This window comes from Rhipicephalus sanguineus, chromosome 1 (genome assembly GCF_013339695.2).
Source record: "Rhipicephalus sanguineus isolate Rsan-2018 chromosome 1, BIME_Rsan_1.4, whole genome shotgun sequence".
Lineage (NCBI taxonomy): Eukaryota > Metazoa > Arthropoda > Arachnida > Ixodida > Ixodidae > Rhipicephalus > Rhipicephalus sanguineus.
In genome coordinates, this window is record NC_051176.1 from 320,042,002 (window position 1) to 320,618,717 (window position 576,716).

At 47.5% G+C, this 576,716-nt stretch overlaps 3 protein-coding genes, 3 long non-coding RNA genes and 1 other non-coding gene across 10 annotated transcripts in view; 3 read left to right on the plus strand and 4 right to left on the minus strand.

Annotated features, from left to right (window-relative positions):
• Window positions 1–90,848: 90,848 nt before the first annotated feature.
• On the minus strand, window positions 90,849–105,463 carry LOC119383733 (uncharacterized). Its single transcript, XM_037652025.1, has 2 exons — window positions 100,673–105,463; window positions 90,849–91,025 (listed from the first exon to the last, which is right to left on the minus strand). Exons 1-2 carry the CDS (start codon window positions 105,461–105,463, stop codon window positions 90,849–90,851), a joined length of 4,968 nt encoding a protein of 1,655 aa, XP_037507953.1.
• Window positions 105,464–123,655: 18,192 nt separating this feature from the next.
• LOC119388633 (uncharacterized) lies at window positions 123,656–125,255 on the plus strand. The gene is made up of 3 exons (XR_005182772.2): window positions 123,656–124,256; window positions 124,341–124,462; window positions 125,207–125,255. It is a non-coding gene; the product is annotated as an uncharacterized LOC119388633 (long non-coding RNA).
• Window positions 125,256–146,074: 20,819 nt separating this feature from the next.
• Window positions 146,075–466,236, plus strand: LOC119379486 (nucleolysin TIAR). Of its 4 annotated transcripts, XM_037648786.2 has the most exons (13): window positions 146,075–146,163; window positions 146,240–146,271; window positions 146,393–146,489; window positions 185,628–185,723; window positions 284,060–284,117; window positions 311,979–312,066; window positions 330,134–330,209; window positions 341,817–341,925; window positions 342,694–342,801; window positions 342,857–342,941; window positions 378,662–378,845; window positions 423,888–424,024; window positions 466,045–466,236. In XM_037648786.2, the coding sequence occupies exons 1-13, from the start codon at window positions 146,152–146,154 to the stop codon at window positions 466,181–466,183; spliced, it is 1,221 nt and encodes a 406-aa protein (XP_037504714.1). In that variant the 5' UTR covers window positions 146,075–146,151; the 3' UTR covers window positions 466,184–466,236. The 4 variants fall into 4 exon arrangements, with proteins under 4 accessions (XP_037504714.1, XP_037504713.1, XP_037504715.1 ...); XM_037648785.2 differs by lacking the exon at window positions 146,075–146,163 and having other exon boundaries at window positions 146,207–146,271; XM_037648787.2 differs by lacking the exon at window positions 146,075–146,163 and having other exon boundaries at window positions 146,207–146,271; window positions 378,662–378,788.
• Window positions 300,066–300,138, minus strand: Trnas-cga (transfer RNA serine (anticodon CGA)). Its single transcript has one exon. It is a non-coding gene; the product is annotated as a tRNA-Ser (tRNA).
• Window positions 375,378–377,849, plus strand: LOC119379487 (uncharacterized). The gene has a single exon (XM_037648789.2). It carries the CDS (start codon window positions 376,514–376,516, stop codon window positions 377,747–377,749), a length of 1,236 nt encoding a protein of 411 aa, XP_037504717.1. The 5' UTR covers window positions 375,378–376,513; the 3' UTR covers window positions 377,750–377,849.
• A 38,787-nt stretch (window positions 466,237–505,023) lies between the features above and the next one.
• Window positions 505,024–505,540, minus strand: LOC119388644 (uncharacterized). The gene is made up of 3 exons (XR_005182773.2): window positions 505,431–505,540; window positions 505,237–505,359; window positions 505,024–505,146 (listed from the first exon to the last, which is right to left on the minus strand). It is a non-coding gene; the product is annotated as an uncharacterized LOC119388644 (long non-coding RNA).
• Window positions 505,541–541,788: 36,248 nt separating this feature from the next.
• The window catches only part of LOC125756937 (uncharacterized), a 51,253-nt gene continuing 16,325 nt past the window's right edge, over window positions 541,789–576,716 (minus strand). Inside the window, exon 3 of the long non-coding RNA XR_007414894.1 lies at window positions 541,789–541,985. This is a non-coding gene — a long non-coding RNA (uncharacterized LOC125756937). The remainder of the gene's footprint in view (window positions 541,986–576,716) is intronic.

Sequence of the window (576,716 nt, forward strand, 5' to 3'; positions counted from 1 at the left end):
AGTCCATTACGTTTCCAGTTTCATCTTTTGGCTAACTATAGCTACTTTAGTCCAATTCAATTGCAATATGCCGCTTACTGTAATGTACATGGGCCACAGTGAAGCGCTCAGTCGCGGCCGAGTCAAAGCTTATGACAGACGTTTCAACTTTCCTTACCCAGCTTTCACTCGACATTCCTTCAAAAGCTAAAGAATAATTTTTTATTTGTTACTTTATCAGACTTATGTGCTAATGTCACCAAAACATAACTACTTGGAATTATTCTACTTTTTAATACACGCGTACAAGACGTGAACTCATTTAAATGATTGCTATGGTGTATGCAGATAAATGAACAGACATGTGCAACGTGTATAATTCTGAGCATTATGTGACAATCTTTATTTGAAAGCAGCGCTTGTGCAATAGCAAACACACAAATGAATTATCACAATAACATTATTACAAGGTTACAACAGTACTGCAATATTATAACAGTACTAGAGAAGTATATCATACAGAAAGCAGAACAAAAGACTGTGGACTAGAAAACACAGACATTTGCAGGTCTGGAGCTGAATGAAGTAACAAACAAATGATACACCTATGCACTTTCACGTCATTTTAGTGATTGCTTAGCGTAATGTCATCAGATCAATAAAAATGTGGGCAACATGCATGTAATTCTGAGCATAAAATGACCGTTTTTTTTTAAACAGCACTTGCGAAACAAAAATCAAAATGAATTGTCACCATTAAAGAGCTAGAAAGTAAATGTCACCAAAAAAGTATATCATACAGCAAGCAAAAAAGAAACTTTTGAACACAAGAAACAGAAACATCTACAGCTTTGAAGCTAAATGAAGCGATAAACAAAATCACACACACCTACGCACCTTCAAGTGCTGCAGCATCTTCCGCCGCTCTTCTTTGGCCTTGTTAATTCCCTTAACAAAGAAGTGCAAGCGCGTAACAAGATAAAACTTGACTACGTTTGCCTTCACTTCTGCCTCATGCAGAATACAGCCAAGGCTCTTGTCTTCAGCCCTAATCAGGGCAAGCACATCTAAAATGCTCTCAGTGTGAAGCTTGTTTAAACTGAAGCAGTTAGTGAATGCACTTTCCAGGTATGCTAAAAAATCAAAAAGCTGTTCTGATGGGTATAGCAAGCCACCCTTGTCACAAAAGTTAGTGAACTCAGCACACTCAAGAGTTTTGCCCTCAGCTGAAGGGACAAGAAGAAGGGAACAACAAGTGCTACAGCCAGACTTTCTGACGCATTTTCTGGCCACATACCCTGCCATGTAATACACTAAGCGGGCGTCGCTGGATTTTTTTACAAGGCTCAGATGCTCTGCGGGAAGGCACTGTTGCGCAGCACTCTCAACACTAGCAAGATTCCCTTCGGAAATGTGTTCATCTATTGCTTCAAGCATACTTGTTGCCTGAGCAGTGCGCAAGTCTGTTGTGTCAAGAAGTGATGTCAGTACCACTGGCTCAACGCTTGTACCATGTACTGGCTTAGCCAAGCTATAGAAGCTCAAGCAGTTCACAGTAATTAGGAACTGTTCAGGGGTCGGGTGATCATTGCACCCTGATGACTGACGTACCACACCGAACAAGTTCTCAATAGGGTCTTGGCTGAGCCTCGAAGTCATTAGGTATTGGTAGCCAAGGTCATTGGTTACATAATTTAGCAAAGAAAGCACGCTGGAAATCGTAACCCTCAGGCCTGTTGTTGGCTTGCTCAAGAATCCATTGCCTTTGTTGGTGTGCTGCTCCCACTTGGAGATGTAGTCAAGGAAACAGGAAAGCACAGCAGCACCATCCGAGTCGGGCCAAAGGGCTTCAGACTTGAAACGAGAAGTCATGGCTTTAATGAGGCGATTCATCATCCTGCAAATGTAAGGAATTGCTATTAAAATGGATGAAAATGACGCATACAGTCACACTGGGGCTATAGAAAGGCGCACATTCAGAATGCTTAGGTATACCTAAAAAATGACTCCGTTGCATCAATAGCGCCCTTTCCATAACTTGCTTCAAGTTGGCTTTTGTAATGCTGCAGGCCACGTAGAACCGAGTCCCCGAAAAGTTGAAAAGCGAGTGAAACTCGCATTTTCTCAAAACCGTTAGGATTGAGGTGACTGGTCGTCAACTTCGGCATTGCCTTCAGAGTGACGTTCTCTTTGTCAAGGTTGAATGCTTCGCGGACGAAGTACATGGACACCTGCAACATTAAAAAAAGTCAAAATAAGTTGCTTGACAAAGTGTTACGCCACGACACATAAGCACAGTATGAAAAAGATTGTACCCGGCCACTTGGTGTGTCAAAGCCGCCTTTCAGGAGGCAATTGCGGAGGCACTTGATTAGGTGAGGGAAGTCTGAGAGAAAATGGAGACTCCTCTTTTTATCGACGGGGTGCTTCACCTTGCAGACAGTTCTGCTTGCAGTTCCCTGAATACCCATCAGTGTCCACATTCTCCTATTCCACGACGCCCCATCACAAGTGATGAAGTCCACGAACAGTCCTGCCTGTTCTGCCAAGATTGTGGCTTCAACCAATATTTTGCAGAGCAGTTCACCTTTTACATTTGCATGCGAAGCAAACACTGCTAAAATTTGAGAGCATTTTCCAGCAAATGGTACGAACATAACTACCATTCCATGGTCACACGGAAGGTGTGCATCTTCGGGCTGTGTAAATGGACCAATGTCCACAAAACCTTGCAGACGCCCACATTTTTGAACGGAGAGATGTTCTGACAGCTTTAGCTCATCAATTAGAATGCCACCATGACGGCTGAACTCGTCCATTGTGCTTGTTTTCAGCTTCAATGTTTCTAGGACTTTCTTGTTGAAGCCAAACCCACACCTATATGAGGCAGTGTATTTTCGGAGTGTGGTGTCACCTGGGAGGACAAGGATGTTGTGCATTCGGATGTGTCTGTAAAGCTTCGGACTTTTCATTCTCATCATGATGCATTCGAGCATCCATTCATTTGTAAAATGCATCCCGTTGGTGCTCGTTCTTCTCGATGCAGTAAAACAGTGTCGTACACTCTCTTGTTGCTTTAGTGGCAACTTGGAAATTTTCGCTTTCAGTGCCTCCTTTTCCATAGCAGCATTCTGGACTCTCATGTTTTCAATTTGCGCTTTTAGGCTCACCACCTTTCTAGAGAGGCGCCGGTGTTTTTGTAGAGTCGACCTTAACTTCTGGGTAGCTGTCCTGATTTTCTTGCGACGATGGCACTTTAGCCAGGAGATTCTTGTCAGGAGAGCTTTTCGGAGGTAGCGGCAGGACAGGCAAGGCATACCTGAAAGAGTATGACATTGTAGTGTGTGTTAGTAGTTATATTGTGGCAAGCAAATGATCACTAAAATGTACTAGAACAGTGTCCCTGTGAGGGAAAGACATTGCAACAGCTCAAGCATAAATACCTTTGCCTCTTTAATGATGGGCAAAGTTGACAACTGTCATATTTTTATGAGCCCCCTATACACTAACAGACACCAACGATGCATATTTCCATGCAATTAGTACTTCAGCTGCGTTTTCAAGCTTACCTTCTGTTGTTGTTGTGGCCACGCATTTTTTGTTGTAGATGGTTCCCTCCTTGACGTCTGTCTTATTCAGAAGCGATTTTGTCATATCGTCTGTGAAAATTGCGGACGCGGACATGGCACCAGGACACGTAATTAAACATTCGGCACGAAGTAGAGCCTCTTCAGCTTGCTTTATCGTCGTCACAGCTCCCTCAGACACCAGTTTCCCCTTGAGAAAGATCTGGAAGGGGACTTCCTGTGTTGTGCCGAGCTTAAAAAGGACCGCTCTGTCCGAATGCACTGTCCCTGTATGTGTTTCAAGGTTTGTCAGAGCATACACAATACCTTCGAAGTTTTGAAAACGATGCACAGACCAACAGGTTGACGGAGCTTTTAGCTGTCCTAAATTCTCAGCGTCAATCCTTGGCGAGCTGCAGTCGTCGTCATCGTTGTCTTGTAACACTGTTGTTCCGCACGGGCTGGCATCTCTCTTTTTCTTCCGCCTTTCACTTTGCAACTGTGCAGACGCTTCGCGTTTGCGAGGTGCGCGTTCGGCCGGCACTTTCTTGGTCAAGTACTTTGGCGCATTTGGCAGTATTGTTGGCACTGCATCACACGTGAGCGCCGGCACTCCACGTGGTATTCGGACTTCTTCCCCGTTCACAACATGGATGTAGTCACGCAGAATGTATCGGTCTTCGAAATGCAGCTCACAAACGGCACATTGGTCGTCCAATGGCTTGTCGCTGCGATGCAAGTTCTTCTCCCACAGCTTCCGGCGGTCTTCGTCTTTTGGGACGCTGAACAAGGACACTTTCCGCGTCACTTTAACGCCCGAATAACCGGTGCGACAGCCTGGAGCATAGCAGTGCCGATGACGGTTCTTCGGCATACTGCCAGCGGCACGACGAACACAAAAAACAATGAGCAGCGAAGCTTCTTGCTCAGCTACTACCACAGCTACCTTGCATCTGAGCGCGCGCGACTCGGCGCTTCCCAAGCCACCTCGACCGCAGCGCCCTCGCGTCAAGTGTCCGTGTGGAGAGAGTCGTTTGAAAGCATGGGCGCCGGCAGGGGACCGCGGCACTCAACCTTTCTAGTACACTCTAGCCTGACGTCAAGCTAGTGTCGATGTCAGTAGGTGCGCCATGGAAAAATTCACTTTAATATCAAAATAAAATATCAGCATTTGCTGAGCTTCACACTTGCTCAGAGCCGTCTGTGCATACAGGATATATGTATGGCAGACTAAACTCGCCTTCGAAAAAAGGTGTCAGTACCCCTTTAAAAAAGAACATTGTTAGTGTATGATGGAGGCTAGTAGGGATTTTATGTTGCGAATAGAATATTTGTCCAGGTTATTTCAAGGCTGAGCGTACTTTATGTCTCTTAATATTATAGAAATCATGCTATGGCTTTTAGTGATTCCAAATTACCACGAGCTAGATTTATTCCTGATGGGTGTAGGGATTGAAATTTGTGTATCAAATAGTATCATATACGATTCCATGTATTTCCTCTCCCGTGGTGACCGTAAATTTGTAGAATGTAAAGTTTGGCTTGATCGAAATTGTGGTCTTGTTGGTTGAAGTGGCTATCCCACCTCATTCTCATTTTATGTTTTGTAGAACCCATCTAGATGAAAAAAGAATGTTTCTCGGCAGGAGAGCGTACATTATCGAGTATTTAAAGGAAAAGAAAGGTGCTCCGTGACGGACACAATTCGTGTTCACTATAATATCAAGGATTTAAGAAAAAGTAATGAGAATACCATCGGCATCGTAACAGGAAATGTTCATCACGCTTAAGCGAGTTTCGATTCCATAGCGAGTAAGGCATTGAATGTACATGAAAACGCATGTTATTGCTATAAAATGAGTTTTGTGACGTACAATTTGAAAAAGTTGCACATTCGAGGCAAAACCAATATATACTTGTTGCGCAACTTTGTCGTCGCTCCATTAGTGCCAATAAACCAATCTATGTGACACCGACAATTTAATGTTATTGAAGCACTTGATATTCTAATCTCTAATTGCATTAGAAGCTTCCCAGTAACCAAATATAATTTGCGTGTGTGCAGGTGTGAACCTTTCTGAACCGGATAATGATGTTATAAACGGTAAACAACACTGCGAACTCCTGTTCTGGACATACATGTATGTAGCACTGCGTACACAGCTGGATTAGCTGCTATACGTAATACTTTTTGATGTCACAAACACAGTGCACCGACGTCTGTGGCTAAGTCACGCGCCGCATTATCATTGTACACCGTCCCGTTTTAGACTTCCCCCGATAATAAGAACAATAGCTTGTTTCGAAGATTCCGAACTATCTCCTTGCTCTATTGCAGTAATCAGAGGGGGCAGGAAAAGAAGAGGGGTCAAACCGACGACCCGTGAAAGCATCTTCTCTTTCGTCCAAAACTGCTTCACTGGAAGTGAACACGGGGTCACAGAACTTGCGGTTTTCGCTCTTTCTGTTTAGGAGTAGATGACTGAATACAACACATTAAATGAAGGAAATTCGACCTGAAACCACCTCTTGAACTGAAATGTTAACGTTAACAATGCCACCTGAACGTGTACGTTGGATTCTCGGTGACAATGACCGTGAAGCAGTTACGGGGGGGGGGTCATGTCGGCCTCAGGGGGGGTTACAACCCCCAACCCCCCCCCCCCGTCGGTGCGTCACTGGTTGATATAAGCCTTAGACGCACCAAAAGGGTTTCATTGTACTCGCGTGAACTAAAGTGTGGCTGGGTCATGGCGCATGTGTTTCTTTCTGCTTGGGCACGGTTCATTAACACAGCCGCGACTTCGACTATGCTTTTCCAAATTATATGCGGCTGCGATGATACACCTGACAAAAGTGTATCGTGCAGGGCTGTTCTGGCTGCGGTGCGCTTCACGGTATGTCCATGTCTGTCAGAATTCACAGAATAACAACACTCGGGAAACTTGCCGAGTCTGTTTACGGGCTGTACGCATTTCGCGGTCTCGACTTGAGCGTAAGGAGGGAGCCGCGGACCGCGGTTGACAGACCTGACAGGTACGTAGCCGCCTAGTACACAGCATGTATAGTTGGAGCATTATCGCAAGCGTGTCACGCATGAAAGTGTCGCCGAGATCGCCCTTGCATTAGGTAACAAATTAAAACGTACACGTGTGACCTAGACTGTCGCAACGGCGATGATATTTCGCAAATGAGTCACATTCCCGCCGTCAAGAGACCTCATGTGTTGATGAGGTTCTCAGAGCTGCAGCAGCACGTCAACACGATGTTCATATCAGAGTCCCTCTTAAAGCCACTGCAACTTCCTATGTTGTGGCCACCGCTTGTAAACATGCGAGAGACGCCCCGACGCACGGTGCTCGGAGGCAGCTTTTGCAGCTGCTGCGCCAGTTGTCACGTGGTCATAAAGGGCGGTAGCGCGCTTCAAGCTGGGCCTCAAGCTTTGCTATAGGCGCTGCGCAACGGAGATAAGGGTAGCGGTGGCGTTGTGGGGTGCTCACATGTGCCATCGAAGAGGACGGACGTGTTTTTCGTGGGCTCCGGAATGACAACGTCAGATAAGTTTCTTTTTTTTTTGCATGATTCGAGCTTGTTTTTTTAGTTATATGAGTACATAAGCTACTAGATTGAAGCTTATTAGGGCTTACAACTTTGTACTGTTTCCTGTGTGACAGTCGCCTGGGTTTTTTTTATTATTTGTTTGTTAGGCCACCATGTGGCTGAAAGGTACACATGTGCTTTGAAGTGTAGCATACTTGCGGAGTTTTGTGATACCATTTGGCTTTTAATGTATCTAATCCGCCGTGTGAACGATCTAGCCATGGTCAAAAAGACCATAAAGTGTTCAGGGTGCGGAATGGGATGGAAAATAGAGGTTTGTGCGGATGAGAAGACAGAGGGAGCTGACGCTAAGTGTAAGGAATGCGAGTTAGAGGCGAAAATGGAAATAATGAAGCCTGCCCAGAATGAGCTCATGGTAAGAATCGCCGAGCTGGAGAACGCGTTGGCGACAGAGCGGGAAAAAAACGATGGCTATGGGGGAAAGGCTTAAGTCAGCCGAGGAGGGGTTAGCAAATGTAGTCATGGTGAACAAGGAAGCAAGCGACAGCGGGAACAGCGGGGCATCGACCCCCACAGTGGTAGACGCGAAGGGGGAAACAGGTTTGGAAAAGACAGGTGCAAGGGTCAGAGGACCCAGCTTCCGCAAAGTATTTTTGGGAAGGGGACAAAACAGCAGCAGTGGCACGCGCTAGTAACCGAGGCAGTGGCCAGATGCGGGACAGTCCAGCAGAAAAGTCGGAGCACGTGATAATCGCCGGGGACTCGAATTTAGTTAGATGCGCAGAAGCAGCAGGCGACAAACGAGTTTTAATAGGGAAGTTCCCGGGACATAGGCTGGGATCAGTGATGAGACAAGCTAGCGCAAAACTCGCAACTAAGGCTAATGGACGTAACCTCGTGATAATCGCGGGAGGTCTAAACGACGTTTTGAATGAAGAATCAGCTGAACTAGCGACCACATTGGCGAAAGGCGTCGATGACATGCGCGCCATTTCCCCTCAGGTGCAGATAGTGGTATGCACAATACTGGAGGTACCGGTGCATGACGGCAACCTGCAAAGAGCGGTTGTCGACGCAAACAAAGAGATATGGCAGATGAGTCGATAGAAATGCATCGAGGTAGTGGAAAAAAACAGAGAGGTGCACAGGTGGGGTGGTTTTCGAAGAGACGGAATACATTTCGATAGGAGGCTTGGTCATGAGGTGGGTTGGCGACTTGCAGGACGCGCAGTAGCTTTTTTGGGGGGCACGCGGGCCCTTCGGTGCCCAGAGTAGCTTGTAATGAGGAAGACAACCAGGGGGACTCTTTGACAGGCAGTATAGCGAAAAACCAGAGAAAAGGTAAAAGAAGAGAGAAGGCGCGTGTTGCAATTAGTTACATTAACATGCAGGGTGGCAGAAAAAAGGCAAAATAGTTAGAGATTGAGGGACAGTTAAACAGGGAACAGATAGGTGTTTATGCGGTTACAGAAACACACCTTAGAGACTTGGAAGAGCCACCACATATTGACAATTACATTTGGGAAGGATGTAACAGGATCACATCAGAAAGGAGAGGTGGGGGTGTTGGAATGCTAATTCATAGCAGAACAAAATGGGATAGAGTAAAAGAAACGTGTTCAGAGCACATTTGGGTTTCGGGCACAGTAGGTGGAAAGAAAACGTGGCTAGGTGTAGCTTACTTGTGGACGGGGAATAACTGCAGAGAAAAGAATCTGGAGATAGTGAAATGCATAAGCAGCGATATTAAAGAATTTGGTCATGATGCCGAAATAATCCTTCTAGAGGACATGAACTCTCACCTTCATGACCTTGACGGACATTGAGACACCAATGGCAAGTTATTGCTAGATCTCTGCGAGCAACATAGTCTTGAGATAGTTAATATGGGGCCTAAGTGTGAGGGGAAGATCACGTGGGAAGTCGGAAACAGGCAATCGAGCATTGATTATTGTCTCATGACAGAAGGAATATATGACAAACTTAGAGAGATGAGAAGACGAGGAAGGCATTAACAGCTTGGGTAGTGATCATGAACGCATAATATTACAAATGGAATATAAAACTGAAAATAAGAACATAGGATCAAAGTTTGGCAGCTTGTATCTAAATGACAAACAAATAACAAATATAGCCGCAAGAGTCGAGGAAAAAGTAGACCAACTACCAGGCAAAGACTGGAAGTATAGTGAGCTGCTACATGTAATCAGGAAAGAAATGGAAAAAGAGAAAAAAACTATTTGTTGAAAAGGGAAGAGAAAGCCAAAAAATTGGTGGAACAAAGAAATCCGGGAGGCGATCGAGAAGCGACGTGAGGCATCACAAGAGCACAGACAGGCAAAATAGGAGAAGCGGCCACAGGACGAAGTCAACAAAATATGGGAAATATATTTAGAGCAAAAATCCATTGTGCAGAAATTAGTCGAGGCAAAAATTAAAGGTGAAAGTGAACGCTGGATGACACATTCGCGAAAAGAAGAAGGCCGCGCCTAGGATATTTTGGAGCCACCTAAAAGCGCTGGGTAGGAAGTCTGTCACAATGCAACGTTTGGTAGATGAAGGAGGAAATCAATTGGAAGGGTATGAAGCGCTAGGTTACATCCGAAAGATCACAGCCGATTCGTTTAAAAAGGTCACCCAGGGGATTCCCCCTGTGAGTAAAAGTACGCAAAGGAGTGCAAGCGACGAAGATGTAGTACTAGAGAATTTCAATTCGAAGAAGGCCGAAGGAAAAATTCCTAAGCGCACTACTCCGGGCTTAGATGGGGTTCCCATCAGCCTCATTAATGAACTCGGACATAACACTAAAGAAGCACTGCTGAAAGCCGTAGAAAAGTGCTTGCAGGAGACGGAAATTCCAGACAGTTGGCGAAAAAGTAGAATGAACTTAATCCATAAAGGCAGGGGAGAAAAGGGTAACATTCGCTCGTATAGACCGCTAACCATTACATCGGTGCTATACACGCGACGCAGGCAGTAAAATTAAAAATAGAAGCGTGGGTAGAATAAAATGATATTTTGGGAGAACTTCAGCATGGATTTCGAACCGACAGGCGGTTAGACGATAATCTGTTTGTTCTGGGTCTTACCCAGTGTATAGAAATATCGAAAATAGAAAACAGGCCCTTATACGTAGCTTATCTAGATATCACCGGGGCGTATGACAACGTTAATCAGGAAATTTTGTGGGATATATTGAAAGAAGTGGGCATAGGGGACGACTGTATACAGCTTTTGAGGGAAATATACCGAGAAAATACAGCTTGTATAGAATGGGAAGGAATAAGTAGCAAGGACAGCGTTGAAATTAGCAAGGGGCTGAGACAGGGATGTCTTTGTCCCCGCTGTTATTCATGCTGTACATGATGAGGATGGAAAAAGCGCTAGAAGGTAGCAACATTGAATTTAATTTGTCACACAAACAGGTCGGCACGATGGTTGAGCAGAAGCTTCCATGTCTATTTTATGCTGATGATATTGTCTTATTGATGCTGATTTTGCTGATTTTATTGATGCTGATATTTATGCTGATGATATAGGCCGGGCACGTAGCACGTCGGCAGGATAACCGGTGGTCATTAAGGGTAACTGACTGGATTCCAAGAGATGGCAAACGCGTGAGGGGGAGACAGAAAATTAGGTGGGTAGATGAGATTAAGAAGTTTGTACGTATAATGTGGCAGCAGAAAGCACAGGAGCGGGTTGATTGGCGAAACATGGGAGAGGCCTTTGCCCTGCAGTGGGCGTAGACAGGCTGATGATGATTGTCTTATTTGCGGACAGTCAAGATGATATACAGCGACTGGCAGATATATGCGGAAGGGAATGTGAGGCTCTAGGACTAGGATTTAGTGCAACAAAATGTGGATTGATGGTATTCAATGATCACGAAGACCGTGCGGTCATAATACAGGGCCAAAAAATACCAAGGGTAAGCGAGTACAAGTACCGCGGAGTATGGGTAAATGAGGGGGATAGATATATGGAGGTACAAGAGAAAGCATCGGTACCAAAGGGAAAGAGGAATGCTGCAATTATGAAGCACAGAGCTTTATGGGGATACAATAGGTACGAGGTGCTTCGAGGGCTGTGGAAGGGTGTGATGGTCCCGGGGCTTATATTTGGGAACTCAGTAGTGTGCATGAAGTCAGAGGTACAATCAGGAATGGATGTAAATCAAAGGACGGTGGGCCGCCTCGCGTTGGGCGCTCACGGGAAGACGACAAATGAGGCTATAAAGGGTGATATGGGATGGACAGGCTTTGAAGTGAGGGAAGCTCAGAGCAAAATGAGATTCGAAGAGAGGCTGAGGAAAATGAAGAAGAGTAGATGGGCAGAGAAGGTTTTCAGGTATTTGTATAGAAAAAGCGTCGACACGCAGTGGAGAAAAAGAACTAGGAGGCTCACCAGTAAATATACGGCTAGCAGTGCGGGCGATATGGCAACAAGGAGCATTAAGCGGAAGGTCAGAGAGGCGGAGAGGACTTGTTAGATGCCAGCGATGGAAAAGAAGCCGGCTCTGAGTAACTACCGAAAGGGAAAAAACGAAATAAGGAGGGAAAGGTTTTATGATAATTCAAGGGGAAGCGCTCTACTGTTTGAAGCAAGGTCGGGCTGCCTTACGGCGCGTGACTTTTTGCGCGTGACTCAACGCGTGACTTTTTGACACGGCGTCGCGCCCTCTCCCTATGGAGAAAGAGGGCGCGCAGCTTCGCCTAGCCGCGCGCCCTCTCCTTCCATAGGGAAAGTGCGCGACGCCGCGTCAAAAAGTCACGCGTTGACGCGCTGCAACGCGTACGTGTGTTCGGGCCTTTAGAACGCGTAGTTATAAAGCGAGATTCAGTAACGAAGAAGAACAATGTACATGCTGCGGGGGAACTAAGGAAACGATGGAACATGTACTGATTGAATGTGGCGATATTTACCCAGGTATACGGGCACGAGTCTACGTGAAGCCTTGGGTTTTAGGGACAACAATGGAAAGCTGAACACGTCCGCGATAAAAATAAGTAAGAGACGGTTGGAGTATTGGTGGCAGTAGAGATAAAGTAGAAAAATAAATAATGGGGAAAATAATGTCATTCCGCCTTAAGAGGCAGAGGGATGGACCGTGAATTTATATTTTTTGGTATAATAACATAGATTTAATCAATGTAGATAAGGTATTAGGCCAACATGAAACAAGGAAGTTTTTTTTTTCTTCGAGCCTGGTGGCAGACATGTCACCGCCCCGTTATAAAGGGGACGCTCATAGCATCCATCCATCGTGGGCCGGCTGGGCGGAGCCTACGCGCCGTGACGTCGCTACAAGGGCCCTACATATATCGACGGCGCCTACCGCTGTTTACAAACATGGAGTAGGTGTATACATACCCACCCATAGTATCGTCAGCCGCCGTTTCGTGCTGGTGGGGGGGGGGGGGGCTATTCCTGGTCTGCATAAATAAGCATTGGACATTCGCAGAATACGCGCGAATTTATGGGGGGTTTGTCAACCGATTTTTCTCGACCCAATTTTTTACGGCGCAACGGAAAGCTCTCCCTCGGTAGTGGTTAAACCTGCAGCCGTTGATTCCAAAAGCGTGTGGATATTTTGTAAGCAGAATTTTTAATTCTGAGAAGCCACTAAAACAGTTGGAGTTTCACCTCCAGCGACGCTGCGAAGCGATAGCGGTGCCGATAGCCCTCCCCGCAAACTGTTCATTACGCTCAAGGTTCTGCTTTCACAGGAGTGAGTGAAACTGATATTTTCAACCGTTTTTGAACATAAAAAGTGGCAAGTTTTCCGAGCGCTCGTCGTCACGTGAGGGCCGCCTCGCGAGAGAGGCGCTCGTGGCGGCCTCCGCGATTAGCCTCGGCAACGCAGCCGGAGCGACTCGCAGAGGCCACGAGGCGTTCTTCGTGCTTCTCCAACTCGTCAGCAGGTGTCGCTAGGCCCTCAGCTAACATAAAGCCCCTTGATCTAGGAAAGTAACGACACTCTCCTCCGCGCGCGCGCTTCCTCCTCGATTCTCCTCGCCCGCCGCCGGCGCGCTCTGCGCACGGCACCATTTTTCGCCGGCGCTCCCGCGGGCGCGCCGTAGAAATCAATGGAGGCGCGTGATGTCGGGCCGCATTCGCGCACCGGTGCTGTAGAAAACTTTGAAGAATGGTGATAACATGATCGAGAACACTGAAATGAACGTTTATTAAAATATTAGTGTCTTTCGAAAGCCGTGTAAATGGGGCATGCAAATTTTAAAGGAGCTTTATGCAGCGTTCCATGATGCCGACGTTTTTTCTGCCACATGATAACATGCTTTACATTTACATCTGATATAGTTTAGCTTGCGTCATGCCCGCCTGTGTCTGGATTTTTTGTCTCTTTCCTGTGCGCGCATGTGCAACTCAGGTACTTACAGCGTCGCATCTTGAAATGACTTCGTGGATAATACCTTGTCCATCCATGTGTTATGCGACGTGAAAGTAGACTTGCGCGGTGGTCTCCAAACTGAACAAGACGCTTTCGCAGTGTCAGTACGATCAAGCGGCGCCAGCAGCAACTCATCTACCGCAATAACAGAAGCGCCGGAGAAAGATTTTTCAGAATAGTATTTTGGCGTTCGTGTCAAAGAAACTAGCACTCGGTTTACCGTTGAGAGGAGACATTCCGTACGAATGTCAAAACACATCGATGCGATGACTTTGGCTCGTGTTACATGAACATAAAGAAACTCTCCAAAAAAACGCAGAAGGGTGATTTTAAAGCATTTGCTATCAGAGCGAGAATTCTCGGCCACTGCCTCGAAGCCGATAACGACAGCAAACGAGCGCAATCAGTAGAACACCCCCTGCACGTCGTCTCCGCGAGAAAACCAAATTATAATCGTCTCCCAGTTATGCGTGCGTGGAATAGAAATTCAAAAGCAAACTGACGAACTGAAAAGAAAAAGTGTTGTTAGCTGGCTGGCGCTGCTCATCTACAACACCGTGGGACTGCATTCTATCATTTCAATCTTTCACTCATTCTTTCATTCATTTCATTCTTTCAGGGCCTTCATTCGTTGCATTTTGGTGGCCGAAGCGCATATCAAAGTAAGCTGGAAGAATAACGCCTTTACAAGCCGCTGTTACAATTTTCAGTAAAACAGACAACTTATCCTGCAAGAATGTTACAGCGCGGAAAAAGAAACGAACGGGCGAGTAGAGGCCACACGGATAAGCGCTGAATTGTACCTGAGGTTTATTTGGGAAAGCACGCATATTAGTAGAGTCACAATTGTAAATCTGAGCAAGGAAAATAAGAAAGCACAAACAAGACACGAAAAGAAAAACTGATTACTAAAGCGAGTCGTCATGCAGACGACAACGCCGTAAGCAATAGCAGTGTCACAGGGGCCCTTTTGATCGCGATCAGGGCCGTTCCAGATCAGGTGTTGCTACGCTGTCACTTATAATTGCGATCCGGCCCGATCGGGATCAAGATCATTGCGATCTGTTTATCGATATCTGGCTCCCTGATTGCGATTTGACTGACGTTTGCGCCAAACTCGATCCCGATTTGTTTGGACCGAATAGCAGCGATGATTGTTGATCGCGATAAAGAAATCCGATCCGGACTGATTCTGATCGCGATCAAAACTACCCGTGTGACACCGGTATAAGAGATAATCTAGTTTTTCTTTAGTGAACGGAAGAAATGTTAATGCAGGCGTGACCAAGACGAACCATTTCGGTCGCGGCCTGCTAGATAACGGCTTACTTTCGCTATCAGAATGTTATGTTTTTTTCTGTGTTGTGCTTGTGTGTTTCTTCTGTTCTTGCGACTGATCGCATTTGTGTCACGATTTTTATGTGTGAATTCTCCCCCCCCCCCCCCAAAAAAAAACCCCTAATTTGGGAACCAGCGCCAGTAAGTGTCATCTCTATTCGTCCATTCGTTGGTTTTTTACACCAAACATTCACAATAAACGGAATCTAACAATCACGACAAGCGTGATCGAGAAGCTGTATCATCGCACGTAATTGTTCGCAGCGGAAAGCAGATCCTATAGTTGTGCACTTTAGACTGAATAACAGTTGCCGACGTGCGAGGTGATGGACTCAGCTGAATATTCAGCATATTGAGGACAACCCCATTTTTAAGCAACGTGCCAATAGCCTAGGAAAAAAAGACGTTGATGAGCAGGCCGGAACGATATTTACAATGTAGCATTCGGCGATGCTTTGATACGAGCAATAGGACAGGCGCCCTACCTCTCAAAGAACGCTGTTCTTTGTCGGAACGAAGTTTCTTTGGCCGATGTTTTGCAGCCACTGCTTCTTGCGCAAGCAATCACGCTGACCATGGGGAATCGTAAAATGTGGATAACCGTTTGCACTCTCGTTGTTGCAGTTATAGGCGCAACAGCGCGGCAAAGCGCCCACGCAAAGCACAGAAAACAAAGCGCGTGCGACGTTCGCCACGCGGAGCCCCGGCGTAAAATGGCGTGAGCGAAAAAGAAAAATATTAGCAAAACGCAAGATCCACGCGTCTCCAAGGGCAACGGCGAAGGAGACCAATCGTCAGCGCGGAAAAGCGGCGGAGAACGGGAGGACGCGAAAGGGGCGAGGAGGAAGAGAGGAGGACGCGCGCGCGGCGGCGGGTACAATGAATGGCGGTACTTTCCCAAGATCAAGGGGCTTTAAGCTAACAACGTTCATGCTGCCGCTCATGAGCATCGGGTCATACGTCAAGCGAAGGTGGCGCCCCTGTTCTGCTCAGCGCAAACGAAGGCATATCTGCACGTTTTAAGTTAGAAAAGATTATAATAAAAAAGTTACTACGTTTGAACGCTAATATAGAGACAACCAACAGCGTACACCAGTAAAAGGTCACGGGATCGCCATCATGTGCATCTTCGCTTTTCTGCCTCGTGAAGCGCCAAAAGTAATTTTCAGGGAAAAAATAAAAATATAGATCCTCGTTTAACTAGATAAGCAGTGTTCATTTGACACAATACAATAGACAATCTTTCCATTAGGAGGGTTTGTGTTCTGATCAGCTCCCTTTAAACAGAGAGAGCTGTTCGCCAAAACCCACATAATACTCAACGTTGCTTTAATTAGCGAGTTCCAGTTATCAGCTGGCACTCCTGTCGTATGGGTCACAGGTGTTTTGATAACCCGTAACACCCTTAGCTCCGAAAGGGTGTTTATGGTAAAATATTACCCCTTTCGCAAACAAAAAGGCTATTTTCGGAAGCAAAACAACCTTACACCGCGATTTTTGCAAATTCTGGTTAGGCAAAAGGGTGTTTTGGTTGCTTGAAATCGCTTTAAGGCTGCGAAGGGGTTTGCAGTTGTACAAGCCTCCTGGTGAGCTTGGATGACTTGGGAACGGCACTTGCTACCAATCGCGGACCAGGATGAATTTTTCTTCTTCGAAGATTGCTTACTGCAAAATCTGTATGCGTTACCTATCTAGTTTTGTGGTACAAACACAGTAAACCTTTTCACACCCTTAAGGGTGTTAAAAGGGTGTTTTTTGAAATTTACACCCTTCGATACAGTCTCTAAGCACCCACATTGCCGAAATACACCCTCTTTGTAGGGTGTAGGGCTGAACTTCCTGTCATAAGGGTTTGAAATCAAGAAAGGGTGTCCGACACATTGATGCATAAAGTTTCACGACACACTTTCTTACGCGTGTGCATAGGAAAATGTATCTGTGTATTGCATTTTTTATGTACAAGCATTATAGTAATCAGCGGCCTCACTGTGGTTGGTTAAACAAGGTGGGACACAACAATAATTGTTTGAGGTACTGTTAGCCAGCTCATATAAACATTACGGAAATTAACTCTTCAACAAAGGAATTATTACCACACATCCCAACAAGAGAAACCTGCAGAAAAATCATTACTGGTTCCCGATATGCCATAAGATGGCTGCAGAAATTTCTTCACGTTAATTAATTCTGAAGAAGCATTTGGAAATGGAAAATTTTGTTGATCATGATGACGTCACCATACGGCGTCATCACGTGATCATGATTTTTTTGCATCACTCATGTTGACGCCACAGACGCGGGACGCCGGCGGTTAAGTTTCGTGTATGATGAGGTATCTAAGGCTTTCGCCTTAACGGCACGACCAGTGGTGTAGCCAGGGGGTGCCACACCGGGCCCGTGCACCCCCCCCCCCCCACCTTTTTTTTGCCGTGACATACGGAGCACAAAATGATACTCGAACACACCCGCCTACCTGGTCCCCATTTGAGATCAATGAGATGCCCCCCTCCCCCTAAAAAAACTTCTGCCTACGCCCCTGGGCACGAGACCCCCTCTGCCTAAGGTCCCGGTATTTTTTAAAGGTAGCGACAACTACACGCGCGCCCTCTCGAGGGGTCCAAGGAGCAGCGATAACAGACGACGTGCCGCTCGCTCCCGTGCATATTGCAAGCGCCTGAAACAGGACTCGCCGGCAGTGGCGTACCAACTCGTTCGCGAGTGGGGGGGCTGGCATCGCTCACTCTGTCCGCCGTACACACACACACAAACATTATATATATATATATATATATATATATATATATATATATATATATATATATATATATATATATATTGTAATGACGAAGAACGACAACGGGGTTCTGGCGCGAGAGCAGGATGCGCGAGGAAGAGAAGAACGAGGTTCGGAATAGAACAGCCGGCCTAGTGAACAGGCGTTGTCTCTGTTTCTCTCGTTACAATGGCGCAGTCTGCGAACTATGAACCGTAAGTGCGTCCTCGTGGCTCATCGGCGCTGCGGACCTTCGCTCGAAGGAGCGATTATGCAGCCCGTCTCGCTACTACTGCCGGAAGCACATGTGCCACCATTCAAGGACGGCGTCCAGGCCTCCTCGGTGGCTCAAGGGCAGGCTTACCCCGGCGCCGCCAACATACTATACGGCCTACCGTTGCCCAGGAATGCTGTGTCCTACTCCTCGGACGTCACCACTGGCTCCACTCGCGGATCAATCGAGACCGCCGCCGAGCTTTCCGCCACCATCGCGCGACTCCGAGTCACGGTGAACGCCTTGGCAGCGTCGATCTCCGTGCTGTGTCTTACCGCCTTGCCAGCACTGCACTCGCTCATTGCCGCGTTGGCCGCCGCCGCCTCGCAAGACCATGAAGAGAACTCACCCGAGAGCCGCAGAGAGCTGCGGTATGCCCTCACGCAGCTCTCTTACCAACTGGCCTGCTTAGCGTCGGCTCACTCTGGATTTTCGCCTGGCATGTTACCATCGCCGGCTGCCTGCGAAATACCGGAGTTCCGCGGCTTTCAGGACCACGTCGGAAATTGGGTGGCGACCGTCAACGCTGTGGGAGCACGCGAGGCCTGGACAGACCTGCAGAAATGGTGGGTGGCCATCGACCACCTTCGCGATGCCGCCAAGGCATGGCATGCCTACGAAGGCGTCCGGCAAGGATCTTGGCCGGAGTGGTCAGCCAAGCTGATGAGTCTTTTTCGCCCGCTGTCTCATGCCTCCGACCACCTAGCTTAAGATCCACTGTCAACCCCGGATGGGAGCTGTCAGACCCACAGCCTAGACAGGGCAACTCAAGCCTTTACCACCCTGCCCTCCCTCAATGACCGAGATCCTGAAGGGCATCATGCCGACGGTGCAGGTGCGCCCTGCACCGACGTGCTCACTCTCAGGTACCGAGTTCCTGAAGAGAACTGCCGCGATGGCACAGCTGTGTCCGGCACCTCATTCACAGCAAGCTTTGCGGAACGCACCGCCACAGACACTGACGCAATCCGCAAGGCGGGCATCGCAGTCCAGACCTCAGTCCCCGCGTCTGGACACACCTCACGACATACCTTGCTCCCGACCAAGACCACCTGCGGGCCACCGAAGCCGATGACGGGGGCCCCAAGCTCATCATCACTTGGAAACGTGGAGACTCCGGCTCCTCTAATGCCTGACACGCGTGCAGTCCAGAAGCCGAACGAGCCCATGACAGCAGATGGTCACCATGCGCCGAATGGGAACCGGGGAGACCCCCCGGAGGCCGGGAGGACCATGGAGGCCGGGGAGACCAACACGGCTGCAGACATTGAAGACATGCCTCTGCTATCTAAGTGTTACACTCCCGCGACGCCAGCGCAAGACGTTTCCTTGCACACACATCTGTCACCTCTGTGCGACGCTAAAGTTATGGACACTGATGACTCGGCAGCGCTGAACCTTCTCCCAAGGTCGAGCAACAAGGGTCATCCACTAGCGTCATTTCCTGCCGCTGAGCCTGTTAAGTCTACGCGTGACCAAGGCCTTCAACGACCACCCCGACACAGCCAATGTCGCCCTCCGGAATGCTCGGCAGCTCAGCAGGACAAGTCACGGCGTATACAATGCCGACCACCGCGACACAGTCAATGCCGCCCGCCTGAACTACGTTTGGCACCTCATCAAACCAAGTCACTGCGTGGCCGAGATCGGCCACCTCGATGCAGCCAGTGCCGCCCACCAGAGACACTGTCGCTCGCAGTCGTGGCCGAGTGTAATGACGAAGAACGACAACGGGGCTCTGGCGCGAGAGCAGGATGCGCGAGGAAGAGAACGAGGTTCGGAATAGAACAGCCGGCCTAGTGAACAGGCGTTGTCTCTGTTTCTCTCGTTACAATATATATATATATATATATATATATATATATATATATATATATATATATATACAGGGTGTTTCAAGAAATGTGTCCAACCTTCTCAAAAATCAGGAAAATGCGATATTTGATTGCTGCCTTAAGAATTGGTTTTTCTGTAGTGGCACGGATTTTAAGATGGCTAAAGAAATTATTTGGAACTGTAATTAAAAATGTTAAATTAATTAACTTTTTAATTAGTGGAGTTACGTGGTTGTGTCAAATGGCAGAATTGAAGTTCTTCATGCCAGAAACTCAACCCAACTTTGAGATTTCGGAAAAGTGGCGTCTAGTAATAATTACAAAGTAATGAAATTCAACCAAATTCAATGACGAAACCTAAACAGAAACATGGAATAACGCACCTGCCATGTTCTTTTGAGACGTCCAAAATGAGTGAATGACTTTTTCTGTAGAGCTAGGCATCTTAAGATGGTTAGAGACGTCACTTGAGACAGTAATTAAGAAAGTGAAATTAATTAACTTTTTTAATTAGTGGAGTTAGGGGACTGTGTCAAATTGGGGAATTGAAGTTCTTCCTGCCAGAAACCCATCCCAACATCGAGATTTCTAAAAAGCGGCCTCTAGTAATAATTACGAAGTAATGAATTTCAACCGAATTCCATGGCTTTCGCTGTCGAAAGCCGTTGCATTTCACTGAATTTCATTGCGCCACAACAATTACTAGAGGACGCTTTTTCGAAATCTCAAAGCTCGGATGGGTTGCTCGCATGAAGAACTTCAATTCTCCCATTTGACACAATCACGTAACTCCCTTAATTAAAAAGTTATTTAATGTAACTTGTTTAATTACTGTCCTATATGATTTTTTAGCTACATTAAGATTCCTGCCGCTACAGAAAAAGCGATTCTGAAAGCCGCGAGCAAATATCGCATTTTCCAGATTTTTTAGAAGGTTGGACACATTTCTGGAAACACCCTGTATATATATATATATATATATATATATATATATATATATATATATATATATATATATATATATATGAATAAAAAGAAGACACACGTCGAAAAAAATTACAGCATATCCACGGGTGAATGATGAAGAGCTTGGGCGCAGCTCCTGAAGCAATCATGGTCTCGGGATTCGCTTCTCGTTGAGCCCGTTTCGCAGCGGCGTCCTTGGCGCGCACCGTCACGGGATCCGCCTGGCTGCCGCCAAGCGAGCGCCCGCCGTTCGCATCGTCCATGCTCCGCCAACGATCCGACACGTACGGCGACGATCCAGGAGTAGCCACCATACTAGGAGAATGAGAGAAGCGCTCGCTCCCCGCGCAGCCCGCGCAGCAGCCAATCGGAGAGCAGCGGCACTTCCAGCGCCATCTAGTGTCGATTCACACAAGCGCCATATTGCACACAATTCTATTGGACCAACGCCATCTAGGAAATGAGACGAGAAATGGTGATGAGGACACAGAGTGTGTACAGCGTCATCTAGAATATCGTCCCTGAACTGCAGTTTGTATGTACTTCTATGACACAGCGCCATCTATTGCATCACACGGGAGATCCGTTTACGCCGGACAACGGAGACGTGACAAGGTTAGACAAAGAGGAGCTACGCCCCTAAAACAAAATGGCTTCGTTACGATTCGGCCGTGGGACCGGCCTTCGTCAGAATCATGAAAGTCCAGTTCCAATCATGAAATAGAAATATCACCCTAATGTATAACGTATATATATATATGTATATATATGTGTGTGTGTGTGATTTGAGGCGATTTTTATATTCATAGAGCTGATCAGATGACTTGCTTTTCCAAACTCTGTTTTGAATCAAGGAAGAATCTGCACCAACAGGTTGTTCAGGCTGGGCCGCGCCACAACACAGCAGTGTTTAATAACATTTTGGAAATATTACCGTGAAGTTTAAAAAGTACACCCAAATTTTGAACATTGAACATTCTTTATTTGCAGGAAAACAATACAAAATTTCCCTGCGGGAGGCAAAGACTAAAGGTTAAATAGCCTGACGAGGTCTTGACCTCCTGATACAGTCTGCGTCAGTGCCACATCATACACATTTACACAACAGTAACATACACATATACAAATAAGTGACATATTATACACATATTACACACATTTCAGTAGTATGAGATATTACTTGGTTTTACATGCTATCATATTCATATTTTTTTTAATACATATACATTCAGAACGTGCTTACTCCTGTACACATACACAAAAATGTTTTACAAAAAACTGGCTTCTTTCTATATAATATACATTCGGAATAAAATTTTCATAAAGAGAAAGCAATATTGGAATCAAACGATTCTGTTTGGGTATCATTGTTCACAGCAAAGAAAAAAAAGGAATCGACTAAGTATACAAGTATTCCTAAATGTAAATGCCTATGGATCTACTATGACGTTAGTCGAAAGAAGAAATGCTTTATGATGACATTTAAATTTTTTTAAGTTTTCAGTGTAAAGTCTATATTCGATTCGTGAAGGTTTAGCAATTGTATAATGTTATAATCGATAGCCTGCTTGCCATAGTTCGTGCGTGTTTTCTTGGTTATGCGGGTAGAATTTCTGAAGCCGTATTTTGTTGATACAATGCGTGGGAAGGAATACTGTAGTTTATGCTTATGAATGTGTTGCATCAGGTTAAGATTATACACTTTCCTAACAGATAGAATTTCATGTTTAAGAAAAAGCGGCTGAGTGTCTAGGTCCTTGGGATGACCTTTATATTTTTTTAATATACGGAGCATGCGCTTTTGCAAGATTAATATTCTGTCGTAATTGGCCTTAGTTGTTGTTCCCCATACAAGCATTCCGTATAGAAGTTTGGAGTAAAACATGCTATAATAGAATGATTTAGATAACCATGAACGGAGGAGGAAAGCGATCTTACTCAAGCACTATACAGAACGAGCTAGATCTGCCAAGAGACTATTGACGTGCGGTGTCCATGATAAGTGCTCGTGAAACCAGACTCCCATCTGATCATCCTAGCATTCCACCAGCAAACTTCCCAGTCTTAGTTTGGCGTTGTAGATAAGATGAGTATGAAGAACCTGCTATTACTCTAGTACCTTAAATTCTCACTTAATAACGCGACAGCGTTAAAGAGCTCGTTTCGCGGAAATTCCGGTGTCGGTGACGGCCACGTTGGTTGTGAGCGAAAAATCATCTTGTCCGTGACCGAAAAATTGAGAAAGACGCAAATAAAATAAACATCTTTGGGTCCACGTGAGAATCGAACACACGCCGTCTGTGTGGCAAGCAGGTGTTCTACCGCAGAGCCACGTTTCTTCTTGAAACTGCTTCGCAAAAAAAACGCTATATGGATGTTACGCACTGGAAGATTTTTCTGACGTAGAATCGCTCTAGTAGGCGTCAAAACATGTTAATCGCGCAACGAGTGGGTGTTTTAAAGGCCCACCCATCACAAAGCGCTCAGACATTTGTAATAATCATAATCAACAGCAAAAACATCAACAAAGTGAACAGCTGCGCAAGTTCGCGTGTTGGTTTACGGATGCGTAGTGGGCCCTTCACTGATTAGCAAAATGAATAATTATGGCGTAGTGGGCACTTCAACAACTGTACTTGCAGTAGGCAATATAGGATACTTCGAAACGGCCAATGTTACGCGCACACTCGTTCGTTTCCTCACAGCTTGGTTGAGGCGTACACCAAGAGCCGAAGCCAGGCTACCAATTGAGAAAGCGATGCGCACGAGGCCCGATTACGCTATCTCGTTCTACTCTTGAAGGCGAAGCTCAAGCGCCCTGCAGCAGGGGCGTAGCCAAGGGGAAGGGGGGGTTCAGCCCCCCCCCCCCCCCGAAATTTTTCAATTTTGCTTGCGTATATAGGCACGCAGACATACAAACGCACGCACGAACATACATAAGGTATGGTTGAACCCCCCCCCCCCCTAAAAAAAAAAAAAAAATTTCTGGCTTCGCCCCTGCCCTGCAGGTAGCTCAAGCGTCCTGGAAATTTTTAAACACAACATGTGGCTGACAAAGCAAGGTACTTCGCAGAGTCTTCAGGATAAGGCGAGTGCCAATTTCTTTACTGTTAAAGCCCTCTAATATAAAGTCTTTCTTCAGAAGAAGACTATGTTCATTCGATTAATACTTAAGCAAACCACATTGAGCTGGTTGTGTATAGTTCTCAGACTATAAATGACTACGAATTTATATACTAGGTGTCGTTCCTTGCCCTCCTACTTTTCCCAGTTTGAGGGGAGGGGGGGGGACGGAAAAGCGGTGAAGTGGTCCTTTACTCCTCCCCTCCGGTTCTTCCAAGTAAATAGCCTACGTTAACTGTGTAAGCTCAAATTTTCTAGTTAAAAAATGTGGGCGATTATAACGTTAAACTACCGCGCACTGTTTCCTTCCTTATAGGTCGTTCTGTTAATGATTGGTCGAAATTTTCTGGGTCATGCTCACAACGCCCGCTCGTAAAACGACGCAACAAATGACGCGTAAGTGATCCACCGCGTAATTACGACGTACGCATGACTGCGTAAAAAATAATAATAATGAACTATTTTCAATAGGGTGCGGTTCTTCGCTATTCGTCAAAAATTTTCATTCTGCCATAAAATCGCCTCCAATTGTTACACGACGTCACAAGTCTGCGAAAACTCGCGGCGTTAAAATGAAGTCTGCACAATAAGCAGCATATTACCTTGCTGAACAATTACTCTTTTTTTTTTAATAGCCAGATAGTATCTCTCTCTAAACGTAATTTAAGAAGGCTGCCCGCCAATCACATTGGCAGCGGCTGCTTATACCAGCGGGCGAGATGGATTCATATGTGTTAGATAGACAGTTTGAGTTGTAGTATAACGATGCTGAGCTGTTCTTGCGCGTCTACAGCTCTCTGTGAATTCATCGTTGCTGACAAAGAGGTAGAGAGAGAAATAAACATTAGGAACAGACACAATCCTTTGCAGGTAGGCAGCCTTTTTGTCCAGAAAACTGTGGACGCTGATCATCTCCCTGGCGAGGTAGATCAAGTAACGGGGCAAACTAGAAAGCTGGGCTTCTCAATTTACTCGAGTCCACTGCCTTCTTACAAGCCGCTACGACCGCTGCAGGCTACCATATGATAAGCCAAGTGAAGCAGGCTAATCGGAGAATAAAGTGGGAATCTATTTTATCTGTCCTGGCTAGGCACTACTAAAATAATGGACACTTCTGCACGCTCAGCTCACAGCAGCTTGAATATGGAGCAGTGGCGATCCTATTCGTTTTCAAAGAATTGAATTTTCTGAAAAACGAGAGCGTTTGATCGGGCTATAAAACGTTTACTGGTTCCCGCCCATATTTGCGACGCAGATTACTTAAATTTCAGGCCAGGCAGGACAAAATAAAATCATGACAGATTGCTGTAATGTTATAGAGCTCCTGCTGTGCGATAGCCTCCTCTGCAATGCTCGAGCGCAAGACGCACAAGCGTGGAATATGCAGCCCGCAACGCAGGTAGCCTACAGTACGTCGTCGTGACACACGGAGGACAGTCGTCAAAGCAAAATCAAATAACAAATAACAAATAACAAATTTTATTACAAAATTACGTTATTGCTGCGTTCAAGTAAAACTTTGCCTAACTCGTTAGTTTCCCAGTCTGCAGCCGACAATAACCACTGTCGAAAGTGGGAGGGGGGGGCTCCGCCCCCCCAACATTTCTCAGTGGGGGGTCTAGCGCCCCCCTTGCCCCCCCGGCAGATACGCCTATGGGACTCGGTGCTCGCTTGACCATTAAATCATTAACATCTGTGGTCTGAAATGCTCATCAGTTATCGAACTACAGGGACGAGCACGGAGCGCGTTGAACGTTGAAATAACACGCGTGCGTTTCCGAAGCAGGTTCCGAGCAGTTTCCCCACAGCAGCTGTCATGCAGGGCATTTATTTTTTCGTTCTTTGCATATTTTGACATCCAGCGTAAGTTGAAGTGCGGGTGGTATTTGGGTCGGCTAAAAGTGCTTGTCTTCCAGTTCGAATAAGGTAGGCCAGAAGTGAGCGTATACTGCCACTTTCGGATACTTCATCGGGCACCTAGCGCTCTTGTTGTGCGCAGCGCAAAATACGCGCTATTATAGGTTTCACTGTGTTTGTCAGCATACGGAAGTCTTCCCACGGTTACGCGGTATTTTTAGCTAAGCTTATTTTGTTTATAAAGTAGGTACTCTAATATAATAATAATAATAATATCTGGGGTTTAACGTCCCAAAACCACCATATGATTATGAGAGACGCCGTAGTGGAGGGCTCCGGAAATTTCGACCACCTGGGGTTCTTTAACGTGCACCTAAATCTAAGTACACGGGCCTCAAACATTTTCGCCTCCATCGAAAATGCAGCCGCCGCGGCCGGGATTCGATCCCGCAACCTTCGGGTCAGCCGTCGAGCGCCATAACCACTAGACCACCGTGGCGGGGCGAAATAGGTACTCTAATAGGTTTACTTAGGAGAAGTAAAAATATTCCACACATGCAGTGCAACTGCATGTGTGGAATATCAGCAACTTGAGTACCTTTCAAGATCTGGGAAATACAGCATGCCCACTAGTGTCTCGCCCATTTTAATGTTTATCTTGTGACGTGGTTTATTCACGTACAAACGTGAAGTAACGACGAGGAACGTCGAGGGTCCAAAATCCAAGCAAGTGCAAGCTCGGGTCGCGTGGCTACCACTAACGCTGTGGCTTGCTTTCTTGGCTGCTTCGTCGTCGTCTGTATTGTTCACTACATTTGCCCCCGGTGAATAGCGTAGCCATCCTAGCGACCTAAGGTGTTGTCAGTATGGCGGGATTATAATAGGGCTTGAGGCGACTCACGTGGACGATTTCCCTACCACGACGACCTAAGTCTTGGGACGGTGTCAAAGGCTCAACCTCATAATTGACTGGGGACGTACGAGTGACAATGCGGTAGGGCACGTGATATCGGGCCAGTAATTTCGACGAAAGGCCAGGAGTGTTCGGTGGGATACAAAGCCAAACCAGGGCACCTGTCGTGAAAGGAGGAAGAGGTCGGTCTTCTGACGGCCTTGGTCCTCGGTTGTCAGCGAACGGGCCAATCGTCGGCAATCTTCGGCGTACCGGGCAACATCAGAAATTGCAGTGTACTCAGATGAGTCAGGCGTGTAGGGAAGCATAGTGTCAAGCGTGCATGATGGATCGCGTCCGTACAAGAGAAAGAAAGGCGAAAAACCTGTGGTCGCATGCGTAGCGGTGTTGTACGCGTACGTGACAAACGGAAGGATGGTGTCCCAATTGGTCTGGTCTGAAGCGGTGTACATTGTCAGCATATCGCCGAGAGTGCGATTAAATCGTTCAGTGAAGCCATTCGTTTGCGGGTGATATGCTTTCGTCATGCGATGAACGATGTTGCACTGAGCGAGCAATGCTTGAATAGCGTCAGACAGAAAATTCGGCAGATCCTAAGTACCGTGGGAATTGATGTTATGCGAAGCATGTGCGGGACGGTGACTGTGGCGCATTTTTTTACATTGAGCGAAACGTTACGGAATAACGCCAGAGAAATGGGGAAACTGTATACGCACACTCATATGTTGAAGAGTCGCATATGTATTATGTAACCAGTTGCGTACAGTTGCGTAACGATGCCCGGTTTTCCGTATACGACGTGGTCTACGTTGCAGATCACGTGAACGAGTGCATGGTAGTTGAGCGTCTTCCAGGGGTCTTCTGTTTTCAGATTCCTAAGTATCCTTGCTTCCGCTGCGGTGGAGAAGTGGTTACGGTGCTCGGCTGCTGACCCGATGGTCGTGGGTTCGATCCCCGCCGGGCCGGTCGCATTTCGATGGAGGAAAAATACTAGATGCCCATGTACTGTGCGATCTCGGTGCAAGTTATAGAATACCAGATGGTCAAAGTTTCCGGTAATCATATCGTGGTTTTAGGACAGAAAACCCCAACAAGTATTATTACTATAATTTTCGTTGCGTGTCAATGTGTGTGTTCGCGGTTAGTGTATTGGTTGAGACTTCGTATCACCTGTCGCACATACCCGAATAACATGAACTCTGGTGTGCGGGTATGTGCCACACGTGACTGAGAGAAAGGGTTGCATGACGTACGCGACAGGTGCTTGCGTTATTCATGTCATGACCAGTGAATCGTGTTCAGTCAATCGTGCACCTCTGCTGTGCCAATTTTGGATTAATATAAGTTATGGAGACGACCAGGAGAGTGCCCAGACGTAGGCGGCTAGATAGATAGATAGATAGATAGATAGATAGATAGATAGATAGATAGATAGATAGATAGATAGATAGATAGATAGATAGATAGATAGATAGATAGATAGATAGATAGATAGATAGATAGATAGATAGAAACGCCCAAAGTGCCTGAGGTTCGCTTAGAAATGCTTCGCATTTAAAAACACGCCCTCTGTCGCTCGAAAGTTCACGGGGAGCGCCATGGCGAAGGACTAAGTTGCGTAAGATGAAAAACGCAACTTCTCTTGCGGTTGCTGTGGGTAGGGCTGCAGTTTCCGCGTAACGTGTGAGGTGGTCTACGCCGACAATTATCCACCTATTTCCAGAAGAAGTCGAGGGAAGCGGTCCGTATAAGTCGATACCGACGCGATCAAATGGACGCGCCGGACAAGGCAGAGGCTGAAGTGTACCGGCTGGGCGTTCAGGTGGAGCTTTACGGCGCTGACAAGCAGTACAAGCACGTGCGTACTTGCACACAAATGTATACATGCCCCGCCAGTAGTATCGCTGACGCAGGCGGTTGTAGGTCTTGAGAGCGCCGGCGTGAGCACTTTGCGGGTCGTTGTGGAAAGCAGTACAGATTTCCGTGCGCATGTGGCGTGGTATCACTAGCAGCCACCTCCGACCGCCAGACGCGTAATTCCGCCGATAGAGGAGGTCGTCTCGAATAGTGAAATGCGTGGCTTGACGACGGATAGTTCTTGAGGCGGGATGTGCTAATGGGTCAGTCAGAAAGTCGAGGAGATGGGAAATCCACGCATCCTTGCGTTGCTCCAACGGCATGTCTGCGAGGTCAATTGGCGTCAAGACAGCTGAGAAAGCTGACGACGAAGCTGTGTCAGCCGGTAGCGGCGAGCGGGATAGGGCATTAGCGTCCGAGTGTTTGCGGCCGGATCGGTACACAACACGAATGTCGTATTCCTGTAGGCGAAGCGCCCAACGACCGAGGCGTCCCGACGGATCCTTCAGCGATGACAGCCAACATAGGGCATGGTGGTCCGTCACTACTTCGAAAGGGCGGCCATAAAGGTACGGGTGTAACTTGGCCAAAGCCCAGATAATGACGAGGCACTCTTTCTCTGTGACGGAATAATTACACTCGGCTTTCTTGACGGTTCGACTCGCGTAAGCAACGACGTATCCTTCATATCCTTGTTGTCGTTGAGCCAGTAATGCACCAAGACCAACCCCGCTGGCGTCGGTATGGATCTCCGTAGGCGCATTAGGGTGAAAGTGACGAAGTATCGGAGGCGACGTTAATAAGCGCCATAGCGTCATAAAAGACTCGTCACACTCCTGTGACCAAGCAGACAGGCCGTTGGAGGCTGTCAGTAGATTGGTAAGAGGCGCGATGATAGAAGCGAAGTCGCGCACAAACTACAAAAATACGAGCACAGCCCAATAAAACTTCGAAGCGTCTTCATAGAGTTGGGCTTCGGATATTCGGCCACGGCGCGGAGTTTCGCGGGGTCCGGAAGAACGCCTTCCTTGCAGACGACGGGGCCTAGTATTGTGAGCTGGCGCGCCGCAAAATGGCACTTCTTGATGTTAAGTTGAAGGCCAGCAGAGATGAGACACGTGAGAATTGCACGAAGGCGAGTAAGGTGAGTCGGGAAATCGCGAGAAAAAACGACGATGTCGTCAAGGTAGCAGAGGCAGGTATTCCATTTGTAGCCGCGAAGAATGTTGTCCATCATTCGTTCGAAGGTAGCTGGGGCGTTGCAGAGTCCGAACGGCATGACGTTAAACTCATACAGCCAGTCAGGGGTGACGAATGCAGTCTTCGATCGGTCAGGGTCGGCCATTAGAACTTGCCAATAACCCGAGCGTAAATCCAACGACGAGAAATATTCTGCTCCTTGCAAGCAATCGAGAACATTGTCGATGCGTGGCAACAGGTATACATCCTTCCGAATTATTTTATTGAGGCGGCGGTAGTCGACACAGAATCTGATTGAGCCATCCTTTTTGCGCACAAGCACAACAGGGGACGACCAGGGGCTCTGGGATGGCTGGATGACACCGCGCTTGAGCATATCGTCGACTTGATAATACGCCGCTCTTCCGCTGAAACTCGATATGATCGTTGGCGTAAGGGAACATTACCTCCGGTGTCAATGTGGCGCGTGATGCTCGTTGTACGCCCCAAAGATGGTTGAGCGCAATCAAAGGAAGAGCGCAACTCTCGAAGGAGGGCTAAGAGTTCGCGTCGATGTGTCGGCGATAGATCAGCGGCAACGGAAGGGTGGAAAATGACTGGAGCGGAAGAAGTGGCAACAGGTAGTGTCGTGGCATTCAGCTGGAGGTCGGGTTGGTTTGCAGCAAACTCCAGAGAGCGCAGTAGGTCAACGTCTTGTATGTTGCCCAAACATTCCCCGCGAAGTAATGTAACTGAGGATGTCAATGAGTTCGCAACCAGCATGATTGTAGCACCCGATTCAACGGCGAGTACGGCAAACGGTAGTCGCAAGCCGCGGCGGCGGAGAAATACCTCGGAAGGGACGAACAGAACAGTTCCGTCTGGAGCGGCTTTACAGGTCAGGGCTGCCAGGGTGGACGTTTTCGGGGCTATATCTGTGTCCGCAGCAACGACAAGCTTGTAAGCGTCGAGAAGGGGATCCACCGAAAGAGCAGTTTGCAGCGGCGTAAGAGCGATTTCTGCACGGGAGCAGTCTATGAGGGCACGATGACGCGAAAGGAAGTCCCAGCCGAGAATAACGTCGTGGGAGCATGACGCTAGCACGAAAAACTCGATGACGTACAGTTCGCCTTGGATAATGACGCGCGCGGTGCCACAGCAGAAGGTGCTATGTACTGTGAGCTGGCCGTGCGAAGCATTAGTCCCGAGAGCGACGTTGTCACCTTATTTAACTTGCGGCATAGGTTTTCCAGATTACGGAAACGGCGGCCCCTGTGTCAATAAGCGCTTGTGCGGCGGTCCCTTCAACATTGACGTCGATAACGTTTTGCGGCGAAAAAGATGGAGGCGTTGGGCAGTTCGGCTCGCATGCAGCTCTTGCCTCCGGAACTGCAGCGATCAGTTTCCCTCTTCCGTAGTAGGGCGGCGGCGCATTGGTGACAGGGAGGGTCGTCGAGGGGATAGTGATCGGTGGTTGGCGTAGGGTCGTTGATCGTCAAGGGTGTACCTTGGTGGCGTCCTTGACGACGACGCAACAGGCCTGCCCACGGCGTGAAATGGAGGACATTGGCGACAGTAGCGGGCGGCGTGTCCAACGATACCACAGGCGAAGCAGATGGGCATATTGTCCGTCGTTCTCCACGCGTCTGAGCGGCAGTAAAATGGAGTCGAAGGTCTCGCGAAGGTATGCGACGCGGCGTTCACGGTCGTCGGCCAGGGATGGGGTGGCATGACAGGTCGAGAATATGGCATAGGCTGCTGCGGGCGAGCAGCGACGGCGGCGTAGGTAAGCGGTGCAGTGACGGGTGCTTGTTGGAGAATCGGTGGGAGGGCCTCAGGAACTTCGGTTCGAATGGCGTGTTGTAGGTCCAGAGCCAAAGCCTGCGCAGGCTCGTGCGTGAGCGGCAGTAATGATAGCTGGCGCGCTACCTCCTCGCGGATGAAGTCCTTGATCGTGGACAGAAGCGGCTGCTGATCGGCAGGATGGGCAGCTAGCTGCAAGCTTGAGAGCGTGTCGGGCGTCGTGAGGGCTTGACGGGCGATCGCGCGCTGCCTACGCAACTCGTCGAAGCTCTGACAGAGTGAGACGAGTGCCGCGATCGTGGCGGGATTTCTCGCGAGCAGCACCTGAAAAGCGCCGTCTTCGATGCCCTTCAAGATGTGCCTGATTTTGTCCTCCTCGGTCATGGCGGAGTTCACGCGGTTACACAGATTCAGGACATCCTCGATGTAGCCCGTGTAGTTCTCGCCCGGTTGCTGCGCACGTTGACGCAAGCGCTGCTCGGCGTGAAGCTTGTGAACCGTAGGCCGCCCAAACACGTCTGTAACAGCAGTATTGAAAGCTGTCCAAGTTGGAATTTCAACCTGGTTGTGACACCACAGCTGCGCGATGTCCGCGAGATAAAACATGACGTAGCCAAGCTTCGTTTGGTCGTCCCATTTGTTACTGGCACCGACTCTTTCGTAGCTCAACAACCAATCTTCCACGTCCGATTCACCTGAGCCGGAGAAGATGGGTGGATCTCGCTGGGGATACACGGCGCCGCAGGTGACGTGGACGGCCGAAGGTCCAGCCTGAGGAGGGGTCTCGTTGGCCATGTTGGCGTCACGGACAGGGGAGACCTTGCGGGAGCGAAGTTCCAGGTTCGTATGGAGAATGCACGTACCTCCACCAAATGTCACGTGGTTTATTCACGTACAAACGTGAAGGAACGACGAGGAACGTCGAGGGTCCAAAATCCAAGCAAGCGCAAGCTCGGGTCGCGTGGCTACCACTAACGCTGGTTGGTTGATTGGTTGGACCTTGGCAACCTGGCGCAACCCACTGCGGGGGATCGGCCATGAAACGGGCGGCACCTTATTTTTGAGATAAAATTGATTTACATTTCAAATTGTTTATAAAAAGATATGTGAGGAAAAACTCACACTAACATTCAAGGCTAGAAAAAAAAAAGTATATATATATATATATATTTTTTTTTGAAGCCAGTATAAATGAAAAATAAAATGAAATTAAATAACCTAATAAGCAATTCGCTTTGTCTCCCGAAGAGAATCGCATACGGCTTCGAAGACGTTCCTGTGGCTGTGGCCCAATTCAACTGCACCAAAGGAAAGAACCATCGGAAGGGATAAATTTAATCCCATCCTTCGGAGGGGTTCCTCTAGCAGTCTTTTTCTTTGATTTTTGTACAATCTGCATGTTATAAAGAAGTGGTGCAGAGATTCACTCTCGTTGCAGTGGTGGCATAAATGTGACTGAGACAGACCAGACCTGTGCAGGTAAAAGTTCAGTGGGGGAACTCGGCATCGTAGTCTGGTGATAGATATTTCTGCCCTTCTGCTGGAGCACCATCGATTTTTCCACGAAAAGTCAACGTGAAGGAATTCGGATGTTGACAAAGGAGATTTACCAAGGTCAACCGACGTGTCAAGCTTTTCAAATCGCGCCGAAGAGACAAAGGTCAACGTCGGTAAAATAGAAATTATGGGACCATCGCGTGATGCAACTGCAAGCGCGTCCGCACATTCATTGAGGGTTAAACCTTTGTGACCTGGTACCCACACCAAGCGAATAAAACATAAATGTCTTGGGACAAGAGAATAAAATACTTCTAAGGTACATTACATGTTAGGTGCCGTCAATGAAGAGCAAACAGACAGACAGTCTGTTAAAATGACTACTTCTGTTATAGATAAGGGTAATTTATGTAAAGCTAGGATGATTGCAAGTAATTCCGCTTGATAAATAGGTGTAAAATCAGGCAAACGAATTGAGAAAGACCAATCCAAAGATAATGATGTAATTCCCACTCCTGCCTTTTCTTCACAAACTGAAGCATCCGTAGCTATTACGATGTTTGTATCTAAGTTTGACAAATGGTCTTCCAAAATGGCCTGTATGTATCTATTAGGTAAGTCTTTGCATTTCTTAGGAAATATGTCGTCGAATTGTATTCTAATTGGGTGCACAAATCTGTTCAACACAAGTACTTCACGAAGGTTTACTTGTAATGTTGCCAAGAGTTTCTGTGCGAAAATGACTTTTGGACACCGTAATCTAGACCACTGATGGCTAAAAAATGACATCGGCTGATTAATAAAAACATACTGCGACCTCCTCAGGGGTGATGCATATATCTTTAGGAAGGTACGTACTGTCAGGATGTGAAAGCGTGTAAGAAGAGAAGGCAGGCGCGCTTCTTTGTATGAAACGCCGTCGCTGCTCGCCCGCCGTCGCTGCGGGCGAGCAGCGACGGCGGCGTAGGTAAGCGGTGCAGTGACGGGTGCTTGTTGGAGAATCGGTGGGAGGGCCTCAGGAACTTCGGTTCGAATGGCGTGTTGTAGGTCCAGAGCCAAAGCCTGCGCAGGCTCGTGCGTGAGCGGCAGTAATGATAGCTGGCGCGCTACCTCCTCGCGGATGAAGTCCTTGATCGTGGACAGAAGCGGCTGCTGATCGGCAGGATGGGCAGCTAGCTGCAAGCTTGAGAGCGTGTCGGGCGTCGTGAGGGCTTGACGGGCGATCGCGCGCTGCCTACGCAACTCGTCGAAGCTCTGACAGAGTGAGACGAGTGCCGCGATCGTGGCGGGATTTCTCGCGAGCAGCACCTGAAAAGCGCCGTCTTCGATGCCCTTCAAGATGTGCCTGATTTTGTCCTCCTCGGTCATGGCGGAGTTCACGCGGTTACACAGATTCAGGACATCCTCGATGTAGCCCGTGTAGTTCTCGCCCGGTTGCTGCGCACGTTGACGCAAGCGCTGCTCGGCGTGAAGCTTGTGAACCGTAGGCCGCCCAAACACGTCTGTAACAGCAGTATTGAAAGCTGTCCAAGTTGGGATTTCAGCCTGGTTGTGACACCACAGCTGCGCGATGTCCGCGAGATAAAACATGACGTAGCCAAGCTTCGTTTGGTCGTCCCATTTGTTACTGGCACCGACTCTTTCGTAGCTCAACAACCAATCTTCCACGTCCGATTCACCTGAGCCGGAGAAGATGGGTGGATCTCGCTGGGGATACACGGCGCCGCAGGTGACGTGGACGGCCGAAGGTCCAGCCTGAGGAGGGGTCTCGTTGGCCATGTTGGCGTCACGGACAGGGGAGACCTTGCGGGAGCGAAGTTCCAGGTTCGTATGGAGAATGCACGTACCTCCACCAAATGTCACGTGGTTTATTCACGTACAAACGTGAAGGAACGACGAGGAACGTCGAGGGTCCAAAATCCAAGCAAGCGCAAGCTCGGGTCGCGTGGCTACCACTAACGCTGGTTGGTTGATTGGTTGGACCTTGGCAACCTGGCGCAACCCACTGCGGGGGATCGGCCATGAAACGGGCGGCACCTTATTTTTGAGATAAAATTGATTTACATTTCAAATTGTTTATAAAAAGATATGTGAGGAAAAACTCACACTAACATTCAAGGCTAGAAAAAAAAAGTATATATATATATATATATATATTTTTTTTTGAAGCCAGTATAAATGAAAAATAAAATGAAATTAAATAACCTAATAAGCAATTCGCTTTGTCTCCCGAAGAGAATCGCATACGGCTTCGAAGACGTTCCTGTGGCTGTGGCCCAATTCAACTGCACCAAAGGAAAGAACCATCGGAAGGGATAAATTTAATCCCATCCTTCGGAGGGGTTCCTCTAGCAGTCTTTTTCTTTGATTTTTGTACAATCTGCATGTTATAAAGAAGTGGTGCAGAGATTCACTCTCGTTGCAGTGGTGGCATAAATGTGACTGAGACAGACCAGACCTGTGCAGGTAAAAGTTCAGTGGGGGAACTCGGCATCGTAGTCTGGTGATAGATATTTCTGCCCTTCTGCTGGAGCACCATCGATTTTTCCACGAAAAGTCAACGTGAAGGAATTCGGATGTTGACAAAGGAGATTTACCAAGGTCAACCGACGTGTCAAGCTTTTCAAATCGCGCCGAAGAGACAAAGGTCAACGTCGGTAAAATAGAAATTATGGGACCATCGCGTGATGCAACTGCAAGCGCGTCCGCACATTCATTGAGGGTTAAACCTTTGTGACCTGGTACCCACACCAAGCGAATAAAACGTAAATGTCTTGGGACAAGAGAATAAATACTTCTAAGGTACATTACATGTTAGGTGCCGTCAATGAAGAGCAAACAGACAGACAGTCTGTTAAAATGACTACTTCTGTTATAGATAAGGGTAATTTATGTAAAGCTAGGATGATTGCAAGTAATTCCGCTTGATAAATAGGTGTAAAATCAGGCAAACGAATTGAGAAAGACCAATCCAAAGATAATGATGTAATTCCCACTCCTGCCTTTTCTTCACAAACTGAAGCATCCGTAGCTATTACGATGTTTGTATCTAAGTTTGACAAATGGTCTTCCAAATGGCCTGTATGTATCTATTAGGTAAGTCTTTGCATTTCTTAGGAAATATGTCGTCGAATTGTATTCTAATTGGGTGCACAAATCTGTTCAACACAAGTACTTCACGAAGGTTTACTTGTAATGTTGCCAAGAGTTTCTGTGCGAAAATGACTTTTGGACACCGTAATCTAGACCACTGATGGCTAAAAAATGACATCGGCTGATTAATAAAAACATACTGCGACCTCCTCAGGGGTGATGCATATATCTTTAGGAAGGTACGTACTGTCAGGATGTGAAAGCGTGTAAGAAGAGAAGGCAGGCGCGCTTCTTTGTATGAAATATTATTCGCAACATATTTAGGAAGCCCAAGACATAAACGCAGTGATTCGCGTTCTAGAAGAACTAATGGCCGAAGTTTGTAGGAAGGTGCCCCAGAAAACAAGACGCAGCCGAACTCCAATATCGGGCGAATATACATGCAATAAATCATAAGAAGCACATCACGTCGTAATCCTGTTCGCTTATTGCTGAGCCTACGAAGCATCCCTACCGCACGTGCTCCTTTAGCTGCCATATTTTCGATATGCGGACCCCAATTAAGTTTTTCAGTATAAATAACCCCTAAATACTTAATAGATTCCACCTGCGGGATAACGTCTTGGCGATAAAGCAACGAAATTTGAACGGGAACGCTGAGCGGGAAAATTACAATTGCGCTTTTTCTAATGCTCAAGAGTGTTCATATACATCTGTAAGTTTTGATACAATGTATGTATATCTGCAGCTGTAGCAAAAAATGCAATATCGTCGGCGTATACATATACCTGTACGCCCTGTTGAATAGGAATGGTACTTAATAAAATATTAAATAGTAATGGAGACAATACCGATCCTTGGGGAAGACGATATACCAGATTGGGAGCAATAAAACTTTCTGTCTTTCAAAAAGGAGTGTACCCATGCAACGAAGTAATGGGGCAGACCTACGTATGTAAGCGAATTTATTAGTTTAACATGTTCTACACTGTCATACGCTTTTGCAATATCCAGAGTAACTAAAGCGGCAAAGTATTTCTGATCACGGGCTAGTTGTATCCTGCTTTCTAAATCAACATGGGCACACCAAATGGAACAACCCCGCCTGAATCCAATTTGGCATGGGCTCAAGATCATGTGTTCATTCAACCAATTATCTATCCGAATGTGCAATATTCGTCCGGTTAATTTTACCAGATTAGAAGTGAGCGAAATAGGCCTGATGTTATCTAAAGTATATCCAGAGCCTTGCTTTTTTAATAAAGGAGTTATTTTCGCAATTTTCCAAGCAGGTGGGATCCAAGCATTTCTAACAGAGTGGCTGCTTCGTCGTCGTCTGTTCACTACGATCTGTTTTAAACAACGTGCATTTATCCAAAGCCCTTTTACTAACCCCGCCGCATCCGTGTCCCGCAGATATAAAGGTATGTCGCAGTGTTACCCAATGCAATTTCAAATAAATTTGAGGTATGTATACACCTACAGGCCCTAAAACCAGACCAGAAAAGCCAGAAAAGCGAGGAGGCGCTGCGGTCGCCGATGAAAGCGGACGCACCTCACCTCGTCTCCGCTGTTTTCGAATGAATCCGCAGGATTTTCACTGCCTTCATCGAAAGTTTGATTACCATCGACTCCCGAACGATCGCGCGGACCCGGAGACACCAAGTTTCACGGTGAGCGTGCATTTTTTGGACTTGTACGACCACATTTACTTCGGCAACACGTGTGGAGAGTTCTAGGCCTGCTGGCATTCCGGCCGAGCTAGGCCGCGCTCCGCGCCTAGTCCTCACGGACACCACACGGCGGGCCCCACAGAGAGTCCCCAATCATGGAGGTGGACGAAACAGCGTCCAACGACACCCCGGACGAAGATGGAGATAATGTCACACCTGAGGCCGAGACGGATGCCGACGGCTGGATTGAAGTTACGCGACGGAAGAAAAAACGCGAAGCTCGCCGCGATGACGAACCGTCCCCGCAGCGCGAGACCCAGATGCGCGGCCGAAAAGGAGGCATTGTGAAGAAAATCCTGCGTACGAGTAAAATGCCGAGGCTGCCGAAAGGAAACATCAAGGTGATCATGAGGCCGCGGAATCGCCTGAACCTCCGCACGGCGGGCGGGGTGGCATTGGACGAAACGATCAGGAGAACGGCCGACATAAATGCGGACGAAACAATCACGATTTGCCCCAACTACACTCAAAATATCCTGGTTGCCAGCACGCCCGACCAGGAGACGGCAGGCAAGTTAGCGAAGATCCGCTCAGAGTGGGGGACAAGGAACACGAGGTCAGTGCGTATGTCTCTGCGCCGGAAGAAATGGTCAAGGGAATCATAAGGGACGTCCCGCTCAGTTATACGCAAGATCAGCTCTCTCGGGCACTGATCACTACGAGGAACCCCAATCTCGCCTACGCGAAGAGACTCGGAAACACCACTACAGCAATCCTCCTCTACGAAGGAAAGAGAGTCTCGACGTGGGTGTACTTTAACAGCATGATAAGAGTCGCACTCTACCGGAAGCGACTCGACTTCTGCCGGGAGTGCGGAAGACTCAGTCACACAGCCGACGTGTGCCCGCGACCGGAAGTCAAACTTTGTCTGATTTGTGGCACGAAAAACCCGAATACAGCGCACCAGTGCTCGCCCAGATGCAACATCTGCGGGGAAGCCCATCCTACAGCCGATCGCGCATGTAAAGCAAGATACAAGGTTCCGTACGTGGTCAAGACGAGGAGCTGGCTCGCGAAAAGCAGGTACGGTCGGGAGTATGGTGAAAAAGGCGCGCTCACTCCCGAAGATGGTGTGGGGAACCAGTACCCGGCCCACTCGCAGCATGTTCCACCGGAACGTCGCCCAAGGAGAGGCCGTTCGAGATCGAGGTCCGGCTCCCGACAACGCGACAAAGCCTCTGCCCCCAACTCGACGGGCAAAGGGACGACTCGGATAGACGGGCAAAGGGACGACTCGCAGTAGCAGCAAAAGTAGAAGTCGCAGCCGAAGCCGGAGCCGTACTGGACGAAACTCGAGTGGCGAGCCTAGTTTCCCGTCGGGCAGCCTCCACCTGGTGGAAAGGACCGTACAAGGTGACCTGATCGGGCATGGCAGCTGGAGAAAGCGGGAGCTCGGGAGGGACGAAGACCTAGGAGAGACCTTGAACTCGCCAATCGGGGTGAGAGTAGGAAGGTTAGGCGGAGAGAACAGGGAGCTAAGGGACGAACTGAGCAGGGCGCGAGGACTACAAAACGAGTAATCGGCCAAGAAGATTGACGAGCTGCAGCAAACGCTCAACGAAATCCTCAAGCGCATGGAGGGGCATACCGGAGGAGCCCCCACCCAGCGCGGGTTCGCAGAGCACACCAGTGCGGCGGCGGAAGAGGAGGTTGCCATGCTCGACGTGGACGGACCAACAGTTGGGTCCAAACGCAAAAATCCGAGTCGCACGCCAGCGGATGACACCGGAAACATCACGCAGGAATCGAAGAGACCTAGGTCAAATGACAAGAAAGTAGACGCGTGCTCGAGCAAATGATCGAAAAGCTGGCGGAGAAGACGGGACGCATGTTTGAAATGCTCCTTACGACACTGAACGAGTCCGACGCCGAACGGAATGCGCAACACGCGACCGTTAACATTCAACTTTTGGCCGTTAACCAGCGTATAGAAGACCTAGAACGAAGGAAGCCGCAGCTGCAGCAGCCGGGGAGGGTCAGTGCCCCGCATCGTCAACAGAAGTAACAACACCAATGCCACCCACCCTGGAGCGGAAGGGACGCACGGTCAGTCGTGCCCCTCCAACACCCCCGCATGGCCATGGCTACGCCTCGCGTGCACAACGACAGACTCATCGTCTGGCAGTGGAACTGCAGAGGCTTTAAAAACAAAAAAGCTACGTTGATGCAGTGCATGAAAACATGCCCCAAGGCTCCGTGCTCTCCCCAATGCTGTTCAACCTCGTCATGGTTGGCCTACCGGAGGCTCGACGCGATCGAGGCCATCAACCATACAATCTACGCGGACGACATTACGATATGGATCACAAAGAGCATGAGTTCTGGGGGCATGCAAGACAGGCTGCAGCGAGCGGCCAGAGAAGTCGAGAAGCACCTCGAAGGCACGGGGCTCGTCTGCGCTCCGAACAAGTCGGAGATCCTGCTCCACAGACCTCGAAAACCGGGACGCCCCTCGAGGGACGTGGCCGACGCTCGTCAGACGGGCGTGCGCATCAAGACAAAAGAAGGTAGCCGCATACCCACGGTGTCCAAGATACGAGTCCTCGGCCTCTGGCTGGAAAAAAACGGTGCCGATTCCGAGCTGGTCATCCGACTGCAGAAGAAAGTGGCAGCCGCCACGAACCTGATATGGATAGTCACGAACAGGAGGAAGGGAATGAGAGAGCACAACGCAGTGAGACTAATACAGGCGTACGCTCTAAGCTACGTCACGTACGTTGCTGCTTACGTCAATTGGAGTAACAGCGAAATCAACAAGCTGGACACGATCATCCGTAGGGCTTACAAAACTGCACTAGGCGTACCCCACTATACGGGCAACTGCAGGCTCTTCGGGCTGGGCGTCCACAACACGCTCACCGAAATCATCAGAGGATCGCCCAGCTCGAGAGGCTGTCGGGCACCAAGACCGGAAGAACCATCCTCGACTCCCTCGGGATTCGTTACCACGTGATGCGGGGACTGAAGGGCGCGCTATTTCCAGCGGTCAAGAACGCTATACTCACAGAGAATATATCCAGAAACATGCACCCAGTGTACGATGCTGAATGGCGCAGGTGCAGAGCGGAGGCGATCCTCAAAGATCACGGCAGCCCAGAGGGTGTCCTTTTTGTCGACACTGCTAGATACCCCTGGCCCGACCGACCACAACAGCAGAACGAGCGAGAGCAACAACGGCGCCAATAGACACCTGCTTTCTCCATGGCGGTGGTCGACACGAGCGAACGGACCGTGGTCACGGGATCGGCGAGGCTGCCATCGTCCGAGGCGGCAGAAGAGATGGCCATAGCCTTAGCAATACTCCATAGTGGCAACGAGGACACACTCGTCGTGAGTGACGCCAAGACGGCGGTCCGAAACTTTGCCAAGGGATGGGTCTCCGTCGAGACGGCGCACATGCTGAACAACAGAGTCGCGGACTTCCGGCGCGATCACCACTAAATCTCTCAAGTGGTTCCCTGCGCATGTGGGAGAGCTTGGCAACGAACAAAGACCCGACCTCCCGTCGAACCACAACGAGCGCGCCCACCTCGTCGCGAGACTGCTAACCCGCCGCGACGCGGACGAAAGGGCCACCGCTGTGCGAGCAACGTCGATGGCGAGGCACCCAAGGTTGGAGGACATTCTCCTGCGACGATGATAACAGACCCCGAAGCCTTACAGGACTGCAAGGATATCATGGTCACGTATCACCAGATCCTCAGCCACTACAGGAAAACGCGACAACTATATCCACCACCCCGCAAGCAGCTAGAGAGGTCTCAGGGGTCTGACCGGAGACGTCTGCAGACTGACACATTCGAAAATTCCCGACACCTGAACAGGCTGTGTCCGTCGCTCCACCCGTCACCCGGCTGTCCGTGGTGCGGGCACGAGAGAGCCGACATGGCACACATACTTTGGAAGTGCGAGTGCGGTATTTGCCGCCACTACCCGGACGAGAGAGTGTGTACCCGAGGACGACTGGCTGAGCGGTGGCGAGCCGCCCTTCTCAGCCCACATCTAGTGGACCAAATCTGGGCTGTCCAGCGAGCCAAGGCTATCGCCGAGGACATCGCACGATGTTCCTTGGACGACGGCTCCTGGAGGCCTAGCCCGGGCCAGTGATTCCTCGTTGGACTCTAAATAAAGTTTATTACCTACCTACCTACCAGAAAAGCTGAGTTAGGGGGCTTTTTGTATAGAAGCAAGAGAATAAAAAAGCACTTATTGAAAAATTGGGTTTTGTTGCATGAATTCATAACAAACTTTTCTTTTGAAGGTTTGCTGTGAGCACATATCCCCCCTCATTCGCTTGCAGGGTGGCTTCCGTTCCTTCTGCCTTGGCAAAAAGAAAAAAAAAGAGATGCTCGGCGCGGCATATATGGTTTGAGTTTTTTTCCTTCCAGATGTCGTGCAGTATTATTTTCTCGAACTCGTCAAAAGCATTGTGGTCCTCTAGGCAAAACATCACGCGGAATGTTTCAACGAAGAAGCCTTATCGACCTTGCGCACAGCAGTGCGGCAAAACACGGCGAGGTATGGCAGAAAACTAACCCCAAATGTTCATTTCCCTGAGAGCTTCTAGTGTTGAAGCCACCCCGGTGCATTGGGTTCCGATCAGTGTTGCGGAATGGGCGCCTCCATTCCATTCCAATTCCATTCCTTTCAATTCTCCGGAATGAAAAAAACTTAGCCCATTCCCACTCCGAGAAGGGCCGGGCATTGCAATTCCATTCCTGTAATTCCTCAACGTAGGAAACGCATCTTGATAGTTTTATCGAGTTAAGAATGAACGCCCCATAAAGCTGACATAAGCACATGCATTAAGAACTGCAAAAGTACGCAAAACACGTTACCAAAGCCAAGGGATAGTAGCTGGTGACATATCTCGTGCAGTACAACCACCCTACTAATTCCCATAGGGGCAGTTCTCCCGCATGGTCAGCATGTTTGAACGAATGGTGATGTTTTAATATTGTTTAAGCTTAAATGTGTTAATGCTAAAATGACGACATAGCGTATTTTTATGCTCACAACAGTAGTTTTCAGGAACACTAAGAACAGAGACAAACTTCGGAGTAACACAGTCTATGCATGTTGCTGGGCGAGTCGGTCGTACATCATGAAACAAGGTGCTGCGCAAAGGAAACACGGACAAGAAAGTGAGCGCCCGTCCTCGTTCACTTCCTTCTCCGTGTTTCCTTTGCGCAGCACCTTGTTTTATAACACAGTCTATATAAGGACGGAATTGTAGTAGGCGCGTTAGTAGCCAAGCCATTTTAAAAATACTGCTTTATTGTTAAATTCGATGCTCAGGCTTACTAATGTTTGAAGTTTAAAAAACAGCGCGTAGGCGAAAACGTGCTCTATTTTCGGAAAAAGGCGTAATTCCATTCCCATTCAACTCCGTGCAAAAGGCACTTCCATTTTTCGAAGCGTTGTGCCCATTCCATTCCATTGCGGGTTCGCGAAAATGTGGAGTGATTCCGGAGCCATTCCAATTCCAGAGTGGCAACTCAGCCGCACTGGTTCCAATCGAGCTATGCGGGGTGTGACTCAGCATTGATTACTAGGCACAAATCTACGGCATAAAGAATGCCGAAGCAATACTAGCGTTGCTGAGCTAATGCTCATGCATATGCCCGAACGAAAGCACGCCGGCCAGGCGAAAGGCTGCTTGAATTTATAAACACTACAAAATCACTTACTTCACATAGCCGCGTGTTTTCTGTGGGCACAAATTTCTTGAGACTGATCTTGTGGGGCCATACAGTTTCCTTCAGCATATACTTTTGTCACCACGAGGAACGAAATAAAAAACTACAAAAAATTGGCCGCGTATCTGCGTGCTTCGCTGCAAATGTCGTCGAAAGACGATAGTCTCCTGCCGGCCGTACTACATGAGTCCTCCTCCTCTATGTTGAATCGCCGCATGTGGCTCATATCGTTGCATTTTCAGCGCAGCCTAAGAAGCACTAGGGTCTTTAGAATTACGTATATATGCATTTTCTAGTAAAGGAACACACCACCTAATTCTTGCGCATTGATGCTGCGCCTCAGATATGCGTAATATTTGCTTTTTGATCGACAATGTTCACAAGTATGAACGTCGCTACCAGTTCCAGCGGGCTGGGCGTTCAGCAAGTGCTTAAAAACTTTGGCCGGGTGGCTGAATTTGAATCGTGTGACAGGCAGACAGAAAGATAGACAGAAAGACCAAAATTTCTCCGTTTAAGTTCCCCAAGAAAGACTACCGTCTTTAAAGAACTTGTTTCCGTTCTCCGCGCGGCAAGGCAACCGAAGGCATAGAGACGTCACGCTCCAAACATTCAATTCAAACGCAGAATTTCTGCGTCCACTCAACTTCAAGTACATAGACGATTCTAGTTTGCAACAACAGTGCGACATAGGCGCGTGAAGTACTCTCTACTTGCCAAAATCGTCCAACTCCACGCTTGAAAACACAGTGATCCGTACCTGTCGCCGGCACAGCGCTGCCGCCGCTGGACCCTTTGGGCGGGGCGCGAAGGCGAAAAGGTCCCGTGTCGCCAACCGGCCTATCGCAGGGCGCGGCGGCTGGATCAAGACGCATTTTCCAGGTCGCTAAGATTTTGGAGCGACATAGTTTTGCTAACTACACTTCGTCTCAGAAATGACGCGCGCTGCTACTCGGCGCGGCCCCACATATGCGTAGTGACGTTTTCGATGACTTGGCTTGGCTCGTGCATCGAAAGAGTAACGACGCCGGGACAAGCCACCTTTGACACAGGCGCAGTCGCACACAAAGCTGTACAAATACCGGGAAGGTGTATAAAGCCACATCATCTCATTGTAACAGATTATTTTCAAAAATAGTTTAAAAGCTCTAAATAAAGGTGGTTAAGCATAGTTACAGGAACTCCTGCGAAAGCAGAACAATAGTTTTCACAAATCGCGAGAAGGGCTGGTGGCATCGCTATCAATTCTCAGCGTTGCTGGAGGAAAGCTCCGTCCGTATTTAGACCCTTTCAGATCGAAAAATAATGCTTGTAAAATACCTACATGCTTTTGGGATTAACTGCTGCAACTACAAACACTGCGAAGGGTGGGCTTTCTCTCGCGCAGTAAAAAAATGGGTCGAGAAAAATCAGTTGTCGGTCCCTTTAAAAAGTCACAGTTTCGCCGCAACGGCGAAGCAATGAATGCGATAGCAACAAATTGGAATCTAAGGTGAAGAACGGAAAGCAGCTCGGAATTGCCAGAGCGTCGCTCGAGCCCAAAGGACGCACGAAAAGAACGCACAGAGGACGAGCGCGAACTATCATGCGTCACAGCTCGATACTTGAAGCGCACTGCTAAAACATAAAGCAGGACGCACGAAACGAACGAACAGGTACACACAGGACGAGCGCGAACTACATGTCGCAGTTGTTACTTATTTCTGTTTGAACAGCGCGCTCCTTTCGCAAACGCCGCCGCTGCAGCGAGCGAAAGACTTTCGTTTCTTTCGTTGCGCTCCTCGCGCCATCTCGCTGGCAATGAAGAAACGCTTATAAGCGCCTGCCGTCTCTGAGTCCGGCCAGCGATAAAGGGTGTGTTTATAACGCTCGCCGTTAGCTCCCTAGAGGATCGGCGTTTCGTGGCGTAGTGGCTAGCGTCACGGGCAGCGGAGCGAGAGGTCCCTGGTTCGATTCCGCGCTTCGGAAGCATTTTTGTAAATTATTTTAGGGGCGTAGCTCCTCTAGTCTAACCTTGTCCCATGTCAGGCGTAACCGGCAGTATCTCCCGAACAGTATAATAGATGGCGCTGTCTCATAGAAGTACATACAAACTGCAGTTGACTGATGATATTCTAGATGGCGCTGTACACAATCTGTGTTGCATAGTTAATATACTGACTCTAGAGGAAAAGCTCCCCATAGGGCCCATGCATTGAAACCTATAACCGCTGGGTTCCGCCATGATGGAACAAAACGAACGTTGACCCTGAGACGCTCGCTATATTTGACGGTAGTAATCAGTTTTAATTTACCAACCTAAGCCAGCTACGCGCTGTTCAGTGAACATCAGCTGTATTTTGATGCGTGAAGCCGTGTGTTAGTGTAGCGTTGTCTGCGCAGCTGACGCGATTGATAACAGTCCACATTTCCACTTGTTTGTGCATTGTTTTTACTAGGCACGCCTTACCAATAATGCATAACAAATAAAGTTTCTCCGTTCGTTGGCACAAGGGTCACTCGAGATTCGCAGCTCGAAGCAAAGTGCGTAGGCCGTGGCCACGCGGTGCTTCGACTTGACGAGATACCTTTATCCATAGGCGTGCGCAGGGTTCTCCATCAGGGTTCTCCCCTTGTAAGTCAATGGACGAGACAGATTTTGCGCCCCCTCCCCCTCTTAGGTGACTGCGGGGGTCAATGTATGGGGAAGATCTTGCGCCCCCCCCCCCTTTTAGGTTATTAGGGGGGCGGCCGCCCCCCCTGCCCCCCCCCCCGCCCTGTGCGCTCGCTTATGCCTGTATCCACGTTCTTTTTTAGCTCATTGCTGCCGTACTTCAGCGCAGAGAGCCATAAAGCAGAAAAATATCGATTGCAGCATGCAGCGGCGAATGTGAATCAGACGTCACCCGAAAGCTTCAATCGTAACTAAAGATACAAGGCACACGAAATTTTATCGCCCTTAAAAAGACTAAAAAAAATGCCCCCACCTCCCCGAAGGGAATCGTGAGGAAATGCGAATGCATTTCTTGCGCCGAGAGTACACGGCGTAGTAATTTTAATGGCGTAAATTAATGACGAGACGAGGATTTGTACCGTAACCATTTATTTGCACATTCATCAGCACCTGTTTGTGTTGTCATTGTACGTGACGGCCATAATCTCAGCCTTGTGGTCGCCGTTGGCGTTTCACAGCGGCGTCTCGAGCACACATTTCCGGGTGTTCTTGAGAGGCGCCCAGCAAGCGAACGGTCGAGAGTGAGGCGCGAGCGGACGGGAGAGTGGAGCGCAGGGAGGAGAGAGAGCGAACGGCGAGAGAAGGAGCGGCGAAGCACTGCACCTACCCTCTCCTACACTCTCTCGCACCACATGGCCCGGTTGCTAGGGGCGAGGATAAGCGCGCGCGCCCGCAGCTGTTGCTATGGGAGAGGGAGTGAGAGCGGAGAGATAACACCTGCCGGCGCGCGGACAACGCCGGACGCCTGACATAGCCTCACTAAGAAATGCATTCGCATTTAGAACTTCGGTTACGCCTAGTTGGTACCTAACTTTCAGTGCTAGTCTCATCTCTTTGCCGTCCATACTGGTTTGCACTGAAGTTTTCAGCTTGAAAGAAAAAAGGGCTGTCACATGAAGTCGAGTGGCACGTGGCAACAGAAAACGCACACAACGGGACACTATGACAACTACGAGATACACGACGTAAGCGAAGTTTCAGGGGCTTTAACACGACGCACAAACCGGCACAATCGGCCGCGAGCGCACTCTCGAGTGTTGGCGTTGATATGATGGCACCATCTAGTAAACCAACCTGCAAACGCTCCTTTCCGCGCACAGTAAATTGCATAAATAGCCGTCGTATTCTTTCGCAAAAGTATTCAAAATAAACAAAAAACAATATCCGCGCGTTTTTAATTGTACAAATGCTTCTTTAGGATTGAAATGTGATGGCAAGAATGACAACGTTCCAAGATGTCAGCGTTCTTGTGGTTAGCGGTCTCGCGGCCCAGCTTTTCCTCTAGAGTCAGTATATTAACTCTATGCTGTGTTGGTCCAATAGAAGTGTGTGCAATAGTGCGCTTGTGTGAATCGCCACTAAATGGCGGTAGAAGTGCCGCTACAGAAAGATAGAAAGGCAGCTGCAAAGTTTTGGAACCATCTCAATTCTCTGAGTAATAAGACAAGCATAGAACAGAGGTTTATAACTACAGTTCAAGGGGTTAGGCTAGAAGGGGATGAGGCAATGGAATTTATAAGAACAATGATGACAGAAAAATTTAAACAACAAGGAAGCGATGCATGCGCCCTAACGGATGAGGATAGACCAATTAGCGCAGTGGCTCAACTGGGACAACGAGAGTGGGAAAGGGCAGAGAAGAGGGTTCCTAATAGCACATCAACAGGCCCTGACGGCATCCCAATTATGCTAATAAAGAAATTAGGTCCAAACTCTAAGCAAACATTAAGAGAAGCAGCGAGCAAAGCAATAATGGATGGTGAAGCAATAATGGGTGGAAACTAAGCCGGATGAGCATGATCTATAAAGGAAAGGGGGACAAAGCTGATATAAACAACTACCGCCCTATAACAGTGACATCAGTAGTTTACAGGCTGGTGATGCAGATCGTAAAGGAAAGACTGCAGACATGGGTGGAAAATGAGGGGGTGCTGGGGGAGCTACAAAATGGGTTCCGTAAACGAAGGAGGTTGGAGGATAATCTGTTCTCGTTGATGCAGTGTATTGAAATAGCGGAAAAAGAACACAGGCCCCTGTGGCTAGCATTTCTAGGTATCAAGGGAGCTTACGATAGTGTGATTCAAGAAGACTTGTGGGGAATACTGGACACACTAGGTGTGGAAGATGGAATAACTAATCTTTTAAAGGACATCTATAAAAGTAACAGGGTAGCTATAAAATGGGAAAAACAGGTATCCGAACCTATAGAGATACAACGCGGGCTTCGACAGGGGTGTCCCTTGTCGCCTCTGTTATTTATGCTGTATCTACAAGGATTAGAAGCTAAATTAGAGGGGAGTAGACTCGGCTTCAGCCTCTCTTTTGCCAAGCAAGAAAAACACGTTGAACAGTCATTACCGGCATTGATGTATGCAGATGATATAGTATTAATGGCCGACAACAAGGAAGATCTGCAGGGATTGATAGACATCTGCGATAATGAAGGAGATAGGTTAAATTTGAAGTTCAGTAGGGAAAAATCGGCAATCATGATTCTTAATGATAATGAAGGTAGTGAGCATAAGATACAGGAAGTCACGCTGGAGATAGTGGATAAATACAAATATCTGGGCGTATGGATAAACAACGGGGCTGAGTACCTAAGGGAGCACAAAAGATACGTAATGACTAAGGGCAACAGGAATGCAGCTGTAATGAAAAATAGGGCACTGTGGAACTACAATAGATGTTGAAAATGGAAGACAATGACGGTCACGCTCTGCGTGGCTACAATCATCATTAGGATTAGTGGGGGATTAAAGGGGAAGAAGAAGGCAGCCATGCCGTCGGTCTCTGTTCTTTACATTTGGTGCCGAAACCCGGGACTACGACTCCGGCTTGAACTGAGACCAAGACGGCGACTCATGGATTGATGAGGCAGCGTCCGTCGCCTGGAGGCTCGCGAGGCGGGAGCCCCTTACGATGACATCGGCTCTGGTCTGCCCTTGCCCTTCAGGACGACGCCGCTCGAGGTTCGCAAGGCTAGGATGACCACAAAGAAAGGAGAATCACATCCTGTCAGCCCAGCCACGGCCGCTCGATCTCCCCCCTTTGGTGCGGCCTGCCGATTCGTTTCCCGAACAAAAGAGCGCGCGTGAAAGGAGAAGTTGACTGACTGGCCACGACGGGAGGTGAGGGCGCTGCATATCGGCGAGGCAATCGTCCTTGCATCTGCTTGCACTGCGTCGAGCGAAGGTGTAATCCCACTAATCCCTATTTTGTGACAATCGTATCCTGCCGTCGCGCGGTCAGCATGCGATGCAGTTTTGTTCTTCTGGACTGTTATGTTTAAAGCCGAGCTCTCTATCAAAAAGCTACTGAGTCCATTCTTGGCCAACTCGGCTGGTGGAGATCTTAGCAGCTCGCTGGAAAACATACTCGGGCGTTCTCGGACACAACTTTCCCGCAAAGGCCTCCGCTTGTGAAACCTTGCAACATCTGTGTAATAAGTCCTGCGTATCTGAGGCTATTTACGAAGAATCCTTACCGATAATTGCCCGATTCATAGTATACCGAAATGCGTGTCGCGGAAATAAGTACGTCACGACGCGTAAATAAATCCGCGTGCATGTTTACGGAAACTAAGAAAAACGCAGTTTTTCGCATGACAACATCGTCGGCCCTGCTCCAACAATTTTTTTGCCAGTGTGCCCATGCCACCAAAATACCTCAAATCTATACTGCGGCTAAAATCCCTATCATCGGCATTCAGGAGTAAATTTGGATTTAGCTCGTATAGATTGGAACATTTCATTTGGGCTTGAATTAGCTCATAAAAAAGTCTAAATCGCTGCGAATGAATGATATAGCAATATTTTGCAACAAAATTAACACAATCCTCGTGCTTCCGTCGGCGCCGTTCTTTGTTGCATGGGCGTAATGGTGATGACTATAGACTTGTAGAGCGAGTGGTCCTTCCAGGCAAAAGGCGCACCATTCTGGACTGTCGGCAGCGTTTTCTTCTTCTTGGCATCTATTGAAGGCGTTTGAAAAATGCTTCAGCTCTCCTTCTTAGCTCGTTTTATGCCCCGGCCGCCATTTCGGATCACTTCTTCTCAAGGAATAGATCGGTTCTCAATATACTTTTGCATTGCTCGTCATTTGTCACGTGTTGTTGTTATTTGTGGTTTTTGTAGCATATATTTTCTTATTCTGCACAATAAACTCCATTGGAAGTTAGCGCTCGTGTGTCTTCTTGTCCCCTAGTATAGCAATCATCATCAGTGGGCCAGGCAGCGGCACTCCGGGCGAAATGCTCACCAAACCATTCGTCTTTGTGGTGCAGGTTGTGGCTGCCGTTTTCGGAACGCAAGCTTCTGAATATGCCTCCGTTTTGACAGACCCGTCACATGACTGGAAGGATCATCACGGCATCGAGATTCGACTGCGTGGTCACCGTTGTCCTATCGAAGAAGCCATCCTTCCCTTTGTCCCGACTCCGACGCATGGGCCAACATCGGTGACGTCAGCGGCCTCGGACCTTCCAAAGGCTATAAGAAGCTGCGTACCTCCGTCGAACTTCAGTGGGCCAGGCAGCGGCACTCCGGGCGAAATCCTCACCAAACCTTTCGTCTTTGTGGTGCAGGTTAGTTCCTACTTGCCTGCGCCATGTTACCGCAGTGATAACCGCTTTTTAGTGTTGCTGCCACGCCCACTTGGTAGCTTTTTCTCATGTATTTGTATTTTTGGTGTGGATTTGTTAGTTTGCGGGGATATTGAGGCAAACCCTGGCCCTTCGGATAAAGAAATACTGCAGCAGCTTCTTTCAGGACAAAAAAACATGACTGATATGATGAACAGTGTCTTATCAAAACAAGAAAAAATCGAAAAAGAAGTTGCTAGCTTGACTGAAAGGATGAGTTCTGTCGAAATGCAGACAAAGCCTTTGATTGAACTGAAAACAGATGTAAACGATTTAAAGCAAAGAGCAACACAACTTGAGAAAGATTTGGAATTTGCGGTCAAGAAAATTGACGAGTTAGAGAACAGAAGTCGACGAAATAACTTGATTGTTTTTGGCCTGAGGGAAGAAGCTAATGAAACGACTGCTGACCTTACTGAAATAATAAAAACGGACTTATTTGAAGGAAAGCTGGGAGTGAATGTCAGTGGCATAGAAAGATGACACAGATTGGGAAAAAAGAATGGCAAAGAACGCCCAGTAATTATAAAAATACTCGATTACCGGGACAAGGTAGCTATTCTACAGAGGTGTTCCAAGCTGAAGGGCACCGAGCTGTCGATAAGTGAAGACTTTTCCGCTCGTGTTCGTGATATCCGAAAAAAATTGTGGCAAAGTTCGTCGCGTGAGCGCACTAATGGATCTAAAGTGAAGTTAGTTTATGACAAAATAAGCATTGATGGAAAGATTTTTTGTTGGGATGATGATAAGAATAAGAGATATAGGTTATCTAACCAAATTAAGGCTCGGGGAAACTAGATGAACGATGTTTAGTGATGCTAAATGTGAATTGCCGCAGTATTGTTAATAAGGCTGAGAAATTGGAAGGCATGCTTTTAGCGCATGACCCAGATATTGTGTTACTAACTGAGACATGGCTACGAGATGATGTTTTTGATAGTGAGTTTGTACCGAAAAATTACAGAGTGTACCGTAAGGATCGAGATGGGAGGGCAGGGGGCGTTGCTGTTCTTTTTAGGAATACAACACGTGTTGTAAAAATGCCAGACGTTCAAGACATAGAAAGCATCTTCTGTAAAGTGTACACTGGCAATATTAGATATCTTCTTGGTGTCGTTTACAGGCCACCCAATGCTTCCCTCGATGTTATCGCAAAGCTTAAGGATTACCTTCATTGTCACGTAAAAACCGAAGATAAATTAATCATAGCGGGAGATTTTAATATGCCAAACATGAATTGGGAAACATTTTCATCAGACCCATTTCAAGCTGCGGATACTGAAATATCCGATATCATGTTTCAATATGACTTGACGCAAATAGTTACCGACCCTACTAGAATAGATCAGGGGACGAAATCTATCCTAGATATATATCTTGTGAGTGGCAATATAAAAGAAAGCATGTCGTGCAGCGTCATAAACGGCATATCGGATCACAAGGCTGTGGTGCTGGCACTAAAGGGAGTTGCACTTAATCAGCAGACGACGGTGAAAAGGTTTCCCAATTTTTCAAAAGCAGATGATGAATCTATAATTGATGTACTGGCCCTTGAATATGATCATTTCAATGCAGGCAATCGTAGCGTTGAAGAACTGTGGCTTTGTTTTAAGAGAATAATTGAAGATTGTGTGCAGCGTTTCATTCCTTTAATTACAAAGAAAGCCGAAAATCACAATCCCTGGATAACAAGAGAGACGCTACAACTGAAGCGAAAGTTGAAACGGTTAAAAAAAAGGTCGAACAAGGCTAAAAGTCCTGATTTAAAAGCAATTATTTGCAATATACGTGAAGAAATTAAAGAAAAGCCTTTTCGTGACAAAGAAAAGTATTTTAACGAAAAATTACCGTCATTTATTAAGACGTGTCCAAGAAAATTTTGGAAAGAGGTCACTCCAGGCACGTGTTCTACCGATGTATTTCTTTTAGATGGAAAACTTGAGAGTGACGAAAAAGCTGCCTGTACGGCCTTTAATAACTATTTCAACAGTGTCTATACAAAAGATAATAATCATCTCCCACCCTTCGATGCAAACCTACCACCAATATCAGATGTCACCATTTCCGAAGAGGGTATCTTTAATTTATTGTTAAATCTGGATGTTAAAAAATCTGTTGGACCAGATGAGATACCGAATGCCTTCTTAAAACGGTACGCAGAGTGGTGTGCAAAATATTTGTGTGTGTTGTATACTAGGTCTCTGAACGAAGGTGTGCTCCCTGAGGACTGGAAGGTTGCCCGAATTAAGCCCCTACACAAAGCAGGTGACAAAACTCAAATAAAAAATTATCGACCAGTTTCGTTAACCTCAACAGCTTGTAAAATTCTAGAGCACATAATTCACAAACACATTGTTACATTTCTTGAGGAACACAAAGTAATAACAAGAGCACAGCATGGGTTTCGACGTGGATATTCAACCACTACACAGCTGGTTGAAACCATCCACGATTTTTCTGCCGCACTAAATGAAGGTGAACAGCTAGATGCCATTTTTATGGACTTTCAAAAGGCTTTTGATAAAGTTTCGCATACAAAATTACTTCATAAATTGCAATATATCTTGAAAAATTCGAAACTGATAGCATGGATACGAGCGTACCTTCAAAACAGACAACAATTTGTTTCACTTAATGACAGCTGCTCTAGCAAACTTCCTGTAGATTCCGGCGTACCTCAGGGCTCGGTCCTCGGACCTCTTTTATTTCTTTTATATATAAATGATATAACGAATGGTCTTTCTGTTAATGTAAAGCTTTATGCTGATGATTGTGTGTTATACACGAAAGTATCATCTGCTGGGGATCAGATAAGGCTCAATAATCAATTTAACAAGGTCGTTTCTTGGTGCCAGGAATGGCAAATGGCAATTAATTACAACAAAACAGTTTATATGAAAATCACACTAAAGAAAATCCTTTATGTTATCAGTGCGGCACAAATAGCGCCAAGCTAACAGAAGTTGCAGAATACAAATACCTTGGATTATGGATAACTAATGATCTCAACTGGAACAAACACGTTGGCATAACTACAGGTAACTGTCTACGTAAACTCTTTTTTCTAAAACGATCCTTAAAGTATTCTACCCCGTCAGTACGCATGCTAGCATACAAAACACTCATTTGTCCAATGTTGGAATATGCTGTGATAATATGGGATCCATTCACTAAACGGAATGTTAATCAACTAGAAAAAGTGCAAAAGAAAGGCTTACGTTTTATTTATAACTCCTACGGTAGAACATCGGTATCCGAGCTATTGATAAAAAGTGGCCTCCAATCCGTTGTGGACAGAAACCGCATTTGCCGACTTAAGTTTTTCTTTCAAATAATAAATGGCCATTTAAATGTTGACACTACAGGCATCCTTCAGTACTCTTCCGGTTACGCCACTCGCAAGCGACACAGTAAAATGATAACCCCTTTAACTTCACGGATTAACTGCTACAAGTATTCATTCTTCCCTAGAACTATTAATGACTGGAATAGCCTTGCAAATGATGTCGTTTTACATAACACACTGTCATTGTTTCAAAACAGCCTCACCTAAACCATCACTAGTTATTGTATTGTATTATTTGCTTTATTGTAATTATTGTTAGTCTGTAACATGTATTGTGCGTATTACGTTACTATGTATTATGTTACTCTGTATTGTGTTACTCCACGAATTTACTGAAATAAGCGTTTTTGAACCTTGGCCCTGTATATTCACATCGTACTCAGTTATTGCACGTTGATTGTTCCTTTGAGTGTATGTACATATTTTCGAACATTTTCCCACCCTGCCACGATCTTTCAAATGAAAGATCGCAGTATTTATAAATAAATAAATAAATAAATAAATAAATAAATAAATAAATAAATAAATCATGACATACCAATGAACTAGGCCAAGAAGCCACCCTGCTAAACCAGTATCTTCATATCAGCTGTCTTATATTTCAAGTGTACCATCTTGAAGAGAAGGAATGAAAGAAGGACATGATACTGTCGAGCAAAACTCGAAAAGAAACGCCAAGAGGCAAAAAGAAGTAGGAAAGTCGGCCTCTTACTCTTTATATTCGAATTTTGCCCAACAATATCGTTCTTGAGTCAGTACAAACTCGCCCAAGAAAAACTAATTGTGGAACGAACGCACGATAGCAAACTAGAACACAAATGAAACAGGTTGGATGCTGCCATGTTGATTGTTTTGGTCACGATTGTTTAGGCAGCGCTGGTGGATCAGGCCCAGTTTTATTCAAACAGGTGTAGCATTTGGCTCATTTTTTTCTTCCAAACTGCCCTTTTTGAGTTAACGTTACGATCAGGAATTGCCCCATTTTGATTACAATTGCTTTAAAATTGAAAGACACTTAGACTTGCTTAACGCTCCCGTGAAATTTAGCCCAGTTTTGGTTTCTGGAGTTGGCTCTTTTAGAAAAAGAAATACAAAAAACGCCATACATATACACACAAAATATTATGCCTGAAAAGTCGATGTCGCAATAAAAAAAAAGAAGACGAAAACAAGCTTTACACACAACAGTTTATTAGCAGGAAAGGGTTCCTCATATACATATCCTTTCATCACGCATGCGCATACAGGAATAAAGCAACACGTGTACATTATAGGCAGTTGCGCATTAATTCAAATTAGGAGTCCAGTAAATCGAGCCGAATTATAAGTAAGCCGTCTATCGCTTTGCTGGACCCCTAGTTTGAATGTATGCGCCAAAGCCTGTGATTTATACGGGTTATTTTATTCCTGTATGCGCATGCGTGGCGAAAGAATATATATGAGGAACACTTCCCTGCTAATAAACAGTTGCGAGTAACGCGTGTCTTCGTCTTCTTTCCTGTGTTCGCCGTTTTATTCCTTGCGATAATATGTCTCAGCCAGTCATCTGCCTCTATTCCAGCTAAAGTGAGCGCTGCCTGTTCATGAGAACGTCTCTAGTGAAGCATGACAAAATGCTGAGCAGAACATGAAACTGCCCGTGCAGAGAGGTCACAGTCTGGCTGAAGGGAGCTTCGGGAGAAATCCCCGCTTCGCTAGGGTGCCTTGATGCCCGCGCGCTCCGCTGAGGGTGAGGACAGGCGCGTCGTCTGCTACGACGGCCGCCATTGCGAATCCCGCCGCAGCTCGGCAGCATGCGAAACGCACTACACAAAGCGCTTGCGGTGCGCGGATACGTCCGGAAATAAGTGCACGCTAGTGAGCTTTCTCTTTTTCTTTTCTTTTTGAAGCTTGAGCAGCTTTTATTGCTGTTGTTGCCTAAATGTTTATTAAGGAAGCATGTAATTCATGTAAGCTGACGGCCTGTGCATGTGTTATGCGCTAGACGTAGACGTGGACTCTGTTATGTTGAAAACGAATCCGCTTCCTTAATTACGCCGGAAACGACAAAGTCTAAAGCCTTACTTAATTTTCTCGTAAGTTCTGCATTCCATATACACAAATAATCGTTTAAAGTATTTGTATACATGTCAGCAGCAGCAGTATATGTATCTGAACACACAAAATGTAGTGTTGCGAAGCTACCTAAGCGCGATTAAGGTGGCTCATTTTGCTAAGTTTGCAAACAATTTACTCGTTTATTATAAATGGCATCATACATATTGTACACAGAATAAAGGGCCGAGGGGCAGTACGGTGCGAATATCCTGCTAAAATGAAATGAAAGCTTCCTTATCATTATTATTGCTGACATTTCTTGCCCACAATCTGTAGCCACTACTGTATCGGCACTCGAGTTGCACCTTGAGTCCTTATCAAAACGATGAATACGTGGTTGAGTAGTATGCCGTAAAACAATGCATGCGCGCGGTATCAGTGCGTTTTTCCTTCTTTTTGTATCTGCAGTTTCTTTTTCTGTATCTGCAGGTTTTCTCGCATGCCCAATTGCATGCACATGTTATTGAGTGTTTCCAATACTGTCTTGCATTCTGCGCGGCAGGTCCACTGCGTCCTTTGTTTTTCTCTTTTATTATTAATAATATCTGGGGTTTTACTTGCCAGAACCATGATATGATTATGAGGCACGCCGTAGTGGAGGGCTCCATGAATTTTGACCATCTGGTGTTCTTTAATTTACCTGCACTGACATCGCACAGTACACGGGCCTCTAGCATTTTGCCTCCACCTAAATGCGACCGCCGCGGCTGGAATCGAACCCGTGACTTTCGGGTCAGCAGCCGAGCTCCGTCACCACTATACCACCGTGGCGGACGTATTTTTTAAGGCGAAAGCCTTAAATGCCTCATCAAACGCGAAATTTGACCGTCGGCGTCCCGCGTCTACGGCGTCAGCGTACCACGACGTCGGGGACGAGGGATGCAAAAAGTCGTCGTCACGTGATGACGTCACCATATGACGTCATCACAGCTTCAGAAATTTCGGCGTGACGTCATATGATGCCGTTATCACATGACATCGTAGCTTGGTCAAAAGTTGGCAGATCACGGAGGCAGTGCAAAACCAGGTGAGGTGCCTCCGATCTTGAAGGCAATGCGAAACCGCGCTTTGTGCGCAAAAAACTGAGAAGATGGCTTTCGCTTTCGAGCCGTCTAAAGCGAACGCATAAGGGACCCTGTGAGTTTTTATTTCATTAACTGGTTTTTCATGACGTACTCATTGTACAACTTGACTTTGTTTCTTGTATTTTTTTACTGACATAGCGTGTCGCGCAATGCTTCCCCGTCTTGTTGTTTTCATGCGTCTTCTTTGTATAGACGCTTCGCGAGAACTGTTTGTATGCGCATTCCTGTATGAGCCTTCAGGGCTTATATTATTAATAAATAAATAAATTATGCTTGCTCAAAGAAATAAAATACTGAATGTGTGTGTGTGTGCATTAATATCCAGTGTACAGGCCATTTATCTGTGCGCATTAATGCTGCGCTGACAGAAGCAATCACACAAATAAAACGCAAATTATACAATCAAACACAACTGCTACTAGTCGATGCACAGTGATCGTAAATGATTAAAAACAGGAACTGCGTAATTATTTAACAGAGAACGAAAATGTAACCTTGAAACAGAGAAACAGGGAAGGATAAAAACATTTAACTGCACACATACATATATGGGCATCAGACCAGCACGGAAGGCGTACTTGAAGCACGGAAAGGAATATAAAAAACAAGAACCCGCCGTGGATTTAGTTATCGTGCTTGACTGGTGACCTGAAGGTTGCGGGATCGAATCCCGGCTGCAGCGGCCCCATTTCGATGGAGGTGAAATGAAAGAGGCCCGCGTACTTAGATTTAGGTGTACGTTAAATCACAACAGATTGTCAAAATTTCGGGAGCCTTCCACTATATACGGCGCCTCTCATAATCACATCGGATTCTTGGGACGTAAATTCTCACAAATAATTATTATTAGGAAAAAAGAAGGATTTGATCTGCAGACAAACACGCATAATATATTCCATGATACATTTCAAATCACAAAAATAGCGGAAGCAAGAATCAAAGGCACATACAGGACCAACCAAGTATTTGCGAAGAAAAATGCAGGATTCATGCACACGTGAACCAAAGCATTTTAAGCATGCAGCTGATATCAGTGTGTCCATTTATTACGCAAGGTTAACACCGGCAGAAGTTATCCTTGCATGTGCATCGAAATACCGGCCGGAAACTTACGCTGCAAGTGCATAATGTGTTCTTCGGATGCCGCTTGTCACGTTTGATTTTTACTGTCCAAAGAAACCTCGTATCTTCTAAAACGATACAGCTCCCGGCGTTTCTGGAATGATTGGTGCACTGCGGCACGCAACACCCGGCCATGGTGACGGTAGCGAGCGCATAAAACTGGAGGGAAACGAGCGCCGACCTAAAAACAGCACGCGCGCCACGCACAAGAAACCGGGCGAAGGATTCAAAATGGCGGCCACGCTGCCGCCAAGGCCGAGGAGGCGGCACCTGCCCTTTCAAAAGCTGACACCACTCCAAGCGGGGGCGCGCGCATCGAGGCACTAGAATGAACTTAATCTATAAAGGCAGGAGAGAAAAGGATAACATTCGCTCGTATAGACCGCTAACCATTACATCGGTGCTGTACAGGTTGGCGATGCAGGCAGTAAAATTAAAAATAGAAGCGTGGGTAGAACAAAATGATATTTTGGGAGAACTTCAGAATGGATTTCGAATCGACAGGCGGTTAGACGATAATCTGCTTGTTCTTACCCAGTGTATAGAAATATCGAAAATAGAAAACAGGCCCTTATACGTAGCTTATCTAGATATCACCGGGGCGTATGACAACGTTAATCAGGAAATTTTGTGGGATATATTGAAAGAAGTGGGCATAGGGGACGACTGTATACAGCTTTTGAGGGAAATATACCGAGAAAATACAGTTTGTATAGAATGGGAAGGAATAAGTAGCAAGGACAGCGTTGAAATTAGCAAGGGGCTGAGACAGGGATGTCCTTTGTCCCCGCTATTATTCATGCTGTACATGGTGAGGATGGAAAAAGCGCTAGAAGGTAGCAAAATTGGATTTAATTTGTCGCACAAACAGGTCGGCACGATGGTTGAGCAGAAGCTTCCAGGTCTATTTTATGCTGATGATATTGTCTTATTTGCGGACAGTCAAGATGACATACAGCGACTGGCAGACATATGCGGAAGGGAATGTGAGGCTCTAGGACTAGGATTTAGTGCAGCAAAATGTGGATTGATGGTATTCAATGATCACGAAGACCATGCGGTCTTCATACAGGGCCAAAAAATATCGAGGGTAAGCGAGTACAAGTACCTCGGAGTATGGGTAAATGAGGGGGATAGATATATGGAGGTACAAGAGAAAGCATTGGTAGCAAAGGGAAAGAGGAATGCTGCAATTATGAAGCACAGAGCTTTATGGGGATACAATAGGTACGAGGTGCTTCGAGGGCTGTGGAAGGGTGTGATGGTCCCGGGGCTTACATTTGTGAACTCAGTAGTGTGCATGAAGTCAGAGGTACAATCAGGAATGGATGTAAATCAAAGGACGGTGGGCCGCCTCGCGTTGGGCGCTCACGGGAAGACGACAAATGAGGCTGTAAAGGGAGATATGGGATGGACAGGCTTTGAAGTGAGGGAAGCTCAGGGCAAAATGAGATTCGAAGAGAGGCTGAGGAAAATGAAGAAGAGTAGATGGGCAGAGAAGGTTTTCAGGTATTTGCATAGAAAAAGCGTTGACACGCAGTGGAGAAAAAGAACTAGGAGGCTCACCAGTAAATATACGGCTAGCAGTGCGGGCGATATGGCAACAAGGAGCATTAAGCGGAAGGTCAGAGAGGCGGAGAGGACTTATTGGATGACAGCGATGGAAAAGAAGCCGGCTCTGAGTAACTACCGAAAGGGAAAAAAACGAAATAAGGAGGGAAAGGTTTTATGATAATTCAAGGGAAAGCGCTTTACTGTTTGAAGCAAGGTCGGGCTGCCTTAGAACGCGTAGTTATAAAGCGAGATTCAGTAACGAAGAAGAACAATGTACATGCTGCGGGGGAACTAAGGAAACGATGGAACATGTACTGATTGAATGTGGCGATATTCACCCAGGTATACGTGTGGGCACGAGTCTACAGGAAGCCTTGGGTTTTAGGGACAACAATGGAAAGCTGAACACGTCCGCGATAGAAATAAGTAAGAGACGGTTAGAGTATTGGTGGTAGAAAGGTAGAGATAAAGTACAAAAATAAATAATGGGGAAAAATAAGGTCATTCTGCCTTAAGAGGCAGAGAGATGGACCGTGAATTTATATTTTTTTGTATAATAACAAAGATTTAATCAATGTGGATAAGGTATTAGGCCAACATAAAACAAGGAAGGTTTTTTTTTTTTCGAGCCTGGTGGCAGACATGTCACCGCCCCGTTACAAAGGGGACGCTCATAGCATCCATCCATCCATCTACGCTTCGCTAGAGTCACTGTATATGCTACCTTTAGGTAGCAGAGTAGCGCATAGGTCCGGCTAGCAACCACCGCTATGCGGTGAAGTCGCACTTCGTTTTTGCAGGCGACATGCCTACCGTGTCGCCGATTAACCTGTCTGGCGTGTCGAAGACCGGCGATAAACCACGACCTCCTCTATAAACTTACGACCTGCTCATGCCGCCGCTCCCCGTGTCGCCAGATTTGCTTTTGCTTGTTTGCTTTTTTTTAGTTCTCCAAAGTGCCGCAGCACGCCTTGGCGCCACAACTTACCCCCATCGCTGCAGCCGCCAAGCCGCTGTTCTGCCTGGTGAGCGCGTGCGTTCGCTTGACGTTGTGGCACTCAAAGGCTATCGCTTGTCACATCCATCTTTAATCGAAAAAAAGTAGAGCTGGGCAAGCAACGTAGTGCACAGGACCTATAACCAACGTGTAGCGAGAGCGACGGAGTGGATATCGAGGGATGGCTAGCGCAGCCGAGGTAAACAGCCGAGTTAGGTGGCTTGATGAAGTTCAAAAATTGATAATTGAGGAATAAAACGGAATTGGCGTGTGAAAGATGGGGCAAGAGATCATTGCTAGAGGTCTTTCCCTGCAGTGGACACAGAATAGTCGGGTCATGGTAATGACATCGGATATTTCACCCCTGCATTGAGATATTGGAAAGTTGTTGGATATCTGGGAGTTTTGTCTAGTCCCAAAAGCAGTGTTTACTGGATCCTCGGGCAGTATTTTGCTTTGAGCAGGGCTGAATTTTAGTTCTGCCAGTAGTTATTGCAGATGGAATGCTGATGGACTGTAGGAAAAGCGTGGGGTGCTAGGTAGAATGTGCATATATATATATATTCCTTTATGTCCTTGGTTGTACTGCTCACTTTTTTTACTACAGGTATTGTTGATTGTACTGTTAATGTTCTTGTGCACTAATAAATTGCATTTTGCAGGTATCAACGTTTTCGTTGCAGATTAGATTTTCCTGTATTGGTATCTAATGCTTCAAAAGCAATGTTTAGACTAGATTATTATTTACTACTGGTGCTGCAGTGTACCATTGATTCTGGGAATAAGACATTCGTTTGAACCATAAGCTTACTTATCTGTTTCTTGCCATTGTAAAGTGTGAATACAGATACTTACAAATGTTTTTGAGCGTTAAACTTGTAGCAAAATTCCAATTTTTAGCACTGAGCAAGCAATTTATGCACATTTATAGCCATGGGCTTCGGGGGGGGGGGGGGTGCAAAAGGGGCACTTGCCTCCCTCAAGCCACGTCAGCACTGTCTCCCACCCAAGCCCGCTCCCGCCCCCCTCCCCCAGCCGCTATGCAACACGGTTTTGCACCCCCCAAGACAAAATCCTGCTGTCGCCCATGTTTACAGCGGTCATAAGGGACTTATTTGTCTGCTAAGCATTTTATTGTAAGGGTGAAGGCATCAGGTGAAATAAAATTTCGTTCTTCAATCTCATGCCACAGAGGCTTTTGATGTGTGTCGGTACATCATGCATCACACGCATGATGTGATGCGTACGTGTGATGGGGGGCGCCTCCCTGCCCTCCCTCTGCGCACGCCTATGATGATGTGAAGGAAACAATTGGCAGCTGAAGCCTCAGGCAGCATCAGGAATAGTACATTACTGGTGGGAAATACCATGTGGGTTAATGCTAAAAGTTCGTGGAATATATAACTAGGGAGAGTGCAAAGTGATTTAGCCAGTTAAAAAGCATGCTTTAGATTATAAAAGAAACTCACGTTTCTATACATCGTTATTCCTATGATGGAAATAGACCAAGCAAGAGCTGTTGTCTCGTAACGCTTTGTATGTGAATGCTCCAGCAGTAAAAGCGTGGTCGCATCGCCGGTGTGAGACGCGCAATGCCAGCTGCGCTCGAACAGAGGCCATAACTGCAATAAACTCTGTTTGATAATATTTGTATGTGCGAGAAATTGCTGTAACAACGTTATGATAATCCGCCGGTTTTGTCGCACGCTTCCATCGTTAGACGTTCGCTAGACCCAAAGCACCCAGACGATAGCACGTCTGCGCCCTTCTGTTGTCATCCGTGCACAGTATGACAACGATATACTTGAAGGGCGACGGGCAGGTCATGAAAACATACACGGGTCATCGCATGCGTCGTTCGTACCGTATGTCGTCTTCATTTGCGACGCAGAAACTTCGGTTTGAACTTGTTACAAGAGCGCACCGTCTCGCCCACGAACGAATTATTTTTGCGGCTGCTAGACAGCGGTTAGGTAAGGCGCCGCTGCACAAAATAAAGTGAGGAAATAAGGCTTACGTTCTCTGGGTTATGTGTCGCATATTGCTTTCGTTTGCCTGCACTTAGATCGGGACGCAAAAGCGCTCGCGCAGAGATTGAGATCCGGTAACGAACTTCCCGGAGCCATCCACCACGGTGCGTCTCACAGCCAGAATGTTGCTTCGAGACGTTAAATCAGTGGATTGATCGATCCACGCGTTAGAGACTAGAAAAACAATGAGAGGAACGCGCACACACGAGTGCACCACAACGGTCGTGCGTCGTCTGCTCTGGGGGAAAGTTGTGGCGGCACCTGGCGGTACCTCCGGTCCCTACACGCCAATTTTTAGCTCCACACGCCTCCATAGGGATGGCGCCAGTGAGCAGGTCGTAAGTTTATAGAGGAGGTCGTGCGATAAACATTGGCTGTCGATGGCTAGTGTTAATTCAGTTCGCTGCAGCGGCGGCGTCGAGAAATAAAAAAAATTGGCCCAAGCGGCAGCTTCTCCACAATGCATGGTTGCTAGCGGCGTTGGAAGACAGATGCGCCACTCTGCTACCTAAAGGTAACATATGCAGTAACTCTACGCTTCGCCGATAGCGAGCGCCATAGCTGACGCAGCGGGTTGAAAGGGAACTACCGCTTTCACAGGCGGAGAAGAGCATTCGGCGGGCCGCAACAATGGGGGAGATCGAGCGGCCGTGGCCCAGCCCTCGGAGCTGCCTACGGTATGTCTGCTCATCTACTAGATATTCCCTTCGGTGACAACTTCGAGGTTAGCGAGGTCAGGACGATGAACTTTTGCTACGATGACGCCCGCCCTGCAGGCCTAGCCTTCGAAGCTAGCGACTATTCACTACTCGACCTGCGGTGCTTGCGTGGCGATACCTAATTCAAGGGTCCCGAAGTCGGAATGCCGAAGCCTTTGCACGAGAGCAGCTATGAAGGCCCTAACCCTGGATCAGATAGCGCCACGCCAACATCGTTGATCTTAACGCGTAGCGACTGTGAAAACACGAGAGCGAACGAGACAGACACGATTGACAAGAAGATGAAGCGACTGCAAGATATTCGGAAATCATCGCGAACAGCCATTGAAGAAGTAATGAAAAAGAGTGACGTGGTACAAGCGCATCCACAGAGGAAGGGAAACTACGTAGAGAGTGGTCATGCCATAAGAGCTCGAAATAAATGAGCGGGGCGAAACCTTTTTCCATCATGCCGAAGCGAGAGTTTTCGAGGCACGCGGTACTTCGCGTTTCTGCAAGTTATCTTGCACCAGGCCTTTTAAAAACGTGAGCGACGCGCGTTATCGCTTGATTGCTTCAAACGCTCCTTGCGTTTTCAACACGCTAGTCCATTAGTTTACACCGAACCATCGTCATCTGATAACGCGAGTGCCAAAAGAAATGCGCACCTGGGGATATAAAAATCGTCACGAACCTTTCATAAGTTTACGTCGAAGCGCCCGATTTCTAGCTATGGCGCAGTTACAACATCCAACGTACCCTAAGCCTAACTGCGCACTAGCGCGGGCAATAACCTTACTATACGCAGTACATCGAGGGACACAAAAGTGAGGGTTCTCACCTTGCTGTCGACATCTGCAGCAGTCCACACCGTAGTGCCGTGCTGAAAAGCGCCGCTGTCACACAAACTATCGCTCAATACCACGACTTTGCGGAGTGACTAAGCAAAAACAGATGCCACCGAAACACGCATGAGAGCGGCTATAGTGCCTAGAATATACTTACTAGTGTGCCGACCGCGGGCGTCGCGGTGGCACGGAGAATGATGCCTTCCACCGGCGGCCACCAGACGGCGATAGCCTAGGGACCATGCATAGAGTTAATATACTGACTCTAGAGGAAAAGCTGGGCCGCGAGACCTATAAACACAAGAACGCCGACATCTTGGAACGTTGTCATTCTTGCCATCACATATCAATCCTAAAGAAGCATCTGCACAATTAAAAACTTGCGGATATTGTTTTGTGTTTATTTTGAATACTTCTACGAAAGAATACGACGGCTATTTATGCAATTTACTGCGCGCGGAAAGGAGCGTTTGCATGCTGGTTAACTAGATGGCACCACCATATCAACACTCGCGAGTACGCGAGTGTGTGCTTGCGGCCGATTGCGCCGGTTTGCGCGTCGTGTTAAAGCCCCTGAAATTTCGTTCGCGTCGTGTATCTCGTAGTTGTGTCCCGTTGTGTGCGTTTTCTGTCGCCGCATACCACTCGACTTCATGTGACAGCCCTTTTTTTCTTTAGAGCTGGAAACTTCAGTGCATCAGTGCAAACCAGGACGGACGGCAAAGAAGAGATGAGACAAGCCCTGGAAGTTATGTACGAACTAGTCGCAACCGATTTCTTTTTTATGTGTTTAAGGGCGATAAAGCTTCGTGGGCCGTGTAACTTTAGTTTCGATTGAAGCTTTCGGGAGATGTCTCACTCACATTCGCCGCTGCACGATGCAATCGACATTTTTCTGCTTTACAGCTCTCTGCGCTGAAGTACGGCAGCAATGAGCTGAAAAAGAACGTGGTTACAGGTGTCTCGCCATTGTAAGTCGAATCAGCGCGCGACCACGGCCTACGGCCTACGGCCTACGGACTTTGCTTCGAGCTGCGAATCTATCGAGTGACCTTTGTGCCAGCGAACGGAGAAACTTTGGTAGGGAGTGCCTCGTAAAAACCATGCACAAACAGGTGGAAATTTTAACTGTTATCAACCGGACCAGCTGCACAGACAATCGTACACTAACACACGGCTTCGCGCATCAAAACACAGCTGATGTTCTCTGAACAGCGCGTAGCTGGCTTAGGTTGGTAGATTAAAACTGATTACTACCGTCAAATATAGCGAGCGTCTCAGGGTCTGGCAACGTTCGTTTTGTTCCATCATGGCGGAACCCATGCGGTTATAGGTTTCAATGCATGGGCCCTATGGGGAGCTTTTCCTCTACAGTCAGTATATTAACTCTATGGGACCATGTAGAGTCACTAGAAAAACTTCAGAGTATCGCATGTGTTTTCCGCGCGCCGCCGCCGACGCGATTGGCTTACTCGCATCACGTGACCTCTCGCCGCCATATCCCTTCCAAGCGCCTTGGGTGCAGGGACGTTGAATGCAGAGCGCGGCCGGACATTTAGCAGTACCACGGTCCCTAGAAGTACTTCGTCGCTTTTTTAAACGCGTCATGCAGATGCCAGTGAGTAGCTCACCAGTAACCAAACGTTGCTGGTGAGCTACTCTGGGAATTTCGTATATTTTTGCATTCCGTGTGGGAAACATTAACGTCAAAGAGCGTCGTTTACGTGGCTGCATAGTTGGCCGCGCAATGAATTCGCCCCCCTCGAAGAACACTCCTTTCTGTAGTGAACTACACAATCTTTGCTGGAAAAGCTCTCATGCAACAGGATACTTCACCTTTTCTGTTCGCTATACATACTAAAACTACATACTACATACCTTTCTATTTGCTCGGCTGTTTATATCTCGATCTGTTGAACGGATTGTGCATGCATTTCTAGTTATAAGCGTGTCGCGCACGAGAGCGAAATCGAAAACTTATCAAAATAATACCTGTTTACTGTATACCTTGTAGGCAATTGTCGCATCATCATTTGCCACTGCGCAAAACTGAAGCGTGGAACTCTGTTGATAAACTTGGTACAAGGCAATGTTATTAAACGTATTTTTAAAAAATGTTGCTAATGCTGCATTGCGCCAAGCGTACCCTTACAATACTGTTTAGTAGGTGAGAAATGGTCACAGCAAAAAAAAAAGACGGCTTATGCTCCCACGCATTGAGGGAATCGATTTCATGCGAGCCCCAGATCAATATACATACTGTGTTGCAGTAGCATGCGCGTTAAAAAGTTTCGGGATGTGCTATTTCTGATCAAAATAACATAAAGCACTGCGCCGAGGAAGTTTTAACAAGAGTGCATTACGAAAAAAAAAAGTTGAAATTAAAAGCAGTGCAGAAACCGAACCCCAGCTGTTGACGCGCTGGCAACGCCAAAAAAAAAAAAAAACTTTGTCGGAACACAGCAAAAATATTTGCAAATGCACTGCGACGTTGGGGATATTAACGAGACCAAAAATAGGAAATGAAACAACTGAGTAGTGACGTCAATCATTTTCGAAGGCCTATTTTCTACCTATTGTTAGGAAATGACAGCGTATTCGCAAAATAAGATGCACCTCACCTACCGCAAGCCGATTCGCCTGTGCGTTCGGCTGCTGGCGTTCCGAACCGAGACAAATACTTCACGTACAACTTCCACTTACCGTACACACACCACTTCTATTACAGATAACACCCAGCTGAACAGCAAGCATGGTGCGCAAGTAAGGTATGCGTCAGCGATCAGTCGAATGACGCAATACTGAATGTTCGCGATGTTTGATAATGTTCTCGAATGCGCTATGAAGTGAACCTGAACACAGACTGCAAAGCTAGCGCAAACAGTCAACATTCACCAAGTGTCGAAGCAAATGGCATCTCTCACGGTCATTACGCTAATGCAACTATACAGCTCCGGACCTTGTGAACACCCCCGGCCGTGAAACGAAAAGAGACCGATGAAGCCACGAAGAGAGTTCTTGAGCACATGGCAACATTCGCCGCACGTTTCATTAGCTACACCGCTTACCGCGCAGTCGATTCATGACTGTCGATGACTCGAAATCACTTCTGATATCCTTTTGAAGAAACACACACACACACATATTGAAGTTACGCCGAGCGTAACACGGCATCGAGGCGAAAAGATCGGTTGATCACTTCTCAACACACGCTACCAACGCGCCGGACGGTCCGGAAGAGAAATGGCCGCCGCCGCCCAATGTTGCCCGCGTGCAGCCTACCTTTGCGGTACTCTGAAATTTTCCAGTGATTCTAGAGTTGCGCATCTCTTTTCCAAACGCCGCTAGCAACCACGCATTGCGGAGAAGCTGACGCTCGGGCCAATTTTTGTATTTCTCGACGCCACCGCTGCAGCTCACTCAATTAACACTAGTCATCGACAGCCAATGTTTATCGCCGGCCTTCGACACGTCAGACAAGTTTATCGGCGACGCGGTGGCCATGTCGCCTGCAAAAATGGAGTGCGACTTCACCGCATAGCTGTGGTTGCTAGCCGGACCTATGCGATACTCTGCTACCTAAAGGTAGCATATACAGTAGGACCATGCTATGCCGAGCGGAGTCTCTACCCGACGCGCGCTCCTGTGAGAGACGCCGACGGGCTGTCCCAGCCAGTTTTGCGCTGCGGAACGTTGGTTGGGGTGCAAAGCGTAATCGAAGGAATGTGATTTCGTAGCACTAACAAGCGATCGTACGCACAGTTATCATTAATACGCTGCGCGATACCGGCTGTTTCTTCGAAAAATACTATTATATGTGACACATGACCACAAATGCTAAATTCACGGCAATTTGTAGCTAATTACCATACATTTACTAATGATCTGTTTATATACCTAAGGACGCATATTTTACTTATTATCTATTTAATCAGCTAATGACACATATTTTACTAATTATTTATTTAAGCACCTAACGACACATATTTGACTAATTATCTGTGTAATCACCTAACGACGCTCAGTGTAGCAATTATTGAAGTGTTTCTCACAAACGACAGCCGCAGGAGTTCAGTCTTCGATTTGTGCTCTTTATATTATTCTCCCACTCGGCTAAACTTAATTAAATTTCTGTGTCCACAGGAGCGCTAAATAATGAGACCCGCTCATTGTTTGAGTGGTAGCCACTCGTACAATATGGGACAAAACAGGTGCTGTCTTTACGCCTCGTTTTCTGCGACCACATCGCGGTTCTGTGAACAAAAAAAAGTGCGAAGCACGCGCACAGAAAAGAAACCTAGCAATGACAAGCTACTGGCTCGAAAGCGACAACGCCCCACAAGTTTACCGCAAAGGAATATTTCTTAACTCCGTGATCACAACCGACTGCGCTTACGAACGGGCATCCGAAGCGCAACTGAGCGAAGCGCGCGCTTCGCTTCATGCGCCGCTCGGTTAGCATGGTCCTAGAGTTACTGTACATGCTACCTTTAGGTAGCAGAGTTGCGCATAGGTCTGGCTAACAACCACAGCTATGCGGCGAAGACGCGCTCCGTTTTTGCAGGCGACATGCCTACCGGGTCACCGATCGGCAAGTTTGGCGTGTCGAAGACCGATGATTAACATTACTGTGAATGACTAGCGCCAATCCAGTTCGCTGCAGCGGCGCGATCGAGAAATAAAAATTGGCCCGAGCGTTAGCTTCTCCGCAACGCATGGTTGCTAGCGGCGTTTGGAAGACGGATGCGCAACTCTGCTACCTAAAGGTAGCATATGCAGTAACTCTACATGGTCCCTAAGAGTATCGCCGTCTGGTGGCGTCCGGCGAAAGGCATCACCGTCGGTGCCAGCGTCAAACGCTCGGCGGTCGGCACACTAGTAAGTATATTCCGCAGCTGGTTTGTTCAATGAAAACTAGATGACGCCACCGCATCGTGGCCATCTCCTTACCGTGGCCGTTTCCATGGCCATCCCCCTGCCGTGGCCTTTGGGCAGCGCTCCTCAATATGTCTCCATCCGCGTCGCGTCGTCTGCTCGGCGTTCCCATAGCGTCTGCGTGCACGCGAGTAAAAGCGAGCAGACGGCAGCGCCGGAAAAGTAAACATGGCGGCACCTGTAGATGCAGTTTCCTTCCGCCTCGAATTTATCACGTCGTCGTCCTGCGCTCTGTGGCCCGTAAGTTCAAAACCTACGCATTTATTTGCTTTATATTAGCGTCCTGAATCTTCGAGAGCAATGTAGTCGTCGGTATTTTGCAGTGTTTCCAAGATTCATTCTCATATTGCCGGAGACAAGGCTTAGCAGGCATGGCTAAATAAACACAGCTGATCGCAATAATAAAAACAAAGCATACCTGACGCTTTTTCTCCAGCGTGAGCCGACACAAAGCGATAGCCGATTTTGCCATTTATTTTTTGCTGTGAGGACAGTGGGCCAGTAGCAAACGCGAGTTCGGATCGAAGCGCGCTGTCACGTCTGCATGGGTGCTGCCATGTTGGCTTGTAACCCCAGCTACTGGCGGTTGCTAATACAACAATTAAAGGCATACGCCATAAATACGAAGTAGATTAAACATATCGCTTATCGTTGTGGCGTGGTACGTATCAAACTAACGCAAATGTCTCAACGTTTTCAACTGTGAGGCGATTACATGTAGAACTATGTTTTGCTGCGCAAGCATGTGGCTTGCTTATACCCTGCTGCAACCAGGTATAGTGCCTAGAATATACTTACTAGTGTGCCGACCGCAGGCGTCGCGGTGGCACGGAGAATGATGCCTTCCACCGGCGGCCACCAAACGGCGATAGCCGTAGCGACCATGCTATGCCGAGCGGCGTCTCTAGCCGACGCGCGCGCCTGTGAGAGACGCCGACGGGCTGTCCCAGCCAGTTTTTGCGCTGCGGAACGTTGGTTGGAGTGCAAAACTTAATCGAAGGAATGTGATTTCGTAGCACTAAGAAGCGATCATACGCACAGTTATCATTAATGCGCTGCGCGATACCGGCGTTTCCTCGAAAAATACTATACTGCGAAAAATACTGCGACACATGACCACAAATGCTAAATTTACGGCAATTTGTAGCTAATTACCATACATTTACCAGTGATCTACTTATTTACCTAAGGACACATATTTTACTAAGTATCTATTTAATAAGCTAACGACACATATTTTACTAATTATGTATTTAATCACCTAACGACACATATTTTACTAATTATCTATGTAATCACCTAACGACGCTCAGTGTAGCAATTATTGAAGTGTTTCTCACAAACGACAGCCACCGGAGTTAGTCTTCGATTTGTGCTCTTTATATTATTCTCCCACTCGGCTAAACTTAATTAAATTTCTGTCTTCACAGGAGCCCTGAATAATGAGACCCGCTCATTGTTTGAGCGGTAGCCACTCGTACAATATGGGACAAAACAGGTGCTGTCTTTACGCCTCGTTTTCTGCGATCACATCGCGGTTCTGTGAACAGAAACGAGTGTGAAGCCCGCGCACAGGAAAGAAACCTAGCAATGACAGGCTACTGGCTCGAAAGCGACAACGCCCCACAAGTTTACTGCAACGGAATATTTCTTAACTCCGTGATCAGAACCGACTGCGCTTACGAACGGGCATCCGAAGCGCAATTGAGCGACGCGCGTGCAACGCGCGCGCTTGGCGTGATGCGCCGCTCGGTTAGCATGGTCCCTAAGAGTGTCGCCGTTTGGTGGCGTCCGGCGGAAGGCATCACCGTCGGTGCCAGCTTCTCCCATTGGAAACGCTCGGCGGTCGGCACACTAGTATATTCTAGGCATATCAGATTGTGTGGTACGGCCACGGCCGCTTCGCTGGCCCAATGCTTTGGCTGGGGCAAATGGCTGGGGGAAGGCCAGTTACGATCACGTGATCAAACATGGCAGCGCCCGTGCGCCGCTGCGGAAAAGCGGCCCTTCTTCGATAAGCGCTATGGCTAGAGTACACTGTACTATGGCTGATCTGGCGATGACGTCATATCGCCAGTGTCGCTCAGTTGTGTCGCTTGGTAGCGGGACGTTCTTTCACGAATTTTAAACTGATCGTGTAAGAAAATGTCTTTACACGAAGAGGAAACAAATAAATAAAAGCGAAAAAGCTATACATTTATGTTGCACAACTTTTTTTTTCCTTGCGCTACTTGCGCAAAATACGCGTCATATCAAGGTTCCTGTGATATGACGCGAAGATCTCGAAGGGCGAGAAGGTGGAGGCGTACGCTCGATCCGCTTATCGCTACACGCTTAAGCGCGAATTGCAAATACGTATTGCGGAAATAGATTATCGTTCCGCTGCTCAGAAAAGGCGCTGTTGCCCCCGCGTGCAGCTCGCGATAGTAGGCGCGCTAATGCACCTTATGTAGGCGCGTTACAATATCCTTGTAACTGTGGCGTCTGCGTGTGTAACATTTATATGCTATGGGAGCGGCAGCAGCGAGCCCGCCTACGGTAGAAGAGAACGATGGACACGCTCGCGTCTCGCGCTCAGTGGCCGTTGACAGTGAGTCGCGGATGAGTCTTGGAATGTGAAAGCCGTGCTGCTCAGTGTCTCGTCCTCGTCTCTGAGGGGTTCCGCGCGGCGGCTGGTCAAGACCCCTACAACGCAAACACAGGCGGTCCTAGAACAGCTCATAACACGCTGCTGCCACTGGACGCGTGCAGCATGCGCCAGAAATGACTAAAATTGCCCCACAGCATACGTCCATGAAATGCACATATGTTCGGCCAACTGAAGATACCTTTGTCACGCTGGTATCCACGAATTTTGGGCGAGCGAAGCATTGTCGATATATGGAGAAGCACTCAAGAGGGCACACGTTCATCATTTTTATAACGGCACGACACGACGAACCGAAGAATTCGGAGCCGAAGGTGTTCACTTCAGCCTGCATGACGCCCCACAAATTATGTAGTGGCCTTACGTAAGCTTAAACACAGGCCGATGGTTGTTCTTTGAAGACGACTGGAAGCAAAAGTACTCTCAATTAGTTGACAGTGGAATTAAGGTTGTATTATTTCGACCTTACCGCTGAATCCATCTTCGGAATATCTTTGACATGAAGTGTATAAAAAGAGTAATAGTGTTAAAACCTTCAGCAATCCAACCCTCATGGTTCACGAGGGGCCGCTCTCCGGCCTGTTAATTAAAACCTTGCTTGCAACTCGATCTGTGCACGCACTGATCAAGTCAGCACGAGATCTGTGGCATTAGAACTCAACGCCACACACAAGTTTTGTAAGGTTTGAGGCCAGTTATGGTATTCAAAACTAATCGAAACAAGCGAGCCACAAGAGGCTGCGATACCGAAAAGGCAGTGTGGCCAAATTTAGGTTACGCTCAAAGGTGCGCGGGCGCGCTGAGTTCAGCAGACGACAGTTGGCCTCTACCGGAAGTGAGTCATCTCTTTGAAAACTCGCAACAAAGTTTTTCCATACTTCAGTCTGTTTATTTAACTACAACAACTATTGTACACAGCGTCAACGGGAACAAGCGCATCTGATCCAAACACCGCTCTTGATTATGTCGGGTATTCGCCAATAAGGATGCTATGTTTCTTGTGACGCGGTGAAGCAGATCTGTGACGTCAGCCGGCAGACGCCCCACCCGCCGACGAGAGTGAGAACCGGCTTCTGTTTGAAAAGAGGGCGCCTGATAAAACAGCAACTTGGCGCTCCGCTTGTAGCCTTTACGCGGTGCGCACGACTGCATTATTTGGCTGAGCAGTTCATAGCCGTGTCAGCTTTCCGCTGGGTGTGTTTTTTCAACAAGCCCAAGGGCCGTGCTTCATGACCCCATTAAGTTAGCACGCCCCATTTACACCGCTTTCGGAAGGAACAATATTTTAATAAACGTGCATTTCAGTGTTCTCCATCTTGTTATCACCATTTTTCAAAGTTCTCTACAGCACCGGGGCGCGAAAGTGGCCCGACATCACGCGCCTGCATTGATTTCTGCGGCGAGCTCGTGGGAGCGCCGGCGAAAAATGGTGCCGTGCGCAGCGCGCGCAGGCGGCGGGCGAGGAGAATCGAGGAGGACACGCGCGCGCGGAGGAGAGTGGTCACTTTCCTAGATCAAGGGTAGAGGCCGATAGGGAGCCTTCATGTGCGCGCCTCCGTGCCACGGAGACAGGGAGGCGCTCACATGAAGGCTCCCTATCGGCGCTGGGACGCCGCCGCCGACGTGCTCTCTCGGCGCTCCATTTAAGTTCGATTAATTTTTTTTTTCAGTATATCAAACTTTGTTTATCACCTTCAGCCGCCAGTAAATGTTTGGTTGTTTCTTAATTCTGCCCACTAGGTCTACGAAACACAGCTCAGTTGATTCGCCTGCCGCTTCAAGTTAAATCACTGGACCACAAAAAGTTGTCAAGTGCTCCCAATAATGTGGAAAGTATAGTTTCGTATTGAAGATAAACGGGAATGTCAAGTAACTTTCGAGCTCGCTGTATTTAAGCGAATCCGGGTCAGTGACAGCGCCAACGGTGGTTTTTGGCGAGGACTGCCGACATATTCTGGCTGACGATCTACATCCCTCTCAAACAAAATGTGCTATATGAGGCGGGCTTTGAAGAGTAATAAAATGTACGGAGAGTCGGTATTAGAATAACAATAAATATGACTGTGAAAGCGAGTCGAGGAGCAGCGGCAGTTCGAAGGGGAAGGGCGGGGGGTAGGAATGGAGACGGGCGGGGTTAACTTATTGTACAAGAGCTTTGATTCGATGCGGATGGAAGCAATCGCTTATATTGCTCAGCAGTCTAAATAAGCAAGAGCTGTTTAGGGTATATATTTAGAAAAAATCAGTTAACAAACTGGAACATATGGAGATTAAACCTTTAATGAAGAAAGAAAGGGAAAGTGACAATAGACGAAATGCACAACACATATAACAGACCAGAAACGATCCTCAATATAGGGTGGCAGGTTCAGCAAGGTCGACAGTTGGGCGAGATGGTGATCATGTGAAGTTCGTGTGAAGTAACGCACAGAACACGACAATGCAGACAAAACTGTGAAGTGTGGGTGTATAATGTCTTGTGTTTCCTCCACTTTGTCCTGCATTCCATGCGATGCTCCACGCCAGGATATCAAACTGAGTTATCTCCTGCCTTTCCTTCGTCCGTTTTCTATCTCGGACTAAATTAACTATCTAGACCTTGTGGGGATCGAGAGCGTCCTCCTACCTGGCGCCTCGTTCCCCAGCTGCCGCGCGCGTGCCGGCCGCGTAGCCCGGGCGCACTTAGGCACCGGCAATCGCCAAGATGGCGGCCAGGGCGCCTCCTTGTCTGGGCGAGCCAAGCGTCGGCTCCGTCCCGCGCTGGCATGTCCGGGCACGCTACGCTGGCGAGCTGCGCGGGCCTACGTCACAACGCAGCGCCATTCCCCATTGGGCCGCTGGTGACATCCTCCTCTCCTACGAGCTAAGATGCGCCCGACGATTCGCTCGTGGCCAGGCCCCGGAAAGTCGCAAGTTCCAGCGATCGCCGCAGAGGGCGAAAAAATCGACCGCGGCGAGTTCCAGCTTCAAACACAGGGAGTGGATCTACTAACCTCTGCGTTAGGATAACATGGCGACGTTGTGGTGGCCGCCATTCGCGCTATTTGACTTTTTACGTAGGGGCGCCCTCGTAGGGCCCAAACTTCAAATTAAAATATTCTTGAAATAAGGAAGTTTAGTTGTTTGCTTACTCTTACACTTCAATAAACAAATTGCTGTTTATACGAAGTGGCCTTGGCTTGCCAGTTACCACGTCATCAATCTTTTGTAATAGTTTTTGCTCCAACAGACACGTAGTTGTCAGCAGCCTATCGGCATCATTATCTTCATTTCAAAATATACGGCGGCAGAGGCGACGTAACGGTAGTAACGGCAGGTAACGGTTCACGGTGCATTCGGATGGGTCTCGCGCTCTTTCGTTTCGCTGTAAAAATTTCCAGCTACTGCCGGCCGAGACACTCGCTTTCGTTCTGTTTGTTTTGACTCGTTGAAATGCTTTCGCGAAACGCATTCAGCAGACTTCGGGAGAACGAAGGGACCGTTGAAGCGTTCACCGGATGAACACTCGTTTCAAGCCCGAGAATATACGAACCGGTGAGTATAAAAACCCACTGCTTCAGCTTTTTACCAATGACCGTGTGGGTGTCACACGGAGGCGACGCACTGCAATATTAAAATTTTCAACGTGTCAAACTCTGTCGATGAGAAAACGTGCGATCCTTGCGGCGTGGCTTCAAGTGGGAGCAAGTTGCTGAGTTTATCGTTCGGTTCACATTAACCAGGCCGCTGCAATAAAGAAAGGCAACTGCATCACCAACGTCTCGCATGTATCTTCGTAACAAGCCCGCATATCAGTGCAAAAAAGATACTAGTTATATTTTGCCGCAGTCGCATTTGAGAAGCCATGTTTAGAGGTCTCATTCCTCCTGTTGTCAGTTTAGGTTATTCTTACTACACATTTAGTGCAACGAAAGCTTCACATAATTGTGAGTGCACATTAACTTTATTGTGATAAAGAAACCGGCACTATAATCAGAAATATTTTTGTGTTTTTTTTTCTGTCATAGCCTCCTGGTCTGACAAGGAAACAGCTGTGTGCAATGAGCAAGGCACCTGTTACATGACACGCCTGTAAAGAAGCTAGCCCGAGTGAAACAACATGCATTATAAGGTACGTTTACATATATGTATAACAAACCGCTGTTTTTGTTCACTATGTTTATATGTTTATTTTTGCAAAGTTTAATATTCACTGATAATGCTTATAAATATCTGGTGATGTCATTGTTTTTCCAGGATTGCCGGGCAACGACAGGATGACTACCCGCGAATGTCCACTCTGCAAGTGCGGCGAAACATGTGAACGTCTGCTACAACAGGTCATCTTGAACCTCACGCTTGCAATGCTGTATTTGTGAATGGTTTACCAGGCATGTCATGGAGGTGTGCCTACAATCGTCCACAAGTATTAGCTGTCTACTGTGTCATGCAATCTACACCGCGATAGCGTTGAAATTGAGCACTAGCTCCGTGCATTAGTTACGTTACCTGGCACCGCTGAGCTCAACGACGCAGGTTTTATACCCAGCCACGGTGGTCACATTTCACTGGGGGCAAAATGCAAAAACACTCGTGTGCTAAGATCTGCGTCTGAAGTTCAGGGAAAGACGGAAGCTTGAAGAGACGAAGAATTTGTTAACAAGAGGTGTCGCTGGAGCAAATGTTTCGACAAGCAGTCTTGTCTTCTTCAAGGCTACAACTCCAGTCAGTTAGAATCAATCTAGAGTTGCCCACTACTGTATGACTCATAATCATATCATGCTTTGCATGTGAATCATCAGAAATCATAAATTTAAGGGTAAATATATAGAAGTCTGTCTGGCTGGGCAAGATTATAAGAATAAAAACACTCTCCTGCCACATTTAATCATTAGTCTTCTTAATTTAAAAAAAACTAAGAGACCAAACGGGTCTCGAAACGTAGGGTCAGTTTTTTTTTAAATTATAAATCACATTACAAAACGAACATCACGGCAGTGAGGGGAATTAACAGTCTTTCCATCATCTAATAATATCTAGGGTTTAACGTCCCAAAATCACGATACGCCGTAGTGGAGGGCTCCGCAAATTTCGACCACCTGGGGTTCTTTGACGTGCACTTAAACCGAAGTACACGGGCCTCATTTCGCCTCCATCGAAAATACAGCTGCCGCGCAACGTAAATGCAACATTTAGTTGTGCCTTATGAGACAGTTTACACACTATGCTCAAAACTGTTTTGCCTTAATTAACTGTGTTTAGATCATAGAAGTTTACAAAAAGATACGACAAAGCTTTACAAGGCTGTGCTCAATTACATTAGCCTTTGCACATATGCTCAATGGGCTCCTTCAAATTATTTACTGCTAATAAACAAATTATAAGTGTGACGAGCACTTCTTCCAGCACAGCTTCACCAAGCACGTTTACGTTGTCGTGATGAGTGAGATTGTGTTCAGTGAGTATGGTAGTGTTTTCTTTTTTACATAGCAGAGAAACGTGCCAAATTTGTTTGAACACACCTACTTCTGCTGCTTGATTAAATTAACATGTCGCAGTTGTAGCACCTACCACTATGAAGTGAAAGTCTGTAAACTACTGTCACGAAAAAAAACCTAGAAATCGAAGAGGTAATTTAAAACATACATGAACTTGGACTTATCCACAGCCACACTACAAGATTTTACGTATTGTCACGGGGTCGTGACGTCGACGAAAGCAGCAGTCGGTGTGTCCAAGATGAAACTTTTTATTCGGCCGAACTTGTGGCCGGGAAACGAAAAGTCAAACTACAGCAATACACACTGCACACTGATAGCGGCGAACAGGCGTCAGCCGTCGATAAACTGATCCGTGGCAAGGCGCGTCGGCATTTATACCTGCGGCATCGAACATTCGAGCATTATCACTGGTGGCTGCGTTAGTTCGACAATAAACTGAGCTGTTTGCAATTGCACGCTCCAGCCTAACAGAAGATCCTAAAATAATCTGGCATGTTCCCAGACATTCTGGCACGGTTTGTGCAATGCAGTAACTACACGTACAATTGGCCAATAACATAAAACATAGAAAGAAAGGAGCGCATGTGACAGTATTTCATAATAATATCTGGGGTTTAACGTCCCAAAACCACAATATGATTATGAGAGACGCCGTAGTGGAGGGCTCCGGAAATTTCGACCACCTGGGGTTCTTTAACGTGCACCTAAATCTAAGTACACGGGCCTCAGACATTTTCGCCTCCATCGAAAATGTGACAGTATTTCAAGCCGGAGCTTCTAAAAGTAGCAGGGAGAACACATACTTGTGCTCCCAAGCCCAAATATATTGAAAAAGTAAATAACACAATAACAAGTATGCAATATATATATGACCTTTATTTATCCAGCATTGGCACAGGTTCACATCGTGCCCCACAGTTTGATTTCGTGAGTGTTTGCTTGCAACAGAGTGCTCAAGTTCTATCGACATGTCTATGTGATACAGAAATTGTGCTTACGGCTGAGCAGTTGTTTAGTGTTCTGTGCGAACACCAACGAAGATGTACACTGCATGCCTAAAGCTTATTTTCTTAGGATTGTGCTTCTAGAATCTGTAAGCACTCGCCTTGTATCTCTGTTTCTTTAGCATTCATCTATGCTGCATACTCAGCAGTCCGATTACTACAAGCGCCAAGAAATTCTAGCTGTAGAAACTGTGTAACTGAACTATATCGAGGAACAAAACGAGCCTGAAATATTTTCTTCCACCTATTACCTGAATACGTACTACCTATGGTATGGCTTCACGGCCGAGAAATTCGTGCCTGCCCTGTAGACACAACGCGATATTCCTTATTTGTAACGCATTCAAGGTGACATCGCAGAGCGAGAAAGATGCAGAACTGTACGCATCCGCGATTGTTTACGTAAAAGATTAATCAAAACGACATTGCTCTCACTGCGCCAACTATCTGTCGGCGTAGCGCACGTTTCGTTTCCGACTCCACACCATGCACTCAAAGATCAACACAACCTGGCAAGCGCCGCATAACTAAAGGAAGGATAAGACCCTTGTCCTAAAGCTATGCTGTTAAAACTCGGACGCTGCTACACAACGAGAGCAACGTTCTTTCAGCGATCTCGGTGTTCAGTTATATGCACATATTTATCAGCTTTCAGACTGATTACACACGTACGGGTTGAAAGCTTTCGACGTGTATGAGTGACTTGTTTTGCTTGGACCTGACTGTATACATTGCTTGTACCAGCTTGGGCACTCACAATAAACGATGCAAACCTTACTTGATTGACGCTGTTTTTGCCAGTCGAGGCCAGTTTGGTCACCTGGCGATAAATATTACACACGCGAGCAGCGATTTAGCAACGACAAAGAACAAAATACCATAGGGAGCAAAAAGCGCAGCAGCGCGACCAGGGCGAACCAACCGCAAAAACGCGTTTATCTAATGATGATGATAGTACTTGCAGCGCCATCTCGCCTCGCTCTATTGCAGTTCAGTACGCCACCGCTACCCTTATTTCCGTACTACAGTCAAAGGTACAGTTTCCGTTCTCTAAAGTGGTAGATATTCTCTGTCGTGGCGGCAGATGCTCTCAGGCTAGCACGAGAAGTTGACGCGCTGCTCTAGCAGGCGGCTTCTCGTTCGTGTGCTCGACTGCTGCCCTTTGTGTGATAGTCTTAGCGCCGCTGGCAAGCGTACTCGATCGGTCTTGCGGAGTTCCCCTTACGGCCTGCAAGCCCGTGACTGTCGTACTGTGCTGCATCTTGGGTTAATAAACCCGTGTTGTTTGTTGACCTCCTGCCTCGAGTGCCTTTTCTGTGCCGTGCCGGAGTCGACTAACCCGGCCGTAGCGTCTTTGTTCGCTGCGGCAGTGGGGAACGTCGCGTCCCTTCACGGTCGCCTCGTAGGGTAAGCTTTGAGCTGAGCCTATCTCCACATAACTGGCGCCCAACTTGGTTTCGGCATGGCTTCAGAGCAGACCCTCTCGAGGCGCTCGTTCCTGTTCGATCCTGTGGCGACGGACTTGATCTCGTTCGAGGCGGACGGCTGCGACAGCACGGGGTACGGCCCTCTCGGCGACCCTCTGCTTTCGTTCACCGGGAGAGATCCCTTTTTCGGGGCCCCCTACAGTGATGCGAGCCGCTTGAACGAGGACCACAGTCCTAGCCAAGCCAGTAACGGGCTGTATCAGCTGTTCGAGACTCACGCGCTTCCCGGCGCAGTCTCCGCTCGCTGGCCTTTCCCCGTCAGCAGCACGGTTGACAGCTCAAATCGCCGCACCCGATCCTTCCTACCGGGGGCACTCAGGTGTTGGCGGGAACGCGCTTCCTGACCCGCCGTGGTCGCGAGCGCAAAGGGTTGACAACGTCGTGCGCGAGCCAGCTCGCTTGGCCGACAACGTCGCCGCGTTTCCCGACGCTTGCATGCCTCAGATTCACGTTGGCGGTACTTTCGACAGACGTGGGCCACCGTGCTCCGCGGTCGATCCGCTTGCCTATCGTATGAGGCCTCATGCGCCCGTCGGAGCGGAAACCACCCTACACTCCTCCATGCCGTTTACTGGCCCTTTTCGGTCTGACGTGCATGCCGGAGAACAGGCGCGCGACCCTGTTACGGCCGCGCCTGCGTCGGAGCAATCGCCGCTGCACGCAACTGCGGCGCAGCTCCTAAACGTCCTGTTGGAAGCGGCGCGCTCGCAGCCTTGTGCTGTAAAGGGAGGCCTCGAGTCCCCTCAGCCAGGCGCACCGAGTAGCCTAAAGGTACCTCTGCCTGAGTACAGCGGTTATTCGGACCGCATGAGTGCCACAGAGTACCTCGAGGCGCTGCACCGCTATCAGCGGGCGATGGGGCTGAGCGACAGCGTTATGCTTGGTAGTGTATTGCCTGTATCGCTGACAGCCCAAGCGGCGCGGTGGTACCGACTTGTCGGCCACCAAGCTCGTTCGATGGAGGAGTTTAGGGCGCTCTTCCGTAGCGAATTCCTTCCCCCTGACTACGAGCGCCGCATGCGTCGCGAGCTAGAGCTCCGAACACAGCATCCCGACGAATCTCTTCTAGAGTACGTCCGGGCTTTGCAGGAACTCTACCTCCTTGCCCACCCTACGGCATCAGACGCTGAGAAGGTAGAGCGAGCCATTCGCCAGGCTCATCCAACCTTCGCCGCTTACCTTCGGAGCGCCCGTTATCGTCACCTGAACGAGCTGGCCTCCGATGCGAAGCGTATTCAGGGCGACATATTGGCGGCGAGAGCCTACCGCCCGCCGCCACCGCCGTCCGCTTCTCTCGAGCCTCGTTGTGCGTCGGCTGGTGGTGACTCGTCACCCCGTAATCCCCCTAATCACGAGGTGGCCTCGGCCGTGAGAGAGCAACGAGACGCGCCGGACGTTTCGGACCGCGCGCTCGACCCGTACTCGTACGCCCGGGCGTGCTCCTTTGCATTGCAGGGCGAACGAGAACGGAACCCCCGTGTCCCAATGCACGAGGGGAGATCCGATCGCGGAGCCCCCCCTGCGGCTAGCGAACGGAGGCCTCCTAGCTCTCAAGGGTCGCCAAAATCCCTCACTGATGGGGGAAAAGGTGTCGTCTGCTACCGTTGTCATGAGCGTGGCCACACCGCGCGATCATGCAACGCGCCCCACCCGATGCAAGGGCCTGCTCGCCCGTCGGGAAACGGGGTGAGCCGTCGGTGAGCTCCCCCTCGCCGGCGGCTACAGCAGTACGAGAGCATGGGGGTGTAACCCAACCTCTGGCACCGATGGCGTGTCGCGCTGGACATGACTTGCCAGCCACGCCGGCGCCGTTCATCGCCCTTACGATCGCTGGTCGAGAGTGCGGCGTTGCTGGATAGCGGGGCTTCGATCTCGCTGTTCGGCGAAGAGGTTAGTGCTCATTTGCGCGACCGCTCTGTCCGCATTCGAGCTTGCGACACTGCCTTCCATCTCGCCAGCGGTACCACCACCTCGTGCGGCGCTGCGCGGTTGGTTGTGCGCTGGGAGAATCGCGCGCGCGGACAGCGCTTCGTGCATCTCCCGGGTCTTTCCGTGCCCGTGATTCTTGGTCGCGACTTTCTCGCGCACACGGGTATCGTGATAGACGTCGCGAGCGGAGGCTACAGGGACGGCCCTTCCGGCGCCCTACGGCCATTCGCTACACCTCCCGTGGTCTCGGCTGCCCGTAAGTCGCCGGGCGCCACGAGAGAGCAGGAGGAGAGGAGACAAAGCGCGGCCCCTTCGGCCCGTGTCTCTCACTCCGACGCCAAGACTGGCCCTTTGGCCGGCGGTGCGGAAAACGGTCCGTGCCTACCGCTTTCTATCGAGCATAGCGCTACCGTGGTGGACGAGGTCTCGGCTACGCCGGTGACCACCCCGGTAAGCAGCAGCTCGGATCGCTCGCTGCCGCCTTTGCCGGACAGCTTGTCGATACATGAGAAGGCACGCCTGTCGTCGCTGTTCACACGTTTCAGTGACATGTTCACGGAACGCCCGGGTTGCACCTCTCTGGTGAGGCACCGGATTTACACAGGCGACGCACAACCGTGGAAATGCAATCCTCGCCCCGTCAGTGTGGCCAAGAGGAAAGCAATTGACCAGGCATTGGATGAGCTGATTGAGACCGGAGTTGTCCAACGCTCAAACAGTCCCTGGGGTTCACCGGTGGTAATGGTCCCTAAAAGAGACGGCTCTCACCGGCTCTGTGTGGACTACTGCCGGCTGAACGAGGTCACGAGGAAGGATGCTTATCCTATGCCTAACGTTGACTCGATCGTGGCTGCGCTAGGCGGTGCTTGCTACTTCAGCACCTTGGATGCTAGCCGCGGTTACCTGCAGGTTCAGATGGAGCCGGCTGACGCGGAGAAAACTGCGTTCACCTCCCACAGAGGTTTGTACGAGTTTACCCGCATGCCGTTTGGCTGTTCTGGAGCTGCAGCTACGTTCCAGAGACTGATAGACCGCGTTCTCGGGGACGCTAAATGGCAACACGCCATGGCGTACCTCGACGACATCGTCATCTTCTCTCGAACGTTCGAGGAGCACCTCCGCCACTTGGAGGACGTCCTCGAGAGGTTGCGTGCCGCCGGGTTGACCTTGAACCCGAAGAAGGCTCAAATAGCTGAGACTCGCATTTCGCTATTGGGCTTTACCATCGAGAGCGGTCGCGTTCTGCCGTGCGAGGAGAAGGTACGAGCCATTGTGGAGTACCCGACGCCGGCGTACATTCAGGGCCTGAGGCGCTTTTTGGGCATGGTGAACTACTACCGACAGTTCATCCCAAACTGCGTGGACCTCCAAGCGCCCTTGACCGCACTGTTGAAAAAGTCGGCACGGTGGAGCTGGGGGCCAGAGCAACAGCGAGCCTTCAAGGCTCTATCTCAAGCTCTAGTGGCCACAGCCGATCTGAAGCTGCCCGACCTCAACAGGGAGTTCGTTGTCCAAGCGGACGCGAGCGATCTGGGGCTCGGAGCGGTACTGCTTCAGGAGCACGACGGCGTCCTCCGGCCAGTCGCCTTTGCGAGCCGGTCACTTAACGACGCCGAGCGCAACTACAGCGTGACTGAACGGGAATGTCTCGCTATAGTCTTTGCTCTCCGGAAGTTCGACTGCTACGTCGACGGTGTGCCATTCGTGGTGGAGACGGACCACATGGCACTCACCTGGCTTAAGCGCTTGCGCGAGCCCTCGGGCCGCCTCGCGCGCTAGGCGTTGACCTTGCAGCGGTACAACTTTGTTGTGCGCTACCGGAAAGGGAGTTCGAACGTCGTGGCCGACGCCTTGTCGCGTGCCCCCGTTCTGGCGTCTGACACTTATGTCCGCCACTCCCAAGAGCACTCGCACCGAGTAGACTCAGGGGCCCCTGGCTCCAATGGGTCGAAAGGCGCGAACCCCGACGGCGCAGTGGCTTTCGAGTCGACCGCCTCGGGTGAGGACGCATACCTGGTAGACCCTGTCACGTCCGCCGGTATCGTCTTCAGCAGAGAGGACCTACCTAAGGCACAGCAGGACGATCCGTTTTGTCAGCAAATTGTTGACGGGCTCAAAGAGCTGAGCTCCCAAGAGGAGCGGGGCGGTCAAGCCGCCGGGCGCAAACGGGCAGCTGGTATTGCTGTCGGCGCCGAGTGCCGGACGCAGACTGGTATGCCATTCGGGCACGTTGGACTCGTATCTGCTTGATGCTGATGGCGTTCTCCTGCGCTATGTCCCATCTGAAGAAGCTCCCCAGGAGTTTTTCAAGGTGGTGATACCCCGCAGTCTAAGGAAAGCCACCCTCGGCTATTTCCACGACTCGCGGTTGGCCGGACATGCGAGTGGCCTTAAGACTTTTGAAAAGTTGTGCCGCTCTGCTACCTGGCCTGGCATGAAGCGTGATGCCCTTCACTACGCCCGCTCATGCCGCGTGTGCCAATGCGTGAAGCCTCGTGGTGGCAAGCCTCCCGGGCTCATGCAGCCGATCGACAGCCAACAACCCTGGCAAGTCGCGGCCTGTGACATTATGGGACCCTTCCCAAGAAGCCGGAGAGGCCATGTTTTTCTCCTGGCTGTCACAGATCACTTCACGAAGTGGGTCGAACTGTTTCCCCTTCGGAAGCTAACGGCACGCGCAATCTGGGACAAGTTGACCGAGGTCTTTACCCGCTTTGGCTTTCCGGCGGAGTTGATCACGGACAATGCGTCCTACTTCACGGCCAAGGTGTTTGTGGATGCGTGTGCTGCCTTTGGCATTAAGCACCGCAAAACAACCACGTATCACCCACAGGCCAACCCGACTGAGCGGATAAACCGAAACCTCAAGCCCTTGCTGACAGCCTTTGCGCAGCAACACAGGGATTGGGATGCCTGTCTTAACGAGATAGGCTTCTCCTTGCGGTCCACGGTGAACCGTTCAACCGGGTACACGCCCGCTTTCCTCAACTTCGGGAGAGAGCTGCCTAACCCCATGGACCGTGTTCTGCGGGGCGGTAGCGGGGCGTCCGCCACAAAAGCCGGCCCGTCTGGCTACGCGGCAGAACTGCGCTCACGGATGGACGCAGCCCTCGACCTGGCGCGTTCCAACCTGGCAAAAGCGCGAGCTGGACAGAAGGCTCAATACGACCGGTCGCATCGGGAAGTGCACTACGATGTCGGCGATCTCGTCCTCAGGCGCAATCACGTCTTGAGTGACGCTGCCAAAGGCATCTCTGCCTCCCTGTCGGCCAAGTGGTTGGGCCCATACCGAGTGCAGACCAAAGTGTCGCCTCTGGTGTACAGGCTGGCTGACTCCCAAGGGAGACAAGTCGGCGGTCCAGTTAACGTCTCCGACCTCAAACCTTTCGTTGCCCGCCGCAACGACTTGGGAGGGGGGGAGGCGGTCACCGAACCGCAGGAAAACCGTGAGAAGGCTGGCTCCAAGCCACGCCATCGGTACAATCTGCGGAAACGCACTTAAGCAACCTTTCTCCCACTGACAGGTAGCTGGACTTTATTCCTTACCATGACAGTGAATGGAGAATAACCGCTAAGGTGCGGCGGCACACGTCGGGAAGTGGTAGAAGGCCCTCTTGGCCGAAAATACCCTCTGACCTGTTGTCCAAGCCATAACCTGGCAAGCGCCCCCTTTGTTGGGCAGCACTGTCAGGCAGGCACCCTTTTTGGCAAGCCGGCTATGCCGGGGACATTTCTGTCCACTCCTGCGTCGCCCTGTCGTCTCCCTGCGCCTGGCTCTACTGGGCCACCCAGCCTGTCGCTGAGCCTGTGGCCTGCTGTTCTCTGGTCCCTCCAGCTGTGACCTGGTACCCACCTTCTGCCCTGCAGTCACCTCCACCCTGCCTTACCCACCTGGCAGCTTCGGTAGCCACCCTCGGCGGCTATTCCGCCCACTCAAGCTTTGGCCCAGGCCCGAGCGTGGTCGCTCCGGCCTCCGTTCCTGGCTGCCAGCTGTTCCGGCCTGCTGTTCCTGTGTGGCCCCCGTCCCAGCGACTTCCGGCAGTGGGCTGCCGCACGCAACTGGCAGCCACGCCTCGTACGTTCCCGGCTGCCAACCTCTCCAGTCCGGCGAACTTCAAGCGGGCTGGCTGCCCGCCCTTGTGCAGTCTTGCCCCCGTTCCTCCTGGGCTGTGGACCTTCTTCCCGGCGGTGGGCTCTCCCCTTGTGGTGGAACTTTTGGTGGAACTTTTGTGTGGCCATGGCCGACTTTTGGACTTGTACCTTCAGGAAGGCGACACCCCCCTGTTGGACTTTGCCCCGTTGGCCAGCCCCCTTGCGGCTGAGCTGACCTTGCCACTTGGCCTTGGACAGCCTCTTTCACAGGCTGGCCTCGGTCTTTAGGAGGGGGGAATGTGGGCATCGAGAGCGTCCTCCTACCTGGCGCCTCGTTCCCCAGCTGCCGCGCGCGTGCCGGCCGCGTAGCCCGGGCGCACTTAGGCACCGGCAATCGCCAAGATGGCGGCCAGGGCGCCTCCTTGTCTGGGCGAGCCAAGCGTCGGCTCCGTCCCGCGCTGGCATGTCCGGGCACGCTACGCTGGCGAGCTGCGCGGGCCTACGTCACAACGCAGCGCCATTCCCCATTGGGCCGCTGGTGACATCCTCCTCTCCTACGAGCTAAGATGCGCCCGACGATTCGCTCGTGGCGGCAGATGCTCTCAGGCTAGCACGAGAGGTTGACGCGCTGCTCTAGCAGGCGGCTTCTCGTTCGTGTGCTCGACTGCTGCCCTTTGTGTGATAGTCTTAGCGCCGCTGGCAAGCGTACTCGATCGGTCTTGCGGAGTTCCCCTTACGGCCTGCAAGCCCGTGACTGTCGTACTGTGCTGCATCTTGGGTTAATAAACCCGTGTTGTTTGTTGACCTCCTGCCTCGAGTGCCTTTTCTGCGCCGTGCCGGAGTCGACGAACCCGGCCGTAGCGTCTTTGTTCGCTGCGGCAGTGGAGAACGTCGCGTCCCTTCACGGTCGCCTCGTAGGGTAAGCTTTGAGCTGAACCTATCTCCACAACCTAGGCGCCGATTTGTCCCGACCATGTTTGAAACAGGACATCACTAACGTAGCTTGCTGGGCGAGTTATTTCATAATATTCGGAAGACGAAAAAAAAATACAATAAAAAAGCACGAAGGCAGCGAAGGAGAGCAACACAAGCGCTGGACTTACAACTAAATGTTTATTGAAGAACACATCCCAACTGAAATTAGCCGATGGCCGATGGTTGCTAAACAACTGGGCAGCGCTCGCCGACCAATGGCGGCCCGAAGTCGGGCCCTGATTGACAACCAATTACGCTGGTGATTAGTTGGCCGAAGACGTTCAGTTAAGGTCGTCAAATGATAGGGAAAGAGTCGGCACCCAATGCTCGGGCCATATGCGTATCTACCGGGGGGGGGGGGGCAGGGGGGGGGCGCTAGCCTCCCCATTGAGAAATGAGTTAAATATTATGCTTGTCAAGAGGAGAGTAGAAGAAGAAGCGACAAGCGAAGGTGGGCCCGAGCGCGAGCCCGCATTCCGTTTTTAGTTTTTTACCCAGCGTCGAATAAACAAGACGTTCTATACTTCGGCTCCGCTTCCTGGTTTTCAACAGTATGGTGCCGTGACCAGGATAGAAGAACAGTTGAAGACCCCTGGCGATGAAGCGAGCTACCTGAAGAGGACGGCCGATCGACGCGATCAACGCGACGACGCTGGGAGAGAAACCAAGAACGATCCACGTCATCACGAGCCTTCGATTCCCGACGTGACGACATGGAAAGGCTACGACGGAAACGTGCTACCGTTCGAGCTTCGGTCACCAGGATCATCAACGACATGACGGCTCTTATGCGGACGGAACCAACGCCAACTGGTGAGCTAACCGATCATCTTAACCTATTGAAGATAAAGGAAACGATGCTCACGGAACTTGACAACCAAATAGAAGAGCATGTCACTGACGATAACCTAGAGGATGAGATTAACAGCGTCGGGCAATATCAAGATTCAATCGTCCTCGCAAAGTCCCACGCTGAACGCATTTTGTCCTCTCCTCAAGCCGTAGCTACGCACGCATCTCACGATGATTCTCATCAAGCACGTGCACAGATTAAACTACCTAAGCTCGATCTACCGAAGTTTAATAAAACTTCCTCTCGGGCTAGTTGGTGTTGTATCCCAGACATCATATTTTTTAGCGCAAACAGGAAGAAAAAAGAAACGAACAGCTGAGAAGAGAAGAAGACAGTGCACAGGGCAAGCGCTAAACATCAACTGGTTTTATTTAGAAAAAACCACGGAAAGGACAGATCACCTAAAGCGCATGCGCGCAGTCGTAGCATAGCTAATCAAACATCGACATGAATAATCTGAACTCGTTGCCGTACAAATGTATAGACGTATCACTAATACACTCTGTGCCCTTGCTCCCAATATGGAAAGCTTCCAGCAACTCCCTTCCCAACTTATCGCCACCCCTACCCAGAATCTTGATCTCGCTTAGCCGCGGTGCACACGTGCAGGCTGCGCAATGAACCGGTAAATGCGCATTACTACCATTTTTCAAGGACAGTTTTCTTCCTGTTTGCGCTAAAAAATATGATGTCTGGGATACCGAAGTTTAATGGAGACCCAATTAGATGGCCTGAGTTTTGGGATCAATTTGAGTCAACTATTGATCAGAACCGCCATCTCGCAGACGTGGACAAATTGAAATACCTCCGGAGCTACCTGTCGGGTAAAGCGGAAGGTGTCATCAGCGGCCTGGCCACAACTAACGAAAGTTATAGCACCGCTATAGATCTTCTCAAAGAAAGATTCGGCCATAAGTCGCTGATTGTTAACGACCACATGCACCGGCTTCTTAACCTTCGTAAAGTCCGCTCATGCGAAGATTTTGAAGGGCTTCAAAGGCTGTATGAAGAGGTACAAACCCGCGTGAGATCCTTCGTAACCTTGGAGTCGAAGAAAAAGAGTACGGAGTGTTACTGAAAACAGCAATAATTCAGAACCTTCCACAAGAAATGGTGCTCCGTTATACTCAGCGCACCTTATCTTCGACAAACTCAAGCGGTACTAGTGACCAACTAGATGAATTGTCTATTCTTCTAGACTTCTTAAGCCTCGAAGTAAGAAGCCGGGAACAGGCTTTGCTGCTGACGGATGACCACAGAGAACGAGTTTTAACCGGAAAAACCAAAATCTAACGACCATAACCGAGGTTCTGCGTCTATGTTAGCCGTAAAGCTTGATCAGAGAGTTGTGTGCTATGTAGCGGCAAAGATCACTCGGTGGATGACTGCCCATCTGAGATCGCATTAGATGAGAAAAAAGAGAAACTGCGCAAGTTGGGATGTTGCTTCCGATGCGCTAAACCATTTCACAGAGCGAAAGAATGCAGAAGCTGGAAGAGGTTAAGCTGCGCGAAATGCAAGGGACGACACATCACAACGATGTGCGACCCAAAATGGATACAGAAGAATAACGAAACGCAGACCACTGTATCCAGCTCTTCTACAGACTCGCTAAAGAGCACAGTACTTCTGCAGACCGCGCAAGTTTGGGCTGTGGGCACTCGAGACAAATGCCTTGTAAGAATGTTAATTGATGGTGGCAGTCAACGCAGCTTCATCACGGAAGAGTTGTCTAGGAAGCTGAAAGCCACCGTGGTAGCCGAAGAGCAGCTCACCATCTCTGGATTCGGAAACATTTCTGCACCTCGGAAATATTATCGGAGAGTACGCGTTACGCTACATAGCCAGTACGACGCAAACTCGATTGAAATAGAGGCTATAGAAGTCCCAGAAGTATGCAGTGACTTGTCAGCACTGACAGAGACAAATGTGCTTGAAAGGGTAAAAGACTTACGTTTGGCTGATGTCACCGTATACCAGGTCTCACATGAGCCTGGCGTATGCGTGCTTATAGGAGCTGACTATTACTGGCAACTCGTCAGCGGAAAAATTCAACGACTGGACGACTCCTTAACCGCCATCGAAACAATCATGGAATGGACACTACATGGAGATACCAGAAGTGTGCCGAAGTTCCAGCCAGAAACCGTAAGGACCTTCAACATACACCTGATGGAAACCAATGTCTCACAGCAACTGAGGGCTTTCTGGGAAGTGGAGCATCTGGGACTGGCCCACGAAGAAAGACACTCGACAGATGACGAATACGTCCTGAAGAACTTTATGGAATCAACTGTTAAAACCAATGGACGCTACGAAGTTGAACTCCCTTGGCGCAGCAATTATTCCGAGCTTAAAGACAACCGAGATGTCGCTTTGAAGAGGCTGGAGTCTCTACAAAGAAAGCTGTGTCGAGAACCAGAGTTTAACAAGGAATATGACACTGCGATCAGGAGCTGCTATAACAATGGCTTTGCTGAGAAGGTCACAACGAGCAGTACGAGCGGGCATGTCACGTACTACATGCCACACCGAGCGGTAGTGAGACGTGACAGAATTACAACAAAAGTGCGGGTGGTGTTCGACGCCTCATCTAGCGCTTCGGACTCTCCTTCTCTCAACGATGTCTTGTGGACAGGGCCGAATTTGAATCCCAACATACTTGACTTACTGCTGAAGTTTCGCAGCTTCAAGACTGGAATTTCCGCCGACATCGAAAAAGCTTTTCTTCAAGTGTCACTGGCTGAACACGACCGAGACGCGTTTCGCTACTTTTGGTTTGAGGAAGGTTCTACTAACCTTCAAGAATTGCGCATGACAAGGGTTCCTTTCGGTGCCTGCAGCAGTCCCTTTCTCCTAGCGGCAACTCTGCGACACCACTTTCAACTCGTGGAAGACAAGTACCCTTCGACTGCCAAACTGTTGAAGGATCATTTCTATGTAGATGATTTGGTCATCGGAGCACAGAGCAAAGACGAAGCACAGCAAGTCGTCAACGATTGCTTCAGTATTTTGGAAGAGGCGGGGATGCACCTAACAAAGTGGACGACAAATGATGGACATTTACGAAACTTTTACAACAGTAAAGACATGAAGATACAGTTCGATGTAGGAAACGGAAAAAAGATTCTTGGACTTGTCTGGGACACTGACAAAGACATCTTAAAGCCATCGATAGACAAGATGCTTGAATCGTTAAACGAGTCAAAGGTTACGAAGCGACAGATCTTAAGCTTTGCCTCACTCATGTACTTTCGGATTCTTGGCACCGTTCGTTCTGGTGGTGAAGTTATTAGTTCAAAGGCTGTGGATACAGAAATACAGCTGGGATGCTCCCCTACCCGAGTCTATTCTTCTGGAGTGGACAGCGTGGACTAAAGGCCTCCCAATGGTTAATCAGTTGGAAGTTAAGAGACATTTTGGTCAATTCCTCCTGGGCAAGAATGTTCGGGTTACCATCCATGCCTTTAGCGACGCTGTCCACTCCAGAAGAATAGACTCGGGTAGGGGAGCATCCCAGCTGCGTATGGCGCCGTGCTCTACCTTCAGGTACGAGACATCAATGGAGACATAACAGTTCAGCTATTGATAGCCAAATCGAGAGTCGCACCTCTACAAAATATGACTGCCCCACGACTGGAGCTTATGGGAGCGCTTGTTGCAGCTCGACTTATTGCAACAGTGAAACGTGCCTTAAACCTAGCGGACGTTGAAACAGTTATGTGGACAGACTCCATGATTGTGATTCATTGGCTACGAAGTTCAACGAAGCGCTGGAAACAGTTCGTAGCAAACAGAGTGGCGGAGATACTCTCCCTAACCGAAGTGAATATGTGGAGACATTGCCCAGGGGATCAGAATCCAGCCGATTTGCTGTCTAGAGGAGCCACCGCGGAACAACTCTTACAAAGTTCGCTTTGGTGGAAAGGACCAAACTTTCTCCACACTGAGACGACATTCGACGAACCCTGCTACAGCGAGGATACAGTCGACGTAGAAGAGGAAACGAAGTGTTTGAATGCAGCTGTACGACCAGAACCTACGATTGTAAACAGCGATGACTACAGCTCTTATAACCGACTGATGCGTACAACTGCGTGGATACAACGTTTTACTAGGAATTGCCGACATACAGACGCCAGAAAGAAAGGACCTCTAGACGCAACCGAATTACAAGAGGCCGAAATTTATTGGATACGTCGAACACAAGATAAAGTATTTGGACCAGATGTACGTCGAATGGACATTGCACTTCAGCGGTTCAGTCCCTATCACGACGAATTAGGGCTTCTTCGCTTGGGAGGTCGACTTCAGTTCAGCAACCTCCGTGAAAGTTCCAAGCACCCTATTCTGCTTCCAGCTTCAGACACATTCACAAAATTGTTGGTGAAGAAAGAACATCAACGACTTTTACACGCTGGACTCAGTTTTCTCTTAACGGAATTGAGAGAAAGATTTTGGATACTGAGAGCCAGGCAGGTTGTAAAGAAAGTCATAAACGAATGCACCGTTTGCCGACGATATTCCTGCAAGCAATACTCAGAGCCTTTCGCACCCCTAACTGCAGACCGTGTCCAGCCTTCTCCACCTTTCGAAGTCTGTGGTGTAGATTTTGCTGGACCCCTTCTACGAAAAGATAATGGAGAAGCTACGAAAAAGAGTTACATACTCATCTTCACATGTGCAGTCGTCAGAGCGGTTCATTTGGAGCTCGTCACCAGTCTTACTTACGACAAGTTCCTACTAGCTTTTAAACGATTTGTGGCACGACGAGGCATCTGTAGGATAATTTACTCCGACAATGCCAAGACCTTTAGAAAGGCCTCAAGGGAGATTCAGCGGCTTCATGAGTTAATGGAATCGCAAAAAGTACAATCGTATTTCGGATGTCACAAGATCATTTGGAAATTCATCACTGAACAAGCTCCCTGGTGGGGAGGATTTTGGGAAAGACTTATTAGATCCGTGAAGTCTACATTGAAGAAAACACTGGGAAATCATTTCTTTAACTACGAAGAACTTTCTACCATCCTCATTCAAGTTGAAGCTATGATAAATTCACGACCGATTACATTTGTGTATACAGAATCCTCTGAACCGACTCCACTTACGCCAAGTCATTTCCTCATAGGCCAAAGATTGACTATGCTTCCTACAGACTGTGCGAGCACACCAGCCGAAGAAGCGTCGTCGACACGCGACATACTTCAACGAAGATGGAAACACCAAGAACAAGTGTTAAACAATCTCTGGAACAGGTGGCGACGAGAGTGCCTCCAAGAACTTCGTTCAGCTCATGTGAATGAAACTACTAGCACAGAATCCGTGAAGACAGGAGATATCGTACTGATAAAGGAATTAAACTCGCCGCGGCAATTGTGGAAGATGGGACAGGTCACCGAAGTATTTCCGGGCAGCGACGGCAAAGTTCGCTCATGCAAGGTGCGCACTCCTTGTGGAACCACTTTGCGGAGACCAGTACAGATGTTGTACCACCTGGAATCTGCTGGACAAGATTCGGTACCTCGGAAACAAGAGACTTGAAAAGAAGCAAGCCCCGCACAAGTTGTTCGGCCGGGAGCTGTTAAATATTATGCTTGTCAAGAGGAGAGTAGAAGAAGAAGCGACAAGCGAAGGTGGGCCCGAGCACGAGCCCGCATTCCGTTTTTAGTTTTTTACCCAGCGTCGAATAAACAAGACGTTCTATACTTCGGCTCCGCTTCCTGGTTTTCAACAAAATGTTAGGGGGGCGGAGCCCCCCCACTTTCGACCGTGGTCATTGTCGGCTGCAGACTGGGAAACTAACAAGTCAGGCAAAGTTTTAGTTGAACGCAGCAATAACGTAATTATGTAAAATAAGTTTCCTACAATTTTGCCGCGACGACTGTCCTCCCTGTGTCGTGACCACGCATTGTAGGCTCTCTGCGGTGCGGGCTGCCTATTCCACGCTTGTGCGTCTTGCGCTCGAGCATTGCAGAGGAGGCTATCGCTCAGCAGGGTCTCTACAAGATTACAGCAATCTGTCATGATTTTATTTTGTTGGGCCTGGCTTGAAATTTAAGTAACCGGCGACGCAAATATGGGCGGGAACCAGTAAACGTTTTATAGCCCGATCAAACGCTCTCCTATTTCAGGAAATTTAGTTTCTTTCTTTTAAAACGAATAGCATCGCCACTGTTTCATATCCAAGCTGCTGTGAGCTGATGAGTGGGCAGAAGTGTCGAGTATTTTAGTTGTGCCGATCCAGGAGAGCTAAAAAAAGTCACAGTTTTGCCGCAACGGCGAAGCAATGAATGCGATAGCAACAACTTGGAATGTAACGAGAAGGACGGAAAGCAGTTCGAAATTGTCAGCGCGTCGCTCGAGCCCAAATGACGAACGAAAAGAACGCACACAGGACGAGCAATACCCGGAAACACTGCCGCTCCGGCGTCCCAAAGAATTACGTCATGATGACGTCACCGACACCATCTTGAATAATTTGCTAGTTCGGCGGCCTTTTAAAAGGGGCCGTAACTGAAGGTGAAATTGGCGCTAGTGTTCATGGAGATTCAAAATTAAAGCAGCCAATGGCAGCGTGCCGCCGTGCCGGCAAAGCTGTGAACCCCGCGCCGGCCGCGGAGGCCGCGCGCGCGCCGCGACGCTAGTTTTAACGCGATAGCGTTAGAGAGCTCGTGTCGCAGAAATTCCGTTGTCGGTGTCGGCACCGTTGGTTGTGAGCGAAAAATCGACCGTGAGCGAAAAATCGAGAAAGCAGCAAATAAAATAAAGAATAACAATTTCGGTTTCATTGAGGATCGAACCTGGGCCGTTCGCGTGGCAAGCAGGTGTCCTACCACGAAGCCACGAGGTTACTTGCAACAGCTTCGGAAAAAAACACTACATAATTGCTATGTAGTGGAAAGAGTCGTCTTAACGCATTTTGTTCGACAGGTGTCACGACGAAAACGAGCCCATTCGGCGATTTGAAGGCGCATTTGGGAGACCATCAAACTACGTCGAAAAAGGCCGGGATAGTGCAGCCATCGCCGCTAAAAACACACACGCTTTTTCAAACAGCTCTAACAATGGACAACTATGTCCATCTAGCGGAAAACATATCAACAAGCAAACAGCAAACGCTAGATAATGTGCTGCCATCTGTGAGGCATCGTGAGACTCTTCATGGCCTCCGAGATGGCGAGCGCGCGGCGTGTATCTTAGAGGCCATGCGACTCTTGCTTTAGATCGAAAACCTGTGCCATTCGCGCGCGCGCGTGTGTGTGTGTGTGTGTGTGTGTGTGTGTGTGTGTGTGTGTGTGTGTGTGTGTGTGTGTGTGTGTGTGTGTGTGTGTGTGTGTGTGTGTGTGTGTGTAACAAAACACATTAATAAGTATGCACTTAGTGGTTGAAGTGCGCACTAGGGGCCGGATTTCGCTATTGCGTTCAACTCTTAAAGGCGAAGCTTAAGGGTCCCCCAATTTTTGAATTCCTCGAAAGTTCCGTTGTAGCATGAAGCGAGTGCTGAGAGCGGGCACCAGGCTGGCCGTGCAGGGAGGCTATGCTTGGCGGACACCTGCAAGTCTCCCGTTGTGGTTAGCGGGTCATTGTTCGCTCTTGAGACTTATCGGAGTGGTCGTTATGTCAGCCGTGCTCCGTCGCCGCCATACAGGAGCCCGTCCTAGTCGCCGGCCTTGATATGAAGTTTCGTGATGTTCCGTTACATGAAGCGAGCTTTGGCCGGTGTGTGAAGTTTTCGTGGTGTTTGCGTGTTGTGCGCTCTTGCCGCCGTGGTGGTTAACGGCACGTACCATTCGTACATCATGGAACGGTGCACGGATACTTCAAGACCGGCCGAGCTCCGCAAGATTCTTCGAGGTTCCGAAAAACTAAAGGTGAGCATGCGGCTTGCGTTCGCAGCCACACATTTACGAATTGCAGTTGGACAACACAGTTATTGTTTTTTTAACTACGGCTGAATCGTGAAAAGCACGACGTTGCAGTTAATATCGCTGTTCCTAGAAGGAATGAAATTAAGGAACTTGAGACTCATAGTTTAACTTTTGCGTCTATGACAGAACTGCGTGATGGAAGTGCGTTTTGCTTTTTTTGCCTGTTTATCACTCGCCATCGTTTAAATAAGCGTTCCTAAGACTCAATAGGCAGTTTTAGAATAGCGTACGAAAAGCTTTGCGTTGGCTTTTCTCGCAACTGTCATGCGTCGTACGCTAACCGCTTGCGGACTCCGGTAGTGACGGAAATAGCGAGCCGCAAACGCTAAAATAGCGTACGATATTCTAAAACTGCCTAATGTATCGCAGCTTGCACTGAGCCGAGACGACGAAACTACGTTTCCCTCATGCGACTGCGTAATTTGTATCGTTGGAATTAATAGTTTTCAATTGCTTTATTTCAGGACGGAAACGTTTTCGGAGTATTCGAGAAGGCAAGAACTGATGCGTTTGCCCAAGGAGGGGTTAACAGCTGTAGAATCAGCGCTCTGCGAAGTCTCGATCAGCAACTCAAGTGGACCAGCTTTCTACCCTGCCCCCAGTGCTTCTTCTCGGTGCGTGAATATGCTATGTACTTTACGGCTGAAGAAGTAGTTTGTGTGTTTATATATTGTCTCTGTTATTGCCTATGGAAAAACCGCTCTAAGGATTCATGCGTAGGCATGAGACATGTCCTATATGTAGAATTTTACTGTTTGTGTTTATCACAATGAAGTGCTCAGTGTACCCAACATGACGTCCTCCCTTCAGTGGCGTTATATTCAGCTAGGCATTGTATTCGCGGTGAAAGAAAAGCTGCGTAGAGGCTTATTTCACCTGGTCGTTGAGTAATACGCTTTTCTTCGAATGTCATGTGCTGCTGCATAAACTGACCATGGCCTGCATCCCGTTGCCACCAACTAACTTTCAAGTAGTGTTCAAGTACCATATATTGTGTCTTGCTCTTTTTAGCGCAATGTACTACTTACTGTGCTAAATCTTTTTCATTTTGTTTATCTGGTGAAGGTGTCCAGCATTTCATGTATATTTGTGCAAAATCTGAGCAAATATGTAAGTGGTTGTTTTGTGTTTCGTATCATTTCAACGGTTAATAAGTAAATCATTGCAATATTATTTCATATTTACATATTTTGCGCTTCGTTATGTTTTTGTCATGCACTGACATTTCTTTAAACTACATGATTACCTCTCATCAGAGGCTCCTCTGCACTTTGCTCGGTATTGCACCAAATGAAAATCGTGTTTCTTATATGTGTGTACGTCAAAGGGCCTACACTTTTCAATGTGTTCGATTTTTTAATTTCTAAATTTTACAATGAACTGTTGTGTTTAGTCATGCACACACTGTGAATTCTTCCCTTCTGTTCTTCTCCTGAACTTGTATCGTGCCCCATTACATGCAAATCTTGAGTTTCGGAAACAGAACAATAAAAAGAGGTAACAGAAATGTTGTAGGTGGATTCATCCTTTATGCTCTAGCACGAGCTGGCTGCGGGCAAACGCGAATGCGCGGCCAAGCACAGCACGCGCGCGAGCGCACGCGAACAAAAAAAATCCCGGCGCGGGGCATAGGAGAGGAGAAAAAGCAAGCGTACAAAATAAAAAACGGTGCGCGGCATGGGAGAGGAGGAAAAGCAAACGCAAAAAAAAAAATAGAAAGAAAACGGCGTGCGGAGAAGGGAGGAAGAGGGGGTGGAGGCGAGCGGCTGTTGTTACTGTTGCCCTGACGACGTAAGCAACGTAATCGCTACGTCATCGCCCTTTGAGCTTGGCGGCCTTCTGCAAGGGGCGTAACTCAATAGCGCTCTCGGCGCTGTCGGCGCTTGCGTCGGCGGAGCGTTTGAATTTCGCGTCCTATGGGAGGTATACGAAGAAACCGACCCTTGGGACGAGCGCGAACTATCTTGCGTCACAGCTCGATACTTGAAGCGCACTGCTGAAACATAACGCAGGACGCACGAAACGAACGAACAGATATATATATACAGGACGAGTGCGAACTAAACGTCGCAGTTGTTGCTTATTTCTGTTTGAACAGCGCGCTCCTTTCGCAAACGCGGCCGCTGTTGCGAGCGAAGTGTCCGTCGTACGCTCTATGACTTCAGCGCGGACATCGCGGGGAAAGCACAAGACATACAACCCCCCCCCCCCCGCTCTTCCCCGCGCCCGCCCCCCTTCTTTCCTTGAGATAAGCGCACGAAGGCGACCACGCCCTGTAGGGCAACGAGCATCGGCGTGCTCCTCGCCCAGCGCGCTCCTCGCGCCATCTCGCTGGTAATGAAGAAACGCTTATAGGCGCCTGCCGTCTCTGAGTCCGGCCAGCGGTAAAGGGCGTGTATATAACACTCGCCGTTAGCTACGTGGACGATCTGCGTTCCGTCGTGTAGTGGCTAGCGCTGCGCGCTGCCGAGCGAGAGGTCCCTGGTTCGATTCCGCGCTTCGGAAGCATTTTTCTGAATTATTTTTCTTTGGGGCGTTTATATATATATACATACTTAAACATATACGGTGCATGGCGGCGGAGACGGGGACGGACAAAAACCAGCCGAGACTGTCCATATAATTGCTATCGCAATAAAATAATCCAACTTTAGTCTCTGATTAGCCTGCTGTACAAGTTCCTTATCGTACGGTAGCCTGGAGCGGTCGCGGCGGCTTGTAACAAGGCAGTGGACTCAGCACATTGAAAAGCCCAGCTTTCAAGTTTGCCCTGTAGCTTGATCTATACCTCACAAGGGAGATGATCAGCGTCCATGGTTTTCTGGACTAAGAAGACTGCCCACCTGCGAAGGATTGTGTCCGTTCCTAATAATGTTTATTTCTCTCTCTACTTATCTGTCAGCAACGATGACTTCACAGAGAGAGTTCTATGCGCGCAAAAACAAATCAACGTCGCTAATACTACAACTGAAAGTATCTGTTATACACATATGAATCCATCTCGCCTACTGCTATAAGTAGCCGCTGCCAAAGTGGTTGGTGGGCAGCCTTCTTGAATTACGTTCAGAATGAGACACTGTCTGGCTATTAAAAAAAATAGTTATTGTTCAGCACAGTAATGCGCTGCTTATTGTGCACACTTCATTTTAACGCCGCGAGTTTTTGCTGACTTGTGACGTCGCGTAACTAGGAGGCAATTTTATGGCACACCGAAAAAATTTGGCGAATAGCGAAGTACCAATGTCGAACAATACGCCGTATTGAGAAGAGTTTATTTTTTAACGTAGTCATGCGTAAGTGGTAATTACGCGGTGGATTACTTACGCGTCATCTGTTGCGTCGTGTTACGAGCAGGTGCTGTGAGCATGGCTCAGAAAATTTCGACCAATCATTAACAGCTAACGACCTATACGGAAGGAAGCAATGCGGGGCAGTTTAACGTTATAATCGCCCGCTTTTTTTCAAAGAATATTTGAGCTTAGACAGAATTACGTAGGCTATTTACTTGGAGTAGCCGGAGGGGAGCAGTAAAGAGCCACTTCAGCGCTTTCCCGTTCGCCCCCCAACCAAGCTGGGAAAAGTAGGAGGGCAAGGAACGACACCTAGCATATAAATTCGTAGTTATTTACAATCTTATAGAGTACACAACCAGCTCAGTGTGGTTTCTATAAACAATAATTGACTGAACTTGGTCTTTTTCTTTAGAAAGACTTTATATTAGAGGTCTCTAACAATGAAGAAATTGGCACTGGCTTATTCTGAAGACTTCTGCGAAGTACCTTGCTTTGTCAGCCACATGTTTTGTTTAATAAGTGTGTTACGAAAGCTTCGATTACGATTAGAACAAGAAGTTTATTTACAGAATTTACAACTGTCTTGAGACGTGATTCTTCGTTCGTCGCTCGAAAGTCTCTGCTTCGTCATCGAAGTTTCCCCGCACCGGCCACTCTCTCACCCTCGTGGTAATTCTTCTGGTTTGCTTCCATTTCCACTTGTTGAACACCACGTGCGCAGTCCAGATGCCTTTCCAGGAAAGCCCCACAACCCCGTCGCGCGGTTTCTGCCGTGCCTGAGAGGGCGGTGTGGTGTACAGTTACGTTGACAGGAGGGAAGGACTGCGTGCCTGCGGTGGGGGGCCGTGAGAGACGCTTTACGACCCTGTAGAAAACGGACTTGTGTCCCAACGCTGAGATGTTTCGTCTTTGGGGACCCAGCGGGAGGCTACTGTTGGTTGGGGGCCCCGCGTGCGGCTACGGGAAATCCTTAACATACTCCCCGCCCAATGAGCGTAGCTCATTGACCTCGAGCCTCTAACAGATGAATAAGTTGAACAGGCCGTCGTACGTTCTTTCCCCCAGGCAGGCGTATCATGCAGGCGCGGGTGCGTCCATCGCGTCCCGGAAAAACTTCAATAATCCTGCCAACCTTCCACGTATGACGTGGGTGAAAGTCATCATGTAGCAACACCAGGTCGCTGATCTGCAAGTCACTTGCTGCTGCCGGCGTGGCGTGGTGATGTGATCGTAAAGAGCACAAGTACTCTGCTCGCCAGCGCTTCCATAGTAGATCAGATAATTTCTGGCGATACTTCCACCGACGCGCTAGTTCGTTGGCGTTAGAAGCAGTCGGTTGTTCTCCGCGAGTCGGCAGGGAGGTCAAGCGTCTTCCTAGGAGAAAATGGGCTGGTGTCAGCGGCTCCGCTTCGTCCTCGTCACTGGAAACGCGGGTTAACGGGCGTGAATTTATCACCGCCTCAATGTCCGTCAGGATAGTGCAGAGTTCCTCAAACGTTACGTAGCTGCACCCAAGCACTTTCTTCAATGAGGTCTTCGTTGAGCGCACCATTCTCTCCCAAAAACCTCCCCACCAGGGGGCTCTTTCCACATTGAATTTCCACTCGATTCCCTGCTGAGACAAATAGTAGAGCGCTTCTTGGTCGCGTGCCGCTTTCCACAGCCTTTTCAGCTCACCTGCCGCACGGTGGAAGGTTTTAGCATTGTCAGAATAAATGGTGCGGCAGAGTCCGCGCCGCGCCACAAAGCGGCGAAAAGCCAAAAGGAAGGACCCCGTGGACAGGTCGGTGACTGTTTCCAAATGGATCGCTCTGGTGACAGCGCATGTGAGTAGCAAGATGTAGGACTTCTGTATCTTGCCATCCGTTTTCGTGAGCACTGGTCCGGCGAAGTCGAGGCCCGATACCATGAAAGGTGCCGCTTCAGATACCCTGTCTCTAGGTAGTGGCGCGACAGGCTGCGTTGCAGCCTTGCTGCTCATCTTCTTGCACACAAAACAACGGTTCAACACCTTCTTTACTGCCTGTCGAGCTCGAACGATCCAAAATGTCTCTCTTAACTGCGTCAATGTGTCCAAACAGCCAGCATGCAGCAGCCGCCGGTGTTCGTTCCGTATCAGGAGCTCCCCGAAGTGATGTGATGCGGGCAGGACGATGGGGTGCGCCGTTTCATAGGCCAAATTCGATTTCTGCAAACGCCCCTTTAGCCGCAACAATCCGCTGTCATCGATGAACAGTTCCAAACTTTTGAGGTCTGGCTGTTGTTTGAGGCGGCCGTTTGACTCAACGTTGCTCCGTGCGTCACCGAACGCTTCTCTCTGCACCTGCCGGGTCAGAAGATCCCGCGCTTCCCGAATTTCTTCAGCACTGAGCGCGCCATTTCGCCTCTGGGCGCCGTGTTTGCAGTTATGCGTGAACCGACGCACCCAAGATGTCACTCGTAACAAACGATTCAAGTCGCTGAAGCGCTCGATGTCTATGAGAAGTGGGAGGGCAGTCGCGGAGACACTACCCACTGCCGTCTTGGTCAACCTTCGCTTTTCGTGGATGATTTCTGCAGGAACGTCAGCAACTACGCAAGGCCATGTTGTCGATGCCTGAGACAGCCATGTCGGTCCTCTCCACCATTTCTCGCATGCCTTCAAAGCCTCCGGAGGGACGCCTCTGGTGATCAGATCCGCTGGATTGTCTCCGCCCGGGCAATGTCGCCAGTCGCTCGGATCAACCAGCCTTTGGATTTCTAGCACGCGGTTCGCCACGAAAGGCTTCCATTGAGTAGCTGAGCCTCTTATCCAGTGCAGAGCAATCATAGAGTCTGTCCAAAGGGTCACCCTAGAGAGGCCCTCACCCAGGGCTTCCCTCAAATTGGCGCACATTCGAGCGCCCAACACGGTCCCGAGGAGCTCCAACCGTGGGAGCGAGAGCGTTTTCAGTGGCGCCACGCGTGTCTTTGCCAGGATGAGGCTCACGGTGGTCTTCCCATCTCTCTCGCCGCGCAGGTATGCGACCGCCCCATAAGCGCGCGGACTTGCGTCTGTAAATATGTGCAACTCGGCGGCTTCCATGTGGCAAGCGTAACGACGGGGAAGGGTAATAGCAGTGAGGTGGTGCAGATTATCGATCCACTTTTCCCACCTCTCACTCACACCTGGCGGTAGCAGTGCGTCCCATTCTAATCCAAGTGTCCAGAGCTCTTGAACTAGCATCTTGGCTGTGATGGTGACTGGGCCAAGAAGACCAAGAGGATCAAATATCCTTGCTGACGCCTGCAGTACAAATCTCTTGGTGTTTCGGTTTACGCTGACCAGCTCCAACACAGTTCTGAGCGGATACCGCAGCTCGTCGCTCTCCCTGTTCCACTCGAGCCCTAGCACAGGTGTCATTTCTGACGTCGCGGCCTCACTGACACTACACGGATTCTCGACTCCATCGGAAATGAATCGCTGTTGCAGTGTGTCGCTGTTGGAGCTCCACTTCCTTAGCTTCATTCCAGCAGAGCTCATGATCTGCAGTGCTTTCTCGTAGAAGGTAGTGGCCTCTTGCACGTTGTCAACGCCCGTAATTAGGTCGTCGACATAGAGACACTTCTCTAGCACATTGGCAGTGTCTGAGAGAGCAGCGCCGACACCATCGAGATGGTGTCGAATAGTGGCGGCCAGTATGAAGGGGCTGCTTGTTGCGCCAAACGGGATTCGCGTCATGCGCCACACCTCAATTTCATCGCCTGTCGTTTGCTCGTTTGGCGGGTCACGGAACCACAGAAAGCGGAGTGCGTCGCGGTCCTCAGGGTTTACCCCAATCTGAAGGAAAGCTTTCTCAATGTCCGCTGTGATCGCAATGGCATGACACCGGAAGTTAAGAAGCAGCTGCAGCAGGTCTGGGTTTAGGCTCGGGCCGGTCACTAGTGCGTCGTTAAGGGACATACAACCATGCGCTTTCGCGGAGGCGTCGAACACAATTCGCACTTTGGTCGTAGAGCTGCCAGGTCGTAGAACTGCCCGGTGCGGCATGTAGTAAATCTGGGCTCCGTTTTTGATCTCGTTTGCCGGAACCCTTTCGGCGAAGCCTTCTTCTAGATAACTCCGGATGGTTTTGTCATACTCAGAGAGCCTCTCATTGTTTGGCTTCAGGCGGCGAAGCAACTTGTTTAGGCGCTGTCTTGCAACTGCCTCGTTAGTTTCCAAAGGCCGGTCTAATGGCTTCCAAGGGAGGCTTGCCTCGTAGCGGCCGTTGATAAAGCTCAATGAATGAACAAAATCGTGCCTCACGTGTTCGTCGTCTCCCGATGGGCCGTCCTTCGTCGAGATGCCGAGGCTCTCTAATTCCCAGAAGGCTCGGAGCTCGTTGGAAAGGCTGGACGCCGGCTCCACCACCCCGGTGCGTAGGACGGCCACCGTCGAGCAACACACGGTCGAGGCCGCCTGCGGAATTGGGCCCTGCAGAGTCCATCCAAAGTCAGTGTTCAGCGCGACCAGCGCTCCCTCAATAGCTCTCACTTCACCGCTCACTATACGCCAATAGCTGTCGGCTCCAATGAGTATCTCAATGTCGCTGCGGTCACCGCGGGTCGGTGATATCGCCACGTCTGCCAACTGTAGAGCAGCTACTCCGGGGAGGTGATGCACGTCGCTTGGTAGTACCAGTTTGTCGGAGCAGATCTCCTCGACCTCGAGCGCCTCAACGCAATGCTCCTTGCGGCTGTACTGGCTCCGAAGCCACACTCGAACTAGGCGTCGCTTGCTCTTCATGACGTTAGCGGCCCCACCGAACGGATAGATAGTCACCTCTTCGTCACCGATCACCTCCAGGTTCAGTTCTCGAGAGAGGCTCTCGGTGACGAATGAGCGCTCGCTGCCCCCATCAAATAGACAGCGCGCCAGGCGCTTTCGGCAGGGACCGTCGACCCATACTTGCGCCGTTTGCAGAAGAACCGAATTCTTGCTGCTGTTGCTCAGCGAAGCCGTCGAGTGGAGCTCCGCAGCGGTCTTCGGGTCAGAAGATGGCACGGGAGGGTCGCAGAGGGGGGTAATGTGGCGACGACCACATTTCGCGCACCGGATTGTCCAATTTCTGCACGCTTTCATCATATGCCCTCTTTTCGCGCAACGGTAGCACCTCCCCGCGTTCCGTAGCCTCATCTTCTTTTCCTTTATCGGTATTGGAGCAGTGCATTCAGCCGCGTCATGTGAGGGAGAATCACAAAAGGGGCACTTTTCATTCTCGTGTTGCACACTCACTTTAAGGCTGGCGGCAGAACCCTTTCCTTTGATGCAATCCGGATGCTGATCTTTCGGAGGGCGACTCTTATCCGGCTCATGTGGAGCTTGTGTGTGGCCTGCGTGGGCCCTTTCACGGCTGTCGAGTTCCAGGCGAAGTGAGCCAAGAATCGCATCTAGAGTTGAGCTGTCGAGCACATCCTTGTCCGTTGCGTGGGTCTTGTGAAACTCAACAGCCCACTCGGTGGGCAGCACACGAAACAAAACCGCACACAGCATCGCACCATATGTGTCCGGTTGAACACCCAAATTCTTCAGCCCTGCGACGTTTCTCTGGACGTCGTCGTGCAGGCGACGGAGCGCGTTAACGTCATCCAGCCGTTTAACTGTCTGCAGATTCAACAGCTGCGTGAGGTGCTCCTGCGCGAGCACGTCCTGTCGGCCGAAACGCTCCTTCAGAGTCTTTATGGCGTAGTCGTAGTTCTGTTCACTGGCCTGGATGTCACTCACTGCTGCAGCCGCCTTGCCCGTCAGCACCGCACGCAGGTATAAGAATCGCTCGATGTTCGAAAGGCTGCAGTTTTCATGGACAGCCTGTCGAAATTGCTCCCAAAACGGCTGCCAGCCAACTCGGTCGCCATTGAACTTTTGAAGTTCCAGTTTCGGTAGCTTGAGGGGGCCTGCGCTGCTGGTGGACGATAAGGCCGGTGTACTTCCGTTCACCGTACTTCCACCAGACAGGCTCTTTCGTTGCAAGCGCTCCAGACGGGTCCGCATACGTGTAATGAGCGCCTGGTACTTCCGCACTCCCGCGCACTCCTCGGCGAAGTCGTCGTCGCTGACATGCGGGTCGATGAGCGCGTCTTGATGCTTCAGATCTTTGGCGATGACCTCCAATTCAGCTCTTATTTCCGCGATGCGGTCCTCGTGCTCCGGTTCCAGGTCATCGGTTGTCTTCAGCAGCATAAGCTCATCGCTCAGCTTCTGCAGGTCGACGCGCGCCAAGCTCCTCTTTGTTTGTAGACGCTCCATCTTCGATCAGTACAGTTGCATCTGTTCTCGTTGAACTTCTTGTTTCCGTAGAGCTTCCCGGGTTTCGGCACCAAAATGTTAAGAAAGCTTCGATTACGATTAGAACAAGAAGTTTATTTACAGAATTTACAACTGTCTTGAGACGTGATTCTTCGTTCGTCGCTCGAAAGTCTCTGCTTCGTCATCGAAGTTTCCCCGCACCGGCCACTCTCTCACCCTCGTGGTAATTCTTCTGGTTTGCTTCCATTTCCACTTGTTGAACACCACGTGCGCAGTCCAGATGCCTTTCCAGGAAAGCCCCACAACCCCGTCGCGCGGTTTCTGCCGTGCCTGAGAGGGCGGTGTGGTGTACAGTTACGTTGACAGGAGGGAAGGACTGCGTGCCTGCGGTGGGGGGCCGTGAGAGACGCTTTACGACCCTGTAGAAAACGGACTTGTGTCCCAACGCTGAGATGTTTCGTCTTTGGGGACCCAGCGGGAGGCTACTGTTGGTTGGGGGCCCCGCGTGCGGCTACGGGAAATCCTTAACAAAGTGAGAATTTAAGGTACTATAGTCATAGGAGATTCTTCATACTCACCATATTTACAACGCGAAACTGAGAGTGTGAAGTTTGCAGATGGAATGCCCAGATGAAGAACAGGCTAAAGGTGGCTGTACTTATTAAACTTGGCGATAAAATAAAATTTCCAAAATGATATTAAACACTGCTGTGTTGTCGCGGTATAGAGGCCCAACCTGCACAATCTCTTTGTGTAGATTCTGCCTTGATTTCAGACATCTCTATGAATATCTGAAATATATATATATATATATATATATATATATATATATATATATATATTGTGAGACAACGTTTAGGACGCTCAAGACACTTCTTTATTGTGTCGAGTATGAGCCCCACAACCCAAACCCAAGCTGTGATGATGAGTATGTACATATGAGAAGATGAAGCGCATAAACAATGCTCACACTAAGTTTCCCCGCGCGCGCGAGCGGCCGGCCCGGCCGCGATTCAGACGGGAACGGTACGGCGAACGAAGGGCTTGAGGCGCGAAACGTGAACTACTTCAGATGCACGGTAGTGATGGTCCGAAGAAACCTCGATGGGAGTGACAAGGTAGTTGACTGGGGATGTTTGTTCACGGACAACGTATGGTCCAAGAAAGTGCGATTGAAACTTGGCACACAATCCGGGAGTACGAACAGGCGTCCAAAGTAGTACTTCATCTCCAGGACTGAAGGTGACGTCGCGATGAAAGCTGTCATAGCGCTGCTTGCGGTCTTGTTGACTGGCCTGTGTGTTGAGGCGAGCACGCTGTCTACATTCATCCAGCCTAACGACGAAATGTTCTGGTGTAGTTGAAGGGGTTTTCGTCGTTACATTGAAGAAAGAGGCGTCGATGGTGAATGTCGGCGCGCGACCATAGACGAGGTAGAACGGTGAATATCCGGTAGTCCGTTGGACAGAGGTGTTATGCGCAAACGTCACGAAGGGTAAGATTGTGTCCCAGTTATCGTGGTTTGGTCCGACTTACATTGATATCATGTCTATTAGAGTCCGATGGAATCGCTCTGTTAAACCATTTGTTTGAGGATGGTACGTCTTATGAACTGTCCCACAAGTTTTAAGCACTTCCTCAAGAATTGTGGACAAAAAGGTCTTCCCGCGATCACTAAGCAGTACGCGAGGTGCACCATGACGCAACACAATGGCTTCCAAAAAGAAGGCGGCCACGTCTGACGCAGAACTAGTGCGTAGAGGGGCGGTCTCTGCGTACCGTGTGAGGTGGTCGACCGCTGTCACAATCCACCGATGACCTGCTGGCGTTACGGGAAGTGGCCCGACTAGGTCTATACCGATGATGGCAAATGGTGTTTCGGGACATGGGATAGATTGTAACAGGCCAGCAGGAGGTGAAGTTGGTCGTTTCCGGCGTTGACAAAGTGCGCAAGAAGCGACATACTTGGCCACAAAGGTAGAAAGGCCAGGCCAGAAGAAACGGCTCCTAACGCGGTCGTATGTCTTCTGAAACCCCAAGTGGCCAGCAGATGGGTCATCGTGCAGTGCTTCGAGAACTTGTGCACGCAGTGAACGGGGAAGTACTGGCACCCACCGATGTCCATCGGTATTGTAAATATAGCGATGCAGCACGTTGCCTTCCAGCTTGAACCGCCTCAGCTGACGACGTAGTCTGGCATTAGGTGGAGAAGACGTGCCACTTAGGTATCCGATGACGCGGTTACAATAGGGGTCGTCACGTTGACACAAGGCAAACTGAGCGCAGCGGTTAGAAGATAACGACTCAGCAACTGCCAGCGGCGATAACGTGGGTGAAGATGAAGCCTCATGAGCACCTGGAGGGTGCGTGGCCGGAGATGAAAGTGGCAGAGGGCAGCGAGAGAGGGCGTCGGCATCCTGATGCTGTTTGCCCGACTTGTACACAACGTCAAAAGTGTACTCTTGCAAGCGAAGTATCCAGCGACCGAGGCGCCCAGACAAATTTTTGAGTGAGGACAACCAGCATAAAGCGTGATGGTCGGTAATCACAGTGAAATGGCGTCCATAAAGGTACGGTCGGAATTTTTGTATGGCCCAAACTACAGCGAGACATTCCTGCTCTGTTATCGAGTAGTTCTGCTCCGCAGGTGTTAGTGAACGACTGGCATAAGCGACAACTCGCTCTTGTGAAGTGTCGTCGCGCTGTAGAAGGACAGCACCGATTCCATGGCCGCTTGCATCTGTGTGCAGAAAAGTAGGCGCACTCTCGTCGAAGTGACGAAGGACGGGGTCTGATGTTAATGCACGTTTGAGGGCTTGGAATGCACACTCGCAGTCATCGGTCCAAGCGAAGGCTGTTCCTGACGCCAGAAGTTTGTGTAATGGCCCCGCAATGGCAGCAAAGTGACTGATGAAACGGCGGAAGTAAGACGCCAGGCCAAGGAAACTTCGCAAATGTTTCTGATTTTCTGGACGAGGGAAACGAATCACGGCAGCAATCTTGTCCGGGTCCGGTCGAACGCCATCTTTACTGACAAGGTGGCCCAGTACTTTAATGCTTTTGCTGGCGAAGTGGCACTTCTTTGTATTGAGCTGAAGTCCAGCGTTCGAAATACATGTTAAAACTTCGTCCAAACGCTCAAGGTGCTGAGAAAAAGTGGAGGAAAAAATAACGATGTCATCCAGATAACATAAACAGGTTCTCCACTTTAGGCCTCGTAAAACGGTGTCTATCATGCGCTCGAATGTTGCAGGAGCGTTGCATAATCCGAAGGGCATTACGTTGAACTCATAAAACCCATCCGGCGTTGCAAAGGCTGTTTTGTCTTTGTCTGCTTCGTGCATAGGTATCTGCCAATACCCGGAGCGGAGGTCGAGACTGGAGAAATACTCTGCGCCTTGAAGGGAGTCGAGGGCATCGTCGATTCGTGGCAACGGATAGACATCTTTTTTCGTGATCTTATTAAGGGCTCTGTAATCGACACAAAATCGTACAGAGCCGTCCTTTTTCCGGACCAACACCACAGGAGATGACCAAGAGCTGGACGAAGGGCGGATGACGTCGCGTTTGAGCATGTCCGCGACGTTGTCCTCGATGATTTGCCGTTCCGCCGAAGACACACGGTCTGGGCGGCGGCGTACAATCGAGCTGCCGTCCGTTTCAATGCGGTGCTCTGCGACGGAAGTTCGGCCGAGGACCTTGGAATGTACGTCAAACGAAACGCTGTGCTTCTGAAGAATGGCTAAAAGGTCTCTCTTTTGCTCAGCAGTGAGGTGGGGATTGATGGTAGCATTTAAAGCAGCGCTCGCAGCCTTAGAATCAATTGAGGCAGACAAAGGTGGTGGTTCTGCGCGAAGGGAAACCAGCGAAAAAGGCTCGGTGTCAGCGAAGCAACTCACAGCAGTGCCTTGGGGCAGCATTACTGGCGAGGAAGTTGGGTTAAGTGCGGCGACCAACGCTTTACCGTCGCTAAACCGCACAAGACCAGGTGCGATGGTAAGCCCCGTAGGTTTGCAGCGACCAGATGGTGCAATGAACACGTCACCATTAACAAAGGTATCAGAAGCCAGCGTAATAATATTCTCGTCTCCCGGCGAAATACAACAATCAGCGGCTGTGACGAAACGCAAGCTGTGAGGAACGTCATCGGCGGAAAACTCTGTGTCTGTCATATGAATGACTCGCTGGCGACAAGATATGAAAGCAGATGCCGAAGAAAGGAAGTCCCAACCCAAGATGAGCGCGTGAGTGCACGAGGGCAGCACAAGAAACTGAATATGATGAAGGATGCCATCAATGGAAACCCGCACTGTACAAACACAGGAAGGCCGAATAAGAACTCCGTCAGCGCAGCGAAGGGGAGGGCCATTGTACGGCGTCTTCACTTTTCTCAAGCGGGAACACAAGTCTGCACTGATGACGGAAAGCGATGCGCCTGTGTCCACCAGTGCCTCAGTCCGTACACCTTCAACATACACCAACAATATATTTGACGGGCGGTGCGGAGGAGTTTCATATAGTGCGAACGATGCAGCTTTCCCTCCCGAAGCTGCACTACTTAGTTTTCCAGTCGATTATCAGGAGTCGAAGTAGCAGGTCGAAGTGGGGAAGAGGAGCGCCGCATCGGTGAAGGCGAGCGACGACGCGGGAATCGGGAACTACCAACTGAGCCGAAGTTCTGCGGAGACTGTGATTGACGTGGGCTGTTCTGGTATGGGCGACGATATTGCGGTCCAGTGGTGTAAAACTCATCCCGTTCAAAGTCCTCGTAGCCTCGTCTTTCGTCTTGCTGACGGCGTCGGCAAAACCTTGCAATATGGCCACGGATGCCGCAATAGAAGCAGATCGGCCGAGGAGTGCGCCAGGCGTTGTAAGGCTGGACCGGCGCTCGTGGTGTGAGGGAGTTGAGCGAACCATGCACTCCAGGCGCCTCTAGTGGTGTCTGCTGGGCCGGTGGTGTCATAGCAGCAATCTGAGCATATGTTGGCGTTGGCACAGGATGCGGGCTCGGGACTTGCGTGCCGGTCATGGAAGCGAGTTCCTCCCTCACGACTTCACGTAGATTGGCACCAGGTGGCGTCGTGCGAACCTCAAGATGGCACGGCGAAGCTTGTGCATGAAGTTCCTCTCGGATGATCGAGCGGATCAATGCACACAGCTCTATGTCATTGCTTGGCCTCAGGTCAGACATGTCAGGTTGCAAGCGTGCGGTCTGAAGCTCATCGAGGCGCTGACAGGTAGCGACAATATCGGCTACGGTCCTGGGGTTCTGCACTACGAGCGCATTGAAAGCCACAGTCCCTATACCTTTGAGCAAGTGGCGCACACGGTCGTTCTCCGCCATTGAGCTGTCGACGCGACGGCAGAGGGCGAGTACGTCTTCTATGTAAGAAGTGTATGACTCTCCCGTGTGTTGAACACGCCCAGCAAGCCTCTTCTTCGCGATATCGGAGCGCACAGACGGGTTGGCAAATATCTGGCGTAGCTGAAGCGTAAAAGAGGTCCAATTCGGAAAATCTGTTGCATGGTTGAAGAACCATGTCTTTGCGACGCCGGTTAGGTAAAACGCAACGTGGGTGAGTTTCCCAGGCTCATCCCAGTGGTTGATGGCACTCACGCGGTCATACTCCTCCAGCCAGTCTTCAACGTCTTCACCACGAAGCCCAGCGAATATTGGTGGATCTTTTTGAGGGCTCGTGACCATCCAAGAAGGGGTTGCCGCCGGGGCGTGCGTTGGGGTTGCTGCCGTGCTGGGCTGCTCGTGTTGCGACATCGTCGAACCCAGGTGGTGTAAGCGGCGTCCCGAACGGAGCTCCAGGGATGTGTTCTAGGTAAAGCTGGAGATGGTCGGTTAGCGTGAGAGGATCCAGGGACCGGACAGCACTCTCCACCACTTGTATATATATATATATATATATATATATATATATATATATATATATATATATATATATATATATATATATATATGGCCCCCCCACTAGCGAACGAGTTGGTACGCCACTGGCTCGGGCGACTAACCTTGGTCCTTCGTAGGGCCATGCATCTACCACGTTGGCCAGGTACTATGAGCCAGCGACAAGCCGACATTGCACTATATCTGTAGGCGCTATTTTTTTCCTTACACTGTGCGCATTATTTTTCGGTCAGCGAAAATTTGAGCATTGAGCGCCGGCTGTCGCTAGATTGCACTAGCTTATTCGCACAAGATTATTTAACCCAGCTGTGCACAACCTGATGTCTACAAGGTCGGCCTACGGCCTTGGGTCTCTGTTAGCAGCCAAAGGTCGGCCGGTGTAAGGCCATTAACCAATCCCAACATCGGCCCAACTCTGTTGGCAAAACTCGGGCCATGGCCGGCCAGGTCCGCCATGCACGTTGAGCCAGCATAGAGCCGAGGTCGTTTTTTCAGCTGGGATGAACCAGCAGCGCATGCGTAAATAGGCTGACTGATCACGTAGGGCAAAGAGAACCCAATGGACACCACACTTATCCACTGGATGTCCGATTTAGAGGCGAACGTCCACGTCCGGAAAAGAGCATCCGTCGTACTAACGGGGGACGTACTTTTTCGGATGTAAGAAAACATCCGCAACACTAAAATAAAATATTTACCAGAAGCGAGCGTCCCGCGGATGTCCTCCCACGGACAATAATTGGTTTATGTTTTTGTCGGCGCCTTAACCCTGTAATGCCCAAAAGGCGTTCTGCCTTCAGAAAAATTGTGAAAAAACACTCACTATATTTACTCTTCGTGTAGAGTTCATTTTAAGAAAAAAAGGGTGAAATTTTATTTCGATCATAACTTAATTACGCTTAATTATAATTAATTAATTAATTTGATTAAATGAATAACTCAGTGTAACTTCATTATAACATGTTAAATATGCAATAATGGTTTTTCCATGAAGCTTTGACGGGCTTATTACCTCTTTTGAGGCATTATTTTTAATGTATCATATATGATACACTGGGTTTTACAGGGTTAAGCACGTACGCTGAGCTAAATGCTATGATCACGATGTAAAACATCAGCAAAAGTCGTTTGATTTTACATTGAAAGTGACTGCCACCGCAAGTCATACTGCAAGATCATCTCCTGGCGGAGTGCTCAAGATAAGATCAAATCTTCTAACCACCACTTTTTAATTTTTTTTTCTAAAACCGGAACAAAACGGCTAAAGAAAACCTCTACTCGCCGAACCAGTGTTTTGGCCGGTCTTGTCGCCGTACGTTTTTGTGGCGTTTCGGTTTCGCGTTACCCATTCACCTCCAATCATCACGGCCATCAATAGCGAGGACCAACGTTTATAGCAAGGAAGTTTAAAAAAAAGCTTCTTCGCCGCTGAAGCCGACGACCGCCATATTGCTCCAGGCAGAAAACGTGTGGGTCGTCGCTTGAGCCCGCGCGGAAGTTCCACAGACGGCGAATTCAAGTCTCCACTCCTTTGGTGACAAGCGAGTGTTGTGGATGTCTCGTTTGTTGGGCTGCGATCCACTCGATAACCACATTTACAATTTGTCGAAGATTACCAAGCTGTACATAAAAAAATTGGCCGCGTATCTGCGTGCTTCGCTGCAAATGTCGTCTAAAGACGACAGAAGAGGCGCTGCGTGAGATATCGACGTCATCTGGCAATACGTCGGGAAACATGAGTGCTGTGTTGCGGGCTGGTAGTCCCGGCGCAGCAGCAGGCGAAGAACGGCGGTGACCAACGCGATCGGCGGGGACGCCAGCCAGCCCGAACACGCGGTTTGGCGCGAAGCGCCGAAGCAGAAGAAACGTCCGCACTCAACGAATAAGCCCAAACCCCATATGCGCGAAAATGCACGCGACAGCGACGAGCGATGCTATGAGCGACGAAACGAGCCGTTCGCGCGACGTGTCGCCTGGTCGATTTCGCGCGATTGCTCGGTTTTTCAGATTTGGAATCCGTCGCTCGTCGCCCGGAAGTGCTGTGCTCCAGCAGCCAATAGCAAAACACCGGAACAAGATGCAATAGTGACGTATTCCTGATTGCCGCCACTTTCTTATCGACGCGCATCAACAACAACGTTCATCAACATGGCCAACGGCGACGAGCGCAACGTTGACGTTGTTGAACGCGAACGTGCCCTCAGGGACGGGAACTACAAGTCCCGCGCCGTCTGTGACGCGGCTTGGCGGCACGTAGCAGCAGTGATGGGATCGAAAAAAATGCTGCAAGACAACGATAAACATTTTATGCACCTTTAAGCAACAAAACATCGTATTTTACATTGCATACCGCTGACTACGGGCAACTTTTGGCACGAGTAAACGCCCTCATGCCAGCAACAGTGGAGATCGCTCGCTGAAGCCGTCGCGTGAATGGGGTTTGCCCATCCAAGCGACCGCTTGCGCGAAGACGATCTACGTCGCGTCGCTCGTCGCTGTCGCGTGCATTTTCGCGTATATGGGGTTTGGCCTATACTCTCCACACACTATTTTATTTACACGTTGCCTGGGTAAAACAGGAATGACAGAGCGGCGCCCCATGGCATTCGTACAGTGCAATACTGAACCGAAACCGAAACACATATGCGTAATGTTTGCTTTTTGACCGACAATGTCCACAAGTATGAACCTAGTCAGCCGTTCAAGATGGCTGGCCCTTGGGCACATAGAGTTAATATACTGACTCTAGAGGAAAAGCTGGGCCGCGAGACCTATAACCACATGAACGCTGACATCTTGAAACGTTGTCATTCTTGCCATCACATATGAATCCTAAAGAAGCATCTGCACAATAAAAAACATTTGCGGATATTGTTTTGTGTTTATTTTGAATACTTCTACGAAAGAATACGACGGCTATTTATGCAATTTACTGCGCGCAGAAAGGAGCGTTTGCAGGCTTGTTAACTAGATGGCACCACCATATCAACACTCGCGATACAGTGTACTAGAAGGGGGCAGTGGAACGAACGAAGCGGCTGCGCCGCATCTCGGGTGATGCTCCGACGGGCGACCGTAGCGGCGGCGCTGTAGTCACTTTGTACTGAAGCTGTGGAGAGCGTCTGCATTTGGCGCGCGCTCGTCGCAGCCTACGAAAGCGTGTAATTGCGCGTTTTGAGCGCGTTTAATGCATTACTGAGCTTCAATCGGTGTCTCAACGCCTGCTACGCGCCATGGTGCATGAGTGAATATGCAGGCATGCCAAAATTGCGCCGAGATATTCCCTGTTCTTGGAGCCTGCCGACCCCCAAAGAAGGTGACAATCGGATTTTGCGCACATGCATCTAGCTGCTCACTGATTGCTGTGCGGTTTGCAAGCAGCACTTCGAGCCGCGCTACACTATAGGTGACTACGAACACTGACTACGAAGAACTAACGAACCAGCGACGAAAAAAAGCCAACAATTCTTCTGCCGGCAGTCTCTACGATATATCCAGAGCATTGATCTCTGTATGTGCTCCAATGCGCTCGACTGTTTCATGAGTAACCCGAGTACAAATGACTCTATCGCAACATTTATATTAGTGACGGCTGAGTTCTGCCAGTTTTGCGCTGTTTCTTTAATGCCGAAAGGCTATCCTGTTTCAACAGCATGCTTCCGCGGTTACGATGCATCGGCTATGCGACCTCTGAGGGCTTAAAATACCAGGAAGGCGAGCCAGGAAGCCGAGCCGAAGGCGCGTGTTCACCTCCGAGGCACAAACTTCATGCATCAGGGCTTATCCCAAGCATATTAAAACGCGCAGATGTAAATGTAGCCCGTCGGTTATTCCGCCTAAATTCATTACAGCCAGTTCTCATTTTCAATGGACAGCTTATATTGCACTTTTCCGGATCTTCTATCGATGCCATTAGAAAAACTTCTTTTTGACATGCTCTGTTTTGCGAGAATATGTTATATATATATATATACACGCACAAATACGGACAGTAAGGTATCCCCTCCCCACCCGGCGCCTAGCAATTAATAACAATATCCGTGCAAGGCACCTCAGGACGACCGTTATTTGTACCGGTGGTCGCGTTAACTTTGAGTTCCAATACCTCTGAGCCCTCGTAATGTCGAAGTCACATTTACAGCGCATTTGTAAAGATACGCACCGTATACACGCAGCTTCGCCAACGCGCGGTAAATGTTCGGTGTGTTTTCGGCACAATATCAGCACACAGCTTTCTGAGCAGAGTTAACTTCTATTAGAGCAGCTCAGTTACTCTGAATAAACTAGACGCCGAATCACCACCAAAGAAAGCATTAAGACAGAAGAAATCAGAATAAGACACGCCCTTTTTGTTTCCTCTGTCTCTTTCTTCTGGCGGTCGTTCGGCATCTAGTTAATTGAGATTAATTGTTCTAAATAGCCCAGCAATGAGTTCGGCTCAATTACACTGAGATCGTGAATATTCACGGTCGGTGTCAGCCCGTTTTCATTTTTATATTTTGCGTACTTTCCAGCAGTCACTTCGGCTACAAGAACTGATTTGCAGTATCTCTCAAAGGCATATATGAAGCAAGCATCCATTAAAAGCTTTGAAGTGTCGTCCATCAAGGCTTACGACGACGATTCCTACGCTTAATAATGATAGACACGCAACGAAAGCCACATCAGTGCCGATTAGCCGGGTGCCGCCGACGCGTTCAGCAGTTCTAGCGGCCCGTTCTAGCGCGCGGCGCCGCGCGCCTTCAGTACCGAGCGACTGCAGCGCCGCCGCTACGGTCGACGCGCAAGGCATCAGGCGGCGAGGCGCGTTCACGCCACTCGACAGTTCTAGTACACTCTACTCGCGAGTACGCGAGTGTGTGCTTGCGGCCGATTGCGCCGGTTTGCGCGTCGTGTTAAAGCCCCTGAAACTTCGTTCGCGTCGTGTATCTCGTAGTTGTGATAGTGTCCCGTTGTGTGCGTTTTCTGTCGCCGCATACCACTCGACTTCATGTGACAGCCCTTTTTTCTTTCAAGCTGAAAACTTCAGTGCAAACCAGGACGGACGGCAAAGAAGAGATGAGACAAGCCCTGAAAGTTATGTACGAACTAGTCGCAACCGCTTTTTTTAGACTTTTTAACGGCGATATAGCTTCGTGGGCCGTGTAACTTTAGTTTCGATTGAAGCTTTCGGGAGATGTCTCACTCACATTCGCCGCTGCATGCTGCAATCGACATTTTTCTGCTTTACGGCTCTCTGCGCTGAAGTACGGCAGCAATGGGCTGAAAAAGAACGTGGATACAGGTGTCTCGTCATTGCAAGTCGAATCAGCGCGCGACCACGGCCTACGGACTTTGCTTCGAGCTGCGAATCTATCGAGTGGCCTTTGTGCCAGCGAACGGAGAAACTTGGGTAGGGAGTGCCTATACTAAAAACCATGCACAAACAGGTGGAAATTTTAACTGTTATCAACCGGACCAGCTGCACAGACAACACACGGCTTCACGCATCAAAACACAGCTGATGTTCTCTGAACAGCGCGTAGCTGGCTTAGGTTGGTAGATTAAAACTGGTTACTACCGTCAAATATAGCGAGCGTCTCAGGGTCTGGCAACGCTGGCAACAATCGTTTTGTTCCATCATGGCGGAACCCATGCGGTTATAGGTTTCAATGCATGGGCCCTATGGGGAGCTTTTCCTCTAGAGTCAGTATATTAACTCTATGCTTGGGCAAGTGGTTCAAATTTGGCCGGGTGGCTGAATCGGGGGACAGACAGACAAACAGAAATACAGACAGACAGACCAAAATTTCTGCGATTAAGTTCCCCAAAAAGACTATCGTCTTTAAAAACACCGGGCCTGCGCGGAGCGCGCAGCACAGTCACAGCGAAATCTGGAAGAGCGGCCTCTCTAGAGCCCGTTCTAAGCTCCCTTGGGGAAACCAATACAAGTAAACTTGCAAGGTACCCACTACGCCTCAAATCATAATTTTTGTAAGGTAGGGAAGCATTGACTATGCCATTATTCATATTTCTGCGGATAGCGAGGCACCCGCTACACATCTGTAAGGAATTATGTGAACTTTGTTGATGCTGCCTGTGGCTGATGACTAAGAATTATGGCTGAGCCCTTTGTAATGGATTTGAAGCAATTAACAACACGGTCACTTGTTGCGAAATTAGCATTGTGTGACGCCTGGTCGTTATTTTACTCTTCTGACACACGCGATTCCTTTGCCGGCATGACGCCTGTAAGGATGTTTTTGTAAAGGAGTTCCAGTCACTAGCGTGGCTATGTGGTAGAATACTCGACAGCCACGCAGCGGATCCGGGTTCAAATCCCAGCTGAACCTGTTTACTTTTATTTATTTCACTTTTTTTTCTTATTTCGCGCGATAGTGGTTACGGACACCTGCCGTGGCGGGGGACAACTACCCCACTGCCGTTGTCATCTGATAACAGCTTTCGCTGTAAAATCAGGCTTCACCACATTTCAAAAGAAATCCACCGGAAAAAATTGGGCAGATCCCACGCGTTGTGGGAATAATTACCAATTCAGGCTACGACGAGCCTAGTCTGCCTTTGTTTATAAAAATGAATATTTTGCCCTATGATAAGATACATGAATTAAAAATTGCCACGTGTGTTTTCAATGTTGTCAAAAACAACCTGCCTTTTCATGTTTCTTTATTTTTCACATCTTCTCGTGTGACCAGAAATCAAGTATATGGAAACTTTAATCTTCCCCCAACAAAGAATGCTTACGGACGTTTGCTACAGTTTTCAGGGCCAAAAATTTGGAATAAACTACCCGCAGAAATAAAACAAGCGAATAATTTTTCATCATTGTTAAAAAAATACTTACTTGCTCTAAATAGTGTTTACCAATGTGAACAATCGTGATGTCATTTTGGTGTTTGTGTTTCAGTAATTTGCTGAAACCTGTTAAAAAAACATTCTCAACCAGTGATTTGTTCTTTCGGGATTAGCCATGTATGTTTAACCTTTCATAAGAATGCAAGAATTTGCCTCGCTTACACGTGTTGCGTAAGCTTACCTAGAGCTTTTAAATACAATCGTGCACTTACCCATACTTTCGTTTTCCCTTTGTTCGCTCGTGCAATTTAAGGATGTACGATTACTACCTATATGTATGTATCATATCTTTCTTTTGTATATGGAACTTTTATTTATTTATCTTTTTGGACCCGCAACTAGCCTTTGGCTATGGGTCCACCAGTTTTGATATTTCTGTATGTTTCACGTCTGCAAATAAAGAATTGAATTGAATTGAATCTGTTTCATGCGAAGCAGTCAGCGAGTACTTCTATGCTGTATTTTATGGCTTTGAGCCAAGCGTTACGAGGTGGATCAACGTGTTTTTGTAAGTGTAATAGCTGTGTGCACATCGTGGGCTTACCAGGCACGTCGACAACACTGGCGTTTAAAGGGTAACCTTATGGTACTTGAACTGGTATAGCGCATTACGGGGAAGAAGAAACGGCTGAGCAGACCGACACAAGAGGACAGAGCGCTAACTTCCAACTGAGCTTTATTGTGAAAATGCATCAAATATGTAGACTTGCGCAAGCATACAAAAAACACCCTAACGCAACGCCAAGATTAGGCACACCATCGCACCGTCACACGCCACAGATTCATAGACGGTTTCCTTGATTAAGGAAGGCCACTTCATGTTCAGATAAAGCCAAAGAAGGGGCGCTGATACATCTGATGCCAACTCTTGCTATACAATGCGCTTCAATAATCTCTCGAGTGATTTGTGACGGGTGCTTTCTTACTCCTTCACATTGATCAAACATAGGGGAGCATCCACAATCGCGGCAGTGAATTCCAATGTGGCACACTGGAACCAAAGACGTTAATCTGATATGACGCCGGTATCGTAAGAGTACATACGTATACCAGTCTCTGGCGTGCCTCTGTGGTAGACTGCCTGATTGCAACGCAGAATGCTTGGGTTCGATTCCTGCTGTGATCCTAATTTTTTGTTATTTCCATTCGTCGAGTCAACGCTGCCGATGTCGGTTTTTCTTAACGCTTTCGCATTTAAATTACTAATGTCTGTCCTCGCCGTTCCTGGGTAGATATAAACTGTCAATCACCTGTGGCGCATACCCGTACACCGCGGCCCGTGGTAAACGGCTATGTGCCACACGTGTCTGGAAGAAAGGGTTTGACGGCGTACGCGACAGGATTTTTCCGTTATTCATGGCATGACCCGACAGTCATATTCGCCAAATCCATCTTACCCTCCCATGCCGATTTTGGTCTACACCAAGTTAAGGAGGCGATCATGAGAGCACGCAGGCGCGGCTAGGCAGATAGATAGATAGATAGATAGATAGATAGATAGATAGATAGATAGATAGATAGATAGATAGATAGATAGATAGATAGATAGATAGATAGATAGATAGATAGATAGATAGATAGATAGATAGATAGAAACGCTGAATGTGCCAAAGGTTCGCTAAGAAATGTTTCGCATTTAAAACTCCCAGAGTGCAGTAACAACGCGGCTGACATGGACTGTTATTTTTAAAAATTTGTACACGAGCGTAAACAAGAACTGCAGCAAGCTAGTCAATTAATCTGCTGTCGTATCTTTTCTTTTGCTGTGTTTAGTTTTTAAGGGCGCGTGTTTCATACGGTTAGTTTCGTGACTGTCTGCATTATGCTGCATTTTGAAGTTATTGTGTAACTTGTTGCTTTATCGATTCACGTATAAACCACATTGTATATGTTTCTTTTTTCTTTTGAACTTGTATAAAAGCTGGGGATGAATAAAATTTTATGTACCACTTATTACCTCCACCATGTGCTTCATTTCGAGAATGCTGGAAGCGAATTCTACGTGTTATCAGGTACGCTTCATCCCATGTACTATGGCGTAAAAAACTGCCTTCTTCAATCTTGCAGGACAAAAAAAAAAAAGAATTGGTCAAATAAGTGACACTCACTGTCCCGTGCTCATGCTGAAACGCCGCCGCGGAAGCTCACGATTACGGTGCCCGCGCGCAAGCTGCACTGCCTCTTGTCTGGAGCAAGATGGCTGCCAACCGGTTTCCCAGGCTTCACCCGCTCGCGTGGGCTCCACAAGATCTTTTTTAAGGCAGTGTCTCCGTGCGCCGCGCGGTGCACGAGGCGATCCCACACAGAACTCGCTCCTGTGATGCGATCTTGTACCCATTCCAAATAAACACCTTAAATCCAGGGGGGGGCTGCGAAAGGTAAGTTTTCTCACTATGATGTGCGGATTGTTGCGTTGCTGTTGGAAGTACTGCATTTTCTAGTTTGCGAAATTGCGATGTCAAAACGTGGTGTCGTCGAAGATGAGAGCGTCCTTGCAGCCGAGTACCTCTTTTTGCTTGTCGCGAAGGGCAAGGTCGACGAAGAAATAAATGTTGTTGCACAGTTTGTGTGAACGTCCGGACCCACAAGAAATCCCAGGGCAGCTGCGAATATTTTTACTAAGCCTGTGATCTGCGATGGCCAATGCAGGCTTTTCGCAAAGTGCGAACACGTATCGGCCGTTATCATCCGTTGCTAGGTAAATCATGCTGTGCTGTCACCGGCCGTGTTATTCAGCAAGGCAGACAAATTGTTCGGCACTGTTTTGTAGGTAGGTGGGCTAACGCAGTCGGCTGTTGCCATTGGGCATCGTTTATCAAGTGCTGATCGCTTAGAGTACAGCGTAGCCCAGAGCATCACGGCGACACGTCAGTATTTTCAAGCGACTTAGTCTGCCGATTACTTCGTGAGGCGGTGACGGTACACTGAGCGACATAACAACGTTTCGTGTTGCATATTCGGCGTGGCTACAAGAGGCGAAGAGAAACAGTGACTGCTAGCTGCTAAAAAAATGATGGCAGGAAACGTGTCTATAATATTTGTTATGGTTGTTATCATCTGCCAGTCATGCCTTGCACTTGAAACACACGCAGTGCGATAGTGCCAGCCGGAGTGAAATTCTAGCGCTACGGTGACGCCGGCCGAAAGCACAGATCGCCCAGCGATAGTCAAAGCATGTTGAAGTTCGACTGCACCGAAAGCCACGCTTTACGTCGTTCGCGTTTCTTCTCATCGCGACAGTACACCACCACGAGCCGTTCGCGAAATATAGGCGCCCAGTGACTCAATCCTGAGACCACGTCTGTAGCAGTGCGTCTTCCTGTCATCAGAGCCTAGATAAACCGTGCAAATCAACATTCTGGACGCGGCCCTAGCAAAAATTCTAATAGAAGCTTGTATTAGTCTAATAAGTTTTTCTATTAGATGTATTGGTCTTATAAAAAATTTTTATTAGCCTAATAGATGGATGTATTAGTCTAATACATTCTCCTATTAGCCCTATTAGTTTGTATTAGTGAGCTGTATAAGACTTGTATTAGTCTAATAGGTCTCGTATAAGTTTTGGTCTGGCACCTATTCGGCTAATAGAAATATGGGTATTTGGTTTAACAAGCTGGATATTTGTATGTAAGTGTTCAACTGCAAAATTGATGACTCAATTGGTTCATCTATTAGCCTTATTAGTTTGTATTGGTATGTTATATATGACTTGTTGAAATTGATATTAGCCTAATAGGTAGATCGTACGGGCTTTTGTCCTGCACCTATATTAGGCTAATAGAAATATGGTTATTCTCTTAAACAAGCTAGGGCATCAAGTAAATGTTAAACCACAAAATTTGTGACATAAGGATGACCTCTGGGTTACTAGCATGTTTATGGTGGCGCATGTCAGGCATGCATCATTCTGATTCTGAAGAAGATTTTCTCGCGCTGTGCATAAAGTATATGTTTCACGAAAGAAAAGAGTACGGCATCTATTAATATGTGCCTCACATTTTGGAATTAACATCACAGAGCTATTGTGATCTGCACAATTTTCATAATAGCCTTGTTGCCCATATTGGCCAGACTTAAGGTTTCGATCCTTGTTCCTTGTAAATGCGACCATCACTGATTCCTTTCACAATGCCATCATGAGTTTCAGGTTGCCTTCTCTTCAACGTGTCCATTAAGCCCTATGACACTGCTTTGTCAAAAAGCATGACTTCAATTTGTTTCTTGAGGTCCAATGTAACAACAAATTTTGACCAGAGATTTTGGTGGTACAATGTGGGCATGAAAAAACCTTCTGACGAGGATTCGATATCACAGCTTCGCATGCTTGACAAAAATAGTGACGCTTGACAAGGTCATCCATCCACTGCCTGCACGCTTTCCTTAGCATCCAACTCGAAGTAGGAAGGACGGGCTTGCCCAGGAAAAGGTTAATTATTCCCACAAGCTTCTCCATTCCTGTCCAGTTCAGTGCTACTGACACAGTGTACGCCATCAGCGTAAGCATGGCATCTCTAACAGTCATGTCCGAGTTGGGAAGGCGTTCGCCAGAGAAGATGAGACAAAATTCACCAGCATCACCTTCGCACCTATATGTATCGCTGCAATCTTCAGCGGAACCACTAGATTCACTGTCAGACAGATTGCTAGTGACGCCGCAGCTTTCTGCACGATCACTTGCACTTCCACTTTGGTCGCTTGCATCGTTGTCAGAAGCTTCACGGGGCGAGTCACTCACGCCGGTATTTGCACTTGCGGCAGCACAGTTGACAAGAGGCGACTACCTGTGCGGGCAGGGTTCTGTTTGGTGTCGCAGAAGTTTGTTGCCAGACTGAGACGCGCGAAGCGGCTCGTGGGTCGCGCCCCAGAGACACAGGCACACCACGGACGCTGGCAAAATACAGAGAAGGGCGAAGCGGCTCGTGGGTTACGTGCGCCCCAATGACACGGGCATACCACGGATGCTGGCAAAATACTGAGAAGGGCGAAGCGGCTCGTGGGTTACGTGCACCCCAGTGACACGGGCATACCACGGACTTCTGCGACACCAAACAGAACCCTGCCCCTGTGCGAAGGTGGCTTGGTGCACTGGCGGTTATCCTGGTACCTCGAAGATGTAGTACGTGATAATAAATAAGCCGCCTCCGGCTCCAAATAACGTTTCCTCCGCTCTGCAGTTTCAGACGTGCCGCCATCATGACGGATAGCGCCTAAGTGCCTTTTATCACTGCACCATATCCGAAAAATGAAAAACCAAGTCAGGACACGACTGATTCAATTTGACTGAGACCGCGACTAAAAGTACAACAATGTTTGCTTGTTTGTTTTCTTGCTTTTTCCCTCTATGGCGATGGCGATCCTGCTGTCCCATATAGGCGGTGTATTTTATTAACTAGTAACTACTCATACAGTATAAGAAAGCAAAAAAAAAGCGAGAAAAAAATTTTAACATCGGAAAAATTGAACAACAAATTACACAGGCACGCAAACGCGTATTTGGTTTGGAGTGTGAATGAAACGTACTTACCGCTGGTGTCATGCCAAAAGCATAAACTTGCGCAAAGAGCTCATACTTTTGTGATTACTTTTATTCCCGCGCAGATTCAGTGAATTTTTCCTCCGTAATGGGATTTGTGAGGATTTTAGAAATGTCCAAATGGTGCAAACTAAATTAGGATTTCTAGGCGCAAACTCACTTCCCACCCCATCAGCATCGTCACCGCCATCAGCTTTAACACGTGTGTTTCGCCGCTGGGCCTTCCGCCGCTGGGCCCAACGTTTCTTTCTCTGCGGTCTACGGCAAGCGAAGTTTGACAGCGCAGTTATATCACCACGTGTAAAACCTGCACAATGTACGCTTATGTGCGCTTCAAGGACGACGGCGTGAAGGTTGTCTGCACGAAGAAAGAATTAAGAGATTTTCTCCGTATAGTATCAAAGACTTCGACAACAAACAATGGTACAGTGTACGCTGGGATGACGAAAACAGCGGATATTTCAGAGCCCAGATTATGAAGTTGTTTGGTGAGTATGCTTTTGTTGTTTACTTTGTGATGGTGCAATTTCAGGGACAATCGATATATGCACATCGCGTGTACCTGTTTTCAGTAACCAAAGAGGAGGCTGATGCTTCCGCGGAAAGCTCGAGCAAGAGATTTTCCTGCCCCCAAATGCCTATGGACAGCAGTTTAGAAGGCGACACCGAAGCGAGCGGAGAATCCTACAGAAAGGTGAATCTTGCAAATGTTTGTTTAGCACTACTCAATTACTTAAGGCTGGACAGCGCTTTTTGGCGACGCCGATTTGCTGATGGCCTGCATGGTCGGATGACTTGTGCCTCACGTGTACCGATCTATGGGCCGCCGAACAGTGTTCTCAGTGTCCTCGTTCCCGTGAAATGAGTGAAGGCTTACAGCAAAGCTGCTGCATAGCCCCAAGCAACTGTACTGTGTAGTCCTAAGTCCGCTGAGTAGAAAATCGGGAGGAGCTCGCATATCATTACAGGATCATCAAAAATTAAATCCTGTTTTTGTCATTCCTTTGTTTGTTTATTTTGCCTACTTGAAAGCATGAATGGTTTCCCTACTTTAGCTATTTCATGACCATCTGCAAGTAAGTCTGTTTACTGACGCACATGCACCAGTTTGCATGCAGGTACAGTCAGTGTAGAGACAAGTAGCCAGCCAGACCGAAGGTATCTACTGCATTTCAGATAATCAATAACTACACATGCAACATCTCTATATGCGGCCAAATTTGTTGGCGCTGGCATACGTAGCCAACAGAAGAATTGCACTGAGTTGGCACCGTAGTTCTTGCAAAGTTTAAGGCTGTAGCCGAGGCCAGCTTGAGTTGCTGTCAGCTGTTCAACCAGTAGAGAAGTGCAACGTACCATATCTGTGCATGCATGCATACATTTCTGTGGTTTCTAGTTTTCACCAAATTATTATTTTTTTTGCTTCTGCCTGTACCAGCACAAAAGTGAAAAACAAGTGCCAAAATCTCGTGTGAAGGATACCGAGGCACAGTTTAGGAAAAATCAGCTGGACCTTTTGTTTCCTCCTGAAGCATGAAAGGGAGGAGATTGTCTTCGGCAAGAAGTTGTGAGGCTGCGCAAGGTCTTCAAAGCAGGTTTGTGATACAATTATCATGTTGGGCACTTCATTGAGATCATCCACTTTGCATGCACTTTCGATTTCTCTTTTGATAATTACTCTGTTGCCTTTTACCGTGCCCAGTAATGTAAGTTGTTTATCTGTTCTTCTATTATGTGACCTGCACAGCATGCAGTAGCATGTCACATTTTGTTAGAAATGATGAAAACACTCATAGTTATTTGTTAGTGCATTTTCAAATATCTGCTGCTTTATTTCGTTTACCTTTAATCTAATTTTTTTTCTCCATATTTTACTATGCATGATCCTCGGCATCCTCAATTATATGTCAAGTTCCCAAACCTGAAAGCTGACATAGCACGCCCTCTGAAACCTGAAGCTGAGCAGCAACAGTGCCCTTTATAGGGCACTGTTGCTGCTGCTAAAATTAAACATTGACAGCTGCGCAGTCTCATCTTATTTAATTTAAGCTGGGGGAAAGAAGCAGAATAAAATTCCACTGGTGTTAAATTTTTTGCTGTTGTCTGATCTGATGTCAGCAAATGAGAAATTGTAGCATGTGTCAGCCATGTTGTTAATGGATGAAGCTCTGCCTCTGTAGTTTTTATTGCGACAGATGGTTGCCTGTTACTGCAGCTATTTGAATATTAGTTTCCGATTTAGTGTCGTATTTGTTTCATGTTTTCTGGAATAACGCATCTCGAGCTAGTTCGTTGAACATAACAAGGCAAAAACAGCGCGCACTTGACGTGGACGGACAGAAGGAACACAGTGCCTGTGTTCTGTGTTTGTGAGCTTAAAAAAGTGATTTACTTATGTGTTTGGTTCTAGATTTCTTCAGCCACTCCTCGTCCAGAAGTATCCATTTAAGGAGGTTGACCTCGCGGTAAAAATTGCGGACATCATGAAGGTACCGACGCCACCAACTCAGCAGCTAACACCACCACCTCAGCAGCCAAATGAGGAAGGTTAACTGTAGAGGGCCCACCTCACTTGACGATTTAAATAAAGTGTGTTTGCGTTTGACAACTGCCTTTGTGTCATATGCAGTGACATGCATGCCGCTGCCGCATGCTACGAGCAAAGCTTGCTCGCTGCCTGTGCAGGCACCTATTGATCTAATAGAGGCTATTAGTTTATGCGTATTAGCCTAATACAGGCTATTAGCTTATGCCTATAAGCCTAATACAGGCTATTAGTATATGCCTATGAGCCTAATACAGGCTATTAGTTTATGCCTATGAGCCTAATACTGGCTATTAGTTCATGCCTATGAGCCTAATACAGGCTATTAGTTTATGCCTATGAGCCTAATACAGGCTATTAGTTTATGCCTATGAGCCTAATACAGTCTATTGGTCTTGTCCTATTAGTGTTGTCCAATAAGACTTGTACAGGCTATTAGTCTTATATACTGTATTAGTCTAATACATGTATTAGTGTCCATAACCTAGTAGGCTATTAGTTTTTCTATTAGAATTTTTGCTAGGGGGATGAACGGATGCAGCCATCTGCATCTGAATTTTGCGTGTCCTCGTGCGTTCATCGAGAAAGTGCATTGATTCTTAAAACAGCGTATCATAGCAAATAGAGCCAATTCTACGACGGTCATCAAACATCGAATATCAAAGGGCCTGTAGACAAGACCGCCAGCAGCGCTGTAGCAGCAAGTCTGGCTGACGGGAGGTCGATGGGGAGGCATACTCCCTTGCCGAATCGGCGAATTCATGGCATATTCAAACGGCGCGCCAAACCGTAAAACGCATGACGTCACTTCCGTACGGTGCAGGAGTCGTTTCTGTGTGGGAGCGGCTCGTGCACCGCGCGGCGCAGCAATCTCTGCCTTTTTTTAAACCATAGATTTTCCTACAATACTTACTAGAGGGAACTCTGGCGCTAGTGTCTATGGGAGCTGCAACGCATGGCGCTTCAGCCAGCATGGGAATGATATGGGAATGATGGGTAGTACACGGATTTGTATAAACTTCGTTCTTTCGGCTCCGTTTGGCTCCGCGTCGCCTGCATCCGCTTTGTCGCAAAACAAAGTTCAGCAAATGCCAGCAGTTCCACTTCAGCACTTCAACTTTCATAGACTCACCAGTTCAAATCTGGTCACGAAGTTCACAACGATCCATTCTTTTATCCGACAGAAAACCAAAACGCAGCAATAAACAAAGCCACAAGTGCGTTCGAAGCCCGCAAGTACGAATACTAGGCGAATCCGTGTACTACCCATCATTGCCATGGTGGCTGAACGATCGCAGCGCCAGAGTCCCCTATAGTTAATTTTAGGAAACTCTATGTCTTAAACCTCCTTGGTTTATAGATACTTTTCCACTTCCGTAACTCCTCCGCCGAAGGCGGCCGCCGCTTTTACCCAGGCAGTGAGAGGGCGTCACAGTCGTGAATAGCGTTGTCGCACGCGCGGGCATAAGTGTTCTTTCCCGTAGTGCAGTGTTGCCACGGCTGCTGATTTAGCAGTAGATCTACTGATTTTTAAATTTTTCTGCTGATTGAGCGATAAGGTGTCTGAATCTACTGACTTTCTGTCTTTTCTACAGAAGTGATCGCAAAAGCTGCTACTCTTTCAGCATCGAGTTTGATTTGACGTGGTGCCATGTGGCGATGGACAAAAGAAGAGGGAGAGCAACCAGCTCGTTCAAATGACACAGCAAAATAGTTGTTAGGAATGCGTGAGCAAGTGTATTTTCCAAACGAACGGCTTGGACGACAACAGAATAACAGAAAAAAAAACATTTTGTTCCATCAGCACGTGTCCCTGCCTTTCCTTTTTGTCGTTTCTCCCTTTCCTTTCACTCTGTACGCCGTAGAGCTGAATTCGAGGCATGATTATCTCGCAGTGATTTTGATAAGCAAGCACCTGTGGTGCTTGTGCATCTGCATGTGCTACCTTCGCTGGAATGTGGAGGGGTGACAAGCACTAAACAAGCTAGAGCGCTACACGAGCCTGTGAGCCAGTGTTTGCGTGTGTGAAGTATTCTTGCAGGAAAGCCACTCACAGATTTTCTGGAATCGCATTGACATTTCGCAAGAACTTTACTGCACATGTGTGAGCAAATGAAGTTTGCAAACGAGCAGCCTTCGACCACAGACTACCGGAACGAATTATTTTTTTCCACGCTACACTCCCCTGTTTTTACTCTCTTCCGCTTCTCTCTTTTTCTGAGTATATAAAATTAACTGAACTTGCTCACAGGTGTGACATTCAGGCAATGCTTTTTGAAAAGCCTCTATGGCTCCGAGCACTCTCCCTGCAATGTGGAGGGGTGAATGCACGTAGAGGGAGAAAATCATTCTATGCACGAATGTTTTCAATGGAAAAATATTGCAACAGAATGGGGACATCGGCTACGTGGTACATACTTCCAAGAGGAATAGCGTGCAAAGACGTGAAGAATCGGCGATGGAAATGTTGTAATAATTCTTGGCGGTCATGCGCAGGTCATGTGCACCTGAGACATGTTCACACGCAATAACGCTTCTTTGCACAAGCTCGAAGGGGCTCATCGTGTCTGTTCTCATGCCTGAAACACTAAAGCTTCAATGCGCTAAGGGCCATTAGAAACATTTGCATATTTAATCAGATCTTGAACCATGCTAGGTTGACACCTTCGGGATTCCCGTGTTCTTCTAACTCACCACCAGTAATCTCGGAGTCATTATTTTGACTCAAGGAGGTTATATACTATTTCTTCTGGAGTGGAGGTGGCGCCCCCGTAAGTGAAGCCGGTCGCCGCCATATTGTAAAAGGAAAAACTCGGAAGCAGACGACGGAGTGCGCTCCGTTGCCCCGCCGTCGCAGTTGTCTTTGGGGACGGTGGCATGCTTTTGTAAAGCAGTTAAACATTTTACGAGGCCATGGTGACTTCGTGTGTCGCTTATGGCTGAACAAATCGCAATAAGAAGACGCCTGGGATCACTTTTCACGTGTAAGTGTCCTCACTGTAATGGCGAATTCCACTGGGAGATCCGGAGCGGCCGCCGAAATCCTGGAGCGAGCACTCGGATTGTACCAAGCCAAATCTGCCAGTGGAACACGTGAACGCTCTGCGTGAGGTCGCTCCGGAAGTTGTTTATGCATACGTCACGTAAATGGGCTCCGGGAACTATTTCTGCTTCCGCTCTTTGCGTTTTCATGGGTCGCAGCTGCAAAGCGCGCATTTCGACCCCGCAGTGGCTAAAGCAGGCGTGCCATTTTCTTGTGTTGCGCTGACAAATATGGACGAGCACATGGAAATCTCTTCTTCGATGTAGCCGATGATCTTCGGGCGTGCGCACAGCGGGTCAGGGAACGTTTCTTTGAACATAATTTCGTAGAGCACGTACGGTTCGTCGTCATCGCTGGTGCTACTACCGTCAGAACTCGTGCTCTCGCTGTCGCTCAGAGCAAGAAGCAAACCAGAAGCTCGCCCAGCAGAGTCAAACAACGTCATTTTAGGAATGTAAACAAGTGCACAGGGTGATCAGACCCCGCTTTAAACACGACTGTACCGGAAATGACGTCACCGCGTTGCCGGAGTTCCGGCGAAATCCACCTCTGCAAGACGGAGCAACTCGGAACGCTCCGTCGCGGAGTGGGTTGCTCCGAATCTGCCAGTGGAAAACGCGAACTTGCTCCGAATCGACCAGTGGAACGCAGATTCTGCAAAGCGGAGCAAGAAAACTTGCTCCGGATCGACCAGTGGAATTCGCCATAAGTGTCACGTGTAAGTGTTTCACGTGTAAGTGTCCTCGTGCATGCTGTTAACTGGAAACAATTTGAAAGGTGCGCATACACGTAATACATGCGTACAGTTGTATCGACGAAAATTTTACGCTTTAAATGTTCGCTGACACGACGTTGTACGTGATTTTTAAGTGTATGCACGAAGTACCAAATAATGGGGTGCAGTCTAGCTGGACGTACCGAGCATTATTGGTACGAGTAGGAAGTCTGAACGCCCTTTGAATTCCGAGCTTTCTGGTGTTTTCTTACAAGTCAAGACTGCCGGCGTGCATGCATATCCGGTGCATGGATATCAAATTTGATGCATGTTTATCGAGGAATTGGCAAACGCAACATTCCATGACGTGATTATCCGTGTTACGTGTTTCCAAAAGACTGCGCGCAGCGTTCTACCTGGGAACGTGCCGGTCGAAGAAGTGGTTAGAGAGCTAAGGACGGTGACCAGCTCTGACCGCCTCTGCTCCATGTAAAACAATTTTATCTCTAAAATAAGGTGCCGCCCGTTTCATGGCCGATCCCCCGCGATGGGTTGCGCCAGTTTGCCAAGGAACAACCAACCAACCAACCAACCACCTCTGCTCTATTCACTTCGCAGAATGCTGCTTCGACAGAACGGGGCAGACAACCAGGGCAGACGGCCTGGTAGTGTACCTATATTTTTCCTGCTTTCCCAGCGCATCTACAAAAGCCTGTTAGTTCCTACCTCCTTGACGTAGCTTCAACACAAATAGTTACGAAAAGAAGAAATTGCGGCAAAAGCAAGATGTAACTCTTCTGAAATCCGACCAAACCGAAACCGAAACACAGAAGGACGCGGCTGATTTACTTTTTCATGCATCTAGTCTGAGAGGGCGAGCTACCTCGTTTCGAGGCTGTACGCGCTACGCTTGCCGTGATGGCACACGTCGCCCACTTAGGTTAATGCTTGCGAATCCTCCTTCTGGCCAAATGTTCGCGTGATGGATGTGTGCTTATGTAAAGAGAATAAGTGCGTTCCACGTTAGCTTGTGGTTACCCCTTGAACACTGACGCCGTTACAACACAAAAACCCAGTTCCTAGTAACACATATGTAATTACAGTGCGCCAGCGCGCTCGATATACGAAGCACCCCTTCGACAACAGATTATTCTGAAAGTCTGCAGCTGACAATGGGTGTATGACATAATTTGTTTCATAAACGAGAAGAGGCAACTGTTCGTGGGTGTAAAGCAGTTTCCATCTCATTTTTTGATTGTGGGACTGCAAACCAACGCGCGCGCCGCGTGTATTCCATTGCCGTCTATGGCGGTCGCGCCCTGTTTTTCTACATGGCCGCCGGCGGCTTCGCTTACTCCCGTTGGCGGCGGCCGGGACTGCCACTCCAGAGGTTCTATAGAACCTCCTTGTTTTGACTACTTCATGAAAGCTATAGTACTCTACGGTAGATTACTAATATCAGCGCTGAATTTTCGATGCAAAAACTAAGCGCAAAGACTAAAATTTTACAATCTACTGATTTCTACTGATATTGCATGACAAAATTTGCTACCATATTTTTATGTGTCGTGGCAATACTGCCGTAGTGCTTGGCCGCGTGCGGGGCTGTCATGGAATGTTTTTCCTTGCTGTGCATGCATGCGCGAGGTTACTCTCGACGACTTCGGTGAATTCAGACAAACAAGCATTCCTTGCCAGAGGAAGTCAAGCAGTTTTCAAGCTTTGCGATGCCAACTTGTTTCGTGCCCAGCTAAAAGCGGCACTTTTTTGCGCCGTCACCCAATCCGCAGCCTCTTGAAAGCTGGGTGCGAGCTATTTCTCGCGCCGATAAACCGCTGAGCAAAACATGCGAGACCATATACCATAGTGACCAAGTTTAGCCACTCTTGCATAGTGCATTTGAAAATCTCTGTGCAAAAAAAGAAGGAAAACGTCGTGAGTCTTTTGTCCAGAGTAATACATTCTCGCGGGCTAGTTGGTTCATTGATGTTAGACGTTATTAAACTGCATGAAATGACCAGGACACAAGCAAGAAAAGAGAACAACACGAACGCAGAACAGCACGAACTGCGTTCGTGTTGTTCACTGTGTTTTCTTGCTTGTGTCCTGGTCATTTCGCGCAGTTTAAGAGCGTCTAACACCTTGTCCAGAAAAATGCGATGAAAGACAAAGTTTGCCGACAGCTTATGTCCGTACCGTTCCGTGACCTCTCAGGTGCTTCTGATGACCATGGGTAATTGTGTACCATCACCAGAAGCAAAAGCCTTTTGTTACTGGCAGTAACATGCCCTTGGTAGGAGGGATTCCCTGCCGCATGAGTCTATGCTGGTCACTGTGCGCAGGGGCGTAGCCAGAAATTTTCTTCGGGGAGGAGGGGGGGGGGCAAATGTGATCGAGTGTCATTTTGAGCTCTGCATGTTATGGCAAAAAAAAAATTCGGGGGGGGGGGGGGGGGGCACGGGCCCGGTGTGCCATCCCCCCCCCCCCCTGGCTACGCCTCTGCTGTGCCTCTGCCTCTGCTGTGTGTCAGTGGCAGCCTTTCAGAGAAACTGCTTGCATGTAAGCACGTACGGTAGAGCGTGCTATAAAGCATGCTAGCAAGGGCACATTTTTTTGGTGACCTGTTTTGCGGTGTGCTGAACGCTCTTATAACGAGAGGCACAAACACTGTTGGCTTTACTTTTATTTACTCCCATGCATTTCTTTCCCCAAGCCAAATGCTTGGAAAACAGCAGTACCATTTGGGCACAGAAAGAGCAAGAAAGCAAGTTTTAAAAATTAATTGGCAGCAAACCTGTCTACAGAAGCCTAGCCAGGAAGGGTGTGTGTGTGTGTGGGGGGGGGGGGGGGTCAAACTTCCTCCTCCGATATTTTTCGATTTTGCATGTGTATATCCACGCACTCATACAAACACGCGCACGAACATACAAAAAATATGATTACCCCCCCCCCCCCGAATGTAATGCCTGGTTATGTTACTGACTGCCAACAATGCTGTATGTATGTACGCGTGTAAAAAAGTTTCCCCGTTCATTTTGCATACCAAGGATCTTGGTAATTGACCGAAATGCATGTTGCTTGGCGTTTTGAAACAATACAAATGCGCATTATTATTTCGTACAATGCAAGACTTTCGAAAACGTCACGTAACGCGAAGTTGCAAAATTATTATGCGCGGAATATGCTGTGCTCTTGGCTAGACCAAATATTTTCAAGTTAATGAACGCACTATAATTACTGAAATGATATGTGTCCGTTAGTTTTCGCTAAATCCGTGACACGCTTGCCAACCGCGAAAAATTCTCGGCGAATATTTCGAGTATATTGATACAGCAATGTTTTATTCGTACTACAAAATGTTGTATCCGTAAATTTCTCCGCGTTTGAGAGATGTTGTGTAACCCCGAGTTTTCTACGTTTGAAATTCGTATTTTTGGAGCATGCTCAATAGCCAAATTAGTGTGGTCTTAATGAAATGGACATGGGAAGGCGCAGGGCGAAGCGTGCGCTTTGTCATTGCACAAAACTGACGCCTGCGAAGCATGTCTGTACAGGTCTTTTCAAGTTCGTGAGCAATATGACGCGCACACATTAAAGTACATGTCCAGTTAACGTTAAGTAACTGGAATAAAGACAAAGTACAGTGTTCGCGCAATTCTCATTCGGCCGTATGCAAAGGCTCATGCAAAACCCTTCGCGCTAGCAGACGACCCTCGCTCTCCTAGCGCAAAGCGCGACTGCAGCGCTGTGGTGGCGGGTACGGCGACGGGCCGCCTCCTCCCTATGAGGCTACGCGCGCCGCGAGGAGATACGGAACTGGTGAGAACCGCCGGATCAACGGAACAACGTTGCATTGAATGTAGCTGGGCTTTTTCGCGCGCCTTTCGAGACGCTACAAGTTTCGCACCACATCAACTGCGCTCATTGGAAACACGGTGAGCGAATTTTTATTCTGTTTTAGTTTTTACGCGGGGAGTGCTGACGTCGCTAACAAAACAACGGCCTACCGCCGCAACTCGCGTTTGTTCTGGCTTCCTATGTACACAGGGGGCACAGGGGCACAGGGGTCCACTGTTAAAGGAAACATCGGAGCGTGTGGCGGCAACTCGGGGCCACCGCCGGCCGGTGGCTGCAACAAGATTCGCGCAGACGCAGTGAGCACCGTGCCCGGAGCTCTTTCGTCGCGTCAAGGGTTCGCTTCGCGACGATTGGCAGCGCGGAAGCAGACGGCAGCAGACGACGAAACAGCACGACTCACGCACTGCGCCTGCGCGAACTCGTTGCAGCCGCTGGCCGGCGGTGGCGCCGAGCTGCCGCGGCCACTAAGCGGCCACACGTTTTGCCTGCCGGATGAGCGCGAAACGCCCATCATCTATGGCGGCGCCACTTACGTAGGGTTAGGGTCCTTGTACTTGGCCTTTGAGATTGGCAACCGCGGCGCGTGCCGATCTCGGAGGCCATGCCTTGTATTGAAAGGAAGCGACAATCGCCACCTGGCGCTACGGCAGCCATGCCAGGGAGCAGTTCAGCCGCAGCAGACAACTGAAGTAGCAGACGATTTTTTTGAAAACCGCAGAAGCGATGAAACGACGTTGTGAATGTTTTACTGTTTTCCCTGAATTAATAATACAGTAAATTATAATTGCGTTTACGCCTTTTTAAAACTTTTTAGGTTATTTTTGTTGCATATAAGATCCAAAAACGTAAAAACTTATTTGAAGACAACTCTACGTAAGTGGCGCCACCACCGCAGTTCCGACGACGGCCGCTTCCCACGTGACCGCCGATAATCCGGCAGGCAAGGGAAATCTAGGAGGCTGTGCTCCGACGTTCCATATGTCGCGACCATGTCACGGGTGTGCTTGCGAGAAGGCAAGCAAGGAGACTAAGAAATTTATTGAAGTTTTTGCAAATGAAGCAGTTCAGTGGGATTGTTGTGAAAGCGACTGTCTTGGTTCCGAGGAGTCTTTTTTAAACGTACCGAAGCATCATGGCCAAGCGGTCGGAACAGCTTAGAAAGGTTAAATCTCATTCGTGAGCTCTGAATAAAAGTACTGCCGCGAATACATAGCACCCGTAGACACCGATGGCGGGGAACAATGTACAGATGTCACTTGAGATCTGCTCACGTTTGTGCGCAGTAGGACAGTGATGAAGAACACGAAAGTGAACTCCCATCGTAAGTGCGTATTCATGGGTGACACTGGTGTCACGTATGCGTGACAGACATGGGTGTCACTTCCACGCTACAGCATATTCATAAACCAGTAGAACGAAGGTAGACACATAAAATGAATAAGGAAGAATAGGCATACCAGCATGGTGCATTAGCAAGGTAGTAAAAGGGCACAGATAATGAAAAATGATAGGATAGGCAGAGGTAAAGCGCGCTGATTTGCTGGTGCCTGTCCCGACCTTTTATCGTGTATACGCTGTTAATGCATTCGTAATGGATCCTTACCAACTCGTCCAACCTTCATGCTTGGGTCCGATTTTACTGCAGAAGTGTCCTTCGACTGTTAAAGTTAGCTGTCTAGGGCACGACTCGTCCATTGAGGTGGTCATTCAAATAGGCTATATTGTGCCATGTCTTGATGATTATCCACAAAGCAAGCTTGCACTGTTTCGTTTTCCCGTACCTCACACGTTTATAATCACTTTGCACCTTTATGTTTCTGCAGAACAAGTGGAGGCCATTGTCATCACCACTGGGTTGCAAATGATTGGAGCCATGGTCGAGGGACTGTAGGTGCATCAGAGAAAAGTTCCTGCTTGGTTGTGTGTCTCTGTGCGACTGAACCTTGTGCAACTCTGGGAATCTTCTGTGGACTGTGCAACACCAAGGCATTCTCTGTAGACCGATGGTAGCTACCCCATGGTATTTTTGTTTTTCTTTTTCGAGACATTTTCACTTTCCAATTGATAGCTTATGTTTGGTTTCATGGATGCAGGTCCTTAACGTACTGTATTCCACCATGATGGGCTCTGTGCATGAATCACGAAAGAATGTCATGCGGTGTACTGATCACAAACTTTGCACCCCACCATGTTGGTTCTCCAACATGGCAGTTACGGCTAGGTCAGTGCAAGCCTTCCATTGCTGCTTTTTATTGTGCCTCTGTACAAAATTTGTGCGTGCAACCACTACATTAAATGCGAGATCTTTTTTTTTTACCTAAACTTCTGTTTGTCCTATATGTGTATCTATTTGTTGACCCACTGTTAGCATTCAACACGCCGTTGCATGGTTCATACACGGTGTAGAATGCAAGCGGGTTTTTTTAACTTTCATTTGTCATCTGCATTGCATCACGTATCACTATCTTGATGCCACTGCAAAGCCGCACTTTTGTGAGACCAGTATTGAGCCCTCTGTGTAAAATAACCTGCAAGAGCCTGTTAATATACATAATTTTACGTCACGAAGGATTCTGTTGTCTTCTACATAATATACATTGCTGCTATTGCAGAGCCATACTTTTGTGAGACAGCAGTGTTATGCGTATAATTTAGTTCGAGATACCTTGACCAAATCTTATTTTTTGTGTGTATGTTTTAGTCACATATATATTTGCTGCACGAAGAACATTTTGCTGCTACAGGAAAGGTGTGCCTTACTCATTACTCTGTTTTAGTACAGAACTTTGGTGTGCGATACATTGAATGGATCTAAGACGTTTTTTAAAATTTTTGAGTATGGGTGTATATATCCCACTTAGTTTTCTACATTGTGTATACATTGCTGTATGTTACATGCCGTAGTTCTACTTTATACAGATGAACTTTTCTGTGGAGTCCTTGCTCTGGATATTCCTACAGATAAGGTGTTGTTGCTATCAGTCTATATTCATGACATCCAATGAAACAGCCCATCTGTTTTTGCGTTATGTGAATTACTGTTCATAGTTGCAAACTTGCCATTTCATGTCTGTACAAAATGTGTGTGTATTCCTTGTGCCAGATACTTGTTCGCTCTTTTTCTGTTCCTTTAGGTTGCGGTATTGTAGTTCAGGTGTAAGCGTAGTCAATTTATTCCAGTAATTTCGTTTTCCTTCAGAAAAACATGTTAACATCACTGCTTTAGGTGGACAAGTAAAACAAGTTAACAGCAGATTACTTTACTTAGTAAAGGGACACTATACTTTATGTTTTGTTAAGTGACTTCAAGGTGCATTTATTATTGTGCTACTCTACTGATGCTAAAATTAACATGTACGCTTTCTCTTGTTATTTTCAATTCTTGTGGGTCCTTATCGGCTTTTAGTTAATGTGTTCATACGTTAAGGTCTGCTGTGCCAGGTGTTTTTATGCACACAAGTGATGTGTTTTCAGTACGCTTTTTAAATAAAAATGCTGTTGATCTCCTTTATGTGCAAGTCTATGCCTCAGTCAGATCGTCACGAAAAGCTGCACAAGTCTTATTTAAAGGCTTATATGCATTATTTGGTTTCTCATTGATAAGCCTAATATCTACGTTAACTGTGATGACTGTTTGACTTAATACACAGTGCCTTTTATTTTGCATATTCCACCTTATTTTGTGCATTTGGAAGCTACAGTCGAACCCGTTTATAACGAACTCGAAAGTATCGCGAAAAGTGGTCGTTATATCAGTAGTTCGTTGTATATGGACTCGCCCTTAAAAACGTGCGCTTAGCGGCCAAGCCGTTTTTTTTTTTTTTCATTGCACTTTTATTAAAGTGCTAACAACCCCTTCGGTGACAAGCTAAGCCTTTTCGCGTCGTGAAGCGACGCCCGCTGCGTGCTCACGAGTGAACTAACCGCCTTTGCAATGAGCTGACACCGTTTGACCGAAGCGCGGTACCGCTATGTGGAGCCGATCGTCCCTGACTAGTTGCGTGCAGCGCGTCACTTACTCGGCTCGCGGAGCCACTGCCGGGCGGCTTGCTGGATGCCGTATGCGCGCGCTTGTACGTTCTTCGTGCTTGCTTCACTCCGGACCGTGCACGGTTGCGGCGAATAGCCTCTTCGTTCAACGCGGTGAAAACAAGCATTTTGCAAGCAACGCGCACTCTACGTCTCCGCGATGCTCTCGCGGCCCTGCACGACGATGCGCGGCCCACTTGATTTGTCACCTAGTCAAACACGCAGTATACGCTGGCTGTCAGTGCATCGACGTTTCTCGGTGCCCGCGCCGCCCAACAACAGCGAGCTACTTTCGTTTCTACAAAGCGACGCGCACTTTAAAGCGGTCTCGCACGACGCGGCGGCGGCGAACGGCAGCATGGCGCGCTCGTACCGCCGTCAATCCGCAGTGTACGGCTTACGCCACACGCGCAGCCGAGCAGATATCTACAGATGACTGTGATAAGGTTGTCCGCTATAAGTCATAATGTTCATCGACGGCCGCCACCTCGCCTTCGCTCTTTTCTGATGGTTATCCGCGAAGGCATCGCCGCAATCGCGCGGAAGTCGTAATCACCGATCGACCGGTCTCTGCATGCCGTTACCAATAATACGGACGACCTTTCGCGGCACAATGTGGCGTCGACGAGTTTAGGGACGCAGTGATCCTTTTTGCGATGGAAAGTTATCGCGGTTATCACTCCTTGCATTTATGCCTTCTTGCGTTCCAAGGCATTGTTTGGTTCATCGCAGGCGGTCGTAGCTGCAGAGAACGGCGTCAGGAAAGGTTACCTGCGAAAGCTGACCGCAAGGCTTCATGCTGCCCACTATTTTTTTTTTTTCTCACTGCCATTCTGCCACTCAAGAAACGTCTGGAAAGTGAGCGACCTCGCTCGCAGCGTCCGAAATCTGCGTGCGGTGCTCGCCGATCTGGGTACTTAGTCGCGAGTAAACTGCAGCGGGGCACGCGCGAGTGCGCGCCCCTTTCACGCTTTAGAAGGCATGTTTTAACTTTTTTTCGCTTCGTGTGCGCCATATTTTTACCGCGACCGTGTCTGAAGTGTTAGTTGTAAAAGTAGGAGGCTTTGAAAAATGTTCGCTATATGTGGACGCAGCTTCAATGGTTAGCATAGGCAAATCGTAAGTGCACCCAAATATGGTCGTTATAACCGATAGATCGTTATATCTGGGATCGTTATAAGTGGGTTCGACTGTATATACATTTCTGATGACTGTGTACCACTGCAATTAACATTAAATATGTTGAACTTGCTGGGGATGCTATGGATGTTGTTGAATGTGCTGCTGCTGTGGATCTTGTGCCCTGTGCAAATAACTTGTTACTCACGCAGCTGTTACCATTGAGACTGTCCTATATTTGACTTGGGGTACTTATTAGTGAATGCAACAGCACAGTAAAGCAAGTGAAAAATAGTGCATATAATTTCAATTTCAGTTCAGTTTATTTTCACCATCAAAACAAAACGTGATAGCCGAGGAGCCTGCGGTAAAATCTATCTTTCAATAGTTTGACAATGCCGTGGACACCTACAACAAACAAACGCCTTGGCAATAACACAGCAGCATGAAAAGAAGGCATAAAAAATAATAAACATTTCACACAGTCGAAAGATGTAATACAATTGATGCTCTGATTCTTGAATAGAGTACAACCTCTAAACATGAAAAAAACTGAAAACAAGGGATATGCCAACAAAAACCTACTCATACTTCTTCATTTTCAACGTTTTAGAAGCTGTACTCCCAACAACCTATGCACCATGCTTCACTTTATTTACTGTGCTGTTGCGTTCACAAATATGTGCCCTCAAAGCAACTGAAGGACCTTCTTACTGGTAAAGGTTGCATGGGTGACGACATGTTACCTGAAGACGCAACATCCTCAATAGCACATTCAACATATTTAATGTCAGTTACATTGGTGTGCAATCATCATAAATGTATGAGAACTGCTTCCACATGCACCAGATTAGCCGAAATATGCATAAAAAGGCACTGTATATTAACTTGAATAGTCATAACTGTTAATTTAGATATTAGGAATGTGGAACTGAATGATGCATGTAAGTCTTTTTATTAAGGCTTCAGAAATTCCAGATTTATCACGGATGTCCGCATTTAAATCCGACAAGTGTCCCCTGAACGTTCATGTCCAAATTGAGTCCGGCGGACGTCTTAATATCCGAGAAAGACGTGTCCAGGACGTCCGAATGAACGCCTTTTTGTTTGCGCGGGACAGTCCGTCAAACGTCCGCCGTACATCATTGGGGTATGAACAGATGTCCAGTGGACTCCCGAACATCCGGCGGTGAACATCTATCGGATGTACTGGGGATTGATTGATCGGCGCTCAGAAACCGAAACCCAGACAACAGTCGACATCTTATGCTCGTCCTCAAAAGGTACAAACGTCTTCGTCCGCTTGGCAGCATTCTGAGTACGTCCTCAGGACCTCGTTTGCAGGATTATCCTAAACGTGCTTTCATGCGGACGTGTGCGGGACAGAAACAAGCTTGCTCTGAACTGGGAATTACAACATTTGTGCAATGAACACCATTTGACTGCATGTTATTTTTTTATTTTAAAAAATAGAACATCTTTATCTGGTGACATAATTATGATTGCCGACGGACACGTTTCTCCTTGTTCAGAATGAGTACATGTATTAATCGCCAACGTGGCGAGGGTAATGCGATGTATTAATTGCTTGTTTAAAAAGCCCAATTTAAGGGAAATACGCTTCGCGAAGTTAAAATTCGGTGACATATATTTAAATTTCCCGCACTTCGACCGCTGGCAACACTGTGACTCATGTGACCAAAAAAAAAAGATGCCTCCTGGTGGTCCCAGACTCCCAGCAGTCACGGGCCCATGATGCTGTGTCTTCACGGAGAGGTTGTGACATGGCGCATGCCGGACTGAATATCGGTGAGTTCGATCCAAGCGTCTTTTTCTTCCTCTAATCACCACCACCACCTTTTTGTGTTCTGGTGATGGCGGAGAGCAGTGAACGACTATTTCGCCGCGAGCGAAAACGCCGCGTCGATGCGTCTGTTCAGCTTGTGAGCATGAACAATGACCTAGCTCAGCCGGCGTGTCGCATTCAAAGTCCGACCGAGTCCCTGCCCGACACCAATTCTAGTGGTCGCGCCCTGCATCAAGTCGAAGGGACTCGGCAAAATGAACAGACGGTAGCGCATCCTCCTGAGTTATGTGGCAATTCCGCCGTCTTTGTTAGTGATGCATGATGTACTACACGTGGTGTATCAGGGCCAGTAAGTAGTCCGATCGGTGGTGGCTCGCGCGATAACAGCATATACTTGCCGCCGTTGGAGCGACGCCGCCACAGCAGCGATGTGCAGAGTGCAGATTACGACCATGTTAGTGGAGCCATTGCGTCTGACGACGAGGAAAGCAATGTGAACTTCCGAGAAAGGTTACAAGCGTGGGCGGTTGAATCGCGGTGCTCGCATGCCCACGTCACTGCTGTCAGTTTTTTATAAGCGAGCCTGAATCCGCCGTCCCATAGCAACGGCGCGAGGAGCGGAGAGGAGCGTCTGTAGCAACGGCGCAGCGACGTCACGCCCCACGTGACTGCGCGCGCTCCGCCCTCCGCTCCGTGGCTGCGCGCGCCCTGCGCATTGCCTGTGGTGATGAAGGCCGGCGGCGAGACGCCGAACGAAAGCGTGCGAAGCGAGCCGAGCACCCCGAAGCCGATCTGGCGCGGGGACGCGCGATGCGTGAGCGGAGCGAGCGCGGGCCCTCGAATTCGATCGGCCGGACGCGCGCTTCAAGCGAGACTTCCTGGACCGCAGCTTCGAATATAGCTGCGCGGTGTGCGATCGACTGTGGTTCGACAACAACCTGAGCCCCATCTCGGGCGTGCGCAACGCTGCCAACAAGTTCAACGCGTTGCGGGTTCTTTGGAACGAGTTCGGAAGACAGATCATCATCATCAGTAAAAGTGCTTTGCACTTAAAAACGGCCAGACCTCCGTGGGTCGGCTGGCGCGTGCTCTCTCGCTGCCGTCTCCTTCGCTCGGCTCTGCAGTTTAGTCGCGCGCGCCCCCTCATAGCATCACCCCGTGCTTCGCACTTCCTCATACTCCCCTTCGGGGAAATGCGGGTTTTTTTGTGTCACTACCGTCGACTGCTAGGACGCTCTTGCAAACTCCAGGTAGGGTCTTAAACATCAGAGAGCTGGCAGGAGGGAAGTTTCGCCATTTTGGCCTTGAGGCAGGACTGCGGCAAACTCTGCTGGACTGTACAGTACTCACGGATTCAAACGCGACATGAACATTTTTAGTATAAGGACTTCTATGCGCAATAGCTCGAGATAACCACGTCATGTCGCGACAAATCTGGTCTCTAAAGATAGTGTTGGCTCTGATCTACACGCTCGAGTCAAAACTATGCTGCTGTCACCCAAAATGAAGACGGTAGAACCAAAAACATGTGCATTACTTAGCCCTAAAGTGACCTATTTCAATCCGTGAGTACTGTACACACTTGCCTGACGAACTCGGCCTTTGCTTCAATATTGACGGTTTGCCATTAGTCCCGAGCAAGCGCCCCTCTCCCGCCATTTCCACTGTTTCATTCACTGTTTTCATTCTCCCGGCGAGGGTGAATACATGCATAATCATTAAAGCATTTCATTAGCACAGGCGTGCATTCCTTATTCTTAACAGCTCCTCCGCCACCATGTTGAATTTTGATTCATGACTGAGCAAGCGTGCCCCTCTCCAAATCTTGTCGAATTATTCTTCGACGTAGGGACGGCGCTTGCTCGGGATTTTACGGTGGTACCCTCGACAACTGTTATCATGTCCTCATAAAAAATTCTTGACTTTCTTTTAGGATCACCGGAAGGACAGTCAGATTATTCAGCTGAATGAACATTTCATCGAATGCCTCGCCGAGCTCATCCCTTGAAGAGTTTTTATGGTTTGCTGGAGGCATCGAAATAAAAATGTATTACCTAGAAACATATTGTTTTTGTGCTTGCTTTAGCAGGTGGCACGGCCACGTACTTTGCATGTGCATTTTCTGCATAGGCACCGACACTGTTCTATACTATGTGACATTCCTTATACTAACTAGTCAGTGGTACATAACTGTGCTCTAACATTAAATTCGTGTAAAAGTAAAATCTAAAATCCAGTAATTAAGCATGTAACCAATCTTGGTGTGTAGCCCAGTCGGTACGCTGCATGTTCAGAAATGTCCTGGTGTACCAATTGATCAATATGCTTCAGTCCCCAATAAATCCTGAGATTGTGCCCTGGTGGACCAATTGAGTATGTTTCAGTCCCCAATAAGTCCTGAAATTGTGCCCTGGTGGACCAATTGAGTATGTTTCAGTCCCCATTAAATCCTGAAGTTGTGCCCTGGTGGACCAATTGAGTATGTTTCAGTCCCCAATAAATCCTTAAATTGTGCCAAAAATGTCCTGGTGGACCATTTGAGTATGTTTCAGTCCTCAATGAATCCTGAAAGTGTGCCAGAAATGCCCTGGTGAACCATTTGTGCATGTTTAAAAGACATGCTGAGGCCGGACAATAGTATCTTTCTTGGACTCCATCAAGACTAGTTGAGCATGTTTTCGGGACGTCACAATGTCCTCACGAGAACGTTTTGAAAACGTGCTGAAGATGTGTTACTGTTGTCTGGGAAGTCGGTCACGGTCACATAAACAAGGCGATATTAAATTATTTAGCGAGAATGCATGAATCTTGGAGCGTGTATCATGCTTCCTAGAGCAACAAGAAACGTTTGCAACAGACAACGCGCAAGCCACAAATTTGATGGCACCACCCCTAAAGGCTAGCCGTAATTTGTGCGGCCTACGGGTACTACTAAAGCCCCTTAAGGGGTATTCAGACGGGGGAGAAATGCTCGGGGGGTAAAGGCGGAGCCTAGTGACGTCAACTCGCGAGGAGAAGTCTCCACAAATGCCCCCCACTCACACGGACGAGGCAAACGGAGGGGGAGACCAGTGTTACTAGACTACTCTGGTGGCTTGCACCACCCGTTTGACGAGCTGCAGACGACCATCCAGCTGCAGACTGGACACCCACTGCCGCTCTTTGCAGGAGCAAGTGCAACAATGTGGCCAAACAAGAGCCCGAAATTCCGCCACATCCCCCACCGCAGGGGGATCGTTTGTCCATTCGGGGAAAACGTCCCCGTCTCCTCCGAGGAGGCGCGGGGGGGTCACGCCCACTCGCTAATCCGTGACGTCGCGGTCACGTGATACGCAATCCCCCCGTCTTCCCCGAGCATTCCTCCCCCGTCTGAATACCCCTTTAAGGTACTACGGGTATGTGCCGTGTGGCCTACGCGAAAACTATCATCATCATAAACGGGTATGTGCCACAGAAATTGGGTAAATCCCCCTACTATGCCCCTACTCACCACTGGTCCACTGAATATGAAGAAAACTATCATAATCGAACGGGTATGCGGAAAGAAGCCAAGCCAAAGAGGGAACTCGACTAGAGTACTAGAGTTACTGTATATGCTACCTAAAGCACCTAAAGGAGCCATATACATTAACTCAGTGGCGTAACCCGGGGGGGGGGGACACTGGGCCCGTGCACCCCCCCCCCCCCCCGAACTTTTTTTTAAAGACGATAGCAACGATAGTCTTTCGTGCGGAACTTAAACGCAGAAATTTTGGTACCGTTGTTAGATGGGAGGAGACGCGGCGCGCGGAGGCGCTTTGACTCATCAACCCATCACCATCCGTACGTCTGTCCCGGCACCCCCCCCCCCCCGGGTTGGGGAGGGGAAGATTTGTTTCGGCCAGATGGTCCCTGCCCGGACACGGGGGCTACCGACGCAGAGCGCTTAGCAGACGTAGCCAGTCTCACGGCCCCACGCCAGAGAGACTCGACAAGGGGGGCTACAGTTTGGTACAGCAACTTCAGTCGCCGCACACAAAACAGACGTACCCGAGAAAAACCGCACGGCTGGAAGCCGGCGGTGCCCTACCCGGACGGGGGTGCCACTGTTCGGCTCTACGAGTCTATTCGCCAAGCACAGAACAGTGGTCGCAGAGGGGTTACCGTTTGGTGCAGCAACTTCAGTCGCCGCACACGTCTGTCTTTCTTTCTGTTTGTCTGTCTGTCACACGATTCAATTTCAGCCACCAGGCCAAAGTTTTTAAGCACTTGCTGAACGCCCAGCCATCTTGAACTGGTAGCGACGTTCGTACTTGTGAACATTGTCGATCAAAATATTACGCATATCTGAGGTGCAACATCAATGCGCAAGTACTATAAAATGCATAGATACGTAATTCTAAAGACCCTAGTGTTTCTTAGGCTGCGCTGAAAATGCGACGTGAGCCAGATGCGGCGATTCAACATAGAGGAGCAGGACTCATGTAGTACGGCCGGCAGAAGACTATCGTCTTTCGACGACATTCGTACACAGCACAAAATGACACTCGACCACATCTGCCTGCCCTGCCCCCACTTCAGATCATGGAGGTCCCCCCCCCCCCGAAAAAAAATTCTGCCTACGCCCCTGCAGTAGCTAAACTCGACAAGCTGCTGGCCCTCTCTACCGACAACCCAGCTGCAACCAAGTTCTGCCTATAGCTACAACTGGTTCTGCCTAGCTACAACTAGAATTACGCAGCCCGTAGATCTATGAGATGTGCGAACGCTGGGTTTCAGCGCGAGGTTCTGTCTGTGGAGTTTGGAAATCCGTGTCGTGTAGGAACAACCTAGCACCACCTCTAAAGCCTATAAACAGGGGCGTAGCCAGAAATTTTTTTCGGGGGGGGGGGGTTCAAGCATACTTTATGCATGTTTGTGTGTGCGTTTGTTTGTGTGTGTGTATATGCGCAAGCAAAACTGAAAAAAATTGGGGGGTGGTTTGAACCCCTCCTCCTCCCCCCCCTTTGGCTACGCCCCTGCCTAGAAACAACCTGGAAGCAACCAGATTAGTCTTCATATTTCGTCTAGTTTCGCTGTTTCAAGCCTTGCGTGGCTCAGTGCAAGCTTGGCCAATTTTTAATTTTTTTTTTTAAAGCGCGTCTTCATCGTGTGGGAGCAAAAAACGAAACCGAAATTTATAGCTATCGAAGCGCCGCAACATTTTGGCGGGCCTCGGCGTTGACCTGCCCAGAATGCGTAGCGCGGCGCATGCGCTTTGGTTATAGGTTTAGTCGACTGACGCCATAATGGCAAACAAGGTAGTGATAATTCTGCTTAATTTCGACCTTTTACGCCTGATCGGCTATGCTTAATGACATGTTCTCTGACTTTCAGGACCAGGGTAATGACTGTCAGCCACGTACACTGTGAGTACTGAGGGATTGTGCGCCTTTTCAAGTCCGGCGTTGCAACGCCGCCGGCGTTCGGTCATTTGGCGCTGATCTCCATGTGTTATTCAACGTGTCGCTTATTTTCCAAAACTTGTAGTTACGTGGGGAACCTCGACACAGCGGTGACGGAGGAGCTTCTCGTAGCTGTGTTCGGACAGATGGGCCAAGTAAAAGGCTGCAAGATTATTCACGAGGTAAGCCGTCGTTTTTGTTTAATACATTTCCACCTGGGTAGCTTTGTTAGCTGCTTGTGTTAACCCTAACGAACGATGCGATCGCCGAAAATTATGCGTTACTACACGACGCTCGTGCGTGGTTCCTCTTAGTCGCTGCTGCCCTCGGAACCGTCGCACTGCGTTCGTGTGCGAGCGCTGTGACAGTGACGCTTGTCGTAGCGTGCCGCTTGCTCTAGGCCTAACCATAATGAATTATGAGCTCAAAAAGTGTTCACCACCGATGATATAGTCTGTAGGACATCACAATTGCTGACTTGGCGTTGGGTGGTAGCAGCGCACTCGTGCGATTGTTGACTTGTCAACCCGTTAATCGGTGACGTGTGTATCGTGCATCGTGATGGTCCATGACAGCTGGCACACTTATTGCGTTACTTGAAAATCAATGGTGCTACCGCGCCAAGTTTTTACTCGTGGAGATCTTCTGGGTTCCATTTGTGCTACGTTGTTGCTGATATATACAGCCAGGTGTTATTTTGTGACGTGACCCGCTAATTGATTCTAGTATGTATTCTAGTATGTGTGAAAGATTGGTTCCGGTTGCACGTGTATCAAACATGACCTGTGAATGAACAGTTCATGTTAGGTAACACTGCATGGATACCATATGTTGATTGTGCAGCCTTATTGAGAGTGGCGTTCATTCAACGCATGTTTTTTGTGTGGTAAATTGTATTCGTGTGGCATATTTATGGTGGTACCACTTTTTCTTGTTTGACAACGTTCAAATGCATTTTTCGTAGTGGCTTCAACTTGCTTGCATATTTGCGTTCATATAGCAGCCTTCACTCCACATGTAAATTGTACATGTGAGCATGTCTTGTGTAAGTAGGTGATGGATTCAGGTCTTGTGAGAAACCAGCAGTCAGATAATGGCACATACGATTTCTCTGCTGCTGTTGCGGGGAGATTCTTTACCGAACATGCCATGCAACTAACTCAAGCCCCTGCATGTGTACCATGTGTAAACACAATCGATTGGCAGCTCCATGTACTGTGCTCCTATTATACATTAGAAATTTTCTGTCTCTATGTATACATGTGTTATGTGCACATGTTGCCAGTAAAGGACCTCGTCGAGCCGATTTTGTGGCTTTTTCATCTGTCTTGCACACGCACAAAACAAAGTTTAGTGGCTGCATAGTGGGTGTATGCCATTTTCACAAGCAGTCTGTGCAGAGCTATTGTTAAGCCTTGTGTTGTGATGAGACCATACAAGCAAGTTGACATGCTTGTGTCGCATGATTTGAGCCCACTTGTCTCCTAAGTCCTCAATGTTATTTGTAAAAAGTGCCAGGTGCAGTCAGTGGCGGCATCTGAAGTGTGCTGTTTTTAAGCAGCTGTGAGTGTGCCAAATGGATCATGTGAAGCATTTTGGTAGTGGCTGCTGGCGACATGGGAACAGTTATAGGGGAGCCAAATCTGTCGGATACAGTGCCTTTGTAGGAGGTGAATTGCTGCTTGCGTGTGAAAAGAGCAAAAGGGCAGTAGTGCAGTTTCAGTTGTTGCTTCCTTCAATGTATGTGTAAAACCTTCACAGGGAAAGAAAGCACTTGGTGTTTGAAGTTGTTTGCATACAGCAAGTGAACAGCCTCAAATATAGCAGCAAGTGGTGGCAAGTTCGTGGTAACATTTAAGTTTGAATGTGGAATATCACGTGAAGTCGCCTGCACCGCTGTCACCCTCTCCCGCCATCCCCGAATACCTGTCGCAGTTCACGTGCGCGGGGTGTTGACGGGGAGTCTCCTGTTGCACAGATGACACTGCGGACTATGACTTGTTGCTCACTGCGACGTATGTGGGCATATTTAATTACCTCGTTTTCATTACAAATTACATGACTCAAGAACAAGTGAAAGTCCACTGTCCCTCGAGGCCCACAATGTGTTACCGAGTGGATGAGTGAAGGGTCTTGCAGCGAAGTAGCTCCCATCAAAACGAATCATCGTGCAGAGCGAGGCAAGTCTCTGGTGCGGCCCACGCTGCACGTGAGATGCGGCCCATGCCACCCAAGTAGTTCATGAAAAAATCCCTAAACAGGGGGTGGGTGCCAACGTTTTGACAAGTGGACTTGTCTTCTTCACGGCTGGAACTGATTTCCTTAGCTATCGTGTGTATACGCTTCGTGCCCTCTCCAGAGTGGGGGAGGAGAGGCCGCCGTGACGAACTGTGTGAGTCATAAGAAAGGTGGAAAAAAAAGGAACAAAAAACGGGGGGGGGGGTACGTTTTGCTGAATGATTGTCAGTGGAAGCACGTGGCATTTTAATAATAGGTCTGAAATTCCTAGAAGAAGGGCTTAACTCTCGTTGGTTTTCGTTGTGTATGTACCATACCGAATCGATTCAAGAGCCCCCTTAGAAACGTTAATACCTGCTGGCTGGAGTGTGTTGAACTTGTGAATAAGGTATGACTCTGTATATTTTCTATCCCTTGGGGACCGGAAGTTTGAAGTATGTAAAGTTTGAGATCTTCGAAATTGTGACCTGCTACATTAAAATGCTGTGCCACTGCTTTGGGTAACTTACCTCGTTTTCATTACAAATTACGTGACTGCTCGAGGCCAGGTAGTTCATATAGCACGAAATTGAGATTTTCCACGTGTTTTAAACAGCAATGGGGGGGATGCTGATGCTTTTTGATCGGCATTCGTGAAAGCAGCCGGGAAAAAAGATTGTGCGAGTGCAGTGTAGTGACTGCGTGGGACGTAAGGATAATGATGGTAACTTTTTTTTGTGTTGTATGCTTTTTGCCACTCTTTTTATCTTGTATTTTTGTTCCGTGGTTGTGTGCAGTGGCGTACCTACAAATACCGAAGACTGTGATTTAGACAATTAAACAATGTAGGGTTAACGAAACGTTACAGCGTAATGAAGTTACGTATGAAGATGTGAATATTATCTAGGTTCTTCAAGTTATTTCGAGATATTATCGATATCTCGAAATATTATCAAGATATTATCGAGCTTCTTCAGTTAATGCGCGCCAGTGCTCTTTGGAAAGTTGCAATGTGTGTTCACAATGCCAGGTAGTAACTTTAGGCAAAGGGAACATCCCCACGCTTTTCTTCCTGTTCGTGACTTGCTTCACCTGCAGCATAAACTTTCATCGTGAGGCCGAACTGAGCAGATGCGGTCTGCAACAGCATCAATAGGTACCCAGACATGTTGGCAACACATACTGGATGTGACGAAGCGGCACTCGGCGACGCATGTGCACACTGTGTATATTCTGCACCAGCGGTCCATCCACGTTACTACCTTTTGGGAGTGTTTGTCTATTCTGACGTTCTGCTGTACCCTGCTTGTGTGCAGTGCAGATTTCGGCTTGCAGTGCGTGTGCCTGGTCAGTCCCTTTTTGATGCATATTCCATGCTGTTGAAACCAAATTTATCAATGAGTTGCCACTAGATAAATAATTAATGGTGGTTTTTGCCAGAGTGGAAACAACAGGAGTTCCATTTGATAGAGGGGACCAACTTTTGTTGAAGGCAAATCGTTGTGGAAGCTCATTTTGAATGCCCCAGCTGCTTGCAGCCACTTACGTACATGGGGATCTAAGATTTTTTTTTTTTTGCTGGCAGCTAGCTGCACCAAGTGGCACACATGTGAAGTGTTGTTTTTTTCTTGTTGCATAATTAATTTCTAATCTCAAAATACAGCTGTAATTATAAAAGAACAGTGGATGAACTCGGAGACAAGCAAGCGCAGACTTCAAACTGATTTATTATAGTCGAACCCACATATATAGAAATCGCAATAAAACGGGGATTAGTTCGATATATTGAATAATTCAATTTACAACTTAATGAAATTATTGTATTTTCTATGCGCATGTTGGCTTCACTGCAGTGCTCCACGATAATGTAAGAAACACGCCTTCACGGCAGTACGCGCAATTTCTTAAATGTTGTATTTTTGGGCGGTTTGTAGTTTGGCATACGAAATAATATGCAAGGGCGGGTGGGAGTGTAGATAGCACCTTCCTACGCAGCAGCTGTGTCGGGAGCATCCAGTCTGCCCTAATGTCAGCCTTGTTCTTCAATATTGGTGTGCTTACTTCAGATGCTGTACGCAGTGGCGATGTCAGACTTGTGTTCTTCATGCGCGGCTATATTGATCATCGCCAGCTTTGCGGAGAGCAGCAGGTTCTTCAGTTTTACGGCATCCGTCACGTTAACAAAATTAGCCAATGAAGACCCACCCCGCACGATGGCGGTGCGGAAAAGCACGTGATGTCAAGAGGTAGTTTCTACTCGCGGCACCCTCTTAATCCCACTGTTCAGTCTCCAAAATTCATGTGGCATTTCGCATTGCCGTATGTTCGATGTAGCTGTAGATTTTCCTTACAGCATTGCCGTGGTCGAAAATAGTTCGATATAAAGAACCCGAGTTCGATATAGGCTTAGTGCACTGCAGTTGTGTCTGCTAATAATCAGTTGTGGCTGAGAGTGTGGGTGTGTGCGGGCCGAGCCATAGCAGCTCAAAAGGACGAAGCTGATTTGCGCTCAAACAGGAGTGTAGCTATGTATTGTTGCATGTATGGCTGTTGCAACAGCTATAGAAATGCTGTCTGTAAGCTGCCAAAAATAAAATTACAGTCGACGACCGCTTTTTCGGACTCTCAAGGTAGTGCGAAAATGTCCGAAAAAGCAAATGTGCCCCCAAAAAGCTCAATTTATTGCTTACTATTGAGATGGAAAAAGTGATTAATCCTCTTCTGAACCATGCTTCCGTGTGAGCAGGTGGGCCTGAATTTTGACGAGAGTCATTGTGTTGCCATAAGCCGACGAAACAGTTGCGATCGCTTGCATCAGCTTAGCTTGTGTTGGCTGTGCTGTTGCAGGCGAATCGTCGCTCTTGGACTCCGCAAGCGCTTGTTGAATGAGTTCTTCATCCATGAGGCCAGCGCACAGTTCCAACTCGCTTACCATGTCCGCAAACTTTTCGAGGGAATCTCGACGCCTGCAGTGTGAAGGTTGTCGATGAGCTGTTCATGGGCAAACGTACGGGCGAACAGTCAGTCGATGCGGTCCAACCCATCCAATACTCAAAGCATGAAAGAAAAAAAATCCTTCTGGCAGTGACACTGTTGCAGAAATAGATGTATATAGCCTCGATCCAGCATCCCTTTAGCATAGGTATCGGCCGGCACAGGTTTGAGGCTATAGGAGGAAAAAAAAAGTAAACAAAAAAGATGGCTACGACACATATCCTTAAATGTCCGAAATGTTGAGCTGCAAAATACATTGAATTTTTAAGGTGTGTCCTGGTGCCAGGTAAAAGTCAGAAAATAAAGCATGTTGTCCGAAAAATTAGTCGTCGACTGTATGTGTATTTATATGGAAGGCTTACAAGAGCGAGCGATGACAGCGACGGGTGAAGGCAGTGCGATGTGCAAGATAAAGAGATGCTCTTAATTTTTAAATGCTTTCCTGGCTATTACTGTGCGTATTTGCTCGTCGTGGTCTCTGCCTTCTTTTGGCCCCGATGGTGGTCTTCGGCAGCTTGTGAAGCACTGAAACCGCATATGCAGTGCTCACTTCTTGGGCAATGATGAGAGAAGCTTGATAGCTCTGCCTGTATGTTCCGACACTTTTTCCTGTGTGCTATGGAAAGGGTGACCCTGTGACGAAGCGTTAAACATGTTCGTATATAGAAGGGCAATGGCTGCAGAGCATGGTAGGTCTGTGTAGGATGTGTGCTCTAAGCCAAGGCGGCTGCGTCCTTACACCACCCTCGGCACCCAGCCTTGCATCTGCACCTTGCTCCCACAACGTGCTATTGGTTCTATAGACAACTGAGAAAATGTGCAGAAATCATTGAATAGCCCGAAGGAACCAACAAACTTTTCTCTTGCTTAGCCCAAACACCACCTACCGACAGACCCCCCTGCTGAGTAACACGAACAGATGCAAAAGTCGAAGGAAGGTCATAGCTTAATAGATAAGGAAAAGAAAAAGCACGAGCCAAGCGTTGGCGATGCTACTGCATGGAGGCGACTCTTCTTCACAATGCTTTTAATTTAATGTAAATAATACAAGACCTTGATAAAACTTGGATAACCTAAAGGTGGTTGTTCTAGTCGATGCTCTTCATCTGAGCAACACACTTACTTGCAACTGACTTTGAAGGGCCCCTTTGCAGACAGTTTCTTCCCTAACGCTGTAAACATGATTGCTGGCGTAAAGGTCACTGCCATGAAGAAGACTGTTTTTATTTTAAATATCTTTCTGCGTATTCAGTTCCGCGGAATCCACACAATCATGCGCGCTGCTCGTTTCGCAATGTCGTTGCTCTTCTCCCACAGAGCAGCGTTTGCAACATGTCACGACGGGATCGCACGTGCGGGCGCTACTCACGGTGCTGACTCTCCTAGCACCGCAGCACCACCATACCAGCTGTCAAGGCCTATAGTCTGGTTTGACTCTGTCAGAATGATAAATTTATAGCACTGACATCACAAGGAACACAGAATTGCGTAATGCGCAGAAATTCCTTTTCGTTGTGAAGAAAGATTGAAGGGGTGCATACGCACACACACATTGTGAATACTGAATAGACCGATCTCAGCGCGAGTTGCACTATGCCACTGCCACTGCTGTGCATGCTGGTATTTCAGGTACTCGGTATGTTCAGCTGCGTGTAGCTCGTGCATCGGTGAGCTGCATTAACGAGCTTTAGCGGTTGTATTTGGATGAATTGCGATCGTTGGTTTCATGTTGGGACACTACAACGGCAGCCTGAAGCGAAAGGACTCGTATTTTACGTGTTCTTAAAGGATGTCAAGCTCCGACAGGAATGTGTGTGAGAGTCAATGAAATCGGGCAGAGCGGCAACTACCCCACACTTTCTTGTTCAACGTGTTTTTGAATTTCGTGTGTATAATGCATGGTAGTTTTAAGTGCCCTATTGCGTCGTATCAAACTTGCTTCGCGACTGATAAGCCAATCAGCGGCAGCAAAACTTATACGTGTGCTCAGTCCCTTTGATCACCACCAGCGACGACTGATTGGATACAATGTGTTTTCCGGGAAAAACAGATCGCTTAAATATACAGCGATAACAAAAGCGATGATGACTGTCGCGTGTCTAGCATGAATGAGACCTGTGATACAAGCCAAGCTTGTAACTGCATGCTGTGTACAGCTTGCACCGTAGAGTACATGGCGAAACCTCAGCCATGCCGGTGTTGTAACTGACGACGTCACCAGGATTTCCCTGTTCTTCTCAATATGTGATATTATCACAAACACAACGTAAAGCCGCAGCAGCGGTAGCAAAGCTTAGCTTCTTATGTGGGCGTAGGCAGCTCTTATTAACGTATACCGTACACTGCAGTTTTGAAGCTGTAGGCCTAGCTACGATATCGGCTGAGGCCGCCGCCTCTGGTCGAAGAGGGCTACTGCTTACCTGCCTCGTTCTGTGTGACGCCAAAACCGCTTACTGACTTATTCATCCCTTGTGTAGCAAAAAATATTTGGCCGTTCACGAGATTTCAGTGATGTTAAAACTTCTGCGAACGGCTTGCAGCCAGTCGCCGTTCCGTGGACGCGCCTCCGTTTAATCTTCATTCACGTGATCGAAGTCCTGCATTGACAACACAGTGTACAGGGTCGACCACATCTAAGGTGAACAGCTCATTAGCATTCTAGGTGGCAGAACTCGAATGTTTATTCTACTTCACGAGGGAAATGCCTGTTATATGACGTTTAATCATGGTCTCCATAAGCACAATAATATTTTTTCCGAATTATGTATTAACGATCAGCTTCTATGAGGTATGGAGTACTACTGAGTTGTTCACATTAGATGTGGACGACCCTGTACATGGAAAGTGTTGCTTGGACAACACAAGGAGCGTAAAGATTTTTCTTTTTTGTACCTTCGGTTTCTTCTCCCGCATACTGTAGCTTGTATCGCTTGCGTGCTGACATTCACAGAAGATTTTTGCTCTCGTGAGGACTGGAACGTGAGTTCTCGTTTTCTTTTATCGCTAATATTTATTCAGCGAAGCGACGCAAGCGCATGAACACGACCTGGTCACCTGTAAGCACTATAGACTGCCTTTATTTTTTTTAGCGCTAGGATGCAGTTTAGCCTAAAATAAAATAACACACACTAGAGGTTTCGACACAGTTTCCTGTCGCATTCAGTTGTCATATGTGCTGAGGATTTGTGCAGAATGCCAATATACCCGAAGTACGCAGCTGCGAAGTGCTTGGAGTACTACAACTAAGCAGTACCGCTGTCGGAAACTAGCACATGCGCAGATCATCTGGTGAGATCAGTCTATCATATGGGCAAGTTGCTTGCAGTGTCAGTCACTGAAAACTAGGTACATGATTTGTAATATTGTGAAGTGTCTGCAGGAGTCGTGTGCAAGAGCAGAATTGTGTTTCTTGATAAATACAGGTTGAAAGGAGAATATGCATTATGATGGTTAGGTCAAGTGGAGTAGACCTTTTTCAAGTGCACGAGCGCCACCAACATTGCGCGCAAGCTTTTTGGGAAAAGTGTGTATGCTGCAGTGACGGGCAGGTGGGCCGAGCTTTAGCTCTCCACCTTCATCCGGCCAGCACTTCTCAGATGAAGGGAATGTCGCAATGTAATGTGGCGTAATTCAATATACAGTGATCCCACTCCTGCGCCAACTGTGCCAAAATGCGCCAAATTGTATTTACTGCGCCATCCTGATAATATCGACGAAATTTGCGCCAAACTGCGCCAAAGTCTCGGGATTGGGGGCGTCTATCGCCGGCAATCGCACCGCCGGCGCGTCAGAACATGTGCAGCTCGATCTTGGGGCTGCCAATAAAGTCGCAATCATGGACCAAGAATTATTCCGCTGAATAAATAGCGCTCGCGCGTGCGTTCCGAGTAAGCCACGATGCCATGCACGGTGCCGACTCAGCTTCTGTTCTGCAAGTCGGCTCGACAGCAAAACGCCCTCTCCGCAGAGGCTCGTGACGTCGAGGCCTATCGGTAGCGAGAAAGTGCGACGGCGATTCATCGGCGGACGTCGTCTGTTCCAGAAACGCTGCTGATAGCTCGTTTCAAGCGTCGCACGGCACGTAAGGAAAGCAATGTTCAGTAATAACTACATGAGTGCCGCTAAAATGTCTGTCACTTCTGTTTCCGGACATCGCGGAATGAAATCTGGGATCGCTCGCAGTAGATATATGGGACAATATCGAATTTGCACGCGAACGGTGGAAACGCATTGACACTTTTCCTCAGATATACTTTATCCATGGATCTTCATCCAGAACAGCTTTTTCGTAATTCCTTCCGCCAGCACGTCCGAGTTTGTAATCACTCTGCGGTAAATACCCCCTAAAAGGCCCTGCCCTTTCGAGCTCACGTGCTAGGGTTCCAATTCGAATTTTTTGCTTGCTTTTTTAAAAATGTCATCTCATTAGTAAAATCATATCTCCTGGTCGGAGCAGCCGCAAATGCGCAGCTGTCAGTAGCGGGCCCGTCGCTGACGACCCACAGTGAAGCGGCTACGCCATGTTACACGTCCGCCCCTTGCTTCCGGGGGTCAATAGCTAACGGTTAAAAAAACTAAGTTTCGCTTAAGAGCGAAGAAATGAATGCGATACCAAAAAATTGTATTGTGAAACGAAGTAAGACTAGCAGTTAACTCTTTTGGATCCGATATCGCGTAACTCAACAAAACGCTGGTTTAAGGGAATATGGTGCCTCCAGGAACCGAAGCGTTTTCTTGCTCCGAGTTTTCTAAACGCGAAGTAAGCGTTGAGAGCACAGCAAGACTACGAGCCGTCTCCTGATGCCTCGAGATAGCGCGCGCGCAAGTGACTGCGCCCTTCGAACGATGCGGCCCCCCCCCCTTCCGCTCCCCTGGCGTCCCGTCATGCTCCTTACGAAAGACGGGCGGGGCGTTTCCTCTCTGTTTGATGAGCAATCGATGTCAGGCCCGCACGCGGGAAGATATCTCCTGCGCTGTTCGTGCGGCGGAGACAGACGGCCGGCTAGTTTATTAAAGGGGCCCTCTAACACTCTTCAACCCCCCATTTTTTACTCGTGGATTGCGTAGACTGAAGTACGGACGAACTAGTGCAGCAAGAACGGCAGCGATAGCGGCACGCAGTACGAAGTTATTCAATTTAGAAAATTCAAAATACAAGAAAAAAAAAATGCCTGCCCTCAACTCGATTTTCGCTGGGTCACGTGACCACATTTCACTCTCTGCTGTGACGTCGGATGGCGCTCCAATGAAATGGGCTGAAAGCTCTTACGTAGGGGAAGCTCGCACACCATTGTTGCTTCTCCTTTCCAACGTATTGTAGTATTGTTGACGTCGTTGCCATAGTAACAGACGTGGTTCCTCCTGACTTGTCAGAACTTGAGCGGGCGCTACTGCTTCGTAGCGAGGCTGGGGAGGCTTTGTCTGCTGTTCCTTACAACGACATTCCATGTCATTACCTCTTCTCATTCTGAGAAGGGAATTTGTGGAGCGGCATGGGCGGTTAAACACGGTCGCCCCTACGCGGGTTGTTCGGTGAGCAGCCCGACGAGTTACAAGTGTGCAGCGACAACAATTCAACGAAGAGGATTACTTGCACCGTTTCAACCACAATCATGAGCCTACCGCACATGCGGAAAGAGGCAGCTCGCAAACGTACAGACGCAAAAAGAAGGAAGAGGGGCAAGCGTTTCATATGGACATCCGACCGGCGCAGGCAAAAAAAAAAAAAGAAAGCCAGAGCAACCAGAGGCGAAATGGCAACCGGCGCCTCTGTCGTACTTTGTGGTTGTAGTGATATTTTTTGTTGCGACGGCGGCTATTTGGAGTTCATTGAAAAAGCACAGAAAAGAAAAACGAAACACAATAGTAATCTCAACTTTGATGCAACGCCGTTATTACTTCTAACGTTACATTTATCCAATCATAGGCCAGCGCCCATCTTCGTCATTTCCGCCCGCAATAGTTCTGGCAAGCGCCACTACGCGCTGATGCGGTCAGCAGCGATGTAGCGACTTCAACGCGATTAAAATACTAAATAATTTGATATCGGTGCTTAAACTTATGCTAAAATTATCCCCAGCCATCAGTCTACGCAACCCGCAAGTAAAAAATGGGGGGTTGAATAGTGTTGGAGGGCCCCTTTAATCTCCGCTTCAGCCGCGTTCGTCGCCAGCGCTCGCGAGCTTTTACCCGCGGCTAGAATGCGCGTGGTGATGTTATTAATTTGGACTTTATACGGAAAATTACGGCAACGGCGACGGCAAAAATCCGCCGAGAGTGTCTATATAATTGCTATCGCAAGGGTCAATGTACGGGGCAGATTTCGCACCCCCCCCCCTAGGTGATTAGGGGGGGGCGCCCCTCCTGTGCGCACGCCTATGCTCCTGAGATGATTTTTTCCATGAGATTTGCAATGAATCGAAATATTTCTAGCCTTCATAAGAGCCCCATAATAATACTCAGGTGCTTGAATGTTAAAGGGCCCCTCACCAGGTTTGACGATTTTGAGCTGACGAGCGCAATGCATGCACTGGGCGTTCACGATTGCGTCTTCCAAAATTTGCGACGCTACGCGCAGCGTAAACGGGTCAAATTTCAAGCTGAACGCTGCTTGCCCTTCTTCTCGCGGCCGGGCGCCCAGAGAATGAGGGGATGACGTACATGAGAGAATGGCCCTACGTAGATGGTAGTGCGGTGACGTCGCTCGTCTACGTAGACGACTGTGCTCTGACGTCGCCAACAGTAGCACGTGACACTGCGATAATTATTTGACATGACGTGTAGTTTGTGTAATTTGTTGCTTAAATAGAATAATAAAACTTGAAAGAAATAATGAGACACACAAAAGGAATGTGTGCGTTTTCTTTTTTAATTTTTACTGCGAATCGCAGCGAGATTCGAGACTAATGTACCTCCGTTTCGCACGCGTTCGTGTTCTCGCGCTTTGCGCATCGTGCAGACGGCACCCTTTACGAAACAAATTTTCTACCGCGTTCCAGCGCTCATTAGTCTCATTTATCCTCCCGCGTCTAACTAGATGTTCATGCGGCACACCGCTAGTCTCGCGTCCGTACAAATGTTGCAGCTTTCGTGCTCAGTAATAGGTTGAAAGCCAAGTGATCGGTGAGGGCGCATTCGGCATAACTTGCAGAGATGAAGCGCAAAGACGCCGCCACAACACCGCTCGCGTCTCGGGGGCTCGGCCTGGTTCGGGCCCGTCATGCGCTCGTGACATTTTGTGCGTATGACGTGTTCATGCGTATGCGTTACGTGATCCTCCTGCTCACGTGCCGAAGAGGGCAGGGAAGGGATTTGGCTTGCAAAGGCTACACGGAGCGAGCGGCAAGGGTTTGCAGCTCGCCTCCTCGCATCATGGTTTCGCGCCGCTACAAATTATTGTTTTTCTCAGCTTCTAAGGGACCGATTAGAAAAATTCTTGTGGCATAATGCTCTTCATTGGGCTCTCAACAACTTGCAATGTCTAAGCAGAATTCGTTAGGTCACCTGGTGAGGGGCCCTTTAATGCAATATCCTTCTGTATTGCACTCCAGGATATAAAATTCGCTGCTCCAAAGTGCTCCCAGATGCAAAATTATCTGCTCCAAAGTGCTCCAAGGTGGAAATTTTGCTGCTCCAAAGTGCTCCAAAACGGAAATTTTGCTGCTCCAAAAATTGCTCCAAATCAGAAGTCCTCGGTAGCATCACTGAATATATAACTCTGTGTAGCAGCAACGGGCTCTCCGATTTCCACAGGGTTTCCACATGCTGGGGACTGTTGGACCACCTGGACGGCTCGGAAGCGTCATTTTTAAAATTTATTTTTGGCGCCAGTACGCCTTTCGGCATTTATTAAATGAAAAAAAAAGATGCGACTGGGATTCCTAGATGAAGTCCACGAGCGGTCTACGCAATTTGTGGATGCATTTGGAATCGGCGTCCATCGACATTGTCACTGAGCACAAGGTGGGGTTCTGAGAAAAATATTCCGTGAAAGAGTATAGTCTGCATTTAGTAAATTAAGATACATTCACTAGGCAGCGTGCGCATCGCTTGCACCATAGGTGACAAACAATGCGGCTACCTCCCTTCGTTGACACTACCTGCAGGTGTTACATTTTACATAGGCCCATGGTCTTTTCGAGTGTTGGCTCGTAGGTGACCATATATGCTGTAGATATTTGTTGTCGTGAGCAACATGAAATGGAACGCTGAAATTGCCTTTTAAAGAGAAACAGTGAATCGGTTTAAATTGATAAATTGTGCTCCGAGAGAACTCTAATGTCGTTAATTTTGCCATTGTAGGTTTGTTAATAGAGGAGAAAATAAAGTTCAATGTTTCATTTTTAAATTTCGCGCCGAAATCTCCCCGCGTGACGTCACGGATTTCAAAGTGTTTATCGTATTTTGGCGCCATTGGCCCAACAATATTACCCCAAACTTAGTATGTTAAGCCTATGCCCCCCCCCCTCAGAGGACAACGTACTTAATTTTTACCGATTAGGAACTACGTGGTTCCTAGTAGTTGCCGTAAAAACATGACGTCACGGTGAATGGTGCGGAAAATTCATGGTGGTGTTGCCACCCACATTTTGTTTTTGCGCGTTTTCTCGCTTGCTAAGCGTCTTCTCACAGCAAGCATGATGTTTTTGGTATCGTGAAAGTGTACTTTACTAATATGAGAAAAATCGTTTTACTCTTTAGTGTCCCTTTAAAGGTCATAGCGACTATGACCTTTAAATGTCGGCCGCTTCGTATATGCACCTGTTGATTTTGCTCGGGCCGAGCTGAGCCACGCACAGTCCTCCTCTGGGTCTAATAAACACTTTGTAGTCACCCGCAGGTAGTCTAGGCATCCTGCTCGTCTTCTCAATTCGGCCAAGAAGTCGATCGTGGGTTTTGGTCTGCGTCTTTACTCCCGGCTGCAGCGTTGCTGCCAGTGCGGTCGACACTGCTCTCCTTGCTTTTGCCTGCGCCTCGACTGCGTCTCCTTTTGATAGTGTGCCAGCCCCCTTCACTAGCCGATTCGTCAAGCATTTCGGTATTTCCTTGCTGAAGGTCTATATCTTCAGCCTCGGCGCTGTCGCCAGACGCCTTGGCTGCTGGCGAGACTGGCTTCATAGCGTTTCGTGCCGCCTTGTGTGTCGGGAAGCCCGGCTTAGCGCCGTTCCATGTTGTGCGCGCAGGAAAGTGGCCGTAAATTGGCGAAAAATAGTTGGCCCACCTCTGTGGTGGTATCCACTGATTCCTGGTGATGAGGCGGTTCCTTTGGTACCAGATTTCTGTGGTTGTGTGGTGATTTTCGCTGTGAAATCATTCGTAGATGCAGGAGCCGACGTGAAGGGCGTCCGCACCCTCCGGCGACCACAGCGTTCTCCTCACGTCTCAATGGTAGTCTCGTTATTGCATACTGTTGCGTGTGCTTTGCACGCTCATGAAAGTCGCTCTAACGGAAAGTTCGACAAAATGCCGTGTCCCTGTTATGTTGCCGGGCGCCTGAGCAACAGCAGCAAAGGAACCGACGTGACTTTCCAACGGGGGCCGCAAGTTACCCACGCCGATGTCGCTGAGTGCCGTGCCTCTGCGACAGTGTGCTAAACAACCAAGAAAGCTGCTTGTGTGCTCGCTGCACTTTCGTGCAGAGGATTACGAGATCAATCACAGCTTGGGCAAGGCTCGTAATGTGCCCTTCACAGCCGAAACCGCAGCGTCGGCTGCCGGGCAGTAAAGGCGGGCAACGTTGGGCAAGGCAAATGCTACGTCAGGAGGCCTTTTCAGGCGGGGTATTTGAAGTGCGTAACGCATTGCGGACTACTGAAACATGACTTCCTTTAAAAATAAGCATTTCCTTGAGACTAAACAAGCACTGCAAGGTTTCTGGAATATTGTTTCAGCAATCAACGTTCACTTAACATTTGCCTTTAGTGTCCCTTTAAGAAAATGTCTGACACCACACGTGGGCGCAAGCTCCGCTTGAGGAAACAGATATACGGCCGAGAGCGCGGCAATGGCGTCGTTGGCTGCCGGTTGAGGATACAAACGGAGAACACCTTTCTGACCTTCCTCCGTGAGAACACGTTTTAGAGAGACTCGCGGCAGCGGGGGGTGGCTTGCGATGTCGATTGATAAACGTTCGAGCACGGTTGTCGAATCAGTATCCGGCGGGTTTCGCGTCACTTCCTCTCTAGTTCGCGGCGTGGCTGCTAGACATGCCAATTTGCGAAAAATGCATTAACAGGGTGCACACAGGTCCTTGAAATCCTTGAAAACCCTTGAAATTGAAAATTTCGTTTTCAAAACCTTCAAAGTCCTGGAATTTCGTTCCGGTCCTTAAAAACCCTTGGATATTAGGGATTTTCTCAGGGTCGGATTGCACGACTTGCAATTCACGGCAGTTGAGCGTGGTGCCGGGCAAACTTCATTGCTTATCGTGTTCCACGACACCGCGATTGTGAAGTCGAAGTCTGACGCTGTCAATCCGCCTGTATTAGATTGGCGAGATCGAGGCATGCGCGCACCCGCAGCGCCATTTTTTTTATGTGGCTTAGTTTGGTTTCGGTTGGCCAGAAGCCATAAGCTGATGGCCACAGTGAGGCTACAGCATCTTGAGCTCTCCAGAAAAAAGAAAACTTGCACAAATGCGCTTATTGCAGTAGACTTTACTAGTGTTCGAAATTTTTCTTTTGGCTTCGGTTTTAGTGGTATCCCTCAGGAACCTGCTAAAAAAATACAGCACACACTCAGTAGCCTCAGCCACCTCAGCAGCATCTGTTGGCCACATTGTGCACTATGTAGCTTGTCAGTGCTTGCTCGTGCTCCGGTGGTGTTTTGTTTTGCATGTGTCGGTTGCGGCGCGCGTTGAATTTCATATGATCATGCATGCAGGTGGCATAATTTGGAGTCATGCCTGGGAAATGTAACTTCCCGAGCGCTTGGCTCAGCAACGATGATTATAAGCGTTGGATTGCGCCGGATGCATCTGACCCCGGCTGTGCAAAATGCAGATTGTGCAAGAAGACCTTCGACATCGCTTCTGTGGGCGAATCTGCTTTCAAGAGCCACTCAAAAAGTACAAAGCACTGTGGAATTATGAAAATGGCAGCTGGAAACTCGATGCAGACCTACCTGACAGCAAGCACAAGTGAACGGCCCACTAGGTCGGCTCCATCTCAAGCGACCGATCTAAGCAGCACCTGGTTACCAATGCGGTGGTTACTGATGCGGAAATTCTGTGGACAATGAAAGTGATTACCTCCCACTACTCATACAGATTGTCGGCACAAACCGGCGACTTGTTCAAGCGGATGTTTCCTGCCAGCGAGGTGGCCAAATCATATTCTTCAGTGAGAAAAAATGTGCGTATGTTGCGTGCCATGGACATGGGCCATTTTTCTTGTGCTTGCAAGAAGAGGTACAGAAGTCCGAATATTACGTCGTGCTTTTTGACGAGTCAATGAACAACTTCCTGCAAGAAAAGCAAGTGGACGTGCATGTGCGGTGTTGGGATTCCTCGCACAAGGTGGTCACTAGGTACTACACCTCCGTTTTCATTGAGCACTTCACGGCAGACGATATGCAGGTGATACTTATGAAGGCTTTGGAGCCTTTGCCACTTGGCAAGATTCTTCAGATCTCTATAGATGGGCCGAATGTGAACCGAAAGGTTTTCAGGAACATGCAAGCTCATTTTCAGGAAAATCATCAGGTCCAATGTGTTGACTTGGAAACGTGTGGCCTCCATACTGTCCATAATGCCTACAAAGCAGGCGTTGCAGCCTCTAAGTGGGGCATCGACATTGTACTGTCACGCATGAGTGCACTCTTCCATGACTCGCCTGCACAAAGGGATGATTTTTCAACCGTGACTAACCAGAACAAATTTCCTCTGCCGTTTGTGTCCCATCGATGGGTGGAAAACACACTTGATTGAGAGAGCTTTGCTTCTTTGGAATGATATGAAGAAATATGTGGAGTCCGCAAGAAGCAAGCAGGTGAGCCTAACGAAGCGTGCATCCTTTGAAAATGTGAATAGCTTTTGTCGCGACTCCTTGACACTGGCAAAACTGAACTTCGCCCTCTGTGTCGCATCGATTATTCAGCCATTCTTGAGAGACTTTCAGTCCGACAAACCCATGATCTTCTTTCTTGTGAGAGGCCTTGAAAGTATTGTGCAAAAGCTCCTTTCAAAGTTCATGAATGCCTCAGTGTTGTCGTCATTGGGAGGAGTTGGTGGTCTGCTGAGGGTGGAGGTTGATAACCCCGTTAGCCTCGCTCCACTTGAAAAAGTGGATATTGGTCCCAAGTGTGAACAAGCACTGAAGGATTCAAAAGCTAGTGCAAAGGATGCATTTCAATTCAGAATGGAGTGCAAACAATTTTTGGCAGCTGTGACCAAGAAAATACTGGAACGAAGTCCCCTCAAGTCATCTTTGGTTAGAAACCTGTCCTTTCTAGACCCACGGCTCATGTGCTCAAATCCGGATCAGTGCCTGGTTGGCCTAAGGAAGGTGCTAGACACCTTGACCATGGCAGGAAGACTGAGCGACAGCCAGCGGGAATGTGTACTTGCAGAGTACACCGAAATGCTGGAAGAGTTCAAGCATGAGCTTCGCCTCTTTGAGAGGAGTGTTAGCAGGCTAGATGAGTTCTTTCGCGAACTCTGAGCTTCCATCCCTCCTACAAAGAGCTATGGAAAACAGTCAAGCTCCTTCTTGTTCTTAGCCATGGACAAGCAAGTGTTGAACGGGGGTTTAGTGTCAACCGCCAAATCTCCGTAGAAATCTTGAAGGGCTTGTCGTATATTTCACAGCGTGTCATATGTGACTCAGTGGAGAGGGCAGGTGGCATTTTAAGTGTCACCATAACAAAAGAGCTCAGATTGGCTGTGTGCGCAGCGAGGCAACACTATGGTGCACACTTAGACTCAGAAAACGGGCAGTGATTCCACTCCTGCGCCAACTGCGCCAAAGTGCGCCAAATTGTATTTACTGCGCCAACCTGATAATATCGACGAAAATTGCGCCAAACTGCGCCAAAGTCTCGGGTTTGGGGGCGTCTATCACTGGCAATCGCACGGCCGGCGCGTCAGAACATGTGTAGCTTGATATTGGGGCTGCCAAAGTCGCAACCATGGACCAAGAATTATTCCGCTGAATAAATAGCGCTCGCGCGTGCGTCCCGAATAAGCCACGATGCCATTCACGGTGCCGACGCAGCTTCTGTTCTGCAAGTCGGCTCGACAGCCAAACGCGCTCTCCGCAGAGGCTCGTGACGTCTAGGCCTCTCGGTAGCGAGAAAGTGCGACGGCGATTCATCGGCGGACGTCGTCTGTTCTAGAAACGCTGCTGATAGCTCGTTTCAAGCGTCGCACGGCATGTAAGGAAAGCAATGTTCAGTATTAACTACATGTGTGCTGCTAAAATGTCTGTCACTTCTGTTTCCGGACATCGCGGAATGAAATCTGGGATCGCTAGCAGTATATATATGGAACAATATCGAATTTTCCTTGCTTCGCGTTTATGGAAGAGCACGCGAACGGTGGACACGCGTTCACACTTTTCCTCGGATATACTTTATCCATGGACCTTCATTCAGAAGAGCTTTTTCGTAATTGCTTATACCAGCATGTCCGAGTTTAATCACTCTGCGGTAAATACCCCCTAAAAGGCCCTGCCCTTTCGAGCTCACGTGCTAGGGTTCCAATTCGAATTTTTTGCTTGCTTTTTAAAAATGTCATCTCATTAATAAAAGCATATATCCTGGTCGGAGCAGCCGCAAATGCGCAGCTGTCAGTAGCGGGCCCGTCGCTGACGGCCCACAGTGAAGCGGCTACCCCATGTTACACGGCCGCCCCTCGCTTTCGGGGGTCAATAGCTGACGGGTAAAAAAAAACTCGGTTTCGCTTAAGGGCGAAGCAATGAATGCGATACCAACAAATTGTATTGTTAAACGAAGTAAGGCTAGCAGCTAACTCTTTTGGATTCGATCTCGCGTAACTCAACAAAACACTGGTTTAAGGGAATATGGCCGCTCCAGGAACCGATGCGTTTTCTTGCTCTGAGTTCTCTAAACACGAAGTAAGCGTTGAGAGCACAGTAAGTTTACGAGCCGTCTCCTGATGTCTCGAGATGGCGCGCGCGCAAGCGACTGCGCCCTTCGAACGATGCGGTCCCCTTGCCCCCCCCCCCGTTCCTCTGGCGTCCTTTCATGCTCCTTACGAATGACGGGCGGGGCGTTTCCTCTCTGTTTGATGAGCAATCGACGGCAGGCCCGTACGCGGGAAGATGTTATCTCATGCGCTGTCCGTGCGACGGAGACAGACGGCCGGCTAGCTTAATCTCCGCTTCAGCCGCGATCGTCGCCAGCGGTCGCGAGCTTTTACCCACGGCTAGAATGCGTGTGGTGATGTTATTGATTTGGTCTTTATACAGAAAATTACGGCAATGGCGACGGCAAAAATCCGCGGAGAGCGTCCATATAATTATTATCACAATAAACATTTAAAAAAAGTTGAGGAGCCATTTCACTCTGTGAAGTGGATGATAAGCGAAGCTGTTTCGCGCATGGCAAGGAGGTGAAATGGTGGAGGACAGTTTGGTATGTAAGGCCAGGTTGTTAACGTTCAATACGCAATATTAATGCGAAAGCATCAGATGCTTTATCAAACACGAAAATTGACCGTCGGCGGCGTCAATCGATTGATGCAAAAAATAATCGTGTGATGGCGTCATCATCACGTCATAGATCGTAAAAACTTGTGATGTCATCATGGCGTCATATATCGTGATGCCACGTGATGACGCCATCACGACATTGTCGCTTTACACTGCTTCCGTAATCGGTGCGCCGATCATGGAGCTAGCGCAAAACCAGGTGAGGTGCAGATAGCTTGCAGAGAAGGAGGGGGAGGATCAACCCGTCGATCGAGAAGAAAAAGAACCTGGCTTTCGCCTAGGAGTTTTCTTAGGGGAATGCATTAGGGACAGTGTGGCTCTGACATTGAGGCACTGCTGTACATCACGGCGTTTGTCTACAATGCCTGCTGATAACCACATAGATGTATTTAGAGTGTTATTTCATAAAGTGCAATTTTATTGATCTGGTATTCTGTTTATTTCCTAGTGTCGAAAATAATCGCCGAAGAGTTAATTCAGAACACTCAACTGCATGAGCCCTTATTTTTTCATTAGCGAGTGAAGTATTTAGGAGGAGTATGGAGTTCTCCTGAGATTATTTTTTCCATGAGATTTGCAATGAATCGAAATATTTCTAGCCTTCACAAGAGCCCCATAGTAATATTCCTGTGCTTGAATGTTATTGCAATATGCTTCTGTAGTGCACTCCAGGATGTGAAATTCGCTGCTCCAGAGTGCTCCCAGATGCAAAAATATCTGCTCCAAAGTGCTCCAAGATGAAAATTTTGCTGCTCCAAAGTGCTCCAAAACGGAAATTTTGCTGCTCCAAAAATTGCTCCAAATCGGAAGTCCTCGGTAGCATCACTGAACGGGCCAAGAAAATGCTAATCAAACAAAAAGACGCTTGATTATGGAGGAACTTGAATGTATGCAGCTGAAGAGGAAGAAACGGGAAGCAGTTGTTGCTGATTTGATTACTTCTGCTGATGGCTTTGCCGAAAAGGCAGAAGCGACCGGGGACATCAGACATGTAGTGAAATCCAACAGCCTGCTAAAGACTGCAAAAGTTAAGACCGATGAACTTGACAGCATTAAGGCACAAATAGAAAAAAAAAAAAAAAACTGAAAGACCTGCCCTGAGCCTGCGGGAATCGAGCGCGCCCTCCCCTTTGGCGCCTCGTTCCCCAGCTAGCGCGTGTGCTGGCCCCACGCGGCTCGAGCGCCGGGAACCATGGTTATTCGGCGACATGGCTACCGTGGCTACGCCGCCAGGCCTTTCTGCTTGGTGCGAGCCATGCGTTAGTCTTCCCCGCACGAGCCACGTGTACGAATATGCCTGAGCGATGCTCACGCCACCAAGCTAGCTTGCGTCACTGCGCAACGCCTGTCCTCATTGGCCGCCAGTGACGACTCCCTTCCCCCTGGAGCTCGCTTCTGTCTGGCACGGGCTTCCCCGCGTGAGATGCACTCAGGCCGGCACGAGAGGTTGACGCGCTGCCCTGGCAGGTGGCTTCTCGTCCATGCGCTCGACTGCTGCACTTTGTGTGATAGTCGTAGCGCCACTGGCAAGCGTACTCGATCGGCTTGCGGAGTTACCGTGACGGCCTGCAAACCCGTAAACTGTGCTGCATCTTGGGTTAATAAACCCGTGTTGTTTTTTGACATCCTGCCTCGAGTGCCTTTTCTGCTCCACATAACTGGTGCCCAACGTGGGGTGCCAGTTATGTGGAGATAGGTTTGCAAGACGCTTACCCTACGAGGCGACCGGCAAGGGACGCGACGTTCTCCACTGCCGCAGCGAAGAAAGACTCTACGGCCGGGTTCGTCGACTCTCCAGCACGGCGCAGAAAAGGCACTCGAGGCAGCATGTGAACAAACAACACGGGTTTATTAACCCAAGATGCAGCACAGTGCGACAATCACGAGCTTGCAGGCCGTCAGGGGAACTCCGCAAGACCGATTGAGTACGCTTGCCAGCGGCACTACGACTCTCACACAAAGGGCGGCAGTCGAGCACACCAACGAGAAGCCGCCTGCTAGAGCAGCGCGTTAACCTCTCATGCCAGCCTGAGAGCATCTGACGCGGGCAAGCTAGCGCCAGACAGAAGCAAGCTCAAGGGGGTTGTCACTGGTGGCCAATGAGGACAGGCGCAGCGCAGTGACGTAGGCTAGCGGGGTGGCGTGAGCATGTCGAGACATGTGCGGACTAGTGATGCAGAACTATCGATGGTACTATCGATACTATCGATAGCTGAGCCACTATCGATGGTGAAAAATACTATCGATAGCGCTATCGATAGTAAAAAATTCGATGGTACTACCGATAGTATAAAATCAACAGCGCGGGCTCACTGCAGAATAAACTTGGTTTCCCGCGCGCGTGGTACATTGTGGAGCAGGAGGAGCAGGCTGAAGGGCGAGAAAGTTGACACGCTTGTGTTCTCACCAGAGTGCTTTGCTGTCACATGATCATAAAGTCAAAGTGTTCAGCTGTAGCGGAAAGGAAGCCTTTACATGTGGTGGGACTGCGCGGCTTCAAATTGATATTGCATTTTATGATTTCGAAATGAAAAAAAAAAAAAAATGTCAGGGAGTTAATTGTAAGGTGTAACTGGTTGCTGATGCATACGAATTCATTGATGGATATATTCTGCCATTTTCACTACGAAAATAATTAGTTTATCTGCCAAAAATTGCTCATAACTTAAGCGAAGCTGGTAGTAGGCCATCGCAAATATTTTGGCAATATGGCCGGCCAGCAACTGCATCATTATTCACACCACTATCGATAGTATTGTCACGTGGTTGTGGCGGTGAAGAACGCTGCAGCAAGACTGGGAAATACGGAGCTCCTTATTTGGGTGAACTTTTGCCCAGAAAATCGAAACTGAAAATACAAGCGATACATGCTGCGTACTGATAGTGGTGGGAGCAGTCGTCAGCCGTTGAGCAATCTGATCATCGGTGGAGCGTGTCGTCCTTTATACATCAGTCATCAAACCTTCCAGCGTTATCGCTGGTGCTCGCGTAAGCTCTAGAATAAACTTGACTTTTCGCGTCCGGCGCGTAATCTGAACAGAATGATCTCAAACAATTGTGAAGCTTCTCAAATGTTACGGCGCGGTCTGCGTGAGATGTTGCTAACAGTCTTTGTGGGTGAAACCAGAATACGTCAAAACAAAGCAATAAACACGAGTGGCAGTAATATCGCTATATTAATATTAACGATGGTACTACCGATTGCACTATCAATAGTTTGTCGATAGTAGCACTATCGATAGTTTGTTCACACTATCGATAGTTTCAAAAAAACTGTCGATACTATCGATAGTCAATTTACCGATAGTTCTGCATCACTAGTGCGGACGCATGCCCGCGCGCCGGGAAGCAGACACATGGCTCGCACCAGACAAAGAGGCATGGCGCTGCCGCCGTGGTCGTCATACTGCCGATCAACTGCGGTTCCCGGCGCTCGAGCCGCTCGGGGCCAACACACGCGCTAGCTGGGGAACGAGGTGCCAAAGGGGAGGGCGCACTCGATTCCCACAAGCCTCAGAGCTTCAACTGTGTAATAAGTGAAGCGAACATCATATATGTTGTGCAATAAAATTTACTGTTAACTACAGTCGTGTTCCTTAAATTTTTTGGAAGGTCCTTGAAAAGTCCTTGAATTTTTTTCTTCGAAGCCTGTACGAACCCTGATTAAATTCATTATTTTCTGCTAGTGTCTGGCTGAAATGAAGGTTGTTTCAACAAATTTCAGCACTCAATCTTTCACTTGGGCCATTTATCTCGGCGGCGAAAATTTTGTTCAGTATCCCTTTGAGTCATATCCGCGCCTGTCGGCCCAGTTCAGCCACTGCCTTGGAAACATCTCTGTCACGCAATAAACGATACGCATACATTCAGCGCTAGTCTTGTTGCGCTCGGTAAGCCTGCCCTCGCCCCTACGAACTTTGTTTACTGTTCTCGTTTGCCTACAACTGGCAGTACCCTGCAGCGCTTTGGATGAACGGCTCTTCGTGATTCCGAATGATGTGCTCACGAGAAAATATATGTCTGTCGGGCGTCAGCATCGAGATGCAACTCTTGCAGAGTACCAGCATGTGATTTAACTAAGTTGCAAATATTTATACTAGACATTATTTCCCACTCATACTGCAATATTTAATCAGTACACATTAAATGCCTTTATATTGTTCAATTCGATGTGGTTTCTTGTGCAATAAATGTAATGATAATGGTGCATGCGAGAGATTTTGTATTTGAACATCTGAAGCTCAGTATCCTGACTGCATATTTGAAGACCAACGTGAAAAGTGCCACGTGTGTTGAGCTTGTAAGCAGCGAGCACTGATGTTGAAGTTAGTCATGTCTGAAGTGCATCTAGTTCTTCCTAAAAATATTTGTCTAGGATTGTTTCTTTAGATAATTTTTATCTCCATAGAACCTGCTACGGCAGTGTTTTAATTTGTGTAATATACATAGTCTGATGTGAGCTTTAAGTTGCTAACTTTATCTTGACTCTGGATTTTTAAATACCAAATGTAACGTTAATGTAACGACATGTTCCACTTTACGAACTGTCACTGGAATGCGTTCCCTTGGCATTAAGGGAACGGGAACTCGTTTGGGAAGGAATGAGCTTTCGTTCCTGTTTCAGAGGAACGTGTACAACACTGGTCGTAGTGAAGTAAAAACTTAAAATAGCCTCCTTCAACACCTCGGTAGATGGTACCACCAGTAAGAGCGGCGCCAATTTTGACCTTTTTTTTTTGTTACGGGTGCTTGAAACGCAGTGAAAAAGTGGTACACATTTGTACCACTGTCCAAAGGGTTAAGAGAGGCATGGAGTGAATGCATTCATTAGCATACAAGATATGAATTCCATTCCAACCAAGCAGATGAAAGATAAGGAAGGGGCAACCTGTGGGGGCAAGCCTGTGGACTGAAGGATATTGAACGCTGAAGTGAAGTTGTGAACTAAGTAAATGCATTTCATTAAAACTGTCGTTTTCTTGGCAAAACATTTCTCGCTTACCAGAAATGCCTTATTATTGTTATTTAGCGAAGCTCAGTGAAAAAAAGACGGTGTGTTATGAATGTACTTGTCTCAAGGGGTGTCACTTACGCGGTATTGACCATGCTCTCAAAAGACGTTTGAAAATTTGTAATTTTGTTCTGATAACTATGATGCAACATTGCTTCATATCATTCTCCAGTCCCCTGAGGACAATCTGAATGACTTTGAACAAGATTGAGATCAGGATTTTGTCAATAAAGATTATTAATTGACCAGCAGCTTTGTTTTTTTTATATCCCGAGCAAGAGAATTCATTACTTCAAAAATTACCAGAGAAATACAAATGCAGTGGTTTATTATTCACATGAAGGCCTATCCATACTGCAAATCAGAACAAGCTAAGATGTTCACAGAAGTGTAGGAGTGAGACAGCTGCGCATATTGCGCATTTTTTATACAATTCCGTTTTCCTGCACGAAGCTGCTCCAAAAGCATGAAAATCGCTAAAATTGTGCTGAACTGCTCCAAAAGAGCCTCGAAAGCCAGAATTTCAATGCCCACGTCAGCTTTGTTGGGAAAAAAGGCTGGGTTGAGAGCATGATTTTCCAAGTTGCGCCTATAGCAGCGCCTGACATACCAAGAAAATTAGATGTTCGCAAAACGCGTAGACGCACCCAACCGTGTTTCTATGCACCTTTCTAATGAGGGCTCTTGTGATGCTGTCATAATTAACCTCCTCTGGGTTGTTGTAAATATGCGTAGCACCCCAAAAATGTTCTGCCGTGACCTGAGCATGCTGCTCGCTAAGCGAAGGTGTCTTCGGGTGCTATCAAGTGGCATGCATAGTGGGGATAGTTCTCAGGTTCTTCGTTGCGCGTAGCGCGTTCCTCCGGTTGCGATGGTTTGTACCGTTACGACCCATACCGTGCACGGGAAAGGCATCACCCTTGATGCATCAGTGCAGCGACAACTAGCTTCCTGCATGCGGACTGATGCGAAGCGCCTTTGTGTCGTTCCCCAATAAAAGCGTGCAGTACGCTTACAATTCCGCTGTGCTCACAGTACCTTAACGCAATGGTATCTTGGCACCCGCGCCGCGCTCTCGAAGGCAGTCCCATACGAGGGGGCAGTGAACGGCGGTAGCGTGCCTTTGTTCTTGCCTGTTCAAAGCGTGCAGTAGGTTTGACTCTACGTCTACTGCGCGGCCAAGCTGAAGGCGCTTATTGTGATGTCCTTACAAACACTGACCTACAGGAAGCTCTGGAGAAGCTTAAAAGCTAAATAAGCAGATCTAAAAAAAAAAAAATCAGTTTCACTGCCAAGTGAAGCAATGAATGCGATAGCATCAAATTGTAATATTACACGAGGTAAGGCTGGCAGCTAACTAAAACTTATGGATCCAATCTCGCGTAACTACAAAAATGCTGGTGTGAGAGAATACGGCTGGCCAAAGGAGAGAAGCGTTCAGATCATAGCACTTAGAAGGGTATGCAAGCCGTCTGTGATGCCAGCCGAGATTGCGTGCGTGCCAGCACCCTTAGTCATTTTTTTTTTCAAATTTTTATGAAGTAAGCATAGTTTGCAGAACCTTTTTTTCAATTATTTCATGTGTTTCTTGCTCGGGCTAGATAGGTCGCATAGTATTTAAAGAGGTATTATAGTTCATACGAGGCGATACTTTCTCCAAAGGCTGCTTCAGTGTTACGTCTATCCTAGGCCAATTTAAATATGTACTTGTCCCCCCAAGTTGCTACAAATCTGTTTTTCAAGCTCCTGAGATGACATAAAAATTCCGCTAACTGCTCCAAATCAGGGTTCTTCTGCTACAAAATCGAAATTTTGCTGCTCCAAAAACTGCTCCCAAATCAATTTCAGCCATCTCACCCCTGCAAGCAGCAACGGCGTCCTATAATTGACCAAGTTTAAAGAATGCAGCGGTTTTTGCGAATTTTTAAAAATACATAAATTTCTCAGAATTAAAGAAAATAGATGTGCTGTTTCCTATTTACTTCTATTTATGCTACAAAGAAAAATATGAATATTTGCAATATTTTGCTTGCATGGCTGTTGGCATAGTCGTGGATTTATGAAAATGCACTCTTCCTAAAATGGCCGTCATCAAACGACATCGCTTGTTGATTTTTCAAAAAAAAAAATTTTTTTTTTTGGTCTCATGACGCAGCCAGTGCAAATTTGGTTGGCTGTAGTGTGAAGTAGAGCTGTGCACGGGCCGTATTTCAGAGCCCGAGCCCGGCCTGGGCCCGCTGACATTGTCGAAGGCCCGCCCACACCCGACGGCAAGGGGCTACGAGCCCGCCCGGCCCGGCCCGACGTACGAAAACACAATCCCGGGCCCGGCCCGGCTTTTTGAAGGTTCGCTGCGAAAACAAAACATCGTTTTCCGGTAATTTGGCATTTTAATGAACATATCAAATATGATCAAACGACACACGACGAACAGTCTCTATTACACAGATTACAAATTACAAGTAGAGTGCCTCATGCCAGCAACAGTGGAGTTCGCTCGCCAAAGCCGTCACGTGTATGGGGTATGCCCATGCAAGCGTGAGCTTGCACGAAGGCGATCTACGTCGAGTCGCTCGTCGCAGTCGCGTGCATTTTCACTCATATGGGATTTGGCCTTAAATCTAACGCGAACAGTCGCGTGGCGCCGTCACTAGCTCAGGTGGTGTTACTTCTCTCTTTGTCGGAGTGCAACAGAGGCAGTGCTTTACCTGCTCCCCTTTTGTTTAAAGTGGCGAATGGAAAGGAAAAGCGGTAAAGGGCGGTCGCGGAAAAGGCGCTGTATGCATGCTGGAAAACAATTCCCGCTCATTCTCTATATTTCGAGCTTGAGTCGGGCTTTGCGTCGGGCCCGAGCCCGGCCCGATAAAACTACAAGTAGCCCGAGCCCGGCCCGGGTCCGATGTGAAAATATGTCGGCCCGCCCGAGCCCGGCCCGCGGGCCGGGTCGGGCTCGGGCTTTCGGGCTACCCGGAGCCCGTGCACACCTCTAGTGTGAAGGTTGTGAATGTTCGTGCCGTTGGCAACATTATACTAAACTTGATGAGTATATTTTGAAATGCTCCAAGACTTGAAGGAAGGGAAAAAACAGAATAGATGGGAAGACAGGCAAGTTAGCCAGTTGTTAAACTGGCTCGCCACACTGTACAAAGGAAAGTGGTACGGGGAATAAAAGACAATATAAAAGAAACATTACAGAAAAAAAGGGAAGAAGAGTGGGGCGCCTCTTGCTGTCTGTCTCTAAGGTCACTTTTGCTTAAAGGGCCAGTAAACGACCTCGCGGTCCAAAATTTCTAATGGAGAAAAAACTCGTCCTTCCCACCCTTCTCTCGTAGCAGAGAGGGGTAGGGATAGCCCTCTCGTCGCGACTACGCCCACTTCGTCAGTGTAACACGACGTCTGCTACTACACCATCGGTGCGCAACCAACAACCGAGCAAGGTTCCCCCCACGTGCACCCGTGTCGTAGTGGCGCGGGGAGGAAGCATGGTGCGAGGAGTACGAGGCACTGGAGAGGCATGCACCCTTCCCCTAGCGGTGAAGTAGCGAGACGCCTCCTCTTCTCGGAGGCTTCCATTCTGGCAATACCACTTGTCCCGGTAGTCTTGGGCTCTACAAAACTGCATCACTGAAGGGCCAGCGCACTTTTGTAGTGCAAAGGACCAATCGACAAGCTCAGTGGTACATAATGTTGCCCATGGGCAAGATTTCGTCACTGTGCATACAAGGAGGATTGTGCAAGCATAGGAAAGAGGCACGGGAACTGTTTTCCAAAATGGAGGGTCTGCAATGCGCGCAGCGCTGTAATATTTGCAAAATGTGATCGCCGCGGTGTAGTCTACAAATTAGGGAGCTTGTTTGGGGGGTGTAAAAAAAAAAAAAAAAAGTCGGAGCCTGTTTACTGGCCCTTTAAGAAGTGCAGCAACGCTTTCAATGCCAACATTAAAGGGGCCCTGCAGCACTTTTCTAAGTAATCATCGGGTGGCCTCATTGAAATGGTTTATTGCCTTACGAATCGACCGCCGCAAAAAATGTTTAGAATCGGTCAAATATGAGCAGAGTAGCAGCGATTTGTTGCACGCATGATGCGCTCTCTCCTTTCGTGCTGACACCTGCACGGGAGGGGATGGCAAGGGGCACGAAGATGCGTCAGCGCTTGTCACAACCTTGAGCACTTTCTTTTCTTTCTTTTTTTTTCTTCGAACGCGCGGCTCACTTTCGGTGTGATAGCATGCGGTGGCATCCCGCGGTGGCCCAAGTAACTATGCAGCTCACGATGCTCAAATCAGCCAATGGCCGTGGCCATTAGGTTTATGGCGGGGTCATTTGGGTTTATGGCGTCATTAGGGAGCGATTTTTAGCTGACTTCGAGAATTATTGTAAACTCTCAGGTGTTTCGACTACCGATCGGCAGGATTTCCTGCCATGCTGAAAAGTTGTTTGTTGTGGGACCCCTTCTCTTTCGCTACCACGGAAAAAGGGGCAGTTTGGCAAAAAGGGCAGCCCCGCCACGGTGGTCTAGTGGTTATGGCGCTCGACTGCTGACCCGATGGTCGCGGGATGGAATCCTGGCCGCGGCGGCTGCATTTTCGATGGAGGCAAAAATGTTTGAGGCCCGTGTACTTAGATTTAGGTGCACGTTAAAAAACCCCAGGTGGTCGAAATTTCCGAAGCCCTCCACTAAGGCGTCTCTCATAATGATATCGTTGTTTTGGGACGTTTAAAGGGCAGTTTTTACAAGGCGGAAAAAATATTTTTGACGGATAGATACTAATGTCTTATTTACGTTGTTTGGTAACAAAATGTAGCTGAAAGAATGTCCTATCCAATAACATAAACGTTGCATATATATTTATTACATAAATTAAAGAAAAAGTTTATAAAGAAGTTTATACAGCAAAGGTACCTTTCATGCTTTAAAAAGGACAATAACTTGAAAAGTGATGCGGGTGAAAAAAATCCAAGATATGCAATTTGTAGCATGTTATGTTATAAAAAGGTTGTACAAGCTTCAGACAACATTACCGAAACTGTTTTTTCCACAAAAAAAAGTTAGCGTGGGTGCAGCTCGTGCCATTCTCCAAAGCAGTCCCTTGTCGGGATGAAACACAGGTAGACACCGCATGGCCCACACAAAACTGCTGTGTTCATTTCTATCTTTCGCTTCTCGTAGCACAGCTTTTGGACCAAGGGCTTGTGTTCGACTTGTTTGGTGGAGGGGGGGGTACATGTCTGTCATCCATGCCAATCATCTGGCTGACCAGCTCAATTCGAAAGGCAAGCTGGTCAAAGCCAGTCTTTCTGGAGAGCTCCTCTATGTCACGGTGAGCTTCCCTGTGTGCTTCAAAAAGTATAAAACTGTCCACGACAGCAATGTAGATGCAGTGGAAGAACAGCGTCTTCCACCATCTGACACATTTCATCAAAACATTATACGAAGCAATAAGTTGATCGTCAACACCAAACATCCCCTTATCATAGGCTTCCTGATGGGAATATTTGCCCATTGGTCTCCTTCTCTTCACTTTTCGCATTGCATTGACGTGTTTGTTTGCGGTGTGTGCTGTGCTCATCAAGTTTACAGCACGCTTGTCCTTCCACTGTAAGTAGAGCATGTCACTGCACCTCATCCATCCAGTGCATGTCTCCGCGAGTTGCTCTTTTCTCCCACGTGTTGTCTTTCAACTGGGAGGGGAATCTGCGGTGGTCTCTGCGCATTGCTTCGCTCCAGGAGATCGAGGGACGTGGATATGTAAAAATGGTCAAGGCGGGCAACGTAGCCTTGATCTAAATATGACTCGATTGTCCTTTTGACTTGACCATTTGCTCGTCCACGCACAAGTTCCGGTATGGCTGCAGAAGCTGGCAAGACACGTCATTGATCTGCTGCAGTAGATCTTTGATCCTGTGCAGCTTGCCATCGCGGACGGGGTTTGTCTTCTCAGAGTCCGTGACACTTAGAAAAGCGAGGAATGCAAAGAATCGGGTCCTGGGCATAATCTTAGGAGGAATGTGGCCCGAAAATAACTCTGAGGTGTTCCAATGGAGATGCAGGCAAGGCAACTGAACAGTTTCCATGTAGATGAGGATTCCTATGCACCGCATCACTTCATTGGGACTGAAATTCTTCCACGAACAGTCTTTTTCCGTGTAGGTCTACCTCTCCAAAATATGCGTCCACACATGTTTGTTTGTTCACAGATCATGTTGATCAGCTGTGTGGTAAAAAACATTTGAAAGAAATCGACGGCCCGCACGAAGCGCCGTGTGTTACTCTGGAGCGCGCCGCCAACTTCAACTCCGGCGCTCCGTCTCTGAAAAAAAAAAAAAATGCACACGCTTTACAGATGCCAGCAAGAAATCGCCTCCGTTGAGACCCTGAAAATAAGTAATATGGCTGTGAGTACACGCTCCGGCACTCATAACTATTCATTAGACATCAAAATGTGCGCGGCTCAAATGTGTGCGGCTTGACTTGGCGCTTCCTCGTCATCGGTGCTGAAATCTGACATGTCAACATCTCCAGACTCACTGCTACTGATTTCACCCGCAAAATCGGCTGTTGAAACGCTCAATTCGCGAGAAACACGTCTTTAGGAGCGTCCGCGCGCGATGATGACGCCATGACCAACGTGTTCATGCAGCAATTGAAAACTTTTTGCAGCGTGGGAAAACTTCCCTCAAGCAAAAAAACATTGTGATCATGTTGTGCGTTTCCCACTTTCTTACCTAGATGGCGCTAGGCGCCCGCAAAGCGTGCCAGCACGCGAGAATTTGAACTTGAAATGAATCTGTCAAATAGACCGATCTGAATAGGCGTGGTAGCGAAAGAGTTAAGTGGGAGCAGGAATTGCAAAAATCTAACAGCTGTGAAAGCTGTTTCCCTGTAGCAAAAGAAATGCTTTATATACACTGCCAGTTTGTGTGTTACATACTGAAATAATTCTTAGTGATCGAGTGCCTTAGGCAGGGGTGAGACAGCTGCACATATTGTGCTCCAGAAATTTCGACCACCTGGGGTACTTAAATGTAACAATGTAACATATCAATGTAACACTGTGGGGATGTAGTCTAAGAGGGGGCACTGTGTTTTACGATCTTCTCGGTGGATGCGGTTGTGTGTCGCTGGCATTTCCGGCACCATTGCATGGAGTGTGGGTTTTGGGGAAGCGAGCCACCGCGGTCCAAGCCATGTGGCTGCAATGGCCCCAAAAGCGGAAACAGTGTCCCAAGGGAAATTACCGAAAAAAAATTGCAGAGGATCGCTAGGCATATTCTTATAAGATAGCAACTTGGTTTTGTTTGGCTAGGTTAGTGCGGTGCTCCCTAGTTAAGAATGAGGCAATTCAGAGGGTGAATTGTATTTATTTACATGATTTGGTGCAACCAAAGTGGTGTCGACAACACTTTACACGTGAAATGAAAAGACGTTATTTCCTCAACCTCTCCTCCTCCAACTTCTGTGGAGGCCCAACTGGTGTGCTGGATGCGGAAAATCTTCGTCGTCCAATTTTTGGGACTCTGCCCTAATTTCAAGTCCAAAAAGGCATTAATTAAAGCCCCACGTCTTCCACGTCTTGTCATCTCGTAGGTTCAAAACCAGCACTTTTGCGAGTATCCGTTTGCAGCTGTAAGAGAGTCCGAAAGGCAGCTTTGCTGCAATGCCAAGGTGTGATGGGGTGAAGCATGCCGAAAATTGTAAGGGGCCGCTGTGGCGATGTCTTTACGTACAAGTACCAGAAATTCACAGAGCCGTGATGGCGACCGGTGGCAAACGCAGACATCCCTTCTGATAAGCATCTTCAGCTAACTGCTCTGTAGTGCATGCGGCCTACCGCAGTGATATGCTATGACCCAAAAGCGACGTGTCGCTGTTCATGCTGGCTTATGTGCAAGACCGCACATGCGACGCACAGATGTGTTGCCTTCACAAAAACGTAAGCAGCTCGTCGTCGCGTGTGGTCAGGAATGGAGGGGGCGTCACAAACACATTCATGACAAATGCATGCGTACGGTACAGCAAGTGCCCCAGCAGTGACATCGTCAGCTTAGTAAGCGATATGCTGCACACAACTAGGAATGATAGACGGAGATTTGGTGATGCGTGTACACATCGTTTACATGCGCAGACGTATCGGAGAAAGCCAGACAACTCATCCGTTCTTCCGCCACAGCCTTTGTGTTCTGCATCATCGCTACCACACGCTCCATGCGAGAGAGTTCTAATAGCACCTCCGCAATAGAGGAGGCGTTGGCCATAATCTGTTCCGCGCTTTGCTGGTATCAGCGGTGCTCATCACGAGATGCAAATTTGCAGTTGGCGGTTGGCACATTGCTGAAGGGGTGGTGCCGTCAAATTTGTGGCTTGCGCATTCTTTATTGCAATGGTTTCTTACTGCTCTAGGAAGCGTGACACATGCTCCAAGATTCATGTATTCTGGCTAAATAATTTGATATCGCCTTATTTATATGAACGACTTTCAGTTTCTGGGTGCCGAGTTGGACAGTCCCGTCAATCTGTAGGCAGCTTGAGCACGTGGGCCCACAAAGCTGTGACGCATGCAGTGCTGCATCATCTGCTCTCGGAGACACGCGAGGAACCGTCGGGATGTCTTGAAAACTCGCTAAAATACTCTAATAGAAAATGTTAGCGTGTACGGAACTTCGGTATTCGCAGAGATCTTCGCAGAGTAATGGGTTACCGGACAATGGTATCGACATCTTGGAACGCTTTGTGCAACCACAATTATAGGTGCATTTCAGTGTTTCCGCTGAGTGACCGGGACGATAAAATGTTTAAGAAAGCAATGCATTTGGAACTACGTCGCTGCCGAAAATTTACACCGGCAGAGAAGTAGAATACATTAGATTTCTACAACAACAATCCCGTGCTTGCCTGGTACTTCTTAGTGCTGGCAGGGGGCCGCACCCATTCGGTTTCACGTTTACAGCTATGGTAACCTGGTATGCTAAAGCAAAGTGTGTGAACAAACTAAAATGATCTAAACTCTCAGGTTCTCGTGGCTATGTGAAGCACTTTGCAAAATGCGAGCAAGTTTGGCTACTTTGGTAGCACGCTGAGAAAAAATGAGTGTAGTTTTTGCAGCCGATGCTTCCTTATTGGTTTGCCTGGTGCAGCGGAGCTGTGGGTCACCGCTCATTGCACGTCACTCTAATATGGTATGACATCACTAAAACTTTCGTTACACTTCCTACACAATGACGTCAGCATCAGTCGCGCTAATGTTGGGCCTCGATCGTGAGAATGAGCATTTAGGCACACTTTGGAAGTGAATCAAAGTATTTTCTAAATGTTTGTTGTGTCCAAAACTTCTTGCTGAGTTTCCTTGCTTACAGAGGAAGCCTACAGCAGGCTTTTTATAGCCTCAAAATTTGATGGCACCACTCCTTTAACCCATATATGCCCAGTGTCCTACATATAGGATGCTTCTTTGATGCACTCTAACATTGGTATTTCTGTAGCTGATGACTAGCGCCACCTACAGCACATCAAGCAGGCCTCATTATCAACGTGTGCAAGCCTAGACATTGCTTTTTTTTCATGATGCCACATGCCGACCGCTTTCTCCGAGCAAACGCGTGCTTTGTATGAAAGACGTCATGGACAGGAAGAAGTGCAATGTTGGTGTGCACATGAAATGTTTCAAGGCTTACCACACCCGCACATAGCACCCCTAGTGCCCAGTGTCCTCTATCAGTGCCTCCTCTATTTTTCAGTGCCTGGGCGAACGCTCTCCTCGGGCCGTCGAGCGCGCGCTCCGCGTCCGCTCGCCGCTGCCGCGTGGTGGCACTGTGCAAGTAGACTACGAGAAGCTGGCGCTGAATGGCCGCGCGTATCACGAAGCTCACGAATTCGTGTTTGCATCCGAGTTTAATTGCATTTGTGCTTCTTGCAGGCTTTCACAGGTACAGGGGGATGGAAAGAAACGCGAACATAGCGGCGCGCTGTTTTCATCACGCTCTAATCGTGGTGGCAATAAAAAGATGCTAGATGATCTTTTATTGTCTCATGGATGATGTCGTGTTCTCATCCGTCATCGAGGCTATAACCACTTGAAAATAGATGCGAAACAGCAAAGAATGCAGATGCCGCATGTTCGCGTGTCTTTCCATCCCCGCTGTAAGTATTCCGCAGGCAGACGGTCAGGCCGTGCTGCCGGTTCGATACTTACACTCTAGTTTGATAGTATTCGCGTTTTATTTTCTATTTCAGGCTATTGCAACCGCACCAATGCCTTAGTATGTTATACTGTTGTGTTCCACTCTGCAAATGGAACCGAAAGAAATCACGATTGTCTTTTTTTATTTCCCTTTATTGAAGATGCATTCATTCATCTTATGCATTCATCTAAGACGACTGAAAGGCGAAAGCCATCTTCTTTTTCTTCTAGTCAATGTATTGAATATTCCCTGCCTCCCTCCGAGATATTTCTGCGCCTAACGTGGTTTTCTTACAGCCTCAAGGATCGGAGGCAGTGCAAGCTTTCTGCACGTCAGCGGAGGCATGCACTGCATCCGTGCATCAGTGATCGGCCCATTTTGACCAAGCAAAGATGTAATATAACGACGGCACGTTATGTGACGTCACGACGATGTCACAAAATTTTATGATCTGTGACGTCATATGATGACGTCATCACGTAATTATTTTTTGCATCACTCGTGCTGACGCCGCCGACGGTCAATTTTCACGTTTGATGGGGCATCTAAGGCTTTTGCCTTATTACATTGTTCGGCTGTCCATGAAATTCCAGCTGCCGCTGGTGTTCGGTAGAGGTGGCTTGCAGTAATTATGCGGGATAATTGGTCTCCTAATACATCTTCAAACTACACTAGAATATGCAGCCGTCGTTTACGACGCGAAGATTTCATAGAATATAAGAAGCGGCGGCTTAGGAAGGATGCAGTAGCGTCACTCATTACAGACTACCCTTCACGTTTGCAGCCCAAGGTAACAACTGAACCAAGCATGGCAAGTATCCCTAAACGTGACCGTGTTGTGTCCGAACAGTGAACGAATGCATGTAGTACCAGTAGCAACGCTGCCTCGCGATCGCCGCCATGTGCATGCAGCGCTGACATTAGGTCCCGAAGCTGAGGAATCGGAGGCCATGGACACTACATACGCTACCCGGCGAAACAACCGACAATCATTATACACATTGTCACTATAGGCCGCTTAGTGACATTTCATGCTATTTAGAGCATGAACTCATGGCTTGCGTATAGTGTGCTACACCAGTAGACGGTAGCACGCACCGGGGAACTTTAAGCGCCCAAGCTTTCAGTATCAGCTCTCGGCAAATGCTGCTTTCGAAAATCGACTTTCAGACAGTCAATAACCAACTCTCAGTCAAGTGAACGTAACGGTGACAAAACAATTTTCCGCGAATCACTGGCATGCGCTCTCTGGAATCGGGCTAGCAGACGACGCGCGAGCGTCTCGATCAAATAGCCGCGAAAGACACATGCCTTCGAAATGAGCTGGTTGCCCAGAACAAGTGCTTCATGATTCCAGTTTGCAAATTTTCATTATACTTTAAACAACGCGAATACAGCCGAAAAGTGAATCATATAGCTGCTTCGAATGCAGCCACGGCATTCATTTCCGCGAGCGACGACGCGACGGCTAGTCTACTACGGTGGCGGCGCCCGGCGGCTAAAAGCCGCGCTAACGCCGACGGTCGGTTCCCATTGTGCTCCGCTCCTTCGCCCAGGCACAGAAAAATAGAGGAGGCGCTGCCTCTATGTATAGGACGGCTTGAAAAACAGTGTTGCGTTTACCTGGCAGTAAATAAAGAACTTGTGCTTTCTTTTGAGGGTAGAAGTACACTTTTTGTAAAAAAAAAATATTTGTTTTGTAATTTTTTTCTGAGTTAGGGCATATATGGGTTAAAGGCCAACTCCGGCGATTTTTCGAGGTCGATGGATCTCAATCAAATTCGCTGGGTACGTTCCTTTGCACGTTTCCGTCATTTATGCCAAATTACAGGCTTGAGAAAGGGAAAATAGACAACCACCCGTTTGTAGCACGAAGCCACAAGGAAATCCATACGGCTTGAGACATGCGCAGATTGTTCGCAAATGAATTTTAAAGATTGTCTGCAAACGCCCTCCTGGCTTCCCACAATTATTGGCAACATTGTGTCTGTGACGTCAGTATTGGGAAGGCGACGGAAGTGACGCAGCCGAGGGCACCGCTAACTTCGGCTGCTGTGCTGGCCGAGACACTGTCATTGTCAGACGCGGCACTGTCAGTTGCAGACATTACAGCTGATGCGCGGCGTGCCCACCTCTCCACTGTGCGCCTGCTTGTCCCGGCTGTCACAGTTTTCATACTCCGCGCCGGCATGACCGGCATGCCTTGCACGACTTCCGGTTCGTTCGTAACAACGTCTACGTCATACGTCGACAGTACACAGGTCGGGTTTCGGTTTCGGTGTTGTGCTTTTTTGCTTATTTAAAATTATTCTCCAATTTGCCGAGTATTTCCGCTATCGGGCCCGTAACAGGAGCGTCTCAGGAACATGAAAGCACCATTACTTTGACATGGCCAAAAAATCACTGGAGTTGGCCTTTAAGCGGGGTCGGGCCAGGTACCTAATGTATTCACGAGAGCCTGGGCATGCAACACAATGCCCGATAAGTGTATTGGGAGGCGGTCAAGCTATTTCGGATGTGGCTGTGGCGATTTGACCACTTGGATGGAATAAAAAAGCATGAATTCGTTTTTTTGAATGATCTCGCGGTCCCTATACTCCGTTTCATACATCAGGTGCAACGCTGTGGAAGCTATGCAAGTAGTTCGGCCAGCAAAATGTGTAAATCGCGTGTATTTTGCTTGACCTCCGCGATTAGTTCCTGCAGCGCGCTACCAGTGCTAATCGCGGAGGCCACGATACAAAAAAAAGGAGACGCTAAACGATCCAGAACAAACTGTCGACAGCACAGTAAATAACGGGGCACGTTTATTTCTTGGGCACAAATCATCTTCTTTTATTATACAGCCTAAGGAGGGAAAAAAAAAATCACATGACGGGTGGTAAATTCATTGAACTGTTTCTTCGCGCGAGCTCATCTACTGCAAGAAGTCTCGCTAGCTTCCATAGCGTTGCACCTGATGTATGAAATGGAGTATAGTAGGTCTGAAAAAGCTGATGTTGACGTTTATCATCTGGAAGTTCGAATACTTCGAATAGTCCAGTTCTGGTGCGAATTGAATAGCGAACACTATTAGAAAAATATTCGAAAGTTCGAATATTCGCACACCCCTAATACAGTGACAGCTCACTAATTTGAACTCGAAGGGGACTAAATTTGTTCGAATTAAGCGGAGTTCTAATTAGCGAGCGAGCGCTAGAATGAATGGACATTGCACCACACTGCGCGGGCAAAGAAGCCACCTCTGGACTCGTTATCGTGAATTAGGTGCTACTGCACGTTTGGGGCAAGTTATTTCATAACTTTAAATTAAGTTCATAACAGCGATCAGAATTAATTTATTAGTCAGTGATACGCTAGAAACAAGCACCGACATTGCATTTGTATGACCAGTGTGCCTTAATGTCGAAAGATATGACTCTATTTATGCTCCGAAATGTTTATTTACATGGCAGAGTTAACACAATCACAAATAAATGTTATCAGTAATTTGCATTTGCTTGCGTTGCTACTACATGAGCATCGTTTGCAGCTTGCCCAAGAGCTCCAGTGCAGCGTCCAAATTCTCACCTGCTGAGAAATGCTGCTGTTTTGTTGTTTTGAATCTCATGTAAATTTGGTGTGGTTTGGTTTTGCAACACATTGTGTTCACTCTGGGCCAACTTCTGCAAGGAGTGATGAAAGCCAGGGGCTCCAGTTCGAATTAACTGTTGTGATATCGACACGTTCGAATTATCGGGAGTTCTCCCTTATAGAAATACACCGGGCTGTGCCGGGCCCAGGGGTTAGTTCGAATTAAGTGAGTTCAAATTAACTTGCTGTTACCGTGTGTGTATATATATATATATATATATATGTACACACACACACACACACACACACACACACACACACACACACACACACACACACACACACACACACACACACACACGGCGCTTCCCTAACTGATACCAAGCAGTCGCTACCACAAATGAAAACATGACTTCAGGTGCAGTTGAAGACAGCACCAGTGTGCAACATAGCAAAAGCAACTAGCAAACTGTGTGCAAAAGGGCCTTTTATTACCATGTCCGTCAGCAGAATATGCAAATATTGTTGGAACACTCGGCCTGCGTTAAAATGAGTGACCGTTGTAAGGCCTAGGTGCACGTAGTGTAAAACACTTAATACATCGGGGACAAAAGTAGGAAAGGGTCCATGCTTCTTCTCTAGTGCACATTTTCAACGAAAGTTCTTTTGTCCTTGCAGCCCGGCAATGACCCCTACTGCTTCGTGGAATTCAGCGACCACCAGTCAGCTGCGTCGGCGCTTCTAGCAATGAACAAGAGGCTCTGTTTCGGCAAGGTGAGTGCCCTGCATGTTTTAGAACAACAGTTATATTTTGCATGCCGTAGGGTCACTGGCCAGTTCTCAGTAGGAGATTAATTGCTACCAGTTACTCGCTAATAAATATATTTTGTTCATGTTATTGGGATAGCAGTTATATGGACCTTCTCGGCGCGTTTTTGCTGCCGGTACCACGACGATGTTCCTTTAAAGTCCAAATCTACAACATTGCCCTGCTTATTGTAGGTTCTGCGTGCTTGTGAAAGCGTGCGAGTGCAGGCGACAAACGCTAATCCATCCGAGAAACTGCGCCAGCCATCTTTTGTTCAGCTTTACAGTGATTCCACTCCTGTGCCAAATTGGTTTTACTACGCCATCCTGATAAAATCGCCTTAAATTGCGCCAGACTGCGCCAGACCCTCGGGTTTGACTGTCTGTTACTGCGACTGTCTGTCACTCTGCTGGCGCGTCAAAATATGTGAAGCATAATCTTGAGGCCACCAGTGTTACAGCCACGGACAAAAGATTATTCCGCAAACGAAACAGTGCTTTAATTGAGCCATGACGCCATGCACTGTACCGATGCAGCTTCTGTTACGCAAGTCGGCTCGACAGCAAAATGCGCTCTCCGCAGAGCCTTGTGACTTCTAGGCCAATCGGTGACGATCAAGTGTGGCGACGATTCATCGGCTGACGTCGTCTGTTCCAGAAAGGCTGCTCGTAGCTAGTTTCAAGCAGTGCATGGCATGTAATTAAGGCAATGTTTAGTAATAACTACACACGTGCCACTAAAGTGTCTGTCACTTCTGTTTGTGGGCATTTCGGAACGAAATCGGGCAAACCTGGCAAGACATATATAGAACAAAATGAAACTTTGCGTACATCGAAGAGCAATGGAATACTTTCTCCATGAATCTCCATACAGAAGAGGCTTTTCGTATTTCCACCACCACGTCCAAGCATGTATCTATCGCGCTTGCCAAAAGACATGCTTGTATCTCTGTAAAAAAAAAAAACAAAAACAAAAAAATTTGCCCGCGTATCTGCGTGCTTCGCTGCAAATGTCGTGTAAAGACGATAGAAGAGGCGCTGTGTGAGATATGGACGCCATCTGGCAATATGTCGGGAAACATGAGTGCTGTGTTGCGTGCTGGTAGTCCCGGCGCAGCAGCAGGCGAAGACCGGCGGTGACCAACGCGACCGGCGGGGACGCCAGCCAGCCCGAAAACGCGGTTTGGCGCGAAGCGCTGAAGCAGAGAAACGTCCGCACTCAACGAGTACTCTCCACAAACTCTTTTATTTACACGTCGCCTGGGTAAAACAGGAACGCCAGAGCGGCGCCCACAACCGGCAGCCTGAAGGCCGCCCACAACGCTTTTTCATTTTTTAAATATTTTTTTTCACCCTCTTGGCCTTCTCAAAACTAAAGTTTTCAACACCAACCCATGGCATTCGTACAGTGCAATACAGAACCGAAACCGAAACACAACAATGAGCTCGTGTGAAGGGCACGGAGGAAGGCAAATTTCAGCGCAGTCGCATTTTCAGCTTTGTTGAAACAGCGCTCACTAGACGACGACGAAGTAATAGAAGGCACACGACAGGCAGCGCCTGTCCTGTGCCTTCTTTTACTTCGTCGTCGTCTAGTGAGCGCTGTTTCAACAGAGATGAACGCATACCAACTCGCTCAAGCTTCCATTCTTATGCATTTTCAGCGCAGCTTAAGAAACTAGGGTCCTTAAAATTACGTATGTATGCATTTTCTATTAAAGGAACACGCCACCTAATACTTACCTAGTGATGTTGCACCTCAGATATGCATGATATTTACTTTTTGATCGACAACGTTCACAAGTATGAACAGCCATACCAGTTCAAGACAGCTGGCCCTTGGGCAAGTGGTTCAACTTTGGCCAAGTGGCTGAATCGAGGGACGTGCCGACAAACAGAAAGACAGAAAGACAGACCAAAATTTCTGCGTTTAAGTTCCCCAAGAAAGACTATCGTCTTTAAAAAAGACCGTCCCGTTGCTTTGGACACCGTGAGTGGAATGGTCCATATATGAATCTTTTGTTTTTTTTTTTTAGTGTGATTTCAGTAATAAAAGCTTGTCTCCTGGTCGGAGCAGCCGCCATTTCGCCTTAATATGCGCAGCTCTCAGTAGCGGGCTCGTTGCTGACGGGGCCTGGCATCGGGAGGCCCCTGTCGGAAGACCCAACTGCTAGATCAGGCGGCGTTCGCAGAAACTGCGCCTTTCATCGCTGAGCGATGACGTCGCCATGCGTGGCCTAGCTACGCGTTGGAGCAAGGAGAGGGGGAGAAGAATAAGTAAATAAAGTAACATAAATTTCTTGGCTCGAGCCCGGGTAGCAACGGTCCGAAGGCCAGCGTCGTAATCACTCGGCTCTCCAGGCACGCTAACAGGCGAGAGAGGGTGAGGAGGGAAAGGGGGATTGCAGAGGGTGAAGCATATAGTATAGCAAGGGGTGGGAAAGAGAAGCCACCAGCTCCTTTCCTTTTCAGTCTTCGCCCCACTAGTGCGTAGCTGCCCTAACTCCGTGAGATTTGCAGCGAATTGAAATATATATCTAGCCCTTCACAACAGCCCTACAATAATGATTATGTTTGTATGTAAATGCAACTTGCTTCTCCAATGTACTCCAGAATGTGGAATTACCTGCTCCAGGGTGCTCCCCGATGCGAAATTACCTGCTCCAAAGTGCTTCATAGTGGAAATTTTTGCTGCTCCAAAGTGCTCCAAAGTGAAAATTTTGCTGCTCAAGAAATTGTTCCAAATCACAAGTCCTCGGTAGCATCACTGGCTTTAGAAAATCCAAATCAATAATGTGGCCCTGCGCGTTATATGTTCTGCATGCAAGCGAAAGCATGTGAGCGCAGATGACAAAACGCTTATCTATCCGAGAGACTGTGCCGGCCATCTTTTATTCAGCCTTGTCAAGTCCAAAGCGATAACATCACCCTGTGTGTTGCATGTTGCAAGGGAAAACTTGCGAGCACAGGCGACACATGCTTATCTGTAGCCGAGAGACTGTGCCAACCAGTTTTGTTCGACCGGGCACTGTCGCGATCGCTTACCTTTACAGGCCTTGGCAGGTACCTTTGTACCTTCTCCACTTGGTTTGCGACGAAGTGATAGACAACACGTGGTTGCTTGTTTTTAACAGCGAAGATGCTTAAGCTATCCGTGAAACGTCACCGCGCATTGCCCATAGCGTTCGGTTGCACAGCTGTGCGACTGCTTCGCTAGCCCATACACTGCTCCGCCACCAGGCTGTCCGTCTGGACATGGCATGCAACTGCCCCATGTCGTGCCAGACGTGACATTTGGACCAACTTCGCATGCGCTTCTTCGTTCCGTATAAAGCTGGCGCACTAACACAGTCATGGGGAGACCGAAGAAGGTTCGGGCTGCCGATGTGGAAACCGCTTACAGGGAATCGCAGTGCGTTGCCACGCGAGACTGCAGGACTCGGACTCTCTTAAAGTAGCCCATGACATAGTACAGCTGAAACGGCAAGAGGCGACTGTCCTGGACTCCACTGGAACTTCGCATCACTTGGCATTACTCAGTATCCCTTTGTATGGCCAGGACCAGCTAGGAACCGATCAGACCCGCTGTGCCTTGAGGCTTTCCCCATTCGTGCAAGCTACAGGAGGCTTTTCTTTTTTTTAACAGGAAAGCTGGTTTAGCTCGGCGTAAAATGTGCCCGAAAACTATCATCATCACAAACGGGTATGGGCCACAGAATTTGGGCAAATGCCACTGCTCACCTCTACTGCGTGGCCTGTAATAACCTCCTCAGTCCCAAGAATGGAATAATGAAAAAAACTTTTGTGAATCTGTTTTGTTTGGCTTCATGCCCATGGAAACAATGTAACTTGAGAGAACGGCAGCATGGGTTAGTTGGTGATTTATTCAGCGCCTGTGTTGTGTCCTTTCTTACGTCCTCGTTTACGTAGCGCTGTGCAAATATGTCGACCATGGAAACAAACGGAGAAAAATTGCGAACCCGAAAAATTAAGCTGTTGTATCAAAATTTGATGGCACCCATTTGGGTACTCTGGGTCTCAACGAGTGTGAAATGTGAGGAAGCAGTGACGGTTCTACGAACTTTGAAATCCATCATACTTCAAGTATGTCGCTGTTGATTTCCGACCCCATGCTGGGTGGCAGCACTTCACTTGAGATGTGAGCTTTTCATGCTGTGGGAAGTGTCCAACCTGGTCGTACCACACCTCATCAGGTGGAACTCGGATTATCTTGCTCCGCTTCACAGCACTCGGTGATGGCTGCTCATCGGTCTTTCAACTGAGGCTTGATCTTAACCCCTGTTCAGTGTCAACTTTGAGGAGCGCATTTGCTATGTTGGATTTGAAATCCAGAAGATTTGGTCTGTCTATCTGTCTTGGGAGCCAGAGGCTTTTCGCAGTCTCTCTAGTATTCAATCCAGCTGTTGCAGCAAGCAAGATAAAATAATGTGCACAAACTCGTAGTGTCCATTTGCGCGTCCGGAGGGAAATTCTGTAGTACGAGATGCAGCGATCAATTAGGTCCACTCCATTCATGTTTGTATTGTACTTGCTCACCACGTGAGGCTGCATGACTAGTCAGGTACTGGTTAGCCAGTGATGTCAGGTATGGGTAGCTACTAGTAGTCGGATAGTGATGTCAGGTGCTAGTAGCTACTGGTACCAGTGGCATAGGCAGAAATTTGTTGTTCTTTTTTTTGGGGGGGGGGGGGGGGCACACCCTTGATGCGTCATGGAGTCCGGGCAGGTAAGTGTGGTCGAGTGTCATTTTGTGCTCCGTATCCCATAGGAGAAAAAAAGTTCGGCGAAGGTGGGGGGGGGGGGGGGGCACGGACCCGATGTGCCACCCCCTCGCTACGCCACTGACTGGTACTAGTAGTCAAATACTTGTAGCTAGCGTGAATAGTCAGCTAGTCAGGTACCTAGCTCAAAAGCGTTAGAAATACAACTGAGACCCACAGTACCCAAATGGGTATCCTGGACTTTTGAAGTCTGTATGACTGCGTGCAGCAAAACCATAAGACCGAAATGACTTCTAATATGTTGTTTCGGGCGTCTATAGAATAAAGGAATGTACTATAGATGGTGTCGTGTAGCCTACAGCTAAGATTGAACGCTTTTATTTAGCACGAGGACGCAGCCGAGCGCTCGTGCAGCGTGCAGCCATCTTTGTTTACTCGTTTTTCGAAGATTACTGGACACACGGCGCTTCTTCTCGGGCTTTAGGGAAAGCAACATATGTCAATTGTGGCAAGGCGAATTTGAACACGTGAATAGCGAATTGTCGCGATCTGTAGTCTTTGTAACAACAGTGGGTCCCATTTGGGTACTGCAGGACCGTGGAGGATAATAAACCTGATGGGTGAGGGAATGAGTACAGATCGAGAGAGAGAGAGAGAAAAAATAGACAAAGATATAAAAAAATTACGCCATTTCCCGCTAAAGGGGACTATAAGGCGATGCAAAGCCGGAGCACTTGCACGATCGCGTTCCGTTGGCGTTCTTTGGGCATGCTACCGACCTCGCGTCGTGGAACACGGAAGAGGAATGCTACGCGCGTCTTGTCTTCCCTCTAGCCTGGCCGTTAAAGGGGTGGTGCCACCAAATTTGTGGCTTGCGCGTTCTTTGCTGTAAGCGTTTCATATAGCTCCAGGAAGCATGATGCACGCACCAAGATTCATGTATTCTCGCTAAATAATTTAATATCACCTTTTGATGTAGACAACTTTCGGTTTCGGTTTCTGGGCGCCGAGGTTGGGCAGTGACGTAGAAGTGTAGGAGGCTTGGTCACGTGACCACACAAGGCTGTGACGCAGTTAGTCAGGAAGCGACCGAAACTCGGCGAGTGATGCAGCAACCGATGCTTTGCCGGTGCTATAGTTAACTAGAATATATTCTAGCTCACTACAGCCGGTACGTACGTTGCGGAGGTCTGGAGGTCACTCACGTCACTACAACAGATCTGGTGTGACGTCACTACAACTTTCGTTGCCGATACTACAGATCTACGTCAGAGTTGGCGCGCTAGCGATGGGTTTGGATCGGGAGAATGGGCATTTAGGTACACTTTGGAAGTGAATTAAAACATATTCTAAATGTTTGCTGTGTCCGACCCTTCGTGTGGAGTGTCCTTGCATACAGAGGAAACCCACAACAGGCTTGTTGTAGCCTCAAAATTTGATGGCACCACCCCTTTAATTCTCACAGGGCGAGCGGGGAACGCAGTCGGCAGGCATGCGAGAGGGGGGCTGCGTAGGAGAGGATAGAGAGGCGGAGGGGACGCGCATGCGCTGGTGCTCATCGCGGCGTTGCGCAGGAGAGAATTTCGGCATGTCTAGTCCGCGTTTCAGAGGAAGAGTGGAAAGGGGGAGGGGAGAGGGAAAGTGGATAGGAGGAAAGGGGAGATAGGAGGTGGAGAGGGGGAGGGGAAGTGGGGAGGGCGAGTGGAGAGGGTATGCGCATGCGCAGTAAGGGTGGTCACGCCGCACACCACCACCACCACCGGATTGAACTCCACCATAAGATCGCATCTAAAAGAGGAAAATTTTTGCAGAAAAAAAATGCTTCATGAGGCGGGATTCGGGCCCACATACCCTCAATCCAAAGGCGAGCGCCCTAACCACTTGGCTATCTAGGCACGCTAGCAGAGCATAGCAAAGCCTTGTATAGTAGAGTGTATCAAGGGGGGTGGGAAAGGGGAGTGTTAGGAGGAGAAATGTGATGAGAGCAGGGGAGAGAGTAAAGCGTATTGCAAAAGAATGAGAAAGAGATAAATAGAAAGAAATGCAGGAAGAAAAAGAAAGAATGTTAACGAAAGAGAGCGAGAAAAAAAAAGAAAAAGAAAGCAAGCATCATGTCGTCTAGCGACCAGATACTGCACCACCTGGCTAAGCTAAGCCACGCTTCCCCAATGAAGACATAGCGCGCAACCTCTGTAGTGTATATCCTCCACTGTATTCACCTTGTGCGCCACCGATTGCGGCGCTGCGAACAGTGCTCCGGTGACGCAAAGGTGGGGATTCGGCTTTTGTCGTCTGCTAGACTTTGGCTAAAACAGCAGCATTTTCGTCGTAGTTCGATTGCATCACGCGGCATTCCTTGACTACTAGCTGCATTTTCTTCTAATGATAGTCCTTAAGATGGCTGCTAGCATTACAGGACGTTAAGAAACATTAACATTTAATGTATCTTCTATATATCCACAGCCATCGCGGTCAGGATCATGCCCCCGAGTTGCTAGCATCACTCACTGGGCTGGATGGCGTTGAAATAGCTTATGTGAAAGCGCCAAGCGAATTAAAGAGAGTCTACGCTGCTTTGGAAGCGAAGCGCGATCAATAAAAGTTAGCATTGTGTAAACAGACTTGAGTTGAACGAAAATTCACACTCCACTCCCAATTGCAGTCATGTGGACCTGTCTACACAAAACATCTGCTGACAAAATAATATTGATAACTTCATCGACCGGCGGTTTACTGCGAACATCTAGTGTAGATTGGGCGAGTTAGATGCACATGAAAACTTGTTGCACGTATAGTGATGGAAGCGCTGCTCCAATTGCTCCAAACTGCCCCAAAAGAGAAATGCTGCTCCATGCTGCTCCAAACTGTAATTTTTGTTAGTAACTGCTCCGGACCTGCTCCGAAATGGCACTGGTAAACTGAAAACAATGAACTTTAAGCACATGATCATCCAGCGAGCCTAAACGTAACAAAAAACAAGCTGTCTACTATCATTCTATATTTTGCGGACATTTTTCTTTGCAATGAAGAGAAGGCTGCAGAGCCAAACTATGCGTGTGCTACCGCTGAAGAAAGAAGGCCCACAATTGCGTCCGTGTTTTCTGTGTGAGAATAAAAAACAACATTGCTCTATTTTCTACGGGACACTGTTTGAAAACAGGCGCAGCATGCACCAAGGTGATATAATATTTATATTTGTTTTACTTTACGCAGTGTCATTTCACATTTTTGCAGGCGTGAAAACGTTGCACCTTTTACATGCACCTCACAGTCAAAATAGCGTTTTTGTCTTCAGGTGAGCAGTTGTCACCCTCTAGCTTTTCCAATGACTCACCGGAGGAGCTTGTGACGAATTTCGTTAACAAATGGCTGTCTAAGCAGACGAAGCAAATAGTATGCAATGTTATTATTCGACCATAGCCGCTCGAATAATCCAACAGCCGTCACAAGAGATACGGAAGGTTCACAAACTGAAACAAAATTCGAAACGCGCACCAAACCGGAATACTTCGCGGAGCAATAATGTGCAGTAGCTCCGCCCCCGTAGCTAGTATGGAGTTCCTATACTAGCTCTATACTATATATATCGACAATGCCACAAGTAGTGGCATTGTTATGTCTCAGATTTAGCTGTATGTAGCTGTACATGACAGGCAGACTATTTTGGTAAAATGTGGGTGATATTAGTTCGATATCTTACTGATTACTAACTGCTGGTGGGGCGACTGTGACGTGTGACTGATCACATTAATCACTTTGTCATTTCCGACCTCATTTTTGCCATAATAAATGGCAAGGCTGTTTTTTCAACCTATTCGAACTTGGTTTATTGTCTTTTTTTTTTTTTGAAATTTCAAATGCAGGCTACTTTGGTGAAATATGAAAATGACACTTTTCTTTGCTGTTACCAATTATAAACTGCTCTTTGTGATTCTAGTTTCCTTTATAATTGGGCTCAGCTTCATCGGTTTTATATCATTTTTGTCACAAGTACCCGATATTTTAAATACATAGCTAATCTTACTTAGTGTTTAGTGACCACCCATCTGCTTAATTATTTGTTTGTTGCAATTTGCAGTGATAATTGTATGTGCAATATCTTTAATAATAAGTAATAATACTTATGAGATGCTTAAATAATGTTTTAAACTCCACGAGTCATTTGGAATATTTTGCCATCTGCTCCGAAAATGTCAGTAGCTGCTCCAAACTAGCATTTTTTCTGCTCCAAAGTGTGCTCCAAAAAGCAAAATGTCGCTTCCATCACTGCACGTATTACCGGCTCCGAATGAAACGCCAGCATTGGTGCGCGTGGTTCTCACCCTTATGATTGGACACGCTCATGAGCCTCATTCATGCTTTCGATAGCGCGATGTGTTTAATCGGGTGTGCGGGCCTGTCAATGGTGATGACAGGACGGCGTGCACTGTCCTAATGCTTGGGCCACTTTTCGGGTTTCATTTGAGACCGACAGGAAAAAATCGGCGAATATGCCAGAAAAAGAGCCCTTTCTCACCATTCTTTTGGCCCCTTTGACTGGTTATTGCTATTCTTTACCGCGCTGTAACAAGATTGAATATTTTACGATGAAAGCCTTAGATAATGCGAAAATTGACTGTCGGCGTCCCGCGTCTAGATAACTTGCCGCTGGCAGGGACCTGCCGGCGGCAAGTTATCTCGAAGCTTTGACCCCATCGACACGATCATAGATAGCGTGTGCGCCGAGTAAAATCGAGGAGGAAACTAGTTTACCGCAGCCATTGCAGCCTTGATTGCGAACAACGCGATTGTGCTCAGATTGTGGATGGCGACCTCTGAAGGCCCGCGGCTGTTTTGACTTTGGTTTTGGTTTTCTGCGAATGCTGTTTTCGCTCGTTTGCGTCGTATATTTGCAGTGCTACGTGCTTGGCGCACTCCGAGGATCGTCCGAACGAACCGGGTTGTGGCCAAATACGACCAACGAGTTTGATGCCATTAAACAATACATATACTTGCCGGGACCAGAGAACACGTCCGCATTAACGGTGGTCGAATGATACTGTATTCGGTAATCAATCAAAAGGATCAGTGCAGTCGACCAAGAAGAGGCTGGTGTTCGCCTTCGAAGAATGCACAAGGGATCGTGTCAATTTTTAACGTTGAGGCATGGGCGTCAGTCTTCCACATTGATAACGTCATCCTGTATGTGCTGCATGCAAGTGAAAGCGTGCAAGCGCAGGCGACAAACGCGTATATGTGTGCATGTATACACATCAGGAGAACTTGTTCATGGCCTAGTTGGAACATAATTGCCGCTAAAATGACAGTTTGTTGCAAGTTCCGCCAGTGCGCCAAGTGCGCCAAATTGTGTTTACTGCGCCATCCTGGTAATATCGACGAGAACTGCGGCAGTGTCTCGGATTTGGGAGCGTCTATCACCAGGGGAGTGAAACTTCCTATACCGTCCATGGAACGCGATATTCGCTCGCAGCGCCGGAAGAACACCTGGTGTTTGGGGGCGGTACTAAAACATGGCGGCGCATTGCAGACAAGCACTGTGGGACGCCATCTTGATGAGGACAGGATTCGAGTGGCCGGGGGGGGGGGGGGGAGGCGATTTATTGCCAAATTCAATTGGGAGGCACCAGCAGGTCAAATTGAATGAGTGGAAAGTATTCAGATGGCGAGTGCGCGACCTTCTTCCTGTTGCGAAACCCGCCACATGATCTAAACGGCAATCGTTGCGTTCTGATTGATGAAGGTTTGCCCATCCACCTCTTTTGGCACCACTTATTCTAACTAAGACTTTGTTTTTGTTTACGTGTACACAGAAATGAGATAAGAATAAAGAGCAGAGTTTATTTGAATGCTTTATTGCCTAAACGTACCATTCATGCAGTAAATTCAAGTATACAGTATAATTCAAGCCGCAAAGCAGACAATCAGAATGTAATAAATAAATCATGTACGTGTATGCTCAGTTAAATTACACAACTACTGCTGCAACCGCATCCTGATATTCCGTGCAATCGTAGGAAAACAAAACGAGCAGCATGCAGATGGTACCTTTCGTCCGTCGGCATCCGAAAGAATTTTATGCCGGTGTGGCGTGAAGAATTTCGACACCCCTCAGCACAGCACGATTTGTGATGACGGCGCGAATCCATTCATGCGTCTGTTTCGCTGAAGCTTGCAAGGGTTTCGCCAGTTTTTCTGAAACAAACTTTACGGTAGTAAAAGCGGCCTTTGGGACACCGTAGGGCGTAGCATACATGGGCGCGCGACAAAAAACGCCCCCTTTTCGTGGCGAGAGATAAGACGGCGCAGTTCCCGTTTTCCACTCCGGGTGGCGCTCGTATTTTCGCAAACTTGAACTGCAACCTTTAAGTTCACATGCGCGTTAAAAACTCGGGATTTAATAAGTAACCTGGTAATAAATATAAAATGGAACAACAACCTTCATTTATGCTCGATAGTAGTACAGCCCCCAAACACTAGGATCGCTGCGGTCACGGGACAGAAAAACATCGAAGTTTCATCCCCCTGGTATCACCGGCAATCGCACCGACGGCGCGTCAAAACACATGCAGCTTCATATTGGGGCCGCCAAAGTCACAACCATGCACGGATCAAGAATTATTCCGCCGAATAAACAGCGGTCGCGCATGCGTGCCGAGTAAGCCATGACGCCATGCACAGTGCCGACGCAGCTTCTGTTGTGCAAGTCAGCTCGACAGCAAAACACGCTCTCCGCAGATGCCCGTGACGTCTAGGCCAATCGGCAGCGTGAACGTGTGGCGGCGATTCATCGGCGGGCGTCGCCTGTTCCAGAAACGCTGCTGATAGCTCGTTTCAAGCGTCGCACGGCACGTGATGAAAGCAATGCTCAGTAATAACCACACGCGTGCCGCTAAAAGGTCTGTCACTTGTGTTTCTGGACATCGCGGAGTGAAATCTGGGATCACTTGCAATAGATATATTTATTTTATTTATTATTTATTTATTTTTACATACTGCAGCCTCAATGAGGCTCCAAACTGCTGCAAAGGCGAAATGCTGCTCCATGCTGCTCTAAACTGTAATTTTTGTTAGTAACTACTCCGGACCTGCTCCGAAATGGCGCTGGTAAACTGAAAACAATGAACTTTAAGCACATGATCATCCACGAGCCTAAAACAAGCTGTCTACTGTCATTATATACTCGCGGACAACTTTTCTTGGCAATGAAGAGAAGGCTGCAGAGCCAAACTACGCGTGTGTTACCACTGAAGAATATAGTCCCACAATTGCGTCCGTGTTTTCTGCATGAGAATTGAAAACAACCACATTGCTCTGTTTTCTATGGAACACTGTTTAAGAAGAGGCGCAGTACGCACCAAGGAGATATAAAATTTATATTTGTTTTACTATATGCAGTGTCATTTCACGTTTTTGCACGTGTGAAAACGTCGCAACATTTATGTGCACTTCACAGTCAAAATAGTGTATTCATCTTCAGGTGAGCGCTCGTTACCCTCCAGCTTTTCCAATGACTCGCCGAAGGAACTTGTGATGAATTTCACTAACAAATGGCGTTCTAAGCAGACGAAGCAAATAGTGTGCAATGTTATTACTCGACCATGGCCGCTCGAATAATCTAACAGCCGTCACAAGACATACGGAAGGTCCGCAAACTGAAACTACATTCGAAACGCGCGCCAAACCGGACTACTTCGCGGAGCAGTAATGTGCAGTAGCTCCGCCCCCGTAGCCTTTCCTTCATTGCCAAGAAAAGGTCGCGAGTATAGTATGTATAGTATGCTAGTATGGAGTTTCTATACTAGCTCCATACTAGCACATCGACAATGCCACAAGTAGTGGCGTTGTTGATATACTTATATTCGATTTAGCTGTATATTTTTACCTGACAGGTATACTATTTTGGTAAAATATGTTTGAGATTAGTTCGATATCTTACTGATTACTAACTGCTGGTGGGGCGACTGTGATGTGTAACTGATCACGTTTATCATTCGTCCGCTCCGGCCTCATTTTTGCCACAAGAAATGGCAAGGCTGTTTTTTCAACCTATCCACACTTAGTTTTTTTTTTTTTTTTTTAAATGCAGGCTCTTCTGGTGAACTATGAAAGTAACAGATTGCTTTGCTCTATTACTGTTGATAAACTGCTGTACGTGATAGTGGTTTCATTTATGATTTGGGGCTTAGCCTTATCGGTTTTATATCATTTCTGCCACAAGTACCAAAAAATTTAAGTATATATCCCATCTTAGTGTTCAGTGACCACCCATCTGCTTAATTATTTGTTTGTTGTAATTTGCAGTGATAATTGTTTGTGCAGTATGTTTAAAAATAAGTATTAATACTTATGAGATGCTTAAATAGTGCCTTAAACTGCAGCTGTCATTAAACTGCAGCTTTCACTTAAGATAACTGTCTAGAGTGTCAAGGCGGGGAGAATTGATTAGACTGTAAAGAAATTTCAGGCATTCAATGTGGCGACGCTTCGCAAGTGTAGTGAAGCAAGTGTATATCTTTTGCATACAAAACGCACAGCTCTTTTTTGAACGGATTCTAGTTTTTTAATGTCACTCTTCTTATGTGGGTTCTACACCACGCAACCATATTCGAGGATGGGACGAATGAGAGCTTTGTAGGTAAGCAGTTTGGTTTCTTGAGGAGCAAGACTGAGCAGCGTACGATGTAAATAGCCTAAATTCTTAAAGGAGCACTGACATGAAATTTACGCATGTCAAGGTTTTTGCATCCACGAGTAGTTATCTACGCCCTAGTAGCGATTCGCGACCGAAAATGCAACTGAGGGACGAATAGCTATGTTTTATTTATTTATATCGCCGGTATCTAGCACGATTCAAAACGGCCTGCAAGCCCGCCATTTTTTAGCGCTGGCAGCGCTCCCTCGCGGTCAACCCCAGTCCGCGCCAGTTTTCCACAGAAAGGAGTGACGTGAGGATCAGCTGCTCAGCTAACATTTCGTCTGCTAGGCGCGCACGTTCAGTCATGCCTTGTCACCAGCGTCGCCGTCAAAAGTATGGACTTGTGTTGAAGACGACATCCTGGAACTTGGAATCACCGCGATACGCGACGTCGCGAATCATTTTCGCTTCGACCCTTTCAAAACAGCGATTCAGAAATGGACGCCGTTCCAAGCAGCAACGAGGAGGTGCCCGGGGACGCACGCTTGGGCCATACTCGCTGGTGTGTCTCAATTAGCTATGTCCGAGAATTTTAGCGTGCACGGCATTCCGGTATACGCAAAGGGGTCAATGGAATATCGGCATAGCGAATGAACACCAATGGAGAAATAGAATACGATAGGTTTCTACAGTAACAATTCTGTGCTTGCCAGGTTCTTTGCGCCGCCAGATGGCCCCACCTATCCGGCCTCTCACGGTTACGGCTGCAGTAACCCGGTATTACGCTAGCGCAAGGAAGTCCACGGACGAACTAACATTCACTATTAACGCTACATGCGTGTAACTTGTTAGCGATGTTATTATTGCGATAGCAATTATATGGACAGTCTCGGCTGGATTTTGCCGTCGCCGTCGCCGCCGTCATGCACCGTATATGTATAAGTATGTATATATATATAAAGGCCCCAAAGAAAAATAACTCAGAAAAATGCTTCCGAAGCGCGGAATCGAACCAGGGACTTCTTGCTCCGCAGCGAGCGGCGCTATCCACTACGCCACGAAACGCAGATCCTCCACGTAGCTAACGGCGAGCGTTATATACACACCATTTAGCGCTGGACGGACTCAGAGACAGAAGGCGATAATAAGCGTTTCTTCATTACCAGCGAGGTGGCGCTAGGAGCCCGACGGGCGCATTTAAAAGTCGTCGGCGAGCTCGCTCGCTTCTTATATTTGCGCATGGGAGAAGCTTTTTATCTATAGGCTACTCCACTTGCGGTTGTGTTGGCGTGTACCGTACGTGTAATGAAACGCCACGCACTCCGCTTTTTCCGCGCCTCGACGAGCAGGTCTGCACTACGCAGCGGTTCCCCGACATGCTGGCACGTAGTCGCTCCGATTGATCGCACTCGCGCTGTGGAGCACACGACAAATTAGTCGATGCGACACGATGAATCGCAAGCACGGATCGGGACAGCAAGGAGAGCCACTGGCTGGAAGTGAGAGCGTGTCCTGGCGTCGGCGCCACAATAAATACACTCAGATCGGCGACGTCACTGTTACTAGCGTATCGTCACTCAGGATGGTATTTGCGGAATGTATCACACCTTACACGTAGCACTAGTGTCGATGTCGCAGCGTAATCAATCTTCCGTTGAGCTTTTGTACGCTGTTTGCCCTCGAAATAAAATTACTTCCACGCGACGGACGCCATTCAAATTTAGCCAAGAAGACCTATGCATACCGAGCAATCGAATGAATGGCACATCTCGACTTTAAAATTTGATGTCAGTGCTCCTTTAAGGGCCTTGTTGCATGCGATATCAATGTGTTTAGGCCATCAGAGATTGTGTGTCATAAGGATACCGAGGTACTTAAATTCCATCACCCTGCTCAAACTAACATTGTTAAAACCGTAGTAAAAAGCCAAGGGGCATGAACGTCGGGTAAATGACGTAATGATGGTCTTGGAGAAGTTAATGGAATATCGAATTTTCCGTGCTTCGCGTCTATGGAAGAGCACGTGGACGGTGGGAACTCATTGACACTTTTCCTCAGATATACTTTATCCATGGATCTTCATCCAGAAGAACTTTTTCCTAATTCATTCCACCAGCACATCCGGGTTTGTAATCACTCTGCGGTAAATACCCCTTAAAGGGCCCTCCCCTTTCGAGCTCGTAAGTGCTACAGGGTTCCGTATCGAATTTATTAAGTGTGGGATTGGGCTAGTTCGTGTTCCCTTATTAAACTGCTCAGCGAAAGAAATTTGACACAGTACACATAGAAGTCTGTGCTGGTCGTCGTCTTTTCTATGTGTACTGTGTCTAAAGTTTTGCGCTGGACAGTTTAATAATCGAATTTATTGCTTGGTTTTTTTTTTTTTGAAAGAAAGTCGCAGTTTCACCGCAAGGGTGAAGCAACGAACGTGATAGCAAGGATCCGATTTCGCGTAACTCTACAAAACGCTGGTGTAAGAGAAAACGCCCCCTCCAGAGAGAGATGCTCTTTCCGCACAGTAGAAGGGTATACGAGCCGTCCGATGATGGCTGCCGAGATAGCGCGCGGGCAGAGATCGCCACTGCGCCCTTAGTCGAAGTTGCTGCTCCCCCTCCCTTCGCGTCTTTTCATGCGCGTGCAAGACGGGTGGGGCGTTTCCTCTCTGCGTCGACGGCAGGCCTCTCTAGCGGGGTGATTTTATCGCATGCACCCTCTGAGCGACGGAGATGGGCCGGCTTGTTTGATCTCTGCTTCAGCCGCGTTCGTCGGCCCCGCTCGCGCGCTTTTAAGGGCGAGACAGACGGTACGATTTTGCCTCCGATCCGGCGTCGGATGTCCGACATTTGGCGTACCACGATTCAGCGGGGCGAACGAGCAATCAGCCGTTGGGTCCGCCCACATACGGCGCCTCGGAATGCGCAGTCGGAAAACTTCACATTCTCGTAATGAAACACAAAACACGTTTTGCACAGCCAAGTTTCGTTCTGTAAGAAAATAATCACTAAAACTACGCCTTCGCGAACGACCAGCACATCGCAAAGCTCGCCGTCACTCACGACTCCGAGAGGTAGGCCTAGCATGGCGGACGCCGGCCGTCGCCTACGCCGTTCGCGATCACACGCGAGCTCGTTGTAGAGCGCTTGTTTATGCCAACGCGATTAAACTTTGTACTCGCATGTAATGCGTTAGCATACGCTATTAACTTTCTCGACGTCATCAATGTGAAGAGCAAAGGTAGAAGCGAAGCGAGCCGAGACGCCGGTGTCGTCGTGTTTACCTGCCAAATGGCCTTGCATCGCTGCTCGCGATCTCGCTAGTGGTTTGGAAACGGGCGCCGTCTTGCAGAAATGGCACACTTCAAGCACAAACAAAATGTACCCAGCGTTTATCACGGCGATATCGGCAAAGGTTCCGAGGCCCGACTCCACCGACTCGCCTAGGCCACTGTGATCGGAGCGGCGACTGGGAGAGGGCGCCACCGGAGGCGTGACGACATATGTCTCCCGAGCTGTCATTGGCTGCTGCGTTCCGACGGCCCGATGCGGCGACGAAAATATCTGCCCGGTTTGATGCACGCCAGGTATGCGATGCGGCGTCCCAATGCGATGAAACACTCCGGCTGCCGCACGTCGCATCGCATGGAAAATCGTACCGTCTGTCTAATCGCGGTAGAACATACAATGCGCGGGGGAATGCAGGGGTGAGACAGCTGCGCATATTGCGCATTTTTGATACGATTCCGTTTTCCTGCGCCAAGCTGCTCCAAAAGCATAAAAATTGCAAAAATTGCGCCGAACTGCGCCGAACGGCCCCACAATCAAGACTTTACAAGCCCGCGTCACCTTCAGCGTGGGAAAACGTAACTTTAGAAGCAGCGCCAGGGATACGTTCGCAGAACACGTTAACGCGCCCAAGCGTGTCCTTCTACGCGCCTTTGTAATAGAGGCTTCCATAGTGCTGTGATAATCGCCTCTGAGCGGTTGTAAATATGTGTAGTGTCCGAGCGGTAACGACGTAGTGTCCGAGGGGTAAGGTTTCTCGGCGCTCGCGACGCATTTTTGAAGGCGGTCCCTCACGAGGTGGCAGCGAACGGTGGCCCCGCGCGCTTTTGTTATCACCCATTAAAAGCGTGCGGTACACTTGACGCTACGCCACCTGCGCAGCCGAGCAGATAGCTGAAGGCGCTCTATTTTAGGCAGTTTTCGAATAGCGTACGCTAAGTTAGTGTTAGCGTTTGCGGCCCGCTATTTCCGTCACTTAACGGGAGCCCGCAAGCGGTTAGCGTACGACGCATGCGCAGTTGTGCGAAAAGCCAACGCAAAGCTTTGCGTACGCTATTCGAAAGCTTCCTGAGGGTTCGCCCTTCAGAGAGGGCAAATATTAATCGCAGCGTTCTCCTTCCGATTAAGTCAAAGTATGGGCGTTATCGACTTTGCCCCCCCCCCCCTTCGTGCGCACGCCTATGGGGGTGGTCATACTGGCGCGTTCGTCGGTGGCCATACCGCTTTTGTTCTTTCCTGATGTTACGCGCGAAGGCGTCGCCGCAATCGCGTGCTAGTCGGAATCATTCATTGACCGTTCAAAGACGTACTGCTATGTGACTATACAATTCTTGTGCAATCAGTTTTTATTGCGATAGCAATTATATGGACAGTCTCGAGGGGTTCTTGCCGTCGCCGTCATGTCCTTCCGGTATGAAGTCCAAATTGATAAGATCCCCCCGCGAATTGTATGTTCTACAGCGGGTAAAAGCACGCGAGCAGAGGCGACGTACGCGGCCGAAGCAAACGAGCCGGCCCATTGCCGTCGCTCGGAGGCTGCATGCGATAACATCACCCCGCTCGGAAGGCCTGCCGTCGAAGCAGACAGGAAACGCCCTGCCCGTTTTTAACAAGCCTTAAAAGACACGAAGACGCGAGGGGGGGGGGGGGTGGAGTGTCGCGCGAGGAGCAACTTTGAACTTTGCGCGGTCGCGATCACTGGCGCGCGCGCGCGCTATCTCGAAAGCCATCACAACGGGATTTTTTTTTTATTATTATTTGAGAAGTGTGATGTTTTTTTATTTTCTTATTTTCAAATGTAAAGTGAACCTACTTGGAAAAACTTTTTTTTATCTATTTCATATGTTGTTACCAGGGTTATATAAATTGCGTGGTTTGTAAAAAGGTAGTGTAGTTCATACCTGGCAATAATCTGTTAAAAAAAAGCTTTCTCCAAAGGCTCTTTGAATGTTATGTGTATTCTAAGCCGATTAATATATGTGCTTGTTCCTCCAAGTTACTACAAATTTGTTTTTTTCAAGCTCCAAAAACGACATAATAAATGCCGCTAACTGCTCCCAAACAAGGTTCTCCTGCTCCTAAATTGAAATTTTGCTGCTCCCAAAACTGCTCCCAAATCGATTTCAGCCGTCTCACCCCTGGGAATGCTATCAATTTGGACTTTATACGGGACATGACGGCAAAAACCCGTGGAGTGTGTCCATATAATTGCTATCGCAATAAAAGGCCATCTCATTAATAAAAACATGCCTCCTGGTCGGAGCAGCCGCAATTGCGTCTTATATGCGCAGCTGTCCATAGCAGGGCCGTCGCTGACGGCCCACTGCGAAGCGGCTACGCCATGTTACACGTCCGCCCCTCGCTTTCTAGGGTCCATAGCTGACGGTTAAAAAAACTGAATTTCGCTTAAGGGCGAAGGAATGAATGGGATACCAACAAATTGTATTTTTATACGAAGTAAGACTAGCAGCTAGCACTTTTGGATCTCGCGTAGCTGAACAAAACGCTGGTTTTAGCGAATATGGCCGCTCCAGGAACCGAAGCGGTTTGCGTGCTGTGAATGCTCTAAAACGCGAAGTAGGCGTTGGGAGCACAGCAGGTTTACGAGCCGTCTCCCGATGCCTCGAGCTAGTGCGCGCGCCAGCGGCTGCGCCCTTCGAGCGATGCAGTCTCCCCACCCCTCCCCTGGCGTCCCTTCATGCTCCTTACGAAAGACGGGCGGGGCGTTTCCTCTCTGTTTGATGAGCAATCGACGGCACGCGGGAAGATGTTATCGCATGCTTCAGCCGCGTTCGTAGTCAGCGCTCGCGAGCTTTTACCCGCGGGTAGAATGGGCGGGGTGATGTTATTAATATGGACTTTATACGAAAAATAACGGCAAAAACCCGTCGGATGTCCATATAATTGCTTTGTGAAGTGGATGATAAGCGAAGCTGTTTCGCGCACAGAGGTGGCATGATGAGGCTGTTCAATACGCAATATTAATGCGAAAGCCTATGCTTCGTCAAACACGGAAGTTGACCGTCAGTCGAGATGTGCTGAAAGTGATCGTCACGTGACATCGTAGCCAAAACCATGCGAGGTGCAGAACTAAAGCTTGCTTCTTCCATGGCTTATTTGGGTGACGACGTCCCTCTCGCGCACTGGTCGCTCTTCTAGTTGCAAGGCATATCTGCTGCTAAGGTCGTGTGTCGTTGGGCATTGCATGTCCAAAGTCCACGGTACCGCGGAAACTCTCCATTCTGATGATGAAGCCCCTTTGAGGCGTCGCAGAAGGGACATTTTTCGTTTCCTTAGCATGCAGTGTGAGCGTATACAGTATTTTAGTTTGACTTTAAGCTTTTCGTCGACGAGTCGTCAACACTGTTTGCTGGTATTGGCGACTCTGCTTCCTGCGTACGGCCACAATCGCTGGCCGAGCTGCTGGACGACTCGTTATCCGTACGCACCACGTGATCTGCTGTTGGTCAATCACGAGTTGCTGCCCCCACGTGACGTAGACCTGCGTCAGACTGTGTTTATCGAAACCGAGAGTGATTCGAAATATAATTCATTGCGTTTCGAGGCACCGTGATGCTATTTCTAGGGTTGTCGACACCAGGGTTTTTATTTAGAACAACAATACCAACATTTCCAAAATTGGTGTCGCATACCTTAATACATGATCCGGAAATAAAGAACACCGCGAGTGTGGCACGATTTTCCAGAGCTTTGCCATTTCTGCGTCGTCCAGCTATGAGCAAAACAGTGTGAGAACATATCTCACGTACACACGCAAATGAGGCCCCTAAAAGCGTGCATTCGATAACATTTTCCGGCTCGACAAACGGATGGGCAGAAGCTGCGAATCTCGCCCCACGTCACGACTCGAAGCGGTTTTCGTACGCCTTGTTTTCTTGCACGCTACTAAAGGCGGGTGCTGCGTGCGGTGGCATAATAGTGGGCGACGTGCCCATGCATGCCGTTGCGTGCTTGCCTGGACGGCCATTCGAAATGTTCGCTGGTGTAGGTTTGCTTGTCAGACAACCTCTTAGTGAATGTCGCGAAATGCAGGCACCCAATAGCTCACTAAGGCTAGGGACTACAATTTGGAGAATATGTGCGCCATAACAGATCTGTTATTCCGACATAGTCAAGAAACTTTAGTTTGGCCCTTTAAACGTCCATGTACCTGTGTACTATGTTGACGACGCATTTCACGAAAGTTATGGTAGGCGCTACATTTATAAATTGTGTAGCATATTACTTTTATTATTCGTCCAACTCATTCCTTACCGTGGGAAAATTGGCCACATTTTGTAGGTTTTAGTCATCATTTTTTGTTATAAATATTATACATACTACGTGATGTTATATATCAATGTAAAGCTAACTGATTGTACTTTTGAACGACGTTACTTTGTAAAACATATTATGATATTATATGCAAGAATACTTATGAAAAGCAAAATTTATTGAACAGTGCATAAAACGTTTCTAATGACGTTCTCCTAACATGAAAGGAAAGAAAAATAATCTGAAATATACAAAATGTTCGCCCAACAGTTATCTATATTAGAGGAAATTTTGAATGATGTAGTTCAAAAAGCGTATGAGTTAACATCTTTTTCGTCTGCCGAGTGAAAACTGCATTATTTCATCAGGTTACAGGGTTATATTTTTTTCCTGCAGCAAGTTTTCCAAACACAGTAGTACAATAAATATGATTAAGAAGAGGAATACATTTTCTATTTAGCGATAGGTATTTATGCTAAATAGCAGCGCGGAAAAAAAAAAATTAGATACGAAGTGGTAACACTGAACATGGCACGAAAACATCAAGTTTTGCTTCACCGCACACAATAAAAGTATTCTAAAAAGCATTCACATTTCAGTGTCTAACGCTATCGAAAGAGGTGTCTGAAAGTTGTCAGAAAAAAAAAAAAAAAACATTGTTTTTATAAGACTGGTGTGGCAAAGCAGGCGGGCATTTGTCTGGTTTCTTGTCCTCATAACACTTTTTGTATCTTCTCCACGTCATCTATGAGTAGGACTTGTTCTGAATGTACTTCTTTTGGGGAGTCGTGGAAGCAAATACAGTGAAACCTCGGTGATACGAATCTCACGGGACCACCAAAATTTTTCTTATTACCCGAAATTCGTATCACCTGAAAGCATGGAAAATTAGCCTGCGACAAAAGAAAGCTGGAGTACATTTTCATTTATTTTTGACCAGGGCCGCAGCAACGTCAGGAAGAACCCTGAATGATTGTCAGTTAAGTTTTTAGATGTCGGCAATCATACCAGCACTCGCAAATATACGGTCCGTACGCGCGTATTTAATTAATGAACCAGGTGCGTTGTGACCCGCGACAGCAGTAGCCCCTTCCAAATTTTATTATGCTTTTTTGCACGACACCGCAGTACGGCAGCAAAAGTAACAAAAAAAGCGCTTTGACGCGATTGATCAAGCCCACAAAATTACAGAACCACGGTCATGTGTTCTGGTTTTGTTATCGCGTAGGTGTTGAGGATCTTTTTTGGGAGATTTACAACCGTGCCCGCACAAGTGCGACCTCAACGGTCGCGTGCGTTGACGTTCTGAGGCCTGACTTTTCGCCAAGACCGTCCTCGACTTCTTTCGGTCCTTGTCCACCTTTAGAAAAGTGTTTTTCTTACTACGTGATTCTGACGATTTGGCGGTGCGGCGCGTATGCCCACGCTTGCGTTCCCTCGCTCGCACGTGCTTGGCGCGTCTTCCGCGACAGCGCGGACAGCACCTCTTCGTACCTGGGCGGTAGCGTACGTTCGTATCAAACGTCGCTGCGTGAAAATCGGTTCGCAACAACCGTACTCCATTACGCTGCAGGCCAATGGGCCTTGGCCGGGACCAACGAAAAATTCGTATCACCCCGAAATTCCTATGAGCGGTGATCATCGGCGGCCGACGGTGCGAGCGTACGACGATTCAGCACACGCGGGGGCAACCAGCTCCGCCCACATACGGCGCCTCGGCATGCACGCTCGGAGGAGGACTTGGTGTCCTCGTAATGAACAAACAACTTAGCACAGCCACGCTTCGTTCTATAAGAAAATAATCACTAAAACTACGCGAACGACAAGCACATTGCAACAGCTGGCTCACGACGACTCCGAGAGGTAGGCCTAGCATGCCGGACGCCGCCTACGCCGTCATAGAGCGCTTGTTTTTGCCAACACGATTAAGCTTTGTACTCGCTGTGATGCCTCAGCATGCGCTATTAACTTTCTGGACGTCATCGATGTGAAGAGCAAAGGTGGAAGCGAAGCGAGACGCCGGTGTCGCCGTGTTTACCTGCGAAATGGCCTTGCATCGCTGCTCGCGATCTCGCTAGTGGTTTGGAAACGGGCAGCGTCTTGCAGAAATGGCACACTTCAAGCATTACTTTATTCAGTCAGGAATTATTTCACGTCACAAACGTACCCAATGTTTATCACGCCGCCGCGAGCGGAGAATGCTCCTCCGACTGGCCTTGGCCACAGTGACCGGGGCGGCGACTGGTTGAGGGTACCACCAGCGGCGGGACGACACACGTCTCCCGAGCTGTCATTAGACAGTTGTAGTTTAGCGTTAGCGTGATAGTGGGGTTAAGGGTAGAGTTACCGTGCCGGTAACATTTGTTGCGGACAGCGCGTTTGTTTAGCGGGATAGCGTTTACGCTGTGGCGGTGGCGTCACCTAGTGGAGGATGAACGCGTGAAAAAAAAGTGAAAAGAAATGAAACCGAGAATTCTCGCCTGTATCGCCGCACGCCGCAATATTCTACTTTTTTATTAACAGTAAACGTAATTAAATATGAGCCATGCACCAAGAGCGTTAATTTTTATGTCGCAGATTTGTTTACACCGATCTTCTAGTTAGGCATAGGAACGTTCGAAATAGGAAGCGATCTCAAAAACTACGGTAAGTTATCCGTAATACTCGGGCGTCGAAGCTATCTGAAGGCAAGCGAAGCCATTCTACACAGTCGCTTACTGTGAAAAAAGTGAATCTGTCCACATCAACGCTAAATTCAATTCGAAGCGCGCGTCCAAAACCGCCGCCATGTTTTACGTACACTTCGTTAACCACGCAAAGACGGTAACGCTAAATCGGAAAAATAGCGTGCGTACGGTAAACGCTACGGGTCGTTTAGCGTACTGCGCATGCGCATTTCGATCCCACTATTCCGCTAAGCCCGCTAAACTGTAACTGTCTATAGAAAAAGTTTTTAGCGCTGCAAAGTTGAGGACAAAAAAACGTGGACAACACAGACGAAGCGCATCTAGCAACTGAATTTATTGAAACAAGATCAAAAAAGGAGAGGAGTGAAAGACGGAACATACGAAACAAAGGGCACTGTCTAGTTTTAGCAAGTTACGGAAATACGGTACGCAAATAGGGTAAGGCAGTATGGTAGCGCTCCTCCTGGTCGTGCTTTTGCCGCTCCAGTGACTATGCGTTTCCCAAACGACAGGCGTCTCGTTAACAATTCGTGGGCTGACGGGCAACAATGAGGCGTGACAACCCTGCAGTAATGTTTGAAAAAAGCTTTTGTGGTGTTGGGGTGCCGGGAAAAGGTCGACGACCTGGGAAGGAGGAGCGGCACCGTCACACGGTAGCGTATTTGCGTACCGTATTTCCGTATCTAGATAAAGCTCTATTGGCTGCGGCCTTCCGACGGTCCCACACGGCGACGGAAATATCTGCCCGGTTTGATGCACGTCGGGCATGCGATGCTGCCGTTAGACAAGCCTTTATTAAATCGGCTGTTCTTACATTTCACTCCCATCCGGTGGCCATGGCTGGGACACACGTTCTCGAGCGTGGCAGTGCCACAGCATGAGCGGCGTGTGTATAGGCTATGCGCAAAGCGCCGACGACGCCATCTGCCGCCACGGCTCGGAAGCACTTCTACAGGTTTCCGCTGCTATTTCATGAGCGAGAGCGATGGCGGCGGTGGATTGCGGCTGTACGACGTAGAAAGTAAGCAATCGCGCTTTGTTTACGGCAGTGTTGGAACGATTACCGTGTTTTTATTTTTCCATTTATGTCGCTACGTATTCAGCGAACGCTACTACGTTTACACTTGGTCGCCTCGCCTGCATTGTAGACGCTACAATGCCCATGAGGTTGTTATTAGTGATAGACGCGATGTCTAGGCTCTCTTGAAAAACGAAAGGCGCGAAGCGCAATGCCAGAGAATGTTGGGAAGGTGACGGCTCCTTTAGAAAAGCGCCGTGGAATCACACGTGTGCTGGACGAAATCGGCTGCATTCTACCTATTGATGGCACTGGAATGCGATAATCGGTGCAGAATGTTCGCTGTGCGCTTCTGCACCGATGATAAGTGTATCGTTTATTTTTTCACAAGTTTATCGCGCTGGTTTCAAAGTTTTACCAACGCTGACCCTTCGCGTGGCCGCACCTGCGAAATCGATACGCCGGTGCGACAGCCCTCCCTCAAAATCTACTATATAAGCACATGGCACGTAAACGAAGCGACTGTGTCGAGAAAAAACGTTGGTTCACGCGTCAACGCATGCAGGCATTATTGATCGCGACGTTATAACGAAGGCGGTGTACTTACGATGAGCTCCACTTCGTAGGAAGCTTGTTGACGCTTGTCTGTGGCAAACACTTGGCGCGTATGGTGACGTACATTGTCGTCCCACACAGCTGTGACATCGGACACATGTCCACTGTTATAAAGTGCGGCTCCTTTGCGCACACTATCGCCGCAAAAGTAATTATCTGGGACGCGCACAAGCGGCAAATCGCACGCGCGCAAACGAAGCGTCTGCTGCGCCACCCACCAGCGGTTCCAATGGCCGCCGCTACGCGGCTTTCAGTGGCGCCCCTATAGGGTGTATGCACGACAGGCATCGACAGCGACATGCAGGCAAGTCTCGCTGTGCACTCTGGGTAATCCGCCATTTTGAAGCAATAACAAGCAGACCAAAGCAGGCAACGTTTGTGGACTGGTCGTCGATGTGTGGTCGCAGTCGGTCTCCGGGCGTGCGGTTTGGCATCTCTGTGCAAGAATGCAACATTGTTTTGCGGCAAAATGACGCATGATCAAACGGATTATGCAGCGACGCTGTGCGTCAAAGACCAGGCGCGCTACAGTGAGAAAGTTGCCCTGTGTGGTGTGGACCCCTTTGAGCTTCGGGAAAGCGACTGCGTAAGAGACGTCAACCTGTGGCCGTGAATCGACGCCGCAGACATAAGCGAGTTCCTTGTTTTGAGGATCAGCTTCCTTACCCGCCAGCAACTAAAGGCTTAAAAAGGATTAGAAGGCCACAATTTTGTGACCAGCGGTTGGATGCGCGAGCCATCGGTTAAGGAAGTTTCCTCAGACTCCGTGATTCTCAAAACAAAGGTACGTTAAAGTGTTTTATTCTTCTAGCGGAATACAATGTTATCTTTTTGCCCAGGTCAACCACTCGCAGAGCCTCAACAGGCAACCTGTGGATTCATGGGCCCTGTGCAAGTGCGACGGTAAAGTCGTTGCCGCGCACTGTACGTGCATGGCCGGGAACGGCGACGCGTGCTCCGATGTCGCGGCACTGCTTTTTTACGTAGAGTACGGCGTGTGCGTGCGGCAGGAGCGTTCGTGCACGGACAGCGCCAACTCGTGGCTGCCGATGCACATCAGGAAATTGAATGTGAGGCCTAGTATCGCTGAAATGGATTTCGCGTCGTCGACGATGAAAAAAACGACGATTAGGTGCCGATGCCAGTGCAGCTCGTGAGCCGAAAAGCCCTTGCAGAGCCAGCAGCACCCACTGGAGACTGTGGCCCTGCGAAACAGAGTACACCAACGCTCTGCTCAAAGCAATGCCTGCATCCGCGGTGCCCAAAATAACACTTTTACAGTGACAGGAACGGGCAGCGCTTTAAAATAGGTAACGTAGGTGCGAGACTTGCATACGTGATAAATAGTGTCGGCAACACACTTTGTACTTCTGCGGATCATCGGCGACACCCTTCCTGTTGAGGCGGGCGATCCACTCGCGCTGCCGGCGTTGCGACAGCTGCCTCGTCTTGCCGCATTCATGAACCCGCACCTTTGGAATCTTGAAAAACCGAAAGTTGCTGAGGTTCTGACTGTTCTGCTTAGCCTTCTCTTTCTCGGCTTTGGTGTACGTACGGCTTTTGCAGCCTACAACGGCGCAGTAAACCATGACTGGTCATACACGCTGCTTTGCTCGTCTGCTTGTTATTGCTTCAAAATGGCGGATTACCCAGAGTGCACAGCGAGACTTGCCTGCATGTCGCTGTCGATGCCGGTCGTGCATACACCCTATAGGCGCTGCGCATCGCGGATAGCAGAGGTCTGTCGAGGCGCGTAAAGGCGGCAAGTACTACCTTGAGAGGTATGTGCAGGGTGTTGTAGGCCCGTCATATTTCGTGACGCAATAGGTTGTTGCTGCCTGTCCCCGAGCTTGCTAACTTTTTTTTATTGCGTAAGTGCTGTTAGTCCTGTAACAATTTTTAATTAATACCAGACTTCCTTATTTTAGAGCGCAGCTGTTAGCGCCCGTTCCTGGGTCGAGCGGCGTCGCCGTCGCTGGCGTAACCGACAGACATGAAAAAGTAAAATGAAAAAAAAAAAACAGGGTCGAATGGGATTTGAACCCGGGCCCTCTTCGTGGCATTCGAGCATTCTGCCACAGAGCCACCTTGGTGCTTGAAACTCATTTGCAAAAAGACCCTATACAGGCGTGATATCGGGCAAGGAATCGCGTTGACCTATTTGATATAGCGTGGCAGAAGAACAAAATAACCAGTCATCACATAATGGTAATTGCGCAACGAGTGTGTTTTTTAATGCTTCCCACCTGCTGCAAAGTGCTCAGCCTGATTCTTCATCGTCATCAGCCACATGCAGCATCAACAAAGTGCACATACCTTGCAGATGTGTAGTGGATAGGCGAGGTACGTACCTCGCCTATCCGCAGGAAGACGAATAATGGCGTAGTGGGTGCTGTCCTACTTGACAAAAATTTATGTCGTAGTCGGTACCTTGCCGAAAGCCAAAACTTCGGACACAGTTGGCCTTGCCCCAACACGAAGCTGCACTCAGAATTCGTATTAGGCAGTGTCGTAATCGTCGGTCACTATCATTGCTATCATTCACCCTCCCCCTCTATTTGTCGCGAACATTAGGAGGAACAAACTACCGGTTTAATATTTTTTTCTTTGGACAAGCACTGCTGTAAAATGATTGCAAAGTAGTATCCGTAATTACATCGAGCCAACTTTGTTCCAACCAGGCTTGTGCAAGAACGTGCTGAAAAACCTCTAATGTGGTTCTGAGTAGCCACCAACTGCTCGTTTCCGTTCACTGGAAAATTTTCAGAGTATCGCATCCGTTTTCCGCGCGCCGCCGCCTACGCGATTGGCTTACTCGGATCACGTGACCTCTCACTGCCGTATCCCTTCCAAGCGCTTTGGGTGCAGGCGCGTTGAATGCAGAGCGTGGTCGGACATTTAGCTGTACCGCGGTCCCTAGAAGTACTTCGTCGCTTTCCTAAACGCGCCTTGCAGATGCCAGAGAGTAGCTCACCAGCAACCGAACGCTGCTGGTGAGCTACTCCGGGAGTCTCGTATATTTTTGCATTCTGTGTGGGAAACATTAAAGGGGTATTCAGACGGGGAGAAATGCTCGGGGGGTAAAGGCGGAGCCTAGTGACGTCAACTCGCGAGGAGAAGTCGCCACAAATGCCCCCCACTCACACGGACGGGGCGAACGGAGGGGGAGACCAGTGTTACCAGACTACTCCTGTGGCTTGTACCGCCCGTTTCACCAGCTGCTGACGACGATGACCCCAGCTACAGATGACCCCAACTGCAGACTGGACACCCACTGCCGCTCTCTGCAGGAGCAAGTGCAACAATGTGGCCAAACAAGAGCCAGAAATTCCGCCACATCCCCCACCGCCGGGGGATTGTTTGTCCTTTCGGGGAAAACGTCCCCGTCTCCTCCGAGGAGGCGCGGGGGGGTCACGCCCACTCGCTAATCCGTGACGTCGCGGTCACGTGATCCGCAACCCCCCCGTCTCCCCCGAGCATTCCTCCCCCGTCTGAATACCCCTTAAAGAGCGTCCTTTTACGTGGCTGCATAGTTGGCCGCGGAATGAATTCGCCCCCCTCGAAGAACACTGCAGTGAACTACACAAACTTTGCTGGAAAAGTTCTAATCTAACAGGATACTTCAACTTTTCGGTTGGCTATGTTCAGCGATATCGAAAACTACATAACCTTTCTGTTTGCTCGGCTGTTTATATCTCCATCTGTTGAACAGATTGTGCATGCATTTCGAGTTATAAGCATGTCACGCACGACAGCAAAATCTAAGATTTATTAAAATAACTGTTTACTGGTATACCTAGAAGGCAATTGTGGCATGATCATTTGCCATTGCGCAAAACAGAAGCGTGGAACTTGGTGTAAGGCAATGTTATTAAGCGTATTTAAAAAATTTTTTTTTTGCAAAAGAAATGTTGCTAATGCTGCATTGCCGCCCAGCGTACCCTTACAATACTGTTTAGTGGGTGAGAAATGGTACGAGCAAAAAAAAAAAAAAACCCGGCAGATTCCACGCATTGAGGGAATCGATCGAGCCCTAGGTCTGTGTGCATACTGTGTTGCAGTAGCATGCGCTTTAAAAATTTCTGGGATGCGCTATTTGTGATCAAAAGAAAGCACTGAGGAGAGGAGCCCAATGGGTACCGACCGTCGGCGTTAGTGCGGCTTCTAGCCGCCAGGCGCTGCCACCGGAGTAGACCCGCCGTCGCGTCGTCGCTCGTGGAAACGAATGCCGCGGCTGCATTCGAAGCTGCTATATGGTTCAGCAGTCGGCTGTATTCGCGCCGTTTAAAGTGTAATGAAAACTCGTAAACGGGAATTATGAAGCCTTTGTCGTTCTGGGCAACCAGCCCATTTCAAAGGCGTGCGTCGTTCGTGGCTATTTGATCAGGGCGATCGCGCGTCGTCTGCTAGGCCGATATCAGAGAGCGCATGCCAGTAATTGGCGGAAAATTGTTTTGTCAGCATTATATTCGCTTGACTGACAGTAGGTTTTTGACTGTCTGAGAGTGGATTTTTGAAAGCAGCATTTACCAGGAGCTGATACTGAAAGCTTCGGCGCTTAGTGTTCCCTGACGCATACCACTGTTTACTGGTGTAGCACATTGTACGCAAGCCTAGAGTTGATGCGCTAAACAGCACGAAATATCACTAGACTTCTTCCGGGGATACACGTGAGCACCCGTTCCCTTCGCAAAGCTTTCGAGAATTACCTTTGTTGCCACCGAGAGAAAGTAGCAGCTGGTGCAAGAAAATTGAGAACTATGCCAGGTGATTCCACCATTTCAGGGCTTAAAGCAATGTAATCGTGGTGGTACGAAAAACAAACAGCTGCATATGTCGCGCCAACACTGGCCGATGTGTGTGAACAGACGCTGTTGCTCAAGTCTAAAGTTGCAGTGCTGACTCTCAATTTGAGGCAATGTGATAGGCGTGAAATATGCGGCCTGAGCTCGTCTTTGGATCGTTGTATATAGCCTCAGTATCTGGCTCCTCAGCTCTGTTTCTTCCATTTGGCCTTTTCAGTAGTGAGCAAAGTAGAGGCCGAATCCAGCTGGACGCTTTTGTCGCATGGAGCAGCCTTCTCAGCCTTGTGCACGCATTCATTGTGTACAGGATGATTGTCGGTTTCCATACGGCTAGCGAACACGCACAAAGGACGACATAGAGACAGGACAACCGCTCTTTCTATGTCGTCCTTTGTGCGGGTTCGCTAGCGATATGGAAGCATACAATCAATATCAACTAGCCCAGCTTAAGGCATTAATGATTGTCGGTTGTTTCGTCGGTAGCGCATGTGGTGTCCATGGGCTCCGATTCTTCAGCTTCGGGACCTGATGTCAGCGCTGCACATGGCGGCGATCGCAAGGCAGCTTTGCTACTGGTACTACATTCATTCGTTGACTGTTCGGACGCAGCAGGGTCACGTCTAGGGATGCTTGCCATGCAGTTGTTACCTTAGGCGGCAAACTTGGAGGGTAGTCTGCAAAGACCGACGCTTCTGCATCCTTCGTGAGTCGCCGCTTCTTATATTCTATGAAATATTCGGCTTTTAAGCGACCCCTATCGAAAAACCCAGTGGCACGCTGGGCGCTGGCGAGCTGCACACTGGGACACCCGTTACGGGCCGAAATCGGGCTTTTAAATTGTTTTGAAGAACTGTGGTCATGCCCAGATCGTAATTAGGGCTGAAACACGAGTGCTGCGAAAAAAAAAAAACCTATAAAAAAACGAGCGAGCGATCGAGAGTCGAACCCACCACCTCGAGGCACCATCCATCATGAGTCTGACACATTACCGCTACGCCACACCTGAAAGACGAGTCTTTTTTTCTTCATGTTATAACTATTTCCAGTAGCCAGTATTTTAATTTTTCTCGTTTAGAAACACAGATTTCAGTCTCTTCGTGCTCGCCAGAACCTAACAGAAGATAGCTAATTTGTTTGTTATGTGCTGCCTAGGATGAGAATGTCTATCTGGCACGTTTTGCCGCAAAAAATATTAGCGTAGCCGCAGATGTGTTGCGGCGATCGCACTGACTCGCTAAGCAGTTAGTCATACCAATGTGGTAAACAATGTTTATCTGAACTGTACACTGAACACATTAGTTTTCGTCACCCGTTTGAACATATTTTCCGTCCTCTCTGTTTAATTTCCGCGTAATATGCAGCGGCAGTAGTTCACCCTAGCCGAACCAACCGTTAGGCTTGAAGCTGTACTCCGTGCGCCACGATTGCTGTGAAGAACGTGGATATTCAATTACGAAGAATCTATTAACCGTTCAAATGTAGTGTCGATCATACCTGACTGAAGCGAGGCCATATTTGCACCTTCGATTACACAAATCAGAAGAAAAAAACGCCGAGATTGAGCGTTACATTGGCTCACTGTTGCCGGTGACGTGCGGCCACGGTGCGGCTTTCAGCGGTACGAGCCCATATGGAAGGACTGGCTGTTAGCGTAGGTTGATCTTATTATCAGACTAATACTAATGTCATATTGTGTTGCGAATGATAAGTTGTTTTGGTGCAGTTATATGAAATACATTCACGACACTCGATCACTCACTTCAGAGAAAGCGCGCGCGCTCGACAGGTGATTGCTTTAGCGTATACGTACAGTCAACCACGAAAGTTTGCGGACCACGCGAGCGCGTGCCAAACTGCCTGTCCGCGCCACCTAGCAGTACGCCATCTACATTAGACCACAGCGCTGGGCCGGAAACGGGTCTTCTTCTTATTCACAGATATATCAGTATTCTACTGCCGCGCAGAACACTGTTGTGTGTTGTTTTCCCGCAATGCGCTTATCTGCAGTACGAGCGTCACACTTCTACTTTGATAGCAGAATCAAAGCAACCACGGCGTGCATCGAACGGTGGACCGTTGGGTGCCTATCACTTTGTGAGAAAGATTGCGACAGATAACCGTAGTCTGATACACTGCTCTCCAGACAGAAGCACGTAGCCACGGCTGCCGAAGAGCGCGTCGCGTTAGGAAGTGAAAGGTGTCAAATATTCGTACCCAGTGGGCAAATAGCCAGGCCATCGATTAAGGGAGGGATGCGTCTTGGGCGTAGCGCTGCTGTCGATCGCCGCTTACGTAGCGGAAATGTCGCGAAGAGGCTTTTGGCCACGCGCTCGCGTGGTCCGTAAACTTTTGTGGCTGAATGTACGTCTGTCGCTTAACTAAACCTAAAGCTAGATAGGTGTAGGACGCAGAATAGAATAATATTTCGAAAATATTCGATGAGTTTTTCTTTTGACTTCTCGTGACCCAATACCAAATTTTATACGAATTCCACCCAGCTGCGCAGTTTTTTTTTTTTCATTGTGCTGCCAGTGTTCCCAGTGCGCGGGCAGACACTGTACAGCGTGCCCAGTGCCTCTCAGTGCGCTGTAAGACACTGGGACACTGGTTACAGTATTCCCAGCGTCTTTCAGCGCACTGGGCGGCACTGGCCATGCTGTACAGTCTGTCCTAGTGCCTCCCAGCGCGCTGTAGTACACTGGGACACACTGTACAGCGTTTCCAGTGCCACCCAGTGCGCTGAAAGGCACCGGGAGGCACTGGAGACGCTGTTTTTTTCGATAGGGATGGCTACATCCCTATCGGAAAACCCAGTGGCACTGTCCCAGTGCCATACTTGATTATTGGACCAGTGTGGCGCTGGGTACTGGGACGCTGCACGAGGCACGCTGGACGCTGGCGCACCCGTTACGGGCCGAAATCGGGCTTTTAAATTGTTTTTAAAAGCTCTGGTCATACCCCAATCATAATTAGGGCTAATACGCGAGCAGTGCGACAAAAAAAAAAAAAAACCTCGAAAAAAAAAAAAGACACCGAGCGGGAGTCGAACCCACCACCTCGATGCAGCATACATCCTGAGTCTGACACGTTACCGCTGCACCACACCTGAAAGACGAGATACTGGCACTTTTTTCTTCGTGTTATAACTACCTCCGGTAGCCAGTATTTTCATTTTTCTCGTTTACAAACGCACATTTCAGTTTCTTCGTGCTGGCGACACCCTAACGGAAGGTAGTTAATTTGTTTTTTGCGTGCTGCCTAGGATCGGAACGTCTATCTGGCCCGCTTTGCCGCAAAAAATATTTGCGTAACCGCAGATGTGTTGCGGCAATCGCACTGGCTCGCTAAGCAGTCAGTCATACCTACGTAAACAACAATGTGCATCTGACCTGCACACTGAAGGCTTTAGTTTTCGTCACCCGTTTGAGCACATTTTCTGTTCTTTTTGTTTACGTTCCGCGTACTATACAGCCGCAGTACAGCATCCTAGCCCAACGTTTATAGAACCTGGTTCTATAAACGTTGTCCTAGCCGAACCGACCGTTAGGCTTAGAGCTGTACTCCGTGCGCCACGATCGCTGTGAAGAACGTGGATATTCAATTACGAAGAATCTAATAACCTTTCGAATGTAGTTTCGATCATACTCGACTCAAGCGAGGCCATATTAGCACCTTCGACTACATGAATCAGAAGCTAAAAACGCCGAGATTGAGCGTTACATTGGCTCACTGCTGCCGGTGACGTGCGGCTTTCAGCGGTACGAGCCCATAGGGAACCCAAGCTCAAGTTTGCGGCGCGACGACGGCGCTGCGCCAGCCGCGCTGCGGCTCTGTCGGAAAGCTCTGAACCTTCGGCGCGGCCGACTCAGCCCCTTTCACGTGCGCACGCGTTCTTCTCTCGGTGCGGGTAACGTTGAACCGAGAGGCTTGCTGTGCGAACCTGCGCATTTCGGCGATGGCAGAAGCGACCCCGCGGAAGCGCAAGCGTGGTCCGAAGTATTGCGGTTTAGCGGCCATCCGCAACAGTGCAGACAACACCAAGGCACGCGATTCACATGTTAAACTGTATCGGTTCCCGGGCGTGTCGCACGAGAAATAAAGGCGGCAAGCGTGGATAGCTGACAGCGGTGTCTCGCCTTCTATTTTGGCGGTCTGAGTTCATCGTTTTCGTTCGTTCCGACTACCTGAATCGGTAAGTAACGCGGCGCATGCACGCAGCGACTACAGTAATGATTACTCGCTGTCTTCTCACATTGTTAAAGTCCAGTTACGGTTGTAGGTGCAGCAACTTTGTGTTTTGATTCCCCGTGCTCGTGAGACCTACCCGTCGTTGTTGAACGTTCACATTCGCGTTATACCGTTAGCGTTGCGCGGCTGGTTGAATTCAACTGAACTCAGCACATTGTCAGAAGTTCGGCGCCTGCATTTCACGCGTCGGGAAGGCTGCTTTATCACGCCGGAACGGACGTCTGTGCATTTTCAGCAAGCTTTGACATCGTTCTGCAGGTTTGCTTTGTTTTCGTCACTTTATTAGGGTGATATATATTTAAGCCGCTAAATATAACTGCCACTTAATACATGCTTTGCAATTGCAACCTTGAAGTAACCACCTTCTGACTTTGTGCGATTTTCTAGCCGCGTTCACGCAACAGGTTTTATACGCCTGTCAAGTCGATATCATAAAAAGAGACTGCAACAGGGTGTCTACCAACCGGGAAAACCGGGAATTCTCAGGGATTTTGGGTAGTCTGAAAATTCTCTGGGAAAACTCGGGGAAATTGTGCTCCCATCAGGGAAAATCCACAGTAACTTTATTGAAAGGCAACGAGAGTCGCGGTAGCGCTGGCTCGATATTTTGTGAACGCATTTTTCAAATCAAACGGCCGCTGCGGCTGCGGGGAAGTGGCGCACCTCGATGCTGTCATCGCCTTCGGACCTTTGAAGTGGGAGAGAATCCGGCTAATGCGTGGAATGCGGGAACCATGAACCACGACACATCGTATCGCGCAATGTTGTCTGGGTGTTCTGTGACTACGCGGTGTAGTTCTGTATTTTTTCTCGCGCGCGCTGTGCGTTAGCGCCCGATATGGTGTTTTTGTTATCGCCGTGTGTCAAGTAACAAGCATGATTAGTTGTGAAAGCGGTAGCAGTAGATGTAACAAGCTTGAGTTATCTTGCAAGCGATCGCAATCGTTCAGAAAGCGGATGTCTTCGACAAGGCTGGTAACTGGCAAGCCATCGCGATCGCCGAGAAAAAAGACGACGCTTGTTGGCTGTTATCGGAGAGCTCACTCGCTCTGATCCCGAGCTTCAAAGATGCTATTGAGGACTCCGTGAAGAATAGAATAAATTTCCAGGTGAGAGCCAGCGTAACTAACGGGCCCATTCACAGCAAGTGAAAGCTTTTTTCTTTCTTTTTTTTTTTTTCCGATGAGGGCACTGCTGAAACAAGTTTTAGGCAGTCGACCGATATTTTTGTGGGCTGCAGCTCGCAATTACCAGCCACACCACGTGGATGTTTGCTACAAAGCCGAATTACAAAACTTTTCAGAGCCAAGGCATTGCAGCGACCGAAACTCGCGACACCAGCACGGGTCCCATTTGCTCGATTCGGTGCCCGATGTCGGAAAACAGTAACGTTTGCACCATAATCGGATGCGCCGTAATTCAGGCTGTTGCCGTGCTTTCATGCGATCTTAGCCCGCAGCTATATTGCTTTTTTTTTTTGCGATAGCAATTATATAGACACTCCGTCGCGAATTTTTTGCCTTCGCCATGATCTTCCTTATCAAGTCCAAATCGCGATTACATCACCCCGCGCGTCGTATGCTCCATGCGCGAGTGAAAGCGCGCGGGCGCTGCCGACGAACGGGGCTTATAAGCAGAGATGAAACGAGCCGACCGTCTCGTTCGCGCGGGCACATACAGATAGGAGCCGGCGGGTTGGGGAGGTGGGGGGGGGGGGGGCTGCGAGAGTCCGACAGGAAGTGCGTACTTTGTACCAGCGGGCGTGGTCGCGTGCGCCGCGGTATCTTTAGTGGGGATCAGCAGACGGCACATACCTTTGTAGGTGTTGTGCTCTAATTGCAAAACTTCCGTTGAAGCCATAGCAGTGGCGTATCCAAAGGGTGGGGGGGGGCGTAGCGGCGACCCCCCCCCCCTTAGGCCAGTCCCCGCCCCTTCCCTTCAGTGCCTGTCGCCCACCTCCTTTGTCAGGCTGCCTGTTGAGCTTGCCCCCCTTTTTCAGGTTGCTTTGCCTGCCACTGTCCAAAAGGGGTAAAGAGAATCTTGTCCCTGCTCTCTACCTCTCTCATCGCTCTACCCTTTCCTGCTTCCCTATGCACATTTACAACGAGGGCTTCTTAGGCACCGCCATAATTCCCTCTAGGCTGTTGTAAATAGGCGTGACCCACCAAAATGTACTGCTGAGCGGGGGCTTCAGCCATTGTACCCCCCCCCCCCCCATTAGGTACCTGAATCCGCGCCTGAACCATAGATAGGGCACTTCTCTTAGTGCAGCGGCTGCGTTTCCTAAAGGAGCGAGCTCCTAGCCTATATTCATATAAAATTCCTCTTTGTTGCTTTCGGATTTACTATTTTGCTCTCGCGGTGAAACTGTGACTTTTTTTGTAACGTGGGATGGTTTTCGATGTTTTGCGTTCCTGGAGAGCAAATGGTTCGGCTGGGCAACATGGTAGCAAAGGCGTTGCATTGCTCTGGGCAACGCGCGAGGATTTGACAACCCGCAGCAGCAGAACAAGCGCAATTCCACAGTGCATTTAACCGGCATTTGTTTCGTATTTACATGTGACACTCTGGCAAGGCATCTAACTGTGATTGCTGCACCTCAGGCTCAACAAAATTGATTTTTTTTTCACGCAAAAAATAAAAAAAAACGTTTTTTCATGTAGCCATATTAGTCGAACATTCTTGTGGCATCTTCAGTTTAAGATTAATCCTTCAGTAACTATGCCTTGCATGAAAGGTCGAATTTCAGTTTAACGAAGTTTCGATATAACGAAGTGAGTTGCCGCTTTTACCAACTTCGCTATATTGAGGTTTAACTGGCCTGTGTACTATTCAAATAGGATTAAGTCGTTTTTATTTGCTAACATGCGTATTAGAGAGTGACATCACCGAGCGACATGGTCTCTACCCATCTTGACAAAAACAAAGTTGTGCTTCACTCAGGGAATTTTAGCAAAAACACTCAGGGAAAACCTGGAAAACTCGGGGAATTTAGAAAAGTCAACTCGGTAGACACCCTGTGCAAGCATGACGCGAGAACCGAAAAAACGAGGCGAGCAGTTCATCTTGCTTCACAGTGGTTAAAGCTCAGCTAGCTGCCTCGCGTCTTAATCGGCGGGTGATTCTCCAGCGGCACGGAGGACTTGACTCTAACCTTCTCAGGAAACAGTGCCATGGCCATATAATTTCTTTTCTTCGCACGCCGCAAACGTTTGTTGACGAAAGTACACGGCTGCTACTGCAAGGATGCCATATCAAAACAGCAATCATATGATTCGTAGTCCACACCGCAGAACATCGATAGCGTGCACCGCTTCATTTCGGAGTGCATGTGGACCATTACGCATCTTTAACATGAGAGAATGAGACTTACCTCGAGGTATACGCTCTACGCGGTGTAATCGCGACTTGGGAAATGCATTTCGCTTTGAGTCGGGCGTCGTTGTCGTCGGTCGTCGGGTGTTCACCGTTAACATGATTGACGAGCCTTTCTCATTTTATCAAGTTCGCTTTTCGGAAGTGCCAGTCAAGCTTGAAAATCCTTTTGAAGCCGCACTGCAAGCGGTACATTGTGAGGCGCCGCAAGTGCACCGCGAGAGCTCTGCACGTGCACAGAAGCGAGCAGCAACGCGGTGGAGAGAAGGGAAAACGCGCGCCGCTTACACCCTAGTTTCTCTTTTTCTGCCAGAGATGGCGCTGCCTGTCAAGAGCAGCAGCGCCGCTAAGCGTTGCTTGGGAAGCCTATACTGCCGATTAACGGCGGTTCCCGGCGCTCGAGCCGCGCGGGGCCATCACACGCGCTAGTTGGGGAACGAGGCGCCAAAGGAGAGGGCGCGCTCGATTCCCACAATGTCATTTGCACGGTTTATTAATCTTCACTATCGCGCAACGCTTCCTGTGTCTTCATCATTTGCAGATTTTATATTCCTTAATTATATTATGCATGCTACAAACCAGCTATTGTTTTTCGTACTCGGCGTGTATAAACTTCTGTAACATATTTGTTTATGTATAGTTGGAAAATAATGTCCCTTTCCAGTCTGACTTCGGGACCTCCTTCTGCATAGATCGTAGATGTAATCTTTCAGCCATGTTTTAATCATCGCGATTAATAAAGAGCTTTTTATTTTCGATCTCAGCACTGTGTCCCCTACCGTCAACTCTTATATAATAAGCCTGCTCCACAACTATAATAAAATAGGGCCGTCAGTGTATGCACATGAGTAACATAGGTTTCTGGCCGAGTTGGTTCATAGTAATGGGAAGAAACCAGCGAAGAACAACAACCAGACACAGGGCAAGACAACTGAATGTTTATTGCAGCTTATTGTTTATGCGCTGCTGATTAATGCGTGGGGGTGTGTGCAATTATTCAATAAACATTCACTTGTAAGTAGAGGTGTGCGCCGCCCAAGTCCCAAGAGACATCACGCCGCCGTTAGCAGTGATTCCACTCCTGCGCCAACTGCGCCAAAGTGCGCCAAATTGTATTTACTGCGCCATCCTGATAATATCGACGAAGATTGCGCCAAACTGCGCCAAAGTCTCGGGTTTGGGGGCGTCTATCACCGGCAACCGCACGGCCGGCGCGTCATAACATGTGCAGCTTGATCTTGGGGCTGCCAAAGTCGCAGTCATGGACCAAGAGTTATTCCGCTGAATAAATAGCGCTCGCGCGTGCATCCCTAGTAAGCCACGATGCCGTGCACGGTGCCGACGCAGCTTCTGTTCTGCAAGTCGGCTCGACAGCAAAACGCGCTCTCCGCAGAGGCTCGTGACGTCTAGGCCTATCGATAGCGAGAAAGTGCGACGGCGATTCATTGGCGGACGTCGTCTGTTCCAGAAACGCTGCTGATTGCTCGTTTCAAGCGTCGCACGGCAAGTAAGGAAAGCAATGTTCAGTAATAACTACATGCGTGCCGCTAAAATGTCTGTCACTTCTGTTTATGGACATCGCGGAATGAAATCTGGCATCGCTAGCAACTAGTAAATATACGGAACAATATCGAATGTTCCTTGCTTCGCGTTTATGGAAGAGCACGCGAACGGTGAGAACGCGTTGACACTTTTCCTCAGATATATACTTTATCCATGGATCTTCATCCAGAAGAGCCTTTTCGTAATTCCATCCACCAGCACATCCGAGTTTGTAATCACTCTGCGGTAAATACCCCCTAAAAGGCCCTGCCCTTTCGAGCTCACGTGCTAGGGTTTGGTTGGTAACAACTTTATTGATGGTCCGGCAGAGCTTTCGCCGACTGGGCTTTAGGTCTCCCACGTGGGGACGTCGAGGCCTTGCCTCACCGCCGCCTCGCGGGCCTGCTGGACAGCCCAAAGTTGGTCGCCGAGGCTGGAGCTGCGCAAGGCAGCGGCCCACCGCGGCGGAAGGGTTCCGGAGTTAGCACCTAGCGGGTTTTTGTCACAGTCCCAGAGCATGTGATTTAATGTGGCGACCTCAGTGTGGCAGACCTTGCATATATTTGTCGGGTTCCAATTCGAATTTTTGCTTGCTTTTTTTAAAATGTAATCTCATTAATAAAAGCATATCTCCTGGTCGGAGCAGCCGCAAATGCGCAGCTGTCAGAAGCGGGCCCGTCGCTGACGGCCCACAGTGAAGCGGCTACGCCATGTTACACGTCCGCCCTTCGCTTTCCAGGGTCAATAGCTGACGGTTGAAAAAAACTCAGTTTCGCTTAAGGGCGAAGCAATGAATGCGATACCAACAAATTGTATTGTTAAACGAAGTAAGGCTAGCAGCTAACTCTTTGGGATTCGATCTCGCGTAACTCAACAAAACGCTGGTTTAAGGGAATATGGCCGCTCCAGGAACCGAAGCGTGTTCGTGCTCTGAGTTCTCTAAACGCGAAGTAAGCGTTGAGAGCACAGCAAGTTTACGAACCGTCTCCTAATGCCTCGATATAGCGCGCGCGCAAGCGACTGCGCCCTTCGAACGATGCGGTACCCCCCCCCCCTCCGCTCCCCTGGCGTCCCTTCGTGCTCCTTACGAAAGACGGGCGGGGCGTTTCCTCTTTATTTGATGAGCAATCAACGGCAGGCCCGCACGCGGGAAGATGTTATCTCATGTGCTCTCCGTGCGACGGAGACAGACGGCCGGCTAGTTTTATCTCCGCTTCAGCCGCATTCGTCGCCAGCACTCGCGAGCTTTTACCCGCGGCTAGAATGCGTGTGGTGATGTAATTAATTTTGACTTTATACAGAAAATTACGGCAATGGCGACGGCAAAAATCCGCCGAGAGTGTCCATATAATTGCTATCACAATAAAAGTTTTAAAAAAATTGAGGAACCATTTCACTCTGAAGTGAACGATAAGCGAAGCTGTTTCGCGCATGGCACAGAGGTGACATGGTGGAGGACAGTTTGGTATGTAAGGCCAGGTTGTTAACGGCCAGGCTGTGAGCGTTCAATACGCAATGTTAATGCAAAAGCCTTAGATGCTTTATCAAACACGAAATTGACCGTCGGCGGCGTCAATCAATTGATGCGAAAAATAATCATCATGTGATGGCGTCATCATCAAGTCATAGATCGTCAAAACCTGTGACGTCATCATGACGTCATATATCGTGATGTCATGTGATGACGTCGTCACATGACATCGTCGCTTTGCACTGCTTCCGGGATCGGTGCGCCGGTAATAGAGGTAGTGCAAAACCAGGTGAAGTCCAGGAATCTTGCAGAAAGGGAGGGGGAGGATCAACACATCGATCGAGAAGAAAAAGAACCTGGCTTTCGCCTTGGAGTTGTCTTATAGGGGAATGCATTAGGGACAGTGTGGCTCTTTGGCATTGATGCACTCTTGTACGCCATGGCGTTTGTCTACCACGTCTGCTGATAACCACATAGATGTATTTAGAGTGTTATTTCATAAAGTGCAATTTTATTGATCCGGTATTCTGCTTATTTGCTAGTGTCGAAAATAATCGCCGAAGAGGTTAATCCAGAACATTCAACTGCATGAGCCCTTATTTTTTCATTAGCGAGTGAAATATGGAGTTCTCCTGAGATGATTTTTTTCATGAGATTTGCAATGAATCGAAATATTTCTAGCCTTCATAAGAGCCCCATAATAATATTCAGGTGCTTGAATGTTAATGCAATATGCTTCTGTAGTGCACTCCAGGATGTAAAATTTGCTGCTGCAGAGTGCTCCCAGATGCAAAATTATCTGCTCCAAAGTGCTCCAAGATGAAAATTTTTGCTGCTCCAAAGTGCTCCAAAACGGAAATGTTGCTGCTCCAAAAATTGCTCCAAATCAGAAGTCCTCGGTAGCATCACTGCGTTAGTCGTTTAACTCGAATGGGGAATCTGGAAATACAGTGCAGCACTTCGCCGGAGGAGGTCTTCTCGATGTGTCCATGTAATGAACTGTCCATTTCAGCGGCCGCTGAATAGCGGGAGCTCGGCGAGAAGCGCGCCTCCTGTTTCCCGTTTCTGCAGCGCCATCATGACATCACGAAGCGTTCAGACACTCTCGACACAAATGATAGGGACGGAATGCGCTTCAATGCGACAAACGCAGCCCTCAGAGATATGATTTTCGGTGCACATGTCTTTTGATCGTGTTAGCCATCGACTTAGGTTTAATGCGGCCGCTCGTCTAACGCAGCTGTAAGGCCGGTACGCATTCCCTGCATCGTTCTCAAACATCTGGGACACATTCATGTGCAAATTCAGACTGGTAAAGTTCCTGTTTCTGTGCATTTCGTCCACTCTCTTCTTACGCTAGGAATGTGCTGGCGGGTTCAGTGCGGCGACGTGGTCAAGAGCGAGGTGACATCACGGCTCACCGCTTTTTCGAATCATTGAATGCGCTCTGCCGAAATGGACTGTGGACATCTCCTTTGGATGAACGCATCGAGAATAGCTACCCAGAAGTTGTAGTATCTTTTTCTTCTCCAGAAACATCACGAGTATTGCCTGACCTTAACGCTGCCGCGTCCTCCGGCCTTAAAGGGCGAAGACCCAATTCGCTGGGTAGCATATTCTTGAGTCTTGAACCTAGTACACTGTGCATAAATGAATAAAATAGGTAAGTAATATACATATCTCGGTGCGGTAGTACACTTTTTTCTTTCATTCTTACTCGAGTAAATCGATAAATAAATACAGAAGTAAAGAGAATGGCAAACTTAGAATATAACTGAGATGGTTATATGCCCAAGCTCGGAAAAAATGACAAAACAAATACTTTTTTAACAAAAAGTACTTCTACCCTTAAAAGAAGCCACAAGTGCTTTATTTAGTGCGAGGTAAACGCAAGACTCTTTTTGAAGCCGTCCTATACATATAAGGCACTGGGCATTAGGGGTGCTATGTGCGGGTGTGGTAAGCCTTGAAACATTTCACGTGCACACCGACATTGCACTTCTTCTTCTCCATGACGTCTTTCATACAAAGCACGCGCCTGCCTGGAGAAAGCGGTCGTCACGTGGCAGCATGAAAAGCAAGCATTGTCTAGGCTTGCACACGTTGAGAATGTGCTGCAGGTGGCGCTAGTCATCAGCTAAAGAAATAGCGATGTTAGAGGGGTATCAAAGAAGCGTCCTATATGTAGGACACTGGGCATATATGGGTTACGAAGACATGACGTGGAAACACGGACATAAGAGAAAAGTCGAGAGAGTGAACAGCTCTCTCTCACGTAGACCACTACTTGCACTTGATTGACAGGTATGCCCTCTTACATGGGAATGCGCAGATAAATATTTGTGTCTACCTTCGGTTCCGCCGCTGTGTGATTTTTCAGTTGTTAGTGGCGTTTCTGGTGTCGTGGATACTCTCCTGTGTCCGTGTTTGCACGCCCTATTTTTATAAAGGGCCCCTAACAGTCTTTGAAAATACAACAAAAAACAAAGACAACGAGCGCGTTATTTTCTCTTGGCGTTTCTTGTCTTTTGGTGCACTTCGTGATGCCAGAGCAGTGATTCACGTGACATCATCAGCGTACATACTCTCGACTGGTCCATATACGAGAAATAACAGTTGTGAATTGTCTCCCATACTGCTTGGCTATGCAGCCCCCCCCCCCCCCCCCCCCCCCGCAAGACTATCGTGCGCGACTAACTCATTTCGCTACATTTTGTGCGTTTGCGACCGCGCATACAGAGATAACAGACTGTAGCCGACAAGCGCGAAATCGTGATAGGTTCAGCGCTTAGTGCCGACATTGTACGCGTGCTTTATGAAAAAATAAGTGACGAGGAGATGTCCCCTGTAAGAAGGATATTGAAGGCGAGAACGAAACCAATGGAAAAGGCGGCGGATTATATGATTCTTCCAACGGACGCACTCTTTACAACGGAGACGATGCAGCTTTCCAGGAAAAAGGCGAGTCCGCTTCGACGGTTTTTTGTATATTTTTTATTGCGTTAGCAATTGTATGGACACTCAGGACAGGTTTTCACCGTCGCCGTCGTGTTCCGTATAAACTCTAAATAGATAACATCGCTCCGCGCATTGTATGTTTTACCCGCGAGTAAAATAAGCCCGCGAGCGTTGGCAAAGAACATGGCTAAAGCAGAGATGAAACAAGCTGGCCATCTCCGTCACGCGGAATAACATAAACCCACGTGCGAGGCCTGCCGTCGATTACTCCTCAAGCAGAAGGTAACGCCCCGCTCGTCATTTGCTGGGCGAAGGAGCAGGAAGGGACGTCTGGGGAGAGGGACTGCATAACTCGAGCAGCAACTGTGAACTTTGACTATAAGGGCGCGGCGGTCGAGAGCGCTGGCACGCGCGCTATTTCGGCAGACATCCCCCAGCGAACGGCTCGTATACCTTCTACGCGCTGTGATCTCACTGCTTCGCGCTCGGACCACTGATACGACTAACTGATCGAAAACCGCTTCTCTCCCTGGAGCGGCCGTATTGCCATACACCAGCGTGTTGTAGAGTTAAGTGAGATCGGAGCAAAAAGAGTTAGCTGCTAGCCCTCGTTCATGTAACATTACGGCGTGTACTTATCGCATTTAATGATTTGGGCGCTCTTTCTCCGCTGCAGTGCTTGCGATGCTGACGAGCATTTTTATTTAGTATGTAGACGTCGAGAGAAATTAACTTTATGAAGTCTCTCACTGCTCTCATTTCATTTCACGTGTAATTTACAAGCGCCGACCACGCAGCCGATACAGCAGGGGTGTCAAACACGCGGCCCGCGGACATTTTGCTAGCGACTCGACCCGCAGATGGCTGCCTTTCCTCATATCTCTATATTTCAAAATCGGCGTTCAGATTTCTGACATTCTAGAGATCAATGTCGATGTGTTTCTGACGGCAAATCCGTTTCAGAAATGACCCATACATGAGATATGGGAAAGGCCTTCTTTCAAATGGCAACATTAGCTGACATCCTCCCCCCTCTCGTTTTAATTGAGGGAGACTATAAATTTGCGACCTGCTAGCTCAGGTGAGTTTGAGACCCCTGCGACAGAGTGCGGGCTTTTGCGGCCACCTCTTGAGAGGCTGGCGCGCTTGTGTCTTGCGAAAGGTGTATAGTTTACAGGAATCGCTACCGCAAGCCAGCAGGTTGGAAAACCCTGCATGTGTCGCTCGCAGATCAGTGACATATTTATGACTGGAATAGTACTTTAAAGATAGGAAGTCGGTGCAGATTTTTCTGGAATGCGGTAAAAGATTACTATAAAGTACAAGACTGGTGCCATGAACACGTGTAATGCGGCAAAACGTGGCAGGCGATCTTGCTGGAGCAGCTCCCTACAGCCAATCCGTGGCACATGGGCTATATTCCTTGGCGCAGGTGCACTTAGCAAGCCTGTCTTCAAGGGTCTCCGACTGAGCCGTAGGGGAGCCCCGCATATACCACTGTTTACTACATGCTTCTGCTGGCAAATGGTGTGGTACGCTTTCTTGTGTCTTTCCCTCGGTGGCATTCTTCAAAGCGTTTCAGGGCACGACGACATCCGCGCACTCACACCACTACACTGACCACGAGCGCCAACTTGCGCTGTTCCGTGACCTACGAGACACAAGTAGCACTTGCTCACGAACTGCAGATGCCCACGGCGTCCCCGACTGATGCGCCCAATTTCCCCCCAGTGGCAAGAACGCGGGGCCTCGCTAGGCAGGTCGTCACACCCAAGGAGGTTTAAATAAAACTTGCTCGAGTGGAGGCCGCCTATACTTACCAATGGGCCGCAGTGAAGCCGCGCCGCGCGCGCGGCGGCCATCTTGCCATAGGCAAGAAACGGGCGCCAAAGCGCCCCCGCCGCGCTGACCATGTCTTTCCTCCGTGGTTTTTAACGGTTATGGTGAGCATTAAGGGAGAAGTTGACAAGAATAAGAAGTCAAATGGCAGATAAGTGTGGAGTCAGTTTTATTCTGTTTCTTTTGGCGTTTTCCTTGCAAGCATGCACACCGAAGAAGGGTCTGTATCACTAGTTTTTAAATATAGTCAACCTCGTAAGAGCACACCTCACTCCTCGGCACTCATTTTCCTGTTTATTTCATTCGTCATGTGATGGAGTCTTATGCATATGTAGAGTTCGGCCACTTTATTTGAGCGGAATATATATGTGGGTGCCCAAAGCTCACGTGGACTGCTTGGGGGGCTTTTTAGCGCACCTATTCCAAAGCACCACACTCAAGGATATGCTCGTCGAGAAGGATGTGCTCATCAAGGCTTGAAAACCATTTCTTTTCTCAAGACAAGCTCAAAACCTCCAAAACCAGTTAAAAACGCCCAGTAGCTTTGGCTTTGCATGGACGTGCATTCAGCTTGCAGTCGACACTATATATTTCAATAGATATATAGCTTTTCGATACTATTTTGTTGGCTCGGCTTTCTCTTACCCTGTCAATGAATCAATTAAAAACGCCCAAGTGGCATCCTAATTGTCATAAGTTTAAGCCAACGAGCATATACACATGCAGTCTGTCATCATGCATTCCAGTCCCAAAGTCCACATATCTAACCACTTAATCGCCCATAATCTCAACGTGTTTCCTCATTTGTCATCAACAATCAAAGTACAGTACAGAGTCTTTGTGCGGCATTGGTCTAGCTTTTTCGAGACAGTGACTCATATGTGAAGCCAGCATTTCCTTTGATGGAATTCTGCATACCGTTCTCCTATAATGCGCTTTGCTGACAGTGCTCGATTAAACTTCGAGGGTACATAATCATAAGCTGATGGAGAAAATAAGTGCGGCGTTAACGCAAACGCCCACAGCTCGGATGAATACGTGCCTTTCTGGTCTTTTCATGCCCTGTGGAGGGGTTACTGTATGTATGTGTGAAGACTGCAGTGAACATCCCCCTGCCCTACTCAGACATGAGCTTTTGATCCTTGATCTCCTTTATTATTGCTCGAGGATCGAGCCTCGCTCTTTTTGGTCAGTCTGCACAGTTTCTGCTGCAGAATTTTCATCTTGAGCTGTTTTATCTCCCCTTGGGAAACATGAAGCATTTCTTCGTAGTGCTGCCGTGTGGGTGATGCAAATGTCACATATTCAACAACTTTTTTCAATTTGAACACACATAACGGCCGGGGTACCCTGGTGCCTCGGTCAGGTCGCTTTATTTGCAGCTGGAAGGAGCATTGCACAGTTTAGACCTACTGGTTTTACTCGCTGCACTGCATAAAGCAAATGCAAATAACAAAAGAAAAGGCACGAATTTAAGAAAAAACCGGTCCTTGTGTATTGCCCAAATGATGTTACTTATCCTCTAGTTGCGAGTTACCCTTTTATAACACGACAGGGCAACCGATAACGAAATCTATAGGGAGTCGCCTATTTATATAATTTCAACGAATAGAAAACGATGCGTCCTTTTCCTATTCGCTCTCCGCACCAGTGGTATCAGCAAGCACAAGAATGTGTATCACTGGGTTTTTCAGGTGTTTTACAAATGCGTAAAGTACTGTCGGACAACTTCCGTGTTGCAGCCTAGTCCGGTCGAAACAATTCGGCGAGAAGTGCCTCTAACATATGTGACCGCCGTCTTTTGGCTTCCAGACTTCACGTCAAACAGCCTGCTCCGACATGCTTCGAACATTTGGCTCCTTAAGAAACCGGTTAGGAAAAAAGAATGACCGTGAGATGTCAAATTAGAGACAGATTGCGAGCTGTCAGCATGCGTTCCGGCATATAGAGATGTTTTCATTAAGCTCGAAATGTTCTGCTTACAACTGAAAGGCTTCATTCCAGAGTACATTTTCGCTCGATTTATGTAGCCATACGCAACGCACGATGTACCCAACAACGTCCGGACGCCACCACGCCAGAGAACAGCGGGAACATCTATGCGGCCGCTGCAGCATGTGTTGCGGAAGGCGCGCTTTCAGACTTCACGTCTGAAGACTTCACGTCTTCACGTATGGCAAGATGGCGGCGCGCGGCTTCAGCTGAGGGGCGCCTCCTCCACTCCAGCAAATTTTATTTTAACCTCCTTGGTCACACCTCCCCATTCTCGCCACCCTAGTCGGGCCACTGGAGTGCATTCTAGTTCACCAGGCGAGTAGCAGCGTGGCTGGTGCTCGGGTTGGCGGGTTTTTCGCTTCTCGCCGTTCTCTCGAAGCGTCGAGAGGTGGCCGCTTGTCGCGACTACTTCGTCAGCGCAACACGACGTCGGCGCGGGGAGGAAGAACGGAGCACTTCCCCAGGCGCGCCTCCTCGTCTCGAAGGCTTTCGTTCTGGGAATGCCACTGGTCGTCCCGGTAGTCTCGGGCTCTACAAAACGGCAGCGCAGGAAAATGCCAACTGCGCGGCCAAAACTGCATCACCGCTGTGCCAAGGCGCCGTTTCGTAGTGCAAAGGACCCAGTGATACGTAATGTTGTCCGTGGGTCTCTACTGCGGGTACGAAGAGGATTGGACAGGCGTAGGAAAGAGGCGCGGGAATCGTTTTTCGAAATGGTCTGTTCGCGAAATGTGATCACTGTTGTACGAATTAGCGAGCTTGTTTGGAGGGTGTAAAAAGAATAAAAAGAAAGACAAGTCGGAGCCTGTTCACTGGTCCTTTAAGGAGCCCGTGTAGCAGAGAATCGCGATAGACGCAAATAATAAGAATCGCAGTTCCAGCCTGAGGCATTCTGTTTAGCTACACCAGTGCTTCAAAGTGCTGCCGAAAAAGGGCTCACGAAGCAGGCATGTCGGGGCAACGTCAATGGTGGCTATCCGCTTTTATAACCATACAGTAAATATTGCGTATGCACAGGCCCGTGCACGTCTGTGTAGAGCGCGTGAGCAGCCGGCCTTGCTCTGGGGGGCTTGCGGTCTCTGACGTAGTTTGCCCAGGAGCATGCTGTGCACGAGTGGCAACCTTGAATAGTGCCCTTGTTTAAACGAATTTCTTGCGGCATCTCGGTGTCAAAGGATGACGCATTTGGGCTGATAACACGCGCCCGATTCTCTCGGAACAAACGGTGCGCGCTTTGTGGCTGTTTCGAGACGCGGTCAAATGAAAAAAGTGATAACCTTGGCGTACAGGCGGCAAAACAAAGGCACCTACCAACAAAATTTCGTGTTTAAAGCAGTGTTCGCTGGGCTGCTATCGCGGGACGATTCTATTCTTTATTCCAATGCTTTTCGTTCTTTTCGCGCTTGGCCAGTGGTCAGAGCGACGGTCCGTCCGCGTTATCAACGCGATCGGCCAGCCGCGAGTGGTGGATAAGAATAGCATAGAATATGTCATTTGAATCGGGAATAGCATCGTTCCGCGATTGCACCCCTGATCTGCATGTCTATGAGGCCTCGCATGCTCCTGGGCGTCAGACCCTGCAAGGTGTCGCCACGCAGAGCAAAGCCGTCTGCTCGACGCAGACGTGCTCGGCAAGCGTTGCTCGAGCCCGGAGGAATGCGCCAACAACCGCTACGCACCGTTAAAACTGGCGAGTGTGCTTACGTTGGATCATGAGCTAACCTGTAGGCACTAGTGCACTCGACGTGTCTGATATGACGTGCAACTAAATTTACTTAGACCTCGATCCTGCTCCGTACGCTCGGCTCAAAGCAGAGATGGGCTACTTCCTCCCGCTATGCGTGGGGTCTGCCGGAAGTCATGAATTTCGGCAAAGCCGTCGTCTCGTGGCGGTGCTGACTGTGGCCACCTCTCGAGGCGTCCATCGAAGGGAAACTGGGTGCTGCGACGGTGGCTCCATGGCTGAGCACTCGCTCAAATCGCCTTCCGCCTGACGCTGGTGGTTTCGGTGTCAGAGCCGTTTCTACTCTTATTCTGACGGGCAAAAAAACAATTCGAGCTAAGATTCAGTTGGCTCCAAGCGTTGCCTGTCGGCCGCGACGTCACGTTGACGCCATTGGCTGGTAGAAGCCGCACTGGGCGTCGCATACGCAGGATAGGGTGGCGACGCTGAACATTGGCGGTGCATTTCTACTAATGCGACAGCCGGGAGTAGATTTTTATCGCCCTTCAGTGAAGCATCTTTCAGGCGCTCTGGACGGCGTTTAAACAGAAACATCTGGGCGCAGGTGTGCGCTGTTCAGTTTACAAACAGCGTCCGTATAGAAAGCGAGTGGAGATTGGGCCATACATTCCAGTTGATGGGACATCCGTTATTCCGCCGCATGTAAACATTACACGCGTCCGGTTAGCTTTCTCAAGGGAGTGGCTGGAGGCATGTCGCAGTGCTGCTGCTGCACGTGCTGCCGGTCGATGTGCGGCCCTCATTGGTGGGCCTCCGGCCGCCGGGGCGCGCGCGCGTCGGGCCCGCACTGGCGTCCCCCGCGCCAGTGCATGCCATGTTCGTGAACGTGAGCGGCTGTGCCGTGCCCCTGGGCCTGGCCACGTCTGCGGCGCTGCGCTCCTGCGGCATCGGCAGCTGCGCGCTGCCGCCGGCCTCGCCTCCGGACATCGTGCCGCTGCTCCAGGTACGCTCGGGCTGGTGGTGGGGAGCACGTGGGCGCGGATCTCGAGTGATGTGCTCACTCGAGATCCGCCCACACCTCGGCACATGTTCAGTGCTGTTCCGTTTTTTGCGTGTCGCCATTTGGTGAGACATACTTTTGAAAACAGTGCTTTCCTCGAGGCTGTTATTTTCAAAGGTTAAAGGAAACAAAGATGCGATTGCGAGGCCCGCAGGAACGGCGGTCGCCCGGTGACGAGATTTGAGTGATAGCGCAAGTCGGCTCACGTGCACCAACGGGCGTCAGATGCTTGGTTCTTCTTACGCACTCTGCGCAGGATAACTGCCGTTTCTTTCACACAGCGTGAAACTCGGGGGTAGCCACTGCGCGGCCATTTCCTATTTTAAATTTATTTTCTCAAATAACTCACTCATGTAGGCACGGCGTACAGAGTGCTTTGCGCCTATTAATATGTTAAAGACAGAAACATAACCACAACGCGCCACATGCAAAATCTACTTGCATATCTTGCACGGCTTGCCGTTTTAGCTGCAAAGCGCCGGTATCAAAAATTTTGTCGCGTTGTCATGGGATGCTTCCTTCTTACGTGGCTGCCTTCTCTGCGCTCGGTGTACTATTGCCCAGGTAGGGGCATTGTTGGATTATCTCCAGTGGCGTGTGGTAATTTTTTTTCGGGGGCCAAATGACAATTTATGTCAGAGTGAAAGATCAGTGTATGACAACGTCTAAAACGGCAATATTATCAACAGCAGTGCCCTACTTATCGAGAAATTAAGCTAAATGCATCCCACGATGAGCGCCACGAGTGGGACATTTTGGAAGTGACCCCGATGACGTGTGATAGTCTGAATACAATTAATCGCTAGTAATCAAACTAGCTGCAATAAAAAAAAAGAACCTTCCGTGCATTCGGTTTGATTTATGGAAAAAAGAACCTCTTTGGCGTTGCCACGGGAAACGGCGCGCGTGGTTCAAAGGTTCCGTTTTCGCCGAACTGCGCTTCGCCCGGCGCCCTGCTTCGCTCACGCGGTCGCGTCTCAGTGGTAGTTTCGGTATCGCGTGTGTTTTGCGCGTTCGTGAAAGTCGCTGTGACAGAAAGTTGGACAAAATACCGCATGCATGTGAAGTTGCCGGATGCCCGAATGGTGCACGCCGCCGCGCTGTAAAGGCGGGCAACGTTGGGCACGTCAACAGTGACGTGTGAAATACCGCTTTCAGGTGGCGGATTTAAAGTGCTCTAAAGCGACCATTAAAACGTGAGTTTATTTCAAAATAAGCACTTCCTTGGCATAAAAGTAGCACTACGAGATTTCTGGACCGCTATTTCAACAATCAACGTCCCTTTAAAAGCAATGGTGATGCCATAAATTTTGACGCCCTCGAATTTTTCCCAGATGAACAACTGCCCTCGAGTTTCTTCCGAGTAATTTTAGCAGCGGCAAGGTATCCGGCCATAGCCTTTTTTTTTTCATAGAAATAAAAGCGCAGCACGACAGAGCACGCCATAGTGATTAAATTCAGCTCGTGGTCAGCTTAACGTTAGAAGGGCACATGCATCTTTAAATGGTTTAGTGGCACACACTACGGCGTACAATAAATTGGCTGTAGCTGCCCTAGCCACTTGTGGCGCCTCGTTATGTGGTTGACATCGCTTTCCTAGCCAGATGATGATTTTGTGACAGCCTTTGAGATTTACCGGATTTTCAAGTGGTACTCTAAATGAGCCACCTATCGCAAAGCGCTGTTCTCTACCAAGATTGTTCCACATTACTTTAGTTTTATGCATATTAATTTTCAGACCTACTCTTCTACTTTCCGTATCCAGTTCAGTAATCATGAGCTGCAATTCGTCTCCCGCGTTACTCATCAATGCAATGTCATCAGCGAGACACTGGAAGTCGTAAAGGAGTACGTCTACTTAGGACAGGTAGTAACCGCGGAGCCGAACCATGAGAGTGAAATAACTAGAAGAATAAGGATGGGTTGGGGCTCATTCGGCAAGCATTATCAAATCATGAATGGTAATCTACCACTATCCCTCAAGAGGAAGGTATATAACAGCTGCATCTTACCGGTACTTACCTACGGAGCAGAAACCTGGAGACTTACAAAGAGGGTTCAACTTAAATTGAGGACGACGCAGCGAGCGATGGAAAGGAAAATGATAGGTGTAACCTTAAGAGACAGGAAGAGAGCAGAGTGGGTCAGGGAACAAACGGGGGTTAATGACATCATAGTTGAAATCAAGAAGAAGAAATGGATATGGGCCGGGCACGTAGCACGTCTGCAGGATAACCGGTGGTCGTTAAGGGTAACTGACTGGATTCCAAGAGATGGCAAACGCGTGAGGGGGAGACAGAAAATTAGGTGGGTAGATGAGATTAAGAAGTTTGCAGGTATTACGTGGCAGCAGAAAGCACAGGACCGGGTTGATTGGCGGAACATGGGAGAGGCCTTTGCCCTGCAGTGGGCGTAGACAGGCTGATGATGATGATGATGATGACTCTAAATGAGTGCACAAGCATTCATTCATTCGCCAGCTGACGAAGCGGCGTGGTCCCTAATGCCGACGCTGCAGCGGACGTGATCGACGTGTAGAAATTGGCAATTCTGGTAAAATTCCAGTTGCGTGTAGGTAGTTTTGCAGAATATTTTCCAACCCGGCCCCTATAGGCGGTGTTCAAATGTAGCCAGAACGTCCAGTGGGTCTCTTGGTAACTGTTTCCCGTTCACTTGCGACGGGCCGAGAGATGACGCCACGTCCTGCATGGCGATGAGCACTGCTAGGGTGTCCGACGTAGGGTCCCTGTATTTTTGAAGGTAGCGACAACTACACGCACGCCCTCTCGAGGGGTCCAAGGAGCAGCGATGGCAGACGATGCGCCGCTCGCTCCCGTGCATATTGCGGGCGCTTGAACCGTTAAATCATTAACATTTGAGGCCTAAGATGCTCATCGGTTATCAGACTACAGGGACACTAACTTTACGAGCACGTCAAACGTTGAAATAAAACGCGTGCGTTTCCGAAGCAGGTTCCGAGCGGGTTCCCCGCGGCAGCTGTCGTGCAGGGCATTTATTTATTTTTCTTGGCATAAGTTCAAGTACAGGCGGTATTTGGGTGGGCTGAAAATGCTTGTCTTCCAGTTGGAATAAGATATAGATAGGCCAGTAGTGAGCATGTTACTGCCACTTTCGGAAACTTCATCGGGCACCTAGCGCTCTTGTAGTGCGCAGCGCAAAATACGCGCTATTATTGGTTTGGCTGTGTTTTTCAGCGTTCGGAACTCTTCCCACGGTTACACGGTATTTTTAGCTAAGCTTATTTTGTTTATAAAGTAGGTACTCTAATAGGTTTACTTAGGGGAAGGAAAAATATTCCACAAATGCAGTTGCACTGTATGTGTGGAATATCAGCAACTTGAGTCTGGGAAATATAGCATGCCTACTAGTGTATCGCCCATTTTAATGTTTATCTGTTTTAAACAACGGGCATTTGTCCAAAGCCGTCGCCCTTTTACGAACCCCGCCGCCTCCGTGTCCCGCAGATAAAGGTATGTCGCAGTGTTACCCAATGCAACTTCAAAAAAAAAAAAAATTTGGGGTGTGTATACACCTACAGGCCCTAAAACCAGACTAGAACCAGCAAAACTGAGTTAGGTGGCTTTTTGTAGAGATGCAAGAGAATAAAGGAGCACTTAAAAAACTGAGTTTTACTGCATGAATTCGCAACACGCTTTTTCTATGGAGGTTTTCTTGTGTCCTCCCTCATTCGCTTGCAGGGTGGCTTCCGTTCCTCGGCAAATGAGCAAAGATGCTCGGCGCGGCATATATGCTTTCAGTTTTTTTTCCTCCCAGTGTCTTGCAGTATTACTTATTCGAACTTGTCAAAATCACTGTGGTCCTTTAAGGAAAACATCACGCGGAACGCTTCAACGAAGAAGCCTTAATCGATCTCACGCACAGCATTGCGACAAAACACGGCAAGGTGTGGCAAAAAATCCCAAATATACTCATTTCCCTGTGAGCTTGTAGTGTTGAAGCCACCCCGGTGAGAAAAACAAAGGCAGCTGTATTGGGTTCCGAGCAATTTAATGTTACAGATACGGGGTGTGATTGAACTGTCTACTACGCACAAATCTACGGCATAAAAAATGCCGAAGCAATAATAGCGTTGCCGAGATAATGCTCATGCATATGCGCCAACAAAAGCACGCCGACCAGGCGAAAGGCTGCTTGAAGTTATAACCATTACAAAATCACTTCGTTCGCACAGCCGGGCGTTTTCTGGGGCCACAAACTTCTTGCGACTGATTTTGTGGGGCCATACCTTCCTTCAGCATATATTTTTGTCACCGCGAGGAACAAAAAAGAAAAAGGAAAAGCTTTTTTTCGTCTTCTGCGCGGGCACGCAGCCGAAGGCATAGAGACCCGACATACCAGCACGTCACGCTCCAAACATTAAATTGAAACGCAGCATTCCTACGTCCAGTCAGGTACATAAACGCTTCTGGTTAGCAACAACAACAGTGCGACAGAGGCGCGCAAAGTACTCTCTACTTCCTAAAATCGCCCCCCTCCCTATTGAAAATTCATCCACCATGAGGAATGGTGGATTCCACCATCCACCATTATGGTGGCACGTGGTGTATGCTGGATGCTGGCGTATGATGGATGCTGGAGAATGACGGAGCGTAAAACGGCCCTACAGCGTCGGCGTCATCGTGCCTAGTCGTCGCACATAAATAATTGTACAGAAGGCGATGTAGAAAGCACTAGTACAAAAAAAAACCGTATGCAAAAAAAAAAAAAAAACCTTCCGCCACCGGGAGTCGAACGCTTCACGCTTGAAAACACAGTGATCCGTAGCTATCGCCGGCACAGCGCTGCCGCCGCTGGACCCTGTGGGCGGGGCGCGAATACGAAAAGGTCACGTGTCGCCAACCGACCTATCGCAGGGCGCGGCGGCTGGACCTTTCGCTACTTTTGAAAGATAGAGGGACTTTAGTCCGACGGCACTGTCAGCGCCGCGTAACGGTCATCGCTGAAACATTGCGCATCATGCGATCTACGAAATAGTCTTTCCATCGCGCACATATCCGCAACAAGCGTATCCATGGCGTGGGCGCGGTGGAAAGTGTGTATCGAAAAGCACATGTGCAATGTTTCCAACGATGGCTGTTACGACAATGCCGTCGGCCTTGGGTCACTTTTGATGTTTATCGACAGCCTGTTCTGATAACAAATAGGAGTGTCTATACGTGTGGCAATACAATTAGGAAATACACATGACGAGAACTGCGCGTATGGTGGACGGTGACTTGACCCGAGCAACAGCGAGCGTTTGTTGTGGCCGCCGACGGAGAAGCTGCACAAGTGCATGGGATACAAGGGCCGAATGACGTCACATGTTAGTGTCAAGATTCGCCCCATGTTTTCTATTGGAAAACCCAGTGGCGAGTGGCTTTTAAAAGGGCCTTTTTTTACCATGGACATATCGTACGAACACTGCGGCAAAAAGAAAGCAAAGCCAACGTGCCGGGCACGTGCTCACCATCGTGGATCTCTCACCGCTGGAAGTAGCCTTAATGAAGAAGGCCCAGCCTTCGGATCATTATGGTGGCACACATGGCGTATGCTGGAGAATACGGAGCGTAAACCGGCTCTACAGCGTCAGGACCAATGGCTGCCACACATAATTGTATAGAAAGCGATGCATTAGTAAAAAAAGAAAGGAAGAGCCTTACGAGAGCTCCGTTTGTAGGAGTCGAAGGAGCCGAGTACTTCACCACGCCACGCTGACACGTGTTTTCCGTTCTGTAGAATGACTAGTCAACATACGAATACTTTGTATGTCGCATACTCGAGATCTTCACCTGCTACTAAAATGTGCATATTTATTAATCGCAAACAAGCTGCTGCCGGTAAGGCATGGCTCGTCGATAATAACTTTCTTTTACAATTCACAACGTAACTGCAGAAGAAGATGGAGCACACACCGCCAAGGCTAATAGCCGTCTCTCTCCAATGGGTGCAGAGGCTTTGTCTTCACTCTCATTCGATAAGTACGCGCGTGCAATTGAGTAATGTTTTTTCACGCGACGTGCAGCGCGGCCAGACCTCATTTGCGCGCCATTTGGAGTTTACACCTAGTAAGCATCGCAGTGCAGCAACAACATTCACACGGCTGCTGTGCTCCACAAAAATCGAGGCGTGCCGCGTGATTAAAAAGAGAGATCGGCGTTGGCTTCTTTGGACTGTAAACATATTTTTCTGCACATTCGGCAGGAAAACGATATAAATGACAATGCTTTAACCTAATGTCACGTGGACGATGTCACCATATCATCCACCATGCAACCGTCGTCCAGGTTGTTGACCAAGCTATCCACCGAAACATGTTTTGCTTCGCCACCATCAGCCAGCATTTTCCACCTAACACAAAAAGAAGCTCGTCGCCACCATTTTTCCCCACTCTCGCCATCGTCAGCCATTATGAGCATGCATCGCAGCTTCCAGCACTTCCACTGTTCTTTCCACCTTGCCTACTGTTGTCCCAGGATTTTCAATAGGGATAGTGTGACGCAGTGGGCGCAGCTAATCTCGGGCCCCGGACCACCTAAAGAACTTGTTACGCCGTCAGGGGTATCTGCTACTGGTGGTTCAAGTGGCTTGAACTGCCTCAAAATGTTCTCGCCTTGGCTTCGAATGCACGTTCTCTATTGACCCATGCGCTCGTTGTAATCGGCCTAACCAAAGTTATTGACGGTGCCTGAAGCTCTGGAAGCAGGAGCTGGCGTGGTGAACTAGAGCGCCGCCACCGTGCATTTCGTGATGTAGCGCGCGCCGGCCATGCTGTAAACAGGGTCTTCATGCATAATAACAAAAGCATGAAGCGCAAATGAATATTCGGGTGTGCCATAGTTATCTCGCGAAAGTGGTCCTGCGCAAAGTTGTTCGCCATACCGGGCTAGATGCGCGAGCTGTGCAAAATGTTGCTGCCATGTACTTCCAGAGATCCCTGTGGAACTCTGTAGTGAAGCTGCGGCTTCGGCATGGAGAACATGTTTGTCAGTGGTGACATAGCGTGGCCGCGAACCAGCGCGCGTAAAAAATTGAGCCGTGAGTCACAGATGACGCATGACTGCGCCCACGTGTCCGCCATAAAGCACCGTTTCAATCATCGCCAGAAAGGCCAGCCCTACGCATTGACGTGTTAATCGACGATGAGCGTCGACGGAGCCTCACGCCGTGTCCAGTTGGCATGCATGTCGCAGCTACGCTAAGGAATGCGTTTCATTCATTGATAAACGCGGCTTCGGACAGTCAACACACAACTGTGGCTGTAGACACACGGAATGAATTTCCGCTCTCGCGCTGCTTTTACTCATTCGAGAGAAGGCGCTGTCACCTCGGTGCCGCTAGGGTGTGCTTTGAATCGACTGGGCCGAACATGTGCGGGCAACCTAGTCACCGGCAGAGGCGAACCTCAGCAAGTGGCGACAACATCACAGTTAGCGTCGCCCTCATTCAATGCTATGCGGTGAAGCGTGGAAAGGGGCAACTGGCGATAGCAGATTTTGCCCTGCGCACATCTGCGAGCACCGTGTCTGTGAAAAGCAGAAAATAGAAGCCTGTTTTTTTGACAGGCATGCGACTATATTGGAACGCCTGTTAGATTCTTCGTAGTTGAATATTCACGTTCTTTGCAGCGAACGTCGCTCACGGAAGTTTGGCCCGTATTCTGAAACGCTCCTTGCCTTACTGAGGGGGCCTTAACTGCTTGAGGACGCCTTATCACGTATTCTGGAACGCTCCTTACTTAGGTTCCCTCGCTGAGGCCCGCTTTGGGGCTCCCTGAGGTTAAGGTAGCGCTAGGGCTACCTTCAGGCCTCCTTACCTGGCTACTTGCACTGAAAGGGCGCTTCTCTGCAGTATTTTGTCATCGACGGTGGGTCCGATTTCTCATTTTCGATCGATGCCTTGCGCTTCTGCACAAGCTCGCTATGATCGTATCCTCGTCGTTGTTGGAAAATATCTTGCCCGCCGTGTTTTCTAACGTGCGGCTGAACGGCTGTGAAAATTTTTCATTAAGATTGTGCAGCGCGACGAGGTAGGCCCCCCTCATCGCCCACCGTTCGTGCTGGCGTCTTCCAGTAGTGACAGTTCTTGTTTGGATGAGGCTAACGATGGCTTCTTATGCATGGGCATTCTTCACATGCCATGCGGGCTGCTTCCACAATGAGGCAGGTGCGGTCGTCCGGGTTAGAGAAAAGCCAACACAGGGCCCGGTGCAGCCGCATGCGCTACAATGTATGCCCAGGAAACCCTCCTTTACTTTTCTGTGGATTATCTCAGCCATTGAGATTAGTAATCCGTCGTGATACAGGCAAGGGACCTGTGCCTGAAAGCCGGCGCTGTACTCTGTGGCAGCATGACTATTTTAATGCGTTGGAGAAGCAAGCCCGAACAATAACCCTCTTGACAAGCTTACTGTGCGAAGGTGAGAACATTGGGATTGCTTTCACGAGCCTGGTTTCCAGCAAACACGATCACGGGTGAAATCGAGCTTAAGGTCAAGGAACCCGACGGAATCCTAGAAGGGGAATGTCACGTGTTATGACGACGGGCGATATACATTCTTCAAGTATTCCGACATTTGTGGCAACTCAGAATGCAACTCCGAGGCACCGCACTGTAAGACTACGAAGAAATCGTTCACATATATCTGAATACTTTCAGGACTTGGGTTCCTGTGAACCGCTGCTGTAAGCAGCGGTTCACAGGAACCTAAGTCCTGAAAGTATTCTCAGGTCCTGAAAATATTTTGCAAAGTATTTTGCAAAACGAGAAAAAAAAACAAAAAAAACCAGGTCTATCTTGCTTGAAAACGGACGTTTTGTCAGTATTTCACACGTAAAGCAGTAACGTTATTATTCATCGTTATGCCTAAAAAATATTCCTTGCTCGAAAACGGACGTTTAGTCCGTATTTCACACGATCCCAGACTTGTGAAACGCGCGCCTTACCTTACTGAGGCGGGCCTTCGGAATACGCTCCTTCAGATGAGGAGGCGGCCGGTACGGCTGTAGTAGTGCGCGGAACGTGAACCCGAGTGACGGACGAAAGCGAAACAGGCGAGTGGCTCGTTTATACTCAACCAAATGAATCGGCCAGCATAGGGAGAACGCTGATTGTTGTCTTCAACTGCAGTGTGCTAATTGTGACGCAAATTGAATGGGCTCGTGGTATTGGCGGTCACGTGATAGTATTTGTTCAAGGGGAGGCCGAGTATGTCACGGGGCCGCCAAGCGCTCTTCGATATCGAAACTGCCACCGGTGGTAACGTACGAGCATATGATCACACATTCGTCTAGCGCCGAGGCGTCTGAAAGCTCTATCTCATTGATAGAAGAGAAAATCCGAGTTTAATTGGCGCTGACAACTCCGCACGTGATGTTGCGGATTTCAAAATGTTCGTATTTCGGCCACACTGGCTTAACGAACTGCTTCTGAGAAAACGTGGCATGCCAGGTCTCAGAGGATAATGTGCTTGATGTTTACCGATTGCGAACTACGTGGGCGCTAGTAGACGCCGTCAAGATCAGTGACGTCACGGCGATTGGTGGGGAACTTTCTCGCTCACCACTACGAGGCGTTTTTCTCTTCAGTGGCTTACAGGAAGTGCATTGCATGCAACCACGAGGTGAATGAAATCCCTCTGCGGGAATAGAGACGGCGTCAGGAAAATTGCTGCATGAGTGCGTGCGCAAGGCTGAGGTATTCCACTGGAAGGATTGTATCAATTAGTGCCTTGCGGTGCGATCACTGTGCTTGTGACGTGAGGATCGAGCGATGGTCCCAGCTTGCCAAAGTAAGCCCAAGCGAGGAAATTCAAGCGTTTTCTTCTTTGAGACAGTGGCTCTAATTCGGGCAAGTGAGCGTCTGAAAAACCTTTCTATTGGCGAATTCCATGGGGAGAACACGCGGAGAGTCCGAGCCGGCGTGTTTCAGTGGTCGGTCATCCAGTCGTAGGGCGAGAGTAGCCAGGACCGTGGCCAGGAGTAAAGTCCCTGGATATTTCTGGGAAAGTACAGTCTTTCTTTTCACCGAGCCGCCACGCCGAGCACCCTCCTCTCCTGCCTTCCACCTCCCCGCCTCACGGGCCGGGAAACGCGCGCGAACCTCTTTCTTTTATTCTTATGTTTTCATTTTTCGCCGAACCCGACTTGGCCGTCACCAACGTTGCGCGCGTTATCAGCGTGACATAGCATTCTTGACAGGAAAGTGGCGCGAGCTGGGTTATAGGGCCGGCGCCCGCAAGGTGGCCGTTTGGGAGAGGATATGGAGGAGAGTGTCGCTACTTTCTGGCTTACTCGCATCACGTGACCTCTCGCCGTCATATCCCTTCCAAGCGCTTTGGGTGCAGGCGCGTTGAATGCAGAGCGCGGCCGGACATTTAGCAGTACCACGGTCCCTAGAAGTAGTTCGTTGCTTTTTTAAACGCGTCATGCAGATGCCAGAGAGTAGCTCACCAGTAACCGAACGTTGCTGGTGAGCTATTCCGGGAATTTCTTATATTTTTGCATTCCGTGTGGGAAACATTAACGTCAAAGAGCGTCGTTGTACGTGGCTGCATAGTTGGCCACGGAATGAAATAGCCCCCCTCGAAGAACACTGCAGTGAAGTACACAAACTTTGCTGGAAAAGCTCTCATGCAACAGGATACTTCACCTTTTCTATTCGCTTTGTTCAGCGATATTGAAAACTACCTACTACATACCTTTCTATTTGCTCGGCTGTTTATATCTCGATCTGATGAACAGATTGTGCATGCATTTCGAGTTATAAGTAGAGACCGGAAGTTCAGGCACCAAAAAACAAAAGTTTTAGGCGCCTATAATAGGCCCTAAAAACTGTCATTTAGGCATATATAGGCGTTAAAAACAATCGTTTAGGCATATATGGGCGCAATTCACAATTACTTCAACAGCGCGTTTCGGGGCAAATCTTCGACTTCTAACAAACACGGCACATATCCTGTGCTTTGGAAAAGTTAATTTATTTTTTTTGCATGAAAAGAATGAGGTGAATAACCATTTGAACAGATTTAGGTGAAAGCTAGGATGATTGGACACTGAGAAAGACTATGAAAGCAGTGGCATACCAGCATCATGTCAAGGTTTTCGGGCTTGAAGTTCTGCCTTCTTTCAGTCAGTATTTGTTTGTATGCGGAAAAAGAACGCTCGACGTCCACTCAAGTTAGTGGAGCGTACTTGTAGTCCGGCACTTTCGATGTTCTAACTGCATCTGGAATCTTTGAATCTGCACCGCTCACAACTTTACACACTTGTTTTAGCGCACAAAATCCTGAATTCTTGTCCAAGACAGATTTCAGTTTCGAGGCGACCCTATGAGCGACAGGTCCATTGGGGGCGGTGGCGAACCTTTCCTGCACGCCCAAATTAGCTCAACACTCTGAGTCAGAGTGGTGCCCGAACTTTCAAGTTTCTGTATGTACATTGGCCGCAGGTACTGCTTGCAAAAAATGCTGGAGTGTCTTGTTCTTTATCTTCGCCCAAGGGATGTTAGCAGCGACCAATGCTTCGCGTAAGTCTGCGCTGAATTCACTTCTCTTTCCTTCAGCAAAAGCAGTGATTCCACTCCTGCGCCAACTGCGCCAAAATGCGCCAAATTGTATTTACTGCGCCAGCCTGATAATATCGACGAAAATTTCGCCAAACTGCGCCAAAGCCTCGGGTTTGGGGGCGTCTATCACCGGCAATCGCACGGCCGGCGCGTCAGAACATGTGCAGCTTGATCTCGGGGCTGCCAAAGTCGCAACCATGGACCAAGAATTATTCCGCTGAATAAACAGCGCTCGCGCGTGCGTCAGGAATAAGCCACGATGCCATGCACGGTGCCGACGCAGCTTCTGTTCTGCAAGTCGGCTCGACAGCAAAATGCGCTCTCCGCAGAGGCTCGTGACGTCTAGGCCTCTCGGTAGCGAAAAAGTGCGACGGCGATTCATCGGCGGACGTCGTCTGTTCTAGAAACGCTGCTGATAGCTCGTTTCAAGCGTCGCACGGCACGTAAGGAAAGCAATGTTCAGTAATAACTATATACATGTGTGCTGCTAAAATGTCTGTCACTTCTGTTTCCGGACATCGTGGAATGAAATCTGGGATCGCTAGCAGTATATATATGGAACAATATCGAATTTTCCTTGCTTCGCGTTTATGGAAGAGCACGCGAACGGTGGAAACGCGTTCACACTTTTCCTCAGATATACTTTATCCATGGATGTTCATTCGGAAGAGCTTTTTCGTAATTGCTTATACCAGCACGTCCGAGTTTAATCACTCTGCGTAATACCCCCTAAAAGGCCCTGCCCTTTCGAGTTCACGTGCTAGGGTTCCAATTCGAATTTTTTGCTTGCTTTGTGAAAATGTCATCTCATTAATAAAAGCATACATCCTGGTCGGAGCAGCCGCAAATACGCAGCTGTCAGTAGCGGGCCCGTCGCTGACGGCCCACAGTGAAGCGGCTACCCCATGTTACACGTCCGCCCCTCGCTTTCGGGGGTCAATAGGCGCTTTTAGCTGACCGATTCGGCGGTCCGTTCCCCGTTCCGCTCAAACGCTCAACGTTACCGGAGCGCAACGCGCCTTTTTGGTTTTAGCCAAGCGTCTTCCGGTCAAGGCAAGCGCGACGCCACCTGTGCATGAAAGTCACAAGTACGTTGAAAATGGAAATAAAAATTGTACTTGTCTTGCAGCAAGAAAGGAAATTCTGTTTTAAAACAGAGTGAATTGATTTATTTTCGATTTACGGTGGTGCTTGACGCATCAGCCTTTTTATTTTTTTGTCACCTTGGCTTAGCGCTGGACTACAATGTAAGCTACAATTATCCAATCTTATGTGCATGGTGTCTTCATGCTCTTAGGTATACATTGTGCCCGCCCAAGTTCCGCTGTGTTCTCCTGTACCCTTTGTGTATAGCGAGTACTCGTAGACTGAAGGCTGCATTGCTCATACCGGATACAATCCGCACAGCCCAAAGGGTAGCTTTGTTCGGAGTAGAGGCACTATGCATAATACTTCGTGCAACTACAGTTCTTATTTAACGACAGCATCTTGTGTGACTTATTGCGGTAATTACACTGAGCAGTACGATTATAAACTCTTGAACCCATTTTGTTAACTGCTGAGATACAGCAGGCCCGTCATTCTCTGCCTGAAGTGCACATGCATCCAGGTAGAAGGGTATTCCATTTCGTTAAAAACTGAGCAGCTGCTTATGTTACAGAAATAAATATTGACATTCGAAGGTATTGGATTAATAATGCTGGAAAAGGCTCATTTTCCGCTCCAAAGCGGTGTTTTACCTGCTCCAAAAGTTGGACTTAATTTGCTTCGATCAATGACATCACTGAAAGTGGGAGTGAACCCGGAGATGCAAAGGTGTTGTTTTCTTTATTGTGAACAAGGGTACAGATACGGTGACGGTGCGGCAAAAATGCCTGGACATCATCTGGCTCTTGCACCGTGGTTTCATCTTGTCTGTTGTCCACCGGCACTGCAGTGTCACCACTCCCTTGGACTGGTGGCTCAGGTTCCTCATCTCCAGTCATTTCCAAAAGGAGTGATGCCGGTGACTGGTTTTCTGCAGCAAAATAGAGGGCAATGCAGTGAAATTTTTAAAAAATTCTTACCCAGCGGAACACTATTGCAAATAAGCGATGAAATCTCGCAATGAGGAAATCACTTCCGGTACAACATACTTCTCGTCCTGTGTGGAGCTGGTGTGAAAATTTAGGTTGCGCATAACGCATTAAGCTGATATTGAGTTTGACAAACATTGAGAAAAGCAAGTGAGAATGAACAATGTCTACGCACTTGCTCGTCCCCCTTTCTCACGGCGCTTCAAAAACCATAAATTTAGATTGAATGCTTTCGACTCTCTGAACACTGCTACGAACAGGCACCACGAAATGGGAAGCAAAACGTAATGCTCACATAACCCACAGCCATGAGAATGCAGCCAGCACAACAACACTGAAAAAGATTTATGAGAACAACACAACGTTAGCAGTTTTTCGAAAGAATAGAACATCAACATGACATCACACATCGCCAAATTCTCTGGCGTCACTATGTTGTCCTATTACATCACGTCACATTACGAATTCATCAAATAACATAGTCCATTTACATTGCCTCTGTGATCGGTGCACCAATCACGAAGGCAATGCAACGCAATAACAGAGTCCTATCACCAAGTGCAGCAGAGAAAGGCCGGCGTTATAGTTGGTGAAAATTCTTCCGTTTCAGACCTAGCAATGCAAAGTATGAGTTAGCTCAGATGAGCTCACGCAGTATGGACGCTTACCCCCCTATTCAGAAGCGCTTGAACTTAGACACCGCTTTCAAGCAGCACAAACGCGTTTCAAACGCGCTGCCCTGGGACATAGCGTTCAGCGCGTTGCCTTGTGGCAAGTCAAACTAAAGAGCGTTTCTGAATAGGCGGGAGAGTGGCTGCGGTTAAAAGCTAAATTGTTACTATTGTACATCAAATTGCTTACTTGCGAAGGTATGCGGAGTCCTGTTGACGGAAGCACCAAAGAAGCAGCTGGAGACGCTCCTTTATGGCCCGAAGTGTCAGCTCTCGATGTATCGCTGCAACGACGCTTCGTAGAACGTCATCCCACATGCGCGGACATTCAAAGGGATTGGCCGCGACGACTTCTCGGAGAAGCCACAGATACTCGTGTATCCTGAAGTGCCGTCATGTTTTGCGTGTTGGCCGAATAACCGCTGTTTTCCGAGCAGCGCGGACTCGCGGCACAAGAGGCTGCCATTTTGGTTGTTTCTCCTCGTGTCACGTGATCCTTCGCTCGACGGTCCGGTCACACGCTCAGCGCCTGACCGTCTGGCGCATGCGCAGTGACGCCACCACCGACTGGCTGAGCGGAGCGGGAGGCGAAATACGGTCAGCTAAAAGCGCCCAATAGCTGACGGGTAAAAAAAAACTCAGTTTCGCTTAAGGGCGAAGCAATGAATGCGCGATACCAACAAATTGTATGGTGGAGGACAGTTTGGTATGTAAGGCCAGGTTGTTAACGTTCAATACGCAATATGCTTTATCAAACACGAAAATTGACCGTCGGCGGCGTCAATCGATTGATGCAAAAATAATCATGTGATGGCGTCATCATTATGTCATAGATCGTCAAAACTTGTGACGTCATCATGGCGTCATATATCGCGATGTCACGTGATGACGCCATCACGTCATCGTCGCTTTACACTGCTTCCGTAATCGGTGCGCCGATCATGGAGCTAGCGCAAAACCAGGTGAGGTGCAGAAAGCTTGCAGAGAAGGAGGGGGAGGATCAACCAGTCGATCGAGAAGAAAAAAGAACCTGGCTTTCGCCTAGGAGTTTTCTTTGGGGAATTCATTAGGGACAGTGTGGCTCTTTGGCATTGAGGCACTGCTGTACATCACGGCGTTTGTCTACAATGTCTGCTGATAACCACATAGATGTATTTAGAGTGTTATTTCATAAAGTGCAATTTTATTGATCTGGTATTCTGTTTATTTGCTAGTGTCGAAAATAATCGCCGAAGAGGTTAATTCAGAACACTCAACTGCATGAGCCCTTATTTTTTCATTAGCGAGTGAAGTATGGAGTTCTCCGGAGATGATTTTTTCCATGAGATTTGCAATGAATCGAAATATTTCTAGCCTTCATAAGAGCCCCATAGTAATATTCCGGTGCTTGAATGTTATTGCAATATGCTTCTGTAGTACACTCCATGATGTAAAATTCGCTGCTCCAGAGTGCTCCCAGATGCAAAATGATCTGCTCCAAAGTGCTCCAACATGAAAATTTTGCTGCTCCAAAGTGCTCCAAAACGGAAATTTTGCTGCTCCAAAAATTGCTCCAAATCAGAAGTCCTCGGTAGCATCACTGCAAAAGTTTCAAACAAGAACGACTTCCTCGGCAATGAGGCTTGGTTGCGCAGAGCGTTGGCTTGACGCAACGTTGCTTTCTCGTGGTGCTCCAGATGACACTCATTTTGACACGGTACCTGCTCGAAGAAATGAGGAAATTGCACCAGGAAAGTGCGTTAGATACGTAGAACTTCTTCAGCGCACATGCGCTTGTACTTTTTCTTCCTTGCGGCTCTTGACAAACGCTGAGGAAAGGCGAAGTAGATAGCAGGAGCCCAAGCGTGCATTTTAAAATCGAAATGCTTATACCTGTATTCGACCGAGAATGCGCTGCACATTTCCTGTTGCATGCGAGTTCACAGATGCGGATATAAAAATAACAAAACAATGAATAAGAGTGCCCGTGAAATGACCACGAAATGCATGTCATTTGTGCACGGTCATTCATATTTGCAGTTGCGTAAGCAATGTTGGTAGCTTTATGCCTATGCGTGGTTCAGTGTAGACGTCAAACGCAAAATATTGTTGACCGTTCCAATGCCTTCTCACCTGCTTTCCACATGGATCGCAAAGTACCTTTTCTCCATCGACGATGTAGCACTGCGATCCACTGGTCCATTGCCTGACAAGGACACTTTTCGGCGTCTTTTTCTTCGGCATTGCTCGGCAGACTCCTAACAGCTGCCTTTGAAGAACATAAATGCCAACGAAACTGACGTGCAGACTGTAGGCTGCAACGCTAGCCTAGCTTAGCTTTGGCTCGCTAGGGTACACTCGAGCCTACCTCAGGCAACAGCCGAGCTGTGCTACTCTCGAACCAAGCAACGGAGATCTTAAGGGGGATGGGGGTGGCACTAGCGCTAGCCTAGCCTAGCCTCGCTTTGCGTCGCTGTGGTACACTCTAGCCCCGCCCACGGATAGACACGTTTATAGTACATTATCGGTGCTTTGGCCCGCGTCACATGCGTCGGAGCGCATTGGCCGAGTCCTGTTATACGTTGGCTGTGGCATTGCGCCGAACTATGGTCTGTTTTCGCCGACGTGACGCAGTGCATGCTCGCGTGTACTCTACGTCGCACTATAGACCTTATGCAAAATTGCTGCCATCTGTCGGAGGTTTGACGAAGCTACTCATTCGGCGCCATGTTGGAGGCTTGTGGCCGAATCGTATTGGTGTCGCTGCTATAACGTCTTGCTTGTATCTGCTTCGATAGTGGGCAATCGGGGCATAAAAACGTCAGACGAGTGTGTAAGGGCCTGTACACGTTACCGGCATTTCCTAGTTATTACGTTGACGGTTATTACGTGTAAAGAACTGCCTCATAGCGAGAAGAAAATACAAGTTTGACACCGCGAGTCACATGTAGGCCTGCCGTCGTCGAGAACGAAACTGCGCTAGGTTACAAATTTGGTCCGTCTGTTTTCAATGTAGCGAATAAAGCGTTGTTAGCTATCTGAATATCATGCGTGTAGTATAGGACGGATGGGAAGAAGCGTTAACGCGCGACACGGCTAGGCACAGCGATGACGGAAAGAAAGTGCTGTAGACCAAATTTAAAACGTATTTCGTAATCGACAGCCTATGTCGAGCTGATGTATTGTGCGTCTAATTTTAAATTAAAGGCGTTGTCCTCGTTTTTATTTTTTAAATAAAAAATATTTCGCAGCTTTAGTCACCGACGTGTGTTATGTATGAAATTAAAATGTAAGATATCTACGCATCTCACGCACGTGAAAAGTGAACATGAAAAGTGTTGGGTCTCCAAGCAGTAGATGCCGATCAGCTGGTGTTTTATTGACTATCCTTCCAACATGTGTTCCTATATAACACGGTACGCCAAAAGCTCGTGCACGTCGTCGCTTTCGGGGCCTACTGGTGCCTTACAATATCAACCCGTAGCGGCGAGGCAGACGAAACCACCAGCGGTAGCGCACCCACGGTCGAATGCAGCACATTTCCCGGAATAGCATTCTTTTTTTACTTTCATAAGAAAAGTGCCACGCACTAGAAATATCTGTTGAAATTCCCTAGCACATAGGGGTGGATACAGGATTTTTCCGAAGCGTGATCAGCTTTCGGGAACACCTGGTGTGCTCTTATAAATTAAACAAAAAAAAAGTAAGGGCTGGGGGGCGGTCAGGATATCCGGGCCACCCGTTTGAATCTGGCAGTAACACCATATGAAATGCTTGAAAAATACGCATAGTGAAGCAATACGCGCGCAAAGTATCCCACCAAACGCTACCTTGTTAAACTCCACAATCGAAAACAAACTACAAACAACACGCTGCAGCACAATCGGTCCGTTCGCTGATAATCAATGACGCGCACGAGCTACCTGTCTAACATGCAATTGTTATCGCAATGCAATAAATACGGTAATGTCAACAGCAGCGCAGGCATGCGCGAGTAGACGCGATGCAGCTTTGAAGCTCGTACACGAAGCGGGTTTGTCTGTGCCTGTAAGCACACGGCGCGAAAACTCTCGTTCCGGTATGACATGAAAGAGTGTTCTCTGATGAGTGCCGATGCTGTCACATGCGGCATATATTAAGAACGGCGAGCGTAAACACGGCGTTAGTCGTAAGCAGTAGCCGGAGCAACGAAACGATCTGCTGATTCTCGTCGGTCGTGAGGAAATCTAATAACATGAAGGTTAGTTTCCTGCAAACCTTTTTTTCAGCATCGCAATTTCCTCAATCTGCGCAACATGGCACAAGAAAATATGGTGACACTGCCGCTCCTATCAACCGCCACACGTTGATACGCACGCTCCGTGTGTGCACATGCGGAGCGCACTTAGCCTTGAACATGGCGGAAATGCGCACGGCGGCCGCTAGATGGCAGCAATTTTGCATAAGGTCTATAACCGGGCCTTAACAGCAGCTAAAAACGTGAACGAAAAAAAAAAAAAACACAACTAGCGCACAATGCGCGTGTTGTAGTTAATATCGCCACAATAAATGCTTCTTGTTTTCCTCCACATGAACAGCTCATTTAAGCAAAACTTGTACTCGACGAACGCGAAAAGGCATTTTTAGGGGCTGAAAAGCTGATATAGGCACGAACCTCGAGATAGGCACTTATAGGCACAATAAATGTGTGATTAAAACGTTTCCCTTCCCTTAGTTCGTGCTTATATGTTAAATAGGCTCGAAAGGGACTCCAGGGAAAGAAAGGCATTTTGCCTTAAGTTCCGGTCTCTAGTTATAAGCGTGTCGCGCACGAGAACAAAATCGAAGACTTATTAAAATAATAACTGTGTACTGTATACATTGAAGGCAATTATCGCATGATCATTTGCCACTGCGCAAAACTGAAGCGTGGAAGTCTGTTGATAAACTTGGTATAAGGCAATGTTATTAAGCGTATTTTATTTTTTTTTTAAAATGTTGCTAATGCTGCATTGCGCCGAGCGTACCCTTACAATACTGTTTAGTGGGTGAGAAATGGTCACAGCAAAAAAAAAAAAAAAGGCTTATCCTCCCACGCATTGAGGGAATCGATTTCATGCGAGCCCTAGATCTATATACACAATGTGTTGCAGTAGTATGCGCGTTAAAAAGTTTCGGGATGTGCTATTTCTGATCAAAATAATATAAAGCACTGCGCCGAGGAAGTTTTAACAAGAGTGCATTACGAAAAAAAAAAGTTGAAATTAAAAGCAGTGCACAAACCGAACCCCAGCTGTTTATGCGCTGACAACGCCAAAAAAAAAAAAAAACTTTGTCGGAACGCAGCAAATTTTTTTCAAATGCACTGCAACGTTTGGAATATTAGGGAGGCAAAAAATAGGAAATGAACAACTGAGTAGTGACGTCAATCATTTTTGATGGCCTATTTTCTACGTATCTGTTAGAAAATGACAATGTATTCACAAAATAAGATGCACCTTACCTACCGCACGCCGATTCGCCCGTGCGTTCAGCTGCTGGCGTTCAGACAAATGCTTCACGCACAACTTCTATTACAGATAACACCCAGCTGAACAGCAAGCATGGTGCGCAAGTATGCGTCGGCGATCAGTCGAAGGACGCAATGCTGAATGTTCGCGATGTTCGATAATGTTCTCGAATGCGCTATGAAGTGAACCTGAACGCCGACTGCAAAGCTAGCGCAAACAGTCAACATTCACCAAGTGTCGAAGTAAAGGGCATCTCGCACGGTCATTACGCTAATGCAACTATACAGCTCCGGACCTTGCAAACACACCCGGCCGTGAAACGAAAAGAGACCGATGAAGCCACGAAGAGAGTTCGCAAGCCCAAGGCAACATTCGCCGCATGTTTCATTAGCCACACCGCTTACCGTGCAGTCGATTCATGACTGTCGATGACTCGAAATCGCTCCTGATATCCTTTTGAAGAAACGCACACATACATATTGCAGTTACGTCGAGCGGAACAAGGCATCGACGCGAAAAGATCGGTCACTTCTCAACACACGCCACCAACGCGCCGGAAGGGAAATGGCCGCCGCCGCCCAATGTTGCTCGCGTTATAGTGCCTCGAATCACGGCCGGTCTAGAGGGGCGCGCTCGCAAGGAGCGAGCGCGCGCCTCCAGACCGGCCGTGCTCGAATATACTGGCTAGTGTGCTGAGCGGAGGGGGTTTCCTATGGGAGGAGGCGGCAGGGCCGCCTTCCAACTTTCGCCGGCAGGCGGCGACGCTTGTCGCAAAGGTGTAGCTAGAGTGACCTAGAATAGGGGGAGTGTCCAAAGCGCCGCTCGAATACATGGGAGGAGCGAGGGCCTTTTGCGGTGAACTTCCGCGCCGCGGCGTTGCCGTGCCGGACCCGTTAAGGTCCCTATATTTATAAAGGTAGCGACAACTACACGCGCGCCCTCTCGAGGGGTCCAAGGAGCAGCGATAGCAGACGACGCGCCGCTCGCTCCCGTGCATATTGCGGGCGCCTGAAACCGAACTCGGTGCTCGCTTGAACCGTTACATTATTAAAATTTGTGGCCGAAGATGTTCATCAATTATCAAACTACAAGGACAATAACTTCAACGAGCACGGAGCACGTTAAACGTTGAAATAAAACGCGTGCCTTTCCGAAGCAGGTTCCGAGCGGGTTCCCCACTGCAGCTGTCATGCAGAGCATTTATGTTTTTTTTTTCTTTGAATATTTTGACATTCAGCGTAACTTGAAGTACAGGCGGTATTTGGGTGAGCTAAAAGTGCTTGTTTTCTAGTTCGAATAAAATAGGTAGGTGGTGAGCGTACTGCTACTCTCGGAAACTTCATCGGGCACCTAGCGCTCTTGTAGTGCGTAGCGCAAAATACGCGCTATTATTGGTTTGACTATGTTTATCAGCGTTCGGAAATCTTCCCAACGTTAAACGGTACTTTTAACTCAGCCTATTTTGTTTGTACTCTAAGAGGTTTACTTAGGAGAAGGAGGCATATTCCACAAATCCAGTTGCACTGCATTTGAGGAATATCAGCGACTTCACTACCTTTCCAGATATAGGAAATATATCATGCCCACTAGTGTCGGTGCGGTATATATGGTTTCAGTTGTTTCCTCCCAGTGTCTTGCAGTATTATTTATTATAACTTGTCAAGTGCATTGTGGTCATCTAGGGAAAACATCACGCGGAATGCTTCAACGAAGAAGCCTTAATCGATCTTGCACACGGCAGTGCGGCGAAACACGGCAAGGTGTGACAAAAAACTAATCCCAAAAGGTCATTTCCCTGTGAGCTTGTAGTGTTGAAGCCACACCGCTGAGAAAAACAAATGCAGCTGTATTGGGTTCCGAGCTATTTAATGTTAGAGATACGGGGTGTGACTCTGCATTGACTACGCACAAATCTACGGCATAAAGAACGCCGAAGCAATAATTGCGTTGCTGAGATGGTGTTCATGCATATGCACGAACGAAAGCACGCCGGCCCGGCGTGCTTTTTGCTTGAAACTATAACAATTACAAAATCACTTCGTATAGCCGGGTGTCTTCTGTGGGCACAAATTTCTTGCGACTGATTTTGTTGAGCCATACCTTCCATCAGCATATATTTTTGTCACCGCGAGGAACGAAAAAACAGAAGAAAAGCTTTTTTTTTTCGTCCTCCGCGCAGTGAGGCAACCGAAGGCGTAGAGACCCGACATTCTAGCCCGTCACGCTCCAAACATTCAATTCAAACGCAGAATCCCTGCGTCCACTCAACTTCAGGTACATAAACGCTTCTAGTTTGCAACAACAGTGCGGCAGAGGCGCGTGAAGTACTCTCTACTTGCTAAAATCGTCCAACTCCACGCTAGAAAACACAGTGATCCGTACCTATCGCCGGCACAGCGCTGCCGCCGCTGGACCCTTTGGGCGGGGCGCGAAGGCGAAAAGGTCACGTGTCGCCAACCGTCCTATCGCAGGGCGCGGCGGCTGGATCAAGACCTTTCGCTACTTTTGAAAAATAGAGGGACTTTAGGACCCGTGGGCTTTCTTCGCGGCGGAATCCGCGTCAAAGCGGCGAGCGTCTGCTACGCGCGTGATATTTTGGGCGCTATTGGCTAAAATTGCGGAAATTTGAGCAATATTTAATACTGCGTCACTGCAACATAATACAGCAGCGACTCATCACACAGAAAACGCGTTTCTTAGTTTGTGTGTTGTGAAACGGGGATTTTGTATATATTCTTTCAGCTGGTTTGTCACCGCATTGGTCCACACTTCCGCGGCTGTTTGAGGAACGTATCCTGCGCGCACTTCAGCGTCAGAAAAGGCGCTTAACTTACTTTCGTGTGGAATGACGAACGAAAACTTCCTGCAGGAAAGAATAAACTGGAGATAACCAGGAGAACGGAGCACATAATGCACGTAGTAACTAGCTCATGCATGCTAACGCGTTTGCACCCTTCATATCCTATCTTTTATTTCGTGCATTCGATTTGTTTTATAAGGCTGCCTACGGCGCTCTGCTGTTTCAAGACATTTCATGCGAAGCCGAATGTGTCAGTCGGCGTGGCCGCGGTAAATTACTCGCGTCTCGTTCACGTGGTATACACGAAAATTAGCACGGAGGGGCACGAATGTACATATGCCCAACACGACCGATAGGTCATGGCATCACTAACTTGACATGCTTGCCATTTGCGTGACTAACAATAATAATATGGTGTGTGACGCGCAAACCCGCTTTCTGTAGCCAGAAATAATTCTGACGATGTGTGATCTGACGATTTGTTTCCGTCAGGTTATAAAAAACGTGGTGGTCACCTGTATCGATGTAAACATGTTAGACTTACCCATACATTTTGAAGAACTGACCGCATAGGTAAAATGTATGCGAAAAAATTACATGAAAAAAAAAAAAAACATGGTCTCTTATGCATTCGCCTGAGATGACTCGAAAACGAAAGCCATCTTTTTCGTCAGTCGATGCACTGATCCTCCCTCACCCCTCTCGGAAAGCTTTCTTCTGTACATAACGTGCTTTCGGACTGCCGACAGGATCGAAAGCATTGCAAGCTTTCTGCACCTCACCTACTTTTACATTGCCTCTGCGATCGGCCCCCGATCACGGAGGCAATGCAAAGCGACCGTGTCATGTGATGGCGTCATCATATGACGTCACGTTGAATGACGTTATAGTAACGTCACAAGTTCTGTCGACGTCATCGCGTGATGATATTCTGCATCACTCGTGTTGGCTACGCGGGACGCCGACGGTCAATTTTCGTGTTTGATGAGGCATCTAAGGCTCTAGCTTAAAAAAAACTTCACGTTCCGAGCGATCGCCCGAAAACAAACGTGATTCTCAGTTCAGAGCAGCTGATTGCACGCGTCTGCGGGACAAAAGAGCTTGCTTTACCCGTCTGGCCATCTCTTTATGTTTATTCACGAGATGACCAGACTAGCTATTTAAGTACTCCGGAGCTTCAGCACGAAATTGTGGTGGACGCTATATTGAGGTCATCAGGAAAAAGCGGGAAATTATATATATTACCGCATGTTGCGTTTTTTCAGATAGGGACATAAGGGATCTCTGCATTTGAACAATTTTCTGAAGTGATTGAGATATTACACTTACCGTATTTTCGTTCAGGCAGCTTGTACAGCAAGAATGGGGGCATTTGTAACTTTGTTTCATGATATCTGGATATTTGTAAAGCATTTTCTATATTACGCCTTTTATGCAAAATCTTGTGGAATAAAGTTAGTTTACCTGGCATTGCTTTTCTTTCAAATGTTTGCTCACGGCGAGCCTTGTTGTACGCTACCTCAGAAGCAAAAACATAAGCCAACAGCATTGCGGTCGTATGGCCGTCTCTGCTCTTTTTTTTTCTCTTTTTGTTTCCCTTGCCTCTTCCCGGTGTGCTCCTTCCATAATAAAGAGCTAGTGGAGGCCAATGAATTGTCAAATAAAGCGGTGTGCATATGGCTAGCAAACCAGTGGCGACCGTGACTAAAAAGCTCGTAGTGTGAAGCGGTCACTGCGCGCAAGTATTTCAGCTGACTGCGCGTGCAATTCACTTTTTTTATTACTCTTAATTCGAGCATGCGTGATGCTATTGTCCTATTACTCGTGCGATTAAGGTTTTTTGTTTTCGTTCTTTGTCTGTGCGTGTCCCTTTCGCGCGTTTCAAATGAGTCGGCTCTCGCTCTCAAGGGCGGGCAACGAGATCTTGTTGGAAGCCGGCATTCAGCCCCTCTTCATGCCGCCAGAGAAGTCACAACTTTGCAAAAACGCCACGCAAGCGATAACAGTTGTTCCGATTCCCAGAAACATACACCCGACCCACAACGAAGGACGGAGAAAAGCGAGAGCCAAGGCCATACTCGCCAAGATCATGCGCAACGAAACGCAAGTCCTCTTTGTTGACGCTGCAAGATATTGGAATCGAGGCGCTTACGCCGTCTCCGTGGTGGACGCCCATGGCTCGCTCGTCAACGCAGCCACGGTAGTTACCAACTTCACCCACGAAGCAGAAGAAATGGCCATTGCGGTGGCCCTTCAAAGCTGCACGGGAGCCTCTATCATTTACTCGGACTCCAGAACAGCCATAAGAACTTTTCCGGCTGCCCTCGTCTCTTCGAAGGCAGCTACGGTTGTCAACAAGCTCTTCTACCAAGAAAGGGGCGAAGATAATTTCCCGTCCTCACACATTACATGGTTCCCGGCTCACATGGGAAACATTTCCGGATCTCCTTCCTGCAACCCAAACGAGCGGGCACACCAACTGGCGCGAGAGCTCACTTTCCGCGCCTGCGGTCCACCCCCTCGCTTCAATGCCGCCTGCAGGAACCTCGATAACAAAGACCCGCTCGTGTCATACCACGAACTCACCTCTCATCATAGGTTAGGACGTCGAACTTTTCCTCCTCCCCACACAAAGCTCAACAGAGCACAAGCAATCACTTACAGACACTTGCAGACTCGAACATACATAACACCGACGACACTAAAGGGGTATTCAGACGGGGGAGGAATGCTCGGGGGAGACGGGGGGGTTGCGGATCACGTGACCGCGACGTCACGGATTAGCGAGTGGGCGTGACCCCCCCGCGCCTCCTCGGAGGAGACGGGGACGTTTTCCCCGAAAGGACAAACAATCCCCCGGCGGTGGGGGATGTGGCGGAATTTCTGGCTCTTGTTTGGCCACATTGTTGCACTTGCTCCTGCAGAGAGCGGCAGTGGGTGTCCAGTCTGCAGTTGGGGTCATCTGTAGCTGGGGTCATCGTCGTCAGCAGCTGGTGAAACGGGCGGTACAAGCCACAGGAGTAGTCTGGTAACACTGGTCTCCCCCTCCGTTCGCCCCGTCCGTGTGAGTGGGGGGCATTTGTGGCGACTTCTCCTCGCGAGTTGACGTCACTAGGCTCCGCCTTTACCCCCCGAGCATTCCTCCCCCGTCTGAATACCCCTTTCGCAGGATCAATCCTGACTTTCCTGCTGTATGCTCGCACTGTGGCCACGAATACAACAATTTCGAGCACATGCTCTGGCTGTGCCCTGCCAACGCGTGTACAGATTTTTCTGACCAGTCGTCATGGGACTCAGCGCTTCAAAGCTCATAGCTCAGCTCAAGGCTGTCCAGAGGGCCCGGGCCGTCGCCGAAGGACTCTGTCTACCGGCCCCGACCTGGGTGGAGCCGCCGGACTGATTGACGGGGCCTTCGGCACCGCTTTCTTTCACCTCAGGGCCTGAATAAAGTTCGTACTCACTCACACTTACACACGCGCCAACGTTCTCGAACTCTGTGACCGGAACTATGCCACGCTGATGCCGCTTGACACATGATTTTTTGCATTCTGTTGTTGCCTCAGCACTAACACAACGCTTAAAGATGGATAAGCTCCATTCCGCACCGCATTATAAAAGTTAAGTAGACTTCAAGTGCCCTGTGTGGAAACGCGGCTCAAGAAACTACAGCGCGTAGCAGACGCCCCTCGCTCTCCGCGCGCTTCCCGAGCGCGGAAAGCCCACGGGTCCGGCGCAGCAGCGGCACGGCGCAGGAGTTCACGGCAAAAGGCCCACGCGGGAGCCGGCGCTTTGGGCACTCCCCCTATTCTAGGTCACTCCAGTGTAGCCCGCGCGCCGGTTTGGCCGGCGCGTCTTCGTCTTAGTGCCTCCGCAGCTTTATAAATACTCCGTGCCTCGTGTCCGAATTTGTCTGTTTTTATCGTGTTTGCGCTGTTCTTTGTGTACGCGCGTGTAAATGAGAACTGCAAACAGTATTGATGCAGCGGGTGAAGCATCATGAAGGGCAGGCAGAAAACATGCTTCGTGCTTCTTTGTCGGAGTGGCTATCGCATTTTCTGTTGATGTACAGATGAGGTTTTTCACTAATATTTTTGGATTGAGCAGTTGCGTGAGTATTTCCCTGCCCGTTAAACATTTTCCACTATGTTTTGCTCATTTAAGAACTGGTATTATGACTATTTGTATTGTGTCTCTTCTGTTGAGCGTTTTTTTCGCATTGATGTGTGTGTTTTGAACAGCATACTTATGTTTGATAAGTTGATGGTCAAGTTGTGGAAACGAGGGATTTTTCATAGTGAAGCTCAGATTATATTCCCAGTTATTAAGGTGGGGTCATACTCTGAAAGTGAGTTTCGAAGTTTGACTGTACAGCAGTGGTAATGAAAGCTATGACTAAAATTTGCGAGGTATTTTAAGGTAGACGCAGGTTACATTAAAGCTCAAAGATAGTTTGAAATTGTTTAATATTTTTTTATTTGTATTTGTTTTTACTGATGTACTTTTTAAATAAGATCTGCCATCTGCAGAGCATTGTAATTTTGCATAAAGGTTTTACAGAAGTGGAAGTAAAATTGTGAGCGTACAACAAAAACGAGATTTGTTATGTTTTTTTACGTTTGTTGAATTGCCACATATGACTGATTTTTTTATACTAAAAATACGAGTGCGCTTAGGCTACTGGTTCTAGTGCCAGTTATGTAAATGCCATTAAGTCAACATGTAGAAATTTTTGTTTTCTAAGCCCACTAGTTCTTGAGAAAAAGGTACAGAAATGACAAAAATGTTCTTTTGAGAAAAAAAAAAAAAACGCAGAAGTAACGTAAGGGTACGCGCGCATTACCTGTCAATGTGTCAAAGAAAAAGGACCCAATATTCCTTTTGAAACGGTGAGTGCCGAAATATGATGTATTTTCTGAAGGATACATAAATGCTGTATCAGGTAATTTAGAAATCCCAAAATTGAATTTTTTTACCAAAAACCCACCTTAAACTGTTAGGTCATTGCGGTTAAAAACAAGAGCCCATATTCACAAAGGTGCCTTGCACTTGATTTTTTCAGGCAATATTTCAGCCAATCACAATGCTACACTAATGAAATTATCTGATTGAGTTGTCGATCTTGACTACAATGACCCCTGTTCGGTTTCTTTGAACTTACCTTTCCTTCCGTTAAAATGAAATTGAAGCTCCAGACACATTCGTGATGTTTTTTGTGCAGTGAGCAGTGCCGTTCAAATAAAATGCATGAGTAGTGAATCCTATACAGGCTGGCTTGTGTTCACCGCATGTGGTCTAGATAATACGGATGCCATGCTGGAAAACGCAGAACAGTGAGTGTGACCCCAACCTACATTTGCGTATAAACGGTGCTCTACAGACTTACTCACGTAGTACAACAATGAAGTAGGCACAGCTGAACTGCAGAAACATCGAAACAACCGGTCCGAAAGTATGGGGCATATGCTTATCTGTAGCATTGGATGAGCAAAATGCATCCTGTTTGCGGAAGCCAACAAAGTGCAAAAGTTGGTGTCATAATGTCTGCAAGAAATATTTGTGTAAAAACAGCGTTACACGGGAATTTGAGATTACTGTCGACCCGCTCCGGATCAAATATCTGCTCGCGAGAATTATCGTAGCCACCGATCTGACGGCGCATGATACACTCTGCAAGTCCATGATGGTGCATCATACCGAGTGTGATGCACCGCTAATATAATAAAATATGACCGCGACTGATGCGCGAATTGCAGTTGACTTGATCGACTTGGAGTAGAATCGCTGCGTTGAAAACAGCGCGAACACGGGATGAAGGAACACAAGCGCTGTTCCTTAGCCTTCGTCCCGTCTTCGCGCGGTTTTCAACGGAATAAGATGTACCAACTGGCCCTTCAAAGCACCCTGCTGCGAGTAAAATCGCCAGCGAATGTTCACGAGTAGCAGCGAAGAATCCGAGTCGGACTTGATCGCGATCGAAATTGCCGTGAGCCATCCTTACGACACGATTTCACGATCTTTTGCGTCTAACGTGTCAACCTTAGCTGATTGTTTTCGACTGGCAATTTGGGTGTGTCGTAGTATATTAATTGCGACTTTTCTACTTCGCTTTGGTGGTGAAGCACAGAGTCGCGAAAACTAGCAGACGACGTGAGGTACGTGTGAAACGCTTCGTCGTTTTCTAGTGCCCAACCAGTTGAGGATTCTCTGCGGGCTTTGGGAATAAAATTTCCTTCTTCCGATCGAGCGTTTTGACGACTGTGTTAAACAAGCGCAGGAGCCGCCGACGCGCGGTGGACCTTAGTAAAGTCCCTCTATCTTTTAAAAGTAGCGAAAGGTCTTGATCCAGCCGCCGCGCCCTGCGATAGGTTTCGCCTTCGCGCCCCGCCCAAAGGGCCCAGCGGCGGCAGCGCTGTGCCGGCGATAGGTACGGATCACTGTTTTCAAGCGTGGAGTGGGGCGATTTTAGCAAGTAGAGAGTACTTGACGCGCCTCTGTCGCATTGTTGTTGCAAACTAGAAGCGTTTATGTACCTGAAGTTGAGTGGACGCAGGAATTCCGCGTTTGAATTTAATGTTTGGAGCGTGACGTGCTAGTATGTCGGGTCTTCGGTTGCCTCCCCGCGCGGAGGACAAAAAGCTTTTCTTTCTTTTTCGGTGACAAAAATATACGCTCAAGGAAGGCCCCACAAAATCATTCGCAAGAAATTTGTGCCCACCGAAAACACCCGGATATGCGAAGAAAGTGATTTTGTAAGGGCTTCAAGCAGCCTTTCGCCTGGCTGGCGTGCTTTTGTTCGTGCATATGCATGCGCATTATCTCAGCAACGCTATTATTGCTTCGTCATTCATTATGTCGTATATTTTTGCGCAGTAGTCAATGGAGAGTCACACCCCGTATCTGTAACATTAAATTGCTCGGAACCCAATACAGCTGCCTTTGTTTTTCTCACCGAGGTGGCTTCAACACAACAAGCTCACAGGGAAATGAGCATTTGGGATTAGTTTTTTGCGACACAGTTGCCGTGTTTTGCCGCACTGCTGTGTGCGAGATGGATTAAGACTTCTTCGTGGAAGCATTCCGCGTGATGTTTTCCCTAGAGGACCAGAATGCTTTTGACATGTTCGAATAAATAATATTGCAAGACGCTGGGAGGAAAAGACTGAAACCATATATGCCGCACCGAACATCTTTGCTGATTTGCCAAGGCAGAAGGAACGGAAGCCACCCTGCAAGCGAATGAGGGGGGGATCAGTGCTCACAAAAAATCTACAAAAGAAAAAAAATTGTTATGAATTCGTGCAATAAAACCCAGTTTTTCAATAACTACTCTTTTGTTCTCTTGCATCTCTACAAAAAGCCACCTAACACAGCGTTTCTGGCTGTAGTCTAGTTTTAGGGCCTGTACGTGTATACATACCCCAAATTTATTTGAAATGGCATTGGGTAACATTGCAACGTACCTTTATATCTGCGGGACACGAAGGCAGCGGGGGTAGCAAAAGGGGGACGGCTTGGATAAATGCACGTTGTTAAAAACAGTTAAACACTAAAATGGGCGAGGCACTAGTGGGCATGCTATACTTCCTAGATCTTGAAAGGTACTCAAGTTGCTGATATTCCTCAAATGCAGTGCAACTGAATTTGAGGAATATCAGCCCTTCTCCTAAGAGAGGAATGCATGAGGAATATCCCCTCTTCTCCTAAGTAAACCTCTTAGAGTATAAACAAAATAAGCTTAGTTAAAAATACCGTGTAACCGTGGGAAGACTTCCGAACACTGACAAACACAGTCAAACCAATAACAGCGTGTATTTTGCGCTACGCAGTACAAGAGCTCTGGGTGCCCGATGAAGTTTCCGAAAGTAGCAGTACGCTGGCTACCTGCCTATTTTGTTCGAGCTAGAAAACAAGCACTTTTAACTCACCCAAACACCGCCTGTTCTTCAAGTTGCGCTGAATGTCAAAATATGCAAAGAAAAAAAATAAATGCCCTGCATGACTCCTGCTGTGGGGAACCTGCTTCGGAAACGCACGCGTTTTATTTCAATATTTAACGTGCTCCGTGCTCGTTAAAGTTATTGTCCCTGTAGTTTGATAACTGATTAGCGTCTTAAGCCACAAATATTCATAATTTAGCGGTTAAAGCGAGCACCGAGTTCGGTTTCAGGCGCCCGCAGTATGCACGGGAGCGAGCGCCGCGTGCATACGCTGCTCCTTGGACCCCTCGAGAGGGCGCGTGACCTTAGCGAGTCGCAGCGCCGCCAGACCTTAGCGCTAGACCTTAGTAAAGTCACTGTAACGGGAAAAGTACCGCGTTCCTTTTCTCTTCGCCGCCGCGCCCTTTCGGCGGCTTCGCCACATAAATGGTCCATCTCGCTCGCCTCGCTAGTGTCTCCCGGCCGCAGACGCACGGCGCTTTGGAGGGCGATTGTTTTTATAGGCTCAGGAAAGCGTACAGGAACATTACGACATCCCGTATCGTTTTGAGACTTCATCGAAAGCCTATCGAGGCATCGAAGAATGCCCAGGGAAGGCCCTCTTTGCCATTCCCAGCGGGAAAAAGGATGCCAAACGACGGGCTGTGTGGCTGCACAGAATTAGGCGGGAAAGATTTGTTCCCACGACTGATACCCGCATTGTGAGGTAAGCGCTTCATTGAGAATTCGCGAATGTTTCGGGAAATGTTGGCGCCTACCCAGCACTAGTGCAGCTTGTTTCGCGTGGTTGTCGCAGGAGGTTCATGCACAATAACATTTTATTATGTTTGGCGTAGAACTGACGCCTTTGGGCTCACATATAATGATCAGCGCGCCATGAAAATTGACTGCTACAGATTGGTACTGCCTGATGTGACTGTATGACGAACACAAATAACAGATGGTAGCATGAAAATAATGGATGATGCTGTCGCGGCCGGTTCGCTTGCTTGATATGCCTCGAAATCGGTATTAGGTGACGTGACTGTATGACCAACATATATACCGTGCGATAACATGGAAATAATGGTACGCATGTCATGTAAGGCAGGATCTACATGCCATGCTCATGATGCTCTCGCGGCCGGTTCGCTTGCTTGATATGCACCAAAATCGGCATTGCGTGACGTGACAGTAATGCGAACGTTAATAACATGTGGTAACATGAAAATAATGGCACGCATGTCATGTATGGCATGATTTACATGCCATGCCCATGATGCTCTCGCGGCCGGTTCGCTTGTTTGATATGCACCAAAATCGGTATTGCGTGACGCGACTGTATGACCAACATAAATACCGCGCGGTAACATGAAGATAATGGCACGCATGTCATGTAAGGCAGGATCTACATGCCATGCTCATGATGCTCTCGCGGCCGGTTCGCTTGCTTGATATGCACCAAAATCGGCATTGCGTGACGTGACAGTAATGCGAACGTTAATAACATGTGGTAACATGAAAATAATGGCACGCATGTCATGTATGGCATGATTTACATGCCATGCTCATGATGCTCTCGCGGCCGGTTCGCTTGTTTGATATGCACCAAAATCGGCATTCCATGACGTGACTGTATGACCAACATAAATACCGCGCGGTAACATGAAGATAATGGCACGCATGTCATGTAAGGCAGGATCTACATGCCATGCTCATGATGCTCTCGCGGGCCGGTTCGCTTGCTTGATATGCACCAAAATCGGCATTGCGTGACGTGACAGTAATGCGAACGTTAATAACATGTGGTAACATGAAAATAATGGCACGCATGTCATGTATGGCATGATTTACATGCCATGCCCATGATGCTCTCGCGGCCGGTTCGCTTGTTTGATATGCACCAAAATCGGTATTGCGTGACGCGACTGTATGACCAACATAAATACCGCGCGGTAACATGAAGATAATGGCACGCATGTCATGTAAGGCAGGATCTACATGCCATGCTCATGATGCTCTCGCGGCCGGTTCGCTTGCTTGATATGCACCAAAATCGGCATTGCGTGACGTGACAGTAATGCGAACGTTAATAACATGTGGTAACATGAAAATAATGGCACGCATGTCATGTATGGCATGATTTACATGCCATGCTCATGATGCTCTCGCGGCCGGTTCGCTTGTTTGATATGCACCAAAATCGGCATTCCATGACGTGACTGTATGACCAACATAAATACCGCGCGGTAACATGAAGATAATGGCACGCATGTCATGTAAGGCAGGATCTACATGCCATGCTCATGATGCTCTCGCGGCCGGTTCGCTTGCTTGATATGCACCAAAATCGGCATTGCGTGACGTGACAGTAATGCGAACGTTAATAACATGTGGTAACATGAAAATAATGGCACGCATGTCATGTATGGCATGATTTACATGCCATGCCCATGATGCTCTCGCGGCCGGTTCGCTTGTTTGATATGCACCAAAATCGGTATTGCGTGACGCGACTGTATGACCAACATAAATACCGTCATGATTTTCACGTTACCGCTTGTCATTCGTGTTCGTCATACAGTCACCTCACGCTATACCAATTTGGGTGCATTTCAAGCTAGCGAACCACCCGCCACCGCAGCATGAGCGTGGCAAATAAGTCATGCCGTACATGACATGGAAGTCATGATTTTCATGTTACCATCTATCACTTACGTTAGTCATACAGAAATAGCTCGTCATAAAAATTTTGGTATATATGCATTTCATTAAACGACCGCGAGCGCCCCGAAACCATGTCATGTAAATCATGTTTTACATGGCATGTCTGTCATGATTTGCACGTTATAACCAGTCACTTATGTTCGCCATACACTTTTGTCACGCCATACTAGTTTTGTTGTGTGTCAAGCTATCGAAGCGGTCGCGAGCGTACCATGAGCGTGGCATGTAAATCATGCCGTACATGGCATACATGTCATTATTTTCATGTTATCACCTTAATTTAAATTTGTCGTACAGTCATGTTATGTCATACCAAATTTGGTGTACTTCCCATTATCGAAGCGGCCAGGACAGCACAAAGTCGGGGGCGGATAGATAGATAGATAGATAGATAGATAGATAGATAGATAGATAGATAGATAGATAGATAGATAGATAGATAGTCACAGAAATTCGCTAAGAAATGCTTCGCATTTAATAAATGCAGACAGCCGAGCGCGTAAATGCCGCGCAGTTCGCATTTCTTTATCGCGTAAGTACGCGTGCGTGCGCATGTAGGCAAGTGAAAATTGCCTCTATTTCTTTCCTAATCAGTCAGAGAACAACGGTATGCTTCATTCGGGCTGCAAAAGCGCACGCAATGCGTAAAACATGCGTTACTCCACGTGAAATCAACACCGCACCGCCGCAGCTTCGGCGGCGCTGGACCAAATATGGCGGCGCGCACGACGGTCGCGGTACTTTTCCCGTTCCAGTGACTTTAGACCTTAGCGAGTCGCAGCGCCGCCGTGCGGTGACTATGGGAAGGCATCGGCGCGGTGGTCACGCCAAAGCGCGCGCTCAGCACACTAGCCAGTATATTCTAGGCACTATACCCGCGTGTAGCCTACCTTTGCGGTACTCTGAAATTTTCTAGTGACTCTAGCCAGGAGCAGTTTGAAGCGATGGTAGCAACCACGTGGCACGTACTGGCGCCGTTTGTACGGGGCTTGCTTTGCGGAGTGCGCAGTACGCTAAACGACCCGTAGCATTTACCGTACGCACGCTATTTTTCAGATTTAGCGTTACCGTGTTTGCGTGGTTAACGTAGTGTACGTAAAACATGGCGGCGATTTTGGACGCCCGCTTCGAACTGAATTTAGCGTTTACGTGGACGGATCCACCACTTTCGTAGCAAATGACTGTGTAAAATGGCTTCGCTTGCCTTCATGTAGCGTCGACCCCCGAGTATTGCGGATAACTTAGCGTAGTTTTTGAGATCGCCTCCCATTTCGAACGTCCCTAGAGATCGGTGTAAACAAATCTGCAACATAAAAGTTTTCGCTTGTAGTGCGTGGTTCATATTTATTAACCTTTATTGTTACTAAGAAAGGTAATATTGCTGCGTGCGGGATACAGGGGAGCATTCTCGTGTTTTTTTTTTTCTTAACTTTTTTAACGCATTCACGCTGCTCTAGATGGCGTCACCGTCACAGCTTGGGCACGTAAACGCTATCCCGCTAAACTAAAACGCGCTGTCCGCAATGAACGTTTGCGGCACGGTAACAATCGCTATCACGCTAACGCTAAACTATCGCTGTCTAATGGCGGCTACGAATTGTGTACGCGCGTGCTGGATGCGTCGTTGCAAAAGCGTGCCATGTAAGTGCGAACGAGGGTCGTGGGATTGACGTGTGCTTAGCTGCTGCTGCCCCGCAGAGAACGCTTCGAGTGCTCGTCACCTGCTCTCCGGAAGGGTGCCAGTGGGTGGCTCTCGGAGCCCTCTCAGTGGAAATGTCCCAGAGAGGGCCCAACAGTTTGAGGGAAGGGGCCAACTTGTGTTTCAGGAGGCCTAATCTGTTTCGCGCTGTTATTTGTGTGGGTCGACCAGTGAAGACTGGAAGTTAATGTTGTTGCTAAAAATTTGCACGCCTACACTTCTTCGGGGGGGGGGGGGGGGGGCTTATTTTTTTTTATAAAAAGGAAGTTTGTTAGTGATGTTTTTTGAAGGTTAATTACAATTTGCCATTTGTTGCACCATTCTGCTAAATTTGCTATTCAAGGTGAAGTGTCGTGAATATGATTGTCATTCAAGAGGACGTCCAAGAAGCGCGATCCGTCAGTGTTGACGTGCTGTTTTCGATAGGATATTAACCCAGTGAATAATGTGCAAGGATAAACCTCTCATTTTTAATATTGACCTGGCAAGGCACCCCCCTGCCAAATGCCTTGAAAGAGTCTATTAGTATTAAATCAACCTTGGTAAATTCATCAACAGTTGTGATTGAATTGCTGTGGAGTATCCATGCCGGAAGCAGTGTTGTGCACGTGTTTTTGAGCTAAAAATCATTTGTGTTTTGCTAATACATGTTTAAGCAGGACGGCAGTTATTATTCTGTACGGGAGAACCATTTGTAGGATGACTTTTGCGACACGTCAGCTAACGTGGCCGTACCGATAGACTCGTGAAAAATTGTCGCTAATATCCGGTCGCGAGGGGTGGCTTCATGACTGGGCTAAACTTTTATTTACTTGCGAGAATCCTTTTGCGAGAAAAACGGCAGCCTTTTCCGTCAGCAAGCGACCGAGCTTAAAGGTACACTAAAGGCAAATAACAGTCTATGCGAGAGTGAAAGCTCACTGTATGACGGCGCCTGGAGCGGCAATTATTATGAACACCAGTGCCCTGCTTACCGAGAAATTAACCTAAATGTAGCACACGACGTGCGCCACGAGTGGGACATTTTGGACATGATCCCGATGAGAGCGTCCGACTACAATTAACCACTAATAATCAAACTAGCTGCAATAAAAAAAGAACCTTCCATGCATCAGAGACGTAATAAAATGCTGCTTGTTCGTTTCTGTTTGATTCATGGAAAAAAACCTCTTTGGCGTTGCCATGCGGAACGGCGCGCCTGGTTCAAAGGTTCCATTTTCGCCCAACTGCGCTCGCCCGGCGCCCTGTTTCGCTCACGCGGTCGCGTCTCATTGGTAGTTTCGGTATCGCGCACAGCCGCGTGTGTTTTGCACGCTCTGACAGAACGTTCGACAAAATGCCGTATGCATGTGATGTTACCGGATGCCCGAATGGTGCACGCCGCCGCGCAGTAAAGGTGGGCAACGTTGGGCACGGCAACAGTGACGTGCGAAATACCGCTTTCAGGCAGGCGATTGAAAGTGCTCTAAAGCGACCACTAAAACGTGATTTTATTTCAAAATTAGGACTTCCTTGGCACAAAAGTAGCACTGCGAGGTTTCCGGACCGCTATTTCAACAATGAACGTCGACTTAATATTTGCCTTTAGTGTCCCCTTAACAGTAAAGTAGCGCTCTCTTGATTCTTGTAGTTTCAGCTTTAGATCTAGAGCTGAATTCGATATAAGGGCCCTATCATATTTTGTTTTCTATTACGTTTTATTCTGCGTTTTAATGTAATTATCTCCACGGCTTATCTCGGTCTATCCTTTGCAGTTTATCTGGAATAAAGGTGTGAATGTCGAACTTTGTTCACAATGTGTTGACGTTACCATCGCTAAAAAAAGTCTTCCAAATGGAGTGTAATGCATCGTAGTTCAGGGTTGCATGAATGAGAATGATGTGGGATGATGGAAGGTGATGGGGCCACGCGTCAACGAACACCGGCCAGTGTGGGGAAGATAGATTCCGGTATTTGTCTAGGTCCCCGGATTAGCGCCAGGACAAATTAATTTTACAGAAAAATGCTTTCGTGGTCTGCGTACCGACAAGGATTCCACTTGGTGTGGCACCGTCTTTACGAAGCAAACTGTCGGAAATAACAGTGAGCTGTGCATGCTCTAGCGGATCCTTTTTATTACCTTTGAGTAGAAGGAAAACATTTTCTGTTCATGTAGGGAGCGGGCAGGAATGTTTTCCTCGCGGTATCTGCCCTTTGCAGACGGATTCTGCTGTCCGTCCTACGTGAATATTTGATTATTTATGCAAAGTTTATCATGGACAACTTTATCGCCGGGACGTCGTTCAGAATTCATGGATTGCCATACTTTCTTGTGGGCAGCGTTTCCTGTGAAAAGTCATGTGATACGATACACCGTTATATTTCAGCCTGAAACAGTTCTTAAAAAATATCAAGCTTTTCATTGTAGTAGTGCAGTTTGATAATAATTGGTCTAGCTTTTTACTGCGGTTACTACTAACGGAACTTAAGCCAAGCCTATCCTTGAAAAACTTGCCACAGTTTCTTCCAACATTTCTCTAGTTTCGTTGGGTGGAATGCCAAAGGCTGCCAGATTATTTCTTCGTGCTTTGAAGCTTCATTTCCTGTGACGCTGGCCGCATTCTTTAACAGCCTTCATCCGTTTGCTTTCGATACACCGAAGTTGTCCTTATCGTGCGTCAAATGAAGAGCCCAGAAAATGTACTGCTCAGCGTGGGTGCACCCCGAGAGAGTTATTGCAGTATGTTTTCAAGCGCTAGTTTCGGTTCCTACTCCACCCGGGCGTCACAACACGGTGTGAGCTTTTTGTCACGCGCAACATATGGTGACGTCTCCACGGGCTCCGTCGGTGACGCACAAGCGGCCATGGTACCTGACGTCACTGCAAGCCATGCTGCGTGAAGTCACGAGAACTAGTTCTGTAGCCTGACGTCAAGCTAGTGTCTATGGCGGTAGGTGTGCCATAGGAAAAATGACTTTAAAGGGAGTGTCTACCGCTCAAAATTTTTTTTTCTGGTTGTGATGAAAATGAGAAGATAGTTTGTCACATCGGCGGCAACGAGCACGCTTTTGTCCAATCCCTATCGGAAAAAAACAGCGTCGCCAGTGCCTTTCAGCGCACTGGGTGGCACTGGAAACGCTGTACAGTGTGTCCCAGTGTACTACAGCGCGCTGGGAGGCACTGGGACAGACTGTACAGCGTGGCCAGTGCCGCCCAGTGCGCTGAAAGACGCTGGGAATACTGTAACCACCCAGACAACACAATAACAACCTCAGGACATCCTCAGTATGCCACCTTGAGGACATTATGATGCCCTCAGAACGTCCTGTTAAGGTACTAGAATGGCACTAATCCAGTCCTGTTGTCCGTACTCATAACAACCTCAGGGCGTCCTCAAAACAACACTTCAGGACTTTTTTAGTATGTTTTCAGAACAACCATTGTGCAGCCGGTTCGGTACCGTAGGCTGTGATATTTTGTATTACTACATATTATTTATTTCTTTTTAAGGTGTTTACATACATTAAAGGAAAAACACCTCTGTGAGGTCTTGTGTGTGTATACTGCGTCAAGAAACGTAGAGGTGACAATAATTGCTTGACTATGACAAAAAAAAAAAAAGCTTGTTGACTGAAATTCATTTATTTAAACACTAATTAGTCCCGACTGGATATGAGGACCGCTTTCTCAGGCATCCGAGTCCGAGTAGTCAGAGGCAGTGTCTGAAAAAATAAAAGCAATATTAAGGCATTCAGCACAAATTTGCAAAGATCCCTATTGCAAAACCCAGCGCCACTGGGTACCAGCGTCCAGTGCCATGCCTGATTATGGGCCCAGCGTCGCGCTGGATACTGGGCCGCTGGAGCGGCGTTTTACTGGGAGGCGCTGGGTACTCAAGCTCAAAACGGCTCTACAGCGTTAAAACAGCGGTGCCTACGTTCCCCACATATATAAATTACTAAAAAAAGTCATATAGAAAGCATTAGTGCAATAAAAAAAAAGAAAAAAAAAGCCGTACAAGAAAAAAACTCAACCACGAGGATTCGAACTCGCCACCTCTCAATCGCCAAGCGAGTACTCTACCACTGCGCCACGCCGAAACACGTCAACATCGCTGTAAAAGAGCTAGTCAATACAGTAAGAAAGCGTTTCGTTTCATATGTCGGTGTCGTGCATTCAAGGAAGACGCAATCTTCCTTTCCGGATCACGCTTGCTTCTGTATTAGACACAAACAGAGGTTGGCCGGCAAGGAATGAAATGCCCAAAATGGGAAGAGCGCTAGGTTTCTTTAAGAATTCCCGTTTTAACTCCGAAAATTATCAAATGGATCGAGGAGCCGGGTACAGTTTGACGGCTGTTACTGCCGATTTTTAATAGCCGTTCCTCGCCCTTGCTAAAGATGAACGTGTACAGAAGCTTTATGATGACTCGTTCGATAAACACGCGCCTACATGAATTCATACTGAGTAGTTTTGTCGCGCGAGCGACAATATTACTGCGGGGCGGGCGTGGTGTATTCTGACTTGCAGTTCTAGCGATACCTACAACTATAAAACCGCTCAGCAAAAACAAATACATTTAGTTGAAAAAAGATGCCGGTGTGTTAGTTCACTAACGCGTACCAGTTGACAGGTATGTGTTCTGACGTATGAGTCAGAGAAGTACCGGCGAGTGCGGCCGGCTGCCTTCGGTGAGCCTACGTTCGTTGCTGAAAGCGCGTCGCATCGATGGTCATCGCTCCTTGTGGGAACACTGTACACAAGAAAAAATGGTTAATTTAGGTTAACGAATGTCCAGACTATACTTTACAGTAAATCTTACACGTTGGAATTGCGTGTACTTAAACCAAGAAGCGCCGGTGGCATGCAGACGGACTCGGCCGGTACGCTAGGCCTAACGCTCGCTGGGAGCCGCACTGAGTAGGACCGATCTCGGCGCAGATGAGTTGTGATGGTTGAAGTTCTGCATTTTAGCCTCGAAACCTTTTTAACTGATACCTAACGTATAGCTGAAGTAAGTGGAAGTGCAAGAATTGCCTGAGATGCGTTTCTGGTGCGGCGATATCGAACGACGGCTGTTTTTCTGGCCTCCGTTAGGAGGGGCCGCGAAGCCAGAGCTCATTTACTTCTTGCCAACCGCATGGCGATGTAACGATTTGCTCTGTACGTTCAGACCAACGCCTCCAGACTTAGAAACATTACAATATGAAGTCATAACCGCAACACATCACGGATGCAAAACTGATATATATGATCGGCATGCACAAATTGTGTATTCATTGCTGCTACGTGCTCCGCAAAAATTAACGACGTTATTGGCACTGCATGAATAAGAAAAAGCGTGGCAGAAAGCAAAATGACCAGTGTTGGCTGCTTTGGGTTATTAACATATTTTTCTTCACATTCGACAGGGAAACAATAAAAGTGACCGTGATTTCACATATATATGTATATTATATCACGTATATCATGAAAATAGTGCGCATCTCCTCGTCTTTCTCTGCCAAGCTAGAATTAGTGACACATGTTTGAGACCCATTAGGATAGCATCTATCGGTACCATCGAATCAGACATTCGATATTCAACGATACCAAAGCATTCTGCCGCGCACGATACTGAAAGCAGCGCGCGGCACTGGAAGAACAGTGCAGGCTCCAGTATGTGCCAGCGCACGCCAGTGAGGATTCCAGCGTCTCCAGCGCTTCCCAGTGAGCGCCAGCGTCACAGCGGCAAAGCCAGTTGCTCTACCAGTGCGACCCAGCTCTTTCCCAGTGCTTTCACCGGAGTCCCAGTGAATTCGAGCGTATACCAGTGTTCCCAGTGCGGTCCAGCGCCAGAAAACGTACTGGTATCACGCTGGGGGTACTGGAACGGCGCTGGTTTTTGCAATAGGGATGTTTTACTGTACTGGACTACTCCTGCAAAAAAAAAAAAAAAAAGACGTCAAATAAAGGCAGTTACGATTTTAATGAAAGGATTAATACATGCAAAAGGAACCAGATGCTGTCCCGCGTAGAACAATGCTACATTTCATGACAGTCTCATGTGATGTCACCGCAGCATGCGACGACTGCGACTCAATGGCCCATGTTTGTGAGCTTCCTCGAAAGTCTGGCACAATGTCCTCGTCACCGCGTGTATCGTGCACAGTGCACTCATTAGTGTTAGAGGCTCCGCTCTGACAGCCCATCAGTGCACTTGACACGGGTATCGAGTTAACTTGCCCGAGGTCGGGCCATGTGTCAGACGCAGACGTCGATTCCCCGTTATTCACGTTGGAACTCTCCGAAGCACAATTCACCGCCATTTGTTCGACTGATGCCGATCCATTCATTGGAGCATCAGTCAGAGCGTTGAGTAACGTGAAGCACCATCACGGCGATTGACCTCCCGTCGACGTCTACGATTTGCACTTTCAGACATCTCACTTTTGTTAACTGTACACTACACTGTACTGTACACACAAACAACAAAAATGCGGTTTGCACTAACCTTCATTGCAAGATCCCATCTTGCCAGTCAGTTGACTTGGAATGGCTTGGCTGGTTTGACTACTTGACTATCCAGAACGGCAACGCACGGTCAATGGTTGCCAGCGGCTAGTTTGTTATTACGCGCTACAGCGGCGGATATTCACTAATATATGGCTGCCACTTTTATGAACATACTATTTTAAATGAACATTTCGCAATATCAGTTTCGATACCCAAGGTGATTAATCACTTGTGTTTCAGCGTAATTTGAAGCTTTTCAACCAAAAGAGAAGCAACGAGGCGAAAAAATGCAATGACTGTGAAACAACCGTGCTGAGAAAATTTTCACATATGATATGCATCTACTTAGTGTGAAAAGGACGCGAGGAATCATATGTAAGCGCTCAGTGCATGCATTGCATTTGTCATCCCCAAAAGGTATCTGGAAGAACCTTTTCAGGACAACTTGTTTTCCTCAGAAAGCACACGGCAAGACGTTTTCGGGTCAAACCAGCTCGTGTCGTACTCAATACGTACCAAGGACATCGAGAAATGTGCGAGGACGATTGTACCATTTGAGGACGACCTCGGGACGTCGAGTGTTGTCTGGGCAGTGTCCTAGTGTCTTACAGCGCACTGGGAGGCACTGGTCACGCTGTACAGTGTCTGCCCGCTCACTGGGAACACTGGCAGCACAATGGAAAAAAAACTGGGCAGCTGGGTGGAATTCGTATAAAATTTGGTATTGGGTTGCGAGAAGTCAAAAGAAAAACTTATCGAATATCTTGAAAATATTATTCTGTTCTGTGTCCTACACATATCTAGCTTTAGTTTTGTTAAACGACGGACGTATGTGTACGCTAAAGAAATCATCTGCCGAGCGCGCGCTTTCTGTGAAGTGTGTGATCGAGTGACGTGAATGTAGTTCATGTAACTGCATCGAAAGAACTTATCATTCGCAACGCATTATGACATTAGTATTAGTCTGATAATAACATTACAAACTGCATTATATTTTTATTTTGGCTGTCATGAACGTGTGGCCGATATCCCACTCAAGGGATCCATGGGGGGATGCGAGGCAGCATTGGGGGCGCACACCAAGTTTCCGTTACGTTCACTCGGCGTTTCCGTTAGTGTGTGAGGTTTGTATTTAGTGTTTATGTTATCATTACGTTGTGTTTGTGCGTTGCTTTCCGTTAGCGCCGAGTGAACGAGTGGCGCCGACGTTGACGTTACAACTCATCAACGGGAGCGAAGCGAGGGTGACGGAAGCTGACCGAGCGCACGCGCTTATGTACACATGAAATGGGGGAAGGAGCGAAGAGAGTGGGTTACAGGCTGTATTTGGCTGCTGCATCATGTGGGAGGGAGAGGCTGCAGCGCGGGGGAGTAGAGAAGGCGACCGAATACCTGCGTAAAGGAGGAGAGTGGGAGAGAGTAGGCGCGTGCGCAGTGGAGCGCGGACGCCACCACCGACGACGGGCACAGCCCCGAGCAAAAGCTGCTTCGCATCTTAAAGAGTGAGTGAAGCTTGCCTGATACCACCCTCTCCTCGAAAGTGTATTCTGGGACGGGGCGCTGTTGTAGTTCTTGGTGGACGCGATAACCTTCAAATTGCGCTCGACTGTACGCGCGCGGCCAGCGCGCACACTGTCAGCACTGTGGTTATCGTTTGCCAGAACCACTATGGACGAAACCGCGGTCGCTCTCGACACGATCGTGTATGGCGAAACTGGCGGCACTCCGAAAGCGTCCAACGCTCGCCCAGTCAAAGCGACGCTGCTTTCCGCAAACGCCGCTTACAAAACCGCGGCAGATGCGATCAGCAACAAACGACGTAGTTTTTGAAGGCACGTGCGTGGCCAGCGGATTGAAAACGAAACTACCGTTTGCCGCAACCGCCGCGCACGAAACCACGGTCGTTATCAACGCGATCTCCGATAGCGACTACGAGCTCCGAAGGTACGCGGCTAACGCAGCGGTAGATTAAAGGCATCGTAAAAAAAGGCCTTTCGGCGTTCGTGTCGATCTTCGCTTGTCACTGTTGTGGAGCGGACTTTTTCAGTTGGCCTCAAGCGAAGCTTTCGCGGCAGCCAGCTGCGCGGTCCCTGATTGGTCCGCTCACGTGTGTCCCAGAAGCGTACGGAAATAAATGTTTTGTGCGTACATCGTGGTTTGAAAACAGATTTTGCTAGTTTTTGATGCGAAATGTTGGGCGACACGAATATTGTCGCTCCCCCTTCAGCTTCGTATCACCGAGATTCTACTGTGGTTGGGAAACCCTACCTGCGTTGTTTGTTTGGCCACTCTAAGCCATTACGAGGCCGCAACACTAATGTTTACGCTTACGGGGTTGTTCGGTGATCCAATGGTGTTATGCAAACGCCCATTATTGGGCAGAACTTTTTATTTCCAAAGAGTTCCTCCTTATTTGACTGTTTTGTTTCACACGGTTCATTTTTCCACTTGGCAGTGAGCTTCTAGCTGCTCCAAAAGCTGTTTTTCCTGCTCCCAAACCAGTTTTTGGCTGCTCCAAAAGCCCTTTTACCTGCTCCAAAATGCACTTTTTGCTGCTCCAAAAACCTGCTCCAAAACAGCTTCAGTCAATCACATCACTGCTCCTGTTAAATGGAACACATTTTCGTGGTCCTTTTAAGTTCCGTGTTTAATGAGTCTACTGTATGTATATATATATATATATATATATATATATATATATATATATATATATAGTCGAAGAAATGAAGGAGCACACTTACGAAAATTGCATATTTTTACTCATTTACGTTTCAGCCGTGCCACAGCTGAAACGTAAATGAGTAAGAATATGCAATTTTCGTAAGTGTGCTCCTTCATTTCTTCGACTACATGTGCACTGGACCTTCAGAACTTTTTTTTTTGAATTACACACGCACGCACGCACACACACACACACACACACACACACACACACACACACACACACACACACACACACACACACACAAACACACACTTTGGGTATAAAGATCAATGGGTGCGGTACGATAGATGATTGGAGAGAGGATTAACGTACGAAATGTGGTTTTATTAATGTTTCGGCTGGTGGGCCAGCCTTCGTGAGTGAATCCTCTCTTCAATCATATATACAGGGTGTTTCAAGAAATGTGTCCAACCTTCTCAAAAAATCAGGAAAATGCGATATTTGCTCGGGGCTTTCAGAATTGCTTTTTCTGTAGCGGCAGGAATCCTAAGGTAGTTAAGGACATCATTTAGGACAGCAATTAAGAAAGTTACATTAATTAACTTTTTAATTTGTGGAGTTAGGTGGTTGTGTCAAATGGGAGAATTGAAGTTCTTCATGCGAGGAACCCATCCGAGCTTTGAGATTTCGAAAAAGCGTCCTCTAGTAATTGTTGTGGCGTAATGAAATTCAACGAAATGCAACGGCTTTCAACAGCGAAAGCCATCGAATTCGGTTGAATTTCATTACTTCGTAATTATTACTAGAGGCCGCTTTTTCGAAATCTCAATGTTGGGATGGGTTCTTGGCACGAAGAACTTCAATTCCCCAATTTGACACAGTCACCTAACTCCTCTAATTAAAACGTTAATTAAATTAACTTTCTTAATTACTGTCTCAAGTCATGTCTCTAACCATCTTAAGATGCCTAGCGCTACAGAAAAAGTCATTCACTCATTTTGGACGTCTCAGAAGAATATGGCAGTTGCGTTCCTCCATGTTTTTGTTTTGGTTTCGCCATTGAATTTGGTTGAATTTCATTACTTCATAACTGTTACTAGATGCCACTTTTTCGAAATCTCAAAGTTGGGTTGGGCTTCTGCCATGAAGAACTTCAACTCGCCCATTTGACACAACCACCTAACTCCAATAATTAAAAAGTTAATTAGTTTAACTTTTTTAATTACAGTCCCACATAATTTCTTTAACCATCTTAAAGTCCCTGCCACTACAGTAAAACCAATTCTGAAGGGAGCAATCAAATATCGCATTTTCCTGATTTTTTGAGAAGGTTGGACACATTTCTTGAAACACTCTGTATATATATGTATATACATACGTATATACCTACCTACATACATATAATATGCAGGACGGAGCATGATTTAAAGGAGATATGTCGCTCCGCGAAGCACATCTACTGCATATTGTTGCCAGTGTAGTGTAGTAGCCACTACTAATTTTTTCGTTAATGAGGTTTAGTTAATTAGTCGTAATTATGTTTCTAACTCGACGAGTATTCACCTAATCCATTAGAATATCAATGAGGCATATGTAGGCATGCTCAAATAACATCTAACTGCGCTATTTTCAGGACCGTATTAATTATGTGCTCATTGTTTCCGGCTGGTAAAAAAAGCCTGCGAAATATGAAAAATAACACGCTCCCACCCGCCAAAGCGCGGAGCGTAGTCGTGGCTTGCTACCTCACGGTGAGCCCGTTTTAAGGGCGCTGCGTGCTGCAGTCTAGTCATGTAGGCATTCTAGGATTGTTTGAAAGGGCCAGTAGACAGATCTCACCAGATGATCTGCGCATGCACGAGTTTCCGACAGCGGCACTGCCGCCACCTTCGTTGGAGTGCCCTTAGCGCTGCTGGCGCGGCTGCTTGCTGTGTGCTTCAGGTGTATTGGCGTTTGGCACGAATCTGCGGCATATAAGATGATTCAACGCAGTGGAAAACTGTGTGCGGACCTCCAGTGCATGTTATTTTATTTCAGTTTACACTGCATATCCTAGTGTTAAGAAAAAAAAAGCAGAGTCGACACTGCTTACCATGTGGCCAGGGTGTCTTGGCATGTTGATGTGCTTGTGTCGCTTCGCTGAATACATATTAATTATAAAAAGCGAGATATCACGTTCCTGTTGTCATGAGAGCAAAAATCTTATTTAGTGAACGTGAGCACGCGAGCGATACAAGTTACAGTATGTGGAAAATAACTTGCCCAAACTAGAGCTCTTCGTGACGACGAAGACGAAAAAAAAAAAAAAAAAAACTGACGGGACGAAAAAAAAAAAACACTTTTCGTGCTTCTTTTTGGTCTAAGCAACACTTTCTATGTACACTGTGTTATCAACGCAGGACTTCAATCACAGTGATGCGTTAAACGTGAATATGAAAGAATAGTCGTGACGCAGGTTAGAAGGGCGTCCGCGGGACGGCGACAGCCGCATGCCGTTTGCAAAAGTTTAACGTCACGGAAATCTTGCGAGCGGCAAAATATTTCCTACTGCACAAGAGATGGATCAGTCAGTAGATGTTTGGTGTCGTACACAATGTGGCGGATGAGCAGTAGTCCGCTCCGGCCACCGGCAGTGGATTCAGCGGATGGCTGGGCGCTGATATCGTCGCTAGGCCTACCGCTTCGAAACTGCAGTGTGCGGTACGTTAAGAGCCACCCAAGCTCATATAAGAAGCTAAGCTTTGGTACCATTGTTGCTGCTTTACGTTGCGTTCGTGATAAGATCACATATTGAAAGGAATGGGGAAATCTCGGCGGCGGCGTTGGCTGCTATGCTTGCACGGCCAAGTTTTCACCGTGCACTCCATGGCGCGAGCTGTACACGCACAGTATGCAGTTATAGGCTTGGTTTGTGTCATCACAGGTCTCATTCAAGCATTACACTTGAAAGTCGTCATCGCTCTTGGTGAGAGGTCGGTTTAGGCATCGCTGTATACTTAAGTGATCTCTGTTTTGCCCGGAAAACATGTTTTATCCAGTCTGCCGCCGCTCGCGACGATCGCCCAGGCAAAGGGATCGAGCACACGTTGCACGAAGTTTTGCGGTCGCTGATCGGCCCATCGGTCGTGCAGAAAGCTAGTTATGACGCAATAGGGCACTGCTAAACTACCACGCTTTATACACACGGAGTTCACAAACACGTTGAACAACACGTTGAAAGTGCGCGGTAGTTGCCACTCTGTCCGACTTCGTTGACTGCAGGTCGCACACATTCCTGTCGGAGCTTGACGTCCTTTGAAAACGCATAAAATCCGAGTCCATTTGCTTCAGGCTTCTATTGTAGCATCCCAGCGCACAGCACGTGAACCCAACCATCACGATTCATCGAAATACGGCCGCTAAATGTCATCAATGCAGCTCGCCGATGCACTAGCTGAACGCAGCTGAACGTACTGAGCACTGTATGTACCGGCATGCACTGCGGCAGCGGCGGTGTAGTGCAACTCGTGGTGAGATCGGTCTATTGATAGGCGCACAGACATTCCATTTCTTGCTGTAGGCCGAGTAGCGGAGCGAGGCTAGCGATTGAGAAGGTGGGTTCCGATTACGCTGTCGCGTTCCACTCTTGAAGAGTCCTCCCAGTTTTCGAAACCCTCTGTGTACGCACACACATAAGGATTACACGCACAGCAATAGCCAATAATGTGGATGGATGATAGGAGTGCGTCGGACGCGTTTTCCGAAGGTTGTACAGCTTGGTCACGGCCTGCGGACGGCAGTTTTCTTCCTCTATAACTCCTTTCCATTTATGTCAGTTTGAAAACACCTTCCTGGGCTTCATTAGGTCGAGTGTAACGATGAAAGGAGCTCCGCTTCCTTATACAGTCGCTGGGAGGAGCGGGCTGCTGGCGCCAACAATTACGTGTGTTGGTCGATGCACGTGTTGCAATGTTGTTGCTTGTTGATCTCAACAGAAATCATTCTTTTCCAGGAAATGAAGGTAAACTGGGCCACATCACCAGGCAACACCCCAAAGCTCGACACTAGCAGTGAGTATATCTTGACGCTTCAGGAAGAGGCGTTTTTGCATGTCGTCTTATCAGCGCTACTGAGTCCGCTAAATCTGTATTGTCGTAATGTTCTATTTCCTCAATGACACGTTGCTAGTAAGTGATACTGACTTCATTAAAACATACATGCTGGGGACACACTTTAAAAACTACGCACTAAACGGTCGCATGCGACAAATGATAAGTACAGCAGCGGTCAAAATTTTTGAGACCGCGGGAACGCGTGTTTAAGAGTACTGCATCTTTGTTTACCTGCCAGCCTGCTCGTTCGCTCGCTTCATCTGCGCGCCTACCGGGACGCCTGATAAAGCGCAACGTGACATTTCTTCAATCACAAGGCTGGGTCACAGCAGAGGTGGTGGGCACCTAGCTGGTCTTGGCTTGCCTAAGCTTTTCTAAGTTTTGCTAAGAGTTGCTAGGGGCCGTATTCTCAAACGATGGCAAAAGGCGACAATCGCAAAAGTATCGCCTTTGGGGTACTCTGATTGGCTGTTGAGCAAAACCGGAAAAGTGAGCACCGTCACGTCGACGTGACGGTGCTCAACGGCGCTCCTGACATGCCTGGAATGAACGAACACGCCTTATCACCGTCTGTTGGTGGTGAAGTCTAGCATTTCAGTGACATAAATGGTGGCTTCTAGTATTGAATTCTCAGTGGATGCGCGCAGCATTTTATACGCTGAAGCTTTCAGCGAGCATTACCTTGGGGTGTTTTCAGTACTCGTCCCTTGTCAGCGCCTGTTTTTTCGTGGTTTGAACGTTCCAGAAACAAGAACTGTACGTTGCTCGCGTGGTTCATCGCGCGCCGGCAACAAGTTGAGATGAGACGATGTCGCTGCGGCGGCACACAACAGCTGAACTCTCCGAGTATGCTGTGTTAAACTCTCAACGAAAATACATTTCACACAAAGTTCCATTCTTGAAATAAACTGTGCATAAGTAATTGCACAAAAAAAATGTTGAAGGCACTTTCAACAGGTCCTATATTTCAAGTAGCCACCGCCAAGCCTGACCACTGCATAGAAGCCGGCATAAGCTTGAAAACGTCACACTAGGGTCGCTCTGCGCTCTAGAGAGCACGCGTCGGAGTATACGAAAGCGAGCACAGCTGCGCCTCTAGCGGTCTCCTATCATACTAGAGCACACGTCGGAATGGAGCGAGCTAAGGTCCCTCTATTTTTTATAGGTAGCGACAACTACAAGCGCGCCCTCTCGAGGGGTCCAAGGAGCAGCGATAGCAGACGAGCCGCTCTCTCTCGCGAATATTGCGGGCGCCTGAAACCGAACTCAGTGCTCGCTTGAACCACTAAATTACTAACATTTGTTGCCTAAGATGCTCATCGATGATCAAACTACAGGGACAATAACTTTAACGACGACGGAGCCGTTAAATGTTGAAATAAAATGCGTACGTTTCCGAAGCAGGTTCCCCCCAGCAGCTGTCATGCAGGGCATTTATTTTTTTGTTCTTTGCATATTTTGACATTCAGCATAGCTTGAAGTGCTGGTGGTATTAGGGCGAGCTGAAAGTGCTTGTTTTCTAGTTCGAATAAAATAGGCAGGTTGTGAGTGGCTACTTTCGGAAACTTCATTGGGCACCTAGCGCTCTTGTAGTGCGCAACGGAAGAGACGCGCTATTATATGTTCTACTGAGTTTGTCAGCGTTTGGAAGCCTTCCCACATTTACATGGTATTTTTAACTAAACTTATTTTGTTTATAAAGTACTCCTGTAGGTTTACTTAGGAAAAGAGAAAACAATCCACAAATGCAGTTGCACTGCATTTGTGGAATATCAGCAATGAGAGTACCTATCAAGATTTAGGGAATATAGCATGCCCACTAGTGTCTCGTCCATTTTAATGTTTAACTGTCTGTAAAGGGACACTAAAGGCAAATATTATGTCGACGTTGATTGTTGAAATAGCGGTCCAGAAACCTCGTAGTGCTACTTTTGTGCCAAGGAAGTGCTTATTTTGAAATAAAATCACGTTTTAGTGGTCCGCATCTCGTTAGCGCACTTCAAATCACCCGCCTGAGAGTGGTCGTTCTCACGTCACTGTTGCCGTGCCCAACATTGCCTGCCTTTACTGCACACTGGCGTGCACTGGCGGCGTGCACCATTTGGGCATCCGGCAACATCACATGCATGCGGCATTTTGTCAAACTTTCTGCTGCTGATGCTTGTTCCATTCTTGTTCCATTCTGCGCATTGAAGGGCGAAGAATGTTGTAGTGATAGCTCTGTGGCATTGCGCAGAATGGAACAAGATTTCCTGCAATCTTTTTTGTAATCTCGAGAAGGAAATGAGGATGCGAAGATGACACACAGTAATAGCATGCCATGTTTTGTGTTTATGCCTATATGGTTAGTTCGGTTGATGTAAAGAGCGATAGTGATATGACCATGTGACCGCAGGAGTGTATATATTTGAGCCTCGCTTTGGTGATTAAAAGAGTTGGTAGTCTAGCCGCTTTCCTGTCTCCTTCACCGTTTCCTGTGTTCGTCTGTTTTCGGCTGGTATAATTCCTTGATATCAGGGAGTATCGCCTGCAGTATCGTTCATCGATCCCTTTTGGAAGCTATCTGCGCGATTTTAATTTTGTAACGATTATGCTTTACAACCGAAACTGTGCTATTAGTTAAGCCGATTAAGCTCGAGCTAGCGCTGCGCCTGCGACATAAAGGACAGTGGCGCGAGTACTGTTTACTTACGTGACAATATATGTATTATGTCAGCTGGATGCGTTGCGTCAAAATAAATCTGGGGACATCAAACACTGAAATTAAAGCACGAGATTCTGGCCAGCTGTTGAGGAACACCATACCATTTATTACCTTTTGAAGACGAGATCTTGAAGGTGTAGATGCCATCAAAAGAACTAAAGCCTAATACTACGTTGAAAGTGGCAAAGCATGCTGATTGCTTGTGCTTGAAAGCACTACTTGCACTACATTTTCGTCAAAGGAAATGCTCAAAGGTATGAAGTGCACCCCCACACGAAGCTCACGCATGCTTTCAACCCAGCTGCGTGTCACGCAAATTAGGTTCGTAAAATAAAATAGGTGGGCATCACACTGCAGAATACACACACTTAGTGTACTTACTCGCGCATTTTCACTTGGCTCCTAGTTTTTATGCTCGAATCGCAGTTATCCACTTGGGGCGAAGCTGAAAACACCGCACCGGCACTATTCCCGTGGCGCGTCGTGATCGTCGCAGACAACGCCAAGTAATATCCTCCTGTTGCACTGCTTGTTTTGGCATCCAAAGACGACGCAGTAGTGCCCAGACGAGCTCTTATACGCTGAAGCAGCGTGAACGGGTACTTTTTCGCACTTTAAAGTCTCAGAACTGCAGCTTGCCCTGTTTACTTGGTGCAACCCGCGCGCGCCTTGGCAGTCTTGGTGCGAGAGTATCCGTTCGGCGCGCCAGCAGCCTGGGTGCGAGACAGGCGTTCTCTGGTGTATATTCATGGCTGAAGTTTGTCAGCACTACCTTTGTTTTGCTGTCACGCAGCTCGGCTATACTTGCGACGCAAATTTGACGATTCAGGTGCTGATCGCCCTCGATGACTCCTTCAAGGTTCGCAGATTTTTCGGTGTCGACAGAAATAATGACGCTGTAGCGCGGTGGAACGGTCACCCGCTCTTCTATCACATTCAGTGCATGGTTCCCTGGCGTCGCGTGGGGCGGGAGCGCTTTGTCTGAGGTTAGTGTTATCGACTCAGACCTCAGGTCGATGATGGCGCCATGGTCACTTAGGGAGCCCATTCCAAGTATCACATCCCTGGAGCAGTTTTGTAGGATTACAAAGCTCGCAGGATAAGTTCGGTTATTGATGGTGACTGTCGCTGTACAGACACCAATCGGTGTTATCAGGTGGCCTCCAGCTGTCCGGGTTTCGGGTCCACTCCAAGCGGTCTTTACTTTCTTCAGCTTGGTGGCGAATGGCCCACTCACGACGGAATAGTCGGCCCCTGTGTCGACGACAGCGGTGACGTTGTGGCCGTCGATGAGAACGTCGAAGTCGCTAGTCCGTCGCCTTGCGTTGCGGTTAGGTCGTGCCGTAGGATCATGGCTGTGTAGATTTGTTCCGGTGCTTCCATGCTGCGTCGTCAGGTCTTCTTCGGTCCATGAGGTTTCGTCGGCAGGGCTTCGTCTGCTTCGCGTCGTGTTCTGCAGGTCTCGATGCGTTGGCGGCGGCGGCGACCGCGGAGGATCTTCGGCATTTCATTGTACAGCAACCGCATCTCCATCGGTTGCTGCCCTTAGTTTCCGGATACGGGCTAGGTGACCGGCTCCGGTTTGGGCCAGTGTACTGCCGGCGGTGCCGTGGCATGTAGCGGCCGGGCGACGGCGAGCGGGAAGGTCGTCGTTCTTGCCACTGTGTTCCGGTGAGATAGTCATCGATGTCGCGAGGCCGTTTGCCTGGCTGCGGGCGTGGTGCATTGACGGCGAATCCGCGTAGCCCCATCTGTCGGTACTGGCAGCGGCGGTACATGTGGCCGGCCTCCCCGCAGTGGTAGCAGAGCGGGCTGTTGTCAGGCACGCGCCAAATGTCTGTCTTCTTCGGCATGTATCGCTGGCGGCCGATATGACGTCTGTGGTGCCGGCGGTGGTGCCTCGTGGCAGAATTGCTGGGTTGGCACAGCGTCTTGACGTCGGCGAGGATGGGGGAGGGGGGGGGGGGGCGTTGGGCTGAAAACAGCGGCATAGCTCATTGCTTGCGGCTGCGCTGACTCAGGGACGCGCAGCGACTGCTGGATTTTTTGTCAGACGATGTCTGCAATCGAGGCATCTTGAGGCTGGCACGACGGGAACATTCGACGAAGTTCTTCGCACACTACGGCCCTTATGGTCTCGTGCAGATCGTCGGAGCCGATAGCTTGAACCGCTGCGCTGTCTTTGATCAAGCGGCGGTTGTATTGCCGGGTGCGCATTTCCAACGTGCTCTCGAATGTTGTGGCCTCGTAGACAATTCTTGGACTGCCTCGAGTGGGTTCCGCATGAGCCCAGCGAAGAGCTCTTGCCTTACTCCTCACATGAGGAAACGAACCTTCTTCTCCTCGGTCATGTTAGGGTCGGTGTGGCGGAAAAGCCTGGTCATTTCTTCCGCAAAGATCGTCAATTTTTCGTTCGGGAGTTGGACCCATGTGTCCAGTAATGCGGCAGCCCTTTCCTTTCGCACGACGCTTGTGAACGCTGCGGGGAAGCTGGTCCGGAAGATGTCCCACGTTGTCAGGGTAGAGTCCCTGTTCTCGAACCACGTCCTGGCGCTGTCTTCCAAAGTGAAGTACACATAGCGTAACTTGTCGCTGATGTCCCAGTTGTTGAAGGCCGCAGTCCTCTCGTATGACTCGAGCCACGTCTATGGGTCCTCACATGATGATCCCCGAAAGATCGGCGGCTCCCTTGGCTGCTGCATCACGATCACGGGTGGTGGCACAGTGGCTGTCATCGTTGCCGCAGTCGTGGTCCTGGCCTTGGTCTTCCGAGTCTTGTCGGGTAGAGGCCTGTACTCCGGTGGTAGACCTTGTTGCCTACGGCTAGCTCGCTGGTCGTGGTTGGCGTCGATGTCTTCTCCGCGCTGTGGGCTGGGTTCACGGCTTGACGGGGGCGTCCGGTACATGACTGAACAGCACCTCCACCAGAGGTCACGGGATCGTGTCGTCGATAAAGACAACAGCTGGCATGGTCAAGAGGAAACTTTATTTGGCCGAACTTGTGGCCGGGAAATGAAAACTCAAACTACAGCAATACACGCTGTACACTGGTAGCGGCGAACTGGGCGTCGGCTGTCGAAAAACTGACAAGCGGTGAAGCTTGTCGGTATTTATACATGTGTCATTGAATATTCCAGCGTTATCGCTGGTTGCCGTGCAAACTCTAGAATAAGCTTAAGTGTTCGTGTCTTGCGCGCAATCTTACAAAACGATCTACAATAATCTGGAAGCTTCTCGAAAAAATGAGGCGCGGTTTGCACTGAATGTTGCTGACAGTCTTTGTGGGCGAAAACCGAATGCAGCAAAAGTGATAATAAGAAACGCCCGGGGCAATATTCTTCCGCAAAATGAGCATTTTGAATCGGTATTGAACGTGTTTTCGTGCTTTCCATAATGCTTTTGCTCAGTCTAAGTCCAATATATTGATACTTAATGAGGCTGTCAGTTGTACCGTCATGTCGAATAAAATCAACCTACTAAAAACCGGGTGGTTGTACCCGTGTCAGTGCTGGGCTTGATTGATGTGCCTATGCCACACCGACGACAGATGGGTAATTTCAGTTGAGCCCAACTCCGATAATATTTTTTGATCAACGTGGAGAATTTCCACTCCGACATGGTAGCAATCATTCATGTGATGGAGATGACAGCATATAATGGCTACCACTTTGATCATGATCTAATGCCATAGGATCGGGCTCGACGGTGATCAGTGGCTGTGTGACAGGTTTGATAACAGTAAATTGATGATTAGCCACGAAATCTAATATCTAGCTTGGGGTTATCACAGGTGATGGTTGGGGCTTGCTTTCCTGTGCGGTGTCATCAGCGATGGCAGCACTTCTGGTCATCACTTATATACATGCACGACTGGCTAAAGCAAGTTTGGATGTACAGCAATAAACCAATTGCAACAGCCACAGATAACCATAATAACAACTACAGTTAAACCTCGGTGATACAATCATGGCAGGTACGAATTTCCGGGTGATGAGAACTTTTCTGTAGACCCTGCCAAGGCCCGTTAGCCTGCATTGGGCTCAGTCATGGGCGCATTACCAGTAAAAAGTAACAGTGTTACAGTTACAGTTACAGAAGTTCAAAAAGTAACCTGTTACAGTTAGTCTGAAAAAGTAACATAGTTACTTTCCATTACTGTACAAAATATGTAATAGATCACAAACCAAATGATAGGATTTATTTAATGAATACATACGAAGGCATGCGCGGGTAGTCAAAATTGCACGTTGTAAAACCCTAGACGAAGGAAACCTAAAAGGTGGCCCAACACTAGCCTTCTTTGTGTACGCCTCATTTTGTTGCATCAGTGTTTATTTGTTCATGCACCGTTGGTGAAACGTCCATTGACAACATCCATTGTGTCTGTTTCCTATGTTTCAAGGTGTATCAGACCCTGTTCGGAGGGCTCTGCGTTTGCTAGCCGCAAAGCTCTTCGTGGAACATGTGTTCATGAAAATCTACAAGCACGATGCGGGGATTGCAACGTGACTTAACATCGGCGAAACGGGCAGGAAAGGGTCGTCAAACGGGATATTGCTAAAGCAACTCATGCAACATGTTCTAAGACTGAGCTTGTTGAACGCTGCTGGACAACTGGACATAGCTTTGACCTAAACAATGCGATGACGCTGGCTCGCGAACGAAGTTGGGGGTTTTAAAGCGGTTTTAAAAATTGCTTCGCTAGTTCACGGTATTTCTGGCTCTCGACCATTTTGCAGTCTGCTGCTTTCTAGCCGCCTGTCAAACACGATTAGCTCGGAGCCTCGGACGAAAAACTTGGCATCCTGATGATTCACCGGTACACCAAGAGCAGAGCTAACAGCTCAAGTGACCAAAAGGATATATATGTCGAAAAAAACAAAAAAAAACGGATGTGAACTTAGTCTTAGCGACCTCCCCACCCAAACTGCGAGGGAAGCGGTGTTGTGGAAAGGTGAAAGATGGAGAGGAAATGGGAAAGTATCTGTAACGCTATTTCCCGTTACAGTTACTGTGTAAAAAAGTAACAGTGTTACAGTTACGATGCATCTAACTTAAAAGCAACTAGTTACAGTTACACGTTACTGAAAAAAGTAACTAGTTACCGGTAACGCATTACGAGTAACTTGTTACTGCCCAAGACTGATTGTGCTAGAGTACAGTTGTTGCGAAGCAATTTTCACCCAGCAACGTTTGATACGAACGTACACTACCGCGCAGGTACGAACAGGTGCTGCCCGCACTGCTGCGGGCTTCTTCGACCTTCTTCGAACGGTGCCCCACAGACAATCCCCGTTCTCTCTCCTTGGGTTTTTCGCCACGGCTCGGGCCGCGTGCCACGAACCCCCCTCCAACCACTCCCGTACGTGGACGTGGCAGAGGTGCATACCATCGCGCGCATCGAAACTTTCCATCCTTCGGCAAGTGCCTCGTGCCCCTTCCTCATGACATAAGTAAACAGTAAATCAACATCTTAATGCGCCCTTCTGCAAACTTAAGCAGCTGCGTGTGCTCGTCGGGTGCCGGAAGCCTCTAGTCTGCCTTGCTGGCGTTTTTTCCATTATCGTACTCTGGGTGCTTCTTGGGACACTATGCAATGGTGACGTCAGATTTCTTTTTTCGACGTTAGGCTGTGTCGATTATCACCAGCTTCATAAAGGAGCACTGACATCAAATTTAAAAGTCGAGATGTGCCCTTCATTCGATTGCTCGGTATGCATAGGTCTCCTTGGCCAAATTTGAATGGTGTCCGTCGCGTGGAAGTAATTTTATTTCGAGGGCAAACAGCGTACGAAAGCTCAACGGAAGATTGATCACGCTGCGACATCGACACTAGTGCTACGTAACAGGTGTGATAGATTCCAATCATACCATACTGAGTGACGATACGCTAGTAACAGTGACGTCAACGAACTGAGTGTATTTGTGCCGCCGACGCCAGGCGACGCTCTCACTGGCTCTCACTCCCAGCCAGTGGCTCTCCTTGCTGTCCCGATCCGTGCCTGTGATTCATCGTGTCGTATCGACTGATTTGTCGTGTGATCCTCAGTGCGAGTGCGATCAATCGGAGCGACTACGTGCCAGCATGTCGGGGAACCGCTCTGTAGTACGTACCTGCTCGTTGAGGCGCGGAAAAAGCGGAAAGTGCGTGGCGTTTCATTACACGTACGGTACACGCCAACACGACCACAAGCTATCGAAGTAGAGCTGCCTATAGATAATCATCCCTAACAAGTAACACGTATGTAGCGTTATTAGTAAATGTTAGTTCGTCCGTGGACTTCCTTGCGCTAGCGTAATACAGTAAAAGCTCGTTAATTCGACTCTAGTTAATTCGGAAAATCGGTTAATTCGGACACGTCATCTGGTCCCTGTAAATACATGCATCACTCTATGAGACTGGGCGCTCGTTATTTCGGACAGATTTGACCGCAAATCGGATAATTCGGCGACTTTCGGGCCGCTGGCGAGGCTCGAAAACGACAAAAGAACCATTCGGAACAAGAGTGAAGCTCAAACGCAGCATCGCCATGGACATCAATTATCGGCTTGGCTTGACTTGAGACTGGTTGAACGCCTTTTCTTCGCGCGTGATAGCGTGTGGGCGGTGTGGGTTTAGCGCGGTGTCATTTTTGTTGCTTTGTTCCCGTTGGTGTGCTGCATCGTTGAACGCCGTTTTAACGAGGAAAAATTCAGTACGGCTCCTTTAGCTTGATCGTTGCTGGTGCTTTTGTGCTGACTTGTCGTGTGAACGCACTCTCCGCCGATGGCAACGCCGGCGAAGCGGCCCAAGTTCGAGGCCAAGGACTTCACCACCAAAGTAGAAATTTTGCGTGCCCTGAAAAATGGGCTCTCCCGGCGAGAAGTAGCTCCTGCGCCATGACGTCGGCAAACAATACGACGTGAGTCTCCTGAGCGCAGTTAGCATTCTTCGCGTATGTGTGGCAGAGCACGCCTGCGCACGCCATTGCCAACTGTTTCAGGCACAGTGGCTTTGTTGTACCCGACTCCAGCGATGCCGCAGTGGTCGAAGTGTCGCCGAACGACGGTGCCAATGACGGGCAGGATTTCGGAAGTGTTATGCCTGATGCAGTGACACTCGACGATTATATCGGCATTGATGGCGTTGCCACTGCCGGCTCTCTGACTGATGAGCAAATCGTCAAGGAAGTGATGCATGGCGACGAATCCGAGAACGAAGAGCCTGAAGAGCAGCAGCCACACTATGAGCCACACAGGCCCCCTCGTACTGTGAAGGAAGCCGCGGAGGCTCTCGTCGTCCTTAAAGAATTTTGTTTTGGCACTGCAGACAGCATGCGAGCTGCTGAGCACCTTGAAGGGCTCAGAAAAATTGTGTCCGCGCGAATTTCTGCTCGAAAACAGAGACGCATCCGCGATTACCATGTAAAGTAAAGGTATGCTGAAAAAACTTGCATTTATTGTGTTTACTTCGACCATTCGATAATTCGGACATTCGGTTAATTCGGACATTTTTTCCGGTCCCTAGAAATCCGAATTAACGAGCTTTTACTGTACCGGGTTACTGCAGCCGTAACCGTGAGAGGCCGGATAGGTGGGGCCATCTGGCGGTGCAAAGAAGAACCTGGCGAGCACAGAATTGTTCTTGTAGAAACCTATGTTATTGTATTTCTCCGCTGGTGTGCATTCGCTATGCCGATATTCCATAGACCCCTTTGCGTATACCGGAATGCTGTGTACGCTAAAATTCTCTGATATAGCTAATTGAGACACACCAGCGAGTATGGCCCAAGCGTGCGTCCCCGGGCACCTCCTCGTTGCTGCTTGGAACAGCGTCCATTTTTGAATCACTGTTTTGCAAAGGGTCGAAGCGAAAATGATTCGCGATGTCGCGTATCGCGGTGATTCTAAGTTCCAGAATGCCAATTCAACACTACATAGTCGATACCTTTGACGGCGACGACGGCGATGCTGGTGACAAGGCATGACTGAACGTGTGCGCCTAGCAGACGAAATGATAGCTGAGCAGCTGATCCTCACGTCACTCTTTTCTGTGGACAAGTGGTAAACTGGGGCGCGGTGTGGAATTGACCGGGAGGGAGTGCTGCCAGCGCTAAGAAATGGCGGGCTTGCCGGCCGTTTTGAATCGTGCTAGATACTGGTGATGTAAATCAAAAAAACAGATAGCTATTCGTCCCTCAGTTGCATTTTCGGTCGCGAATCGCTACTAGGGCGTAGATAACTACTTGTGGATGCAAAAATCTTGACATGCGTAAATTTGATGTCAGTGCTCCTTTAAGTTTTACAGCAGCCATTGCGTTAACAAAGGGAGCTGCGAAGTGAACGGCAACTCTGCACGACTGCCGCGACAAGGAATCGTGGGAAAAAGCATGCGATGGCAAGCAATAGTTTGTCACAATGTTCCCTCATTGTGTCCACCAATGGGTTAAAAAATGTGATGTGCATCGCACGCGCCATGCGCACCACTGCACTTGCCAAGCCCAAAGCCGCAATCATGCAGTATGTTCAAGTGTGCCATAGTGGACAAGCTTGAACGACTGTAGCTTCTGCTGGCAGTGCTTTATAGGGACGTCTCCGCATCTGCTGGAGGAGACTGTCGTGTTGAGAAGCGACATTGCTAGCGAAGAAAACACTTCAGAATGGGTCAGGGGAGTGACCAACACATTGTGGATGTATTGTAAATGTTTGACCGGATGGCAGGAACACACACAAGTGCACACACATGCATTCAAAAGAAGGGATCCCCCCCCCCCCCCCCGGCTACACCCCAGAACCCTCCAGTAACATGGAAGGCTTGACAGAGAGGAAATATCCTTAAGCTTGTGTGTATGTTAGTTGCTGCAGATAAGCGTTTGCAGCCATGCACCCACTCATACTGCATATATCTCGCATATTTGCACTCTAGGTGCATATATGAGCTGAAGATGAAAGCACGTACTGGTACTTACGTGTATGCACGATGCTTAATTCACGCTCGCAATCATAATTTCTTAAATCCCCCTTTGCAACCCCCTGACAAAATATGCGCCACGCAGTCAAATGAAGATTCCGCTTACTAAGCAACAAATGTACATCCATGCGCGCACGAACCTGAAATGGCCAGCATTTATTACTGTATTTGCACGGTCTGTGCAGCGCAACGTCAGTCTCGCATGAGCGTAGAGTGACTAAGGTACATCTGGCTAGTCATGACCAAAAAACATCTGCAACATGAAGTACGTGTGCGATGCCACACGAACGAAAGGCTGCCGCATTTCATTTGCGACAGCCACCATGAGGTGTCAACCCAAATGCTACAGCCAAAACATTATAAAGTGCAAGGCTTTTGTTGTCCTGTTTTTTGTTATCAAACAGCAATGCTTGCTTTTTTTTTTTTTTGCAGTAAGAGTTACAAGTAATTAACGTATTTGCAGCATGTCAGTTTTTTTTATAAGCAACTGGAACTTCTGCTGTTGCACCGTTTAGGGTACGGATACACGCAACAGCATGATCGCTGCCCTGGGTGGAACAGGCAACAATGATGTGCAAGCTTCGCCTACATAGGGCCTTTAAAGGGGCCCTGCAACACTTTTTGAGCAGGGTCAAAAAGCGCTGCCAGTCGGTAGTGGAGGGTCCCGGCAAGCCAAATATTATAGCGAAGCGCATGGCCTGGAATTTACAATAAATTCTCAGTCAGCTGAAAATCGCTCCCTCTTCTCTCGACAAATGATGTATTAGTCCGCAATATATGACGCGATTGTCGGCAGTTCCACCATTGGCTGATGTTATAATCACGATAACACCCTCATTATTACCTTAGTTGTTAATTTTGAGTTCAATAAGCAGATAATATGTATGTTTATATTGTGTTATATCGTGAAAACACCGAGCAAACATTAATATTAGCACTACCGGTCTCACCGACAGCTCGTCTGCTCGTAGTTGCGTGGTTGCGTTTTCTTCACCATGCGCAGTGCCGAAATCGTGAATATTTCTGTGCTTTTGACCATCGCCGGTTGCCGTTGAGAGTGGCAGCCGTTCGAGTGTTGCCTCGTCAGCTGGAAACTGCATCGTCGGCACGTTCTCACGACCGACCGAGGCAGGGGTGCAGCATTTCTCCGATAACATTGCTGGAGCCGGCTAGTTTAGGATACCTGTGTTCGCTGTATGGCGACAGTCCCGTTCGTTGTCTGTTCAATATGTCATCGAACCATACCTCGGCGTATCCTCCCCGTAGTCTCACGTTCCTGAGAAACTGCGACACAGCAACCAAGCAGACTGAGACTCGCATTTTCACGGAAGCTGCAGACAGCTGGGGGATGGGTCCGCGCCGGCCCGATGCCCCACGATCCTTTCTTCTAGTCATTAGTTCTTTGTTGTCAGCCCGCACTCGAAGAGCAAACAGCATCGAAGTACCGCCACTGGGAGAAGGGTGCACGAAGCTTTGCAGTGCTGAATACGATTCAAGCGCAAGCAGTGCGATGAGGCGGTGTATCGGAGTGTGGGTCGAAACCCATCTCAGCTGTCATTCATTCCAAACGCGCACGCAGGTTTGTGTCCATGGTCGGCAGAGCGATGAAAACACTACGGCAGTTCGAGGTGCACACCCAACATTACCAAACCAACTCGCAGTTTTCAAGCACGCGCGATACACGCATGGTGCGGTGGGCTCCGCTTGACGACGACCGCGCAAGCCGACCGGAAGTGGCGCCACAGACCACGTGGTTGCGCCTAGGTGCCAGAGAGAAAAAAAATGAAAAAAATTCCGCCGGCGCTGACTTAACTCTTCGGCACCTCTTCGCACCTCTGCCCTCCCTCCCTCCACGCCCCGCGCAGCTTTCTGCGCGCTGGCGGCGTTGAGCAGAGCGAGAAAGCTGCGGAACGTGCTTTCTATAATTTGGTAACACCACTTAGACTTGACGGGTTCGAAAAATTTTTGCGGCATATGACTCCTCATTCCATTGGCGGCGCCTTGCAACGTCAGTGGCAAGTGAAATGCGGTCATGTGACCCCCCAAAAATCGAGTTGAGGGTACACATTTTTTATTTTTTGTTGTATTTTTAACTCTGTAGGCTGAATAGCATCGGGCTGCGTCCCCTTATCGCTGCCGTTCCTGCTGCTTTAATCTTTCCATCCTTCAGTTTATGCAACCTGAAAGGAAAAAAAATGGGGGCTTGAAGAGTGTTAGGGCCCCTTTGTGTGTCAGTGGGACACATACGTCCCTGCAGAAAAATGCATCAAGTGTTGCAATGAGCACAACGCTAAGTGGCTGCTTTCTTACCTAAATCTATCTAAGCCCGAGAAAAATTGTTTTACCGCAGTTTCGGAAGGTGGCAGTAGTGCCACATTATTGGAGGGAAACAGCGCGAAAGACGAAGGACCAGGCAGAGAAGGACACAGACAACAGCGCTGTTGTCTGTGTCCTTCTCTGCCTGGTCCTTCGTCTTTCGCGCTGTTTCCCTCCAATAATGTCGTACCAACTCGCCCAAGCAACCACTTTAGTAGTGCCACCATATCATGGGGGGGGGGTATAAGAGTATCGCATCTGTTTTGCGCCTTTGTGATTGGCTTACTCATATCACACAACCTCTCGCCGCCATATCCCTTCCAAGTGCTTTGGGTGCGGGCGCATTGAACGCAGAGCGTGGCCGGACATTTACCAGTACTACGGTCCCTAGAAGTACTTCGTCGCTTTTTTATCATGTTTTGCAAATGCCAGAGAGTAGCTCACTAGCAACCAAGCTTAATCTGGAAGTCTCATTTATTTTTGCATTCAGTGTGGGAAAAAAATTCGGCAGATCCCACACCTTGTGGGAGTCGGTTTTATACGAAGCAGGCAGCCAATATTTCTGTGCTGCATCTTTGTCCTTGAGCCAAGCGTTATGAGGTGGATCGACGTGTTTTTGTGAATGGAGGAGTTGTGAGCACATCGTGGGCTTACCAGGCACGCTGACTACACTGACGTTTAAATGGTAACTCATGGTCTGACACAGTTTCAGCACTCACATTAGAGCACCGATGTCTGTGTTATTGAAACGAAGTTCACGCTACGGTGCGATGATGTGAATATCACACATAACATTTGTTAGCGAATTCCTCTGGGCTCAATCAATGCTTGAACATACCTCGCTGAATCATGTCCCCTTCAGGCACAGCGTCCACATATGTGTACGCAGCTTGTTTTTGCCAGTTTTTCGGACTAGTCTGAAAGAAAGGGCAAGATACATTGCGTGTAGCATCAAATGAACCTTCTTCATAGTCAATGTGTCCTGATCCTCATTGTGCTAAGTATGACCATAACCAATCACTTCGGTGGAAGCACTAAAGTGATTGACGAGTCGCTGTACATGCCATGTTCCAGGACCAACGTCATAAGTATTATTTTTCTTCGCACGAAATGAACACAATCAAAAACAAATTGCGCATGCATTTTGAGCCGACAGTTTCCTTATTCTTATATAAAAATGGAACATGACTGACTGCAGAGTAATTAAATATTGACTCATCCTCTAATTAAGACTAATTAGCAAAACTCGCACAAAACAACATATTACTTTATTTTCTTTCTTGGAATGTAATATTGAGTGCCTTAGAATGACATTGTGCGAATTTGAGACATTTGCAGACAGTGCATCATAATTTGCGCCTGAAGGGGATATGAATACAAATCTAATGTTTATTAGACTGCAATAAAAGCGGAGCCAATACTGGAACCACAATTGACGTTAACCTGACATGACACTTGTATCATAGGAGTACATATGTAATGTGTATTGCTTTGTTATGAAATTAGATAGCGAGCACTGCAACCACCATTGACGTTGCCCCGACATTACGCCTGCATAGGGTGTTTTTCCAAAGCAGTTTCTAGACCTGGCGTGGCTCTGTGGTAGTATAGCAGACTGCCACGCAGAATGCTTGGGTTCGATTCCTGCTGGGATCATGACTTTTATTGTTTGCGTTCGTCTGGTCAGTGCTGCCAAGTTCAGTTTTTCTTAGCGCTCTCGCATTTAAATTACCAATATCAGTTCTTGCCGTTCCTGGGTTGATATAAACTGTCAATCACCTGTGGCGAGGAGAGGAGAGAAATGTTAATATTAAGGGCTCGTTTTTCTTTGTTATACACAATATTAATGAGCAATAACAGACGAAAGTATAGGGGATGTTATTAGAAGTAAATGTAAGGTAGATGTCAAGAAAGAAAAGTGGACGAAAAGGTAACTTGCCGCGGGCAGGGACCGAACCTGCGACCTTCAAAAATCGCGTCCGATGCTCTACCAACTAAGCTACCGCGGCGGCCATCCCCCCGTCCACTTTATAGGGTATATATGTACATTTAAATGTGAGAGCGTCAGTCAGCGCCGCCAGTAGCCATGATAGCGAGTGTGGAACACTCTTTTTCTACCTGTTGGCGTCACGTAGCACGTGAACTTATTACGAGCTGGCAGCTGACCAATAATCCCTCGCATACTACCTGAAGGCATCAAGTCTGCCAGAACGAGACCCTCGCCATGAATGAAGGAAAGAAGATGACTTTTAAGGGCTCGTTTTTCTTCGTTAGACACAATATTAATGGGAACTAACAGACAGCAATGCTAAGGAAAGTATAGGGGTTGTTATTTGTAGTAATTAGAATATAAATGCGAAGAAAGTAGTGGCAGACTTGATGCCTTCAGATAGTATGCGAGGGATTATTGGTCAGCTGCCTGCTCGTAAATAACGTGCTACGTGACGTCAAAAAGGCAGAAAAAAGAGTGTTCCACACTCGCCGCCATGGCTGCGATCAGCGCTGACTAACACTCCTAAGTATAATAGACATATATGGCCTATAAAGTGGATGGGAGGATGACCGCCGCCATAGCTCAGTGGTAGAGCATCGGACGCGTTATTTGAAGGTCGCAGGTTCAGTCCCTGCCGGCGGCAAGTTATTTTTTCATCCACTTTACTTTCTTAACATTTATATTCTAATTACTACAAATAACACCCCCTGTACTTTCCTTGGCATTGCTGTCTGTTAGTTCCTATTAATATTGTGTCTAACAAAGAAAAAAATGCACAACATGTCCACAGGTGAATGATGAAGAGCTTGGGCGAAGCTCCTGAAGCAATCATGGTTACACCGTGAAATCTTCAGTGGTTTCGCCCAGCAGTAATCAAAGCGATAGCCCAGTACATCATCAAAGACGCGGCAAACACTGTATATATTTATACAAGAAATTTTATTAATCGTAAGTGGTAGCTACACGTGGCTTCCGTTCCCCCTTCATTATAACGGCTTTATGGTCGGTGAAGTGATAGATCGGTGATGGGTCGTAGGGGGATGTTTGCAACGACGAAGTAGTGGGCAGTTTGCAAAGGTGGCTTCCGTTTCCCTTTCATTATAACGGCTTTATGGTCGGTGAAGTAATGGATCGGTGATGGATCGTAGTGGGATGTTTGCAAAGACGAAGTAGTGGGCAGTTTGCAAAGGATCGGTGATGGGAGATACTGTTCGGGAGATACTGCCGGTTACGCCTGACGCGTGACAAGGTTAGACTAACTGGAGCTTCGCCCCTAAAACGAGCCTTTAAAAGTAATCTTTCCTTCATTCATAGCAAGGGTCTCGTTCTGGCAGACTTGATGCCTTCAGGTAGTATGCGAGGGATTATTGGTCAGCTGCCTGCTCGTAAATAGATCACGTGCTACGTGACGCCAAAAAGGCAGAAAAAAGTGTTCCACACTCGCCACCATGGCTGCTATTGGCGCTGACTAACACTCCTAAGTTTAATAGACATTTATACTCTATAATGTGGACGGGGAGATGACTGCCGCCGTAGCTCAGTGGTAGAGCATCGGACGCGTTATTCGAAGGTCGCAGGTTCGGTCCCTGTCGGCGGCAAGTTATCTTTTCGTCCACTTTACTTTCTTCACATTTATATTCTAATTACTACAGATAACACCCTCTGTACTTTCCTTGGCATTGCTGTCTGTTAGTTCCCATTAATCTTGTGTCTAACAAAGAAAAATGAGCCCTTAAAAGTAATCTTCTTTCCTTCAGTTATAAGCGTGTCATGCATGAGAGCGAAGTGGAAGATATAATAAAATAAGAACTGTTTACTGGTATACCTTGAATGCAATTGTGGCATGATCATTTGCCATTGCGCATAACAGAAGCGTGGAACTCTGTTGATAAACTTGGTATAAGGCAACGTTACTAAGCATATTTTTTATTTTTTGCAAAAACAAATGTTGCTAATGCTGCATTGCACCGAGCGTACCCTCACAATGCTGTTTGTGGGTGAGAAATAGTCACAGCAAAAATTAAAAAATAAAAAATAAAGGAAAAAAAAGCCAGCAGATCCCATTCATTGAGGGAATCGATTTCATGCGAGCCCTAGGCCTATATACATACTGCGTTGCAGTAGCATGTGTTTTAAAAATTTTCGGGATGTGTTATTTCTGATCAAAAGAACATAAAGCACTGTGCCAAGGAAGTTTTAACATAAGTGCCTTACGAAAAAAAAAAAAGTTGAAATTAAAAGCAGTACAGAAACTGAACCCCAGCTTTTTACATGCGGGCAACGTCAAAAAAAAAAAAAAAAACTGTCAGAACACAGCAAAATATTTGCAAAAGCACTGCAGCGTTGGAAACCTTAAGGAGACAAAAAATAGGAAATACAACAATTGATTAGTGATGTCAGTCGTATTTGATGGCCTATTTTCTGCGCTTCTGTTCGAAAATTACAACGTATTCGCAAAATAAGATGCACATTACCTACTGAACGCTGATTCACCCGTGCGTTGGGCTGGTGGCGTTCCTAACAACAACTTCCAATTACCGTACACACACCACTTCTATTACACAGATCACCCAGTTGAACAGCATGCATGGTGCGCAAGCAAGGCAAGCGTCATTGATCAGTCGAAGGACACAATTGAATGTTCTCGATTTTCGATAATGTTCTCGAGTGCGCTATGAAGTGAACCTGAACACCGACTGCAAAGCTAGTACAGACAGTCAAGGTTCACCAAGTGTCGGAAGTAAATGGTACTTGCACGAAGTCACTGCACTAATGCAACTATGTTTACAGCTCCGGACCTAGCGAGCACACCAGGTCGTGACACAAAAAGAGACCGATGAAGCCATGAAGAGAGTTCGTGAGCGCATGGCAACATTCGCTGCACGTTTCATTAGTTACACCATTTACCGCGCAGTCGATTCATAACTGTCGATGACTCGAAATCATTTCCAATATCCTCTTGAAGAAACACACACACACATATTGCAGTTCTTCCAAGCGTAACACGGCATCGAGGCGAAAAGATCGGTCACTTCTCGCCCCAGGCTAGCAACACACCGGACAGTCTGGAAGGGGAATGGCCACCGTCGCCCACTGTTGCCCGCATGCAGCCTACCTTTGCGGTACTCTGCAGGGGGTCTTACCCCCCTTGTGTTCAAGCTGGGGGGAACACCCTTGTAAGTGTTGCCCCTTGAGATCTATCTTTCAAACATCATACACAGCCTGATGCCTGTGCTAGCCGAGTGCATGTTTTTATCTTCTAGGGGAACATTACTTATAATGTACAGAACATTTCGTATTCACCTTTTTTTTAACATCTGTTTACTTTCTAGTGGTTACTGTGTTCGATACTCCAAGCTCTGTAAGACTGTATTGAAACTGCAACTGCCGTTTTACCGGTTTCATACAAGGCTCATGAGCACATTACAATTAGTTGACTTAGGAAGCCATGCTCTCTCTTTCTCTCTTTTTTTTTTTCAGTGGTTGATCTGAAATTGTATATTACTAAAAAAACATATATATATTATAAACAAAATGGCCAACTTAGCAAGATATGTCCCTGCCGGCGGCAAGTCATCTTTTCGTCCACTTTACTTTCTTCACATTTATATTCTAAATACTACAGATCACACCCCCTATACTTTCCTTGGTGTTATTGTCTGTTAGTTCTCATTAATATTGTGTCTAACAAAGATAAACGAGCCCTTGAAAATCATCTGCTTTCCTTCATTCATAGCGAGGGTCTCGTCCTGGCAGTCTTAATGCCTTCAGGTAGTAGGCGAGGGATTATTGGTCAGCTGCCAGCTCGTAAAAAGATCACGTGCTACATGACGCCAAGAGGCAAAAAAAGTGTTCCACACTCGCCACCATGGCTGCGATTGGCGCTGACTAACACTCCTTGGTTTAAATCGACATATATACCCCAGAAAGTGGACGGGAGGATGACCGCCGCCGTAGCTCAGTGGTAGAGCATCGGATGCGTTATTCGAAGGTCGAAGGTTCGGTCCCTGCCGGCAGCAAGTCATCTTTTCGTACACTTTACTTTCTTCACATTTATATTCTAAATACTACAGATCACACCCCCTATACTTTCCTAGGCGTTATTGTCTGTTAGTTCTCATTAATATTGTGTCTAACAAAGATAAACGAGCCCTTGAAAATCACCTGCTTTCCCCCCCCCCCTTGTGATTTTGCTGGGTTTACTCCACTGAGTGTCACAATGTCGTTGAAATTTGTTCCATTTTTTACGGAAGCTTCTGAATTTTCCTCTTGTTCAGATATACAGAACCTGTCATTCAAAATGCCAGATAGTGTTCTTTTCAGGTTTTCTAGAGAGGCGATTTCAGCTCCCAGTCATGATGTGTTTTTGTAGACTTATGCAGCAACTTGACTGATAAATGCAGCGAAACTGAGTCTTTTGTAAAATTGCCACGCTCTTCGCTAAGCCTAATTGTGGATAATAGAGCATGGGAAGAGCTTTCTTGGTATCGTATACGTCTTGAAAAGTGAGCATATATTCAGGGACAACATTAGTACTCAACAATTTTGACAGCGGAAGAAGGGACAACAAAATCGACAAAAAATGGTCGGTGTATGCGGTGAAGCAAGCTCTACAGGAAGAGACCACAGCACCATGAAGGGGCTTGCAAGGTGAACGTGCACATGCTGTTCTGCTGCTGGAAATGAGGTGTGCACAGCGTTCCTCTGCGCAACTTGAAAAGTGCTACTTTGTGCCACTTGTCTCAATGGTTTCATTTAAATACCCAGTGATGTAATCGCATGATGGTACCTTCATGAGTCAATGGGACATATGTGTCCTACTTTTAAAGTACTGGCTTGATCTTGATGAAATTTGTTTTATACTATTTCTTTGTGGTTTATATGTATACAGTACAGGCAGTTTTTATAGCATCTTGTCAAAAATGTAGGCAAACCTACAAAGGGATAAAGGGACTGTCTACCGCTCGGAAAAAATTTTCTGATTGTGATGAAAATGAGAAGATCGTTCGTCACATCGGCAGCAACGAGCATGCTTTTGCCCCGTAAAAAAAAAAAGGAATTATAGCTTTAGTTTGATGTTGAAAATCGTGAAAGATTGACCGCTAGTGTCACCCAAAAGCGATGCGGTCAATCTGCTGGTAGGACAACAAATCCTCGCAGGTAGACTCATTCTGCTTAAGGGGACCGACAACTGCCCAGAATATGAAATGAGTTGACTCCACTGATGTAAAGATTGTCCTTTGCACTGACTCAAACCAACCCTGTTTTTTTTGTGAGAGATGGATTTATATTTTTATTTCTTAATTGAAAGTCGCGAAAAATGACCTGTGGCGCCTCTGGCGGTAAAAACGTGGATGATCTGATGAAGACGGCCACATGACCGTTGATTGCTGTACGCGGTCGACGATTTTTTTGTTAGTATTGAAATATTGTTCGTTTCTTTATATTAAAAGGTATTACTCCATAATAATGTACATATAGGCCTGCGTTAGTAGTATGCATTAAAGTGGTGCTGCCTTCGCGTGACGTAATGATCCCATGCTCGTCAGCGCGTCTTGAGCAACTTTTCAGCGTGCTCATGCAACCGTGCACGCAGTTTCCAGGTCGCTAAGATTTTGGAGCGACATAGTTTTGCTACCTACACTTCGCCTCAGAAATGACGTGCGCTGCTACTCGGTGCGGCCATGCATACGCACAGTTACGTTTTCGATTACTTGGCTTGGCTCGTGTATCGAGAGAGTAAAGACGCCAGGACAAGCCATCCATGACACAGGCGCAGGCAACCTCGGGCGCAGGCGCACACAACGCTGTACAAATACCGGGAAGGTGTATAAAGCCACTTATCTCATTGTGACAGCTTGCTATATTCAAAAATAATTGGAAAGCTCAAAATAAAGGTGGTTAAGCATAGTTACAGTAACTCCTGCGAAAGCACAACGACAGCTTTCACAAGGGCTAGCGGCATCGCTATCAATTCTCAGCGTTGCTGGAGCAAGCCTCCATGCGTGTTTGGAGCCTTTCAGATCGAAAAATACTGCTTATAAAATAACTACGTGCTTTTCGGATAAACCACTGCAGCTACAAACGCTACAAAGGGTGAGCCTCCTGTCGCGCCATAAAAAACTGGCTCAAGAAAAATCAGTTGTCAGTCCCTTTAAAAACAAACATGTATAACTTGAAATTGTATTTTACGTTCTTGAGGCAGCTTTCAGTTGCGTCAGAGAGTATTGTTTTGCTTTTTTTATTCTCACGCATCCAAAAAGGCGCCAGGTGGCGCTGCTTGCAGTGCTGTCTTCGATTTCGTCTGGTTCAACTCATGCACTATGCCATGCGGCCCTCCGGCTGGTCGTGCTGTGCCGCAGTATTGTTGTTTGGATGCCTTACATGTGCTGTGCTGTGAAGTGGTGCATTTATCGTCTCTTTTTGATGAATCAACTTTGATTTCATTGCGGCAGCAGTGCTAAGATAAACGCATAGACTGCGAATACAGCAAAACAAGTGTTCTGTAATCGTATAACAAGGCTTCATTTAACCACCAGCGCGCTGAAAACGACTGTTGCATTCATTACATTAGTGTGCTGCGAAAACAAAGTAATCCTACAGAAATGGCATGCGCTTTCGGTTTTAATTTTTACCGGCACTACAATCGTCATCGCGTCCACCAACCAATGTTGTGGGCATGTTTCACGCCAATGGAAGAAGACCGAACGCAGATCGAAAAATTCTGTTTTCAAAATTTCTACTCACTTTCCAGAGGAACCGCTGCAAGGTTGGACATTTCAGACAGTACGCTTTCTGTGGCGGTACAAAACAGAAAAGCGATGGATGGTAGACAGTCCCTTTAAAGAAAAAAGAAGTGACGAACATGGACAGTGTTACTACTCTGGTTGCGCACGTCGAGAGGCATTATCACCCCCCCCCCCTTTTGACCGTGTTCATGCTCAAGAAAAAGTTATGGCCTCCGCGGCACTCTGGAAAAGCCGTTGGGGTTCCCCAAGGTGAGAACGTTTGAGAACCCCTGCTCTAGCTATTTTGCCCGAGAAGGTGGCAGCGGACTGATGAGCAGTGCGTTTGTGTCGTCCCCCAATAAAAGCATACAGTACGCTTACAACGGCGCTACTGTTCTAGTGCCATGCGCACGCGCTTGGCGAGATAGTCAGTGCAGCTAAGTTTCTTGGCACCTGTGCCGCGCTCTCAAAGGTGGTCTCGCACGAGGGTGGCAGCGAACAGTAGTGCATTGTGCTTTTGTTGTCGTCTGTTAAAAGCGTGCAGTACACTTGACGCTACGCCAACCGCACAGTCAAGCAGATAGCTGAAAGCGCTTATTGTGATGTTCTCTAACAAATTGTAACACTGACCTACAGGAAGCTCTTGGGAAGCTTGAAAACCTAAATAAGCAGACGAAGCAGACATACAAAAAGCCAAAGCAGTAATATGCTAAATGATATCACTATCTTAAACAAAGGCCTACTGCTGTGCAACTACAATGTTTGTGCAATCGCTTTATTTTTAAAATTTTTGGCAAGTGTGATGCATCTAAAGGGGGGGGGGTTTCGTTTTTGTTTTTCAAATGTTTGAGGGGAACGTAGTTTCAAGAACCTTTTTTTCAATTATTTCATACATTTGCTACATGGGCTAGATAGGTCGTGTGGTATGTAAGAAGTTAGTGTAGTTCATACCTGGCGATAATCTGTTAAATAACTTTCTCTAATGGCTGTTTCAGTGTTATGTGTATTCTCAGCCAATTAAAATATGTACTTGTCCCTACAAGCTGCTAAAAATTTGTTTTTTCAAGCTCCTAGGGCGACATATTTAATGCCGCTAACTGCTCCAAATGAAGGTTCTTCTGCTCCAAAATCAAAATTTTGCTGCTCCAAAAACTGTTCCCAATTCAGTTTCAGCTGTGTCACCCCTTCAAAAACATAGCTGTCTTGAGAACCTTTTGCAATAAGACATTGCAAAAGTTGCTTTTTTAAAGTTTTGTTAATGATATGCCCACTAATATCTCAGTCTCCATTCGTTTGTTAGCGGACGACTGTGTCCTATATAATGAAATAGAAAATCCCCATGACCAGACTCTTCTTGGATTAAACTTGCAAAAGATTAAAGCCTGGAGTGATTCTTGGCAATTGTATTAAACACAAACAAAAAAAAACTGTTGTCATGTCAGTTACGAGAAAAAAAGAAAGCTATGCTTCATACATATTCCATTGCCAGCACAGTCTTAGCAAGAGTGTCTCGTAAAATTACCTTGGTGTCACCATGACGTCTGACTTAAGATGGAATATTCATATTGATGGCGTATGTACCAAGTCACGGAATGCACTATCGCCCTTAAAGGGACACTAAAGGCAAATAACAATTTATGTCAGAGCGAAAGGTGAATGTTTGAGAATGCCTGAACCGTCAGTATTATCAACAGCAGTGCTGTACTAATCGAAAAATTAAGGTAAACGTACGACATGACAGCCCCCCCCCCCTGAAGTTTTGGTGAAGTATGTGTTTTTACCAAAAATAAATAATAAAAATAGCCCCCCCCCCCCTTAAAAAAATTCCTGGCTACGGGCCTGGTCTCAGCGGTAGTTTTGTTATCACGTACTGTTGCGTGTGCTTTGCACGCTCATGGAGGTTGCTTTAACGGAAAGTTCGACAAAATGCCGTGTCCCTGTTATGTTGCTGGATGCCTGAATGGCGTGCGCCGCGCGCCGCTTGAGCAACAGCAGCTGCAGCAAAGAAACTGACGTGACTTTCCAGTGGATGCCGCAAGTAAACCCACGTTGAAGTGGCTAAGCGCCGTGCCTCTGCGACAGTGTGCTAAACAACCAAGAAATCTGCGTGTGTGCTCGCTGCACTTTCGTGCATAGGATTACGAGATGAACCACAACTTGCGTAAGGCTTTTAATGTGCCCTTAAAGGGCCTCTTAAACCACTCAGAGGTCGAAATTTAGTTGTGGTGTGACACTTGTGCACGAGTGTACAACGAACACGTAACCTTGAGAATTTTTTGAAACGGTGCCGTAATAGCGGAGTTACACGCGTTTGATGGTCAAAACACTGCCATCGCTTGTTTCACTCTTTCCTTCGCTACTCTCCACTCGTCTGCTCGTCTCCTCTCTCAAAGCCGCTTTGCTCTCCTCACCGAGTGCCCGTCCCACTCTCACGTGACATACCGTCAATGCTGACACGCTTTTCAAAACAGTGGGCACTTCCGGTTGCTGCGACTCCATGCCGGCCTGTGCTCGTATGAATTGTGCCGGTATGGACCCTGTGTTGCGCACACGCCTTCCAAGGATCGCCAACATGATGGACCCGCACGGTGACACGTGTCGCGTCTTTTCGTTTTGCCGGTCTGTGCTTTTGCAGCCAAGCACTGATCCGCGAAAGCCATCGCAAAACACTGTCGGATTCAGTCCGCGCAGCTTATCAGACCGCGAGGCATGGCTTTGCTGGTACGCTAGCAATGTGGCAGTTGCATTACGGGCCGCAGTTGCCGATTCGCAAGTGCGCACACGCGAGCAACACGAATAACGCGCCGAAGAAAAGCAAGGAGCGCGGGCAGCTGCTTGCAGACTAACCAGAAGTCGTAGGTTCTTGTTCGACCAATCGCAGCATCGCCTGCATACCGCATCACAGATTCAACACGCTGACGTCACACACGTCACTAGGCAGACCGTAAGGGCCCGGAGCAGAAATTGTTTCTTGGAATTTATGGTGCGCCTGCGGCTTGTAGCGCTGCCACGTGTGGCATCGTTGATTGTGATGACATTCTGCACACGATGCGCATGTTTACTTGAAATATTTGAAAAAATATCGGAGGTGGTTTAGGGGCCCTTTCAGAGCAGGAATGGCAGTGTCGGCTGCCAGGCAGTGAAGGCGGGCAATGTTGGGCAAGGCAAACACTGCGTCAGGAGGCCTTTTCAGGCGGGCGATTTGAAGTGTGATAACGTTGTGCAGACCACTAAAACATTATTTTCTTTCAAAATAAGCATTTCCTTGGCACGAAACAAGCACTATGAGCTTTCTGGAACGTTATTTCAGCAATCAACGTCAACTTAACATTTCCCTTTAGTGTCCCCTTTAAGAAAATGCATTCACAGCGCACCTCCTGAAATAAAAATTCTGGCACACTAAATGTTAACCACACCTATTTTTGAGTATGCCAAAATAATATGGGACCCTTGCACGGTAACAAATAAATCTAAACTTGATAAAATTCAACGCCTCTCATTAAGGTTTTTTTATAAGTATCGGCGGCATGACTCCCCTTCAGAACTTAAAAAAACTGCCAATGTACCCTTATTAGTATCTAGGACTTCACTTGGAAGGCTGAAATTTCTTTTCCTGATTATTCATAGTCTCATTACCATAAACGAAAGTAATTATTTTTTCATCTGAAAAGACGCTTACTTTAGGCACCGACACAGTATGTACATTCCTCCACCTTCTGGCTTTATCAATTGTTGTAAATTGTTTTTTCTCTAGGGCTATCAATGAATGGAACAGACTCCCCAATGCTGTGGTGCAAATATTGTCACTAGGTGACTTTATGAGAAAAGTTAAGCCTATATTCTACTTAATTTTGACGCCAGTAACCAGATTGTTCATGAGTTATTGTTTTCACCGGTGTTTCACTTGTATGCCCGCTTATTTTTCAATTCCTGGCAAGAAATGTAACATCCTATGTGTTTGTACGCAAGACTTCGTGTATTTTTGTACAGCGTACATGCGACGTATAATTACTAGTATGGTCGCCGACGTCTAAAATATTACTGGCCCTGACAAATAATTTTAAAAAACGCATGCCTGCTTTCATTTTCACCACTCTCACTCGCTCCTGCTTGACGATGGTCGCCTCATTGGCAGGTCCACATTAGCATTTGCAGTGCCTGTCAAATCATTTGAGAGGTGCTGCAAATGCCACTTCATCATTGTTTACACTGCAGTGTGATTCAACACACTGCTTGTATTAAAATAACAGCGTCTATGTGCACTGTGCACAAGTTAGGTGATGTTGAATGGTTTAAATATATATTTTTCTTTTCTAAATGTAGGGCTTCCTTGTTACACTGCTCAAAATTTTGGATTTCGCCTTACCGACGTACCAGACGTGGGGTGTCATTTCATGTCCCTCTTTCTAAACTCGGCGACAACTTTTCTTGACAGCACTGTGGAAGCTACAGAACCAAAGCGCATGCCTGCTACCGCGCCAGAAAATAGTATTTTAGTTTACTGATAATTACGTGATTTGCCTTGCTGAAATAAATACTGCTTTATTTATTATGAGACTCAAACAGTTGCGGGAAGTCGTAGGTGAAATACAGTATTGTTCACTCTGCAAGAATCCTTTCCTTTTCTTTCCATTTCTTAGACAGCACCACCTTTTGAGCACGCCCGTTTTCCAAAGTAAACATGGCGTCCGTGACGTGGTTGGCCAGTGTGCGGCCGCAAACGTGCTCTTTAGCTCTCCAAGAAAAATATACTAGTATTACGACACGAAAATGTACACTGAACAATCTAAATGTCACCCCGTTCGCATTTTTCGTGTAGATGTTTTTCTAAACTGGGAGCGAGCAAAACCGGAATCAGCCGCAAGCTGCCGCACTACTTGCGGAGCAACACGAATATGCGGAAGCCCCGCCTCCGTAGCCTTCGCTCCACTGTCAAGTTAAGTTGTCGCCGAGTATAGTAGCCTACAATGACCCACATGATAAGTGTTGCGGTGCTTGGGGACGACAAGTGAACAACCAAGTGTGATTGTGTGAGCCTGCACGAAATGTACGTGTGGGTGTACTTGTGGGGTTCTAGGCTCGTGGCTGTAAAGGAATGTTTTGCAGATTCTTGTGCTTCTCTTTTCAGAACACCATCACATTTTCGTAGGAGACTTGAGTCCAGAAATTGAGACGACCCAGCTGCGAGACGCTTTTGCCCCTTTTGGTGATATCTCGTGAGTATGTTCTCTCTAGTCATTGTTAACTTGGTCAATAATTTGCACTTGTGCAGTCGTGTCCCCTCTGGGTAACCTTTTAAATTGTGCACCGCACTGGGAAACCTTTCACCCAAAGAATGCCACCAATCCAGTCAGAGCTAGTACCTCGATGCTTTCCAGAGCTTTGATGGCAGTGACGTACATGTGCTTGAGCCTGTGGCCTAATTTGTTCATAATTTTATCCGTGTGAAAACCTATTTAGTGCTCAGGTGAGTTTTTGTGGATGCTGAAGTGCGTGAGCTGCGCTGCTGCGATGTGTTACGATCGTGGATCGATGCATACCAATTGCCTTTGTGGAGATAAGTTTAGCACAAAGCTTACCCTACGAGGCGACCCTGAAGGGACGCGACGTTCTCCACTGCCGCAGCGAACAAAGACGCTACGACCGGGTTCGTCGATTCCGGCACGGCGCAGCAAAGGCACTCGAGGCAGGATGTCAACAAACAACACGGGTTTATTAACCCAAGATGCAGCACAGTACGACAGTCACGGGCTTGCAGGCCGTAAAGGGAACTCCGCAAGACCGATCGAGTACGCTTGCCGGCGGCGCTACGACCATCACACAAAGGGCAGCGCGTTAACCTCTCGTGCCGGCCTGAGTGCATCTGACGCGGGCAAGCCCGCGCCACACAGAAGCGAGCTCCAGGGTGAAGGGGGTTGTCACTGGCGGCCAATGAAGAGAGGCGTTGCGCAGTGACGTAAGCTAGCTTGGTGGCGTGAGCATGTCGAGGCATGCCGGGACGCGTGACCGCGCGCTGGGAAGCCGACGCATGGCTCGCACCAGACAAAGAGGCCTGGCGCTGCCGCCATGGTCGCCATACTGCCGATTAACGGCGGTCTCCAGCGCTCGAGCCGCGTGGGGCCCACACACACGCTAGCTGGGGAACGAAGTGTCAAAGGGGAGGGCGTGCTCGATTCCCACACCTTAGAAGACTTGCTTCTGAAAGCATTCTTTGATTTCAAGTCCAAGTTCGTAGTACGAGTGATGTGATAGCTGCGCCAAACTGCGCCAAGACGTGAAACCTGCTACATCCTGCTACACCTCTGCTGTCCTGCGGCAAAACTGCGCCAAACTATGCGCATACTAGCGTAAAAACGTGCGCAGCGCGCCGCCGGCGGCAAAACGTGACACTCCACAGCTGTCGCACGGCAAAATTCTCGTGCCGCAAGAGGAATGGGTTCGTGCATCATTTTTCGCGGCACACCGCCCGGCGCTTTCTGGGGTACCTGACCGGACGCAGATTCATGGGAAGGCTCATTAAGCGCTTGTTTGGCTTACTCAGGCTTTTGGGGGCCCACAGAATCCTCTTCAGACTGTTGTAAATTGGCGCGACCCCCCAAAAATGCACCTTGGAAGGAGTGGCTCGTCGCAAGCTGGTGGGACCGCACCACCGCTGCAGCATAGAAATAAAATTTCAATTAGTACAGCGACGTCCTTGTCCGTCTTGTTTTTGCCTCTTTTAAGTTCCACTGCTCGAACCAGTGTTACATTCCTGTCACGCGGACAACGGGGGTTAAGCTGACGACGGTTACGGCTAACCGCGGTTAGGGTAGCTACACAGCAGACATAACAACAGTTAAGTCTCCTAACCGCTGTTATCACAAACTGAGAAGCTGGTAAGATGGCGGACAAGCTTCGCACCAGCCATGAACTGGCGCAGTTAATTGGCAGCTTCGTGGTTTTTGAGGATTTTCACGGAACGCGACTCCAGTAGGGGAGCAAAACTCGTGGAAAACTAGGTTCGCCATGGAACGGCTAGCAACAAAAACTATTCCATCCTCGGCGGGATTAGCAAAAAGTTTACAGCTACACGTTTCTTAAGGGGAATTGCTTTTCGCATTGTTCGTGCATGTGTCGCCGTCTCGGAGCCTCAGGTCGTTCCACCAAGTTCAATGTCGACATCCTGAACAAGATGGACGAAGATGGTGTCGCCAAGGCAACGCTGGCAGTGGATTTTGCATTGTCCACAGTCAAGACTATTAACTGCGAACAGCATGGTTTTGCAGAGATAAAGCGACATGCTACAAGGAAGAGGCACATTGAGGCTACGAAGTAGCACCGGAATTCAGCAGGTGTACTGAAAACTCCAAAGACCTGCATGTCAGACGTATTTGGGCTTCTCACAGTGTTCAGCTACGCTCTCAGGCGACCGCGTGATTTGTGCAGACTCTCTTCGTTCTGGGAATTACTTTCAATTAAATTCCTTTCTCTTGGGGAGATACGGCCACATCTTTATTTCCGAGAATGTTCAAGGACTCCGAAATCGTAAACAGTTTTCCTGCAAACGAACGAAAGCCTCCTACATAGTGCATATCTGCCAATTCTCCCGGATTTCGACCATTTCTTACTTTCGTGCGGTTGGCAGGAAAATTGCCTGGAAATCGAAATTTCTATGCGTGATCTCGCCGCATTGACAAAAATTGCAACCCAATCCGATCCAGGCTCTTTGCAAACCCATAGTAAACAAATCAAGGAGGGGTTGATTTAAACGTAACCGGCTGATACGAATGGGCTGAAATTCGCATGATCCGAACACTTTTGCGCGTCGCGGCTGGTGATTCGAACTTTGGTACCGAATCCGTCGAGCGATGGCCGAGAGCAGAATGCTGGAAGCTTCGGAAGTACATGCGTGGCCAGCGCGTACGCTGTGAAAACTATGGTTGTCGTTTGCCACAACCGCTGTGGACTAAACCGCGGTCACTCTTGACACGATCATGTATGGCTACGACGAAACTGACGGAACTCCGAAAGTGCACGCGCATCCAACGCTCACCAAGTAAAAGTGACGCTGCTTTCTGCAGACACCGCGGACAAAACCGCGGTAGATGCGACCATAGATAGCAACAAACGACATAGTTTTGAAGGCACGTGCGCGGCCAGCGCACGCGGATTGAAAACGGAACTACCGTTTGCCGCAACTTCCGCGCACGAAATGACGGTCGCTATCCACGCGATCATCGATAGCGACTACGAAGTCAGAAGGTACGCGGCTAACGCAGCGGTAGATTAAAGGCAAAACAGTCGTAAAAAAAGGCACGAGGCCTTTCGGCGTTCGTGTCGATCTTTGCTTGTCACTGTGGTGGAGCGGACTTTGGCACTTAGTTTTCAATTGGCCTCAAGCGAAGCTTTGACGCGCGCATTCATGGCAGCCAGCTGCGCCGTCCCTTATTGGTCCGTTCGCGTGTGTCCCAGAAAGGCGTACGCGAGTTCTTTTGACGGAAATAAATGTTTTGGGCGTATATCGTGGTTTGAACACAGATTTTGCTAGTTTTTTTATGATACAAATTTTGGGCGACAGGAATATTGTTGCTCCCCTTTCAGCTTCGTATCACCGAAGTTCTACTTTAGTTGGGAAACCCTACCTGGCGTTGTTAGTTCAGCCACTCAACGCCCATGTTTACGCTTATGTGGCTGTTCGGTGATCCAATGGTGTTATGCAAACACCCATTATTGGACTTTATTTCAAAAGAGTTCCTCCTTATTTGACTGCTTTGCTTCACACGGTCCATTTTTCCACTTGGCAGTGAGCTTTTAGCTGCTCCAAAACGCGTTCTTGGCTGCTCCAAAAGCCCTTTCTCCTGCTCCAAAACGCACTTTTTCCTGCTCCAAAAACCTGCTCCAAAACAGCTTTAGTCAATCGCATCACTGTAGTAGGGATGGAGCATGAATAATTAGATGAACAATGACAGCAGAAAGAAAGCCTCCAACTGCAATCAAAATTATTTTGTGAACGCAGAAAGAAAATATTGTGTATGGGCCTGCACAGAGAAAAATCATGCCCAAACTTCGAATATAGGCCAGGCTAAGAAATAAGTACTACACTTCCGAAACGGCATATACAGTCAATGCTGAATGCTGCAGGCAGAAAAATAGTGTTTCCCAATCGCCATCATGGCTATTAACGGCGCTGACTAACACTCTCAAGTTTAAAATGCCCATTTATGCCCCGAAAAGTGGCCGGGGGGATGACCGCCACTGTAGCTCAGTTGGTAGAGTATCGGATGCATTATTCAAAGGTCGCAGATTCTGTCCCTGCCCGCGGCAAGTTATCTTTTCGTTCACTTTACTTTCTTCACATTTACATCATAATTACTACAAAATAACATCCCCTAGGCTTTCCTTGGCTTTTTTGTCTGTTCTAATTAATGTTGTGTCTAGCAAAGAAAAATGAGCCCTTAAAATTGCCCTTCCTTCGAAACTATGACAGGGCACCAGTGTTGTCGAGTTGCCACTCTGGAATTGGAATGACTCCAGAATCATTCCACATTTTCGCGACTCCGGAATGGAATGGGGACAACGCTTGGAGGAATAGAATGGGAATGGAATTAAGTGCCTTTTGCACGGAATGGAATGGGAATGGAATTACGTCTTGTTCCGGAAATAAAGCACGTTTTTTTCTACGTGCTGTTTTGCAAACTTCAAACATTAGTTAGTCAGAGGCTCGAACTTAACAATTTAACAACAAGACATTGCATACCTGCGCACAGGCGAACATAGAAAGTTCTCCTCACCCCATCCATGCTTGCAAGGCGCGCCTGACAAGCGTGAGTGCTGATGAGCAGTGCGGCCCCGTGTTCCGTATTCGATGCAAGGGCACAAGGCACCCGAGCGGTGCACTGTTCCAACTAATACAGTCGAACCCGGGTATATCGAACTCGCCAAAAAACGTTTATTAGTTCGATATATGGCATAATTCGATATAGGCCCGCTATAGGATTTTGACACAAAGGCACATAACAATAAGAAAAGTACTTTATTAATATGGTGGCTTACTTGCGTGCCCTACTTTGGAACAAAATAGTCCTGGATTTTCTTGTGTGTCAACGACTTCGCTGCCTGCGACAGCACGCACGCCTCCACGTTGTCCGAGTCGGAGCAGCTGAGGCCGCAACCTTCCACATTCACGCAATAGCGCCGGACCAACGCAAGTGCACTAATCACTTCGGAGGACGTAGGCAATGGGCCATCGTCAATTTCCTTATTGCTGTGGCTTTGGCTCGTGGTCGGCACGACGTCTGCAACGTAGTCCTCATCTTGTAGCTCACCCATGATGGCGACATCATAGTCCGCACTGACGAACTCGTCGAATGTCGATCCGTCGATAGCTCCCGGGAACTCTGCCAGCTTGCTCCAAACTTCGGCGGAAACACCTGCGGTGTCTTCAGTGCTGTCATCGGAATTTGGGGTGTCATCACCAGGCATGCGGAAGCCGGCATGCCTAAAGCAGTTCTGGATCGTCTCCTTCGTGACATCTGCCCACGATCTACCCAACATAGAAAGAGCTCCGAGCAAGTCGATCTCAAGCTCCCTGCCGACACGAAGGTTCTGCAGCAGCCTCTCCACCAGGTGCTTCCGATAGCCGGCTTTCAGTGCGCGTATAATGCCTTGATCCAGTGGTTGCAGTACAGACGTAGTGTTTGGGGGCAAAAAACGCAGCTCGATGTTGCTGAAGGTCGTACTGCAGTGGTGCGACGAACAGTTGTCCACGAGCAGGCACACCTTGCGATTTTCGCCTACCAAATCATCATTCCACGACGATAGCCACCTGCCGAAAATCTCCCCGGTCATCCACGCTTTTGAGTTTGCTCGGTAGGTAACTGGAAGCGACAGCGCATTTCGAAAACGCCGCGGTGCCGTGCTTTTCCCGATAACCAGAGGTCGAAGCTTTTTCGATCCGTCTAAATTAGCTGCCAACAGCACCGACACACGAGCTTTGTTTGCCTTGCCGCCGCAAGTCTTGTCGCCACGACACGCAAGTGTCTTGTTTGGCAACATTTGCCAAAATAGAGCGGTTTCATCCGCATTGAAGATATCTTGGGCTTGATATCTTGCTGCGATATCTCGCCAGTTTTCCTCGAGCCATTTGTCTACGCTGTCCAGGTCCGCCGCTCTGCTTTCACCTGTAACAGCTTTGCCAACGATGTCGTGCCGTTCTTTGAACCGTTGGAGCCAGCCTGAACCGCCTTGGAAATCGTTCCTGCCAAGCAGGAAAGCAAGGTCCTTGGCTTTCTGCTCGATCATAGGGCCGGACACCGGGATGTTTCGCGACCGAACGTCCAGAAACCATTTGTAAACGGCCGCTTCAACATCTTCGTACACAGCAGTGCGCACACGTCGGGCGCCACGGGCACCTGGCCTTTTGTCCGACTTGACCCTGATGTCTGCCTTGTTCTTCAGGATAGTACTGAAGGTGCTCCTTGGAATTTTGTACGCGGCGGCGACGTCGGACTTCTTTTCACCGCGCTCGACTCGATTTATGATTTCGAGTTTCGCGGCGAACGGCAAATTCTGCCTCTTTGCACAAGCCATGACGACAGCGCGCCAATAAAGTTCACAGAGCACCAACAGGCAACACCACCAGCACGGACCACGCTGAATGAGGACTCGAGGAAAACAGGCAGCAGCAGGCACACAAGCATAAAGAAAGAAAAAATGGCGCTCACTTCTACCGCCTCCGCGCCTCGGAGAAAGCACGACGGCCTCTGATTGGCTGTAAGCGCTGCGAGCGGGCCAGGATCATTTCTTGCAGGGGGGTGTTCGCCTGTGCACAACCGGGTCCAAACCACTTTTTCTAGGGTGGCGCCGGCAGTTTTCCCCGCAATCGCGAGGGAAAGCAAACTTGCTGGGGCACTTTTGAGTCACATGGAGTTTAATATATCGGTTGTCGTTGCTATTTTCGTTCGATGTAACAGTAACTTTTGCTATATATTCTCAATGTAAATTTACCATGTTTAGAAATTGTTCGATATACGGGATAATTTGATATAAACGGGTTGGATATAGTCGGGCTCGACTGTATACATGTGTGTGTGTGTGTGTAAAGAGCTACATCTTCCCTGAATTTCACGTGATGTTTTATATTCATAGAGATTGTTAGACGATAGACGATTTGCTTTTCAAAACTGTTTGTTTTCAATCAAGGAAGAATCTGCTCAAACAGATGGTGCAGGCTGGGCCGTCCTATACTGCCACAACACAGCAGTGTTTATTAACACTGTTTCGGAAATATTACCGCGAAGTTTAAAAAGTACAGCCACATTTAACCTGTACTTCATCTGAACATTCCATCTGCAAACTTCACAGTCTCAGTTTGGTGTTGTGAATACGATGAGTATGAACAATCTGCTATGACTGTACACCTTAAATTCTCACTTATTAAACAAAACATGTGGCTGACAAAGGAAGGTACTTCGCAGAAGTTTTCAGGATCATCCGAATGCCAGTTTCTTTACTCTTAGAGCCCTCTAAATAAAGTCTTTCTAAAGAAGAAGACCAAGTTCAGTCGATTAATATTTACGGAAACCTCATTGAACCGGTTGTGTATAGTTATAAGATAATAAATGACTGCGAATTTATATACTTGGTGTGGTTCCTTGCGCTCCTATTTTTCCCTGCTTGGGTGGGGGGTGGACGGGAAAGCGGTGAAGTGGCCCCTTTACTCCTCCCCTCTGGCCCCTCCAAATAGGAAGCCTAAGTGTGTAAGCTCAAATTTTCTTTTGAAAGAATGTGGGAGATTATAACGTTAAACCGCATCCTTCAGTATAGGTCGTTAGCTGTTAATGATTGGTCGAAATTTTCTGGGTCACGCTCACAGCACCTGCTCGTAACTCGACGAAACAAATGACGCGCAAGTGATCCACCACGTAATTATCACTTACGCTTGACTGCGTAAAGAAAAAATAATAATAAACTATTTTCAATACGGTGTATTATTGGTCATTGGTTCTTTGTGCCATAATTCCGTGAAAAATTTTCGGTGAGCCATAAATCGCCTGCTTGTTAGGCGACGCCACGAGTATACGAAAACTCGCGGCGTTAAAATGAAGTTTGCACAATAGGCAGCGCATCACTGTCCTGAACATTATCTTTTCTGTTCGGAACAGCCACAGTGTGTCTGCCTGAACGTAATTCAAGAAGGCTGCCCCCCAATCACATTGGCAGCGGCTGCTTATAGCATCGGCCGAGATGGATTCATATGTGTATAATAGATACTTTCAGTAGTTGCATAACGATGTTGAGCTGTTCTTGTGCGTATACAGCTTTCTGTGAATTCATCGTTGCTGCCAGAGAGGTAGAGAGAGAAATAAACCTTATTAGGAACATACACAATCCTATACTGATTATCTCCCTCGTGAGGTAGATCAAGTTTCGGGCCAAACTTGAAAGCTGAGCTTCTCAATGTGCTCGACTCCACAGCCTTGTTAAAAGCCACCGCAACCGCTGCAGGCTACCATATGTTAAGCAAGGTGAAACTTGGTTCATCGGAGACTAAAGTGGGAATCTTTTCTAGCTCTCCTGCATCGGCACAACTGAAATACTCGACACTTCTGCACGCTCATCAACTCACAGCAGCTTGGATATGGAGCAGTGGCAATGCTAATCGTTTTCAAAGGAACTAAATTTCGTGAAAAAAAAGGGAGCGTTTGATCGGGCTATAAAGCGTTCACAGGTTCCCGCCCGCATTTGCGTCGCCGATTACATAAATTTCAGTCCTGGCAGAACAAAATGAAATCATGACAGATTGCTGTAATGTTATAGAACCCCAGCTGAGCGTTAGCCTCCTCTGCAATGCTCGAACGCCTATTCCACGCGAAAGCGTGGAGTAGGCAGATTGCGCCGCAGACAGCCTACAGTGCGTGGTCATGACACACAGAGGAAAGTTGTAACAGCTAAATCGGAGGGCAAATTTTATAACACGTGACGTTATTGCTGCGTTGAAGTAAAATTTTGCTTGACTTGTTAGTTTCCCAGTGTGCAGCCGACAGTGACCACTGTCGAAAGTGGGGGGGGCTGCGCCCCCCTACCATTTCTCAGTGGGGGGGGGGGGGGGGGCTAGCACCCCCCTTGCCCCGCCGGTAAATACGCCTATGTCATGAATGCATAGCCAGCAGGTTAGGCTATTGCATACCTGCCAAGTCTCCCGGATTGCCGTGGAGACTCCCGGATTTTGAACGTTTCTCCCGGTTGTACGGGTCATAGAGAAATCTCCCGGAAATCCAGTTTTGCCCCGCGCGTCCAGTGCTTTGTCTGGCCACATGAGCAAAGTTGTCTGGCCACGTAGAAGAAAGGATTCTTCTTCTTCTTTTTAACGATGGTAGAAAGGTTCAACTCAGTTCCATTGCGCATGAAGTAGCTGTGCACTTTGCGCCGCAGTCCAGCACTTAAAAGGGTAGCCGATGTCTGTCTAGATAGCGCGTTCGCCAGCGCTCGCGACCGTCCTCGTCTCAACGGCGCCCCTTATGGTCCCTTGCCCGACAAAATAACTGGTAAGCAAGCGACGACAGGCCTCGCACGCGGAGCGATGTTATCGCATGTGCCCTTCGCGCGACGGTGACGCCGGGTCGTTTCATCTCTGCTTCAACCGCGTTCGTCCCTAGCGCTAGCGCGCGTTTACTCGCACGTGAAACAGACGATGCGTAAGCGATGTTATCGGTTTGGACTCTGTACAGATCAGCGGCGACCGCAAAATCCCGCTGACAGTAGGCAGTTTTAGAATTGCATACGCTAAGTTAGCGTTAGCGTTTGCGGCCCGCTATTTCCGTCACTTATACCGGGAGCCCGCAAGCGCTTAGCGTAGGACGCATGCGCAGGCGCAGTTGCGCTAAAAGCCAGCGCAAAGCTTTGCGTACGCTGTTCTAAAACTGCCTAATGTACATATAATTGCTATCGCAGTACCCCCCCCCCCCCCCCCCGTTCTGTAAATCTCCCGGATTCCGTTTCTCCAAACTCGGCAGGTATGCTATTGTGCCGAGGATTCCAGGCATTGCTTGGTTGCTCACCTTTGTACTCAGGTGACTGTAGAAGCGTTTTTGAAGTAAACAAAGAACATGACCTTGCCTCCTCATATTTTTGAGGCTTGTATGACAATACCTAGAAACCTGCATTCTGGAAACCACGCAGTGAGGTGGTGAGTGCATGGCAGTGTATGTGTGTTTGACTATTTCATGTGACGCCAGTTCAGCGATAGAGTTAGCAGTCAAACAATCGAAACTTTGAAAATAGTGAGCGCCCCCTGGCGTACACTTTGCAAACATCTGTAAGTTGGCTTTCCAGAAAGAATATTTTCCTACAAAACTCTTCTTTCCCTGACTGCTTTTCTCCCTCTGAACGTGTTCACCCCTCCACATTCCAGCGCGGGCTCAGCACCAAGGCTTTTGAAAACATACTGCAGGAATGTCACGCCTCATTGTAAGTTCCCTCTTGCACTTAGAGAAAGGGGGAAACGAAAGAAAGGAAAGACAGGAATTAGTGGTGAATGGAAAAAAAAAAGTTGTTTGTCTGCCCTTCTGGTAGAGGCGCTCCTGGGGAAGCATTGCTCTGCAACTATTTTGCAAGTTGTCACTTCTAGCGAGTCTTGTTGCCCCGACTGCAGCGAAAAGCGCAGATGGCTGCGCGAGCTCTGGAGCTCCTAGCTGCGCGCAACAAACCAAATGTCACGTGTCCCGATGCAAGTTTTGAAACGCATGATTTTCAGTAGGTTGTCTTGTCGTCAAAATATATATTGAATTTACTAGCGTAATAATTACAGTCGCGTAATGGTAACACATCGGCTTTCGTCATTTTTGTTTAGAATGATCATCGTACCCTTGAAAATCACTGATGTGACGCAGTGCGCGGCAAACGATAGCAGAAATAAAGCTTGGACAGCGCGAAATAGACAACACGTGCACAATTTACGCTCCATGAACTAGTAACCTCTACAAAACTAAATTTAGCAAATAATCTGTTATGCAGATCGTGTGGTATCTTATTTTATAGGCACCCCTCACTGACCAAAGCGCTCGACGTAGCTTTTATTTACCGTCTCATAATCGGCGGCCATAAGCGTGTCCCTCCTGTGGACCTTTTCAACGAAGGCTTTTTGAGGCGCTTCTGAATGTAGGGACATATGTATGAGGTAAAGCGGCACATGCGCGACACCCTCAATGTATTTACACTCGAACCAAAACTGGTGACAGCAGAGACATCTCTAATTGCTATGCACGTGTGCATGGTCCGGGCTGTTCCACCCAATGTCAATCTTTCTCGAGATGTCCCTGCACAAACGAACGGTCTTCTTCGCTTTTTTAAGTGCGAATGCACTTTATAAGCGACCCTGAATCCGCCGTCCCATAGCAACGGCGCGAGGTGTGGAGAGGAGCGTCTGTAGCAACGGCGCAGCGACGTCACGCCCCACGTGACTGCGCGCGCTCCGCCCTCCGCTCCGTGGCTGCGCGCGCCCCGCGCATTGCCTGTGGTGATGAAGGCCGGCGGCGAGACGCCGAACGAAAGCGTGCGAAGCGAGCCGAGCACCCCGAAGCCGATCTGGCGCGGGGACGCGCGATGCGTGAGCGAGCGCGGGCCCTCGAATTCGATCGGCCGGACGCGCGCTTCAAGCGAGGCTTCCTGGACCGCAGCTTCGGATATAGCTGCGCGGTGTGCGATCGACTGTGGTTCGACAACAACCTGAGCCCCATCTCGGGCGTGCGCAACGCCGCCAACAAGTTGAACGCGTTGCGGGTTCTTTGGAACGAGTTCGGAAGAGAGATCATCATCATCAGTAAAAGTGCTTTGCACTTAAAAACGGCCAGACCTCCGTGGGTCGGCTGGCGCGTGCTCTCTCGCTGCCGTCTCCTTCGCTCGGCTCTGCAGTTTAGTCGCGCGCGCCCCCTCATAGCATCACCCCGTGCTTCGCACTTCCTCATACTCCCCTTCGGGGAAATGCGGGCTTTTTTAGAGAGCCAGAGAGAAATAGTTGGTTCAGAAACCCAATCACTATTTCTATCAACCCTTTCAGCAGCATGGCTCAGCGCCTAACCACTCTATTGTAAATAGTGCTACCTTTGCACGAGAGAGAGGGGGCACCTCTTTTCTGGACAGGGGGGGGCGTCAGGCACATTTGAAACATCCCAAAGAAGGCAACAGCTGCACCCCTGAAAAGAAGGGCCTGCACAGGCTCTTGCATGCTACGACGGCAGAGAGTGCATTTTCCACCGTTTTTTCCAAACGTGACTTAGTGGCGTCTTCTGGTGGCTCAAGAAGAAAGCACTCTCAAGATGGCGACCGTGAAACCACCACCTTAACCTAGTCGTGCCCTTGTGCTACCAGCGCTTTTTAGAATGAGCGTGCTTTCTACGTGTTAGTGCAAGGGGTGCAAGTCATGTGTTGATATATGTGAAACAATGCCCGGAAAAAGCAAATTTCAGACTACGTGGCTCCAGCATGACTACTACAAGCACTGGATTGCACCTGACAGAGTGCAAGCTTTGCGGCAAAACCTTTGATGTGACTGCATGGGTGAATCCACTTGAAAAAGTCACATGAAAAGTGCCAAGCGTATTGGCGCAATGAAGATGGGGGCAAGGGGAGTGTTGAAAAGCTACCTGATGCCTGTTGCGACAGAGCAGTGCGCTACAGCATCTTGGTTGCAGTCGCCAAGCTTAAATGATGCTTCTAAAGCGCACGACACTGACGCAGAAATTCTTTGGACTTTGAAAGTCGTGACATCCCACTTCTCGTACCGGTCGATTTGTATTGTGACATGTATTTTTCTTTGTGCAATAAATGTCAGACCTTTTCAGAGCACTGTTTCAAGATCTTCGACATGGGAAAAAAAATTTTCCCCTCGAAGAGGTCCTTGAAAATCCTCCTATAGGGTGCTGGAAGTCCTTGTGTATGCTTGAATTTTCTCCTCTGAAACCTGTACGAACCCTGTAGTCCATTCATCCTACAAGCCAGCCAATCAGCCCAGTGCTGTCAAGCGCGGTTGCCCTCCCCACATGATCTTGCCACCTGTGGTCTGCACACAGAGGAAGAAATTGTGGAGCAAGTGTTATCGCAACCTGGCATTTCAAGCAATGATGAAGACAAGAGCAGTGATGACCAACTGCCGATCGCGAGAGGGCTTGTGTTTAGTGGGACTGTACTTTATCCCATAAAACAAACGAACATAACACAAAAATCTATGCAGTCAGTACTGTACACAGAATTAGCCTGTTCTCCTATATGGTAACAATAAATTGCAATTTGAACTTTACGCATTCTAGCTGCATTGGCCTCACAGTTGCTGCCGTAATCAAATGTCCTTACTCGCTCATCCGGCTCGGCACCCGAGTCAGCTCCTAGTAGCGTTGTGTCTGTCGCCGCCTCTCCCGACGGAATCCTGTCGTCTTTGAAGATCTGCATAGCTGCTGGAGGTTAGCCCTGTTCTCACGCACGGCTACTGCTCCCAAGTGACGCCTGATCAAAGTTCCTAGTTAGAGGTAGGTCGCGGGCCACGAGTTTTCTCCCTGCCAATTGGGTGCGAGCCTGTGTCATGCACACCATCCAGTATTTTTCCACTCCACTGCACACCATCAAGTACTTTTCCCTTCTGATCACAGCCCATCACTGCTTCTTCGTTGTCTGGCACGTGTCTCATTTCTTTTAGTCATTACACAACAGCAGCTGAAACGATGCATACCCTCTATATTCTGTGGTATGCCATGACATCCGAGTCTATGCGTGAGAACATGTCAGCCCAATTCAGCTTTGAAAATTCTGTGCTTGCCGACCTCCTGGAAAAAGAGATACAAGAGCTCCTTCTACCGAAATAGTTGTTCTGTGCATACACCGTGGTTTGGAAACTGAATTTGCTAGTTTTTTGGTGATAAAGAGTTTCAGGTGATACAAATACCCCCCCCCCCCTGAATTCGTATCGCTGAGATTCTATTTAGTGACAAAAAGTGTGCCATGAACCTTTATTATGGGGTGATTGATTACCAATCTGCCACTTTGAGGATGCTAGATCCTGTCCACCATGTAAGTATTTGCCCTGTCTACACGTGCAGGAAAGCAACAGCTGCTCCATTTGGGCTAACTTCAGCAAGAAATAAAGGGCGTGTTGGCCACCTGCAGCTTGGATATCATCATCCAGTCCAGTCCAGTTGCGTAGAAAAGGCATAGGCATGCTTTGTATTGGGCATCCAAAAGAAGTCTTTTTTTTCTGCTGTTCGCAACGCTGCTTAACATGGGCGCTTGACAATCTTAGCGGAAGCTCCGCGTGATAAACTGACATGCTTGCCAACTCTCCCGATTTGCCTGGGAGATGTCTGGATTTTGAGCAAGCCTCCCGATTGTATGAGCATAGCAGTAAATCTGAAAAACAGCCATAACCCCACCACGAAAGAAAATAAATGGCAGAGGTTCTAAAATTTTCTCACCTTGTTTTATCATGTGCGGCACTCTTTTTAATCACTTTCATTGCAGTACACTGGTGTCATACGGAACAGTATACTAAACTTGCGAAGGGGCGATTAGCTCACACCGGACACAGCACACTTTGTTCATTTGCACATGCATGCACTCGCCGTGTAATTACGAGTAATATAGTCCAAGAGGCTCCACCCGAATGACCGAAGCATGGCAGCCAATCACCTCCGCAACTGAAGAAATAGTCCTGCCTATTGACATCTAAAAAGTTTACTAGCGATCATTCACAGCTGTCTATGGCTTTGCTGCGGCTCTGAGAAACAATAAGAACATACATCAGGCCTGGAATTTACAATTAATTCTCAAACTCAGCTAGAAATCACTCCTCCTTCACTCGACAAATGATGCGATAAACCCAAAGTCCATGGCTATTGGCTCATTCGAGCATGGTGAGCTGCATGCTTACCGCGGCGTGCCACCACATGCACACTCTGGCGTTCACACTGGCCACATGTTCAAGGGAAAAAAAGAAGTACTCGAGGTCATGATATTCTTCTTGCCCCCTGGTCATCCACCGCTGCCTAGCTTTCAGCGTGCTTGCTGGCACAAGAGGAAAGGACAAATCTCTCCGCTCGTACTTGACGGATTCTAAAACTTTTTGCGGCACTCAATTTGTGGGGCAAAGAACCAGTCACTTTCTGAGGCAAAGAACTCTTAAAAATAAAACCCTTAGATGATTACTTGAAAAGTTGTTGCAGAGCCCCTTTAAGACTCTTTCTTTCTCTCTCTCTCTCTCTCTCTCTCTTTTACTGCTGAGATGATTTTGAGAAACAGAGCTATACATGACCAGGTGGCTCTTGGTTAGAGGTCACACCCCCTGATATGTTACGGCTCATCACACCACTAATTTGCATTTGCATTGTACAAGTACCATTTATATTGGAACACAGTGAAAATGATGAGTAGAAAGCGTTTCTTTGCTTTGATCCCGAGGATCGGAGTACTACGTCAGCCAGCAAGCAGTGAAAGGTGTGGCCGCTGCTTTAACACATTAATGAAGCACGTGCGCGATTTTTTCAGACACGGGGAGCCATTGCAGTTGATGAAAGGATGGTGAAATCTAAGGCAAGATTGGGAATCGCGCAATACATGTTTCTGATCAGGTGGCAAATGGGGGCTACAAATTATGGGTTTTAGCTGAATCTAAAGCTGGGCACACTTTGCAGTTCTCAGATTACACACGCAAGCAGGAGACATTGGAACATCCTGGATTGGCTTTTGATGTCAGTAAACTCGGTATTACATATTTGGAACAAGGATACAAAATTTACATTATTTTCATACCTCCAAGCACCTTTTCGAACATCTGCAGTAGAAAATGTTGCCACGTGAAACTGGGAGAAAAGATCGTCGAGGCTTCCCTGTCGACCTGAAGGAACCAAAATGGAAAAAAAATAAGCTCAGCAAGGTGAAATTCATTCTGTCACTTGTTGTTTCTTCAGTGGAAGGACTGCAAGGCTGCAAGTCTGATGAGCACCATTCCCACAGCGAATGAACATGTGTTCACAAAGAAACATCAGTAAGTGGGAAACAGATGGACTGAGTACAAAACAGGGATGCTGTGGGTGGACGAGTCTGACCAGGTAATTGGCACTTACAATGCCCTTCGTGCGTGCTGGTGGAAGGCATTTTTTTTTTTTCCAAGAGGGTGCAACATTTAGGCTAGTTGGTGTTGCATAGTTTGAAGTGAACGACGACAGGTTAGTTTGTGCTTTCTTCGTCCTTGTGTTACGCACTGTCATTCATTTCAAACTCTTTTTCCATTGTATCTACATAGCTTGTGTAAATCACTTCATGCTGTTTCTCATTTGAATAGCTTCGCGATATTCCTGAACTCAATTTGAGTTCTTGATTCGACCGGCTTTCTTCTCGAGAAACGCTCGTCAAAGAAATTTTGAATCGTGACGATGATCAACCTGTCGGTATTTATCTGCTGTCCGACTGGATTCAACAAAAGCCTCATAAGGTTGAGGGCCGAAGAAATCGTAAGTTGTGCTATGAGAACAAAAAAAAAAGCTAAAAATTGTTTTTTGCCGCACTTGCAATGCCCATCTTTGTTTCACAAAAGCTTGAAACTGTTTCTGCTGTTGCATATGCGTCATCAATACTGAGGCCGGAGGCCACTAAAAATATACCTTTTTACCTTGAGGGCTCAGATTTGCAGCAATTGCGCCTGAGTTGGTACTGTTTTCCAGTTTCGTTTTATTCTAAATGTAGTGAGAGGCAATTGTACATTCTCTTTTTTCCTCCACTTTCAGAATCAAGAAATGTGCTTACTTTGTATTTTACAACATTGGAAAGTCACGTCAGTGAGCTACATTATGATACATTTCATTTTACACTGCAATGTTCCCGACAAAAAAAAATTAAGGTGGATGTGATGATCTATTCTTTAGACTCAATATACGACACACTTATGGCTCACACAATTACGTGTTTACTGGGTGTGAACATCCCGCTTGTGGTTGATGTTGGGAAGCACTGACCATACTTCATGTCCTTCTGCAGTGTCTAGAGGTAGAGCCTGAAAGCACCCCATTATAAAGTTTTGTAACCCAAGCTGCTTTAGTGCTTGAATGGTCAATAGTAATTGGCGCTTTTCGGAGCCCACATCCTCAAGGGGCTCAGATCAACTATAGTTTCGTTGACGCCTGATCAGTTCCTCTGGGCTGTTTGCCCAGGAATCTGCCATTAGAGGCCTGAGGAGGCATTTCATTCACTCACAACATAAGACAGACTTATTCTTTGCGATTACTATCATGTCTGCATATGCACAGCTTAAATTTTCCATTCAGCATGTTCTCTGTATTTGACTTTCTGTAAATCATACATATGCCGAAACGGAAAATGCTTTCGGAATCGAGCCCCGCCTGTGAACTTTCTTTTCCCTTTTTTTTTTTGCATTTATATCTCGCAGTACTTTCTTCGTATGGTTCAGTCGTATCCAATTTCTGCAAGCGGTGTCATGTAGCCCAGTAGTTATGGCACACTCTCTCTCGGAGCGAGGCGGGGTGGGTTCAAATCCAGCTCTGACATATTTTGTTCTATTCATTTAATCCTGGGAGTTTAATGCTGGCGGACACGAAGAAATCCCGCCAGCGGGTCACATAAAGCTTTGCTGTCGAAAATTGCTTGACGTGATTGGCCCTCTGTTTTCTTCTCAGATTGCTGCATTTACCAACCACTCCTGTTTAATTTCAGCCTGTGTCTAGAAGGCTCAAGGAAAATGTAAATGTTCAAAAATGATGACTGCTTTTTACAACGAAAAAGACTGGTAGTGATCGAACAATGGTGTTGAATATATTGGAAAAAATCTCCATGGCTGAACCTTGGGATGACATAATGGCAGAAACCTAGTCAATGTAAACATAGTTCTTTATTACTTCTGAAAATGGCCATGCATTATTTGGAAACTATCCGAAAAAATAAATTTGCATTGCTTCTGGTTCTACTGATTCACATTGTGTTCGGCCTCCAAACTTACTTTTATGACCTCTTCACCTGTTAGCGTTTTCTTTGTGTACTTGCCGTTAAACTTTTAGCTCTGCATTGCCAAAAGAGCCTTTTTGAGGCAAGTTGGCAAGTTGTATTCAAGATAGTTTCTTAAAATTCCACGCTAGTCAAAGATAACTTAAAATGTGCATAAAGAGACTGTTGGCATTTGCTTTGATCCACATGCCAAATATTCTGGTATTGTTCCACTTGGGTTCTGCCAGACCCTGTTGTAATTTTATTGTGTTCAGGTTTGGTTATACAAGTATTGTGGCTTTTTTTTTTTTTTTTTTCACTTTGCAGTGATTGCCGGGTGGTGCGTGACCCACAGACACTCAAGTCCAAAGGTTATGGCTTTGTGTCTTTTGTCAAGAAAGCGGTTAGTATCTTTCCTTCAGCAGATACAACAGGTTGGATAAGTGCACCATTTGGTATTGCATATAGAATGCCAATTGGCATATAGACCTAGTTGGTATTGCAACTTGGAGCACATATAAAAAGATACAGAACGGAAAAGGCATGAGCACACCACAAACACTTGTGTGTGTATACCTTCTTTGTCCTGCGTCTTTCTATTTGAACTCCAGTGATTCCACTCCTGCGCCAACAGCGCCAAAGTGCGCCAAATTGTATTTACTGCGCCATCCTGATAATATCGACGAAATTTGTGCCAAACTGCGCCAAAGTCTCGGGCTTGGGGGCGTCTATCACCGGCAATCGCACCGCCGGCGCGTCAGAACATGTGCAGCTCGATCTTGGGGCTGCCAATGAAGTCGCAATCATGGACCAAGAATTATTCCGCTGAATAAATAGCGCTCGCGCGTGCGTTCCGAGTAAGCCACGATGCCATGCACGGTGCCGACGCAGCTTCTGTTCTGTAAGTCGGCTCGACAGCAAAACGTGCTCTTCGCAGAGGCTCGACGTCTAGGCCTATCGGTAGCGAGAAAGTGCGACGGCGATTCATCGGCGGACGTCGTCTGTTCCAGAAACGCTGCTGATAGCTCGTTTCAAGCGTCGCACGGCACGTAAGGAAAGCAATGTTCAGTAATAACTACATGCGTGCCGCTAAAATGCCTGTCACTTCTGTTTCCGGACATCGCGGAATGAAATCTGGGAACGCTCGCAGTAGATATATGGGAGAATATCGAATTTTAATTGCTTAGCGTTTATGGAAGAGCACGCGAACGGTTGAAACGCGTTGACACTTTTCCTCAGATATACTTTATCCATGGACCTTCATCCAGAACAGCTTTTTCGTAATTCTTTCCGCCAGCACGTCCGAGTTTGTAATCACTCTGCGGTAAATATCCCCTAAAAGGCCCTGCCCTTTCGAGCTCACGTGCTAGGGTTCCAATTCGAATTTTTTGCTTGCTTTTTAAAAATGTCATCTCATTAATAAAAGCATATATCCTGGTCGGAGCAGCCGCAAATGCGCAGCTGTCAGTAGCGGGCCCGTCGCTGACGGCCCACAGTGAAGCGGCTACGCCATGTTACACGTCCGCCCCTTTCGGGGGTCAATAGCTAACGTTTAAAAAAACTCAGTTTCGCTTAAGAGCGAAGCAAGTGAATGCGATACCAAAAAATTGTATTGCTAAACGAAGTAAGGCTAGCAGTTAACTCTTTTGGATCCGATATCGCGTAACTCAACAAAACGCTGGTTTAAGGGAATATGGTGCCTCCAGGAACCGAAGCGTTTTCTTGCTCTGAGTTCTCTAAACGTGAAGTAAGCGTTGAGAGCACAGCAAGTTTACGAGCCGTCTCCTGATGCCTCGAGATAGCGAGCGCGCAAGCGACTGCGCCCTTCGAACGATGCGCCCCCCGCCCCCCCTTCCGCTCCCCTGGCGTCCCGCCATGCTCCTTACGAAAGGCGGGCGCGGCGTTTCCTCTCTGTTTGATGAGCAATCGACGGCAGGCGCGCACGCGGGAAGATGTTATCTCATGTGCTGTCCGTGCGACGGAGACTGACGGCCGGCTGGTTTAATCTCCGCTTCAGTCGCGTTCGTCGCCAGCGCTCGCGAGCTTTTACCCGCGGCTAGAATGCGCGTGGTGATGTTATTAATTTGGACTTTATACGGAAAATTACGGCAACGGCGACGGCAAAAATCCGCCGAGAGTGTCCATATAATTGCTATCGCAATAAAAATTTTTAAAAAGTTGAGGAGCCATTTCACTCTTGAAGTGGATGATAAGCGAAGCTGTTTCGCGCATGGCACACAGGTGACATGGTGGAGGACAGTTTGGTATGTAGGGCCAGGCTGTTAACGTTCAAGACGCAATATTAATGCGAAAGCCTTAGATGCTTTATCAAACACGAAAATTGACCGTCGGCGGCGTCAGTCGATTGATGTTAAAAATAATCATCATGTGATGGCGTCATCATTGCGTTATAGATCGTCAAAACTTGTGACGTCATCATGGCGTAATATATCGTCATGTCACGTGATGACGCCATCACGTGACATCGTCACTTTACACTGCTTCCGTGATCGGTGCGCTGATCATGGAGCTAGCGCAAAACCAGCTGAGGTGCAGAAAGCTTGCAGAGAGAGAGGGGGAGGATCAACCCATCGATCGAGAAGAAAAAGAACCTGGCTTTCGCCTTGGGGTTGTCTTAGGGGAATGCATCAGGGACAGTGTGGCTCTTTGGCATTGAGGCACTGCTGTACATCACGGCGTTTGTCTACCATGTCTGCTCATAACCACATAGATGTATTTAGAGTGTTATTTCGTAAAGTGCAATTATCTTGATCCGATGTTTTGTTTATTTGCTAGTGTCGAAAATAATCGCCGAAGAGGTTAATCCAGAACACTCAACTGCATGAGCCCTTATTTTTTCATTAGCGAGTGAAATAGGGAGTTCTCCTGAGCATAGGCGTGCGCAGGGTTCCCCATCAGGGGGGGGCGAAGGTTCATCGCAGCGCCCCCCCCCCCCCACCCTACTAAGTCAATGTATGGGGCAGATTTGTTGCCCCCCCCCCTCTTAGGTGACTAGAAGGGTCAATGTACGGGGCAGATTTTGCGCCCCCCCCTCTTAGGTGATTAGGAGGAGGGGCTCCCCCCCCCCCTGTGCGCACGCCTATGCTTCTGAGATGAATTTTTCCATGAGATTTGCAATGAATCGAAATTCTAGCCTTCATAAGAGTCCCATAATAATACTAAGTGCTTGAATGTTAATGCAAAATTATCTGCTCCAAAGTGCTCCAAGATGAAAACTTTGCTGCTCCAAAGTGCTCCAAGATGAAAATTTTGCTGCTCCAAAGTGCTCCAAAACGGAAATTTTGCTGCTCCAAAAATTGCTCCAAATCAGAAGTCCTCGGTAGCATCACTGGAACTCTAAGCTTTAGAGCGCAGCTCTTACATGCCCGTTCCTGCGTTGAGTGGCGTCGGCATTGTCGTAACCGGCAGAGCAAATGAGGATGAAAGAAAACGAACGCGGAGCGCAGCGCGGTGTGAAAGTTGGCAGTAGCGAGGAGAGCGCGAAGAGGAGGGAACAATGGCAAGACTAAATGGTTCGCGGCGCCACGGTAGTGCGTGCCATCGTGCGGTCGCCAATAATATCATCTATAAGGTATGCAGCGAGAGTGTCCACCAACACCATAAATGGAAATAAAGCGCTGCATGAACGGAGACGTATGTGGCAGCTGAGTGGAACGTGCCCACGCGCATCCTTCGACGGTTGATGTGAAATGGGCTGCACGAAATTGTCTGCACCAGTCATGCTACTCACGGCATTCTCTTCTTAATGTAAACCTAAACAGCTGCGCTCAGAATTCGCATTAGGCAGTGTCATAATCATTGGTGATATTTTTTATGAATCACCAGTTATGTTTCAGCCATTATCTGTACAGTCAACCACAAAAGTTTACGGACCACGCGAGCGCATGGCCAAGAATTTATTCGTGACACTTCCTCTATGTCAGCGGCGATCGACAGCAGCGCGGCACTCAGGACGCATCCCTCCCTTAAAGGGGCCCTGCAACACTTCTTCAACATGGTCAGAAAACGCTGCCAATCGGTAGTCCTGAGGACACGCGAGTCAAGTAATATAGCACAGAACATGGCCTGGAATTTACAAATAATTCTCAAAGTCAGCTAGAAATTGTTCCCTCTCGACAAATGATGACATAAGCCCAAATGACTGTGCCTTAAACCCAAAGTCTGTGGCCATTGGCTGATTTGAGCATCGTAAGCTACACAGTTACTGTGACCGCTGCGGGATGCCGCCACGTGGCCACATGCATGTGCTATCTCACTGAAAGTAAGCCATACGTTCGAAGAAAAAAAAAAAAGACGTGCTCAAGGTCGTGATGCGGGCTGACAAAGGGATGCATCTTGCCCCCTGTTATCCCCCTCCCTGCATAGCTTTCAGCGTGCAACAAATCTCTGCAACTCTGCTCGTACGTGACAGATTCTAAAAATGATTGCGGCAGTGGATTCGCGAGGCACCGATTACTTGGAGCAGTGTTACAGGGCCCCTTTAATCAAAGGGTGGCTCAGTGGGCACAAATATTTTCCACCTTTCTCAACACAATGCACTCTTCGGCAGCCGTCGCTACGAGCTTCCCTCTTGAGAACAATTTATCAGCGTAACTGTTATCAGTCGCAGTCTTTCCCAAAAAGTGACATCTCTCAAATAACTGCAATTCTGCCGCCGAAGTAGAATTGTGCCGGGCATACTACAGAGAAACACTTTGCGTGAAAACAACAAGCAATGCAGTGTGTGGCAGTAGAAAACTGACATGCCAGTGAATAACGAGAATACCCATTTCCGGCCCAGCGCTTTAGTCGAAGGTAGTAGGCTTACCGCTCTGTGGTATGGACAGGCAATGTAGCACGTGCTGACAAAGTCCGTAAACTTTTGTTGTGTGTATATGCATGACTTTTGCATGTGTCAGATTCTCCTGAATGCTCAGTAGTGTTGCCACATACAGGGGGGGAGACAGCTGCACATATTGTGCATATTTGATACGATTCCGTTCTGCCAAACTTCCCCGAAACAGCCTCAAAAGCATGAATTTTATGCCTTATGCCCAAGTCAGCTTCAGTGGGGAAAAAAGGCCGTTTTGACATGATTATCCTAGCAGCGCCAGGGATAACAAAAATAATACCCCTGTCACACTGGAGGTGTTAATGTCATTAGGTTCGAATGTCATTCGGCGCAACGAATGCCATTCGATCCGCGGCGGTGCTACACAGGAAAAAGTAATGTCATTCGTTCATGATATCAATGTCAATAATTCCGAAAAAAATGGCTGGAAAAGTTGAGGGAGGCAAATGTAGAGTGGCATGAAAGCAAAGTTCTTCATTTTTAAAGGGCATGTGGGAAGTCGCATCGCTAGATAAACACGGATAAAAATTTCATATCGGAGGATATCTGGCCACCATAAGCCAAGACGACGCCTAGCCAGTAGCCACAGCCGATAGAATGGCTGACATGGCAGTACCGCTATTCTAGGCACTGTAGTACCGCTGAACGACGACGCTAAGCTGCGCCAAGTAAAACATTTAGTTGCTTTGTACTTAGCGTTGCAAGGAACACGCATAAGCAAGAAGAAGAGATTTGACGGAAACTCGGAGCGTTCTGCGTTTGTTCGCTTTCAAAACGCGGTCTCGCACGCGTCCATGCGGGAAAACAGCTTTCAACGAAACTGTGCACAATTGTCTTCTCATAGCCTTATGAGAGCAAACATCTCCACCTCGGTCCAGTGCGCTCGTGGAGTTCATTCCAACGTTGCAGATACACATGCACACAGGCGTCTGTTTGTTTACATTATGGCCGACAGGGCCGGCGGCCAGACGCCGCTGAGGTGGAGAGTAAAAACATTTTGCGACAGCCTTCCGTACACCTGTGCTCGTTAAAATCACAGACGCCTTTAAAAAAGAAACATTAATAGCGTGTTTGCACGAATGCGTGTCGAATTGAGGATAATAAATGACACATTTTAAGCAGTCTCTGGTGTAGAGACTATACATTCGGTTCGACTTCGACAGCGAATGTGTTTTTCGAACTCATTCGATAGCTTAAGTCATTCGCCTCTAATGACATCAAATATCACTGTGTAGCAGCCGCATAATGTCATTAGGTGCGAATGTCATTCCATTCGAATGACATTAAAACGTCCAGTGTGACAGGGGTATAAGACCTTGTGGCAGAACACCTAGATGCGCCCAAGCGTGTTTCTTCTATGCACCTTTCTCATGAAGGCTTCCATGGGGCCGTCATAATCTCCTCTGGGTTGTTGTAAATACCCCCCAGAAATGTACTCGCAAGGCGGTGTGTTCTAAGGCTACTGTCGCTTAGCAAAAGCTATTGAGTGGCATACGTAGCGGGATTGACTCGGGCTTTTTGTTTTGCGTAGCATGTTGCTACTGTCGCTGCGGTTTCCGTGTCGACACTGCTGCGTGTGGTCACTTCTGCACCGTTTGCCGCAGGAGTATATGCCGCATTTGCCTGTTACCTTTAATCTCGAAGGACATTGCTATTGATAGGGTACCTGCAATAATACATCGACAGGCACTGCGCGCCGTAAGCAATGTGTTCGCGCAAACGAAGCGCCGGACGTACAAATGCCTGTTTTATCTTTTGCATAACAAAAGGAATCGTACCAGTCGCACTGTGAAACACTCATCAATACGCTGGTGGTGCACCAGTCGTAAGGCTAAGCCTAAATGCTCGTGTAGTCCACAGCTGGCACGAAGCTATGCCTCTTGCGCATATCAAAGCGCTCGTTGCGCGTTTTTCTGAATAAAACCGATGTAGTGCAATGGTAAATCAGCGCATATGTAAACTGAGCCGTGTGAACACCGGCGCGCCGTGAGCCACGACGCACCCCGCATGCCCATTAATGTTGCTTGAACGGCCAATATCTTCCATATTTTGGCTTGCAGAATTACCGAATTGATCCTCACACACGTGTTACGAACTGCGCTCACTGGCATGAATTACCAGCGCTCCGCACGCTCTGTCACCGCGGGTTCGCAAATCACTAATTTCATGGCACTCCAAGACAAATTTTTAGTGCCACCACCGCATGGGTCTCTTGTTACCCGCTGACACCCGATGTGCAGATGCGATGTTAAATGCAAAATTTCTTGCAAGTTTTCTTGTTGAAGTCATAAATTAATTCCTAATGGGGGTAAAATGAGAGTTGGTCACATTCGTTCTGACCACTTGCGGAACCCTCAAATGCCCTTCAGGAAACCACTGAGTTCCGTGGAACGTATTTTGAGAACCCATGCTCTAGCGGTTTTACACAAGAAGGCGGCAGCGGTCTGATGCGAACCACATATCTGTCATCCCCCCATAAAAGCGTGCTGTACGCTTGCTCTCTTTTGACGAGATAGGGTCAGTGCAGCAAGGTTTCTTGGTGCCCACACCACACTCTCAAAGGCGGTCCCGCATGAAGTGGTGGCGAACGGTGGGGCAACGCGCTTTTGTTGTTGCCCGTTAAAAGCACACCTGACGCTGCGCCAACCGCACGGATAGCTGTAGGCAAGGGGCGGGCCAGGCCCCCCCCCCTCCCCCCCATTGAAATTCGTCCGGACTTCTATATTCCCGGGCAACTTCTTTTCCTTTTTGCCACGGAAAGACTTTCTTTCAAACAATTGGGCCTTGCCCCCCCCCCCCCCGACAAAAAACCTGCCTACATGCCTGGCTGAAGCCACTTACTCTAATAGCTGAAGGCACTCTGATGTTCTGACAAAGGCGAGCACTGACTTACAGGAAGCTTTGGGGAAGCTTGAAAAGCTAATCACAATTTCTTTTTATTTTGGAAAAGTGTGATGTTTTTATATTTTCGCCCCCCCCCCCCTCCCCTCCCTATTTCATAGGGTTGTTACTAGGGTTAGATAGGTCGTGTGGTTTCTAAGAAGGTAGTGTAGCTCATACCTGGTGATAATCTGTTAAAAACTTTTTTTTCTGTAGGCTGTTTGTGTTCTGTGTACAGTCAAATCCCTTTGCAATGAAATTGACGAGACGCGCAAAAAAGTTTGTTGCCGCAAATTTCATTGCAGTGAAATTTTATGGATAGACCACAAAAGTTGGGAAGCTCTGATGGTTATGATTCATCCTGCGGTCCCAGCAAGCGCATGCATTACCTTTTGCATTTTAACACTCACTAACTCAGACTTACTTGGTTGCATGCCGAGTAAACATATTTTCTCGCAAATAACACGCACAAAATGGATAGAAAATTTGGAGCCAAACTCGAGGTGCAGGTTATACGTGAATGTCGGTGTGTGTGTTGGCTTCACGGTAATGCAAGGATGGCCAGTTTGCATCAATACTCGGGTGTGTTTCTTCGTTCTCTTGTGGTTTGTAGTGGGGGGTGCCAGTTACACGCAGGGGCGGGTTATACACGAGAAAATACGATATTCAGGCTACCCTCAGAGCATGCCAAAGCTTCGCTAGAGGACAACTGAAAACTAAGTGCCGAAGCTCCGCACTACCATATTCATAAGCGAATGACAGGAAAGCCGAAACGGTGCATGCTATTTCACGAATTTCTTGCCTTTAATCTACCGCTGTGTTAGCTGTGTACCTTTGGAGCTTATTCGTTATCAATAATAGCGACGATAGTGACCGCGGTTTCCTGCGCAGCGGTTGCGGCAAATGGTAGTTATGTTTTCAGTCTGTGCACATGCCTTCAGAACTACGTCGTTCCTATCTGTGATCATGTCTACCGCAGTTTTGTCTGCAGCGTTACGACAAGCAGCATTGCTTTGAGTCTGTATGTGTTGGATGCGCGCATACTTTCGTGGTCACCCATGATCGCATCGACATGACCGCATTTGTGTTCACGGCGATTCTGGCAGAATGTAGTTACGTTTGAACTAGGTGCGCGCTGGCTGCACGTGTGCCTTCACAGCGCCTCTTGAGGTGTTGGCCTCCATAACGCCATGGTTGTCATTCACGATTGCAGGGCTAGTGACGACAAGCAGTAGTTTTCTTTTTGAGCGCTACGTCAAAAACATGGTGGCAGTTCTTGACGGATTCTACCACGGCCCGCACGCACATCAAACCTGCTGGCAGCATTACGGTAGATGGACGATCTGTCGCCGAGCATCTCAACGGCGAAAAATTTGCCAGGATGTGCGTGGGGTGCCTGAAAGTGTGTCTCTGATGATTCTTTGTCTATAGGTGGCTGACGGGGAATCAAAAATTACAGTATAACCTCGTTACAATGGATCTGTTTACAACAGACATTCGGATATTACATACCAATTTGCGGCGTTATGCCGACCTCCGTATTTGTTCCATGGATTGAGCTTCGTTTACAACGGATTCTGGTACAACGGACACTCGGATATAATTGACTAAAATTTCAGGCCAGCAAGGTGGTCAGGACTCCTTTAGAGCGGACTTTTCCACCACGGTCATTAACTTTCGACTTCAAACATCGCTTACCATACTTTCGGGACGGGAGCGGCGCATCGACAGCAGGATATCGACGTACCAATTTAAGAACGAAGGCTGCCGATCTCCGGTCTGTCAATGATCAGCTATGCCTAGCTGTAGCGACAAAAAATCGGCGCGCAGCATGCTTGGTGTTGCGTTTTGGGACGCTGACACGTGTAATTGCGAGCCGCTGCCACTGCTTCTCCGAGTGGTCGCTGTGCGGCGAGCTTGGCCGGGGGTCCGCTGCTGATGCGCAAAATGCCTATCCGCGGTTCTGAGGAGACAGCGGGCGATGCGATTCGTTGCTTGCGACGAAGGACATTGCGGCTTCTTCGCTTTCGCATGTCCGCTAGCGTGATGTTCTTGTCCGCAAAGTTCGAATTTGTCTTGTACATCGGCACCGTGAACGGAGTTAGGCCTAGCCACGACATTGCGTAGAAAGCTCGGTTGATGTGCGTGGCTGCGGTGCCCGATGTTTTAAAGTACGTCATGCTCGATTGCGAGTACAAAGAGTTGTCCCGCGGTGGTCTTCGTCACAAGCTCCGAAATGCTGATAAGAACAACCTCGAACAGCGGGTCCAATGAGTCAACGCTATTAGTTGCACGTCTGTGATGTTCGCGACGAGTGCGGCGTGCTATTGTAATCTGATAATTGAGCTTCCGCTTGCAGCTGCCCAACTAAGGCGTTCTAAATTATCGTCGACCCGTGAACACAGAACGAGCGTGAACGCGTCACTAAGCGCAATTTTTGACAGCCACGACCTCGCGACGCACAAGCAGCAGACTATGATCCTGAAGCGAGCATTAGGAAGAAGCAGCCAAAACATGTGCTTTTTGTACGCTTGTTAGTGAATGGAGGAGCCAGCTGAAACGGAGAACTTCAACACGGAGAAATGCTCTTTACGACGAGCCCAAAATGGTGGTGCCCGGTTGCGCCGTTGCCGACTTATAATTTTGAAAAACGCTTTTCTTTGCTATTTCCGCAATTTTCGCAAAGTCGGCAGACGCAAAGAAAATTTTTTATAGCACTTCTACGTAGTTTTCATTGAAGATATTTTGGAATCGGATAGAAAATGGGCTACAGGAACTGAAAATGCGATTTTCCAAAAATCACATTTTTTTTTTGTCCCCCGTTAAAAATAAAACCATGTTTGTGACTCGTAATGCTCTCCGGTTTTAACAGACCCATTCAATGTTTACATAAGTTTGTTGTAACAGTACTTGGATTTTACATGCTCCTTTTACAACAGACCAAAATCAACTGCACTATGAAGGTCTGTTGTAATGTGGTTATACTGTATTCGTTGTGGCGAAACTTTCGTTGTAGAGGAGTTCATTATGGTGGGTTTTGACTGTGTTCTAAGCGGATCAAAATATGTACTTGTCCCCCCCCCCCCCCCACCCCAAGTTGCTACAAATTTGTTTTTCCAAGCTCCTTAGACGACATATTAGATGCCGCTAACTGCTCCAAATCGGGGTTCTTCTGCTCCAAAAACTGCTCCCAATTCAATTTCAGCAGTCTCACCCCGCACATATGATAATTGGTTGTGTAAAGATGTAATGTAGTGCACAGTTGCAACATTGGTTAACAACTCATACATGTTTGTGTGGCATGGTGCTGTATCACAGTTTGTGCATTCAAGGGTAACTCCAGTGTTTTTGCACTCATCTAATAGAATTTTCAGCATATGTGCTCTTTGGTATTGTGATGGCATGTGCCCAACAAATGGCTGCAACTGATTTAGTTTTTCTGAAAATAAATTTTAAAGGTTGGTAGCCACTTCCTGAATCATGCCCATGAATGCGAGCCACCGTGTGTTTGTATCCTACCTCACCGCTTCCCCCACCTCCCTAAGCTAATGAAACCACAAAGGACTAAATGTACTTCGAGACGACTGTGACAGCGGCTGCACTGTGGCCACATTGGGTGGAAGCTACTGAAGGTTCCGAAACCAGAGCAAGGGTGGTGTCACTGGTTCTCTCTCAACAGCACGGTTTGCTAGAATGTGAAATGATTGTAAACGTCGCATGAAGCATCAGTTCTGACGCATTGTTTTTTTTTGCTAATTTAAAGTCTCTGAGCAAATGGAACCACCACAGGTGTTACAGGACGGTCAGTACCATTTGGAAATGGCAGTATCCTAATATGGCAAGAAATATGCGGAGTTCCCCTTTAAAGAACTACACTCTATGAAAAAATAGAGCATTTGGGGAGTATTTCTGCCATACAACAATAATCGTCATCTAGCTTGCTCACGTTTCCTTTCTTAAAAACCGGGCTCTCGACACTTTTCTATCAAGAATGCTATGTCATGCTGATAACGTTCGTGACTGGGAAGTGCTGGGACCACGGTTGTAATGCGAGGTGGATGATGATTATTGTTGTGTGGCAGAAATACTCCCCGAATGTAGTTGAGGGTCAGTCGGTTTGAGCTAATGTTGTGTGTTGTCGTGTAACACTGAGCATGTGCATACATTATTAGTTGCAAAGTGCTGCTTTGCCTGTGCACCTTTGACCCTGCTGCTATTCTTGAACATCTCCAGGAGGGAGGCACTGCATGCTATGGCACATGTTTTGTTTTTGGGCAGGACGCCGAGAATGCAATCGGAACCATGAATGGCCAATGGCTTGGCAGTAGAGCCATTCGAACCAACTGGGCAACACGTAAACCTCCCGCCAACAGGACCCAGGCCGAAGGTGAGGACACCAAAACATTCTTTCTCATCTTGGTACATCTGCCACGGTGGTTATCGTGCTCGACTGCTGACCCAAGGGTAGCAGCATCAAATCCCGAGCAAGGGAGGAAACGTGCCAAAGTACAGGTGGCGACACCACTTTGAGGTTCCCGCACCGTGGCATCCAAGGTTTTGACGGCGTATGCTGGATCCTGCGTAATCATTTGCCGCGGCTTACATTGCGAATTGGTTCTGCGGAATCCTGCAAGGTGGCAAAATGGTTAAGAAAGGGAAATCGACAATTACCCATTTGTGGCACGAAACCACAAGGAAATTCATATGGATTTCTCAGAAAGAAAGCCTTTTTAGTAGTAAAAAAATTTGTCCTGGTTCGGCAATTGAACCCGGGACCAACGCCTTTCCATGGCGGCGCTCTAACAATTGAGCTAACCGGTAAGCTTGAATCGAACCCGGGCGTTGATTCCAGGTTCGATTCATAGAGCAGGATGAATTTTTTGGCTGCTAAAAAGACTTTATTTCTGAGAAATATCTATGGATTTCCTTGTGGCTTTGTGCTACAAACGGATCGTAGTCGATTTTCCTTTAGTATTTTCATTGCGGTCTAAGGGTCACAAAGTCTAGATCACAAGTTTAAGAAATTTGAATTCAACAAATGTGGCCAAAATTCGTTACACAACAGACTCCTGAAAGAAAAATTTACCTGTTTCACGTTAGGGTCCCTTTCAAAGCATTGCAAAAGGTTTAAGCTTTTCATAATGTTTACTTTCAGTCGACATAACCACAAGCACAAAGCCCCTGACCTTCGATGAAGTCTACAATCAGTCAAGTCCTACCAATTGCACAGTGTACTGTGGCGGCATCACGCAGGGGTTGTCAGGTACGTGTACCATGCATCTGCTTTCAAAAATAACAATTTCTGTTCTTGCTTTCAGAGGAACTAATGCAGAAGACATTTAGCAGCTATGGTGCCATACAGGAGATCCGGGTTTTTAAAGACAAAGGATATGCCTTCATCAGGTACGTTCCTCTAGTCAAATCTTGCCACAAAGATTGTAGCTTATATTTTCAATGTAAAATAATTCCACTACAATGTACAAGAACAATCATTATATTTAATAGCTCTGCACTATGTTAACTCAGCACTACAAACTCATATTCTGAAGTGGGGGAACTCTTGGATTTCGATGAATTGGTCACAGCAACTGGAGCATCAGGCTTGTTGGAGAAGGGGAAAAAAAACTGGAGGGGAATTCCTCCAGCTCGAAGAATATCCACTGTCCTCTAAAAAAAAAAAAAAAGTTCTGTGTATGAGCCAGATAGCAAAAAGTAAGATGTTCTCATTAAAGCTGCTGACTGTGCGGCTGACGCTCAGTGATTTGCTCCCACGCTGTGTTTTATAGCTTTTTTGTGTATACAAAGACATTGATAACTTACATGTAGTGGATATTTGCTAATTTGCTTGGCGGAAATTCATATTTCATTCCATGCATGTCAAAGCTCAGAAGAAACTTGATGACTCTAGGCAGTCGAAAATGCTTTCAATGATAAAATTTTGAATGTGCGGAAAAGCAGTCATTGACATTTTGTTGCCTCAGCAGATCAGTGTTTGAATGAAATGGAAGCGTTGCTTATCCATCATTTTCATAGTGAAACTGAAAAGTTTCATGAAGACTAAGAAAGAAAGTAAAACGCAAGAACTGTAAAAAATTATTTGTCTGATACAAAAGATGACCCAGCAGCTTCATTAATGTGGTGAAGTTTTCTGCATGTTAGGAACCTAACGTGTATGGGTGTGTGAATAGTGAATTTTGGAATCGAATACAAATCGAGTTATTCGAATAGTTTTGAATAGTAAGGCAACCATTTTAAAACAGCCTTACACTGGTAACGTAACAATTTTTGAACAGCCCAAGAATCCCAACACATTTCATTTGAAAGAAAAATTCACAGGCTTTAACAAAGGAACATTGCGATTACTTTTAACCGACAAAAAAATACCACATGAAATGTAGAAGTGACTACGCTATGAGTTAACATCAAATGGTGGATTGCTGGCACTCTCACCTCGGCGACACTGGAGTTTTAAGCAAAAACGCCTTCATCTTGTGTTCAGCCTAGCGTCAATAGTCCCGTAAGTACATGGACCACATGCATCTGGGTAATTCTACTACGAAAAGCAGCATTTTATTACGCCTCTTGATACACGGAAGGTTCTTTTTTTTTTTATTGCAGCTAGTTTGATTACTAGCGAATAATTGTATTCAGACTCTCACACGTGGCGCTCATAGTGTGATACATTTAGCTTAATTTCTCGTTAAGTAGAGCACTGCTGTTGATAATATTGCCGTTTTACACATCATACATTGAGCTTTCACTCTGACATAAATTATTTGCCTTTAGTGTCCCTTTAAAGGGGTAGTGCGTCAAATTTCTGGCTTGCAAGCGTTTCTTATTGCTCTAGGAAGCATGATACAGACTCCAAGGTTCATATATTCTCGCTAAGTAATTTGATGTCGCCTTATTTATATGAACAATTTTCTGTTTCTGGGCGCTGAGTTGGACGTTACTGTGTAGGAAGCTGGAACGTGTGGGCCCACAACGCTGTGACGGACGCGGTGCTGCTCTCACACGCACATGCGAGCAACCGTCCGGATGCTTACACTCACTGAAATTCTCTAATAAAGAATATTAGCGCGTACGGTATTCTGTATACGCAGAGATGTTTCCGAAGTATCTGGTTACTGGACAATGGTATCGACAACTTGTGACGCTTCGGGCAGCCGCAATTATAAGTGCGTTTCTTGGTTTTTGCTGAGTGACCTTGGTGAAAAAAAATGTTTGAAAAGGCAATGCATTTGGAGCTATATTGCTGCCAAGAATTCACACCAGCAGAGACGTAGAATACATTACATTTCTGCAAAAATTCTGTGCTTGCCTGGTTCATCATAGCGCCCCACCTATCTGGTCTCACGTTTACGGCTACGGTAACCCAGCATACTAAAGCAGTGTGCGAACAAACTGAAATGCTCTGAAGTCTACTTGTAGGTTCGTGTAACAATGCAACGTACTTTGCAAAATGTGAGCAAGTTTGGATACTTCGACAACATGCTGAGATAAAAACGACCACCCCTTTAACGTTTTGCACCAATGAAGTAGCAGCAGGGTCTGTGGCACTAGAGCAGCTATGGGGGTCAGCCACCCCCCTGCCCCGCAAAAAATTTCTGGCTATGCCCCTGCTGCACGACACAATTGTCAAGAGAAGAATTTTGCACTTCATGGTTCACATTTTACCATCCAAAAAGTCTGTAAAAGGCCTCAGTCATGCAAGACTTCTTATTCGCTTTGTAAATGACAGGAAGGTGTGGGTTATAGGGAACCCAAGCTCAAGTTTGCGGCGCGACGACAGCGCCGCGCCAGCCGCGCTGCGGCTCTGTCGGAAAGCTCTGAACCTTCGCGCGGCCGACTCAGCCCCTTTCACGGTAGCGGTAGCACACGTGCGCACGCGTTCTTCTCTCGGTGCGGGTAACTGGGAGGCCGTCAGCTGGGTACATTGAACCAAGAGGCTTGCTGTGCGAAGCTGCGCACTTCCACGATGGCAGAAGCGACCCCGTGGAAGCGCAAGCGTGGTCCGAAGTATTGCGGTTTTGTGGCCAGCCACAACAGTGCATTCAAGGCACACGATTCATGTGTTAAACTGTATCGGTTCCCGGGCGTGTCACACGAGAAATAAAGGCGGCAAGCGTGGATAGCTGACAGCACTGTCTCGCCTTCTATTTTGGCTGTCTGAGTTCATCGCTTTCGTTCGTTTCGACTACCTGAATCGGTAAGTAACGGGGCGCATGCACGCAGCGACTACAGTAATGATTACTCGCTGTCTTCTCGCATTGTTAAAGTCCAGTTACGGTTGTAGGTGAAGCAACTTTGTGTTTTGATTCCCCGTGCATGGAGACCTACCCGTCGTCGTTGAACGTTCACATTCGCGTTATACCGTTAGCGTTGCGCGGTTGGTTGAATTCAACTGAACTCCGCACATTGTCAGAAGTTCGGCGCCTGCATTTCACGCGTCGGGAAGGCTGCTTTATCACGCCGGAACGGACGTCTGTGCATTTTCAGCAAGCTTTGACATCGTTCTGCAGGTTTGCTTTGTTTTTGTCACTTTATTGGGCTTATATATATGTAAGCCGCTAAATATAACTGGCACTTAATATATGCTTTGCAATTGCAACCTTGAAGTAACCACCTTCTGACTTTGTGCGATTTTCTAGCCGCGTTCATGCAACAGGTTTTATACGCCTGTCAAGTCGATATCATAAAAAGAGACTGCAAGCATGACGCGAGAGCCGAAAAAACGGGGCGAGCAGTTCATCTTGCTTCACAGTGGTTGAAGCTCAGCTAGCTGCCTCGCGTCTTAATCGGCGGGTGATTCGCTAGCTGCCTCGCGTCTTAATCGGCGGGTGATTCTCCAGCGGCACGGAGGACTTGACTCTAACCTTCTCAGGAAGCAGTGCCATGGCCGTATAATCTTTCTTTCGCACGCCGCAAACGTTTGTTCACGAAAGTAGACGGCTGCTACTGTAAGCATGCCATATCAAAACAACAATCATATGATTCGTAGTCCACGCCGCAGAACATCGATAGCGTGTACGGCTTCATTTCGGAGTGCATGTGGACCATTATTCATCTTTAACATGACAGAATGAGACTTACCTCGAGGTATACGTCCTACACGGTGTAATCGCGACTTGGGAAATGCATTTCGCTTTGAGTCGGGCGTGGTTGTCGTCGATTGTCTGCCCTTCATCGTTAACGTGATTGACAAGCCTTTCTCATTTTATCAAGTTCGCTTTTCGGAAGTGCCAGTCAAGCTTGAAAATCCTTTTGAAGCCGCACTGCAAGCGGTACATTGCGAGGCGCCGAAAGTGCACCGCGAGAGCTCTGCACGTGCACAGAAGCGAGCAGCAACGCAGTGGAGAGAAGGGAAAACGCGCGGTGCTAACACCCCAGTTTCTGTTTTTCTGCCAGAGATGGCGCTGCCTGTCAAGAGCAGCAGCGCCGCTAAGCGTTGCTTGGGAAGCCTATACAAAAAGCAGTGTGGCTTGCAGATTTTGCCGATAACAGTTGGCTTCATCTTCTCAGTCCCATCCGCATTGCAGCACAACCAATACAGTCTACGCCCGTTACAACGGACCCTCATAATCCGGGAAAAAACGTCCGCTGTATCCGTAGTATGCAGTATCCAAACGGCGGGTGATGGGGGGGGGGATCTTGTGGCCACTACCGCATGGAAATGTTACCGGAACATAATTTTTTTTCGCGTTCTTGCCAGTAGAAAAGCTGATACGAAATAATCATACGAATTACGGCTTTGAATCAAAGATTAGACCAGTTTAACACCGCACGCCAGCGGCAGTTTGTACACAAGGGTCTGGTACCATCACCCCGCTTGAGGTAATTCTTACCTTTTTCATCGTATGGGAAAGGTGCATGCGAGGAAATAAACTTCACTGAACATGACTCATTTTTATTTCACAAAATAGTGAGTGATGAGGGCTTGCTTAGCTCCTGCCAGAGAAGCCGCGGTCACCTTGTGCTGCATTTCTGTGAGCTGCAGAACTTCCGCGGAGCAGTCACCTTGCTGCTGCTGCAGGAAATATCCTTTCACGGCCTCAATGTAGTCCATGGCCTGGGACGAAGAAAGCTTAGCGGGAGCTTCAGCCTCTTCGCTACTGTCTTCTGATAGCGAGTCAGAAGAGTTCTTCACGAGTGCTACGATCTCGTCGTCCGTCAGTTGTTCGCTGTCGACGATGCCATTATCAAAACTGACGAAGTCGGCGAAGTCTTCGGCCCCGAAAGCTTCTTGAATTTGGGGCCACACACTTGGCACACATGGATCTTGTGGTGCAGTGCTGGGTGCATTATTCGCTCGGCCAAAGCCTGCCTTCCGGAAGCAGTTACGAATGACATCGCTTTTCAGCTGTGCCCACACTGCCGGAAGAACTTCCACAGGAAACTTCACATCAATTTTGGTTTCCCGCTTCTCCTGCATGTCAAAAAGCAGTCGCTCTGTAAGGCGGGTCCGGTACGCAACCTTAACGGAATGGACCACACCTTGGTCGATTGGTTGCAGTGCCGACGTCGCATTAGGCGGAAAGTATGCAAGTTCCGTTGCCTCAAGTGACCGGGGTTGCATGTGTGCCGAACAGTTATCTAGGAAGAGAAGTACTTTCCTTTTCTGTTTTGCCATCCTCCTATCAAACTTCAGCAGCCAAGCGTTAAAGAAAGCCTTCGTCATCCATGCTTTTTCGTTAGCCTCCCAGTCGATTGAGAGGCTTTGCATGTGACACAAGGCACGAGGCCGTTTTGACTTTCCAATCGGCAGAAGTCTCACCTTTTCTGACCCGTCCATGTTACAGCAAAAAAGGACAGATAAGCGCTCTTTCGAGCACTTTCCACCGTGACACTTTTCGCCGGAGAAAGTGTACGTCTTGCTCGGCGTGGCTTTGTACACAAGTCCACTCTCGTCCGCATTAAAGATGTTCCTGTCCTCATATTTCGCGAGAAGGGCAGGCAGCCGATTTGTCTGCCAATCCGAGACAACGCTCTCATTGATGCTGTCACGCTCTCCACACATGGCACTGAACACAACACCATGCCGTGCCTTAAAACGGCTAAGCCAGCCCTCGCTGAAGGTGACGTCGTCATGTCCCAAAGTCACAGCGAGTTGCTCAGCTCTGCTCCTGAGCAAAAGTCCGTTAACTGGAATCCCACGAGCACGCTCGTCCCGTAGCCACATCAGGAGAGCAGCCTCGACGTCCGGGTGCGCCGCTTTGCGCATTTGAAAGCGCTTTTCCTGGACCTCGCCGGAGTCGCGTTTTTCGGCGACGTCCTTGTTTTTCACGATAGAGTTAACTGTCTCCTTGGACAGGCCCATTCTTCTGGCGATGTCCGCCTGTTTTTCGCAATTATCGACAGCGTTAACTATGCTTAGCTTTTCTGACAGTGAAATCTGCTTCCTCTTGCGTCCAGCCATTTCACACAAGCGCAGCCGCCACACGCACGAACACAAAGAAGAAAATGGACGCAGCGAGCCACTTCACTGGATTGGCTCGGCCGCGCCAGCGACCTCTTCGATGCCGACAATGTTGCCAGACATACTAGTTGTTTCCCGGCTAAGTGGGGAAAAAAACGCATATCGGGTGTCGGCCCCACATAAGTCCGCTATATACGCTCGATCCAAACAATTTTCCCCCTAAATTTAGTCTGTTCTAGCCGATAGTCCGCTATAGCAGGGTCCGTTGTGAGCGGAGTGGATGCCATTTAAAATGCGTGGTGACCAGACATACTAGTTGTTTCCCGGCTAAGTGGGGAAAAAAACGCATATCGGGTGTCGGCCCCACATAAGTCCGCTATATACGCTCGATCCAAACAATTTTCCCCCTAAATTTAGTCTGTTCTAGCCGATAGTCCGCTATAGCAGGGTCCGTTGTGAGCGGAGTGGATGCCATTTAAAATGCGTGGTGACCAAACAATCCTGCGGATATGGTCCGTTGTAACCGGAAGTCTGTTGTTCCCGGATCCGTTGTAATGAGCGTAGACTGTACCAGGACTCTTTTCTTGCTTTTCTGCCTCCTTGACACGTGTTGCCTGTGGGAATCGAGTGCGCCCTCCCCTTTGGCGCCTCGTTCCCCAGCTAACTCGTGTGCTGGCCCCGCGCGGCTCGAGCGCCGGGAACCGCCGTTATTCGGTGACATGGCTACCGTGGCTATGCCGCCAGGCCTTTCTGCTTGGTGCGAGCTGTGCGTTGATCTTCCCCGCACAAGCCACGTGTACGGACATGCCCAGAGCATGCTCGCGCCACCACGTGACCACGCTAGCCTACGTCACTGCGCAACGCCTGTCCTCATTGGCCGCCAGTGACTACCCCCTTCCCCCTTGAGCTCGCTTCTGTGTGGCACGGGCTTGCCCACGCCAGATGCTCTCAGGCCAGCACGAGAGGTTGACGCGCCGCTCTAGCAGGCGGCTTCTTGTTCGTGTGCTCGACTGCTGACCTTTGTGTGTGAGTCGTAGCGCCGCTAGCGATCGGTCTTGCAGAGTTCCCTTTACGGCCTGCAAGCCCGTGACTGTCGTACTGTGCTGCATCTTGGGTCAATAAACCCGTCTTGTTTGTTGACATCCTGCCTTTTGTGCACCGTGCTGGAGAGTTGACGAACCCGGCCATAGCGTCCTTGCTCGCAGTGGAGAACGTTGCGTCCCTTGCCGGTCGCCTCGTAGGGTAAGCGTCTTGCAAACCTATCTCCACACGCCTCTCATACCGAGATACTCGTGCTGAAGGTTGATGAATAATCCAGTTTCACCTGCATTGAAGACGTCCTTAGGCCGGTACTGTGAAATCACTGCCTGCAAAGTCAAAAGCCAATAGGCGGATAGCAAAACGGCACGTCGTCTGCTACGGTGCTTTTGGTTCGACGCCTAGCACTTTGCTGCTTCAAGGTGTGTGCTGTTCAGTGTAATCAGGTAGGAAACTCGTGCTCTTCTGAGACGTGTTTGTTACCGGTTGTCCAGTGATTGCGTCCTCGAATCCTTTTGCGAATGGATACAAGGTATTTCCCATTTTACAGAACGAAGCGAGAAGTGCAGATGGGCAAACGCGGGTAGCAGTGGGAGGTGGGTCTCAAGCACAGCATGCGAGTGTAGATGTACGGTCATGCTTTAAAACACGCAGTAATATTTTGCCGAAGTTAATGAATGTGATGTGGGACATTACATTTATCAGCTTTGACCTCATTTATGCCACAAGCGCTGGCATTTAAGTCTATAGCTCATTCAGCTGTTCTTTTTTTAATTTTCAGTGCAGGCTATTTCGGTTTAATATGAAAGTAACAGACTGTTCTGATCTTGTACCAAAACTGCTGCTTTGGTGAGTTATACGTGATTGGGGTTACTTTTATTTATTTATTTATTTATTTATTTATTTATTTATTTACCCTCAGGGCCTTTCGGCATTACAGAGGGGAGTGGGTTACAGAGGAAATACTTGGAAAGGAGCAAATAATAACAATGGTAACAGTACACTGCGACTAATACAATATTTGTTAATTATACAATACTAGCTGAGTACGTCGATATATTGTACAACGAAGAAATGAAGAAAAAGAAATAAATAAGATGAAAAAAAATAGAGTGAGTCTTATTTGATTATTATACAATATTAGCTGGACATATAAAATACAGCGTTGAAAACAAGACTGTAGGTGCTTCTTTTTATTTAAGGCATAATGAGACTGACAGATGTAGCAATAATAATGCACCATATAAACGGGCAGGTAACATTAGTTGATACAAGTGATTGTTACTATACAATGTTAGCTAATGCTTTACGAAACTTTTCGTTGTTAACAATAGATACAATATCAGCCGGAAGGTCATTCCATTCACGTGACGTACGAGGGATGAATGATTGTGAAAAGCATGTTGTGTTACAAGCACAAATTCTAACTTTGTGCTGATGATCAATGCGGTGAGATAAGTAATATGGTCGTGACATGAATTCCGGGTGTAGAGTAGAATGGTGATAAAGTTTATGAAAAAATGATAAACGAGAAATTTTACGGCGTGTAGCCAGTGACTCAAGACCGAGATGTGATTTCATTGAGGGTGCACTTGCCATCCGGTTGTAATTCCAAAGAATAAAACGACAAGAGTTATTTTGGATTAATTCGATGGAATGAGTTAGGTTGTCGTGATAGGGGTCCATATAGCTGATGCATACTCTAGCTTCGGCCTTAGCAATGTTTTATAAAGTAGTAATTTTAATGGCGATGGAGCGCGAGAAAAGTTACGGCGCAAATAACCAAGAAAACGGTTGCCTTGCTTAGTTATGTACTCAGTATGTTTGTTCCATGTTAGGTTATATGTTATATGTACACCCAAGTATTTATATGAATTTGTAGCTTCCAAAGAAATGTTATTAAGATGATATACGGGCAGACAGCTATTCGATCTAGATATTCTCATAAATTTACATTTGCTAATGTTAAGCTCCTTACGCCACTGTTCACACCAGTTGCAGATGTTGTTAAGATCGGCCTGAAGAGTAGTGATATCTTGTGGGGTAGTTATTTCTTCGAAAATTACACAGTCATCGGCAAACAAGTGTATATTAGAAGTTACTGCCGAAGTCAAGTCATTGATATAAATAAGGAATAAAAGCGGTCCCAGAACCGAGCCTTGTGGCACTCCGGACTGAACGATACTAAGTGGTGAGTCATGATCATTAGCTGTTACGAACTGGGAACGATTAACAAGGAACGACTCAATCCATTTTAGAAGGTTACGGTCAAGGTTTAGTATGTGTAGTTTATGAAGTAAAAGTCTGTGGCTTGCTTTATCAAATGCTTTTGAATAGTCTAAAAAAATGCAATCAGCAAGGGAAGAACGGTCAAGTATCTGGTGTAGCTTGTGAGTAAAAGACAACAATTGAGATTCACAAGATAGGGTTTTGCGAAATCCGTGTTGTGAAGGTGTAAAAAACGAGTTAGATTCAAGAAAATTCATCAGGTTAGTAAAAATGATATGTTCTAGTAATTTGCAGCAGGTGCTAGTCAATGATATGGGACGATAATTTCTAGGTGAGGTTTTGCTTCCAGATTTATGTAAAGGAATAACTTTTCCTGTTTTCCATGCGAGTGGGAGAGATGATGTGTTGAGCGATTGCTGGAAAATTTTAGTTAATACTATAGAGCTATATGAAGAAGTGTTTTTAAGGAATTTGGCACTGATGTTGTCAAATCCAGGTGACGAATGCATTTTCATTGAATCTATTAGTCCAATTACGCCAGTAACATCGATAATTATAGGAGGCATTGGTAAATAGTTATAGTTGTTTAATGCAGGCAGAGTAATATCATTAGTTCGCGAGAAGTTGTTTACGAAAACATAGTTCAAGAGGGCTGCGCAATGGCTTTCTGGAACAGGGTTACCAGAACTATCATTAAGAGTGATGGAATTATCGGAAAGGGGATGAATAACTCGCCAGAATTTTCTGACATTGGTTAGTAGCATAGATGGCAATGTGGACGATAAAAATGTTTCTTTAGCTTGTTTGAGAGCTGCTACATAGGCGTTAGATGCAAGTGTGCAAACTTTCCAACGGGACTCAGTAGGCGTTTGTTTTGCCGAACGATACAGACGTTTTTTTCTGTTAGACAGGCGTTTTAAAGTATTATTGTACCAAGGCGCGCGTGGATTACAGGTTATGGCATGGGTTGGGATGTGTTTGTTTGTTAGACGCTTTACCTCAGCCTCGAACGTATTCTAGTTTGACTGCACAGTACGGTTATCAAAGTCCTTCAGAAATTCATCCACAAATTCGCACAGTTCGTTGTTTATTGCTTCACAGTTGGCTTTTTTATAGTCTCTAATAATTTTCTTGCTTTTTGGAAGTTTTTCAAACGGAACATTAAGGTGAAAAGTAATTATCAAATGATCACTAATACCTGGCAAATATTGAGTGTCCGATGCACATTCAGGATAATTGGTTAAGATTAAATCAAGAGTGTTAGAAGTGTTTTGTGTAATTCTTGTGGCTTGAGTTACCATTTGACATAGGGAAAAAGTAGAACAAAAACCAAAAAATTCCTGTGAGTCAGAAGAGGATGATAAGATAGGTTGGCCATTATTCCACGTTATGTTAGGAAAATTGAAGTCACCAAGCAGGAAAAGGGGTGCAGAATGGAACTTTGTTGTAATGCTAGAAACTACATCATGTAAATCATTAATAAATGAGGATGAAAAAGAAGGTGGACGATAACAAACACCTAAAATTATTTTTTGGTTGTTGAGAGTTACTGTGGCCCAAACTGTTTCTAAGTTGGAACTGATGTGAATGCATGATGATGGGATATCTTTCGAGATAGCAAGAAGTACACCACCACCACGACGCTCCTTTTGATCGCAGCGATATACCAAATACCGCTCGCTACTATCAAAAAGTTCTGAGTCAAGCACGTCGTCCGAGAGCCACGTTTCAGTTAGAGCTATTATATCACCTGAGCATGTATCTATTGTGGAAACTAATGAGTCGTGATTTTTAAGAATACTTCTGATGTTAGTATAAAGAACGTTCGCGTGGCTGCTTTGTTTAACGCCACTGCCCCTCGCGCATCCCTACGTAGGAACATTTTGTGAAGCAGTCAAAACGCGGGTAGTACCGCTGCTACGTTCATGAACTTCCTGAACACTGTCAGAGTTAGCTTGGTATATATAACACTTGTTATTTATTAGTAGTTTCTTGTAGTTAATTTTGAACTGTGGTTTGTCTGGCTGAGAATTTGCAAACTCAAATAGCTTTTTGCGAGCTAAGTGGGTTGCGGGTGAAAAGTCTTCGCTAACGTTGATATGGTTGGGCTTAAATTGTGCGCGTGATGCAAGTATTTTTTCTTTTATTTTGTGGTTACTGAACTTGGCAATTACAGGGCGTTGTTTATCAGCTCTGTAAGTGCCGAGCCGGTGGGCTCGCTGAATGCAATCACTGTTAATAGAACCAAGCGTGGCATTTAGTGCAGTGATTAGTTTTGTTTCTGTCTGCTGCCATGTTTCCTTCGAGTCGGGCAGACCAAAAAATATCAAGTTATCACGACGGGACCTGTCTTCCAAGTCATCGAGACGTGATAATAATGAGCTATTGTGAGCATTAAGGTGGTCAACAGTGCCCTGTATGCGTGCTAAGTCAGTATTGAAGCGGTCCAGGGTTTTAGACTTTTCCTCAAGATCATCCAGCCTTTTTCGGATACTTGTTAGCTCAGTCTGTATGCTTTTTTGTCCGGTTTTGATGGCTTTCACGTCAGCTACGAGTTCAGCTTGACATTTAGAAGATTGAAGAGAACGGGTGTGAACATCTTTAAGAAGCGTGAACATAGCCTTCATTTGATCTGCAGGATTATCGGGTAAATCTTCGAGCCCTTGTAGAGCAACAGCGCGAGTGTTTGGTCCGGGGTTAGGTTCAATATCTCCGGCACAAAGCAGTAGCATGGCCATTGAGTAACACTGGCATAAAGATTCACACAACACCCGTGGGCACGGGAAAATAATGAGACAAAGGTCGTCAGATTTTTTAGAATATTGCAAGAACATGGTACGCACCTGCATTGCAAAAACGTGTCGGTTAAGTACAACGCTGCCAATGCTGTTTCCGTGCCCACTGAAGAGGGTGTCGGCGCGCCGGTTGTTTAAAGGGATACTGAACAAAAATTTGAAAAAGCTACGAAAACACTTACATTCGACTCGGACGACACGACTGTTCCTGTACGCAGCATTTATTTCACATATTTTCGAGCAGTTGGTCGTATTTTTAGTGGATTGTGAGAGCGCGGCGGCTGCATGCCACTGCGCTTGTCGGCGGACGTGACGTCGAGTGCTCCAGCAAGAGGGGGGCAACCGGCACGCTCTCTCCTGCCCTGCCACTTTCCTTTCTCCACCTCTCCTCTCAAGAACCGAGGGTGGCTGGTGTGGCGCTGAGCATAGCTGAGCCTTGTCCTCTTTTCCCCACATAGGAAACAAAATAGCGCTTATTCCTCAAAAACCGCTACAACTACCGAGCGTGTCGCGAGAGCGCAAAGATGCAAGGTGCGAGTGACAGTGGTTCCACGAGCGGTCATTGCGACTCCGAGTTCGACGGGCCTCCAAAACGGATGCACCAAATACAACCATATGCATGTGACCGTTCTGCTGTGTCAAGCGACAGCAAGGACGACGAGCCAGACGAGCCGCCGTAGCCCAACGTGGGTCGGCAGCCGGGACCAGCAATTTACACAGTAACTCATAGTCACTATCCTCGAAGTGTTCAGAGCACAAAAAGTCACGCTTTGAAGGCACCCACGTTGGCTGCGATGGGCGCGCAGCGCGAATCCATATCCTTCGAAGCTTCGGCTCTGTTGGAAATGTATGACAGGGCACACCCTAGCGCAGAACAGTGTTGAGGCATTCTGCGTTGTGTCAGGTGCTTCACCGTTCACATTACGTAGCAGCACACAACACAGACGGCAAATTCGTAGACGTGGGCGCAAGCTCCGCTTGAGAAAACAGTCTATTCTAGGGACCGTAATACGGCCGAGAGCGCGGCAATGGCGTCGTTGGCTGCCGGTTGAGAACACGCACGGAGAACACCTTCCCGACCGTGAAAACACGTTTTGGAGAGACGCGCGGCAGCGGGTGGCGGCTTGCGATGTCGATTGGTAAGCGATTTTGCTGCGAGCACGGTTGGCGAGTCACTATGCGCGGAGTTTCGCGTCACTTCCTCTCTAGTTCGCGGCGCGGCCGCTAGACGCGCCAATTCGCGAAAAATGCATTAAATTCATTATTTTCTGCTAGTCTCTGGCTGAAATGAAGGTTGTTTCAACAAATTTCAGCACCCAATCTTTCAATTGAGTCATTTATCTCGGCGGCGAAAATTTTGTTCAGTATCCCTTTAAGTCCGTTGGTACAATTGATGACGCTGATGCTGGCGCTGGGTAGCCTGGCGGGAGCTGTATTTTGGCGTTCAGCTTTATCACTTCTGTATCATTTCTATGACAAGTAAATCTATTTGAATTTATAGGTAATCTTACTTAATGTTCCTTGACCATCCATCTGCCTAATTATTTGTTTCTTGCAATTTGCAGTGATTATTGTATGTGCAATACATTTAGTAACTATTTATGAGATGCTTAAATGATGCTTTAAACTCCAGGAGTCGCTCCGAATATTTTGTCATCTGCTCCGAAAACACTCATGGCTGCTCCAAAGCAGCATTTTTCCTGCTTCAGAATTCGCTCCAAAAAACAAAATATCGCTTCCATCCCTGAGCAAGCAGATTGTACGAAACAGCCAGGACTGGCCACGAGACGAAGCACAAAGTCTACACTACAACACCAGCACATGCACCAATCGCTGCTGCTTGGTCATGCGATATTACCCCAGGTGGTCGAAATTTCCGGAGCCCTCCACTACGGCGTCTCTCATAATCATATGGTGGTTTTGGGACGTTAAACCCCAGATATTATTATTATATGGTCATGTGATATTAACGGGAGTTACTCTGCCTTAGGATAGGTGGCGCCAGGGTATCCGTTGATCTAAAGCCCCTCAATCTCGAGAAAGTACCACTATTCCTTGTACTCTGCCGCTGCCGCGCGACATCCTCGTCTCCGCCTCGTCCCTTCCACACCCTTGCCTTTTTTCGCCGGTTTGTCTTGTGGAGATGGATTTGTGAGACGCTTACCCTAGGAGGCAACCGGCAAGGGACGCGACATTCTCCACTGCCGCAGCGAACAAAGACGCTACGGCCGGGTTCGTCGACTCCAGCACGGCGCAGAAAAGGCACTCGAGGCAGGATGTCAACAAACAACACGGGTTTATTAACCCAAGATGCAGCACAGTACGACAGTCACAGGCTTGCAGGCCGTAAGGGGAACTCCGCAAGACCGATCGAGTACGCTTGCCAGCAGCGCTAAGACTATCACACAAAGGGCAGCAGTCGAGCACACGAACGAGAAGCCGCCTGCTAGGGCGGCGCGTCAACCTCTCGTGCCAGCCTGAGAGCATCTGACGCGGGCAAGCCAGTGCCAGACAGAAGCGAGCTCAAGGGGGAAGGGGGTTGTCACTGGTGGCCAATGAGGACAGGCGCAGCGCAGTGACGTAGGCTAGCGGGGTGGTGTGAGCGTGTCGAGACATGTGCGGACGCATGCCCGCGCGCCGGGAAGCCGACGCTTGGCTCGCACCAGACAAAGAGGCCTGGCGCTGCCGCCGTGGCCGCCATACAGCCGATTAACGGCGGTTCCCGGCGCTCGAGCTGCGCGGGGCTAACACACGCGCTAGCTGGGGAACGAGGTGCCAACTGGGAGGGCGGGCTCGATTCCCACAGTCTGCATGACAGTTGGTCTCCCTGCGGTTACCCTTGGGAATGCACAAATCTTGCATTTTGCACGAGTTTTTCTTTTTCGTTCCCTCCATTTTCCACCTCTCGAACGTGGCACCCCTTGCGTTCATTTTACGCTGTTTGCTGGCACTATGCCGTGCTGTTTCACATATAAGTGTAGCAAGAAGCATGAACAGGGCTATGCACTTATCGTGATACCTCAAGGTCAGCATGAATGCATGCACAAGCAGTGGGTGCGCAATATTCAGTGAAAGAAAATTGCTTTAATGGACAGTGTTGCTTCAAAGAAAAGGGGTCTTTATTATCGCACGTGTCAAAGCAACCCCATGTGCTGCATTTTTAAAAGTTCACCTGGCCTGCTAATCAGCGTTTTTGCTGCAGCAGTTTGTACATTGCATAAAAGTGGGGTTGTCCCAGTTATGGGCACGTTACCAGGGAAAAGTAATTCTTTTACAGTTACTGTTACAGTTTCCAAATGTAATGTCGTTACTTTTCCCCTACTGCATAAACCTTTCCTGCCCAAGAAAAATATAATAGAAATATTGCTAATTTGTTTGAAGATTATTATTAGATGCTCCATTCTAATAAGCTTTCGAAAAGTTAAACTGCATGAATCTGAGTATTTGACCCAGAAAACACAACCGCATATATATGTGAGTTGGGCTTTTATTCATGTGATCGACTACGGCGAGCGATGCACTCTGAAATGCTTACACGCAGCAAAAAGTACATGTCTAACGCTGCGTATCGAGCTCTTTAAAGCATAGTTTGTTGCTCGAGAGACACGGGTATCAGTTGCACTTCACACAACCTGTCTGTGTACAAGAAGTGCAACCTGGAAGCCTGCAGCGATGTGCGGATGTCAAGCTCAGTGATTCCACTCATGCGCCAAAGTGCACCAAATTGGATTTACCACTCCATCCTGATAATATCGACGGTGCGTCAAAACATGTGCAGCGGGATCTGGGTGCCACCAAAGTCACAACCACGGACCAAGAATTATTCCGCTGAATAAACGGCGCTCGCATGTGTCTCCCGACTAAGCCACAATGCCACGCACGGTGCCGACGCAGCTTCTGTTGGGCTAGTCGGCTCGATGACAAAACACTCTCTCCGCAGAGGCTCGTGACGTCTAGGCCAGTTGGTAGCAAGATAGTGTGGCGGCCATTCATCGGCAGACGTCTTCTATTCCAGAAATGCTGCTGATCCCTCGTTTGAAGCGTCACATGGCACGTAATTGACACTGGATAATTGTATGAAGTGTCCCCTTTATAACGGGGTGGTGACAGGTTTGCCACCAGCCTCGACAAAAAAAAAAGGAAAAAAAAAACTTTTTTTTTTAAGTTGGCCTTAATGCCTTGTCTGCTTCGATTAAATTGATCTTACTCTTGAAAAAAGAAACACATTCACAGCCCAGTTCTCTGCTCCTTATAGCAGAATGTCCTTATTTTTCCCGCTATTTATTTTTGCCCTTTCTCTCCAGATTTCTTTTACCAATACTCTAACCGTCTCCTCCTTATTTCTTTCACAGACGTGTTCAGCTTTCCATTGTTGTCTCAAAAATCCAAGGCTTCATGTAGGCTGGGGCCCAGACGTACACCTAGGGGGTGGACATCTCCACATTCAATCAGAACATGCTCCGTCGTTTCCTTAGCTCCCCCACAGCACGTGCATTCTTCTTCTTCTTTACTGAATATCGCTTTATAACTACGTGTTCTAAGGAAACCTGACCTTGTTTCAAACGTTAAAGCGCTTTTCCTGGAATTATCATAAAATGCCTCCCTCCTTGCAAAATAGTGAGTGCCCCCTCGCGTACACTTTAAAAACACCTGTAAGTTGGCTTTCCCGCAAGAATATTTTCCACACAGAATCTCCCGTTCCTAGACTGTTTTTCTAGCTGTAAGCACATCCACCCCTCCACATAGAGTGAAAGTGCAGGAGGGAGCACCACGAAGGTTTTTCGAAACACACTGCAGGAATGTCATGCCTCATTGTAAGTTCACCCATGTACTGAGAGAAAGGCACAAACGAAAGGAAGGAATGGCAGGGATTAGTGGTGAATGAAAAAAAAAAAAAATAGTTTGCCTGCTAGTCTGTGGTCGAGGCTATCCGTGTGGAAAACAAACTTGCTCGCACATGCACAGTAACTATTTTGCAAGCTGTCAATTAAAGCAATGTTTAGTAATAACTACACGCGTGTCGCTAAAATGTCTGGCACTTCTGTTTCTGGACATTGTGGAACGAAATCTGGGAACGCTAGCAATGGATATATGGGACAATATCGAATTGTCCATGCTTCGGGTTTATGGAAGAGCACGTGAACAGTGGGAACGCGTTGTCATTTTTCCTCTAATATACTTTAACCGTGGATCTTAATTCAGACTAGAATTTTCGTAATTCCTTCTACCAGCACATCTGAGTTTGTAATCGCTCTTGCGGTAAAATACCCCCAAAAGGCCCTGGCCTTCTGAGCTCGTGAGTGCTTGGGTCCTAATTCGAATCTTTTGCTTACTTTTTTTTAAATGTCATCTTCTAAGAGCATGCCTCCTGGTCAGAGCAGCTGCAATTCGGTTTTATTATGCACAGCTGTCAGTAGCGGCCCTATCGCTGACAGCCCTGGCGTAGGAAGGTCCACAGTGAAGCGGCTACGCCAGGTTACTTATCCGCCCCTCGCTTTCCAGGGTCAGTAGCTGACAGTTAAAGGGACTGTCTAACGTCCTTCATCGCAATAGCGTACCGTCTGAAGTGTCCGGCCTGGCAGCGGTTTCTCTAAAACGCAAGTAGAAATTTTTAAAATAGCATTTTTTGATCTGTGTTTGGTCTTCTTCTGATGGTGGGGGGACGCCCACAACACTGGTTGGTGGACGCGATGATGATTGTAGTGCCGGTGAAAGTCGACAACCGGAACCACGTGTAGTTTTTGCAGGCTTCGTCAGGTTTTGTTTAATACAGTAAAAGCTCGTAAATTCGGATTTCTAGGGACCGGAAAAAATGTCCGAATTAACCGAATGTCCGAATTATCGAATGGCCGAAATAAACACAATAATTGCACGAGTTTTTTCAACATACCTTTACTTAACAAAGTAATCGCGGATGCTTGTCTGTTTTGGAGCAGAAATTCGCGCGGACACAATTTTTCTGAGCCCTTCAAGGTGCTCAGCAGCTCGCATGATGTCTGCAGTACCGCAAAAGTTTCACCCGTCATCCACGCTTTTCGGTTGGCACGGTAATCCACGGGAAGATTGTTGATGTTCTTAAAGCAGCGTGGCCTTTGAACCTTTCCGATAACGAGAAGCGGAAAGCGCTCTGTTCCCGTCACGTTGGGGGATAAAAGTACGGTTACTCGTTCCTTGCTTCTTGCCGCCGATTGAAGGATCCCCTTTCATCACTCTTCATCACTTCTTGTCGGGAGAGCCCGTTATTTTCAGAGCACGCAAAATTTCTACTTTGGTGGTGAAGTCCTTGGCCTCGTACTTGGGCCGCTTCGCCGGCGTTGCCATCGGCGGAGAGTGCCGTCGCACGAGAACTCAGCACAAAAGCACCAGCAACGATCAAGCTAAAGGAGCCGTACTGAAACGTTCCTCGATAAATCGGCGATCAACGATGCAGCACACCAACGGGAAACAAAGCAACAAAACCCACACGCGAAAAAAAGGCGTTCGACCAGTCTCAATCCAAGCCAAGTCGATAATTGATGTCCATGGCGATGCTGCGTTTGAGCTTCACTTTTGTTCCGAATTGTTCTTTTTTCGTTTTCGAGCCTCGCCAGCGGCCCGAAAGTCGCCGAATTATCCGATTTGCGGTCAAATCTGTCCAAAATAACGAGCGCCCAGTCTCATAGAGTGATGGCGTATATTTACAGGCACCAGATGACGTGTCCGAATTAATCGATTTTCCGAATTAACGAGTCGAATTAACGAGCTTTTACTGTAATAAATCAAATACCGTAGTGGTTGTTTAAAGCACACAAACTGTCAAATGAAGTATTATTACCACAGTCTCTCCAGCTTTGTTTAGTCAGCCTGAAAAACCACCGCAGTCAAGTGGAAAACTTTGTCTTTTCCAGCAACACTGGTACGCCCAACGTTTATAGATACTTTTTCAGTTCCGTATCTCCTCGCGGTGCGCGTAGGGAGGAGGCGGCCTGTCGCCGCACCCGCCACCACAGCGCTGCAGTCGCGCTTTGCGCTCGGAGAGCGAGGGTCGTCTGCTAGCATGAAGGGCTTCTTCGCATGAGCTATTGCACACGGCCGAATGAGAATTGCGCGAACACTGTACTTGGTCTTCACTCTCCTTCCTTAACATTAATTGGACATTCACTTCAATTTGTGCGCGTTATATTGCTCACAAACTTTAAAAGACCTGTACAGACACGCTTCGCAGGCGTCAGTTTTGGGCAATGACAACGTGCTCGCTTCGCTCTGCGCTTTTCCATGTCCATTTCGTTAAGACCACACTAGTTTGGCGATTGAGCATGCTCCAAAAATACGAATTTCAAATGTAGAAAACTAAGGGTTACATAACATCCCTCAAACGCGGGAAATTTACAACATTTTGTAGTACGAATCAAACTTTGCTCTATCAATATACTCGAATTATTCGCCGAGAATTTTTCGCGGTTGGCAAGCGTGTCCCGGATTTCGCGAGAACTGACGGACATATATCATTTCAGTAATTCTAGTGCGTTCATTAACATGAAAAAATGTGGTCTAGCCAAGAGCACACCATGTTCTGTGCGTAATAATTTTGCAACTTCGCGTTATGTGACGTTTTCGAAAGCCTTGCATTGTATGAAATGATTATGCGCAGTTGTATTGTTTCAAAACGACAAGCAACATGCTTTTTGGTGAATTAATTCGAACATGGTGGCATTGCAAAAAATATTACATTGTGAAAGCAAACCGAGATCCTTGGTATGCAAAATGAACGTGGAAATTTTTTACACGTGGAGATACTGCACAGCATTGTTGGCATTATATTCGCGGAGGGGGGGGGGCCAGGCCCATAGCCAGGGAGGGGGCCCTAGGGCCCCCTCCCCACCTCAAAAATTTTGAAGTATGTGTTTTTACCAAAAATAAATAATGAAAATAGGTGTTTTTCTCAAATAGTCAAGGTTTTCAACAAGTACCCCCCACCCCCGAAAAAAAATTCCAGGCTACGGACCTGGGGGGGGGGGGGGTCAATCACATTTTTTGTGTGTTCGTGCGTGCGTTTGTGTGAGTGCGTGGATATATACACATGCAAAATCGAAAAATATCGGACGAGGAAGTTTGACCCCACCCCCTTCCTGGCTACGCTTGTGTTGGCAGGTTTGCTGCCAGCTAATTTTTAAAGCTTGCTTTCTTGCGCTCTCTCTATGCCCTAATGGTACTGCTGTTTTCTAAGCATTTGGCTTGCGCAAAGAAGTGCATGGGAGTAAATAAAAGTGAAGCCAACAGTGTTTGTGCCTCTCGTTATAAGAGCATTCAGCACACCCCAAAACAGGTCACCAAAAAATGTGTCCTTGCTAGCATGCTTGATGGCACGCTCTACCGTACGTGCTTACGTGCAAGCAGTTTCTCTGAAAGGCTACCACTGACACATTCGCGCACAGTGACCAGCATGGACTCAAGCGGCAGGGAATCCTGCCTACCAAGGGCATCGTATTTGCAGACCTCGCAACGCGTTGTTTTCTTCAATTTGAAAGCCACGTAGCCTGCCAGGTAACAAAAGGCCGTTGCTTCTGGTAATGGTGCACAGTACCCACGGTCGTCAGAAGCACCTGAGAGGTCACGGAATGGCATGGACATAAGCTGTTGGCACACTTTCTCTTTCATCGCATGTTTCTGGACGAGGACCTCACGACGCTTCTTTTTTTTTTTTTTCCACAGATGCTCCACAGATGTACAAGTGGCTAAACTTGGTCGCTATGGTATATGGTCTTGCATGTTTTGCTCCGCGGTTTATCGGCGTGAGAAATAGCTCGCACCCAGCTTTCAAGATGCTGCGGATCGGGCGGCGGCGCAAAAAAGTGCCGCTTTTCTACCCGCTGGCACAGCCGGGCACGAAACAAGTTGGCATCGCAAAGCTTGAAAACTGCTTGAATTCCTGGGGCAAGGAATGCTCGGTTGTCTGAATTCACCGAAGTCGTTGAGAGTAACCTCGCGCATGCACAGCCAACACACCCAGGAAAAACATTCCATGACAGCCCCGCACGCGGCGAAGCAACTACGGGAAAGAACACGTGTGCCCGCGCGCGCGACAGCGCTATTCACGACTGTGGCGCCCTCTCACTGCCTGGGTAAAAGTGGCGGCCGCCTTCGGCGGAGGAGTTACGGAACTGAAAAAGTATCTATAAACGTTGGGTACGCCGGTGTTGTGAAACAAACTGTAGTGGTTCCACTCTTGCGAAACGTCGACAGAATCTCGACAGCCATTCTTGCATTTTCTCCGATGTCATCCAGCCGTTTTTCGTGGCGGTGAGACGAACATTTGCTACGAATGGGAAAAAATGTCAGCGTTGTGATAAAACGAACTACAGTAGACTTCCGTTAAACGGAAGCTGAAGGGACCAGGAAAATATGTTTCATTTAACAGGAGTTTCGTTTACTGAGAGATGAAAAGGGGTGCAGAATTCAAGCACAAAACCAATCATATTAGAGGCAGTTGTTCCATTTAAGCAGCAATTTCATTTAAGAGATTTTCGTTTATTGAGAGTCTACTGTAGGCGACAATGTGACCCCTCGCCCCCATAAAAAAAAAAAATAAAATAAAATTATTCTCACCTGGTATGCGAACGCTCGCAGAGGCCCTGGCTGGAATTTTTCCGCTTTGCTCGTTGAAGATAATGAAGGCCGGGAGCTTGTGGCCGGTGGCGCAAGCAGCTAGGCAAACCGTGAAGCCTCGCCGGGCACATCCAGTGTTCACAATCCGTATGGTGCTTTCGCCGACCACGTTGTTCGTCCTGTTGGCGGGGTTGTCTATTCGCACCATCGTCTGATCCATGTTGGCCATGTTATATAAGGTGTCGTCGTTGCGCTGTCGCAGCGAGTTCGCAGAAGACCGAAAGGCACTTGCTGCCTCCGAAAGTTTTTCGGGCGTCTTCTGGCTCTCGTTCGTAGCGCAGTGCATTGCAACGCCGAACCGCTGTTTCCAGCAATATATGTAATGGCTGGAGGCTACGAAGTTTCCCAACTGCATGCTGTTGGCAATTTTGACGGCCTCTTCGGAAAGAATCCGGTTGCTGACGGCACGTCCTGCACTTCTTTCGCGCTCAAGGTACTCGAAGAGCGCATTGTCCACGTGTTCACTGAACACTGGTGCACAGTTACAGAGCTTCCGTCGAAGTTTTGCCTTCCCGTAGTTTAGCTGCAGCAAATTATCGAAATTCTTCTCCCATTCCCGTATCCGCTTCCGGTCGAGCTTGAAATGTCGAGACGTCTGGTGCACGTTCTTTCCGTCTTCTCGATGCCATCGAATAACCTCGATTTTCTTCGCCACTGTGTAGGACTGCATAGGCATAGCTGACGTCTCACCGCAAACACAAAGCAACAAATGGCGCGAAGCATGCGCAAAGCAATCGGGCTGCAGTGCAAAGCAGGATTGCATTTGACTGGATTGGATTCATGGCAGCCAGCAAGACCACCAAAAAAAAAAAACGCTATTTGTAGAAAAAACCATGGAAACTTTTTTTGTCAACTGGATGTGGCAGGCCACTGTTGCCGGGGCATGTTTCGTGGAGGGGGGGGGGGGGGGGGGGGCTTGCTCAGAATTTTACGGTGTGTGTGTATGTATATATATGTGTGTGTTGCTATGAACAGTTTTTCATGCTGCAGCCAGATTGTTGGTGCAATGTCCTTCACTATTTTGTATCACCACCCTCTGTACATAATCCTACTTTTGCTTTTTTTTGTGCTTATTTTGTGGGCTTGGTGCCTATGTAGAAATGATTATGTAAACTGCAGGGGTGGAAGCGCTGCGCCATTTGCGCCACGCTGCGCCAATCCGCTTCTGCTGCGCCATCCTGCTCCAAAACGCATTACTGCGCCCAAACTGCTCCCAAGCAGTCTTTGGTGCACGGCCTCCGCGATGGGCTTTGGTGCGCTGCCGTAGCCGATCACCGAGGCTACGTTTGGTGCCTTCATGTGCCGCTGTCATCCATGTCATGGCACGCCTATGCGAGCTTATATAATCATCACATCACTTGGCGCGCTCTCGTGACATTGTCGAAGGCGCAAAAAAGCTAGCGAGTCTGTATCGGAGCTAGCTAAGAAAGTGAGTTGTGCGGCCATATTTCGATTGTGACGCCGGCAGCAACGGAGTTTTTTGGCGCGCTGCGCGCACGAGGCGGTTGCTGTCATCGTGGCCTGGGATTGCGAACATGAACAAAAGTAACTGCGTTGATGCTTCATAATGGTCGAAAAGGTTCTATTTACTGCGAATACTTAATTTGATGTAAAGCCATGAGGATAGTGCGAGCAGCCGCCGCGGACGTAAACGCGCGACCAGTATTTAGAAACTTTGCATTAAGGAAACTGCTGTATAGCTGAGTGTGTAAGATGGATTTTGTGTCGTAAGTCTGCGTGAGAAAGAAAATTTTGTTTTATCCGTTTGCGGTCAATGAAGCCACTACAAACCGCGAAACCACTCACAGGGCTTCGGTTTGTGTAAGTCGGTTGGACCATTTCCGAAACTCATTTTTTTTTTTTTAGTGAGAGCGTGCCTCTCCATGTGCAGAATTTTCTGCATTGCACACAGGCCCTTAGAGGTTACGCTGTAGCTCGTACCATCCGCTGCGCAACATGACATGCCGCTTGCCGCCGTTGCTGTGTGTGGTTTGGTACATGAGGTGGCGAGTGAAGCAATATACAAAAAAAGAACAAGATACACTTGGAACGTTTAATACTCAAAAGACTAATGTGACATGGTACGAAAACAGAACCACGGGATGCAAATTGTGCGCTTGCGAAATCTAGGTATCATCGCACCTCAAGTACCATATTTGCGTGCATATAACCGACACCAATTATTGACAAATCTTGGAAGGGAACTTGAAGGGAAAAGAGGGAACCGCATGGCGCAATTTTTTGGCACGATTTACGCGCGTTTTTTTTTTTTTTTTTACGCCTTCGCGAAATCGCGCCGTTGCGTCCCGAATGGCTTGATTTCATGCGCGACTGACGCGTGGTCGGAGGGTCGCGCGCGTCATTTTGACGAACGCCATCTCAAAATTGCGCCGCCGCGTCTTCCTACTCGAAGTAGAAAAGAAAGCGCCTCACGCGGCTCATCGCCCGCTCGTCCGACAAGCTGAGTTTGGGGTGCAGACGCGTGCTTCTTTGGTTTCTTCCAATGCCTCCAGACGGCGCTGACCTCCGCTCATTTTGAAGGAACTTTTTGAAGCCGGCGTAGGCTTTTGACGAAAACGTAGCAACCCGGCAAACACGGCGCGAAAACGCCGCTGCTGAAAAACGTTCATTAGCATGAACGTTTTTCATTCGTCAGTCTAGTCAAGTGTAGCTATTCAAAACATCGCTTATCTCGTTTTACTGAGTCATTGCTCTACCACGGCTGTGATGTCATAATGATAACGCGCGCGCGCGTGTGTGTGTGTGTGTGTATATATATATATATATATATATATATATATATATATATATATATACACACACACACACACACACAGTGGAACCCCGCTGTTACGTTCCTCACTCCTGCGTTTTCCCGGCTGTTACGTCGTTTTCCGCCGGTCCCGGCATAGCTCCCATAGGATACAATGTATTGGGAACCCCGCTGTTACGTCATAACTGTCGGACCGTTCCCGTATGATACGTCGCGAAGTGCGCTCGGAGCCGACCGAGTGACTACTAAAGAGAGCGGCCATGGTGCATTTTCACGCAGCTTGGCCTCGTTTGACCGTAATATTAGTCGCATGAGAGGCGCAAGCAACAGAATCTTTCAGTTGATGCAAACAAAAGCATGGCCTTCGAGATTCAAATTGCAAAGATGGCGTCTATGACGTAACTGCGCGCGAAAGCAAGGCCTTCGAGATTGGCATTTACTATTGACAAAAGCATAGCCTTTGATATTTGTATTGCACAAACATGGCGTGTATGACGTAATGGCTTGCGAAAGCAAGGCCTTTGAGATTGGCATTCACTTCTGCCATCGCGTTGGCGTAGACTCATCATCATCATCGTTATTTGTCGGAGAACGGGAGGAGTTCGAGCTGGTTGGAGCTCGCATGGTCGTGCGTGCGGTTTGCGGTCGGACTCGCCGCGCCGGTCGTGATTGCATGTGCTTAGTTCTTTCATGGCTACAGCTGTTGGTGTTAAAGAAATCACATACGTTGATTACATTTCTGTGGATGAGGCCGTCCTAAGCTCCGCGTTTCTATCCATCGACTAGATCGCGGCTGAGCACTCCAATTTTCGTGCTGCTCGTAAGAATTGAAATAAAATTCTTTACCAGTAAATATTTTGCCGTTTTTCCTGTTTTTCGGCTCTTACGTTTCCCGTCTCTTACGTTTATTTCCTACGGTCCCGTCAAAAACGTATCAGCGGGGTTCTACTGTATATATCATATCTGTTAAGTGTGGTTTGTTCATGAGTATTGAATGTTTTCTAAAATCGTTGGAATTTCTTGTGTTTACCAAAAATAAAAAAAATTAAACAACAATGATGTTTGACCCTAGAATTTTGCTCCAAAACTGACTTGCATTGCTCCAAAACACAAATTTCGGTACTCCAAAGCTTCCCCAAAACAGCATTATTCCTGCTCCCTGAGCTGCTCCAAAACACTCAAGCATGCTTCCACCCCTGAAACTGAGGGAACATTAAACTAAAAAAAAGGGCTAAATTTTCTTCCTCTGTGTGTTTCATGAAAAAACCTGTGCCTGCTCTAAATACGGGTAGCTGCTCCAAAGCAGATTTTATCTGCTCCGAAATGCTGGAAGGCATTCGCACTACTGAGTTACAGTGCCCAGCTGCCAGCTCAAAAGACGCGAGTTCGATCGCAGCTGCAGTGGTCGCCTATAGAAGGAGGAAAAATGCTAGGGGCCCTTCTGTGCAACGTCCGTGCACTTCAAAGAAGCCCAAGTGGCCTGAATTGATCGCAGTCCTCCATTGCTGTGTTTTTCATGGCATGATTTGCTTTGGTACATTAAATCTACAAGCGAACTTGGATGCAAATAATGCAGACCATGTAAACGCTAATGGCAAGCATACCACAACGTCATGACAAACGATCAAAGCCGTTTGTTGGAAGGCATGGTAATGGTGTTTGCCACTTAGTTCTCGGGCTGTATTTGACTACAGAGCTTATAAAATTATGGAATGGAACTGCGCATGGCATGCACGAGCAATATCAAACAAATCAACGGAGCATCCTTGTATTTCATATTCTTTGCAAACAGCGGCTCGGCTCAAAAGAAAATATGAGGGTGATTCCACGTAAGATAGAACAATCGATGGCTGGTCGACCTCTCAAATTTATTTCAAAATTTTATATATTATTGCCTGATGAGTGGAAAGAAGAGATCCGCAATTTGTTTTGCTGCCAAAAATTTTTTCGAAGCACAGAAAATCAATAATGACGAAGAGGTGGAGTGGAGCGCTCATCCGCTCTGCTGCTTTGGCCAACTTTCGTTATGAATTGCACAAAATATATTATAAAGTTAGGCAGCTGAAACTTCTTTACCTAAATATATGCATATTTTTGCTTCTGCTCAGATATTTTTAGTTTTGATGTGTAGTGTAGATGTTTTTTATAAAAAACCTCAAAATTGGCCCAGGAAACGTTACTTTCTTTACTTTGAAGGTCTGTTTCGTCACGCATGACATCTGTTTCGAACTCAGTCGGTCTGAGGACGCGAAAACGAGCTCTCACTGCGCCGTCTCTTACAACGCGCGCCTGCTCGGTAGCCCCGCGCTCGTGGCCGCTGCAGTGACGAAATAATTTCAAAATTAACGTCCTCAGTGCCGGCGACACCTTTTTCGGTACCTGCTGGCCTTTTAATAAAAAGCAATTCAATCCTGCCTGCATTTTATACACTTGCTGGGCAAGAAGTCGGAATTGCCAATCCTTGCCTAAGGGTCTCATTGGAGGGGTCGTAACTATTAGTGCAACGACATTATGCAACATGTTTTCAATGATTCTGAAAGCTGATGTGGAGGAGAATAAGTGGACAAAGTTTAAGAAATATAAAAAGTGGGTTTTTTTTTTTTAATTGTCGTCAGAAGTTTTCATTGTCCAGTGTTTTCTTCAACTTAGCCCGATCATATCTCTTTACTGAAAAGTTATATAAACATAAGATTCGGCAGTGTGGTAGATAAGCATGCGAAGAATGTAATGCGCAATTTTTGTCGCTCTGCTACAAGGATTTTTCGAGATAAAGACCTTCAAAGTAAAGAAAATAACGTTTCCTGGTCCAGTTTTGAGGTTTTTTATAAAAACATCTACACTACACATCAAAACTAAAAATACTTGAGCAGAAGCAAAAACATGCATATATTTAGTTAAAGAAATTTCAGCTACCTAACTTTAATATATTGTGTGCAATTCATAACGAAAGTTGGCCAAAACAGCAGAGCGGATGAGCACTCCACTCCACCTCTTCGTCATTATTGATTTCCTGTGCTTCAAAAAAATTTTTGGCGGCAAAACAAATTGCGGATCTCTTCTTTCCACTCATCAGGCAATAATATATAAAATTTTGAAATAAATTTGAGAGGTCGACCAGCCATCGACTGTTCGATCTTACGTGGAATCACCCATGATATCTCTTGCACCTGTGGTGTTATTTTTATTGCAACAGAGCCGTTATTTTGCTGACTGGAAGGTTAGGGATCGAATCCTGGCGCACAAGCCGCATTTCAATGGAGGTTAAATGCTAGGGGCTGTGCGATGTCGGTGCACATGGGATCTCCGGGTGGTTGAAATTTCGGGAGCCCATTTCTACTACGGCATCCCTCATATCGTGGATTTACCCTGACAGTTATTATCATTATTTAGTCGTGCACAGTGGAAACGTCATTTATTTAAATGTGTGTTTACTCACAAGTTCCACATGGCAGAAACCCAAAAGATGGGCTCGAGCATTATCTTGATAAGACGTCGCAACCATTGTGACAGTTCTAATTTAGATGCACTCTGAAGCAGAGTGTTGGAACGGAACGAAAAATGAAAAAAAAGAAAACTATATTTTTGACCGGAACAAAAACTTAACCGAAACGTTATCTATTATTTCGTTCCGGAGTGAAACCGAAATTTGTCAATCGTTTTTCGGTTCACGAGAAAACTTGCTAATCCGGAACAACTGAGGTCATGCAACGCGAGCAACTATGCATATCTCAGGGTACAGTATTAGCACATAGCTTAGGCAGAAATTCAAAAGCAAAGATATGTTGAAATTGTCCGAACAACGAAAATAGTGGCAACCAGAGATGTTTATACTAACGCAAGTGGACTTGCGTTTGACGTACGCGACAGGTACGGGTATGACGACGTACGCGACAGGACTTTCATGTTATTCATGTCATGACCAGACAGTCATATTCGCCAAACCCTCCTACTCTCCCATGCCTATTTTGGTCTACACCAAGCTAAGGAGGCGATCATGATCGAGAGCAGCCAGACGTAGGCGGCTAGATAGATTGAAATTCTCAAATTGCCTTGGGTTCGCTAAAAAATGCTCTGCATTTAAAATGAAATCAGCATCGCATTTCTAGGATTGGATGGGATTTTAACCTGTGCCCTTTGCGGGGCAGTCGAGTATTCCATCACAGTCCCACTCTGGGGCTTGTAACTCGTTCGCAAAAATACTCTATACAGGCGTCATGTCGGTCAAGGAATCGTGTTAACATATAGGTAATATAGCGTAGCAGAAGAGTAAAATAACAAGCCGGCATCACACCATGCGAATTGCGCAGCAAGTCGGTCGTTGAATGCTTCCAACCCGTTACAAAGGGCTCAGCTAAAATTGTTCATCATCAGTCACAGCACAAAGTGCATACAATGCGTTAGAGATGTGTAGCGAGTACCATGATTATCCCAAGAATGATGAAAAATGGCATAGCGGCTGCTTCGTTACTTTAGAAAAATTGTGGTGATTTATGGCATAGTGGGTACATTGCATATGTACACTACGGTCCACTGTTAAAGGGAACACTCAAATGAGCACCTTTCATATTGTTGGCCCCCTAACGGCAAGTGGTTGTGGAAAGATTGTTTGTGCACGGCATATGTCTGTCAAAAGTAGTCATAACTGTCAACCACCAGTATTTTTATGCAAGTCTAAGCGACTATGCTCTTGCAGGAGAGCCAAATCCGGACAGACCCTGCAGGCAAGTGTTCCCTTTAACAGTGGACCCGTCTGTACTTGTATTAGTTGCCCCAAGAGAGTCTACAACGGGCTCTAAAAAGGCCACTCTTCCAGCTTTCGCTGTGACTGTGCTGCATGTTCTGAGCAGGCCTGGTGATTTTTTTATCAGAACAGCCCTCTCGCACATCAGAGAGTATACTCAATGACATGCTGCTTCTGAGATAGTCTCACTCCCTTGACACAAAGCATTGAGCCCGCTAAAAAATCGTAATTGACTTATGAGAAAATAAATACTATGACTTTGAAGCATATACTTGTTTATGCTAGTTGGTAGGAATTCTTGGTACAGTTACCGTAAAAACTGGAATATAGGTCAAATTTTTTTTCAGAAAACAGCCCTAAAAAGTTGACCCCCGTCTTATCATTGGCATCGCTTTGTATACCACCAGCCTTGTGCCGTGGGCGATAGCATTTTGCGTTTTTGTTGTTGTCTTGTGAATCTGTTTGGGCTCCGAGGTGCTTTTTTTCTTGTTGTCGGCCACTGGGCAGTTCACCGTAGCGTTCAAGAAAACAGAGATCGAGTTCGCGAAGGCACCAAGAAACGAAAAAATCTGGTCTGCATTGCGTGAGAGGTGTGTTGAGATGCTAGCGCACATGAACGCAAGCGGGAGCCAGCCGGAGCCGTGAGTCGCAAACAATAACTGAAAGTTTATCTTTGCACTCGCTCTTCCAATCTCGCTGGATACTGTTTCTTTGTTGCTTCCTGCGATGCCAGCGGGGTGGCTCCGCACGTATGGCTATGATCAGCGGGCAGATCGAGTTCACCACAGAAGCATTCGCTACTGGCGGAAGCTGAAGGATCACATGACAACACGCAGCGATCAGAAAAAAAACTGTTTCAGTGCCAGACTGCAGCGTATTTAGAGGCAGAAACGAAGGTAGCACAGTTTAACGGGGAGCCGTGCTCGCGTTGTGTTTGCTACCGGTGACCTCAAAGTGCATCCAAATTAATGCTGTCAACACGGTTGTGACGTTTTACCAAGATAATGCTTGAGCCCATCTTCTGGCTTTCTGCCATGTGGAACTTACATGTACAGTCAACTGCCGATTTTCTGGACATGCTCGAAAATTCGGACGCTTTTGCTGCACCGTCACCAGCCCCATAGACGTCAATGTATTAAAACGTCCAAAATTTCGGACGCTGAAGCTATTCCGCGTCCGATTTTTCGGTCTTTCTGCCCAAATTGCAGGTCCAAAAGGCATTATTTGAAGCCCCCACCTCTGCCGCGTCTATTATCTCGTAGGTTCGAACCAGCGCTTTCGCGAGTCGATTTGTTTGAGACAGTAGCAGAGTCCGAAAGTCAGCTTTGCCGCAATGCCGAAGCGTTATGGGGTGAAGCAGACCAGAAATTCAAAGGGGCTGCTGTCGCAGCGCCGTGCGGCAATGTTACGGATAAGCAGCGGAAATGCACGGAGGCGTGATGGCGGCAGTTGGCAAACGCGCCAGTACGGCTTAATCGCTGACAACCCTTACGATAAGCATCTTCAGTTAACTGCTCGGTAGTGCACGTGGCCTAGCGTAGTTGCATGCGTACTGCACGCATTTAATAGGCGAGAACCCAAATGCGCCGCGCCGCCATTCCTGCTGCCTCTTTGTGCGAGACCGCTAAGTGCGCCGCGTAGACGCGTTGCCTTCGCGGACGAAACCAGCTCGCCATTGCCCCGTCCGTGTGCGGTCAGGAACTAAGTGCGCATCATGAACCCTTTCATGATAAATGCGTGCTTGCGATACAGCAACAGTAAAGTGACAGCGTCAGCTCAGCTGACGATGTGCTTCACACAACTAGAAACGATCGGCTTCACACGGCAGCAAATGCTGCGTATCGGCGGTGATTCGGCGATGTGTGTTGGCATATTTGCATGCACACATGCATCGGGGAAAGCCGGACGTGTCGTCCACTCTTCCGCCACAGTCTTTGTGTTCCGCGTCATCGTTTACAAATGCTTCATGCGAGATAGCCGTAATCTATTCCGCGCTTTGCTGTTATCAGCCGCGCTGATCACGAGATGCAAAAGTGGCGGTTGGCAGGTACCGAATGTATTTGCGAGGGCCTGGGCACGCACCAAAATGCCTATTAATTGCACTGGGAGGCATTAAAGCTATTTCGGACGTGGCTGTGGCGATTTGGCCACTTGAGCAGAATAAAAAAGCATGAATTTGTTTTTTCGGACTGCCCGATTTTTCAGACGATTTCGCGGTCCCTAGGGAGTCCGAAAAATCGGCAGTTGACTGTAAATAAATAGCATTTTCACTGTTCCACCATTTTAAATTGCATTTGTTACACGGTAAAGGCACGTGCCTTCTGACACTTTGGCTATTCCATGTACTTTTTTTTTTTTTTTTTTTCGATTTTCAGTAGTTGGAAGTGGGGGGTTCGACCTATATTCCGGTTTTTACAGTACTTCCGCTCCTCTGAAGAACGTGGGAAGAACATGTTTTACACCTCTCCCACTTTCTTAAAAGGAGGGCAAGTAACTACATCCCATATCAAATGTTTTTTACGATTACCTTAACTTCAATTTATTTTGTATACAAAAAAAAAAAACGTTACGAACCATTGCGGAACATTTTTTTTTTTTTTCGTTCCGGAACATAAACGAAACGGAACTTTTTGCGATTGAAGGAAAGTAAAACCGAAACGAAAAACATTTCGTTCCGACGCCCTGCTCTGAAGTCACCGGTAGCAATCATTACATGAGCGCAGCTCCCTGATAACCTCTGCAACCTTCGTCTGGAGCTCGAGATCTGTAGCAGTATTTCGGTGTGAATTGCCAGAATATGTTATTTAGAGACCTTTAGAATGCCTCTTTCTCTTACAGCTGCACTGCATATTTTTTAATGATTCCTTGACACGGGTGCTTTAATAATCCTCTCTAAGTACTATACCTCACCTTCCACTGTTGTAGTCGATGAGTGGTTGCCTTGAAGTTTCACAACAGTCAATATTAAGTTTAGAGGCCACTGTGCAAGAGCCACATTCACATGGTGAACACAAATTCCAGGACGAATGATGCACTCCTGACTAATTGGATACCTGTGGTGCAGAAGCGTACACTGCGGGGCATGCCACAAGGAATCTGATGCACACAGTAAAGCATCTTATCATGTGACAGACAAAATGCCTGGAGTGTAGAACTTGCCTCAAAGCTCTTTTTACATCAGTATGCCCCATTCGTGTGGTCTTAAGGGGAGACGCGGGTCGAAAAGTCGGGGTTTTCCGGAAAATTTTCGCTTTTTTTTTTTCCAGCTGTATTGGCATTCTTGGACTATAATCTATTACTTCTGTAAATATCAAGCTGAAATTCGCACGAGAAATTATCAAAAAATGCTTCCAAGTGGGCAGCGGTGACGCGAGAAATGCGCGAAAATCGCGAAAAACGGCGAAGTTCGCGTCGTCCTGTCGCGAAAACGACGCGTTGGCCGCCATTTGCAATCGTGCACGCATGCTGCGAAGGCCGTATCCTTCACAATCCACTAGTAGCCAGTCTCGTGCCTTCACGCAGAATAAACAAAAAACGAGAAAAACAACGCGTACGTCACGCGTTTTGAATATCGCGGCACGCAGCGCGAGGCCGCCATTGGACGGCGGTGCGCTCCACGCTCCTCCCCCCTTCTATCTCTCCGGCAAAAGTGCGAAGCCTCGGACGTCGCGATCGAGTTGTTCTGCGTTTCTCTGCATTTTTGCGTCATGGCAAGCCCGAAGAAGTGCAGTTCAGATAATCGAAAGTTCAGAACTCGCCACAAGTATCGAGGGAAACGGCGTCGGACGCTTCGCAAAGCGACAGCGAACGACGATGTCGCCCCCGACCAACGCCCCGACGCTCCGACTTCGGATAGGCCTAACACCGTCACCGAACCCCGCGACAGTGGTTGTGAAATAGCCGCTGCCGTGGAATTCGTGAGTGCATCCCAAAGGAAGATTCTTCGAGAGTGAACGTAGACCGGTAGATGCTGCTACTGCGAACACGCTGCTTTGTGAAATCGATGCGCTGACGGCACTTGTGGCGGGTGCGCAATGCCCAACCTGCCGCGAACGGAAGCTCGGCGTGCGAGAGGCAGCTGGAAAGCGCAAAGGACTTTCGGCATTCCTTGAACTGTGCTGTCAAAATTCTGATTGCCCTGAATCTGCACTTTCGTTCACGCACACGTCGAGACGTACTGCTTCGGCCGGGGACCAAGGGACGAGCGCTCGTTTTGACAGCGGCAGCTCGCGTGACAGCTTTGCTGTAAACGTGAAGGCAGTTCTGGCAGCACGCGCTATAGGCGCAGGCCACGACCAACTTTCACGATTTTGTGCGATTCTCGGTCTGCCGAGCCCGATGCATCACAAGACATTCACCGGCATTTCCAAGAAGCTCCATGGTGCGGCGATGACGGCAGTGAGCAAAAACTTGCACCAGGCACGAAACATCACGAAGGACGCAGTCGGCGGCAGCGATGTGCCAGTCATGTTTGATGGCACCTGGCAGAAAAGAGGTCATAAAAGTCACAATGGAGTGGGCACAGTCGTGTCCCTGGACACGGGGCTCTGCCTCGATTTTGAAGTTCTTTCGAACTACTGCCATGCTTGCAGTATACACAGGGACCTTGGGGAGGATGAAGAGATATGGCGAGCTTTTCATCTTCCAGTTTGCCAAAAAAACACTGACTGCTCATCCCACGCAATGGAACCTGCGGCAGCTGTCAATATATGGCAGAGGACCTTGTCTTATGAAACTCCACTGCGATTCACCAGCTTCCTAAGTGATGGTGACAGCAAGGCCTTCACTGCAGTCTGCGAGGCAAACGTATACTGTGACACCCCCATTGACAAAGAAGAGTGCACGAACCACGTTGCAAAGCGCTTGGGAACTGCCCTACGAAAATTGGCAACGCCACTGCCACGAGGAGAAAAACTGAAAGATACGACAATAATAAAGCTACAAACATGTTACAAGATCGCCATCACGAGCAACAAGGACAGTGTCCGAAATATGTACACTGCCATATGGGCATCGTACTTTCATTGCTGTTCTAGTGATGGTGCCAGTAGCCACAACTTTTGCCCCGCAGGACCAAATTCGTGGTGCAAGCACAAGCGTGCAGAAGCACTGGGGGAGCCTGCACCACGCCACACCCCACTGTTGACGAAGGCTCAAGGATTGGCAATTATGCCTATCTACATGCGTCTTACAGAGAAGAAACTCCTTATTCGGTGCCTTCATGGCAAGACACAGAATGCAGCCGAATCGCTGAACAGCAAGATTTGGCTGCTATGTCCAAAAACAAAGTTTGCCTCCAGAACAACTGTGGAGACAGCCACCGCTCTCGCTGTACTCTGGTACAACGAAGGCCACAGGGGCTTTGAAAAAGTGCTCGAAGGCATTGGAATTCTCCCCTCACAAGATCTGGCTACACATGGTGACCACTGTGACGTCATGCGCATCAGGAAGATGAACCTGAAGCATACTGCAGGAGCGAGGGCACACCGTCGCAACACAGCGAAGAGAGCTCGTGTTGAGGACACTGACCGCAAGAGCCGTGAAGGACCAAGCTATGGTGCAGGGGACTTCTAGACACTTGCAGTGCATTCAGTGCAAGGTACTTTTCATTGTGCCCCAATTTGATGCAAAAAGAATGATTTCCTAATAAATGCCAACTTTGCGAACTTTCGAACTTGTTTTTCTCATTTTCATTTTTTCTGACAGTTTCACGTTTTCCGGGCAGCCTTTTAGAAACTTATATTCATTGTATAGTAACGAAACTTGGCACACATATTCTTCAACACATGCAGAATGCAAATATCTACTCTAAATTGCAATGCCTACCAGCATTAGTTGTGAAAATATTAGCTTATTGTTTCAAGGGAGATTGAAAATAATTAGTCATTCAATACAATTTTTTTTTTCTTGGTTCCAACATTTCTGTGACATATCTAGATAGATATTTGCACTTTTCAATCTACCAAGAGTCAAATAAGATCAGACACAGTGCTTTTACTGAAAGTTTAGTACATAAAAGAGTGCCCGCAAAAAATGTAACTTTTTGCTATTGTGTATGGCATAACTCAAGAACTATAGCAGCTACACAAAAAATGATTGCATATTTGAAATCTGCATGAAAAACTATACTAATAACAAACTTTTCAAGTCTCTATTACTAGAAATAAAAAAAAAACTTTTTCGAGGAGCGTCTCCCCTTAAAAAGCAACCTCCTCGTAAATGTTACATTCAACATTTTTGACTTCTGAAGAAATTGTAGCCTAAAACAACACAAGAACAGACAAGGAACACGGTACTGGCGCTAACTTCCAACTGAAGTTGGCGCCAGTCCCGTGTTCGTTGTCTGTCCTTGTGTTGTTTTGCGCTACAATTTTTTCTTCGGAAGTCGTGAACCAACTAGCCCATGAAAACGTTTTGCAAATCATTGTTGATCTTGTTATCACCATTTAGGAGAATGAAAATGCGGTCCCTTTGCTTGATGCGCAGGTTTGGTACAAAAGAGGCTGCAACACACGCCATCGTGGCCACACACAATTCGGATGTCAATGGCCAGACAGTCAAGTGTTCCTGGGGCAAGGAGGCCACTGACCCCAACAACCAGCAGCAGCCTCAAGTGAGTCCAGGAGACAAGCATCCCTCCTGGCCAGAGCAGCGCAACCCTTCCGCCGGGGTGATCACCCTTCACCTTGCAGACTGGTGGAATGCATTCTCTGCCACCAATCTGAGTCTGTTCATCTTGCGCCAGCATTCTCTGCTTGTCAAGCGCATTTTTTTATGATATTTGCTGGCTTTTTTTGTCATTTTCTGCCAACTGTCTCAACTTGTGCCATTGACCATCTCAGAATTCTTTTCTTTTTTAACAAAACAATCGTTGTGTTCACTTCTGAGCTATTTCAAGTTTACAGAAATGGCATTAAACCAAGTGTGACAAAAGCATTTAGGAAAAATAGGGTATTTTTGTTATCGCCAGAAGATTTTCATCATCATTATATGCCGTTTTATTTTTAGAAAACCATTTAGGCTCTAATTATTTTTCTTTCTTAAATGCTTCTAATGTGCTTCTAAAATTGAGGATGCTACTGTCAACGTCCGGAAGAACAAATTCAAACTTTTCTATACCGCTCAACCAGTGAAATCACCACAGCCACATCCGAAACAGCTTCAGTGTCTGCCAGTACACTTGTAAGGCATTTTGGCGCACGCCCAGGCTCTCGTGAACACATTCGGTACCTGCTGCGAACCCCACTCACCTACATGCCAACCGCCAGTTGCAAGCTTGCGTCTCGTGATGAGCGCCGCTGATACCAGCAAAGTGCGAAAAAAAAAGTTGCAGCTCTCTTTCATGGAGCATTTAAAAACGATGATGCAGAACACAACGGCCGAGGTGGAAGAGCGGACGACACGTTGTCTACAAAGGTCACGCTGTCACTGCTGGGGCGCTTGTTATATCGTACGCATGCATTTGCCGTTCCTGACCGCACAGGGGCGCGGTGATGGCGAGCTGCTTTTGTTCATGAAGCCGAGTCTGAGCGGCACACTTAGTGGTCTCGCACCAAGAGGCAGCATGGATGGCAGTGTGACGCGTTTAGGTTATTGCCTATTAAATGCGTGCAGTACCCATACTACTGTCCCCAGAATATACTGGCTAGTTTCCCATCTCCGTGCCGTCCCCACGCAAGGCCGTGTCCGCGCCGCTGATGCATGCACGGGGGCGCTGGAATCTATCGGAGCACGTGCAAGGCCAGCGCTGGCTGCGCAGGAGGAGTCGGTGGCGCATAGTGTCTGGCGTTTTAATTTTATGCTCCCGCATGAACTACTCATTTTCGTTTTGTTCGTGTGGGCAGAGGCTGGAATGTCTTGAACCGACCAAGCATTGCAATAATCATTGTTTCTCTTCGGAAAACCGTCATAATCACACTAAGATCAGGGGCGGAGCCAGCCACTCATTTAAGAGTACATGGTTGCCCAAAGCAAAACCAAAGGGCAGAAGATTCTGAGCTTTTTTTCTTTTGTATTTAGGAGTTACTGTTATCACAAGGCTGCCATCATAATGTAAATACTGTTAATTTGTTCTCACGAAGGCACCAATCTTTTGTGTCATCAGTTTTTCCACGCGTAAAGAATTCTGAGAATGCAAACATTGTTTCAATTATATTTACTGCGCTAAGTACAGTAAAAGCTCGTTAATTCGACTCTCGTTAATTCGGAAAATCGGTTAATTCGGACACGTCATCTGGTCCCTGTAAATATACGCCATCACTCTATGAGACTGGGCGCTCGTTATTTTGGACAGATTTGACCGCAAATCGGATAATTCGGCGACTTTCGGGCCTCTGGCGAGGCTCAAGAACGAAAAAAGGACAATTCGGAACAAAAGTGAAGCTCAAACGCAGCATCGCCATGGACATCAATTATCGACTTGGCTTGGATTGAGACTGGTCGAATGCCTTTTTTTCGCGTGTGGGTTTTGTTGCTTTGTTTCCCGTTGGTGTGCTGCATCGTTGATCGCCGATTTATCGAGGAACGTTTCAGTACGGCTCCTTTAGCTTGATCGTTGCTGGTGCTTTTGTGCTGAGTTCTCGTGCGACGGCACTCTCCGCCGATGGCAACGCCGGCGAAGCGGCCCAAGTACGAGGCCAAGGACTTCACCACCAAAGTAGAAATTTTGCGTGCTCTGAAAATAACGGGCTCTCCCAACAAGAAGTGATGAAGAGTGATGAAAGGGGATCCTTCAATCGGCGGCAAGAAGCAAGGAACGAGTAACCGTACTTTTATCCCCCAACGTGACGGGAACAGAGCGCTTTCCGCTTCTCATTATCGGAAAGGTTCAAAGGCCACGCTGCTTTAAGAACATCAACAATCTTCCCGTGGATTACCGTGCCAACCGAAAAGCGTGGATGACGGGTGAAACTTTTGCGGTACTGCAGACATCATTCAAGCTGCTGAGCACCTTGAAGGGCTCAGAAAAATTGTGTCCGCGCGAATTTCTGCTCGAAAACAAACAAGCATCCGCGATTACTTTGTTAAGTAAAGGTATGTTGAAAAAACTCGTGCATTTATTGTGTTTATTTCGGCCATTCGGTTAATTCGGACATTTTTTCCGGTCCCTAGAAATCCGAATTAACGAGCTTTTACTGTATCTGAATTGCAAAGGTTGGTTCTCGATCTGTTACGGAGAGAAGAAAATGCAATGCTATTCTCAAAATGAGACAGTGCACTACAGACATCAAAATATGTTTTTTTTTTTTCCCCACAATAAGCGAAGTTCATAATACTTTGCTCAAATGCTAGCTTATTAGGTCTACTTACTGTCGGACAATATAACAATGTGACAAATAAAATGTTCCTGCCATTGCTTGAGACAATTGTAGCAGAAGCTTGGCACAAAGTGCAATCACAAACAGGTGTATCAGCCGAAGAACCGACGTGTGGGACCTTTTCCTTTCAAGAGTACTTGCTGCGAGGTTCGAAAATATAAAATAGAAAGTTGCGTTGGCTCTCATGATTTGCGTTTCGTTTCGTTTTTTGGCTCCTCTCTTAAGGGGGGACCCTGCTTCGGAGACATATTTCTTTGTTTTTGAGTACATTTTTATGAAACTTTCGCAGCTTACGTATTTTTATGTCCTGATTTCAAATATGCAATTATTTTTCTAGTACACTATGCTGTTTTCAAAATATCAAATATTTCATGTATATTGTTGGGAGCAAGATTTACTTATAAATTGCAAAAGTTATAAAGCAAATCAGCATATCACAATAAGCTGGAATGAATACTGTTTGCAGTAAAACAAGAATGGATGTTCTAGGCCCACTTGAACAAAAGTTATAGTACGTTGAACACTTGGCAAGTCAGCGATGTCGAGCTCGGTCAAACTGGGATCAAGCTGGGAATGTTCAACATACCATAACTTTTGTTCAAATGGGCCTAGAACATCCATTTTTGTCTTATTGCACACAGCATTGATTCCAGGTTATTGTGATAGGCTGATTTGCTTGATAACTTTCTTAATGACGACCAGTGACACGTGTTTCGACTTGTATCCATCCGCGTTTGAGCGGGCCACCGGGAACGGGGGAAACCGGATTCCCGCTGTCGTGGCCGCCTCCACTTGGTGACGTCAGCACTTCGAATGCGGAGAGCGCTTCGGCCTTAGAGTCTAGAGGGTGTTGATCGGACGCCAGCTGTGCGTGAGAGAGGGCCGTGAAAGGAGGCAGTTGTCGGTACTTAAGTAAAAGCGAAAAATCTAGGGACTTTAGGTCTCCGAGATGCAACTCGAAAAAAAAAGTTTCTTTAATCTGTAGCCTAGGGCAATGAAATTTTAGCTGTTTACATAGTTTTTTATGCTAATAATAAATATGTAATCAGTTTTATAGTAAGTTGCATAGTTTTTATTTTGTACCATGACAATATGTAAAATATAGCTCTTTTTGTGCACACTTTTTCTGTCACTAAACTTTTATGGTTAAGAGCCATTAATGGCTCATATTGCTCAACATTAACTGTAGAATGCAAATAACTAAGTAGAAAGTGTGTATAAGACATATTAATGAACAAGAAAAATTATAATATGAGAAGTCTCAAAATGCTCAGCCAATACTAATTGCTTACCCTAAGTTTGTAATAATTATATAAGTGATATCAGGTTTTGAAGGACATAATTGCTCTCTTCACACCTTAAGGAATGTTTGGGAAAAATTTCGTTCCGATCTGGCCATCAGAAGTACCAAAAACGTGATGTCCAAGCTAAATATTTTCCATCATGAGAGCTTGCGAATCATGGTTATTTTGAACATGTGGCTTAGGTGAATTCCTCATGGGAAATGCAGTGTCAAGCAGCCAGGTGGTGTTTTCCAGGGGACTCTGGACAATGAGCTCTTTTTAGTTTTTAGTAGCCACCCTGTGCTCTTTAGAAGTGGTTTCAACCTATTTCCAGTTTAAATACAATCATGATTTTTTTTTTACATGAAAGTAGAGAGAAAACAAGTGAAAACAAAAAAATATGTAATTTTGAAAAAAAAAAAAAAAAAACTTGCATTTTTCGAGTAGCATCTGCCCTAAAGGGACCGACAACTGCCCAGAACATGAAATGAGATGACTGCACTGATGGAAAGATTGTCCTTCGCATTGACTCAAACCAACCCTGTTTATCTCGTGAGAGGTGAATTTATATTTTTATTTCTTCATTGAAAGTCGCCAAAAATGACCTTTGGCGCCTCTGGCGGCAAAATCATAAATGGTCCGATGAAGCCGGTCACGTGACCATTGATGGTGTATGCATTCGATGACTTTTCTGTTAGTACTGAAATATTGTTCATTTCTTTATATTAATAGGCATTACTCCATAAAAATGTACATATAGGCCTGCGTCAGTTGTATGCAACAAAGTGGCGCTGCCTTCGCTTGGCGTAATGATCCCATGCCGGGACAAACCATCCATGACACAGGCGCTGGCAACCTTGGGCGCAAGCGCACACAACGCTGTGCAAATACTGAGAAGGTGTATAAAGCCACATCATCTCATTGTAACAGCTTGCTATTTTCAAAAATGGTTGGAAAGCTCGAAATAAAGGTGGTTAAGCATAGCTACAGTAACTTCTGTGAAAGCAGAATAACGACAGCTTTCACAAGGACTAGCGGCATTGCTATCAATTCTCAGCGTTGTTGGAGCAAGCCTTCATGCGTGTTTGGAGCCTTTCAGATCGAAAAATACTGCTTATAAAATAACTACGTGCTTTTAGGATAAACCACTGCAGCTACAAACGCTACGAAGGGTAAGCTTCCTGTCGCGCTGTAAAAAACTGGGTCGAGAAAAATCGGTTGACGGTCCCTTTAAAACGTTATAGTTTCGTTCTTTAATAACACTTCTGCAGGCGGGAATGAGTGCGAAATGTGCATTGCAAAAAACAGTAGACGATAATTACGATCTTTGCTGTCGTACACGACACAGAAGGAAATGATATTGTACTACCGCAAATGCTTTGTTTTGTTTATCATTGTTTCGTGTGCACACGAAGGGCATGTTCGCAGCACAAAAAACGCTCAACCAGACGTGTCGTTCAATCTCATTTCCTCGACTGCTCGCCCACTGCACTTGTTTTGCGCTGCTTTCTTAAGTTTGCTACTTTTACTTTCGTGGGGCATAGTGCAAGGTACTTGAATTATCACGTTTCCTAAACGGTCAACACACATGACGGACTCGCACTGCTTTACGCCTTTCTTTTTCGTTCGGCTTTTCACGTGTTCCGGGATAGGTTTCCCTTGAGCAAGCGGGGAGCGAGCACACGTGTCTTCATTAAAGAATTGAAGGAGATAAGACAGCTAGGTCACCGTGTCTAGCTGTGGACAAAGTGCTAGAGCACTCTGTCCCGTGTCTTCCTTGTGTTTCGTTTGTGCTGTTTTTACCTATGAACTACCGTATTTACTCGAATGTAACGCGAGTTTTTTTCAAAATCTCTCTGAAGTGATTTGGGGGTCCGCGTTATCGAAGCACCTCAAATCGTGCCTTGGCGGTGCCGCCCCACTGGTTCCTTAAAATGGCTACGACAAACCTAGCGATCTTTCAACCTTGTGCTGGCAACATATGCACGCTGGCAACATCGAATCCAATCCAATCCTATTGTTCGCAACGTGTTTTGCGGGCGGTTCATTTCCTTTGTGCTTCCGTGACTTCGGCTCGAGCAAATGGCAGCGCGACGATTTCAGTACGATGCCCGCTTTAAGAGAAGTGCAATACTGATGGCTGAGGAAATCGGGAACTCAGCCGCGGCTCGACGGCTAGGTGTGGCGGAATCTACTATCCGTGGATGGAGGCTCCAGCGTGAAGCGCTCTTCAAGAGTGAGCCCGGCCGAAAAGGCTTCCGTGGACCTCGTTGTGGCCGTCACACAGAACTCGAAAAAAAATGTGGCGGAGTTTGTGATTGAGCAGCGAAATCGCCTATTGGGGGTCAACGTTGAGCTGGCTGAGTGGAAAGCCCGAGACGTAGCTCGAGAGATGGGGATCCCGTGGGAGAACTTTAAGGCTTCACGGGGATGGGCACAAAAGTTCATGCGAAGAAATGGATTTTCCCTCCGGCGAACAACGTCGATGAGGCAGAAGCTACCAGCAGATTGCGAAGCGAAGCTAGTGGAGTTTCAGCGCTATGTGCTCGACCTGCGCCGCTCGTTGCAATTGCCGTTGGGGCACATTTGCAACGCGGACCAGACTCCCGTTTTCTTGGACATGCCTATGTCAAGGATGTCAGCGAAACAGGTGCCCCCCAAGTTCGCATAAGGACAACAGGCAATGAGAAGACGTGGCTAACTGTGATGCTAGCCTGCTTGGCGGATGGGCGCAAGTTGCCGCCATACATCATTTTCCGGCGCAAAACCATCCCGAAGGAGCTGTTCCCCAGGTATGTGATTGTCCGCTGCCAAGAAGAAGGTTGGATGGACACTCCGCTTATGCTTGACTGGGTCAAGACTGTGTGGTGCCCACAGCCAGGTGCGCTCCTCCACCCCGCCTCCATCCTAGTTCTCAACTGATTTCGCAGTCACCTGACGCCCGAAGTGAAGAAGCTGATGCGGGAAACTCAGACGCAGCTCGCTGTTATTCCCGGAGGTGTGACGTCCGTGCTGCAGCCATTAGACGTCTGCCTGAACAAACCATTTAAGGATAGAATGCGGCAGCTGTACGGAGAATGGATGCGAGAAGATCGGGCTTTGACACCTACGAGTAGGATAAAGCGACCTAGCGCCGCGAAGCTTGCCGAGTGTGTGTCCGCCGCTTGGTACGGCCTGCCGCATGACATGATAGTTCGCGCGTTTAAGAAGTGCTGTATATCGAAGTACAGTCGAACCCGTTTATAACGAACTCGAAAGTGCTGCGAAAACTGGTCGTTATATCAGTAGTTCGTTGTAAATGGACTTGCCCTCAAAAACATGCATTTAGCGACCAAGCCGCTTTTTTTTTTCTGCGTATTTTTATTGAAAAGTACTAACAACTCCTTTGGTGAGAAGTTAGGCCTTTTCGCGTTGTGAAGCGAGGCCTGCTGCGTGCACGAGTGAATTAAACCGCCTTTGCAGTGAAGCGACAACGTTTCGTTGAACCGCGGTACCGCTACGTGGAGCCGATCATCCCTGGCTAGTTGCGTCTACTCGGCTCATGCCATCACTGCCGGGCCGCTTGCATTTGTACGCGCATTTGTGCGCACTTTGTGCCCGCTTCACTTCGGAGCGTGCACGGGTGCGACGAGCGGCCGGTTCGTTCAACGTGGCGAAGACGAGCATTTTGCAAGCAATGCGCACTCTACGTCTCCACGATGCTCTGACGGCCCTGCATGACAGGCGTGGCGCGCTTGGGTTGCCGCCTAATAAAACACGCTGTATACGCTCACTGTAAGTGCATCAACATTTCTCTGTTCCTGTGTCGCTCAACACCCGCGAGCTAGTTTCGTTTACACGAAGCGACGCGCACTTTATTTCGCACGGCGCGGCGGAAGCGAACTTTTGAACGGCAATGGCATTGCGCGCTTGTACTGCTTGTACCGCCGTCACCCCGAACAGCTTACGCCACACGTGCAGCCGAGGATAGCTGCAGATGACTGTGATTAGGTTGTCGGCGATAAATCGTAATGGCACGTTCATCGCCGGCCGCCACATCGCCTTCGCTCTCTTCTGATGCTTATCCGTGAAGGAATCGCTGCAATCGCGCGGAAGTCGTAATCATTGATCGGCCGGTCTCTGCCATTACCGAAAAGATGAAAGACATTTTGCGGCACATTGTGACGTCGACGCAGTGAACACTTAAGCGCTGAAAAGTTATCGCGGTCATCGCTTATTGCATTTTATGGATTCTTACGATCCAAGGCATAGGTTCATCGTAGGCGGTCGTAGCTGCAGAGAACGGCGCCAGGAAAGGTTGCCGTGCGAAAGCTGACTGCAAGGCTTCCTGCTGCCTACTATTTCTTTCTTTTTTTTTTTATTCCCCACTGCTATTCTGCCACTGAAGAAACGACCGGAAAGCGAGCGACCTCGCTCATAGCATCCGAAAGCAACGCGTGCTCGCCGATCTCGGGTATCTTCGTTACGAGTAAACTGGACCGGGGTACGCGCGAGCGCGCGCCTCTCGTGCTTTAGAAGGCCTTCTTTAACTTCTTTTCGCTTCGTATACGCCATATTTTTACTGCGACCGTGTCTGAAGTGTTCGTTGTAAAAGTAGGAGGCTTTGAAAAATGTTCGCTATATGTGGACGCAATTTCAATGGGTAGCATAGGAAAATCATAAGTGCATCAAAATATGGTCGTTATAACCGATAGATTGTTATATCTGGGATCGTTATAAGTGGGTTCGACTTTATATGGATGGCACGGAGGATGACCTCATCTGGGAGGAAGAAAGTGACAAAGAGGGCTCGGCCACCGGCGATGATGGCGATGAAAGCGACGAGTGAACAAAACTCACTTTATACTTGGAAACTGGGATGTCTTTGCCACTACCATGTGCAGCAAATAAAGGTACTTTTTTCCCCCCGCTTTACTCGTGTTACATTCGTGTTCTTTTCTTTTTTTTTCCGGCACTGAAAAGTCGCCCCTCGTTTTCGAGATAAGCAGATTTCGAGATAAGCAAAGTCTGGCAAGTTCCATTGGGAAGTTCAGTTCTATCTAGAAACGTTATCCCTACTGACCAGTTTCTTAACAGGAGCGCCAAACTGGCTCTTTGTAAAGGTTTTGAAGAAAAATAATGACATACCAGCGCTATTAACCAGCTGTGTTTTTCGGCACTGCCTTTTTATTTAGTGCAGAGAGACCGACTAAGGCTGGTCTGCCTCTCAGTAACACTTGCACCTAGCAAAGCTTTCTCGAGTTGCTTAACACATCGCATGTGCCGATCGTCCGCGCCGCTGCACTCAATTTTTTTTCGCATCAAGCGAAGCATGTTTCTTGTTTCGGCGGATGTCGTCACCCCTCGAGTAGCTGCGTCGACGCTGCCGCGATCACTGTGCGTGACGCCACGTTGTTTGGCTTAAGAAAATGGTCAAACCAGCCGATGTTGCAGGCTAGGTCAGTTTAGACCACCGCTAAGTCCAGAGAATCGGCCTTATCTGTCGATGTGACTGGAAGGGGCTCCTCTCGCACGATGCCACACATTCAGCGCCGTTTTGACGTCCGGAAACTTCAAGCCTCGAATCCGTTTCTTTGATTAGGGCTACCTTTCTTTGCAGCATCAGTGACTTGCTTTGCTTTGGTGGCGATATCCTCACCACATCGCACAGCCGACAAAAAAATCCGCGCGACGTGCCTTGCGTAAATAAAGTGCTGAAATCGCATCTGTGACGGTAAACAAAATGTGTACGACCCGAGCTATTTTGCAGGGCCTGCTTATGTGCACGTCTATAGCGTCACATGACGTGACACAAGGTTGCTCAACAAAGTTGGTATGCCGCTAGGTTCAGACTTTCGGGAACAGTGTCCACTTCGTCGTAAACGCCGCAGCCTCGCGCGAACCTTGTGAAACTTATGACATTTTGCCGCTAGTATTTTGTGAAACGGTTCGGCGGCGAAGTTTTGGTTCCATTCTCAGTCGAGATTTCGAGATAACCGAAAGTGGGCACGGAAATACTTCGAGATAAAGGGCAATAAATACATTGCACCTATGGGAAATTGTTCGGTACCGCGGAAAACTTCGACTTAGCCGATTTTTCGAGATATGCGAGTTCGAGTTAACGAGATATTACTGTACTATGCATCACCAACTAGCCTGCTAGCAAATGTTATTGTAGATCACTGAGAAAGAGCCTAAGTGTTCCTCCAACAAGCGTATCGAAGATTCGTCAACATACAGTGTCAATGTACAGTGGTCAATGTACAGCAGGTTGGCATGAGAAAGCACAAACAGGTTCATCCCTAGTTCAGGCTGGAAGCCGACCAGGAAGTGAGATGGTGGGCGCCCAAACTGGAGGCATAAGGCACCATTACTTATGCGTACACAGTGTCACCTTTTGTGAAAAAAGGAAACACCGCAGACCTTCGACGTGAAAAGGTAAGCGAACGCGAAATCACGGTTGTAAATGGCTACGCCAGCCCACCCGTTCATAATTGCTTTTAAGGTACCAGAGAACACAATCACAAGAAATGACACGGGACAGAGCGTATGCGGGAATCGCGGGAGGGGCGTCTGCTCAAGGAACTCCGATAGCTCACAGCGCGACTGCCGCATGCATCACTGTGATGAGTGAAGGAGGGGCACGAGGCGCGTGCCGAACGTGGAAGCGCGGCGACGGTGCGCGAGAAGCAAAGTCACCCGATGGCACGCGCACCAGCCACGTCGACGCAGAGGATTGGCCAGAGAGGGGCTCGTGGCATGCGACCCGAGCCGTGATGGTGAACGACGAAGGATGATCGTGGCACTGTGCTGTGGGGCGCCGGACGGAGAAGATCGCGGAAGGAGCAAGCGTCGCATCCACGGCGAAAGCGGCTGGTACTCGGTTCTGGATTTGGCGGAACGCAAGGCCCGGGGAGTGGCCGTCGACCTTGGAAGGCTCCAAGCGAGGCTGCCCGGACACGTCGCGCCTCACTACGGCAGTTCCGGGATCGCCAGCAGCCCTTCTCTTCTCAGCAGGACGGCTGCAGACCACAGTGCAGTCAACGAGACGCCCGTCACCAGTGGAGTCCTGAAGCAAGGGACCAAGGCCCAGTTAGGCCTAACCTCGACGGACCGAGGACGGAGAAGACTACTGGGGACGCACGCGACGAGAGCAAGCAGCGGGCTGGACGAAGGCAACCGACGAGGAACTCGGAGGCCTACTGAGGACGTCGACGACGGTCTCGACGAGAGATTGACGCAACGGGAACTTTGAGTCTTCGCGACGATCTGCAAGAACGTTCGATTGTCGCAAGGCGCATAGTGGCCAGACTGAATTGGAGACGTAGCTAAGCCTAGCTAGAACGCATGGTTTAGGAAGTTGCAGTTCTAGATATGAACTGAGATTATTGGAAAATGTAAATAGGCTTTTGTTGGATTGTTCAGTGTTCTTAACGCTCTTTTCTGTATGTTACCTTTTTGCGCATGATAAACTTTGTTGTTTTTGCCGTCCTACCACGGTCCCATCTCACTCTCTCCCGATCCGTTTTTGCAAGCACCCCCGAGATAACACGTGACAATCACCGAGCAGCCGTGGTGGACAGCGGAGACAGCAGACTAGCCAGTATATTCCCGGGACCGTACCCATACCATTGCGCTAGACCCCATGCACTATCGAGCAGTTAGCTGAAGATGCTGATCGTAAGGGTTGTCAGCGATTAAGTCGTGCTGCCGTGTTTCCTGCCAGCCGCCATAACTTTTCTGTGCATATCCGGTGCTTATCCGTAAAGACATTGCCGCACTGCGCCGGGCCAATGACCCCTTCAGATTTTTTATTGGCGTCACCCAATCACACTTTGCATTGCGGCAAAGCTGCCTTTCGGACTCTGCTACGGCGGCAAACGGATTGACTCTCAAATCTCGGTTTGAACCTGCACGGGTTGGGGGGGGAGGGGGGGGGGCTTGAATTAATGTTGTTTCGTTGTTTCAGACCTGCAGTTTGTGCAGAAAGGCCAAAAGATGGGCGTCCGAAGAGTTTCAGTGTCCAAAATTTTGGACGTTCTATGACTGTGCCGCAAAAGCATCCGAATTTTCAAGCATGTCAGAAAAATCGGCAGTTGACTGTATAGACCTTATGCAAAATTGCTGCCATCTGTCGGAGGTTTCACGAAGCTACCCATTCGGCGCCATGTTGGAGGCTTGTGGCCGAATCGTATTGCTGTCGCTGCTATAACTTCTTGCTTGTATCTGCTTCGATAGTGGGCAATCGGGGCATAAGAACGTCAGACGAGTGTGTAAGGGCCTGTACACGTTACCGGCATTTCCTAGCTGTTGACGGCAGGCCCGTAGCCAGGAAATTTTTTTTGGGGGGGGGGGGGGGGACTTGCTGAAAGCCTTGACTATTTGAGACAAAAGCCTATTTTCCTTATTTATTTTCGGTTAAACACCATGTATCACAAAAATTTCGAGGGGGGGCCTCATAGCGAGAAGAAAATACAAGTTTGACACCGCGAGTCACATGTAGGCCTGCAGTCGTCAAGAATGAAACTTTGTGCTAGGTTACAAATTTGGTCTGTCTGTTTTCAATGTAGCGAATAAAGTGTTCTTAGCTATCCGAATATCATGTGTGTAGTATAGGACGGATGGGAAGAAGCGTTAACGCGCGACACGGATAGCACAGCGATGACAGAAAGAAAGTGCTGAAGACCCAATTTAAAACGTCTTTCGTAATGGACAGCCTATGTCGAGCTGATGTATTGTGAGTCTAATTTTAAATTAAAGGCATTGTCCTCGTTTGTATTTTTTAAATAAAAAATATTTCGCAGCTTTAGTCACCGACGTGTGTTATGTATGAAATTACTGCACGATTAAAATGTAATATATTTGCGCATCTCACGCACGTGAAAAGTGAACATGAAAGTGCTGTGTCTCAAAGCACTAGATGCCGATCAGCTGGTGTTTTATTGAATATACTTCCGACATGTGTTCCTATATAACACGATACGCCAAAATCTCGTGCACATCGTCGCTTTCGGGGCCTACTGGTGCCTTACAATGTCAACCCGTAGCGGGAAGGCAGTTTTGCGTCGCCTGCGAAACCACCAGCGGTAGCGCACCCACGGTCAAATGCAGCACATTTCCCGGAATAGCATTTTTTTTTAGTTTCATAAGAAAATTGCCACGCACTTGAAACACCTGTTAAAATTTGCTAGCACACAGGGGTGGATACAGGACGTTTCCGAAGCGTGATCAGCTTTTGGGAGCAACTGATGTGCTCTTCTGGGGGTATAAATTAAACAAAAAAAAGTAAGGGGTGGGGGGCGGTCAGGATATCCGGGCCATCCGTCTGAATCTGGCAGTGATACCATATGAAATGCTTGAAAAATACGCATAGTGAAGCAATACGCGCGCAATGCATCCCACCAAACGCTACCTTGTTAAACTCCACAATCGAAAACAAACTACAAGCAACATGCTGCAGCACAATCGGTCCGTTCGCTGAGAATCAATGACGCGCACGAGCGTATCTGTCTAACATGCAATTGTTATCGCAATGCAATAAACAAGGTAATGTCAACAGCAGCGCAGGCATGCGCGAGTAGCCGCGATGCAGCTTTGAAGCTCGTACACGAAGCGGGTTTGTCTGTGCCTGTAAGCACACGGCGCGAAAACTGTCTCGTTCCAGCATGACATGAAAGAGTGTTCTCTGATGAGTGCCGATGCTGTCACATGCCGCATATATTAAAAATGGCGAGCGTAAACACGGCGTTAGTCATAAGCAGTAGCTGGAGCAACGAAGCGATCTGCTGATTCTCGTCGGCCGTGAGGAAACCTAACAACATGAAGGTTAGTTTCCTGCAAACATTTTTTTCAGCATCGCAATTTTCTCAATCTGAGCAACACGGCACAAGAAAATATGGTGGCATTGCCGCTCCTATCAGCCGCCACACGTTGATACGCACGCTACGTGTGTGCACATGCGGAGCGCGCTTAGCCTTGGATATGGCGGAAATGCGCACGGCGGCCGCTAGATGGCGGCAATTTTGCATAAGGTCTATTGCATTATTCAAAAAGCGATGTGCATTGAAACCTTGATATGAACAAGCCATGTCACCTTGATGCAATTAATCAAATGATTGACAAATCTGCTGAATTACCAAAAAAATATAAATAAATTTTGATCTGCCATTTTTTTATTCAAATTAGCATTCCACTCTAGAGATACCAGCGGCATTGTGTCGATAAGGAGTACTGGAGACATTTCAATACAATAGCCCCTATATATAGAGATTCCAGAGCTACTCTTCTCAAGAAAAGTGGGAAAACCCCAATCAAGGAAGGGGTTCGTCAAGGAGATACTGGGTGATTCCACGTAAGATCGAACAAACGATGGCTGGTCGACCTCTTAAATTTATTTGAAAATTTTATATATTATTGCCTGATGAGTGGAAAGAAGAGATCCGCAATTTGTTTTGCCGGGGGGCCAACCATTTTTTTGAAGCACAGGAAATCGATAATGACGAAGAGATGGAGTGGAGCGCTTATCCGCTCTGCTGTTTTGGCCAACTTTCGTTATGAATTGCACAAAATATATTAAAGTTAGGTAGCTGAAATTTCTTTTAACTAAATATATGCATGTTTTTGCCTCTGCTCAGCTATTTTTAGTTTTTATGTGTAGCAGGGATGCAACAGCTGCACCACGCTGTGCCAAAATGCCCGACCAGCTTAAAATTTTCTCAGTTGTGCAAATTTGAGCGAGAAATGGTGGCCGTGTTGGTCATCTGCAGTGTGGGCATCGTCATCCAATACAGACGTGCAAACCCTAACCCCCCGCGAAAGAAAAGAAAAAAGTCAGTTTCACCGGAAGGGCGAAGCAGTGAATGCGATAGCAACAAACTGTAATGCTATACAAAGCGAGGCTGGCAGCAAACTCTTTTGTACCCGATCTCGCGTAACTCTACAAAACGTTGGTGTAAGAGAATACAGTGTTTCTAAGGAAAGATGCTCTTTCTGCATAGTGTCTTCGCATTGAGAGCGCGGCACATAGCAGGATATACGAGCCGCCCGCTGATGGCTGCCGAGATAGCGCGCACCAGCGATCGCGACCGCGCCCATGAAATCAAAGTACAAAAGTTGCTGCTCGAGCGACAGCCCCCCGCCCCCCTCTCGCATCTTTTCATGCTCGTTCAAGACGGGCAGGGCGTTTCTTCTATGCTTCGATGGAGGCTTCCCGAGCAGAGTGGTGTTATCGGATGCGCCCTCTGAGCGACGGAGATGGGCTGGCTGAACAATGGGAACTTCTGACGACAATTAAAAAAAAAAATTTATATTTCTTAAACTTTGTCCACTTATTCTCCTCCACATCAGCTTTCACAATCATTGAAAACATATTGCATAATTTTGTTGCACTAATAGTTACGGCCCCTCCAATGAGACTAGGCAAGGATTGGCAATTCCGGCTTCTTGCCCAGCAAGTGTATAAAATGCAGGCAGGATTGAATTTCTTTTTATTAAAAGGCCAGCAGTACCGAAAAAGGTGTCGGCGGCACTGAAGACATTAATTTTGAAATTATTTGGTCACTGCAGCGGACACGAGCGCGGGGTTAACAAGTAGGCGCACATGCATCCGAGATGCTCGTTGGCTAAAAAGGTTTCTAGCACATATAGTACTACAGTTAAGGGGTTTGTAAGAAAAGGAAATGACAAATGAGCACTAGAGTCCTGCAGTTAACAGTTTCGTCATATTTTATGATTTTCGAAAATATCTAACAAAATTTTGACCGTTACACTCGTCGCCAACTTCAAAGAACTTGCGCATGGCACTCCATGAAGCAAACAAAGTTAATTAAATTACACAAATTAAATGTCCCGATAAAAGCCATGTTTGGGATATCCCTGGGAGTTGTGTTGTCTGTGTGTTGGGGGGGGGGGGGTAACCAGTTGAAGAGAACTGGTGTCCAATTGGTTAACCAGTTGGTCACATATGGTCATCCAATTAAAGCTAACTGGTGCTTAACACTTTCGTGACCGCGGAAAAATCGTTTTCGGCTCATCCAGGAAATATTTTTTTCCTGCCACAGAATATACTTGATGCTAAAGTGTAGGGTATCAAACGATACAGGAAGAATTGGTCTTTCCAACGGTATTAATTTAAAACAACTGATTTATTTCAAATATAATAAAAAAAATTATCAAAGAAAAATGCATCAAAAAGAAAGAAAGATTCATAAAAACATCAATGCTACTCTGCAAAAGTTAAACATTAAAAAGAATCGAAATATACGTTTTGAACGCAAAGGCCCTCGTAAAATAATAGTGGAAATATAAGCTCTGTAAGTACAAAGATTATTTACATAAATACAAGAATACAGGCACTAGTGCCTATCATGCCACCGCGGGATGCAGGTTCTCGACGCAGTGAAACAAAGGCTGGCTGCGCATGTTTCGGGAAAAAAACAATTTTTTCTGTTCAACTTTCCTAGCATAGTTTTCAATTCTGGTATTTTTCAGTTTTCCTGTGTATTTGTTGAAATTAACAGAGTAGCCTGTTCCAAATCTGCAAAAATCCATAATTGTACCCTCATTTGACCTCTTTCTCGCTCATATACTGCCGAATACCATACCGACCTTCACATTTCACCATTTTCTCATCCACTGAAAGGTTCCAACGGGGTTAAAAGATAGCGTAGAAAAATCGTTCATGTGTTGCAATAGAGAAGACACTCAAGAAGCCTTGAACCTTTTCCATGGCATCACTGATGGTGGACGAAGGCCTTGAAATATGTGTCGTCGACACCAACACCAATGTAAGCGCAGGACTTGAACGATTATCATGTACACATGGAGTGAGACGAACTTGCTCATCTTCTCTTCAGTAACCTCCCTCCATGGATCTGTCCCTCTCACTGTATGTTGGCTTTTCGAAAGTATGCCCCCACGCATACTTATCTGTGTGGTTGCATATCTCTCTGACGACTTCTGCGGTAAAAAACAACACGTAGACGCCGCCGCGCAGCACACCAGAGCGTTGGGTCAAAGTCCGCTTCGCGCAGTCTTCACGAAGAGAACTGCGCTCTTTCTGCAGCCGGCGCCAAATGCTCCCGCCCGAATGAAGTTAACACCTTGCAGATAACAGCTGTTATTTTAAGAACGCACCGGATACGTTTATACCCCGGTCACACTGGCAAATTTAGTGTCATTTTGAGCGAGTGCACTTACGCTCACTGAGTGTCACTTTGGCGGCGCGCTGCTACACGAGAAAGAGAAGTGTACTTTGGAAATGATGACAGTGGCAATTGGTGGTTCAGTAGCGCAACATACATCTGATATTTTTTGGCAATGCTCGCAGTTTAATTGCTCATTATAGGCATGAACATAATTTACAATGAACTTTGCGCGTAAATGAAGTAAATATTGCAACCGCATAACGTCATTGGTCATCGCGAGCCGAGACAAGACAGTATCATATCCAAGACGAATCGAAAACAAAAATGGCGGACTCCGGTGCAGAAGGGACGCGTAGTGGTGACGGGCGTTTGGAGCGTGTTTTGGCAGCAATCGTTTGCTCCTCCCAAAGGTGTATGAGCGCCCGGGTCTCTACTTCGGACCACGTTGTCTTCGCGGAAGTGGCACCCGTGGCACACGCCATCGCAAATGATTAAAGAATGACTAACCTGCACATGTGCAAGGAAGTAAACAACGTGATGGACGCGGCCATTGCACGGCATGTGCTCCGGCATACCCCTAGCGGACGTGACCGCAAACTGCCCGAGGGCGAGAGTAGCGAGGTTTTTTGTTGCAGTATCATTTATTTGAATACATGGCAGTATTCCTAATAACGAGAACGATGGTTTAAAAATACCATGATCGTCGCGTTTTGCATTAGCGCATTTATTTGCAAGCCACTGCTGCCGAGGATAGACACTCCGTCGCAGCGAAGTGAGTTTGGCGAACGCACTTGCCGGCAAGTGTACTTTGCAGCGAGTGTCACTAAGCGTTCCTGTGTGACAGCGTGCAAATGACACTAGCGGCGAAGTGCACTCGCTCAAAGTGCACTTAAGTTGCCCTGTGTGACAGGGGTATTACATCGACGCGCGGCAGCGATAACACGACCCGAGGAGAAGACGAAACTTACCGGCGGATAGCTGCTGATGTTCCGGGGAGGTTTGACGCACTTTCGCCGTCCATACTGAAGCCTGGCAAATCGAAGTTGTCTTCTGTGTCTGTGCTGCTACCATCATCCAGAGATTTCCGCTCATAATAATCGGAATCCGTCGAAATTCGCCGTTTCTGTGCAGCACCCGCGAGCGGCGTCGACGCGAAGTCTGAAACAACGATCGCTCACCTACCCGACTGCGAACGAGCTTTAAAAATCTCCCCGCGGTGGAAAAAACAAACTCGCAAACAAAACTGACAAAAAACATGTTATTTTATGCTTTGTATTGCGTTAGCTGTCCAGAACCACTCAGAAAGTGCCAAAACTTGATCTTGAAGTCATCGATAACATACTATCGATGGGAATAGGTGCGGTCACGAAAGTGTTAACTGGTCAGCCAGTCGAAATAAACTGGTTTCCAACTGGTTAACCGGCTGAACGCATATGGTCATCCAATTTTCATTTGAATTTTGTCATGTGTCATCCCGGTGTTCCGGCGCACTTTGTGCACGCCGGGCATGATCAGTTTCGATTTCGCCTTTGAAATTAAATTATAAATATTGTCGTGTTGGCGCGGGCTGCGGCAAGCCAGCGACCAACGCCCCTCGCACGATAAAAGATCACGCCGGTGATGCGCAGTTCCCGGGAGGCTTCCAACCGAAAAAAGGCCCCCGGCGTTTATTTCCACTCGTATATGTAGACGCACTGACGTCACTGCCCCGGGGCTTCCGTGAGCACAGATACAAAAGATAAGTCAGCGCATTGCGACCAGACGCGATAACTGCGCGCCAGCACTTATCAGCACATCCCCCCTTTTTTTATTTGCAAACCAATTCGCGTTATCCCGAGGAACAAAAAAGGGTGGCGTTTGTATCGGGCATTACAAAGAACAAGTATAATGCGTGGCACAACAAGCAATGCATTCAACCAACTCCTTCGTCAATACCCCAACGCACTGGACGTTTGACCAATCTGCCCGCTCTGGTCACATATCCTGTTGCCGAGGGAGCCTGAGTAGCCGCTAATGAGGGGGCCGTATTGTCCCCTCGCGGTTCAGCCGGATCATCGGAGTCTGGAAACTCGTGGCTTCTTTCGGGTTTTCCCCGTTTTTGCAGACGGTTCAGCATCCTTCTGTTACGCCTTAACGTGATGCCCTCATCAGTTCTCACCACGTAAGACCTGGGTGTAGCTGCCGCTGCAACTACCATGGCTCTCGTTTGCATGTCGGTCACCTAGACCGCATCGCCTGGATCTAGTTTCTTTAGTGGTCTGGCTCGGTGGCGTTTGTCAAAATACCGCGCTTGCTGCTTCTTTTCAGCGCGGTCTTTGGCTTTAACGTGAAAAAGACTACACTTGACTGGGTCACGCAATTGTGGTACCTTTGGGACACGGGTTCGAAGACGTCGGCCCATCAGAATTTCCGCCGGGCTGAGCCCCACAATGGGTGTCGCCCTGTAGGCGAGAAGAGCCAAGTATGGGTCCTCGGATTTGAGCACAAGGCGCTTAATCGTCTGCACCATTCTTTCAATCTCCCCGTTAGCTTGCGGATACCTCGGGCTTACGGTGATGTGACCAAAGCCATAATCGTTGGCAAATTGCTCAAATTGGGAACATGAGAATTGTGGGCCATTATCTGTCACCACTGTTTCCGGAATGCCGTGGCGTGCAAAGATACTCTTCATTCTCTCGATTACGGCAGCCGCATTAGTGGAAGAAAGCAATGCTACTTCCGGATAGCGTGACAGATAATCTACCACAACAAGATAGTGGCGATTGTTAAAAAAGCAAAGATCTGCCCCTACTCTTTCCCATGTGAAGCTTGGAGAGGGGGTTGAAATCAAAGGCTCAGAATTTTGCGGCGCATACCGCACACATGTCTCACACTCTTTCACTTGGCGCGATAGTTGTTCGCTAAGGCCTGGCCACCAAACCAACTCCTTCGCCAGCGCTCGACTTCTCGAAATGCCTGGATGCCCATCGTGTAGCTTTGATAAAATTTCTTTTTGCAAGCACGGAGGGATGATAAGCCTCGTACCGTTTCCGAGCGAGCCTTCACACTCTAATATCGTCCCTCTATCTTGCCAGTACGGCGTCAGATGAGAAGGAAGGTTCGGTTTTGCTGGCCAACCCTTGCGGCATAACTCGCGCAATGATGTACAGACAGGATCGGCCTCTTGAGCTGTTTTCACTCGTTTGAATAGGTCGCTACCGGTTTTCAGGCCTTGAATGCACGATTTAGCGTATGACGACACTTCGCCCACTGAAAGTTCTCCGCATAAGCGCCTGCATTTCGCGAGCGGTGCCCGTGAAGGAGCATCCGCTGTGATGAGGGATTTGCCGGGAACATACACGACTTGAAACTCATAACGCATTAGTCGCAGCCTAAAGCGTTGTACACGTGGGGGAAGCAGATCCAGAGGCAGCTTTCCTAGCAACGATACCAGAGGTTTGTGATCAGTTTCGAAAACAGCCTCGAGTCCTCTGATGTATTCATCGAATCTTTCAGCAGCCCACGTCAATGCCAGTGGCTCCTTTTCCACTTGAGCATATCGCTGCTCGGCTTTCGTGAGCGCTCGAGAGGCAAACGCTACGGGTCGTCGCTCACCATTACGTTGCGTCTGGAAAAGGACTGCTCCTAGTCCGTAAGCTGAGGCGTCTGCTGAAAGAATCGTTGGAAGTCTAGGGTCGTACAAGGCCATACACTTAGCGGAGCAAATGAGGTCCTTCAGGTTCTCGAAGGCTGTGTTCTGTGCAGGGCCCCAAACCCATTCGGTTTCCTTCGCCAACAGCGCCCTTAGAGAGGCCGTTACATGCGCCAAGTTAGGCAAGAATCTTCCGAGATAGTTGGCCATGCCCAAAACACTGCGTAACTCTGTTACGTTACAGGGAGGCTCCAGTTTCTTCACGGCCTCTATCTTTGCAGGGTCGGGTTTTACTCCGTCTATGCTCAAGAGATGGCCTAAGAAGGAGTTTTCATTCACCCCGAAGACACACTTTGCTTTGTTTAAGGTGACGTTATTTTGAACCAACCTAGCAAGACCACCTGTGAGCCTCGCGTCGTGCTGCTGTTTAGTGTCACCAAAGACAAGGATGTCGTCCATTAGGTTTACCACCCCGGGGAGGCCCTGCAGTATTTCGGTCATGCGCTTTTAGAAGTACTCCGGCGCTGACGTAATTCCAAAAGGCAGTCTTGTGAAACAATACCGCCCAAATGGCGTTAAAAACGTGGTTAATTCCTCCGAGTCCTTTGCTAGTTGAACCTGGTAAAAGCCTGAATTTGCATCTAGTTTTGAGAACCACTTGGCCCCCTTCAAAGAACCTAACGCTTGATCAACAGTAGGTAGCGCAAACCTTTCCCTCAAAACAGACTTGTTTAGCTGCGTCAAGTCGACGCACACCCTGACTTCGCCGGAGGGTTTTACGACTGGCACGATACCGGCGCACCATTCGGTGGGGCCTTCGACTTTGCGAATCACGCCCATGTGCTCCATTTTCTCAATTTCTTTTTTTGACCTGTTCTCTTATGGAATCGGTATCCTGCGCGGCGCGCATATAGCAGATGGGACGGCGTCCGGCTTCAGCCTGATGCTATATTCACCTGGCATTGTGCCTAGACTGCTGAAAGCTCGCGAGAGGAAGGCCTCATAATTAGTCTGTTTGCAAACAGGTTCCACAAACTTGACTATCCGTAACGCTTCGAGAGCAGGCAAATCGAGCAGAATGTTGCGCAAAGCACTAACAACGTAGAACACCTGGCGAGAAGTTTTCCCTTTCCATTGAACTTCTGCCTCGAACTTGCCCAAGACATCAAGACGGGCCCCACTGGCTCCCGTGAGTACCTCGTTCGCCTTATTTAGTCTGGTGGGTAAGCCTGGAAAAAACTGCGGTACGACTGAAACTTCGGCGCCCGTATCTACCTTGGCCATAACTGGCACGTCGTTAACTCGTACTAAGACAAATCGCGACACCGCGCTTCATGCATTGACAGTTCCTAAGAAAACGTCACTAGAGTCTGTGTGTACTGAAGAGACCCGTACCTGTCGCCGTTGTGAAGTCTTCTTGAGACACACCTTGCTGAAATGTCCTTTGATACCGCAGTTGTGGCACTTCTGTGCCTTTGCGGGGCAGGCAGTCCTCGCGTGGCAGCGGCCTCCGCAGAAGTTGCAGCGTGAACCTTGATTTCGGGGGACCATTTTCTGCTGGCTCCTTTGGTGCCCGACGGCGTTAACTCCCAGCTCGCCGCACTCCTGGAACAAGGAAGCGTTTCCGATGCCTTCCGGGCCACGAAGCTCTTCTTGTTGCATCTGCACCGTTTCCTTCAGTCGCGCTTTCGCTAGAGCCGTTGCCAGAGTCAGCTTGCCGTCCATTTGAAGAGCCTCCGAGAGCTTCTCGTCTCGAAGGCCGACGACGAACCAGTCCCTCACGAGGCGTTCCTTGCAGTCGCCGAAGTCGCACCAGTCCGCCAGAACATGTAGCGCTGTCATGAAGTGGTCGACGGTGTCTCCGGGCATCTGCTGTCTCCTGTGGAAGCGAGCGCTCTCATACACCAAGTTGCGGTCTTTGACGAAGTACTCGTCAAACCTCTTCTTGACGATGTCGAACTTCTTCGCATCGTCCTCCGAGAGGTGGAACGTTGAAAAGATGTCCCGTGCTTGCCGGCCCATAGTATAGAGCAAGGCGCGCACTTGTGCCTCCTCCGAGCGCTCGTTCAGGCCCGACGCGTAGCGATAGTCGTCGAACGTCTGTATCCACGCCGGCCACTTCGACGCGTTGTCGAAGTCCAGCTGCGGAGGCTGCACAAGGCCATGCGATCCAGAGGCCATGACGCTTTCCGCTTGACGACGTCTCGTTTTCCTCCGTGGGTGTCTCGACTCGTTAACCCTCTGACACCATGTCGTGTTGGCGCGGGCTGCGGCAAGCCAGCGACCAACGCCCCTCGCACGATAAAAGATCACGCCGGTGATGCGCAGTTCCCGGGAGGCTTCCAACCGAAAAAAGGCCCCCGGCGTTTATTTCCACTCGTATATGTAGACGCACTGACGTCACTGCCCCGGGGCTTCCATGAGCACAGATACAAAAGATAAGTCAGCGCATTGCGACCAGACGCGATAACTGCGCGCCAGCACTTATCAGCACAAATATCTCAAAGTACGTGCAACTTTAGTGATTTCTAAAAATGGGTGTGTCATAATTTGGCATGCACTACAACTTTCTAATATAAACACCTGCCCTCAAGTCAATAATTAAAAAGTTAATTAACGAGTTTTTGTTAATTAGTGGTAACAGTGTCATTTTAACTGCGGAAGAGTTTTTCTCCGCCTCGACATAGAGTTCATGTGTGAAAACGGGAAGAGACTTACTGTCATAGGGTTTTTCTAAAACTGTATTGTCTAAAAAAACCACCTTGTATACCATAGCACTTCCCGAAGACCTCATTCGTTTCGTGGACGTTCTCGTCTGAGCCTGACCTACTTTTTTTAGGGCTGCCATGTTGGTCACAAACATTGCAACTAGAATGCTTACAATAATGGGTCTACTCTGAATGGAAGTGCTTTTCCAATTCGAATGTGCACATCCAATTTGACCAACAGGCATTCCAGTTGGGAGGCCAATTGGAATGCCCTGTTCCAGTTTGGAGACCAAAGGCCATTTGTAATGTCCAATTGGTCCTCCCTGTTGAAGTGCAGCATTCCAGTTGGTCTCCAATTCATTCCATTTGTGACCAATTGCTGAGAACTCTTACGACCAGTTGGACCCACTCACTTTAAGTCTCTGTCTTCCGTAGAGGACAGTGTATGCAATTTTTACTAATTAGAGGAACTACGTAGGCCCTAGTAGACGCCGTCAAAATCTATGACGTCATGGTGATTGGTGCGGGAACTTCAAGGTGGTGTCGTCAACCGCATTTTGTTTTTCGCTCACCAAGCGTCTTCTCGGGGTGATTTTGGTATTCTTAAAGAGTACTTTACTAATACGAGAAAAATCGTTTTTATCTGTATTACTCCAAGCGTGCAAAGAGCTTGACCCATTTCGAACGAAGTGGCAAGTGGAGGCGGCGGCAACCCTTTGACGTATGCAGTGCCAAATTAAACGAACTAGTCTTGTGCCTACACAGAACAGTCCACAAAAGTGCCAAACCCACGACCGATGACCGCCTAGTAACTGGTAGCAAGGAAGAGCCGAGTGCTCCCAGCTGTTTACTGTGGAGCGAACGGTAGCTGTCAAAATTTTATGGTGCAGTGCGCCCGAACAGCATTGCTGGTGTCCCCTGTGGTAGGATTTAGACGGAAATAAACTTTTCCTGGTGCTTTGCAATGCCTCTTGGATGCCAAAAAGCTGCCAAAAGACCACGAGCTGACTTGTGCCGTAACAATCCATGGGGTGCACTCGAGCAAAGTTTTAGCACTCGAAAGAGCATTTCTGGCACTGAAACGTGCCATCAGACGTTAGACAAACGGTCCAAATGCGTCTAGGGTCATTCAATTTTCTTCCTAGACATTTGTCAATGGGGTGAACAACAGGGCGCCAAAAAACTCCGGTTTTGCAAACTCCATGGCTGCACACTTCGGGAAAAAATCGCCCAGCGATCATGCAACGCCCCTATTGCAAAACCGATCAGTTTTCACGATTGCGCTGTGTACCCAGAGTGAGCAATTAAGTGTTTTTTGAGCACAACCGCACAACCTCAAACTAGAGCCGACGCATTTGTGACACTTTCCAGCACGAAACTCGTACCACCAACGCAACAATGCACCAGCGGGTGCCCTTCTTGGTTCCTGCTTCTTGCGCGACTCATATCGGCTTTCTTCTGCAACACGTTAAGCCGAAGCCAAGCCTGCCATGGCAACCGTTGCCATCACCAGTGCACACGAGGAAGGGGAGATGCTTTCCCGACATTTTGAAGCTTCTGCATAACCCACCGCATTCAGCCACTTTGGCGCCGACGGCGCGTACCTTTGGATCTGTGCTGCAGGCGATGTGATTGGGTTATTAAGAGTGGTTTGTTAGGTGTGCCTCGCGTGTGTTTTTGTGGTCTACAGTGATAAATTACTCTGCCAGGCTCCGGGCGAAAGTGTCAGACTTGGGAGCTGGAAAGTTCTGTTGATAAAAGAAGCGAATAAAGGTGGTCGGCAGAAAAGTGACATCACAAAGGAATTGGACCTGCTGCTGCCTCCTTAGTCGGCTGTATTGACAAACAAGGAAGCTGTGCTGGATAACTTTGAATAGAGCTTTTCGGCAAAGAGGAATCGCGATTCAAAATACCTTGAAGTAGAAGGTGCGCTTCCATGGGGGCTGAAGAAGGCCAGGAGTGAAAATCTATCGTGCATGGACCGGCACTTACAACAAAAGCCGAAGCTCTCGCCCTCCAAATGGGCCATAAAGATTTCAAGTGTTGTTTGGGGGGGCTTGAGCGGTTCATGAAACGACACGGCGTGACTTTGGGGTTGATCGCGAGGCTGTTCATAAAATTGCTGGACAAGAGAGAGAAGGCGGCTTCGAGACGTTCACGCTAGCTGACATTGCTGCCCCCGTGGCCTCCCCAGTGACGGATGCAGAGATAATTGACACTGTTGGTGACCCCGACAAGGACGAACAGCCAAGTGAAGTGCCAACTATGGTGCAGACGCGGGAGCACCTACGCCTGCTGCGAAATAAAGTTGAATGCTTGGGCGGCGACCATGGCCTCATGCAGTGCTTGGTCAAATTGGAGCATGGATTACTTGCACCTAGCAAGAAATTAAAAACAGCCAAAGCCAGTGAAGGTCCAACTGCGCCAGTTGCGCCATTGTGCTACAATCCCATGTCTCTGCGCCTTGCTGTCCTAATTCAAGTACAGCTTGCGCCAACCGCGCCAAAGTTCGCTAGTCCACCTGTTTACACGGCATCAGACCGCTTATGGCCCTAAATATTCTTGTTCACAACAAATACCACTAGATCTTTTCCATAATGCTGCCAATGCCCTCCACTCGCTCCATTCCACTGATGCGTTTTTTGTTACGTTCAGCCCAACCAAAGTCTGCGCCGCCGCGTGTGTCTCCGTGTTGAAAGTTTAGTGGGCCGTCAATAGTCTCTCTTATTTGATAGGGAACTGGCGATAACACTTCGAAAAGCGTTTTTTCTTCGTTCGCAAGTCACTCCGCGTACCGCAAAGTGGCGACCGCGGCCAAGCGGCAACAGCTATCAGCACCGCGTGCTGTAAATGGCGTCTTCACGCAATTGAAAATTCGGCTGTGAAAAAGTTTGATAACTCTCAAAAAAGAAAAATAGATGCCTCGTTATCGCGGTGCGCAACGTTTTTCGGTATGCCTCTTGTAAAGCTAAGCCTAAATGCCCACGTAGAGCGTGTTGTGTCATAATGTGGTGCTACTGCTGATCGCGCACGTCCAAACGCTCATCACGCGCCTTGATTGCAAAACTGACGTAACGCGGTGGCAAGCCAGCGCATCTAGAAAAGTGAGCCGCGCAGTCAGCCACAAATCACAAACAAGTGGCCTTGCACGTCCTAAACGCCATTAGAACAATTCGTGTTGTGATCAATCGACAAAAAGTAAAAAAGTTTCCCCAGCTTGCAAATCTTTCCACTGATTTCCTCCTGCTTGTTGAAAACTACGCTTAAGAGTGTGCTCAGCATTTGTTCGCAAATGTCACATCGATGAGTGCTGAGCGTCGCTGCCGTGGGACTTTCTCTCTGTTGACGGACTACCTAACTGCGCCGTGCCGTGACTTCGTTAAGTCCAAATTCCAATGCAAAACTAAATAAAAGAAGCAGACCGGATGTAGTCTCATTAGTCCTCCACACTTGCTGAACCCTAAAGCGTCCTTCCCGGAGGCAGTCTCAGTACCCCCGTCAACGGCGGATCCGAGGGGTGGTAATCGTGGGAGAGGAGGGTGGTTCTCTACCCCTCCCCCCTCAAAAAAAAAAAAAAGCTGTGGCACTCCTCTCACATAAACAGTCGGTTGTGCTTTGTCATCTGGCCTGTAAGCTGGATGCGATAGTTATTCGCCAACCGTGTGAGTAGCATGGGGACTCGCACCCACCAATCGTACCTTGACAGCATATTAAGTTAAAAATATTTGCAAACACAGGGTGTCACTGAAGCCAACGTTTCGACAAGCGGACTTGTCTCCCTCACGGCTGCCTTGAAGAAGAGAATCCCACCCCGCCTTCATGCTTGGAATGATCACTGACCCCGCCTCTTCATATAAGTTTACTTTGTACCAGTTTTATTTTTTAGAACCGGAAGTAAGTGCTCAAGCCAAAGTCCTTAAAAGTAGATGGAGTACGATGGAGCATCATCCCTTGTGAGTTCTGACAATTGTTGAATGCAATATCTATGCAGGCAATGTCAAACAGTATGTTTTCATTTGCAACGAGTTAGTCTTATTTCTTTGTTAGACTGCTGGTTTTCTGGTTAGGATTTTTTTGTCTTTTGGGAATGACCTTATGATACCTGTCATTCGCAAAAACCGTGTGCCACGCTTGCCTTGTCACTTATGCTTCACTTCAACGCACATTTTGCGCAGCACAGTGAAGCTAGTATGTGACACCCTTTCGTGCTAAGAACCTGATTAATGGCTGCTCTCTGGCTGTTGGCCTTGTCTCCTTGTCTACATCGCTGCAGCATTTCCTGTATGCACACTAATAAGAATATTCACAGACATGTCCTACTCCAAGTGATCCTAAATTCCGTTTTACCTGCTCCAAACAATGGCTCCTCCTGGTCCAAATTTGCTCCAAAACAGACTTTTTCCTGCTTCAAATGGTGCTCCAAATCGTAAACTGGCTGGACCACCACTGCAAAGCTCACTGCCTTTTTTGCACCTGAATAAAGCTGTACTTTACTGAATACATTGTGTTTTGACTTCCTCGCAGTTGTGGCGCAATTAAAGCTCGACTGCTTTAGCTTTTCTTGAGCGGTCGCTCGTATCGAAATACCTCTTATAACTAATTTCTTTTGCCGTTCTTCCAACTTCTTTATAACGAGGAATTACTATAGTAGATGAAGGGACTATGTAGACAAAGAGGACGCAATCATTGTCCGACGTCATGATCGCAAAAGCATCCATATTGTTTGTTTCGAGTTCACCGACGATTGTGATGCTGCCTAATGGAGTCTGGTCTTCCTCAACTGCCAGCTGCTGCTCCACTTATGTGGTTGGTCTGTGTCATATTGTGAGCATTGTTCAAACCTGCTTAAAAAAAAAACTTGTGCTTAGACCACTGGCACCAGCAGAAGTTAGTGTTTTAGCACTGCTTTAATACTTTGTGGTTTAGGTCTTCAATCATTTTTTGCAATTTGTCGGGAAAGCAGACAAATCGGAGGAGCAGTCACAACCCGCTCAGCGAACTTAGCCCAATTAAAGTCCTGTGCACTGAACCCCTTTCCTCGATTTGTGCCAACTTTTCGCATTGTGCACTTTACTAAGGCATCCATAACGATGAATCCGTATGGTCAAAATTCAGCTACAAAAGCTTACACTCGTCGACTTACCCTGTTGTCTATCCACGGGCCATGTATATCGTATGCATAGCATGCTGCTATGTTCCGGAACCCCTCGCCTGTGCAAAACCGAAGTATCGCTCTGTCACGTCCGTGTGCAGCGTCTGTTATCGATGATTCGGTACATGTTGTCTTAAGTCTGGGAGGTCATCGCTCGTCATGAGGAACACTCGATAATGTACAGCTAAAGTTTCCTTTTTTTCTGCCACAGCCCAGTGGTATCTTCATGCAAATGAAGTGTGGGACATGCTAAAGGTTATTTCACTTTTCACAACAAAAACAAATGGTCCACTTAAATTGTGCCATAGAATGTTCTTCAATGTACCAATTGCAATGCTAAGCTCATGTAGCCCTCAGCTGGCAAGAAGTCCACCCAAGGGCTTGCTGCACGTGTTGATTATGAAGCCCATAGTGACTCAACAGCAACACACTTGGTAGGATGAACAGGAATGTTCTATTGATGTGTTACAGTAATTCCTTCCCCGCAGAAAGAAGCCGAGCCTGTTGGAGATCTCGTGTGTATAAAAAGCCTGGGAAGTCTGGAGCCTCTCACTGGGACAGCGGGAATGCCCCCCCCCCCTGCTCCATTTCCTTTTGACTATTCTGGCGCCATGGATGACGTTTTGCTATAAATAAGGGCACTTGGCAAGTTTCAGTTCATCGGCAAGATAGTCGTCTGTCTGGATAGCTCGCATAGTCTGGCTGTGATTTGCAGGGATCCCAGTCTGGTGCCAGCTGCGCCAAAGTGTGCCAAATTGCTTCTAGTGCACCATCCAAACTCAATGTAAATTTCACCAAACTGCTCCAGATTCTCAGGTGTGATGGTGTCTATCACCGGCAATCACACTGCCAGTGGGTCAAAACATGTGCAGCTTGATCTTACGGCCACCAATGTCACAAGCACGGACCAAGGATTATTCCCCGCATGAAACAGCGCTCGCACGTGCGTTGCGATTAAGCCACGAGGTTGCGGGATTGAATCCCGGCTGCGGCGGCCGCATTTTCAATGGAAGCGAAAATGCTTGAGGCGCGTGTGCTTAGATTTAGGTGCACGTTAAAGAACCCCAGGTGTTCGAAATTTCCGGAGCCCTCTACTACAGTGTCCCTCATAATCATACCGTGGTTTTGGGACGTTCAACCCGAACAATGATTATTTTTAAGCCACGACGCCATGTACAATACATTGTCGACACAGCTTTTGTTGTGCAGTTCAGCGGGACAGCAAAGGCAAAACGCGCTCTCTGCAGAGGCTTTTGACTTCGTCCAAATGGTGGCTATGAAGTGTGGCGGCAATTCATTAGCTGACATTGTCTGTTCCAGAAACACTGCTGGTAGCTCGTTTCAAGCACTGAATGGCATGTAATTAAGGCAATACAGTTCAACCTGGATGTAAAAAATTGACAAATTCTCGAAAAAATTCATTACAAACAAGTTTTCATTATATGCGGTTTCAGCATGAAAACTTTGAAAATAAACGCACAAATTAAACAAAGGATTTGAAGGCACAGCTCACCCAAACCATTTATTTAGCGCCAAAAAACTGCATTATTTTGCTCTGTTGCAGTGTTGTGATAGCTGCGCCAAACTGCTTGAAAAGACCAATCCTGCTACATTTTCACTGTTCTGCGCCCCACATGGTGTTTTCTTATTTCGAAAACGAAACTAATCTCTCAAGGTCGAGACACCGTAGCCTACGCCTATCCTCGCGTGCACACACCACTCTACAGTGGCTGTGAGTACGCGTAGGTTAAGGAAAACGTGCGCACTTGTGCATTGCTGGTCGGACTACCTTTCTATATAACATCAGTCGCCAGAGGAATGAATATACGCGCTATAACCAAAACACCATTTTTCAAAGACTGCACATTTGCAAGAAGTGACGGAACAGGCAGCCGTGCCATTCGGAAAATCGAGTTGTGCGACTTGGGTGTGTCCTTTAAATTCCTTTAAATTTGCAAATGTCGAAAATACAGTGTTGTTGAAAGGTTAACATTAGCGGGACCGGCTGTGCCGACAAAACGGACGCAGAAAGAAAGCGCTGTAGGAGAAAGTCGCCGACTAACTTTTCAGAGCTCCTCGTATATGCGCCGAACTTACCCGCGCAATGGCAACCGGACTTCTGCATGCTTACAACTTCCCAGACGTGCTGTCGGAAGCAGTGGCGACCGCAAACCACCACTCGAGTGTTGCACATGGATGCCCTCATTGACGATGCGAGTCGTTGCTTTCAGAATCAGAAAGTTGTTTCCATCCATTCACACTTAAGAATGTAACCACTGCAAAGATTTTCATTGGCTCAGCACCAAACCGCACATCTGGGGCCGCTACCGATAGATGTCAGACTCTGCCAGGCGGCACTGCAAAAAACACCGCCACCGGTGCCCTCATCGCAGCCCTGGCGCCAACTGAGTAGTGCAAAGAGAGCCGTCCGCAAGCGAATGTGCATAGGCCACAATAGAACCCTCTCTTCGGTTTGTATCAAGGCACAGTTTCCTGAAAATCAAGGACCTGCAAAGCTTCTTTCACCAATCCACGTTTCAGAAAAGTAGGAAGCTCATGAAAGTGAACCGAGGGTACAATGCAAAAGAAGTTTGAGTTATTTCGCGCGCTGCAACTCGCAGGTACAAGCGATCTTCACACGACATTGAGTTTGAGGCAAGCCCTCCGGCATCTGTTCTGTAGCGCCTAAATGCGTTAAAGTTGGGTATATACGTAATGTCAAAGCGATGAAGTACATACATGATCAGTTTACTTAGCTGTGTACAGTGGTTCCACTCCTGCACCAACTGCGCCAAAGTGCGCCAAATAGGATTTACTGCGCCATCCTGATAATATCGACAGAAATTGCGCCAAACTGCGCCAGAGTCTCGGGTTTGGGGTCGTCTTATCACCTGCAACCGCACCACCGGCGTGTCAAAACATGTGCAGCTTGATCTTGGTGCCACCAAAGTCAGAACCACAGACCAATAATTATTCCGCTGAATAGTTCGCGCGTGTGTCCCGAGTAAGCCATGACTCCATGCTCGTTGCCGACTCAGCTTCTTTTGTGCATGTTGGTTCGACGGCAAAACGCACTATCTGCAGAGGCTGGAGAGGCTCGTAACGTCTAGGTCAATCGGTAGCGAGAAAGTGTGGCGTCGATTCATCGGTGGACGTTGTCTGTTCCAGAAACGCTGGTGACAGCTCGTTTCTACAAAATTAAAGCACTGTTCACTAATAACTATACGCGCGACGCTAAAATGTCTGTCAATTCTGTTTCTGGACGTCGCGGAATGAAAAATGTACTTTATCCGTGCATCTTCATCCAGAAGAGCTTTTTCATAATTCCTTCCACCACCCCATACGGTTTCGTAATCGCTCTTGCGGTAAATGCCCCCTAATAGGCCCTGCCCTTTCTAGCTCGCGAGTGATAGGGTACATCCCAATTCGAATTTTTTCGCTTTAATAAAAAAGTGTAATTTCATTAATAAAAGCACGCCTCCTGTTCGGAGCAGCCGTAATTCGGTTTTAATACGCTCAGATGTCTGTAGTGGGCCCGTCGCTGATGGCCCACTGAAGCGGCTACACCATGTTACACGTCCTCCCCTCGCTTTCCAGGGTCAATAGCTGACGGTTAAAGAAATCGAAGTTTCGTTTAAAGGCGAAGCAATGAATGCGATGCCAACAAATTGTATATTTACGAAGTAAGGCTAGCAGCTGACTCTTTTGGATCCGATCTCGCGTAATTCAACAAAACGCCGGTTTAATTGAATATGGCTGCTCCAGGGACTGAAGCGGTTTTCGGGCTGTCAGTTCCTGAAACGCGAAGTAAGCGTTGAGAACACAGCAAGTTTACGAGCCGTCTCCTGATGCGTCGAGATAGCACGCATGCCAGCGACCTTCGAGCGACGCAACCCCCTTCTCCTCTCCTGGCGTCCCTTTATGCTCCTTACGAAAGGCGGGCGCGGCGTTTCCTCTCTGTTTGGTGAGGCATCGACGGCAGCCCTCGCACGCGGGGTGATGTTATCGCATATGCGCCCTGCGTGCGACAGAGACGGCCGGCTAGTTTCATCTCCGCTTCAGCCGCGTTCGTCGACATAGCTCATGATCTTTTACTCGCGGGTCAAACATGCGATGCGCGGAGTGATGTTAACAATTTGGAACATGAGGGTGTCCGTATATTTGCTGTCGCAATAAAAAGGAAAAAAAATTGAGGAGCCATTCCACTCAGTGAGGTGAATGACCAACGAAGCTGTTTAGCGCACGGCACAGTGGCTACATGGCGGAGGCCAGTTTGATATGCAAGGCCAGTTTGCTGAAGGTCAAGATGTTAGCGTTCAATATGCAATATTAACGTGAAAGCCTTAGATGCCTCATCAAACACGAAAATGGACCGTCGGCGTCGGCAGCGTCAACAGGAGTGATGCAAAAAAAACATGGCTGATCCCTCTGTCATAGGAATCGGTATAACACGAAAGTGAAACGTTTCTTCACAGACGTAGTTGAGCGTTTGTTGCGCATTCTTTCGCCCCAAGCGCGAAGGAATGAATGCTACAGCATCAAATTGTAACGTTACGCGAAGAACGGCAAGCCGCTCAAAACTTGCGATGCGCTGCTCAAGCAGAAAGGACGCGCGGAACGAACATACACAGGATGAGCGCGAACTGTCACAGTTGTAACTTATTTCTGTGTGAGCAGCGCTCTCCTTTCGCAAAAGCGGCCGCTGCAGTGAGCGAGGCGACCTTCGTGCTCTCAACGGAAACTTGCAGGCAGAGTGCAAGATGTACAGACCACCGAGATCACGAGATAAGCGCCCGCACGAGCGACCACGGCCTGTCGAGGCACGCGCTAATCCACGTGGGGGACGACTTTTGAAGCGCGCTCTTCTAGCCCTTCGCGCCATCTCACTAGTGATAACGAAAACACGCTGTGTCGCCGATCTCTGAGTACCCCGCCGGCAAGTGGTGTACATAAATAGCTCGCCGTTAGCATAGCAGAGAACATGCCGTCTGTGGCGGAGTCGTTTCGCGCTGCTCGCTGGCGATCGAGAGGTCGTAAGTTCGACTCCCGGTGACGGAATTTTTTCTTATAGTTTTTTTTTTTTTTTGCCATATGTTAGTCTATATTTTACGTCATATCCGTGACGGAAATGCGTCAGTGGAGCCGTGGTGGACCCCGGCATAAAACACTTTCGTGTTAAAAAGTCATCACCTGATAACGTTATCATGACGTCATTTATCGCTAAGACTTGTGACGTTATACACCGTGAAGTCACTTTATGATGTCATCAGATGACATCGTCGCTTTGCACTGCCTCAATGATCGGTGCGCCAATCATGGATTCAGTTCAAAACCAGGCGCGGTGCAGAAAGGTTGCAATGCCTCCGATCATGGTGGTGGTGCAAAACCACGTTAGGTGCAGAAAGCTTTGAGAGGGGGGCTGGTCAATGCATCGAGTGAGAAGAAAAAGAAGATGGTTTTCATCTTCGAGTCATCTTAGGCGAATGCATAAGGGACGCTGTGAGCTTTTTTTTTTTTTTTTGCACTGCTCCCTAGAGGTCACTAGGGGTCTTTCGGCGTACAGTCGGAATGTCCTAGCTATACACAGCTTTGCTGTAAAAAGAGAACGAAGTTTGTTAAGTCATGTCGTCCCCCATTAAACGCACTTTCGGACACTTTCGCGGAAGCTTGACTTCGATGCGGATCTCCATCTTCCAGGTAACTCGGTGCAATGCCAAACGATAGTCTGGAAGCATTGTGAGAACGCTCTTGCTGCAGCACAGAGAGGCCTCAGAAAGAGGGAAGGGAGTGTCGGAGGAAGTAGGCTTTTTGAGGTTAGCTAAGTGACGTCAATTGAGAAGAAAAAGAACATGGCTTTCGCCTTGTATTTGTCTTAGGGGTTTTTCATTGGGGAAATTGTAACTACTCAGCATTGAGGCACTGTTGTACGTCGCGGCATTTGTCTACCACGTCATCTGATATCCACATAGATCTATTTAGAGTGTTAATTTTATTGATCCAGTATTCTGTTTATTTGATAGTGTCGAAAATAATTGCTGAAGAGATTATTCCAAACACTCAACAGCATGACGCCCGTATTTTTGTATTATCAAGTGAAATATGGAGTGCTCCTGAGATGATTTTTCCCGTGATGTTTGGAATGCATCGAAATATTTCTAGCTCTTCATAAGAGCAGCATAACAATTATTCAGGTGCTTGAATGTAAATGCAACGTGCTTCTCCAGTGTACTCCAGGATGTGAAATAGCTGCTCCAGAGTGCTTCCAGATGTAAAATTACCTGCTCCAAAGTGCTCCAAGATGGAAATTATTGCTGCTCCAAAGTGCTCCAAAGCGAAAATTTTGCTGCTCCAAAAATTGCTCCAAATCAGAAGTCCCCAGTAGCATCACTGTGTGTATCTTACAATCAGTGCTCGCTCTATCACTAACAGGAGGCTCACCTTCTAATCTATCTTTACGTTGTCGAGATTGTAAGTGCACACCAAAATTCGATTAATGTGCAGTGTTTTACCGGCATAGAAATGCAGAAACGCGCCTGATGATTGAAGCATGGCATATCGAGAATAGTGGTAGCGCATGCGTGAGCCAACCATTGATTAACTTGCATAAAGATGAAATCAAATGCCTTAACAGTTATCTTTCACGTAGACCCCCCACACGTAGACCCCCCCCACCGGATTGATAGGTTCGCCTGTTGCATGGGCATGTGCAGATAAGTTTTCGTGCCTTCTTTCTTTTCAGCTGTTGTGCGTCTCTTCAGTTGTTAGTCGGCGTTTGTGGTGTCCTGACTTCTTTCTTGTGTCTGTGTTTGCACGCCCTGTCTTTTTAGAATGAATACTTACCAACTAGCTCAGCTCTCTGTTATTCTAAGTCCAGCAACTCTGGTAAGGGAGTCCACCGAAGCATTTCAAAGAGCAAGCACCCTCTTGTGACTGGCTCCAGCCTGCGTCAGTCTTTCCAAAGTTCTCACGATACAATATCGCTGAAGAAAAAGTCCCATGGGCTGATGATGAGTGATTGAAGCGGGTTTTATAAGAACAGCTCACTTTTGCCTCACACGCGCTAGCGCATCACGGAGCAAGTCACCAAAAGATGCACCGACGGCGAGCTTGCCGCAACGTACTTACAGCGTACACTATACACCGTACATTGTACGCTTTACAAAGTTCATTGCTTTCCCAAGCGTACAATGTACTCTTTGGAAAGCGTAAACACGAGCGGAATCCTTGAAGTCCACAACCCGAGCCTTCCGCTTGCAGGTCGGGGAGCAGCGCTCAAGGTCTAATGGAGTTTTGTGACCTCGTTCTCGTTCGGATTGCCGAACCATTGAGGGTCGGTCCTCTTTAGAACAGAACTTTGAGCCTTTAAAATATACGTGCGCGTTGCTGTGGGGTCATGACCAATTTAGATTATGGGAAGTTGCGGCGTGCGTGAAGTTCATTGTGTGCGTCTTGAGCCTGCTTCTAGCTGCTCACTTCGTGTGACACGGCACGCACCACTGTCGGAGGCTTTGCTAAGCTTCATTTCATAGTTAAGGTTATGGCGGTTCTCCGTCAGGGCTATACAAAACAATAGCAGCAGGGCCACATTATCACACTTCATGTCATCAGCTGTATAGTAGTTCGCTTACTAAACACGTTCGCAATGGCCCATATCTAGCGCTCTCGCCTTTCCTTTTGTAGAAACGCTATAGAAATTGTCAAAACTGAACGTTGTTATTCAGTCCTTTACGTGCATGGCAATTCACAATGCAACAGTAGCGTAGATTGTGGCGTTCCTTCGTAGCGTGCAGAGCTGTCTTTTTTTGTTGTTTTCGCCGTCATTCTGGCGAGTGACCCAGCAACCACATCATCACGGTTTGATGGTGCATCCAACTTTAAAGCTCACACACACGCAATAATAAAGGGTACTGACCCCAGCTGCTCCTGACGTCAGTCAGTTTCGGATCTGTCGGACATGCAAGGAATCGCTAATCACAGGCAGTATGCCAAATTTAAGGTATGAGGCCAAGTGGAAAAGTGAATTTTTTTTTTTCAAAACGTCATTTCTTGGTTTTTGGTCATGTTAAATGGGCAATTTGTCGCCCATCATTTTGCTGCATAAAACTAATGTCTATGCAGTTTCTTTCAAAAGTTACAAGCAAAAATGTTAAGACTACCAATCTTCTACGAAACCAAACTGCAAGTGCCTGTTTTGTGCGCATCATAAAATTAGCTTGATATGTAGTATTTTGTTCGTTATTTAACAATTATATCAACTGCAATCAAGTAGTAATGCTCTATTAGCATTGTAAACCAATCATTTTTAATCATAAGTCATAAACTTCTCACCAGGTGGACGCACGTCTTACATCTCAAGGACACGTATGTGAGCCTGTAAATCGTCAAATTTGCAGTGATTCTATTCCTGCGCCAACTGCGCCAAAGTGCGCCAAATTGTATTTACTGCGCCATCCTGATAATATCGACGAAAATTGTGCCAAACTGCGCCAAAGTCTCAGGTTTGGGGGCGTCTATCACCGGCAATCGCACGGCCGGCGCGTCAGAACATGTGCAGCTTGATCTTGGGGCTGCCAAAGTCGCAACCATGGACCAAGAATTATTCCGCTGAATAAATAGCGCTCGCGCGTGCGTCCCGAATAAGCCACGATGCCATGCACGGTGCCGCCGCAGCTTCTGTTCTGCAAGTCGGCTCGACAGCAAGACGTGCTCTCCCAGAGGCTCGTGACGTCTAGGCCTCTCGGTAGCGAGAAAGTGCGACGGCGATTCATCGGCGGACGTCGTCTGTTCTAGAAACGCTGCTGATAGCTCGTTTCAAGCGTCGCACGGCACGTAAGGAAAGCAATGTTCAGTAATAACTATATACATGTGTGCTGCTAAAATGTCTGTCACTTCTGTTTCCGGACATCGTAGAATGAAATCTGGGATCGCTAGCAGTATATATATGGAACAATATCGAATTTTCCTTGCTTCGCGTTTATGGAAGAGCACGCGAACGGTGGAAACGCGTTCACACTTTTCCTCAGATATACTTTATCCATGGATCTTCATTCGGAAGAGCTTTTTCGTAATTGCTTATACCAGCACGTCCGCGTTTAATCACTCTGCGGTAAATACCCCCTAAAAGGCCCTGCCCTTTCAAGCTCACGTGCTAGGGTTCCAATTCGAATTTTTTGCTTGCTTTTTTAAAATGCCATCTCATTAATAAAAGCATATATCCTGGCCGGAGCAGTTGCAAATACGCAGCTGTCAGTAGCGTGCCCGTCGTTGACGGCCCAATGTGAAGCGGCTACCCCATGTTACACGTCCACCCTTCGCTTTCGGGGGTCAATAGCTGACGGGTAAAAAAACTCAGTTTCGCTTAAGGGCGAAGCAATGAATGCGATACCAACAAATTGTATTGTTAAACGAAGTAAGGCTAGCAGCTAATTCTTTTGGATTCGATCTCGCGTAACTCAACAAAACACTGGTTTAAGGGAATATGGCCGCTGCAGGAACCGAAGCGTTTTCTTGCTTTGAGTTCCCTAAACACGAAGTAAGCGTTGAGAGCACAGCAAGTTTACGAGCCGTCTCCTGATGCCTCGAGATGGCGCGCGCGCAAGCGTCTGCGCTCTTCGAACGATGTGGTCCCCTCCCCCCCACCCCCGCTCCCCTGGCGTCCTTTCATGCTCCTTACGAAAGGCGGGCGGGGCGTTCTCTCTGTTTGATGAGCAGGCCCGCACGTGGGAAGATGTTATCTCATGCGCTGTCCGTGCGACGGAGACAGACGGCCGGTTAGCTTAATCTCCGCTTCAGCCGCGTTCGTCGCCAGCGCTCGCGAGCTTTTACGCGCGGCTAGATTGCGCGTGGTGGTGTTATTAATTTGGTCTTTATACAGAAAATTACGGCAATGGCGACGGCAAAAATTCACAGAGAGCGTCCATATAATTGTTATCACAATAAACATTTTAAAAAAGTTGAGGAGCCATTTCACTCTATGAAGTGGATGATAAGCGAAGCTGTTTCGCGCATGGCAAGGAGGTGATATGTTAGAGGACAGTTTGGTATGTAAGGCAAGGTTGTTAACGTTCAATACGCAATATTAATGCGAAACCATCAGATGCTTTATCAAACACGAACATTGACCGTCGGCGGCGTCAATCGATTGATGCACAAAATAATCATGTGATGGCGTCATCATCACGTCATAGATCGTCAAAACTTGTGACGTCATCATGGCGTCATATATCGTGGTGTAACGGGATGACGCCATCACGACATCGTCGCTTTACACTGCTTCCGTAATCGGTGCGCCAATCATGGAGCTATCGCAAAACCAGGTGTGAGGTGCAGATAGCTTGCAGAGAAGGAGGGGGAGGATCAACCCGTCGATTGAGAAGAAAAAGAACCTGGCTTTCGCCTAGGAGTTTTCTTAGGGGAATGCATTAGGGACAGTGTGGTTCTTTGGCATTGAGGCACTGCATGCTGTACATCACGGCGTTTGTCTACAATGTCTGCTGATAACCACATATATGTATTTAGAGTGTTACTTCATAAACTGCAATTTTATTGATCTGGTATTCTGTTTATTTACTAGTGTCAGAAATAATCGCCGAAGAGGTTAATTCAGAACACTCAACTGCATGAGCCCTTATTTTTTCATTAGCGAGTGAAGTATGGAGTTCTGAGATAATTTTTTCCATGAGATTGGCAATGAATCGAAATATTTCTAGCCTTCATAAGAGCCCCATAGTAATATTCCGGTGCTTGAATGTTATTGCAATATGCTTCTGTAGTGCACTCCAGGATGTAAAATTCGCTGCTTCAGAGTGCACCGAGATGCAAATTTATCTGCTCCAAAATGCTCCAAGTTGAAAATTTTGCTGCTCCAAAGTGCTCCAAAACGGAAATTTTGCTGCTGCAAAAATTGCTCCAAATCAGAAGTCCTCGGTAGCATCATTGAATTTGCTTTGTATGATGCTATGTGTCGTTTGAATAATGGTCGTTTGAATAATGGCAACAGAAGCACATGTGATATTTTGAAGCAAGTTGGCATCGAGCCTGGCCTCTACACACTGCAAAAGCTTGCTGCACAAATGATCGGCACCACATCGCAAAAGCATCCCATCAAGGCACTGATGCTGCAAAGCAAGCTAGAAATAAAAAAGGGAAGTTGCCGCTCGAGCTAAGTTCCAGGATGGAACTGGCTACAAATATCAAGGAGTTTAGGGCTCTTGATCACCTTGTGTAAGCGCTGCACCTGTTTCAAATCTTTTGTTGATTTTTGCAGAACTTATTTTTCCGTATGCGAACATTCAAAACGTTTTTGCTAATTTTTTCATTAAAACTTGACAACTTCCTTATCACAATAGTGGGTGTGCACTGAACCTCAGTAAGCTAAATTGTGCCACAAGGTTTAATATTACTGCCTGTTATACGAAGGTGCCCCTAGTGTTAGTGCATAATTTCTTGGTGATTAATCACTATTGTTTTAATATTCATCTGATCTCATTTGTTTTGCATCATTGCACTGGCCAAAGCCTCTTTTATGTCTCTGCAAAAAAATTAAGTTTATTTGAGTTGGGACTGTTCGCGTATGGCCCACTTTCAAATAAATTTTTAATTATGAAAAATTAGCAAAAAATAGAACTTGCTTTATAATGCCCACATGCGCCTAAAAAGGTATGCTTTATAATGTAGACTAATAATTTTGATTATCGCTTTTAAAAAAAAAAATTCCGACACTTGGCCTCATACCTTAAGCCCCGATAAGGGGGAAGATGCGGGTCGAACAACACAAATTTTCTCAAATACTACCGATTTTTTGGTTTCACCTGTTAAGATTAGTATCTCTACTGTTCCGAAGATACAAACCAAAGTGGAGACTCAACTGGAATTTGCAGTTGAGTCTCGAATTTTAACGCATTAATGCTTAAAATTGCGTCTAAAGAGCACAAAATGGCTCTTAAAAGACTGAAAGTGTGCTGTCTTCTAGCGCCTCGCGGCCAACAACGCGCAGCCGCTCACCATTTTGGATCGCATGATGAGATCAGCCAAGCCTCACTTTCCAAATAACCACGGTATGCCGCGCTTTTCGAGCGCTGTGACTGGCTGTTAAATCACGTGGTATGGATCGGGTACCGCCATTGGCCGCTGCGCGCCTTGTGTGTTGTGAAGCCTACTTTCAGTGTCTGTGTCTCATCATGCTGCGCAGCTGAACAACGTTTCTCTCGCGTATTTATTTTCATCATGGACGATGAAAACCGTAGCAAGTGCAGTCACCGGCCAGTGAAGTATCTCTCGGTGAACGAATTTCGAGGACGCCGGCACAAATCGAAGCCACTCACCGAACGGCAAGTGCGTCTGCTGCCGCGAGGCCTTGCAACGGCGATGGCGATGCTTCCGACGAGTTTTCCGTGGCATTCGAATATGTCATTGCCTCTGAAAAAGAAGATCGTACTCTTCGACGACAAAGAAAGATCGTGGGATAAAGAGTCTCCGTTGATCGCTGACATAGCAGCATTGAACATCCTCATGATCGGTGCAGTGTGTCCAACGTGGTCACCATTCAGGAATACGCGTCTGGGAACCAGCTTACAAACGCAAAGGCGTCGCTTCTGGAACTACAACAGGAGAACAGCGAGTGCCTCGAAAGTATTCTTTTGATGACGTATACGTTGCAGCAAGTTGCTTCGAACGAGGGGGCCAGCGTAAGCGCGGCAAGCGACAGACCGATCGCAACCAGAACATTGACAGCGCAATTGCTGCGCTGTCAATGTGAAGCGGGGTGCGTTTCCGTCTATTGATCTGGTAGCACTTGGCACACCATGAGACAGCGCACGCCAGAAAAAAAAAAATGTCTGGCAAACTACCAGCAGAAGCAGCAGCACATTCGCTTACGCTGAGAAGGAAAGCTCTCGTCTGGGAGTCGGCTCGAAAGAGCTGTGAAGGAGAAACTTATGGCGCTGGCTTATTTTAGTGACATGGCCTACTAGAAGAACAATTTACCTTTTGTGTGCAATTTTGATCGGATTTCATTACCTCTTTCATTAATAAACATTCACTTTTAACTTAAAACTTAAAACTTTGTTTTTCTCAAAACACACTTTTCGGCAACTTTTTCAGTGGGCCCCTCTTGTTTTTGCTACTTCTGGTGCTCGGATCTGCATGAAATTTTGCCTAAATTCTCTCTAAGGTGTGAGGAGTGCAGTTATTTCCTCGAAGTCTCAGTATTATTTATGCATATTTGAAAATTTGCAAGTAAACATTTACTGGGGTCTGGGAATAATGGATTTCCCATGTTTGAATTTTTCACGGCTAGTAAATATTTCCTATGCACTTTCTAGATAGTTTTCAGCACTCTACAGTTCAAATTGAGCAATATGATCCATTAATTGTCAAAATGTATAGAAGTTTAAAGGGGTCATGAAGCACCCCTTGGGCTTGTTGAAAAAACACATCCTGTGGAAAGCTGACGCGGCTATGAACTGCTCTGCAAAATATTACAGTCGTGCGCGCCGCGTAAAGGCCACAAGCGGAGCGCGAAGTTGCCGTTTCCTCAGGCACCCCCTTTTCAAACAGAGGCCGATTCTCACTCTCGTCGGTGGGCGGGGCGTCTGCACGTTGACATCGCGGAGACATAGCATGCTTATTGGCCGATAGCCGGATGAGATGCGCTTCTTGCCACGGGGTGCCGCCACTTGCCGGGGCCGCACTCCTCAGTCTGCTAACTTTACACAATAGCCGCACCAGCCGCACTCGCGCGTGCGAATCACAGCGGGAAAGCGATCGTGTTTCATGACGCGCGCTGACATAACTTCTTACCCCCGTGCCATCCCTCCCTGTCTAGCTCCCAGTGCGCTCGTCGGCACGAGAAAGGAGAGAAAGCGCTGAGAGTGTGCGCCAAACCCCCGTAACTCCACTCATTCTTGACGGATTCGGGAGGCAGTAAACTCCGATACTAAGGTCATTAGATCATTACTTGGAAAAGTGGTTCATGACCCCTTTAAGGATCGAAAAAGGAGTGCTACAAGGCCTGTGTATTACACTTTTGTCATGATGCAGAACAAAAAGTATGCACCTTGCAAAAAAACTAATTATATATTTGAAATCAGCATAAAAATCTCTACAAATAGTCCAAGTTTCATTGCTCTAGGATGAATATTAAAAAAAGGTGTCTTTGAGCAGCATCTCCCCTAAAGGGACACTAAAGGACACTAAGTCGACGTTGATTGTTGAAATAGCGGTCCAGAAACCTCATAGTGCTACTTTTATGCCAAGGAAGTGCTTATTTGCGTGCTGGATTGCGTCTGTGGATGAAGTGCGGCTGAAAGCACTATTGCTCCAGCCTCAGTTTGTTTAGCAAACTGCGTAGAATCGACACGTTCATTTGTCGGAGTAGACTGGCACTGTCTGCCAACCTCTGCGCACAGAGAGAAAATCTGAAACCTCTTGCAGCCTATATTCCAAGGAGTCATCGCCATCCAAGTGCCCTCACTCGGACAGAGGGCATTCAGATGTGCTTGTAATCCAATTGTAGCCTATTTGTCCTTGCTCACTCCCATTGGGATTCATGTAAGGGGAAGTACAGTAAAACCTTATTAATTTGAACATTTCGAAATCCTGCTTAATTCGAAGGATTTTTGCGGTCCCGTATTTTGCAATGTCAATTTGTGTGGATAATTCGAAGCAGCAGTCAGCACCTGCCCGGTTAATTCAAAAATTTTGGGTGCCATGTGCCAATTCCCGATCACGATTTCACCACATATTCGCAGAAACAATGGCCCTTACCCGTACAAAAACGTATGTAGAGAGTCTATAGACTGTCTAAAAATGAATTTAGACAGTCTATAGACTGCCTAAACCCATTTTTGTAAGGGTTAGGAGCCACAAGGCAATGCTCTGTAGCGATACTAATGAGTGACAGGTGAAGCATCCTAGCCTCGCTGCTGCCAGCGCAAAAAAAAAAAACAAAAAAAAAGGTCTTGTGGTCAGCTAAAATGTGCGCTAGCGGAAGACGGGCTTCACTGTAGCACAGCGGTGACACGCGGGCAGCATGTCGCATGTCATTGCAGTGAAGCATGTGTTCTTTTCCACAGGTGCGCATTTCAGCTAACCATGAGGCATTTTTTTTTTCTTCTTTTTCCTTTCTTAGCACTGGCAGCAGTGAGACCCACCGTTTCCCCAGGTTTGCGGCAAAATTGGGACTGGGTATTGCTGGAAACACTCGGAGCCGTAACAAGCAGGCACAGCAGAAGACTATCTTTGATTACTTTCAGTAATTCGAGTTCCTTGCATTCCGCTTTTTGTATGTTTCGTTAATTCTAAAACCTGCTTAATTTGAAGGTTTTCCACATTCCCAGTGACATTGAAATAACGAGGTTTTACTGTAAACAGTGTGAGTACTCAACTGTTCTGGCTGCAGCAATTCATATTCTGGCAGGTTTTCACAGCACCTGAGACTTTCTTGCAACTGGCTTAGCAAGAGCTTTCTGCAAGCAGGAAAGCAAGTTACATTGACAATGCCTTCTAAATAGGTTGACTACTTGGTGTACCAGCGTGTCTACCAACTTGGAAAATCGGGGATTCTCGGCGTTTGTGATTAGTCTGGAAATACTTGGGGAATTAGTGCTTCCATCAGGGAAAATGCACCGCAATTTTATTGACAGGGGATGAAAGTTGCTGTAACGCTGGCTCAGTTTCTTGTGAACGCATTTTTAAAATCTTGGCTACGGAGAAAGGTGCACCTCATTGCTCTCCTCACCTTCAGAGGGGGAGAGCATCCGGCTGATGTGTGGCGCTGTGTATACTGCGAGATAGCACCCGATTTGCTGTTCTTGTTATCTCTGCGTGTCAGGACCATGAGTAGTCATAGTGGCGGTAGCAGTTCACGCAGCAAGCTCTCGGCTATTTTGCAAGCGATAGTTCAGGAAGTGGATGTTGCCGGCAAGGCTGGTATATGGCAAGCCATCCTGATTGGATGGCTTGCCAAAATTTTGGCATTACTCACCATGGTAGCTTCGCACGTAAGGTGTTGCGCTGCTATGCTCGAGGGCGCAGGTTCGGTTCCCAGCCATGGTGACCACATTTTGATGGGGGCGAAATGCATAGAACACATGCGTTGTTAGGTTTATAATAATAATTATCGGGGTTCAACATTCCAATACCACGATGTGATTATGAGAGCGCCATAGTGGAGGGTTGCGGGAATTTTGACTGTCTAGGGTTCTTTAATGTGCACGAGCCTCACTTGTTAGGTTTAGTGCACGTTTAAGAACCTCCGGTGGTCTAAGTTAATCCAGAGTCCCCCCCACTGTAGCGTGCCCCATAATATCCTCCTGGATTTGGCATGTAAAATACCAGGAATGATGAATTATTATTGTTTTTGGCATTTATAAGCCTTTTTTCATTTAGGTTGAGAAGTTAGCCTCACAGAGTTTTCTGTAAACCAACTTTTTTATTAGTTTTGAAACCTCTCGTACTTGTGGTTGGCCTGCATTCAAACCACAGTGTTATTTGCAGAACCTGGCAACCCAGTACTCGTACCCGTACCAGCAGATGGGCTACTGGTACCCGCAGGCGGGCTACCCACAAGTCCAAGGACAGTTCATGCAGGGTGTTCAGTACCCCTATGGACAGTACTATGGACAGGGCTTTGGGTGAGTCTGAAATGCATGCACGATTGTTGCTTTCTGTGCTGTTATTGTACTACAAGTTGTACTACCCCTTTAGTCTAGCCACGCTTGTGAGTGTTAGTGCAAGTATGCCGTGTGTGTTTAGTTATTTAATGCCTTGAAGAGTTTGATACAGTGATTACAGTTCTGTGGATGGTGCCATTCTCACCGCCATGGTTTTATTCGTTATAAAGATTTTGGCTGAGTGTGCCGGTGCGTGCAGCTATAGGCTCCCCAAGGATCGCTTAGTGGCGCTGCTGCTCTTGACAGGCAGAGCCATCTCTGGCATAAAAATACAAACTGGGTGCAAGCAACGCGCATTTTCCTTTCTCTCCAATGCGCTGCCGCTCGCTTCCGTGCACGTGCAGAGCTCTCGCGGTGCACTTGCGGTGCCTCACAATGTACCGCTTGCAGTGCGGCTTCAAAGGATCTTCAAGCTTGACTGGCACTTCCGAAAAGCGAACTTGATAAAAGGAGAAAGGCGCGTCCGTCACATTTACGGTGCAGAGCAGACGATCGACGACGACGACGCCCGACTCAAAGCGAAATGCATTTCCCAAGTCGCGATTACACAGTTAGGGCGTATAGCTCGAGGTAAGTCTCATTCTGTCATGTTAAAGATGCGTAATGGTCCACATGCACTCCGAAATGAAGCCGTGCACGCTATCGATGTTCTGCGTTGTGGACTACAAATCATAATGATTGTTGTTTTGATATGGCATGCTTGCAGTAGCAGCAGTGCACTTTCATGAACAAACATTTGCGGCGTGCAAAAAAAAATTAAAAATTATACGGCCATGGCACTGTTTCCTGAGAAGGTTAGTCAAGTCCTTCGTGCCCGCCGGTTAAGGCGCGAGGCAGCCAGCTCAGCTTTAACCACTGTGAAGCAAGTTGAATGGCTCACCTCGCTTTTTCGGCTCTCGCGTCATGCTCGCACTCTCTTTTTATGAATCTATCGACATTACAGGCGTATAAGACCTGATGCGCGAACGCAGCTAGGAAATCACACAAAGTCAAAAGGTGGTTACTTCAAGGTTGCAATTGCAAAGCATGTATTAAGTTAGATTTACTAGCGCAAGAAAGACGGAACATTTAGGAAGGACACACACACAGCGCTGATGTATTACCGTATTTACTCGAATCTAACGCGCACCTTTTTTCCGGTAAAACGAGTCCAAAAATCGCATGCGCGTTAGAATCGAGTACAGTAAAAGCTCGTTAATTCGGATTTCTAGGGACCAGAAGAAATGTCCGAATTAACCGAATGTCCGAATTATCGAATGGTCGAAATAAACACAATAAATGCAAGAGTTTTTTCAGCCTACCTTTACTTTACATGGTAATCGCGGATGCGTCTCTGTTTTCGAGCAGAAATTCGCGCGGACAATTTTTCTGAGCCCTTCAAGGTGCTCAGCAGCTCGCATGCTGTCTGCAGTGCCAAAACAAAATTCTTTAAGGACGACGAGGGCCTCCGCGGCTTCCTTCACAGTACGAGGGGGCCTGTGTGGCTCATAGTGTGGCTGCTGCTCTTCAGGCTCTTCGTTCTCGGATTCGTCGCCATGCATCACTTCCTTGACGATTTGCTCATCAGTCAGAGAGCCGGCAGTGGCAACGCCATCAATGCCGATATAATCGTCGGGTGTCACTGCATCAGGCATAACACTTCCGAAATCCTGCCCGTCATCGGCACCGTTGTTCGGCGACACTTCGGCCACTGCGGCATCGCTGGAGTCGGGTACAACAAAGCCACTGTGCCTGAAACAGTTGGCAATGGCGTGCGCAGGCGTGCTCTGCCACACATACGCGAAGAATGCTATCTGCGCTCAGGGGACTCAGGTCGTATTGTTTGCCGACGTCATGGCACAGGAGCTACCGTATTTACTCGAAAATAGGTCGGGCACGAATATAGGTCGACCCCTACTTACAGTGTTCTACGAGAAAAAAAATATATATATTCGAATATAGGTCGACCCACGTTTTTTTTTTTTTAAACAGAAAAAATTGAAACTTAGCACACCTTTATTTACAAGTTAATCTTCGTCAGATGTGTAAAGAATGTCGTCGTCGTCGGATTCTTCGCAGGCATCCGCGGCTTCCCAAAGGACGTCGTCCTCGCTGCCATCGAGCGCGTTAGAAATGCAGCACTTTTTAAATCCAGTGACAATAATTTCTGCTGGCAAGTCCTTCCACGCGTCGACCACCCACGTCGCAACTTCACTGAGGGAAGCCTTTTTGCGGCGTCCCGTCGGTGTCATGGTGGCATCCTCCTTCATGAGCCACTCTTTGTAACTTTTTGCCACCCGGTCCTTAAAGGGCTTGTTCACGGCTACGTCAAGTGGCTGTAGCTGGGACGTCATACCGCCAGGTATGACGACCAGGTCTGTGTTGGCCTTGTGTAGGGCCTCCTTGACACCCGGGCAGATGTGGCCTCTGAATGAATCGAGGACGAGCATATTTGGCAGGTGTAAGTCTGCTCCCGGCCGCTTCATCCAAACCACTTTGAGCCACTCCTTCACCATCTCCTCGTTCATAAACCCCTTTTCATTTGCGCGGATGATCACGTTCTTGGGGAATTGCTCATTTTTCGGGAGGGTTTTGCGGCGAAATACAATGTACGGCGGCAGTTTCGTCCCATCTGCCGTGCAGCACAGCATCACGGTAAACCGTGTGTGTTCATGACCTGTTGTCAACAGGCGCACGTCCTTTGCCCCTTTATTTGTGACTGTCGTGCGACTGGGCATGTCGAAGTAGACTGGGGTTTGGTCAGCGTTCCCTATCTGGCCCAGAATGTAATTTTTCTGACGGCGGAGTTTCAACACGTAACGCTGAAATTCTACCAGCCGTTCCTCATACTCTGCCGGCAAACGCTGACATATAGTTGTCCTGCGACGAAGAGACAGGCCGTTCCGCCGCATGAACTTTTGCACCCAGCCCCGACTTGCCTTGAACGCTGACCGAGCAATCCCGTCCCGTTGTGCCAACTGCCGGGCTTTCGTTTGAATATCCTCGCAGGAAACCGGGAGGCCTTTGGCACGCTCCTCTTCCACATGGAGCCTCAGTTCTTTTTCCAGAGCGTCATGCCTGCCGGTTGCTGGGCCGCGAAAAGCACGACGCCGTCCGTTGCACGCGAAAAGTCGGTCCCGCTGCTTTCGCCAACCCCTAATCAGCTTTTCATTTACACAGAACTCGCGCTGCGCGGCACAATTGCTCGAGTTCTCCGCAAAAAGTATCACTTGGCGCTTGAAGTCAGCTGTATAACTCTGCCGACGTGACATCGTCGCAACCACGCACAAGCAAATGCGAGCTGTCACCGCCTCACGCCGATCGTACAACGAACAAAGAGCGAGGCGGCGAGGCCTCCCCAGGCAAGTGCCAGTGCGGCTGCGCGCCAGAAGGCAGCACCGCAGCACGGCTAGCGGGCTAGGGACTTCACGGCCTACCTAGGGAAATCGTGGGTTTCATCGCAAACAGGGCGGAGCGGCTGCATTTCGCGGGGGCTTTGAAAAGGCGGTACGCGGCTATACCATCAATAACCTTTTTCTTAATTACTTAGTCGGAAAAGGGGGGGCGGGTGCGGACTTTTATCCCAGATTTTATGGTATATAACGTGCGTATGTAGCAGGAACTGCTTGAAGAACAGCGGGCGCGGCAGTTGAACGCCATAAGCTTGGCGCTTTCGGTTCGTGAATATAGGTCAAGATTCTTTGGTCACGAATATAGGTCGATAGCTCGTTATGAGCAACATTTTCGGAAAAAAAAGGTCGACCTATATTCGAATAAATACGGTACTTCTTGCCGGGAGAGCCTATTTTTCAGGGCACGCAAAATTTCTACTTTGGTGGTAAAGTCCTTGGCCTCGTACTTGGGCCGCTTCGCCGGCGTTGCCATCGGCGGAGAGTGCGTTCACACGAGAAGTCAGCACAAAAGCACCAGCAACGATCAAACTAAAGGAACCGTACTGAATTGTTCCTCGATAAAACGGCGTTCAACAATGCAGCACACCAACGGGAACAAAGCAACAAAAATGACACCGCGCCAAACCCACACGCCCCACACCACCCCACACGACGATCGTCCCCACACGCTATCACGCGCGAAGAAAAGGCGTTCAACCAGTCTCAAGTCAAGCCAAGCCGATAATTGATGTCCATGGCGATGCTGCGTTTGAGCTTCACTTTTGTTCCGAATGGTTCTTTTTTCGTTTTCGAGCCTCGCCAGCGGCCCGAAAGTCGCCGAATTATCCGATTTGCGGTCAAATCTGTCCGAAATAACGAGCGCCCAGTCTCATAGAGTGATGCATATATTTACAGGGACCAGATGACGTGTCCGAATTAACCGATTTTCCGAATTAACGAGAGTTGAATTAACGAGCTTTTACTGTACCGAAAAAAAAAAAAGAAACTCGGTTAACAAATTGCCATCGGCATTTCAAAATGGCCGCCTCCTACGCGCCTCGGCCATTTCTGCTTATTGTTTCAGTTCGTACGTGTGTTGCGGAGATTGTCATCCCGTTCTGCGTTCGCATCGACGGTATGGAAGTGCAGACTCCAAATACTCGACGAGTGCACCACGATGCCGCATTTAAAAGAATAGTTATTACATGTGCCGAGACGGACGGAAATCGGGCCGCATCGCGGTCGTTCGGAGTTCCCGAAACGTGCGTGCGAGACTGGCGCAAACAGAAGCAGAAGATTTTTTACAGCAAAGCTTCACGAAAAGGTTTCAGTGGACCAAAGCAGGAACAGTTTCCCGAAATCAAAGAGCGTTGACAGCGACGAGGACTGTTCCATTACACGACTCGTATCGCCGCCATAGTGGTGACAGCTTTAGCGGCAAGGCCCGCTTTTTGGCTTTGTGTTTTACTTTTTCGAAACTTTAGTTCTTTAAAACCCAAATACTTGTTCTTCTGAATGTGCAAAGTTTGACTCCTACGGACTTTTTTTCTTCTTTTCTCTCACGAAAAATGGGTGCGCGTTACAATCGATGTATTACTTTTTTTTTTTTGGTCGCGAAAAACGGGTGCGCGTTACAATCGAGGGCGCGGTAGAATCGAGTAAATACGGTAAGTGCCTGTTATATTTAGCGGCTGAAATATCACCCTAATGAAGTGACAAAAACAAAGCAAACCTGCAGAATGATGTCAAAGCTTGCTGAAAATGCACAGACGTCCGTTCCGGCGTGATAAAGCAGACTTCCCGACGCGTGAATTGCAGGTGCCGAACTTCTGACAGTGTGCCGAGTTCAGTTGAATTCAACCAACTGCGCAACGCTAACGGTATAACGCGAGTGTGAACATTCAACAACGACTGGTAGGTCTCACGAAAACTGGGAATCAAAACACAAAGTTGTTTCACCTACAACCGTAACTGGACTTTCACAATGCGAGAAGACAGCGAGTAATAGTCGCTGCGTGCATGCGCCGAGTTACATACTGATTCATGTGGTTGAAACAAACGAAAGTGATGAACTCAGACAGCTAAAATAGAAGGCAAGACAGCGCTGTCACCTGTCCACGGTTGCCGCCTTATTCTCGTGCGACATGCCCGAGAACCGATACAGTTTCACACGTGAATCGCGTGCCTTGGTGTTGTCTGCACTGTTGTAGCAGGCCACGACACAGCAATACTTCGGACCTCGCTTGCGCTTCTGCGGGGTCGCTTCTGCTAACGTGGAAATGCAGCTTTGCACAACAAGCCTCTTGGTTCAGCGTGCCAAGCTGTCGCCACAGCGCCCCAGTTCCCCGCACCGACTGAGAAATGCGCGAGTGTTCCCGCTGCCGACAAACGGGCCGAGTCGGCTGTGCTTGCACCCAGTTGCGGGAGAGCTTCTTTTCAGAGCCGCAGTGCGGCGCTGCCGTCACGCCGTAAATTTGAGCTTGGGTTCCCTGTGGTGGCTAAAATACTGCTACGAAGTTGAGGAGGTTAAGTGAGGGCCACATTTTCAGACAATCTGTTTTGCAAGTACTTTTTCAAGGTGTTCTGCTGTCTACGGGCCACAGCGGTCTCGTACTGCCACGTGAATACAGCGGGCCCGGAACGTTATCTCTTCGAGGTGCCAACGCATCTAACAATAATCTCTTTAAAATATCGCCAAAAGTGATTGCTTGCTAGGCGTGGGAGCCAAAGTCCTTATCAGTCGTAGCTGCACTAGATTAAGAAATTATGGCGCTGCATGTGCTTAAAAATTTCTTTGTGCTGATTAGGCATGCAACAACTGCGCCAATTTGATACAATTCCTTAATTCTGCGCTAAGCTGAACCAAAACCGTGAAATTTGTTGCGATTGCGCCAAAATGCCCTAAGAGCTTCAAAATTTTCTCAGTTGCACAAACTTTAGCAAGAAGTGCAGGTCATCTGCAGTGTGAGCATCATATATCCAGTACAGACCAACCACCTCCCCACGAAAAAAAAAAGGAAAAAGTCACAGTTTCACCGCAAGGACGAACCAGTGAATGCGATGGCAACAAATTGTAATGGTATATGAAGGCAGGCTGGCAGCAAACTCTTTTGTATCCGATCTCGCGTAACTCTACAAAACGTTCGTGTGAGGGAATACGGCTGCTCCAGGGAAAGATGCTCTTTCTGCACAGTGTCTTCGCATTGAGAGCGCAGCACGTAGAAGGGTATACGAGCCACCCGTTGATGGCTGCCAAGATAGTGTGCACCACCGTGCCCTTGGAATCAAAGTTCAAAGTTGCTGCTCGATTGACACCCCCCCTCCCCCTTCGCTTCTTTTCATGCTCGTTCAAGAAGGGTGGGGCGTTTCCTCTCTGATTCGACGGCAGGCCTCCCAAGCAGAGTGGTGTTATTGCAATACGCCCTCCGAGCGATGGAGATGGGCTAGCTCGTTCGATCTCTGCTTCAGCCGCGTTCGTCGCCCGCACTCGCGCGCTTTTACCCGCTGTAGAACATCTTATGCGCGGAGGGATGCTGTCAATGTGGCCTTTATAGGGGACATGATGGCAAAAGCCCGTCGAGAGTGTCCATGTAATTGCTATCGCAATAAAGAAGGACAGTGGTTCTAAAATTTCCTGATGCTTGTTTTATTGCGTGCAGAATGCTTTTTAAGCCACTTTTGCCGCAGTACACTGGTATGGCATGGTATGGTAAACTTTATTGGCAATCATTTGGAGCTGCTGTGTATGGTGTTTCTGCGGCCTTGAGAAACAAATAGACAAAAGTGTATGCCGGTTTTCTTTTTTCTCCACCCCCACTCTCTCCCGCTTTACAAGTCACCCGAATTTCGACCTTGCCAGGTTCACAGGTCCACATTAGCATTTGCAGCGCCTCTCGAATTATTTGACAGGCCTTGCAAATGCTAATGTAGATTTAGTCATTGTTCGCACTGTGGGGTAGCTCAACACACTGCTTTTATTGAAATAGCAGTGTTCACGTGCACTGTGCACGAGTTAGCTGATGTTGAATGGTTTGTAAGTATTTTTGTTTTCTTTTCTAAAAGTAAGCCTTCTTTGTTATGTTGCTCCAAATTTGGGATTTCTTGCTAAAAAAATTCAGGGGTTTTTTGTGTAACCTGCTCCAAATTTGGATTTTTGTGCTCCAAAAGCAACATTTTGCTGCTCCAAAAATTGCTTCAAATCCTATTTCGGATGTTGCATACCTGGGCATGTCTAAACCGCACTGTGCAATGCTGCAAGGTTTCTTTCTCAACTACCTGTGGGACTGTGACAATCCCCGACAATGAATCTTGTGGCGACGGCAGTGAAGGCCGTTACAGAATAAGGCTAAAGCTAACTCCCTTAGGATCCAATCATCTCTACAAAAGAGCGGTCTGTTTCGCTTTACCCCATCTTGTCATGATTATAGTTTTCTCTCTGGAGCGTACTTTCTTTAACTGCACCGCATGAAATGCAGTCAAGCTTTGATATAACAAATACTGAACATGGTTACGCTAACCTCTTCACTCCAAAAGAGGATCTAACGAAATAAATAAAATTACCCTTGAAAACCGCCATAAAGATTCTTGCATTTTAACAAATTAAAAGTTCCTGTCAGTGTATATTGCACGCTGAAATTGTCTGGAAAACCTAAAAGTCCTCATGCATTTGTGTCCGCTTTGCGCTCTGTGTTCAGTAGCTGTTGCCAACTTACTGTCGCAGGTTGCCGCGTGCAGCTTCATGCAAGCGGCAGCACTCACTATCTGCTCGCACTCCTGCCATCTTCCATGCTAACGCAGTCAACACCCATCTTCACCCATTTAAAGTTTTGCACAATTGGGAGCTATTGCAGTAATCTGAAATAACGGATGTAACACTCCCATCAACGTGGTCATGAGTTTCATCTGTTTTTCACTCAAGCATTCTTCGGCAATAACACAACCAAAACTGCAGGATTTGTCCTCAGGTTAATATACTGAATCAAATTTTCTGCACATGGCTCATAATATGTACAGTGAAACCTGAATTATACGTCCCCCTGTCTTGCGACAACCCACATTTTACGACGAATCGGTTTGGTTCTGGCAAAACCACCATAGAAATAATGTATTGGAAACTTGGATTATATGATGCAATTTAACACCAACCTCGCATCGTACGACGACTCTCCGAAACCGTCCGAGAAGAAAAATCACTGGTTTTACCCGAATCTAGCACCCACCAAATATTCACGGGTGCAAAAGAAACTTGTGTGCTCCTAGGTTGACGATTAGAATAAAAGAGAGAGCGAGACGGGTACAGTATGCCTTTTTATTAAGGGGCTCTGCAAAATTTTTTGAGCATGGTCAGAAAACGCTGCCAATTAGTAGTCAATGCTCCAGAGAACATGTGAGCCAAACATTACAGCGTAGTACACGGCCTGGAATTTACAATTCGCAAAGTGAACTAAAAATGACTCTCTCGATAAATGATGCCATGAACCCAAAGTTGTCTTGTTTGAGCATCGTGAGCTGCATAGTTAGCACGGCCACCGCAAGATGCCACGACGTGCCCGTGTGCTCGCTCACTATCACACTGAAAGTAAGTGTGATCCCCTTTTCAGTGGGCGACTAGCCCCTGCATCTGCGCTTGTACTTGACATATTCTAAAACTTTTTGCGGTAGTTGATTCGTCAGGTAATAAGCTCTTTTAATAAAGCCACTCGCCAATTACCTGGAAAAGTATTTCAGGGCCCCTTTAAAATGCAAAATTTATTCCCCCGGCGGTTTCTTTCCTTCTGGATACACCTAGATCGTGGGTGTATTCCCGGGCCGTTATATAGAGAAGCTCGATCTACACGCAGTAGCTTCAGCTAGTCGATAAGCTCGTTTTCGAGATCTGAATATTTTCACATTTTCGGCCCATGGAAACTTTTCAGCATCACAGTGATTGCACTCCTGCATCAAAGTGCGTCAAATTAGATTTACTGCGGCATCCTGATAATATCGACGGAAATTGCGCCAAACTGCGCCAGAGTCTCGGGTTTGGGGGCGTGTATCACCGCCGGCGCATCAGAACATGTGCAGCTTGATCTTGGGGCCGCCAAAGTCACAACCAAGGACCAAAAAATATTTTGCTGAATGAATGGCACTCGTACATGCGTCCCGAGTAAGCCACGATGCCATGTTCAGTGCCAAAGCAGTTTCTGTTGTGAAAGTTGGCTTGATGGCAAAATGCGCTTCCTGCAGAGGCTCGTGACATCTAGGCCAGTCGGTAATGAGAAAGTGTGGTGGCCATTCATCAGCGCACGTAATCTGTTTCAGAAACTCTGTTGATAGCTCATTTCAAGCGTCGCACGGCACATAATTAAAGCAATATTCAATAATAACTACACACGTGCCGCTGAAATGTCTATCACTTCTGTTTCTGGACATTGTGGAATGAAATCTGGGAACGCTAGCAATAGATAAATGGAAAAATACCGAATTTTCTGCACTTCACGTCCATGGAAGAGCACGTGAACGGCGGGAACGTGTTGACACTTTTCCTCTAATGTACTTTATCCGTGGATCTTCATCCAGAAGAGCTTTTTCGTAATTTCTTCCACCAGCACATGCGGGTTTGTAATCGCTCTTGCGGTAAAACCCCCTAAAAGGCCCTGCTCTTTCGAGGTCGTGAGTGCCAGGGTCTCAATTCAAGTTTTTTGCTTGCTTTTTTAAAAATGGCACCTCATTGATAAAAGCGTGCCCGCGGGTCAGAGCAGCCACAATTCGGTTTTAATACACACCTGTCAGTAACGGGCCCTACGCTGACTGCCCTGGTGTTGGGAAGGCCCACTGTAAAGTGGCTACACCATGTTACACGTCTGCCCCTCGCTTTCCAGGGTCAATAGCTGACGGTTAAAAAAAATGAATGCGATACCAACAAATTGTATTGTTATCCCAAGTAAGGATAGCACTTAACTGTTTTGGATCCGATCTCACATAACAAAATGCTTGTTTAAGGGAATACGGCCACTCCAGGGGCCAAAGCAGTTTTCGTGCAGTCAGTTCTCTAAACACTAAGTAAGCGTTGAGAGCACAGCAAGTATATAAACAGTCTCCTGATGCCTCGAGATAGCACACGCGCCAGAGACTGCGCCCTTCTAGTGACACAGCCCCCCCTCCCTTCGCCTGCGTCCCTTCATGCTTCTTACGAAAGGCGCCCTTACAAAAATTGGTTCAACATTTCTGTCAGAATACGCAAAGTATTTCTGTCCGAAATACTTTGCCCCAGCTGAAGTGACACTCTTGCAAATAATGATGAAAAACTTGTTAATTAAGAGGGGACACGGGTCTTTGAGACCAAAAAATCACGAAAAAATCGGTTTTTTGAAAGTGGCATTTTCATAAAATACAAACACTGCCACGTGTTCTGACAAAGTTTCCCAGTGTTTTAGATAAATATTTACGCGCAATACCAGTTTATGTAACCACCGCAAGCTATACTTTGAGTCAAAAGAAGCACGAAAAAGGGGCTTTTTTCAAGCCGCATTGCCGCTGAACCACGCATGCTGTCGTGGCCATATTGGTAGCGTCGGAAAGAACTACTTTTCTTCTTCAAATTGCCGCCACAATTTCATTTATCTCCTTATTTGCTGGGTAGTAATACCGCACCGGAAAAAAAGTCCCAGTGCGCGACTCCATTCGCCCATTCTATGCACGTGACCAAATGGAGCCCTGCGATTGGTGCAGGCGGCTGATGTCGTCTGCTGCAGTGCGCGGACGCGCTCGAGAAGCATATCGTGACGCCATTTTCGAAAACGCTTGCATGCAGCTGTCTGATTATCGAAAGTTCACCACGCGATATAAGTTTGGCAAGAAAAGAAAGCGAGCACTTTACAACTTCGAAAAGTGCCCCGATCCTGCTGAAAAACGAAGCGACGACCACTCGCCAGCATCCTCAAGCGAAGGCCGCGACGGCTCCGAGGTGGACGGCAGCGGGCCTCGCGAGAGCGAGCTAGGCCTAACGACATCGCCTGCCGATTGTGATCAGCGGAGCACCGTTCGGCACGACACAAGGATGATTCCGCCAGCGGAATTGCTCCAACAGAAGAAACAAGCGGGGGAGAAACTCCAACAACTTGCACGAACATCGGCAACGAAGAGGAAGTTGGACATGTCTGCGAGCGTCGACGACGGTGCGGACGGGCCGGCGGAGATGGGGTCGCGCTTTTTTATTGTCAGTGGAGAAACGCTAAGGGCTCTTCTCTCGCGCATAAAGTGCACTGTGTGTGGCGGCTCCATGACTTTTGACACAGGGGAGCAAGAATACGGCCTTGCCGTCAAGCTTCTCGGCATTTGTGAGAAGTGCGGCGATGATTTTTCCGAGTGGAGCTCCCCGCGTGTAAAAAATGGCAAGACTGTGAATCCCTTTGTTGTGAACCTTCTCGCCGCTCATGCAATGGTCAGCACTGGGAATCGGCAAACGGCGATGAACGATATTTTCGCTGCAAATGAATATATCGCACCGCGGCCTTCCTTCCAAAACGTGGCAGAGCTATCTGAAGCAGAAGCTGGTACCGGCAGCCTCGACAGCTGCCCGAAAGCTGATGCGCGAGCGCGGTATCAGTGGAGTCATTATACAGTGACCTGAATCTTGCTAATTCTGGCAACATAGCGGTATCCTACGATGGCTCGTGGATGACGCGCAGCCATTCGTCCCACATTGGAATCGGCACCGTTACCGAACTTTTTTCTGGACTTGTACTCGACTATGTTGTGTTGAGCAACTTCTGTGCAGGTTGTGCACATGGCCTGAAGCCTGGCGACCCAGAATATGAAAACTGGAAGGCAAACCATGCCTGCCAGAAAAATACAGACAAAGAAGCCGGAGAGATGGAAGTTGAAGCAGCGCTGATACTTTTTCAGAGGTCACTTCAGCTGCACAAACTGAGGTACACCACAATCCTCTCGGATGGTGATAGTCCAGCATTTCTTGCTCTCAAGCAAGCACAAGTGTATGGCTTTGTGCCAATTGAAAAAGAAGATTGCATAAACCATGTGCAAAAAAGGATGGGGATGGCTCTGCGTACACTTGGTGGAAAAGGCAAATTGACGGGAGACTTGATAACCAAGCTCCGTGCATATTATGAATGGGCATTGAAGTCCAACAGCAGGGATGTCAAGGACATGCAGAAGGCCGTGATGGCAACATACCGCCACATCACGTCGAATGACAGGGTTTCTGACCACAGTCTCTGCCCGTCAGGTCCCGACTCTTGGTGCCGCCAGAATGCTGCTCAAGCAAAAAACAAGCCCATTCCGAACCATCGTTATAATTTGCCTTCACATGTTTGTGAAGCCCTTCGACCAGTGTACGAGCGCCTCTCGGAAGAAAAACTGCTCGAAAGGTGCCAGCGCAGCATGACCCCAAACAATAATGAATGCTTGCATTCTATGATTTGGGCATTAGCTCGAAAGGAACAGCATGCCTCACTTTTCGCTGTCGAAGCTGCTGTGGCTGAGACAGTGATGAAGTTTAATTCAAGAAATGCGAGAACTTCATCTGCCATACTACAGGAGCTTCATTTGAGTTCGGGGCAACTAAACAACCAGAGAATGGCCGAGAAAGATGACCGGCGTGCAGCAGCATCAGCGCGCAAGCGGGCATCTGCAGAAAATCTGCAACGGACTTTCAAAAAGCGCCACTCTGGTAGCTGCCAACAGACAGACTACATCCCTGGTGGCTATTGATCACTTAGCTAAGCGAACGTGACACTATTTTTTGTTACATCTAAATAAATATGAGTCTTGCTTGTTTTTTACCATTTTCTCAAATCCTGAATTTTTGACACTTTGCAACCGTCCGGGTGCGATTTCTCGGTAGCCAGAGGGCCTAGGATATTCATTTTTGTTGCAGTTCAGAGCCACATGAATGGTTTCCACAGGGGTATGATCAGATTCTGCATTTCAGTGTCAGTTTTTTTTTATTGTCCATTTATTAAACAAATAATTCGCAACATTTTGAACAGAAAGCTTTGATGAGCTGTAAATTTGCTAATAGTTGTCATATCAAAAAGTATTCCTACCCCTGTGAAGCTTATGTTTCCTAGTATCCAGCCATGTGCCTAAAGGAAGATTTTGACGAGTAGTTTTTGATCCAGTGCTCCCGGAAGCAATACTAATTATCAATTAACGGCAGAACTAATTGCCATACTTAAGAACTAATTGCACATTTGGAATTGGCAAAAGAACTGAACAAGACTGTGCAATATCATTAAATTTAGTAAAGGAGTTCATGAGATTTTAAAAAAAACCCTTCCCCCCTTAATGTTTTAATTTTTCAATTGAGGGCGGTCGTTTATATTAGAAAGTTGTACCGCGTGCCAATATATAGCATAGTAATTTTTTAGCAATCAAAAAAGTTGCACGTGGTTCGAGATATTCATCATCGAATTTAATGTAGGTCACCACCTTCGAGAAAAATTTTACAGTTGTAGTCCAAACGTTATAATTATGGTTTTGGCTAAACTTTAAAATGATGAAATTGTTAAAAATGTAAAAAATAAAATTTATAAAAATCAAAACGTGCCATAAAATGCATGTTGCACAAACAGTCATAACTCGAAAATGGTTAGTGCGATTCAAATGTGACTTGGCAGGTGCATGTTGAGGCCAATAGTCTGTGCATCTAACCTCCACGATTACCACATCTCTAATCTAAGGTGCGTAATCATAAAAAGTTTAATAAAGTTGATATTTTGAAGGTGTGTTTTGCACAAAATTGGCAATAGTGCAAAAAGTTACACTTCATTTTCAATCATTCTGCTTAAATGCACAGTTCCACCTATTAATAAATAGCACGCAAAATTGGGCTGTACGTATTACAAACGACTTTTTCTATAATTATGAACGCCTAAAACATCGTAAAAGTACGTCAAATCGGGTAATAACGAGCAGCGGCAGCAGCTGCGCCAGCCAAACAAGCCTAACTTCGAGCGAGCACCGTTTCCGCGCCGTTCAACCGATCGACGCCATCATGGTTTTGTTTTGTTCGTGAATTCCTGCGCATTTCTTTACCGCCCTCGGCGGTAGGGGTGGTGGCGCAGCCAAAGCATGATTCGCTTATGATTGGCGGGCTCACAGGGGTTTTCGAGTTTCCCGCGCCCGACACGCAGCTGCAATTGGACTAAGCGCGCGCTCCTCGAGAGAGTGGGGGAACGCGTGGCTGCTATTGGCTGCCGCGCGCAATGACGCAATGGCCTTCTCGGGGCTTGCTCCGTGGGTCGTCTGTTGCGACTAGTGTTAGCTTCGTTCTTTGCTGCGGTCGTCGCAGTCGTGCAGCCAGCCTTTGTGTGTACTGCTTCGCATTTCGTTATCGCTCCCGCCACTTCCTGAACTCTACACCGTGTTTACGATATAGCATCCTGCCCGCCGACTAAGAAGTGTCATGTGCCTGCGATCGTTGTGTTATCGGACACGCCGGTAGTCTGGGTACACGCGTTCGGTGGGTTCGTGCGTTGAATCTTTATATCATACCTGCCAACTCTCCCGGATTACCCGGGAGACTCCCGGATTTTGAACGTTTCTCCCGGTTGTATGGGTCATAGGAAAATCTCCCGGAAATCCAGTTTTGCCCCGCGCGTCCAGTGCATTGCGCGCCCCGTGCGTCACGCTGACGCGAGGTGGGACGTTTCGCGTACAGATGCGCTACACGCAATTTAAAAATTAATCCTAAATGTGTTATAGGTTATATCGGCCGTTAATATTTCGTAGATAATGCGTTTGTGTACACACAAATCTATCCCACAAGTTATCTCGCCTTCAAAATTTTGTGTCTTTACTGCTTTAAGTGGAGAGCCCAGCACTTGAAAGGGTAGCCGTTACCGATGTCTGTCGAGATAGCGCGTTCGCTCGCGACCGTGCCCGTCTCAACGGCGCCCCTTATGGTCCCTTACCCGACGAAATAACTGGTAAGCAAGCGACGACAGGCCTCGCACGCGGAGCGATGTTATCGCATGTGCCCTTCGCGCGACGGTGACAGCCGGGTCGTTTCATCTCTGCTTCAATCGCGTTCGTCCCTAGCGCTAGCGCGCTTTTACTCGCACGTGAAACAGACAATGCGTAAGCGATGTTATCGGTTTGGGCTCTGTACAGATCAGCGGCGACAGCGGCGACCGCAAAATCCCGCTGATAGTGTCCATATAATTGCTATCGCAGTACACTCCCCCCCCCCCCCCGCCCCGCTGAGTAGATCTCCCGGATACCGTTTCTCCAAACTTGGCAGGTATGTTATATTAACTTTGTTACCGTGGTCAAGCGCACCTCCAACAACGATTACGACGGCCCTTTTCACAGCGAAGCAACCTCTGTATCAGTAAACACGATTGCATCGACGGTGTCAGCGCTCGTATCTCCAGCGTGCACCAGCGGTACGTGAAGGCATAATTGACATGAGCTTGGCGTCTCAAATCAACCTCGGCGATCGCAACCCCGATTCGTACAAGAAAAAAAAGCCAGGAAAGGTGGCAAGGGATAGAAATCAATAAAAACGCATTTTCTTTAATCGACAGGGTCATTTCAGACCAAGATACATGATCGAACCTTTCGAAGCCCATTATCTCGAAATGACATTTTTGGATGGTGATGCTGCTTAGCCGAGAGATATCTCTGGAACCATTCATCCGATTTCCATCAGGCTTTTTTTATTATGCACCTGAATAAATTTCGCAGGGCAAGACAAAGCCGTTTTTTCAATATATGGCGTCAGTAATTTGTAATAATTAACTGAAATTTCATTGACGAAAGCCTAATGAGCAACACTAGATTCAGTGCTATGCTAAAATTTTTTAGCAAAGAAATTTTAAAAAAGGGCTTTGTCTTGCCCTAAGGTACCCATCCAGGAAACTTCATAGGGAATTTTACAGTGCTAGCATATTTTCCAACTTCTCCAGGCCCTGACTAATAGACCCATGTGGACTACTTCGACACATGGCTGTAACTTGGGAACCAGTTAACATAGCTGCATAAAACTTTGTGGTTAATCAAATGGCTTTGCTATTAATCTATCCTGAAAATTTCATCAAGATATCTCAACAAACAAAAAAATTGCCCTTCGAAGGCAAGAAAGATGACATGCTTGTGTTCTTCACCAGAGTGCTTCGCTTACACACGATCATAGTCAAACTGTTCAGCTGTAGCGGAAAGGAAGCCGTTACATGTGGTGGTGCTGCGCGGCTTAAAATTTATATTGCATCTTATGATTCCAAAATACAAAAAATTATCAAATACTAAATTTTTTAATCGTAAGGTGTAACTGGTTGCTTTTAAATACGAATTTATTAATGGACATATTCCGCCATTTTCACTGCGGATATAATTTATTTCTCTCGGCGAAAATTGCTCATAAATTAAGCGAACCTGACAGTAGGCTATCGCAAATAATTTGGCAATATGGCCTGCCAGCAACAGCATCGTTATCCGCACCACTATGGATAGTTTGTCACGTGGTTGTGACGGTGAAGAATGCTGCAGAAAGACTGGGATATAAGAAGCCCCTTATTTGGGGGAACTTGTGCCCAGAAAATCAATACTCAACATACAAGCGATACACGCTGCACACTGATAGCGGCGAGAACAGTTGCCAGCCGTCGAGTAATCTGATGATCGATGGAACGCTTCGTCTTTTATACATCAGTCATCGAACCTTCCAGCGTTATCGCTGGTTCTCGCGTAAGCTCTCGAATAAACTTGACTATTCGCGTCCAGCGTGTAATCTTAACAAAATGGTGTCAAACAATCGCGAAGCTTCTCAAACATTGCAGCGTGGTCTACGTCAAACGCTCGGAGCAGTCTTTGTCGGTGAAACCCGAATACATCAAGACAAAGCAATAAACACGCGTGCCAATAACATCGCTAGTAATATTACTGATGGTACTACCGACTGGACTATCGATAGTTTGTCGATAGCAGTACTATCGATAGTTTGTTTACACTGTCGATAGTTAAAAAATCTATAGTCAATTTACCGATAGTTCTGCATCACTACTGCAATGCCGAAGTCCACTGTGCAAACTGCGATGTGGACCACCCGGCGTATTCCAGATCCTGCACAGCATGAAAAAAGAAATTATCAAAATGAAGGTCAAACACAACACATCAGTTTCCGTGAAGCAAGGCATCATGTTCTCCATTCTTTCCAAGAAATTCATTTGTCGAAGTGGTGCAACAGGGAGCAGCACCACGACGTCTCTCTCCCCGAAGGCGGGAGCAGCCAAGGCTGCCCTGCCCCCACTCAGCACGGCCACACGGGAGGCCTTGATATGCACTGGAACGAGCCAGGGGGCAAGGGGCAGAGGGCGGGGGCCCCGTCGACCTCGGGTACAGTTGGGTCGAAGGCTTCGTCCTCGTGAGACGAAGCCCAGAAGGCACACGTATTGCTCGTTAGAGTGACTGTCCAACGCTTCCCTGAGGCTATGGACACTACTGCAAGTTATCGCTGCAGGCAGTGTCTAAGGAGCTGCGAGCCTCTCTCGACCACTCCAAAAAAGACAAAGCACTAATTACAGATCCTGAAAAAGGCCCTGTAAAATAAACAAATTTGCCTTTCTATAACCTAAACGGTTATGGTTCCTTTTTGTTGCAACTACAATATCTCTAGAGACATGTCACCCCAAGCTTTCACATCCCTTATTCACTCCTAACTTCCTTTTTTTTATGCTCTCATATTCATGGTGGCTTTTATTCTCCATTGGAATTGTAGAGGACTGCTTCATAACATAGGTGATGTAAAAGATATGCTAAATAGTTTACGTAAAAGACATGCTAAGTAGCTTTTCTTCGATGGTCATGTGCTTGCAGGAGACCATCTAGGAGAAAAGCACAAACTTTCTTGAAGGTTTCACATTAGTGCGGCGCAACCGCGTTCACGCTAGCCGGTTGTCTGGTGGTGTGGCTATCATCGTCAAAAGCGGCATCGCAGAGACATTACAGTCAGTCACACAGAGGCCGTGGCCGTCACTATTTTAGTTTGTAAAATTGTCACCATATGTTCCATTTATACAGTAGACTCCCGTTAAGACGAACTCGAAGGGACCGCGGTCATCTTTTCGCCTTATCAGGAGTTCGGCTTATCAGAAGTGCCCCCAAAAAGAGAGATGCTAACATGCCAAGTGCATCCAAATATGTTACTTGAAAACACTGAATGGAGTAGACTTGCAATGGGGCAAAAAGACAAGAAAAAGCATTTATTTGGCTCATCTAGATAAACGCTATGCCTTCAAGCAGAGTATTTACACGAATCATACGAGCACCTGATGTCGCGGGTTCAAAAATAAAAAATTTCATGAAGATACTGCTGCCCCACATTTTAATGATAAAACTGTAGCACGCTCCTATGTTGACGATTACAAAAAAAAAAAAAAGAGGGGGAGAGAAGCACAATTTTCCTTCAAATAATGTAAATTTATTATCCTGACCGTTGCTCTTCCTCTGTGAGCCTGTTTTGCTGGCTCTACGATCACTTCTGGATACGCCTCGGTCGCGTGCTGTTGCCTTGACAAAGTCATTTAAGAAAGTCTGCAAGGTTTTCTTCGAGGTCCGGATATTTTCTCGTTTTCGGCCCATAGTAACTTTTCCTGATCGACGTGCAGCTGAAGATATCCCATTGCGCTACTCACGGTCAACGACGCAGCTATATTCAGTGTACAAAATAGCCTTCCCTTGTCATGCACTTCCATAATCAAACACCAACTGACCACAAAATGTGCTGGGTCGCCATTGTGTGACGGAGATGACAATGCACCTCACCCCTCTGACCGGCTGCAAAGGTTGTTTTGGTTTTGTACTCGATTGTAATGCACAGACAATTTTTGTTCATTTTCTTTATATTTTTTTTATGCTTCCCTCCCCTTGGGTTTGTCCATCTGACCAAGGAGGGGCCCCAAGCTCTTGTGTTCTTCTGTTCCCCTTTGTACTCCAGCTGGGAAACTGACCAGAGGGGGAATACAAAAGGATGCAATGGCTTGGGGGTCCCAGTTGTAAATCCCCCTAACCTTTTTGTTGCTTTCTTTGCTGATAAAGCCAGCACCTCCCCCACCCACAGGCTGGGGGTGAGGGCGATACTGGCATTGTCAGCTGAAGGTTCTGAATGCCCCACCAAGACTGCAGTGTTCGTTTCCCAGAATCGCCAGCATTGTTGATCAACAGTCAGTTGGTCTTAACAGAAGAGTACAGTTGGGCAGTTTGTCTTAAAGGGCCAGTAAACAACCCCGATGTCCAAAAATTGTATGAAAAGAAATATGCGCACTTTTGCTATGTGAACATGCTGCCGCAAGAATTTTGCGAGTACGTGCTATAATAAGGAAGTTACAGGGGTTAGAACATCCGTTTCAGCTGGTTTCAAATTTTCGCGCGGCCTCACCACCCTTCTCCGCCACATGGAGGAGAAGGCATAGCATGTCGTCGTGACTCCGCCCACTTCGGCAACGTGACACGACGTCAACAATTGACGTCATGGGCGAGCTCGATCAGTCCCAATGCACTTCCGCTTGCTGCGGCTCCTGGTTGTTTATTGTTTATATTGTCGCACGTGCTCCGTAACTCGACGGCAGTTTTCGGCTCTTCACTATTTTTAAACATTTGTGACAGTTCACAATGCAGCAGGAATGCGTGCTTGCTTTCCGAGACGTCGAAGGGGCGCGAGAGAAAAGCCTGGAGAACCCCGCTTGCCGCGTGAGCAAGCGTGACCCGTCCGAGCTACCGGAGATTCCCCTCTCCCCGCTCGATTTGCAGCCGGCAACTGAACAACGCTTCGCCTCATGTCGAAGGCGAAGTGCGTGCAGGTGCTATGCAGTGCGAGGAATATACGCACGACAAGTTGACAACTGCGTGGCCGAAACCGCATCACCGCAGGGCCAAAAAACAAGGCGCAGTTTCGTAGCGGTGGGTGGGAACAGGAACTGACGTTAACTTGACAATTGTTTGTTGAGACCTGGTTTAGACCAATCGACGAGCTCAGTGCTACGTCAACTCGGCAATCGCCGAGTTGACGTCACTGCGCGTACGAGGAGGATTGGTCAGGCGTAGGAAAGAGGCGCGGGAATTGTTTTTCAAAATGAAGGGTCTGCGCGGCGCGCAGCGCTGTAATATTCGGAAAACGTGATCGCCGCTGTCTACTGTACAGATCAGCGAGCTTGTTTGGCAAAGTCGCAGCCTGTTTACGGGCCCTTTAAGCGAATTTTTTTTGCATCGAGTCTTTGGGAAACCAAACAAACGGTTCTCTGTTGTTCGGCATAAGCGAGAATTCGTCTTAACCGAGTTCGTCTTAACGGGAGTTCACTGTATTCCTCCACATAGGCATTTTACTGTCAGGGATTTAAGCACATTTTAAACCAACTGCCTGACCCTTTTGTTATAGCAGGAGATTTTAACGCACATGGAACACTCTGGGGAAGCAGTACAACCGACATCAGAGGACAAATCCTCGAAGATTTTATCCTCAGCAATGACGTATTGGGCGCGGGGACAGACCGTGGCGCCATTGTGCGGCGGCGGCCGTGTGACGTGCAAGGTTGGATTGCTTCGCCAGCCCTCTCCCGCTCAGCCCGCAGGCGTTTTCGTATCTTCTTTTTCATTATGGTTGTTTGACTTCACTTTGACGAAATCAGTAAAATACAGCTGCGGCTGCTTCACTGACAGTACGAAATGCGAAATAAATGCTGCGAAAAAATAATACGTTCCTCAAAATGACTTAGACACCACCTTTGACGGCCGGCGTCGTCTGCTGCAGCCACTGATATGAAAGCCACGGGGGCCGAGCGCACTCCTTTTGTAAAAGGTAAAGAAACATTTTATGTCGAATATAAATTAAGGATCTACTGGGCTTTAGCGTGTGTTTGAGACAAAAAATGCAACATTTGTGCTGCAAGAGATGTGTGCAACATGACCACCGTGTAACTACATTCATTGTATGTTCGCAATTAAAGACTGGCTGTGGTTGATAAGAGAACGAAATGGCATGACAAATTTACATTCCTCTTTAGTATGCATAGCCTTATAAAGCATGACGAAAGCGGTTTCTCCGCTCTCTGGGAAGCAACCCAACATGCTTAAGGGGGGAGGTGGCATTGAAAAAAAACTTTTTTGTTTGTTGACCTAGAGCAATGAAATTTGGCATGCATACTAATAAGTGTCTTGTATAGGGAAATATGCAGTTTCATCATGATACCTTGAGTAGTTCTCAAGTTACATCATGCTACATGGTCCAATTATATGGTCTGCTTGTGGAAAGCCTAGCGCTGTAACAAAACATGCCAGGAAGCTGCAAATGGTGTTGATCTTTACTCAAAAGAAGACTACAGGGTATGACACTCTCAGAATTGTTTAGTAAATTCTTTTTTTTTTTAGAGATCATCATGGCTGCTGACACACATTGTCAGAAGCAGTGTCATGGACAAATCATCATCTAGAAAAATAACTGGGCCATAAACAAGAAATTGAAGAATGTCATACCCACAAGCAGTGTTCAGGGATTCAGGAAAAAGAAACAGAATCAAAATCGGTCCGGTCATTCCCGTGCTACTCTTTCCACGAGCAATGCACAATGTCCAAAACACACTTGTGAGAAAAAGCCTATCAAAGTTTTCGAAGTTGTTTACATTTGTTAGAAGGCACCAGCACTGTAGTCCTTGGTGTTCTTGTGTAGAGGCAACCTTTTGCGTCTCTGCCCTTTCACTTCATGCATGTGCGATGACTTCCTTGCTCGCTGAGCATCTTTTTAGCAGCCCTGTGGAGGGTAAGGGCCCCAGGTTGCACACCCATTGCAGCACAAATCTTGGTGTAAGCTTGAAAGTTGCCTGCATTGTACCTCGCAACTGCCTCATGGACTGCTACTTCCACAGTGAAGTGGGAGGCATGCTGCTGCTTAGAAATTAGTGACCAAATCACCGAGTGAAGGCTTTCAGCGGCATTTTGTGTCTTGTTGCCACTGCAACGAGCCTGCAGTTGAGGGTCAGACAGGCGTTGGTACACTGGCCGCAATGCTTCAACAACTTTGTTGGGCAGGTTATACGTGTGTGGAAGTTGTGGCTTCCCCTCTGCCTCTGCTGCACGGTGCCTGCACCAGCTGCGGGCACCGGAAGGACAGAGCTCTTGATGAGGTTCTGCATCTGTCGATGAAACATTATGAAAGGTGGCCATCACTGCTTTCTTCATATCTTCGACGTCCGTGTTGCTTCGCAGTGCTAGGCCATAATAGCTGGTGAGCCTTTTGATCAAGTCCTGCGTCAGGCCAATGTTGTCACGGATAGCCATGCCATAACAACTAGTCAGTCTTTTAATCAGGTCTTCAGTCAGGCTGCCCCATCCTCCTAGTCTATCCTTCTTGCTTCTTGACACATGTGTTGGAGAGCTGTACCCATCCTCTCTTTGACATGATTTATACAGTCTTCTTTAGCCAGTGGAATAAATCTGTATGTTCTTTCTTCAGAGTGAGGGAAGTATCACTGTCTTCATCACAAACAATGCATGCGTACCGGAGGTCATTCTTTCCAGTGACCTTCTGAATAAAATTAAGGTGGGGGACGTGGCATTTTCCTTCGTAGGTTTTGATGAAAATTGGCACAGTTATTGCAAACATTTCTGGGATCAAATATCTGAGCAGTTTATTCAATAACGCGAGTTGGTCAGATATAAATTCAACTCCCTGCTTCACACACGCCACGCTCATTTGCAAACCCCGCCTGTGATGCGTTTCATCATCCACTCGGTCGCGGAAACGGTAATTTGCGAGGCATTCGTTATTTTCGAAGATTCATCAGAGCTAGCGGCGATACCAAGCACGAATCCAAACGTGCCTAAATTGCGTCACCAGAGCTTTCTTTCAAGCCGATGTACTCGGCCGCGGGGTCCGGGAAGTCGGCGCACGGTATGCTGGCTGGCGGCATTCGGTGACAATACACAATGCTCCTAGCCGCGGCGACGAAACATCGGCGCACATAACGTGCTTGGTCTCGCATTTTGCGGCGCCGACGCGCGAAATTGCTAGCCGCTGTTCCGAGCGGTCAATGCGCGACGAGTTTGGCCGGGAGGTCCGCTGCCGATTCGTAAAATGTCCATCCGCACTTTCGAGGAGCCAGCGGACGATGCGATTTGCTGCTTGTGACGAAGCACAGTGCGGCTTGTCCGCTAGCGCGATGTCCTTGCCCGCAAAGTTCGGATTCGTCTCGTAAACCAGCGCCGTGAGCGGAGTTAGGCCTAGCCACGACTCCGAGCAGTAAGCTCGGTCGCGGTGTGCGTCGCCGCGGTGCCCGATGTTTCAGAGCAAGTCATGTTCGATCGCGAGTACAAAGAGTAGTAGCGCGAAGTTATTCGTCTCGGAGTACGAAGTGCTGACAAGCTGAACTTCTACCCGAGACGCGCATCTGCGATGTTCGCGACGAGCGCGGCACGCTATCGTACACTGATGACTGCGCTTCCGCTTGCAGCTGTCAAACTACAGGGTAATCATATTCTAAATTATCGTCGACCCGTTCACACAGGACGAGTGAACGCGTCACTAAGTAGCGCGATTTTCGACAGTCGTAACATCAGGTAACATCGCGACGCGTAAGCAGCAGACGGCTGTCCTCTCGGAGCGAGCATCGGACCAATGACGAGGCGTGCTGGAGCAACATGGCGGACGCGGCCAATCGGAGGCCTCGAAACGACCTTCAGAGATTTGCTTTTTGTGCGCTTGTTTTCAAAGGGAGGAGCCAGCTGAGGCGGGGAATTTGAAAACGAAGAAATGCTCTTTACGGCGAGCTCAAAATGGCGGCGCCCGGTTGTGCCGTTGCGGAGCAAGACTTTTTTGAAAACCACCGTTTTTTTGCGATCTCCACAATAATTTTCGCCAACTCAGCACGTGCAACAAATTTTTTAAAGCACTTCTAGGTGGTTTTCAGTGAAGATATTTTGGAATCAGATAGAAAAAGGGCTACAGAAACTGAAAATGTGATTTTAAAAAAATCGATTTTTTTGCCATTTTGCGCGATACGAAAGCCGCGTCCCCCCTTAAAGCTGGATGCAGCCACAACCTTTCTCAAATTATTGGAGGCAGCAAACTCACAAGAGCTATATGCACGCACATGCCTCGTTCAGAGTTGTAGCTATAACATTTTACATGAGTACAGGTTTGTCTGCAGCACGATTTTAATATTTATCTGTTTCTCCCAAGGAGGTTATAAAAAAACTGCTGGAGTAGAAGCCGCCTATACCGGTCTGTAGGATCGGGTGAAGCCGGCGGGCGCCATCTTGTGGAGGGCAAGAAGCGGCCTGCCAAGAGTTTCGCAGCGCTCGTTGACGAATTTTCTAGCGTATTTTAACAGCTTAAGAGAGTTTCAGGTTATAATTTAACATTGCAGGATATCAGGCGAGTCGTATTGGGGGTCCTCGGATCAATGCCAACTCTCCTCTTCCTTTAGAGTTCACAGAAATTGAAGTGTCCGTGAATTTTTTTGTTTCAGCAGTATTAACACGCAGCTGTCGCAAAAAATTCGCGCAAAATTAGTTTTCTTTGCTCCATCAAACATGAAAGCTGGGGGAATAACAAACAATAAAAGTCTGAGAAATCTAGCATGAGACATATAGCAGTACATGCAACAAACGTAGGTACCTAGTAAACATGGTTTATGAGAAAGGAAAGGAAGAAACGCTGCCTTTACTGACAGCCCTTATTTTGCGCGCACGGCTTGCACCAAAGATTCAGGCAACTTTCACAGGCATGGAAGCAACATGTCATTTGGTTCGTAGCAAGGTGCCCAACTAAAACAAACAGCTAAGGATGGAACCATCAAATTTATTTCTGATGTCTCACATATTACAAGTAACATGAACTACAATCATGTCGCTTGCGTTTCCGCAAGCACATTGTTTGTTGGCTGTAAGAAGACATACGTACAGTTGAACATAGCAAATTTACACAATGCACTCGCAAGCAAAAGGAGGCAGTACCATTCATAATATTCTACAAGTTACGCAACAGATGTTCTCTAAATGGTAAATCATCATTACACATTTTTCCTAAACTACAGGAAGACTCACATGTTGCTGTTAACGTCATTGCTCTGACACTACATATTCGGCTCACTGGTTCTTAAATATGATGAGTCTTGAAAGGATGGATCGCACTTTGTCCTTTGTGATAGACTGATTCCTCTCTTTTGTTATATGGTGGATCCTGATTTTAATGTAGAGCTCAAGTATATCTTTGCTTAGAGCTTGTAGACATGATTGTCTAATGCGTCGCAGTCCATGAGATGCTGATCCAATTCAGAAAACCACTTTTTATCAGGCAACATGTTCAAGACTTCCAATACCAAGTGCTCTGACTTTGAATGGACTGCTTGAATGCTCTCGTACTCTGCTTGCAACCGGCGAAGTCCCTTCTCTGCCATTTCACAAAGCGAGATGACATCCTTCGAAGGTGATGCAAGCCCACCTCGGTTTTTTTTGTTTTACCAGCGCAGGTTGTTCTTCAGCATAAACAGCTGTAACACATTCATCACAAGTACTTTTCGAGGCAACTTTTCGAGCCACAAACCCTGCAATATAGGGCACAACAGAGTCAACAAATGGTAAGAGGCTTTCTGGGAAATCAACACGATGCGTGTAGTCGTGGTCTTCAGCTTGCAATATGGGACGCCTTCGCATCATAGTGACAGCTGTAGTTGCACTTTCCTGTGATACAATAACGGATGATCCAAGAACAGACACAACATCTTGGGAACAGTTTCCAGATTCGGAAGACTTCACCTCTGTCTGCACAAGAAGACGTTTGTAAGAAGCTACAAACTGAGCCGCAGTTGGATTATTATTAAATCCGCCACGCCCTCTTATGCAGCCAAAAAATGTCTCCGCATGATCTTGCCTCATCTTGTGAGTCAGCAAGTACTTCAAAGGGCCCCGGTGAACAAGCTCTTCAAAAACGTTCTCGGTGCACTGCATGCATATTAGAAAGCCTAGAAATCCCGTTTTTTAGCACCTTCTAGAACAAGTCGTCCCGTCGGCTCCTTAAGAGCTCTGATATATGCCCGAGCTTCACAAAAAAAACTTCTTCCAGCAGGATTCATTCTGGGTTCGCAGAGGAGCCTTGTAAGATTTCGCGAAGGGATTCCTGGAATTCAAGTTATCGAACAAATGGTCGAACAATCTCACAAATTTGGCTGTGGCGCCAGCACCTCTGAACTGCAGGAGCTTCAGTTCCTGCTCACAAAAATCTAAAGAGTCAGCTACCGAAGCACTCAGTGCTTGGACTGCCAGTCGGACCTTCATTTTTTGTTTCGCCCACTCTGTGCGTTTTTGTTAGCTTATTTCCAAGCCTCAGTCCCTCTTCACGCTGCAACGCATCCAGTGCTTGTATGTAGGCCCACTTTACAGACTGCCCGTCAGCATCGATTAGGTGGCTCACAGTTGCTAACGAGTTCCTGATTAGTTTGATCATATGACACGCATCAGCATAACATGCACTTTTTTTGAAAAATCATTTGGGTTTTCAAAGCTCGTGGAAAAGTTCTCACCACCAAGGCGAAGCTCAGCACCCAAACTTGCAGCCATGCTGAAATTAGATGATGCGCCGTCAAATGTCAGAGAGATGACCTCAACCCCTACAGAAGCGAGTTTTTCTACACACTGCTTTGTAAGTTCAGCTCTTTCAGAGCCTGTCAAGGAGTCAATCAGAAAATACCCTACAGGGATCTTAAGGCGCATGTTGATTCCAACCAATACATAAACACAAACATTCCTTGCTTCAGGAAGGCTGTCGTTTTCCACACCCGTCCCAAAATCAACGTAACCTACCACTCTGTCGCCGACCAACTCAACATGCTTTCGTAGCGACCTGTCGTTAACAATGAGTGCTCAGTAGAAGACCTCAGGGCGAGTTTGTACAAGGTTCTCCAGAAAAGTGAATGCTTCACTCGTGAATCCCGGACGTCCATCCAGGGAGCGATACCACTCGCGGAGTGTCCGTTGTGATGGTAGGGCACCATTGAACTTCGAGCGCACATATTCGTAGGCTGCCGGTGAATAAAAATGAAGCGTTAGGGCGAAGGTGCGCAACGCTGGAGGAAATTTGCTTTTCTGTTCGCCTGTCGCCCTAGACAGCAGCTGCTGTATGTCACTAGAAAATGTTGAGCTAAATACTTCAGTTCCTTCATCAGATAGAAGTTTTCTTTCTTTGATAGTCTTGATAACCTCAAGGGCTGTCTCGTTTCTTGCATGCAGCCTTCGCTTGCATTGTTGCAAGATTTTGACTTTTTTCTTTAGGTTCATTTTTTCTTCAATAGCATGCATTCTATCCTTGTACCATTCCTTGGTAGGTGAAGGTAAGGCAGCCTCTTCATGTGTTGCCGGTGCATCCTCGTTGCATGGAGGGTCCCGCGGTTTCGGTGGCGGCCATTTCCTTTTAGCCTGAAATTTAAAATGTTCTTTTGTTGGAGGGCAAGGCAACGTAAATCTGCAACGTTGTTTAAATTAAAAGTATACACTAATCTGTCAACAGCTGGCGTGTCAACTTTCCTAGAAACGCCCTCGCGCATTACCGTAATTTAGAATCTGGAGACGCACACAAAGGAGGTGGCAAGCATGCATTAACCAGACCTGCTTCAGTACTCCTCCAATAACACACGTCTACTCTATGTTTTAATGCAAACAGTTGCACGTCTTGAACATCTATCGTGCTTACCGGGGTCTGTAGTCGTTCTGGGAATGCAGGAAACACTGTCGGCACTGTTCCTGAGCGCAGCCGCGTCGTTTGGCCGGTCCGGTCAAAGCGTTCCAGAGCAAAGTGAACTGAACACAAGCGGTCTTCATCTTTTGCTTGCAAACCTTCGCGACGAACAGCTCGTGTCCAAAGTTTCCGTAGCTCAGCGTCCTTCGGAAACCTAGCAGCAAAATAAAAACAAAAAAATCAACGGTTTTAGGCGCGCAAGTGCAGGTCGCGGCATCGAATCCCGGCCGCAGCGGCCGCATTTTCGATGGAGGCGAAAACACTTGAGGCCCGTGTACTTATATTTAGGTGCACGGTAAAAAACCACAGGTGGTCGAAATTTTCGGAACCCTCTACTGCGGCATCTCCCATAATCATATCATGGTTTTGGCACGTTAAACCGCAACAATTATTATTTTGCGCGCAAGTGACACTCGGCGCAATTCGAGAAGCAGTTTCAAATCGCCATTCACAGCCACTACTTACCTGTGAAATGTCACTCCTGGCGTCGTCTTTGAACAGTTTGTGCAACCGTAAGCCACACATGAGATAACCATGATGGCGGTGCTCGAATTACATGCCGTGCTCGTGAATTTAAAGGGACCGACAACTGGCCAGAACGGGTGATTAGATCCTGGTGGAAATGAAAAGGCCGTGAATTATAGTGACAGATTCCAGAATACTTTCCGCGATCTGAGTAGGATTTATATTTTTAAATCGCGTTTAAAAGTAACAAAAAACTGGTATGTCGCGCAGCCTAGCGCGAGCGCCATGAACCAGTCGTATGCAGTCTTAAGCACTTTGTTGTACCTAGTCTAATGCTTTTACACGCACCAGAACGAGGGCTGAAAATTTGAATATGCATGTTATTGTCAATTCCCGTTTGTTTCTAAGGTAAAATAAGTAAAGCATGAGATGCGGCGCTGCTTTCGTGGCTTCCAGTGAAACGGAGGCTGCGGCGCATGCGCGCGGCGTCCGGCAGCGTTTCCCGCGTAGCTCGACTCTCGTCTGCTCTCGTCGTATCGGACTTTTGAAGAGTAGCACGGGAGTTTGCGCTGCTGCTCGCAAAATGCCATCGACTTACTGTTCTGTGGAGGATTGCTACCACTTCATGAACAGCACTGCTGGTGTATCCTACCACTTGTTTCGTTTTCGAAGGCTTAGCTTGGCTTGGCTTGACTAAAATGTGATAAAGCGACCTGTGTACGGCCAAAGTACTTCTATAAGAAGCCCCAGAAAAATGCTATAACTATTGTAAAATAATTTAATAAGCTAGAAAGCAGTAGTCGCGGCACCGCAGGCTTTGCAAGCGTAACATTGCCTTTTCATACTTAGGGCATAACTTGTCACCACTGCTGGCATATAATCGCTATCGCGCTCACCTCTCACTGTTTGCAGCTTGTGATATTAAGACTGCATAATCGCGTCAGATCGAAAAACTCTGATTACAAATGTTTTACGGCGTTCTCCGCGTTACCACTCCGTGATTAGAAGCTCTGACCGGTAAGCTTCCCATTGCACTCAAGAAAACGGGTACCACGAAAGTTGGTTGTCGGTCCCTTTAAGCACCACAGTCGACTGCATACGCGTGCACGCAAAGCGGGCGCTGCGGCGAATGCCATGCTTATTGCCCTCCACAAGATGGTGGCGCGGCGGCTTTATTCACGGGCGCTCCCTCCACTCCAGCAATTTTTCTTTAACCTCCTTGGTTTCTCCTTATTGTGTGAATTTTCTGCGGTTGTCACGCGGTGCGATTTCGATCGAGATCGGGATGAAAATTTTCGACAGTTTACTCCGTGCTGCAGTTTGCACAGAGAGGCCAGTCCCTGTCAAAAAATACGGTACTGATAGGGCTCGATTACGATAGCAAGTGCACCGTGTGCCAGCCGGCCGTATTACTTTGTGCATTTGAATCATTTGAATGCACTAACAGGCTGCAAGGGGTGGCTTACTGTGGTCTAGATGGCAATCTTATGTTTACCCACCCAGACGACCGAAGCGCGACAGCCGATCACCTCCGCGACTAAAGAAATAGTCCCACTCATGCACGCGCCGATGTTCACCGAAGGCGGAGCCACCAGCCGTCCCGCTCATGACGTTGGTCCCGAGTGCACACCCATTGGTTCATCCGCCTTTGAGGGGGAAATGCCGCTGCCTTCTAAAGTTGTGTCCGACTATAGGTCAGATAGCTGTGTTGGCAATTTTATGTTTCAGTGAAAATACCAGTGTCTAACATTCACAACTTCATTGGCAAGCAATATGACACTTCGCGGCTGCTGTTAGAAGGTGAATCAATACTTGAGGTGCATGTACTTAAATGCGAGAGCGTTAAGAAAAACCGACATAAGCAGCGTTGACCCCGCAAATGTAAAAAGAATAAATATCGGGATCCGAGCAGGAATCGAACCCAAGCATTTTGCGTGGCAGTCAGGTATTCTACCACAGAGCCACGCCAGGTCTTGAAGCTGCTTTGGAAAAAAGACCTTATTCAGGCGTAATGTCAGTGCAACGTCAATTGCGGTTGCAATGCTGGCTATCTAATTTTATAACAAGGCTATAAACAATACATGTTTACTCCTATCATACAGGCGTCATGTCGGGTTAGCGTCTATTGTAGTTGCATTGTTGAGTCTGCTTTTATAGCAGTCTAGCAAACAGTGCATTTGTATTCCTGTGATTCAGTAAGCTATATTCAAGCTTTGCTCGACCTCAGAGGAATGCGCTAACAAAAATTACGTATGATATTCACACCATCGCACCGTAAAGTGCACTTTGTTTCGATAATGGTGGCGTGTGGGCTCTAACGTGAGCTCTGACGTTACGTCAGACCATAAGTTGCCCTTCAAATGCCATTGTAGTCGACGTTCCTGGTAAACCAACGATGTGCACACAACTGCTACACTTACAAAAACACATCGATTCACTTCCTAACGTTTGGCTCAAAGAAAAAATGCAGCCTAGACAATCACTGGCCGGCTGCTTCGCATGAAACCGATGCCCACAGAGTGTGTTATCTGCCGATTTTTGTTAAAAAATTGCAATAAAAAAACATTTAAAACAGTAATCATCACCTATTTTCATGAAAAATATTGAATGCCCAGCCATGACTGCTAAAATGTAGTGCTGCAAAAATAGGTTGCGTTATTTTAGTTTAAGTGAGAAAATTTAGTGTATTTATAAGGCCCACAGGGTCACCCAGCTATGTGTGACATTCTAATACAGTACAGTCCACTCATAAAGATATATTGAGATATATTGTGTGATATATTGTGTATAACAATAGGTCGACATAGTGTAATTTTATGCATTAGGGCTATGGAAAAAAAACACATTAATGATGTGTTATTCGCCGCATATCGTCACATTTGCATTTCTAAGTTCCCCTAAAGCGAATGGTGCTGAGACGGGGCGAAATGCTCACTTGCAAGTTCGTATCTCACATCATTACCGCAGAGAGCGCTACGAGATGGTGCCAGCTGGTTCGTGTTTTTGCGCCTAGCCCGTAAGAGTGAGGAAAAGAAAAAAGAGGCAAAGTGGTGCATCGGTGGCAGGGACGTAGACAGAAATTTTTTCCGGGGGGGGGGGGGGTGTTCATTCATACTTTATGTACGATCGTGCATGCGTTTTATGTGTGCGTGTATATATATGCAAGTAAAATTAAAAATTTTCGGGGGGGTTTGAACCTGATCGGTGGGGGCAGTCTCTGACACTACGAAAGCAGCATACAAGGTGGCGCCGACAAAGTGTGTCGCTTGCCACAAAAGCTGTTGCAGGACTCTCGACGCAGCTTAAGGTGAGCGCCCTCGTCAAGAAATAGGAGCTCGCTCAGTCGACAATATCGACCAAGCAGGAACGAGCGGAAAGGTGTAAGGGAGCCTGTGTATGCAGATATTGAAGAGGCGTTGTACACAAGTGGCTCCTGACAACCCTTGTCCATAATATGCCTATGAGTTGGCCAATACTTTCCACAAAGGCGGAAAACGGTCACTGTTTGAACCGAAAAGTGGCTGGATACAGCGTTTCAAAAGATCGACACGGGATAGTGTCATTGACTGCGCAGCTCATGACACATCTGGCCATGCAGATAGGCCCCCTGACTTCAAGATCAGCCTCTTGAAGACTGTGCGCTTGATTTATGGGGCATGATATGAAGTGAAGCAGTCCACTATACACAGCTTCTTCAAGAAGGCCGGCTTTGTGCGCCAGGACAAACCTCCCCAGCCCACTGATAGTGAGACGAGCACGGTAGAAGCAGCTGACATAACGGAGCTGTGGGAGCACGTCACTACTGATCGTGACACAAGAGGTGTGTCGTTGGAAGAGTTCTTGATTGCAGACAGTGCTGCCTCATTCTGCGATCACTGACGAGGCGATCGTCGAGGATGTGCTGTCTTGACAGACTGTGCCTCCAGTGCATTGTCGACTCGTTAATTGACTTTATGCACATGAAAGGTTTGCCGCCTGGGTTCGCACAGCAGCTGTTGTCAAATTGAAACTGCCGCAAAAGCAAGGCCACATTTCCGACTATTTCAGCGTGCCTAACGCTGGAGACGCACTCTTCGCAGTTAGTAGTATAATAAAGTTCAGTTTTTCACAGCCTACTTTCTACGTCTATTCATAGTGTAAGTGGTGAATTCGTGTTCATAGTTACAAAACGTTCAGGGGCCTTTTTTAATCGGCAGTTCAGATATAATGATCATATTTTTCTTTTTTCTCAATATCATTATAAGTGGACTCCACTGTAATAAAATAACAATCATAGGCATATTTGATTTTTTTCTCACTGTTTTGGTTGCAGTAAAGACGAGCAACACGGATCGTCGTCTTTTGCCCACATTGAGTCGCAAAAGAGCCGAGGTTGAATTTTCATGGCTTCCCCATGCATAGTTATCCTTCAAAATTGTGCTGAAACATGCGTGGTTTATGGAAGACACCAAAGTTTGAAAATGTTTTTAAAACAAGGTGATCTTGTTTTTAAAATTTGTATGGTTAAAAGTGAAGGACGTTGTCTACCATTCTGTTTAAAATCGCCGCGACGGCGGAGCAATGAATGCGATAGCAATAAATTGGAATGTAGTGCGAAGAACTGAAAGCAGCTTGAAATTGCCAGCGTGTCGCTCGAGCCCAAAGGACGCACGAAAAGAACGCACACAGGACGAGCGCGAACTAATGCGTCGCAGCTCGACACTTGAAGCGCACTGCTCAAACATAAAGCAGGATGCACGAAACGAATGAACAGGTACGCACAGGACGAGCGCGAACTAATTGCCACAGTTGTTATTTCGCAAACGCGGCCACTGCAGTGAGCGAAGTGACCTTCGTACCCCCCGCTCCACCCCACCGGCCGCCCCTTCTTTCTTCGAGATAAGCGCACGAAGGTGACCACGCCACGCCCTGTAGGGCGAAGAGCAATGGCATTCGCAGGACCAGGGCGACAGTCTTTGAAGCGCGCCACGCGCGCACATCGTGCCATCTCTCTGGTGACTAAGAAAGCATGCTGAAGTAAATGGTGTATATAAATAGCTTGCAGTTAGCAGGCTGGAAGACGGTACTGTTCGTGGCCTAACCGTCTAAAGCCGCGCGCTGCGAAGCGAGAGGTTGCCCGTTTGATTCCGCGCGCCATAAAGTTTTTATAAATTATTTTTCTTTGTGGCTTTTTTATATACATATATATACACACATATACATACAGTGGAACCTCGTTAATGCGTACCTGCCGGGAACGCCGCATAACTACGCACTAAACGGTAGTACGCATTAACCAGCAAGTAAAAATTTGCATCTCCTCGCCTACGCCATCGCCGCCAGCAAACAAATATATACAGTGCCACAGCAAATATTGCCTAAACTACCCACTGCAAAGCCTTTTCTTTGTTTTTGCCAAAGTGGAGAAAAGATTCTGGCACTCCCGCACGACCATCCGGTAGTGCCGATAGCGCGCGGTGGCGACGCCAAGGAGCATTTCGGAACTATTACAGAGTCCGGTATATGCAGTGACCGACATAGCGACGGAACGGATAGTGTCGGCTATGTGTGTGTGCGTCTGTACCGCGATCTGCTACTAAACGAAAACTGACAGTTTCAGTGAAACGCGGTACGGCTGCGTGGAGCCGGTCGTCTCCTGGCTAGTTGCGTGCGGCGCGTGGCCTTCTCGGCTCACGTCGTCACTGCCGGGCCACTTGCTGCACTGGACGCGCGCATTTGTCGTGGGAGTGTTCTTCGTACCCACTTCGCTCCAGACCGTGCACAGATGCGGCGAGTACCTTGTTCAGTTAACGCGGCGATGACAAACTTCCTGCAAGCGATACGCACTCTGCGACGCTCTAGCGGTGCTGGAAGCGGACGGAAGCGCGTTTGAGTGGTCGCCCAATAAAAGCGTGCAGTATGGTTACAACAGCGCTACGCTTGCTGTACGGTACGCGTGCGTTTAGCGTGATAGCGTCAATGCAAAGAGGTTTCTCGTCGCCTGCGACCAGCAACGCTCAACTCCGCAACAGCGAGCTGCTTTCGTTTCTACAAAGCGGCGCGCACACATACACAAAAAAGATGGGTCGAGATGGCCGATCGGTACAGACATACTGAGTGCACACGGAGCGAGCACAAATTTGGATGTGCAATTCCTTAGTCCGGCGGTCGCCCGGCACTTCATCCCGGAAATCTCTGGCACGTGCCCGACTTGTCAGGTCCTCGCCGACACCTTTCATGTTGTGGCTTCGTGTCCTGCAACTCCACTTTCTTTCTCATCCCCCTTCCCCATCCCAACTAGAGAGGCTTGGGAGGAGTACCTGCTCGGCTGCTCCACCTTGGATGCGCAACGCTCCTTGGTGGCACGCGCCTGGGCAGCGGCCATCTCCAATGGCGTCCCGGACTAGGGACTGCCACTCAGGCACACAGCAGTTCTCTTGTGAATTTCTTGAATAAAATGTTTACCACCACCACCACCACCTCTACAACAAGCTGCAAGTTAAGCAGCACGAAAAGATAAAAAAAAAACGTGTACACAAGGTACTAGTTAAGTACGGGTTCTTTGTCATTGCCACTTGTGCCGTTTAGCTTGCAGCATGTCACAACGACTCCTCTAACAATGAGCACAAGGCACAAACTTTTCCAGTGGGACTACGGCAACAAGGAACACACGTACTGTACTTCACGCGTAGAAACACTGCATACAACAGTCAAGTGATTGTCACGTCATGATAAGCAAGCCCTTCGGTATCAGCACGAACGCATGCACGCACGCTTATAATTGCAACTGAAACATGAGGGGGGAAAAGTTTATAGTTACCTTCAAGTGGAACAAGCGGACGGGGAAGAGCAGAAGAATCACCACAACCCATAGAACAGAAAATCAACAGGGAGCGCTTGACGGTCTTAAGTCGTAACACCTTCCACACATAGGACTGTTCCAAAATACAACTGGATTAACGCGATTTCTGCACAAAATCTTCTTTAAAACCAATTCTTCACTCACTGCACAAAAACGCGCACCTCTCGGGCCAACACAACAGCCATGACACACGCATCACGTGGGCTGTACGAAACTACGGTCGTCGGTTTTCGAACTATATCCTGCTTTAAATTTGCTCTTTCGCCTATAAGTAATTGCAGAATTACTCTAAGACATTAATAGTGTAACTAAATTATGTTTATATAGGTCGCAGTGCACACAAGCTCACGCATGATATGTGCGTAATACCCCTGTCACACGGGCACCCGTGAACTCCGTTTAACTCCCTCGTCTTTTCCTCAAGGGAGATGGGGTTCATGTCACACGGTCACCATTTCGCTGAGGAAGTTAAATGGAGCTTTTGGTGGAGGGAGTTCGGTAACGACCGTTTCGGCTCGATGGAGTACTCTCGTTCCCAGCCAGCTACTGCTACACTGAAAACCGCACTAGCAAAATCGTCCTAATGAGCTCAATTATAATTTTAAAAACTATGCTCATTTTGTGCGTAGCATTTCACGCGCCGTAGTGTAAGTTTTAGTTGTATTTTTTCGGATATCAGCGCTTGTACTCTCCACACCAACGCCTCGCCAGCCGCTGTGAAGCGTCGCGCCATATTTGTTTCTGCACGTCTAGCCACTGTAGTGTGAGGGCGAAGCGGTAACTCCAGGAGGGTGATCCTCGCTCTCATTGGCTAGTTCGATGCAGACGTCACCGCTCCGTATAACATCGCTTTCTGGGGAATTCTAGGGACGGTGCAGCGTCAACCACGAGAGAAATCAAGAGCTCGATTATTCCCTATGAGGCGATGCCAAGTTTTCCCAGTTTACCTACAGTTCCTGCCGATCCCGCAACAAGTGAGCCTCGCGTTCCCGTCTCCCGAGTTAGCGGAGAGCGATTCTTTTCTCCTGTCGGACGCTCTCGATGGACGGCAGCGAAAGCGCCGGGGCGCGCGCTAGCACCTCCACGAGACTTGACAAGATCTGCACTTTCTGCGACAAGGTTTTTTGAAATGCGAGCAATTTAAAAAGGAACATAAAAAATGTCCATGGAGAAGAGGCCTTGCAACAGCAAAAACAAAGGAGTAAACAACCGGTTAAACTGTGTCGGGAGCAAGGCGTAACGTATGAAGTCCTTCAAAGTAAACTGGTCATGAAGCACTTGTTATGTCTGTGCATCATCAGATGCACTACCTCAGACATTTTCTATTGCACTGCGCTACTAGTACTCACGTCTGCAAAATACATATATCGCACATGTCCGCATCTGCCAATAACTTAGACCTAGCACGAGCAAGCGGAGTAGCACATACTGAGACAGTGACGGAGCAAGCAAGACAACACATGCTCTCGGTGTCGACTTGCTTACACCGTCCCTGCCTCGGTGTGAGCTATTCCGCTTGCGTTATGTATGTACACGAACAAGCCCAAGCTACTCTTCTTGCGTACAAGCATTTCTACGGGACACTTAAAATGTGTGCAGCTTCATGCAATACATGAAGGAAAAAAAAAAAACGCAAAACACTTCTCAAACCATTCACGGAAACTACGTAGAGTCAGCACACATGACGCCAATGAAAATGCCTCAACCTAGCTGTTGCCAGTACATTTGGTTCATAGGCGCTTTCTCAACATTTAGCACTTCACATTTCGTTTTCACACCTCACTTGCCTGTATTTCTTTTCCCAAGAGTCGGTTTCAGTGCTAATGAAGACGTGCTTGAAACGGCCTGCCACGTTTTAAGTGGTAACGAATTAACGCAGCTTTACTAGCTCGGAAGCTGTGGACACACGCCCACCCCGTTCATGCCTCTCACACACACCCATCACGCACCACGCGATTGTACTACGTGTTCCGTGTGTTCGGTGGTTGTACCTAAACCGTCCCTAGACACACTCTCTGCTCCTAGGTGAAGATGTACCTAGATGAGCTATCGCTTTGATCACGTGACTTTATGTCCACGTGACCTGAGGATCGTTCTCCTGCATTTACCGCCTCGCCGTGTGCGACGCACGCACAAGCACTGTGACAGCAATGGTGATTCCGAGCACTTCATCAACACACAAAAACACGTTTTCGTTGCTTTAAAGGCGACTGCGCAAGCAAAAAATGCGACGTTTCGACGAGCGCAGCAGCGCTGTTTCTGCCCCATGCGACAACCATCGAAAGCTTGCACCGAGCCGTGTAGCACGGCCACAACTCCATTCTGGTTAAGCTCCATTATGGAGTTCAATGCGGAACGGAGATAAACGGGTTTCGGTGGTGGCCGTGTGACAGAGGTATAACTAACGCTGAGTGCAAAATGCAATGAACAACAACAACAAACATGGCGGCTACTAAGATGGACACGCTGGTCGTGTCGTAAATGTTAGCGCGACTAATCATGATCGAGTGGAGCAAGCGTGAAGTATATAACGTTGATAAAGTGGCTATATATGGTAACGCCTTGTATAGCAGGCGCGCACGCAGTCTGGAAGCGTAAACACAGAGGTAATATCGTTGCACGATGAGTGACCTGCCGGATGGCCGCAAAACTAAATGCCTCAACCGGTGTTTTTTGCTGACTAGTTTTTTGGCAAAGGTATTCTTGCCGAAATTATAAGAAACGTATTAGATTGTTGAGCTCTCCCACAAAATAGGTAAACAACACTGTCAATAAGGGGTGGCTAACGTACGACCACACATAGCGCTGTATGTCGTCGTACGTTTCGTTGTCCTTTGCCGCGCTACAACGAAGCTTAAGAAATACTGGCCAGTTTTGTTGACAAAATATCTGTGCTGCTGCACAATTCAGCCTTCTAAACATAAGTAAGGCTATTAAAAATGACATGTTGCTGCAGAACGGCAGGACATGAAAGGTTTCAAAGTGCAAGGTGAACGCTCCCACTGGAGCCAACCACTTTAAGCCGAAAAGTGCTCGTTTTATATATCTTTCCATGATGTTTTCCCATAAGCTTGAGGTGAAAAGAATTGAGGTGGGGCAGCGCAGTGGTACGGTGGTTACAGTGTTCGGCTCCTGACCCGAAGGACGTGGGTTCGATCCTGGCCGCGACAGTCACATTTCGATGGAGGCGCAATATGCTAGAGGTCCGCGTATTTCGCGATGTCAGTGCGCATTAAATCCCATGTATTCGAAATTTCGGGAGCCCTCCACTACGGTGTGTCTCATAATCATGTCGGTTGGCAAGTGAAATCCCAGAAATTATAAATTCAGCTGGGTTCTATTTCCAGCTCGAAAATCCTATTTCCTGTTCTTTCCAGCAGCAGCAACTACTTCCAGCTAGAAAACTGCCCAGCTGGATTTCGTTTCCCGCTGGAAAAGCCATTTCCAGTTGTTTCCATCTGGAAAACCGCCTAAGGTGGAGATTGTTTCCAGCCGGAAACTGCCATTTCCAGTTATTTCCAGCTGGCAATGGAGACTTTCCAGCTGGAAGGGATAATTCCAGCTCAAAATCCAGCTGGAACGTCTCTTTCCAGCTGGAAGTTCGCATGCCATTTTCATCTGGGAGGTGACGTATATGCGTTCGGAGCGTGAGAGAAAGAAAGCGAGCAACATAGCCCGTTAGCGCAACACAATGCGAAAGTAAACAAACCAGGTGTGGAGAATATGTAGTGGTGTGTGCATTATAAAAAGATAATTGTGGTCATCTGGTGCGTGTGTGATTATGTGACGTGTGCCTACTGGCGGAGTTGCGTCGTCTTAACGGAATTCAGTTCCACCCATAATAATGTGCTAGGTTGAAGTGCCTGTCATGTAAGTCTCACGCTCGATGCACGAACGCCTTGCAATGAGAAACGCCGTGCGAGGTAATCGTTGTGTACAAACCGTGAAATGATGCGCTAGCTGTGACACATCGATTGTATGGATCGTGATCGTAGCTGAAGTAACGCTGCTAATACTATTATTGAGTAAAAAAATATGCTTGTGTTTTTAATGGCGTTGCATCATACTTTCACGATATCATATTTGGAATTCTTGTTTTTGTCTACCGTGCGGTTTTCTTTTTTTTTTTTTTCATTTGGCGTCGATTGTGTGCATGTATTACGCAGTAACGCAGTGATAATTTGTTTATATTAAACTCGTGAAGCTTATAGTACGTAGACCCCTTTTTTTAAGCGCTTATCTCTTCTTGTGAAGCCTCACCCCCTCACTATGCTTCACGAACGAATGCCTTCACAATTTATTTTATCTAGCTTTGCTTTCTTTATTTCAATATCAGTGCAGTATTGCAAAATAAGGTTTATATGCGTTAAAATTATTGCCATTGTTTAGGAACTACTTCCTGTGAACGCGGAGGCATGCAAAATATGAGCAATGAGGCCTCGTGGGCGGAGCTTATATTTATTCTTAGGCTGTCACAGACTATAGATAAGCACCGTTGTTTGACGATTGAGGAAGCAAGCACTCGCAACGCTCAACACAGCAGACGAAACAGCAGCGCTGAGAACATGGCAGAAGCTGGCCAGGGACGTCACTGGCTCTCGCGTTCACCTGATAGTATTTGTTAAAGGGGCGATGACGCCCAATTTTCCATCATAATGTGCGTTATGTGGATTAATCCTTGTGCATTCACAAATAAACTGTGCGAAATTTTAGCGCATTTGCTCGAGCACCTAATTTATAATCGAATATTTTTATAAACACGCGAGCGGCCCGAGAGTCGGGCAACACTGGTGCACTCGCGAGCCGTGATGTAACAAGCAGCTAGCTGTGCAAGCCTCTGCATTGCGGAGAAAGATATTGTTCCGTGGTCAGCTGCACGTGATATGGAGATGTTTGAGCTTTCTTCAGCTTGGCACTGAAATTGAACGATTTGCGGCGGCTGAAACTTTGGTAGAAGACGACGGCTCCGTTCCGTGCTGCACGTGACGTCATACGCGCCATAGCAAAATGGCGGTCGCCGGTGGTGGGCGGGCTTTACAGCCGGCGACTTCTAGGTCTTGTTTCGCACTGAAATAGTCTTTTACGGCCCACTTTTGAAATCCGTATAGTCATAATAGACCGTCTACCGCCGCCGGTGACGTAGACGCCACGGTGTGACGTACCCCGGGAGAGGTCTATTCGATCAAATCATGTGCTCATTTTTTATTTTTTTATTTCTGGCAGTATGAGCAATTATGACGCTACCAAGTGTAATAAGAAAGCTAGTGATTAAGTTCTATATGTCTCCCTCATTTTTGTGTTCGTCTGCGGAGACAGAACCAGTGGCTTACTTTCAAAGCAATTCGTACCAGCACATTTCAGCTTCATTACTGCAACTGTACGCAAGGTTTCTTGCATCCCGGTGCTTCTCCTGGTCGAACGGCAAAAGGTGACATGTACGGGCTTCTCCGCAGAGGTTCGCCGCTTCATTCAGTGGCGATTCATCAACCGACTGATTCCTGGTATAAAGCGCGGCATGGGCCGTTAAAATGTGCGACGTGAAATGTATTACAACTGAAGCGTCATCTGTCGTGACCCGCTTTCAGTTGAGGAGCCGCTTACTTCAAAAGAAGTCTGGCCGTCCATGTTTCTATACTCCGTTTCATACATCAGGTGCAACGCTGCGAAAGCTATGCAAGCAGTTCGGCCAGCAAGATGAGTGACTGCGCGCGCTTGGCTTCGTTGTAAACGCTCGTGCAAGCCGAGCACGAGCCCGCACGTGATGCGCCGCGACGGCTGCAAAAAAGCGAAAGACGCCAAGCCAGGGGCGTAGCCAGGGAGGGTGGGGTGGGGGGTTCAAATTCCCCCCCCCCCCCCCCGAAAGAAATTTCTGGCTACGCCCCTGCGCCAAGCGGTCCAGGACAACTTATTAACAACCGCACAACGGGATCTGTTTATATCTGAGGCACAAAGCGTCTTCATTTATTGCTCAGCCTAAAGACGGAAAGAAATCATTGGACTATTAATGAAAACGCAACTAGTGCAACAAGTCTCGCTAGCCTCCGCAACGTTGCACCTGATGTATGAAACGTTGCATACGCTCGCTGAAAGCACGACCTATCAGTACTCGCGTGTTCGTCGATTGCAGCAAGTGCAGTTATTTGCGTAGAAATGAATAGCCAGATCTCTCGCCATTATCCGATCGGTTCTTCCTCCTGCACCAGACCTTTCATTGCTACAGTGCAGCTCTTGCGAAGCATTATTCATGGGGACAGTCATGGTTGGTAACGGGTCTTTAATTAAATTTTCACAACCCGAAACTTTGCTGATGTGTCGAATTCTCCCAGCTTTGGGTGTCCTAGAAAGGGCTTTTCATTCACCATCACGAAATATTTCAGCGAAGCCTTCAAACGAAGTGTTTTTACATTTGTGTTTGCACTAAGAGAATACACAACACAGCGATAGTGGGTTAAGGACTACGAAAACGCGGAAAAACGTACTTAAGTAGTAAGGATTGCTTACTATAACCTCTGATGGAAATGTTGGTGCCTTGCGAGGTGTGGTGCATTGCCTGAGTACTGATATATACTGCATTTTGTCGCAGGAGCGTCGGCATGCAGATGGCGTGGCAGGGTCTGCCCGGACAACCGCAAGTGGCAGCCGCGCAGACACCTATGGCGCAGGGCCTGCAGCAGCCAGGAATGATCGGCGCATACCCTATGCAACAGTACCAGGCCCAGTAAAGGGAGCCGCCACTGGCATCCCCGCCCCACGGAAAGAAGACCACGCACACCGCTCCGCCCGTTCATCATTTGTTCTTTCCTCTTCTCTGGCCGTTCCATTTTGTTTGTTTTTCCTGGAACTATGTGGTCAGACAGCAGCAGGGCGAGGGGAACTAATTATATATATATATATATATATATATATATATATATATATATATATATATATATATATATATGATAAAGAGGGGTGTCAAAATCTGCCGCCAATCCCTTTGCAGTTTCCTCTAGCAGCGTAGCGAGTGAGTCATTAATGTGTGGATGGGGTAGACATGTTTGGAATTGTAGAGCAGCGTGAAGCACGCCGGTCCTTTTGTTATTGTTGTTTAAGTTGAAATCGCCGCAGGGCAGTTGTGTGTCCAATTGTGTGTGCTTGGATGGGAGGCTCCCTTTTAAACTGTGTGGGCGAACTGCTCGTGCTCAAGTTTTCCCTCTGTGGAGGAGGGCTGTGGTGTGGGCGGGGTGAATGCTCCGTCTCTGAACAAGGCCGTGAACCTTGACCCTTGTACATAGTCGCTATAGACGCCTCTTGGTGCTGCCGCCGCCGGGCCCCTGTGTTGGGCTGCGCACACTGTACGTGCGCCTGTTGGGAATGAGGGCGCCACGGCGGCCTGTTCCCAGGCGTTCGCTGCAGCGAAAATAAAGGAGCCCTGGCAAAAAGCTAGATTTGTATAAACGACTCTGTCTCTTCTTCATTGTTGGTGATCCGAGGCCGGTGGGACACTAAAGGCAAGACTGAAGGCTGCTACTTGTGCCTTTGACATCCATGATGGCCTAGAAGTGCTGCAGCATATTTCTCGCATCATCATCCTTATTTTCCCTTCAAGGCTGGATCCCATACTCTAGTACGTAGCTGTCTACACCAGAAAGGGCCTACCTTTGCTTTTTCTTTCTTTTTTTTTTTCGCGAGAGTTGCGGTAGGCTCATAAAGGGACCCTGAAATGGTTTTTTGAAGTTTTGTCAGCGTTCAGGCACGAGCATCCTCAAATCATTTGCACCAGAAATTAAGCGACTCACCGTGTACCAAGGCCGCTACGGACAGTTATATCTATACCCTCCTCCTCACCACTGCCTTGCACCCTCAACTCAGACACGCTGGCATCGCCGGCGGCACTCGACGGTTTGAGCTTCGCCCAGTCACGGCCTCCGATATTGCGCGCCGACAGGTTGCGCGCAATCTCGGAGGTCCAGTCAGGCAGAAAATTAGGACAAAAATAAATATTCGAAAAAAAAGGACATTCTGCCGTAAAGGGCAGAGAACTTGGCTCAGAATTTACGTTTTTTTCCCCTGTAGTAAGATAGAGTTAATTGAAGTAGAGACATTAGGTCAACATCAAGAGAAAGAGAAAATGAGTGTGTGTGTATGTGTATATATATATATATATATATATATATATATATATATATATATATATATATATATATATATATATATATATTTGTCGAGCCTGGTGGCACACTTGTCACCGCCCCGTTATAAAGGGGACGCTCATAGCATCCTTCCAGTGTGTCCGGCAGCACGCCGTCTGGCAACAAAGACGAAGCTCGCGGAGTGGTTATGCCACACTACCAACCGGGCTAGGGAGCCTTCATACACACACGCCTCCCGCCCGGTTTTAGGGTGGTGACATCTCCAAAAAGTGCGGCCGCTAGTAGCCGCCAGATTTGGCGGACCGCCATTTTGTTTCTCACTTGCGGTTCGGCTAGAGTGACCTAGAATAGGGGGAGTGTCCAAAGCGCCGCGCGAATGCATGGGAGGAGCGAGGGCCTTTTGCGGTGAACTTCCGCGCTGCCGTGCCAGACCCGTTAGAGTTACTGTATAGTATACTCTAGGACCCGTTAAGGTCCCTGTATTTTTTTTAAAGGTAGCGACAACTACACGAGCGCCCTCTGGAGGGGTCCAAGGAGCAGCGGTAGCAGACGACGCGCCGCTCGCTCCCGTGCATATTGCGGGTGCCTGAAACCGAACTCTGTGCTGGCTTGAACCATTAAATCATAAACATTTTGTGGCCTAAGATGCACATCAATTATCAAAGTACAGGGGGCAATAAATTTAACGAGCGCGGAGCACGTTAAACGTTGAAATAAAATGCGTGCGTTTCCGAAGCAGGTTCTCCACAGCAGCTGTCATGCAGGACGTTTATTTTTTCGCTCTTTACATATTTTTACATTCAGCGTAAGTTGAAGTGCAGGTGGTATTTGGGTTAACTAAAAGTGCTTGTTTTCTAGTTCGAATAAAATAGGCAGGTTGTGAGCGTACTGCTACTTTCGGAAACTTCATGGGGCACCTAGCGCTCTTGTGCGCAGCGCAAAATACGCGCTGTTATAGGTTTCACTGTGTTTGTCAGAGTTCGGAAGTCTTCCCACGATTACACGGTGTTTTTAACTAAGCTTATTTTGTTTATAAAGTACTCTAACAGGTTTACTTAGGAGGGGGGTGTATCGGCATGTGGTCTAGCAACTATGGCCCGAAGGTCGAGCATAAAAAGAGCATGCGATAATAAACAGGCGTCTTTTGCCGTGTCAGCCTCCCGCCCTCTGTCGTCAGTCGAAACATGTGTCAGAAGTGGCTCGCCGTAGATAGGCGGTGCGCGCGCAGTTGCGCAGTGTTCTCGTCGACCAGCGTCGCCCGAGCTGCCGAGATGGAAACACTTCCGCCCCCCGACCGACTCGTCCTCTCGAAAAACGCCGCCGAAAATTGGAAAAGGTTCAAGCAGCGCATCCAGCTGTACTTCAAGGAGACGAGCAAGGACAGTAAGCCGAGTGCGGAAAAAGCTGCTGTATTCCTACACGTAGCTGGCCAGGAGGCCATAGAAGTGTACAACACATTTCAGCTGGCTCAAGCAGAACAAGAGGACTACGATGTCATCGTCAAGAAATTTGAGTACTGCACGCCACAGTGCAATGAAACGTATGAAAGGTATGTTTTCCGTTCCCGCCTGCAGCAAAATAAGTGGCGTGAAAAGTACCGTGGGTCGAGACTGGACAGTTGATGCAAAGGTGGGCACGAAAACTGTGACATTCAAGGTCGACACTGGTGCGCAGGCAAACTTGCTGCCTCATTCTCTTTTCGTAAAGCTAAAAACAGCTGCGAAAGTGCGCCCAAGCAAGACAACGCTGACAAGCTACGAAGGAAAGGTGATCGAGCATTTCGGCACAGCATCGTTGCCACTACGGCTGGGCGACAAGGAGCAGCAGATTACGTTCTTTATAGTCAAGAAAGGCAAGCAAGCATTGTTGGGACTGTCAACCTGCGAGTGGTTCGGCCTAGTGAAACGCGCCCACGCCATCTCAAGTCAGCCAAGTCTGGGAGAGCAGATAACAGAAGAATTACCGCAGTTCAAAGGACTCGGCTGTGTCAAACGACCTTACCGGATCACAATGAAAGATGGAGCGAAGCCGGTAGCGGTGCCTGCAAGGCGCGTGCCTCACGCGAGGCAGGTCCCTTTGCGCGAGGAACTGGAGCGCATGGAGGCCGAAGGCATCATCGTGAAGATGGAGGAACCGGCAGAGTGGGTGAGTCCGCTGGTCATTGTTGAAAAGAAGGGTGGAGGAATTCGAATCTGCATGGATCCGCGGCACATAAACGAAAACATTAAACGCGAGCGGTACGAGCTTCCGAGAAGGGAAGACATCGAGGCAGAGTTAGCGGGAGCCAGATGGTTCAGCAAGCTGGACGCAAATCGAGGGTTTTATCAAATACCGTTGGACGACGCATCGTCAAGAATTTGCACGTTCAGTACACCTCACGGGTGGTACAGATTTTTGAGACTACCATTTGGTCTAAGTTCTGCTTCGGAAATATTTCAAAGAGAAATCAGCGCCGCATTAGACAGAATTCCTGGCGTACGAGTCTACATAGACGATGTGCTAGTGTATAGGGAACCACGAAGGAAGAGCACAAGCGTTTGAGGACAGCACTGGCAGCGATAAGTTCAGCCGGTTTCACGCTTAACGCGGAGAAATGCATATTTGGCTCGCGAGAAATCAAATTTCTTGGAGACATAATCTCAAGTGAAGGAATCAAACCGGATGAACTCGTGCAATGTGTCGCCAGTATGCCAACACCCGCATCAAAGCAGGAAGTAAGAAGAATGTTAGGCGCAGTGAATTACTTCGCGAAGTACATCCCTTGTTTGTCTGAAAAAACTGAGGCGCTGCGCAGTCTAATGCGTGAAAGTGCGTGTTTTCAATGGAGCGACATTCACCAGAGAGAGTGGGAAAGTATTCGCACGTCGCTAACATCAGCACCCGTCCTTGCAGTCTTCGACCCACACAAAGAAATCAAGATTAGCACCGATGCCTCCAGGAATGCGCTGGGAACAGCGCTGATGCAGCTTCACGATAAGGGCTGGCGGCCAGTAGCGTATGCGTCGCGTGCGCTCACGGACACCGAAAGTAGATACGCCCAGATAGAAAAGGAGGCGCTGGGAATCACGTTTGGGTGCGAGAAATTTGGCGACTTCATAATTGGCACAAAGATAGCAGTAGAGACTGACCATCAGCCTCTATTAGCGATCGCGAAAAAGCAACTCTGTGAAATGCCTCCTCGTCTGCAGCGATTTTTCTTGCGTCTAATGCGTTTTGAACTTACCTTGCAGTTTGTCCCAGAAAAGAAACTACTGTTGACCGATGCACTCTCTCGGATCTCTGCTCAAGACAACATGCGGACAAAGGAAGATGAGGACGTCAGCGTACACGCCGCCCAAGTCCTGGCAAGCCTCGTGAGTGACAAGATGAAAATGAAGCTGCAGGCAGAGACGCAACGAGACGTAGAGCTGAGGCAAGTCATAACGGGCCTAGAACAGGGTGAGGTGATTGGTCCATTCGCGACTGTGAAATCGGAGCTGTCATATGTGCAGGGAATATTAATGAAGGGTTGCAAAGTGGTTGTTCCAAGGCAACTGCGCAGGGAGATGCTGGAACGCCTGCACGAGGGGCATCTCGGCCTCGGCAAAACGAAAGCAAGAGCACGGCTTCTAATGTATTGGCCGGGCATGCAGAAGCAGATTGAAGAGTTACGTGCAAAGTGCAGCACGTGCTGCCAGTTTGCTTATCGCCAACCATCTGAGCCGGTAATCAGCAGCCCTGCCCCAAGCTTTCCGTGGGAAAGGGTCGGAATAGATCTGTGCGAACACTCGGGGGTTTCGTACTTGGTAGCGTACGATGCATATTCGAATTACCCGGAAGTGGAGCGCCTGGTGCAGACGTGGAGTGAAAGCGTCATCCGGAAACTTGAAATAATGTTCGCAAGGCACGGCATCCCGCTGGAGATGCACACCGACGGGGGTCCGCAATTCACCTCCAGTGCTTTTCGTAATTTTGCGCAAGTGTGTGACTTCTCCCATGTGATTTCCAGTCCCAGGTTCCCGAGAGCGAATGGTCTGGCCGAAAAAGGGGTGCAGGTGGTCAGACGCCTCCTGAAGAAAACGAAGCACGCCATGGAAGCGTTCTGGGCGGCCCTCCTGAACTATCGTCTGTCGCCCCTGGAGGGCGGCCAGAGCCCGGCTGAGATGCTGATGGGGAGGCGACTCCGCGGACGCCTGCCAGATTTCGCTGTTCAACCTGCAGCAGAGGTGCAGAAGCACATGCAAAAACCCAGAGCTGGCACCTCGCTCCCAGTCTTGGACAGGGGAGACGCCGTGCGCATTTTGGATGACTCCGGGTGGACAGTTAAAGCCACCATTCAGGACCGCGTCGATCCCAGGTCTTACGTGCTCCGGACCGAGGAGGGGCGCACCCTAAGACGAAACAGGCAGCACATCCGCAAAACAAATGAAAGACTCATGCTGCGTGACACGGAAGAAGAATATGAAGGCAACGGCCTTGCGCGGGATGCAGGGAAACCACAGCCAGCAGAAGACTATCCTCCACCAAGCAGTGTCGTCCAGCCAGGCTCAACCAGAGAAAGCATGGGTGACCGTCTAGAGATGACGCCAGCTGCCGAAGATGCCACGTCAGCAACCGCTGTTCACCATCCGACTCTGATGCAGGCCATAGCACCCGAGCAAGCTGAAAACCAGGCCAACAACCAAGGAGCAGCTGAGACGTGCAATGATGCAGGACAGCGTATTAGAAAATCGGCTCGCAACAAACGCCCGCCAGTGAGGCTTTCATACGCAAAGGACTTTCGACAAATTGTGTAGCTGTTGGTGTTTTTTTTTCTCGTTTTTTTTTGCTGTTTTTGCTCTTGCTGTTTGCTGTTCATTTGTTGTGTAATGTTTTGTTGTTTATTTTGCCCTAAGGAGGGATGATGTATCGGCATGTGGTCTAGCAACAATGGCCCGAAGGTCGAGCATAAAAAGAGCATGCGATAATAAACAGGCGTCTTTTGCCGTGTCATGGTGCCCTTTTTCCAGTGGGTATTAAAGAGTTTAGTGATCTCCTTTACTGAGGAGTCATCTAGATTGCGTAGCATTTTATTGGTGACGCGGTCTTCACCAGCGGCTGACGTGGTCTTGATTTTCATTAGAACATGTAATTTTAAACCGACTCAACGAGTACTCAGAGAGAGGGGGGCTTATCCCCCACACAATGATCGGATTTAGGCCAAATCTCTCTACGCAAGACAGCATGTGGCAGATACAACACGATATTCTCGATCCAGGTCCCATTAGAGCCACGCGCACCATTCTTGGGCTGGACGTGAGCAAGGCCTTCGACAATGTGTCCCACGCGTCGATACTTGCCAATCTGACCGAAATGAATGTAGGCAAGCGCGTATACACTTACATTGCCAGTTTTCTTAAGGACAGAACTGCGGAGGTCCATTTGGGCGACATCAGAAGCGGATCTTTTCATTTAGGAACCAGGGGCACCCCTCAGGGCGCAGTGCTTTCCCCCTTCCTATTTAACGTTACCATGCGAGCTCTCCCTCCCTTACTGGAGAGGATTCCTCACATAAAGCATTCCATCTACGCGGACGACATCACCATCTGGACCAACAGTGGCTCGGATGGTGAGATCGCAGACGCGCTACAGGAGGCCGCAGACACAGTACAAAATTTTGTTAAACGAAACGGTCTTGTGTGCTCTCCCAAAAAATCTGAACTCCTAGTGATTAGGAATAAATCTCACAAACCCAGCACTAAAGGGGACTCGGCTTCTCCTATCTGCGTGAATATGGAAGGCGGACCGGTCCGACCTGTTTTAACGATCCGAGTGCTAGGAATGCTAGTACAGCACAACACACATAATTCAGAAGCAATAGCGCGGCTGCAAGCCACGGCCCGCCAAATATGTGGCCTGCTAAGGCGCGTAGCCACGCGACATCATGGAATGAAGGAGGCAGATCTATGCCGGCTGACCGAAGCCTTCCTGATCAGCCGCATTGTGTACTCCTTCCCATACTATCACCTCCGCCTCTCTGATAAAGAAAAAATAAATAGTATAATTCGCATGGCATACAAATCGGCCCTAGGGCTCCCTAGATATGCAAACTCCGAGCGATTACTACAATTAGGCATTTATAACACCCTCGATGAACTAATTGAGGCACAAAAATGCGCAGCTAGCCCGTCTGTCAAGTACCGATGCGGGTAGAGGTGTCCTGGACAGACTAGGCATAAACCCTGTTATGGATTCGGCGGGGCGTACCTCGCTACCCCAGGCGATCAGATGTCAGCTCGTGGTGAAGCCTCTTCCCAAGAACATGCTATCGGGCAGACATGACGGAAGGCGGTCTGCCAGAGCGAAAGACCTTTATGAAAAATACAAAAACAACCAATTCGTTGCGTACGTGGACGCGGCCAAACAAAATGACCAATGGTATACCGTAAGTGTGGTGACCGGAGAGGGGCAGATTATCAATACCGCCTCGGTACAGGTGCCCTCCGCCGTAGAAGCTGAAGAGACCGCTATTGCTTTGGCCATGACGAGCGCCTCCGCTCGAACGATTTTAAGTGACTCGAAGAGAGCCATCATCAATATCTCGAAAGGGAGCATAAACATCAGAGCGGCGAGGATTTTAAAAAACTGCCAGCGTGACAAAATAATTGAATTAGTATGGGTCCCTGCCCACTCGGGGAACCCTGGGAACGAGGAGGCGCACCGCGTAGCCCGAGGTCTAACAAACCGGGAGGCGCGTCTCTCGGACCCGGTCTACCCTGGTGAGGCACCGACTTAATGATATAACGAATATCTATAAAAGTGAACGGCGAGTCTACCCTTCGCCCGATGAAACCCTCACGAGAGCGCAGGCCACGATCCTTCGCCGCATTCAAACTGACTCATTTCCTAGTCCTCATCGGCTGGCGCTAATTACATGCGGATCGGTTAACCCAATCTGCCAAAATTGCAGCGCGCAAGAATTGGCCACACAAAATCACATATTGTGGGGCTGTGAAGGCTTTCCTCCCCCCAGAACGCTCCTGCCAGCTCGCTCACAGTCAACGTGGGAGGAGCTTATTAAAACTCCCATTAAGGAAACGCAGCTAGCTATTGCTGCCTGGGCCGAAAGGGTCGCTGCCCACGTGGAGCCACCCTGAGGACCGCACCATATGTGTAAATAAAGTTGATTCCTCCTCCCTTTGCCGTGTCAGCCTCCCGCCCTCTGTCGTCAGTCGAAACAGGGGGGGGGGGGGAATAATCCACAAATGCAGTTGCGCTGCATTTGTGGAATATCAGTGACCAGAGTATCTTTCAAGATCTAGGAAATGTAGCATGCCCACTAGTGTCGCCCATTTTAATGTTCAACTGTTTTTAAACACGTGCATTTATCCAAAGCCGTCCCCCCTTTTACTGCCGCCGCCTCCGTGTCCCGTAGATATAAAGGTATGTTGCAATGTTACCCAATGCAATTTCAAATAAGTTTGGGGTATGTATACACCTACAGGCCCTAAAACCAGACTACAACCAGAAGAGCGAGTTAGGGGGCTTTTTGTATAGATGCAAGGGACTAAAAAAGCACTTAATGAAAATTTTGGTTTCATTGCATGAATTCATAACAAACTTTTTCTTTGGAAGTTTTGTTGGGAGCACATAGCCCCCCTCATTCGCTTGCAGGGTTGCTTCCGTTCCTTCTGCCTTGGCAAAAAGGAAAAAAAAAGATGCTCGGCGCGGCATATATGGTTTCAGCTTCTTCCTTCCAGATGTGCAGTATTATTTATTCGAACTCGTCAAAAGCACTGTGGTCCTCTAGGGAAAACATCACGCGGAATGTTTCAACGAAGAAGCCTTAATCGATCTCGCGCACAGCGGTCCGGCTAAACACTGCGAGGTGTGGCAAAAAACTAACCCCAAATGGTCATTTCCCTGTGAGCTTCTAGTGTTGAAGCCACCACGGTGAGAAAAACAAAGGCAGCTGTATTGTGTTCCAATCGATCTATGCGGGGTGTGACTCTGCATTGACTATTAGGCACAAGTCTACGGCATAACGAATGCCGACGCAATATTAGCGTTACTGAGATAATGCTCATGCTTGAAGTTATAAATATTACAAAATCAATTATTCACATAGGCGCGTGTTTTCTGTGCGCACAAATTTCTTGCGATTGATCTCCATCAGCATATATTTTTGTCACCGCGAGGAACGAAAAAACAAAAAACTTATTTCCGTCCTCCGCGCGGTGAGGCAACCGAAGGCATAGAAACCCGGCATACTAGCACGTCACGCTCCAAACATTCAATTCCAACGCAGAGTTTCTGCGTCCACTCAACTTCAAGTACACAAGCGCGTCCAACTCCACGCTCGAAAACAGTCATCCGTACCTCTCGCCGGCATAGCGCTGCCGCCGCTGGACCCTTTGGGCGGGGCGCGAAGGCGAAAAGGTCACGTGTCACCAACCGGCCTATCGCAGGGCGCGGCAGCTGGATCAAGACCTTTCGCTACTTTTGAGAGATAGAGGGACTTTAGGACCCGTGGGCTTTCTCCGCGGTGGAAGCCGCGTCAAAGCAGCGAGCGTCTGCTACGCGCCTGATATTTTGGCCGCTATTAGCTAAAATTGCGAAAATTTGGGCAATATTTAATACTGCGTCACTGCAACATAATACAGCAGCGACTTATCACACAGAGAACGCGTTTGTGTGTTGTGAAACAGGGATTTTGTATATATCCTTTCAGCTGGTTTGTCACCGCATTGGTCCACACTTCTGCAGCTGTTTGAGGAACGCATCCTGCGCACACCCTAATTGAAACCTATCACTACATGGGTTCCGCCATGATGGAACAAAACGAACGTTGCCAGACCCTGAGACGCTCGCTATATTTGACGGTAGTAATCAGTTTTAATCTACCAACCTAAGCCAGCTACGCTCTGTAGCTATCTGCTCTGCATTAACTGCACCTAATTTCTCGAATGCCTTAGAAGTATTTTATTCTCTTGTCCCAAGGCATTATCGTCTTATTCGCTTAGTGTGGGTACCAGGTCACAAGGGTTTAACCCTAAATGAATATGCAGCTGCACTTGCGGTGGCATCACATAATGGTCCCATAATCTCTATTTTGCCGACGTTGGCGTTTGTCTCACGGCGCGATTTGAAAGGTTTGCCACGTCGGATACCTTTGCCAAATCGGCTTTGGCAACATCTGAGTTTCCCCACCTTAAGTATCCATGGAAAAATCGTTGGTGCTGCACTAGAAGGGCAGAAATATCAATTACCAGGATACGATGCCGAGTTCCCCCTCTGAACTTTTACCTACACAGGTCGGGTCTGGTATAGTCACCCTTATGCCTCCACTGCAACGAGAGTGAATCTCTGCATCATTTCTTTTTAACATGCACATTGTTCACAAATCAAAGAAAACGATTGCTAGAACAACCCCTCCGATGAATGGGCTTAAGTTTATCCCTTCCGGTGGTTTTTTTCTTTTGGTGCAACTGAAATGGGCTTTAGCCACAGGAACGTTTGCGAAGCCGTGTGTGATTTTTTACGGGAAACAAAAAGAATAGAATGTTAAGTTTACTACAATTTCACTGTTTCAACCTATTGGTTTCTTTTTTTTTTTTTTTTGAAAATCTGGATTCATGGAACATCAGCTGTGTTTTGACGCTCTGTTCATGGAACATCAGCTGTGTTTTGATGCGTGGAGCCGTGTTAGTGTAGCGTTGTCTGTTGTCACTAATCCCGTTAATGGGGACGGCAATCGCCGGGCGGATTCTAAAGCCTGTTTCACATGCGAGCGACCGAGCGGCGGGGCCCGCAGCGATCGAGCGGCAGCAGGACGCTCGGACGCGGCTTCGTTTCACATGCACCGCTCTTGCGCGGCGCGCGCCTCTGCGATGCGCAGTGATGGTTGTGGGAAGCGCCCGTTATCCGCGGGTTTCCTTTCTCCGGGCTCGCTTGTTTTGGTGCGCTTGGGTTGCAAGTTTCACGAGCCTTCTACTTCGGTGATCAAATTTCACGCGCCTAAACCTTGAATGATGAAAATGTGCAGTGTATCAGAGTGCAATTAAACAACTTCAGTAGTCACGTTTATTTCTGTTCCAGCTTTCTTTTTTTACCACGCAAGTCATGTTGCACGCCCATACACTTGGCCATGGAAAAGCGAAAGAAAGAATTTGTTTTGGGGGTTTTAAGCTTTCACAGGGCTTTCGGTGGCTTTTGCTCTCGAATGCCGCAAGGCGCTGGTGCGCCGTATGGGCCGGCAACCGGATGCAAGCGGCCCAGTCGACGACATTGTGGGTTTGTGAAGGAGCTCGTCTCTTTTTTTTTTTTTTGCCTATGGGCATTCTGCAGTAAAGAGGCGGCGGCATTTGTCGTCTTCGGGGTACGTGACCACTAAAAAAAAAAAAAGGAAAAGAAAACAGTAAACTGTTCGAACGTGCTGCACCAGAGTAGTAAAAAAAAAAACTGAAACGTCTACTGCGAACAAGTGCGGAGTGTCGTAGGTTCCCCCTGTGCGGACCTATGTTGGTGTCACGATTCGATAAAAATACAAAAGAACAAAATGACACGTGCAAACGATTTGTCTGCTTTGATGGAAGCGCAGTAAAGAACAACAAAAGGAAAAGAACGGCGTTTTCTACACTGCCAGCTCGTTGCAGCGAATGTCGTCTGCTAGCAAACCGAGTCGGAGCGAGTTCCTCCCGGCGCGCGCGGCTGCTCTCGTCTCCATCCCTACGGTCACGTGCTCCCCGCGTCACTGCTCCCCCATTGGTTGACCTTGGGCAGCCGCTCTGCCGCTCGCGAATTTTTCCAACTCCGGCGATCTCCATCGCGCGTCCACTGGTCGCTCGAAAAAACCTGTTTTTGGGCTTCCGCGACGGCAGCCGCTCCGCTCTTGGAGCAAAATCGCTGCATGTGAAACAGGCTTAAGGGCTGGCGTCACGGCCCTCCGAAAACGCACCACGAAAGCGCGGACAATTTAGAGTTGGTCCTTTGGTGCGCCAGCGAACGCCGGTTGTGGTCCAAAGACCGAGTAAGAGCCGAGAGTCGACAACACAAACGAAAACGAAATATATTCTCAGTTAAGGCAATACAAATAATACAAACACATGCACACTCGGCTGGTACCAGTTACAACTTCACAATATAATTCAGATGGTGTTTACACAACGGGAGCTAAACAAACAGATCACACGCTACGAATGCAATCGCATGCATTACAACTATTCAACGACAGTTAAAGTCCTGAATAAACAATGGCGTATCCAGTCCACAATACTTGGACGGTAATCGAATGCTTCTCTTCAAGGAAACACTCACGCCAGCTCCAGCGTTGATCGTCGTAGCTCAACCGTCGTCGTGACTTGTCACGGATCACACGGTGTCGTCATCGGATTCTTCCAAATCGACGATCGACTGACCGCACACCATCATAAACACGTCTTCTTTGGCTAACGGAGCCACACGGTTCTTTATTCTATGGCCACACTTAGCGTAACTTCACCATCACCGGGCCGACTGACTCGCTCACTCCTTCGCTGACTTCTCGACTCCTTCACTGACTGCCCTGACTCAGAGAGCCTGACTTGCCTGACTGTCGTCGATTGCACGCTTTTATCCCTTCTCCCCCGGTTTCTAGAAGCGTCGGGAGATTTCTTCGGCGTGCAGTACAGCTGAGGCCAGAGAAAGGGCGAGAGCTTTCTCGTAGGTTCGAATCGCGGCGGCATCGCTCGCGGATGCGTCACCCTTTCCTTCTAGAAAGATCCAGGCTTTGCCGGGCGTTCGATCGTGTTGACTGCGCCTGGCTCGATTGGGTGAGGAGGACGCGGCGCGCCGGCGTCTTTTGATGCTTGTTTTTTCGTCTTTTGCGCTTCTTGGGCGAGCGGTTCGCGCCGTTCTGTCTCGTAGCTGCTTGAAAGCGGCCGCGCGCGCGCTTTATAACACGCTAATTTGTGACATCTGTGCAGCTGGCCCGATTGATCGTCCCGCCGCTTTTGTAAGGTGACCGCCCGGGCGCGTCTCCGTGTCGCGTGATGGATTGGGTGCATGTGACGGGGGATCGGGGCCACGTGGATCCTCTCTCGGAGTTCAGATGGCAGTAGCGTGGTTTCATCACCGCAGAACTGTGGCCAGAGTGGGTAGTGTAATTTATGTAAGACCGAACGGCCCTGAGGAGTCCTGTTAAGTCATTCACGCTGAGCCATTAGCGTGGCCGCTGCATATTCCTCGTACGTATTTGCCATGCCCAATTCATGCAGTCGGGCCGTGCTTGTGTTCTCAGGCAGGTCGAGTGCCGCTTTACAGGCGATCCTGATTAGTTTGTCTACTTGTTCGATTTCGTGACGCCGCGTAGTTTGGAAAGGCAGGGCATATGTAATGCGACTAATAACAAATGCGTGTACTAATTGCATAGTGTCTGATTCAGTCATACCCTCTCGGCTACGGGCAACTCTGCGAATAAGCCCCGTTACGCTCCGGACCGTGCGTCTGAGATTAGAGAGCGCTATGCTTACGCTGCCTGTTTCTTGTATGCGCATTCCAAGTACGCGCAGGTGGGATACCCGCTTGATCGGCTCTCCCTCCAAGGTGAGCTGCAGCTCAGGAGCCCTGGTTTCGCGGGTATGCCTTGGTCTTATGTGGATGTACGCCGATTTGACTGGAGCGCACTTCATGCCAGCACGCCTCATATAAGTTTCAATGGTGTTGATGGCCCGTTGAAGTGTATCTTCTCGGTTGCCGTATGAGCCTTCAGATGCCCAGAGCGTAATATCATCCGCATAGATGGCGCATCCAAGGTCTTGGTCCTTCTGCAAGTCTAGGGCCATTTTGCGTAGTCCGATGTTGAAGAGCATTGGTGACAATATGGATCCTTGAGGTGTGCCTTTATCCGGTAGGCGATACGGTGCAGAGCGTGCTGAGCCGAGTCCTATTTGCGCCGTGCGGTTGGTCAGGAAATCTTGAACATAGCTTTGGCCATACGCGCAGCGGAGGCCAGGGGCGAATCGGCATTTGTTCTGACGGACTCACAGGACGCCTGCTGTCTTTTCCTTGGCGGGGTCTTACCGGACTGCGTGTTACGCATACTGGGGACGGCTCTCGCAATGGATCATGGTGTGACTTGGTGCCCGGCGCACTCAGGAGTTGAGGGGAACGAACGGGTGGACCGTTTGGCTCGAGGCATGACAGGCCGAGCCGCGGACCACATCACCCGGGAGGACACTTCGACACCTGGCGCGCCAAGAGAAATCCTCGAATTTCAAAGACTATGGCGAACTAAAGCTCCACCTCATCCTAACCTAAACAGGAGACAAGCACGGGACTGGCGTCGCCTCCAAACAAACACGTACCCACATTTGCACAGGCTACACAGAATGTACCCTCACCGATACAACAACAAATGTCCGTGGTGCGATGCAACACCGACATTGGAACACATAACATATCAGTCTACACAACGTCCGGAGGCTGCCATCTCGCCTCTGTGTAACAACCATTCCCTGAATTGGTCGTGGGAGGCGCGGCTCGCGGAACTGGAAATGGGAAGCCAACTGGCGACCCTTGACCAGGCCCGGCGAGCCGCTGTAGCCAGTGGGGCCCTGGAAGAGGGGCACCACCCACCCTAACCACTCTAAGCCATGACATAAATAAAATGTTTCTTCTCTCTGGCCCGATTGATAACAGTTAATATTTCCACTTCCACTGAAATCTGAGTTATGGAGACAAGTGCGGTTATCGCACGACTGGCTACGAGCGGTTAGCTGCAAGCCAAACGCCGGCGGCTTTTGTGACATGACCTTCAAAAGATTCAAGACGTTAGCGGCTCAAACTACGGAGTTCCAGTGGCAGTCCCTCGTTCTCCGTTTACCGAAAGGACCTGGGCGCGTGCCACCAAAACCCGGTAACCTCACTGTTCTCGGGGATGTTCAGCTACCACAAGCGACCCTCAAAAAAGGTCCCAAGTTTAGCCTTCAGCCAGGTTTGCGTGCGCACGAACTTCTTGCGCTCAACAGGCGTGTGGCTGACAAGGCAGGGAATGACGACAAGGAGAGGTGCCTTTTGGACGGCGTTTGACAGCCTATGGAAGACTGTGAAGCGCTCCCACCTGAGATCCAGCGGAAAATTGAGTGATGTGGTGAAATTCTGCAAGGAGAATGAACTTCGTCTTCTAGAAGCAGATAAGGACAGTGGTTTTGTGGTGTTTCCTTCAGCGACGTTTCGTCAAAAAGCTACTGAAGCTTTGACCAAGAACTTTGCTCCTGCAAAAGTAAACCTGAGCAAGGTAAAAACAAAAGCCGTTTCTTTGTGTAAAGAGATGCAACTTTCAGGGTTGTGTAAGTCTATTATGGACAGTAAGCTTTTGTCATTGTCCGTATTCTTCAGTGTTAAAACCCATAAGGTCGACATGCCTTTTAGAAGTATAGTCACTGAGCAGAGTATACTTGGCAGCAGCAGCTAAGTCAGTTTTTGTTAAAAAACTTAAACACTCTAGTTATTGATGATCCCTTTATTGTTAAAAATTCAAAAGAAGTGACGTTTCTGGCATCTCTTGATTCCTGCAAGTCTGCCTTGTCAATAGATTTAGAGGACTTGTTCTACTCCGTTTCCCACGATGCCCTTTTACCAGCCGTGCGCTGTTGTATAGAAAAGAACGGAGATGTCGCTTCAGAATTCTACCGGTATCTCGGTCGATAATTTTATGACCTTACTAGAGTACTACCTATCTTCAACTTATGTTGCTTCAGACAGCGAGACGTTCATCCAGCGAAAGGGAATTTGTATTGGTTCATGTGTTGCCCCAGTGCTCTGCAATATTTTTTTTAGCTGCTATTGACCGTGTCTTGAATAACCTATTGGACAGCGAGAAAGTTCTACGAGTTTTTAGATATGTAGACGACTTTCTCGTGATTTTAAGCACTAATCCCTTCCAGACGAATACTAGTGCTGTTGAGGATATTTTAAACCTGTTTAGACGACATGGAAAGGGTTTAACCTTCACCCATGAACTTCCTAACAATGACACCTTGCAATTTTTAGATCTTAATATGCTTTTAAGGGGGCAGCATATTTGCTGGAAGTACTCTCCGCGAGCCCAAAAAGAGCTTTTACACTTTGTTTCTGCTCATAGTAAGGTTGTAAAACGAGCTATTTTGCCTCACAATGCCTTAAATCGGTGCTGGCAAAGTCCTGCGTTCACTTGGCTCAGGATAGTTTTAATAGCCAGATTGAGCGCCTGCAGGCGGCTGGGTTCCCCTGCTCGAACTTGACTGCTGTGTCCGAAACCCTCCTTCAGAAACTGAAGGGGAAGAAGAGGCCTGGCTCTGCTCGTGCAGAAAAAAGGCCGGAAGTAGTGCCGTATGGGCACAAAGTGGCACACTATTTAAAAATGTGGCAAATACGTACAATGTACCTATAGTTTTTTTCAGCGCCGCATAAACTGGCTGGGCTATGCCTTCGCATTTCGGGACCACTTAAAAAACCGACGTGCGGAAAAAAGCACGTTGGGCCCTACGTCACATGCGCCGTAGGCGTCTTGTACGAAATCCCACTCACTTGTGGCAAGGTTTATATCGGACAAACTGGCCGTTGCGTCAACGATCGAGCACGGGAACAAGAGCGATCTGTTAAAAATAATTTGACTTTTCATCTGCCTATGCATTGTAGGATCTGTGCCTGTGAGCCAGTGCTGTCTAGCATTCGAATTCTGGGCAGAAGTTGGAATGCGCTGGCGAGATAACTAATGGAGGCTTAACACATTAAAAAGAAAGACCGTGAATGTATCAGTGACACTTCTGTTGTTCTGCGCAGTAAGGAAAGACTGTTCTTAGAAACTTGGTTATGATGCGAATATGTTTTGCTATCCCGATCTTGATTAGCACTGTCGACTGTCATGTGCATTGCGCCTGAGCGCGCCACTCGGCTGTGTATATATGTAGGAAGACCTTTCTGAATAAAGCTTAGTTGCGAGTAGCGCCTGTCCTCTACTTCAGTGTTCCCTCTTAGTCCTTGTCGATTTCGCGCTAGCCAATTTTGAAGATTTCCACTTGTAATTGTGCATGGTTTTTGCTAGGCACGCCTTACCACTAATGCATAACGAATAAAGTTTCTCCGTTCGCTGAAACAAGGGTCACTCCACAGATTCGCAGCTCGAAGCAAAGTGCGTAGGCCGTGATAGCGCGGTGCTTCAACTTGCAATGACGAGAAACTTGTATCCACGTTCTTTTTCAGCTCATTGCTGCCGTACTTCAGCACAGGGAGCCATAAAGCAGAAAAATGTCGATTGAAGCATGCAGCGGTGAATGTGAGTGAGGCCGCTGAGGCGTCACCCGAAAGCTTCAATTAAAACTAAAGATACACGGCACACGAAATTTTATCTCCGTTAAAAAGACTAAAGAGTTGCGCCTAGTTGGTACATAACTTTCAGTGCTTGTCTCGTCTCTTCTTTGCCGTCCGTCCTGGTTTGCATTTAAGTTTTCAGCTTTAAAGAAAAAAGGGCTGTCACATGAAGTCGAGTGGTACGTGTCAACAGAAAATACACACAACGGGACACTATGACAACTACGAGGTACAACGGCCGCGGCGGTATTTTGCGTCCTGGTTTGCATTTAAGTTTTCAGCTTGAAAGAAAAGATGATGTGTGTTCTAGCCACCCTACCGTGGATACACGGGTGGCGGTATTTTGTAAGCATTCCTAAAACGGACGGAGGCGGTCCGTCCGTTTGAGTCGCACGCGGTTGGTCATGTGAGCCGTGACGAGCGCCGCGACGAATCGCGTGCTCACATTGACTAGTCACGTGCGACTCAAACGGACGGACCGCCTCCGTCCGTTTTAGAAATGCTTACAAAGTACCGCCAGGGAGCGACTAAAAAGCCACCAAAACATGCCCGCACCCTGCACACACCCTGCTTCCGCTGATGGCACGCTTGACATCACGGCCGTCAGCAGCCACCACGCACTCACAATCCTCCAAAAATACAACCAACTGTTCAAAAATATGTGAAATAAACCCTGTTTATGGAAACAATCATGTCTATTGAGTGGAATTTCGATGAAACATAAGTTAACTGCTCTCCCAGACGGCAAAGGAAACATGTAGCAACTAAACTAGCCAAAAGGCAAATATACCGCAAAGAAAAAAAACCTTTAATAGCTGCAAGAAGTCTAGAAACAGAATCAGGAACATGAAAATTAAAAGTAACACAAAAGATTCATAAACCCAAAGGAAGCCAACCAAAACTAAATAGCACGGAAAAAGAAACTGGCAAAAGTTGCTGGGTAGGTACACATGTGCGGGTGGGACTGTTCAAAGCCGTTTTGGAGAATTTTTTGGAGCACATAAAATTGAATTTTGGAGCAGTCTGAAGCAGACTAAATTTTGTTTTTGAGCAACTTGGAGCAGATAAAATTTCATTTTGAAGCAATTTCGAGCAGGCCAATCTGAAGTTTGAAACAGATTAGCCTTCAACATTGAAGCTCCCTGAAGCATGCAAATTTTATTATCAGTGCAGATAAACTTTTCATTAATGGTAGCAATAAAAAATGTGCATTTCGCAGTAGTGAGCTTGAAATTTCAGGGCACAGCACAATACATTCTTTATACAGTTGAAACTCAATTAAAGAAGTGACGTGGGCACTCGAATTACAGTAAAACCTCGGTGATACGATCACGGCTCGTACGAATTTCGGGGTGATACGAATTTTTCTGTGGTCCCGGCCAAGGCCCATTAGCCTGCAATGTATTGGAGCACGGTTGTTGCGAACAGATTTCCACTCCACGGCATTTGATACGAACAGGTACGAACAGGTGCTGCCCGCACTATCACGGCAGTCGCGGCGGGTGCGGGCATGCGCGCTGCGCGACCGTCAACAGTGCGTCGTTGCCTCCGAGATTGTGCGCGCGAATCTTCAAGGCCTTTATGCGCCTTCGCGTTTAGATTACAGATGGCGTTGACGTCACATTTTTTTTTCCAACGCGTTGACACATGCTGCCAGTAGCGCACCCAGGATTTCTGTCAGGGGGGGGGGGGTTCAAATTTTGACGAAAGTCATGTGATTGCATATTTGGTGTGTATGTGGAGGGGGGGGGGATCTTGCGTAACATGCCGTTTCCTTGCTTCCGCTGGAAAAATCGTAGAGCAAATAAAATGCCAAATAATAATAACAACAATGATGATGATAATTATTATTATTACTTCTTCGGCGTTTTCCAGACACATCCTATCTGTTAACTTGCAAGAGCCTGACAGGGCCATGAATCCATTAAGCGAAGTAGTTCACGTAGAAAAAAACGGCAAATTTATTAAACCAACGCATAACAGTTCCCAACAACCTTGTCTATCGCAAAATTAGTTTTGCCGCTCCGTGCAGTGAGAAGGGTGGCGATATGCCGGCCGGTTGGCGGTCGCGCAATGCTGTTAAGAAAAACTCTGCAGGTCAGCATGTTCTAAATTATGAGAGCCGAACATCATATATTATGTTTCCTTTGAGCCTCGTGAAACTATATCTCAAAGTGAATTGTCACCTTAACTAGCTGCATTTGTACGAAAGGCATAGTCTGAATAAATACACTGACTCCACGACAACAGTTCATAAAGAGCTCATATAATATCAAGGGAATAAATCATTGCATAGAAACAATGTAACTGGGGTTAAAAAAGTAGAGAAATGACACCACACAGATTCAGACACCGAGAAACTTTTTATTCGGGTCTACAAGAGGTCTATAAATTTAGTTCTGTCAAGGTCGTCTCGTATGTTTGAAATGTGAAAGATTAACCTGACATCATGAAAAATACTTCCGAAATTCGTTTGGGTAGGGTAGGAAAATCAGTTGGCCGTTGACGCGTATTATCATAGCATCGTTGGCAAAATTAAAGTCGAATCAGGTAAGTGCCTCAGTCGTGTTTGCCAACACTGCGACAGAAGGATTTGCGTCTGTCAAGGCAGCTGCGTCATCACAGGCGTGTTTGGTGCAGTTGTGTGCTCGTTCTCTTGTCTTGCTGCTGATGTTGGCCACCTGAGGAACAAAACTCAGAGAGAAGTAAGCACTATACACTATTTCAGTCACCAGCAAGGGCACAAGAAAAGCGCCTCGCTTCTGATGGTAGAAAGGGGGGTGGATCAGGGAGAAAGTCTGATGAAAATTCATACTCAGGGAAAGCACGCAAGTCGCGCTGACCACAGACACGATAGCGGCGCCGATGGTTACGTCACAGAAGACGGCAAGTTGTAGAGATATGGTCATCCGTTTAAGCTCTTACCTAGACAGCCGTGGCAGCGGTGAGTTTTGTAAGCCTTTTAGAAAGTTATTAATGACTGGTGGAGTGGACTAACTCTAGAAATGCGCAAGCTATATCAGTTGGAACAACGAAGAGAATGTGCGAACCAGACAGGTTGACCTATACAGTCCTATACTAACATTAGGAATGCGTTAATAATGAACTGGCGAAGTGAGCGAAGAGCAAGATAATATATAATGTGGACAGAGCCCGAAAGTTGTAATCTGTGTGATTAAGTACAAGTGAAATAGCTAAACCAAGCGAAGAAAAAATTTTAAACAAACAACGACAGGCATACGCATGTTGTAGAAGCTAGTTTAAAACCACTCAATTCAGTAGGCAGCGTACATAGGTCTATTCTCAAGCAGGCGTTTGTAGCAGTGGCGCGTTTGCGGATGAGACACTCTACAGCTTAAAGTCCAGCCGTCGTGGCTTCGTTGCCAATTTGTCCAAAATCTCCTCAGGTGATAGAGGAACTTCTCGGTGAATATTTAGCAAAGCTAGACCATTTAACCTTAGTGCTCCAGTCGTGTTGCGAAGATAGGTTTTAAGACGTCTCAGAGTTGAGAAGGACCTCTCACTTGTAGAAGTCGTTACTGGGAGAGTAGCCATAATTTGAAGTTTTCGGATCACAGGAAAGATACCAGGCGGGCAAGACTGCAGGGCTTCCAAAGGACCCATTGGGCGTTTTTCATGCCGCTGAAGCTTTCTGTACCAGAGATGTAGCTCCCCCACGGCAGACGACACGGAGTCCCCGACATCAGAATGGTAGCTCTCACAGAGAATGCGCATTGCATTCTCGTCGTTCTTGCTCGGTAACAGGCTTAATGAAGAAGGAAGGAGAACTTTAAATTGAGTAAGAATGCTCTTGTGCTTCACGAATCTCTCATCGATTTGTTCTGTGAAAGCTTCGAGAAATGGAAGGAACACACAACGACGGAAATACTCCTCCGGTTTCGACGAAGGCACATTTGAGCGCATCCTTTGCTGACCAACGATCCTTGGCATTTCAATAACCAAGCCAATCTCTTCACAAACTGACGTAATATGTTCAAAAAGTTCATGAAATACCTCGTGAGCTCGGGATCTAAGGTTACGTGCAGTAAACAAAACGTCATCAGCCAATGTGAGAGCGGATGAAAGATCCATGTTTACAGTTTGCAAGTATTTGCTTAACGGCAAGCTTATGGAGAAAACTTTTTCCGCCACAAAGAGACAGACAAGAAACTCGCTTCTCTGCAAAGCGCACAGTAGGATTTGAGCGTTCGACGAAGATTCCCGATCACTCCAGCTGTCGCTAATGTTTTGGAGAGTAGACAGAACGGGATGGAGAATATTTACAAACACATTGAGAGCATCGTGTCTCTGACAAAGCGACTTCAAGCGCGTCACGCGAGCTGTTGGTACTAACTTTTCAGTTTGGTCACCTAGAGCAGCTTGGCCTTTTGGACTCGCATGAAAAAACTCACAAACTTTCGCCACGGTTCCCATGCAATTTCTAATCTGAGGCACAGAGCACGCACGTGACAGACTTAAATTGAGGCTGTGAGAGGCACAGTGAACATAAATGGCGTTAGCACACTGCTGTCGGACGTGTGCTTGAACGCCGTTGTAAGCACCACTCATTGAGGCTGCACCGTCATACCCTTGAGTTCTGATATACTCGGTTGCAATGCCTATATCATGTAAGCTTTTTAAAATTGTATCGGCCAGGCCCCTTCCCGTTAGGTAAGTAACAGGAACAAACTGCAGAAATTCCTCCCGAATTTCGATTTTTTCCATATCCACGTAGCGTGCGCAAAGCGAAAGCTGCTCAACGCCGGCTATATCGGTTGTCTCATCAGCCAATACTGGAAAGCATTTAGCAGCATTCACTTTAGAAACTAGCTCTCGCAGAATAATGCTATTACATGCTGAAATAATCTCATTTTGGGTTCTCCAACTCGTGTAAGTTGCATTAGCGCCGCATTCTTCTAGGTGACCCTAGAGAATCATCGCCTTTGCAGGCGCGCAACCTAAGCAGGGCCTTGAAATTTCCTTCGTTCTCTACAGGCTCACGCGACAAATCTATTCGCCCGCCATCTCTATGACCTCGAAGAGCAACTCCGTGCCTTCCGCACCAGATTACCGTTGTAATAACAGGAGTCAGGTTTTTTCTGTTTTTGGCTATTTGCTCTCTTAGCCCGCGGTCAAGGTCCTGGTCAATAGGGTTCTTCTTGCCTTCTAAAATTTCTAGAAAATTATCCGCACCAAGGACGCTGTTTCTGTGAAACGACTTTTTCTCATGCTCGTTAAAAGCCTCAATCGCATTTTTCCAGTTGTCGAACTTTGACATCACAAGTTTGCCAGAGGGCAAGCCTCGCGCACCGACCCCAGGTAGAGCGAAAAGGACGCAATACTTACAAAAGGCGCCGTTCTCCTTTTTTGAATAGACGAGCCAGTTCCATCGCTGCAGCCACCGGTACTGAAATTTCAAATTCCTCGTTCCCGTTGGCCTGAATGGAAAGGTTGCGGCAGGTGTCCATGCGCTCGTCAGTAGCTCCTTTTTCTTGACATCGGTAACCTACAAAAGATTTGTGTAATTAATGTACAGGCGCTAACCAGAAATGCTCGCACTGGCAGCGTCAAGGGTTGAATCCCTTATTCTGTGTTATCATAGCAAAATATGTTTTTTTAAAAAGAGGCTACGAAAAAAGATTGCTTTTATACACGCAGTTTATGTCGCTTAGATTAGGAAGTAACAAGCACCACTATGATACGTGTACACATAAACATTAATTATTAGACAGCAATTATGCATATTGAAGGTTCTACTAAAGTTTGTTCATTCCCTTCTAAACTAATAGTCTGAGGGCACCGGGGGGGGGGGGGGGGGGGGTTGCTCGGAAATAATAAATCGACGCCTTCAGTTTGATCTCGAAAATTTAATAAACTCTGGGGTTTTACATGCTAAACCACGATGTCATCATGAGGCACACCGTAGAGGAGTGCTCCAGAAATTTCGACCACATATATGTGGCTCTAGTTTGTGTGTTTTTTGAACATTGCGCATGAATTATTTATTTATTTCGTGGGCGCTCCACAACATAAAAAAGCAGCTGCAGTCTTAAACTGCGTAGAAATGTGCAATCCTTCTTCTGTAATTTTTCTTTTCGATGTTCTTTAAGCGCTAGAAATGCACGAAAAGTCAGTTTATAACTAGCCGAGCCTTTAAGTAATGCCCCTTCAGCTACACTCATAAACAGTGAAATCCACGTGAGAATTTATAAGAGCATAAAACGGTACGGGCGTCACGAACATCCTCCGAATTTGCCAAGGTCTACAAGGGCTGCGAGGCAAATCTGACAACCCTCAGACTCCGCAGGAGTGGCTAGAGCCATGCACATGTGACATAAGCAGAATAGATCTTATGGCTTTCCCCGTTTCACTCGCCATTCTAGACTGTATTTAACATATCGTTTAATGATTGATTCGATTTCAGTTTGTACCTGGCGCGTTAGAAAGACGAAAGGAACAAAATACATGGCTGAACCCACGACACATTTCCCTGTATGGGAAGTGAGGGACAGAACGTGCTCACAACTGGGAAAGCATCCCAATTTCATAAACCCATTTTGAACAGAAACCAAGCAATGGCATCGGATCGAATAAAACAAATGACATTATGCAAAAAGCTAAAATCTAGCAACTAGAGTCAGCCTAATTTTTCAAATAGGCCCTCAGTGTAATTTAAACATATTCCGATAATCACAAAATCCTGAACCTCACGAATTTATTTTTACGAGTTGGTAATTCGAACAAAAATATAGATTTCGGAATTGATGAGATTATTCTGCGTAAATCCACTAAATAAAGAGAAGTAATTAAGGAATGGAAAATGAGACAGCTGCCCAATCATTAGAGTGCCCCAAACAACTTGCGTACGCAAGCTGCTGCTTTCTCTTGTGCTCGCCTTGGGGGCAGTTGCAGGAGAACAGAAAAAAACGGGCAGAGTACAAAACAGTACATACCATATAGATTGCTTCGATGTCTCATTTTCCAATCTTTAATATTGGAAGCCGGGAGATTGCGCGTAATCAACCATCTGCCAAAGGGAAATTTTGTATTTCCGTTTAGCAGGTTGCTTTGTCATTAGGTACATACTGTAAGTTTTGCCATGTCGCAAATACCGAACTGTCTACATATTTTGCAGGATAAACTCAATACATACGAGTTACGCACGTAATATTTAGCTGTTAAAGATTGCCGATAGCTATTATTGTTGTCGAGTTGTGCCGCTGTAAGAATGAATTTTCGAGATATCAAAACGGCGGTTGTTGCCATATACAGAAAAACCCACAATAGTAATTAAGTGACCTATAGTAGATAGAACCATCTGCCTCATTGCACTTGAATGAATGCATATCGGGTACTACTGCGCCAGTTTGTACACTCTGTAAATATTGATATTATGTACAGTGCTCGTCAAATGAAACCCGAACAGCGGCAAGCCCCATTGAAAGGCGCGCGTCCGATTTGACCGCACTGCGCATATGCGCGCCTGTCCATGGTGATAACTGGACGGCGCGCACTATACCACTGCGAAGGCTTGCCGCTGTTCGGGTTTCATTTGACGAGCACTGTACAGTTTAATGCAGCACACGTACAATTCTCACATCATGGGTAAACTGCATTATAGCCACACTTACCGACTTGCCGGCGTAGATCCCCAGTCATTTGGGTGCGCAGGTTCGTCGAATGAAGCATTGTCGGTGAGGACTTGCTGACCGATGGACTCATCTGACGACGATATCTGATCAGTCACCGGTTCCTCTACGACTGGAATTTGGCATTGCGGCGTTGTTGCTGCATCTCTTCAATCCGCACACGGACTCTTTTTGGGGAAGTAAGTCAGTAGCGTGTTCGGCTGGCGCTTCAGCGAGGAGGCTTTGGCTAAGTAGCTCATTGTCGACGCTGATTCGCGCAGCAGACGCAAAAAGAAGTTCCAGCAAGCGAACTAAACGTAGGTATGGGTGCACACCAAACTTTATAGCTTCCGTCGGCTATAAAAAAAGAAATGGTAAAGAGAGAGAGAGAGAGAGATGTTTATTGAAAAAGGGAAACGTGGCGCCCGAAATACCTTTCGCACTTGCCCAAAGTCCTTCCCTTTCCTTGCTAAACGTACCCAGAAACATTGACTCATTGTGCCACGGCTTCTTGCTCCGCCCACACACAGACGCGGTGCAAAAAAGCGCTCTGGGTAGGTGGGATGCTGACAGCGCACACGCTACGGTTTTCCTAACTTTGAAGATACCGCACCGTCCGTGCTTTGACAGACGAAAAATGACACTCGTGCACTGAACCAGCGTACTAAAAGCAATTAAGGCTTGCTCAGAAATGCAGGAACCAATATGAACGTGCTTAAAGTAATTTCGTCGTGTGGCCGTGCTATGCAGCCTCGGTGGGGTCGCAGTAGCTTCGACGAACGAGCCGTGCTTGAGATCGCCTTTCTTCTCGCCGCACTAACGCGCCACGTTCAGAAAAAATGCACGATCACTCCGCTGCAGCCATTAAGGAACAGACGACACGACTCGGCTGCCTGCGCCACAGCAGCTGTACTATAACAGGCACACACAAGGGATGCCCTTGAAGCAGTGGCTCATTGTTTCCCTGGTGTACGAGCGGCGCAAGGCTGGTCTGTGGCAACACCCCCCTCCTCCTCTTCGTCTTGCGTTTCTACAGTGGCTGCAATGTCCGAATCGTGGTGGGTGATTCCAGACGATGAGCCGGCAGTAAACAAGCTCCTAAGAAAATACAAAACATGTGTGTCGTCGGGTCGAAACTTGCTTCAAAATTGAAAACATGTGCCAAAAGGTCGGCGGATGGATCGGACGCCGGCGCCGGCGCGCACGTCGTCGACGCCTTATCTTTGGAAGTTTGGGTGGGCATTGTGCAGACGTTTGGGAAACGCTCCTTCTTCAAATTTTGAGGAAAGGAGACTCATGAATAGGGCTTCTTTTCTTGTTCGGCGTGCATGAAAGGGTGCGTCAGGCGGCGGTGGTGCACGTCCACAAGAACACAGCCGTGCGCCGAGTGCCCCTCATCGTACATCGGCGAGACCAAAAACTCTCCCGAACGAATTAGACAACACGTAAACGACGTCCGGAAATTCAACAAAGAGCGCAGCGCCGTCGCCGAACACGCCGAGACGTTTGACCACAAAAGAGACTTCAACAGAACGGCCATCCTTGAAAGTGAAACCAAATGGAGGAGGAGATTACTACTGGAGTCGTGGCACATTCAGCGAACCACTCAAAACATCAACCGTTCCCTCGGAACCCCCCGCCCAAACGTTGCCCCGCCCGGTGTATTCGCATGGGCTACGCTCCGCGGTAATGCGTGGGGTCATTGACCGCACCGAGAGTGCCTTCAAAACGCCGCTGCAAAGTCCCCCCTGAAGATGGAACCAAGCCGGTTCCGAAACGTCGGGTTCTTCGGTGTTTACGCAAATTTGGTTGGAGATTAAATAATATTTTTCTCAGTTTACTTACCCAACCAGACAGACTTCTGTCTAATGTTTACCTTCAAGAACACAGGAGTTCGAGGGCTTGACGGGTGTTGAAGTGGGGGAGGTGTATGGCTGTGTGTGCCTGTGTCGGTGAGATGGGGGCAGAGAAAGGGGATACTTGGAGTGCCGGGCTGTGCGAGGCTGTACGCCCACGTCTTTCTTTTTCTTTCTTTTTTTTTGCACTGCGCAGAGAGGAGCGAAGGCCCAACGTGTACATAAGAGGCAGGTCGCCTTCAGTGAGGTTAGCGTTGTTTGAGGCCCTTTGGATATGCCAGGATTAATTTCCGGTAATTGGTTGCGAGGACTCCAGTTTCAGTAAGATTAACTCAGTGGTATACTCTTGGGATGTTCGGCTTGGGGGCTGCGATCTCTTGTAAAACTGGGGACGTCGTTTCCGTTTTTCTTTGAGGTTCTCGGTTTCGCTTATGCAGCTGGCGTCGCAGCCATATCAAGCAATTTTTTAGACAATGCCTTGGGTTCTCTCTTTCGGCGGCCACTCTTTGGAAGCAGGCAGAGAACGCGCATAGCCGAAAGTGACGTATTTCTGTGGTGGTTTTGATTGGGAGGGCCTGTTGCTGGATTTCTCTGCTTCCGTGGCTGTGTTTGTGGAAGTGAATTGCTTTCTGAATAAAAGATCTTAAGTAGCCATTTTTTGGTGATTGTCCTGAATATCGTGCCTTTTTCCTTTTTTTTTCTTTCAATTTGTGTGCAGTGGTATGTTTCTGCCCCTTGCGTTAATGTCTTTACGGCTGACGTATTGTGGATTTTTAAATGGCTAGAAGTGAACTGAACATATCGACTGGTGTAGGTGTGTTTCCATAGCTTTATTTTCGGGTTACGAGAACTTGCGAAAACGGCAGGGAGTCTGGTATTTTAAGTTATAAGGGTACTTGCTTGGGCCAGTTGGTGCGCAATAATAAAAAAAAAAGTGGTGAAAGTGGTGCACAATAAGTAACAATGATATTTTAAGGGTGAACGAAATTCTAATCCGATGGAATTTAGATGAGAGAGGAAATTCATGACTTAGCATCTCTTGACGATCAAAAAACAGTCATTGAGAGTATCTGAGAAAGATTTTCGGCAGCGGCTGGAATGAGTTGAGAGCTTGTTCCTCGGTTTGTTCCATAGTTATATTTGCATGATGACAGAGATGGACACATAATTCCAAATAGTCAAACATTTGTGTGGAAGCTTTTATATTTAGAAAACTTTATGTGATGCGATAAGCACGGAAAAGGAAGGTTCGCACTACATGTACCTGGAACGTCGCAAGTGCTTCAAATGATCTTTTTTTTCGTCGATCGATAGTTACTTTGATTTGGTCCTGCCAAATAGAACAATATTGTGCCTCGTTCGCACATTGAAAGCGGCGCTAATTGCTAAGACCTTTAATATAAAGCGGTGGCACGTGACTATAGAATTTAGGGCTTGATAACATATGCATTTACAGCCAGATAAGCTCCCTAAACTCAAGTTGGCCGTCGGATGAGTGCCCTCGTTCTCAGTTTGTGTTTTGCAGAGCTGTGATGCAAAAAGAATGTATGTTGGCAAGGAGATCGCATATCATTGACTATTTAAAAGAAAACAAGGATGCTGCTTGACGGACACAATTCACGTTCACTATAATATCAAGGATTTTAAACGAAGTGCCGAAAATGCCGCTGGCAGCGACACCGGAAATGTGCATCACTAAGCGTGTTTCCTTTCCAGAGCGAGTAAAGCCATTGAATGCACATGACAACGCTAGTGACTGCTCTATAAAATGCGCTTTATGATGTCGAATTTGAAGAACATGCACATTCAAGGCAAAACGACCATAGCATGTTTATTGCGCAAACTATCGCTCTCGCGCCTTTATAGCCATTAAATCTTGCCGTGCGGCAATTTGATGGCATTTATTAGGTACCCGAGACCTTAAACACGTTAGGACCGTCCCAGTGAACCAGGTATTATTTGAATGCATGCAAGTCAGTGCATTAGGTTTCCTCGTGTGAAACGGATTATATGTGATTCTGCGTACACAGCTGCGTGAGCGGCTACATCTAATATATTTTCATGTCACATACATTGTGTACCGAAGCCTGTGGCTAGGCAACGCATTACCATTGTACACCAACAATACTTTGTTTCAAATGTTCCGGGATATCTCCGTGCGCTGTGGCAGTAATCAAAAAGGGACAAGAAAAGAAAAGGGGTCCGACTGACAGCCCGTGAAAGCATCTTTTTCGTCCAAAGCTGCGTCACTAGGATTCACCGCAGAGCCACAAACCATGCGGCTTGCACTCATTCAGTTTGTAAGCAGGTCAGTGAATACAGCGCATTTCTGGAGTCAGTCAGGAAAAATCGACCTCAAGCCACATTCTGAATAAAATTACAACGTCAGCGGGGCCCTTGAAGGTGTACGTTGGGCCCTCGGCGACGAGGACATTGGGCAGTTACGAAGGGGGGAGGGGGTTAGGTCGGCCTCAGGGGGGGGGTTACAACCCCCTAAACCACCCCCCCCCCCCCGTCGGTGCGCCACTGCATGCTGCTGTGCTCGAGGCAGCAGCGTCTTTGTACTGTGTTAACACGCGCCTGCCACGTTGATGCAAGCTACATCCTCGCAACCAGACGTTCTATGAAACAAGACTGAAACTTGGGTTGCGGGTCCATCATGAAGTCCCATGAAAGGTGGATGAAGACCCCAAAGAGATGAAGCAGACGATCTTGGCAAAGGAGCTAGGCCTTGCAACGTACGCGCACACATGCCAACTCTCCGATTTGCACGAGAGACTCCCGAATTTTGAGCAAACCTCCTGATTGTGCAGGCACGGCCGTAAATCTCCCGAAGAGCACCCCCAACACCACCGCAATAAGAAAGTAACAGCAACGCAGGATAGCGATTCTAAAATTTTCTGGCCTTCATCTATCGCGTGCAAAGTCACTTTCACCGCAGTACTTTGATGTCATGCAGAAAAGCGTAGTTTGTAATATTAGGAAGGGGTAGGAAGGGGCTACTAGCTGTCACGGGTAACAACACATCTGGTTCATTAATTACACATGTGCGCATGCATCGTATATTTACGAGCACAAGTATGATCGTTGACATCTAAAAACTTTACTGGCAATCATTTTGAGCTGTTCACGACGTTGGTGCGGCCCTGAGAAACACTAAATCAAAACGCATGCCAACTTTCTTTTGTCGCATACTAATTTTGCATCTTTTCTGGTGATACAAGTTTTAGATGATTCGAATATTTTTGCTACCGAAAGCTACCACAGAATTTTATTTGCCACTAATGCATGCCTACATGTGTGAAAAGTCCACGAGGGCAGCCCGAGCATGAATTCCTGGCATGTTCAGGCAATACAGCCAAGGTAGACAGTCACATGAAGCTACGACAAGCTGCCGATAATGTGCGAGCAGGCAGAGCAAGAAATTTCCAAGGAGACGATGACTGCCATTCGTCGCGTAAACCATTAAATAATGAAAGCAAGCACCGTGCTTCTGTGGGAGTATTTGCAGGGACAACAAACCTCTACCGCCCGGCGCCATTTGGTATGTAAAAGCACTACCGACTGCGACGTGCAGCCTGGTCAAAATAAAAGCAGTGATGCGACTAGGGTGGCTAGATATTTCAACGCAACAGCATTAGTGTGCACGTCTGTAGAAAAGCCGTATGTGTGAACACTGGAAACGCATCACTGCATTTTTGCGCATTCATTTTCGGAAAAACTTCGTTAAATCGAGTTCAGTGCAATTAAGCTTCGTCAGTTCAAGTTGATGACAACATTGAACCCTATGGGTACCTGCCAGGGAATGAAAGAATGAAACTTCTTCATTAGATCAGGAAATTCGTAAAATCGGGTTTTGTTAGATCGAGTTTGAACTGTAATTACCTTTTTCTTTAGTAGGGAGTTTTAGGCTTGGCATCCTAGCACAACGCAAAGGACTTCAGCAAATGCAAAGCTCGAAACCCTGCATGCGTTTTTTCGTACTTCCAAGGTACGACAGTGCAAGTGAGACACCTTTAAAGCAGCTGTAGCACTAATGCGATTTCGTAGCTAGTATTGTTCCTCAAATAGGGAGTTCATGTCGTCCTCTACAGCTCACATCGCTCCGATCACTTTGCCACAAGCCAATCAGAATGTGAGGTGCAAGTAACACAGTTTGTATACAACTATACGGTACAGTGGGACCTTATAAAATCATATCTCACACGAGCTCAAAGAAATTATGTCCTATGCTACTATAGAAGTCGGAAATACGAACTTAACAGTTTGTGAGATGGCTCAAAATGTATTCTGCATGTAAACTAAGAAAAAGTTAACTTTTGTGAAGAGGCCGCACAAAATCATTAACTTTCATTTGCCATTCGGGCAGTCTTGCAAAGACAACTCCAGCCTCAAAGCCTTCAAATAGGACACTTCTTTCTTTTTATCAAATTGTACAAAAAGTCCCAGCTCTTTCACACGACCGTGACAATACCAAAAAGTATTTAGAAAATATGACAGGGAACACAGCGACTCAGAAAATGGTAAAGCTGATGACTCGTCCAGATATCCCCCATGCTTGTACGTGCAGCGATCTGTGCAGTGTTCTTCTACGGAGCAAAAATGCACCACTTCATCAAAATACAGTACATGTTGCCCGCATGACGCTGATTTCCCCTAATTAACTTGTGTGTAACACGTCGCCTTGCTAAGCTGATGCCATCACTATCGACACGCTTGTTGTACCGTACACACATGCTTGCCACGGAAGTATATGTGCAGTGAGGTTTCTTAACATCTGATCCACACCTGAATATGCATCGGTGAAGCGGGTAAAATGTTGAGTGAAATGGCATTGTTATCACCGACGCAGTGATGGCAATGCCGTTTCGTTCCAACAAGCAATGCATTTACATTATCCCACACCAGGAGGCGGCAGTCAACGTCATGGCGAGTTTCAGTTGTACACTTAAAAGCATGCAGTATGCTTATGCACTATACCACACGCGGCGACGAACAAATAGTTGATGTTTATCGTAAGAAAAAAGTGGCCGATAAGTCACACAGGCGCATTTGTGGATGGCTGTCATCACGACTTCGCGCATTTCTGATGCTAATCCGTATACGTTATAGGTTTCGCCCCATTCATACTGAAGTCATAACTGATTACTTATCGACAGCTCCAGGAACTGAAAATGCTGGAGATGTTTTACAGCACTTTGTGAAGCTCGCCACACTGCAAGTTCAGGGGTGCGTTAATCGAAAAAGTCATCACAGTACTGCACTAACCAGGAGGCATATAACGATCCAATACATAAGTTTTATAAACACAAAATCAGCGCGAAACTGCGTGGTAGACGCTGTTGTGGCAGAATTCGGAATACAACCTTTGTCCGTAAAGTTCAGAGACTGAGTCCATTAAAAAAATGCGTTTATCGTTGAAGTCATTTGTGCAGCACCCCTTCGAAAAAGTCTCCATTGCAGTCTATACACAGCTTGCAACGTTTCTTGAGGTCTTGGAAACAGTTGAAAAACGCTTCTTTTGGCAGGGCTGTCAGCTCCTTTGTTGTGGAGTCTTGAATGGCCTCCACGCTCCCCATCCAGCAACCTTTTATGGCTCTCTTCACAAGAGGAAACGGGCAAGAATCACATGGAGACCGCGACGGCTGCATTTTCGATGGAGGCGAAAATGTTTAAGGCCCGTGTACTTGGATTTAGGTGCACGTTAAAAAACCCCAGGTGGTCGAAATTTCCAGAGCCTTCTACTAGGCATCTCTCATAATCATATCGTGGTTTTGGGACGTTAAACCCCAGATATTATTATTATTATTAAGAATCGCATGGGGAGAGGTCAGGCGAGTATGGCGGATGGGGAAGTACAGTAATGCTGTGCTTGGCGAGAAATTTTGTCACGCTGAGAGCAGTGTGCGGCCTTGCGTTACTGTGGAGAAGGCTCCATTGTCCAGGTGCTCATAAGTCAGGGCGACGGCGTCGCAGTGCATCATGCATGTGTTGGAGCACGCGGATAATAATGATATCTGGGGTTTAACGTCCCAAAACCACGTTGGAGCACGCGTGTATAAAACTCAATTCACCGTCTGCCCTTGTGGGACGAACTCGTGGTGTATGACACTTCTGGCATCGAAAAAAACTATCAGCTTCGTCTTTGTTTTGGTCTTCTGTTGCCGTACCTTTCTCGACACCAGAGAGCTTGCGGACCGCCATTCAGCGCTCTGCCTCTTTGTTTGCGGATCATATTGAAAACACTATGTTTTGTCTTCTAAAATGATGCTGTCGATGAATGCAGCATCCTTCTCTGCCTTGGAGAGCAAATCAGCGCTCAATGATGCCCGCGTGTCCTTCTCGTCCTGTGTGAGGGAGTGCAGCGCAAGTCAGGCATTCAGCTTTCGTTTCCCCAAGTTCTCATGCAAAATTTGGTGGCATGTTGTCTTAGGTCGATTCCACGAAAGATCGAAAAAGGGTGTATATTTGATGTTTCCGATTTTCCTGATAATTTTGTATGTTGTGCACATATGACTGCACAGCACGAAATCGCAGTTCGGTTTCAAATAAAAATTTTTTTCAACACAGGAAAATTCGACAAGTGTCGCCGGTTGACGACGACCATTTTACGAAGAGTGCGTTTTCGTAAATTCGCAATCATGCTGGCAGCCACTGAAGCTATATATTACAAATATCTTTCTTTTTGGCGGAAGTAGAAGTAAAGAGGAAATAGCTCTTATCATTTCATGGAATTATGAGTAAATTATGTATTTTTAAAAATTCACGAAAAACGCTGCGTTTTTGAAAATCAGTCGAATTTGGGACGCTATGGCTACTTCTGTGAACATCTTAGCTTGTTCATATTTGCAGTATGAATAGGCCTGTATGTGAATAATGAACCTCTGCATTTGTATTTCTCTAATAATTTTCAAAGTAGTAAATTTTCATGCTCGAAACACCAAAAAGAAAAAAGTGCTCCTCCATTCAAAAATCTATAATAAAAAAAACCCAATCTCAATTTTGTTCAAAGTCCCCCAAAATGTTCCCAAAGGACTGCAGAATGATATTATGAAAAAACATGTTGCATCATTTTTATTACAACAAAAGCAGAAAATGTCAAACATTGTGTTTCCAGAGCGTGGTGGCTACTGCGCAAAGGACATCTTTAGTAACAAGAAAATACAATAACACGTCTTTTTTTCTTTTCTGAGCTTCGCTAAACAACAGTAATGATCTATGGTCGGAAATTGGGAACTGTTTTGTAAAGAAAAAGACCGTTCCAATTAAATGCATTCGCGTGGTTTGCGACTTCACGCCAGTGTTAGACATCCCTCAGTCCACAGTATGCACTTTCAGTTGTAGCCTCCTTTTCTTTCATATATTTCAGTTGAGTATAATTCATATCTTGAATGCTAAAGAACGCATTCCCTCCATGCGTCTCTTATGATGATGTGCTGTGCCAGAATTGAGAGATTGGTATAAAAAACCAAGGTCTCTTCATGAATGGAAATGAATTTCTGGAGAGCGGTCGCCAAGAGGTGTGGTTTTTGTTGGCCCAAATGTGTACGTTGTCAAACCTTATGTGATCAATGCAGAGTTTAAAAAGAATCGATTACGTGAAGATTGGTGGCAGCAGTTCTGGCCACGGACAAAACACGTTTTTTTTGCATTGCATCTGCTTTGTTTTGCATATCCTTCTTTCTCTTGAAGGAGTGCTGGCAGATCTGGTTTCCCTCTTGAATTGAGCGCGCATCCTGCTTCATGACCCTCCGCAAAAGAGTCTCGATCCGATATCTTCTACGTAACGAAAATTCTGCTGCAGTAGAATTTTCTTTTTGTGCACCATGAGGCAGTCCGTACAAAATCTCGGCCATGGCTATAATGCCTACCCATAGCCACCTTCAGAGCGTAGGATAGTGATCGCATCAAAGTGAAGCTCAATTTGGATGCTTAACTTCTATCTCAGGTGGTGTTTGGCTGACTGGCACAGCCGTACTCGTTGCTGTCGTCTGCTCAGGCGGGCGTCCATCGCGCCGCCCTTTGCACCTGTCCGCCTAACGCATGCTACTCCGTTTACACGAGTGCTTGTAGCGCGGGCCACACGATCCGCACGGTGCAGATCCAGAGACCGGGCGGGAGAGCGAAGAGCGGTGAAAAATGTATCGTGTAACCAACGCAATCGACACCCCAGCTTTTTCTCGTGCATAGCGACAAAGCCTGGCAAACAATGTGTGGCTGCTGTGCTTAGGTTGCACTGCGGTACTCGCCGTTCACCACTGCCGCCATTTGCGATTTCTCACATTCTTACAATGCATGATCGACTCAGCTACACATATTTCGCGTTTAGCTTCGTTACTTTTATATAAGCGCATTTACTAAAAAAAATTATCCAGAGGAATGAAAATGTCCGTGCTGCCCGTCGACGAGGAATGTAAGTGGTGTCGCAAATGCATTTAATTGGAACGGTCCTTTTTTTTTCTTCACAAAACAGTTCCCACTTTCCAACAATAGATCATTACTGCTGTTTAGCGAAGCTCAGAGAAGAAAAAAGACGTGTTACTGTATTTTCTTGTTACTAGAGATGTCCTTTACGCAGTGGCCACCACGCTCTGGAAACACAATGTTTGACATTTTCTGCTTTTGTTCTAACAAAAATGATGCAACATGTTTTTTCATAATATCATTCTGCAGTCCTTTGAGAACATTTTGGGGGACTTTGAACAAAATTGAGATTGGGTTTTTTTTATTATAGATTTTTGAATGGAGGAGCACTTTTCTCTTTTTGGTGTTTCGAGCATGAAAATTTCCTACTTTGAAAATTATTAGAGGAATACAAATGCAGAGGTTCATTATTCACATAAAGGCCTATTCATACTGCAAATATGAACAAGCTAAGATGTTCACAGAAGTAGCCATAGCGTCCCAAATTTGACTGATTTTCAAAAACGCAGCATTTTTCGTGAATTTTTAAAAATACATAATTTACTCAGAATTCCATGAAGTGATAAGAGCTATTTCCTCTTTACTTCTGCTTCCGCCAAAAAGAAAGATATTTGTAATATATAGCTTCAGTGGCTGCCAGCATGGTTCCGAAGTTACGAAAACGCACTCTTCGTAAAATGGTCGTCGTCAACCGGCGACACTTGTCGAATTTTCCTGTGTTGAAAAAAATTTTTATTTGAAAACGAACTGCGATTTCGTGCTGTGCAGTCATATGTGCACAGCATACAAAATTATCAGGAAAATCGGAAACATCAAATATACACCCTTTTTCGATCTTTCGTGGAATCGACCCTTACTAATGTCGAGAGCATCCAATAATGCGGACTGCAATTGTGCGGTCCTGCTGTACGATCTCCCTGACCTGAGCCCAGTGTTTTCATTCCCTGAGGTTGCAGGGCACTCGTCTTGTGTCGTCTTCCACCGATGTTCTCCCCGAAACGAACCTCTTGCGCCACTTGAAAACTCGCGCCCGCGATAATGTCTCGTTGCCGTAAGCGTCGCGAAGGAGCTCATACGTCTGTGTGGCTGTCTTTCCAAGCTTCACACAGAATTTTATGTTTACACGCTGTTCGAGGTGGACGTCCATCTCTCCACATTCACTCACTGTAGAATGCACAGACGACTAGTGACAACGTATTTTTTTTTTACATGTAGTGCCATCTAGCAGCTGCCACAGCAATTAACATAAATAGCTCAGGTTAGCCAGAAAATATGGCGCTACCAATACGCACCAAGAATTGTTTTGGGGAATCATTTCTAGAGCGGAAAATAAATCAGCCTCGAAACTTTACGGAAAAATGTTCTAGGAACAGTTGTACTCTTTTGGGAAACAAATACGTTAGCTCTTGACGGCCAATGGCGGACTAACAAACCGATGTGGTTCTGGCGCAGCGCAGTGCACAATTTCAGTCAATTTTCCACTTTTGATGCAGGAAGCTGCATTTATATCAAACTGGTGCAGGAGCCCCACACCTGCACATGTCAAAAACTAAGCCAAGATACCTAATCTATCTGCAACAAAGAGAATAATAATTCAATTATGTGGACTATTTATTCCCTTGCAATGACAGCAGTTCTTTCTTAGGTTGCTGTTACATATTTACAAAGTTTCTTTTATTTCAATTCCTTTCATGGACTAAGATTTCATGTGTTAGTTTCTTTTCTGGATTTTTATGTGAAGATACTTATTGCGCCATGAATGGCCATTGCTGTTTTTATTAGTTTTGTTATCACTGCATTCGTTCTTTGATGTACAGGCAAGCACCTAAAGGTACTTTTGTGTGTCAGCAAACCAGTCAATGCAATTTTCTTTAAACTCCTGTCTGCTTATTTCTGGGTGACATTTTTCCTCAGACTACATGAACAAGAGTTTTACAGGTGTTCACGCTCGTCCTGAAGATTTCTGTTATACCTAGCACAGTGAAGTTGCAAATACAGAGACAACATTACCATTGCTGTGGTAGGAGTCGTCGTCCCAACTGCGAGAAGCAGTGCCAAAGCTTGGCATGCCCAACTGTTGTCTTTTCCTAATGTTCCCCAAAGCTGCTCCATCTGCTTTGCTAGAAAGCCCTAAGGTAAAGAGGAATAGCTTACATAGAGTCAAATCGTATTTTTGTGTATTAAAGGGACCCTAAAGTGGAACAATCAATCGGTGAAACAACGAAATCTCCGCGCGTGACGTCACGAATTTCAATGTACATTTTTAATGTACATTGGCCCAACGAAATTTTCTGAAACTTGGTATGTTAAGTCTCTGGCCCCCTCAGAGGACAATGTACTCCATTTTTACCAATTAGGAACGCCACAGGTCTTAGTATAAGCCGTCAATAGCTATGACGTCATGGCGATTGGTGCGGGAACTTCAAAGTGGTATAGCCGCCCGCATTTTCTTTTTGCACGTTTTCTCGCTTACCAAAGCGTCTTCTCACAGTAAGCATGGTCATTTTGGTATTGTGAAAGAGTAATTTATTAATATGAGAAAAATCGATTTTCTCTTTAGTGTCCCTTTAGGTGGAAAACAAGGAAGTTTGCAAATATCTACAGCAAGAAATATAAACCAAAAAATAGAGGAACACATATAACACTGCCCAACAGGAAATGACCTAAACCACACTATTCAGCCTGCTTGTTGCATAGTTGATGTAGCAGCAGTGGATGTAATGTTACCTTGATGACAACTTCATCGAGGCTGTGGAATTTACATAGTGTGTCAAGGTAGTCAGGCAGCTTGAGTGAATACACATCAAGCCCCAGCAAGACCAGGATACAATATGCTAGAATCTTTCGCACTTAAAAGTAATCAACATGCCTGACAAGAGAGTGTGGATTTGTATACCTATATATTGTTTAAGTATTCTATGAAAACTACTACGGCGACACTTTTGGCTGTAGTGTTATCCAATGCCTGAAATATGGCATAAACTGTAAGGTAATTCAGGAAGGTCGAAACTGCTCAAGACATACCAGCACTTACCCAAAGTGATGTGCTGTATAAGTGTATGCGTGTTTTAGCGAATAGTGGAAACCCACGTGCTTACCTTAAGCATTGGGATGGTGCTTGTTTAGGAAAAGCGAATCTGTAGTACATTTAATGACAACACCCCTTGGTTCGAGCAGCTGGCTGCAGCTGTCTCAGAGAAATCGAGATTTTTCATCCTGTAAATAGTCAATGCTCATGAAAAATCTCGATTTCCCTGAGACAGCTGCAGCCAGCTGCTCGAACCAAGGGGTGGTTTCGCTTCACTTGGACAACATTCTCAAGAAGAAGTTCCACCAGTTCATACAGCTGAGTGTAATCCTGAAAAAAAAAATTAAATGTATACTACGAAAAACAAAAATCAGGAAATGGTAGTTAAATCAATAAATGTAATGACATCCCCTTACTTACTGCAGACTGATGAGGCAGAATGATGGTCGTCATGGTGATTAAGTCTGGCTTTGGACATTATACCTAGTCGTTCTTCTCAAAGCACCAAATGCACTTTTAAGCGACTCTACGGCATCGTAGGCTCTGAAAAATGATGAGTAGAGCTTGAATTATAACGTACAACCAAGGTATGTCGAATTAGCAACAGTGCTTACGTTTTTTCTGACTGATAGCTGCTTCCTGCCTCCTGAAGCATCAACAACAGTGCGAGTTGACTGCCTTCGTCCTGGCGATCGTCCACAAGAACCTTCAATAGCGAGGGAGACGCTGCAGGGCCGAATGGCGCTTTCGTCCAAAATTACGAGTTTGATGACACTGCGTTCAACGCAACACCCACCTTGACGACGTCCATGTAGTGGAGCCCAACAGAGACCGTTTCAGGGTCTGCATACAGCTCTTGGCGAAGCCTCGCCAGATTTGAGAAGCATTCTTGATGACCCATGGTGACACCTTCGCATACAGTAGGAAAGCAGAGTCGAGCGACTAGCCATGGACAATCATGTCAACTACAGATTTCAACTATCGCTCGCTACACTGGCTCAGCAGTGATGCCATCCCAAGACAACGTTTTATCCCTAGATTGACTCTCGAAATTCTTTACAATGAAGAAAAATCCCTAGATTGTCTTTTTAATGTCGTTATTCAGGCTAATTCACTTTTAACAAAGTGACAATGCGCTCTGTGACCCAACTCTTCTGAATCTCGTTGAAAGTAAAAAGCACCATATTGACAACCGTTTCAGGTCTTTTTTCTGATGCCAACCTTAAAGCCATGCCATAAGCGGGAGCGACTAAAAAGCCACCAAAACGTGCCCGCGTTGCCAGACCACTTTTTGGTGCTGTCCCTAGGAAATTCCAAGTGAGATGTACCTAGCCTAGTCTCGTGGCTCTACGTGCGTGCGAGACGTTGATCATGCGAGTTAACCATGGAAATGCAGGTGGCTTGATTTAATGGACGCACATATACTTGTTGTTGCTGCTTTCTTTGGGAAGGCCCACTTTTTGACTAAGGGGTACGCAGTTCGCAAGAAGGGGGAATTAGTTTTGTTTCAGCTCAATGAGATGACTGCGAGTGCAGGCGCCGCACAGTGCATTAGGTTTCATTTTTGTGCTAACCTTGCTGGCGTATCAAGCGCATTACAGGGGCGTAGCCAGAATTTTTTTTTTTTTTTTTTTTGGGGGGGGGGGTGTTCATCTATACTTTGTGTCTGTTAGTGCGTGCGTTTGTACGTTTGCGTGTATATATGTGCACTCAAAACTGAAAAATTTCGGGGGGGGGTTGACCCCCCCTGGCTACACCCTTGGCGCATTAGTTTACGAAGCTGGTTCTTTTTGGACGACGAAGTTTGAGACATGATCGGAACAGCTGGCATGCTATATATTCATACGAGCTGCTGTTTGGGCCTTGTTTTGTGGTTCCAGAAAAGCTGCAGCCTTTCCCAAAAGGTGCCTTGGAAAAACGTTTAGCTCCATTATTCCGTGATAGTCACCGAATAATCAATATTATTGCTTGTTTTAAACAAGTGCTTGTGGCGAACGAGTGTCACGCCGAAGCCGTCCTCCCTACTTGGAGCACAGTATGTGTGTATTAGGAGGCGCAGCGATGCATACTGCTTATTTTCTCATCAGATCAGTGGAATTCCCGGTGCCTACCGAACACATCGTGGTGATGGATCTAGGCCATCCTCAACCGATATATGTCGCATGTGCATGCATGGCTCCCATCGCATGCGTGCGGTATCAAGCCGATATATGAAACACCTGTGGGAATAACTTTTTTTTGCCTAGCTCTTCTTTATGAAATATTTTTTTTTCATTGCTGTGCTTTTCACATATCCCATCATCAGTGAAAAGGAGCAGCCAGTGCTATACAGAAGCACCAACATCTCCTAAATATGATATAATAAAAAAAGTATTTGTTTACGCCAGGAAAATCAATGGTCCTCACCACATAATGCTTCGCTGAACCGACCAATGTGTTACGAATGCACACTGTCGGCTAAGTGTATATACAGTAAAACTCGCATACATCGGAATCAAAGGGCATCACTAAATCGTTTGATATACCGGTAATTAAAAATGCACAAAATGCCTGTCTGAAGATCAAATATAGTGGGTACATGTCTTGATATATACTGAGTATGTGCAGCTCAATGAAACGAAGACAAGAGAAGACACATAAACGACATAGCCAGTCTTCGTTTCATTGTGCTGCACATACTCAGTATATCTCAGTCAAAAAAATTCAAGTGGTCCAATTGGAAAAATACCAATTGGCACCAAGTGGTTGAAAACCAGTAGGATTTTCGCCACCCGTTGGAACGTACCAATTACATCCAATTGGTAAGCCAGTTCATATCCAATTGGTAAACCATTTGGGTAGAACTTGTGGTAATGGGTTGACCAGTTGATATAGACTGGGGTCCAATTGGTCCACCTCTTGACGCGCATAGTCGTCCAATCGAAACTAAATGGTGCTCAAATGGCTAACCAGTTAAATCGAACTGGTGTTCAACTGGTAATCCAGTTAATCATAAATGGTCTCCCAATTGAAATTAGGTGGTGTTTAATTGGTTAACCAATTGAATAGATGTGGTCATCCAGTTGAAGCTAGCTGGTGCCCAAATGGGTAACCAGTTGAAGAGAACTGGTGTCCAACTGGTCAGCCAGTTGAAGGTAGGTGGTGTTCAACTGGTTAACCAGCTGAAGCCAGCTGGTGCCCAAATGTGTTACCAGTTGAAGAGAACTGGTGTCCAACTGGTCAGCCAGTTGAAGGTAGGTGGGGTTCAATTGGTTAACCACTTGAATAGATGTGGTCATCCAATTGAAGCTAACGGGTTCCCGAATGGTTAACCAGTTGGCCACTTATGGTCATCCAGTTGAGGCTAACTGGTTAACCGGCTGAATGCATATGGTCATCCAATTAAAGCTAACTGGTGCTCAACATGAAGAGCCTTTATTACACAACAGTAGTTTGGTGAAAACATCTCATACATGGGGGGCTTCATAGTACAGCTCTCCAATTCCTGCTACGAAGGGTATTGGTTGTCAAACTGTTGCCCGTTCTGCTTCAGCTTCAGGGAACATGGTCACGGATATATTCTCGTTGCTTAGGGTTCTTTCTTTGTTCCGCGTTGCGTCAGCAATCAGACAGGCTGCGTGAAAGAAAAATATGACAAGACAGTGAGGAAAATGAGCAACATGGCTGTTGTTCCGCGTTACGTCAGCAATCAGACAGGCTTCGTGAAAGAAAATTATGAGAAGACAGTCAGGAAAATGAACAACATGGCTGTAGTACGGAGGTGAACACATTTGTCTAGCATGCTGTAACGGCACGCTCCAGCACGAGCAGATTGAGATAGCCCATGCCCGAGCATTCACCCTAAGCGGTCATGCATGCAAATGTCGTCAGTGCAGTCCAGAGCACGCCGTTCGAGTGTTCTAGACAAGTGTGTTCCCCTCTGCACGAAGGATGAAATTGCTCAATACGGTGGTATGCTGGGCCAGTTGATGCAACATATTGTAGATTGTACGAGCGGAAAACAGCAGGAGTAGAAGGAAAAAACTTGACGGGTCAGACGCTCAACTTACAACTGCAGTTTATTGGAAATTTTTCCCACACGAGAGCATAGAATCGCAGATGTGCAGACATCTTATCACAAGAAAGACCAGGCCTACAGGAAATTTACTTATCCGAACTGATATGTGCCACCCTTTAACTATTTAGAAAGCCTGTTTCTTTATCATTCAGCACTACCGAAGGAACACTGATGCACGTGGTTGAATTTGCTTTACTCTGTCCAGCTAGCACTTCCCGGAAACCTCATTCGTTATGTGGATGTCTCGGTCAGAGACTGAACTACTTTTTTTAGGGCTTCCATGTTGGTCACAAACATTGCTACTAGAATGTTTCAAATAATGGGTCTACTACGATTGGTAGTGCTTCTCCAATTCGAATGTGCACATCCAATCGGACCAACAAGTATTCCAATTGGGAGGCCAATTGAAATGCACTGTTCCAATGGTTTTCCAATTGGAATTTGTGACACCAATTGGACTGAACAAGCATTCGACTTGGGAGACCAAATGGCAAACGGTGGACCAATTGGAATGACCACTTGGAACTGTGAAGTCCAATTGGTCCTCCTTGTTCAAGTGCAGCATTCCAGTTGGTTTCCAATTCATTCCATTTGGGACCAATTGCTGGGAACTGGTATGACCAGTTGGACCCATTCGCTTTTTTGACTGGGATTCATGCGTCTCGGACTGTCCCTCGAGACAAATTGTTCGTTCTAAAGCTGCTGTGAAGCCGTTAAAGTTTTCCCAATACTTATTTTTCATCCACGTGCTCGTGTGAAACGTGTACTTATCGAACCAGACAACACTTTGCGCCACTGAAGCAACCTGGCGATACTCTTTCCAGCAACTAATTTGTGGGAGAGCACGCGCGCCCATTTCCTTTCCTTAAGGGGGGGGGGGTGATTCTTAAAAGGAAGAAGGAAATGAAAATGAAAATTGGGTGTAGAGTGCACGATAACTGTCTCTCAAGTGAGGACACCTCAACCGATACACTCACGGGGGAGTGGGGATTGAAGGGACAGTGAGAGTGAAAAGAGATGGTAAAAGAAGAAAAAAAAAAGAAAAAAAAAGAAAGGTATGAGTGGAAAAAAAAAAGGTGAGGGGGGGGGGGGGGGCAGGAGAACGGGCGTCCGAGTCACCGTGGTGAGCGGCTAGAAAATTCGTTCGACTAGGCCGGCATCCTCGAGAAAAGCGAGTAGGGCCGCAAGGGCTGATCGGCGACGGTGCACGTGGCCGGTGGGATGCAGCAAGTCCTGTAGGGTCGCACACGGCAGTCCGACGAGTCGGTACTTCATGACGAGCTGCTTCCGCGCGGTGTTGAGAGAAGGGCAGTCAAACAATAGGTGGCACAGGGTTTCGATCGCGCCGCAATCGGTGCAGTTCGGTGCAGCGGCGCCGCGAAGACGATGCCTGCGTTCCGCGGGCCACACTGACCCGGTCCTCAGGGCAAGAAGAAGCGCGCGCTCGCGGCGAGCGAAACCAGTGGCTGGGATGGGAGGAGGGGGGTGTCCGGCGGCGACCCGTGCGTCCGGATGCTCGCGCACCAGCTCCCGGCGAAGGTTGTTGCGTGCCGAGTCGAACGAGCTGGCGTAATCTGTCAGCGAAGTCTCGGCGGAGTGTGCTCGTTTTGCGAGCTCGTCTGCAGCCTCGTTGCCCGCGATGCCGACGTGTGAAGGGAGCCACTGAAGGACCACGTCACAGCCTCGTTCCTGGAGGGCCAGCAGGCTGAGAGCGGCGCGCTGAGCAAGAAGGGGGCCCCGTTCCTCCCTCGCGAGCTGGCGCAGGGCAGGTTTCGAGTCGCAGAAGATTGCTGCGCTAGAGACGGCCGGCGAATTGCGGCGCGATCGGGAACTGACAGCGGGAGCGAAGGAACCACTAGGAGAGGAGCACAGTCGCCCTTTCCGGACAACCCCTTCTTTCCCGCTACTCCTCGCGCTAATCCTCGCATCCCGGCTCGCGGGAAAGGGAACTCGCCCTGCGAGGGAATCAACCCTCGCGGTGGGGAGGGACACGGGAGGTGAACAAAACTGCCGACCAGGTAGGGAGACGGCCTCTCGTGCCCTGCTGACCTACGAAGGAACATCTCACCGCCCCGAGACCCGCGAGCCGATCATCGACCGAAGGTGTAAGCCATACCCTTTGTTTTCTACGAGAGCGGACTATCCCTCTACGCGACATTTACGCGTTATTGCTAGCGTAGCAATAAAGTGTTGTTTATTGTTCTAGCCTGTTGCCTTATTCGCCCGAACCCGTCGTAGCTGCGATGACGCGCGCTACGGGAAGGGGACGTTGACACGGTACGACTATTTGCGGCTGGGACCGGAGCTAGGCTTCTGCACCAGCCGTACGTAGAGCGGACCCCCTCATCTGGCGCCCAACGTTAACGAATTTGGCAACGCGGCTAGTTTTGTGGACGCGAGCGACTACCGACGCTCCGTCAACGTAGGACAACGGGCATGTCTGAATTCCAGGATTTGTTCATGTTGTCTGATGTCGCGTCGCAGAATGTCGATCCTATGGCTAACGCGGGGGCATTGTTTGGACTTTCCGACAGCGTAAATTTTGGTTGTTTCACGCGGGACAACCAAGGTGTTGCAGCGACCGCGTTAGGAGAGATTAGGCCTACGACGGAGAGCGCCACGCCGGGCACCCCGTCACCTCGCGACGCGAACAGCGAGATGCCACCACATGTTGCTTCGGCACAAGCCGCAGATGTGGTCGCGTCTTCGGGCAATAGTGTGCCCTCGAGCGAGGTACTCTTGCAGAATGCGCTGTCAGTTATGCAGAGCTTAGCCAGCGCATTGCAAAACACAGCGCAGCCTCCTTCGCAAAGTGCGGGACCACGTGTCAAGGTAGACATGCCTATCTACAGTGGCTACCACGACTGCAGGAGCGCGAATGAGTATCTCGACCGACTGCTCTACTATCAGCAAGCAATGGGGCTTCCCGACGCCGAACTTCTCGCGCGTGTGGTCCCGGTGTCGCTGACAGAGCAAGCGGCCCGATGGTTCCGACTGACCGGACATCGTGCCCGCACGGTAGAAGAGTTCCGCGAGAGCTTCCGCGACGAATTCCTTCCGGCGAATTACGAGTGGCGTTTGAGGAGGGAGTTGGAGCTACGCACCCAGCATCCGGACGAATCCTTGCTGGAGTACGTACGGGCGATGGACGAACTGTATCGCCTCGCTAACCCTCTCGCCACCAACGCGGAGAAAGTCGAGCGCGTTACACGGCAAGCGCACCCGACTTTTGCGGCTCACTTCAGGGGATGCAAGTTCGCAGACCTAGAAGAGCTCGCCGCCGAAGCGAAGCGCATACAAGGGGACATCCTCGCGGCGCGAGCGTACCGCCCGCCTCCACCCGCAGCGCAGTCACTCGAGCCTCGCTGCGCGTGGAACGGTGGCGCGGTCAGTTCAGAGGCGTTTAGGGGTAACGCGTCAGCATCGTTCGCTGATGAGCACGTACCGCGCGGTTGGGAACTGTCAGACCGCGCTTTGGACCCCTACGCTTACGCGCTTCGTACGGCCCGTGCTGCGCCTGCACGTGACGTTCCGCGGCAGGAGCACGTGGTCGAGACGAGCCCAGACGAGCGGCGCAACGCGGAGCGAGGCCCGCCGGATCGTGGCGACGAGCGCCCGGGCCGGCGTGGTCTCCGCGGTCCTTGCTACCAGTGCGGCGCACCGGGGCACATCGCCCGCGAATGCGGCCGCACGCCGGGTCAGGAGCGAACACGCGGTTCGGGAAACGCACGACGCCGCCGGTGAACCACGTCGGGCACCGCGCGGCGATCAGTAGTCCTACCGATGCGCTCGGATCACTAGCACCTACAGTCTGTCGCGCAGGTGATGCCGTAGACTCGCCCGCACCGTTAATCGAGTTAACTATAGCTCGAAAGAAGTTTGTAGCACTTTTGGATACTGGGGCAAGCGCTTCATTATTTGGGGACGAGGTGTTGCACCATCTCTGCGAGAACAATATCCGCTTGAGACAAAGCAACACCACCTTCCGCCTTGCTTCGGGCACAGCGCAATCGAGCGGTGCGGCTAGACTTGTGATCCGCTGGGAAAGACGCGTGAGGCGACAACGCTTTGTCCATCTTCCCGGGTTGTCAATGCCTCTAATCCTGGGTCGAGACTTTCTCGCCAAGTCAGGTATTGTCATTGACATTGCAAGAGGGGGTTACCGAGAGCGCGACGGTGACGCGCTAAAGCTTTTCTCGAAAGCACCCGCATTGACAACGGCATGCCAATCGCAGGGAGCAGCGCGAGTGAGAGAGGAGGAAAGCGCGCGGAGTAAGCGAGTAACCCCGCCAGAGCAATGTGCCGCGGTACAGGGAAGGTCAGTGCACCCGCTTTTGGCAGAAGCACACAGCATGCCAGAAAGGGAAAAGGTGCAGCTGTCGTCGCTGTTGTACGAGTACGACGCGATTTTCACTGACCGCCCGGGCCGCACTACGCTGGTCAAGCACACAATTGATACGGGTGACGCACGACCTTGGAAATGCAATCCCCGACCGATTAGCTTGGCTAAGCGGAAAGCACTTGACGCCGCCTTGGACGAACTCATCGACACAGGCGTGGTCGAAAGGTCAAACAGCCCATGGGGTTTCCCGGTTGTTCTAGTTCCAAAGAAGGATGATACATATCGCCTTTGTGTAGACTACCGCAGGCTGAATGAGGTTACGAAGAAGGACGCATACCCTCTTCCATCCATTTCATCGTTAGTATCCAACCTAGGCGGGGCGAAGTACTTTACGACGCTCGATGCTAGTCGCGGATATTTTCAGGTCGAAATGGACGAGCGGGACAGAGAGAAGTCAGCTTTCACATGCCACAGGGGACTTTTTCAATTCAGGAGAATGTCTTTTGGCTTGGTGGGGGCTCCCGCTACTTATCAGAGGCTAATGGACCAAGTTCTGGGAGATGCAAAGTGGCAGCACGCCCTCGCATATCTAGACGACATAGTGGTTTACTCGAAAACGTTCGATGAGCACTTGCGCCACTTAAGAGACGTTCTAGAAAGGCTGAGGTCTGCGGGCATCACTCTGAACCCGAACAAAGCTCAGATAGCGGCGACCCGAATAACATTGTTGGGATTCACGCTTGACGAGGGTCGCATTTTGCCGAATAAGGGTAAGCTTGAAGCGATAGTCAGCTATCCGTCGCCGAAAGACATCGGCGAGCTGAGGCGCTTTCTGGGGATGGCGAACTTCTATCGCCAATTCATTCCAGACTGCGCGACAGTGCAGGCGCCTTTGACAAAGCTCTTGAGGAAAGGCGAGCGTTGGGCTTGGGGTCAAGAGCAGGAGGCCGCACTGCGTCGCCTCACTAAGTTGCTGGCTAACACGGCTGAACTGCAGCTACCCGATTTGAACAGGGAGTTTGTGATTCAAACAGACGCAAGCGACCTGGGCTTAGGAGCAATTTTGCTTCAGGAGCATGGAGGTGCCCTCCGACCGATTGCGTTCGCGAGCCGTTCGTTAACGCCGGCGGAGAGGAACTACTCGGTAACAGAGAAAGAGTGTCTCGCGATAGTTTTCGCTCTCCGTAAGTTTGACTATTACATCGACGGAGTGGCGTTTGTTATTGAGACGGACCACATGGCGCTCACGTGGTTGAGGCGCTTGAACGAACCAAGCGGCCGCCTGGCTCGTTGGGCATTGCTTCTGCAGCGTTACGACTTCACCGTACGCTACCGCAAGGGCAAGAACAATGCCGCGGCCGACGCACTATCGCGTGCTCCAGTCCGTCACGAGACTGACCCGGAACGGACTGTGAGCGAGACACTCGAAGTAGCGCTAACGGAAACAGTAGAACAAACGTCAGTTCAAGGCACGAGCGTGAACCACGTAGAGGCTGTTGTTAGCGCGGGGATTGTTTTCAGCAGAAGGGAGCTGTTAGAAGCTCAGCAGAAAGATCCGTTTTGTCGAAAGGTGTTCGACGGGCTCCGGGAGCCGGGTGGCGAGGCCACCGCGCACACGGGGGCAGCTGGTATTGCTGTCGGTGCGGAGCGCTCGGCAACAGCTGGTAATGCTGTGAGCACGCTGGATTCTTATCTGCTGGATTCTGATGGCGTCCTGCTGAGGTACATCCCATCCGACGATGACACAAGTGAGTCATTCAAGGTCGTTATACCGCGCAAGTTGAGAGGAGCACTGCTTCGCTACTTTCATGACTCGTGCATTGCTGGGCATGCGAGCGGCCCTAAGACTTATGCTAAGTTGTGTCGCCTCGCTACCTGGCCAGGCATGAAGCGGGATGTGATTCGTTACGCCCGTTCATGCCACGTGTGCCAAAGCGTCAAGCCCCGAGGCGGACGACCGCCCGGCCTCATGCAGCCGATCAACAGCCAGACTCCCTGGCAAATCGCGGCATGTGACGTAATGGGACCGTACCCCACAACTCCTAGCAGAAACAAATTCTTGCTGGTGATCACGGATCACTTCACTAAGTGGGTAGAACTTTTCCCCCTTAGAAAGCTGACGGCTCGTGTGATCTTGGATAAGTTGATGGAGGTTTTCACCAGGTTTGGTTTCCCTGAGCAGTTGATAACAGACAACGCGTCTTATTTACTGCGAAGGTGTTTGTTGACACGTGCGCCGCGCTTGGCATTAAGCACAAGAAGACAACCACCTACCATGCTCAGTCGAACCCCACGGAACGAGTTAATCGCAACATCAAGCACATGCTTGTCGCGTTCTCTGAAAGGCACAAGGACTGGGATACCTACCTTCCAGAGATCGGGTTTGCGTTGCGATCGACTGTGAACCGCTCGACTGGGTATGCGCCTTCTTTTCTAAACCTGGGAAGAGAACTGCCGAATCCGATGGAGACTGTACTCGCGGATCGCAGTGGAGTGCCAGTGGCGTCATCAGCACGAGCTGAATACGCAGCGCAGTTGCGCGAGAAGCTAGCGGAAGTTTTACGTAAAGCACGCAGTAATCTCGGCACTGCTAGGGCACAACAGAAGGCGCAGTACGACCGCTCGCATCGGAACGTACACTACGAAGTGGGCGATCTGGTGCTGCGACGCCATCATGTTCTTAGCGACGCTAGCAAACAGTTTGCAGCCTCGCTGGCACCGAAATGGTCCGGGCCGTACCGAGTGCGAGAGAAGGTTTCCTCGCTTGTTTATCGGCTCGCGAACATGAAAGGCAAACCGAGCGGCGGACCAGTGCACGTATGCGACTTGAAACGTTACGTGTCACGGGAGGAGCATGGGGACGACTATCAGTCCCCCTCCGAGCCGCGGCCGGCGGCTGAGAACGCTCGAAACCGAGTGAAGAGCCCTGAGCCGCGGTACTTCTTGCGAAACAGGCGGAGACAACTCTGCATGTTGGATAAGCAAAAGGGAAATAGGTGCCGCCGGGACGGCTCGGAGAGGAGACCGCCTCCTCACGGCGAGCCCACACTCACATTCAGTCGTTGTCGCAGCCCCACCACCACCGGCAAACATCGCCATGGACGCCTGACTGGAGGTCAACTGGTACATCCCACTGCCACTTCCACGCTACCCCATCGCCTCACCGCCCGGCCTCCACACAAGAGGCCCGAAGACCAATGCCAACCCAACTGGGAGAGCCAGCTGCCTGGGGGCCGCAGCCACCAGGACGTGCCAGGGTTGTGTGGACACCCTGATGGCCTATGCTCCCTCAAGGCCACGGCGCAGCACGCCGAAAACCCCGAGCCCCGCCAGACCGGAGGAGCCCGAACCATGCTGGAGAGGCCGCCTGGAATGAAACGCTTCGCTGACTCGCTCCTCTCAATCACCTCCAACGACCAGAGAGGCGGGGCCCAAGGAGACGCGGTCCGGACCACGGGGCTGCAGGAGCAGGCCAGACCTACCGCAGCAGTGACGGCGGAGGCGACGACTGGGGAAGCAATGACGCAAGTGGACGCGGCAGCGAAGACCGCAACGAAGCCGGTGGTGGCTACTTCGGAGGCAGCGGCGACGCCAGTGGGGGCACCGGCGACACCCACGGCATAGGGCCAACCGCAGGAGGGCACGGACCTGGACCGATCCGTCCAAGCCTTCCTCGATGAGGAATAACAAAATATTACCTCATGGTTCAGTCTCTGTCGTCCGAGGCCCATTTCCTTTCCTTAAGGCAGGCGCGATCGGGAACTGACAGCGGGAGCGAAGGAACCACTAGGAGAGGAGCACAGTCGCCCTTTCCGGACAACCCCTTCTTTCCCGCTACTCCTCGCGCTAATCCTCGCATCCCGGCTCGCGGGAAAGGGAACTCGCCCTGCGAGGGAATCAACCCTCGCGGTGGGGAGGGACACGGGAGGTGAACAAAACTGCCGACCAGGTAGGGAGACGGCCTCTCGTGCCCTGCTGACCTACGAAGGAACATCTCACCGCCCCGAGACCCGCGAGCCGATCATCGACCGAAGGTGTAAGCCATACCCTTTGTTTTCTACGAGAGCGGACTATCCCTCTACGCGACATTTACGCGTTATTGCTAGCGTAGCAATAAAGTGTTGTTTGTTGTTCTAGCCTGTTGCCTTATTCGCCCGAACCCGTCGTAGCTGCGATGACGCGCGCTACGGGAAGGGGACGTTGACACGGTACGACTATTTGCGGCTGGGACCGGAGCTAGGCTTCTGCACCAGCCGTACGTAGAGCGGACCCCCTCAAATTGCAGCCACAGGGAGCAAGCTTCACAGCGTCGCATTTAGTTTTCGTCGCATTACACCCCTGTGTAGCGGTAAAACTTACAAAGCAATTCCTTCATTGTGGAGCGCAAAGAAATGTGTGCCAGGCGCACGCCGCCCCTATTTTGACTCGTACCCTGCTTGTTTAGGCCATGCTTGCACTGCCCCTTGGATTCAATGCACTATATATTTACATTATATATACGTGCTACAAGATGACAGATTCACTATAGTCAGCTTTATGGCATTGCAGCTGTGTTATGCCACAAAGCATGTACTGTGCATCGGTGATTCGCTGTGCAGCGAAGCCCACCAGCAGGGAAATCGTAACTGCCACATACGTTACCTGATGCTTTGTCTTCTTTAATTACAAAAAAAGGCGCCCACGCAGTCTCCAGTCACCGTACGAGCACCCAAGCGTCTAATAAATGCGCAAGTGCATAGCAAAGGTTTCTTCATAGTAAAAAACAGCGCGAAAACACAAGGACGAGACAGATGAAACGGGACCAGCGCTGACTACCAGGTTGGTAGTCAGCGCTGGTCCCGTTTCATCTGTCTCGTCCTTGTGTTTTTGCGCTGTTTTTTACTATGAATGTGTACCAACAAGCTCAAGTTCGCACGCTTCTCAAAGGTTTCTTCAATTCTTCTACATGCCACGCAAACGAATTAGCAGCAACCCTCTTCATTAGAGAACGTTCTCCATGACACTATTCCAAGAAGTGGCTTGGTCTGTACAGACCAAGCCACTTCTTGGAATAGTGTCATGGAGAAACTTAATTATGCCAACAGAGATTGTTACAGGATACCAATGAATCAGGTGGCCTGAAGCGTAATCGCATAGTGAACTTGCTGCACAATTGCGACGAGGCGCCGCTACGGATCTCTACTTCAAACGCCAGCTGCAACATTTCAGGTCAAGTAATAAATGCGCGCAGATGATGAATTTCTTAGCACTGCTGATAGTCTTAACATTCTGTATAAATTCAAGCGAACACTCGCGAGGTAACATAAAGCAGGGCACACACAGACACTTTAACGCAACGCACGCTCTCGAGTGCCTCAAGTTTCACCTCACTTGACGACCGTCGGACACATCAGATTCTAGGGGATCGCGAAATAGTTCGATACATCCATTATTACAAATGGAAATACACCTGTAAGCTTCAATATTCACACGTCTCGGACAGTCTCATGAGATGACTGATTCCTTTAAAACCTCTTTGCGGCAGCGAACCCTTCTCAGCCACGAAGGGCTAGAGCAGGGGCGTAGCCAGAAATTTTTTTCGGGGGGGGTTCAACGATATTTTATGTAGGTTTGTGCGTGCGTTTGTATGTGTGCGTGCCTATATACGCAAGCAAAATTGAAAAATTTCGGGGGGGTTTGAACCCCCCCAACCCCCCCCCTTGGCTACGCCCCTGGGCTAGAGCTTCACAGCGTGACGTTTAGTTTTCTTCGCATAACGCCACTGTTCAGCGGTGAAGCTTAACAAGGCAAATCCGTCATTCTGGAGCGCACCGAGTTATACCAGGCGCTTACATCGGAACACCACTGATACCTTGAAGAGTGAACTTGTTGGCATGTGGTTCAACATAACTTAAGGGAGTAGCGCAAGAGACAGGGACAGAAAAGGCCAGTGGCTCCGGAAGCGGGGGGGCAGGGTGGGCTAGAGCCCCCCCCTGTCAGCAGAAGCAAGGGGCTCAGCCTCCCCGGTGAAACCCTGTCGCGTTTTTTTTTGTTGTTATTCTTGCGCGGCATATTTTTTTCGCGGCATTTTGGAATGTTCTTAGCGGCTGAGAACATTCCGGAATGGATGGGGATACTTTAGCGCTCCGCGCACCTGCGGCATCTCCTCTCCGACACCATGCAAGTCTCCTCAGCAGTCAGGGCTTAAAGTCTCCCTTCATTGAAGGGGGGGCCCTCATAAAGCGGCAATATATATATATATATATATATATACAGGGCTGGGCAAAGATACTTTAAAACTGTATCGCGATACGATACAAGATACTCAGGCAAGAAGTATTGGAGATACAGATACAAGATACTGCCGCAATAATTGTATCCGATACGATACTCGGGAATTGTATCTCAAGATACTTCGATACATTCTCAAATTTGTTATTATAGATCCATGTAATGTAGCAGCAAACGCCTATGCACGGAAATGGCTGCTTGAAAATTTCTTAAATGTGACCTATTTTGTTTCATTTGAATCAAATGTCTGTTAGTATCTCAAAGGTTTTGCCCTTCTTTCTCAAAGTACATTATAGTTTCCTTCTCCAAAACAACTTATTGCGGTTTGTTTTAGCTTCTTCACAGGACAATTCTTCATACACTTCGCTGACAGTGGTTCTTGCTTGTCATTTTTGAAATTGGTGGGAGTCGCTGCTCAGCTTGCCGACCAACTAGCGGGTTGCCATATAATCACAATAAATTCAATAACAAGCCTTCGTACGACGGCGCAAATACCGGTGTGGACTTTTACCTTGTCTGTAAAAGACAGTTTGCGCAATACCGTATATACGGACAGGTGTACATCAGCAACAACGTTGGTAGCAACATTTTTTTAGGGGGGTGGGAGGGCATGGTGTATTCTAGGGGTTTGAGACCTTTCGCTAGCGGCACGGCCCGCACACATGAGCGTCTTCGTCCCATTTGTTTTTATTTTCTTAATAAGTATGTTCGTGAGCTACACAGCATTGGTCTTAATCGTGAGGAACGGTGGTCACCATGTGCTGAAACATAACCGTGGAACAAAAAATCTATATTTCAGAATCTACGTCCAGATTTCACTTGTTGTGTACATCGGTATCGATGTTTCTCGAATGTTGACTCCAAATCCCCTTCAGAAATGACCTATATATGAGATATGGGAAAGACTTCTTTTCAAATGGCGACGTCATTTTGTTCAAGCTCTCTCCGACCCCCGATCCCACCATCTTCACTGTCCCGGCCCTTGGAACTAAATTTCGCGACTGCGGCCCGCTGACTATAAGCTGAGTTTGAGACCCCTGGTGTATACGTAGATGACGTAAAACTGCAATGAATTTTTATATTCTACTTATCCGCTTGCGTAAAGGATTCTTTGTTGATAAACTCACTAACGTGCAATTTTTAGCAATTTTTCTTCAACGAGAGAACGTGTGCAACACAAAAACCTCTCAGAAGTCCTTGTATAGTTGCACAAAGCGTCGTAGGACACCGCCGCTATTCGCGCTATTGCCGCTTATATATCCCATTGCGTGGCGATTAGTAATACAAAAAATATTTAAGAAGGCCTAAAACAGGAAAACAAATATAAGTAAAATAGAGAGGTGGTTCTGTATCAAACATTCACATTGAATGAGTGCAGGAACACAATACAGACGGCGCCCTTAATAGATATGAGCATGAAGTATCGTCAACTTACCTGTTGAGACAATAGAAAATTCAGTGCCTATGGAAAATTGCCTGAAACGACTCGTTGGGACGCTCACGAGTAAAACGGAGCATTCAGTAAAACAAGGTTTCTTGAATACCCTTCCTAACATTTTTAAGATGGCTGCTAATACTTTCCATTGTTATAATGCAAACTCAATTTCGCTATTTTCCTAAACGGTAAGCAGAATGTTTTGTACTGTATACTCAAAACATGCCCACATAACTATATATTTGTTTTCAAAATCGTTTCGGCAACGTGTAAATGTGTAAGCAGTAGTGAAAATAAAGCAGACAGCTAGAAGAATAAAGCAGAGATGTTATTTTGGTAGCGCATTACAAAAGACATACTGCAGTGACCAGACCGGAAAAACAGTGCAGAGACCTAGGTAATGCATGGGATGCAAAATGAAAGCTAAGAAATCACTTGTGCTAATAATCAAATTATGACTTCATAAATTCTTTGAATAAATGTAACAGGAATTGAAAAATACGGTACGCCAGTATATTTTCCGTTAGGTAAACGCTTGCTCTATTAGATCTAGCATCAGTACCAGTGGTGCTAAAGTTGTTAGAATCTTAGTTGCATATAAGTTAATTCATTGCATGCAGTCAAACTTACATCCACGAGATTCTTCAAATCGCTGATATGTAAAATCCACGAAACGCAAAGCAACCCCATTCTCACACGCATCACATTTCGTTACGAATCAAGACGCAAGGGAATCTCCAATAACGACACTGTAGCAACATAAGAATTTGCGCGATAGACGCCGCACGCTGGGGAGTACGCGGCGCAGGACAGTGACTAAGAGCAAGTGTCGCGGCATCGGCGCAACCAAAACAAAAAAAAAAATCGAGAAAACAAAAGGTACGTGGGCTCGGCGTACACGTGCGCGCGCTTGTCTTCCTTCATATTCTGCCCTCACCAGGGGCGTAGCCAGGGGGGGGGGGTCAAACCCCCCCGAAATTTCTCAGTTTTGCTTGCGTATATATACACGCGCACATACAAACGCACGCACGAGCATACAAAAAGTATGGTTGAACCCCCCCCCCCCCCCGAACCCGAAAAAAATTTCTGGCTACGCCCCTGGCCCTCACTGGATGACTCTGTCGTAAAAATAAAATAACGTCATTGCCCTTAGACTTATTCAGATGGCTTAGTGGCACCAGTACCAGCTTGAGAAGCGGAGCTTGGCCAACGATTACTGTCTCGCACGGTTGTGTTGCGATAGAAGAATCTTGTATCTTAAGATACACGATACATTATTGAATGTATCGGAAATACAGATACAGATACTCGTTTTTCGAGACGTATCGCGATACAGATACAAGATACCCGTAGTGTATCTAAGCATCTAAGATACATGTATCTTCGATGCTGCCCAGCACTATATATATATATATATATATATATATATATATATATATATATATATATATATATATATATAATCTCGAAGAAAAGATCGCCTCGCCACAAAACCGATGCTGCTGGGGCCTCAGCGGCTCTGCAACGCGCAGATCATGGGTTGTAGGAACGCGGTGCAAGCCGGCATACCGAAGAATCAACGCAGGATTTTTAGATATATCGGTCAAGATACACTTTCGCGGTCGTATTATCCAATGTTGGGCAAAAGTGTGATCGTATTAAACGCATGAAAATGCATTATTTCCAGGGCATATTGGCCGCCTAGAAAAACAAAAACGAATTAGGCTGAAAAACGTCTATGCAGAATTGTATCAAGGAGATTCCACTGTATATCTATATATGCTATAGGTTAAGCGTTAAGAGAGACGTTTGCGATGATCACAGGGCAGTGAAGCCAACTGTCTCTAGAACTGAACGAATGTTTATGAATGCTATACAAATACATATATTATTCCGAATGTATTTCGGGCATTTATTCAACGTGTCAATCCAATCAAGCATTAAATGAAATAATTTTGGGAACGATTTTTCAAAAATAACTCTCGGGATGTAAAGGCTTAATTATATGTGAGCTCAAAATAAGTAACATTGTTCACTCAATGGATTCAGTACCTCAAGCCCGACAATGCTATATTTTATTTTCACTACCACTTCCCAAATAAAGTAGGCAAGACACATGCGTCTTTGCACTTACTGCAGACTTGCGATGCACAACTAAAAGAATGAAAATTAAGTGGCAAACTAAACAGACCAAGGTGAATCATTACTGATTCACGAGCAGGTAGTTTCACACTCAGGTGCCTCGTGAAACAATATGCTGTGCCAAGACGCTCTGTCGAACAAGGTGGTGACCCGTGGTTTCAGGAGGCGTTGCCCGGAGTGTTCAGTGTCTCAGTGAATTGCTTTCAGCAGTACGATGATACCTGTTTTCTTCTGTTTTGCTGACACCCGGTCAACCAAACATTCGCGATTAAATCATTATTCGGAAATTGCGAAGTATAATTTCCCCGCACAAAGCACTACTGCCAAAAAATTCAACTCCAGCACTTCTCAAATGAGTGCTGCAGTGCCACCGTCGGACTGCCTAGGTGGGGCCGGGCCCCTCCTTACAAAATAGAGGGGGGGGGGCGGGCCCCCCCGGGCACCCCCTGACTTTAAGCCCTGTCAGCAGTCCGGCCTTATTCCGCCCAGGTGCGACTAAGTGGAGTCAACGAGCCGTCAATTTCCCAAAAAGGGTCATCCGAAGTGTCCGTCTTCAGCCTCTAAGCCCTACGTCGTCAAGCGGACGTTGACTTTTGAAGTGCGGGTATAGTGTACTAGAATATTCTAGTACACTATACACTCTAAAAAGTTTTCGGGAGTAACTGCGCAGTTCATCCGTAAAAGGGCGCTTTACTCCCTCGAAGGACGAACTGCAGAAGCATGCGTGCCGTGCGCAAAGTTCGGAGGGTAACTGCTTGGTCCTTCGTCAAAATGAGAGCAACGGGAGGACGAATGGCAACACTTACTCACGCACGCCTCGAGAAGGAGAGGGAGGGACCCGGGGGGTGAGGGGGTGAGCGGGTAGATCTCCTTTCACTACTAAGCATATTTTCACGTTAAGTGCATTACGAAGTGTCAGTGCCTGGAAAGTGTATATTGGTGGCCGTAACAATGCTGGATCGTTTCTTGTAAGCAATAAGTGGATGAATAAATAACTAAAATAAAATTCGTAAGAGAGATGACAGGATGACCTTTATTGAACGGTGGAGGTGGGCTCTGTTTGCCCGATGGTATGTATACGTCCAGGCCGGTGGACCGTGGCCCATACTTCCTTTATTCCAGGGTCCATACTTCTTCGCACAGCGGGGTATGGGGCACTGGCGCGAGAGCCAGATATATTGCTTGTGGTTTCGTAGCTGTGGGGCGCGTTGTGCATTCACATTTCTGTCTCACGACTTGCTGGTATTTGCTCATAACATAGAGATTCCTGTAATACTTACTCTATGAAAGTCTATGGTGTCTGTGGCTCGTCAGTCAAAAGTAGTGCTGCGTTTGAGAACATCGCAAAGAAAGGAATTTCTTGTTTGTCTGGTTATATCACATTAATGTAAACTTAATAAAAAAACGTAGAGGTTCCTGTCATTTTTGTAAAAAGACCAAAAAGCAGTGGATTCCGTCACCTTTTCACTGAGTCAGCAGAAATTACAAACATCAGTAGAGCTACTGATAAATCAGCAGTCATGGCAACGAGGACCGCACGTGGATACGTGCCGTGTGTCGCGGACAGTTTGTTTTGGAGTTTCAAGTGCTGGGAAAAGCCACGCATCTAGCATACGGCCCCCGCGTCCGTGGCCTTGGAACATTGAAAGCGCTATTAGAGCAGCTACAGGGGCTAGTTGGTGTTGCATCTTGGAAATTCGCGCTTTTTTATCGTACGAGGACGGACTGAGTACACACACAAACACAGAGCGCAGACTAACAACTGTTTTATTTCAAGGCATTTTCCTCACATATATACCCAAGTGAAAGCATCACAAAAACCCGAAGCAAGATAAAATATTCAAATGGGCATGCGCATGACATATGAGTTACTTTGTTCCTATGAAGTGGATTTCTTTTGAAGAAAGATTAATGGATGGTGCGCTGATACATTCGTCGGCATGTGCCTGTGTCATCATGTAAGATTCGGTTATAACTCGTTCCATTTTATCGTGTACCTGCGACAAGATTGTGGTTTTCTCGAAAAGCGGCTCACATTTACACTGCGAAACATGTGTTGCTAGATTTCCCGGATGCGTGATTAGTTGACAGTTATTTCGATGTTCTCTTAATCTTGTATTTAAACACCTTTCCGTCTGTCCGACGTATCTCCTACCGCATGTCAAAGGAATGTTGTAAACTACTTCCTTATTGCATTCCACAAACTTTCTAACGTGGTTTATACCGCAATTGTTACTCTGGCTTCTTCCCTTGCAGCCATTAACCCTTCGACACATTCCTATTAGTTTTTCCGGAGCCGAGAAAACCAGTTCGACATTCTGTGCATTTGCAATCTTTTTTAGCTTGTGTGAGACTGTGTGTATGTATGGTAGAACTATTGGTCTTGCTTTTTCGGTAGCGGATCCCTCACTTTTACCATTCTTTTTTCCGTTAATTGTTTTTAACAGCTTTTCAGCCACCGACGCAATCACACAATCAGGAAATTCACTGCACTTCAGCCTTTCCACCTGTATGTTGACGCTCTGCGCTATTTTATGAGGACAGGATTTCTGCACACTTTGCTTTAGACTAGAAAATGCTACGCCCCTTTTGATTAACTTTGAATGCGCAGAACTGTATCTCATGATGGCCTTAGTTCCTTTTGTTAAGTACATCCAACATGTATGATCACAATTAAGAAAAATCTGAAGGTCTAATAATAATAATATCTGGGGTTTAAATCTGAAGGTCTAGAAACTTTAAAGAAGACTCAGTTGGCATTTCTCAGTCCGTCCTCGTACGATAAAAAAGCGCGAATTTCCAAGATTGAAAGCGCGCCTGACTGAAACCGCTACTGTTCTCCCCTCCGAAGTGGGCCATAAAACGGGGGACACGTGCACCAGTGTCGGTGGTTGTTTTTGTGTGTGTGTGTGTTTGTGGTGCAAGGAGGAGTTTCCGGCGGACCCGGGAAAACATCAGTCGCCAAGCGAACCTTTTGAGCTGCGTGGACGTTTCCTATTTTGGTGTATCAGTAAATAAGTTCGTTTTGTTTTAATCACCGGCTTTGTTTCACTTTTGGGTGTTTCAGGACTAGAGCAATCGAGTCGTAAAGACACTACACCGTGTATATATGAGCGAGTGCATGTGCCGCGGCAGGCTTGAGAACTGTTCTTTGTCTTGCGCCGTTGTCGCCCAATGTCATCGAAGTGCCTCGTTACATACGGCGACAGAAATGCCGTCGTCAGTTTCGACGAGCCGTGGACGGGGCGGGATTCAATGGAACATATAAAGGAGTTGGACATGTTCTCTGAAGTTGACGTCTGCCCCATCGGCTTAACGGTGAGTGCTTTATCGTCATGTTGTAGCGGTTGCAGCAGCGTTTGTCATCGATTACTGCAGCTTTGTGTTACATTTTTGAGCTTCGTCCATTTAATATAAAAATCCGGCAGCGCTAAATTTTACGTTGTTGCCAAATTTGGTCCCATCTAAGCCTTGATGACAACATTGTTGCACCGAATTTAGCCCTCACTTCTTTCATCATAGAAAACGTGGAAGGTATTTCTGTTGAGTAGGAAATCCTTCTTCGAGGCCACGCAGGGCGTCAATTCCAGTAGTGTTCGGCATCTAGCGCTGCTGCACGTGTATGAGTAGCCGACACTGTCAGTAGTCGAACCTCGTTATAGTGTGTTTTAATTTTAGATGTAAAATGTCGCGCTTGTCACTTGCTATGGCGGAAATTTGGGATATATAAATAGTGGCAACAGTAGGCTGTGAATGCTTGTGGCAACAGTAGGCTGTGAATATTTGTTGGCCAGCATTGCAACCATGACACTTCCGAACTTTTCATCCGTGTGTTACGTAGTTCCCTTCTGAGTTCTGGCATTCTTATTTTTATAGCGTTTCGACGAAGACTTCCAAGTGTCTGTAGACATTAGAGAAGTGGACGTGATCGAAAATATAGCAAGAATAAATGCTCGAGTGACCAGCCAGGTCCCGTGAGTAGTTGTATCGTTATCAAACCACTTAGTCTGCTTGTTGCACAGCGCTTTGAGAAAAACTTTAGTTAGATGGGGAAAAACAGCTCAAAAAAAAAAAAAAAGACGAGGACGCAGGAACACAGTAGACTAGACGAGCTCTGAACTTACAACTGATATCTTTATTGGACCTACCGCTCGTTTTTACAGCGCATCAAGCCGAGCACGCCATTCCAATCAAACCGCCAATCAAAATCATCAGGTATGCAGACTACATTGTCACTGAAAGCTATCACGTGTCCATGAATTAGACCGTGCGCATGCATCTTCCACACTCAGATAAAATGAACAAACCAGTTTCTAACAAGGATGAACAAGCAAAAAAAAAAACAAACAAACAATCCATGTTCGAGGCGTAGGCTCGCTTACCGCGATAACAATGATTGAGAGTGAGTCGATGGAAAATTAGAGGATGACCAACAAAAAACACAGTAAAGGAAATGATTTACATGAAACATTTGAGATATTGAATCTCAGCGTCAGTGAGCAAAATAGATGGCTTGCTGATGCAACTGTCTCCTGCTTCCCTGATAAAAAACGCTTCCACGATTTCACGTTCTGTTTTGAGAACGCACAATTTTTAAAGAAGGCAAACGGCAAAACTGAACGTGAAATTCGTGTACATGTGATAGCTTTCAGTGACAGTGTAGTTTGCATACCTGATGATTTTGATTGGCGGTTTGATTGGAATGGCGTGCTCGGCTTGATGCGCTGTAAAAACGAGCGGTTGGTGCAACAAAAATGTCAGTTGTAAGTTCAGCGCTCGTACAGTGTACTGTGTTCCTGCGTCCTCGTCCTTTTTTGCGCTGTTTTTCCCCAGCTAAGCATGTATCAACTCGCCCAAATCGAAGTCTTGCTCGTAGTTAGTTTCTTTATAAAACAGGCCTCTCAAATGGATAAGCCTCTTTGCTCAGTTGCTAGTTTCAACTTCAATGGATAAGCCCCGCCACGGTGGACTAGTGGTTATGGCACTCAACTGCTGACCCCGTCATTCGATCTCGCGACTTTCGGGTCGCGGGATCGAATCCCGACTGCAGCGGCTGCATTTTCGATGGAGGCGAAAATGTTTGAGGACCGTGCACTTAGATTTAGGTGCACGTTAAAGAACGCCAGGTGGTCGAAATTTCCGGAGCCCTCCACTACGGTGTCTCTCATAATCATATCGTGGTTTTGGGACGTTAAACCCCAGATAGTATTATTGGGTCATTCCATGCCAAGTGTCCCAGACGTGGCGCTTGCACATCGCAGATGTTGCTGATAAAATTTGTGCCTTTTTCCTGTGCCACATAGAGTATTGTGGCAAAACATTTTTGCTCGATAAAAATTTTGACGATCATGGCGCCCTCTTGAAGTTCGCTTGTATTTGTTAAACCGTGCCTAATAGAAAAATGTGTATAAAATCTATTTTTCTGTGTTCAGCTTTGAAACCACGCTGGCGCTATCGCAGAGGTTCTGTTTTGGTGTCCTATTCACTAATTCCGAAATTTTTGTGTTTCACTACCAGCTACGTATCTTCAAAAACTACAAAACTCTTCAATGTTCGTGATTTTTTTCTTGTGCTATCTCCAACTCCCCCTAACCAATCTTAATAATAGTGTGATTTTCAGGAAAGTGTATTATAGTACAAAAATGTTTAGGGGTAAAATAGACTTCAAATCTTCCCGAAAAAGTTGTGAACCTATGCGATTTGTCGCATGTTTGACCGTATTTTTCGTACTGATGCGTTCCAAGTAAAAATTCTCGTCATGCGGCGTTTGATAGAAGACTTTGTCGTCAAGTAATGAATAAAGTCTAATCAAATCATTTTTTGTTTTATGGAAGAAAATAAATTTTGAATTTGGCGCTCTGTAAGTGCCCGGCATTTCTTTTTGTTGCCACTTCGCCGCAAAGCACGTGGTCGCCCTTGCAGCTGAAACTCGTCACAGGCAGCGGCAAAATGCGACATGTATGTCAGTGGCTCGTGAGTGCTCGAAAGTCTTGTCGCGTTGATCTCAGGGCGACGAGTAATCAATTCGCGTTACAATGTGAGCTTGCTTGGCGGGCCCAATGGGAAGTATGGACGCCCGAGAGCAGCATATGGCGTCGTTGGCACGATGTGCTACAGGCCATAGGCGTGCGCAAAGGGGGGGGGGGGGGCAGGGGGGCGGCCGCCCCCCCTAATCATCTAAGAAGGGGGGCGCAAAATCTGCCCCGTACATTGACCCTTCTAGTCACCTAAGAGGGGGGGGGGGGCGCAAAATCTGCCCCATACATGGACTTTTTAGGGTGGGGGCCGCTGCGATGAACCTTCGCCCCCCCCCTAATGAGGAACCTTGCGCACGCCAATGCTAGAGGCCGTCTGCACAACACGTATACCCCGAAAAAAAAAAGTGTATACAATGTGCATTATTTCTTTCGGTATGTGTATGCTAGTTGTGCACACGGCCCTGTAGCACACTGTGCCAACGACGCCATAAGCTGCTCTCGGGCGTCCATACTTCCCATTGGGCCCGCCAAGCAAGCTCACATTGTAACGCGAATTCATTACTCGTCACCCTGACATCAACGCGACAAGACTTTCGCCGACTCACGAGCCACTGACCTACATCTCGCATCTTGCCGCTGCCTGTGACGAGTGTCAGCTGGAAGAGCGACCACGTGCTTTGCGGCGAAGTGGCAACAAAATGAAATGCAGGGCGTGTTCGGAGGGCCAAATTCAAAAATTATTTTCTCCTTAAAACAAAATATTATTTGATTAGACTTTCTTCATTACTTAACGACGAAGTCTTCCATCAAACGCCGCATGACGAAGATTTTTGCTTAGACCGCATCAGTATAAAAATACGGTCAAACATGCGACAAATTGCATATTTTCTCTAATTTCACAATTTTTTTCGGGATGATTTGAAGTCTATTTTACCCCTAAACATTTATTCAATCATCTTTTGCAATTCACAGCCATCTGTAAGGTCGCATAGTTCTAAAATGTTTTTTGTGCGAGGTGTTGGCAAAATTAAGGCCACCAAGACAATTTTTTTCGGGATGATTTGAAGTCTATTTTACCCCTAAACATTTATTCAATCATCTTTTGCAATTCACAGCCATCTGTAAGGTCGCATAGTTCTAAAATGTTTTTTGTGCGAGGTGTTGGCAAAATTAAGGTCTTCTCGCACTCTGTTTACTTGCGGGTCATTGCTGTAGTCATTCTAGCATGCTGTGCATGCTCGGTTCTTTCATGCCTCCAATGGAATCGCTTACAATAATGTTTTCGCGATAATGCAGTTCTTAACTCCACAATTCTGTCGATTGATGAGATCATGGCCGAGTGTGCCAATGCGTGCAGTGGTGGTGAAGTTTTGGAGAAAGGGCTGTGTTTTTGGTCTTTCACTGTTGTGAGACATGCGGCCATTTACAAGCCACACCAACCTGGCACTATGCCGAAAATACTGAGCAAGTCAGCAGAGATCGTCATTGCTCGTGGCATTATCGCCGGTGCATCCGGCGATAATCTTGTTTATAGATGTGAAAGGATCACGACGGATGGTCGCTCCAAGATACCGTTTTAGGTGCTGGCCACCCAAAGACACTGGGTTTATTCAGAAAAAATGTACACTCAAATGATCATGGTAGGAGCCACGTGGCACAATGGATATCTAATTAGTGCAGGAATGTAAGTCTCTCATATCGATAATTCATTCTAACAGCTCAACTCCCACCTACCACAATGAATTTGCTCGCATTGTGCTGATCAGATGAAAAAAAAAAAAAGGTACAGGAGCCAACGCTGCACATTTTTTTTTCATCAATAACCACTGAGATATGATTGTGCATTTCACTACGACTCTCACTTTTACTTTTTTCCCCATTTCCTGGCTCCTACATTCTTTTTGCACATGGCCTTGAAAAATGTATCAGCAGGGTTCTACTTTATAAAGTATGCTAGCATGAGTGCTGCCTGCAAACAGCAAAGGCCTCTGTTTTTTTTTTAGAATCAATTAATTGGCTTCCGTGTAAACGAGACCAGTCTCTAACCTGTGGATAAACCTGTAGCTTTACTGCAAGTGCTTTGACTTGTTAGGAATGTTCCTTCCAGTGTCGAACCATGTTTTGCAAATAAGTTGCAATTTCATTTATTTGTCAGTGTGTCGTAAAGCATTAGGTTTTATCTGTTGCTACATGAAGCAGCTGCTGTAATAATGAAGCAACAAGCCTTGTGTTAAAATGTGCCTTTTTTTTTTTTTGTAGGACCCCACCAAGACGCATCATGTGCCGACAGTGACATACAATAGACGCTTGTTGACTTCAAGGGAATTTATTGTGCGCCTGGAGGGCCTCGATATTAAGGAGACTAGCCTTTTGGCAGCCATTGCCACACAAATCGCGCTATACTGGGCGCTGAACATTGTTTTCAGCAAGAAAGCTCAGCGGACCTTCGATCTCCTGTGTCAAGTTCTGAAAGTTCAGAGCGTCGTGCAGCCGACGTCACTCGTCCGTGTGGCTCTAACCATCTTGAGCCAGTGAATAGCCAGACTGATTTCAATAAACTATTTTTCTCACAAATATATCTGGATTTCTGCCCTCTCCTGGAGCATTTGTGTCAGACTTGGCGCAACCCGATGAGAATCGTGTTCCTCAAAACTTTTTTTCATTTGCCGATGGGAGTTCTGGACTGCTGGTTTCTTGAGGAGCACTCAATACAAGCAAACGTTACTCCATCGAGAGGCATTGAGGATGATTAACTGCATGCTGCTCCGATGAGCAATGTTGTGAAAAAGTAACTGTCGCTCCCATGGGGGTATTGAGAGATAATATTCATTCCTCCCTGCGGGACTAATGAGAGAGAGTAACTGTTACTCCATTTAGGTGTTCAGAAAGAGCAAGCATTATTGCAGTATTGAAAGACTGTATTGAAAAAGACTGTCTTTTCCTCCCTCGGGAGTATTTGTAAGGAGCAAGTGTCACTCCCATAGGAGTACTGACCAAGAGCATCCGTTCCTCCCTTTAGGAGTTTAGGAAAGGAGCAACGGCTGCTCTCTAGAGGAGTAATTGAAAAGAGCAACTGTCGCTCCCTTGGGGGTATTGAAGAAGACTATCTGTTCCTCCCTTCAGGAGTATTGGGAAAGAGTAACCGTTCCTCCCGTGGGAGTATCGAAAAAGACTATGCGTTCCTCCTTTGAGGAGAATCGAGAAAGAGTGACCGTTGCTCCCGCGGGAGTTTTCACAAAGAGCATCCGTTGCTCCAGTCAGTTACTCTCTGAAGGAGCAACCTCTACGGGGAGTAACGGTTCGTCCCGTCGCAGTTACCCCCAAAAAGGAGTGATGGGTGTGGCAGATTAGTTACTCCCCTAAAGGAGTAACCTCGACACCCCATTTCCTCCTTTACTTTTTAGAGTGTAGTGCGGGTGCGCTCTTCATTATGCACCTGCCAGTGCTACAGAGTTAGTGGAATGGAAGTGCGTTACGAGTGAAGACGACGAAAACTACGAAATGCTTCACGGCGGCATGAACACATCGTTTTTGCCACTTTTTCAAGTGACGCGGCGGCTGTTCTCCTTGTTTTATATAGTTGATTTATATATCATTGAAAAACTTGATCTTTGTGCATTTGAAATATATCTATTAAAAACAAGTCAACCGTCAGTATTTGGGAATGGATAGCCAAGAATAAGCGCTAGTTACACGGTTAGGCCTGATCGTGGCTCAGAAGTCACCATTTTTTGAAAAATATGCTACAGTTACAGCACTATTTCTTGCACAGCACTTTCAATACTATTTATCTATTTCCTCAACGTAACAAATCAATGTAGGACTTCTACTTTATTGCTGCTTAGCTTTTGAAAACAGCCAAATTTAGTAACTTTCGCTACAGACTGTCCGGTAACTATTCGCCAGAGAAAATTCATTTTCGGGTCGTATATAGAGGACAAGATTTTCTGTCTGAATGCTCAATTTCATTAATGTACGATCCTCTCCCTTTTTAATTATGTTGGCCAATTTTTGGCCAATTTTTGTGGAAAGCTACCGAAGTTATGTGGCTGAATTTGCACGTAGAGTAACTAGAGCCTCCTATTTCTTTCCTCAGTGTAGCATTTTTCAATAGAGCAAGCAGAAATGCCCAACGAAGCTCGTAAATTGTCTGAATTTATCGTGCCGCAAACGTCAACAAAACCTCTGTAATCTTCAAATAGCGCTGAAATCTGAGCATGCATAGCCTGAAATATAGCTGTTACGGTCTCCTGATATAATTATAGATACGAATCACACACAAATACTGTCGGAATACTGAGCAATCTACATTATTCCTATCACTACAACGAAAATCTTTCTGTAGTGCCACCTAGACGGAAAAAACCAAGGCGCTGTATTTGAAAGCTTCCCGTCTCTCCGACTGTAGCATGCGAAAACATTTGACTACAGAGGAGAATGACTTTTCTAACTTCAAACCATGCGCCACCATCTGTAAGTCTTTTCTTTTTTTTGCCTCCCCTCAGCGTGTTTCGTCAGCGCGGGACAGCGTGAAAGCAGGTGTATGATGGCATAGCAGGTGTCCAATCCTCCGAGAGTGTGCGGTGAATCGGGTGAATGCAAAGGTAAAAAAAAGGCCGAATTCTCGTAACGTCCCTCTTGGGGTTTGCGCATGTTTGTCTCCGCGCACGGGCTACCAGGAAAGAAAGCGAGGGGTGTGCAATGACAGACAAAAGAAAGCAGACAAACGGACGAGGGAATTGGGCAGACGTGCGTGGGTGAGGTTCTTTTTCTTCTTTTTTACAATAAAATGGAGTTCTTCAGAAGTGCTGCGCTTGTTGGTACCGCAATCGCAAAGAAAGTAGTGGACGAAAATATAACTTGTCGCTGGCAGTTAGGAATGACACGAAAACTGTTTTGTACCTGCTGCGTGTTTATATCTGTCATTGCTAACAAACTGAACACTACAATGCCTGCCTCTCTTTTCTCCTTTGTGTATCTGCGTATGCAAATCAAATAATAATACACTTCATTTCTGCGTCTTCAGCATTTACCCCGGGCAAAACCACAGTGCGGCAGGAGTGCGTGTCGCGAAGGTAACCCATCACTTTCAACCGCGCTTGCTGTGCTCTAAACTTGTGCTAGATTAGGCTACAAGTAGAAATCCGGCAGGATACGCTCGCTTCGAGCCTATGCGTCCGACTGCTTAGCTTGAGGACGCGGGTTCGATTTCCGCCTACGACAAGCGCGCATTTCCATTGCACCGAAATGCGGGAACGCCCATGTATACATTTCCATGCACCCTAAGTGTTCTGTAATTCCCCATGACGGCGTTCCTCATAATTACATCAAGCTCTCTCTAAGGGGACGCGGACGTTTGCAAATTCTTCACTCGGAGTCGGCTGTGAATATCCGTCATTGGTTTCAATAAACCACAAAGCCGAACAATATTTGTTTCGTTGCTGTCTGCATAAACACAGGGTTTTTGCACATTTCAGCCAGTAACAACGAAGCGAATTGACATGAAATTTTGCTGATTGCAGAGCATGGCGTAAGAAAAATACTTCGCTGCAGGGATAGCAGTGTGGCGCCAGGTGTCTTTTTTTCTTAATTTTTTTTTTTTACTGGGGAGTACCCGCGACAAGTGAGTTCTTTCAGGGGGGCAGCAAAGCGGAGAAACTATGCGTTGTGCTTTGACTATGGTCTCTTGAGCAAGGGAGGTGGGGGGTGGGAAGGGGGGGCAAAATGGAGCAGGCGAACATTTTTGGGGGAAGGAAGCCCCCCGCCCTGAAGGACAGATGTAATGGTAGACAAGAACCGTGCCGGAAACGCCAAGTCGAAGCAACCATCAGTCGTGAAGCCCATCCATATTTCCTGTGCACTGAAGGCCCCGCCGCGGTCGTCTATAGTGGTTATGGCGCTCGACTACTGACCCGAAAGTCGCGGGATCGAATCCCGGCCGCGGCGGCTGCATTTTCGATGGAGGCGAAAATGTTTGAGGCCCGTGTACTTAGATTTAGGTGCACATTAAAGAACCCCAGGTGGTCGAAATTTCCGGAGTCCTCCACTACGGCATCTCTCATAATCATATCCATATGGTGGTTTTGGGACGTTAAACCCCAGATATTATTATTATTTTATTATGTTCACTGAATGAAGGTTTACTCCACTCAATCTGAGTATCGCTGCGTCAGGTTCGCACAGCTGCGGACTATCAGAGCGGTGTCATCAACAAGGTCTAACCTTGTTGATGACCTTGTTGATGAACAAGCTGCGACCTGAATAATGCGACGACGCTGGCTCGTGAACGAAGGAGAGAAAATACTCCTTGTAGGGCCGCATATGGTGGTGCGCCCTAAGGACGCCGACGTGTTTACGTTTTCAGGGGAGAATGCCCTCTTTCGCTCGCCGACGGCGGCCGCTCAGCTTTTCTTTTTGTGTTGAGTGCTGGGGGCGAGAGCGGCTTCGCACCAAGGGGCGAACCGCGAGGTCGCAGGATGCCGAGAGGGGTCGGATTTCGGAGCGGATACCTCCCGCTGTGCTTGGAGTGCACTGCGGGCAGTTGTGTCGGCTGTGATGGCGCCACGCGGGCAGTTGCGCGCCGCCTCCCCTCTGGTCTGAGATCTGGACCACGGCCGCCGCGGTCTTGTTTCTGAACTCCGGGAAGGCACCGCTTCCGGCTAGTAGACAGACCCCACTGCGGGGGTCTGAAGCGCAGGCGGCGCTGTTTGATGACACCGGCCAGCGACGGGAACAAGCTGCAGAGGCGAAACCCCAGTAGCCTGGTTTGCGCCAAGTTGAAGGTGACGGCACTTTTGCTGGCCGACGATGCCGCTGCAGCGCGGAATGTGTGAGCAATAAATCCGCACATGGCGTCGGCTCCTGACATTGTGCGTGGCCACGTGTTGACGAAAAAGAAGGAAAGCCGTTGTTTTTCGCAATATCTTGGTTTTCCGTTTAGGCCCTGCCCGGTGGGCTGTGGCCTACGAGCACTTACACTCTGGTTGGCCGCCGTGGTCAAGGGAGGGATAAAGGGATGCCACCGCCCTTTTTCGTCTAAGCCCTTTCCTTAATAATTGTTGAGTGAAGTCGGAGTAAATCTTTTACAACTAGTTCCATAGAGGTTTAAAAAATCGATTCGATAGTTCACGGTATTTCTGGCTCTCAACCGTTTCGCGCTCTGCTGCTTTCTAGCCGCCTGTCAAACGTGATTAGCTCGGAGCCTCAGACGAAAGAGACTGCAAACGCGGCGTCTTGATGCTCCACCAGTATACCAGCTCAAGTGACGAAAAAGAGGCTGACTTGTCTCCTACTGCCCTCGCGCGCGACAACGCGGCGTCTCGCCAAACATCTCCCGCCCCATGTGCTGTCGTGCCTAGTGTCCCCGGGCAGTGGACAGGAGAGGCCTGTTGCTTGTGGGGTTACTTCGCCGTGTTTAATTCTGTCGAGCCAAGTGACCGCTGGTTCTTGCGCCTTTGGTCATGGCACCCTGTCCCTGGCTTTCCCTGGCTTCGCACGTTTCGTCGGTGCTCTGCGTAATCCGAGCGTCGGTGAGTGGTTTCTTCTTATTCCTCTTTTCTGTCTAAGTGACTGTCAAATCGTTTTCGTGTGTACAGTATATCCAGGCTTATGCGTAAACACATATTATTTACAGCTGTACTGTACTAGCAACATCGCCGTCAACACCTGTGAAGGTGGCTGACCAGCGAAGCTGTGTTGGGCACCCATGCCGACCGAGAGCGCTCTGTTGGTTGCGATTCCGAGCAGAAAACCAGCGATTTTCCACGCAAGAAATTTTCAGCCGTCGTTTTGGAAGACAGGAAAAATAGTAATCTATGGGATATTTCAGAGAATTTTAAGAATGGTGAAATTTGTCTATGATGACCAAAACACAGCGGTCGCTGTGCGCTTTTGAGTTGTGCGAACGGTTCTCGCGCATGCAGCACGCAAACCCTTAAGATTGGTTTCTGATAATTATATGGAGTGATTTCTATTTCTTTCTCAGTGTTAGACTCGAAACCCACGTATGAACATTACACTTAGAGCACACGAGTTAAGAAGGCCATTCTTTTTAGCGCAGGCGGTACTCATGATTTTAATAGTCGTAAACGTGCAGGGAAACATGCCGGGTTGTGCAGGGAAATATGCTGTGACAGTTTGAAGCACGCAGGGGAAAATGCCCGAAATAATGAATTTTCATGTCCCAGATTGGGAATTCTTGGGCGTAGTACGGAACATCACTGCAGAAAACACTATCCAGCGGAGCCGAGCAGATGACGTGGAATCTAATCGCCGTTTTCCCTCGATCAACGCAAACACACACACACACACACACACACACACACACACACACACACACACACACACACACACACACACACACGCGCGCGCGCGCGCACGCACGCACGCACTAAAGATTGTTTTAAAAAAATCTTTTATCCTCCGTTGGACGAATTTTAGTTGCCGATTCACAGATTGCGCGCACAACTCTTCATGGAGAGGCTCGTTGGTAGAGGCACTCTTTTTGCCTTCACCCTCCACCGCTCGAGCCGGCGCCTTTGTTTACAAATATGCCGTTTGACTTTTTTTGTCATTGATTTACAGCTCCTGCTGTTAAGATCTGCACATCTTAGTATTTGATACTCTCTGAGTTTGTGGCTCTTAACGTAGGCGGCTTCGCACGTTCGTTGTGTTTGTATTCCGGCTGTTGGTTAGTCGTTGCATGAAATCTTTTGTTTTGTTCCATTCGAGAGTGTGTATTCTCGCACTGCTACCGGTGACTTTCTCGGATATTAAATTGCGAACCTGTCACTGCCGACCGTCGACCGGAGCTCGGCTGAGAGATACATCACTGCGTGGCACCGCGGCCTGTGACAATATTAGTGCCAAAGGTTAAACTAAAAAATAGACCAGTTATTCAAGAAAGGTTCAAAGCTCATTTGGGTTTTCGACAACTATATCTTTTGCAAAGAAAATATTATCAACAAAATTGCGAGATCTTTTGATGATTTGCACGATTGAATTCATGTACAGACAACTTGTCACTGATATTGCACAGTCGTGTAGAGAATGTTCTGTACATAGTTTTCAAGTGACGTCCCAGACAGGTTCTCTGCGCCGTGTACTCCAACATAGCAGCCACCGTGACTTTTCATCTCATTAGAGAGTGTCAGTGCAGAGAAGGACAGAGAGTCTTTCGGTCTCCGCGTTCTATTGTGCTCTCCCCGCTTTCTTCTGTTCGCCAGCCGCGCCACGGGGGAACACAAAGGCACGTGAGAGGGCACCAGCGCTAATCTGATGTCACGGTTTCTCGCTCAGCGAGCATCTCAACCGGCCTGTACTCCAAGATGGCAACCACGGTGACGTCAGTTGAGATAAAGAAGTAGAGTTGGGCTTAATTGGCATGCGATGCGTAGCTTAGACAACAGGTGGAAAAGGCGAGTAACTGAATCGATACCGAGAGACGGAGTTTGGAGGCAAAGAAATTAGGTGGCAAGGTGTCCTGCAGCAGGCATCCACAAACTGATGATGATGAAGATGAAAGGATAAGAACAGCAGATGCGATAACTTTTATGCTCATCTTGCCCAACGACAGTTTTAAAAGAGTTCCTTATTTTATGATTCAATATCGAGGTCACGCTGATTTGGTTATACCAGTTACGCCATGCAGAGCTGGTGTTTGGCCAGTAACAGATTGAAATACCCAATCGCAGTAATATGGGACATTATTTGTATTCTGGAAGCAAACTTTAGTTACTATGTTATTCCAGCATGGGGCTGTGCTTAATTTTTTTTTTTTTTGCAGAGCTGTTGAATTGTATAATACAACTATACGCGTTGTGAAGTTAGGCAGAAAACGTTAACATAAGATGGTTTTCAATGGAAGAGACGGGGATGTAGTGTCATTTTCTCCTTTTCACACGATATTGAATATGAAGACGCTCGTTTTTAGTTATGTGTTTATGATTGTCTTGTTTTGCAGTTCTGAAGCAGCCCTAAACGCAATGGAAAGATACTTGATTAAGAAAAGGAAGGCTCCTGATATTGAACATGAATCTTCACCCTGTCCATCCCCAATTACAGCACTTGATGGCGCGGGGTCAAGGAAGCGGACTTACGGTAAGAATGCATATACCTTTATTTTGAGAAAAAAAAAAAAAAAGCGGCAATATTGTTTTCAGTTCTAAAATATCAGTGAAAATGGCAAGCAAATAGACCAGCAAAAAAAAAGTTTAGAAAATAACAAACTTCAGTGTTTTTAGGCCTCTTTATGGGTGGCGATATTTTAGAAATTCATTTTCTTAGTTCTCGATTTGTATTCGACAAATCACTATCAAAATTATCAAATTTGGAAAATGTATTACTGCCTGCTATATGGTGCGGGCCGAGGTTTTATTCTTTTTTCATACCTCACAATAAAGAATGCTGCTAGGACGCCTTGGATTGTGGTAGCTAATGAACCGTTTGTGGATGTTCAAACCCAAGTGCCCTAGAATCCTGTAAAAGTTGCAACACGCAGCGTCGCCACTTCGTCTTTTGAGGAGTTTGTTCTTACTTCTAAATGCAGAAAGTACTTGTGGACCTTCTCCGAACCCGGCCACCGTTGATGCTGCGGATGACCTTGTACATGCGGCGGCTCCTTCTACACTCTAAGCCGCAAAGGTGCGAAATGGGAGTAAGTGCTGCATTTCGTCCCCGCAACCGGTAGTTCGTCCCCGCAGGGATTAACTGCAAGACGAGGGTGCCGTGTGCAAAGTGAGGGAGGAACTGTTAGACCACGGGGAGCAACGTTTACTCCCATGGAACTTTCCGGCGCAGTGGCGACCTCGAACGAATGGTCAGCACGCGCGTATTCAAAGAGTCCGCTAAAGAAATGAACTGTTAACAGTTTATATAAGTGTAAAAGGTCTTGTCAACTACGGCAACTGCGGCAGAAGTAAAGTAATATCGTTCATATGGCATAATAATAAACAAATGTGAAAAAGCTTTCACACACACACAAAAAAATGTGCTCGCGCCCAAGCTGTATCAATGCGCTGCGTGGTGTTCTCGTCGTATGCACGGCAAGCTAGGACTCGGCGGTTTTGCGGTGTGTTGTGGATGTGTTCTCGTTTCGTGGTTGCGATTGCTGTCACTTGTGGTGCACTGAATCATCTTCGCGTTGTGGTAAACGTGATCTGCTACTGGAATGAAGTGCTACCCTATCGAAATGCTACGCGCCGACTGGGACATCGCCTGAGAGGTGAGTGTAAACAAGGCCGCCATCACTCCGCGTGATTTTACCTGTGTGCAGTTGATATGTAACGATCACCGCTTGTTTAACATTCACGTTCTGCGCGAACAAAACACGCATGATTGATGAGCTCGCGCGATACAGCGTCGCGAGTGCGCCCCGCCTGCTATAGAATTACAAGCATGATGGTTGGGCCATCGAAACATGGTAACCTCGGTGAAGGCTCACCATTAGCTGTAGCAAGTACAACTGTTCAAAAATAGTTTTGTTTTCAGTGCTGCCCACATAAGCGTTGTTTATCAGAAATATTCGCGACTTTTTAAAAGAACATTCACGTAAACTCCGCACGATATTTTCTATAGCAATGTAAACAAGTCATTTGGGAAGATTGGCTGTTAAAATAGTATGTCTAGCTAAAGGCTTAGCACCGCTAACACGGGCAGTCGGCGACGGCATCGGCGATTTCGCTCGTTTGTAGCGATGCTAGGAATCATTTATTTTTATATCTCTCAAATGAAGAGCAAGCTTCATTGATAAATAAGTGGGCCCACTAGCGTGTCGCTGTGAAAGCGTGAAACGTTAAACTCCCCCCCCCCCCCCCCCGAGGACGGGTTTTTCGAACTTCATAACACATTCTGAACTGTTCCATTGCACTATATGGCAGGTTTTGTGAAAGAGCAGTTTTGGTCTAATTTTTACGCATGCAGCATTTCTAACAGACGCCTTGTGACGTCCCTTACAAAAATCCCATATATGGACTTATATAAAAAAAGCCATATATGGGTATATTAAAAATTGGGCAGATATGGACTTATATGGCCATATAAGGCCATATATGGCCTTATATGGCCATATAAGTCCATATCTGCCCAATTTTTAATATACCCATATATGGGCTCTCATATATGGCCTTATATGGCCATATAAGTCCATATCTGCCCAATTTTTAATATACCCATATATGGGATCCCTATATAATGTCATATATGGCCATATCTGGCAAATTTTTATATGCCCATATATCAGCTTTTTATATTTTGGGTCGTAATCATAAAATAACAGCGGAAAAGACTATGGACGAACACACAGAGACAGCACGATTTACCGTCGTTGTGATATTTTGGGTGTCATATATTGCTGCACCTGGGCAGTGTAGCATATTAAACATATAAAGACAGGGACCTAGAGCTACTCTACGGTGCACATCTGAGGAACAGTGTTGCCATCAAATAATAAGCCATGTTTTACTGGTACTTATGGAAAGTTTGTTGGTGTCAGCCACTTCGAGAACTGTGGTGGTTCCTATCACTATTTCTATTAGACACCTTACACTGCCACCTAGTCAATTGCGTGAGAAAACTAGTGTGTGAATCTCACAGGGAACCTGTCATTCCTGGAAATATCACATCAATTTATGCAACTGGTTTATCCAACCACATGAAGCCATGTTTATGAAATAATTCGAATTCATTGAATGCATACTGCCTTACTTTCAGAGACATCATAAAAGAAGTGTTAATCAAAACATCTGTTACCCATATGGGCTGCTGGGGCAGACTCGGACTGTTTAATATTATGCAGCTGCAAAAAACAGTACATGATAACACTTGACGATGGTTGTACATGCAGATGAACCACCGATTTATTCTTTCGGCCTTCTGATAACTTTCAGCATGCCCCGCTCTGCCTTGGAAGAATTAGCTTCAGGATTCTCCGTGTGGAACTCGAACCATCTGAAATAAAGCAAAAGTTAATTTTATTTTAGACGAAATTTTCACACAGGACACAAATACTGAAATCTATTGCCAACGGAACAGTTATGAGGTGGCTGTGCAACCTGCAAAAAGTGGTTAGAGCCCTAACAGATATAACATGCTTATCACATTTCAAGCACTGATATTTAAGCAGAATGTAAATAACATGAGTAGCATAGTTACTCAGCTACAGCATGCAGCATTTCTTCAAGCAAACAGGTCTGAAAATTCCACACACATTACAATTCACTACTCGACCAAAACTGTGTTTGTAGCGCTCACAAAAGCAGTAAAGCAATCAACAAGGTGGTGACCAAACAGTTCCCATGTAATGTATAAAGAGTGGCGACAGTAATGTGCTGGTTTAATAGGAAAGCTCATTTAAAAAGCTTTAGGTATAAAATTTTGCCACAATCAGATCATGAAATGTGTCCTTCATATTCTGAATATTGCATGCATCAAAGGTTGAATTGGTGAAGTTGAGGCATGATAGCTGCAGACTTATTTAAAAAGCATGCAGTTCATGTGTGAGAATGGTGAAAATAAATATTACGTATCAGGATATGTCACGTCATAAACTCTGTGTGCTGCATTCTTTTCTGGTTTAAAAATAGGAGGCATATGCTGCATTTTTTCCCAGCTTAAAATTGGTTTATGTTGAATTAGGGTGTGTTAAAAACAAGTGGGCGCCAGAACCATCTGTTTGAGAACGTCACCTCTGTATGTCCCAACAGCAAACATGTACACTTTTTTCATTTGCATTATTTTCTCTAAGGGGACCGGGGGGTGTCATATTTTGTGGAGCCATCGTCTTGCTTTTCAGCTCCATTTGGTTGCGGCCCTGTGTATTGCTAAGGCTCCTTGAGAAAACACCTCGAGAGAATAAATCAGTTGTTCTTGCATGCTAGATTGGACAGTCATCTATATGCCTGCTTAGCCCACAAGACATCCTTGTGCCTTACTCTGTTCCCTATAACAGGTAATAAACTTTTCCCAATTGAAAACAAGAATGAGGAAGGTTATTTTAGGCAAACTAACTTTTGCTAACTTTCATATTATGAATGTAACAGGTACAGAAGAACTGAGTGATTACAGTGAAAGCTCGATCTAACAAAGTGATAAGGATGCTTGAATTATTTTGTTAAACCTGGAAGTGTTCTTTACGCATAGCATACAAGAAATAACCTGTGTAGCTGTATATATCACATGACTAGCAATTTTTTTACTAAGATATTCTGCTTCAACGTGCTTTACTTCAAATTTCCTCACTTCCTTTACACGAGTGTTTCCTGCATACCAGTCGCGGTCACTCTGCCTTACTACAGTGAACACGTGGGCATGAGAATTTTCTGAAATGCTGCTCTATTAGCGGAGTTACATGCGTATGATGATCAAAATGCAGCCCTCCCTCGTTTCACTCTTTCATGTGCTACACTCCATTCGTTAACTTATCTCTCCTCCTGGGCAAGTATTTCTCCTCACCGTGCGAGAAGGATAAGCAGCGAATACGCATACCTGCAGGCAGACAAACAGGTTCTCTCAGCTGCTGACATGACCAAATTTTCTGGTCACGTCACTACCAGCTCTGGGGATACCGAAAGGCCCAAAGAGGAGCACAAGATTGTTTTTTATTCCGTGGCTATGTTTGGCATTGTTTATCGTTGCAAAAGTTTGAACTCGAAGCACACATTTACTTGAAATGTTAAAAATAGTGAAGCTGGTTTTGAGGCCCTTCAGCATTAATTAGATTAATATGGTTCTTTTAGTTAAAATTCAATTAATCTTTTACTGAATCAAGATTCTGATCTAACAGAATCACAAATAGGTAGGTGAGTTGGTTTGGGTTCATAATGAAGGGACAAGGGGGCAACGCTAGGACGAATACAAAGGACGAGAAGACAGGACACAGCGCATGTCCTGTCTTCTTGTCCTTTGTATTCATTCTAGTGCTGCCCCCTTGTCCCTTCATTTTGATCTAAATTTTGAAATAACCATTATTAATTCATACTGATTATTCTAACTTTTTTTTTCAACAATCACACAAATTACATAAGTCCATTCTAAAAAGACAGGGCGTGCAAACAAGGACACAAGAAAGAAGTCAGGACACCACAAACGCCGACTAACAACTGAAGAGACGCACAACGGCTGAAAAGAAAGAAGGCACGAAAACTTATCTGCGCATGCCCATGCAACAGGCGAACCTATCAATCCTGCACGCGTGGCGGTCTACGTTGAAGATAACTGTTAAGGCATTTGATTTCATCTTTATGCAAGTTAATCGACGGTTGGCTCACGCATGCGTTACCACTATTCTCGATATGCCATGCTTCTATCATCAGGCGCGTTTCTTCATTTCTATGACGGTACAACACTGCGCATTCATCGAATTTTGCCGTGCACTTACAATCTCGGCAATGTAAAGATAGATTAGAAGGTGAGCCTCCTGTTAGCGATCTCTTATGTTCCAACAATCTCTGGTTTATGCACCGGCCCGTTTGTCCTACGTAGAAGCGACCGCAGCTGAAAGGGATCTTATACACCACACTCGTACGGCAATCAGTGAATTTTTTGGTGTGTTTTACGAAACAAATATCGGTCCGCTTCTTGTCTTTTACTCGCTCATTCTTCCTCTGCACAGCGGCGCAAATCTTACCTAGCTTATTGGCAGCCGTGAAAACAACATTAACGCCGTATCTACTTCCTACTTTCTTTAGCCTGTGAGACACGCAATGAATGTACGGTATACCTACGACACGTTTCTTCTTATCGCTTTCTGCAACCATGCTCGGACTTAACACAATAGACTTCTTTAAACGTTCAGCGACCGTGGCCACTGCATCACGAGGATACCCTACATCTAAAAGACGCGTAACCTGTGCGTTAAAGCTATCACTCATTTTGTGCTCACACGACTTGGTGAGGGCTGATTTAAGGCAAGACATGGCGATACCGTTTTTTACAACCTTCGAGTGCTTCGACGAAAAATTTAACAGCGGTTTCGAAGATCTAGGAGAATACTGCCAGCACACGTGGTTCTTCTGGAACGTTAAGGAAATGTCTAGAAATTGTATTCCATTATTCTGAGGCACCTCTTTTAGTAAAGCTCAGCCCACCTCCATTAATTTCAAATTTTTCGCTCACGGAAGTTACCACCTTTTCAAAGTCCTCACCACTACAAAAGATCAAGTAATCGTCAACATAACGAAAAACCTTAATAACCACACCTTTAACGCACAGGTTACGCGTATTTTAGATGTAGGGTATCCTCGTGATGCAGTGGCCACGGTCACTGAATGTTTAAAGAAGTCTATTGTGTTAAGTCCGAGCATGGTTGCAGAAAGCGATAAGAAGAAACGTGTCGTAGGTATACCGTACATTCATTGCGTGTCTCACAGGCTAAAGAAAGTAGGAAGTAGATACGGCGTTAATGTTGTTTTCACGGCTGCCAATAAGCTAGGTAAGATTTGCGCCGCTGTGCAGAGGAAGAATGAGCGAGTAAAAGACAAGATGCGGACCGATATTTGTTTCGTAAAACACACCAACAAATTCACTGATTGCCGTACGAGTGTGGTGTATAAGATCCCTTTCAGCTGCGGTCGCTTCTACGTAGGACAAACGGGCCGGTGCATAAACCAGAGATTGTTGGAACATAAGAGATCGCTAACAGGAGGCTCACCTTCTAATCTATCTTTACATTGCCGAGATTGTAAGTGCACGCCAAAATTCGATGAATGCGCAGTGTTGTACCGTCATAGAAATGAAGAAACGCGCCTGATGATAGAAGCATGGCATATCGAGAATAGTGGTAACGCATGCGTGAGCCAACCGTCGATTAACTTGCATAAAGATGAAATCAAATGCCTTAACAGTTATCTTCAACGTAGACCGCCACGCGTGCAGGATTGATAGGTTCGCCTGTTGCATGGGCATGCGCAGATAAGTTTTCGTGCCTTCTTTCTTTTCAGCCGTTGTGCGTCTCTTCAGTTGTTAGTCGGCGTTTGTGGTGTCCTGACTTCTTTCTTGTGTCCTTGTTTGCACGCCCTGTCTTTTTAGAATGAATACTTACCAACTAGCTCAGCTCTCTGTTATTCTAAGATACATAAGTCCATTTCTGTTAGCCTATCCATTTCTTAAGCCAATCCTCCAAAGTGGGTGTTGTTCAGAGCGCGATGCTCTCAACCATTATTCTGAGAAACACGACTACCGCATCAAGTTCAACAATGCCGGTGAAACTGACACTAAAATTAATCCCATGAAGAGACTTGGAATCACGGGAGCTTCTAAGCTCATATGCGCACAGCCTTCGAGGGCACCAGCAAAAAAGGGCAACACCATTGCATTGATCGTAATGGAAGAAAGTACAACAGAAAAGCACTTGTATCTCAACGGATTTCAGATACAAACATGACTTCCATTTTCTTTACTGGCCAACTGTACTATATACAATTCACCCAGTCTGTATTGTGCTCAGTTGTTTCTTGCGTGCTCCGTCATCTTTTTCTTATCGACATTGTTATGAAGTTGGTGCAGCTGCTGTGTAAGTCTCCCTGGTGTAGACACTCGCCCAGTCTGCTCAGGGAATCTTGCAGAAAATGCCTGTAAGGACTTCTTTTGGCAGCTTGTCTTTTCCCCATATGAGCCCTTGCCCAAGTTTGTACGCAGGAAGGTTAGCAGCCCCAACATCATAATTACACTGTACGCGTCATGAGGTCTCACTTACCCTGGCATGTAAGAAGCACATTACTTCTATCGGATACTGGCAGGCCAGGAGGGTTTGGACAAACAGTGTTCCACAGTTTTCATGTACTCAAGAGTGGAACTATTTGTCGAAAAGTACTTTTGAGGTTTGTACATTTAGGAAGTCAGGTCTTCAGGTTTCGTGCAAATGCGACTGTAAACGGTCCAAGAGGGGCAACTGCTGACGTCTGGCAAATGCAGACATTATGCACAGATGAGGAGACATTAAGCTCAGGTACCAGTCCCTGTGTATCCTTTCTGTAAACACTGAAGGAATGCAGTGTTCTGTTGTTCCTGTTTGCCAACTCATCCAAAAGAATCTTAATTTCTAATCTGCTCCATCTCTACTGTGAATTTACTGGAATCTACCCGATGGTTTAACCCTTTCCTTACCAAAGATGAGCTGAGCTCGTCCACACAATTTGTACCGTACCGCTCACACCAAAGACGAGCTAGGCTCGTCCACCCTGAAACAAGCATTTGAAGGCGCCGCAGTTAAGCTACCCTGATTCAATTAGCTGTCTTCTCTTTGGCTTCAACAGATGGCACAGTAAAAAATTTAAAAACATGCTCAAAACATGCATTTTAGTCAAGGAAGGGCTTGATTCTGGCAACTAGAATTAGAAAATGGCATCCTCCTCTGTGCGCAAGAGGTGCGTGCTTGCTTGCAACAGCTCCATTCAAAAAAAAAAAAGTGCTTGTTTGCCGAAGTGTTGTGAAATGAAGAATTGCAGTTCTCCTGTGAATGCGGCAGTGACTACAAAAAGCAGCATAGTTTCTCTAAACTGCTGGATTCGGATGACGATCGTGCCTCAATACGTCGACAGAGGACGCCGTTAGATGTAACCAAACGCCTACCAGCACGTTAAAGGTTTGTTTTCAAGGACTCGCGAGTCCAATTGCGCTTTACATTTCAAATTTCAAAGAGACATTTTCTGCACTGAAGGCTGGAGATGTTAGGGTGCTTTCCGTGGTGCAGTGCGGTGAAGTCAATCATCTGCATATTTTATAACATACAAAAAATATGTCGCATGTATAATTCTAATAAAGTGTCCTTGAATAATTTTTTTAGTTGTTTCAAGACACTTAGAATCAACCGGCTAAATAAAAAATATGGGTATTTTTGTATCGATTTTGGCCAAAAAAAACTCTCCAGGGAAAGAGTTAAATGGGTGTGAAAGCTTTCAGAGCAGCGCACTTAATCAGGCAAAAACAATAATGTACTATCTGCGTCAAATGAAAACCAAACAGCGGCAAGCCTTCACAATGGTACAGTGCGCGCCGTCCTGTCATTACCATTGACAGGCGCGTGCATCCGGTTTGGCCACACTGCGCATACGCGCACCCGTCCCTGGTGATAACTGGACGGCGCACACTATACCATTGCGAAGGCTTGCCGCTGTTCGGGTTTCATTTGATGCAGATAGTACATAACACACAAAAATGCTTGGCTGAAATGTTTGTTTGTTGGGCTGAAAGAAGTGAGGGCGTGATTTTGTAGCCACTGTGACAGTCACCCATTGGCGAGTTGTGGACTTTCACATCAACAACAATGTCAGTGGGCATGGAAGTATACAGTTCTGGTTACTTATATTATCATTGACATGACCATTGAAGTGCGTACTGCTGCTCTCAACGCTCATCCAGCCCTACAAGAAAGGTCTCAAATTGATGTTCACGACTTGAAGAGGCTCCTCAGTTTTTCCCTGGGCAATAACTACGTGTGTTTCGAAAAGCCCATGTTAAGTGCAAGTCCAAGGCACACCACGAATCTGACAATGCAGTGGCTGGAATATAATTCCATTGCTTCTTTCAGCCCAAAACCAATTATTTTTGTGTGCTATGAATATTATCTTTTTTTTTGTGTGTGATTAATCGCTCTGCTTTGGAAGCTTCCAAATGCATCTAATCTATCAAGTAGATTTCTTTCAGTTCATGGTGGAGATGGAAGCAGACTGGGAACTACCTTTTTTGAATGTATTGGTAAACAGGAATAATGGAGCACTCTCTTTCAATGTTTACAGAAAGAGTATGCATTGCCCAGTACCTGAACATAATGTTGTTCTTCCAAACACTTGTGAAAGGCCAGTAGTTGCCTCCCTATTGAACCGTTACAGACGTATTTGCATGAAACCTGAAGACCTGACTTCCTATTGTAGAAAAAACCAAAAAAACTTGTCGATGAACAGTTACACTCCTGCATTCATGAAAACTGTGGAGCACCATTTGTTTACGCCCTCCCAGCTTCCCGTTGCCTGACAGAAGTAAAACGCTCCAATTTCTTACGTGCCAGCATAAGCAAGACCTCATCATGTGTACTGTGCAAATATAATGTTGAGACAATACTTCTTTGCAGATTAGCTGGTTCATACTAAATTCTGGTCTTGCTGCACAAGCAGAAAGAAGAAAAAAGGCCACTCTCTATCCTGTCTCTCTTTTTCCTTCCTTCTGCTTGAGCAGCAAGACTGGATTTCCGGATGACGTTGAGGCTGCTGACATTCCTGTGTAAAAACTGAGGCGTGCACTTGTAAGTGGACGACGTCATTGTCACCATTGCGCTTTTTGTCGAGGTTGCACTTGGATACTATTATTCGGCCTAAGACAGAACAAAAAGAAGACCATTCAGCCACTCACGCTGCCATGCATAAAGTCCCTCCAAGGGCGATGACCTTGATCTTTGATGAAACAGCAGCATGAGGCACAGGCTGATGCTTCAGTTGTGCAATATTTCGTTGTGCGATAGTACTTTTGCTGTTTCTCTGACAGAGAACACCGCCACCGCCACTTTTGGTTTTCCATTTACAGTCGTGGGCCAAGATCGACCTGCACAAGGTCGCAGAAGAGGTTTTTAGAATTTAAAACATGACATCCAAACTTCTGCAGAAGAAACAGCTCCCATTTTGAAGAGGCGAACTCAGGCATTCTTTCTTAGCAGTTAAGCTCTGCATTTGCAACCTTCATTTTACTTATTTTTCTGAACTGCCACAATCCATCTAAAGCCAACCGTAATGTTCAAGGTGAATGTTTATACTGTATGTAAAGAGAGCACTAAGCTAGGTCACGGCAGCACAACCACAACTCCAGTTAACGGGATATTCTGGGCAGCATTTTTTTTTTTAAATGGCACATTTGGACACTGATGGTGCAACTACATTGAAAGAGATGCAAAAATTACCTCAGGGTGATTCCACGAGAGATCGAACATGCCTGTCCAATCGATATTTTTGTTTTGCCTGGGTTTTTTATATGTTATGTGGCCACATTCAAAGCGCACGGAACCGAAAATATTATTTCCAAAAAACGCTCCCAGCGTGCCAAAAAACTATTTGGAGGTGGCCGTGTGGCCATCCTGTTTTAGCTCATCGCAATATTTTTGGATTTCACGGGCAAATTTAACGCGCAGTATAAACGTTGTGTTGAAATTTTTTCTGTTGGTTTTATTATGCATTACCATACCTGCCAAGTTTGGAGGAACGGAATCCGGGAGATCTACTCAACGGGGGGGGGGGGTACTGCGATAGCAATTATATGAACACTGTCAGCGGGATTTTGCGGTCGCCGCTGAACATCGCTTACGCATCGTCTGTTTCACGTGCGAGTAAAAGCGCGCTAGCGCTAGGGACAAATGCAGTTGAAGCAGAGATGAAACGACCCGGCCGTCACCGTCGCGTGAAGGGCACATGCGATAACATCGCTCCGCGTGCGAGGCCTGTCGTCGCTTGCTTACCAGTTATTTCGTCGGGCAAGGGACCATAAGGGGCACCGTTGAGACGGGGACTCGACAGACATCGGTAACGGCTACCCTTTTAAGTGCTGGACTGCGGCGCAAAGTGCACAGCTACTTCATGCGCAATGAAACTGAGTTGAACCTTTCTACCATCGTTAAAAAAAAAAGAAGAATCCTTTATACTACGTGGCCAGACAACTTTGCTCTTGTGGCCAGACAAAGCATTGGACGCGCGGGGCAAAACTGGATTTCCGGTAGATTTACCTATGACCCGTACAACCGGGAGAAACGTTCAAAATCTGGTAGTCTCCCGGGTAATCCGGGAGACTTGGCAGGTATGCATTACTGTGAATTACATCCATGCTTTTTTTATGCTGTCCTCAAAAGGAAAAAAATGTGAAAAAATGCCAAACACAGCCCAAATCAAAAAAGTTTGCTAAGTTTGATGCGTCTTGGCGCCTTTTCTATTTCACACAGAAACTTCAGAACAATGTCAAATGTAGAAAAGAACATTTCCAACATTTCTATAGGAGATCGTTTTCCTACGGGCAGCGCAAAAGAAAAAAAATAGTTAGAGAAGCCAGTTTTTTTAAAAAAAGGTCCATTTTCAAGAAATAAGATGAAGAAAACACCGGTCTCAATTTTAACGACAATTTTTTATCGAAGAGCGCTTATGTCAGTGAAAACACAGTTTTAATATCATATGTCCTCATTTGCTTTGTTCACGAGATATAACGGGCCAAAATGACCCTTGCTGTGTGCGTAAATCTACTTTGCTCTGGTAGCTTGTCAAGAAAAACGTGTTCTCAGATTTTATTTGTGTCTAGCGTGTGCGAAAATGGGCTGCTGCCATCCTCTGAAGGGCTAACGCGTATGTAGTTTGCAGCCTAGAACCTCACCTACAGACATCAGAGGAAAGGTGGGCGCACCTGTTGAAGATATCAATCGCTTCTTCTTCCTGAAGAAATGCCTCGACTACCTCATCGCAATTCTCATAGATGTAGACAGGTTTTCCTTGAGGCGCGTAAAGCAATGCTAGCAGACCTCACAGGTGTCGCGAAGATCCTCACCCTATGGCAGTAGCTTCTGGAGGAAGACAACAACAAAAGCAGGAATGAAAGAAAATTGACGCAACGAAAATGTTTTTCTCGGCAATCTTCTTTTTGTGGATGCGTAAGTAATCGGCACAGAATACTCAGACCTAGCCATGGGCTGCATGCATCCCGTGTAGTGAACAGCTAGACCAAGTCGAAACGTTTATACTGAACACCGCCGCACACATTTGCTCACTTAACTACTCATGGTTTCATATTTTATGACCAAGGATGTCTAAATGCTTTGGGGTGTGATAATTAATTTGTGGGCCAGACTCCTTGTCAAAATTAAGGATAATGCCCGTCTGGCGCCACCAGTGACGTCTGCTGTTCTCAACGTGGGAAAGCACTTTAGTAAAGTGCCAACAAAACATCATAAAATGGGCAGCTTCGGCCACTTATGGCTTAATCGTGCCGCACCGCACATTTTCTGGCTGCTAAAATGCTGAGGTAAAGGTTAAGATGATACAGGAAGACGTTACCTGCGACGCCGAAAACATGATAGCGGGAAGCGAAATTAACGACTCAGAAATGACTGAGATAACTTTTTACGCATGCTGTTTAGCACAGTGTGCGTTGAATGGGGAAGATGGTTAGAGTGTACAATGCACGTAATGAAAGGGAAGCAAGCAGGCAGTGAGAAAGCACCTCAATAACAGTGCGCCTGCTGATTGTATAGGTCGGCAAACTCACTCATGAGTCGACTCACTCAGACTCAGATCAAGCCGTGAGTCTGAGTCTGGGTGAGTCCGGCTCAGCAATACGTTGGTGAGTTTGAGTCCAAGTGAGTCCGGTTGAGGGAAACTTTAGTGAGTTTGAGTCCGAGTGAGCCCTAAGCGCAACATATATTTATTGAGCGAGTCTGAGCGAGCTCCACCCTTCATTGCCGACCAATGGACTTATCTACTCACCTATCGGCATTACTATCAGCCTTACACCGGCTTACATTTATACTCAAATCTATTCACACGTGCCTCAACGCACTAGCGCTCATGCTCCACCACAATGTTTATTGATAAGAGGTGTGAGTGGGGGCGGTGGTGCTAAGGGAGGGTTCCATTACCTCCTCCCGCAAACTCTTGCATGGGAAGTTCTTGATAGAAATATCTCGTGTGAGTCGCACATTTCATAAAAACGTCCTTACTGGATTGCAACCACTCATAACTACTATTTGAAGGTATAAGATCAAAAGGTGTATTGTAGAGCACCGATTATGTGAGATATTGGCGTTAAAGAGCATTTACACCATGATTGGAAAAGCTAACTTTACACCAGCGAACTCATGAGTCGACTCACTCAGACTCAGTTCAAGCCGTGAGTCTGACTGAGTGAGTCCGGCTGAGCAAAATGTTGGTGAGTTTGAGTCCGAGTGAGTCCAGTTGAGAAAAAGTTTAGTAGTCTGAGTCCGAGTGAGTCTGGCTGAGGAAAATTTCGGTGAGTCTGAGTCCGAGTGAGCTCTCAGTGCAAAATATATTTTTTAAGTGAGTCGGAGTGAGTTCCAATATTTTTGCCGACCTATGGCCGGATTGTGGCATTTAGTTACAGATTAAGCTGGCCTGCCGCTGCATACAGATGCTTTGTTTGGTGTGCAAGGCGAGTTTTGGCAAAGTTACCTAAACCATGTGCTCACGGTGTCTTGCGTGCTCCTGATTAGCGAATAATGGCAGAGTAAGTTCAGGTTGTAGGCTGCAAACTGCGTAGGCATTAGCCCTTTAGCACTTTTGCACATGCTAGACACAAATAAAATCTGAGAACACATTTTTCTTGACGACAAGTCACCAGAGCAAAGTTTTGCTGCAGCAAAACAATTAAAACTAGATTTACGCACAATGCAAGCTACCATAAATCGCACTGAAGTGAGCACACACAGCAAGGGTCATTTTGGCCTGTTATATCTCCTGAATAATGCAAATGAGGGCATATGATATTAAAACCGCGTTTTCATTGACATAAGTGCTTTTCGATAAAAAATTGTCGTCAGAATTGAGACCGGAGTTTTTTATTATTTTATTTTTTTTGAAGACGAGCTTTTTAGAAAAAAGTTGCTTCTTTTAACTATTTTTTTCTTCTTTTGCGCTGCCTGTAGGAAAACGATCTACAGCAGAAATGTTGCAAAGGCTTTTTTGTGTATTTGACACTGTTTTGAAGTTTCTGTGTGAAATAGAAAAGGCACCAAGGCACATCAAACTTGGCAAACTTTTTTGATTTGGGCCCTGTTATTTTTTCACATTTTTCTCCTTTTGAGGACGGCATAAAGAAAGCATGGATGTAATTCACAGTAATGTGTATTAAAATCAACAGAAAAAGTTTTCGACACAGAATTTATAGTTCGCGTTAAATTCGGCCGTAAAATTTAAAAATATTGCAGTGAGGAAAAACAGGACGCCGCGCGCCGCTTTCAAATATTTTTTTGCCGCGCTGGGAGCGTTTTTTGGAAATAAAATTTTCGGTTCCATGCGCTTTCAATGTGCCCGCATAACATAAAAAAACCAGACAAAACAAAAATATCGACTGGACATGCATGTTTGATCTCTTGTAGAATCACCCCTCAACTGAAATACACAAGACATGTAGCCTCGATAGAAGGGAGACAAGACAGAAACGAGACAAATCTCATCTCCTTTCTATGGTGGTGAAATATCTTCAGACACTCTTCTGTTGATACCCATTCCAAAAGTTCAGGAGAGGAACGATATTTATGCATGAGCATGCCCCACTACTACAGTGAAACCTCAGTGATACGAATCTCACGGGACTACCAAAAATATTCGTATCATCCAAAATTCGTATCAGCAGAAAGCATGAAAAATTAGCATGCGACAAAAGAAAGCTGGCGTACATTTTCATTTATTGTTTTTCAGGGCCGCAGCAATGTCCGCAAGAACCCCGAACGATTGTCAGTTAAGTTTTTAGATGTCGGCAATCATACCAGTACTGATAAATATATGGCCCATACGCGCATATTTAATTAATGAACCAGGTGCGTTGTGACCCGCGACAGCAATAGCCCCTTTAAAATTTTAGTATGTTTTTTTTTTTCATGACACCGGAGTACTGCAGTAAAAGTAACGAAAGAAGCGCTTTGACTGCCATGGATCAAGGCCACAAAATTACAGAACCACGGTCTTGTGTTATGATTTTGTTATCGTGGAGGTGTTGGGGATGTTTTTGGGATATTTACGGCCATGCCCGCACAAGTGCGAAATCAACGGTAGTGCATGTTGACACTGTGAGGCATGACTCCTTCGCAAAGACCGTCCTGGTCTTCTTTTGGTCCTCGTCCACCTTTCATAGGATGTCTGATACATGAGGCACGCACGTGTAAACACAGTACAACGACAGGAGCCCGCATCGACGCATTAGAAAAAGAAGCATGGCACTAATATCCTCTGTAATCTAAATGCGAAGGCACACGGAGGCACTTAAGAGCTTCAAAGATTCGGGCACACAATCTCGGAGGCCGTGACGCGTCTCTGAGGGTTTATTCTGACCGTAAGAAAAGTGTTTTCTGATACCGTGATTCTGACAATTTGGTGGTGCGGCGCGCATGCCCACGCTTGCGTTCCCGCGCTCGCACGTGCTTGGTGCATCTTCCAGGACAGCACCAACAGCACCTCTTCGTACCTGTGCGGTAGCATACATTCGTATCAAACGTCACTGGGTGAAAATTGGTTCGCAACAACCGTACTCCATTGCATTGCAGGCTAATGGGCCTTGGCCGGGACCAACGAAAAATTCGTATCACCCCGAAATTCGTATCAGCTGTGATCGTATCACCGAGGTTTCACTGTATTTACACTTACGACAAATGAGATTAGACGATAGTAATGCAGCAGCAAAGGCAAATTCTGCATGAGTGGTACCATAAACAAAACATGATTTTAGAAGCTTGGGGCAAAACAGTGCTGTGCAGAACACATGCTGAGAGCTGTCACATGCTGGCTTCTATTCCGAGCCTCTGATTACAAGGCATTCTCTTGGCAGCCAAATAGAATGTTGAACAAGATGTCAGGACCATAGTTGTGCATACTCCCACGGCCATATTGAAGTGTGTATGTGCCACGGCATAGCGACGACGATGTAACACAATTTTCAGCATGGGCCAAATGCCGCACAGATTTCATGTATACCTGCCAGGGCATGGTGACGACAATGAAACGCATGGGTTCCTTAGTTCAATGAAAAAATGAGGACACTGCTTATTCAGTATCTATAAAGCCGGTCAATCTGTCATGCTCTCTGGTTTTTCTTGTCTCTCCCACTTTTAGAACGGCGCAACAAGGCAGATGAAAAAATGAATGATCACACGAACACAAGTGCCATCGATTGTTCGTCTTTTCGTCTGAATTGTTGCACCGTGCTAAATCTATGCATCCGTACCAACTCGCCCAATTGCCAGTGCTACTGTCCTACTTTGTCACAATATCAAGGCTGCTGAAAGCCACAAAAGTGCGGCTGTGACTTTTGAAGGCCAACCGACTCAGCAACCATATGTGACATTGTACTTTCACTGCTCTTACACTTTTCATTTTCTTCCGACAGTGATGCATAACTAAATGGACTCAGACCCACTTATCCCCCCCCCCCATCCTGTTTTCCAGTTTTCTGTCCCTTTTGCATGTATAAAACTATCAACTAGCATTTGAGGCTTTGTGTTGTGCGTCACTTTGTTTGTGTCTGCCTCCTAACTTGCGCTGCCATAGTTCTTAAAGTAAGAACAAAAAATAATTTAAAAAAAGGATGGCCAGGTAATGCACCGAACCGACAAATGCCAACACCTTCCCTTCATTTGCGCTTTTTAAGCAGAGCATAACTGAACAAATGAATCAATCAGAGCTAATTGGGATTGTATGTGCAGTGCACAGTACCCACGGATTGAAATAGGACACTCGGAGCACATGGCCGTCGGTATATGCAGCGCCGCTCGTGGGTGCTCATGGAACGAAGGTGTTGCATTGAGGTATAGAGCGAGGAGGAGAACATCGACGCAGCAGGTTTGCTCCTTCCAGTCGTCAACTAGTCGGCCTTTTAGTTCACCACACTGCCAGCGTGGCGCTGCAAGGCTTGCGTGCTTTCGTATGCCAACCCAAATGGCTCCCCAGTGCGCACCTCCTATATTGCGACGCGAGCAGAGGACGCTCTCGTTACACGCGCTTTGGCGATGTGGAACGCACGCTATGCAAGTAAGACACAGGATTCAGCTAAGAGATTGTGCCTTACATGTGTTCGTTGATGCTACATTGGCCGCTGCTTGCAACACGATGCAGATTGGGCGTTGAACATGGGCGAAGAAAGCGGGAAGAACACAGACATTATTTCATTTCACCGTGATTTGTCACTGCGATTAACCGCGACGATAGCGGGCCCTGCACTTAAATGTTGGCAGAATAGACTGCTTACATGCACACTGTAAGGCACAATCCCTTAGTCTTGCACAGCATTCGTGCTGCATCACCAAAGCGCGTGTAACGAGAGCGCCCTCTGCTCGCGCGGCAATATAAGAGGTGCACACCGGCAAGCCATTTCGGTCGGCATATGAGAGCGCGCAAGCCTTCCAGCGCCACACTCTCAGCGTGGTGAACTACAGGCCGGCTTGTTGGCGACCGGAAGGAGCAATCCTGCTGCGTAGATGTTCTCCCCCTTGCTTTATACCCCAATGCACCACCTTGGTTCCATGAGGATCCACGAGCGGCGCTGCATATACCGGCGGCCATATGCGCTCCAAGTGTCCTATTTCAATCCGTGAGTACTGTACATTATACATGCTATGCGAGGTGTATGCGACTCCTGAGAGGTACGAGGATTATTTACATATTCGACTGCACCAATTTTCTCTCTAGCAAAGCGGCCTACCTTACCGCGTTGTATGCATTTGTCTAAAAAGAGGAAAGTAAGAAACACTACCGTAAAATCCCGAGCAAGCGCCACCCCTACAGTGAGGGATAATCCGACAAGATTTGGAGGGGGGCCCTTGCTCGGTCATGAATCAAAATTGAAGGTGGCCGTGGATGAGCCGCTAAGAATACAAAATGCACACCCGTGCTTCTAATGAAATGCTTTATTGAATACGCATGCATTCCCTGTTTTCATTCACACTCGTTGGACAAATGAAAACAGTGAAAATGGTGGGAGGAGAGAATGGGTCGCATATTTGAAATCTCCCGAAGAAGGGAGGGGGGGGGGCGCTTGCTCGGGATTTTACGGTAAGCAATAAGTTAGGGAGAAATGAGAAACAGTAAGCATGACAGAGCTGTGCAGGCAGCAGCATTGAATATGTGTAAGGTCACACTTTGTAACTGCGCGCAATACTTTCAATGCACTTATTATAAGGTCAAGAAGCATTAATCAATTTGACGTGCAATTTCTTGAAGTTAGAAACTAATAAAAATAAACAGTATTCAGAAGCTGAAACAAAAGCAAGTGACCACGTGACAGGCTTTTGTTAGGTGTTCGGCATAACAGCATGAAATTTGCTTTGTCAAGGCGTGTTTATATATGCACAATCTATTTTATTTGTTCTGAAGCATTAAATGGGCAACAAAAGCATTACATAAACAGCCTGTTGCTAAATTATATGCACCTACGTGTCTTAGCACAAACAAGATGAGGACAGAAGGTACACGCGTAAGAGTGCTGGTCCTGTTGCTACGTCTTTCTTCTGTCCTTGTCTTGTTTGTGCTAGCACACTTACATTCCTCATGAGACAACTAGCCTATTCAGATCCTTCTGCCTCCTAACGTGTTTACATAAGCAACCGCACAGTACCATGCTAATTAAACCACTACCACACAGCAGTGTAATGTATACAACTACGTGAAGGCAGTACACTCATGTATAAAAAGCAACACTGACAGAATATGAAATCTGCTGCTTCGGATAAGGTTCACATGGTCACTCTGACAGAATATGAAATCTCGCATTGTGCATGCCAGTTTTCATAATCGTGGATGCTCGTTCGTACAATATTACTGACAAGTGAAGGTGATACACACGCACATACTGCACGAACACGTCTCTACGCTATGCTGAAAACACGGCTCCAGCTCACTATTAACATTATTACGTTTACCCAGTTCAAGTCAGTGTCTAAGCGCATAGTCAACACTTCACCATTAGTTTCAGCTTATTATACCGCTTCGCACACGAATTGCATTGCACACGAACGTGAGCACAAGGCTGCACAGTAAATGGCGTTGCAGCATTGCTTTGCTGTCTTAACAACGATGCAATGCGAGTGACGCCTGCGTCCTGCTCACTATGATGCTCATCAGACAAATCGATCATCATACGCATGCATGTTAACTCAGTTGTTACAAATTTCCTTCCGTAAAGCCGTACCGATGCGTCGTGGCTCTTTCTGCTCGTATGAGCGTAGTCATAGCGAATCGGTAGCGGGGACAATGTTTGTCACTCGCAAATGGGCATAAGGTAGCGTCTCTACAACGCCTCGTACGCGTGCGATAACACAGCCTTCCGCTGAGTTGCGTACTTTGCATAATAACATGTGTCACTTACCTTTCATACTGTCACGCAGTCGGTAGCCGGTCTCGTGTCGGTAGCCACGGGCGTCAGCCATCAGCTGCGGACATGCTGCGGAGTCCTACGAGCGCCCGTAGTACATTCCTTCGATTCCTTGAACGACTCGTACGTGACTGGCGCTCCAAAAAACGCACGACTTGCGCACGATCTTTGCACATCGTAAAAGGGAGGGCGGCACGTTCTCAGATGAAATTAATGTTCTTGAAGACGTAACGAGCTCACGAGACGCTGACACTGAACAAAGAATAAATGACACTTGGCTTTGACTGTGGATGGCTTTGGCTCGTAGAGTTGATGAAAAAAAAAAAGAAAAATACGTGAGCGAGTCAAATTAAAAAGTGCACGCATGTTATTCGAAAAACATAGTTTACAATGAAAATAATAGCTTATCTTGAAGAGCAATTTATGCAATGTAAGCCAAATAGTACTTCAGCAGATTTGCCTTTTTTGTTGTTTGCGTTTTCATAGCAGACGACAGGCTTCTAGCTCGGACAGTGCGCTTTACTTTTCCATCGGCGGTCGAAGCAGTGCTCTGCATTACTTGTATGTACAGTGCGTTCTTATTTAATCAGAGGTCGATTAAAAAATAGTAGAATTTTCACATAAGACAGCATTTTCTCTTTCAAACAGTGGCATTTCGTACGTACATTGCGTCGAAGCAAAATGAATTAACAAGCTATCGTACTCTGCTGGTGTCGCCGCTACGTACTTACGACGCTAGCACGTACATTAGAGCTCCCTGTACGGTAGAAAATCTTTGTTTATTGAGGTAATTAGCCTTTGTTCAGTGCGGAGTTAGTGATCGAGCGAGATCGCAACTAGCGCGTCTCGGAACAGTACGGAGCTATTCATATCTAGGTCACGCCGGGTGTTGACGACGTAGCACTGATTTAATTGGCGCGATGGTTATTAAGTAGAACACAGATATTATAGGTCGCAGCTTTTACTAAAAAAAATGAAGCCTTCGCACTGCCAAGCGCACGGGCGGTATCCAATAAAGAAAAAGAAAGAAAGAAAAGCGCGCGGGTGGTGTAGCCGTTTAACGCGCAACGCGGACAGCTTGGTAGTGCTGTTGTCTGTGGGTTCGACTCATGGTTAATTGAAACTTCTTCCTTCCGTCTTCTTTTTTTTAATATTTTAATACACTGCTGTCTCCTAGTAATGTACTGTCTGCACACTAAAAAAAGTACAAATATACACCAACTATTACCCATTATGTTGTTCTGTTGTGGCACTGCTGTTTGCTTGAAAACGTTTCGTTTTTCACTGCAATATGGTTCAAGATATTACAAAATAAGGAATGCTACAACTGGAAGAACCAGATGAAAAATGAGGGGCACAATGTCAAGAGGCCAAAAATAGGCAATATGGATTCTTTGGAAAGTCATATCTGCATGATTGAGCTAGAATAAATGAAAGTAGCTTCATTGCATAGTATATGACTTTATAAGCACCCTAATTCAGGGTGTTTCAAGAAATGTGTCCGAAAATCCTCAGAAATAAAAATATGAGATATATTCACGCTGCCTTCATAATTACTTTTTTTTTTGTGGTGGCAAATTAAGCTGAGCAGAGGAATAAATTACGACAGGAATCAAAGAAATTGGGTTATTTAACTTTTTAATTAGTGGAGACAAGTGGTCCAGTCAAATGGGAAAATTGCAGCCCTTAATTCTGCGAAGAGCCTGTTGCCACTTTTTGATTTTGCGAAAGCAGCCGCTGGCAATTACTAGCGAATAATGAAATCTGACAAATTTCGCAGGCGAAACCGAAACTCGGAACAGCACAACTAGTACCTTTCCGAGATGTCCAGAATGAGCGAGCGTGTTTTACCAGCCACCGATTAATTGACTTCGCTTCGGGGTTGTGCGGATTTCGTGTGCAATTAGAGCACGTATGGTGCACTTACGTTAACAAATGCAGAAGAACTAACACCACTGCAATCGCCGTCGTGAATAGTGACGTCATTCTGGTCGTCTGCCAGTTGCGCTCATTGGAGCTACGGTTTTGGTTTCGCCAGTGAATTTGGTTCAATTTCATTGCTCCGCAATAATTACCAGAGGCCGATTTCTCAAGATGTCAAAGCGGCAATGGTCTTTTCACCGGAAGGACCGCAATTCTCCCTTTTGACTCGACCGCGTCTCTCCGCTAATTAAAAAGCTAATTAATTTATTTTGTTTAATTATGGCGTAATTGGTGTGTCTAGTCATTTCAAGATGTCTCCCACCACAGAAAAAGTAATTATGAAGGCAGCGAGCGAATGCTTCAGTTCCCTTATTTTTGGCGATTTTTGGACACATTTACATTCATATTTGCATCCATATATGGGAGTATACAGCAATATATGAGCCTTTATATGCATATAAATACACTCATATATGGGATTATATAGCCTTATAAGTGCCCTTATATGCATATCAGTACAGCCATATATGGCAGTACATGACCTTATGTGAAGCCGTATATGGCAGGTTATGGCAGTATATGGACTTATATGAACACTTTTATATAATTATATAAATTCATATATGGCCATATATGACTTTATATGTCCCCTTATTTGATCATATACGTCCGTATATAAAACATATATGGGCCATATCTGGCATTTTCGTAAGGGGATCTGCAACGCGATGACAGCGTGAAGCGGGTGCTCGGTTTTCTGCAAAGAGACAGCGACTGTAGACTATCTTGTGCTTTCAGTTCGTCGAAAATGATTATTTTGACATTAAAGAACACAGTTCATTTCGAAAGTACTTACAGAAATGCCCTGGAGGGCTTCCGCAAGGTGTTTTAGTAGAGCGCCGACAGCAAAACCTATGGGGAGCGCGCCGGCGGTATCCTGCCTAGCACGCAATCGAGGCGCGTCCGATAGAGGGCGACTCCGTAACTCCTCGAGGCCAATAAATAGCATCAGCGGTACCGATGCCGGATTTAACAGAACAAGCATTCACTTAACAGAAGCTATCTTGGCGTACGTCACCTTTTCTCTTATAGACATTTTTTCGTGTGACCACTTAATTGTGTTTACGTCTGTGTTTCTTGTGTTTTTTGTTTGTGTTCTTGTATTTGTGTTTGCGTGTTTGTGTCTTTTCTTTCCTATTTTCTTTCCTCTTTCTTTCCCCCTATCTTCCATTCCTCTATGTTTCCCCTCTCCCAAATGAGGAGGCAGGCGTTGTGCCCCTTTAGGTGGCAGTTGTCAGCCTGTTCCCTCCCTATTTCCTCTGTGTCTTCGTGTTTTTTATGTATTCAAACCAAATATATAATAAATAATTCAATGAATTTTCAAAATCATAATTGGAGTGTTAGCACAAGTTCTTTCTAAGCTGTCCTTTCACATCTCATACATTACCAATGTCTCTGTATTGCTTTTTTCGGGTCTGCTTACGGCAATATGTCTTTAACGTGCTGGCAACGTAAGATCTCTCCTTTATTCTTACTTTTAGCTGTGTACATTATTTCTGCTCCCGTTTACTGACTTTTATTCTATTTAAGTTTACTGTTATGTCAAGACGACGTTGAGAACAAATATTTATTAATCTGCGCGAGCTTGGAGTATACAGTAACAAAAGTTCTGCTTAATGCTTAGTAAAATAGCGAAATTGAGTTTTCATTATTATAACGTAAATTATTAGGAGCCGTCTCAAAGTTGTTAGCAAAGGGATTGGACTAACATTGTTATACGAAATGCTCCGTTTTTCTAATGAGCGTCTCAGCGAGTCGGTTTACGCTATTTTACATAGGCAGTGAATTTTCTGTGGTCTTAGCTTAAATGCCTAATTGTCATGGCTATTAGGGGTTACTCGCCGCGGTGGTCTAGTGGTTATAGTGCTTGACTGCTAACCCGTAAGTCGCGGCGGCCACAATTCGATGCCCGACCACGTGGTCGAAATTTCCGGAGCCCTCCACTATGGCGTCTATCATTATCGTATCGTGATTCTCGCGACGTTAAACTCAACAATTATTATTAGCTCTTGAGAGTACCGCCTGTATCGTGCTCCTATACTTATTCGCTGCTTTTTATACATAACCGCTTTTCTATTTTACTTAGTTATGTTTGTTTTTCTGTCTTGGTCTTTTCTAAATATTTTTACTGTTACTAATTACCAGGTAATCAGAGCTTAAGTGGCAATATAGTGTGAAGAGCGGCGGTGTCCTGCGGCACTTCATGCAACTATAGAACACGTCTGACCCGTTTTCTGGACTGCAGATGTTCTCTCATAAAAGTGAAATTGTTAGAAGGTCGCGCATTACTCAGTACGTCGCTAACGAAGGCTTTACGCCAGCAGATAAGTAGAATATAGACCCTTTTCGAAAAAGGGCGCCCCTAGCGCCGCGCACGTAAACTACAGGCTGCCGCCATTGTGAGGGCACCGCAGCAGACGACGCAGGCTTCGGCAACGTGCCAGTGCGTGACATTTCAGCACCGCCGAATCGTGAACTGTCAAACGTTTTTCGTAGAGACGGCGTGCTGCAATGGTGCAGACGTGCTGCGTTCCCATGTGCCACTATCGAGGATATCGCGACGAGAACAGCGATAAGGTACGCGATAACAGTTGAAGAACAAACGCATGTGCTCTCTCTCCGTACGTGATGTCAAACGAACGGACGGAAGGGCGCCGTTTTGTAAACGCGGTACAGAAACGGACGTGCTTATTTCACAGCGCCATGTGGCCTTGCTTTTACGAATGAATAGTCTTCTCCCGAGTGTCTGCATGCGGTGCATTGCGATAGATTGTGCAGAAGTACTGCGAGGGTTCGTCAGGCCAGCCAGAAAAATAAAAATGAAGTTGCGTACCGTTCATTTAGTACATACAAACAGGGGCGTAGGCAGAAATTTTTTCCGGGGGGGGGGGGCACCACCTTGATCTGAAGTGAGGGCTGGGCAGGCAGATGTGGTCGAGTGTCATATTGTGCTCTGTGTGCCATGGCAAAAAAACTTTCGGGGGGGGGGGCGCACGGACCCGGTGTGCCCCCCCCCCCCTGGCTACGCCACTGCATACAAATATACCCAACGCGTGGCGTCCGGAAAATAGTTGCGTGGTGTGGCTTGCGGCAGACAGGATTTTCACCGGTTGCGGCGGTCGCATAGTTCCGCGACAGTAACGTCTTATTTCCTTTCCTTCGGCGAGAAGTTTGTAGTTTGTAGCTTTCGGCGAGAAGTTTGTAGCTTCGGCGAGCCTTTTCTTCCCGGTCCGGGCGCGCACGCGAGTTGGCTGTGGTCACGGTCCCGCAACCGCGGCAGTCGAGCCAAAGTGCTCGTCCAGCCCGTTGAAGGGCACAAAATGTTGCTCATTGTGCATCGGAAGCACCTCAGTAATACCAACGGAGAGTACTAAGAGCTCGTTCAAGCACGCAAACGGTGAGATTTCAGCGGGTGACACGGAGAATTAGCCGCCAACACAAACTTCACAGCACTCACACATTTGACGGCTCGCTTTCCATGCTCTCACGATGGCGCGGGCTATCCCATGCTCCTTTGCGAAGCGAAACTGACGAAAAGCTCACCGTCAGGTGGCGTATTTATGAAAAGGGTCTATAAAAGTAACTGCAGTTTTATGTCATCTACGTAAACAAGATACGTCGCAAAGAATGTCGCTCCCAACGTTCTCGCTGATGTACACCTGTTCGGTGATCGGGTACTGTGAAAGCCGTGATACGTTTACGGGAAAGGTAGAACTTAACGACGGTATTTGGACCATTGAACGAAGGCATCTTATTGAAGATGGCAGCCCGCTAGCTGGTCGGCAAGCAGAGCATCGACTCCACTCAATTACAAAAGCGGCCGGCAAAAACCGTTATCAGCGAAGTGTATAAAGAGCTGTCATGCTAAGCAGCTAAAGCAACCCTAATAAGTTGTTTCGGAACAAAAGAAATATACCTTCAGCAAGAAATACAAAACTTTGGCGATACTAACAGACATTTCATTCAAATAAAACAAAATTGGTCGCAGTTAATAAACATTCAAGCGAACGTTTTTGTGCATCGGCGTTTAGTGCTGCATTACCGTAAATACCGATTTATAATAACAAATTTCAGAATGTATCGAAGTATCTTAAGATACAATTGGAATGTATCGTATCGGATACAATCGGCGTTGTCGTATCTTGCATCTGTATCTCAAATACTTCTTGCCTGAGTATCTTGTATCGTATCGCGATACAATTTCAAAGTATCTTTGCCCAGCCCTGAGAGTAACGATGAGTTCGCGGAGAAGCAAAACAGCGACTTGTCATCAGGATGGACAAAACACGTGCCCTAACTTTCAAGAAGGTCGTTCTAAGGCAACCGAGGTACCCCTTTATGCAGCGAGTATTCACACACACTGTCCTGAGAAGCCATACCCAGAGGTGCGTTCTTTTGTGCTCCCCTCTTTTTTTTTTTTTGTTCTTACCGGATACACGAGTGCACCAGTCAAGTCACACGCTATTGCACATTCAAGAGATAATACAATTATTTGTGCAACAACGACAGAAAAGAGTACTTACACATTCGCTGCCAAACTGCGCAAATTTGTCAGTTAATATTAACAATCTCATTAATTAGCCCATATAAGTAACGCGTGAACCGCATCGCTGCCTTTCTTAACACAAGATGCTCTCTTAACCTGTCGATCGTACAAGCGCCTGTTTTCCCGGCGTGCTGCTACTGCCGAAAAGAGGTATGCGATAAAACACGGCTTCTCTAGATTACGAAATCCGGTGTCTATGTCGTTTAGTGCAATAATGTGCCTTCAGTGGTGCTCGATTGCCGATTGTGAAAATTAATTTCAGTTTCCAAGGAACCGAGAAAATTACTTGCACAATAGCATATGTCACCGTCCTTTTTATGTTGTGCGATATTTCCAGCAATTAAAGCACGACAGCTATTATACGACCGACCTCGCTCTTCGAGCAGCCAACATGAGCACCACAGTCGTACTTCCCTAATCAGGGACTCTGCGACCGACACTTGAATGCCGAAATCGGTGTTCCTTCCGTAAATCAGAAAGACTTTCGGCAGTGACGTTTCACCATGCAGTGGCTGGACAATTTATTTAGGGCACTCTCCAGGCAGTGCCCCATATCGCGCCTCTTGACTAGTTTTGACGGAGATGAGATTAATGACATTAGCCGTTCATTTTCTCGTGGTTCATAGTGGCAGTCGGTTCGGTAATCACGGAAAGCGTGCCTATTTAAAGGAAGGCATAGCGGTCCATCACTTATTGACAGTGTCCAGGCAGACTCGAAACAAGTTCGATAAGTGGAACTTTATATGTGCGGCAGAACTTTATCCTGCTTACAAAGCAAAGCTAATCACCAAAATATCTAAACATTCTCAGTCAATCCAAGTCAGAGGCTAAGCCACATAGCTTCTTTTCAAATTTAACAAAAATAGGTCACTCATATGAGGAGCGACACATGACCCGACACAAGACACCTTGTTTTTGAATAAAGGACTGACCCTCCCGAAGGCTATATATATGGCGACTCAAGAACAAATGATAAAAATTCCTTTAAAAAAAAAGCTCCTTGCTCACTCACCTGAAGTGTTCTCAAATTAAAGCAAGGAAACGTTTCAGCTTTCGTGGTTATATTTCCTAGCACTGATTAATGACGCAATGAGTAGTATAAGCGATATGGATGGAAAAGCCGTTAAGGCTTTCGTCACGCGCGGGACTAATCACTCGGAGAACGCGGTCGGAATTTATCCCTGTAATAAATTGCTCAAGTTGCACGACCTCAACCTTAACTTTTATTAATGAAATCACCGATTTTCCCCACGTGTCGCCCTCATAAACAACTAGGCAAAGATGAAAATAAGGATTCCGAGCACCTGCGCTGAAGGCAGCACTCCGAGAAAATTATTCTCGAGCATAGCTTACTCCGAAACGAGGCGTGAAGGTTTCACTTTTCCGCACAGTCCTATCGCGCAGCTCTAAATTTAGCCATCGACACTGTGACACTACGTTCTAACTATAGGTCGGCAAACTCACTCATGAGTGGACTCACTCAGACTAAGATCGGGCCGCGAGACAGTGAGTCCAGGTGAGTAATATTTTAGTGAGTTTGAGTGCGAGAGAGTCCTACTGAAAAACATATTAGTGAATCTGTGTATGAGTCCGGTTGAAGAAAATATTGGTGAGCCTAAGTCCGAGCGAGCCCAAAGCGCAAAATACATTTCTTCAGAGAGTCTGAGCTCCACCTGATATTCACGACCTAGGGTCCTATTTACTCAATTTCAACTTTACTATCAGCCTTATATTGCCTTACGCTTATATTTAGGTCTATTCACACACGTGTCAACGCACAAGCGTTCATGCGCCACCTCACTATCTATTGATTAGTGGCGTGTGTTGGGGCTGGGGGTGCAATGAGCTTCCCCCGCAAAGTCTTTCAAGCGAAGTTCTTGAAAAAAATATATATTACTTGATTGAAACCACTAAAAACACATATTCGAAGGCACCAGACGCAAAGGCGTATCGTAGAGCACGCATTATGTCAGATCGTGGCATTGAAGAGCATTGAGACCATGATTGAAAAACCCAATTTCACGCAAATGGACTGATGAGTTGACTCACTCACGCTCACTAAGACTCAAGTCCAGACGCGAGTCGGCGTCGGAGTCTGAGTGTGAACCGCTGAGTAATATGTTGGCGAGCTTGAGTTCGAGTGAGTCAGGTTAAGAAAACGTTTAGTGAGTCTTTGTCCGAGTGAGTCCAGTCGACGGAACGTTTGGAGAGTCTGAGTCCGAGTGAGACCTCAGAGCAATATATATTGGTTGAGTGAGCCTGAGTGAGCTGCAACATTTTTTGCCGACCTATGGTTCGAACACTGCGATATTTGCCATGAAGTTGGTGTTCCGTGACAACGGAACCATTTCGCAGTCTGAACAAAGGGGAAACGAAGCGCGTTTAAGATTGGGCTCAGCTCACTGCAATCTGGAAAATAGGCGCATCGAGTTGGAGAAAGGGACGAAAACAGGACTCGCTCCCGGTAATGCTCGACGCCATAAAATAGACTCAACCTATCTGATCTCTTTCCGACACAACCTCACGGAACTTGGGAGTCGTGCATGTTCGCATTAATAATGGTAGCTTACCACTGACGGGTTCTGACGGCACCGCATAGCTTCCTGGCGTGCATAGGACACGTCGTGTTTCCGGTAGCTGAGCTGTAGCCGGTATCGCCTGACGTGCCTCTGAAAGCAGACAAGTTTCTGCTAAACTAGTTGCGCAAACAATTGTGCTCCCTTCTCAACCTTGCGCTGTAGCCCTTTCCATCGATTGAGCCATTTCAAGGACAACATAAATTGAAGCATTCAAGCACAAATTAAAGCACGGCACAGGAACGAAAGCACAGCGGCAAGTGCGATTGTCACGGCGGCCACTGCCTGCCAGGCGACGTTCCAATAGGCGTGAATATGCACGTGCGCAAACCTTATCACAAAGGTTGGCGTTCATACTTGTGGCTAACACACAGTAATGAAGAGTTCGCGGAGAAGCAAAACAGCGACTCGTCATCAGGATGGACAAAACACGTCCCCTGACTTTGAACAAGGTCGTTCTAAGGCATCCGAGGTACCCCCTTAAGCAGCGAGTAATCACACACACTGTCCCGAGAAGCCATACCCAGAGGTGTGTTCATTTCTGCTCCCCTCTTTCTTTCTTTTTTTTTTGTTCTTATCGGATACAAGAGTACACCAATCAAGTCACACGCTATTGCATATTCAAGAGATAATACAATTATTTGTGCAACGACGACAGAAAGAGTACTTACACATTTGCTGCCAAACTGTACAAATTTGTCAGTTATTATTAACAATCTCATTAATTAGCCCATATAAGTAACGCGTGAACCCCATCGCTGCCTTTCTTAACACAAGATGCTCTCTTAACCTGTAGATGGATGGATGGATGGATGGATGGACGGACGGACGGACGGACGGACGGACGGACGGACGGACGGACGGACGGACGGACGGACGGACGGACGGATACGCTCAAAGTCGCCGAATTTCGGTAAGAAACGCTTGACATTTAAAATATTTCTCGTTTTTGTCCGTATTTCAGCCTTCGACAACTCACGGTATTTTGTCGTCGAATGTGTTTGTTATGGGGTGAGATATCGCGTCCAGTACGAGCGGTTCTTTTGCCACCTGCCGGGCGTTTCGCTCCTTACGTGCTTTTTCTGCTTTTCGGCGTTTGGTGTATTTCGCTAACTTCTTTTAATTATAAGAGCGCCGTGCGCGTTCCGATTTTCTCTGATAAGGGGAGTGTTACCGCGTGGGAGGAACAATCAGTAATCTTGAAATTTTTGTCAGATGTGCGTCTTTCACTTGCTTCGTTACACAGTTTCCTTGGGCTTCCGCAGCAGTTCTGCGGACGCAGGCCGGTAATAGATTCAGTTGGGCGCCCGCAGCAGCTCTACGGACACGAGCTACCAACCATTTCGAATGAAAGCCTGCGTCTGAAGAGCTCCTGCTGACGCGCAACTGAAACTTTAACCAAGCGAAAGAACCTCGCCCGTCAAAAATAAATTTCACTCATGTCATCGGCATGCAGTGGCGGAACGGGGTTACCGCGTCCGTCGACATTTGGGCCCAGCGGCCGCATTTCCAGCAGGCGTAGCACCGCTCGCTGGGAAAAGCGGTACCGCGACAGGAATTACGCGTCGTTATACGCATCTATGGGATTCCGCTGATCCCTGAGAATTTGCAACGGCGGCGCGCACACAGAGCCAGCAAAATCAGCGAAATGGGCGATATTGACGCACTAGTCGGCCATATTGTTTGACGAGAAAGCAGCGAAAGTCAGCCAGTTAATATACTTTACGTTCCGGTTGTTAAGTGCCCATTTAAATACACCTTAAGTGCAAGATCGATCTGTGAAACGCGTTCAGCGCCGATCGGTTATTTAAGCGTAAGTTAAGGGTAAGTTTCGTTTGTTAATACGGGCCTTTAACTACTAATATGCGTAGCATTTGCATTAGCCGAGGAAAAGTATTTACGGTTCGAACGGTAACCAGCTAGCACGACTGTCTTTCACATCTGAATGATAGGCGCGCCGTGGTTCTGTGGGCGTAGCAAACAATAGACACCTTTAGCTGAGCGTTTACAATCCGCTCCGGTCAGCCCTGCGTATGCTATATATATATATATATATATATATATATATATATATATATATATATATATATATATATATATATATATATATATATATATATATATATATATATATATATATATATATATATATATATATATAGCGATTTACTCACAAACGCGCTATAGCAGGAACTGCAGTGCTCGGGCGGACGGAGAACGTTCGTGCGAGCAGCGGAACATAGGACGCATCTCTCGCTCGTGCAGCCAAGCTGTGCCAAGCTGAACGCGTCTCGGCGAGACGCGCTCGTAGAAAACGTGAAATCTGTGCAGTTCTCTTCGCTATGTCGGGACGCTATAGGCACCCGTCACTGACCAGAGGGCGCGATGGAGCTCTTATCGAACGCCTAAGTGTTCAGGGCACCAGCCGCCAGGGATACCAAGAAAATGAAACGCTCGCTGGACACATCGACGCGCTCAAGTGTCTCCCTTTTGGGCGCCTCTTTCAACGAACGCTTCCTACGTGCGTTCGTAATCACCTCAGGGATGTTGCCACCGCCTTCAATGCAGCACAAACGCGTTTAGAACGCGCTCTTTTCAGGCTGTGCCAAGGCAGCACAAACGCTACAAACGCGTTTCAAACGCACTGCATTGAGGCGGTGGCAAGTCACGTTCAAGTCAAGGAGCGTTTTTGAACATAGAGGATGCGGAGGATAGACACTCAATTTTGCTGCGTCGACTCGCTAGGCTGCGTTTTCTGGCGCCACCATCGTATCTCGGAAGCCGCATTGCCGGGTGCCTGAGGAGCAGAGCGCAAGTGACGCTCAGCTAAAGGCGCCTATTTTTTTTTTCTTAAGTTGTAGTCGAGTATGGCTCACCTGGTGAACCCGATGTAGCCGAACTTGGACGGGTAGGGCGGCCAGCGCTTCTCTGATTACCGCTGCCCCGTCCGCGTACGACACCGGCCTCAGTGCCGCCGATCCAGCAGTTTTGGTGGCGACGGCTGCGGATATGGGCGGCCGTTTCGGTTGAGGCGCAGCCAGACAACTGCCAGCGGCGTTCTGCGAACCGCGTGGCTCGTGGCTCGAGCCACGCGACGCGCGCCGCGCGGATATTGAATGATGATGATAGCGGTATGAAAATGACGCTGCCATAGAGAGAAATTGTAGAGAGATTTCTTTAAATGCGAAGCATTTCTTAGCGAATCTTTGGCACTTTGAGCTTTTCTATCTACGTACCTATCTATCTATTTATCAATCTATCTATCTAGCTGCCTACGTCTGGGTGCTCTCATGATCGCCTCCTTAACCTGGTGTAGACCAAAATTGGCATGGGAGGGTAAGAGGATTTGACGAATATGACTGTGGGGTCATGGCATGAATAACGTGTAAATCCTGTCGCGTACGTCGTCAAAATCTTTCCTCCAGACACGTGTGGCACATACCCGTATGCCACGGGCCATGGTATACGGGTATGCGCCACGGGTGATTGAGATTTTATATCTACTCAGGGACGCCGAGAACAAACATTCGCAATTTAAATGCCAGAGCGTTAAGAAAAACCGGCAGTGGCAGCGTTGGCCCTACGAGAAGAAAGAATAGAAATTTGGATCCCTGCAGGAATCGAACCAAAGTATTCTGCGTAGCAATCAGGTATTCTCCCACAGAGCCACGGCAGTTCTATAAACTGGTTTGGAAAAACAGCCTATGCAGACGTAATGTCGGTGTCGTCATGAAACCCTTTCCCTCAGTCACGTTTGGCACATACCATATAATGCGGGTATGTGCCACAGGTGATTCACAGTCTCAATGAGCACAGTAAGCGCGAACATACACATCGAATCGCAAGGCTAGTGAGGGTGCTGAAGACAGAACTCCCCTGAAAGGCGCTCGACTTCCATCCACTCGTCCACGTGGTCCGCCAGAATGACGCAGTGTTCTCTGGGTCATTGCTTGCCAACAGTCCCAATCAGGGCACTAGACAAAAATAAATTTCTCTAAAAAAATCTGAGAGAGTTCTTTCTTTCCTTCTGCTTCTGTCTTCTTCCGTTTCTCTCGCCATTCTTTCTGTCTACGACACACGCACAACCTCGACCATATAACACTCTGCTGTAAACTTTCATAGCGTGCATGTGCCGCAAAAAAATTGGACAAATTCCAGTATTTTCCCAAAATAACTTGAGCGGCAAAAATTTTTGGGCACGTGAGCGCCATTTGAACTTCACGAGATGTTGAAAAACCAGGTACGAAAGAAAATTCGCTATAAATCGACCATTTCAGGTATTCTTTCAACACTTGCCTTTTAAATGCGAAGCATTTCTTAGCGAACCTCTGGCACTTTGAGCGTTTCTATCTACGTATCTATCTATCTATCTATCTATCTATCTAGCCGCCTACGTCTGGGTGCTCTCATGATCGCCTCCTTAACTTGGTGTAGACCAAAATTTGCATGGGAGGGTAAGAGGATTTGACGAATATGATTGCCGGGTCATGACATGAATAACGTTAAAATCCTGTCGCGTACGCCGTCAAACCCTCTCCACTAGACACGTGTGGCACATACCCGTTTACCATGGGCCGCGGTGTACGGGTATGCGCCACAGGTGATTGACAGTTTATATCTACCCAGGAACGGCGAGAACAGACATTGGTTACTTAAATGCTAAAGCGTTAAGGAAAACCAACATCGGCAGCATTGACTCAACGAATAGAAAGAATGGAAATTAGGATCCCAGCAGGAATCGAACCCAAGCATTCTGCGTGGCTATCACATATTCTACCACTGAGCCACGCCAGGTCTATAAGCTGGTTTGGAAAAACAGCCTACGCAGGCGTAAAATCGGTGCAACGTCAATTGTGGTTGTGGTGCTGGCTATCTAATTTTACAAGAAAGCTATAAACGCTACATGATACTCCTACGATATGTACTGATACAGGCGTCATATCAGATTAACGTCTGTAGTTCAAGTGTCGGCTCCGCTTTTATAGCAGTCTAATAAACATTACGTTTGTATCCCTATGATTCAGCAAGCTATATTGAAGCATTGCTCGACCCCGGAGGAATACATTAAACAAAGTTACATATGATATCCACATCACCGCACCGTAAAGTGCACTTCGTCCACCAGAACGGCGCAGTGTCCTCTTCATTTCTTACGAGGCTGAGCGATGGCCTCATACTGACCGAGGATGATGCCAGATTGATTGACAGCCACTTTGTAGATTAGGCTACGTAGGCCACACACACCCAGGTAGTCTACGAATACGACAAACACCATCCACTGATGTTGGTCTACGTAGCACTATCCAGGCCTACCAGCCTCGACGGCCTATACCTCACCAATGCGATGGGTGGCTTCAGGTTCCGACATGTCGCCGGCTCTGTCGACAGACAATTTGTCGACGAAATGACCGAGGCATCCACGAATTCCAACAGCTCTATTATACCACATACTTCACTACACATGGACCCCTCGTCACCACGATCACGACCGGATACTATAACAAGTCATGACCAGCTGCTGGTGCTCACTGATTACGGTGATGATGCCCTTGTTCAAGAACTGTCAAGAACGTCTTGCACACATGTAGACGGGTTCGTGAAACGTGCGTGCGTTCTCGAGACACGTATAAGCACTACGTATCAGCTTACCGCTACTGGTGTTGGTAATACCCACGTTGCATACGTAACCGTAAACAACTGGTTATATAACACATATGCGGCTCTGCAACATATATATGTGTGCGTATAAAATTTATACAAATATTTAGTGTCATTTTGTAACGTGTCGCTCAGTAAAAAAAGTTACGCCACAGTCCCCTACCCGCAGTATGCTTCGCATAACATCGACTCCCACGGCACGTGGGGTCTGCCGAATTTTTTTTTTTTTGTGTTTTTCGAGCATCGTCATTTCATTATGGACAGTTCCTTATAGTAGCTTTATATTTGTTTACTCTTTAGTGCGTAGGTAAAGTTGAGTAAATTGTCCTGTTTTCAGGAATTTTTAAAAAAAATACAATTATCGACAAAGTGCAGAAATTATTTTTGTAAAAATCCCGATAAAACTTGCTATCACCATGAAATTTTGTTTTGCCTATGTACGGTGCATAGGCTCTAAAATAAAATCCTAATCTTAGCAAAAAGGCCACATTGGCCTTTGGAGTGAACATAGTGAAAACGTTTAGTGGGCACGTAGTAGCCAGGTTTCGGGCTAGAAAGGAGCATACTTATTATGTGCAATACCTAACTATGATTACATAGAGTCTCATTAGACGATAAATATTAGACCATAAATACAGCAAGCTCACAAAAAAAAGAAAACTAGCGCAGCTTCCACTAATTCGCGCAAGGTGGGTCACCTAGCTGGCCCTGACTTGGCTTGGCTTTTAGCCTCTTATCTGTCTGTTTCGCACCTCTTGCTTTACTATACTAAACATACTATTTTATCGTTTTTTAAGGCTGTGTCTTTCTCTCTGTCTGTTTGTTTTTGTTTTCTTTCTGTCTTTCTTCGCTTCCTCTCGCTTACAATGTCTTTCTTTCTCTCTCATTCTGTCTTCTTCTGTTTCCCTCTCCTTTCTTTCTATCTACGACACACGCAAGACCTCGACCATATAACAGCTCTGCTGTAAACTCTTATAGCGTGCACGTGTCGCAAAAAAATTGGGCAAATTCCAGTATACTGGCCGCATTGATCCACTAAAAATGAACACGGGAACACGCGGTCGGCTCACAACGAACGAATTTTATTGTTTGCCCCGACTCCCTCCACCTTGCTTCCCAGAATTATAGGCAACATTGTGAGCGTGACGTCAGTTTTGGCAAACCGGAAGGGACGGAACCGAGGTTGCCACACGGCAACAATTGTGTGCGTTTGGCTGGGCGTGCGAACTTCTGTTCCTTGTGGGCGTGCGTGCGATGGGTCGCACGTGGTGTTGTCTTGTGGGCTGCACATGATTCCCGTATAATTACCTTGACAGTCACGAAACACTCGCACCTGACGATTACCCCGCGTCTATATATATATGTGTTTTAGCTAGCAGGGCGCCGGTTTGCCGCGCGGAAAGTGTGGTAATACGGTACTGCTGAAGAGTGCGCATGCGTGAACATTACCGTACGGAAACACTTTCCGTAACGTATACAGGGTGCACTGTGACCGGGCCTATCGGTAACGGTGGGCTGCGAGTCATGCGAAAGGTGGCTCGTACTTGAGTTTGGGTTGACAAGTACATATATCAGTAGGCTTATATTAAATTGATTCGACCCTACCAACGCGATGTTCAACGCCGCTATTGCCAAACGTATGCACTCTCCCATAGCAGTATTAAGAAGATTCATTTTCTTGTTCGATAAACCGCGCCCGCGCTGCCGAGCGGACGCCTTCTCGGCAGTTCGAAGGTGACGGCGACTTCGCACCTAACTATACCGCAGACGCATTTTCTCACATTAACTTTTGCAAGTGAAACTAGAACGCTCTTCTGCTATAGTGGGGACATTTGACGCCCGTTTTATCGAAACGGGACCAAGAACACGCGCGCACGAAGCTGCTCGGGTCTCGGCAGAGCGGCGCGAGAGCAAGTGTCGGCAGATAGTGTCCGAAGTAAAGCCAGTAAAGCGGCACTCGCGCGTCATCTGATAAATAGTAAGCGTGTTGATGATAAAGCGCTATGGTTTACATCGCTGTCGCTTTATTACCGTCTCTTCATTATCGTTGTCTCTTTAAGGGATGACACGACGAGCCGACAACCCAGTTGTACGCCGCAAGCTAATCACTGGCTCGCCCGATCCACGCGATACCGTCCCCGTTTTCCTCCGTACGAAGCTAAGAGGCTTGCATTTTGCCTCCCGTATACGCGTCACCTTTCGAACAGCGGCGATTCGCGTGATTACGGCCGCGGAGTGATCAACACAGAAGCAACGGAGCCCATGTCACGAAAGAAGGCCTAGCCGACAAGCACTCCGCTGATAAACACAGCGGCCATCGTCGCGGCAACTGCCAATAGAAAAGCGCCTCTCAACGCTGTCGCGTGCTCCGCCAATAGGAGCGCCTCGTACATCGTAATGTTCGTGGGAACGCCCTCCGATCTTTTGTTTGCGCTTTTTCTACGCTGTGATCGTAAGCGTTTTCAGCGTAATCGTTTAGATACTGAGTAAATAAGAGACAGCAGATGCCAAAATGCGTGTTTTCCAGGAATTTATTTTTGCTATTTTCGCGATTTCATCCCCGCGTCACCCCCCCCCCTTAATTTTTGATGCATAGTCTCCCATCAGGGGGCGTAGCAGGGGGGGAGGTATTGAAACCCCCCCCCCCCCCCCGCTCTGAAAATTTTCAGTTTTGCGTGCGTGTATATACACGAACACAGAAAAATGCACGCACGAACAAACAAAAATTTCTGGCTACGCCCCCGTCTCCCATGTGGTTTTCCTTGCAATCGCCCATGACTATGAATGTGTGGTTGGCGATGACCAATGGCACAAGATAAATCATGTGCGGCTCGTGTAATTATGTATATACTTCTAAAATTATGG

Excerpts from the sequence above, each read along its gene's own strand:
- LOC119383733 (XM_037652025.1), bottom strand. The coding sequence starts at position 105,463 with ATGGAGCGTCTACAAACAAAGAGGAGCTTGGCGCGCGTCGACCTGCAG. Across the intron at positions 91,026-100,672 it reads TCCTGACGGACATTGAGGCG|GTGCATCCCCGCCTCTTCCA; the intron begins GTGATAAATTCA and ends CCACTTTGTTAG.
- LOC119379486 (XM_037648785.2), top strand. The coding sequence starts at position 146,210 with ATGCTTAATGACATGTTCTCTGACTTTCAGGACCAGGGTAATGACTGT. Across the intron at positions 146,272-146,392 it reads GACTGTCAGCCACGTACACT|TTACGTGGGGAACCTCGACA; the intron begins GTGAGTACTGAG and ends CAAAACTTGTAG. Across the intron at positions 312,067-330,133 it reads GCCCCTTTTGGTGATATCTC|TGATTGCCGGGTGGTGCGTG; the intron begins GTGAGTATGTTC and ends TTCACTTTGCAG.
- LOC119379487 (XM_037648789.2), top strand. The coding sequence starts at position 376,514 with ATGCATCACAAGACATTCACCGGCATTTCCAAGAAGCTCCATGGTGCG.